This window comes from Odontesthes bonariensis, chromosome 8, assembly GCF_027942865.1.
Source record: "Odontesthes bonariensis isolate fOdoBon6 chromosome 8, fOdoBon6.hap1, whole genome shotgun sequence".
NCBI lineage: Eukaryota > Metazoa > Chordata > Actinopteri > Atheriniformes > Atherinopsidae > Odontesthes > Odontesthes bonariensis.
The window spans coordinates 1,973,855-2,389,521 of record NC_134513.1 but is presented as its reverse complement, the minus strand read 5'-3'; the positions used below and the strand labels follow the sequence as shown (position 1 = coordinate 2,389,521).

The following is a 415,667-nucleotide window of genomic DNA, read 5'->3' as shown; positions in this document are numbered from 1 at the left end:
CTTTCCTTTCCTTTCCTTTCCTTTCCCCTCCTTTCCTTTCCCCTCCTTTCCTTTCCCCTCCTTTCCCCTCCTTTCCTTTCCTTTCCCCTCTTTTCCTTTCCTTTCCTTTCCTTTCCTTTCCTTTCCCCTCCTTTCCTTTCCCCTCCTTTCCTTTCCCCTCCTTTCCTTTCCTTTCCCCTCCTTTCCTTTCCCCTCCTTTCCCCTCCTTTCCTTTCCTTTCCCCTCTTTTCCTTTCCTTTCCTTTCCTTTCCTTTCCTTTCCCCTCCTTTCCCCTCCTTTCCTTTCCTTTCCTTTCCCCTCCTTTCCCCTCCTTTCCCCTCCTTTCCCCTCCTTTCCCCTCCTTTCCCCTCCTTTCCTTTCCCCTCCTTTCCCCTCCTTTCCCCTCCTTTCCTTTCCCCTCCTTTCCTTTCCTTTCCTTTCCTTTCCTTTCCTTTCCTTTTCCCCTTCCTACTTTTTCCATTAACGAACACGTTGGGAGCGCCTTTCGGGCAGGCTTCGGAGGCCGTGTCCCTGACTGTGCGTTACCTTGACGACATTACAGCAAACCCCCCCTCGAGCCTCTGCTGTGCTACAGAAATAAATTGGGTTTTTAGCCCACTGGATGAGGGCGGAGAGGAGAGGAGAGTGATGGAAAAAAAATAAAAGAGACAACGAGGACCGTGAAGGAATAAAACAACAAAGGTGGAAGAGAGTAATTCGCCACCCGGGACTGGAAGAGGAAGCTTTGTGTGCGTTCTGGACTGTTTTCCTTTGAACTCTATCTGCAGTCCAGGTTTAAGCCCCCCCCCGGCAGCGGCAGGAGTGTGAAAGAGGAGGCGTGGAGGCGCCAAATGTAGCAGCTCCGGCTCATCTTAATGCACTCTGAGGGGTTCCTCCAACCAGGAAGTGCTCCATCATTTACCTTCATGGCATCCAGAGGTGGGCAGAGCAGCCAAAGCTACTCAAGTAAAAGTAAAAAGCAGCCATCCAAATAATTACTTAAGTAAGAGTAAAAAAAAAGTGCTGATGGTTGAAAAACTCAGATTTAGTGGTGGAAACGGAGAAAAAAGCTTTAATAGATCAATTCATCTATTTCCCTGTTTAATTAGTTCTTTAATCAATTGGACTGAATTGGGTTGAACTCAAAATAACTGGACAGTGGTTGATTTGGATCATGTTGAGACGACTTTCCTTGTGAGCTGCAGCTATAGAAATGAACTCAAATGAATTGATTTACAGCTAAAACGAAGCACACGTTGAAAGATTTAGCGGCGCTTCGTCCTCAGGGGCCACAGAGACCTTCATCTTTATTAAAGATGCATCTTCAATGATCCAAAACTCCTGAAACTCCTGAAACGTTGCATGCAAAGCGATGTGACGGCACAACATTTGCTTATTTCCAGGATGCCTGGCAGAAGACGAGTCTAGTCTCCCAACTAAATTCATCATGATGCTGCTAACCTTGTAGCACCCAAGCATATGAATAATCATTGAAAAAAATCATTTAGGCTCTTCTTGCATCTTTTTGGGTGGGAATAAACCAATATTTTTGGAATTTTTGGAATTGGGCTACTTTTGATGCATATTTGGCACTGTGGGCTTTCCTGATTAATTTTGTAATAATACAGTTTGGAGAGCTGAGCTCCCATTAGCGCTGTGAAAGGTGGAGAAAGCAGAGCACACCAAACAAGAGCAGAACCAACTGGAACAGAGCACCGCAAAGCAATTCACTGAGCCAAGAAAATGATGCTGTGACAACTGTCGCACATAAAATGTAATGTAAAAAAATATTACACATGAATGTAAATAATGTATGTAAATTTAAAAAAAAAAATCACATAATGTAATGTAAATAAAAATATAATGTAAATAAATAATGTAAATAAAAATATAATAATGTAAATAAAAATATAATGTAAATAAATAATGTAAATAAAATATAATGTAAATAAATAATGTAAATAAAAATATAAATAAAAATATAATGTAAATAAATAATGTAAATAAAAATGTAAATAAAAATATAATGTAAATATAAATAAAAATATAATGTAAATAAATAATGTAAATAAAAATATAATGTAAATATAAATAAAAATATAATGTAAATAAAAATATAATGTAAATAAATAATGTAAATAAAAATATAATGTAAATAAATAATGTAAATAAAAATATAATGTAAATATAAATAAAAATATAATGTAAATAAATAATGTAAATAAAAATATAAATAAAAATATAATGTAAATAAATAATGTAAATAAAAATATAATGTAAATAAATAATGTAAATAAAAATATAAATAAAAATATAATGTAAATACATAATGTAAATAAAAATATCATGTAAATAGATAATGTAAATACATAAAAAGCTTGTTGCATATCTGCAGCTGTGGGTGCTACAGGGTTAATTCTTTTAAGCTTTTTCTTGCGGACGCGTCCCCAAACGCAGCGAACAGAGCAGTACCACCGGATATGGTGGGGGCAGCGTTAAGCGGTATAGCTCACATGCGACCAGCGAAGGGAACGAAGAAGAAGAAACACAGAAATGGTGGAACTACAATGTATTTAATGACCACCGCCGCCTTCTTAGGTGTCTTTCTGTGAAGGTGCATTATCGTGAGCTCCTCCATCGGCGCCACGTTTGCGTCTGAAACCGACGTCGGAACTCTGCACTGCCCTCTGGTGGAAATACTGTGTAACAACCACGCCAACGTAATGCAGGCAGTGGCGCTGGACAACGTTTGAAACGGATTCAGCTAACGTAGGTTCACGAAATAAAGCTCCACGGTCTGTGACACACAGTTTAAACCATTTAAAGGCAGTTTAAAAGACCCTCTTTGTGGATTTTGATGGGAAAAAGCAGGAAAAGCACAGTTTTTAATGATAAACTGATGGCTCTGTTCCATTCAGCTCCCTTTTAGTGGCTCAGTCTTGCTGTTCGTCTGCCTCACCTCTTCTGTCACTCTTACGGATCCTGTTCCGTCTTACGGTTTGCTTCCTCCTCCATCTGTAACTTTTCCCCTCCCTCTCCGCCTGTCTCCGTCAGTTTGACCGTGACCTGAATACCGACACTGAACTAGATACACTCACACACATATGTAGATACACAAAGAGCCACGCGGAGCAACCTGCGTACGCTCCATCGATTTTCCAGCCCAAACCGTTCCTGGAGTCCGTTTCCTCACCGTGGGACATACGAGGACAGATGAAGACAAACTAAATCTGTCTCACTTTTCACCATGTTGGGTTGGAGTTGCAGCTGTGGAAAGTCTTCCCATGAAACCAAAGGATTCTCTCTTTCCACAAAGATATTCAGCAGCCAGAGAGCTGCAGATTAGCTACTTAAGAGAGGATGTTGATAAATCATTCCTGGCCTGATTTATGTGACATTATAATAAAAAAATATGGCGAAAATCGATGTTTTTTAGGCTATGGACAGTATATTTTGATTTCCTAGGAAATGAAAGCAGATATCCTGAAATCCCTCTGTACTTTTCTTTTCATTCTGTGTGTAAACAAAATGAAAAAATAATTTTGCACCTGGCTTTATCATATGTTCAGATCTATCTTCCGGAAATATATGCAAATGTGCGCATATTTAATGAGATAATGCCTCATTTGCATAATTAAACATACACATTTCTAAAACTTGTAATACATTTTTTTTTCATACTTGTATAAGTAATCAACTGAAGAAGTTTCATGGTGATATCTATTATTTTAAAATATTACCCTATTCACCTGTAGTGTCTCGCCTTAAATGCCGTTTTCTCAAAATCAGTTTTTTGTATTTTTCCAGTATCAATATCTCAGCCTATGGAGCACCTACTAACACCAAACTTTCCAGTTATACACTGAGCAGTATTCTGAAGATATTTATAGAAGGGTTTGTTGATAAATCATTCCTGGCCTGATTTATGTGACATTATAATAAAAAATATGGCGAAAATCAATGTTTTTTAGGCTATGGACAGTATATTTTGATTTCCTAGGAAATGAAAGCAGATATCCTGAAATCCCTCTGTAATTTTCTTTTCATTTTGTGTGTAAACATATGATAAAGCACCTGGCTCTGTAGAGCATTAGCAACAGACCTGGCATGTTATGGGAAACATGTGGAGCGAGAGGATCCGACTGGGCATGCTCAGACGTTCCCAACAGGTCGCTGAGCACGATGCCACAGGTACCTCCTCCCCCCGTCTCCCCGTTTCTACTGATCCAGCCAGCTTTGCTCATTGGTTACCCAGCGTGAAGGAAAGCCAAAGCCCACCCCGGCGCCCGCCTCGCACACTCTGAACCGGGCGCATCTATCGAAGGGGAGCATCAGCAGCTTGTATTCTCTCTCTGCTCCGCTCAGAGATCTGCCCTAATTCTTCCTGACAAGGGCTGGGAGAGCCAAGAGAACATCTCAGCGCGCACGCCGAAATATGCCACGCCGCTATCCGTTTACACACCAGCACCGGCCACGAAGCCCACGTCGCTCACGCCCCGGCACGTCTGAGCTCCCGGCATTTTACCTTAATTGGCTTTGTCACTGCTTTCAGAGCAGTTTAGTCCAGCTGGGCGAGCTCCCCCCGTCAACACATGTCACCGGCCTGCGTACGAGGGGAAACGCTGAATAAAGGGTCGAACGCTTCCCCACGAAATGAGGTCCAACGACCACGAGACGCGGCTGAGTGTGCTCTGAGCGAACGTAACGTTGTGGAAGCCTGCGTGCGTTTAGATAGATGGATGGATGGATGGATGGATGGATGGATGGATGGATGGATGGATGGATGGATGGATGGATGGATGGATAGATAGATAGATAGATAGATAGATAGATAGATAGATAGATAGATGGATGGATGGATGGATGGATGGATGGATGGATGGATGGATGGATGGATGGATGGATGGATGGATGGATGGATGGATGGATGGATAGATAGATAGATAGATAGATAGATAGATAGATAGATAGATAGATAGATAGATAGATAGATGGATGGATAGATAGATAGATAGATAGATAGATAGATGGATAGAGATAGATGGATGGATAGATAGATAGATAGATAGATAGATAGATAGATAGATAGATAGATAGATAGATGGATAGATAGATAGATAGAACGATAGATAGATAGATAGATAGATAGATAGATAGATAGATAGATAGATAGAACGATAGATAGATCGATAGATAGATAGATGGATAGATAGATAGATAGATAGATAAATAGATAGATAGATAGATAGATAGATAGATAGATAGATAGATAGATAGATAGATAGATAGAACGATAGATAGATCGATAGATAGATAGATGGATAGATAGATAGATAGATAGATAAATAGATAGATAGATAGATAGATAGATAGATAGATAGATACCGTATTCATCCCAATTTGGGAAATTGTTTTGTTGCAGCAGCATACAGTAAAGATATGAACACAATTAAAGTAAAAACAAGCAAATAAAATAAAATAAAATTAAATTAAAAATAAAAATAGTGAATAAACATTTGCTATATACAAATCTACAGTATTATTATTATTATTATTATTGTTTTTTAGGAGAGACTTCAGGCCTATTGAGCTTGAAGTTCTCTTCCAGCCAGAGGGTGATGGCTGCTGGTAGGAAGGATTTCCTGCATCGGTCCTTCCAGCAGCCATCACACCGGCGCCGTGGCCTGCGCACAGTGTTGGCAGCAGGACGCCACGCGTGTGCACGTGTGCGCGCACGAGAAAGAAATACAGCGACACGCTTGGATGTGCAGGCCGAGGCCGGGGGCTGCTACATGAGAGAGAAAGAGGGTAAGACAGTCAGGGAGGGAGGCAGCATCCCTGGAGGAATTCTGAGCTGTGTGGCCAGGATGGAGATGACTTCATTAGGCCAGCCAGCTCCTCCGTCCTCCTCTGCTGCAGTCTGCACTGTAACCCCACCTGTCAAACAGTCCCACTCTGTGAGGCTGGGTTTTACAACGTTTCCTCAGTGAAGACGCTCTGTCAGACGGAGCCAGAGTCTGAAATCTAAATCAGAGATTCTCACTATTTTTTCCACCAGAGCCACGTTGGCAGAGCAAAATCAACGGAAGAGCCACTAACACTTTAAAACGAGCCTGAAAACCTTTCTTTTTACCCAATGCTTTTAATGATCTCCCTTTAAATCCTGTTTTTATTTCGTTTTTTTGCATTTAAAGGACTCACTACTTTTATTTGTGTATTTTATTTGCATTTTACTGTCCCTGCTTTTGATCTTAATATTTGTCTTTAATCTCACTGTAGCACTTTGAGATTTTGTTGTAAATGTAAAGTGCGTTATAAATAAAATGTATTATTATTATTATTATTTCTACATATAAAACATCCCACAAAAAAAGAAACAATGGAAACAAAAGAAACAAACCTGGCGTTGCCAGGTTTAACAGTGTGCCCCCTTTAGGAAACACCATTAAGCCTTAATTAATACTTAATGAAAAAACTTAATACTACAAAAACGTTAAACTTAATAAAATACTTAATACTGTGCAGAATTCGCTGTATGTTATTTGAAAAAAATTATTGTCATTGTTAGCATATTGTTATAAACTACAATGCGAGCCGCCCAATGAGTATCTCTGATCTAAACGGAGATGTTTCATTTTACCTTCCCACAGGAGAAAATCGTGTGAAAATAAAATGTCAGAACATCAACCGTGTTTTATGTGAGTGTGAGGCGTTCTGCCGTACGTCTTCGAAGATATCGACGAATTCATTTGCTCTTCTGAGGTTTTCTGATGGACTGCTGAGCGGAGCTCTTCATGGCTGCTTTAACCAGTTCAATGAGGCTCGTTTATTTTTCTGGGAATACTATAAAAATCCTTCAGGGGAACTACCAGCAGCTCTCTAAATTCGTTGCCTATGACGGACGCTCCAAACGGCTTTTTGAGGCGGATCATCGATCTGTAGTTGCTGGAAGTCGGATCCCATTAAAAGAAATTTCCCTGAGGGCTACTTTTCTCTGTGTTTGTTTGATTTTGTCGGCCTGGACAGATGAAAACGAGATAGTTTGTTAATCGGACCAGATTTAGATGTCCTGAGCTCCCTTTAACCCATGAATTTACAGATCTGTTTACAGACGCCGGTTTTAAAGGTTGGGTTTTATTTTCTCACGTCTTTGATAACATGTCCCGAGGCCTGAGCGATAAAACGATAAAGATGGCATGAAACATGGTCGATGTACTTTTCCATTGATAACATTCGTCCATCTTTTGACAGACGATACGAACAGCCAATGAGAACGAGAGTTGTGCCGCGCTGAACCAATCACGTGGCTGGAATAGAGCCGTGCCAGCATCTAGCCGTGCCAGCATCTAGCCGTGCCAGCATCTAGCCGTGCCAGCATCTAGCCGTGCCAGCAGCTAGCCGTGCCAGCAGCTAGCCTTGCCAGCATCTAGCCGTGCCAGCATCTAGCCGTGCCAGCATCTAGCCTTGCCAGCAGCTAGCCGTGCCAGCAGCTAGCCTTGCCAGCATCTAGCCGTGCCAGCATCTAGCCGTGCCAGCAGCTAGCCGTGCCAGCAGCTAGCCTTGCCAGCATATAGCCTTGCCAGCATCTAGCCGTGCCAGCAGCTAGCCTTGCCAGCATCTAGCCGTGCCAGCAGCTAGCCTTGCCAGCATCTAGCCGTGCCAGCATCTAGCCTTGCCAGCATCTAGCCGTGCCAGCATCTAGCCTTGCCAGCATCTAGCCGTGCCAGCAGCTAGCCTTGCCAGCATCTAGCCGTGCCAGCAGCTAGCCTTGCCAGCATCTAGCCGTGCCAGCATCTAGCCGTGCCAGCATCTAGCCTTGCCAGCATCTAGCCTTGCCAGCATCTAGCCGTGCCAGCAGCTAGCCTTGCCAGCAGCTAGCCGTGCCAGCATCTAGCCTTGCCAGCATCTAGCCGTGCCAGCAGCTAGCCTTGCCAGCATCTAGCCGTGCCAGCAGCTAGCCTTGCCAGCATCTAGCCGTGCCAGCATCTAGCCGTGCCAGCATCTAGCCTTGCCAGCATCTAGCCGTGCCAGCAGCTAGCCTTGCCAGCATCTAGCCTTGCCAGCATCTAGCCGTGCCAGCATCTAGCCGTGCCAGCAGCTAGCCGTGCCAGCATCTAGCCTTGCCAGCATCTAGCCGTGCCAGCATCTAGCCGTGCCAGCATCTAGCCGTGCCAACATCTAGCCGTGCCAGCATCTAGCCTTGCCAGCATCTAGCCGTGCCAGCAGCTAGCCTTGCCAGCATCTAGCCGTGCCAGCAGCTAGCCGTGCCAGCATCTAGCCGTGCCAGCAGCTAGCCGTGCCAGCAGCTAGCCTTGCCAGCATATAGCCGTGCCAGCAGCTAGCCGTGCCAGCAGCTAGCCTTGCCAGCAGCTAGCCGTGCCAGCAGCTTTGTTTGTGCTGCTGCAGCCGTATAAAAACTGAAAATGAGTGCTCCCTCTGAAGAAACAACTGAAGACGCAGCCCAAGGCGTAAGGGATGATTTATGGTCGTCTACGGAGAGCGACGGAGACCCTCCCGGAGACGCTCTCCGTCGCTTGCGTGCGTCGGCCAACATTACTATCTATTACATTAACATTCCTGACTCGCGGAGATCGCAAGGCCTGTGATTGGTCGGCTAACAGCATAATTTCCGGAATCACTTTCCCGGTTTAGCTCCTTCCTCTCAGAACAACAACACCGCCATTTCTGAAAGAGTTTACTGTGTGCCGGTCAACATTTGGTCAGAATTATTTGCATTTCAACATCAACAAACTCCAACTCCACCAACAGTCTTTCTCTCTCGGTCGCCATCGTTCACTGTGAGAAGGAACGGAGCCGGAAGGTGAACAATCAATCAACCACTTTCACCATAGACGTAAGAGATTGGGTCGTCTAACGTAGCGCCGCCTACTGATCGGGAGGGGAACTGCCTTGGGTATCCGACAGCCCGACGGAGAACTTCGAAAGGTTTAACAGCCTCTGCGTGACCACGGAGAAGCATACCGAGGCCTTTAGGGATGGCATCGTTGATAAGAAGGGCCCGAAAAGTTCGGTGGTTTGGAGGTATTTCGGTTTTTGAAGTCCGACAAGAAAAATATGTCGAGCACATGTTCCGACAAAGACGCAAACTTTTACAAACGCAGCCCGGAACAACTGCTAATCTTCCCCCGATAACTTTAGTACTGCAGAAGACCTGCAGCCAATAAGCAGAGTGGAAAATAAGAGGTTCAAGTGGATGCTGAAAGTTATGGACCCGATATATATCGATAAAAAATATCGTGATATGACTCTTTCCCCTTATCGCCCGGCCCTACATGTCTGTATTTTGGGATCCATATCTGTCCGTAGCTATTAAAACCTTTATCGAGACTTATGGCGCCCACATGGTAAAATAACCATGTGATTAGCCTTCTTCATCACCACCAATCCAATTATTCCGAGTAAATATCGGCCGATCACATCACATAATACCTATTAAGCTAAATTAAACCAAAAACTCTCCTTCTACACGAATAGAAGCCTTCATAAAAAAGGGAAAATATCCAAAAACAAATCTGTTCAAACCTCCTCGTTGACATTTTAATGGCTGAAAAGGACAGAATGCTAAAGTTAGCATGAGTTTGCTTGCTCTGCAGTTGCTGGTGTAAAAGGTGTGTGTGTCCTTGTGTTTTATCACCTGCCTTTTAAAATAACACCACAGCTGTCCAACCTTGAGAGTCGGGGGGCATCACGTGCGCTTATTACCCCTCTATCACCTGCAGTGCATGTGGCAGCACCGCCGCTTTCACAGCGACTTTAACGCCGACTTCTCTTCAGATCTTTATCAATCCATTTCCTCCCAGCATCCAGCCATACAGCCTGATGTATGGAGGCATTGTAACGGTCTGTTAAGAGTCCGCGAGCGCGCTCAAAATGCAATAAAAACACGCACGGGAACACAAATGTTGTGACAGGGTGCACACACCGTCGGGCTTCTTTTAAAGCGAACCACCTGCAGTGGTCGAACAACAGAGGGTCGATACTAATTTCCTCAGAGTGCACAAATCTTTACCGACTTGCCTAGAAAAAGCCCAAACCCTATTACAGCGAGGCCCCCGGCCCGCGCCGTGCGCGCTAAGACTCAAAGACGTGCATTAATGCACTCCTGGAGCAGGCAGAAACACTCCGAGCCGGGCTGAGACGGACAGGACAATGGCAGCCTGTTCAATAAGGCTTTGTCTCAGTGATTGCCAGCACCGCGGCGCTCTCATCCCAAATCATTCGCCCTCCCTGCTGCTGAGCGCCCCACGGAAACAGACAGAGCAAAGTTATTGGCAGCCTTTTGTGCTTCTTCTTCTGCGGCATTGAACCGGCGCGCAGCGGGGAACTCCCGTCTTCCTCCCCAAGTGACGGTTGTCAGCAGCGTCTTCGATCAGACGGCCATTATTTTAGCTCTATGGGCCCAAAAAGGTCACCGCAATCATCTCCCGTCCGTGAAAACAGACGATGTTACTGTCATTAAAGGGTTGGGCTGCGGGGTAATAACGCCCCGGGCAAAATAAAAGAACACCAGGCCAGATATTTCTGCAGGAGAAATAAAACACAGTGCCCTCCATCATGTTTGGGAAGAAGTTGTTTCAGACATTTCAGCTCCATCATGGAGACGTTACAACCCCTTTTTATCCCCATTTCAGGCTCCATAATGTCTGGGACAGGCGGCTTCCAGGTGTGTTTCACTGCCTCATCAGTGCAGGGAGAAGATTCTGTAGCTGTCATGTTTGTTATGCTGTTTTTCACACATGCAGCTAAAGAAATGGGAACAAATCTTAATTCCAGTCTGAAACCCACAAAGAGCTTCTAGATTATTCATTTCTGGTGGCATAAAACAGTTTAATCATTTCATTTATATTCATTGTTCCATAATTAGTCATTAGATTATATCTTATATTCATTTTTTAAGCTTTAAATTTAATCTTATTTACTTTTTATTGATGTTGAATAACATATTATTCTTATTATTATCTGTTTTTTTCCTACTTTTAGACGTGATAATGTTCATTTTTTTGGGATTGGGATTTTTTTTAAACTGGATTTCACATATTAATTTGACTCTTTTGGTAACTGAAAGCAGTTTTAACGTAAATGTACAAAAAAGTTGAAACTATGAAGCTGTTTTTCACAGATGCAGCTAAAGAAATGGGAACAAATGAAGTGTCTCTGTGACAGGCTGCTGGGAACAAAGTGCCTAAAGATCCAGTTTAAAACGGCTTCTTTGCTAAGTTGGACACAACTCTGGTTCATCCCTTGAGTTAGGAGCCTTTTTCCTGCCTGAATGGTTCATAGCTCAGAGTTAAGTGGCTTAACAAAGAAAAACTGGACTGAAAATGAAGAAAAAAGCAGAAAATGTCCAAAGAAAAGTGATGAAAAACTATTGCTGAAGATCACTTAAGCTGCTTGGATGCAAAATATAAAGAAATAAGAGGCGTCTCATGACCAAAATGCTTCAAAAACCACATAAAATACTTAATATGGCTGTCACAATCATACACATGTAGTTGGATATTAATTGCTATACAAGAAATTATAATTAAATGTCTGTTTCTGTTCATTTTAGGCCACTATTTGAGTAAATGAATGTAAAAAAAAAAAATAATAATAATAATTTTTTGTTGTTCGTCTGACTCCAAATCTGAGGGAATTTTATTCCTGTTTCCTGATATAAAGTCCTGTTTTTCACTTTCACTGGAGGTTAAAGTTAAGTTAAGGTTAAAGGTTAAAGGTTAGAAAGAAAGTCTGGCTGCTTGGAAGGAAAACAGAAAGAAACGAGGCTGATCAGGACGTTTCTGTACGGCACATTTCAGTCATCATTTCATTTCACCGTGACTCAGACTGTGTGTATATTAGGCAAGGCATCTTTATTTATATAGCGCATTTCATACCACAGGCAACTCAATGTGCGTTACATAAAGACAAGGCCTTTAAAAGAACAGCATAAAGCAGCATAAAAACAAGCAATTTAAAGAGAAATTAAAGCAATCAAAGAAGAGGGGAATAAGAAAAATATAAACTCAACCATAAGCACACGGAAAGAGAAATGTTTTTAACCTGGATTTAAAAGTGCTTCCAGTTGGGGCTGATTTCAGTTCTGCTGGTAGTTTGTTCCAGTTGTGTGCAGCATAACAGCTAAAAGCTGCTTCACCGGGTCCAGTTTGAACTCTGGGCTCCACTATCTGACCTGAGTCAGCAGATCTTAGAGCTCTGCTGGGTTTATACTCTGCTAGCATGTCATTCATGTATTCTGGACCTAAACCGTTCTGTGATTTGTAGACGAGCAGCAGAACTTTAAAATCTGTTCTGTGTCTGACCGGGAGCCAATGTAAAGACCTGAGAACTGGGGTGATGTGATGTGATCTCTTTGTTCTGGTTAAAACTCGGGCTGCAGCATTCTGAATGAGCTGCAGCTGTTTGAGACTCTTTTGGGGGAGTCCAGTCAGAAGACCGTTAGCATTAGCATGTAGCATGAATCAGCTTCTCCTGATCTGTTTGGGACATGAAACCCTTCATTCTGGATATGTTCTTAAGTTGATAAAAGGCTGATTTGGTGACTGATTTGATATGATAGTTGAAGGTCAGGTCTGAGTCTATCAGCACGCCGAGGTTCCGGACTTGGTCTTTAGTTTCTAGAGACAGTGACTCAAGATGTTTACTGACAGCAAACCTCTTCTCTTTGTTGCCAAACACAATGACCTCAGTTTTTTCTTGATTTAACTGAAGGATATTTAGGTTCATCCACTTTTTGACTTGCTCTAAGCAGTCGCACAATGACTCTATAGGACTGCAGTCATCTGGAGACAGTGCCAGATATATCTGTGTGTCATCTGCATAGCTGTGGTAGTTGACTTTAGAGTTCTTCAGAATTTGACCCAGAGGCAGCATGTATAGAGTGAACAGAAGGGGTCCAAGAACTGACCCCTGAGAAACTCCACATGTCATAGCCACTCGATCAGATTGATTACTTCCAATGGTCACAAAATAACTCCGCTCCTCCAAGTAGGACCTGAACCATTCTAGGACTGTCCCGCTGAGTCCTGCCCAGGTTTCCAACCTGTTCAGCAGTATACTGTGATCCACAGTGTCAAATGCAGCACTGAGATCCAACAATACCAGAACTGACACCTTGCCTGAGTCAGTGTTCAACCTTATATGTCATTTAACACTTTAATAAGAGCCGTTTCTGTACTGTGGTGAGGTCGGAAGCCTGACTGAAATTTGTCAAGGAGTCCACTGGAGTTCAAGAAGTTACTGAGTTGATTAAAAAACACTTTCTCAACAATCTTGGCTATAAAAGGAAGATTTGAGATGGGTCTGTAGTTGGTTAAAATGGAAGCATCCAATGTTGTCTTTTTTAGGAGTGGCTTGATGGCAGCTACTTTTAAGGGTTTAGGAAACGTGCCTGATTGAAGTGAGTAGTTTATTATTTGCTGCAAATCTGTTTGGATAGAGCTTACAATAGTTTTAAAGAAGTCAGATGGCATTGTGTCAAGACAGGATGTCGATGGTTTAAGATGCTGGACTGTTTCTTCTATGGTTTTTTGGTCAACTGTATTGAATTCTGACATCATAGTTGATTGATTCCTAGGTGGTTTTAAGGTTTGCGTCATTTTATTATTTTGCTGATTTATGTTGATATTTAGCCTTATAGATTTGATTTTTTCATTGAAAAAACAAGCAAATTCATTGCATTTTTCTGTGGAACAGAGTTCTGAAACTATCTGTTTTGGGGGGGTTGTCAGCTTATTAACCATAGCAAACAGAGCACGAGTGTTGTTGATGATCTTATTAATCATTTCAGATAAGTGTTGCTGTCTAGCCCGGAGTAACCCGTGGTTAAAATTACAAAGACTTTGTTTGTAGAGGTCATGGTGAATTTGAAGTTTAGTTTTTCTCCATTTACGCTCTGCTTTCCTGCATTCTGTTTTCAAAGCCTTTACCATCATAGTGTTCCTCCATGGTGTTCGCTTTCTGCTCAAGACCATCTTATTTTTAACAGGTGCAACAGTATCCATGACATTTGAGATTTTCAAGTTAAAGTTATCTAAGAGTTCATCAACTGTCTCTGCACTCGCAGTTGATGACAGCTATAACTTCCATAAACTTAGCACTGGTATTCTCATTTATGTACCTTTTTCTAACAGACACACGGGTTAGCTGAATGTTTGGAGTTAACTGTAAGTCAGAGAACACACAGAAATGATCAGAGAGCACCAAGTCCTTGATATCAACAGAAGAAATGTCAACACCTTTAGAGATAAGCAGATCCAGTGTGTGGCCTCGAGTATGTGTGGGTCCATTCACATGTTGAAGGAGGCCAAAAGTGTCAAGTAGAGAGCAGAGTTCTTTGGCATTAGTGTCCATGTTATTGTCCATGTGAATGTTAAAATCCCCAGTTTTTGTTTTTTTTTTAAATCTTCTCAACATGTAAAAAATCTGGGTGTTCTTTTTGACTCTGAGCTGGATTTTATCCAACATATTAGAAATGTAACAAAGACAGGATTTTATCATCTTAAAAATATTGCCAGAGTCCGTCCATTTCTCTCTTTTGCCAGCACGGAGGTGCTGATGCATGCTTTTATTTCTAGTAGAATAGATTATTGTAATGCCCTGCTCTCTGGTCTTCCCAAAAAAAGTATTCATTACCTACAATTAATACAGAATTCAGCTGCACGTGTGCTGACCAAGACCAGAGGGCGGGAACACATTACACCAGTTTTGAAAACGCTGCATTGGCTCCCCGTGCGTTTCAGGGTTGATTTTAAGGTTCTTTTAGTTGTTTATAAATGTCTTAATGGTCTTGGGCCTTCTTATCTATCTGATCTGCTTTTAAATTATGAGCCCTCGCGGACCCTGAGGTCCTCTGGTACCGGCCTTTTAGTTGTTCCTAAGGTTCGAACAAAAACTTATGGTGAGACGTCGTTCCACTATTATGGACCTCGTCTGTGGAACAGCCTGCCAGAGAACCTCAGGGGTGCAGAGACTGTTGAAGTTTTTAAAAAGAGGCTCAAGACCTACCTTTTTAGTTTAGCTTACAGCTGAATTTTATTTCATTTATTTATTTATTTATTATTTTTATATATTATTATTTTTTGTTAAATTATTTTACTATATACTTATTTATCCAGTGTTTTTCCTCATGGGGATCTTCCACACCGGAGACTATGCCCGCTCGGTCTGTGGGGTCATTATTGTGGGGACCGCCCTGGTTCGAGGTGGCTGGGGGATCCTGCACTGCAGCCCTGGCTGTGGTGTGGATGCCGGCCTGCCCTGATCTGGGCGGTTCCCCGTGGTGGTGGCCTCTGTGGTCATTGGTGGGCTGGCTCCCGGTGTGGACAGATCCCCAAGATACCGTTTCCTCGCTTCAGCGTCAAGCCAGATTTTAATGTTGCTTTTAATGTTGATTGTTGTTGATTGTTGTTGATATTGCTCATGTTGGGGGTGGTGGGGGGGTAGTATGTGTGCAGTGTGGTTGTCGGTGTGATGTTGTGTGTGAGTTTATGAACTGAATTGATTTTATTACTGATTTTATTATGTAAAGCACTTTGTGTTGCTTTTTTCTTTAGTATGAAAGGTGCTATATAAATAAAGTTTGATTTGATTTGATTTGATTTGTTATGATAAAAACGTTATAGTCAGTGCAGATAACTGACAGCAGTTCAGCAAACTCAGCAAAGAAAGTTCCTGGGTATCTTGGTGGTCTATAAATGATTAGGAACATAACTTTTGGATCCCCCTTTACTAAAAAACAGAGATATTCAAACGAGCTAAAATCACCAAGTAAAATTTCTTTGCACTGAAAGACTGATTTAAAAATGGCGGCAACTCCCCCGCCCTTCTTACCACTTCCACACTTATTGATAAAACTGAAATTTGTTGGTGCTGCCTCATTGAGAATGGTATCACAGCTACATTCAGTCAGCTATGTTTCACTAAGAAATAAAAAGTCTAGATTATAGGTCATGATCATGTCATTTACTAAGAGGGATTTGTTGGCTAGTGATCTGATATTGAGTAGGGCTAATCTCGTGGAGACAACAGGTGATACTGGTGTGTTTCGGGGTTGACACACTATATTCAATAGATTGGTAGATTTAACTGAACCTTTTTTATTTCCCACCAGTTTGACCACTTTTCTGTTACCTGCCATCACAGGGATTGAAAAGGCTGTCTGAACTCCACAGGGCCCTGACTTTATCTGGGGAAGAGCATTCTTGATATCAGTATTACAGCCTGGACCCGGCACATATCAGTCAGACTCACAGATATGATTCAGAGGAGGTGGGGGGGCTTGATGACTTTGGTTTGAGGGTTGTTTCCAACGTGATGGACGTGGTGGAATGGGAGGGGCTGGATGAGGTGGGATGTTAAGGGGGAAGAATATGGGATTTCGGCGTGGTGTCAATTGTATTCCAATATTGAGAAAGCTCTTCATCCTGTCCGGGAAATCCAGAAGTGAGGAGTCCAGACTGAGTGGAGAGAGCTGGGGGCTGGGTGGGGTCCGGGGGGGCGAAGGCTGGGGGTTTCCCACTGGGGCTGGGGGAGACTCCGCCTGTTGGGCTGCCGGGGCTGGTGAAGACTCCGCCTGTTGGGCTGCCGGGGCTGGTGAAGACTCCGCCTGTTGGGCTGCCGGGGCTGGTGAAGACTCCGCCTGTTGGGCTGTTGGGGCTGGTGAAGACTCCTTATCCTGGGGTGAGGATGAAGACGTTGCAGGTTCTTTCTGGATCTGCTGTCCTCCATGGTCAGTCCTTGTCTCAGCGCCCTCACCAGAGCATTGTCCTATCTGTCGTTTTGGATCGTTTTGTCCTGTCTTGTCCTTGATAGGGGCTGCTGGTGTGTGACGCAGAGAGTAAAAAATGTTGGAGCTTAGCAACTGAACTCCAGACTTGTTAAGGTGAAATCCATCTGCCTTAAAGAGGTGCCTGCGTCCCCAAAAGATATTGAAATTGTCAATAAAGTTCATTGAATGAGCAGCACACATGTCTTTGAGCCATCTGTTTAGCAACATCAGTCTGCTGAATCTCTCGTCTCCTTTCCAAACTGTTGGTAGAGGTCCACTGAAAAACACCTCTGTACTTGTGCATCGAACTTTGTTTACCAGGTCCATAAAGTCTTGTTTTAATACCTCCGATTGTTGCTTCACAACATCAAGGGCTCCTGTGTGTATGATGAGAGATTTCAGTGTCGGATGCTCAGCAACAATGTCCAGGATCTTCTTTGAGATATCAGACAACATGTCGTTACTAAAACAGAGTATTTTGGTCTTTTTCTTGCTGCAAAAACGTTTTATCTCATTCACAGCTCCGTCACCCACTATCAGAGTTTGAGGCCCAGTGGTTAGCTCCTTCTGTGGCCTTTTAGCATATAATTTAGCCTCATACCTTTCTCCGGTTTTGGGAGATGAGCGTTCTTTTGGAGAGTCAGGATTTTGAGAAAGTGGAGCAAATCTTTCAAGTTCTCTAGCAGAATTCCTGTGTCTTGTGGCAATTTGCTCCTGGTTTTGGTGGTGGTCTCAGTCCAGCGTTGCTTTTTCTTTGGTATCGGGGTAGAGACATTCCTGTGTGATAGTGCAGGCCACTCGGAGTCATTGTGGGTCTCCAGGTGTTGGGTTCTGCCTGATAACCGTCTTCCCACATCTGAGGGAGGCGATTTGTAGTGTTTTGGCTTAGCACCAAGGGAGTTCCAGGGAGGACTGGTTGAATATTTTCCATTTACACCAGGCTCCTGCCGTGTCCCGGTGGTGCCGGTTAGCTTCCTGTTAGCCGGCTCCCTTTCAGTGTTTTGGGATACTGGCAGAGTAGTTTCATTCCCATATTGTCCATTTATCTCCACGTTCACTTCAAGCCAATACATTTTTGTTTCCAGTATTGCTATCTTCTGGAGTAGCTTGTGGTAATCGTCAGTGGAAAAGGGAGGCATCTTGCTGCTAATTAGCTTCAGCCAAAAGCAGGAAGCTGCAACGGAATTTCCACACGACAGTTTCCAGATGACTTTTTGATAAAAATGATTTAAAAAAGTCTTGGTTCACTTAAAAGAAAAATAATAAAATTATATCCAAGATTTGTGGAAAGAAATAAAATGATTTAAAATCAAATAAAGTAATAAGCAGCATGAGGAAGCAGAGACACGTCTGCACTCTTCATTATAATTAATGAACGGCCGTGCCTCAACACTCCAGCTTCCATCCCAACAACCTACATTCACCAAACCTACTTTTCATCCTTTTACTGGCTGTGGCCCAATAATTCCCTCTATCTGCTTCCCATGGTGAGATTAAACCAATGAAAACCTCCTTTTGTGACATTCTCTCTGACTTACATGATCAATGAACGCATGCACCCCGTTTCAGAATCAATAAGAGGTCCAAAATGTCCAGCAGTTTGTGGAAATAAGCGTTTCTAAAGTCTTCTACTTTAAAAACATATGAAACCAAACTGAACAGCTCATTGGGGAGAGTTGGAACCTAAGCAGTCATATAATTATATTAATAACCAGAATTAATTAATTAATTAATTAATTAATAATAACCGGGTTAGCTTTACTGTTTACAGTCGTAGCAAACAAACAAAGAAACAGATGAAAAATGTCAGAACCAACGGTGGGAAATGAAGACGCAGACGAGGCCTCATACTGAAAGCATGTTTACCTTACAAAGAGTGAGAAACAGCAGCTACATTATGTGTCTTCTGTGTCAACCAAAACAAACGCACATTTCAGCAGAAACTCAACATCTAACTTGAGGAAACATGTAGCGCTAAGTTTCCTAAACTCGTTTTTTTCCCCATGGATAGGTGAATGTTTGTTTTTTAGGTTACATATGGGTTACATATGTTTTAAACATTTCCTAAGTCTCTTTTATTTTTTACTGAAGTTCTTGAATTTACCTGGATTATTTTAATTTAAGCTATTTTGTAATTAATGAATTAATTTTAATTTATTTTATCAATTGGATGAACTCTAATTTGCCTAAAGATGATTATTTAGTATTTTTGTCTGTCTGATTGAATGCTTGTGTTAACAAATAAATCAGATGTTACTCAACAGTTACTCAGTACTCGAGTAGTTTTTTCACCGAACACTTTTTTACTCTTACTCAAGTAATCGAAACCGCATACTACATAATTCCATACTGCATACTCATCGATCAGACAGTATGCAGAGCGTTTACCCACAATGCATTTCGCTCCTGCCCGAGCCGAAATCAGCCGGCCTGAAGCTGATTTCCCTTAAGCTCTAAACTCTGTAAACTTTAGCAACATTTGAAACATTTTCAGGTGAGAAAGTAGTCGTTTAGATCCCCAACGTGTTGAAAACCTGACAAAATACCGGCTGTTTACAATTTTGTTCCCACGAATTTGGCGCTACTAAAGCTAGCCGCAGTGAGCAACGCACTTCCTGTTATTTTCACAAAATAAAATACCCGTTGCCTTTTATCATAGGGAAAGCCATTACCATACAATTGGTGCTTTTGTTTTGAAAACAGGAAGTGAACCTACCCTCGTTGTAGCTAGCTTGAAACTGCCGTTTTGACAGGAAATGACGATCGGCGACGTCACGTTACGTTGCATCTTGGGTAGTTTGAGTATGAGTAGTAACCTCATGATGCATACCCAACATTTAGGAGAATCTAGTACGCATCCGGGAACTTCTCGCTTACTCAAACTCGCATACTAACTCAAAAAGTTAGTGGGAGTAGTAGGAGAAGTATGCGGTTTGGAACACAGCCAGAGTCAAAGATATTTCATCAAGACCTGAAGAAACTGTGTCAGCTTGAGAAACAAGGGCAGAACAAACGCCTCTGGGAAGCAAAGCAACTGTGAGCCTGGAAGTTTTAAATGTGCAGAAACACGGGGCCGACACGAACACTCTTCAGACTTCTTCAGACCGACGATGCTGCGAGAGTCGTATGGGCAACATGAGCCAATGACAGACGGCCTGACTGACAGCAAGACAAACTCTCCTCTGGGTAGAAATGAAGTCACGCCAGAGCGGTGACAGATGAGCAGAGAGGAGGCAGCAGCCAGAACAGCGGCTCTTTATTTCAGACTAACGTGGGCTGAGTCTGGAGCTGGAAAGCTGTGCTTCAGCTGCACATCAAAGGGGTAAAAACAGGGGGAAAACAGGGGAAAAACGGGGAAAACAGGGGGAAAATAGGGGGAAAAACTGGGAAAACAGGGGTAAAACAGGGGAAAACAGGGGAAAAACTGGGAAAACGGGGAAAACAGGGGGAAAACAGGGGAAAAACCGGGGTAAAAACAGGGGTAAAAATAGGGGGAAAAACTGGGAAAACGGGGAAAACAGGGGGAAAATAGGGGGAAAACAGGTGAAAAACTGGGAAAACAGGGGGAAAACAGGGGAAAAACGGGGAAAACAGGGGGAAAAATAGGGGGAAAACAGGGGGAAAACGGGGAAAACAGGGGGAAAACAGGTGAAAAACTGGGAAAACAGGGGTAAAAATAGGGGGAAAACAGGGGGAAAACGGGGAAAACAGGGGGAAAATAGGGGGAAAACAGGTGAAAAACTGGGAAAACAGGGGGAAAACAGGGGAAAAACGGGGAAAACAGGGGGAAAAATAGGGGGAAAACAGGGGGAAAACGGGGAAAACAGGGGGAAAAATAGGGGTAAAACCGGGGTAAAAACAGGGGAAAAATAGGGGTAAAACCGGGGTAAAAACAGGGGTAAAAATAGGGGTCCACGATCTGACGATATAAAATCGTGACTGGCGAGGAAGAGTGGAGAATCGCAGGCGATCTACCAAATTAGAGAAACCGTATAGATCGCCTTTGCCAATCAGCGCAATGATTTTATTTTTTTTTTTAATGCTGGTTTCCGCCGATGCGGCAGACGTAGGGCGTCCTTAACCTAACCGACCAATCATAGCGAACTGTGCGTCGTGACACTTTCTTACACGCCTCCATGTTGTGTTTGTAAAAACTTAGAAAGCGCATGGACAGCCATGGCTGAAAGCCAAGCCGACGAGCTGGTGAAGAAGAGGAAATCCGCCTCTGTAATTTGGAATTGGTTCGGGTTTTCTTCTACCCTAACCCACTGCTGCTGGTCCACATCAGGAATGGGAACAGCAGCAGCGGCACCATCCACAGCACATCCATAGCGGCGCACGGGAGAAACTCACGGCCAGCAGCAGCACTCTCGGGTCGGATGAGGAAACCGCTAGCTCGTAAGCTAACTACGGTGCAAGAGAAAAGGGATGCAGCGCGACCGTGACAAACATTACACAGCTGGAAAGTATTCCTTTAGGGCGCTCTGGTGATGGCAGTGCGTGACTGTGGCTGCAGTAAATGAACATGCAACGTTGCTCATCTGTTGCTAAATGGCATCATGAGGTGGAGTCCAGTCGTCATCAGTGGTTCGTTTTTCTATTTCCGGTTGCTTCACTCTCACTGTGTCAGATGTCATTAATTAGATCATTATTTTTCATCTTGAATTGGCTTACAGTTGAATTACAATGTGTTTATTGCCAAATTCTTTCTTTTACTCCTTAGCTCTTCTGTGGTTCAGCATGTCGACTTAACTCTACTGTAATTGGTCTTTTTTTTTTTTTTGGATGGAAGATCATGATAAAAAATCGAAATCGTGATTTTATGCAAAAAAATCGTGATACAACATTTTTTCCATATCGCCCACCCCTAGGTAAAAACATTCACCTCTATTAAGATCAGATTCTGCAGGTAAAATTGCAATAATAAGGCGACTTGACTTTGACTTGCCCAAGAAAAAAATAGTTGGGACTTGCACATGTGTGATTTGGTCCCATCTCTGGTGCCTAATATACCAAGAATCTGGCTAAAAATGCTCTAAAAGCTGTAATATTTCCAATGATTCTGCCCCGAAGATGTTCTCCTGGAACAAACTTTTCAAGATTCAAGATTCAAGATAGTTTTCTTTGTCACATACACAATCATACACAGTACAATGTGCAGTGAAATTCTTCCTTGTCCTGCTACCAATAAAAAGATAATTCAGATTAAATATGAATAAAAATGAATAGAAAATATAAAATAAGAAAACTTTGAGCCCTGGTGGATCCTCCTTTCATCCCCACTCCCGTCACTACTTTGACTGTAAATAAAGGTTTGAATTCAAACTTAAAAAGACACAACTTGAAGCTTTTCTTGCGTAAAATGAGCTGCTCTTCCACAGAAACTCACAAAGCCGCAGGAACTGTTGCGCTTTGAAGCTGATACGATGACACATTTTTTTGAGTGAATCCACTGGGATCACAACAGTTAATCGCACCAGCCTGCAGGCCCGCACCAACATGACCTCGCATGGCCTCCTTCAGTGAACTTCAGCGTAAGCAGGAAGGTTTTGTATAAACAAAGACCTGCCGGCTGAGGGCGTTTTCATGCCACACTCACACAATCCTGAATGATAATTACCTGAAAGTCTCTGAAGTCGTGCTGTGACAACAGCTCATGGCGTCTATGTCAAAATAAAGAAGGCAATTCTTTACTTTTCTACCCTTCAGGGTGAGCCGGCGTTCCTTTTCCAGCAGGGTAACGGTGCAATAACGTACGCCGTCACTTCATTTGGGCTGAAAAAGAGTTTCCAGACCTGATGTATTAACTCGATGTTTCATATAAAGTTTGTGGGAACCGGACTGGGACAGCATCTCAGTCAGGCTGAGGTCTGGACTCTGACTGGACCGTTGAACACCTCGATTCTTCTCTTCTTCACACATTCTGCTGTAGATCTGCTGCTGCGTTTGGGATCATTAGCTGCTTTCGGACAGAGTAGTTATAGGAACGCAGTTATCAGAACTGTCCTACTCGAATTTCGTTCTGATAACTGTCCTTCTGTTTCAGTCTGCATTCGCACATGAGTCGGGACCTGATAGGGACTGATGCGCCGCGCAGCCGTCTGCTTCAGTGACGTGTTAGCCGTTAGCCGTTAGCCGTTTAGCGCCACATTCAAACACAAAACAAAACCCGTAAAAGTAATTAGAGAAGAAAAAACACCACCAAGAAGCTAATATGGAGAGCGGGGAGGCCACCGTGTTCATGGTCTGCATGATGGTGATATTAATCATGGACGATCGCATCAGGCGTCTAATATCGAGGCTGGAAGAGCTCACAGAGAGAGTCAGGAGATACTTTTTCATTTCATGAAGGAAGAAAGGAGAGCAGAGCGCTGCTGACAAATGAGACCAGTGTAAGTTTAACTTATTAAACACCCGCCGGTTCTGTCTGTGTGGTATGATGAAACATTTCAGCCGTGATAGCATGACATGGGGCGTAGCTACCGACCACCACACACCTCCGTCAGATCGTTCTATAGAACCATGAAAAGACCCGACCTCGGAGAAGGAGCTAAATAGTTATAGGAACTAAGGGAGAAAGCCCCGAGTTCCTGTATGTCCGAACACGGGAGAAAACGGCCCCGCGGATTAAAAGGTTATTAGAACTGCCAAAGGTTCCTACAGTCCGAAAGCGGCTAAAGTCCTGTTGATGAGCCAGTTTCAGCCCAGCTTCAGCTGTCGGACAGACGGCCTCACATCTGACTGTAGAACACTTTAAAACATACACACAAATAAATTTGGCCCCAAAATTGAGCCCTGAGGTTTCCCACAAGTGATTTGTTGCCTTAGAGAAGGATCCACCTGTTAAATAGGAGCTAAAACATGACAGCTGGAATGCATTCATGTCACAAAAATACCAACAGCAGAACAACTTGTCTTGCACTGTTGTGATATATGAATAATTAGCCGTCCAGTGCTGTTACTGGTTTGAGGCTCGCTTTAGATATCCATCCTCAACTAAATTCATCTCCTTGGCCCATCTGATTTTCAGGAATAAAGTGTTTCTTTTCCTTGGGGATCGGTCAGCAGTGGTCTTGGTATCCAGAGGAGTTCATGGTGGACTCAGTGGCTGCGAGGTGCCCAGGTCCTGTGGCTGCAGAACCAGCCCAGATCATCAGCCCTCCACCACCGTGCTTGACAGCTGGTGTGAGGTGTTTGTGCTGATATGCTGTGTTTGGTTTCCTCCAAACGTGCTGCTGTGCATTATGAGCAAACATCTCCACTTTGGTCTGGTCTGTCCAAAGGACATTGTTCCAGAAGTCTTGTGGTTTGTTCAGCTGCAGCTTTGCAAACCTAAGCTGTGCTGCCATGTTCTTTTTAGAGAGAAGAGGCTTTCTCCTGCAGCCCTTCCACACAAGCCATACCTGTTCAGTCTGTTTCTAACTGTGCTGCCATGACCTTTAACCTTTAACATGCTAACTGAGGCCCGCAGAGTCTGAGATGTAGCTCTAATAACTCTGTTTTAAAAGAGTTATTCAAACCTTGTGATAATCACATAATAGTGTATAAATTAGCAACAGATATCATGTGTTGTTCAGGTTGTATTTATCATGCCCCGACACACAAAAAACAATTAAAAGACGGTGAACTTCCACATGACTTCTTGATGACTAAACTATTGAGTAATAAATCAATGTCTGTCTCATTGAGTTACAGGATGGACTTCTAAACAGCATGGAGCCATTATTATCACCTTAACACCTTTCTCTGAGCCCCTTCTTACACTCGGTTTGATGAAGTTTTCCCTGTTTACAGGATGAAGTTAGAGCACAAGAACCTGTCAGAGAAGCTGATTGTTTTGGTAAAAACACTAGTTTTCCAAAACTAGGCCAACAGTTGTCAGGTAATCTTGTTGTATGGTCTATTAGTTATGTCATCACAGAAGAAAAGGTTATGTTCTGACATTGGGAACATGGGAACATACCCATCCCTGCACAGACATAGCAGGAAAATGCATACAATGCTAGCTAAAACGCCATCTGTGCTCCATATAAACATTTTTTTAACAACACACTTGTCACTTATTTGAAATATTAGACGGTATTTGAAGAAAAACAGGTGGCGAGCTGTGCTCGGATCAATAATGGTGACTGGGTCTTGAGGCCATTCACCGGTGGCTTCGCCACAACATGTAGGTGGTAAAAAGCTAAAGTGCATCAGGGAGCGATTTCCCCTGCCTGTACCGTTCTGTATACAGTATGTGTGTCGGGCATGTGTGCTTTTGTGCGACGCAGCGGGCAGAGTTGGTTGCGTATCGATCCCAGCGGATACCTCCAGCTCTCAAATCGATCAGCGAAATCTCAAGCCAAGCTCTTGCCTCAGATCCCTGAAGAATGAGAGCATTTAACCGAATTAGCCGAAGAAGAAAGCTAAGAGGATGAGTTCTGTGACGGGCTGCGTCGCCGTTCACAAAACTATTACATAAGAACGACTTCAAGCATCTGTTTGGCCTCAGAATCTTCTTTTCTTGCCTCGACTTCTCCGTTTTTAATGATAATTTATTAAATAATTTGACTCACTGTAAATAAAACAAGGCCACACCAATCAGAGTCTTTCCAGATAGAGCTGGCAGTGTGCAAAGCTGATCAATAAAATCCTTCTGGAAGGTTTTTTGTGTATTTCTTTAAAATCAGTTCCATTTTATTGTAGCTTTCAGACTCCCAACTCCTTTAAAAATGGAACTGATCTTTCCGTAACTTGTCAGAGTCCCATTAAATTTCAGTCACCCCTTCCTTGCCATCTTGGAAAGTGAACGTATAAAAAGAGGAACAATCGGCTTCGGCTGATGTCTAACGTCCGTTTTAAAAAGTCTCAAACCTCAATAAGAGTGCAAAAAAAGCCTAATAAACAAATATGAAATTAAGTTTATAAGATCCTTTATGAGGCAAGACAAACCTGTCGACATAAGCTAGCCATGGTGCGGATAAAACACTATCTTTACTGCCTACTCTCCCATCCATTAGCTACATCTGAATGTCTCTCATCTGACTGCGTGATAAGTGTCTTATAATGTCTTATCTCTTAATTCACAACTCTGTAAAGACAGAGATGAGGAGCCACAGAAAATTGTGGCTTGGGCCTTTAAGCCCAAGAAAAGCGTAGCAACATAAATATTGTTGGGGATGTGTGGAGTTAAGCGTCCCATCATGACAACCCTGGAAAGTCCCGGCCCAAACAAGCCCCTGGTGGCAACATTTGAATACAAAAACAACCCTTATTGCAGATTTTTTTGCACTGATTTCCATTAGGTACTCTAATTTTTCAGTTTAGTGACCCTTTGTTCTCCCCATCCTACAGGGCAGAACTTAAGTTTCATGCCAACCATCGTTTTTTATATTTTGCCTCCAAGCAGCCAGACTTTCCTGTAATTTCTTAAAGTGGTTTTGAGCAATAGTCCTCCAGGCTTTCTGAAGGTCTTCCAAACTATTTCTTTGAACATTGGCTGCTTTTTCATTCATTTTCTGTCCAGTCCTTGAATCTGACCATCCTCATAATTATATATTCAGTTTCTTTTTCTTATTTTTTGGAGCACAAAGTTAACAACACCTTCATTGTTCTTAGCTGATTAGTAGCTAGCTGTTTTCCTTTGAGGTTGCAGGTGTTCAGTCAAGGGAAAAACGGCTAATGTGGCTCTTCGTATTGGTTGTATTACCACATTAATAAAGGTTTACCAGCCTTATTTTACCCATCATGTGCATTGGAGTTTCACCAAAGAGCATCCATATTTTTGTTTTTAATCATTCGCTGTCTGCTCTGTCTTCCTCTGTTAAATCATGGAAAACATAACTGTCGTATTAGCAAAACAATGTAGCTAAAGACACGGTCTTATATAGTGTAAAACAATCCACTGTACCTACTGTACGAAGGTCCAGCTGGCTAAGATTTATGAGGGTCTACCTCCAACTTCTGATAGGTGTCAGTAATCTCCTACAAATTGTTTGCATATGTTCTGTCTTTGCTCTATTAAATCAAAATGTGTATTTATACAGTAGCTAACAAACTGGTTAACCAGATATGCTAAATGTAAGCTAGCTAGCACCATTTCATTAAAGAGGCTAACTTATCATGGTGCTAGCTACCTCAAATCTACATTTATATTTTAAATGGGACTTTTTTTGGGGGGGGGGGGGTTCTTTGTAAGGTATATTTTACTCAACAGTTGTGTTTTTGTTGTTCAATGAAAGAACCAAGCATTAATAAAGTTCTACCCACAAATAAATCTGTGTCATGGTTTTTAATTATCCGTTTATGACAAAACAAATTGTTTATATCTAGGACTGGGCGAGTTAACTCGTTATTATTCGCGTTACCTCGCTGATTATTTAACGCCGATAAATATTTTATCGCGCAGATTATTTTTTTTTTAATTATTATTATTTGTTTTAATTTTTTTTATTTATTTTATTATTGTAAAAGTGTGTTGCTCACAGGCTTTTATTCTGTAAAAGTCTGCTGCTCACAGGCTTTTATTTTGTAAAAGTCTGCTGCTCACAGGCTTTTATTTTGTAAAAGTCTGCTGCTCACAGGCTTTTATTTTGTAAAAGTCTGTTGCTCACAGGCTTTTATTCTGTAAAAGTCTGCTGCTCACAGGCTTTTATTATTGTAAAAGTCTGCTGCTGTGGAACAGGAAAAGAAAGTAATCGGCGGATCCACCAAACCTGGAGAAGGGTACGGAACTTTTACTCGGCCATTTTCATTTTAAAGTTCTTCCAGACGGCGGAGTCGACAGAACCAAAGTCATCTGTAAACACTGCCAAGTTGAATTGTCTTCTCAGCGTAGTAGTTCCAGTCTAAAATATCACTTAAAGGCAAAACACACAACTGATAGCAGCAAGTCATTCAAGGAAACAGACAGTGGAGCGAGGCTTCTACATAAAAACTACAGAAAGATGCTGATGTTAAAAGTGTGTTTGCACAACAAATGTTATGGCACTTTCATTCATATGGCAGCACATTTAAAATAAAGCTAAATGCTAAAAGCTATGCGCTACTTTTGGATTCATTTTTGGATTCTGCGCACAAATGTGATTAATCGTGATTAATCAGGGAAATCATGTGATTAATTAGATTAAACATTTTAATCGTTGCCCAGCCCTATTTATATCTATGTTTGTATATGAAACAGTTCCTTTAAATTATGCAAAATATCCTGTTAATTCTGATTAATTCCCTATGTAAAGTTTCAGAGCATTTGCTGTAAAATCTACCGGGAATTTTCCGCCCCTTTGCGACCTTTTAGAGAATCCCATCAACGTTAAAAAAAAAGGCTGAGAATTGAGAAGTTTCCACACCTCTGTGAAATATAAAAAAAAACAATTATGGGAGCTCAAAGCTTTTGCACATATGATCCGTAATGAGTCGTGAATATAGCGACCAATCATTCACGTTCCCTCTTAAGCCGTTTCTAACACACACAGAGGGAAACTTTAACGTAACCATGGTGATATTCTGCGCTGCCCACTGTGTCCACTTACAGAAACTATAAAAACATATACAAACACACAAGAAAAGACCCATCAGCCCCCACCTGGCCGTAACCATGGCGTTCGGAGCCACAACGGGTTCACATGTTCTGCTGGAAGATGGCATGATCTCTCCGTTACTACGGAGACGGTGCACGAAACCTCCCGGAGATACAGTAGATACAGTAAGTAGAGAGTTTCTGGCCTCTCCGACGCAACATCACGCAAACTTAAACTCTGAGGAGGCAATCAGAGCCTTTTTTTTCCCCCACACAATCATCTGATTGCAATTATTTGCACTGAAATCATTCTGCATACTCATTTGAAATGCTCTCAATCACCCTTCTAAAAATAGCTGGATGAACAGAAAGGCAAAGCCACACAACCGTAATTATTTCAACACCGTTGCGGGTTCGACTGACGCCCTTTTAATGACATCTTGGCACGCGAAAAAACAAGAAAAACAAAAAGCTTTCTCTCCATTGTTATCAAACTGTTATTAGGCTACTAATAGTGGCAAGAAATGAGCAGAGAAAGAACAATGAAACTGTTCAGCGTAGTTATTTGTACAATTAAATGGTTGTCACAGCCATAGACGCCTTAATTAGAGCCGAGATGGCTTTCTCACATTTTTGGCTCAATTTAATGCAAAGAAATCAGGCGTTTTTTCCACTTTTTTTCCAATATTTTCATCTTTACTTCATTGGCAATCAATTATTCCCCCAAATTATGACATCAGTTAATATGCCATTCTGTTCACCAAACAGTATACTCATTCCATAGAAAAATTTAAAAAAATCCAACCAAAATCATTGGATCTGTGATGGTTTCAGTTGGCGATAGTTGTTGACTGATGCCAATGAAGTAAAGATGAAAATATTGGAAAAAAGTGAAAAAACGCCTGATTTCTTTGCATTAAATTGAGCCAAAATCGTGTAGAAATGTATTTTAAGAGTTAGAATTTCATTATTAGCTTTTTATTATTAATAATTTTCATTAGCTAACCGTGAGCAGGGTTGTGAAAGCACAACCAGGGATAACTCGACACCAAACACTTAAACAACTAAAAGAAAGACAATAAAATATGACGACTCGGCCCGGGCTCCATCAGAACAACGGTGGGTAACAGAAGCCGCACGAAACCACGAAATTCAATGCTCGACTCGCCTCCTACAACGTAGCACATCGAGCTTCACACTTCCTTCTGCTATTCATATTAGTCGGGGAGCCAAAGTCTCAAAAGCTTAATAAAATGGGTTGAACCTGACGTGGTCTGCCATTCTTTTTATTTGTGTTTTTTATGTTCACTTTGACCCTAAGAAGCAAAAATCAGAGGGTCTGCTCTGCCGGAAACATCGCGAAAAAAAAATTGTAGCCATTACATTTTTCCACAAATCCTCAGTGGGTTGTGTAAGCTGTCGATAAATGCCTTCCAGATGCACAGAACACATGTGGAGACAACATCCAATTAAATTATAACTCTTAAAATACATTTCTACATGATTTTGGCTCAATTTAATGCAAAGAAATCATCATATTTACTTCATTGGCAATCAATTATTCTCCCAAATTATGACATCAGTCAATATGCCGTTCTGTTCACCAAACAGTATACTCATTCCATAGAAAAAATTAGAAAAATCCAACCAAAATCATTGGATCTGTGATGGTTTCAGTTGGCGATAGTTGTTGACTGATGCCAATGAAGTAAAGATGAAAATATTGGAAAAAAGTGAAAAAACGCCTGATTTCTTTGCATTAAATTGAGCCAAAATCATGTAGAAATGTAATTATTGGATTAATAGAAATTCATAGATTTCTATGAATCTATGATTGGATTCATAGAAATAAATAACGAGGAAAAAGCTGATGTGACATCCTGGAGGGAGGCGCTGGTGAACGTTGTGGGAATGTTATTGTGGGCAGCTAAATGACACGAAACATGAAGGAAGCAGCACGAAAGACTGTTTACTGATAACATAGGTCATTAATGTTTCCACTATAAAAAAGAGACGCCTTCTTTCCCAAGTGATTCGTTGCATTTAAGTCATTTTCAGACTTTTTGAAGAAGAAACTGCCCGAATTTGTCAATATCGGGAAGTTCGTGAAAATTGTTCCGATGACAAAATATGAAAAGGGTTGGTTTAAAGGTGCTTTTTGTCGAAAAAAATGTTTAAAAACAACATAATTCAAGAAAACTGCCATCAATTATTAGCTGTTAGTTATCAGAATTAGAAGACCTACCAACAACGTATGGTGCAGCTGAACATACAACTTCTTCGAGATATTTCGAAGACAGAACGTATTTTACTATAATGCCACTTTTTTACCAAATCTGAAAAAATATAAATGGCTGAATAAATAAGTCTATATGATAATAAATAGTACCAAATTTATATAAAAACAATAATTTAATATGTGAAATAAAAAAAAATTGCTTTATTTTAAGATGTGTTGACGTTACTATTTTTCCATTCAGTTTTAAATTTGAGTCGTTAATATATTTAGTTTCTTCCTTTGTTAATTTGTTATTCCTGTAATCATTTATGCATTATTTTCGTAAACATTGTATAGATCTATTTATTCCCTCTAAATTATTTATCTAATTTTGATTTCATCACGTTTTTTCAACAGATTTTTTTAAAGTAAGTGACACGAAGGGAGAGAAAATAGTGCCAAGCGATTGTGAGGTCTGACTTTTTCCTGGAGAACCATTTTGTGATGCAAATGTATTACTCTGTTGAACGCATATTGTTTTGAGAAGCAAAAGGCTTTATTTTTTAAACCCCAGCCAACTACACTCTCAGAAACAGGGGTACAGTACGAGTCCTTTTGTGTCCCCTGAGGTACAATCTATACTAATGTACCCCCAGGGTTAATTATTGGACCTAAATGTACATATGTGTACCTTTTTTTCTACATGCTGGGGTACAATAGACAGTCTGTGTTGGGCTACTTCAGTATAAGGGTACAAAACTATACCTTCTGAGGGTACTGCCCCAGGGACAAGGGCAGCAGGGGGTAAGAAGATGTTCAGAAATGATGCTGCTGATATGGGATGTTACACAGCTTCATGTTTAAAAGAGGCGAACTGTCCCTTTAACAATCATCCCTCCACAACCAGCAGAACCAACAGAAACAACAACTTTCAGTTTCAATTTCAAAGCCTGAAATGAGGTCCACTTTTTTAAAGTTAAGCCGTTCCTAACTCAGCTTTTCCTTAAAAAGTCTGTTTCTAATTTCTAATTCGAATAACTGCCCTACAGCTGGATTTACATACAGTTTCCCAGCACACCTCTGCAGACAGTTTACCCCCACAGGTGTGACATTACGCGGTGTCAGCTGTTTTAAGCATTTACAGGTGAGTTCATGCCAAAGGAATTCATTTCCATGAACAGCCGAGCCTCTGATGAGGCGGGGGGACACCAACCTGTAGCCCGCTGAGGGTCACCGCACTGCCGCTGTTTACCAGCCTGCAGTGCGCGGAGGAATCCCCCCCACACCCCCTCCAACAAGCCTGATTCCCCTGCCACTGATTCCACGCAGCAACACTTCCACATGCGGCATCTTTAAGCACAATAATGTGTCCAAAAACAAGCGCAAGCAGGAGCAGAAAAGGCGTACATGTCCGCGGAAACGTGTCCGCGCAGCGGCGCGTTGCTGCGGACTCCACGCTGCATTTCTCCCCCTGAACAGGAAGTTCAGCAGCTGTAATCCTTTGTTTCATGGTCGCCTCTGTCTAAGTTTTACGCATTAACACGTTTCACAGACACTGAGGTCGGGTGAAAGTGTTAAAGCGGAGTCTGGCTGCTCGGCTGAAGCGTAAACGTGACATTTACGCGTGAGAAATGAGAAATGTCTCCGCTGAGATCCAGCAGAAACTTGCTGAGAGTTGGAGAGCAGCTGGAGTCCGCGGCGCGGTGCTCCCCCCGGAGCCCTGCGGGACCACAGCGGGACCAAAGCGGGCTAAACACGCAGCATTCCTACCTGCAGGACACCGTGATCTCCACTTTGGTGGCCGGGATGGCCGGGTTGAGCGGGTCGAAGTCGCCTATGGACGCCATGTTTAGGAAACTGTTGTTCATGGTGCCGGTTGCTTTGGCTTTTTTGTTATTATGGCAGGAATGTCCTCTCCTCGCGCACTCTAAGTCCGGCCCCCTTTTTCTCTTTTTTACAGCGAGCAAGGCGGGAGGAAGCGGAGCGCCTCCCCGGCGAGAAGTGGAGCAAAGGTGCCGCGGAGGCGCGAGAGGAGCGGGCTGAGATGTGATGTCACCGCGCTGCATCCATCCCTCCATCTTCCCTCCATCTCCCCTCTTTCTTCCATCTCTCCCCCCTCCCCCTCCCTTCTATCTCTCCCTGCTCTCTCCATCTCTCCCTCCTCTCTCCCCTCCCTTCTATCTCTCCATCTCTCCCTCCTCTCTCCCCTCCCTTCTATCTCTCCATCTCTCCCTCCCCTCTTCCTTCCATCTCTCCCTCCTCTCTCCCCTCCCTTCTATCTCTCCATCTCTCCCTCCCCTCTTCCTTCTATCTCTCCATCTCCCCCCCTCCCCTCTATCTCTCCATCTCTCCCTCCCCTCTTCCTTCCATCTCTCCCTCCCCTCTTCCTTCATCCCTCCCTCCCCTCTTCCTTCCATCCCTCCCTCCTCTCTCCATCTCCCCCCCTCCCTTCTATCTCTCCATCTCTTCCTCCCCTCTTCCTTCCATCTCTCCCTCCCCTCTTCCTTCCATCTCTCCCTCCTCTCTCCATCTCTCCCCTCTTCCTTCCATCTCTCCCTCCCCTCTTCCTTCCATCTCTCCCCTCTTCCTTCCATCTCTCCCTCCCCTCTTCCTTCCATCTCTCCCTCCCCTCTTCCTTCCATCCCTCCCCTCTTCCTTCCATCCCTCCCCTCTTCCTTCCATCTCTCCCTCCCCTCTTCCTTCCATCTCTCCCTCCCCTCTTCCTTCCACCTCTCCCTCCCCTCTTCCTTCTCTCTCCATCTCCCCCTCTTCCTTCCATCTCTCCATCTCTCCCTCCCCTCTTCCTTCCATCTCTCCCTCCTCTCTCCATCTCTCCCTCCCCTCTTCCTTCTATCTCTCCATCTCTCCCTCCCCTCTTCCTTCCATCTCTCCCTCCTCTCTCCATCTCTCCCTCCCCTCTTCCTTCCATCTCTTCCTCCCCTCTTCCTTCCACCTCTCCCTCCCCTCTTCCTTCCATCTCTCCCTCCTCTCTCCATCTCTCCCTCCCCTCTTCCTTCCATCCCTCCCCTCTTCCTTCCATCTCTCCCCTCTTCCTTCCATCTCTCCCTCCCCTCTTCCTTCCATCTCTCCCTCCCCTCTCCATCTCTCCCTCCCCTCTTCCTTCCATCTCTTCCTCCCCTCTTCCTTCCATCTCTCCCTCCTCTCTCCATCTCTCCCCTCTTCCTTCCATCTCTCCCTCCCCTCTTCCTTCCATCTCTCCCCTCTTCCTTCCATCTCTCCCTCCCCTCTTCCTTCCATCTCTCCCTCCCCTCTTCCTTCCATCCCTCCCCTCTTCCTTCCATCCCTCCCCTCTTCCTTCCATCTCTCCCTCCCCTCTTCCTTCCATCTCTCCCTCCCCTCTTCCTTCTATCTCTCCATCTCTCCCTCCCCTCTTCCTTCCATCTCTCCCTCCTCTCTCCATCTCTCCCTCCCCTCTTCCTTCCATCCCTCCCCTCTTCCTTCTATCTCTCCATCTCTCCCTCCTTTAAATTCCTCACTCCCACATTTTTTGGCGTGGAAGCAAAGACAAAGAGAATAAATTTATGATGAAAAGACTTTCACCCCCCCTCTCCCCCCTCCTCAATGCACTCATTCACTTCCATTCAGTTCAATTCGGTTCATTCCAATGTGGGTTTTTGGCATCTTCCACCTTTTATCCGGCCCGGGGCCGCACTGTACCACCGAGCCTCTAATGATGCTATCAAGGTTGTTTCTGCTCAGGCACGCTGACTGATAATTCTTACAGGAAAGATGGTGTTACAGAGTTAAAGTAAAGCAGGCTCCATACTGTGTGGGACAGAGTGATGGCGGCTCCATTACAGCAGCCATCTTTAGCCCTCAGTTTGTCCCTTTAAGTCTCTCCTTCAGCCCACAGAAGGCCGGCTCAGCTGGATGTGAATCAGCCGACCGGCTCGGCCATGTTTCAGCTCTGAGAAACTCTGCTGCTGCTCAGCAGGATGTTTGGGATCTTTATCTTGTTGCAGGATGAAGCTCCGTCCAATGAGAGCAGATCAGTGAGCCGGTACCTGTGGCAGCCACACATGCCCACACCATAACACCCCCACCACCGTGCCTAACAGAGGAGCTGCTCTGCTCTGGATCTCTTCCTGTTGGTCTCCACACTTTCTTACCACCATCACTCTGATGCAGGTTCATCTGGGTCCGGTCTGTCCAGAACACCTTTTTCCAGAACTCTGCAGCTCCTTTAAGGACTTTCTGCCAAACTGTGACGTGTCCATCCTGTTTCTGTGGCTAACTAGCTGTTAGCATGTAGCAGCGTAGCCTCTGTGTTTCTGTGGCTAACTAGCGGTTAGCATGTAGCAGCGTAGCTTCTGTGTTTCTGTGACCAACTAGCGGTTAGCATGTAGCAGTGTAGCCTCTGTGTTTCTGTGGCTAACTAGCTGTTAGCATGTAGCAGCGTAGCTTCTGTGTTTCTGTGGCTAACTAGCAGTTAGCATGTAGCAGTGTAGCCTCTGTGTTTCTGTGGCTAACTAGCAGTTAGCATGTAGCAGTGTAGCCTCTGTGTTTCTGTGGCTAACTAGCAGTTAGCATGTAGCAGCGTAGCTTCTGTGTTTCTGTGGCTAACTAGCAGTTAGCATGTAGCAGCGTAGCCTCTGTGTTTCTGTGGCTAACTAGCAGTTAGCATGTAGTAGCGTAGCTTCTGTGTTTCTGTGGCTAACTAGCGGTTAGCATGTAGCAGTGTAGCCTCTGTGTTTCTGTGGCTAACTAGCGGTTAGCATGTAGCAGTGTAGCCTCCGTGTTTCTGTGGCTAACTAGCAGTTAGCATGTAGCAGCGTAGCTTCTGTGTTTCTGTGGCTAACTAGCAGTTAGCATGTAGCAGCGTAGCTTCTGTGTTTCTGTGGCTAACTAGCAGTTAGCATGTAGCAGCGTAGCCTCTGTGTTTCTGTGGCTAACTAGCGGTTAGCATGTAGTAGCGTAGCCTCTGTGTTTCTGTGGCTAACTAGCGGTTAGCATGTAGCAGCGTAGCCTCTGTGTTTCTGTGGCTAACTAGCGATTAGCATGTAAGAGAGACGTTTCAGTGCAACCTGTTGGTTTCCTTAGCTCGGATACCTTTCCTAATCGACTCTAATTAATTTGGAATTAGATTAATTAGACATGATTGTATTTAAATGAATTGGATTCTAATTGGCTCATATCTTTGAAGTGCTATGGGATGAGATTTGCTCTAATTGAACCTGTCAAAACTCTTCCAACTGTAGTCGTTCTCCCTTTTTTTTAAAGAGAAAATACTTTACAGGTTGGACATGCTATCAGCATCCATGCTAACCTGTAGCGTAAGTCAGGTATAAAGTATCTTCTACAGGATGCTGATTGGTCCTAAACATCCTGCTTCAGCAACACTCGGCTCGGTTTATTTCAGCCGGTAACGCTTATGTTCGTCCGCAGCGTCACACTTTTCTAATTTGATCTGTCAGCGAGGAAATAATCTGTTATTATTCCTAATGTTTGCAGTGAAACGTCAATAAGTTTCCCTCTCTCAGGCTCTTCTTTGAGGACGGGCGTCGGATTTAATTAACTGAAAGAGAGCCTCAGCTCTCTGAGAATGGAGCGACACCATGATGAATGTGAAGGGACGAGGAGCAGAGACGCATTATGAGGACACGTCCTTTCAAACTTTGAGCTCTTACACCGTTTGTTTGTCATAGCTTATCAGAGAGCGTGTTATCTAGGGAAATGAAGCAGATACCGTGTTGCTTAATCTGTGTTTGCAGGCGGGTAAACGGACACCTGAAGTTTCCAAGCTGCAGGTGAACACAAAGTCCCGATTTTACTTTAACTAAATCCAGTCAGATCCTGCGTATCAGGACAACAGCAGAACTTTTTAGGGTTTTTAACATAAAAAACACATAAAAACATAGAAACTATGAAAGCAAAACAAAGAGTTCTTCTATCTGTTCGTTTCTGCTTCTTTTGGTCGTAATTCCACGACCAGATGGAAGCAGACGGGCTGAACAGGGCGTGGCTGGGATCAGATATGATGTGGAAGCCTGACGCCAACACATGATGACGTGTAGAGCTCATTTTTCGTGGTTAGCAAGCCGTACACCATCAGATTAAAGACGAGACAAGAGAAGAAGCCTCATAGGTCTTCGTCTTTAAGTGACAGAATCATCAGCAGTCTTTAAAATACGGCATGTTGTGCCGTACCAAACATCTGTGGAAGAGATACGAGCATCTGATAAGACATCGCTGACCTTTACACGATGAAAATCCATCCGCCGGATCTCTTTTCAGCCGAAAACATCTGGATTGTGTTCACCTTCGGCTTCTTCTTGTGTTTTCTGAGTCTGTTCTCTGGTTTTATCAGTTCTTAAAGGGACAGTTCGCCTCTATCTGATATTATTCACTATAGATGATGTAATATTTTACATTGAGGAATTATTCTGAAGTTACTCCACTGTTTACAGATTGTTGCTCATCTTCACTTCTCAGAGACTCTACCTTTCTAAGGTCCTCTTTTTATACTCGATCATGTTGATGACCCGGGGCACATTTTACCTGCTTTTCCAGCCTTTCGTTTACAACCTTTTTGGGACGCGTTGCTGCCGTCAGATTCAAGATGAGCTGAAATGTCTCTTTCCCAACGTTGAATCTGTTTCCTATTCTTTTTTTAAAATTTATTTACTTTTTATTCGTTTTTTCTTGGTAACACATATGTGCCAGTTGGGCAAAAAAACAACATGACATGACAAAGGGAGGATTGTGCTCCAAGTAAAACGGCAGAATCAACATAAGCACATCATACATAGAAATATAAGGATGCTGCTCGAAAATAGGGAAAAATTTTTAAAATAAACTCTTAATAGAGGGTTTGAGCTCGATCTATATATCGATATATATGAAATCAGGTCTTACAGTTGACACATAGCTGAGCCATTTTGACCAGTCCTCTTCAAAGATATCAGTTTGGTTTCTTAATTTCAATGTAATTCTCTCCATGACATATATATTATATAATTTATTGTTGGTTTTTCTTTCTTAAGCCACTTTCTGGTCAGAGCCTTTTTACATCCCACTAATAACACCCTCAAAAGGTATTTGTCCCGCTTCGTGTATTCAAGTCCATCCAGATCACATCGGTACATAACTTTGAAGTTTTAGAAACATTTTCCTTTTAAAAACAGTCTCCATGACCCCAAGAATCTCTCTCCAAAATGGAGCCACAGAGGCCCAAAAAATGTGAAAATGATTTGCTGAAGTATTCCCACAGGGAATCGGGAAAGTTGGTCTTTTGCAGAGATAGGGACTCAAGTCACTGTGACTTGGACTCGAGTTGCACTTTTGATGACTTGTGACTTGGAAGTTAAAGACTCGGCACTTGACTTGAGACACGATGACTTGAATGACTTGAGTGTTAAGCATCTAGCATAACTTCCAACTTTGTTCGTCATTTGAAGATCCATTCTGACCAGTAAGTGCTCGTCAAATTAGCTAATATTATCCTGTTAGCCTAGCCGGTAGTTAGCTAACGTTAGCTTGATATGATACGGGGTGGACAGGTTGGACACATTGGCCAATGATGTTTACTGACAGTTACTTATATCTTTGTGTTTTCACTTTATTAAGATCAGATTCTGCAGGTAAAATTGCAATAATAAGGTGACTAGACCAAGAAAAAAATTACTTGGGATTTACTTGAGACTTGAAAGCTAAGACTTGGGACTTACTTGAGACTTGAAAGCAAAGACTTGGAATTTACTTGAGACTTGAAAGCTAAGACTTGAGACTTACTTGAGACTTGAAAGCTAAGACTTCAGACTTACTTGAGACTTGAAAGCTAAGACTTGAGACTTACTTGAGACTTGAAAGCTAAGACTTGGGACTTACTTGAGACTTGAAAGCTAAGACTTGGGACTTACTTGAGACTTGAAAGCAAAGACTTGGAATTTACTTGAGACTTGAAAGCTAAGACTTGAGACTTACTTGAGACTTAAAAGCTAAGACTTGGGACTTACTTGAGACTTGAAAGCTAAGACTTGAGACTTACTTGAGACTTGAAAGCTAAGACTTGAGACTTACTTGAGACTTGAAAGCTAAGACTTGGGACTTACTTGAGACTTGAAAGCTAAGACTTGGGACTTACTTGAGACTTGAAAGCTAAGACTTGAGACTTACTTGAGACTTGAAAGCTAAGACTTGAGACTTACTTGAGACTTGAAAGCTAAGACTTGGGACTTACTTGAGACTTGAAAGCTAAGACTTGGGACTTACTTGAGACTTGAAAGCTAAGACTTGAGACTTACTTGAGACTTGAAAGCTAAGACTTGAGACTTACTTGAGACTTGAAAGCTAAGACTTGGGACTTACTTGAGACTTGAAAGCTAAGACTTGAGACTTACTTGAGACTTGAAAGCTAAGACTCGGGACTTACTTGAGACTTGAAAGCTAAGACTTGGGACTTACTTGAGACTTGAAAGCTAAGACTTGGGACTTACTTGAGTCTTGAAAGCTAAGACTTGGGACTTACTTGAGACTTGAAAGCTAAGACTTGAGACTTACTTGAGACTTGAAAGCTACGACTTGGGACTTACTTGAGACTTGAAAGCTAAGACTTGAGACTCACTTGAGACTTGAAAGCTAAGACTTGGGACTTACTTGAGTCTTGAAAGCTAAGACATGAAAGCTAAGACTTGGGACTTACTTGAGACTTGAAAGCTAAGACTTGGGACTTACTTGAGTCTTGAAAGCTAAGACTTGAAAGCTAATACTTGGGACTTACTTGAGACTTGAAAGCTAAGACTTCAAAGCTAAGACTTGGGACTTACTTTAGACTTGAAAGCTAAGACTTGGGACTTACTTGAGTCTTGAAAGCTAAGACTTGGGACTTACTTGAGACTTGAAAGCTAAGACTTGAGACTTACTTGAGACTTGAAAGCTACGACTTGGGACTTACTTGAGACTTGAAAGCTAAGACTTGAGACTCACTTGAGACTTGAAAGCTAAGACTTGGGACTTACTTGAGTCTTGAAAGCTAAGACATGAAAGCTAAGACTTGGGACTTACTTGAGACTTGAAAGCTAAGACTTGGGACTTACTTGAGTCTTGAAAGCTAAGACTTGAAAGCTAAGACTTGGGACTTACTTGAGACTTGAAAGCTAAGACTTGAAAGCTAAGACTTGGGACTTACTTGAGACTTGAAAGCTAAGACTTGAAAGCTAAGACTTGGGACTTACTTGAGACTTGAAAGCTAAGACTTGAGACTTACTTGAGACTTGAAAGCTAAGACTTGAGACTTACTTGAGACTTGAAAGCTAAGACTCTGGACTTACTTGAGACTTGAAAGCTAAGACTTGGGACTTACTTGAGACTTGAAAGCTAAGACTTGAAAGCTAAGACTTGAGACTTACTTGAGACTTGAAAGCTAAGACTTTAGACTTACTTGAGACTTGAAAGCTAAGACTTGAAGGCTAAGACTTGAGACTTACTTGAGACTTGAAAGCTAAGACTTGAAAGCTAAGACTTGGGACTTGAAAGCTAAGACTTGAGACTTGAAAGCTAAGACTTGAGACTTACTTGAGACTTGAAAGCTAAGACTTGGGACTTACTTGAGACTTGAAAGCTAAGACTTGAGACTCACTTGAGACTTGAAAGCTAAGACTTGGGACTTACTTGAGTCTTGAAAGCTAAGACTTGAAAGCTAAGACTTGGGACTTACTTGAGACTTGAAAGCTAAGACTTGAGACTTACTTGAGACTTGAAAGCTAAGACTTGAAAGCTAAGACTTGAGACTTACTTGAGACTTGAAAGCTAAGACTTGAAAGCTAAGACTTGGGACTTGAAAGCTAAGACTTGAGACTTGAAAGCTAAGACTTGAGACTTACTTGAGACTTGAAAGCTAAGACTTGAGACTTGGCCCATCTCTAGTCTTTTGTGCCGGGGAGCGAAAGAATTGAGTCACGTTTTTCCAGCTGAATTCCCCACTGCTCTGAAAGTCCTGCCCCATTCCTTGTTTCCTATTCTTATCGTTTTTGAAATATTGGTTCATGAGATTCACAAATCAAACATTCTGTCTTCTTCTGCATCTTTGTTTTAGTTTGTGTTGTTCTTCCAGCCCTGAACTGAAGACGAAAGTGTTTGCATAAGTTTGTGTTTAGATGATGGAGTCACTGCACGTTAAAATGACGCATCCCAGTGTTACTCAGCGTGTTTACTGGCCAACGACACGTCTAAATATAGCTGCCGACACATGCTGACACGCCCTGGGTTTGATGGCGAAAACCATCACAGCACCTTTGGGCAAACATGGCGCCACCACCCTGTGTCCGTGTGGGCGAGTGGCTTTGATGAGCAACACACACACAACGTTTCAGCGGGAATGTTGATACCCATTACTCATAATTCAGCGGCTGACTCCCTGAACATGCATTAAACATGAGGCCATTTGTTACGTATCCCACACAGTGATCACCAAACACAAATAAACTCTGCACTCGCTGCTCGTTTGATCATCAAACGCAGCAGTGATTTAGGAACAGATGCGTTTTTCTTTCTGTTTAAAGAGCATATTATATCATCCTATATTTAAGAGCATTAAATTGGTTCTTTATGGGATATTATTCCGAATTAAATCCATCTCTGGTGTCGTTCACAACAAACAACAAAAGCCACCTTGAGAGCAGATCCATCCCTGCAGGTTTAATAAAAGTAAACTTCTTTCTTTGCCTTTGAACAGAAAAACAAACAGAACATTTTAATGAAATGATTTACAGCTGACATGTGGTAAAGCCCTGCATTTACTCCACAAATGCGTAAATGCTCCGATGCTAAACGCGCTCCGATGCTAAACGCCGCTCTGATGCTAAACGCCGCTCCGATGCTAAACGCGCTCCGATGCTAAACGCCGCTCCGATGCTAAACGCCGCTCCGATGCTAAACGCGCTCCGATGCAAAACGCCGCTCCGATGCTAAACGCGCTCCGATGCAAAACGCCGCTCCGATGCTAAACAACGCTCCAATGCTAAACGCGCTCCGATGCAAAACGCCGCTCCGATGCTAAACGCCGCTCCGATGCTAAACGCCGCTCCGATGCAAAACGCCGCTCCGATGCTAAACGCCGCTCCAATGCTAAACGCGCTCCGATGCAAAACGCCGCTCCGATGCTAAACGCCGCTCTGATGCTAAACGCCGCTCCGATGCTAAACGCGCTCCGATGCTAAACGCCGCTCCGATGCTAAACGCCGCTCCGATGCTAAACGCGCTCCGATGCTAAACGCGCTCCGATGCAAAACGCCGCTCCGATGCTAAACAACGCTCCGATGCTAAACGCGCTCCGATGCTAAACGCGCTCCGATGCTAAACGATGCTCCGATGCTAAACGCCGCTCCGATGCTAAACGCCGCTCCGATGCTAAACGCCGCTCTGATGCTAAACGCCGCTCCGATGCTAAACGATGCTCCGATGCTAAACGCCGCTCCGATGCTAAACGCCGCTCCGATGCTAAACCCTGCTCCGATGCTAAACGCCGCTCCGATGCTAAACGCCGCTCCGATGCTAAACGATGCTCCGATGCTAAACGCCGCTCCGATGCTAAACGCCGCTCCGATGCTAAACCCTGCTCCGATGCTAAACGCGCTCCGATGCTAAACGCGCTCCGATGCTAAACGCGCTCCGATGCTAAACGCCGCTCCGATGCTAAACGCCGCTCCGATGCTAAACGACGCTCCGATGCTAAACGCTGCTCTGATGCTAAACGCTGCTCCGATTCTAAACCCTGCTCCGATGCTAAACGCGCTCCGATGCTAAACGCGCTCCGATGCTAAACGCCGCTCCGATGCTAAACGCCGCTCCGATGCTAAACGACGCTCTGATGCTAAACGCTGCTCTGATGCTAAACGACGCTCCGATGCTAAACGCCGCTCCGATGCTAAACGCGCTCCGATGCTAAACGCTGCTCTGATGCTAAACGCCGCTCCGATGCTAAACGCCGCTCCGATGCTAAACGCCGCTCCGATGCTAAACCCTGCTCCGATGTTAAACCCTGCTCTGATGCTAAACGCTGCTCTGATGCTAAACGCCGCTCCGATGCTAAACGCTGCTCTGATGCTAAACGCCGCTCCGATGCTAAACGCTGCTCTGATGCTAAACGCTGCTCTGATGCTAAACGCTACTCTGATGCTAAACCCTGCTCCGATGCTAAACGCTGCTCCGATGCTAAACCCTGCTCCGATGCTAAACGCCCATGAGTTAGCTATGAGCTATGATCTCCTGCGATGTGCTAATTCGCTCTCCACTGCTCTGAGTTCAGCTGGAGAGCCCTCTGGATATAATTGGCCCTGACACTTACACGATGAATACTGATCTACAATTATATGGAGAGATCTCCAGCAGATGATTCAACTCTCTGTCAACAAGCTTTCTGTCAGCTGGATCTCCTGCTCAGTGTTTTCCTTTTCCCGCTCACCGCCACCTCTCCATGCCGGTCTCTTTGTTGCAACTACAAATGAAACACAGATGGGATTTCATCCCCCTAATTTCATGCTGAAATGCGTTCACGAGCACGTTAGAAGTGTCGCTCGTTCCCATCTGCTTTGCTCGATAGCTCGGATCCTCGGAGGTGGATTTCTGTCCGTCGAATTAAAGGAGCAGGCAGCGGTATCACGACTCATCACTTCTGCTCAGAGGGCGTCAGGGCTGGTATTTTTAGAAAGGGGAGCCGGGGCGGTGAATGCTGACCCCGTCCTCCTGAGCCTCTGCGCCTCCCAGGAAAACGCCTGAACAACCACACTGCGAAAAATGCCCCTCCAAAAATGAGTAAAAAAACAACAAATAAAAGACGTTTCTGCTTGAAATAAGCAAATAAATCTGCCAATGGAACTAGTGAAAATCGGCTTGTCCAGATTTCTTGAAATAAAATGTGATATTTAGGACTTTTGAGATAAAAGTGATCTTGAAATTAGCTTAAAAACCTCTTCAAATGTAAAAAAAAGCTTGTTTCATGTGATATATGACTCTTGGTAAGATTACTTGGTAAGATTGAGTCGGTTTCAGTCTTTTCTGGAAACACAACTTTAAAAATGACACAAAGGCACAACATAATTAATTTACATGAAGATCTCTATCGTCTTTTTATTTGATCCATTTTTTTTTTTTTTTTTGATCAAGCTAATGGCCCCCGTGGGTCTCCACTTGTTGCCTAGCAACGTCACGGCGGAGTCACCCTACGGGATTAATTCCAGCAGGTAAAGCCCTATAAAAACAGTAACTGTAACCTTAAAAATATGATGATTTAAAGTCACAGGGGTGCTTTGGAAGCTTGTGAACCTCTTAATATGTTCAGGATATCCGACCTAAAACTCCTAAAAGTAGATAAAAACCAAAAGATTAAACAAACGAGACAAACAAGCTCCCGGGGAGCTCCTCTTCTACCTCTGGGGACACATTGAAACAAGCATGTAGCTTGTTTGTTCATAACCTTTATTATGACTGAAGTCTCGGGGAAATGAAATGATGACTGAAATGTGTCGTGCAGAGAAGTCCTGATCAGCCTCGTTTCTTTCTGTTTTCCTTCCAAGCAGCCAGACTTTCTTTCTAATCTTTAACCTTTAACCTTAACTTAACTTTAACCTCCAGTGAAAGTGAAAAACAGAACTTTATATCAGGAAACAGGAATAAAATTCCCTCAGATTTGGAGTCAGACGAACAACAAAAAATAATTTGATTTTTTTTTTTGCATTAATTTACTCAAATAGTGGCCTAAAATGAACAGAAACAGACATTTAATTATAATTTCTTGTATAACAATTCATTTCCAACTACATGTGTATGATTGTGACAGCCATATTAAGTATTTTATGTGGTTTTTGAAGCATTTTGGTCATGAGACGCCTCTTATTTCTTTATATTTTGCATCCAAGCAGCTTAAGTGATCTTCAGCAATAGTTTCAACACTTTCTGAAGGTTTTTCGATAACCTTCAGAAAGTGTTGTGGCTGCAGAGGATTTCTGCAGCAACAAGGTGATTCTCAAAGAGCTGTTAGCTGAAAACTTGGCATATCTCAGCATGGTGTGCAGTGTGTCCTTAAAACATTTGAGGAAACTGGACAAGTGGAGGACAGAAGAAGAAGTGTCAGGCCTAAAGAACTATCTACAGCAGATGAACAGGGGGAAATCTGACCCAAAAACACCAAATAAAACAGAAAAAACACAAAATAAAACATAAAAAACACAAAAGAAAACAAAAAAACACCAAAGAAAACAAAAAAAAAACACGAAAAAAACCCTGAAAAAACACAAAAGAAATCAAAAGAAACACAAAATAAAACAGAAAAAACACAAAAAGTGTCAGGCCTAAAGAACTATCTCCAGCAGATGACATTACTGAAGCAGTGTGGGATCATGTTGGTGCTTCTCACATAAAAAAGGACTCGTTCCCAGCTTTAAACCCATAAATCAGACCTCCCATCAGGCCAAAAATCACAAAGTCAGGCTAAGATCATGATTTGGATCAACTGTTTCATCCGAGTAAACTCTGAAACCACCCGTTTCTCACCTTTAACAGCATAAGATGAGTGCATTCATGTAATAATCTGTGTTAATTAGCCATTTGGTAAAGTGCAGAACTAATTTGAATCCTCATGTTGAGCTCGTTTGCAAATCAAACGGAAGCAGATATAACGCTCCGAGCCGCGATTCTCTGCCAAAACTGGGCTGATAGATGCATTAAATTTATCTTATGAGATCTGAAAGCATCTTATTAGATGCAGAACTATAAGTAGGAGGCGGTGTGGAGTCGGTAAACTCCTCTCAGGAGTCCAATTACCACCCGTCTGTTCCCAGTTCAGCTGAACATTAAATATTGAACCTTTCGTCGCCGTTCACACGAGTTTCTTACCGGTTTCAATCCTGCCGTCTCCACTCGTCTTCTGCTTTAGAGCCTCTCAGGGGACAGAATATACTGTTGCTTTAATTAAACTGCAGAGAAATAAAGATTCAGTGAAGACAAACATGGATGCTGGGCCACCATTAAAGAGTCTACAAATTAAAGAAACATTCATAGGTGTTCCTGGGAGAAGGTAAATCGAGTCCGAGTCTGTTTTATTCAGATTATTCTAACTTTTAGTCGTTGTTTTATCTCCTGGATGTTGCCTGGGAGCTCCATCACCTTAAAAACAGCTTCATAGTTTCAATTTTTTTGTACATTTACGTTAAAACTGCTTTCAGTTACCAAAAGAGTCAAATTAATATGTGAAATTCAGTTTAAAAAAAATCCTAATCCCAAAATAATGAACGGTATCACGTCTAAAAGTAGAAAAGTAGGAAAAAAACAGACAATAATAAGAATTATATGTTATTCAACATCAAGAAAAAGTAAATAAGATTCAATTTAAAGCTTAAAAAAGGAATATAAGATATAATCTAATGACTAATTATGGAACAATTAATATAAATGAAATGATTAAACTGTTTTATGCCACCAGAAATGAATAATCTAGAAGCTCTTTGTGGGTTTTAGGCTGGAATTAAGATTTGTTCCCATTTCTTTAGCTGCATGTGTGAAAAACAGCAAAGATAACACAGTGTGACAGACAGAAAACAGGATTTCTGCAGCAACAAGGTGATTCCCAAAGAGCTGTTAGCTGAAAACTTGGCATATCTCAGCATGGTGTGCTGCGTGTCCTTAAAAGAAGTGTTCGGTCATGATGCAGCAGCGCCACCATGTGGTCGGACACAACAACACACGCTTAAACAGTGAAGTCACACTCCGACAAGCAATGTTTTATATTACAATTTATTTTCAGGCTCCAGCTGATGTTTCAAGCTGTGCACGAGACACTCAGCAGGAGGAAAACACCATATTTACACAACAGTACAGTCATAACTAAAGAGGAAATGCAGCTAATTCAGATTTTAATCAGCCAATCTTTTTCAGTAGGAATACTTGGGCTCAATTCGAGTCAGTGGGATTAAAAACCAGCCTCTATAACATGACACAGCCGAAAGCCAAAACAAAGCAGCCAGTGATTCTTAAACAGAACTGAATAGTTCCTCATGTTTAGATGCTTACTTGACCTGTTTAAATGGGGTTAAATCAAGTGGTGATTCTATCGTCATGACATACAATTTAGGATTTATTCCAGGCACTGAAAACACACCTCAGATGACGGAGAAATCCGTTCTTAATTCTGTGCAAACCGTCGTCTGTGACACAAAGACATCAGAGGAATCTCCGACAAAGACACAATGATCAGGATGAAATAATAAATATTACATAAGACATGTTTGTGCAGTTAGGACGACATCAGGAGAGCAGACGGCAGAACTAAATGAGAACAAGACATGAACGGATGTTTCAGGGGATAAGAAGCTTTCCCAAAGTGTGAAGCTCAGTGTTTCTCACCGTGAACGAAGCCGAACGGAGCAGAAAACCAGCAGAAAACAGGAGCTTCGTTCATGTGAGTCTGTTGAGGATTCGCTACATCTGCATCGTTACCAGTTTTAATCTTGCTTGTCTTGCTCATTTTTGATAAGCCGACTTAAGAGGCTCAACGTTAGCTGAAACTGCATGAATGCTGCGATTCATCCAGTTCACAGGAACTACTTAATCAGAGGTGAAAATAAAAATATTAGGACTTCAAGTCCCGATCCTGCTAAACGCTAACCAGACTAGCTTATCTTAGTTTGCTCCAAGTTTTGTTTCAGCCATGAAAACTTGAAGAATTTGTACGACCTGTTACGGTAACGCTACCTTTAAGTTGTACATGTAATTGTTACGTATATCAATAATAGAACTATTTTACAGTTTCAAATTCAAAGCTGGTTTTCCCAGCTGGACTGTATTCGTAGTTAGCGCTAGTTAAAGCTAGCTATGCTAACACATTTCCCAGCTGTTTCCCATTATTAAACTCAGATTCCAGTTTATTCCTTTTTCCTTTTAATGCGTTCTAACAGGGTAAGTACGGCCGTAACCTACTTTTATCATAGCTGAAAAAGAAAAGGGCTAACTAATCCGGCTAAAAGCTAACCAGACTAGCTTAGCTTAGTGTGCTCTATGTTCAGTTTCAGCCACTAAAACTTGGAGAATATCCATTATTTGTTTCAGTAATGCTACCTTCGTGTTATTATGTATGTCAATAATAGAGCTAGTTTTCCCAGGAGGACTGTTTTTTTTAGATAGCGCTAGTTAAGGCTAGCTATGCTAATACATTTTCCAACTGTTTCCTATTCGCAAAGTGACAGTCCAGCTTCTTAATATGCATTTTAACCCAATAAGTATTTTGTTTTTATATGCTTCTTTCCCTTTTTTTCATGCACTGACTGGATGACACTTTTTAATTTCGTTGTATGCGCTACATTGACAATAAAGATGATTGACTGAGAAATGATTCTTGCTACAAGCTAGCTAGACAAGCTTAGAGGTGTGCACCAAGTTTTGCTTCAGCCACGAACACTTTTGCTGTGGTAATGCTAACTTCAAGTCATAATTGTCTTGGATATCAATAATATAATTTAATAGTTTGAAATTTAAAGCCAGTTTTCCCAGGTGGTCCGTTTCTGTTGTTAGCGCTAGCTGCTATCGTAAGACAGATATTATGGTAGGATCAGTGCCGTTTAGCTGTGAAACATGGACACATGACATGAGTTAGCTATTCAGTTTCTGAACACCGACTACGACAAGCTCAGGAAGGAAAAAAAAAAATGTTAATGGAGGACGAATTGTTCATTTTGAGCAGTCTACATTCATCTGAGGAGTTTGGCAGTAACAGTTTAGTTTAGATATTTAGAATTCCAGTAATTGTTTGGTCCTTGACAACCGAGAAACAAACACACACACATCCCTGAAATGAGCTGAAAGACAACAGCCAGGAAGACGGGTTAAACCAGACGGCGAACAGACAGGATAGACTCACAGTTGCTGCTGAGGTCGGATCAGGTGAACAGTCCTGGTTTTGATTGAAAGTCACTGATGCAGCAGAGCAAAGCATTCACAATATGCACAGATGTGGAGTGCAGAGGAGACGCTTCAGGATCAATCCATCCTTTTTCTCATTTTCCACTTGGAAATCAATGCTTTGCTGTGGTCGTCGAAACTCTAACTGAGACTTTAGAGGCTCCGCTGATGACCTGGAAACACCCACAGCATCCAGTATCTGCCCTATAAGGTAACAACCGACCCCGTCACGCCACACAGAACGTCTCCGGGTTCCCACACCAACACTTCATCAGAACACGGTCGATGTCTTCACCTCGTCAGTGAATTCAATCCTCCAGACATCCTTTGGCTTCCCAGATTTTCACCGTGCGATCACTATCAGAACCACAAAAGGATGGAGAATCAGACTCGGAGCCCGACAGCACGAAGGGTCATATTCAGGAGAGCACTTACTCTGAGGCGGTGAACAGCTGGGTGCCGTTGGTGGCCAGGCCGTTGATGGGACTGTCGTGTCCCTGGAGCTCACCGAGCGGCGCCAACGAGTCGGCGTGCCAGAGGCGCAGCAGCCCCCCTCTGCACCCGCTGAGGAGCACCGGGGAGCCCGGCACCACCCCCAGGACGCTGACCCAGTCCGCCCGGGAGCTCGCCGCCTGTCGGACGATAAAACACCAAACCGTTAACATCAAATCAAATCAAATCAAATTTATTTGTAGCACATTTCATGTACAAACAATTCAAAGTGCTTTACATAAAATAAAAATAAAATTTACATAAAATGTTTCCCGTTTTCGTACAGAACAGGAAAAAGGGCCTTTGCTTTTTCTGCTCCTACCTCACGGAACAATTTACAAAAGGATTTGAAATTAACGGAACTTATTCCTTTGAGCCCTTGTCTGTAATTGTTTTAATTGATTTGTTATTGTTTTACTTGATTTGTTATTTTAATGCAAGGGAAATTTTAATTTTGTAACTTGTGCTGCCACTTGGCCAGGACGCCCTTGTAAAAGAGATTTTTAATCTCAACGGGTCTATTTTTCTGGTAAAATAAAGGTTAAAAAAAAATAATAATAAAAAATAAATAAAAGCATCGCAGCAGGGAGTGGAAGAAGCATTAAAACACATAAAAGAATATAAAGAGAAACAAATAAAATAATTTAAATGAATTTAAAAACCAGCAACAGTCCAGATAAGTTCAAAGATAGCGTGCAGATTTCATGCATAGACACATGAGAACAGAAATGTTTTTAACCTGGATTTAAAAATGTCTCCATTTGGTGAAAGTTTAATCTCCACTGGCAGTTTGTTCCACTTGTTTGCAGCATAACAGCTAAATGCTGCTTCTCCATGTTTAGTCTGGACTCTGGACTGGACCAGCTGACCTGAGTCCTTGGATCTAAGAGCTCTGCTGGCTTTATATTCTCTGAACAGATCACAGATGCATTCTGGGCCTAAACCGTTCTGGGATTTGTAAACCATCAGCAGTTAAAGTCTCCTTCACATCTTTGGTCCGTTACAAAAGCCTCCGACTCTATCGTCATCTCACCTGTAGGAGCTTTTTACTTGCCAAGTCCCACTTCTTGATATAATGATCTCTGGAGCTGCTGTAGAAAGCGTCTCCGTGCACAGCCAGGGACTCCACGCTGTCCTGATGGGCGGGGTCAAACACGTGGCTGGAGGCGATGCTGCCCTGGGCGCCCTCTGCCACCTCAAACATCTGGAAATAACCGGCACAGTTATGGCAACTTCCAGAAAAAGGTTTGTGGTCACGTCTGCGGGCGGTGTCCTACTTTGACGTGATGGTCTTTGGAGCCGGTGAGCACCAGGTCCTGTCCATGGCCGGACCTCTCAACCGTCAGACACACGACGGGCCCCAGGTGGCCGATCAACTTTCCTGTAGACACGAATCTGAAAAGGCAGAATTATCTCACTGAACCAGGCGTAAACTGCAGGTTAGCATATCTGTGCTGTGAGAAACATGGGCTGTGTTCGAAACCGCATACTTCTCCTACTACTCATACTAACTTTTTGAGTTAGTATGCTAGTTTGAGTAAGCGAGAAGTTCCCGGATGCATACTAGATTCTCCTAAATGTTGGGTATGCATCATGAGGTTACTACTCATACTCAAACTACCCAAGATGCAACGTAACGTGACGTCGCCGATCGTCATTTCCTGTCAAAACGGCAGTTTCAAGCTGGCTACAACGAGGGTAGGTTCACTTCCTGTTTTCAAAACAAAAGCACCAATTGTATGGTAATGGCTTTCCCTATGATAAAAGGCAACGGGTATTTTATTTTGTGAAAATAACCGGAAGTGCGTTGCTCACTGCGGCTAGCTTTAGTAGCGCTGAATTCGTGGGAACAAAATGGTAAACAGCCGGTATTTTGTCAGGTTTTCAACACGTTGGGGATCTAAACGACTACTTTCTCACCTGAAAATGTTTCAAATGTTGCTAAAGTTTACAGAGTTTAGAGCTTAAGAGAAATCAGCTTCAGGCCGGCTGATTTCGGCTCGGGCAGGAGCGAAATGCATTGTGGGTAAACGCTCTGCATACTGTCTGATCGATGAGTATGCAGTATGTAGTATGCAGTGTGCAGTATGTAGTATGCAGTTTGCAGTATGTAGTATGCAGTATTTAGTATGTAGTATGGAGTATGTAGTATGCAGTTTGCAGTATGTAGTATGCAGTATGTAGTATACAGTATGTAGTATGTAGTATGGAGTATGTAGTATGCAGTATGTAGTATGGAGTATGCAGTTTGCAGTATGTAGTATGCAGTATGTAGTATACAGTATGTAGTATGTAGTATGGAGTATGTAGTATGCAGTATGTAGTATGTAGTATGCAGTATGTAGTATGCAGTATGTAGTATGGAGTATGTAGTATGCAGTATGTAGTATGTAGTATGCAGTATTTAGTATGCAGTATGCAGTATGTAGTATGCAGTTTGCAGTATGTAGTATGCAGTATGTAGTATACAGTATGTAGTATGTAGTATGGAGTATGTAGTATGCAGTATGTAGTATGTAGTATGCAGTATGTAGTATGCAGTATGTAGTATGGAGTATGTAGTATGCAGTATGTAGTATGCATTATGCAGTATTTAGTATGGAGTATGTAGTATGCAGTATGTAGTATGTAGTATGTAGTATGCAGTATGTAGTATGCAGTATGTAGTATGGAGTATGTAGTATGCAGTATTTAGTATGTAGTATGGAGTATGTAGTATGGAGTATGCAGTTTGCAGTATGTAGTATGCAGTATGTAGTATACAGTATGTAGTATGGAGTATGTAGTATGCAGTATGCAGTATGTAGTATGCAGTATGTAGTATGCAGTATGGAGTATGTAGTATGCAGTATGCAGTATTTAGTATGTAGTATGGAGTATGTAGTATGGAGTATGCAGTTTGCAGTATGTAGTATGCAGTATGTAGTATACAGTATGTAGTATACAGTATGTAGTATGGAGTATGCAGTATGCAGTATGTAGTATGCAGTATGTAGTATGTAGTATGCAGTATGTAGTATGCAGTATGTAGTATGCAGTATGTAGTATGGAGTATGTAGTATGCAGTATGCAGTATGTAGTATGGAGTATGCAGTATGCAGTATGTAGTATGCAGTATGTAGTATGTAGTATGCAGTATGTAGTATGCAGTATGTAGTATGCAGTATGTAGTATGGAGTATGTAGTATGCAGTATGCAGTATGCAGTATGTAGTATGCAGTATGTAGTATGTAGTATGCAGTATGTAGTATGCAGTATGTAGTATGGAGTATGCAGTTTGCAGTATGTAGTATGCAGTATGTAGTATACAGTATGTAGTATACAGTATGTAGTATGCAGTATGCAGTATGTAGTATGCAGTATGTAGTATGTAGTATGCAGTATGTAGTATGCAGTATGCAGTATGTAGTATGCAGTATGTAGTATGGAGTATGTAGTATGCAGTATGCAGTATGTAGTTTGCAGTATGTAGTATGCAGTATGTAGTATACAGTATGTAGTATGTAGTATGTAGTATGCAGTATGTAGTATGCAGTTTGCAGTATGTAGTATGCAGTATGCAGTATGTAGTATGCAGTATGTAGTATGCAGTTTGCAGTATGTAGTATGCAGTATGCAGTATGTAGTATACAGTATGCAGTATGTAGTATGTAGTATGCAGTTTGCAGTATGTAGTATGCAGTATGCAGTTTGCAGTATGTAGTATGCAGTATACAGTATGTAGTATGTAGTATGTAGTATGCAGTATGTAGTATGCAGTTTGCAGTATGTAGTATGCAGTATGTAGTATGTAGTATGTAGTATGCAGTATGTAGTATACAGTATGTAGTATGTAGTATGTAGTATGCAGTATGTAGTATACAGTATGTAGTATGTAGTATGCAGTTTGCAGTATGCAGTATGTAGTATTTAGTATGTAGTATGCAGTATGCAGTATGTAGTATGCAGTATGCAGTATGTAGTATGTAGTATGTAGTATGTAGTATGCAGTATGTAGTATGTAGTATGCAGTATGTAGTATGCAGTATGTAGTATGTAGTATGCAGTATGTAGTATGTAGTATGCAGTATGTAGTATGCAGTATGTAGTATGCAGTAGGCGGTTTGGAACACAGCCTATGATCTGTGGTCGGGTGGCGTACTTGCGGAGGTCCCACATGCGCACTGCGTTGCCAGCAGCAGCGTACAAGAAGGATCCGGACGGGTTGAGGGTGATCTGGTTGATCTGACTCTCTCCTGGTGGGATGGACAAACTCCTGACGGCGGAGCAAGTGTCCCCCGAGCTCACCTGGCCCGACGACCTGATAAAATGCATCACAGATCCCTCATGAATCCGTCATTGATCTGATTTTTCACATGCCGGATGCCTGAGCAGGAGTCCTTACGTCAGAGTCCGGATGCACTTGGCCGAGTCTCGTATGTCCCAGACTTTGATGTAAGCGGTGGAAACGGTGAAGACAAGGCTGGAAGTGTACCTAACACACAACAACGTAAGAAACGGTGAACCAGAAGAACAAATACAGACACGGACGGATCTGTTGGTACCCTTTCACAATAAAAGGCTGTATTTCCTTCAAAAACAAAGCGAGCTACTGGATCTTCAAATTAAAAGCTACTTTATATCCGGGTTTAAATGATGAGTTGGAGTATTGTCATTTTCTGTAAGCACAAATGTTTATTTTTATATGTGTATTACATGTCTGTTTTTTGATGTTATCTAATACTTTCTTATATTTGTAGAGACTGCAGAATGAGGCCCCCTGCTGACCACCATTGATATCTCTGTTTGTTTTTCTGTTTTTTGTGGGTTACCTTTGTAAATAAGGGGTTTGTCATTGGCTAATTGGTCCCACCCACACACCTGAGAACACTCATGGAACGGATGTCTTTTAATTCAGTTTTGCCACACAAGAAACTGTTCACTTCCTGACGAAGGCTTCATGCCGAAACGCGTCGAAGTGTTTTAATCATGTGTTGCCCATGAAAATAACGGCATTTTAACTACAAAGAAGAAGAGTGCCTTGGTATTCTACAACTTTTGAAAAGGCTGTATTTATCGGCCAAAGAAAGGTGGTAACCTTAAGTTGAGGTTAAACACAACGAGACGTCGGTGTTACCCAGCAGGGAGCTGGGCCCACTCATCTTTCCATAGACCGGACTAAGATCTGGTCCCATCGAGGACCATTTCAGAACGGTCCAATGTGTTTTTTCTCAGCCGTTCTGGAGGGATTTTAGCTGCATGTTTGGGTCATCATCCTGTTGGAGGTGCACATCACTCCTGTTCTTAACTCCCTCCATTGGCTTCCTGTCCTTTATAGAACTGATTTTAAACTTTTAATGTTGGTTTTTAAAGCTCTTAACGGCCTCGCCCCATCGTATTTATCTGAGCTTTTAACAGTCCTGGTAGAGCTCTGAGGTCAGCAGATCAGTTTCTGCTGGAAGTGCCCAGGTCAGAATACAAACCCTGGGGTGAGCGAGCCTTTTCCCAAAGCTGCCCCCAGGCTCTGGAATAAGCCCCCCGTCCAGCTGCGTCTTATTTCTGACCTGGGCCTCTTCAGATCCAGGCTAAAAACCTGCTTATTTAGGATGGCTTTAATACCCAGTAGCATGATGACACTTTTATCTTATTTGATTTTGTTGTATTTTATTGCTTTCACTGTTCTTTTATTGTTTTTATTTGTTTTTACTTCTTCTTCTCTTTATTTATTACCTGCTGTAAAGCACTTTGGTACACCATAAGGATCTTCTGTAAAGGGCTGTATAAATAAACTACATTTACATTTATAATGTTTCTGATTTTATAGAGACATGCTAATTCAGATGCTAACATTAGCATGCTAACGTTAGCTAGCTAGCTGCTAACGTTTATTTTCCTTTTGCACTTTTGTTGCATTTTTCTAATGCACCGTAAGGATTGTCTGTAAAGGACTGTTTAAATAAAGTACATTTACACTTTAAACCAGCTGTATAAGTGTATAAGCTTTGTATATATACAAATGTAAGAGCTTGAAGGCACTTGTGATACTAATTAAGGTTGAAACATGACTAAAACGCAGGGATTAATCGTCTCTTTTGGGGTACCAACAGCTCCGTCCTTACTGTCTGAGCACATCTGCAGGAACAGGTACCAACAAATCTGTAAATATTAATATAATTTCTAATGAAATCCGTACCTGACGGAGACGACACTGCTGGGGTGATCTGCCAGAGACATGATCTCCTGACCCGTCACCAGGTTCCACACCTTACACGTTCGATCTGAGACGAGAATAAGTTAAAACAGGAAGAGGGGAACCGGATGGAGAGGGCTGCCGGGGCCGGCAAACAGCAGCTTTTACCTTTGGAGCCCGTGAAGAGCAGGTCGTCCGTGGCGTCCACGCAGAGGACCGGTTTGGTGTGGCCCTCAGCGACGTGGACGCACTGAATTTTGGGCCCACGGCTGTTTTTAGGAGCCGGGACTGCATTGATCACACCTCTGCAATACAAACCAAACCATAAAACTATTTAAAAACTGTGTTACTACTACTACGCTGAGAAGACAATTCAACTTGGCAGAGTTTACAGATGACTTTGGTTCTGTCGACTCCGCCGTCTGGAAGAACTTTAAAATGAAAATGGCCGAGTAAAAGTTCCGTACCCTTCTCCATGTTTGGTGGATCCGCCGATTACTTTCTTTTCCTGTTCCACAGCAGACAGCAGCAGACTTTTACTAAATAAAAGCCTGCGAGCAACAGACTTTTACAAAATAAAAGCCTGTGAGCAACAGACTTTTACAGAATAAAAGCCTGTGAGCGACTTTTGCAAAATAAAATAAATAATAAAACCTGCGTTAATGCGCGATAAAATATTTATCGCCGTTAAAATAATTAACAAGTTAACGCGATAATAACGAGTTAACTCGCGCAGCCCTAAAATGAAACGTTAGTTTTTCTATAGAAGAAAAGTAACCAACAGGTCCAGTTAAAGAAGCAGATATTGAACAAAAAGATTTGGATTACCTGTGGCCTTCGAACACAGGAGACTCCTCCGACCTGACAAACAAACATTAAAGTCTAATAAGACACCTTAAAGCGTTTGGAGCTAAAACACGAAGATGACGCTGTGTCTGCCACCAGCTGTAAGATATCTCTGACATGATTCTTCCCGTTTAAGAGTCTGACTCACGGTGATTTGTAGTCGCTGGTTTTGGTTTTGGTCTCTGCTGAGGCTGCAGGGGGCGTCGGTGCTGGGAGGTGGGACGCCGTGGGGGTCTTCTCCGGCAGCTTCCGGCGGATCAGTGGTGAGCGATCCAGCTGTTTCCTCTCCATCCCCGTGGGCGACCTGGATCCCGAACTGTTGACAGCGTCGGAGAGCGTTTAGTTCTGTTCTTTCGTTGGAAAAAGAACACCTCGATGTTTGAGGCTACCGCAGAAACAGGCTGGCGGGGACACTTACATGCCGGCTGGCCTGGCAGACGGTGCAGATGGGGAAACGGTTTGCTCTCGGTCAGGAATCTGCACGTCTGCCGGCGCTTCCAGGCGCTCCGTGACGGGCAGCAGAGGCGCCTGGAAGTCTCCGGTGGGGGATTCACAGGACAAGTCCCCACTGCTAGCATAAAGCAGCTCCATCTGGGTGGTGGTCCGCCTTCGAGCCTGATGGACATGAGAAACTTCTATGGGGAGCCACCAGGGACTTTTATTCAGAGTTAGCTTACATACAAACATGAGAAATCAAACTCTTCTAACCCTGCTTCATATATGGAAGTTTTTCTGTGCCATCAGAGTTTGAATACGAATTTCTAATATTGAATTTTTACAGCATCAAAATCAGAAAAAATCTATTTCTAAAAACAAAAATTCAGTGGAAAAAAAAACCAGGCTGTGTTGGAAACCGCCTACTACATACTACATACTACATACCTGCAAACGGGATACTCATCGATCAGACAGTATGCAGAGCGTTTACCCACAATGCATTTAGCTCCTGCCTGGGCTCTAAACTCTGTAAATATATAACTTTAGCAACATTTGAAACATTTTCAGGTGAGAAAGTAGTCGTTTAGATCCCCAACGTGTTGAAAACCTGACAAAATACCGGCTGTTTACAATTTTGTTCCCACGAATTCGGCGCTACTAAAGCTAGCCGCAGTGAGCTAACGCACTTCCGGTTATTTTCACAAAATAAAATACCCGTTGCCTTTTATCACAGGCAAAGCCATTACCATACAATTGGTGCTTTTGTTTTGAAAACAGGAAGTGAACCTACCCTCGTTGTAGCTAGCTTGAAACTGCCGTTTTGACAGGAAATGACGATCGGCGACGTCACGTTACGTTGCATCTTGGGTAGTTTGAGTATGAGTAGTAACCTCATGATGCATACCCAACATTTAGGAGAATCTAGTATGCATCCGGGAACTTAAAAAAAAGTTAAAGTTAGTATGAGTAGTAGGAGTAGTAGGAGAAGTAGGCGGTTTCGAACACAGCCCCAGACTCAACATCCGGGTAAACAGGGAGAAGCAATCAATCCCTCTCAATTCATCCAACGGCAGCCAATCAAGTTCTCAAATCAAATCAAGATCAGCCATGTCCACCAACAGGTGATGGTGCTTCGGTGAGTGAGTTTACTTTATTTGCCATTTTTTTTGTTTGTAAAATTGAGTAATAGATATTACTAATATATCTATTTTTATTTATCTATTGAGGGATCGATTGCTTCTCCCTGTTTACCCGGATGTTGAGTCTAGTTCTTTTTCCACTGAATTTTTTTTCCATTGAATTGTTTTCCACTGATTTTTGTTTTTAGAAATTGATCTTTTTTTACACTGTTGGTTTTTCAAATTCAAAGTCTGATTTTGATGCTGTAAAAATTCAAAATTAGAAATTCGTATTCAAACTCTGATGGCACAGAAAAACTTCCATACTCATACACACAACTAAAAATCTTTGATTTCACATGTTTGTGTGTAAGCTAATTATCAGTAAATGTTTCAAATTCAACAATAAACACTGTTTTGTCTTTAAAATGTTCATCAGAATGCCTTATGTGACACAGTACCTTGTTTCTTGGTCTTGATTCACCACATAACTTCATTAAATCTGATGCCAGTGAACTGAAACAGGGTAAACACAGTCAGTTACAGCCGCTTCATGCTGAATCATGCTAGCTAGAATGCTAACCAGGAAATACTGTTTTAATTTCAAGATGCTGCTTCTCACGATAAACCAGGAGCTTCACAAATATTATCTGAAATATTTCGTGTGCAAACATAAACTCGTCTGGAACAGTAGCTAACGCTAACAGCTTAGCTAATGAAGATGACGTACACCAGCTTCTAAGGATTTATTAGCTGTTATTTTCTCCTTTAGCAGCAGCTAACGCTAATAGCTTAGCTCATGAAGATGACGAACACCAGCTTCTTAGGAGTTATTAGCTGTTAATTTCTCCTTTAGTAGCAGCTAACGCTAATAGCTTAGCTAATGAAGATGACGTACACCAACTTCTAAGGAGTTATTAGCTGTTAATTTCTCCTTTAGCAGCAGCTAACGCTAACAGCTTAGCTAATGAAGATGACATACACCAGCTTCTAAGGAGTTATTAGCTGTTAATTTCTCCTTTAGTAGCAGCTAACGCTAATAGCTTAGCTAATGAAGATGACGTACACCAACTTCTAAGGAGTTATTAGCTGTTAATTTCTCCTTTAGCAGCAGCTAACGCTAACAGCTTAGCTAATGAAGATGACGTACACCAACTTCTAAGGAGTTATTAGCTGTTAATTTCTCCTTTAGCAGCAGCTAACGCTAACAGCTTAGCTAATGAAGATGACGTACACCAGCTTCTAAGGAGTTATTAGCTGTTAATTTCTTCTTTAGCAGCAGCTAACGCTAACAGCTTAGCTAATGAAGATGACGTACACCAGCTTCTAAGGAGTTATTAGCTGTTAATTTCTTCTTTAGCAGCAGCTAACGCTAACAGCTTAGCTAATGAAGATGACGTACACCAGCTTCTAAGGAGTTATTAGCTGCTGACCTCCCCACAAAGCCGGTCTCATACCCTTCCTGAAGTGTCTGTGAGGTTTTATTGGGTTGACGAGTGTTTTTTTGTGTTGTATTCACCTGGCGTCTGTGGCTGGACTGGCGTTGGACTCGTCACTACTGCTGTCATCTCCATTTTCTGGGCCTGGAGACACATAAACATGCGCTGAATATGCAAATATATGCAAACGTTTTGGGTGCGTTTTCACAAAGAGTCTTCTTTCAGACAGACGAACATCGCAGCACAACACGTACATCAGTCAACAGCTCATAAAGTCTGGGGGTCACCACGTCTAGTTTTGGATAATCAGGAGTGGGATGAACAGAGAAAGCATGAAATACACAAAAACATACAAACACAGAAAAGCAGACACACAAACTGCTGTGTGCACAAGACTGTGGCTCTGAGGTCAGACCAGTTCAGGCTTTCACAGCTGTTAAGTTTTAGTGACCACCGTCCTGATAAAGTGGGTCTGAAGAGCAGGTGGGGGTGACACGTCATGCACGTTACAGCACGGTTACTCCAACTGGGTTAGTTTAATAGATGCACACTAAAAGATTTCTTCTTCTTTTCTTTCTTTTCTAAAATAAACTCTTTTCTTCATCTGCTTTGAAACAAGATGAAATTTCCTTTAATGTTGGAAAAACGGTGAATTAAATGTGTAATTACAGCCAAAAATAAGTAAATAAAAACAGAAATGATTCGTAAATCTCATAAATCAATATTTTAAGATTGATGGCAGCAAAACGTCGAAAAAAATGTTGGAACAGGAGCAACAAAAGGCCGGAAAAGTACCTTCAGTACCTTCAGTCCTGGATGTCTGTGACCTTCAGTCCTGGGTGTCTGTGACCTTCAGTCCTGGGTGTCTGTGACCTTCAGTCCTGGATGTCTGTGACCTTCAGGCCTGGGTGTCTGTGACCTTCAGTCCTGGGTGTCTGTGACCTTCAGTCCTGGGTGTCAGTGACCTTCAGTCCCGGATGTCTGTGACCTTCAGGCCTAGGTGTCTGTGACCTTCAGTCCTGGGTGTCAGTGACCTTCAGTCCCGGATGTCTGTGACCTTCAGGCCTAGGTGTCTGTGACCTTCAGGCCTGGATGTCTGTGACCTTCAGGCCTGGATGTCTGTGACCTTCAGTCCCGGATGTCTGTGACCTTCAGTCCTGGGTGTCTGTGACCTTCAGTCCTGAATGTCTGTGACCTTCAGTCCTGGGTGTCTGTGACCTTCAGTCCTGGGTGTCAGTGACCTTCAGTCCCGGATGTCTGTGACCTTCAGGCCTAGGTGTCTGTGACCTTCAGTCCTGGGTGTCAGTGACCTTCAGTCCCGGATGTCTGTGACCTTCAGGCCTAGGTGTCTGTGACCTTCAGGCCTGGATGTCTGTGACCTTCAGGCCTGGATGTCTGTGACCTTCAGTCCCGGATGTCTGTGACCTTCAGTCCTGGGTGTCTGTGACCTTCAGTCCCGGATGTCTGTGACCTTCAGGCCTGGATGTCTGTGACCTTCAGTCCCGGATGTCTGTGACCTTCAGGCCTTGATGTCTGTGACCTTCAGTCCTGGATGTCTGTGACCTCCAAGCCCGGAAACTGCCTCCTCTGGACCAAAGCTCATTTAAGATGGACTAAGGCAGAGTGGGAAACTGTTCTGTGTTCAGATGGATCAGGAAACAGTAAAAAAAATTCTAATTTTCAACGTCTGTTTTGTTTTCTATGTTCTTTAGTGAATCAAATATTGGTTTATGAGATTTTAAAATCATTGAATTCTTGTATTAGGTTGTACTGATCCGAGTTAAACACAGCTTTTATGCTGAAAAACCCACTTCATCGTACTTTAATGTATTCAAAGAGACGGAAATCATGTAGTGTGCATGCGCCTTTTGTCTCAGACACATCTGTTACTCACCTGGCGACATGTACCCTAACTCTGAGTTCACACCAACACAACAGAGAAAACAGACAGAAATCAAATCAAAATCAAACCCATAGATGAGGAAACGGCTTCACTTCATTTCCCAAGCTTCATTTTGGATTTTTGGGGGACTTTCGTTTGAAGAATGAAAAATAAAGTGTGGCCGTTCGGTTAAAGAAAAACATGATGACAGGGTGATTGTGCTGGTCGTGCTCAGGTCATGGCTGATTTTATGGGTGTTTCCTACCCTGCAGAGCGCTGCCCAGCAGGGCGTCCAGCTCTGGGTTGATCTCAGCCTTCTCCTTCAGCATGTGGAACAGCAGCTGGTTCTGGGTGGTGTTATTTATCTCAGTCTGCTTCAGCCGGCCCTCCATCACCTTCAGCTGGGAGTCCTTCTGGGCCGCCTGCAGGCCCTGAAAACCAACACAGCGGGCTGGTTATCATAAAGCTCTTTTCAAACAGTCATACGAGTAGGGATGGGAATTGATAAGATTTTTACGATTCCAATTCCAGTTTCGATTCTGCTTAACGATTCGGTTCTTTGTCGGTTCCCTTATCGATTCTCATTTGGAGAAAAAGGACAACAAACCGGTCGATTAGCATCAACTTTGTTTAGTTTAGAAGTAACACGAGTCATGACCTCACAAACCCAACAACGGTGAGGTCCACATTGGTCTATCATGGCCTGGGTAATTTAACTCTTCCTGCTCTGGTGAAAGGAGAAGCTGGAGGTAGAGGTGAACTGGGGGTAGTACCACCAGCCTCTGGCTCTGAGCCAGTCAGGCTCTGTCTCTCATGATTTCATCTAAATGTAATGCCTGAGAAGGCATTCATTTAACCTTAACCGTTACTAACAGCAGGTTTTACAAAGAGCAGTGGTGTCAAAAGTACACACATTTGTTACTTAAGTAGAAGTATAGATACTGCAGTTTAAAAACACTCTGGTAAAAGTTGAAGTATCAACTTGACCTCTTTACTCAAGTAAAAGTGAAAAAGTATGTGCTCCAAAACCTACTTAACACTAGAACTACCAGGATTTTTCTGCCTACTTAGAAGTACCAGAGAGGGGTCATTTGACCCCGCGGCTTTTACCGAATACACTAATCACTCATTTTGTTATGGTAATGAGGCTGTTAGGGGCCGTGTGTGGGGTGAGGGGTGAGGGGGTCACACCTTACAGTGGTGACAGCCAAGACAAACAGGGACAGACAGCTTCTTCCCAAGGGCTGTCAGCCTCCAAAATCACCACAGGTAAATAGCAACTTGCATGAAGATATCAGCAGCAAAGACAGATAGCACAGTTTGGCGGACAGTGTGTTACAGTTTTTCTCCATTGGTTTGGCTCATTTCTTGAAACTGAGATGTCATTCTCAAAACATGGACAAATCCCAAAACTAATTTGCAGTTCCTCACAACAGAATGGCATTTATCATGGCTTTCATCAAATTTCAAATGCTTTTGTACATGTCTCAAATCATTTAGTACATCCTTGCAAATGGCTATGTACAAGTATCCTACAGTTAACACAATCAGTTTACATTTAGTACAATTTTCAAATGAATGTACCTTGCTGATCTATCCCAATTGGTTATCTATCGCAATTGTTAGATGGATAAATACCAGTGCATGTGGACTACTGCTTCATTTCCCTCAAGAATTTTTGGTGAAAGAAGCTCCTCTCCAAGGAACGAAGATGCAGAGATACAGCACTCAACCCACATTTCCACAACAAAAGTGTGTCCGCAGGGGGTCCAAAGGGTCAAATGACCCTCTTGTGGGTCTTTTAGGTAAAAAGGTCAATTGACCCCTCCGTGATAGTTCTAGTGTTAAAGTATAAAAGTATAAAGTAACCTTTAAATAAAAATTTATATATATTTTTTTTTTAAAAACCCACACAAAAAGGTAGATGCCACTATATGAATTGCAAGCTTAATTTGAAAACTGATTAGTTGTACACGTGGGTCTTGGGTGTGCAGAGTTTGCATTGCAGTTTCCACGAGTCATTTTTGCACCCAACTATTTCGAAAAATTCTTTGAGGTAGGGCCAAGGATGAGGAAGGTCTTGCTGGTCTCCGTCTCCATCTCCCGATAAGTTCTCGCCTGTGTCCGACCTTTCAGACATTTCGCCATCTTTTTCTGAATCCGACATTGTGGCGTGGCACACACTTCGCGCAGCTTCGTGTTTGCAGTTTGTAGAACACCTGCTTGCTTCTGACGAATGACGATTTCCTTGTGTGTCAGCACAAATTTGACGAATAGCCAAACCGATGAGTGTTTGCGTTATATGATTCATCCAATTACACTCGCTCTTCTCACTAGGTGTGGATGGCGCCACTGATCTGTATTGGATGGCGCACATGACGTGAAATACATAAACATTAAACTGAAACCAAGAGTTAAAAAAAAAAAACTGAAGCCAAGAGTAACGAGGCTGTTTGTTTTGAAAATGTAAGGAATAGAAAGTACAGATACTTGTGTGAAAATGTAATGAGTAGACGTCAGAAGTAGGCAGAAAAATAAGTAATGGAATAAAGTACAGATACCTAAAAAGTGTACTTAAGTACAGTAACGAAGTATTTGTACTTTGTTACTTGACACCTCTGACAAAGAGGCAAATGGCGCTAACATGATAGGCAGTGTTTGTTAGTTAGTTAGTTACCTGCAGTGTTAGTCGAGGACATGCTAACGCTGCTAACGTTGCTAACGTTGCTGGGTTCAGATTCACCAACGTTAATCATTCATTCATAGTTATTGCATGTTGGTAGTATTTCCTCTCTTTGGTGAAATATTCACTTTGCAAGTTGCCCTGTTGTCGTCTTTTTTAGGGATGTGGAACCAAACTTTCGAGAGTTTGTACCGCTTGGGCGCCATGTTTACTGTTGGCTGCTGGCTGCGCCGGACTCGCCACGCAACGCTGCGTGGTGACGTCATTCGCGCCCACTGGAATCGAAAAGGGAATCGTTTGCAAAAATCGCCAAACGATTCCAAGGAATTGAAACACTGGGAACCGGTTCTCAACAAGAACCGGTTCTCGATTCCCATCCCTACATACGAGCACATCTGTTCGTAGAAAAATAGTAAATAAAAGCCATCATGTGGTTATTTCTTCCACTTCTGGCACCATCTGTATTGTTCTTTGCTCCTGAGTTCTGTGCAGAACCTCCATCCTAACTGGTCTTGCAGCTCCAGGTTGATGCTGGTGGTTTTCTGCACACATTTTGGAAATTTAGCCAAATAGTTAATTCGTCATATAATCAGATGTTACGACCTGAGGGTCGTATATAGCTATTGTTTAGTGTGTTTGTCAGTAGTTTGTGCTGGGTGGCTTCCTCTTTCAGTGGAAGGAGGGTGACGATTTGACCTTGGTTTTGGTTATTCTGTTACTCATTTAGCCTCTTGTTTTTATGTTGGGATTTTCTTTTTCTTTTAGGTTTTGTTTGAATAGTGTTACTTTTCATTTCCAATAAATTACCATTTAACATCATCCATCAGTTCTCATCGTTTTATTTCCTCAACATTTTATTGTTACCCCGTAACAATTGGGGGCTCGTCTGGGATCTGGGGAAATATACAGGAGCCGATTGGCTTAGTGTGTAGTGGGTTGGCTGCTGACGTGTGTGGGATTCCCAGCAAGGACAAGTGAGTTTCTAGCTGAACCGAGTGTTCAGTTCTTCCTTCAGGCACTCATTTATTATTTTGATTTGTTATTTTCGGGGCGAATCCTGGGTGGAGATTCATTCTCTGTTGGGGGCAGGCGTTTCAGGGCAGAGAGTTTTGCTTCTCATGGTCTGGGAGTGATTCATGTGCCTTTTTAATGATGGACTGCTTCTTTCTGGCCTCTCCACAGTAAAAGCCTTCTGTCAGGTTTGTTGACTATTGGCTTGTCTGATGCCTTTAGAACATGATTATTGAGCTGGGAAGAAAGTAATTCGACAACAATGGAGACTTCAATGGTTTTCGGAACTTAAAATGCTGCAGAAATTATATTTCTTTTCCCCGGGTCGAAAAACCTGCCTCTCGACCTCTCGGCTAAGTTGTCTCTGTTGTACACCATCATCTGTGAGAGCTTATACAGACAGATGTGGGCCCTCGTGATCCTTAAGGTTCTCACGAGTCACAGAGCGACCGGATCTGTTGACAGAATGTGAACATAAACATTGATAAAAATCAGGAAGCAGTAGGTACCTTATTGATGGCCATAGTCATGAAATGATCCAGAAGGAAGCGGGCTTCTGATAAGTTACAGGAGCTGATGACAGCAGTGACATCCACGGTGTCTCCTTCCTCCTGCAACTCAGAATAATTTCACATTAATTCAGAGACATTGTGGGAAACTAAAGACTTTTATATGGATGATGAGTTTGCTCATCTATGACCTGAGGACATCATAATCCTTTGGAGCAGAGCTTAGCTTAGCACAACAACTGGAAACATGGAGACGCCTAAGGTCTGGTTGAATAGAAGGTTTAGTAACAGAGCGAAATGAAGTGGCAGCCATTATACACTAGTGGTTGAATTCGCTAAACGCTGAAGAAAGAAGGTTTCGCGCTTCATTTATAGGATTCTTTAGCAAACCTGGATCATCCTTTATGAAAGGAGAGGAGATAAATCCGTCTTATCTGAAAGCTTATGAGACAAACGAGATGAATGGAGATATTTTTAAATTAAATACAGTTAATTTGCTCCCTTTTCTATTAAACTAATACCTTAAAAATGCCAGCATGTAACTTTCCACCACCGCACAATTCGTATTCCTAGATCTATCAATTTGAAAAATTGGTCCCCACCATCACCAACTGCCCCCAGTCACAATGTATGACAGTTAAAATGCATTTTATGTATTAATCTTTGCAAAATAATAAGAATACATAAAAAAGAATGTAATGGCAACAAATAATGAGGCCTTAGTTTGACCGCTGTGGCAAACAGCTACAAAATTAGCAGCTCAGCTAATAAGCTAAGCTAACAACATCTCTTCCATGTTAGCTTAACCTTCCTCCTCACTTTCAACTTGACAATTCCCAATTTCCAAGTTCATTTAATCAGTTCCTTACAAAATAAGAAATATATTGGTAACAAATAATACGAGGCTTTGGTTTGAATATGATAGCAAACAGCTACAAAATTAGCAGCTCAGCTAATAAGCTAAGCTAACAACATCTCTTCCATGTTAGCTTAACTTTCCTCCTCACTTTCAAATTGGGACTTGCCAACTTCCAAGTTTCACTTAATTGGTTCTTTTGACTTTTTTTTGGCTGTTTGTCACCTTGTGTGTTTAGCACAGCATTACAGAAAAACATAGCAGTGAGTACTATTCATAAACAATTAGACAAACAAACATAAAAGCATTGTGGGAGCCACACTGAGCACTCACAGTAACTTACAGCCATTTCTCATCCTTTCCGTCACTGTACCAACTTCTAAACTCTTTAAACATATAAATTATTCATCATAAAAGTCTGAATGCAGCATCTAAATCTGAAAATTACAGCAGTAAACGAGCGTTTGGTTTGCATCATTAGGCTGATCTGCTCGGTTCTATTAAAGTTTGCTTTCTTACTGAGGCATCATCCTTCTTATAAATTAGCGCCCGATGCTTGTTTGACACTCGGGGACAGTCGGTGGAGCAGGACAGTGCGATTATTGTTCCCTCGTGATGATCGTCTTTGATCTGCTACTTACCGCCATTTTTTAGGCTTTACAAAGAAATGTTATTTAACGAGGTGTTCAGGAAGGCTTGATGCGACGGATACGCTCTCACCTTGGCCTCCTCCATCAGCATGATGTTGGCCTGGCATTCGGCGATGCTGTCGTTGATGTAGTCGATGTTGGCGTTCAGAGACTCCAGCTCCTCATTCATGGAAGCCAGGGAACGGTCGGCGTCTGCTCCGTCCACCGCCATCTTTTCTCTCTTCCTGGACACCCGCTCCCTCCGCCGGGTCAGCTCCTCCCGTTGCTGAGGAGACGGGCAATTTTTACCGAATCATAGGCTGTGTTCGAAACCGCATTCTACATACTTCCATACTGCATAGTTCCATACTGCATACTTCCATACTGCATACTACATACTTCCATACTGCATACTTGCATACTACATACTTTCATACTTCCATACTGCATACTACATACTTCCATACTGCATACTTCCATACTACATACTTCCATACAGCATACTACATACTTCCATACTGCATACTACATACTTCCATACAGCATACTACATACTTCCATACTGCATACTTCCATACTACATACTTCCATACTACACACTTCCATACTACATACTTCCATACTGCATACTTCCATACTACATACTTCCATACTGCATACTACATACTTCCATACTACTTACTTCCATACTACTTACTTCCATACTGCATACTACATACTTCCATACTACATACTACATACTTCCATACTACTTACTTCCATACTACTTACTTCCATACTGCATACTTCCATACTACATACTACATACTTCCATACTGCATACTACATACTTCCATACTACTTACTTCCATACTGCATACTACATACTTCCATACTACTTACTTCCATACTGCATACTACATACTTCCATACTGCATACTACATACTTCCATACTACTTACTTCCATACTGCATACTTCCATACTACATACTACATACTTCCATACTACATACTTCCATACTACATACTTCCATACTGCATACTTCCATACTACATACTTCCATACTGCATACTTCCATACTACTTACTTCCATACTACTTACTTCCATACTACCATACTGCATACTTCCATACTACTTACTTCCATACTGCATACTTCCATACTACAGGAGGGGTAATTATCAATGAACACCATGGCTGTGTTCGAAACCGCATACTACATACACATCGATCAGACAGTATACAGAGCGTTTACCCACAATGCATTTTGCTCCTGCCCGAGCTGAAATCAGCCGGCCTGAAGCTGATTTCCCTTAAGCTCTAAACTCTGTAAACTTTAGCAACATTTGAAACATTTTCAGGTGAGAAAGTAGTCGTTTAGATCCCCAACGTGTTGAAAACCTGACAAAATACCGGCTGTTTACAATTTTGTTCCCACGAATTCAGAGCTACTAAAGCTAGCCGCAGTGAGCTAACGCACTTCCGGTTATTTTCACAAAATAAAATACCCGTTGCCTTTTATCATAGGGAAAGCCATTACCATACAATTGGTGCTTTTGTTTTGAAAACAGGAAGTGGAGCAACCCTCGTTGTAGCTAGCTTGAAACTGCCGTTTTGACAGGAAATGACGATCGGCGACGTCACGTTACGTTGCATCTTGGGTAGTTTGAGTATGAGTAGTAACCTCATGATGCATACCCAACATTTCAGAGAATCTAGTATGCATCCGGGAACTTCTTGCTTACTCAAACTCGCATACTAACTCAAAACGTTAGTAGGAGTAGTAGGAGAAGTATGCGGTTTCGAACACAGCCAATATCTGATGGCTCGCATCTCTTTTAGTTTCACTTCTGTCTGTTTTACCTTCAGTAGTCGGTTCATGTCGGTCTCCATGTTGGAGATGGTCATCCTCTGCATGATGATGTCACTGACACGCCTCTCCAATGACTGCCACTTCGCCCGGGCCGACCTGTTCAGGTAGATGCTTCCCATCCGCGTCGCAGACCTGAAGATGCAGGCGTGACTCTGTGAGCTCTTAGAATCGGACGTACCCTGCTGCGCTACACCCACACTGCTGTTGGTATACCTGGATCCGTTGGACGCGCTCCCACTCGATGGCGGCGTCCTTCCAGAGATCCCTCTTGATGAAGGCTCCAGGAAAGATTCAGGTAAGCTCCCCTTCCTGATCACCTTCCCAGACACGGGCCTCACCTGTCGCCTCAGAGCCGTCACCTGCAACAAAAACGCTGTCAGAGATGCAGGGTCACCGTCACCAAAGCCTCCCCTAAGTGACATCTGCTTAAAGGTTTCCAGGAGAAACTCCTCCATGCATTCATCTCCAGAAGACTCCATCACTGTAACGCTCTTTTAACTGGACTTCCCAAAAAGAGCATTAAACATCTGCAGCTCATCCAGAACGCTGCTGCTGGAGTTTTAACCCGGACTAAGAGATCTGAACACATCACAGCAGCTTTAAAATATTTACTCTGGCTTCCAGTCAGTCACAGAATAGATTTTAAAAGCCTGCTGATGGTTTACAATCTGTGATCTGTTCAGAGAATATAAAGCCAGCAGAGCTCTGAGATCCAGGACTCAGGACTGTTGCTGGTTTTTAAATTCAATTATTTTATTTGTTTCTCTTTATATTCTTTTATGTATTTTTAATGCTTCTTCCACTCCCTGCTGCAATGCTTTTGTTTTATATAAAGCACTTTGAATTGTTTGTACATGAAATGTGCTACAAATAAACCTGATTTGAATTTATTTGATTTGAGTAACCTCTTCAGTCTTCCTGCGAAGGATCAGCTCCTGCTGCCTCTTCTGGGCCTCCAGCTGCTTCATTTGGTGCTGCAGGATCAGAGGAATTCGAGTTAAAATCCGGTAAAAGTTACACAATCAGAACGATGAGCTGCGAGTGTCCGTCCTGCCTCTGCTCTGCGGTGTTCCTTCTTCAAAGAGGCGATCTCTCTGCTCCTCCTGGTCTCCGTGGCCCTGTTCCTCTCCTGCTGCTCCTTCATCTGACGCATCAGCGCCACCTGGTGGCCAAACATGGCACAACAGGAGTTAAACATCAGCCACCTGGTGGCCAAACGTGGCACAACAGGAGTTAAACATCAGCCACCTGGTGGCCAAACGCGGCACAACAGGAGTTAAACATCAGCCACCTGGTGGCCAAACGTGGCACAACAGGAGTTAAACATCAGCCACCTGGTGGCCAAACGCGGCACAACAGGAGTTAAACATCAGCCACCTGGTGGCCAAACGCGGCACAACAGGAGTTAAACATCAGCCACCTGGTGGCCAAACGTGGCACAACAGGAGTTAAACATCAGCCACCTGGTGGCCAAACGCGGCACAACAGGAGTTAAACATCAGCCACCTGGTGGCCAAACACGGCACAACAGGAGTTAAACATCAGCCACCTGGTGGCCAAACGTGGCACAACAGGAGTTAAACATGAGCCACCTGGTGGCCAAACACGGCACAACAGGAGTTAAACATCAGCCACCTAGTGGCCAAACGTGGCACAACAGGAGTTAAACATGAGCCACCTGGTGGCCAAACACGGCACAACAGGAGTTAAACATCAGCCACCTGGTGGCCAAACGCGGCACAACAGGAGTTAAACATCAGCCACCTGGTGGCCAAACGCGGCACAACAGGAGTTAAACATCAGCCACCTGGTGGCCAAACGTGGCACAACAGGAGTTAAACATGAGCCACCTGGTGGCCAAACACGGCACAACAGGAGTTAAACATCAGCCACCTGGTGGCCAAACGCGGCACAACAGGAGTTAAACATCAGCCACCTGGTGGCCAAACGCGGCACAACAGGAGTTAAACATCAGCCACCTGGTGGCCAAACGTGGCACAACAGGAGTTAAACATGAGCCACCTGGTGGCCAAACGTGGCACAACAGGAGTTAAACATCAGCCACCTGGTGGCCAAACGTGGCACAACAGGAGTTAAACATCAGCCACCTGGTGGCCAAACGCGGCACAACAGGAGTTAAACATGAGCGCCGTTCAGCTTGAAAGAAGTTTGATAGACACGGGAAGCTTTACTTTGGTCTTCTTCATCTCGGTCACGTCCAGCTGCAGCTTCCTGAGCTGCTTCTCGTACTGCGACTGGTTCCTCAGCAGGCGAGCGTGCTCCTTCTGGGCCGACTGCAGCTTCTGCAGCTCCTTGTTCATGGAGCTCAGCTTCCTCTCGTACTCCACTCTGATCTTCTTGGCCTTCTCCTCTGTGCCAGACTCCACTGAACCTGCAGAGAAAGTTGGGGTACAGAGTGTTGCTCTTGGCTTGTAACCACACGGATAAATACTCTTGACATGGATGTGTTTCAGATAAAAAGTCGAGTCTGACCCATGTTGTGCAGCACTTTGTCCCTCTCCAGCTGCGTGTCTTTGATCTTGTTCTGCAGCATCGTCAGCTTCTGCTCATACTGCTGTTTGAGGGTGTGCAGCCGCCGCTGGCTGTTCTCCAGCTCGTCTATCAGCTTCTGCTTGATGGCGATCTCGCAGGTGATGTTGGCGAGGTCCGCCTGGACGTTTTCTGCACATTAACACATCAACCAACTCTGACTTTGAGCTCACTTTTCATCTGTTAAATGCAGAGGTGGGTAGTAATGAGTTACATTTACTTGAGTAGGTTTTTGAAAACATTATACTTCTAGGAGTAGTTTTAAATCTATACTTTTTACTTTTCCTTGAGTAGATGTGTGCAGCAGAAACTGTCCTCTTACTCCGCTACATTAGGCTACAATGAGCTGGTTACTTTTCTTCTTACCTCTTTGGTATTCTACGCCTCATTATTTTTATCCCCCCGCGTACGCCTCATTTTAATGTTTTATTCTGACAGAGAGAGAGACTTCCGCCAAAGGCTCTACCACCTGACTGTGTTCCACCAATCAGACGCAGCCGTGCGGTCTGGTCACGTGACCGTACTCGATCTCAGCGGCGGGACGGGTTAGCTTTAGCATTAGCAGTCGTAGCAAACAAACAAAGAAACAGATGAAAAATGTCAGAACCAACGGTGGGAAATGAAGACGCAGACGAGGCCTCATACTGAAAGCATGTTTACCTTACAAAGAGTGAGAAACAGCAGCTACATTATGTGTCTTCTGTGTCAACCAAAACAAACGCACATTTCAGCAGAAACTCAACATCTAACTTGAGGAAACATGTAGCGCTAAGTTTCCTAAACTCGTTTTTCCCCCATGGATAGGTGAATGTTTGTTTTTTAGGTTACATATGGGTTACACATGTTTTAAACATTTCCTAAGTCTCTTTTATTATTTATTGAAGTTCTTGAATTTACCTGGATTATTTTAATTTAAGCTATTTTGTAATTAATTAATTAATTTTAATTCATTTATCAATTGGATGAACTCTAATTTGCCTAAAGATGATTATTTAGTATCTTTGTCTGTCTGATTGAATGCTTGTGTTAACAAATAAATCAGACGTTACTCAACAGTTACTCAGTACTTGAGGAGTTTTTTCACAGAGCACTTTTTTACTCTTACTCAAGTAATTATTTGGATGAATACTTTTTACTTTTACTTATTCTAAAGTAACAGTACTTTTACTGGAGTACAGTTTTTGGCTGCTCTACCCACCTCTGGTTAAATGGAAAATAAGGCACACAAATAGCTGTGAATTCTACTGGAATAGCTGCAAAAATAAGTGCAAAACCTGCAGAAGCTGTGTGCGTTAAAGTAAGTGAACCCTTGCTGCTTCCACAGGCCTCAGTTAGTTCAGTTAATGTACCTTTCTCTTCCAGTTCCTCAGAGTCAGACTCGTCCGACGTCTCTTCTGCCGCGATGTCATAGTCCTCATCTTCTGCATCTGCATCTTCACCGTCGTCATGGTCGCTGCCCTCCTGGTGAATTAAACAAACACATGCGCGTGTTGGTTAATGTGCAACAAACACCTTAAAACTAGGGCTGGGCAGCGATTAAAATCTTTAATGTAATTAATCACATGATTTCCCTGATTAATCACGATTAATCGCATTTGTACGCAGAATCCAAAAATGAATCCAAAAGTAGTGTATAGCTTTTAGCATTTAGCTTTATTTTAAATGTGCTGCCATATGAATGAAAGTGCCATAACATTTGTTGTGCAAACACACTTTTAACATCAGCATCTTTCTGTAGTTTTTATGTAGAAGCCTCGCTTCACTGTCTGTTTCCTTGAATGACTTGCTGCTATCAGTTGTGTGTTTTGCCTTTAAGTGATATTTTAGACTGGAACTACTACGCTGAGAAGACAATTCAACTTGGCAGTGTTTACAGATGACTTTGGTTCTGTCGACTCCGCCGTCTGGAAGAACTTTAACATGAAAATGGCCGAGTAAAAGTTCCGTACCCTTCTCCATGTTTGGTGGATCCGCCGATTACTTTCTTTTCCTGTTCCACAGCAGACAGAAACAGACTTTTACAAAATAAAAGCCTGTGAGCAACAGACTTTTACAAAATAAAAGCCTGTGAGCGAGCGACAGACTTTTACAAAATAAAAGCCTGTGAGCAACAGACTTTTACAGAATAAAAGCCTGTGAGCGACAGTCTTTTATAATAAATAAAAGTATATATAAAATAAATAATAAAACCTGCGTTAATGTGCGATAAAAATATTTACCGGCGTTAAATAATTAATAAGTTAACGCGATAATAAGGAGTTAACTCGCCCAGCCCTACTTTAAACAGCGGTCTGACAGTCTGTGAGGATCCTGCACCTACCCCCTCTGCCTCCTCGTTGCCTCTTTCCTGGTCGTTGTCCGGCACCTCCTCCCTGACGGCACTGAAAGAGGGAAAGTGTTAGCCGCCTGACAAGCAGAAGGGGAAGCTCGTGGATCAGATCATGCAAACGATTGGACGCCTCTTCGTGTTAAAGCAGATGCGAGATCAATGTGTTGATTAATGGATGATTTCACTGGGATTGACAGTTAATGCGTCTCCCACACACTGAGATAAGCTGAGCGAATACAACAGAAAGCATCTTTCAGTGTACAGAGAGCAGGACGAACAGCTGGAGCGGGGGGTTAGAGATCTGTGAGAAAGGCTTCGGGTTAGTTCGTGGGTCGATAATCATCGTCTTTGATTCCGTGTTTGACCCTTTTCTGGACGGGGGAGTTTCAAACCTGGCGTGCTCAACCTCACGGTGCCGATTCTCCTCGTACCGCCGCAGTCTTCGGAGAGGGCGATGGCGTTTTGGGGTGAGGGTGGTGTGGGGGAGGTAAAGGGGGGCAGACGGGCCACAGAATTTGGGGGAAGTGAGGGGAAGTTTGTAGGACAGCAGAGGGACAGAGACCGTCAGACAGATCAGCAAGAAACAGCAAGAAACAGCAAGTGAGTGCAGAGACGCTCACAAACACCATCAAACAACGAATCCTGGAGGTGGAGCTTCACGAGTAAAAGCCTCCAGGATGTGACAGAAAAGCAGATAAACTCAGACAGTCAGTGGGGTCACATGGCACTAAAAGGATCGGATTATTGGCTAAATTACAATCAGACTGAGTTATTAAGTGCATGTAGACACCTTAATCTGACTAAGAACTGGATCGGATGGGATTCAGACCCCGAGATAACTGGGCTGAAAGTCACTCTAAACCTGCTTGTAGACGCTGAAGCACGTGGTGAATCAGACTTTGCGTTCTGCGCATGCTCCAGATGTTTTCCCGGGGTCGTGACCCGGAAGTCAAAGGAGACGATATTCCTGTTGTTGTCGCCGTCAGAAAGAAACAAACAACGCGATGGAGAATGCTCCGTTGGGCATAGAGTTTGTGCAACAAGCAGCTCATCACAGACCAAATGTAGAGGGACGTAGCTTCATCTGGCTCTGCGTTCTCCATCTTTCTCCAATGCCTGAGTTTGTTGTTGTTGTTGGTGGTGAAGAGGTCAACAGGAAGTGGCTCTATTAGCAACAGCTGGAATGGGTACAGCGCCACCTATCATACCGGGGTATGACACGCTTTGTGCCTCTGATCCCATTCATTCACCGCCATATATCCAAGGAGAATTACCCTTTAATAACTCAGTCTGATTGTAGTTTAGCCAATAATCTGATCCTTTCAGTGCCATATTACCCCACTGTGTAAGGACGGAGTTGTTGGTACCCCTAAAGAGACGATAAATCCCTGCATTTTAGTCATGTTTCAACTTTAATTAGTATCACAGGTGCCTTCAAGGTTTCTATCAGAGATTCAGCCGGTTTAAAGGGAACTAAATGCTGCCGTGTAGTTCGATTATAGATTTCCATGTTAAAGGTGAAGGCTCCAAGCAGCTTCATGTTACTGTGGCCACAGCTGCCGGAGTTCCTGGGACTGGGGCCGACCTCCCAGGACGAGGGAGAGGAAACGCAGCCCCGGGTTGATCAGAGGGTCGGTGGAAACCATCCAAAACCATTCAGGCTGAACTCCTAGGTCAAGGTGCGTCACTTTGTGACCGCACCATCCGTCACGTTTCGAATAAGCACGGAAGAAGACCCAGAAGGGCTCCGCTGCTGACAGAAAAACACCAAAAAAGTCAGACTGGCTTTCCCCTAAATGCATGCTGACGAGCCCCAAAGTTTGTGGGAGGATGATGAGGCAGAACTGGAGCTCTTTGGCTCCGAGGTTTTAAAGGAAAAGAAGTCGGCGCAGAAAAGAACAGCACGCCTCCAACAGGATGATGACCCAAACATGCAGCTAAAATCCCTCCAGAACAGCTGAGAAAAAACACATTGGACCGTTCTGAAATGGTCCTCGATGGGCCCAGATCTTAGTCCGGTCTATGGAAAGATGAGTGGGCCCAGCTCCCTGCTGGGTAATGCCGACGTCTCGTTGCGTTTAACCTTAAATTAAGGTTACCACCTTTCTTTGTTCGATAAATGCAGCGTTTTATTGTGAAAGGGTACCAACAGATCCGTCCACCTTCCTTTGGGCTGTTTATCAGTCCATGCTCATTGATTTTCTCCACAACGATTCAAACTTGTTGAACCTTACAACGGAAAAAGGGTTCACTTTCTTTTTCACGACTTTATCTCCTAAAACTAAAACACAAAATAAAAGCTTGGGGTCGTTAGTTACGCAGTTATTTTAACCTTGTAGCACCCACAGTTGCAGATATGCAACAAGCTTTTTTATTTATTTACATTATATTTTTATTTTTATTTATATTTTTATTTACATTACATTATTTGATTTTTTAAATTTACATACATTATTTACATTCATGTGTAATATTTTTTTACATTACATTTTATGTAAAAATGGGTGGAAATAAACCAATATTTTTGGTTTATTGGTAGTTGCATATCTGCAACTGTGGGTGCTACAAGGTTAAAGCCTATCTTGATTATTTATCACTAAATGTCGACGCTACGGCTCACAGCCCGTCAGGCGGAAACTGCCAACAAACCCATCGTCATTGCAACGTACTCCTCTTCTTTAACGTCCGAACAAATCGACCGTCAGGATCGATCAAATCAACTTCTGCCACAAAAGAAACACCGTAAAGAGAAGCGTTCTACCTCTTTTTCTTCTTCTTCTCCATCTTCTTGAGTTTCTGCAGGTCCTTCTTCGCCATCTCGATGACCTCGCTGGCCTCCTTCTCGGGGGCGGGGCCGGCGTACAGCGTGGACCGATTGGAGGCCCGGGACAGAGTCTTCCTCAGGTTCTCGCTCACGGCTTCGCTCTCGAGGAGCTTCGCTCTGAGAGACGAGATCGTTTAAGGATAATTGATCACTAATGTCGACAGATTAATGAGAAATAAATCGGTAAAAAACTTTCCGTTCTCACCGGAGCTCCTCGATTTCTTTGATGTAGTTTTCAATCATGTTCCCAATTTCTTCGTTGCCTTCGCCTGGAAAGAATTTAATTCACCCACAAAATCAGTTAGTAATAAATTAAATAGAATTAAAGAACGTTAGAGGAGATTAATAACTGATAATAATCCTGTTATTGATTTTTAAACTGCAAAAATAACCTGTCTTTGGGACTAAAAAGGTCCCGATCAGAGCTACAGGTACACACATCAGTAGGGATGGGAATTGATAAGATTTTTACGATTCCAATTCCATTTTCGATTCTGCTTAACGATTCAGTTCTTTGTCGGTTCCCTTATCGATTCTCATTTGGAGAAAAAGGACAACAAACCGGTCGATTAGCATCAACTTTGTTTAGTTTAGAAGTAACACGAGTCATGACCTCACAAACCCAACAACGGTGAGGTCCACATTGGTCTATCATGGCCTGGGTAATTTAACTCTTCCTGCTCTGGTGAAAGGAGAAGCTGGAGGTAGAGGTGAACTGGGGGTAGTACCACCAGCCTCTGGCTCTGAGCCAGTCAGGCTCTGTCTCTCATGATTTCATCTAAATGTAATGCCTGAGAAGGCATTCATTTAACCTTAACCGTTACTAACAGCAGCTTTTACAATCAGGCAAATGGTGCTAACATGATAGGCAGTGTTTGTTAGTTAGTTACCTGCAGTGTTAGCCGAGGACATGCTAACGTTGCTAACGTTGCTAACGTTGCTAACGTTGCTGGGTTCAGATTCACCAACGTTAGTCCGGAGCGGATCGAAAACGCGACATTCATTCATAGTTATTGCATGTTGGTAGTATTTCCTCCCTTTGGTGAAATATTCACTTTGCAAGTTGCCCTGTTGTCGTCTTTTTTAGGGATGTGGAACCAAACTTTCGAGCGCCATGTTTACTGCTGACTGCTGACTGCGCTGGACTCGCCTCGCAACATTGCGTGATGACGTCACTGGAATCGATAAGAGAATCGTTTGCAAAATCGCCAAACGGTTCCAAGGAATTGAAACACTGGGAACCGGTTCTTTTCGATTCCCATCCCTACACATCAGGGTCAAAATGTTTGAACCGTAGACCACCTGAGAGGCCCTACCTGCTCTGTTCAGGGCCCGGTTGGCCTGGTCGCTGAGGATCTGCGTCAGTCGGGTTTTCTGGGCATCGATGGTCTCCTGCATGGCCTTCACTCGCACTCTCAGGTTGTTATTCTCCGTCTGCAACATGGAGTTCTCGTGGACCAAGTCGTTGATGCCCTCCATGCCGTCCTCACCCACCATGCGTTTACCCTGAGCATCAAACAGGCCCGTTAACGTCACGAAACACCCTCAGCATCGCCCTCCGTCAGCTTCGCGACTCTCACCGTCTTGTACTCCATCAGCTCCATCTGCAGCCGAGCGATCTCCGTCCTCAGGGCGCTGATCTGCTGGCTGGCTCGGTCCTGGTTCACCATCACCTTGTTCTTGATGTTTCGGGCCCGGTTGGCGTACTTGAGGGTGTTCAGGGTCTCCATGAAGTCCCGGTCCGACGGGCTGATGCAGGCGATCATCACCGTTTGGCTGGAGAAGCACAGACGGACCCAAAAGAACTCAAGAATCATCATGAACCTCAATAGAAAACGCAGATATTTAGAGGTTATTTCATCCAAAGGTTCGACTCCGAATGTTCTGCTTCCAAATTCATGTCGTCTTTGGACAACTGTCCAGTTACATAGTTACTGTAGATGGTGTTTCTTTGGCTTCTGGTCCTACAGTGAGGAACTTAAAGGAGTTATTTCTGACCAGGATGACCTTTGACATTTGGACCTGATTGTATTACGGATTATAATTGGCTTGAATCACCCTGACATGACATTTGTTGTGATTTGTCTCTTTATAAATGAATCTGAATTGAATAAAACTGGTAAAATGTTAAATGTTCACAATAAAAAGGCTTAAAAGGTTTCCAATAAAAGGTGAAATGATGTAAAAGTAAAGGAAACAAAGCAGGATGGCTGTTCTTTCGTGGTAAACAGCGACTAAACTTTCATTTAATGAAATACTGTGATAGGACTAACACGAATAAGTTCGTGTTTGGGAGGCCATCTCTCACGGACTGCATCTTTCTCTGGGAAGGATGAACAAAAATGTTTCAGTTGCCAGTAACAGATCTAACTTCTATTGACTGGCTCTGTATGAACTGGACTGTAACTTGAAGCGTCTTCAGGTGACATTTGTTGCGATTTGGCGCTTTATCAATAAAGCTGAATCGAATCCCTTTAATAGGTCGATGATGTCATTATTGTGCGTGATTCAGACCCACAAACCTGTTTCCACCCAGAGAGTCCTGTAACAGCCGGGTGAGTTTGGAGTCCCTGTAAGGCACGTGAGTGGAGCGCCGACTCCGGTCTCCCAGGGCGCTGATTACGTTCCCGAGTGCCAGCTGAGGAAGAAGAAGAACCATTTCAGGGCCGTCAGCGATAAAACCGCCTACTTCTCCTACTACTCATACTAACTTTCTGAGTTAGTATGCGAGTTTGAGTAAGCAGAAGTTCCCGGATGCATACTAGATTCTCCTAAATGTTGGGTATGCATCATGAGGTTACTACTCATACTCAAACTACCCAAGATGCAACGTAACGTGACGTCGCCGATCGTCATTTCCTGTCAAAACGGCAGTTTCAAGCTAGCTACAACGAGGGTAGGTTCACTTCCTGTTTTCAAAACAAAAGCACCAATTGTATGGTAATGGCTTTCCCTATGATAAAAGGCAACGGGTATTTTATTTTGTGAAAATAACTGGAAGTGCGTTAGCTCACTGCGGCTAGCTTTAGTAGCGCCGAATTCATGGGAACAAAATTGTAAACAGCCGGTATTTTGTCAGGTTTTCAACATGTTGGGGATCTAAACGACTACTTTCTCTCCTGAAAATGTTTCAAATGTTGCTAAAGTTTACAGAGTTTAGAGCTTAAGGGAAATCAGCTTCAGGCCGGCTGATTTCTGCTCGGGCAGGAGCGCAATGCATTGTGGGTAAACGCTCTGCATACTGTCTGATCGATGAGTATGTAGTATGTAGTATGCAGTATTACAGATATTTCTCTGTCGTTCTTTAAAAATTCAGCTGGGAATATTTACCCCAGAGTCAAATATTCTATTTTACAAAGATCCGCAGAAAATGGCGGCTTTGTTATTCTATTATTGAACCGACAAAGTTAAAAATAGCTCCTGCTCTTCCACCACTTTATCACCCTGCTCTCAACAATCAGGATCTGGAAGCAACTGAGATGGTTATTTAATGGCCATCTGCAACAATAATCTCTTCCTGCCTCCAGCCTGATTCTGTTCATTCATTGTGGGAAAATAATGTCTTTGCTGCTCCGCCTTATACCAACAAGGCCTTCAATTCTTCTGATGAAGGCCAAACACAACCTGCCACAATCACATTTTTAGAGATATCTTCAAAGTTAGGAGCTTTGTTCGCCATAACATCTTAAATATCTCCACTCAGCCTTTTGATCAGATCGATGCCGTCTTTACTGATGAGTTGTGGCAGCGTTAATTCAACCTGTTCTTGCTTTTTACACGCAGTGATACGATGGAAAAGCATTTTTAGGCTTAAAATCCTCAAAACTAGTCAAATCTTTGAATTAAACCTTCATAATCCCTCCTCTGTTTTGCTCATCTCTGCAACACCTAAAAAACCGAAGCTACTGAACTCTGATAAGTTCAGATAATCATTAAAAACAAAACGTCGATAAGCTGCTTTATGTCAAATCTTTGTGAATCCACCTGCTCGATCTTGTTTGGTCCTCAACCAAACTTGAAAACCAGGGATTTTATAATGGCATATGACGTATAATTATTCTAACTTCTTACTGCAGTGGGAAACATCCTGTTTAAAATATCTTAAAGATGTCCGTTCAGAGGTGGGAGAATTTAGTTTTTAACTGTTTAATTGTTATTTACATAGTTTTATGATCGTTATTGTTCTGTTTGTGTGGAAAAAAACAGCAGAAAAGAAAGAAAGTGTAATACCGACTGCGGCCAACAGGGGTCTCTCTTTAACCATAAAACATCCACTCTGTGGTCAAAGTCGCTGCTACTTTCAGCCCACTGAAGACAACCCAAACTGAATTTAATGGACTATGAAAGCCATGCAGAGTTCCCGCTTCCTCACCAGTCCACAGTTGATGGAGATGCCCTCCTTCGCTCGGTCTCCTGTCGCTCCGGTTCTCTTCAGCCTCTCAGAACCAGCCAGGTCCACAAAGTGGAACTTGGCCGTCAGCGTCTCAAACTCATTGATCTCCGAGTCGTTAGCGAGACGGTTATCTGTCACGTTATCCTGGATGACACGAAAACAAAACCAAATGGAATTAAGCCCACTTTCCGTTAGGCGCACCAGAGGCCGTTTCCCATCGGGAAACACCTACGTTGTTATCTGGAGAGCAGACGCGAACTTGGCAGAGGTGGATGGTGAAGATGGCGTGGGAGCGCGAACTCTGGACGTTCATCTGGGTGCTGGCGGTGGTGCGAGACAGGGCGCCCAGTTTCAGACATTGTATCATCTGTTAGGAAAGAGGAAAAAGGGGAAGGATGATTGGCAAAATGGATCAAACTTATACTTTTAAAGGTGACGTAATGTGTAAAAATCCCTTCTTCCTGTTCCTGGAAGCATATATAAGTGTGTAAAACTCACCAAAAACACAACCCTGGTATTTATTTATTTCCTCTTTGTGTGAAAGTTCTTCATTTAACGAGCCATTCTGATTGACTCCGCCTTCTATTATAAGCCCCGCCCCCTGCCAAGCCCCGCCCACAATGTTCTGCTGTCAGCTGCACTGAGGAGCATGCATCTTCCATCCAGCAGCAGCCTCAGAGGATGCACATGATACACATGCATTACTACGAGTTACGCTGCGTACATCTCCGGCTTGGTCCGTCACTGTTGATGAGGAAGCATTGTTTGCTAGCATCTGCTGCTAGCTTACAGCTACGCTGCCAAACTGTTTCCGTCTGGGATAAACAGAGGAACTATCTGTATCTGTATATAGAGCTGGAGGGTTTTTGGTCTGACTGGAGGAACAGCTTCATTATGTTTATGTTTACTACATTTGAGTAGCTGCTGACATCACTAAAAGGTTGAGCACTTTGTGAAGTCTCCACCCTGAAAACATAGTTTAAAATAAGTGCTCAAAACGGGGCAAATTTTCACCAAAGTCTGTCTCAAACATCTCAATAAGACAGAATAAGTCACCTTTATGTCAATTTAAGGCAAAAGACATAAAGTGAATGATTTCATAATTCATAATTCCCAGCACAATTAGAGAATTGCCAACATTAAATTAATTTAGTAAACAGGTAAAATCATGGCTACTGGATAAACAATACTGTCAACATAATTCTATATAGTTGGTACTGGCAGTTGTTCTTAACTTATTATTGTATTGAACTTTGTATTTGTATTTTGTATTATTTACTTTAAAATGAGTGAGATATCTTTGACTTTTTATTTTTACAATTGTGTGCAATACTTGTTTTTTATTTCTTTAAGGAACACCAAACCTGTCAAGGGACTAAAGATGGAAGTTAGCCTTATGGCTACAATCTTGTATATTTTGCATTTTGTTTTAAATGCTAGTAATATATGCTGTCCCTTTGTTAAATAAATAAACTTGTAAACTTGTAAGTTATTCAGGTGCGTTTGGGACGATGATCTCAGGAGGATATTTTACTGCAGTCATCCTAAGTTTGTAATTGTTTGCAGAAATGTGGCATCAGAGTTTCCAGCTGACCTCGGCAGCGGAGGAGACGGTGCGGGTGGTGACCCCCACCGTGTAGATGCCCCCGTTGGCGTCCTCGTGGATTTTGATGTTGGATCTCTGCCTCCTGGCCTCAAGGTCGCGAGTGGAGTCGAACAGGTCCAGCACCTCTTCATTGTACAGCTGGTGATAAAACAAAAGAGAGAAACGAAGCCTTCACTGTCAGCTTCCAGAGCCGGTCCTCTGCCCTCAGCTGCCTCTTTACCAGCTGTTCGCAGCCACTTGTCGTCAGTTAAAAATAAAGCCGGGAGACGACCTCGGAGACAAACTAATGACAGTTTAATGGCCGCCGGGTCATGTGGGCGCCTTAACGCCCTGACCCTCTGCTGACCTCTGACCTCTGGCTGTCTACATGCCCTCGCCGTGTCTAACTAATAGATGTTAAGTGGCTCCAGCTTTTTAAATTAAGGGTTCATTTGCTTTTCATTTGGGGAAACTTTAGCTAAAGCCTGCCCAGAAATCCGGCTTCTTTCTGTACCTCCAGGAACTGCGCGTTGATCTTGAACTCGGGAACCGGTCTGCCCTGCTCGGTGGCGTCCTGTCGGCGCTTCTCGATCCCCCTGAACAAGTGGTGGACGGCCCGGGGAATGATGCCCAGCTCGTCCTCTCCGATGTTGACATCGAAGCCGGTTCCCATGGTGTACGTCTTACCCGAACCTGTCTGGATACGAGGTGGAAAACTGTTTACATGCATGTTTCTGCTCATTTTAAGGACGTTTCTTTCATGAATTGAATCTCTTTGTGTTGTTTTTCTGTGGATTGGGATGTCAAAAGTAGGGCTGGGCGAGTTAACTCGTTATTATCGCGTTAACTTGTTAATTATTTAACGCCGATAAATATTTTATCGCGCATTAACGCAGGTTTTATTATTGGAAAAGTCTGTTGCTCACAGGCTTTTATTTTGTAAAAGTCTGCTGCTCACAGGCTTTTATTTTGTAAAACTCTGTTACTCACAGGCTTTTATTTTGTAAAAGTCTGTTGCTCACAGGCTTTTATTTTGTAAAAGTCTGCTGCTCACAGGCTTTTATTCTGTAAAAGTCTGCTGCTGTCTGCTGTGGAACAGGAAAAGAAAGTAATCGGCGGATCCACCAAACATGGAGAAGGGTACGGAACTTTTACTCGGCCATTTTCATGTTAAAGTTCTTCCAGACGGCGGAGTCGACAGAACCAAAGTCATCTGTAAACTCTGCCAAGTTGAATTGTCTTCTCAGCGTAGTAGTTCCAGTCTAAAATATCACTTAAAGGCAAAACACACAACTGATAGCAGCAAGTCATTCAAGGAAACAGACAGTGGAGCGAGGCTTCTACATAAAAACTACAGAAAGATGCTGATGTTAAAAGTGTGTTTGCACAACAAATGTTATGGCACTTTCATTCATATGGCAGCACATTTAAAATAAAACTAAATGCTAAAAGCTATACACTACTTTTGGATTCATTTTGGGATTCTGCGTACAAATGCGATTAATCGTGATTAATCAGGGAAATCATGTGATTAATTAGATTAAACATTTTAATCGTTGCCCAGCCCTAGTCAAAAGACAACCTGCCTCTCTCATTCTCAGGGTAAGGGGGGGGCTATAGTTTCAGGGGGTCGGAGGAGACGGGGGTTATCACCATGGAGACAAAGAAAGGAATGCAACATGTCAGTCCTTTATCCTCCACGCTGAAGCGCCACAGAAAGAGTGTTTGTGTCTGTTTTATTCAATGAAACCACACCTGTGTGGTTACTATCACGTGCACTTGGTGTGCATGTGTCTCCCCTGCGCCCCGTGAAAGGCTCTGTGACGGGAATATAAGAGGCACAGAACAATGCGAGCGGAGGATAATGAACACAAAGAAGAGGAGCGCAGGGGGGAGGTGAAAATGGGCGAAGTTTAACTGCGACTGGTTCAACATCTTTTCAGTTTCAAGTTCAGTTTGTACAACTCAAACAACTCCAACTCCAAAATGTGCGGGATGTTGGTTTGAAAAGTAAATAAAAATATTTGGTCACAGTAGAACAGCGAGATATTTAACTATTTCATTAAAAATATCAGCTCATCTTTAATGGCAGCCATGTTTCCCGTTCTGTAGCATCCCCTCTTCTTTTAACATCTGTAAACAGGAGACGAATGTGTTCCCATTCCAGTCTGATAGAGGATTCTAGCTGCTGATTGTTGAACCTCTGCCCATCTTTACTTCTGGGAGGCTCTGCCTCCCTAAGGTGCTCTTTTTATACCCGGTCATGTGACTGACCTGTTGCCAGTTAACCCGATTAGCTGCTAAATGTTCCTCCAGCTGTTTTCTTATCACTACCACACACTTTTTCTGTCTTTTTTTGAGACATGTTGCTGACATCAGATTAAAAAAAAGTGCTTAAATGCTTTTAATCTTTTAACTTGGGCATAATTAGGGCATCAAAATAGTTTGATCATTTAGGAAATATACTTATTTGACCTGCCGTCAGAAGGTAAAAAGACATGAAAGTGGTACATGTCCTCCATCAGGGGACGTTTAATGTATTTCAGATAGGTTTTGACTTCAGGGCTTACTTCCCTGCTTTGGTATGAGGTGAAGGAGTCTGTTCCAACTTTGCTTTAATTGGGTAATAAACTACCCTTTCTATGTCAACCTCTCAGGCTAATCTATCAGAGTCAACATAAAGCTGCAGTGGTGAAAGCAAGTTGGAACTCGTCTGCTTCACTGACAGAACTGGTGAGGCTGCGAGGCCCGTCCACGCCCTTATTTCTTGTCTAATATGAAATAAAATCGGCTTCATAATCACACGCCGCCAAAATTCTGCAGATTCTTGAAACACTTCCATCCCCTGGAGCGATGCAAACTCAGAGCATCGTTTTAATGTGTGGGTGTTTGTGTCTGTTCAGGCCAGTTTGATTATGAAAAGGGGCAAAAATAAGGCAAAAATAACCTGTCCGTATGCGAAGATGGTTGCGTTGTAGCCCTCGAAGCACCCCTCGATGAGTGTCTCGGTGCAATTGGTGTAGATGGTTTCTTGTTTGGAGTCCATATCTAAGACGTAATCGTAGGTGAAGGCCTTGTCCTTACCCAGGAACACCTGTGGCTCTCCATGCATCACATACGTGCAGATGTGACAGCCCTCGATCTTTTCTTTGGCCAGCTGAGGACGGATCCTGATAGACGGAGAAAGAGAGGAATGTTCAACTTCCACAAAATCATCAATCGTAAAGAGAATATCTGACAACTACCACTTCAAAAAAGCACAATGGCAATTAATGACATGACGCAGTACCGTGTAAAGAAGTTTTAAAACTAAAAAATCTTAGCGTTAAGCACATTTAGCTCCGAGGCATCTTATCAAAAACTAAGTTTACCCATAACCAGTAACAAAGAGCTGACAAGGATGGATTCATAAAATTACTAGTCCCAAAGGCCTGAGCACTTTATCTTTATTCGTTTTTAATTTATATGACATTAATATTACACATATTAAATGATAAAGGTTGAAGCTACAGATTATATAACACCTATCTCTGATACAACAATCAACATGTATATCTTTAACCTTTAATTAAACTACAGAATCAGCACAAAAGAAGAAAAAGAAAAGATCAATTCATTCATTATTTTGTGTAACCCCAATTAAAACAGCTTCTGGATATGTATGTTTGTGATAATTTGTTTAAATCCAACCATTTTTTTTTTTAAACTATCAGTAGTTCACAGTATCCATAAGATACTTGAAACGTTCCCCACTACAAAAAAAAGTTACGTCTTCAGCAAATAATATCCTCTTCAGAGACTTGAAAACCAAACATAAATATAATGTAAACAACAATGGTCCAAGTACTGAACCCTGTGGCACACCACACACTTTTAATAAACCAGCACTGATATGATGGGTAATGGCACGGGCTGCTGGGAGAAAGTTCCTCAACTTATGCTACATAACACAAGGTTACCTTGCCTTGTCCAATCCACGAAATGTGGCGTGATTATAAACATGACTGAAATTAAATGAAAAAAATACTTTATTTATCCCAAAGGTGGTACTTCTGTAGCTCCAGGTCAGTGCTTGTGGAAAAGAGGATCAAAGCGTCATGCTAGCATAGATGCTAACACATAAAAGTCAAGAACCTATATGCTAGCATAGATGCTAACACATAAAAGCTAAGAACCTACGTGCTAGCATAGATGCTAGTAGTGGTAATGTCATCAGTCTTACTGCTATTTTGGTGATAAATCTAAAATGATTCATAAAGCTCAACTGCTAGCAGGATTAAATTCAAACTGTGCAAAGATCCTATCCATAATGACTTTAAAAAGATATGTTTTAAAGTTTGAATAACACGTTCAGACATTGCTAATGTCCATGTAAAAATGAGGAAAAGCGGAGCTGTCTGTGCATGAACCAACAGCCTGCCAGAGAATTGTCAAACACTGAAAAACCGCATTTGATTATTATGGGTTTGAAGGTAAAAGTGTTGCAGTGTTTGAAGAGGGCAACACTTTTTACCGGGGTATAAGGGATGAGTGTTGCCACTGTGCAGCGCATGTGGAACAGCATGTGGTGCCAGCACATTTCCCAAACACAGCACAGAACTCTCACTGTTCAAGACTGAGGGAGGGCGAGAAGCGAGCTCTGAGCAAACAGTCCCACCCTGGACTTCATTAAGTTGCTGTTTGCTTTTGTTCAAATAAACACACTTTTCTACAGACTTACAGTTCACCTGAAGAGGAAACATTAAGACACGCTGAAAGTATAAAGTGTCAAATCAAAGATCTTAAAAATATCACCAATTAAAAACCTAAATACAAATCCTGATAAATCCTCCGAGGCCACAGTGGAACCCAAGTTTAATGAGAACTGGACTGAAAAGTGAGCCCAACACGTGAGAATCAGAAATGTTTGCTACCGTTTGTGTCTGACGGCAGACATCAACACAATGTGAGTCTGTGAGTGTTTGTGTGACATCAGATCTGAGCTATTTAGCAGCCTCTCTCTGGGATTACAGCACTGATGGAGGCTGGATAATACAGACACCCCTTCATGCAGCAGCCGTGCACCTGCAGGAGAATTATAACTGCAGGATTTATGATGGGAACAGCAGAAATCCCCACTTTAGACTGTAAATTACATGGGCTGTGTTCGAAACCGCCTACTTCTCCTACTACTCCTACTACTCCTACTAACTTTAACTTTTTTAAGTTCCCGGATGCATACTAGATTCGCCAAAATGTTGGGTATGCATCATGAGGTTACTACTCATACTCAAACTACCCAAGATGCAACGTAACGTGACGTCACCGATCGTCATTTCCTGTCAAAACGGCAGTTTCAAGCTAGCTACAACGAGGGTAGGTTCACTTCCTGTTTTCAAAACAAAAGCACCAATTGTATGATAATGGCTTTCCCTATGATAAAAGGCAACGGGTATTTTATTTTGTGAAAATAACCGGCAGTGCGTTGCTCACTGCGGCTAGCTTTAGTAGCGCCGAATTCGTGGGAACAAAATTGTAAACAGCCGGTATTTTGTCAGGTTTTCAACACGTTGGGGATCTAAACGACTACTTTCTCACCTGAAAATGTTTCAAATGTTGCTAAAGTTTACAGAGTTTAGAGCTTAAGGGAAATCCGCTTCAGGCTGGCTGATTTCGGCTCGGGCAGGAGCGAAATGCATTGTGGGTAAACGATCAGTATGCAGTATGGAAGTATGCAGTATGTAGTATGTAGTATGCAGTATGCAGTATGTAGTATGTAGTATGCAGTATGTAGTATGTAGTATGCAGTATGCAGTATGTAGTATGTAGTATGTAGTATGCAGTATGTAGTATGTAGTATGTAGTATGTAGTATGCAGTATGGAGTATGCAGTATGTAGTATGCAGTATGTAGTATGTAGTATGCAGTATGTAGTATGTAGTATGCAGTATGCAGTATGCAGTATGTAGTATGTAGTATGTAGTATGCAGTATGTAGTATGCAGTATGTAGTATGTAGTATGTAGTATGTAGTATGCAGTATGTAGTATGCAGTATGTAGTATGCAGTATGCAGTATGCAGTATGTAGTATGTAGTATGCAGTATGTAGTATGCAGTATGTAGTGTGTAGTATGCAGTATGCAGTATGTAGTATGCAGTATGCAGTATGTAGTGTGTAGTATGCAGTATGCAGTATGCAGTATGTAGTATGTAGTATGCAGTATGTAGTATGCAGTATGTAGTATGTAGTATGCAGTATGTAGTATGCAGTATGTAGTATGCAGTATGCAGTATGCAGTATGTAGTATGCAGTATGTAGTATGTAGTATGCAGTATGTAGTATGTAGTATGCAGTATGTAGTATGTAGTATGTAGTGTGTAGTATGCAGTATGTAGTATGCAGTATGCAGTATGTAGTATGTAGTATGCAGTATGTAGTATGTAGTGTGTAGTATGTAGTATGTAGTATGCAGTATGCAGTATGTAGTATGTAGTATGCAGTATGTAGTATGCAGTATGTAGTGTGTAGTATGCAGTATGTAGTATGCAGTATGTAGTGTGTAGTATGCAGTATGTAGTGTGTAGTATGCAGTATGTAGTATGCAGTATGTAGTATGCAGTATGCAGTATGTAGTGTGTAGTATGCAGTATGCAGTATGCAGTATGCAGTATGCAGTATGTAGTATGTAGTATGCAGTATGTAGTATGCAGTATGTAGTATGCAGTATGCAGTATGTGTTTATGTAGTATGCAGTATGTAGTATGCAGTATGTAGTGTGTAGTATGCAGTATGCAGTATGTAGTATGCAGTATGCAGTATGTAGTGTGTAGTATGCAGTATGTAGTAGGCGGTTTCGAACACAGCCATAGTGTGTCAACAATACCGTTCAATGTTAGCCAGAGAAGGAGAAAGTTGTTCATGTATCCTTTAATTTTGTGACCCAACTTAAGTTTCAAATAAAATAAAAATGTAATAATTTAGATTGGACATTGCATTCTCTTGTAAAACGTCATTTCAGTCAATGCTGATTAAGAACTCGGTTAAGATGCTTCCACTTGTAAACAGGTATAAATTCATATTTTAGGGGACGGCTTCAAAACAGCTTTTTGATTTAACTCTTTCGGTGCCATTGACGTCTATAGACATCAATTTAAAAAAAAAACGTTCACTGCCAAAGACGTCTATAGACGTCAATTGCGTTTTTTACCGGAGCGGGCTGGGGGACAATCTAGCGGAGTTCGTCACTAAATCTTAGGCTTGTAAACACTAAACAGAGAATATACTGGCAAAATTACCCGCTAGGTGGCAGCAGTGCCACTTTGCACAAAAAAAAAAGAGCTCGTTTTCTCCATTTTTTGGGTCAAACAGCTGTTTTTGGTGAAACCAACCTATGTTCTACTGTCTATTACTAAAGGACTGAAAATGGTAGAAACAAACTTTTTTTTCCTGATGAAAGAAGAGAGTCTACTCTTTCTTTTGGTAATTTCGGTGTGTACATAGTCATAAGACACACTTTTCTGTGGGTCTTGGAAAATCAGTCAAAATACTGAAAAACACTTGGCAGTATGGGTGGCTCTGAACTGAAAATGGCTGGCAGCCAATGAGTTAAAGAAATGTTTTTGGGACGCTCTAAATTACAGAAATTAGAAATTGAGTTTTTCTTGCCGTCTCTTTAAAACTAATATTATCCATAACATATGTGCAAACATATTGTACGAAAGATTATTACGGTCACACTAAGAAAAAAAAAAAAATAGAGGACGATTTAAAAAAAATTATTTTTCCCATTTTGAGAAAGTCGAAAAGTCGAGGATAAAGTTTAAAAACTTTCTCAAGCTATGAACATGCAGGTGTAACCATCCAAGTATTATTCTTGAAATATTTAAACTATATTGTCAAAATTTCGACTTTATTCTCGAAGTATTTCGACTTTATTCTCTACATTAGACTATTCTTGAAGTATTTAAACTATATTCTTAACATTTCAACTGTATTCTTGGAGTCTTACCACTTTATTCCCAACATTTTGAGAAAATTCTTGAAGTATTTAACTATATTCTTGAAAGTTCTTCTATGACCCTGATACCTAAACAGCAACTTAGGCTACAAAAACATGACACTGCAAGAACAGCACAAAGGGCTGTACAGAAATATAAATTCCCAGTTTCCACCCGTTTTACTTTAAACATTAAAGTTTTTGTAACATCTGCAATAAATCAAACAGATTCTTATTGAGCCTGATTATTCACACCATTTCCACATGTGTATGAAAGATTACAAAAACCAGGAACACACGGATTCACCAGATTTAAACTGATTATTTGCGTATAAAAGAACTGTACGGACGAATTAATTCGACACCTAAATGGAGTCATTCAGAGGAGTTATTTGTGAGCTCAGTGTAATGAACTGGCCTTCATTCCTTACAGTAATTCTTATTACTTAACATTATTATTTCGCATTGCTGAGGTTAAAACAAAGATTAATGTAGCTTTATGTTGAACTGAAGCGCTCATTCAACCATACAGAACAGATGTTGTTCCAGGTATGACGTGCTTATTATAGTTCTTCTGAGCTTCATTTGGTTGGATGCTTTAGGGAATTACAGGAGTGAATTTACATTAATCCCTTTGGCCGCCTTCCCAACACTTGACAGAGAACTTTAATCCGGTGTAACAATGAGGGCACTCATGGCTGTTTACACTGAGGGCAACAAGTCAACGGTTTGTTGTTCATTTCAAGTGTTTGCAGTGACACTATTAAAAAAAATAGAAGTCACTTTTAGAAAAATGTCAAATTCAGTAAAGTACAATAAAATTCGGTGGTGTTCCTCAAAAAGAAAGCCAGGGAACAGAGCTTTATAACTGCAGGGTTATATTATGAATAAGTGCCCAGTGTAGCTGATTGTGACATCTCCAGTGTATTCCATTCATACGGCAACCAAGTGAGGGACAAAGATGAAAATAAAAGGAAAGCTGAAGAAAGGAGAGAGGGAAAGAAAAAGGCTCCACATAATAATTACTGCCCTAGGAAGGAACCACTGTCTATTATCTGTCTGCACATAAGAGCTTCTCACTGAAGTGACTTAGTGTAAGCTCAGTGAAAGGCTTACGTAAAAGCCCTAAAGCTCTACTGCTATTTCTTTCTTAGTTTTGCACCATTGTTAAACAAAATGCTGACACAATATTCATTATTTAAGTAATTATTCCTGTACAAACTACTAGCAGAACTGAAATCAGCCTTTAAATTCAGGTTAAAAACATTTCTCTTTGCTTATGGTTGAGTTTATATTTTTCTTTTTCCCCTCTTCTTTGATTGCTTTTAACTGTGTTATAATTTTTATTCTATTTTTTTTCATCTCTTTAAATTGCTTGTTTTTATGCTGCTTTATGCTGTTCTTTATGTTTTTATCTAAAGCACATTGAGTTGCCTGTGGTATGAAATGCGCTGTACAAATAAAGATGCCTTACCTTACTTTCTGTGCCCAGAAACTACCGTCTAAAAGCTAAAAGCTTACATCGGTATGCTAACATGAGCGCTATTATGATGCGAACATGCTAACGAAATATTCATGTTGTTTACCACCGTATGTGTAAGCATGTTGGTGTTTTCTATTTAGCTACTTTACAAAAACTAACATGATAGAATCACTTTATGGAAGATTCTTAATTGTGGGAAAATAAACATGTATAAACATTTAAATGCTAAGCTAGCTCTACCTCTGGGCTATTAGCCTACAGGGCTTAGCCACAATTATTATGTGTGCACTCACAACTAATGCAAGTTCTACTAAACATATACAGGTGAGAGATTAGAAAGTGTGTTATTAGTGTAACTGCCTGACTTTAGCTGTGATCTTTATCTGGAGGGCCCCGCTGATGTTCAACCCAAAACATTCTTTTCTTCTACCTGAGTGAAGGTTACACTTCAACACTATGGTGACTTGGAGCGCTAATCCACCATTCTACAGCGACACATGCCGACTCTGTGTGGGCTGTTTGTCCAAGAAATTCAACCCCACCTCTGCTTAATGTGCACATTTTAACTCTAACTTCTTAAGATTGTTACATTTTAATTTGTTGTATGGTTTTGTGTCAAGTTTTTCATAATGTGAACATAAAAAACTTTTCATGAAATGTCAAACATGCTCATTCAGATTCATGAAAGCAGAGATCAGGCCCCCCCCCCCCCATGCCAGTCAAAGTGGTCCATTTCCACCATTTTGATGCAACGTTAACACGTTAATGTACATAATGTTGGCAGACATATTGACAACAAAATTACTGATAAAATTCGAGATCTGCAAGAACAACAACCACAACAAAGGTAGCGCTCAGAAAGTTTGCTATTATGGCAAAGCTAAGCTAAGTAGAGCAAAGCTAAGCTAAGTAGAGCAAAGCTAAGCTAAGTAGAGCAAAGCTAAGCAAAACCAAGAAAAGCCAAGCAAAGCTAAGCTAAGCTAAGTAGAGCAAAGCTAAGCTAAGTAGAGCAAAGCCAAGCAAAGCCAAGAAAAGCCAAGCAAAGCTAAGCTAAGCTAAGTAGAGCAAAGCTAAGCTAATCTAAGCTAAGTAGAACAAAGCTAAGTTAAGTAGAGCCAAGCTAAGTAGAGCAAAGCTAAACTAAGCTAAGCTAAATAGAGCAAGGCTAAGCTAAGCAAAGCTAAACTAAGCTAAGCTAAGCACAGCTAAACTAAGCTAAGCTAAGCAAAGCTAAACTAAGCTAAGCTAAGCTACGATAAAATGCTGTGTAGTGGTAAATTACTGGAAAGTCTTCTACAGCAAACTGAATTTTTATGCAATTTATTGAATACTGTTGTGTAAACATTTACTTTTTCATAAACAGTGTTTTAAAAAAAACCTTCAAATGACTTTTTTAGCCGATGTGATGGCAGCTTAAAGATGTTTACTGTTTGATAAACAGATCGAGAAAAGATTCTGAAACACTTCGACAGTCATCAATAATTCAGCCAGATGTTAAAGTAAACTGAGCAGCCCTTTATCACAGCTCAGTGAAGAAATAAATCTCTGAGTGGAACTGACTGATGATAAGAGTGATGAGACAGAGTTCAATGAACCCATAAAAATGAAAGGTAGGCTCACTCGCTTCCAGTTTGTAGTCTTTATACACTTAAAACGTCTAAGATATTCACAGAAGGACTTTTTGAGCCTGAACCCAAGAGACAAGTCTTGTTAGGCTCTCGCTTTCAGTCCCATTACTACGATTACCCGAACTGTTTGAGGAGCCGTGAACACACTGAAAAAACCCAGACATCATCCTCCTTCACCTTCATTTTAGAGACTGAACGTTCGTTGAAAGCGGATCAAAGCGCTGCACAAACTGTTTTAGTGCCACATGAGCACACTTCAGTCCTTTAAGACAACAATCAATATTTCTGAGAGGGTTTCAGGTCACTTCCTGCTGCTGATGTCATCCTTCCTGAAACACATTAAAACGCTGACATCACTCCTCTTGTTAATCAGCAAATCAATTTACTCCCAAGAGAAGCTGTCGATCATGAATGTGCATCATCAGCAGAGGTGGGTAGTAACGAGTTACATTTACTTGAGTAAGTTTTTCAAAACATTATACTTCCAGGAGTAGTTTTAAATCTCTATACTTTTTATTTTCCTTGAGTAGATGTGTGCAGCAGAAACTGTCCTCTTACTCCGCTACATTAGGCTACAATGAGCTGGTTACTTTTCTTCTTACCTCTTTGGTATTCTACGCCTCATTATTTTTATCCCCCCGCGTACGCCTCATTTTAATGTTTTATTCTGACAGAGAGAGAGACTTCCGCCAAAGGCTCTACCACCTGACTGTGTTCCACCAATCAGACGCAGCCGTGCAGTCTGGTCACGTGACCGTACTCGATCTCAGCGGCGGGACGGGTTAGCTTTAGCATTAGCAGTCGTAGCAAACAAACAAAGAAACAGATGAAAAATGTCAGAACCAACGGTGGGAAATGAAGACGCAGACGAGGCCTCATACTGAAAGCATGTTTACCTTACAAAGAGTGAGAAACAGCAGCTACATTATGTGTCTTCTGTGTCAACCAAAACAAACGCACATTTCAGCAGAAACTCAACCTCTAACTTGAGGAAACATGTAGCGCTAAGTTTCCTAAACTCGTTTTCCCCCCATGGATAGGTGAATGTTTGTTTTTTAGGTTACATATGGGTTACATATGTTTTAAACATTTCCTAAGTCTCTTTTATTTTTTATTGAAGTACTTGAATGTACCTGGATTATTTTAATGTAAGCTATTTTGTAATTAATGAATTAATTTTAATTTATTTGATCAATTGGATGAACTCTAATCTGCCTAAAGATGATTATTTAGTATTTTTGTCTGTCTGATTGAATGCTTGTGTTAACAAATAAATCAGACGTTACTCAGCAGTTACTCAGTACTTGAGTAGTTTTTTCACCGAGCACTTTTTTACTCTTACTCAAGTAATTATTTGGATGAATACTTTTTACTTTTACTTGAGTCATATTATTCTGAAGTAACGGTACTTTTACTGGAGTACAGTTTTTGGCTGCTCTGCCCACCTCTGATCATCGCTGACATGAGAAATAAACCTCAGGCCCGACTTCTGCCTGCTGATTCTAATCCTCTGTCGTCCAATCATCCCCTCATCCACGTGCACAGCTGAGCGCACAGCTGAGTGCACACAGTGAGTCGGCAGAAATAGAAAAGCACATCTGAGCCCAAGAGGCAGAAGAAAACAAGCCTCTTCTCTCCGCTCATCATCACCTGACATCATCATGACACTTTAGGGGAATGAGTGTGAAGCAGGAAATTACAGGGAGACAAAATAAGGGCGCCTTGGTGCTACGTTTATGCTCCACAACTCAGAAAAAATGCTTGAATTTCACTTCTTAAAGCCTTAAAGAACAGGCGTTCCTTTCCTTAACAAATATTTCATAAAAAACAGCATTTAGAGGAGATGTGAGATATTTTTAAGATGTAACTCTCGCATATATGGTCTAAAGGAAATATTGAGCAATTATGATAGCGAGAACTCTACGATCTTTCTGCGTTTCTTAGATGCCACAAAGGCCTTTGACCAGGTAAACCACGGGAAATTATTTCTGAAATTGAGTCAAGCTGGTGTGCCTAAATACATCGTGAGATGTCTGTCTTATTGTCTTATTGGTGTGCCAATCAAACCAAGCAGGTCAACTGTGTGTCTGCACCCTTCCGGGTCAGTAATGGAGTCAGACAGGGAGGCGTCCTCCCCTGCATGGTTCAGTTTGTATCTGAATGACCTTTCTGAGCAGTTAAATCGGTGTAAAACTGGCCGTATGGTTGGACACACAGTTATAAAGCACTCTATATATGCTGATGACTCAGTGGTTTTTAGTCCAAGTTCAGCTGCTCTTCAGAAGTTGCTTAATGTGTGTTCGGTATACGGTGAACTTCATGATGTTAAATTCTGTTAAATATGTCGCACTGAAGAAGACACATATGGGGTTTTACCTCATTTTAAGCTGTCTGGGATCTTACTGAACATCTAATGAAGTCAAATATCTCGGTCATGTTCTACGCTCAAGCTAATGTTCCAGTTGGGAAATTTGGATATTGCTCTGATGAAGTTAAACTGAACTTATTTACATCATATTGTAGCTCACTGTGTACAGCACACTTATGGTGCCATTATAAAAAAGCCAGCCTTCAGAGATGGAAGGTGGCTGATAATGATGCATTCAGACTTTAGTTAAAGAAGCCCAGATGGAGCAGAGCCGGTGAACTGTTTGTGTCTGCCAACGTCAGCTCTTTGAAGGCTGCTTTAAGGAAGCTAAATGAGTCTAATAATAGAATTATCCCACTGTTGACTAACATTAAATGTAGTACAGTAAGATATACTTCTGTATATTGGAAACATTGGTATGATTGCCTCCTAAAAGATTAGGAGTGTTTTTTATTATTATTATTATTTTTTTATGAATGTTCTTTTCTATGTACTTTTATTCTTTTTTCTTCTTTTATCATTGATTGTTTTTCTATGTAATCTGGACTACGAATCTTTAATAAATCTATCTTAGCCTCCTTCTCCCACTTATGCCTGATACAGGCTGTGCTTCTTACTTTAGTTTCTTGAGGATTTTATGATGAAATGACCCAGAATCAGCCTCTTAGGCTCTCATGAAGGCCTTCTCTTATAAAACTGGATATTTGATGGCGTGCCTGAAGGTTTAGACACAGAATCTCCGGGTTGAGAAAGGAAAAAAGGTTCCGTTTGGGGTGAAGTCACCATCATATGATCATGACTCTTTATTTCAGGTCCTCTCAGTCCACATGAGTTAAATAACATTATTGTGCATAAACTTGTGTAATATGTTTGTGTTTACTGAGGTTTAACGGTCACCCTGAGCAACAAGAGGAAGGAGACGCAGGAATGATGGAAAGTAGATGTTTAGTGGGGTGAAAAGGTCCAGCCAGACTTTTGCTAACAGCTAATTTAATGGATCAGTGCAAGCAGAAAGCTGCAGAAACTCCAACATGTTCAGGAACTGGATTTAAAAATGACAAATCTGTCATATGAGGAAGCATCCAAATAAAATCCAGTAACTCAGGTTGTTTTGTGAGGTTTTTTAGCGCCGCAGTATAAATAAAACATGAAATATGAGGGATCGGTTTCACGATTTCTTCTGCCCAATCAATCCCGAGCAGTAAGAAATATGTAAACTAGACATTTAGTGGAGAGTCTCTGCCTCAGGGGGAGGAGCCACTGTCTCAGGGGGAGGAGTCTCTGCCTCAGGGGGAGGAGCCACTGTCTCAGGGGGAGGAGCCACTGTCTCAGGGGGAGGAGTCTCTGCCTCAGGGGGAGGAGCCACTGTCTCAGGGGGAGGAGTCTGCCTCAGGGGGAGGAGTCTCTGCCTCAGGGGGAGGAGCCACTGTCTCAGGGGGAGGAGTCTGCCTCAGGGGGAGGAGTCTCTGCCTCAGGGGGAGGAGCCACTGTCTCAGGGGGAGGAGTCTGCCTCAGGGGGAGGAGTCTCTGCCTCAGGGGGAGGGGCTTCAGTATCTCTGGATCTGGTTCTCAGTGATGGTGAGTTGGAGTCAAAGACCCAAAGGAGGAGGTCGTGGATACGAGCGGCTGAAAAGAGTTTCCTTCAGAGGGGGGCGGGGCTCAGAGATAGGGGGAGGAGCTCCACCATCAGGGGGGAGGAGCTCCACAATCCAGAGGGAGGAGCTCCACCATCCGGGGGGAGGAGCTCAGATAAGAGGAAGATGATGGACAGATGGATAACTTAGCTTGATGACTTCCTTCCTCAGATGTTCCTACAGCCATAAACAGTTAAATCAGGTAAATGTACTTTGGAAGTAAGATGTTGGAGCAACTTTCCACGTCTGCATGTTTGATGTAAAAAAGTTCATTTCTTTGGAGTCCAGTAAAAAAAAAAAAAGATCCATATTTTCAGGTTCAGGAGCATAAATGCTCACAGCAGAACCTGCTTCTGTCCTGCGTGGAAACGAGGGAATCTGGGAATGACGCAAAGAAAGTCGGAGCTGGAAACAGGAAAAAAAACAAAAGACCACAGTCTGCTGACTCAGCCTTTTGGTCGCCCCCCCTCACACCCCAAAGCCTTGAACACAGCTCGGACTGCTTCCCGGGTCAAAGGTCGCTGGGCAGGAAGGAGGTGCAGAAGTGTGGAGGGGATGGCGTTTATGGGCCGGAGAGGACGTACGAGGACGCCACGCCAACACGCCGCCGACACCAGCTTCATGGAAACATTCCAGCCATCGCTCACATGTGTCAAACTCAAGGTTAAAGCTGCAGAAATGTAGATCCATAAAGATAAGAGCAGAGAAAAATGTGTGTTTTGTCTTTATTTCTGGCAGATTTCAGGAAGGCTGTCGTACGGAGGACCGAAACTGGCGTTAATGGCTGAAAACGCGAGGCCGTATGATGATACATGCAACTGAAATTAAATAACTAAATAATTTCTGCACATATAATTGAATAGAATGTGAAATAAACACAGTTTTCTGCTTTAATTCTAAACTGCATTTGTTTAAGCTCGAGTTAATTTTGCTCTTTATTTCTCAGTTTTCCATTTTATTTGTTATTTTAATTCAAATATTATTAATTTCTTTGTTTGTTTGTTATTTTTGTGTTTATTTCTACATTATTTTCCTTTACAGTAGAAAAACAAACATTAACACAAGTTAAAATGTACGCAGTTTAAAATTAAAGAAGAAAAATGTCTTTAATTCACAATGAATTCAATTATTTTTCATTTTAGTAGCATTTATCATCCTATAAACTTAATTAATCATATATATTTTTGTACTTATTTCAGATTATAGCAGTTTCAGTCCTTCAAAAGGTTTAAATTCAGCTTATATCCATCACAAAGAACCTTTGGCCGAGCTGCTGAGGCAGAAGTTATTGAGCAGAACATCACATGGCAGCAGCTGGCAGCCGGCTAACAGCTCGCTTTGCTTTTGTGTCTCAGTTCACTCGAGTTGGTTCATGAATATTTATCACGAACACACACTCAGGGTTTTACCCTCAAACATCATCCAAAGAGGTCAGAGTGCAGCGCTTTGGGCTGCATGCTGGTTTGTCTACGCGACACTTTCTGTATGTAGAAACATTTTTAATCATATTTTACGCGTCTTTCTGAAACATTTCTCCACTAAATTCCACTTTAGTCTGAACAAAGATGTCACGGATGAGGACGTTAAATAGCTCCGAGTTCGAGTTGAATCCCATCAGGTGGAACACGTAGCGAGAAGCTAACGAATATAATCTTAAAATAACAACAATTAGACAAAACTAACTTTCTTTGTCCAACATGAATCATCTTCCACTTTAAACTCAGCTATCCTTAAAAACACATGTAATCAACAACTAAAGTAAATAAAGCTGGAATTCTATGATTTAAACCCTATTTTTAACTGAACATGTGTTCGTTTTGAATTAGCATAATGCTTCGGGGCATGTTTACCTCCTCAGGACAAAAGTTCATCTTTATTAACTGAGAACGTGTGACTAAAGTCCAAGAAAAACAGAAACTAAAACACAAGGAAACAGCTGAGAAGAGTCAGGAATAAAAATAAAGGAATCAAACACACATAGCTGACCTAATACTCAGTGGGGTCACATGGCCCTGAAAGGATCGGATTATTGGCTAAATTACAATCAGACTGAGTTATTAAGTGCATGTAGACACCTTAATCTGACTAAGAACTGGATCGGATCGGATTAAGTCTATTAAAACTGTAATTATTTCCAGTCAAAATCTGAGTTTTGGGGGCGTAGACAGCAGCTAACAATATTTCTACAACAGAGTTATAAAAGAACACGACTAGAATCAAACTTTATGGATTAAACTACGAAACAAAAGATACAAAAGGCTCATCCAGAGTGACACATCTGTGTGATGAGCAGGAGATGCCATCACATGCTCAGGAAGAGGTCAGCAGGAAAACAGCCTGCAGCTGAGAATCCAAGGTGAAACCATGGATGAGGAAAGCTGTCACGGTGCTCATTTTATAACTTTTATGATATGATCTATCAGATTCCTGGAGGGCAAATACACAGCTATCACAGGTGTAAACTGACGGGCACCAATTCTAAAATAAAACAGGAAGTAAAGCTAACAAAGACGCCGGCCGCAGGATTAAACAGGATTCAAATGTAAAGACGCAACAAAGACAACGAGAAACGACTAAATTCATAAATTATTTCATGAACATGTTGCGGCGGAGTTAATTCTGCCTTTAAGATGTGCAGGTTTCCCTAATAATTCAAAGTGATGCCGCACATGTACCAGATATTTATCTGCACGACATCCCAAACGATCTTTGTCACTTTGGTCTGGAGGACGAGACGTCTTTAACTCCCAAAAACTAAAAGAAAACGTGAAAATGTCACACACTGGAAGAAAAATCAAAGTCTTACCAAGTATATTTGTCTCATTTCTCGTCAAAATATCTCATTACACTTAATATAAGACACAACTGCCTAACAAGCACCATTTCAGCCAGATATAGGGACTTGTTTTAATACAATACATCTGGAATATCTTGTTAAGTGAAAAAGTCTTGAAAACAAATAGTTTTGAGTCACATATCATATGAAACAAGCTTTTTTTTACATTTGAAGAGGTTTTTAAGCTAATTTCAAGATTACTTTTATCTCAAAAGTCCTAAATATCACATTTTATTTCAAGAAATCTGGACAAGCCGATTTTCACTAGTTCCATTGGCAGATTTTTTTTTGCTTATTTCTTGTATTTGTTGTTTTTCTTAACTTATTGTTGGAGGGGCATTTTTTCAGATAAATTTGATCCAAATATCCCACTGATCACACATTTGTTCACCTGCTGCAGCATAAAGTTTATCATGAATTAACTCATTAAAAAGGAGCAGCTACCTGCAGGGACTGTAAAGGTAACCCGAAGCCTTGCTGCTAGCTAACTCCTGCTGTGGGAGCTTAATTATTAAAGCTGATACCGAGCCACGCGTCACCTCGCCGGGTCTGAAGCTTCCTCAGATAATCCTCGTATTGCTTTCACAGATAATACAAACGTGTGCGTGTGGTTGTGCACGAACACAGTTTGGTATCCCAGACGGTTTCAGCTGGCTACCCCACCTTTCCTTTTCTTTTTCAGGCTGTTAGCACAGAAAGAAGGGGAATGATAAAGGCTTATTCCGTCTCTCTGGACATGCTGGGATGGGGGATTAGGAGCCCGTTAACAGACGGCGTTTCGCCCTGCAGGTTGAGGCAGGTCCTGGTTTTAACCTGCTGGCTGAAACCGGCGGTCCCAACATTTCAGATGCTGCGAACGCCGACTTCAACGCGTGCTTCATGATAACGAGAATGCTGCCACGCAATCAGACGAGCAGAAAACATGAAGCCGGGCTTCTGAGTGATTTAGTCGGGGATGAAAAGGCTTCCAGTCATTATCACCGACTACACCATCAGTTAAAAGTGACACGTTTTCTTAACCTTCCACTTTCTGCCAGCACAATGTTGAGACAGCTTAAGAGAAATATGCAACATCATTTACTTTGTTATGACACTCAACTCAAAGGTGGTTAAATGTGTGATTTCTGCAGGTTCTGTTTCATCTCTGTGTTGTTTTAACAGTTTTCTGTTGGGAAAGTCTGCAGTCTCAACTGTTTTCTGGGTGAAAATACAGTAAAAACACGTAGAGAGAGATTAAAGCCTCACCGATCACCAGCTTAGAAGGCAGAAAGTAGCGCCTTTTAGGACGTGAGGGGAGAGGATATGTCCTTAAAAGTTCCCAAAATGTCCCGAAAACAGAGCAGATATACATGGATCAATAAAAGCCCAAATACAGAACCTGTACCCAGTACTATTACAACAATGTGCTACAGTGTAAATACTATAACATCAGTTCCAGCACCTTTAATTTATTGGTTTTGACACGTTTGGAGCTCAAATGACACTCGTTAGCTTGTTAGCTTAGCTCGCACATGCCAGTTCATGCAGCTAGCATAAAAAGGGAAAGTAATTTGAAGGCATGTGTCTTTTTTTCCTGGTGAAACTAATTCAAACACTCACTTAAACCTTTAACTTCAAACATAAAAGGGACTTCATCCCAACAGAGGAAAAAAAAAAGATCAGTTCTGCTTAAATACATAAGAAATGAAAAAGGTTACGTATATTATATTAAATAATGTGGCATTACTTGAGGTAATATTATGTCTTATCCATTTTGTTTCATCACGTATATTAATAATTTGATTTAGTTTAAGTAGCATAAAGTGATTCCAAATGATAGCTAAAGGCTACACAAGCTAACTCAAAGCTAGTTTCTAACTTTGCACCCGTACAGCTACTGTTGCTAAGCTAACATTAGCCTGTGGCGTGAATTCACCTTTATAGTAGCCAAGCATTGTTTAAAAAAAAAAACGAAAACTAACTTTTAACAAATTTGAGCATTTTGTGTGCTCTTGAAGTTAGAATACTAGCATTAGCTAAAATAGCTACAATGAACAACTTGTCAACATGCTCTCTTTCTGCTGGAATATCGTGCAGTTTTTATCTATATGGTTTGGAATGCTATGCTCCTGACTAAAACTCAATGATTATATGAACTGCAGGGATGAGAAGCCATTGACGAGTGACCAAACACTCAGTGGGGTCACATGGCTCTGAAAGGATCGGATTATTGGCTAAATTACAATCACAATGAGCTGAGCAAGGGTCTTAATCCAATCCGATCCAATTCTTAGTCAGATTAAGGTGTCTACATGCACTTATTAACTCAGTCTGATTGTAATTTAGCCAATAATCCGATCCTTTCAGGCCATGTGAACCCACTACCTGAAAGCCACCTTAGCAGAACAAACTAACTATTAAAAAACTTTTTTTTAGACATCTATATGCAGAAATACCTTTAAATTCATTTAAGGATTAAACTTTGTTACTATAATGGATTACTTTCAGTGTTCTTTTTTTTCTGAATATGTTGACGTATAACAGAAAATCAAGAGGTACGATTAATGTTATATATACACATATATATATATATGTATGTATGTATGTATATATATATACGGCCCAGAGAAAGGTGCCATGAATGTGCTGAGTCAGCTTACAGGGTAAGTTCGGGGTGACATCACCCTTTGTGTTTGTGTGACAAAGCGTTTGTTCTGAGGTCAGATGTGGCTCCGACCTCAGAAGAAAGCGCACAAAATGTTCCCGTCAGTGGATCCTGTTACAAGCACCAGCAGATTCAGGACTCGTCCTCTGACCAGAATCAATATCATTCCAATACCACCAAATCTGTTTTATCATCATCAGACGGCTGAGGAACAAAGCCGAGTCGTGTTTACTGTGACTTCAAAAGATCAAATCAGATAAAGGACCAAAGTCTGCCATTTAAAAGAAAGAAAGAAAGAAAGAAAGAAAGAAAGAAAGAAAGAAAGAAAGAAAGAAAGAACAAATAAGAGTCTCTGCTGTTTGTCGACCAACATTACAGAAACCCAACCGTCAAAGAGCTCTGAAAATAATAAGTGAACCTTCCCTTTCTACAGAGCAACAGCAGGCAGACAAACACACAAACCAGTTTAACAGCCGATTCCTCATGTTACACTCAGGTCGTATGTTTGAATGTGAAAGCCCTGAAAACTCAGTAAAACATCAGATGAGCAGACGACACATTACGCTGAGTCATTATTTATGGAACTGAGACAAAACAAAGCAGCAGAGAGTGAAAAACTAAGTGAACCCTCATTGGTTCCACAGGAGGGTAAGAAGCAGCCAGGAGCTGCTGGATCAGGGGTTCACTTAGTTTCTCACTGCTGCTACCAGCTGCTGGATCAGGGGTTCACTTAGTTTCTCACTCACTGCTGCTACCAGCTGCTGGATCAGGGGTTCACTTAGTTTCTCACTGCTGCTACCAGCTGCTGGATCAGGGGTTCACTTAGTTTCTCACTGCTGCTACCAGCTGCTGGATCAGGGGTTCACTTAGTTTCTCACACACTGCTGCTACCAGCTGCTGGATCAGGGGTTCACTTAGTTTCTCACTGCTGCTACCAGCTGCTGGATCAGGGGTTCACTTAGTTTCTCACTCACTGCTGCTACCAGCTGCTGGATCAGGGGTTCACTTAGTTTCTCACTCATTGCTGCTACCAGCTGCTGGATCAGGGGTTCACTTAGTTTCTCACTGCTGCTACCAGCTGCTGGATCAGGGGTTCACTTAGTTTCTCACTGCTGCTACCAGCTGCTGGATCAGGGGTTCACTTAGTTTCTCACACACTGCTGCTACCAGCTGCTGGATCAGGGGTTCACTTAGTTTCTCACACACTGCTGCTACCAGCTGCTGGATCAGGGGTTCACTTAGTTTCTCACTCACTGCTGCTACCAGCTGCTGGATCAGGGGTTCACTTAGTTTCTCACACACTGCTGCTACCGGCTGCTGGATCAGGGGTTCACTTAGTTTCTCACTCATTGCTGCTACCAGCTGCTGGATCAGGGGTTCACTTAGTTTCTCACTGCTGCTACCAGCTGCTGGATCAGGGGTTCTCTTAGTTTCTCACTCACTGCTGCTACCAGCTGCTGGATCAGGGGTTCACTTAGTTTCTCACTCACTGCTGCTACCAGCTGCTGGATCAGGGGTTCACTTAGTTTCTCACTCACTGCTGCTACCAGCTGCTGGATCAGGGGTTCACTTAGTTTCTCACTGCTGCTACCAGCTAGTGGATCAGGGGTTCACTTAGTTTCTCACTCATTGCTGCTACCAGCTGCTGGATCAGGGGTTCACTTAGTTTCTCACTCATTGCTGCTACCAGATGCTGGATCAGGGGTTCACTTAGTTTCTCACTGCTGCTACCAGCTGCTGGATCAGGGGTTCACTTAGTTTCTCACTCATTGCTGCTACCAGCTGCTGGATCAGGGGTTCACTTAGTTTCTCACACACTGCTGCTACCAGCTGTTGGATCAGGGGTTCACTTAGTTTCTCACTGCTGCTACCAGCTGCTGGATCAGGGGTTCACTTAGTTTCTCACTCATTGCTGCTACCAGCTGCTGGATCAGGGGTTCACTTAGTTTCTCACACACTGCTGCTACCAGCTGTTGGATCAGGGGTTCACTTAGTTTCTCACTGCTGCTACCAGCTGCTGGATCAGGGGTTCACTTAGTTTCTCACTCATTGCTGCTACCAGCTGCTGGATCAGGGGTTCACTTAGTTTCTCACACACTGCTGCTACCAGCTGCTGGATCAGGGGTTCACTTAGTTTCTCACACACTGCTGCTACCAGCTGCTGGATCAGGGGTTCACTTAGTTTCTCACTCACTGCTGCTACCAGCTGCTGGATCAGGGGTTCACTTAGTTTCTCACTCATTGCTGCTACCAGCTGCTGGATCAGGGGTTCACTTAGTTTCTCACACACTGCTGCTACCGGCTACTGGATCAGGGGTTCACTTAGTTTCTCACTGCTGCTACCAGCTGCTGGATCAGGGGTTCACTTAGTTTCTCACTCACTGCTGCTACCAGCTGCTGGATCATGGGTTCACTTAGTTTCTCACTCACTGCTGCTACCAGCTGCTGGATCAGGGGTTCACTTAGTTTCTCACTCACTGCTGCTACCAGCTGCTGGATCAGGGGTTCACTTAGTTTCTCACTCACTGCTGCTACCGGCTACTGGATCAGGGGTTCACTTAGTTTCTCACTCACTGCTGCTACCAGCTGCTGGATCAGGGGTTCACTTAGTTTCTCACTCACTGCTGCTACCAGCTGCTGGATCAGGGGTTCACTTAGTTTCTCACTGCTGCTACCAGCTGCTGGATCAGGGGTTCACTTAGTTTCTCACACACTGCTGCTACCAGCTGCTGGATCAGGGGTTCACTTAGTTTCTCACTCACTGCTGCTACCAGCTGCTGGATCAGGGGTTCACTTAGTTTCTCACTGCTGCTACCAGCTGCTGGATCAGGGGTTCACTTAGTTTCTCACACACTGCTGCTACCAGCTGCTGGATCAGGGGTTCACTTAGTTTCTCACTCACCACTGCTACCAGCTGCTGGATCAGGGGTTCACTTAGTTTCTCACTCACTGCTGCTACCAGCTGCTGGATCAGGGGTTCACTTAGTTTCTCACTCACTGCTGATACCGGCTACTGGATCAGGGGTTCACTTAGTTTCTCAGTCGCTGCTGCTACCAGCTGCTGGATCAGGGGTTCACTTAGTTTCTCACACACTGCTGCTACCAGCTGCTGGATCAGGGGTTCACTTAGTTTCTCACTCGCTGCTGCTACCAGCTGCTGGATCAGGGGTTCACTTAGTTTCTCACTCACTGCTGCTACCGGCTACTGGATCAGGGGTTCACTTAGTTTCTCACTCACTGCTGCTACCAGCTGCTGGATCAGGGGTTCACTTAGTTTCTGACTCACTGCTGCTACCAGCTGCAGGATCAGGGGTTCACTTAGTTTCTCACTCACTGCTGCTACCAGCTGCTGGATCAGGGGTTCACTTAGTTTCTCACTCACTGCTGCTACCAGCTGCAGGATCAGGGGTTCACTTAGTTTCTCACTCACCGCTGCTACCAGCTGCTGGATCAGGGGTTCACTTAATTTCTCACTCACTGCTGCTACCAGCTGCTGGATCAGGGGTTCACTTAGTTTCTCACTCACTGCTGCTACCGGCTACTGGATCAGGGGTTCACTTAATTTCTCACTCACTGCTGCTACCGGCTACTGGATCAGGGGTTCACTTAGTTTTTCACTCATTGCTGCTACCAGCTGCTGGATCAGGGGTTCACTTAGTTTCTCACTGCTGCTACCAGCTGCTGGATCAGGGGTTCACTTAGTTTCTCACTGCTGCTGCTACCAGCTGCTGGATCAGGGGTTCACTTAGTTTCTCACACACTGCTGCTACCAGCTGCTGGATCAGGGGTTCACTTAGTTTCTCACACACTGCTGCTACCAGCTGCTGGATCAGGGGTTCACTTAGTTTCTCACTCACTGCTGATACCGGCTACTGGATCAGGGGTTCACTTAGTTTCTCACTCACTGCTGCTACCAGCTGCTGGATCAGGGGTTCACTTAGTTTCTCACTCATTGCTGCTACCAGCTGCTGGATCAGGGGTTCACTTAGTTTCTCACTTACTGCTGCTACCAGCTGCTGGATCAGGGGTTCACTTAGTTTCTCACTCACTGCTGCTACCGGCTACTGGATCAGGGGTTCACTTAGTTTCTCACTCACTGCTGCTACCAGCTGCTGGATCAGTGGTTCACTTAGTTTCTCACTCACTGCTGCTACCAGCTGCTGGATCAGGGGTTCACTTAGTTTCTCACTCACTGCTGCTACCAGCTGCTGGATCAGGGGTTCACTTAGTTTCTCACTCACTGCTGCTACCAGCTGCTGGATCAGGGGTTCACTTAGTTTCTCACTCACTGCTGCTACCAGCTGCTGGATCAGGGGTTCACTTAGTTTCTCACTCACTGCTGCTACCAGCTGCTGGATCAGGGGTTCACTTAGTTTCTCACTGCTGCTACCAGCTGCTGGATCAGGGGTTCACTTAGTTTCTCACTCACTGCTGCTACCGGCTACTGGATCAGGGGTTCACTTAGTTTCTCACTCACTGCTGCTACCAGCTGCTGGATCAGGGGTTCACTTAATTTCTCACTCACTGCTGCTACCAGCTGCTGGATCAGGGGTTCACTTAGTTTCTCACTCTCTGCTGCTACCAGCTGCTGGATCAGGGGTTCACTTAATTTCTCACTCACTGCTGCTACCAGCTGCTGGATCAGGGGTTCACTTAGTTTCTCAGTCGCTGCTGCTACCAGCTGTTGGATCAGGGGTTCACTTAGTTTCTCACACACTGCTGCTACCAGCTGCTGGATCAGGGGTTCACTTAGTTTCTCAGTCGCTGCTGCTACCAGCTGCTGGATCAGGGGTTCACTTAGTTTCTCACTCACTGCTGCTACCGGCTACTGGATCAGGGGTTCACTTAGTTTCTCACTCACTGCTGCTACCAGCTGCTGGATCAGGGGTTCACTTAGTTTCTGACTCACTGCTGCTACCAGCTGCAGGATCAGGGGTTCACTTAGTTTCTCACTCACTGCTGCTACCAGCTGCTGGATCAGGGGTTCACTTAATTTCTCACTCACTGCTGCTACCAGCTGCTGGATCAGGGGTTCACTTAATTTCTCACTCACTGCTGCTACCGGCTACTGGATCAGGGGTTCACTTAGTTTTTCACTCATTGCTGCTACCAGCTGCTGGATCAGGGGTTCACTTAGTTTCTCACTGCTGCTACCAGCTGCTGGATCAGGGGTTCACTTAGTTTCTCACTGCTGCTGTTACCAGCTGCTGGATCAGGGGTTCACTTAGTTTCTCACACACTGCTGCTACCAGCTGCTGGATCAGGGGTTCACTTAGTTTCTCACACACTGCTGCTACCAGCTGCTGGATCAGGGGTTCACTTAGTTTCTCACTCACTGCTGCTACCAGCTGCTGGATCAGGGGTTCACTTAGTTTTTCACTCATTGCTGCTACCAGCTGCTGGATCAGGGGTTCACTTAGTTTCTCACACACTGCTGCTACCAGCTGCTGGATCAGGGGTTCACTTAGTTTCTCACACACTGCTGCTACCAGCTGCTGGATCAGGGGTTCACTTAGTTTCTCACTCACTGCTGCTCCCAGCTGCTGGATCAGGGGTTCACTTAGTTTCTCACTCACTGCTGCTACCGGCTACTGGATCAGGGGTTCACTTAGTTTCTCACTCACTGCTGCTACCAGCTGCTGGATCAGGGGTTCACTTAGTTTCTCACTCACTGCTGCTACCAGCTGCTGGATCAGGGGTTCACTTAGTTTTTCACTCACTGCTGCTACCAGCTGCTGGATCAGGGGTTCACTTAGTTTCTCACTCACTGCTGCTACCAGCTGCTGGATCAGGGGTTCACTTAGTTTCTCACTCACTGCTGCTACCAGCTGCTGGATCAGGGGTTCACTTAGTTTTTCACTCACTGCTGCTACCAGCTGCTGGATCAGGGGTTCACTTAGTTTCTCACTCACTGCTGCTACCAGCTGCTGGATCAGGGGTTCACTTAGTTTCTCACTCACTGCTGCTGCCAGCTGCTGGATCAGGGGTTCACTTAGTTTCTCACTGCTGCTCCCAGCTGCTGGATCAGGGGTTTTAGTTTTTCACTCATTGCTGCTACCAGCTGCTGGATCAGGGGTTCACTTAGTTTCTCACTCACAGCTGCTACCAGCTGCTGGATCAGGGGTTCACTTAGTTTCTCACTCACTGCTGCTACCAGCTGCTGGATCAGGGGTTCACTTAGTTTCTCACTCACTGCTGATACCGGCTACTGGATCAGGGGTTCACTTAGTTTCTCAGTCGCTGCTGCTACCAGCTGCTGGATCAGGGGTTCACTTAGTTTCTCACACACTGCTGCTACCAGCTGCTGGATCAGGGGTTCACTTAGTTTCTCACTCGCTGCTGCTACCAGCTGCTGGATCAGGGGTTCACTTAGTTTCTCACTCACTGCTGCTACCGGCTACTGGATCAGGGGTTCACTTAGTTTCTCACTCACTGCTGCTACCAGCTGCTGGATCAGGGGTTCACTTAGTTTCTGACTCACTGCTGCTACCAGCTGCAGGATCAGGGGTTCACTTAGTTTCTCACTCACTGCTGCTACCAGCTGCTGGATCAGGGGTTCACTTAGTTTCTCACTCACTGCTGCTACCAGCTGCAGGATCAGGGGTTCACTTAGTTTCTCACTCACCGCTGCTACCAGCTGCTGGATCAGGGGTTCACTTAATTTCTCACTCACTGCTGCTACCAGCTGCTGGATCAGGGGTTCACTTAATTTCTCACTCACTGCTGCTACCGGCTACTGGATCAGGGGTTCACTTAGTTTTTCACTCATTGCTGCTACCAGCTGCTGGATCAGGGGTTCACTTAGTTTCTCACTGCTGCTACCAGCTGCTGGATCAGGGGTTCACTTAGTTTCTCACTGCTGCTGCTACCAGCTGCTGGATCAGGGGTTCACTTAGTTTCTCACACACTGCTGCTACCAGCTGCTGGATCAGGGGTTCACTTAGTTTCTCACACACTGCTGCTACCAGCTGCTGGATCAGGGGTTCACTTAGTTTCTCACTCACTGCTGATACCGGCTACTGGATCAGGGGTTCACTTAGTTTCTCACTCACTGCTGCTACCAGCTGCTGGATCAGGGGTTCACTTAGTTTCTCACTCACTGCTGCTACCAGCTGCTGGATCAGGGGTTCACTTAGTTTCTCACTCATTGCTGCTACCAGCTGCTGGATCAGGGGTTCACTTAGTTTCTCACTTACTGCTGCTACCAGCTGCTGGATCAGGGGTTCACTTAGTTTCTCACTCACTGCTGCTACCGGCTACTGGATCAGGGGTTCACTTAGTTTCTCACTCACTGCTGCTACCAGCTGCTGGATCAGTGGTTCACTTAGTTTCTCACTCACTGCTGCTACCAGCTGCTGGATCAGGGGTTCACTTAGTTTCTCACTCACTGCTGCTACCAGCTGCTGGATCAGGGGTTCACTTAGTTTCTCACTCACTGCTGCTACCAGCTGCTGGATCAGGGGTTCACTTAGTTTCTCACTCACTGCTGCTACCAGCTGCTGGATCAGGGGTTCACTTAGTTTCTCACTCACTGCTGCTACCAGCTGCTGGATCAGGGGTTCACTTAGTTTCTCACTGCTGCTCCCAGCTGCTGGATCAGGGGTTCACTTAGTTTCTCACTGCTGCTACCAGCTGCTGGATCAGGGGTTCACTTAGTTTCTCACTCACTGCTGCTACCGGCTACTGGATCAGGGGTTCACTTAGTTTCTCACTCACTGCTGCTACCAGCTGCTGGATCAGGGGTTCACTTAATTTCTCACTCACTGCTGCTACCAGCTGCTGGATCAGGGGTTCACTTAGTTTCTCACTCTCTGCTGCTACCAGCTGCTGGATCAGGGGTTCACTTAATTTCTCACTCACTGCTGCTACCAGCTGCTGGATCAGGGGTTCACTTAGTTTCTCAGTCGCTGCTGCTACCAGCTGTTGGATCAGGGGTTCACTTAGTTTCTCACACACTGCTGCTACCAGCTGCTGGATCAGGGGTTCACTTAGTTTCTCAGTCGCTGCTGCTACCAGCTGCTGGATCAGGGGTTCACTTAGTTTCTCACTCACTGCTGCTACCGGCTACTGGATCAGGGGTTCACTTAGTTTCTCACTCACTGCTGCTACCAGCTGCTGGATCAGGGGTTCACTTAGTTTCTGACTCACTGCTGCTACCAGCTGCAGGATCAGGGGTTCACTTAGTTTCTCACTCACTGCTGCTACCAGCTGCTGGATCAGGGGTTCACTTAATTTCTCACTCACTGCTGCTACCAGCTGCTGGATCAGGGGTTCACTTAATTTCTCACTCACTGCTGCTACCGGCTACTGGATCAGGGGTTCACTTAGTTTTTCACTCATTGCTGCTACCAGCTGCTGGATCAGGGGTTCACTTAGTTTCTCACTGCTGCTACCAGCTGCTGGATCAGGGGTTCACTTAGTTTCTCACTGCTGCTGCTACCAGCTGCTGGATCAGGGGTTCACTTAGTTTCTCACACACTGCTGCTACCAGCTGCTGGATCAGGGGTTCACTTAGTTTCTCACACACTGCTGCTACCAGCTGCTGGATCAGGGGTTCACTTAGTTTCTCACTCACTGCTGCTACCAGCTGCTGGATCAGGGGTTCACTTAGTTTTTCACTCATTGCTGCTACCAGCTGCTGGATCAGGGGTTCACTTAGTTTCTCACTCACTGCTGCTACCAGCTGCTGGATCAGGGGTTCACTTAGTTTCTCACACACTGCTGCTACCAGCTGCTGGATCAGGGGTTCACTTAGTTTCTCACTCACTGCTGCTCCCAGCTGCTGGATCAGGGGTTCACTTAGTTTCTCACTCACTGCTGCTACCGGCTACTGGATCAGGGGTTCACTTAGTTTCTCACTCACTGCTGCTACCAGCTGCTGGATCAGGGGTTCACTTAGTTTCTCACTCACTGCTGCTACCAGCTGCTGGATCAGGGGTTCACTTAGTTTTTCACTCACTGCTGCTACCAGCTGCTGGATCAGGGGTTCACTTAGTTTCTCACTCACTGCTGCTACCAGCTGCTGGATCAGGGGTTCACTTAGTTTCTCACTCACTGCTGCTACCAGCTGCTGGATCAGGGGTTCACTTAGTTTCTCACTCACTGCTGCTACCAGCTGCTGGATCAGGGGTTCACTTAGTTTCTCACTCACTGCTGCTGCCAGCTGCTGGATCAGGGGTTCACTTAGTTTCTCACTGCTGCTCCCAGCTGCTGGATCAGGGGTTCACTTAGTTTCTCACTCACTGCTGCTACCAGCTGCTGGATCAGGGGTTCACTTAGTTTCTCACTCACAGCTGCTACCAGCTGCTGGATCAGGGGTTCACTTAGTTTCTCACTCACAGCTGCTACCAGCTGCTGGATCAGGGGTTCACTCAGTTTCTCACTCACTGCTGCTACCGGCTACAGGATCAGGGGTTTTAGTTTTTCACTCATTGCTGCTACCAGCTGCTGGATCAGGGGTTCACTTAGTTTCTCACTCACTGCTGCTACCAGCTGCTGGATCAGGGGTTCACTTAGTTTCTCACTGCTGCTCCCAGCTGCTGGATCAGGGGTTCACTTAGTTTCTCACTCACAGCTGCTACCAGCTGCTGGATCAGGGGTTCACTTAGTTTCTCACTCACTGCTGCTACCAGCTGCTGGATCAGGGGTTCACTTAGTTTTTCACTCATTGCTGCTACCAGCTGCTGGATCAGGGGTTCACTTAGTTTCTCACACACTATTGCTACCAGCTGCTGGATCAGGGGTTCACTTAGTTTCTCACACACTATTGCTACCAGCTGCTGGATCAGGGGTTCACTTAGTTTTTCATTCATTGCTGCTACCAGCTGCTGGATCAGGGGTTCACTTAGTTTCTCACTCATTGCTGCTACCAGCTGCTGGATCAGGGGTTCACTTAGTTTTTCATTCATTGCTGCTACCAGCTGCTGGATCAGGGGTTCACTTAGTTTCTCACACACTGCTGCTACCAGCTGCTGGATCAGGGGTTCACTTAGTTTTTCACTCATTGCTGCTACCAGCTGCTGGATCAGGGGTTCACTTAGTTTTTCACTCTTTGCTGCTACCAGCTGCTGGATCAGGGGTTCACTTAGTTTCTCACACACTATTGCTACCAGCTGCTGGATCAGGGGTTCACTTAGTTTCTCACACACTATTGCTACCAGCTGCTGGATCAGGGGTTCACTTAGTTTCTCACACACTATTGCTACCAGCTGCTGGATCAGGGGTTCACTTAGTTTTTCACTCGCTGCTGCTACCGGCTACTGGATCAGGGGTTCACTTAGTTTTTCACTCATTGCTGCTACCAGCTGCTGGATCAGGGGTTCACTTAGTTTCTCACACACTGCTGCTACCAGCTGCTGGATCAGGGGTTCACTTAGTTTCTCACACACTATTGCTACCAGCTGCTGGATCAGGGGTTCACTTAGTTTTTCATTCATTGCTGCTACCAGCTGCTGGATCAGGGGTTCACTTAGTTTCTCACTCACTGCTGCTACCAGCTGCTGGATCATGGGTTCACTTAGTTTCTCACATACTGCTGCTACCGGCTACTGGATCAGGGGTTCACTTAGTTTTTCACTCATTGCTGCTACCAGCTGCTGGATCAGGGGTTCACTTAGTTTCTCACTCACTGCTGCTACCAGCTGCTGGATCATGGGTTCACTTAGTTTCTCACTCACTGCTGCCACCAGCTGCTGGATCAGGGGTTCACTTAGTTTCTCACTCACTGCTGCTACCAGCTGCTGGATCAGGGGTTCACTTAGTTTCTCACTCACCGCTGCTACCAGCTGCTGGATCAGGGGTTCACTTAGTTTCTCACTCACTGCTGCTACCAGCTGCTGGATCAGGGGTTCACTTAGTTTCTCACTCACTGCTGCTACCAGCTTCTGGATCAGGGGTTCACTTAGTTTCTCACACACTGCTGCTACCAGCTGCTGGATCAGGGGTTCACTTAGTTTCTCACTCACTGCTGCTACCAGCTGCTGGATCAGGGGTTCACTTAGTTTCTCACACACTGCTGCTACCAGCTGCTGGATCAGGGGTTCACTTAGTTTCTCACCCACTGCTGCTACCGGCTGCTGGATCAGGGGTTCACTTAGTTTCTCACACACTGCTGCTACCAGCTGCCGGATCAGGGGTTCACTTAGTTTCTCACTCACTGCTGCTACCAGCTACTGGATCAGGGGTTCACTTAGTTTTTCACTCATTGCTGCTACCAGCTGCTGGATCAGGGGTTCACTTAGTTTCTCACTGCTGCTACCAGCTGCTGGATCAGGGGTTCACTTAGTTTTTCACTCATTGCTGCTACCAGCTGCTGGATCAGGGGTTCACTTAGTTTCTCACTCACTGCTGCTACCAGCTGCTGGATCAGGGGTTCACTTAGTTTCTCACTCACCACTGCCACCAGCTGCTGGATCAGGGGTTCACTTAGTTTCTCACTCACTGCTGCTACCAGCTGCTGGATCAGGGGTTCACTTAGTTTCTCACTCACCGCTGCTACCAGCTGCTGGATCAGGGGTTCACTTAGTTTCTCACTCACTGCTGCTACCAGCTGCTGGATCAGGGGTTCACTTAGTTTCTCACACACTGCTGCTACCAGCTGCTGGATCAGGGGTTCACTTAGTTTCTCACTCACTGCTGCTACCAGCTGCTGGATCAGGGGTTCACTTAGTTTCTCACTGCTGCTACCAGCTGCTGGATCAGGGGTTCACTTAGTTTCTCACACACTGCTGCTACCAGCTGCTGGATCAGGGGTTCACTTAGTTTCTCACTCACTGCTGCCACCAGCTGCTGGATCAGGGGTTCACTTAGTTTCTCACTCACTGCTGCTACCAGCTGCTGGATCAGGGGTTCACTTAGTTTCTCACACACTGCTGCTACCAGCTGCTGGATCAGGGGTTCACTTAGTTTCTCACTCACTGCTGCTACCAGCTGCTGGATCAGGGGTTCACTTAGTTTCTCACTGCTGCTACCAGCTGCTGGATCAGGGGTTCACTTAGTTTCTCACACACTGCTGCTACCAGCTGCTGGATCAGGGGTTCACTTAGTTTCTCACTCACTGCTGCTACCAGCTTCTGGATCAGGGGTTCACTTAGTTTCTCACACACTGCTGCTACCAGCTGCTGGATCAGGGGTTCACTTAGTTTCTCACACACTGCTGCTACCAGCTGCTGGATCAGGGGTTCACTTAGTTTCTCACTGCTGCTACCAGCTGCTGGATCAGGGGTTCACTTAGTTTCTCACTCACTGCTGCTACCAGCTGCTGGATCAGGGGTTCACTTAGTTTCTCACTCACCGCTGCTATCAGCTGCTGGATCAGGGGTTCACTTAGTTTCTCACTCACCGCTGCTATCAGCTGCTGGATCAGGGGTTCACTTAGTTTCTCACTCACTGCTGCTACCAGCTGCTGGATCAGGGGTTCATTTAGTTTCTCACTCACTGCTGCTACCAGCTGCTGGATCAGGGGTTCATTTAGTTTCTCACTCACTGCTGCTACCAGCTGCTGGATCAGGGGTTCACTTAGTTTCTCACTCACTGCTGCTACCAGCTGCTGGATCAGGGGTTCATTTAGTTTCTCACTCACTGCTGCTACCAGCTGCTGGATCAGGGGTTCATTTAGTTTCTCACTCACTGCTGCTACCAGCTGCTGGATCAGGGGTTCACTTAGTTTCTCACACACTGCTGCTACCAGCTGCTGGATCAGGGGTTCACTTAGTTTCTCACTCACTGCTGCTACCAGCTGCTGGATCAGGGGTTCACTTAGTTTCTCACACACTGCTGTTTTTTTTTTGTTTTTTTTTGTTTTTTTTTGTTTTTTGTCCTTGTTGCCATAACGACAGCAGGGCTCTTATTATGGATTATTTATTATCTCTGGAGGAGAGAGGCAGGGCTGTAAACTGAGTCAACAGAGTTCTGGGTCAAAGTCTGAAGGCAGAAACATGAGATCAGCAGCTTCTGGCCTCATTGATCTGCTGTGTTCCAGATTTATCTCATTCAGATCGGATCGGATCAGATCAGATCGGATCAGAGACAAAGGGTCAGACCAGGCTGCCGAAAGCTCAACACAAACAGGGGAATCTGACACGTAAAAAGCCCGAAAACGAGAGGACTGAAGCGGTCAGATTGTGGGGATGAGAGGGGCTCAGACCCGGCTTTCCCCGGCCTGATCCCTCCCCCAGCCCCGGCTGAGCGCTGCGGGTTCTCCCGCCGGAGGAGCCGCTGCTTTGTGTTTGCTGTGAGAATCTTTTGGAACAAAAAAGATGAATCTGCAGCCCTGAGCCTGAGTTAACAGAAAAACGCGACATTTGTTCAGGAGAAACCCGCAGAAAGTGAGAATGTGTGTGATGTGCAGCCCGGTGCTGAAGCAGCAGCTCCGGCAGGTGTGAGCATCTCTGCCCCATCCTTACCTCAGGGCCACCCGCACCGAGCTCTCATCCGGCCCGCCGCTCATGGTTCCGGGTAAAAATAGCTCGCTTTTCCCTTTTTCCTTTATCCTCTTACAGGAGCGCCTCGGCCGCCCTCCCCCTCCCGCAGACTCCGCACTCTATCCCCGGCTGCAGCTTCTGGAAACCAGGCGCATCCTCTGCGCGCAGCTCAGCGGCTTAAACGGGGATCCAGTAGCGCGCCATGATCGGGTCGCAGGGGGGAACGTGAGGCTCGGGTACCCGGCGTCGGTCACCTCTCCAGCGGCATCGCTCCAGCCTGCAGCCCGGGAAGAGTGCAGCGTGTGTGGGGAAGAGCCAGGAACCGCTCTGCGTGTTTCACCCCCGCGGACAGACTCCTCCTCCCGGGCCGCGCACCAATCCCAACGCGGGGACAAGCCCACGAGACTGATCAATAATTCCAATTAAATCCCATCTGGGTGCACGCGCAAGAGAAAACACCTTTACTGCGCACGTGACACAGGAAACAGAAGCTTGAAATGTTGCAAACTGAATAAATAATGAACAAATAAAGACTTAAAGCGGCTTAATTTGCAAATATAATTAAAAAAACCTCATTTATCAACAAATAACACAAAACTCATCAAATAAAAGCGAACTACAAAGAGTTTGTGCTTTAGATACATTATCATTATTATTATTATGTCTTTAAATGACTCACATGGGGCTGATTTTTAGGCGTTTGCTGCCGCCTGCTGGTTCATTTCTGTCACTGCACCTTTAAAATGGGACCAAAGCTTTTTGGATTATTTAACCAACATTACACAACAAATAAGCTGCATGGATGCATGAAGCAGCAACTAAAGGAAAGAAGGGTTACAAACTCAGGATTTATAATTATTGATCATATTCTGGGTTCATTTGACCATCTTTTAACCCTCACACCTGATTTAAAACACAACTTAATTAAAAATAAAATAATAAGTCTAATAGTCTAATGCTGTATTCATTATAATTGATGTCTATGGGAGCCTTTTCTGTAATCTGCCACTGCAGGAAAACTAAAAAGCTGTAAAAACTGATGTTGTAGCTCATCAATGACATAATCCAGACCTAATAACCCCCCATAGAATATTTCACTTTGCATTGCATATATTGAAAATACAGCAGTTTGGTGTTTACCTCATATACACTGGTATTTAAAGGGTTAATTTTTTGAAAATAATTGAAAACTTGGTAGTTATGATCAGAACTGAAGTGGAATAAAAGATTTATGGAAAAAAAGTGAAAAAGAATATTAATATATGATGCTTTTAGGTCGTTTTAAAAGGGGACAAAATGTCCCTTTTTCAGAAATTAAGGAGTTTTTTTTTAAATCAGGCATAACAAAAAAATTAAAAATCCCTAAAAATCAATGTTGTTGCTAATCATTGACATAATTATTATCCCTACTCAATAATTCCACTTTGCATTCCATATTTTGAAAATACTGGCACCTAAAGGCTTAAAATTTGGGCTAAAAAGTTCAAATTGGCATCTAAAGGGTTAATTTTTTTAAAAAATAATTGGAAACTTTGTAGTTATGATCAGAACTGAAGTGGAATAAAAGATTTATGGGAAAAAAATATTAATATATGATGTTTTTAGGTCGTTTTAAAAGGGGACAAAAATGTCCCTTTTCAGAAATTAAGGAGTTTTTTTTCTACACAATGAAAAATTGCATTGTATAAAATGTGTGTTTGAAATTCGAAAAAATACTCAATAATGCACAACTGGACCAAATATAATGAGTAACACTATCTACAGTGTGAAATTAGAGGAGAAAGTACACCCCAAGTGGAGAAAAATGTCCCCCATCAGGGATCAGGGTTAAAGGTCACAGCGTTGGCTTTTATGAAGAATTTAGCAGATAAAATAAATTAAATATTTGTTGTAATGAGTCTCATATCAGACCTTTGTTTGTTCTGCCGTCTTTATCAGCTACATAATCACAGTCACGCAGAGTGTGAATAAAACACTTTATTGGATATTAAGTCACATTAAAGCTGATTTTGTTAGTTTTCGGTTCATTTATGGGTTCATCATTAACCTGTTGATACGATCGCCTTCGTTTCCATAAAGGACACCAAGATGCTCATGAACGTCATTATTGTGGATAATTCTTCATTTACTTTGTCGTTTTAAGGAGACGTGCACCGGGCCTCCAAAGCCCGACTCCAGCTGGTGCAAAAGCCGAGCGAGAGCTCCGTACCTCAATTTTAGCTTCCAGTTTCCTTTTGAATTCACTTTAAAACTCTTTTATCCGTCTTTAATGGCTCCGCCTCGCCCTGTCAGCAGAAAGGCTTCTCCTTTCTCCAATGGGAACATGGGATTGTTCTCATCATGGAGCTTAGAAGCAGCAACAGAACCTTTAACGTGGCCAAAAACACTCCGAAAAGAAGGAGAAACATTTCAAAAGGACAACACGACCTGCTCAGTGGTGTCTGGGAAGCAGAAGCTGCTGAGAACAATGCTCATTATCCACCTAAAAGAGCAAAGAGAAACAAAATATTCATCCACCAACAATAAATATACGCATTTTTTAAACTGTTTTGTTTTATTTACAAGAAAAATACATCATCTCCCAACATAAGGTGACAAATCCCACCCAGAGAGCCTCGTACGGGCCCTCGGATCCCACCCAGAGGGCCTCGTCCGGGCCCTCGGATCCCACCCAGAGGGCCTCGTCCGGGCCCTCGGATCCCACCCAGAGGGCCTCGTACGGGCCCTCGGATCCCACCCAGAGGGCCTCGTCCGGGCCCTCGGATCCCACCCAGAGGGCCTCGTCCGGGCCCTCGGATCCCACCCAGAGGGCCTCGTACGGGCCCTCGGATCCCACCCAGAGAGCCTCGTACGGGCCCTCGGATCCCACCCAGAGGGCCTCGTCCGGGCCCTCGGATCCCACCCAGAGAGCCTCGTACGGGCCCTCGGATCCCACCCAGAGGGCCTCGTACGGGCCCTCGGATCCCACCCAGAGGGCCTCGTCCGGGCCCTCGGATCCCACCCAGAGAGCCTCGTCCGGGCCCTCGGATCCCACCCAGAGGGCCTCGTCCGGGCCCTCGGATCCCACCCAGAGGGCCTCGTCCGGGCCCTCGGATCCCACCCAGAGGGCCTCGTCCGGGCCCTCGGATCCCACCCAGAGGGCCTCGTACGGGCCCTCGGATCCCACCCAGAGGGCCTCGTCCGGGCCCTCGGATCCCACCCAGAGAGCCTCGTACGGGCCCTCGGATCCCACCCAGAGAGCCTCGTCCGGGCCCTCGGATCCCACCCAGAGAGCCTCGTACGGGCCCTCGGATCCCACCCAGAGGGCCTCGTACGGGCCCTCGGATCCCACCCAGAGGGCCTCGTCCGGGCCCTCGGATCCCACCCAGAGGGCCTCGTCCGGGCCCTCGGATCCCACCCAGAGGGCCTCGTCCGGGCCCTCGGATCACAAAGCAACATGGAGACACTAGACGACTCATTTCTGACGCTGTTATAAATATTTATTTGGCTGCCCAATGTTCATTAAAAAATGAAAGTTTAAAACAAGAAGCCACTTTACAGAAACACAAATACAGCAAAGTTGAAAGGTAACACAACACCGTGGCTAAAATGAGCTAAAGTGTCGAACAGAACAGGATAAGAGCTCATATCGTCTACGTATTCACAGGTTTGTCTTTGACATGATGGATACATTCTGGGATGAACGAGGACGTTAGGGAGCCACCGTGCTGCCCTGAGGCGCCATTTTAAAAGCCAAAGAGAAGAGAAGCTTTTCAGGAACAACTTTAGGTTTGGAACGATGCCGAACTGAGGAGAGATTTCACCTTAAAGAGCCCAGAAAAGTCAGGGAAATGTAACCGTGCAGTGACTCCGTTTGGTCACTGGGGGGCAGCACAGCTCAGCTTTACATCCAACGGTCATATTATTATTCTATTATTATTCTATTATATACTCCCACAGCTCAGCCTCATTCTACGGAAGATTATTAGGGCCAGGAATAAGAAAAAATAATAATATTTTGCCTGTCGAGAATAAAGTAATTAGATGATGGACCAGAGGAGTTGACTTTATTCTCGACAGGCAAAATATTATTATTTTTTATTATGCCTGGCCCTTATACTCTTCCGTATCATTCCTTTTCTTTTTTTTTGTCAGGATGTTTTTCTGACTCGGACTCTGCGTCATTCAGCGGCTCGTTTGCCCTCCGATCGACAGAGTCTGAGCAGAAAAAAAACAGCGTTTCAGTCCTTCCCGACATCATTCTGATCTGAAATCCTTCTCCGAGGCTTAAAAAAAAGGAGAGAATTGATAAAAAACAAGACGAACATCACAGATTCTGTAAATTGATAATATCTGTGCCAGAAACCAGCTTCCCAACGAGCCTGATGATGATGCACCTGATTGTCTTAAGAAGCCGACAGCGACGTGATGTTCGTTGTCCAGTTTTACCGAAACGGCGAAATATAAACTTTAATCAGAGGAAACATTCAGTTAAAAGGTGGAAGGTTCGGAGGCATCGGTATAAAAGTGTTGATAAAATAACAGATTTAGAGCAGGTGGTGACATCAGAGCTCCTCCGGACTCCATCTGTAAGGCAAAATGTACGGAAGGACAGGAGTGCCACAAAAAAAGAATAAAAATGAGGAAAAAAACACAGAAATAAACAAATGACAAAAGATTAAATAAAAATTCAAAGTATTTTCATTTAGTTGGTCATATTTAAACTGATTCTTTATTTTTGTAAATGCAAATCGTTTAAATTGTGTATTTATAATCTATTTATTCTTTAATCACTTTATTTGTTCTAATTCGTGTTCGGTTTATATTTAATATTAAGAATATTGAGAGTATTTCTACTTCTTTAAGCCCAAACTGTGCATTAAAATCTGTCCATTTATTTTTCACAGATTGATTTTTTTTGTGGCACTGCTATGATTCCATACAAACAGGAAGGAGAGCTTTAATGTTTAATGATTTGTGACTTCTTCGTGACAACGAAGTGATTTGGATGTGACGAACCGCTCGTTTCACAGTTTCGGGGCTTCTGATCGTTGTTAGCAGCAGTTTCAGAAGTCAAACTAACTAAATTACCTTCAGCTCATGCAAGCGACTAGTGAAGAAGTTCAAGCACATCTGAGCCTCTACGATCTATAAACAGGCCAGAGTTACAGCCGTTCTGCTGCTGTGTTACTGTACATCCTTATAACAACGTGTGGGACGTAATCAGAAGGATTTAAATGCATATAAACGCCCACTTAATAAGTAAGCCAGCCTGAACATGCAGCTGGACCCACTCAGGATGGACCCGCAGGGCTCCAGCAGACGGGCCGTAATAACTCCACATCCTGAGCCTGAATCAGCCGGTCCAACGGGGGCTGAAATGAGGTATCAGGGAAAGATTATTTAAGAAAAATAGTCTGTTTTGATCTCTCAAAGTTCAGGAGAAGCTAAAACACACACATCCCAGCGCACTGGGCCTGAAATACTGCTGTGGACATGATGCATTAAGAGCAGGAACAGCCCTCTGAAAGCAGGTCAAAGTGCTATAAAATCACAGGAAAACCCTCATCAGATTCATCAGTTTGTTACGAACTGATCTGCAGCTAAAAGCTGAAGCTGCAGGGGAGGGTGGTGCTGCTGAATGCTGCTCCACCTCTTCCCCTCCACCCAAAACACTGAGTCAGAAAGAAAAGAAAAGAAAAGAAAAGAAAAGAAAAGAAAAGAAAAAGGGAGGAGAGAGAAAGACCAGCACAAAGACCGGCTGTCTTTAAAAAGCTTTAAGAAGAAGCTCCGAGCAAAAAGATGAGAAAAAAAGCTCTCCGTCTCCCACGCATCCTCCTCCCCCTCATGTGGCTCCTCCCCTCTCCGGTGGCTCCTCCCCCCTCACTCCTCAGCGGTCTTTAGGAAAGAGTCGTCTCCCACGCATCCTCCTCCCTCCTCTGGGGCTCCTCCCCCTCCTGTGGCCCCTCCCCCTCCGGTGGCTCCTCCCCCTCATGTGGCCCCTCCCCCTCCGGTGGCTCCACCCCCTCTCCGGTGGCTCCTCCCCTCACTCCTCGGCTGTCTTTAGCACAGAGTCGTCTCCCAGGATCTTGCAGAGCTCGTTCAGGCGGTTCTGCATCTCGGGGATGCCGGCCAGCTGAGCCTCCAGCCGCTGCTTCTCCTCCGTCAGCGAGAGGCGCGTGGCCGAGTCCAGCTGCTCGAAGCGCCAGCCGCCCTCGCCGTCGAACTGCAGCAGGTGGGTGTGGTACTTCCTGCAGAGAGAGAGAGAGTTCAGGCATCACTGTTCAGACTCACCCCACCTCCCTGAAACCCTTACAGGCTTCATACAAGCAGAAATCTTGAGAAAACATTCAAATCCAGTTTTAAATCCTTTAATCTTTTTTTTTTAATTATTATTATTTTTTAATTTATTTTTTTATTTATTTTTAATTTTATTTATTTATTTATTTATTTATTATTTAATTAATTATTATTATTATTATTATTATTATTAGTAGTAGTAGTAGTAGTAATAGTAGTAGTTAGTTGTAGTACTCCATTTTATCCAAATACAATCTTATTGTAGTGGCCATTTGTCCATAAAAAACAAATTAAACTTAAACCAAACAAAATCAAAGGGCCACTGATGCACCATGGGAGATGTGGTTTAACGCAGGCAAAAGAAGATTAATGTCCAAAATGAATTCTTGCGTTTTCTGATGATTTATTTCCAAACAATAAAACAAACAAAAGAACAAAGAAAACCTGCTGCTCTTTCCTTTTTCCCTGGTGAACAAACCCATCGGCCCACCCAGGTGCATGCTGGGACTCCAGGTGCCCAGTGTGACCCAATTACCAAAAATATTCTAAACAAATAACTAACGAAGAATATTAGCATATGTGGGTTAAATGGCATCTCCAGCTCAAACTTAATTTGATGATCTGAATATACTGTAATGCTATAATTATTTAAATGTTTCTGTGGGTGGGGCATTTTTTAAGTTAATTTATATTCGTAGATTTTTGGTTAGTGGTAGTTGATGTTATTGTCTTTTATTTTATTTAGTTATTATTTTTTTTTCTTTCTATTAAGTAATCTTAATTATTGTATTGGCACATGCTATGGAGAGTCCATAATATTTACCAATGCCAATGTTTGTGTTATGTTAATGTGGAACTGTTGTGTATTTTTCTTTATGGAAAACTAATAAAGTTCAAGTCGTAAAAAAAATAAAAAAATAAAAACAAGGAATATTAGCAAAAAATCAAATCTAAAGAGAGCACTGAAATTAATCAAATAAAGTTACTCATAATTAGCCAATTAAATTTACAACTAGAACCAAAAAACAAAAACTACATGGCTGATCAGTAGTCAGACTGGTCAGCATTAAACCTGCTGCTGACATAACGTGTTTTATTTGTGAATGACCCAAACCTCTTGTTCTTATGATTTTATCAGCACTGTTTGTTAAATATTCACGCATCTACCAAATGTTTTAATCGGTTTTATCAATGCTTGATACCCAGTGACGATTTTATGCTTTTAACCTAAACAAATCATTCTTTCCCAAGCTTAACCAAGTGTTTTAGAGCCTCAAACAAAGCAGATCATCCTTTCTTATGCCTAACAAAGTGATTTTATTGCGCTTTGGGTTAAAATAAACGCTTTGCTGCTGCTACGTGTGCTTAAAGAATAGCTTTGCTGATCCTCAGAACTACTTCTACTTGTATCTTACTGTTTCCTACCATCATTGTTGCTCTCTCTGTTAGGAACTAACACTGTTTTAATATGTCGTTCTTAATTGTTGATGATTTTATTGTTTAACGTTCCGTGTTTTTTTAGGGTGCCACTGTACAACCAGGACTACAGATGAAAACTAGCCTTCGGCTAACTCTGGCATGTTACAGATGTGCTGTTATTAACATGCACTGTCCTGTTAATAAAGTTGAATTGAAAAACAGTTTGACTTCAGGCCACAAACTAAATCCCCCCTCCAGAGACGCGTCTTACCACAGGGAGGGTCGGTGCGTGATGGAGAGCAGGGAGATGCCGGCATCCTTAGCAGTCTGGAAAATCTTTCCCTCCACGTCAATGCTCACAGCGCTGGTGCACTCATCCAACAGGGCATATTTGGGCCTGAAAAACAGGAGATTAGATCATCTCTGAGCAGTGACATCATACATTTACCCCACTAAAGATGGGTTTATATGATTCAAAGTGACATCTTAACAAAGCTTTGTTTTGATCCTGTGAAACAAGCATGAATTTGTTTAACGAATTTTAAATGGAACAGAAAAAGACTTTATTCATCCCCCAATGGGGGAAATTCAAATTAGTCAAGTAGCTCAAAAAATTATTAATATTTACAATGACTGTATATTAACAACAACAATAATAATACCAATTCTAATAAAAATACTACTACTACTACTACTACTACTACTACTAATAATAATAATAAATGACTAAATAAATAAATAAATAAATAAAATTGAAAAATAATTAAATAATAATAATAATAAAAAAAGGATTAAAGGATTTAAAACTGGATTTGAGTGTTTTCTCAAGATTTCTGCAGCAACTCTGCTGATTATTCATTAACAATTTGACCAAACGTGGAACTGGAGAAGTGGAAAACAGAAAAAGAAACATTTTGTGGCGTCAGTTCTTCATTCAAGGACAGAAATAAAACTACTTCAAGGAGAAAAAGGGATTCAGGCAAACGGCAGCGTGTGGAGCAAAAGATTCAAGTAAAAAAACGTAACAAACAGGCCATAAACACACGCAGTTGTGTGTTTTATATGTTGTAAATGTTAAATGTTTAAACCCTGTTGTATCAGAGAATAAAATCCTTTGACAGTATCATATCAAAAAGAAAGTACAACGTTAAAGACAAAGGAAAACCCCTGAATAAAGCAGATGTTTTCTTCAATAAAAGCAGGATAATCGGCTTGTTTAAGCGAGCGTATGTTTATTAAAAAAAAAAAAAATCTGTTTAAACAAGCTACAATTTTGTGTATTTAGTGTTCAAGTTGGAGACTTAGTTCATAAAACTAAATTATTACTCAATTCAAATGATGTAAAATTGCCTGTTTTGTCTGATGTTAAATCTTTACTTTGCTTGAAGCTGGGTTCGATTTAATCAACTGAGTCAGTGGCTTCAAGATGGCTGAATAGGTGAGTCGGCCATTTTGTTGTGATGCTAAAAGCTTTAACTGAAACTTTTAATTATTAGGCTATAGTTCAGCACAAACGTGTCATATGGTACATCAAAAGAAGTGTACAGAATTGTAGAAGTGTACACTGGGTTGGTTGACATTAACCATCACGTATTGCCTTGAAACAGCAGTTATGGAGCTATCGAAGCATGCTAATGCTAACAATAGCTAGCGCTAACGTCCACAGCTCGTTATTGTGATTTTCCTATTTACTGAGAATGCCTGTTGGACTTTAACACACTACTGAACTGTGAAGTGGCTATTCTCTTCTTCTACCCGAGTTATTAGCAAAATATGTATTTAAGCATTTTTTTTTTTAACTTAAGAGTTGGGCTGTGTTCAAAACTGCATACTACTCCTACTACTCATACTAACTTTTTGAGTTAGTATGCGAGTTTGAGTAAGCGAGAAGTTCCCGGATGCATACTAGATTCTCTGAAATGTTGGGTATGCATCATGAGGTTACTACTCATACTCAAACTACCCAAGATGCAACGTAACATGACGTCGCCGATCGTCATTTCCTGTCAAAACGGCAGTTTCAAGCTAGCTACAACGAGGGTAGGTTCACTTCCTGTTTTCAAAACAAAAGCACCAATTTTGTATCGTAACGGCTTTCCCTATGATAAAAGGCAACGGGTATTTTATTTTGTGAAAATAACAGGAAGTGCGTTGCTCACTGCGGCTAGCTTTAGTAGCGCCGAATTTGTGGGAACAAAATTGTAAACAGCCGGTATTTTGTCAGGTTTTCAACACGTTGGGGATCTAAACGACTACTTTCTCACCTGAAAATGTTTCAAATGTTGCTAAAGTTTACAGAGTTTAGAGCTTAAGAGAAATCAGCTTCAGGCCGGCTGATTTCAGCTCGGGCAGGAGCGAAATGCATTGTGGGTAAACGGTCTGCATACTGTCTGATCGATGAGTATGCAGTATGCAGTTTTGAATACAGCCTTTGAGTCTAAATAGTAAACCTGTTAGCTGTAAGCTAGCTAGCTTTTGACATATTTGCTCACGGTCTACAACAATGCTTTGCTCTAAAAACTGTTGTTGACAATCAGTTCTGTTTTGACATATTTCAATGCTTTTTGCAGGTGTTATAGGTCTGAGATGCATCAGCAGCAGAACGCCCTATAACCTCTGGTGACTCTTCTATAAAGCCAACAGAAAACTGTGCATGAGTGAATGAAAAAGAACAAGAACCAGACAGCAACGAGGCTCGTCCTCCTTACTTGTGGTAAAACATGCGGGCCATGCCCATCCTCTGCTTTTCGCCTCCTGATAACACATCTTTCCAGTCCAGCTCAGCATCCCAGCCTGGAGAAACAACAAAGACGGGATGAAAAGTTTATTTTTGCGTTTTCTTCTTAAAAAGGAGCCTTTTGATCCAAAACTAAAATGAAACACGGCAGCTGTAACTTTCCCCATAACTAAATATTCCTGTGCTCGTGTGTGTGATAATCTATGACTGCATATTCATGAGCTAAATTGCGTGTGCACTTAAGAGCTTTCCCAACATTTTCACAGTGCAGCCATTCATACAGTAAACCCTCTTGCAGCACATTGTTGAACAACAGTTAGCTTAAAACCATCAAAGCCCTGTTTGTTAAGCAGAGAGTGGCTGCCAATCAGTCACACACTCAAGTTTAGGCAACACAACACGCCACCTGTAACGTAAGTGTGTGACACAAACACTCCTGTTAGGAAGCAATTATCTCAATTCAACATGTTGAATGTCTTAAATGAGTCCAAGGGTTGAACCTGTAGTACAGTTGTGGTTATCAGAGAGACAGCCGGTAGGATAAAGGTCATAATCAGCTTGTTTATGCGAGTCTACTTCTGTTTCGCTTCAATCTGTTTAATCAAAATGCTTTTGCTGTAAAAATGGGACTATTTTGTCTATTTTGTGATGACAATTACTGACATCTAGTGGTCAAGTTTGAGGTAGCAACAACCTCAAACGCTTTTATGTTGGTAGGTTAAATTAAGCGTCCCTCCAAAGCTGCACCAATGTTTCTTCTTTTTTAATCGTTTGCCGACACTTTGGCTGTGTTCCAAACCGCATACTCCTACTACTCCTACTACTCCTACTACTCCTACTACTCCTACTAACTTTTTGAGTTAGTATGTGAGTTTGAGTAAGCGGAAGTTCCCGGATGCATACTAGATTCTCTGAAATGTTGGGTATGCATCACGAGGTTACTACTCATACTCAAACTACCCAAGATGCAACGTAACGTGACGTCGCCGATCGTCATTTCCTGTCAAAACGGCAGTTTCAAGCTAGCTACAACGAGGGTAGGTTCACTTCCTGTTTTCAAAACAAAAGCACCAATTGTATGGTAATGGCTTTCCCTATGATAAAAGGCAACGGGTATTTTATTTTGTGAAAATAACAGGAAGTGCGTTAGCTCACTGCGGCTAGCTTTAGTAGCGCCGAATTCGTGGGAACAAAATTGTAAACAGCCGGTATTTTGTCAGGTTTCCAACACGTTGGGGATCTAAACGACTACTTTCTCACCTGAAAATATTTCAAATGTTGCTAAAGTTTACAGAGTTTAGAGCTTAAGAGAAATCAGCTTCAGGCCGCCTGATTTCGGCTCGGGCAGGAGCGAAATGCATTGTGGGTAAACGCTCTGCATACTGTCTGATCGATGAGTATGCAGTATGTAGTATGCAGTATGCAGTATGTAGTATGCAGTATGCAGTATGTAGTATGTAGTATGCAGTATGCAGTATGTAGTATGTAGTATGCAGTATGCAGTATGCAGTATGTAGTATGTAGTATGCAGTATGTAGTATGCAGTATGTAGTATGTAGTATGTAGTATGTAGTATGCAGTATGCAGTATGTAGTATGCAGTATGTAGTATGTAGTATGCAGTATGCAGTATGTAGTATGCAGTATGCAGTATGCAGTATGCAGTATGCAGTATGTAGTATGCAGTATGCAGTATGTAGTATGTAGTATGCAGTATGCAGTATGCAGTATGTAGTATGCAGTATGCAGTATGCAGTATGCAGTATGTAGTATGTAGTATGCAGTATGCAGTATGTAGTATGCAGTATGCAGTATGCAGTATGCAGTATGCAGTATGCAGTATGCAGTATGCAGTATGCAGTATGCAGTATGCAGTATGTAGTATGTAGTATGCAGTATGCAGTATGCAGTATGCAGTATGTAGTATGCAGTTTCGAACACAGCCTTTGCTTTTCTATGATTCTTTGACGTGGGGAGAGGGAAGTATTGGGATCTTCGTTCAGACTTTGACTCGGTCGGTAAGTCGGTTGTTTTTTCTTTGTTATCGTTTTACACAGTGAGTTTCAATATTAATATTCATACCAATTCAACACTGACAGACTCGACATTACGGCACTTTTTCTACACCTTTGACAAACTTTGATCGGGACTATTGGGTCCAAAGCTCGGAGCTAAAGCTTAAAGTCTGTATTTTAGTCTGAAATCTCCAGTTTTCCTTAAACCAGAAGGCTGCTTTGCTGCGTGTGTGTTGAGTGGCGAGCTGCTGCCTCCCCACACGGACACGGTGCTCTCCTACCTCCTTCTCTGGTGACAATCTGATTTAGGTTGACGATGTCCAGGATGACCTCCAGGTCCTTGTCAGTCAGCCCCCTGGCGGCCATGTCCTCCACCGAGTCCGGGTAGATCACCTGATCCCGCAGCGAGCCGATTGACATGTACGGCCTGGAGACACGCAAACACACCTCGTCCAGTGAGCGTTTCATCTCTTTAAGTTCACTAAAGCACCGGACGACAAACTTTTACACTCTTAAAGGACGCCGTTTTGGTAGCGTATCAGATTCTGTTCCGGCTCCCCGGTGGCCGTCTCATCCTATGTATAAAATATTCACTGCTGGGCAGGAGGGAGTCGGCTGGGTTACATTTCAGGGTTTAGTGTAAAGATTCACCGGCTCACAGCAAATCACTTCTGTAGATGTTTGTTTTCATCCAGCCAATAATTCCTAACCCAGAGGTTTCAGGTTGTGTTTAAGGTTCATCATAAAGGAAAATGAGAAAAAGAGAATTAAATAAAGCTCATTTGAGCTGCTTTCTTTGGGAATTTTCAGAGTAAAAATCCTAACGCATTGGATAAAATTAGCATCAAACTACTGAATTATTAAAGGTAGGGTAGGAGTTCCTGGATTTTGAGTCCAGCGAAGCTGCATTTTGAAAATACACAGGTAAAAAGTCCCAACCCTTTTCTTCACTTTCCCCCCGAAGCCACGCCTCTAGAGTTCATGAACGCGCACGAGCACGAAGGTGCACGAGCGCTGTTCTGACAGCAAGCATCGATCGTTGCCGTATTTAGTATTTAGTTTATGCTAACTATACGTTTAATAATGCTAGGTGCTAGCCAAGCTGGCTCTAGTTTAGCTTCCTGCCAAGCTTCTGGACACGTAATTCGTTCACGGAGCAGGGTACGCGCACAGGGGGGGGAGGGGGAGGGAGGAGCAGATTGCAGTTTGATAGACGCATCAGAATCCAATCATTGTGAACGGTCCGTTCAGTATGATTGGATACTGTGTTTCCTAGCTTGTACGTTCCAGAGGCCACTAAAACTTTTCATATTTGTGTCAAAACTTTTAATTAATTGGTTGCAATGGGGGTGTGAAGAGTATTTCAAGCAATATGTAAAATAATGTTCCAGAAAAAGATCCCCTACCCCACCTTTAAGTCTTTTTATTCCTATAATGTCACAGCTTGAACAGAAACTTCACCAGTATGTTTCAGAAAGGTTGAGCAGGAACACGTTTGCAATCCTTTACAGTTTGGGTTCATTTGTTGCTTTTCTTTATCGATGATGCAACGCGTTTCCTTTGGGTCTGAACTGCAGGCAGGAAAGTTTAGCATCCAAACTCACAGCGATTAGTATCAGTTTTAATCGCTGATACTAATCGCTTAAAAAGCTTTAAGGCTGAAAACTTTTCAGCCTTAAAGCTTTTTATGTTTAAAAAATCCTTATAAATTGTTAAACTACGTGTCCACACAGCCTTTGAGGCTTTTCAGACCTGACGCCAATATGTTCAGGCTGGTTTTACTGTTCATATTCACACCTGGATATGTTAGTAACAGGTCTGAATGATGAACCACTCCTCCATCCTTTCCTCAAACCTCAAAGGACGTCTTTTAAGTTTTTTTTTTAGGGCTGGGCGAGTTAACTCGTTAATTATTTAACGCCGATAAATATTTTATCGTGCATTAACCCAGATTTTATTTCATTCTATTTATTAAAAAATAAATAAATAAATAAAAAATATTATTATTTTTTTATTTTTTTTATTTTATTTTGTAAAAGTCTGTTGCTCACAGGCTTTTATTTTGTAAAAGTCTGTTACTCACAGGCTTTTATTCTGTAAAAGTCTGCTGCTGTCTGCTGTGGAACCGGAAAAGAAAGTAATCGGCGGATCCACCAAACATGGAGAAGGGTACGGAACTTTTACTCGGCCATTTTCATTTTAAAGTTCTTCCAGACGGCGGAGTCGACAGAACCAAAGTCATCTGTAAACACTGCCAAGTTGAATTGTCTTCTCAGCGTAGTAGTTCCAGTCTAAAATATCACTTAAAGGCAAAACACACAACTGATAGCAGCAAGTCATTCAAGGAAACAGACAGTGGAGCGAGGCTTCTACATAAAAACTACAGAAAGATGCTGATGTTAAAAGTGTGTTTGCACAACAAATGTTATGGCACTTTCATTCATATGGCAGCACATTTAAAATAAAGCTAAATGCTAAAAGCTATACGCTACTTTTGGATTTTGCGTACAAATGCGATTAATCGTGATTAATCAGGGAAATCATGTGATTAATTAGATTAAACATTTTAATCGTTGCCCAGTCCTATTTTTTTTTTTTTTTTTTTTAAATAAAAAATAATCTCATATTTGTCAAAAACATTTTGGTATGCTGTCTTCCTGCTATTTAAAGTTAAAAATAATAGTATTTTATGTTAATGTACATTTTATACCGCATCCAAACTTTAAAAATGGAGGCTGTAGAACGGATCTCTGAAGCTCTTTCTGAAGACGGATAAAGAAATAATATAAGTCAAAGTATTTCAAGCCTCATCTGGATGGTAAATATTTCACTTTGTTTCACAGCTCTGGTTTCTCCGTCAGCAACACGCAGGTCTTGTTACCGAGGATTAGATTACTGGTGAGGGTCAGTGGCACAATGATCAAAGCCCACAGTTGTTTAAAATACGGCTGTGGAAAATCAGATTATTGAGAGAGTGTGCATACCTCTGCGGGATGTAAAACATGTGCTCAGGAGAGGGTTTGTGCAGCCGGCCGCCGTAGACGGGCCAGAGGCCGCTGAGGATCCTGAACAGAGAGCTTTTACCACAGCCGTTAGGCCCCGTGATCAGCAGGTGCATTTCCTCATCCACCTGAAACAGACGGACAATGAATGGAGGCACGGTTTGGTTTTACGGTCTGTCCGAAACGCCACAAAATCGCTCTCATATGATCCGAAGTCTCTAATGTAGGGATTCAGTTCAAAATCCTGTGAGTCATAACCTTAAAACCTTGAACAATATGGCTCCAGAGTCTATCAGGAGCTCCTCAGCGGACCCCTCAGGTGCTTTAAAATCACTTTTAAATCACTTCTCTGCTTCTTGTTGTCTTCACTTATTTGTTCACTGTGGGATCATTAGGTGAGTTTTCCTCTTCCAGTGCTCCACTCTCCTGTGGAGTCCCTCAAGGATCTATTCTTGGCCCTATCCTCTTCTCATTGTACATGCTACCACTTGGGTCAATTATAGCCAGGCACAAACTTTCTTTCCACTGTTATGCAGACGATTTACACATTTATCTACCATTGAAGCCAGATAGTAACAGTCCACAATGTTCTTTGTTTAATTGTATTGCTGATATTAAGCAGCGGTTGGCCCAAAATCTTCTTAATTTAAATGATGACAAAACTGAATGCTTTGGCTGTGTTCGAAACCGCATACTGCATACTTCCATACTACATACTCATCGATCAGTATGCAGAGCGTTTACCCACAATGCATTTCGCTCCTGCCCGAGCCGAAATCAGCCGGCCTGAAGCTGATTTTCCTTAAGCTCTAAACTCTGTAAACTTTAGCAACATTTGAAACATTTTCAGGTGAGAAAGTAGTCGTTTAGATCCCCAACGTGTTGAAAACCTGACAAAATACCGGCTGTTTACCATTTTGTTCCCACGAATTCGGGGCTACTAAAGCTAGCCGCAGTGAGCAACGCACTTCCAGTTATTTTCACAAAATAAAATACCCGTTGCCTTTTATCATAGGGAAAGCCATTAGGATACAATCTGTACTTTTGTTTTGAAAACAGGAAGTGAACCTACCCTCGTTGTAGCTAGCTTGAAACTGCCGTTTTAACAGGAAATGACGATCGGCGACGTCACGTTACGTTGCATCTTGGGTAGTTTGAGTATGAGTAGTAACCTCATGATGCATACCCAACATTTCGGAGAATCTAGTATGCATCCGGGAACTTCTCGCTTACTCAAACTAGCATACTAACTCAAAAAGTTAGTATAAGTAGTAGGAGAAGTATGCGGTTTCGAACACAGCCCAAGTCTCTAATGTAGGGATTCAGTTCAAAATCCTGTGCCTCATAACCTTAAAACCTTGAACAATATGGCTCCAGAGTCTACCAGGAACTATCAGGAGCTCCTCAGAGCTGCTGGTGGATTGTACGTCAGCAGGTTTTAAACCACTTCCCTGCTTCTTGTTGTCTTCACTTATTTGTTCACTGAGCTGAGAAATATGAGCTCATCGTGAGTTTGATGGCAGCCACACGTCTCAAAAAAGTTGGGACGGGTGCAAAAAAAGGCTGGAAAAATAAGAAAACACCTGGAGTAGTTAATTAGGTTAATTAGCAACAGGTCGGTTACATGATTGGGTATAAAAAGAGCACCTTAAAGAGGCAGAGTCTGGCGGTTGAAGGTTCAGCAATCTGCAAAAAACTGTGTCTAAAAACTGTGGAGGAATTTCAGAATAATGTTTCTCAACATATTGGGAAGACTTTGAATATTTCTTGTTGCATCCTGCTAAAGATTCAGAGAATCTGGAGACATCTCTGTGAACGAGGACAGAGCTGAACGTCTTCAGGCCCTCCGGCAGCTCTGCATTAAAAACAGACCTGATTCTGACCTGGAAATCACTGCATTTTTATCATATTGTTTCCAACTCTGAGGAGATGAGAAACAGAGAAGTCGACTTGTTGTGTTGCTCTGTAACAGCTTCAGATGAAGAACCAACGAATCCAGGCTCGTGTCAAATTAGCAGTAATGAAATCAAGCTAACTCGGTTATCCAGACAAACAGCAGAGCACGAGATCTGCGTGCTCTCAGAGTCTTTTATGTTTCAGAGAAAAGAGTCAACAGAACACGTGCTGAACACATATTTATATTAGGTTTATATCCCTGCTGCAGAGAGACGATGCAAGCAGCTCGGATTTGTGACTTTAAGCACCACAAAGCCTCTTCAACTTGTTAGAGGAACCAAAATCCGGAGGGAATTTGACACGCTGACACCCATGAGATGTGTTCCTTTGCTAATGAGACCACAGGGGATTCATCTTTAATGCTAATAAACGCCACAGACACCGTAATCTGCAGGGAGTCTGAGAGTGAAGTCAGAGCAGGATCCCCACCTTTAAGTTCAGGCACGAAACGACCACGTCTCCGTTGGGCGTGATGATCGGGACGTTCTCACAAACGATGCCCTTGTCCACGTCGATCACCTCACCTGGAGAGGAAAAAGAGACGCAGAGATGAGGGACGAAGGAAGGAGATGCGAGGGTTTTATCCCTCTTCAGGGTGCTTGCTCTTTTTCCAAATTAAAATTCCAGACTTTTTCCAGACTTTTTTAAAACGGATACTTTTTTCCCCAAGACCTTAACTTTATGTGCTTGTAACTCATGTGCCTACTGCCTACTGCATTGGTTGAGATTGTACCAACTGTGTTTATTAGAAATGTTAATTTTTATAGGCTAGTATTCAATGAACAAATGCATTATTCACAGTAAATTATGCTTTTACTGATGAAAACGTTTAAAAAAATGAAAATCACAAGTACATGAATTTCACATCAAACAAGTGTCACAAAAACTATCTATAATAAAAAATGAATGGATGGATGAATGTATGTAGAATTCAGTCTCTTCACTCACATCTCATCCCATTAGGCTAAAGCCCAATTCACACGGGATAAGTATTACCTATGGATCACTGGTAATTCGCAACTACCCCCGCACCTCTGTATTTTTTTGTGGCGCATTTGGACGGGACAAGCAAAAGTCTGTAATTTACTGAAATCACAGACATCATGAGCGGATATTCCGTAATTGTCGTAACTTCCTGTTTTGCCCCGTTGTACCTGGTTGTACACATAGGTTGAACACAGAGGTGTGCGTTCAGACGGGACTTAAATTACCACAGGACGTCTGTGTTTCGCCGAAATACAGTAGGTAATTCGCGGCGGAATTATTACCCCACAAATCACTGACATGGCGCATTCGCACAGGACTAAAGCCCAATTCGCACGGGATAAGTATTACCTATGGACCCCCCGTAATTCGGAATAATTGCGGAGAATGTCTGAGTTCTTAGGTACAACGGGGCAAAACAGGAAGTTACGACAATTACGGAATATCCGCTCATGATGTCTGTGATTTCAGTAAATTACAGACTTTTGCTTATCCCGTCCGAATGCGCCACAAAAAAATACAGAGGTGCGGGGGTAGTTGCGAATTACCAGTGATCCATAGGTAATAGAACTCAGACATTCTCCGCAATTATTCCGAATTACGGGGGGTCCATAGGTAATACTTATCCCGTGCGAATTGGGCTTAATACAGTACGTGACCAGTTAGTAAAATGATAGTTTTATAGCCTACCTTCCTATTTCTCATTTCACAATGCCTTTGAGCATACTGTAAAATTCTACCATACATTTATTTTCCATACTTTATTAAGACTTTCACACAAAATTCAAGACTTTTCAAAGTCTGGAAAACAGTGCTTCAAAATTCCATACTTATTAAGACTTTCAAGACTTGTGCAAGCACCCTGCTCTTTATCTCTGCGTTTGTCTCTTAGTTTAACCACAAAGTGAAACATGACGTTCATTTAGGGTCACATGGTGTGATCTTTGGTTGGTGGCAGCGCTTCCAGGAGCTCACATTCGAAAAGCTCAAACAAAACGCAGATTAGAAAAAGACACAAACCAAACCACTCAACTCTTTACATTACTTCAAACATATCTAAATGAAACACATGTTATCGATTAACTGTTGGTCATGTTTGCTTCTGATTAAAACCACCATTATTCAAATTCTATTAACGGCTGGATAAATCGATATAGCTACTAAAATATAGAAAGAAAATTGTTTTCAAGTGGCTCAGCTGTCAGGCAGCTACGGTACAATTAGCTCGTTAAACAAGGTAACTGTGACAGTTTGTGTTCTCTCAGGGCCTAGAAAAAATTTTTTTGGTTCCGGTTTCCGACCGACCCAGTCAATTTACGTGCGACCCAAATTATTTTATGAGCTTGGGGAAGAAAAAAAAAAGAACACAAATACATTTTTTTTTAATGCAAACTATAATTACGTTTTCGTACAGCACCTCTTCATCCTGTACAAGGATGAGCGCATGCTCTCGTGAAAACAACGACTTCATGTGAGATCTGCATGCAGACTGGATCGGTGGCGCGTGTTATATGGCTGCGGGAGAAGGATGGATATATGCCTGGTCTCCATTGTTTCTCCATGCAATAGCGTGACAAACAAAATTGTAAGATTGGGTAGGAAATCTTTTGAAAATGTCATTGAAGAAGTCAAGCAGTGCACTTGTTCATTTGTGTCGGCAGCCGGTGTTCAGTTGATTTCTCCTACTTGTCGAGAATTGCTACTTTGTGGTTTTGCGCATGCGCCGAGCCGATTTTCTAAGTTTCGTTTTCACGCCCATAATGTTTTGCAAAAAATAAGATATTTTTCATATCATATATCATACTATCATTATCATTTTTATGAATATATATAGGCTACATAATATTTAAAAAAATATTTCAATTGTTTTGTGTAGCAGGCAGTAATGTTGGACAACAGGGCTATGAGTCGCAGAACACCAGAGTGACACTTTAACTAAACTATTACATTTATTTATGAAATATTGTTTGAGATGTCTTCAATGCCAATGGTCCAGGTTGTATCGACTACATATGTTGTTCATATAAAATGTGTGTGTGTGTAACATACTGGGAGTATCCATTGCTGCTGTATTAAAAGAAAAATAAAAAAAATCTACCTATCACTCGCTGCCACTGGAAAATAAATAAATAAATAAATAAATAAATAAATAAATAAATAAATAAATAAATAAATAAATAAATAAATTCCCTACCTACCCATGACATCAACTGACAACCAACAGGAACCAAACTATTTTTTTTTTTTAGGCCCAGTCACTAAATTATCAGATTAAAGTGCAGCTGTTCTTTGTAAAGTTAGAACAAAAAGCTGCGCTGCATGTGACTGCTTTTAGGCCTCTGTTCTAACTGCAAGCTAAGATAGCCGTTAGCGCCATTAGCCGCTAGCGCCACTAGCCGTTAGCACCAGCGGAAATACAGGTAAGTAAAAAAACTGACGGGGAAAGGCAAAAACAAAAAGAAACAAACAAATAAAAAGACTTTAAAATGTGCAAAAAATGTCATTTTAAAAGCACAAATAATAGAAAACAACAATTTAAAAAAAAAAAAAGGAAAAAATGGTTGAGGGAAGATGTGATAGAAAAATAAGAGCAGGAGTAATTAATAATAGAGGATTTAATAAAAAAATAATTCAAAATAAAATATCGAGAATAAATAGCAAAAACTTACATGATTACAGTTTATTTCACATTCTGTACATTAAGTATATTTTTTTTTATCTTGTTTAGGTGAATTTATTGTTTTGTTGATTTATTCAACAAGTCATTTAGATTTTTTTGTATTTATTTCAAATCAACACATTCAGTCCTCCCCACTCTGCTTCTCTTAATGCCGATTTATATACAGGCAACATTACAGGCCTACCCTTTATTTCCAGCGGCCCATCGATGTGCATCTCCGGCTTGCTCTTCTTCTTTGTTCCCGTGGTGGCCGACAGAGAGGAGCGCTTGTAAACCCCCTTCTGGACGTCCTCAAACACCTCAAACATGTTGTGAACCCTGGCGGTGTAGCCTGCCAACTCCGTGACCTGACAAACACACAGGGGTCAGAGGTCATTCTGCAGTGGATGCCAGGAAAAAGTGTCGACGTGACCCGAGTACACAGGTCATTGTCATGGCCGCGTGCTGATAACCAAAGCCAGAGGAGTGGGTGAAGGTACGAGGAAACAAAGAAGAGAAGATGAGCTTATAAAATGTTTTATTTAAATGTAAGAAAACTGAACCTGATGTGCTTCATAAAGTAAAGTGATGACTTTAAAAGGACAAAATGCTTTAAAAAGAGGAAAATAAGACAATCCAGAGGCTTTGGTTTTCAGTGGAGCAGCAAAATGACGCAGGCGGTTTAAAACAGCTTGATTATATTAAACAACACACCAGTTCTGAGAATTCAGAGGCTGCATGTGACCTGATTGCATCATGTTCTATCACCCAGTTACATCTCTGCTCATGAACCGGTTACGCTGCCAGCTCAAGTTCAAAGGTAAATAAAGTACAGTCCTGAGTATTTACAGAGCCCTCTGTCTGGGACAGGTGTGTTCCAGGTTTGTTCCAGGTGTGTGTGGTTCCTCAGGTGTGTTTCACTGCTTCATCAGTGCAGGGATAAGATTCTGTAGCTGTTCAACATGAGGAGAGAAGCTGAAAAAGCAGAATAAACCACCAGAGACATGGGTCAAAGCTTTAGGATCAGCAACATCAGCTGTCTGGAAGATCATGAAGAAGAAAGAACACACAGGTGAGCTCTGTGATCACAGAGGGAGGCCGAGGAATGCCTTGTGTACACCTAGAGCGACCTACGCTGCCTGAGCGCCGGAAATCATTATTTCTCTATGGAGGGTGAGCCAACTGAGCGACCAGAGCGAATTCCAGCGATTAAACTCAAGCTAATATTATGGTAATGAGCTATGACGCGGTTCGGTGAAAACCAATGACAATCCACAGATTGTAGGGGTCCGAGAATCCGCGGGGTTCGCGGAAACAGACGCGTAAACTTTGGTTCCTAGTTCCTACTTCCTTCAAAAATGGCTACTGAAAAATGAATCGCCGCGGTGTCCGCCCACCACTACTATGTTATCTTATCACTATGTTATCTTATCACTATGTTATCTTATCACTAGTACTATGTGTACGAATTATGCATTGTGACACATTATATACAGCAAACCCGCACCTGCTAAAGTTGTGCTTGTGAAGAACTGAAAGGTTATTTTATGGCTTATGACATGGAAGTTTGGAATATGCCTTCAATGCATTTGGTGGCTCTGAAAAGTGCCGTTGTTGGTGCCGGGTGTCAAGGCTGCCAGGTGACCGCCCCCTCATTGGCGAAGTAGGCCATGAACGTCTCCCTCACACGAATGGCCTCACGAGTGGCGTTGTTGCTGCCTACTCTGGAAACGGGCTGGAGGCCAGCTGCATCGCTGTCTGCATCCGTGGGTAAAGCCGTCAGCAGTGCCAGGTGGTGAGGGGCGGTGCGCCGCAGATAACTGTGCAGCACACGGGTTGCTTTAACGCAGCCGCGGGGCCTTTAAAAATGGAACATTCTAAATGTGACGTCACGAGCGAACAAAGCTACCAAAGCGTATTCTCAAGCGAAGCTTCTCCAGCGACCTCCGCTACCAGGCAGCGTAGGTCGCTCTTGGTGTACACGCAGCAGAAGCCAGAAGAACCCTCAAAGGCCCGTCCAACAGATCAGAACCATCTTCAGGAGGCAGCTGTGTCTCTGTCAGAGACGACTGTCCACAGAAGACTTCATGAGCACAAACACAGAGGCTACGCTGCTACATGCTAACCGCTAGTTAGCCACAGAAACACAGAGGCTACGCTGCTACATGCTAACCGCTAGTTAGCCACAGAAACACAGAGGCTACGCTGCTACATGCTAATCGTTAGTTAGCCACAGAAACACAGAGGCTACGCTGCTACATGCTAATCGTTAGTTAGCCACAGAAACACAGAGGCTACGCTGCTACATGCTAACAGCTAGTTAGCCACAGAAACACAGAGGCTACGCTGCTACATGCTAACCGCTAGTTAGCCACAGAAACACAGAGGCTACGCTGCTACATGCTAACAGCTAGTTAGCCACAGAAACACAGAGGCTACGCTGCTACATGCTAACAGCTAGTTAGCCACAGAAACACAGAGGCTACGCTGCTACATGCTAACCACTAGTTAGCCACAGAAACACAGAGGCTACGCTGCTACATGCTAATCGTTAGTTAGCCACAGAAACACAGAGGCTACGCTGCTACATGCTAACAGCTAGTTAGCCACAGAAACACAGAGGCTACGCTGCTACATGCTAACCGCTAGTTAGCCACAGAAACACAGAGGCTACGCTGCTACATGCTAACAGCTAGTTAGCCACAGAAACACAGAGGCTACGCTGCTACATGCTAACAGCTAGTTAGCCACAGAAACAGGATGGACACGTCACAGTTTGGCAGAAAGTCCTTAAAGGAGCTGCAGAGTTCTGGAAAAAGGTGTTCTGGACAGACCGGACTCAGATGAACCTGCATCAGAGTGATGGCAGGAAGAAAGTGTGGAGACCAACAGGAAGAGATCCAGAGCAGAGCAGCTCCTCTGTTAGGCACGGTGGTGGGGGTGTTATGGTGTGGGCATGTGTGGCTGCCACAGGTACCGGCTCACTGATGGAGCTGCTCAATGAATTCTGAGCTGGATAGAAACATCTGATCTGCTCCAGAAAATAATAAAAATGCGAAATGCATTGTGGGTAAACGCTCTGCATACTGTCTGATCGATGAGTATATAGTATGTAGTATGTGGTTTCGAACACAGCCCTGGAGTTGGATCTTAATCGCTAACAGGAAGTTAAAAGTTTATTTAAACCAACAATAAATAAAAACTCTTCAAAGCAGTTTAATTAAATCACTGTAAAACCCAACTTTTGTTGATGAATTTATCAAAACTCTCCATTCTTTACTGTCCAAATACAGGATAAGGTAAAGGTAAAACTGTCCAAACATGGAATTTATTAATATATATATATGATAAATCAAATCTGATTTGCTTCAATCGTGTTAAAAAGATACAAAGAGAGGCAGAAAGAGAGGGAAAATGAGAGGAGATGCAGGGCTGAAACAGCAACAGATGGTGGATTATTCACAGCCAGGCTAAGCCTGAGAGAAGGTTGACCAGGTTTCACTGCCCACTGAAACGACTCCATGCTTATTTCTGCTTATTTCTGCGGCTGTCGATGCTCACGTCTCCAACTATGAAGCATTTAATGCAGTGGAAAATCAGCAGAGAACCGGTTTGACCCAGTTATCTTGTCAAGGCTCATAATCTGGCCTCCAGTGAATAATTAAACTGGAACATGCTGATACTCAGAGGTGGGTCATTTTGAAAGAAGAGTTTGTTCCAGTCTTTGCAAATAAGAAGGCAATAACTGATCTATTTTTATAACCGATCAGCTGAAGGTCCAGATGCATCTCTCAGCTCCTGTGTCAGGTCTTTGCTGGATGTTTTCCTCTTTCTTAAGGACATCACTTTCAGATCCTGTTCATCTGCTGGAGATAGTTCTTTAGGCCTGACACTTCTTCTTCTGTCCTCCACTTGTCCAGTTTCCTCAAATGTTTTAAGGACACACTGCACACCATGCTGAGATATGCCAAGTTTTCAGCTAACAGCTCTTTGGGAATCACCTTGTTGCTGCAGAAATCCTGTTTTCTGTCTGTCACACTGTGTTATCTTTGCTGTTTTTCACACATGCAGCTAAAGAAATGGGAACAAATCTTAATTCCAGTCTGAATCCCACAAAGAGCTTCTAGATTATTCATTTCTGGTGGCATAAAACAGTTTAATCATTTCATTTATATTAATTGTTCCATAATTAGTCATTACATTATATCTTATATTCCTTTTGTAAGCTTTAAATTGAATCTTATTTACTTTTTATTGATGTTGAATAACATATAATTCTTATTATTATCTGTTTTTTTCCTACTTTTCTACTTTTAGACGTAATAACGTTAATTTTTTTGGGATTAGGATTTTTTTTAAACTGAATTTCATATATTAATTTGACTCTTTTGGTAACTGAAAACAGTTTAAATGTAAATGTACAAAAAAGTTGAAACTATGAAGCTGTTTTTCACAGATGCAGCTAAAGAAATGGGAACAAATGATGTGTCTGTGACAGGCTGCTGGGAACAAAGTGCCTAAAGATCCAGTTTAAAACGGCTTCTTTGCTAAGTTGGACCCAACACTGGTTCATCCCTTTAGTTAGGAGCCTTTTTCCTGCCTGAATGGTTCATAGCTCAGAGTTAAGTGGCTTAACAAAGAAAAACTGGACTGAAAATGAGGAAAAAAGCAGAAAATGTCCAAAGAAAAACCTTCAGAAAGTGTTGAAACTATTGCTGAAGATCACTTAAGCTGCTTGGATGCTAAATATAAAGAAATAAGAGGCGTCTCATGACTAAAATGCTTAAAAAACCACATAAAATACTTAATATGGCTGTCACAGTCATACACATGTAGTTGGAAATTTATTGTTATACAAGAAATTATAATTAAATGTCTGTTTCTGTTCATTTTAGGCCACTATTTGAGTAAATTAATGTAAAAAAAAATTAAATATTTTTTTGTTGCTCGTCTGACTCCAAATCTAGGAGTTAGGATCCTTTTTCTTGCCTGAATGGTTCATAGGTCAGAGTTAAGTGGCTTAATGAAGAAATAATGGACTGAAAATGAGAAAAAAAGCAGAAAATGTCCAAAACAACAACTTTGAAAGACCTTCTGAAAGCCTGGAGAACTGTAGCTGAAGATCACTTTAAAGATTAAAGAAAGTCTGGCTGCTTGGAGGGGAAAAGAAGTGAGGGCTGGATCAGGACTTTTATAGGAGGAGAGCTTTCCAGGAACGACATAAAAAGATAAACAGAAGCTTAAAGTTATCCACCACGAGCTGAGGCATGCCATTGGCCCATCTGACCACACACAACAAACACATAAACTTTAGCCTGATATTAAAGCGAGCGCTGTGAGGTGTGAGCTGGGCCTCAGGAATGCGCTCCATCTGTTGCACACATCCCAGCCTCAGCATGCAGGGGCTTGCTGCTCTGCATCTCCACACAGCTACAACCCACAAGCACTAGCTTCAAAACCTTCTGTTCACCACAGGTTGGCATGTCGACCGGTACAAACAAGCAACTTCTCCACCAATGTGCTGCTGCCAAATCCTCTTATGGACCTCCACATGTAGCCAGAGAAACGGAGGGCATGAATGGATCCTGCTTTTCCTTTTTTTTTTGGGTTACATTGCATTGAGAGATCAGGGATTTGGCCCTCGGTGAACAAGGCCTTTCATTCACAGATTTGTTCCTTAGCTTCTTTCAGGCTGGAGTTCCTGCAGAGGCGACAGCGAGGAGGAGGAAGGGACACAACGTCGTCCGTTGGTCTTTCAGAATCAGCACCGACTCGTTTCAACTCTGCTGAGGCAGAAGTTTGGTTTATTCCTGGAGAAAAAGTGACATTAAAATGGCAGCTGTGGACAATGTGCCACAGAGCCACCACTATCTTTATGTTCCTGTCCTTAAAAACTGGCCACTTCATGCTGATTTCAGCCTTTCAAATGGTGCTGATGGTTAAATAGACACAAAACACACTTACAGCTAAGCTACATACGGCTGAATTCACTGCACAGACGCCGTCTTTAAGCTACTTTAACGGTGATTCTGTCAGGTGAGGCTGTGGTTATAATTTCTTATAATTATAAGATCATTTCTTGTATAACAATTAGTTTCCAACTACATTTGTATGATTGTGACAGCCATATTAAGTATTTTATGTGGTTTTTGAAGCATTTTGGTCATGAGACGCCTCTTATTTCTTTATATTTTGCATCCAAGCAGCTTAAGTGATCTTCAGCAATAGTTTCAACACTTTCTGAAGGTTTTTCAACGTTTTTCTTTGGACATTTTCTGCCTTCTCACTAATTTTCAGTCCACTTTTTCTTCATTAAGCCACTTAACTCTGAGCTATGAACCATTCAGGCAGGAAAAAGGCTCCTAACTCAAGGGTGGCTCTGTGGCACATTGTCCACAGCTGCCATTTTAATGTCACTTTTTCTCCAGGAATAAACCAAACTTCTGCCTCAGCAGAGTTAAAACCAATCAGAGGACTCCAACATTATCTGGGTGTTTTAAGAGCTTCCATTTAGTCCGGTTAGCACGTTTACAATCATTAGAAACGTCTGGTTTTGGTCAGACTAACAGAATAATTAGTTTTATTTGTGTGAGCGTCCGCACCTCCTTGTAGGAGGACATGATCCTCTCGATGGCGTCGGCTCCGGAGGCCAGGAGGTTACGGGCGGTGGTGAACGCCTCCGTCCTCTCGCTCACCAAAACGTGCGTCTGTCCGTCCGCCGTTTCTACAGAAAAGGAGAGGGAGACGAGTCCTTAACCAAGATCTGAGCTGGAGTTTTTTGCTGAAACCTATTTTCACACATGCAAACCAACAGGGAAGCAACGTTTGCATAAACTCAGAGAAAGAAACAACTGCTTTAGTCAGACTTTCACTAAAGCTTCCCTGCATGTTTATAACCAGGGCTGGGCAACGATTAAAATGTTTAATCTAATTAATCACATGATTTCCCTGATTAATCACGATTAATCTCATTTGTACGCAGAATCCAAAAATGAATCCAAAAGTAGCGTATAGCTTTTAGCATTTAGCTTTATTTTAAATGTGCTGCCATATGAATGAAAGTGCCATAACATTTGTTGTGCAAACACACTTTTAACATCAGCATCTTTCTGTAGTTTTTATGTAGAAGCCTCGCTCCACTGTCTGTTTCCTTGAATGACTTGCTGCTATCAGTTGTGTGTTTTGCCTTTAAGTGATATTTTAGACTGGAACTACTACGCTGAGAAGACAATTCAACTTGGCAGTGTTTACAGATGACTTTGGTTCTGTCGACTCCGCCGTCTGGAAGAACTTTAAAATGAAAATGGCCGAGTAAAAGTTCCGTACCCTTCTCCATGTTTGGTGGATCCGCCGATTACTTTCTTTTCCTGTTCCACAGCAGACAGCTTACAAAATAAAAGCCTGAGAGCAACAGACTTTTACAAAATAAAAGCATGTGAGCAGCAGACTTTTATAAAATAAAAGCCTGTGAGCAACATACTTTTATAAAATAAAAGCCTGTGAGCAGCAGACTTTTACAAAATAAAAGCCTGTGAGCAGCAGACTTTTACAAAATAAAAGCTTGTGAGCAACAGACTTTTACAAAATAAAAGCCAGTGAGCAGCAGACTTTTACAAAATAAAAGCCTGTGAGCAACAGACTTTTGCAAAATAAAAGCCTGTGAGCAGCAGACTTTTACAAAATAAAAGCCTGTGAGCAACAGACTTTTACAATAATAAAATAAATAATAAAACAGGGGTACTGCGTGTTGTTCCCCCTCTCTCTGCCCCCTGCTTCCTGTCTCTCTGAACTTTCCATTAAAGGCACAAAAACCCCCAAAAATGATATATATTAAAAAAAAACTGCGTTAATGTGCGATAAAATATTTATCGGCGTTAAATAACTAACGAGTTAACTCGCCCAGCCCTATTTATTACACACAACAACATCCAATCAGATACAAGCAGGCCAGCGGGACCTTTAGGAGGATGTGGAGCATGAGATGGCGTTTCCTACCACTGTCAGCAAAGCCGGTGGCGGTGATGATGGGCACGGCCACCATGACGAGCCCGCTGCCGCTCCACACGTACTTCATGAGGAACTGCTCGATCATGATGTACCACAGACGCTTGGACAGGATCAGGTTCATCTGATCCGCCAGGGCCCGGTAGCACTTCTGCAGCTGATACATCTCCACCTGAGGGGCACGCGAGACTCCATTTATAACTGCTTTGATGCATTCTGACATCACACCGACTCTGTTAACATCTGTGGTTATTTTAAATCATCTACAACAAACAATTAACTCAAATATAAGACATGATGGAACTGTAATTTATTATAAACAAACTTTTTTACATCTCAGGGCAGAATAAAAAAATCCTCTGGTCCAATAACAGGTCTGAAAATGAGGTAAATACAACCTCAGGTGCTGCTAAAGGTCAGAAACCCAAGAGCTACATCTCAGACTCTGCGGGCCTCAGTTAGCATGTTAAAATTTAAAGCAGTTTATTTTATTTTATATTTATTTTATTATATTCTATTTGCTTGTTTTTACTACTTTAATTGTTGTCATATCTTTTACTGTACGCTGCTGCAACAAAACAATTTCCCAAATTGGGATGAATAAAGTATCTATCTATCTATCTATCTATCTATCTATCTATCTATCTATCTATCTATCTATAGGTTAAAGGTCATGACAGCACAGTTAGAAACAGACTGAACAGGTATGGCTTGTGTGGAAGGGCTGCAGGAGAACGCCTCTTCTCTCTAAAGAGAACATGGCAGCACAGCTTAGGTTTGCAAAGCTGCATCTGAACAAACCACAAGACTTCTGGAACAATGTCCTTTGGACAGAGCAGACCAAAGTGGAGATGTTTGCTCATAATGCACAGCAGCACGTTTGGAGGAAACCAAACACAGCATATCAGCACAAACACCTCACACCAGCTGTCAAGCACGGTGGTGGAGGGCTGATGATCTGGGCTGGTTCTGCAGCCACAGAATTAATGGTAAACGGTTCTCATTTCTTTAGTTGCATCCATGAAAACCAGCAAAGATATCACTCAGTGGGGTCACATGGCACCGAAGGGATCGGATTATTGGCTAAATTACAATCAGACTGAGTTATTAAGTGCATGTAGACACCTTAATCTGACTAAGAACTGGATCGGATGGGATTCAGACCCCGAGATAACTGGGCTGAAAGTCACTCTAAACCTGCTGGTAGACGCTGAAGCACGTGGTGAATCAGGCTTTGCGTTCTGCGCATGCTCCAGATGTTTTCCCGGGGTCGTGACCCGGAAGTCAAAGGAGACGATATTCCTGTTGTTGTCGCCGTCAGAAAGAAACAAACAACGCGATGGAGAATGCTCCGTTGGGCATCGAGTTTGTGCAACAAGCAGCTCATCACAGACCAAATGTAGAGGGACGTAGCTTCATCTGGCTCTGCGTTCTCCATCTTTCTCCAATGCCTGAGGTTGTTGTTGTTGTTGGTGGTGAAGAGGTCAACAGGAAGTGGCTCTATTAGCAACAGCTGGAATGGGTACAGCGCCACCTATCATACCGGGGTATGACACGCTTTGTGCCTCTGATCCCATTCATTCACCGCCAGATATCCAAGCAGAATTACCCTTGCTCAGCTCAGTCTTATTGTAATTTAGCCAATAATCTGATCCTTTCAGAGCCATGTGACCCCACTGAGTGATCCCAAACACAGCAGCAGATCTACAGCAGAATGTGTGAAAAAGAGAAGAATCGAGGTGTTGCAACAGTCCAGTCAGAGTCCAGACCTCAGCCCGACTGAGATGCTGTGGTGGGAACCACCAGAAACCAAAGCTGCAAACCTCAATGAGCTGAAGCAGCGCTGGAGAGAAGAGTGGAACAAGATTAGCATTACTTCAGCTCACTGCTGCTAAAGAGGAAGTTACATTTCCACACATTACTGTGTTTTAGTTTCGTTCCTCTGAGGCTGCATTTACCTCATTTTATGACCCGGTAAGGACCAGAGGATCCTTTATTATGTCCTGACACGTAAAAATCATAGAATTAAAAGCAGGTGTGCTTTCAATTGCTCTAGAATAGAATAGAAGTACTTTATTCATCCCAGCTGGGAAATTACTTTGCAGTTGCAGCATACAGACAAGGTTATAAATAAAATGAAATAGAATATAAAAATGCTATAAAATTGAAAAAAAAAAATGCCGTAAAATATAAATCCAACTTAAAAGCAGTACGAGCAGAGATTCAGTTCGGAATGTATATAAATATGTAGATATGTATATGTAAAATATGTACAGCAAAATGTGCAACAAATACGGAGCCCCAAAAGGGACATGGAGGGAATTTTTTTTTTGCGGGATCTCGCAAAAGTTTTTTTCCCACGTAAAACAGACACGGCGATGGAGGAGCCTACCCATCATCCGTGGGAGAAGTTTATTGATTTCTATTTTAGTATTGGCCTAACATATAAAGACATCAAATCCGTTCTTGCACGTAGACATGGCTTTGACATAAGTGAGAGACATCTGAAATCGCTGTGTCTGTTTTACTTGGGAAAAAACTTTTGCGAGACTCGCAATACTTTATGCGAGATCCCGCAATACTTTATGCGAGATCCCGCAATACTTTATGCGAGATCCCGCAATACTTTTTGCGAGATCCCGCAATACTTTTGCGAGATCCCGCAATACTTTTTGCGGGATCTCGCAATACTTTTGCGAAAAAAATCCCTCCATATCCCTTTAGGGGCTCCGTAAACAAATGCAGTTGTGCGAAATTGAAATGACCATAATTAGATAGACCATAGACCAGGGGCGAGGCTAGGGTATTTTTAGTGGTGCCAAGGCCCCACCGTGAGATAGCTCGGCACCCCCTGGCTCAGCACATTTTTAAAATATTATATTATGCAAAAACACTTTTTTTTTTGTTCAAGGATGCATTATTTTAGTGACCATTTTATTTATTTTCTAGCATTTGTTTTTGTTTTAACTCTTTACTCCCAAAATAAATGTTGAGCTATCTTCAATATTTGTCTCAGGCTCTCTGTTATCCCTGTCGAGCCACAGTCTTTTGAAATGAAGAGGTCAAAATTGAATGTTATAGGGGAAAACACTACTCAAAGCAAAACTAATACGGCTCCAAAATTTATAAATGTACTAGTTCGCCTCAATTAGTGAGAAATAACGTGCCACTGTGAGCACTGGGGGCTGGGCCCCCCTAAAGACCAGATCCTAAAATCGCCCCTGCCATAGACCATAATTCTATAAACTAGAACTACAGAAGTGTAAAAATAACCCAGTTGTGATTTATAAACTGAACATTACCTTGTGTCCCCTGTAGAAAGCTATTTCCTCAGCATTGGCGATGATCCTGGAGTGCACGTAGCGCAGGTAGCCCTTCCTGTGAGCCTCCTCGGCCACCAGCTTGCCGAACTTGGGCGAACACGCCCGGAGCACTTTGGCCGTGGCGAACACCACCAGCCCGGCCAGCAGGGTCGGCCCGCTGGCGTTGGCTCCCCGGGCCCTGGCGGTCTGGATCAGCGTGTAGGAGGTCAGCACCACGTCCAGGATGGGCTTGGTGAGGTTGGAGTACAGGTGGGCCACCGACTGGGAGAACATCATCACGTCCTCGGTGAGGGACTGGTCCGGGTTGGCCAGCCTCCCGTCCATGTTGCTGACCCGGTAGTAGGTCTGCGCGGTGAAGTAGGTCCGGTAGGCATGGTTGACCAGCCGGGTGCGGAAGGCCAGGGCCAGCTTGCACTCCAGGAACCGGATGGCGCTGTTGACGAAGGTCGCCGGGATGGCGATGAGGAGCCACCTGATCAGCTGGAGGAGGAAGCGCCGCGGCTCCTTCTCCACGATGGTTTTCACTATCTTCCCGTCCAAGCCGGCCACGTAAATGGACAGAAACGTCCGAGATATCAGCGCCACCGAGTGCAGGCAGAGCAGACACAGCTCCTTGGACACCAGCTTGGGGAAGAGGATTTTACCGAGCTCCAGGATCTGCTTGAAAAATTCGGCGTTCACCGCCGGTGATGCTCGCTTATCTTCCGCGGCATCGGGCTGAGGGTTCCCCGCACAAGCGGACCCGTTCTCCGCCTTCGGCAGCGGCCCGCCGCGGGGATCTTTGCTCCGGCAGAGCTGCTTCCAGATAACGGGATACAGAGTCCTGACACCGTAAGCGGCGGCCGCCAGAAACACGGCTCGCTTGGCCGCGGCTGTGCGATCCCATCTCACCCGGGACGCCGCGTCGAGGATGTTGGACATTTTTTTTAACCGTTAACCGTTTAACCGTTAGTCGTCTCTGCTAACAGCCCGTACACAACACCCACATCCCCGCGGAACCGACCGGCGGCGTCAACATAGACAGAAGATGGGGAACCCGTGATGGCTGGAGAGGATATGAAGCGAGCCCGGTGCCTGTACCGCTACATTCTGCTCTTTTTTTTTGTATCACTGACAAGTAGCACAAATGAGCATAGCTGCACTTCCGGTTACCGTTGCCAAAATTAAACGCGAGCCCGCCCAACTCCTGCTGGGCGCGCGACACAGTTTGCTGACGATTTTACTTTATAAAGCCAACTTCCCTTTTTTTTTTTTTTTTTTTTATGACTCACAATGGCTTTTCTCATTGGTCGCACCCCCGACTAAAGACCATTGGCTGCGTGCGAGACACAAACAAATGTCCCCCCCCCTACTGTATGTACCAACTGTAATTCTTTGTTGACATAATTCCTTTTTTGGCAAAAAAAAAAAACAAAAAAAAAACCAACACATCACACAGTTATTAAAAGCCCGTATAAATAGAGTTAAAAGCAACTTTATTTAGTGGGACATTTTAAACAATAGGCTGGGAGACATTTATAAGCGCTGACGAGTTGCGCGTGACATGTTTATTAGTTAACGGCTGGCGCTCGCGCACCTGTGAGTCCTGTTAGCTTCTGTTAACGTTAGCTCATTTCTTAAAGACTACAGGACGTTTTGAAAGGATTTATTTTATTATGTATTATGTATGTTATTTTATTTTTATTTATTTAGTGAATTGTTTATTTATTTGTCTATTTATTTATTTATTTTTGATTTTGTCACTCCTTCGTTGACGCTCCACACCCGCAGTTACATAATTGTACCGTTAGTGGCGGTAATGCAATATTACGGATGCTAACCGCCAATAAATTACAAGAAGAAGAAGTTAACGTTAGCAACTTAGCAAAATAAGCTATTAGCTAACAGCGAAATAAGCAATTCTTTCACAGCGGCGTACATATTAGTTATTATTTTTGTCATGTTCGTGCTTTAAACACTTGTTGCTTCCGTTAAAAAATGAACTGGGTCGGGGGTTCAAGGTAAGATACACGATAAACTATTTATATATATTTTTTAATTTAAACTGTTATGACGTCAACTGCCGTTTTGCTAACTAACAAACGACGTAATAACGGACATTGCAGGAACCGGTTGGTGATGAGAAATGATGCAAAAAAGCAGAGGGTGAGACTCCCAAATAAAACTTTCATAACCCCTACATGGATGTGACAGATCCAGCCTTGTTTTTACTCGGTGGATTGTTACAGTTTGGCCCCTTTTTTTCGTTGTAGGAATTTTTTGAAAAGAGAAAAATACAGCAAAGACTGAAGCACCTGGGAGTCTCTCCGCCGGTGCCCTGCTCAGGAGACACATTTTCGGGCAGCACTGACCTCATGACCCTTTTTATTGTCAACCAGATTGCCACCAAGAAAGCAAATCAAGGTGAGTTTGGCACCCAAACCTCCTGTGAATGTGAAAAACAGGACTTTATATCAGGAAACAGGAATAAAATTCCCCTCAGATTTGGAGTCAGACGAGTTTTTATATTAATTTACTCAAATAGTGCCCTAAAATGAACAGAAACAGACATTTAATTATAATTTCTTGTATAACAATTAATATCCAACTACATGTGTATGATTGTGACAGCCATATTAAGTATTTTATGTTGTTTTTGAAGCATTTTGGTCATGAGACACCTCTTATTTATTTATATTTTGCATCCAAGCAGCTTAAGTGATCTTCAGCAATAGTTTCAACACTTTCTGAAGGTTTTTCAGAGTTTTTCTTTGGACATTTTCTGCTTTTTTCCTCATTTTTAGTCCAGTTTTTCTTTGTTAAGCCACTTAACTCTGAGCTATGAACCATTCAGGCAGGAAAAAGGCTCCTAACTCAAGGGATTCCTGAAGACTCCTTAAAGAAAGGACAGAAAGCTCGTCTGAGAGGGTTCAGGCTGTGTTGGAGGAGAAAGGAGCTCAGAGCAGATATTCACTTCAACACTTGTTTGAATTGTGAAACCTTTGCCTCATAAACTGTATTTATATTAATGTTTACTCATGTTTTAATAAATCCTATTTTCCTGGCAGTGTCTAAAGAAAAAGAGTCAGAGTGTTCATCTTTTTCAGATCCTCCTAAAGTAGCAGTTCTTGGCAGCAAAGGAGGATCCAAACACAGGAGAAACCAGCCCCTCGTGCTCCCAATGAGCCCCTGTTCCCCCTCACAGCTGAGCCTCGCAGAGAGCCCGTCTCAGTGCAGGTAGAGCAGGTGTGGGTGGGATTTATCCCCCCAGGACGCTTCGTAGCTGCTGTGGTGTTGTCATGGATCAGAGTTCCAACTCTCATCTCTTCTGTGCCATCTAGTGCTCAAGGAAACAGAAAGAGAAAGAATGCCCTTCCACAAATATTCAGCCGGTGTCAACAGGTTCGTGGCTCATGTTTTACATTTGCTCGCAGCTTCTTTTGTTCTCAGGGAAACAGATTTAATTTGACCAATTTTTCCCCTTTTCCCCCCTAAGTTGTCACCAGTGCTGGAGTCGGCGTTTTCAGATAACAGTGCATCAGACTACCTGCCACACGGGACTCACCCCCCCAGCCCTTCCTCATCCCCCTCCTCATCCCCCTCCTCAGCCTCCTCACGTCAAGGTTTGCACACAACGGACACGAAGCAGATGAATAAGACATTAATAAGACTATGATGACTGATTCAGACGGGTTCCCTCAGGAATATTCCCCCGGCAGATGAGGCTGAACCAGACTCAGATGCAGACTCTCCCCCACTTCTCCCCTCCACCCTGGGACGCCTCATTACAGACCACGGTAGTGACACAGAGAGACGTTTTAGTTATATTTCTTGATGACCTACGGAAGCCCTAAACAGCCATTGATACATAAATTTTATTCCCGTGATAACGACATAATTTTCCTCCGTTTTCTCGTGATAACGAGATAATTTACTGATGGTTTTTGAGGCCACTTTTTCTCCCCAGTCCGCCCCTGTTCATATGCGTTTATATGTATTTCTGGCAATGGTTTTTACCCATCTTTACCCCCCTTTCATTGAAAACAGAATAAAGTAGCCTATGAATAAAACATGGAATGTGGAGCGCTTGTGAAAATGCACAAAGCAAATCCGGCTCTGGTGTGACGAGCATTTCAAGAATGGAATCAGGCTTAACACACACCAATCATGCTGATTTCGTTATCGCTGCATCATTCGGTAACCATGGAGACGGCCTGGTCCCCTCAGCTGGTCACTGGTGAAGATTGAGCTGCAGTCGAGCCGGCCGTCTCCGGCTACTTTATTCAGTTTTCAATGAAAGGGGGTAAAAATGGGTAAAAACCTGTGCCAGAAATACATATAAACGCATATAAACAGGGGCGGACTTGGCAGAAAAAGTGGCCTCGAAAACCATTGGTAAATTAACTCGTTATCTGGAGAAAACCGTCAGAAAAAAGTCCGCTCTGGGCTTCCGTACTGACCGCTCATCCTATTTAAATCTTGTCAGTTTCAGCCGTTCTCTCAGCCCAGAGGCATGACGGACGCCTGGACCTGCAGACCGAGCGAACCCCTCTTCCACCTGGAGACCCCCACAGCCGCCCAGCTCCTCTTTGGAAGTCCAAACCCCGACTGTCAGACCAAAGGGAGACGTCACGGGCGACACGCAGCCACCTTCCTCAGCCAGCCGGAGGACGGCGGGCCCGCGGTGGACCTCACGCTCAACCAGGCGGAAACCCAACAGCTGTTTGAGGACGACGCCTCCGGGAGGTTCGGTGATGAAGATGAACGAGGAGGTGAATGCTTCCTGAAACCTTCACATAAGCACGATTACATTTCTCCTTTGGCTCATGTTCTCAAATTCAGTTTCAGCTTCTCACTTTGGAAAATCTAAAATATATCTCACGGACGAAGCATCAGTCAGATCCTCAGCACTACAGTAAGCGTTTGTTCTTGGGTTTTTTGACTTAAAAGGCTTTAAATTGCTTCTTTACGTCGGGTTTTTCTTTGCGTTTACTTTGCAGAACTGTGCCCGACCCTCAGTCCATGGGAGCTGAGGTACGTTCGCTGGGCTTTGCTGCCACCAAGTGTTTGACTTTGTAACTGCAGTTAAATTCAATCTATAGAAAACAATAACGATGCCTCAAGAAAGAGGATTTCACAGGAAGTTTAACCTGATTTTCCAGCCTTCATGAGTTAAATTGTAATGGAGAACACACAAAGGTACAGTTGGAGTGTTTGTGGAGATGTTTTTCTCTTTCTTTCTCAGCCCTCCAGTTGCACCGACATGAACTCCCGTAAGTTAAAGCATCTCAAAGTCTCGTTAATTGTGGACACGTTAAAGAACAACTAACTGAACTGAACAGATGTCTTTTCTTTTTTTTAAATCCCACAGCTCTGAATGCTTGGGAATATTCTCCAGGCTGCTGTTGCAGAGCAGATTACCTCAGTTCAGACTCCCAGGATGTAAGTTAATTTACATTGTTAAGCTTTATTCAGCCTCACAAATTGCAGGCATCTCAGAGGCACATCAACTGTTTCCAAACTAATCAACAAAGGCTGAACTTGCTGTGATTTGTGCAGCATTTTAAAGGGAAAACGTGTTTTTATCCTGTGTGAGACGTACTATGAAACAACGGCATCTCTTTGACATTTGGTGTCAGTTCACCGAACTATCAACATTATATCAGTTTAAACTTGTATTTACCAAAAAGTCAGGACTATTCTGATATCTGCTGCCTTAAAGTGAACACACACAAAGTGAATAAGCGGAGCGCTCCATAATGTCTGGGACAGGTGGCTTCCAGGTGTGTTTCACTGCTTCATCAGCGCAGGGAGAAGATTCTGTAGGAGAGAAGCTGTTTATGAGGCTGAAAAAGCAGAATAAACCCTCAGAGACATGGATTAAACCTTTAGGATCAGCAACATCAGCTGTCTGGAAGATCATGAAGAAGAAAGAACTCTCAGGTGAGCTCTGTGATCAGAGGGAGGCCGAGGAAGCCAGAAGAACCCTCAAAGGCCCGTCCAACAGATCAGAACCATCTTCAGGAGGCAGCTGTGTCTCTGTCAGAGACGACTGTCCACAGAAGACTTCATGAGCACAAACACAGAGGCTACATGCTACATGCTAACCGCTAGTTAGCCACAGAAACACAGAGGCTACGCTGCTACATGCTAACAGCTAGTTAGCCACAGAAACACAGAGGCTACGCTGCTACATGCTAACCGCTAGTTAGCCACAGAAACACAGAGGCTACATGCTAACCGCTAGTTAGCCACAGAAACACAGAGGCTACATGCTAACCGCTAGCTAGCCACAGAAACACAGAGGCTACGCTGCTACATGCTAACCGCTAGTTAGCCACAGAAACACAGAGGCTACATGCTAACCGCTAGTTAGCCACAGAAACACAGAGGCTACATGCTAACCGCTAGTTAGCCACAGAAACACAGAGGCTACATGCTAACCGCTAGTTAGCCACAGAAACACAGAGGCTACGCTGCTACATGCTAACCGCTAGTTAGCCACAGAAACACAGAGGCTACGCTGCTACATGCTAACCGCTAGTTAGCCACAGAAACACAGAGGCTACGCTGCTACATGCTAACCGCTAGTTAGCCACAGAAACACAGAGGCTACGCTTCTACATGCTAACCGCTAGGTAGCCACAGAAACACAGGGGCTAAGCTGCTACATGCTAACCGCTAGTTAAACACATCCAGCTGAGCCGGCCTTCTGTGGGCTGAAGGAGAGACTTAAAGGGACAAACTGAGGGCTAAAGATGGCTGCTGTAATGGAGCCGCCATCAGTCTGTCCCAAACATTATGGAGCCTGAAATAAGGGGGATAAAAAGTGTTGTAATTTTAACAGACTGAACACTAAAACTTCTTTGTCTTGCTTTTAACTTCAGGAAGAAGGCTGTGAGATGTGTCTCCCAGCTCATATTTCTCACATGGATCATGCTTGTTGTGCAGATCTTCTCCACATAAACTCTCAGAGGAGTCCAAAACTCTTCCGGCCTCGGCCTCTCGCCCCACAGACGAAATCCCAAATGATCTTTGGAGACGACCAAGAAGTTATGAACAACTTTGTCTGCCCAGAAAAGGCCTTTCAACGCAGCATAGCTCCGTCTCCGTCTCCTCACCTTCCCACTCAGAGGCCAGAGTCGTGCAAATGCAACAAATTATCGACTGAAACCCGAGATGCGGGAACTCAAACCACGTACAGCTGCACACCCGAGACTCGCGACGCGTCCGCTCAGTGCAGCTTTGATGCAAACACCGAAGCTTCGGGTTTCAGCTCAGATCAGCCAGACGTTGGCGTGTCGGGACGACTTCCAGCCACCAGGGGGCAGAGTCGCACCGAGCCACCGACGCTCACGGCTTCCCTGAAAAACAGGAGAGGTGAAGAGAAGCCGACGGCTTGGACAGCCAAGGCCGTCCACAAGTTCCTGCAGAGGCCCAAAGACTCCTTTCTGGATGTTCTGAGCATCAGAGGTATGAAATATTATAATATATATATATATTTTATATAAATATAAAATATATACAATATATATAATAATATGTATATATGTATATATTATATAATATATATATACATATATTATATAATATAAAATATATATAATATAATATAAAGTATAAAATATTCAGCATCACTTTATGTGGATTTTAAGAAGCCGTTAGCTTGCTGTCATGTTTCTGATTCAGGTAACGAGAATGTGGAGGGCGGAGACGGGCGGCAGCACGAGAACCGCCCTCTGATGGAGGTCACATCCGGGGTGAACCGCCCTCTGATGGAGGTCACATCCGGGGTGAACCACCCTCTGATGGGGGTCACATCCGGGGTGAACCGCCCTCTGATGGAGGTCACATCCGGCGTGAACCGCCCTCTGATGGAGGTCACATCCAGGGTGAACCGCCCTCTGATGGAGGTCACATCCAGGGTGAACCGCCCTCTGATGGAGGTCACATCCGGCGTGAACGCGCTCTCCGAGGAGGTCGAGACGCTTAAGGAGATCGCCGACATTTTGCTCATGCTGAAGCAGAGGAGGCAGGAGGAGTGATTGGGACTGATGGGAGGAAGGTAAATTAATCTGTGTGTTCTTTAACGGCTGATTGTTTTAAACCCCCAAAAAACAGCTTCTGGGTGATTTGATGGAAACAGAATAAACTTTTAAACCGTCACTCAGATTCAGGAGTTTATTTCTTTCCTCTTTTACATAAGATTTCATCAAGATATTCCATCTTTATATAATATAAACTCTAGCAAAACATTTACAGCTCGGAACAATCATTAAATATAATATACAGCACTTAGTAATTCCTCGTAAACTTTAGAAACACACTGGAAAAAAAAACTGCAACCATTTCACCATAAGTAACACGTCACACCACACCACCTCCGACTCCTCGTCAGAGCTGCACGATCACGCTAAATATGTTCATCAGGACTACTTAGAGTGGTTTAAGGACGACTTCCTGCACCGAATGAGCCAAAAACTTCACGACTCAGTTCAGAGAAAACTGTTCTCCTTCACTGAGAAGGTGAAGCTCGGCTGAATGACTCGGACACGATGGAAGTTCATCTCTCCTTACAGGCGTATAACAGGAGCTTTACCACAGGGTCGCTGATCATTTTCTAAAGCCTGTCGCAGCTTTTTAAGGTGGGTTTTAAGGTGGTATGTGAGTTTCAGTCGAGTTTTAGTCTGTGGAACTTTTAAATAATTTGCTCACGATCGGTGTCCAAATACATTCCGGTGAAGAAAAGAGTTTAAGGAGGCGAATATCTGCTTGAAAGATGGGAAGAAAACATAAAAAGATCCATGAAACGCTTTGGAAAATGATCAGCCGTTATAAAGCAGAGTGATTTGCAATGAAAGAGGTGAAAATAGCCTTTAAAAGCTCTGTTTTTTTTTTTGTTTATACTTTGACAGTTTGAGGTTTTCCACCTTTAGCTCATTTAAGACGCGAACATGGCGCCATGCTCCTTTCACACCGTTCTAATCTACACCCGTGACCCCCCCAAAAAGACGAGACTTTGTGTGAAACTTCGAATAAAACAGAATCCAACGAACAGATATTCTGCTCACAGAAAACGTGTCGGATGTTGAAGGGGAGGGGCTCAACAAAAGGCTGGAAAAGTGAAAAGAATTAACTGGAATTTAGCAGCTCACAAGGTTAATTTGCAAAAGGTCAGCAGGTCCGACTCCTCCCCTCCTGATTCCAGCCAATCGTGGCTCATAACCAGGTCATGAGAGGCCCGGCGGGCTGCACACTTACTTGCCGTCTTTTTGTTGGTCTTTGGCTGTGTTCGAAACCGCCTACTTCTCCTACTACTCCCACTACTCCTTCCCGGATGCATACTAGATTCTCCGAAATGTTGGGTATGCATCATGAGGTTACTACTCATACTCAAACTACCCAAGATGCAACGTAACGTGACGTCGCCGATCGTCATTTCCTGTCAAAACGGCAGTTTCAAGCTAGCTACAACGAGGGTAGGTTCACTTCCTGTTTTCAAAACAAAAGCACCAATTGTATGGTAATGGCTTTCCCTATGATAAAAGGCAACGGGTATTTTATTTTGTGAAAATAACAGGAAGTGCGTTGCTCACTGCGGCTAGCTTTAGTAGCGCCGAATTCGTGGGAACAAAACTGTAAACAGCCGGTATTTTGTCAGGTTTTCAACACGTTGGGGATCTAAACGACTACTTTCTCTCCTGAAAATGTTTCAAATGTTGCTAAAGTTTACAGAGTTTAGAGCTAAAGAGAAATCAGCTTCAGGCCGGCTGATTTCAGCTCGGGCAGGAGCGAAATGCATTGTGGGTAAACGCTCTGCATACTGTCTGATCGATGAGTATGTTATATGTAGTTTGCGGTTTCGAACACAGCCATTGTCTTCCTGAAGAGAAGCTGCCTTCCTGCTTTAAAACCACGTCCTGAAACCGTTTCCTGTGGAGGTTCATGTGACTCTGGCTGTGTTCGAAACCACATACTACATACTACATACTGCATACTCATCAATCAGACAGTATGCAGAGCGTTTACCCACAATGCATTTCGCTCCTTCCGAAATCAGCCGGCCTGAAGCTGATTTCTCTTAAGCTCTAAACTCTGTAAACTTTAGCAACATTTGAAACATTTTCAGGCGAGAAAGTAGTCGTTTAGATCCCCAACGTGTTGATGCATACCCAACATTTCGGAGAATCTAGTATGCATCCGGGAACTTAAAAAAAAGTTAAAGTTAGTAGGAGTAGTGGGAGTAGTAGGAGTAGTATGAGGTTTCGAACACAGCCTCTGTTGTTTTTCTTCTTCTGTCCTGGAAATCGCTGCGGGGGCTCAGGAACACCTCCAGGAATCATTCCATGAATTCAGATTAAATCGTTTGAAGAAGAAGCCAAACGGGAACAAATCCTCACTTCTCACATATTTACCGACTTGGGTTTAAAGAAACATTTTTAATTCAAAACGAGGGAATATCTTTCATTAGAAATGCATTAAATTTCCCACTTTGAACACCTGTCACATCTTCTGCTCTGCTGTGAATAAAATATCCGTTTATGAGATTTTCCAATCAGCTCATTTTGTCTCTTATTAATATTTTACCGTCTGCCAACATTTTTGGAACCAATTTCCTCAAAAATACTGAAATGATCACAACACTCGATGCTAATCCCACTGAGCTAAATGTGCTGTGACATCTTATTAAATCATGTGGACCCAAAGCCACCGTAAACCTGCCCGTTGGTCACCTCTAATGATTTCCCTCCTCTACTTTCCAACCACCGCTGCTACCTTTATGTATTCATGGAACAATGTTTAATCACGCACTGGTTTTACTAAACAACTGCCAGACTACACTACAGCCTACTTTTCAACCGTTGACACGAGAACTACTTGGATGATGTGCTCTGCTATTTGTACATGAGGCTACAGAGGAAGACGGGAAAACAAAACACGTGGAATTATTGTAAAAAAAACAACTTTAAATTACAGATGAAACATAAATATGTGCTGAAAGGTAAAGTGGAACAGCCTACAGGCACCAATGCAGAATGAAACGCTTCTAAACTTCTATAAATTTAACTTTTAACTCTGCTGGATGTTACATATATATGTATATATAACCATGAGGAGCACTGGTTCACTGTCAGTGTGAGCAAACCTGCTGGTCGTCATGTTAAACTTGTGCTAAAACCTTCAGGTTTTTTAATCAGAATCAAAAGCAACAGCAATAACTTACCTGAATGAATGAATGAATAAACGACCCCCACCAACAGAACATTTCAGTGCTACTAAAGTGGTTTTGTTGGGCGACAGCGAACAACGATTCTGTAACAACGAACTGTGCGTTTCTTGTGATTGTTTGTCTTAAATGTGTCACGCTTACCAACATCAAACCGCCTCGCACGGGAAAGCAGAACGCACAAACAACAAGTTACAAACACTCTTGTTGCGCCAGCGAAGGTTTTGTAGGTCACAGAACTGGTGTCCAAAAGCACATTTATCAGAACGTTTTCACTGGAATGGAAAACACTTTCTCTCTATTTACAGCCCCCCTCACATTAAAACTCTAAATCAAACAATTCGGAGTGATTAAAGTCACATTAAAGTCATTTTCACACATTTCTGTAGCTGTTCGACACGAGGAGAGAAGCTGAAAAAGCAGAATAAAGCATCAGAGACAATGGGTCAAACCTTTAGGACCACCAACATCAGCTGTTGCTGAACGCTCAGGTAGACCGAGGAAGACAGAAGAACCCTCAAAGGCCCGTAACATTTCAGCCTGACAACACGACAAGGGGCGGAGCTACCGACCACCAAACACCTCCGTCAGATGTGTTCCTATGGAAACCAGAACAGACCCAGCTGAGGAGAAGGAGCTGAAATGGTTCCAGGAGCTGAGGGCCCTGGTCCCTAGTTCCCGAGGGCCGCGGTCCCTGGTTCCCGAGGGCCGCGTTCTCTAGTTCCCGAGGGCCGTGGTCTCTAGTTCCCGAGGGCCGTGGTCCCTAGTTCCCGAGGGCCCTGGTCCCTAGTTCCCGAGGGCCCTGGTCCCTAGTTCCCGAGGGCCGCGTTCCCTAGTTCCCGAGGGCCGCGTTATCTAGTTCCCGAGGGCCGTGGTCCCTAGTTCCCGAGGGCCGTGGTCTCTAGTTCCCGAGGGCCGTGGTCCCTAGTTCCCGAGGGCCGTGGTCCCTAGTTCCCGAGGGCCGCGTTATCTAGTTCCCGAGGGCCGTGGTCCCTAGTTCCCGAGGGCCGCGTTATCTAGTTCCCGAGGGCCGTGGTCCCTAGTTCCCGAGGGCCGCGTTATCTAGTTCCCGAGGGCCGCGTTATCTAGTTCCCGAGGGCCGTGGTTCCTAGTTCCCGAGGGCCGCGTTATCTAGTTCCCGAAGGCCGTGGTCCCTAGTTCCCGAGGGCCGCGTTATCTAGTTCCCGAGGGCAGTGGTCCCTAGTTCCCGAGGGCCGCGTTATCTAGTTCCCGAGGGCCGTGGTCCCTAGTTCCCGAGGGCCGCGTTATCTAGTTCCCGAGGGCCGTGGTCTCTAGTTCCCGAGGGCCGCGTTATCTAGTTCCCGAGGGCAGTGGTCCCTAGTTCCCGAGGGCCGTGGTCCCTAGTTCCCGAGGGCCGCGTTATCTAGTTCCCGAGGGCAGTGGTCCCTAGTTCCCGAGGACCGTGGTCCCTAGTTCCCGAGGGCCGCGTTATCTAGTTCCCGAGGGCCGTGGTCCCTAATTCCCGAGGACCGTGGTCCCTAGTTCCCGAGGGCCGTGGTCCCTAATTCCCGAGGGCCATGGTCCCTAGTTCCCGAGGGCCGTGGTCCCTAGTTCCCGAGGGCCGTGGTCCCTAGTTCCCGAGGGCCGTGGTCCCTAGTTCCCGAGGGCCATGGTCCCTAGTTCCCGAGGGCCCTGGTCCCTAGTTCCCGAGGGCCGTGGTCCCTAGTTCCCGAGGGCAGTGGTCCCTAGTTCCCGAGGGCCGCGGTCCCTAGTTCCCGAGGGCCGTGGTCCCTAGTTTCCGAGGGCTGTGGTCCCTGGTTCCCGAGGGCCGCGTTCTCTAACTCCCGAGGGCCGTGGTCCCTAGTTCCTGTATGTGCGATTGTGGGAAAAAATGGCCCCCGTTCCTGAAAAGGTTACAGGAACTGCAGAAGGTTCCTACTGTGGGGATGAGGCTTTTGTCAGAGACGACAATCCACAGAAGACTTCATGAACACAAACACAGTAGCTACGCTGCTACATGCTAACCGCTAGTTGGCCACAGAAACACAGAGGCTACGCTGCTACATGCTAACCGCTAGTTAGCCACAGAAACAGGATGGACACATACTGAAATAAGAAGTGTTGTAATGTCTACATGATGGAGCTGAGATGTGGGAAAAAGACTTTAAATTAAAGTGGAATGTGACTTTAATCAGTCTGAGGAGAAGAGGGGGGGGGCTCAGAGAGAGATGGGACCCGGACGTCATGGAGGGGGCTGCGAATATGTGTCTATTGTGGCTGAGAAAGACCCTGGAAACACAACATTTAAGCTCCTGCCAAAGCAATGACCCGAGTTTCCTGCGCTGGCTGATCTGAAGGGGAACAGACCTCAGGGTGGGGGTCACCGGTGGCTCCACACATCACAGAATGAGATGAATGTTACAGACTCGGCTCGACAGCTAACGACACAACATGCACGCTCTCATTCCACGTCCGACGCGTCGTTGTCCGATAGGTGGTAATTTGAACCTTTGACGCGGATGTACTCGACCTGCCGCCCCTCGTCCGAGTCCGAAGCGCCGCAGGAGCAGAGCTGGTTCTCAAACAGCGCCTCGATCTCCTCCAGGCGCCGCGCTTTGGTTTCCGGGAGGCAGCCGTAGATGAAGACGAAGCCCAGCAAGGCCATGCTGGAGTAGAGGAAGAAAGCTCCTGGGGGGACGAAACGAAAGAACACACAGTGATTCAGAACAGCCGCCCACAGAGACCATGACACAACTTTCTGCTGCTGAGATGCTTTCCGTTGAGTTTCACATATCGCTCACGGCCTGAAGGCTGTGCAGGTTTAGCTCGGCTGAGCCGGCCGGATGTAAGAAGACATCCAGATAAAGGACTTAAAGGATTAAAGGAGGCCAGACGCATCGTTTCATGCTACACTTCAAGGAAAAGTCGCACATTTTGTGAAATATAATCATGTTTTTTACCCAGATTGAGTGAAGAAAACTGTGAGTAACAACCGGAGGTGGGTAGTAAAGAGTTACATTTACTTGAGTAAGTTTTTGAAAACATTATACTTCTAGGAGTAGTTTTAAATCTCTATACTTTTTACTTTTAGTTGAGTAGATGTGTACAGCAGAAGCTGTCCTCTTACTCCGCTACATTAGGCTACAATGAGCTGGTTACTTTTCTTCTTACCTCTTTGGTATTGTACGCCTCATTATTTTTATCCCCCCGCGTACGCCTCATTTTAATGTTTTATTCTGACAGTGGCTGTGTTCGAAACCGCATACTTCTCCCACTACTCATACTAACTTTAACTTTTTTTAAGTTCCCGGATGCATACTAGATTCTCTGAAATGTTGGGTATGCATCATGAGGTTACTACTCATACTCAAACTACCCAAGATGCAACGTAACGTGACGTCGCCGATCGTCATTTCCTGTCAAAACGGCAGTTTCAAGCTAGCTACAACGAGGGTAGGTTCACTTCCTGTTTTCAAAACAAAAGCACCGATTGTATGGTAATGGCTTTCCCTATGATAAAAGGCAACGGGTATTTTATTTTGTGAAAATAACAGGAAGTGCGTTGCTCACTGCGGCTAGTTTTAGTAGCGCCGAATTCGTAGGAACAAAATTGTAAACAGCCGGTATTTTGTCAGGTTTTCAACACGTTGGGGATCTAAACGACTACTTTCTCACCTGAAAATGTTTCAAATGTTGCTAAAGTTTACAGAGTTTAGAGCTTAAGAGAAATCAGCTTCAGGCCGGCTGATTTCGGCTCGGGCAGGAGCGAAATGCATTGTGGGTAAACGCTCTGCATACTGTCTGATCGCTTACTCAAAACTCGCATACTAACTCAAAAAGTTAGTATGAGCAGGGACTACTCGGTCTGCACAGCAGGCAGTGATACGAAGGGAGAGAAAATAGGGCCAAGAGATTGTGAGGTCTGAATTTTTCCTGGAGAACCATTTTGTGATGCAAATGTATTACTCTGTTGAACGCATATTGTACTGAGAAGCAAAACGCTTCAGGGGGTAAGAAGATGTTCAGAAATGATGCTGCTGATATGGGATGTTACACAGCTTCATGTCAAAAGAGGCGAACTGTCCCTTTAAGGACCAGCCGTCCACAAACACAATGCCACAACTTCCTACAGTTTGGAGGCTCATTCTGGGTGTTTGGAACATGATTAATGAGGCTCTGCGGGTTCTGCAGGACACGATGCACCTGCTGATGAAGAATTCCCACAGAGAGATTCTTCATTGACCCATCATGACGTTAAATATCATTTTCCTTTCTTTCCTTCTCTTCTTTGTTCTCGCTGGATGACTGTTCGGATCCAGACGAACGGGTTAGCGCCCCCCCGATCGATAATTAACCTGCTGCATGTCAGGAAGCTTCCGCCATGATTGATTTCCAGCTCCACCAAAGGTCAGTTCCTGCCTGTCTGAGGAGAAACCTGCTGCTGAGCTGTTAGCGCCTCGCTGTTAGCGCCTCGCCGTTAGCGCCTTTAGGTCACTGACCGTAGTAGGTGAGGTACTGAGCCAGGTGGAGGAAGGTGAGGGACACCAAGATGTTGAAGGTCCAGTTGACCCCGGCGGCGCAGGCGTTCCCGGTGCTCCTCGCCCACAGAGGGTAGATCTCAGAGTTGATGGTCCACGGCATTGGACCCATGCCTATGAGAGAGAGGGGACAGGAAGAAACAAAGATGGGGGACGTGTTTTGTGCTCTGAAATAGCATTTGTTGCATGACCACAGGCAGAGAGCGAGGACACCAGCAACAAACTCGTCACCAAGTTAGTTTCCACAAGACTTTGTTCTCTTTTTGTTCCCTTTTTGTTCTCTTTTTGTTCCCTTTTTGTTCTTTTTGTTCTCTTTTTGTTCCTTTTTGTTCTCTTTTTGTTCCCTTTTTGTTCTTTTTGTTCTCTTTTTGTTCCTTTTTGTTCTTTTTGTGTTCCTTTTTGTTCTCTTTTTGTTCCTTTTTGTTCTCTTTTTGTTCCCTTTTTGTTCTCTTTTTGTTCCTTTTTGTCTCTTTTTGTTCCTTTTTGTTCCTTTTTGTTCTTTTTGTGTTCCTTTTTGTTCCCTTTTTGTTCTCTTTTTGTTCCTTTTTGTCTCTTTTTGTTCCTTTTTGTTCCCTTTTTGTTCTTTTTGTGTTCCTTTTGTTCTCTTTTTATTCCTTTTTGTCTCTTTGTTCCCTTTTTGAAGGGAACAAAGAGACAAGGGAACAACAAGGAAACAAAAAAGGGAACACCCTTTTTTGTTTCCTTGTTGTTCCCTTTTTTGTTCTCTTTTTGTTCCCTTTTTGTCCCCTTATTGTTCCCTTGTTGTTCCCTTTTTGTTCTCTTTTTGTTCCCTTTTTGTTCCTTTTTGTCCCTTTTTGTCTCTTTTTGTTCTTTTTTCCCCATTTTGTCTCTTTTTGTTCCCTTGTTGTTCCCTTTTTGTTCTCTTTTCGTTCCCTTTTTGTTCTTTTTGTTCCCTTTTTTTCTCTTTTTGTTTCTTTTGTTCTTTTTGTTCCTTTTTGTTCTTTTTGTTCCCTTTTGTTCCCTTTTGTTCTTTTTGTTCCTTTTTGTTCTCTTTTTGTTCTTTTTGTTCCCTTTTGTTCTTTTTGTTCTCTTTTTGTTCCTTTTTGTTCCCTTTTGTGTTCCTTTTTGTTTTCTATTGTTCCTTTTTGTTCTATTTGTTCCTTTTTGTTCTTTTTGTTCTCTTTTTGTTCCTTTTTGTTCCTTTTTGTTCCCTTTTGTGTTCCTTTTTGTTCCCTTTTGTGTTCCTTTTTGTTTTCTATTGTTCCCTTTTTGTTCTTTTTGTTCCCTTTTTGTCTCTTTTTGTTCTCTTTTCATTCCCTTTTTGTTCTTTTTGTGTTCCTTTTTGTTCTCTTTTTATTCCTTTTTGTCTCTTTGTTCCCTTTTTGAAGGGAACAAAGAGACAAGGGAATAACAAGGAAACAAAAAAGGGAACACCTTTTTTTTCCCTTTTTGTTCTGTTTTTTCCCCATTTTGTCTCTTTTTTTCCCCTTTTTGTTCCCTTTTTTGTCCCCTTATTGTTCCCTTTTTTGTTCTCTTTTTGTCCCCTTTTTGTCCCCTTTTTGTTCCTTTTTGTCCCCTTATTGTTCCTTTTTGGTTCTCTTTTTGTTCTCTTTTTGTTCCCTTGTTTTTCCCTTTTTTGTCCCCTTATTGTTCCTTTTTGGTTCTCTTTTTGTTACCTTACTGTTCCCTTTTTTGTTCTCTTTTTGTCCCCTTTTTGTCCCCTTTTTGTTCCTTTTTGTTCCTTTTTGGTTCTCTTTTTGTTCTCTTTTTGTTCCCTTGTTTTTCCTTTTTTTGTCCCCTTATTGTTCCTTTTTGGTTCTCTTTTTGTCCCCTTTTTGTTACCTTACTGTTCCCTTTTTATTCTCTTTTTGTTCCCTTTTTGTCCCCTTGTTGTTCCCTTGTTGTTCTCTTTTTGTTCCCTTTTTGTCCCCTTATTGTTCCCTTATTGTTCCCTTTTTGTTCCTTGTGTTCCCTTTTTGTTCCCTTTTTGTTCTCTTTTTGTTCTCTTTTTGTTCCCTTTTTGTCAACCTTATTGTTCCCTTATTGTTCCCGTTTTGTTCTCTTTTTGTTCCCTTTTTTTTCTCTTTTTGTTCCCTTTTTGTTCTCTTTTTGTTCCTTTTTGTCTCTTTTTGTTCCTTTTTGTTCCTTTTTGTTCTTTTTGTGTTCCTTTTTGTTCTCTTTTTGTTCCCTTTTTGTTCTCTTTTTGTTCCTTTTTGTCTCTTTTTGTTCCTTTTTGTTCCTTTTTGTTCCCTTTTTGTTCTTTTTGTGTTCCTTTTGTTCTCTTTTTATTCCTTTTTGTCTCTTTGTTCCCTTTTTGAAGGGAACAAAGAGACAAGGGAACAACAAGGAAACAAAAAAGGGAACACCCTTTTTTGTTTCCTTGTTGTTCCCTTTTTTGTTCTCTTTTTGTTCCCTTTTTGTCCCCTTATTGTTCCCTTGTTGTTCCCTTTTTGTTCTCTTTTTGTTCCCTTTTTGTTCCTTTTTGTCTCTTTTTGTTCTTTTTTCCCCATTTTGTCTCTTTTTGTTCCCTTGTTGTTCCCTTTTTGTTCTCTTTTCGTTCCCTTTTTGTTCTTTTTGTTCCCTTTTTTTCTCTTTTTGTTTCTTTTGTTCTTTTTGTTCCTTTTTGTTCTTTTTGTTCCCTTTTGTTCCCTTTTGTTCTTTTTGTTCCTTTTTGTTCTCTTTTTGTTCTTTTTGTTCCCTTTTGTTCTTTTTGTTCTCTTTTTGTTCCTTTTTGTTCCCTTTTGTGTTCCTTTTTGTTTTCTATTGTTCCTTTTTGTTCTATTTGTTCCTTTTTGTTCTTTTTGTTCTCTTTTTGTTCCTTTTTGTTCCTTTTTGTTCCCTTTTGTGTTCTTTTTGTTCCCTTTTGTGTTCCTTTTTGTTTTCTATTGTTCCCTTTTTGTTCTTTTTGTTCCCTTTTTGTCTCTTTTTGTTCTCTTTTCATTCCCTTTTTGTTCTTTTTGTGTTCCTTTTTGTTCTCTTTTTATTCCTTTTTGTCTCTTTGTTCCCTTTTTGAAGGGAACAAAGAGACAAGGGAATAACAAGGAAACAAAAAAGGGAACACCTTTTTTTTCCCTTTTTGTTCTCTTTTTTCCCCATTTTGTCTCTTTTGTTCCCCTTTTTGTTCCCTTTTTTGTCCCCTTATTGTTCCCTTTTTTGTTCTCTTTTTGTCCCCTTTTTGTCCCCTTTTTGTTCCTTTTTGTCCCATTATTGTTCCTTTTTGGTTCTCTTTTTGTTCTCTTTTTGTTCCCTTGTTTTTCCCTTTTTTGTCCCCTTATTGTTCCTTTTTGGTTCTCTTTTTGTTACCTTACTGTTCCCTTTTTTGTTCTCTTTTTGTCCCCTTTTTGTCCCCTTTTTGTTCCTTTTTGTTCCTTTTTGGTTCTCTTTTTGTTCTCTTTTTGTTCCCTTGTTTTTCCCTTTTTTGTCCCCTTATTGTTCCTTTTTGGTTCTCTTTTTGTCCCCTTTTTGTTACCTTACTGTTCCCTTTTTATTCTCTTTTTGTTCCCTTTTTGTCCCCTTGTTGTTCCCTTGTTGTTCCCTTGTTGTTCTCTTTTTGTTCCCTTTTTGTCCCCTTATTGTTCCCTTATTGTTCCCTTTTTGTTCCTTGTGTTCCCTTTTTGTTCCCTTTTTGTTCTCTTTTTGTTCTCTTTTTGTTCCCTTTTTGTCAACCTTATTGTTCCCTTATTGTTCCCGTTTTGTTCTCTTTTTGTTCCCTTTTTTTTCTCTTTTTGTTCTCTTTTTGTTCCCTTTTTGTCAACCTTATTGTTCCCTTTTTGTTCTCTTTTTGTTCTCTTTTTGTTCCCTTTTTGTTCCCTTTTTGTCAACCTTATTGTTCCCTTATTGTTCCCTTTTTGTTCTCTTTTTGTTCCCTTTTTGTTCTTTTTGTGTTCCTTTTGTTCTCTTTTTATTCCTTTTTGTCTCTTTGTTCCCTTTTTGAAGGGAACAAAGAGACAAGGAGATCAACAAGGAAACAAAAAAGGGAACACCCTTTTTTGTTTCCTTGTTGTTCCCTTTTTTGTTCTCTTTTTGTTCCCTTTTTGTCCCCTTATTGTTCCCTTGTTGTTCCCTTTTTGTTCTCTTTTTGTTCCCTTTTTGTTCCCTTTTTGTTCCTTTTTGTCTCTTTTTGTTCTTTTTTCCCCATTTTGTCTCTTTTTGTTCCCTTGTTGTTCCCTTTTTGTTCTCTTTTCGTTCCCTTTTTGTTCTTTTTGTTCCCTTTTTTTCTCTTTTTGTTTCTTTTGTTCTTTTTGTTCCTTTTTGTTCTTTTTGTTCCCTTTTGTTCCCTTTTGTTCTTTTTGTTCCTTTTTGTTCTCTTTTTGTTCTTTTTGTTCCCTTTTGTTCTTTTTGTTCTCTTTTTGTTCCTTTTTGTTCCCTTTTGTGTTCCTTTTTGTTTTCTATTGTTCCTTTTTGTTCTTTTTGTTCCTTTTTGTTCTTTTTGTTCTCTTTTTGTTCCTTTTTGTTCCTTTTTGTTCCCTTTTGTGTTCCTTTTTGTTCCCTTTTGTGTTCCTTTTTGTTTTCTATTGTTCCCTTTTTGTTCTTTTTGTTCCCTTTTTGTCTCTTTTTGTTCTCTTTTCATTCCCTTTTTGTTCTTTTTGTGTTCCTTTTTGTTCTCTTTTTATTCCTTTTTGTCTCTTTGTTCCCTTTTTGAAGGGAACAAAGAGACAAGGGAATAACAAGGAAACAAAAAAGGGAACACCTTTTTTTTCCCTTTTTGTTCTCTTTTTTCCCCATTTTGTCTCTTTTTTTCCCCTTTTTGTTCCCTTTTTTGTCCCCTTATTGTTCCCTTTTTTGTTCTCTTTTTGTCCCCTTTTTGTCCCCTTTTTGTTCCTTTTTGTCCCCTTATTGTTCCTTTTTGGTTCTCTTTTTGTTCTCTTTTTGTTCCCTTGTTTTTCCCTTTTTTGTCCCCTTATTGTTCCTTTTTGGTTCTCTTTTTGTTCCCTTTTTGTTACCTTACTGTTCCCTTTTTTGTTCTCTTTTTGTCCCCTTTTTGTCCCCTTTTTGTTCCTTTTTGTTCCTTTTTGGTTCTCTTTTTGTTCTCTTTTTGTTCCCTTGTTTTTCCCTTTTTTGTCCCCTTATTGTTCCTTTTTGGTTCTCTTTTTGTCCCCTTTTTGTTACCTTACTGTTCCCTTTTTATTCTCTTTTTGTTCCCTTTTTGTCCCCTTGTTGTTCCCTTGTTGTTCTCTTTTTGTTCCCTTTTTGTCCCCTTATTGTTCCCTTATTGTTCCCTTTTTGTTCCTTGTGTTCCCTTTTTGTTCTCTTTTTGTTCTCTTTTTGTTCCCTTTTTGTTCCTTGTGTTCCCTTTTTGTTCATTTTTGTTCCCTTTTTGTTCTCTTTTTGTTCTCTTTTTGTTCCCTTTTTGTCAACCTTATTGTTCCCTTATTGTTCCCGTTTTGTTCTCTTTTTGTTCCCTTTTTGTTCCCTTTTTTTTTCTTTTTGTTCTCTTTTTGTTCCCTTTTTGTTCCCTTTTTGTCAACCTTATTGTTCCCTTATTGTTCCCTTTTTGTTCTCTTTTTGTTCTCTTTTTGTTCCCTTTTTGTTCCCTTTTTGTTCCCTTTTTGTCAACCTTATTGTTCCCTTATTGTTCCCTTTTTGTTCTCTTTTTGTTCTCTTTTTGTTCCCTTTTTGTTCCCTTTTTGTTCCCTTTTTGTCAACCTTATTGTTCCCTTATTGTTCCCTTTTTGTTCCCTTTTTGTTCTCTTTTTGTTCTCTTTTTGTTCCCTTTTTGTTCCCTTTTTGTTCCCTTTTTGTTCCCTTTTTGTTCCCTTGTACATCGTCTTATTATCTTTTGGGTGATGCCTGCCTCTCCAATCAGGAAAACCCTTCTTGGTCCATTGAAGATAACTTTGAGCTGAAGTGTATAAATGTAAATATATTTAGGCGTTGAATCCCTCACCTGGAGCGAAAGCAGCCAGATAGAGCACCAGACCCAGCAGGACCAGCCAGGAGTAGGAGGTGGGGCAGTAGTTGTAGGCCCAGTAGGTCTGGTCTCTCATCAGGCTGGAGTTGGAGCATCTGGAAGAGGAGTTGAGGTGAAATGAAACAGTTTCAGCCCGCAGTGCAGCCCACGCTCACGCCCGGTTCTGGTACTCACTGTGCATCCTGTGACTCACCTGCCCCACGCTGCGTGCTCAGTGGAGGCCTTATCGACCGGCACACAGGAGGAGGTGAGGAGTGCCGAGACGTTCTCGCGGTAACAGAAACCGCAGCCGGGGTCCAGCATGCACGGCTCGCACAGCCTGCACGCCAAACAGCAGAAACAGCCCACGTTAGCCAGAGCTGCACCATCGATCCGACTGCGTGTCAGCTCTGAGGTCACAGCCCAATCTTCTTATCGTTTTCTACCGTCCGTACAACACCTTTTAGCTAAAAATGCTATATGTTTACACCTGAATGTTGACGTAGCTCCGTCAAAAGTTAGCTTTCCTGCCCTAAACTCATACAAACAAGAGGAAAATTGCACAGATTAACTCTTTATCTGCTATAAACTCCAGCTATTTTACCTCAAAAACTAAGGAATAGGGCGGGGCAACGATTAAAATGTTTAATCTAATTAATCACATGATTTCCCTGATTAATCACGATTAATCGCATTTGTACGCAGAATCCAAAAATGAATCCAAAAGTAGCGTATAGCTTTTAGCATTTAGCTTTATTTTAAATGTGCTGCCATATGAATGAAAGTGCCATAACATTTGTTGTGCAAACACACTTTTAACATCAGCATCTTTCTGTAGTTTTTATGTAGAAGCCTCGCTCCACTGTCTGTTTCCTTGAATGACTTGCTGCTATCAGTTGTGTGTTTTGCCTTTAAGTGATATTTTAGACTGGAACTACTACACTGAGAAGACAATTCAACTTGGCAGTGTTTACAGATGACTTTGGTTCTGTCGACTCCGCCGTCTGGAAGAACTTTAAAATGAAAATGGCCGAGTAAAAGTTCCGTACCCTTCTCCATGTTTGGTGGATCCGCCGATTACTTTCTTTTCCTGTTCCACAGCAGACAGGAACAGACTTTTACAAAATAAAAGCCTGTGAGCAACAGACTTTTACAATAATAAAATAAATAATAAAACCTGCGTTAATGCGCAATAAAATATTTATCGCCGTTAAATAATTTATCCGTTAACGCGATAATTACGAGTTAACTCGCCCAGCCCTAATATTTAGACATGTTTTCACCTGAATGTTGACATAGCTCCGTCAAAAGTTAGCTTTCCTGCCCTAAACTCATTCAAACAAGAGGAAAATTGCACAGATTAACTGTTTATCTGCCATAAACTCCAGCTGTTTTACCTCCAAAACTAAGGAACAAGTTATTTTATTACAATACATGAGCACTGCTCCCTCATCAGTTCATTTCATCCACATGCAATCATCGTCATGGTGAAGATGGGACGTTTGTATGTTTATCATACGGCTGGATAACGGACATCCCGTCCATAACGAGCACACAGGGCCAGCGGTGGCTCTGATACTGCGGCGGTGGCAGCACAACGGAGTGATAAAAGCCCTCATCCCTTCAAATTACCCGTGTTTACGTGTGTGTTACAGGCTGTGATTGTTCCTTGTTATGATGAAAGAACATCTATATGCAGGATTTTACCTCGAGTCCGAGTCAGTGAGAGTAAATTAGGACATAAAGACGTCTGATTTCTGCCTTAAAATGAAACCAAACTCGACTTCTCTGAGTGTCCTTTTTCACTAATGGAGACGACGAGGTGATATATTGCTGTTTTAAAACGTGGCATGATGGAGATCTATGAAGGAGTTATGAATAAATCAGTCTCTGGCCGAAGGTAACGCGAGAATGTGTTGAATCGGACTGGTTCTGATATGAAGGAGGACATTAAAGGTGACATATTCTGTCTTATTGAGACATATGAGACAGGCTTTGGTCTAAATACCTGTTGGTTCTGATCTTTGCCCTGTTTGGTCAGCATGTAGCTGTGCGTTAGCCGCAGATGCAAACAATGCTTTCTCATCAGGGATCTGCTCATGTTACATCGATACTTCCCTTTAATCAACAACTATTGCTGTTTACTTTTGGGTTTTTGATAAATGTCAAACTATTAACTGAGAAAAATCCAATAAGGACACTTTTATATCCCCCAGAAGCACCTGGATATTGAACCTCTCCATCTAAACACTGAAGCTGTATCTTTGGAGGTTCAAAACTGGCTTAAACTAAGACCTGGGCTGTGTTCGAAACCGCATACTTCTCCTACTAACTTTCTGAGTTAGTATGCGAGTTTGAGTAAGCGAGAAGTTCCCGGATGCATACTAGATTCTCTGAAATGTTGGGTATGCATCATGAGGTTACTACTCGTACTCAAACTACCCAAGATGCAACGTAACGTGACGTCGCCGATCGTCATTTCCTGTCAAAACGGCAGTTTCAAGCTAGCTACAACGAGGGTAGGTTCACTTCCTGTTTTCAAAACAAAAGCACCAATTGTATGGTAATGGCTTTCCCTATGATAAAAGGCAACAGGTATTTTATTTTGTGAAAATAACCGGAAGTGCGTTAGCTCACTGCGGCTAGCTTTAGTAGCGCCGAATTCGTGGGAACAAAATTGTAAACAGCCGGTATTTTGTCAGGTTTTCAACACGTTGGGGATCTAAACGACTACTTTCTCTCCTGAAAATGTTTCAAATGTTGCTAAAGTTTACAGAGTTTAGAGCTTAAGAGAAATCAGCTTCAGGCCGGCTGATTTCTGCTCAGGCAGGAGCGAAATGCATTGTGGGTAAACGCTCTGCATACTGTCTGATCGATGAATATGCAGTAAGCAGTATGTAGTATGCAGTATGTAGTATGCAGTATGCAGTATGTAGTATGCAGTATGTAGTATGCAGTATACACTATGTAGTATGCAGTATGTAGTATGTAGTATGTAGTATGCAGTATGCAGTATGCAGTATGCAGTATGTAGTATGCAGTATGCAGTATACACTATGTAGTATGCAGTATGCAGTATGTAGTATGTAGTATGCAGTATGCAGTATGTAGTATGCAGTATGCAGTATGTAGTATGCAGTATGTAGTATGCAGTATACACTATGTAGTATGCAGTATGTAGTATGTAGTATACAGTATACAGTATGCAGTATGCAGTATGTAGTATGCAGTATAAACTATGTAGTATGCAGTATGCATTATGTAGTATGCAGTATGTAGTATGCAGTATATAGTATGGAGTATGCAGTATGTAGTATGCAGTATGCATTATGTAGTATGCAGTATGCAGTATGTAGTATGCAGTATGCAGTATATAGTGTGTAGTATGCAGTATGCAGTATGTAGTATGCAGTATGCAGTATATAGTGTGTAGTATGCAGTATGTAGTATGCAGTATGTAGTATGCAGTATGTAGTATGCAGTATGCAGTATATAGTATGCAGTATGTAGTATGTAGTATGCAGTATGCAGTATGTAGTATGCAGTATGTAGTATGTAGTATGCAGTATGTAGTATGCAGTATGTAGTATGCAGTATGCAGTATGTAGTATGCAGTATGTAGTATGTAGTATGCAGTATGTAGTATGCAGTATGTGATATGTAGTATGCAGTATGTAGTATGCAGTATGTGATATGTAGTATGCAGTATGTAGTATGCAGTATGCAGTATGTAGTATGCAGTATGTAGTATGTAGTATGTAGTATGCAGTATGTGATATGTAGTATGTAGTATGCAGTATGTAGTATGCAGTATGTAGTATGTAGTATGCAGTATGCAGTATGTAGTATGTAGTATGTAGTATGCAGTATGTAGTATGTAGTATGCAGTATGCAGTATGTAGTATGTAGTATGCAGTATGCAGTATGTAGTATGTAGTATGCAGTATGTAGTATGCAGTATGTGATATGTAGTATGTAGTATGCAGTATGTAGTATGTAGTATGCAGTATGTAGTATGTAGTATGCAGTATGCAGTATGTAGTATGCAGTATGCAGTATGTAGTATGTAGTATGCAGTATGTAGTATGTAGTATGTGATATGTAGTATGTAGTATGCAGTATGTAGTATGCAGTATGTAGTATGCAGTATGTAGTATGCAGTATGTAGTATGTAGTATGCAGTATGTAGTATGTAGTATGCAGTATGTAGTATGCAGTATGTAGTATGTAGTATGCAGTATGTAGTATGTAGTATGCAGTATGCAGTATGTAGTATGCAGTATGCAGTATGTAGTATGTAGTATGCAGTATGTAGTATGTAGTATGTGATATGTAGTATGTAGTATGCAGTATGTAGTATGCAGTATGTAGTATGCAGTATGTAGTATGCAGTATGCAGTATGTAGTATGTAGTATGCAGTATGTAGTATGTAGTATGCAGTATGTAGTATGCAGTATGTAGTATGTAGTATGCACAGGGTACCCGCGGGGTCTTAAAAACTTGAAAAGGTCTTAAATTTTGTTTACAAGTCTTAAATTTCATTCTCAAAGGTCTTAATTTTCCCTTTCTTATCTGCATGATAGTACAGCTCAACAACATAACTGTATACTTAGTAAAACACGAACAAAAAAACAAAACATGGAATGTTGCTTGTAAAATGATTTTTTTTCCTCTCCGCGGTCGGAAAATCCTGATTTCTAAGAACGCCACATAACGCTCGAGCGTGCACAGTTACGCCGCTGACCCACCGAAGTCGTCGCTCGAAGGATGGGCAAGTGCAGATTTAATCCACTGTGGCTCAATGAGTCAAAATATGACTGGGTTCAGGCTGTACCGGGGAATGAGTGTGAGGCTCAGTGCCGTCTGTGCCGAAAAAAATTCAAGCTCGGCACAATGGGTCATTTGGCCTTGGAGTCGCACATGAAGAGTGCTAAACATTTAGCATACTTAGCAGCTACACAGAAGCAGGCACCCATATCCCAGTTCTGCGCCGCAAAACCGACGCCAACCTCAACAGTCACCTCGGCTGCCAGCCGCACCGAGCCCACACAGCCAGGTAACATACAAGCTTTTTGTGGCTCGACGCCAACTCTTAAGGCGGAGGTGACGTGGGTACTAAAGACGATATCGGACCACCACTCCTATACGTCAAATGAAAATATAAGCGAGCTCTTCAAAGTGATGTTCCCCGACTCGGAGATCGCGGCTACTTTCACTTGTGGGAGCAACAAGACTGCCTATATTACCAAGTTTGGTCTGGCCCCTTTCATCACCAAACAACTGACCGACCAGGTCAATAAGGCGTCTGGATTTGTGGTCATGCTTGACGAAAGTCTAAACAAAAGCACAAAAACTAAACAGCTGGACATTCATCTGCGCTACTGGGTTGGTGACAGGGTCCACTCAAGATATTTTGGCTCTGAGTTCATGGGCCATGCTACGGCGCTGGACCTACTAAAACATTTTAAAGTAAGTATCCATAGCTTTTTTTCTTCTTTTTTCCCCCCACAAATGTATCCTTAAACTGAAATATAGATATTGTTTGAACTTAAATCAGAATAATAGAGTTCATTTGCAAAAGCAGATAAACACCATTTTGGGAAAAAAAGAGACTTGTTAATTATTCTTTGCATAATGTTGTTTTCAATAAGTCTTTATGTTTTATTTATATCTGTTTTGTTTGCCACTCAACTTTGGTTTGACTGATATCACCTGGTGTAAATACTAATTTAAAAATGTTGTAAAATGCATGTAGAGTAAACAGAAAAATACTATAATGTCAGCAGTGACGGTAATATTCTCCCTCACCGCTCTCTGGGACAGAACCCTTCAACCTGGAGGCTTGAATCTCCACCACACTAGAATTTACAGATAACATAGTGCTATGATGTTATGACAGTGCCTATTATAGAATGCAACTGTGTTTTAAAATTTATTTTTGATTTCTTGTAGGAATGTTTACGTGACCTTGATTTGAGGATGATGGTGTCTCTGTCCATGGACGGACCCAACGTCAATTGGCGTTTTTTTGAGATGCTGCAGAAAGAGCATGCTGAATATTTTGGGGGAGCCCAGTTGGTAGTTGTGGGAAGTTGCGGCCTCCACACTCTCCATAATGCTGTCAAATGTGGATTCAGTGACTGGTATATGGAGAAGTTACTAAGAGCTCTGCATACTATTTTTCACAACGTGCCAGCAAGAAGGGAGGATTTTTGCAACCTTACAAAGTCCAAAATCTTTGCTTTGCCTTTTTGTGGTCATCGCTGGGTCGAGAATCTCCCAGTGGTCGAGAGAGCCATCGAGATCTGGCCAGACATGGAGAAGTATGTTGAAGCTGTCACAACCAAAAAGCTTCCAAACCCTGGGACATCCTCGTATGATACCATTGAGGCTGCAACCAAAGACCCTCTCATTCTAGCAAAGCTGCATTTTTTCATGGCAATTTCACAAAGTGTAACACCCTTCCTGACAAAGTATCAAACGGATGAACCCGTGCTTCCTTTCATTGCCAATGACTTGGCTGAGTTGCTTAAGGTAATGTGAATCTTCATTGTACTGTCTGTGAAGAAATAGAAATAATAATAATAATAATAATAATAATAATAATAGGAATTTTCATAATATTTTTCACTCTCAAATAGGCCTGTGAATATTCTCATTTGTCCAGGTCATAGCTATGGCTATCAGTTCATGTTCACATCTGACGAGGCTGGGACTGAGAAAAAAATGTGCTTTTCTCCTTTTTTGCAGAGTTTGCTGAGGCGATTCATCAAACGAGAACTTTTAACTGATGCTGCACCTCAGCACTTGGTAAGGCTTGATGTCACCGACAAGCAGTCCAGGGTATATCCGAAAGCAGTTGACATCGGCATTGGTGCAGAGACTGCTGTAAAGGTATTTTGGAAATAATCATGTCTGTTGTTATGTGCACAAAATTGCTATTTGATGGTTAGCTAACAGGAGAGAGGAGAGAAAGGAGACAGTTTACTTCAGTTAGTCCATATTCATCCTTAGGAACTCCAAAAGCAGAGTAGATGCTCAGGGGAACTATCCATCCTACGCTTTCAAACGGAATGCATGGAGTGTCTTTCAAAAATGGTCAAGAAGATTCAAGAGAAGAGCCCTTTGAAATTCCAGATTGTAAGACAGTTGACCTGTCTGAACCCCGCCATCATGTACAGCAATCCTGAATCTTGTGAGAATCAGATGAAGAGCATAGTCAAGAAGTTTCTGCAAGACAGGCAGTTGGATGGAGGAATTGCAGCTGGTACATAATTATTTTTACCTTATTTCAGTGATGAAGTCTTGACATTTGAAATATGAAGGCACATGTTTCACCAATATATAGTAACATATAAGTGATATTTTGGCTAAATCCATGCGTTTATGTTATGTTTATCTGTTGTCATTCACTCTCTTTAGGTGATTTGATCATCCAGCAGTTCTCAGAGGTGCTCTCCCAAGTGGTCAGAAATGAAGAATTCCAGTCCTTCGAGCCCTTCAAAAAGAGACTGGATGTCTTTCTTGGCCGCTTTATCAGTGGGCCCTACCCCCAGCTTTGGTCCTTCATCCAAAAGCTTTTGCTCCTTTCTCACGGCCAAGCCACAGTGGAGAGGGGGTTTTCCGTGAACAAAGAAATCGAGACCTGTAACATCCATGAGGACACTGTTGTGGCCCAGAGGATTGTTTGTGACTATGTGTCACTGCATGGAGGGGTTACTGAGGTCCCCCTCACACCAGAGCTGCTTTCATCTGTCTCATCTGCCAGGAGCAGATACAGAATGTATCTTCAGAATGAGCGAAGAAAGAAGGAATCACAAGCACAAGGTGAGAAAAGAAAAGCCACTGAGGAGCACCTGGAGCAACTGAAAAAGAAGAGAAGGTCCATTCAGGAGGTAGCAGGACATCTGGCCAGGGATGCGGATAAGTTGGCAGACCAGGCTGAAGCCAAGCAAGTAGGCAGCAAGATGGCAGAGCTTATCGCAAAGTCGAATGCTTTTAGAAGGAGCCACAAGGACAAGTTGGCTGAACTTATTAACCTGGATGAACAGATTTCAGCCAAAAGGGCAGAGCTTCAAAAGCTGTAGGCTCTATTACATCCGCAAACAGGCACACACACACACACACACACACAGTCACACTCCTTGCACACTTACTGTTTAATATATGATTGTGTCTGATGAAGAAATGGTTCTTTTGTTTAATGCCTTCACAGACAGGTGCATGCACACACGTTTGTGTTGTTTTTATGGTTTTGATTGTTAATACAGTGTTGACACTGTTCCAGCTCCATTGTAATACAGTACATGCACATATAGATGTTCACTCACTCACATATATTATATTATAATATGTTAAGACATTGTTCTTTTGCAGCAGAGTTTTATAGGGCTGTATTCTCCATTTGTAATATATTTGCAAACAGGCGTGCACACGCACACACTTTATTCTTTATTAAAAGAAGTAATTGTTATTTGTCCTTGTGTTATTCTGTTATTCTGACAGATTTCTTTTGCATTGTTTCATAAATGTATGCCAGAATAGGTGCGAGGTTGGTCTTAAATTTCATTGGACGTGGTCTTAAAAAGGTCTTAAAAAGTCTTAAATTTGAATGGAAAAATCCTGGGGGGACCCTGTATGCAGTATGTAGTATGTAGTATGCAGTATGTGATATGTAGTATGTAGTATGTAGTATGTAGTATGCAGTATGTAGTATGTAGTATGTAGTATGCAGTATGCAGTATGTAGTATGCAGTATGTAGTATGTAGTATGCAGTATGCAGTATGTAGTATGCAGTATGCAGTATGTAGTATGTAGTATGCAGTATGTAGTATGTAGTATGTGATATGTAGTATGTAGTATGCAGTATGTAGTATGCAGTATGTAGTATGCAGTATGTAGTATGTAGTATGCAGTATGCAGTATGTAGTATGTAGTATGCAGTATGTAGTATGTAGTATGCAGTATGTAGTATGCAGTATGTAGTATGCAGTATGTAGTATGTAGTATGCAGTATGTGATATGTAGTATGTAGTATGTAGTATGCAGTATGTAGTATGCAGTATGTGATATGTAGTATGTAGTATGCAGTATGTAGTATGCAGTATGTAGTATGCAGTATGTAGTATGTAGTATGTAGTATGCGGTTTCGAACACAGCGCTGAACTTGAATAATTGTGCTCTAACTGACTTCTAACGGTGGTTACATTAAGAACATAACAGAATTACATTACAGGCTGCTCCATATGTTCCATGTGTGTGGACTTACTGGTACTTGAAGCAGGTGGAGTTGGACATGGCGGGGTCTAACGGGTGGAAAGTGACGGGAGGACTGTGCTGGGCGGACATCAGAAAACCGAAGGCCAACAGACTCAAACTCAAACTCGTACCTGTTGGAGAATATCAAGCACAAATGAGCCAACGGCGCCTCCTCCCGGTGGGGGAACGCTGAGCCGTTTTCCTCCTGGTTTCTTACCGAGGACGCTGCCCAAAGTGAGCTTCCTGCGCCCCACCTTCTCCACCAGCCACACCCCCAGCAGGGTAAACAGGAAGTTGGTGAAGGTGGCGACTCCCGCCAGCCAGATTGCCAGTCTGTCGTCCCGTACTCCTGACATCTGCAGGATGGTGGCGCTGTAGTACCTGTGTTTCACAGAGACGAGACGTATTATTCATCTAGTTTAAGAGTATAGTTCCACACTTTCTGGAGTTTAACACGACACCAATTAACCAGTTTTTCCAGATTTTATGCTAAGCTAAGATTAAGACCAGAGTTCATCCATCCGTTCTGTCCAGCTCAGTGTTGGTTCCGTGTAGGGCAATTAGTATCATCAATTTCGGCCAACATCAATAACATGGAGACAAGAAACAGAAACAGTATCAACCAATCAGGTACGACTCCTCCGACCCTGAGTTCAAAAGGGAAACAGCCGAAGGGACGAAGGAGTGCTCGTACCTGTTGCTCTTCATATGAGGAAGTCTGAGCCGGGGGCAGGAAGGCAGGAACTGGGGCTCAGAATGTAAAGGAGCTTTCTTAGCCCTCCTGATTAGCCGTCTGTTAAACAGATCCGTAAGGGTGCGCCGTTCAACTCCCAGAATCTTGTTGCTCGTCTTTATCACTCTGCTCAGAGCAGTTTTGGACCTTGTGTTCAGGTTGCCAAACCAGCACAGATTCAGTTTATGATCTGTAGAATAAGATCATCAGGTACTGATCCATCTGAAACCTGGAGAGTTTTCTCAGGCAGGTCAGTCGTTGCTGGCCCTTTGTTTTGCAGGTTCTCAGGTGAAATTGAACTTATTATCCAGAATAGTCCCAAAATATTTGTCATTTTCGACCATGTCTACTGTCTGGCCTTTGATTACTGTTTTCTGATCGGTGTTTTGGGGCTTTCGTCTGAAATCAATACACATGTCCTTAGTTTTCTGTACATTTAACTGGAGAAAAGCATCGACCACAGGACCATGGGCGTATTCGTCATCATGTAAGAGGCTGACTGTGACCGAATCGTCAGCAAATTTTAAAATTAATCTATTCTCATGCCGACTGCGGCAATCGTCGGTGTTCAGAATATAGAGGAGAGCCAGTGCATACTGCATACTACATACTACATTCTTCCATACTGCATACTTCCATACTACATACTACCATACTGCATACTTCCATACTACATACTACATACTGCATACTACCATACTGCATACTACATACTACATACTGCATACTACATACTACATTCTTCCATACTGCATACTTCCATACTACATACTGCATACTGCATACTTCCATACTACATACTTCCATACTGCATACTACATACTACATACTTCCATACTACATACTACATACGGCATACTCATCGATCAGACAGTATGCAGCGCGTTTACCCACAATGCATTTGGCTCCTGCCCGAGCCGAAATCAGCCGGCCTGAAGCTGATTTCCCTTAAGCTCTAAACTCTGTAAACTTTAGCAACATTTGAAACATTTTCAGGTGAGAAAGTAGTCGTTTAGATCCCCAACGTGTTGAAAACCTGACAAAATACCGGCTGTTTACAATTTTGTTCCCACGAATTCGGCGCTACTAAAGCTAGCCGCAGTGAACAACGCACTTCCGGTTATTTTCGCAAAATAAAATACCCGTTGCCTTTTATCATAGGGAAAGCCATTACCATACAATTGGTGCTTTTGTTTTGAAAACAGGAAGTTTTCAAAACAAGCTAGCTACAACCCTCGTTGTAGCTAGCTTGAAACTGCCGTTTTGACAGGAAATGACGATCGGCGACGTCACGTTACGTTGCATCTTGGGTAGTTTGAGTATGAGTAGTAACCTCATGATGCATACCCAACATTTAGGAGAATCTAGTATGCATCCGGGAACTTCTCCTTACTCAAACTCGCATACTAACTCAGAAAGTTAGTAGGAGTAGTAGGAGAAGTATGCGGTTTCGAACACAGCCATGGTCTAATAATTCAATTCCAAATGAGTCCAATTCATGCAGAGCCAATTAAAGCTTAGCTAGGCTATTTTTAGCCTCATTTGGATTTTAAAGAATTTAATTTAATTGGCGTAATATGGACGTTATCTTTAAAGTGCCTTGAGATATTGCATTTGTTGAGATTTGACTGAAGAAGAAGAAGAGGAAGAGGAAGTGCCTTTTATGGCAGTAATTTGTCCAGTCTCCCGTGTAGAAGAATCCGCTGTGCAAACAAATACAAACAGTTCACTCTGAGGCAATAAAAAGATGATAATTAAATTTAATAAATGAATTACATACAAATAGAAACACAGTTCTTGCTTATATAATCAGTTTTAATTCAACAACGCAGCTTTAAGTAACAACAGGATGGTTAAAATGGATGTTTCCATGTCAAATTAAGTAGATTTAAACGTGTGAGAAACTGCAAAGCAGAGTTTTGTTGCAAAAAAATGGTCCAAATACTTTCTTTATTATTACCCAACAAAGTCAGGACAACAAAGTGAAAACCTCTTTTCTAAAGAGTCAATCAGAGCCTCACGACCCGAGAGTCATCCACTCATGTTGAGACCGTTAGCAATCAGCTATAAATAGTGTCAGCCCTCACTTTGTGCTGCTCTGCCTCCCTCATGCTGTGTAGTAATTATCCTGGCAGCTCTGGAAACATGTTGCTCCATGTAGGCAGATTATCTCTAATCATCATCAACAAGCCTCTCAACTGGCCGCGGTCAACAACACAGACGCCCGCAAAGGGCTGCGTTTCCCCCGATTCTGATGTCACGTAACCGAGACCGTCGGGAGAAAGAGTTCCTGCATCAGTCCTGATCACTTCCAAACTATCTGGAGTCCATCGTTCTACAGAGAGAGGTCACCCCGAGGTCAGAAACCCAAGAGCTACATCTCAGACTCTGCGGGCCTCAGTCAGCATGTTAAAGGTTAAAGGTCACCCCGAGGTCAGAAACCCAAGAGCTACATCTCAGACTCTGCGGGCCTCAGTCAGCATGTTAAAGGTTAAAGGTCACCTCAAGGTCAGAAACCCGAGAGCTACCAGCTGCTGGATCAGGGGTTCACTTAGTTTCTTACTCACTGCTGCTGGATCAGGGGTTCACTTAGTTTCTCACTCACTGCTGCTACCAGCTGCTGGATCAGGGGTTCACTTAGTTTCTCACTCACTGCTGCTACCAGCTGCTGGATCAGGGGTTCACTTAGTTTCTCACTCACTGCTGCTACCAGCTGCTGGATCAGGGGTTCACTTAGTTTCTCACTAACTGCTGCTACCAGCTGCTGGATCAGGGGTTCACTTAGTTTCTCACTCACTGCTGCTGGATCAGGGGTTCACTTAGTTTCTCACTCGCTGCTGCTGGATCAGGGGTTCACTTAGTTTCTCACTCACTGCTGCTGGATCAGGGGTTCACTTAGTTTCTCACTCACTGCTGCTGGATCAGGGGTTCACTTAGTTTCTCACTCGCTGCTGCTGGATCAGGGGTTCACTTAGTTTCTCACTCACTGCTGCTGGATCAGGGGTTCACTTAGTTTCTCACTCACTGCTGCTGGATCAGGGGTTCACTTAGTTTCTCACTCACTGCTGCTACCAGCTGCTGGATCAGGGGTTCACTTAGTTTCTCACTGCTGCTACCAGCTGCTGGATCAGGGGTTCACTTAGTTTCTCACTCACTGCTGCTACCAGCTGCTGGATCAGGGGTTCACTTAGTTTCTCACTCACTGCTGCTACCAGCTGCTGGATCAGGGGTTCACTTAGTTTCTCACTCACTGCTGCTACCAGCTGCTGGATCAGGGGTTCACTTAGTTTCTCACTCACTGCTGCTACCAGCTGCTGGATCAGGGGTTCACTTAGTTTCTCACTGCTGCTACCAGCTGCTGGATCAGGGGTTCACTTAGTTTCTCACTCACTGCTGCTGGATCAGGGGTTCACTTAGTTTCTCACTCACTGCTGCTGTGTTCTTTACTTAGTTGAAATAAATAACAACACAGTGTAACATGTTGTTATCTGAGGATGTATTTTCCTCATTTTAAGACATTCTGCACCAGGTGATTCGAAGTGGAAAACCTCAGCACTGAAAGATGAATTTCTTCTCCACTCCTGAAACATCCACACGTGTCTCCTCTCAGGTTTCACCGTATAATCTGAGAGGGAGTACAGATGCCGTCTCATCTCAGCAGAAACTCTGAATAAAGAAAAAACGTCTCTGCAGGCTCCTCAGAATCAGCATTCTGCTTCCCATCTCATTATCTTTGTCTTGTTCTCTCCCTTCGTCGCTTCACTTTTCCCCAAAACAAAGACGCCCAATCGGGGGATTTGCATAATAAACACTTTACTTTCTGCTGCGTTACCCGGTCGGACGGAACGAGAAGAGAAACAAGATGATTTAAAGACTCCACCGACAGCCGTGTGCTGAGAAGTTAGAGGCTTTCTGAGTCATCAGCGCAATGCTGCTTTATATATATATATATATATATATATATATTTATATATATGAGTACACACAGATAAATGCAAATCCAGGCACACAGATGAGGCACGATCAGAGGAAACGAGTCGGTTCTGGAGCAGCAGCGGGAGCAAAAGCTCTATTTCTGTTCTCAGCAGCCAACTGGGTCCCATCTCTGGGTCCCATCTCTGGGTCCCATCTCTGGGTCCCATCTCTGGGTTCCATCTTTGGGTTCCATCTCTGGGTTCCATCTCTGGGTCCCATCTTTGGGTTCCATCTCTGGGTTCCATCTCTGGGTTCCTCTCTGGGTCCCATCTCTGGGTTCCATCTCTGGGTCCCATCTCTGGGTTCCATCTTTGGGTTCCATCTCTGGGTTCCATCTCTGGGTCCCATCTCTGGGTTCCATCTCTGGGTCCCATCTCTGGGTCCCATCTCTGGGTCCCATCTCTGGGTTCCATCTCTGGGTCCCATCTCTGGGTCCCATCTCTGGGTCCCATCTCTGGGTTCCATCTCTGGGTTCCATCTCTGGGTCCCATCTCTGGGTCCCATCTCTGGGTTCCATCTCTGGGTTCCATCTCTGGGTTCCATCTCTGGGTCCCATCTCTGGGTCCCATCTCTGGGTCCCATCTCTGGGTTCCATCTCTGGGTCCCATCTCTGGGTCCCATCTCTGGGTCCCATCTCTGGGTCCCATCTCTGGGTTCCATCTCTGGGTTCCATCTCTGGGTCCCATCTCTGGGTTCCATCTCTGGGTTCCATCTCTGGGTTCCATCTCTGGGTTCCATCTCTGGGTTCCATCTCTGGGTTCCATCTCTGGGTCCCATCTCTGGGTCCCATCTCTGGGTTCCATCTCTGGGTCCCATCTCTGGGTTCCATCTCTGGGTTCCATCTCTGGGTTCCATCTCTGGGTTCCATCTCTGGGTTCCATCTCTGGGTTCCATCTCTGGGTCCCATCTCTGGGTTCCATCTCTGGGTTCCATCTCTGGGTCCCATCTCTGGGTCCCATCTCTGGGTCCCATCTCTGGGTCCCATCTCTGGGTTCCATCTCTGGGTTCCATCTCTGGGTCCCATCTCTGGGTCCCATCTCTGGGTCCCATCTCTGGGTCCCATCTCTGGGTCCCATCTCTGGGTTCCTCTCTGGGTCCCATCTCTGGGTCCCATCTCTGGGTCCCATCTCTGGTTACAGCACTCACACAGAAGATTACGAAAAAGCCGACTAAATAACGACAACGTGCATCATTTTCTGAGAAGCGCCGCTCGTCTTAAATGTTAAAAGCGTCTCAGAAACGTCGGCCTTGGGCCCGTCTAATTCCTGGTTGTTGTTTCACAGCTTTGCTGTCGTCCTCTTGCAGAAAATCTTCATTTTAATCAGAGTAGCTGCACTTTAAGGAGCTGCTTTTCTTTCTTTATCGATGGACTTTACATCATAAATGCTTGATGGCTTTTCTTGTTTGGGGGTTTCAGGTAGAAATGAACCTGCAGTAAGTGGTTTAATGGTGTAAGCAGTCATTCTTTAAGGCGTGCGACGCACCTCTCAGTCTAAAGGCTGATTTATGGTCGGAGACCCTCCCGGAGACGCTCTCCTATCTATCCGTCGAGGCGACGGAGACTCGTGGAGAGCACAAGGGTTGTGATTGGTCGGCTAACGGCATCATTTCCAGAATCACTTTCCCGGGTTAGCTCCTTCCTCTCAGAACAACAACACCGCCATTTCTGAAAGAGTTTACTGTGTGCCGGTCAACATTTGGTCCGAATTATTTGCATTTCAACATCAACGAGCTCCGACTCCAACAACAGTCTTTCTCTCTCGGTCGCCATCGTTCACTGTGAGGAGGAACGGAGCCGGAAGGTGAACAACCAATCAGCCACTTTCACCATAGACGTAAGAGATTGGGTCGTCTAACGGCCTTAAAGGCCTCAGTATGCTTCTCCATCCTTTCAAAGTTCTCCGTCAGGCTGTCGGATACCCAAGGCAGTTCACCTCCCGATCAGTAGGCGGCGCTACGTTACACGACCCAATCTTGCTGTGGAACAGGAAAAGAAAGTAATCGGCGGATCCACCAAACATGGAGAAGGGTACGGAACTTTTACTCGGCCATTTTCATTTTAAAGTTCTTCCAGACGGCGGAGTCGACAGAACCAAAGTCATCTGTAAACTCTGCCAAGTTGAATTGTCTTCTCAGCGTAGTAGTTCCAGTCTAAAATATCACTTAAAGGCAAAACACACAACTGATAGCAGCAAGTCATTCAAGGAAACAGACAGTGGAGCGAGGCTTCTACATAAAAACTACAGAAAGATGCTGATGTTAAAAGTGTGTTTGCACAACAAATGTTATGGCACTTTCATTCATATGGCAGCACATTTAAAATAAAGCTAAATGCTAAAAGCTATACGCTACTTTTGGATTCATTTTTGGATTCTGCGTACAAATGCGATTAATCGTGATTAATCAGGGAAATCATGTGATTAATTAGATTAAACATTTTAATCGTTGCCCAGTCCTGGAGAAAATTCTTCTCCTCGTATGTGAAACCTGTCAAAAAAAACAAATTATATTTGGGAGTGTCATTCGGCTTCTTGTAAAATCAACATCTCTTTCTGTCCTGCAGGCGCACACACAGACACACTCACGTGCACACACAGACACACTCACGTGCACAGTCTTTTACGTAAGAGGCCCCGTGGAGCGCCGGTGCAAAACAAACCAGAGAAGGTGTGATCTGGCCCTGACCCCGGGGCTGGAAATGGAAACTCGGATCCTCGCTCCTGTCGGGCGGCAGGGAGAGACGGATGGAAAGAGCTCAGAACATGAAACCAGCATGACACCCGGTCCTTTATTTACTTCTAAAAGTCGAATAAATCAAATCCCGGAGGCCCGACTCCAAACCACTGAAGTCAATAATGCTCTTTCTTGTCGGCCTCATTCAATTGGACGACAGATGATCGACAGCTTATTGATCGACAGCTTATTGATCGACAGTATCTTCCTCCTGCGTTCGATCGCTCCTCGCTGTTCTCAGCCCGTTCCACGCGGCGCTGAGAGGACGCCGCTGACTCACGGCTGACATTTACTGACGGGTTGCAGGATTGTGTTGAAGGCTGCCGACACTCGGGAGTACACAACATCCGTCATGATCCGGGGTTTCAGTGTTTTGTCTTCTGGTCTTTTCTGTGGTTCGATCGTTTCTTGGTTCTCTGTTTTGTGTTCTTAGTTGGAAATTTGCAGAGATGGGGACTCGAGTCTCTGTTTTGATGACTTGTGACTTGACTTGACATAAAATAAAAGACTTGAGACTTGACTTGGACTTGGAAGTTAAAGACTCGGCACTTGACTTGAGACACGATGACTTGAATGTTAAGCATCTAGCATCATTTGAAGATCCATTCTGACCAGTAAGTGCTCGTCAAATTAGCTAATATTATCCTGTTAGCCTAGCCGGTAGTTGGCTAACGTTAGCTTGATATGATACGGGGTGGACAGGTTGGACACATTGGCCAATGATGTTTACTGACAGTTACTTATATCTTTGTGTTTTCACTTTATTAAGATCAGATTCTGCAGGTAAAACTGCAATAATAAGGAGACTTTGACTCTGACTTGACCAAGAAAAAATTACTTGGGACTTGCACATGTGTGACTTGGTAATTTGGGTAAAGATTTGTCTCGACAACCCAAAGCGAGATACGAGAACGAATGTTGAAAGAGAACTTTAGATGAAAAAACAAACCCTGGTTCTCTGAAACATGACTGAGGTTCCTCCATTGATCCCAGAGGGAAACAGTTTAGTATGTAGCTGTAAGCTAGCAGCAGATGCTAGCTAACGATGCTTTCTCATCAACAGTGATGGACCAAGCCGGAGATGTACACAGCGTAACTCGTAGTAATGCATGTGTACCGTTAATTACTGCGTTTAAACATTTTGGATATATTAACCTCATGAAACAGTTTTACTCTGAGACCTACATCTTTATCAGAAACATGCCGATAACGTAACGTTAGCACACCGAGAGTGAGGAGAGGACCGGTGTTGTGTTGGAAACACACCTTATCCACACAGCTGCAGGTTGATGAGTTACAGAACGGAACCGTTCAGCTAGAAAGCTTCAGCTAACAAAGTAACATGGGAACAATAATGTTCATCTTTCAGAAAGGAGCAGCAATAACTCCTTAGAAGTTGGTGTACGTCACCTTCGTTAGCTAAGCTGTTAGCGTTAGCTGCTGCTAAAGGAGAAAATAACAGCAATAACTCCTTAGAAGTTGGTGTACGTCACCTTCGTTAGCTAAGCTGTTAGCGTTAGCTGCTGCTAAAATAGAAAATAACAGCAATAACTCCTTAGAAGCTGGTGTACGTCATCGTCATTAGCTAAGCTGTTAGCGTTAGCTGCTGCTAAAGGAGAAAATAACAGCAATAACTCCTTAGAAGTTGGTGTACGTCACCTTCATTAGCTAAGCTGTTAGCGTTAGCTGCTGCTAAAGGAAGAAATAAATCAATAAATAAACCAGGAGGAGTTATTTCTCAGATGCTTCCATTTCCCTGCTCTGAAGTTCAGGCTCTGAGAGCTGGAACTGATCTCTCTTTGTGGCTCAGCTTCTTGAGTCCAGCGTTGAACTGGACCAAGTTGTTAAAACAGTCTGTAGCTAACCCTGCTGGAACATTAGCCTCAGATAGAGTTTATCCACAGTCTTTAGCTAACTCTGCTGGAACATTAGCCTCAGATAGAGTTCATCCACAGTCTTTAGCTAACTCTGCTGGAACATTAGCCTCAGATAGAGGTTATCCACAGTCTTTAGCTAACTCTGCTGGAACATTAGCCTCAGATGGAGGTTATCCACAGTCTGTAGCTAACTCTGCTGGAACATTAGCCTCAGATAGAGGTTATCCACAGTCTTTAGCTAACTCTGCTGGAACATTAGCCTCAGATAGAGTTTATTCACAGTCTTTAGCTAACTCTGCTGGAACATTAGCCTCAGATAGAGGTTATCCACAGTCTTTAGCTAACTCTGCTGGAACATTAGCCTCAGATAGAGTTTATTCACAGTCTTTAGCTAACCCTGCTGGAACATTAGCCTCAGATAGAGTTTATCCACAGTCTTTAGCTAACTCTGCTGGAACATTAGCCTCAGATAGAGGTTATCCACAGTCTTTAGCTAACTCTGCTGGAACATTAGCCTCAGATGGAGGTTATCCACAGTCTGTAGCTAACTCTGCTGGAACATTAGCCTCAGATAGAGGTTATCCACAGTCTTTAGCTAACTCTGCTGGAACATTAGCCTCAGATAGAGTTTATTCACAGTCTTTAGCTAACTCTGCTGGAACATTAGCCTCAGATAGAGGTTATCCACAGTCTTTAGCTAACTCTGCTGGAACATTAGCCTCAGATAGAGTTTATTCACAGTCTTTAGCTAACTCTGCTGGAACATTAGCCTCAGATAGAGTTTATCCACAGTCTTTAGCTAACCCTGCTGGAACATTAGCCTCAGATAGAGTTTATCCACAGTCTTTAGCTAACTCTGCTGGAACATTAGCCTCAGATAGAGTTCATCCACAGTCTTTAGCTAACTCTGCTGGAACATTAGCCTCAGATAGAGGTTATCCACAGTCTTTAGCTAACTCTGCTGGAACATTAGCCTCAGATGGAGGTTATCCACAGTCTGTAGCTAACTCTGCTGGAACATTAGCCTCAGATAGAGGTTATCCACAGTCTTTAGCTAACTCTGCTGGAACATTAGCCTCAGATAGAGTTTATTCACAGTCTTTAGCTAACTCTGCTGGAACATTAGCCTCAGATAGAGGTTATCCACTGGGCTCTGATATCCTCTGAGGCTGCTGCTGGATGGAAGATGCATGCTCCTCAGTGCAGCTGACAGCAGAACATTTCCATCAGAAGCTGGCTTCATCCGTCCAGCAGGGGGGATGTGGATGGGCGTGGCTTAGCAGAGGAGGCGGAGCCAATCAGAAAGGCTCGTTAAATGGGGGAAAGGGGAACTAAATACATCCCAGGGTTGTGTTTTTGCAGAGTTTTACACACTTATATCTGCTCCCAGGAGCAGGAGGAAGGGATTTTTTACACAATATGTCACCTTTAAGGTAGTAGTGAGATGTAACGACTGAGCGGGCAAACAAGTGTGTGAAGTGACCGAGTCGCTGAGTAAGATACAACGAGCAGAGAAACAGAAGGAGGCGAGTGTGGAGTGAGAAGAGGAAGTGAGAAAAAAGATTGAGAGGTGAGAAGAAGAATGAATAGATGGAGAGGATCCAAAAGGAGGAATGTGGGTGTGAGCGGAGAACAAATGGACAGACAGGAAAAAGGTGTAGAGACAGATGAAGAGGAAGAGATGGAGACTCTCTTGGGAAGCGGCCTATTTTTCTAACGAACGCATAGAAACCCGGAGCTGCGTCACATTAACGCTGGAGCAGAAACACTCAGCCTAAATGGACACTTAGGTTTGGATTGACTGACTCTGAACTGCACTTAAACACAAATGAAAACCCATTCCTGACCGAAAAGAAGTGGTCAAATGGACACTTTTAAATTATCCGTTTATTTCACAAACCACTGAGTCCTTTCCAGTGTTCTGGTTGCAGCAGAGACTCCATCAGGCGTCCGTCCGGCTCCGTTAGCATTTACTCTGTTCTGCTCACAGAATTAAACATCTTTTTAACCTCAGAAAACATCCGGTGGTTAGTAACGAGTTACATTTACTTGAGCAAGTTTTTGAAAACATTATACTTCTAGGAGTAGTTTTAAATCTCTATACTTTTTACTTTTCCTTGAGTAGATGTGTGCAGCAGAAACTGTCCTCTTACTCCGCTACATTAGGCTACAATGAGCTGGTTACTTTTCTTCTTACCTCTTTGGTATTCTACGCCTCATTATTTTTATCCCCCCGCGTACGCCTCATTTTAATGTTTTATTCTGACAGAGAGAGAGACTTCCGCCAAAGGCTCTACCACCTGACTGTGTTCCACCAATCAGACGCAGCCGTGCAGTCTGGTCACGTGACCGTACTCGATCTCAGCGGCGGGACGGGTTAGCTTTAGCATTAGCAGTCGTAGCAAACAAACAAAGAAACAGATGAAAAATGTCAGAACCAACGGTGGGAAATGAAGACGCAGACGAGGCCTCATACTGAAAGCATGTTTACCTTACAAAGAGTGAGAAACAGCAGCTACATTATGTGTCTTCTGTGTCAACCAAAACAAACGCACATTTCAGCAGAAACTCAACATCTAACTTGAGGAAACATGTAGCGCTAAGTTTCCTAAACTCGTTTTTTCCCCCATGGATAGGTGAATGTTTGTTTTTTAGGTTACATATGGGTTACATATGTTTTAAACATTTCCTAAGTCTCTTTTATCTTTTACTGAAGTTCTTGAATTTACCTGGATTATTTTAATTTAAGCTATTTTGTAATTAATGAATTCATTTTAATGTATTTCATCAATTGGATGAACTCTAATTTGCCTAAAGATGATTATTTAGTATTTTTGTCTGTCTGATTGAATGCTTGTGTTAACAAATAAATCAGACGTTACTCAACAGTTACTCAGTACTTGAGTAGTTTTTTCACCGAGCACTTTTTTACTCTTACTCAAGTAATTATTTGGATGACTACTTTTTACTTTTACTTGAGTCATATTATTCTGAAGTAACGGTACTTTTACTGGAGTACAATTTTTGGCTGCTCTGCCCACCTCTGGTAACGGATCGCTTTAGATGAGACAAAACAGAAAGATGGGATTTTATTTATTTATCGATCGTTTAAATCTCCTTGCAGCAGGAAAAAGACGTCAACTTCATTCCATTTTAACATGTAAACTGCGTCTTTGTCTTAACTAAAAGGAAATTAGTGGTAAAGCTTTGTGATTTTTGACTCTGTTAATGGAAGTTTTCGTGGTTTGGATCAACAAAGCTTTCACAGGTTCTGTTTTTAGTTTAACTGGATGGAAACCTCCAGATTTTTGCTCTGCAAAGAGACGGATGCATCCTGTGCTGCATCACACGTCTGATTACCGGAGTGTTTTCAGTCCCTGATGCAGCAGGACGTGCACACGTCTTCCAGTGTTACCCCGGACGTCTTTATTCGTGCATTAAATGATCAACAAAGATCAGAAAGATCATTTCCACTGGAAGCTCCTTCTGTGCATCTATCTTCTTAAAAAAAAAACAGGTTAACAGATCCAGATTTGTTCTATGGATGCATAACACAAACACAAATGTGCTGTCAGCGGCCAGTTGGCCCTCGCAGATGGTCCACCGGACAAATGTCATGTTGGAAATGTCAGGAAAAGCCAGTTTTACAGGATCGCTCTGCTGGCAGCCTGCGGGGAGCTGGCGCTGTGGCGAGTGTTGTGCACATGCTCTGAGAAAAAAGCCAAACCCCAAAAACAAAGAGCTGCTTTTGCCACCATGTGTTTGTGTTTCCAACGTTTAAGAGCGTCCCTCAGAGCCTAAATCACGACAACCCTGATCCACCGGCTCCAGCAGAGTCACAGCACGACCCCTTTAATGAGAAATATTCTAATTCTCCGCTCTTATCGAAGCCATGCAGAAGCACGTCGCTCTCACAGTGCGTCCTGCTTATTCTGCAAATGGACCGGCGCTGACAATGTGTGCAACACGTTCAAACCGCATGAAGCCGGATCCTTTAGGTCATGAAACAACAGCAACAATAAGATCTGACTGAAAGGACGAGGAGTGAAAAACACTGAAACCTGCCTCATATAAGGAGGGAAAGATTTCTGTCTCTGACGGTTTTATCTCCAAACATGAGAGAACAAAGGGAACAAAGGGTTGAAAAAGCTGCTGTAACTGCTGTGGTAGTTTGTAAACCAAAGGGCAGAAAATAAGCAAAACTAAAAGAGAATCAGAGAAAGATGAACAACAGCATCATGCCTGCGATGATCTGGCACTGAACACAGGAAACCTGGTAAAAAACAGGAAGTTAACCAACAAATACTCTTTCAAATAAGATCCCTGCTAACTAAAGAGCGAAGAGTAAACTGAAGACGGGCCGGATCATCTGAGTCATGAGTAACAGATTTTACATTTAATTAAACATCAACAACAAACACATAACCAGAAGATAACCAGAAGATAACCAGAAGATAACCAGAGGATAACCAGAAGATAACCAGAGGATAACCAGAGGGTAACCAGAAGATAACCAGAAGATAACCAGAAGATAACCAGAGGGTAACCAGAAGATAACCAGAAGATAACCAGAGGGTAACCAGAAGATAACCAGAAGATAACCAGAGGGTAACCAGAGGGTAACCAGAGGATAACCAGAAGATAACCAGAAGATAACCAGAAGATAACCAGAGGGTAACCAGAAGATAACCAGAAGATAACCAGAAGATAACCAGAGGGTAACCAGAAGATAACCAGAAGATAACCAGAGGGTAACCAGAAGATAACCAGAGGGTAACCAGAAGATAACCAGAAGATAACCAGAGGGTAACCAGAAGATAACCAGAAGATAACCAGAGGGTAACCAGAAGATAACCAGAGGGTAACCAGAGGATAACCAGAAGATAACCAGAAGATAACCAGAAGATAACCAGAAGATAACCAGAGGGTAACCAGAAGATAACCAGAAGATAACCAGAAGATAACCAGAAGATAACCAGAGGGTAACCAGAAGATAACCAGAAGATAACCAGAAGATAACCAGAGGGTAACCAGAAGATAACCAGAGGGTAACCAGAAGATAACCAGAAGATAACCAGAGGGTAACCAGAAGATAACCAGAGGGTAACCAGAAGATAACCAGAAGGTAACCAGAAGATAACCAGAGGGTAACCAGAGGATAACCAGAAGATAACCAGAGGGTAACCAGAAGATAACCAGAGGGTAACCAGAGGATAACCAGAAGATAACCAGAGGGTAACCAGAGGATAACCAGAAGATAACCAGAAGATAACCAGAAGATAACCAGTGGGTAACCAGAAGATAACCAGAGGGTAACCAGAGGATAACCAGAAGATAACCAGAAGATAACCAGAAGATAACCAGAGGGTAACCAGAAGATAACCAGAGGGTAACCAGAAGATAACCAGAAGATAACCAGAGGGTAACCAGAAGATAACCAGAAGATAACCAGAGGGTAACCAGAAGATAACCAGAAGATAACCAGAAGATAACCAGAGGGTAACCAGAAGATAACCAGAAGATAACCAGAAGATAACCAGAGGGTAACCAGAAGATAACCAGAAGATAACCAGAAGATAACCAGAGGGTAACCAGAAGATAACCAGAAGATAACCAGAGGGTAACCAGAAGATAACCAGAGGGTAACCAGAAGATAACCAGAGGGTAACCAGAGGGTAACCAGAAGATAACCAGAGGGTAACCAGAAGATAACCAGAAGATAACCAGAAGATAACCAGAAGATAACCAGAGGGTAACCAGAAGATAACCAGAGGGTAACCAGAAGATAACCAGAGGGTAACCAGAAGATAACCAGAAGATAACCAGAGGGTAACCAGAAGATAACCAGAAGATAACCAGAGGGTAACCAGAAGATAACCAGAGGGTAACCAGAGGATAACCAGAAGATAACCAGAAGATAACCAGAAGATAACCAGAGGGTAACCAGAAGATAACCAGAAGATAACCAGAAGATAACCAGAAGATAACCAGAGGGTAACCAGAAGATAACCAGAAGATAACCAGAGGGTAACCAGAAGATAACCAGAAGATAACCAGAGGGTAACCAGAAGATAACCAGAAGATAACCAGAGGGTAACCAGAAGATAACCAGAAGATAACCAGAGGGTAACCAGAAGATAACCAGAGGGTAACCAGAAGATAACCAGAAGATAACCAGAGGGTAACCAGAAGATAACCAGAAGATAACCAGAAGATAACCAGAAGATAACCAGAGGGTAACCAGAAGATAACCAGAGGGTAACCAGAAGATAACCAGAAGATAACCAGAGGGTAACCAGAAGATAACCAGAGGGTAACCAGAAGATAACCAGAAGGTAACCAGAGGATAACCAGAAGATAACCAGAAGATAACCAGAAGATAACCAGAGGGTAACCAGAAGATAACCAGAAGATAACCAGAAGATAACCAGAGGGTAACCAGAAGATAACCAGAAGATAACCAGAGGGTAACCAGAAGATAACCAGAAGATAACCAGAGGGTAACCAGAAGATAACCAGAGGGTAACCAGAAGATAACCAGAAGATAACCAGAAGATAACCAGAAGATAACCAGAAGATAACCAGAGGGTAACCAGAAGATAACCAGAAGATAACCAGAGGGTAACCAGAAGATAACCAGAGGGTAACCAGAAGATAACCAGAAGATAACCAGAGGGTAACCAGAAGATAACCAGAGGGTAACCAGAAGATAACCAGAAGATAACCAGAGGGTAACCAGAAGATAACCAGAGGGTAACCAGAGGATAACCAGAAGATAACCAGAAGATAACCAGAAGATAACCAGAAGATAACCAGAGGGTAACCAGAAGATAACCAGAGGGTAACCAGAAGATAACCAGAAGATAACCAGAGGGTAACCAGAAGATAACCAGAGGGTAACCAGAGGATAACCAGAAGATAACCAGAAGATAACCAGAAGATAACCAGAAGATAACCAGAGGGTAACCAGAAGATAACCAGAAGATAACCAGAAGATAACCAGAGGGTAACCAGAGGGTAACCAGAAGATAACCAGAAGATAACCAGAGGGTAACCAGAAGATAACCAGAAGATAACCAGAAGATAACCAGAGGGTAACCAGAAGATAACCAGAAGATAACCAGAGGGTAACCAGAAGATAACCAGAAGATAACCAGAAGATAACCAGAGGGTAACCAGAAGATAACCAGAAGATAACCAGAGGGTAACCAGAAGATAACCAGAAGATAACCAGAGGGTAACCAGAGGGTAACCAGAGGATAACCAGAAGATAACCAGAAGATAACCAGAAGATAACCAGAGGGTAACCAGAAGATAACCAGAGGATAACCAGAGGGTAACCAGAAGATAACCAGAAGATAACCAGAAGATAACCAGAGGGTAACCAGAAGATAACCAGAAGATAACCAGAGGGTAACCAGAAGATAACCAGAAGATAACCAGAGGGTAACCAGAGGGTAACCAGAGGATAACCAGAAGATAACCAGAAGATAACCAGAAGATAACCAGAGGGTAACCAGAAGATAACCAGAAGATAACCAGAAGATAACCAGAGGGTAACCAGAAGATAACCAGAAGATAACCAGAGGGTAACCAGAAGATAACCAGAGGGTAACCAGAAGATAACCAGAAGATAACCAGAGGGTAACCAGAAGATAACCAGAAGATAACCAGAGGGTAACCAGAAGATAACCAGAGGGTAACCAGAGGATAACCAGAAGATAACCAGAAGATAACCAGAAGATAACCAGAAGATAACCAGAGGGTAACCAGAAGATAACCAGAAGATAACCAGAAGATAACCAGAAGATAACCAGAGGGTAACCAGAAGATAACCAGAAGATAACCAGAAGATAACCAGAGGGTAACCAGAAGATAACCAGAGGGTAACCAGAAGATAACCAGAAGATAACCAGAGGGTAACCAGAAGATAACCAGAGGGTAACCAGAAGATAACCAGAAGGTAACCAGAAGATAACCAGAAGATAACCAGAGGGTAACCAGAGGATAACCAGAAGATAACCAGAGGGTAACCAGAAGATAACCAGAGGGTAACCAGAGGATAACCAGAAGATAACCAGAGGGTAACCAGAGGATAACCAGAAGATAACCAGAAGATAACCAGAAGATAACCAGTGGGTAACCAGAAGATAACCAGAGGGTAACCAGAGGATAACCAGAAGATAACCAGAAGATAACCAGAAGATAACCAGAGGGTAACCAGAAGATAACCAGAGGGTAACCAGAAGATAACCAGAAGATAACCAGAGGGTAACCAGAAGATAACCAGAAGATAACCAGAGGGTAACCAGAAGATAACCAGAAGATAACCAGAAGATAACCAGAGGGTAACCAGAAGATAACCAGAAGATAACCAGAAGATAACCAGAGGGTAACCAGAAGATAACCAGAAGATAACCAGAAGATAACCAGAGGGTAACCAGAAGATAACCAGAAGATAACCAGAGGGTAACCAGAAGATAACCAGAGGGTAACCAGAAGATAACCAGAGGGTAACCAGAGGGTAACCAGAAGATAACCAGAGGGTAACCAGAAGATAACCAGAAGATAACCAGAAGATAACCAGAAGATAACCAGAGGGTAACCAGAAGATAACCAGAGGGTAACCAGAAGATAACCAGAGGGTAACCAGAAGATAACCAGAAGATAACCAGAGGGTAACCAGAAGATAACCAGAAGATAACCAGAGGGTAACCAGAAGATAACCAGAGGGTAACCAGAGGATAACCAGAAGATAACCAGAAGAAAACCAGAAGATAACCAGAGGGTAACCAGAAGATAACCAGAAGATAACCAGAAGATAACCAGAAGATAACCAGAGGGTAACCAGAAGATAACCAGAAGATAACCAGAGGGTAACCAGAAGATAACCAGAAGATAACCAGAGGGTAACCAGAAGATAACCAGAAGATAACCAGAGGGTAACCAGAAGATAACCAGAAGATAACCAGAGGGTAACCAGAAGATAACCAGAAGATAACCAGAAGGTAACCAGAAGATAACCAGAGGGTAACCAGAAGATAACCAGAAGATAACCAGAGGGTAACCAGAAGATAACCAGAAGATAACCAGAAGATAACCAGAAGATAACCAGAGGGTAACCAGAAGATAACCAGAGGGTAACCAGAAGATAACCAGAAGATAACCAGAGGGTAACCAGAAGATAACCAGAGGGTAACCAGAAGATAACCAGAAGGTAACCAGAGGATAACCAGAAGATAACCAGAAGATAACCAGAAGATAACCAGAAGATAACCAGAGGGTAACCAGAAGATAACCAGAAGATAACCAGAAGATAACCAGAGGGTAACCAGAAGATAACCAGAAGATAACCAGAGGGTAACCAGAAGATAACCAGAAGATAACCAGAGGGTAACCAGAAGATAACCAGAGGGTAACCAGAAGATAACCAGAAGATAACCAGAAGATAACCAGAAGATAACCAGAAGATAACCAGAGGGTAACCAGAAGATAACCAGAAGATAACCAGAGGGTAACCAGAAGATAACCAGAGGGTAACCAGAAGATAACCAGAAGATAACCAGAGGGTAACCAGAAGATAACCAGAGGGTAACCAGAAGATAACCAGAAGATAACCAGAGGGTAACCAGAAGATAACCAGAGGGTAACCAGAGGATAACCAGAAGATAACCAGAAGATAACCAGAAGATAACCAGAAGATAACCAGAGGGTAACCAGAAGATAACCAGAGGGTAACCAGAAGATAACCAGAAGATAACCAGAGGGTAACCAGAAGATAACCAGAGGGTAACCAGAGGATAACCAGAAGATAACCAGAAGATAACCAGAAGATAACCAGAAGATAACCAGAAGATAACCAGAGGGTAACCAGAAGATAACCAGAAGATAACCAGAAGATAACCAGAGGGTAACCAGAGGGTAACCAGAGGGTAACCAGAGGGTAACCAGAAGATAACCAGAAGATAACCAGAGGGTAACCAGAAGATAACCAGAGGGTAACCAGAAGATAACCAGAGGGTAACCAGAAGATAACCAGAGGGTAACCAGAAGATAACCAGAAGATAACCAGAGGGTAACCAGAAGATAACCAGAGGGTAACCAGAGGATAACCAGAAGATAACCAGAAGATAACCAGAAGATAACCAGAAGATAACCAGAGGGTAACCAGAAGATAACCAGAAGATAACCAGAAGATAACCAGAAGATAACCAGAAGGTAACCAGAGGATAACCAGAAGATAACCAGAAGATAACCAGAGGATAACCAGAGGGTAACCAGAAGATAACCAGAGGGTAACCAGAGGGTAACCAGAAGATAACCAGAAGATAACCAGAGGGTAACCAGAAGATAACCAGAAGATAACCAGAAGATAACCAGAGGATAACCAGAAGATAACCAGAAGATAACCAGAAGGTAACCAGAGGATAACCAGAATATAACCAGAAGATAACCAGAGGATAACCAGAGGGTAACCAGAGGGTAACCAGAGGATAACCAGAAGGTAACCAGAGGATAACCAGAAGATAACCAGAGGATAACCAGAGGATAACCAGAAGATAACCAGAAGATAACCAGAAGGTAACCAGAAGATAACCAGAAGATAACCAGAAGATAACCAGAGGATAACCAGAAGATAACCAGAAGATAACCAGAGGATAACCAGAAGGTAACCAGAGGATAACCAGAAGATAACCAGAAGATAACCAGAAGGTAACCAGAGGATAACCAGAAGATAACCAGAAGATAACCAGAAGGTAACCAGAGGATAACCAGAAGATAACCAGAGGATAACCAGAGGGTAACCAGAGGGTAACCAGAGGGTAACCAGAAGGTAACCAGAGGATAACCAGAAGATAACCAGAGGATAACCAGAGGATAACCAGAAGATAACCAGAAGATAACCAGAGGGTAACCAGAAGATAACCAGAGGATAACCAGAGGGTAACCAGAGGGTAACCAGAGGATAACCAGAAGGTAACCAGAGGATAACCAGAAGATAACCAGAGGATAACCAGAGGGTAACCAGAGGGTAACCAGAAGATAACCAGAGGGTAACCAGAGGGTAACCAGAGGGTAACCAGAGGATAACCAGAAGGTAACCAGAAGATAACCAGAGGATAACCAGAAGATAACCAGAAGATAACCAGAGGATAACCAGAGGGTAACCAGAGGGTAACCAGAGGATAACCAGAAGGTAACCAGAGGATAACCAGAAGATAACCAGAGGATAACCAGAGGGTAACCAGAGGGTAACCAGAAGATAACCAGAGGGTAACCAGAGGGTAACCAGAAGATAACCAGAGGATAACCAGAAGATAACCAGAGGATAACCAGAGGATAACCAGAAGATAACCAGAAGATAACCAGAGGGTAACCAGAGGATAACCAGAAGATAACCAGAAGATAACCAGAGGATAACCAGAAGATAACCAGAAGATAACCAGAGGATAACCAGAAGATAACCAGAAGATAACCAGAAGATAACCAGAAGATAACCAGAAGGTAACCAGAAGATAACCAGAGGGTAACCAGAGGATAACCAGAAGATAACCAGAAGATAACCAGAGGGTAACCAGAAGATAACCAGAAGATAACCAGAAGGTAACCAGAAGATAACCAGAAGATAACCAGAAGATAACCAGAGGATAACCAGAGGGTAACCAGAGGGTAACCAGAAGATAACCAGAGGGTAACCAGAGGATAACCAGAAGGTAACCAGAGGATAACCAGAAGATAACCAGAAGATAACCAGAGGGTAACCAGAGGATAACCAGAAGATAACCAGAGGATAACCAGAAGATAACCAGAAGATAACCAGAAGATAACCAGAGGGTAACCAGAAGGTAACCAGAAGATAACCAGAGGGTAACCAGAGGATAACCAGAAGATAACCAGAAGATAACCAGAGGGTAACCAGAAGATAACCAGAAGATAACCAGAAGGTAACCAGAAGATAACCAGAAGATAACCAGAAGATAACCAGAGGATAACCAGAGGGTAACCAGAGGGTAACCAGAAGATAACCAGAGGGTAACCAGAGGGTAACCAGAAGATAACCAGAGGGTAACCAGAGGATAACCAGAAGGTAACCAGAGGATAACCAGAAGATAACCAGAAGATAACCAGAGGGTAACCAGAGGATAACCAGAAGATAACCAGAAGATAACCAGAGGATAACCAGAAGATAACCAGAGGATAACCAGAAGGTAACCAGAGGATAACCAGAAGATAACCAGAAGATAACCAGAAGATAACCAGAGGGTAACCAGAAGGTAACCAGAAGATAACCAGAGGGTAACCAGAGGATAACCAGAGGATAACCAGAGGATAACCAGAAGGTAACCAGAAGATAACCAGAGGGTAACCAGAGGATAACCAGAAGATAACCAGAAGATAACCAGAGGGTAACCAGAGGATAACCAGAAGATAACCAGAAGATAACCAGAGGGTAACCAGAAGATAACCAGAAGATAACCAGAGGATAACCAGAGGATAACCAGAGGATAACCAGAGGATAACCAGAAGATAACCAGAAGATAACCAGAGGATAACCAGAAGATAACCAGAGGATAACCAGAAGGTAACCAGAGGATAACCAGAAGATAACCAGAAGATAACCAGAAGATAACCAGAGGGTAACCAGAAGGTAACCAGAAGATAACCAGAGGGTAACCAGAGGATAACCAGAGGATAACCAGAGGATAACCAGAAGGTAACCAGAAGATAACCAGAGGGTAACCAGAGGATAACCAGAAGATAACCAGAAGATAACCAGAGGATAACCAGAAGATAACCAGAAGATAACCAGAAGATAACCAGAGGATAACCAGAGGGTAACCAGAGGGTAACCAGAAGATAACCAGAGGGTAACCAGAGGGTAACCAGAAGATAACCAGAGGGTAACCAGAGGATAACCAGAAGGTAACCAGAGGATAACCAGAAGATAACCAGAAGATAACCAGAGGGTAACCAGAGGATAACCAGAAGATAACCAGAAGATAACCAGAAGATAACCAGAAGATAACCAGAAGGTAACCAGAGGATAACCAGAAGATAACCAGAAGATAACCAGAGGATAACCAGAAGATAACCAGAAGATAACCAGAAGATAACCAGAGGGTAACCAGAAGATAACCAGAAGATAACCAGAAGATAACCAGAGGATAACCAGAAGATAACCAGAAGATAACCAGAAGGTAACCAGAGGATAACCAGAAGATAACCAGAAGATAACCAGAGGATAACCAGAGGGTAACCAGAGGGTAACCAGAGGATAACCAGAAGGTAACCAGAGGATAACCAGAAGATAACCAGAGGATAACCAGAGGATAACCAGAAGATAACCAGAAGATAACCAGAAGGTAACCAGAAGATAACCAGAAGATAACCAGAAGATAACCAGAGGATAACCAGAAGATAACCAGAAGATAACCAGAGGATAACCAGAAGGTAACCAGAGGATGACCAGAAGATAACCAGAAGATAACCAGAAGGTAACCAGAGGATAACCAGAAGATAACCAGAAGATAACCAGAAGGTAACCAGAGGATAACCAGAAGATAACCAGAAGATAACCAGAGGATAACCAGAGGGTAACCAGAGGGTAACCAGAGGATAACCAGAAGGTAACCAGAGGATAACCAGAAGATAACCAGAGGATAACCAGAGGATAACCAGAAGATAACCAGAAGATAACCAGAGGGTAACCAGAAGATAACCAGAAGATAACCAGAGGATAACCAGAGGGTAACCAGAGGGTAACCAGAGGATAACCAGAAGGTAACCAGAGGATAACCAGAAGATAACCAGAGGATAACCAGAGGGTAACCAGAGGGTAACCAGAAGATAACCAGAGGGTAACCAGAGGGTAACCAGAGGGTAACCAGAGGATAACCAGAAGGTAACCAGAAGATAACCAGAGGATAACCAGAAGATAACCAGAAGATAACCAGAGGATAACCAGAGGGTAACCAGAGGATAACCAGAAGGTAACCAGAGGATAACCAGAAGATAACCAGAGGATAACCAGAGGGTAACCAGAGGGTAACCAGAAGATAACCAGAGGGTAACCAGAGGGTAACCAGAAGATAACCAGAGGATAACCAGAAGATAACCAGAGGATAACCAGAGGATAACCAGAAGATAACCAGAGGGTAACCAGAGGATAACCAGAAGATAACCAGAAGATAACCAGAGGATAACCAGAAGATAACCAGAAGATAACCAGAGGATAACCAGAAGATAACCAGAAGATAACCAGAAGATAACCAGAAGATAACCAGAAGATAACCAGAGGGTAACCAGAAGGTAACCAGAAGATAACCAGAGGGTAACCAGAGGATAACCAGAAGATAACCAGAAGATAACCAGAGGGTAACCAGAAGATAACCAGAAGATAACCAGAAGGTAACCAGAAGATAACCAGAAGATAACCAGAAGATAACCAGAGGATAACCAGAGGGTAACCAGAGGGTAACCAGAAGATAACCAGAGGGTAACCAGAAGATAACCAGAGGGTAACCAGAGGATAACCAGAAGGTAACCAGAGGATAACCAGAAGATAACCAGAAGATAACCAGAAGATAACCAGAGGGTAACCAGAAGATAACCAGAGGGTAACCAGAGGATAACCAGAAGGTAACCAGAGGATAACCAGAAGATAACCAGAAGATAACCAGAAGATAACCAGAGGATAACCAGAAGATAACCAGAAGATAACCAGAAGATAACCAGAAGGTAACCAGAAGATAACCAGAGGGTAACCAGAGGATAACCAGAAGATAACCAGAAGATAACCAGAGGGTAACCAGAAGATAACCAGAGGGTAACCAGAAGATAACCAGAGGGTAACCAGAGGATAACCAGAAGATAACCAGAAGATAACCAGAGGGTAACCAGAAGATAACCAGAAGATAACCAGAAGGTAACCAGAAGATAACCAGAAGATAACCAGAAGATAACCAGAGGATAACCAGAGGGTAACCAGAAGATAACCAGAGGGTAACCAGAGGGTAACCAGAAGATAACCAGAGGGTAACCAGAGGATAACCAGAAGGTAACCAGAGGATAACCAGAAGATAACCAGAAGATAACCAGAGGGTAACCAGAGGATAACCAGAAGATAACCAGAAGATAACCAGAGGATAACCAGAAGATAACCAGAGGATAACCAGAAGGTAACCAGAGGATAACCAGAAGATAACCAGAAGATAACCAGAAGATAACCAGAGGGTAACCAGAAGGTAACCAGAAGATAACCAGAGGGTAACCAGAGGATAACCAGAGGATAACCAGAGGATAACCAGAAGGTAACCAGAAGATAACCAGAGGGTAACCAGAGGATAACCAGAAGATAACCAGAAGATAACCAGAGGGTAACCAGAAGATAACCAGAAGATAACCAGAGGGTAACCAGAGGATAACCAGAGGATAACCAGAGGATAACCAGAGGATAACCAGAAGATAACCAGAAGATAACCAGAGGATAACCAGAAGATAACCAGAGGATAACCAGAAGGTAACCAGAGGATAACCAGAAGATAACCAGAAGATAACCAGAAGATAACCAGAGGGTAACCAGAAGGTAACCAGAAGATAACCAGAGGGTAACCAGAGGATAACCAGAGGATAACCAGAGGATAACCAGAAGGTAACCAGAAGATAACCAGAGGGTAACCAGAGGATAACCAGAAGATAACCAGAAGATAACCAGAGGGTAACCAGAAGATAACCAGAAGATAACCAGAAGATAACCAGAGGATAACCAGAAGATAACCAGAGGATAACCAGAAGGTAACCAGAGGATAACCAGGAGATAACCAGAAGATAACCAGAAGATAACCAGAGGATAACCAGAAGATAACCAGAAGATAACCAGAAGATAACCAGAAGATAACCAGAAGATAACCAGAGGGTAACCAGAAGGTAACCAGAAGATAACCAGAGGGTAACCAGAGGATAACCAGAAGATAACCAGAAGATAACCAGAGGGTAACCAGAAGATAACCAGAAGATAACCAGAAGGTAACCAGAAGATAACCAGAAGATAACCAGAAGATAACCAGAGGATAACCAGAGGGTAACCAGAGGGTAACCAGAAGATAACCAGAGGGTAACCAGAAGATAACCAGAGGGTAACCAGAGGATAACCAGAAGGTAACCAGAGGATAACCAGAAGATAACCAGAAGATAACCAGAAGATAACCAGAGGGTAACCAGAAGATAACCAGAGGGTAACCAGAGGATAACCAGAAGGTAACCAGAGGATAACCAGAAGATAACCAGAAGATAACCAGAAGATAACCAGAGGATAACCAGAAGATAACCAGAAGATAACCAGAAGATAACCAGAAGGTAACCAGAAGATAACCAGAGGGTAACCAGAGGATAACCAGAAGATAACCAGAAGATAACCAGAGGGTAACCAGAAGATAACCAGAGGGTAACCAGAAGATAACCAGAGGGTAACCAGAGGATAACCAGAAGATAACCAGAAGATAACCAGAGGGTAACCAGAAGATAACCAGAAGATAACCAGAAGGTAACCAGAAGATAACCAGAAGATAACCAGAAGATAACCAGAGGATAACCAGAGGGTAACCAGAAGATAACCAGAGGGTAACCAGAGGGTAACCAGAAGATAACCAGAGGGTAACCAGAGGATAACCAGAAGGTAACCAGAGGATAACCAGAAGATAACCAGAAGATAACCAGAGGGTAACCAGAGGATAACCAGAAGATAACCAGAAGATAACCAGAGGATAACCAGAAGATAACCAGAGGATAACCAGAAGGTAACCAGAGGATAACCAGAAGATAACCAGAAGATAACCAGAAGATAACCAGAGGGTAACCAGAAGGTAACCAGAAGATAACCAGAGGGTAACCAGAGGATAACCAGAGGATAACCAGAGGATAACCAGAAGGTAACCAGAAGATAACCAGAGGGTAACCAGAGGATAACCAGAAGATAACCAGAAGATAACCAGAGGGTAACCAGAAGATAACCAGAAGATAACCAGAGGGTAACCAGAGGATAACCAGAGGATAACCAGAGGATAACCAGAGGATAACCAGAAGATAACCAGAAGATAACCAGAGGATAACCAGAAGATAACCAGAGGATAACCAGAAGGTAACCAGAGGATAACCAGAAGATAACCAGAAGATAACCAGAAGATAACCAGAGGGTAACCAGAAGGTAACCAGAAGATAACCAGAGGGTAACCAGAGGATAACCAGAGGATAACCAGAGGATAACCAGAAGGTAACCAGAAGATAACCAGAGGGTAACCAGAGGATAACCAGAAGATAACCAGAAGATAACCAGAGGGTAACCAGAAGATAACCAGAAGATAACCAGAGGGTAACCAGAGGATAACCAGAAGATAACCAGAAGATAACCAGAGGGTAACCAGAAGATAACCAGAGGGTAACCAGAGGATAACCAGAGGATAACCAGAGGATAACCAGAGGGTAACCAGAAGATAACCAGAGCAACACTCACCAACTGGAATAAACTTAGGATCTGTCTAAGACTGAGTAAAACCACGGAGCTTTGATAGAGAAAGGATTACTAAAATAAGGATAAATAAAAGAAGGATAAATAAAAGAAGGATGAATAAAAGAAGGATAAATAAAAGAAGGATGAATAAAAGAAGGATAAATAAAAGAAGGATAAATAAAAGAAGGATGAATAAAAGAAGGATAAATAAAAGAAGGATGAATAAAAGAAGGATAAATAAAAGAAGGATAAATAAAAGAAGGATAAATAAAAGAAGGATAAATAAAAGAAGGATGAATAAAAGAAGGATGAATAAAAGAAGGATGAATAAAAGAAGGATAAATAAAAGAAGGATGAATAAAAGAAGGATGAATAAAAGAAGGATAAATAAAAGAAGGATGAATAAAAGAAGGATGAATAAAAGAAGGATAAATAAAAGGATGAATAAAAGAATGATGAATAAAAGAAGGATAAATAAAAGAAGGATGAATAAAAGAAGGATGAATAAAAGAAGGATGAATAAAAGAAGGATAAATAAAAGAAGGATGAATAAAAGAAGGATAAATAAAAGGATGAATAAAAGAAGGATGAATAAAAGAAGTATAAATAAAAGAAGGATAAATAAAAGAAGGATAAATAAAAGAAGGATAAATAAAAGGATGAATAAAAGAAGGATGAATAAAAGAAGTGACTGCAGCTGAGAGCGAAGGCCAACAGGTGAGTTTGGAGCTGTGACCAGAACTGAGGCGACATCAGAGAAATAAACAACAACAACTCAGACGGATCCTAAAAGAGAGTCCAGAAATCTGACGCAAAAGTCCCAAAATAAAAAGAGAAAAATGAAAAAGGACAGTTTCTGCTCCCCATCTCTGACTTCCTCTATAAATGTCCACACTCCCCCCCCTCCCCATCTTCCTTTGTCCTCCCCCCCTCATCGCCATCACTGTCACCTCCCTCCTCTCCAGCTCCATCCATCCCTCTCCTCCGTCGCCCTGTCAACGCGCTCGGCCGACCCGCCCTGACAGGACACGCGTGCACGGTGACCTTTACGTGCACGGTGACCTTTACGTGCACGATCACGAGGATCTAACTGGATCACAATGATGCAGTGGCTAATTTGCAGGAATGATATCTGCTGTGGCCTTATATTACAGCGTCCTCCATTCAGGACTGAACACCAGAGGCAGATAAAAGAATAGTTTCTGTGTCATCCCTTCATCCCTTCATCCCTTCATCCCTTCATCCCTTCATCCCTTCATCAGTTCATCTGTTCATCCCTTCATCCCTTCATCCCTTCATCAGTTCATCCCTTCATCAGTTCATCCCTTCATCCCTTCATCTGTTCATCTGTCAGTAAAGCAGGAAAAGACTGGAGAGGCCAGCCAGACACATGTTTTATTGACGGATATCTCCCTTCTCTCCCACGACAGCGTATGAATTGTGAATGTGTGTCAGGGTGAGGGTGTTATTCTTATGACAACCAGAGAGTCTCCCTGACACATGAGCTCAAATCACTTCTTGCTTTAGTTCTCTAAAGGATATTTCTTCTTTTTTTAACATGGTGCTGCAACATGGACATTCTTGGGTTGAGGAAACGTACCGACAGACCAAAAACACGTCAGCGTATATATCCCGTCTGCCCGTTCCAATCAAAATGATTTAAGTTTGTTTTTATCAAGCCACACTGGAAAAAATGCTCCTCCAAAAATAAGTTAAAAAAACAACAAATAAAAGACGTTTTTGCTTGAAATAAGCAAAATAAATCTGCCAATGGAACGAGTGAAAATCGACTTGTCAAGATTTCTTGAAATAAAATGTGATATTTAGGACTTTTGAGATAAAAGTGATCTTGAAATTAGCTTAAAAACCTCTTCAAATGTAAAAAAAAAAAGCTTGTTTCATGTGATATGTGACTCATTTGTTTTCAAGACTTTTTCATTTAACAAGATATTCCAGATGTATTGTCTTCAAACAAGTCCCTATATCTGGCTGAAATGGTGCTTGTTAGGCAGTTGTGTCTGATATTAAGTGTAATGAGATATTTTGACTAGAAATGAGACAAATATACTTGGTAAGACTTTGATTTTTCCAGTGCAAATCTTTAATTTATTAATTTCAGTAGTCATTTAATCCACTAAAGGCTGCAAATCGGTGCCACCCAGCCAGCATGTCCATGTGGGGCCCATAACGTTTAAATTTGGGCTGCAGATAAGGGTCCCAAGTGGGTTTCAAGTTGCTGTGTGGCTTTAGTTGGACTTTGCATTTAGCCAATTTGAATGTGAACACTCTTTTACTTTGTGTGATGTGTTTATCTGTATTGCCTTTGGAATAATTTAAGGCTTAGGGTAACCCTAACCCCTAACCCCCAAGTTGCACTTTGAAACACAGGTGAGGCCACCGTGGAAACTGCGGACAAACCCACTTGGGACCCTTATCTGCAGCCCAAATTTAAACGTTATTGGCCCCACATGGACATGCTGGCTGGGCTGTTTCAATATTTTGACATGTTGCGCATGTCATTGATGGAAAAAAATTAAACAGTTTAGGTCCCAACACTGACCCCTGTGGGACGCCACGAAGAATGTCCACACATAAGGAGCAGCAATCATTTCACTTCTGTTCATACATCGGAATCTATTGTGTAAAAGTCTATGAAAAACCCAAACTCATATTGTTTGTGATGTCTTTTGCTGAATGATATGAACTAAAAATCATGGTCCAGGAACCAAATAATCCATTTCTGGCCCCATTAAACTTCAATAAGATGCTCTTTTCTGCCCCTTTTACATCCAAAGTGCTTATTTGACTGGCTTTCATTGTTCAAGAGATAAATACGCAGCACGGTAGCTATGGTTTAGCTATAATGTGTCCTACCACAACTATGCAGATGACACTCAGATCTACGTGTCACTGACGGCAGGAGAACACGGGCCTGTAGATACACTGTGTCGCTGCATCCAACAAATCAGTGTGTGGATGCAAAACTAATTTCTCCAGCTAAACTCAGACAAAACTGAAATCATTGTCTGTGGCCCACAGAAACAAAGAGAAAGTGTTCTCAGTCACCTTGAGACTCTCTCTCTAAAACCTAACTATCAAGTTAGAAATCTCGGGGTAATATTGGACTCAGACCTGAACTTTAACAGCCACATTAAATCTGTAACATCAGCAGCTTTTTACCATCTAAAAAACATTGGCAGAATCAAAGGAATAGTGTCTAAACCAGACTTAGAAAGGCTAAAAACAGTTCTATTTAGCCGTGCATATGACACCTGAAAGTATTTTATCTGCACTCTTCACTTTTAAATGAATTAATTAATTATTATTTTTAATGGGTTTTTTATTTTTTATTTATTTTTAATGATTTTATTGCCTTCTTGTGATTTTATGTAGCTGTAAATCAAAATCAAAATCAAATCAAATTTATTTATATAGCACATTTCATGTACAAACAGTTCAAAGTGCTTTACATAAAATAAAAGCATTGCAGCAGGGAGTGGAAGAAGCATTAAAATACATAAAAGAATATAAAGAGAAACAAATAAAATCATTTAAATGAATTTAAAAACAAGCAACAGTCTAGATAAGTTCAAAGATATCGTGCAGATTTCATGCATAGACACATGAGAAAAGAAATGTCTTTAACCTGGATTTAAAAATGTCTCCATTTACAGCTGTAAAGCACTTTGAATTACCTTGTGTTCGAATTGTGCTCTATAAATAAAATTGCCTTGCCTCTGACTGGTGAGATTTCCAATAAAGACCTCATTTTATCTGACATTAATCTGGTGAAACATGGTGGAATGCACCAGTTGTTTGGGCTTTAGCTTTGTGTGCTCCACAGAGATGAAGTTCGTCTGTTTGCCTGGATAAAAGCAGCACGCTGCCCCCGCCGAGGAGCTAATTCGCACTCAAGTATGCGCGACCGGCAGCGAGCGAATCGCACGAGGAAGCGAAGGAACGAACGATGGTCCGACCGGCGTTCCCGAGGGAGCGAGCTGCTGTTCGGCGCTCAGAAGTTAATGGAGATTTCTCTTGGCAGGACACGGCGCAGTGGGTCTCAGGAGCTGTACACCAGTCATGATGAGTGGAAGGGAACGGGCGGCAGCGCGGCCTCTGATGGTGATGATTACCGACCTCTCCGTCACAATCTTACGTCACCATAAGTCCTCACATCTGTCCCAGAACGGGAAAGCAGAGCAGAGACAGGCGGGCTGTGCTTTTCTAGTTCGGTTAACCCTCATACCTGATTTAAAACAACTTAATTTATGTAATCTGCCACTGCAGGAAAACTAAAAAGCTGTAAAAACTGATGTTGTAGCTCATCAATGACATATCCCAGACCTAATAATCCCCCATAGAATATTTCACTTTGCATTGCATACATTGAAAATACAGCAGTTTTTGTGTTTTTTAACAGAAATTGGTGTTTACCTCATATACACTGGTATTTAAAGGGTTAATTTTTTTAAATAATTGAAAACTTGGTGGTTATGATCAGAACTGAAGTGGAAGAAAAGATTTATGAAAAAAAAGTGGAAAAAAATATTAACATATGATGTTTTGGGGATCATTTTAGAAGGGGACAAAAATGGAGTTTTTCTTTTTTTTTTTTTTTTAAATCAGGCATAACAAAAAAATTAAAAATCCCTAAAAATCAATGTTGTTGCTAATCATTGACATATCCCAGACCATAATGATCCCTACTCAATAATTTCACTTTGCATTCCATATTTTGAAAATACTGGCACCTAAAGGCTTAAAATTTGGGCTAAAAAGTTCAAATTGGCATCTAAAGGGTTACTTTTTTTTAAAGAATTGAAAACTTGGTAGTTATGATCAGAACTGAAGTGGAATAAAAGATTTATGAAAAAAAGTGGGAAAAAAATATTAATATATGATGTTTTTAGGTCGTATTAAAAGGGGACAAAAATGTCCCTTTTCAGCAATTAAGGAGGTTTTTTTTCTACCCAATGAAAAATGGCATTGTATATGATGTGTGTTTGAAATTAAAAAAAAAAAACTAAAAAATGCACAACTGGACCAAATATGATGAGTAACACTATCTACAGTGTGAAATTAGAGGAGAAAGTACACCCCAAGTGGAGAAAAATGTCCCCCATCAGGGATTAGGGTTAACTAGCTCGTCTTTTCTTTTCTGGCCCTCGCTGCCGGCTTCTTTTACCGCCCTTTCCCTTCTTTTTCAGTGCCAGCCTGGAGGTTTAATCAAGAAAAGCAGCTGGGGGCCAGCAGAGAGAAGCTCTGCTCTAAGCCTCGCAGATTTACTGGCTCCTCGGGCCTCGTTTATGTCTCACTGGTCTGGCAGCTCTAAATGGGAAACACAAGCCAACTGGAGGCAGATATAAAATACACAGAAGTGAGGATGAGTGACAGGAAAGAAAACAGGGGGAAAGCTAGTTAAAATAGAGGAAAAGTTGTGTTAAAAAAAGCACAAATATTAAAAAAGTCTGTTTATGAAACATCTGTTTGTTCTTACTTTGTATTTTCTTTGTTTGTTTTGGTGAAATCTGGTTAGAAAAGTGTAGAAAAATGTAAATATTGTGCGTACCTTTATGTGTTTTCCCCTGTTGGTTTGGTAGTATGTTGGTGACTGTTGAAGGTTTATTAAAAGTCAACAAAGCAGGACAGCAAGGATGGAAAGTTTTTGAAAACATTATACTTCTAGGAGTAGTTTTAAATCTCTATACTTTTTACTTTAACTTGAGTAGATGTGCAGCAGAAACCAGAGGTGGGGACTTGGACTCGAGTCCCGATTTTGATGACTTGAGACTTGCTTGACCAAATCAAAAAAAGACTTGGACTCTACTTGGACTTAACCCTCTGGACTCAAGTCACATGCAGCAAGCACAAATATTAAGATATTTTTTAAAAGTGTCGCATCAATACTGTAGCAACCAGCCGTCAGTGACACCTAAACGCCGCCTGAACTTCACGCCGCCCGCCACGCCACGTCACTACGTCACGTCACTACGCCACGTCACTACGCCACGTCACTACGTCACGTCACCTTACGCACAGCTAACAGACCAGAGGCTCCGAGAGCATGGACCATGTCTGTTCCAGCGATAATTGCGTTTGGGTTCAAGCAATACGAACAGGACCGCAAAGGGCGGAAAGCCATATGCAACGTATGTGGCGTGAAAATCACGGATGGCACCAAAACTACGTCGAACTTCAGTCGGCATTTGGAGAGGGAACACAAAGAAATGTAAGTAACATGGTGAAAAATTGTATTATGGTTATTATGGTTTATGGTGAAAACGCGCCTTTTAATAAATCATTTCCAAACCAAACACCCTGAACCATAGGCGGGAGGGAGCGGGGGGGTCCGACGTCTTACAGTAAGCACACGTTTTTATTAGGGCTCGTCCGACAAGGACCCTATTGAAATTGTAATGTTTTTTATTTTTATTATTCTTTACCCTTTTCGTGCCCCAATTTCGCCCCTTTCCTGTGCTCAAACTTTGGCAAGTCGTGCGGCCGGATCCAAAATTCGATACTTTTGGTTGCTAGCACACGTTTGACGCAAAATGGCGAAATAGCGCCCCCTACAGACGTTTAAAATTCCCTCTGCATTTGGTGAATTACCGTATGTCGCAAATTCAAAAACTTTATACATAACCATGTTCCCTGAATAGAGCTGAAGATTTTTTTAATTGGCCACGCCCACTTCCGCCTATAATTTTACGGCAGAGGCCATTAAGGCCAAGCCATATTGATGACCCCTGCCTATAGTTAACATTGTAAATGGGATGAGAGCTAGAGGTGGTGGTCTGGGAGGGAGGGAGAATGGAATTAAGATTAGAAAGTTCATTTGCAATTAATATAATGCTAGACATTATATCAATTGACATATGACATGTGCTTTATGATACTAAAGATATCGCCCAATTTTTTCAATTTCAAATAGCTTTATTGGCACAAGAAGGCAGAGCTTATATTGACGAAGCATCTAAACACAATATTAATAAAAATAAACAAATGAATAAGTGGCAGAACATTAACAATAAAATATAAACAACTTAACTGAGGCGTGGTCATGATCCGTATCATTAATTATAATCAATTTGTTAGGACTTGGTTGGGACTAAACAAAAACTTAGGACTTGGACTTGAGAGCAAAGACTTGGGACTCTACTTGGACTTGCAACATAGGGACTTTCTCCCACCTCTGCATATGGGTTCCATATGTTTTAAACATTTCCTAAGGCTCTTTTATTTTTTACTGAAGTACCTGAATTTACCTGGATTATTTTAATTTAAGCTATTTTGTAATTAATGAATTCATTTTAATTTATTTGATCAATTGGATGAACTCTAATTGGCCTAAAGATGATTAATTAGTATTTCTGTCTGTCTGATTGAATGCTTGTGTTAACAAATAAATCAGACGTTACTCAACAGTTACTCTATCCGTCTATCTTGTAAGTCACGTGCACACGTGCACACCGCCCCGAAAAGCCCATAGTGTCACTTTTAGGCGCATTAAAACAAACGCACCCCGTACAAAGCCCGGCTCTCGCCTTACCGTCGGTTGCTAGGCAACAGCACACATCCACAGACCGCTTACAGAGCCTCGTGATACAGTCGGTCTCGGAGGAGAGGCGAGACAGACGGATGGAGAGATAAAAGAAGAGCGACACGGGAGCGAGTGGTCAGCAGCGTCTGTGAATGATGCGTCCTGATAGGTGGAAGGAATGTTTGGTGCCGCGTTGCTGCAGCGGACGCAGCGATCTGGATCTGCTGGCGTTGAACGTGAGGGCGCGACACGCATTCTGTGTCATGTATCATCATTGTTTAGATTAACTCTGAGCCGAGAGACGTCAAAATAAAAACACAGTATGGGGGGCCGAACCTGACAAAATAAGTACAAAAATGGTTCAATAAATACATTTATATGATCAGGAATGCTCCAAAAATTATATGAAATTATGTGGAAAAAATATGTTAAAAAAAATTCATAAATAATTATGTTAAAAAATTCATACAAATATGAAAAAAAATGGAAAATAAATCGATAAAGATTATGAAAAAAATTATAAAAATATCCATAAAGAATTATGAAAAAAGGTTTAAAAAAAAATCATAAAAATGTATTTAAAAAATATGTTTAAAAAGAAAATCATAAAAAATTATTTAAAAAATGTTAAAACAATTCATAAAAAATTATGAAAAGAATGTGAAAACAATTCATAATAATTTATGAAAAAATATGTTAAAAAAAATATATATTTTAAAAAGTATGTCTAAAAAAAATCATGAAAAATTATGAAAAGAATTTAAAAGAATTCTGCATTTTTTAAAAAATAATTATGAAAAAATTATGAAAATGATATATTAGAAAAATTCATAAAAATTATGAAAATAATATGTTAAAAAAATCATAAAAAAGTATGGAAAAAATATATTTTAAAAAAATTCATAAAGAATTATGAAACGTGAATTTTTTTAATAATTTCCTTTCATTTTAAACTGCAGTTTGTGTTAGTAAATACAAAAATGCCGTTATTCATTCATTTAATTTTCGCAGCATTTATTATCATATAAACTTATTCTGTGTATTTACTGCAGATGATGTCAGCTTCAGCCCTCCATCAGTTAGATGTACAGATTTATCTACTTATTGTAAATAATTCTGGGAACAGAACAACGTGCCGCACACTTCGAACCTCAGGTGAGAAGTTTCTCTGGACCACAACGCTTTCCTTCATAAAGACCCTCGACCGCCTGGAGTCCGAGCTCAGTTTGCACTCACATGACCGTGTTGATCCCTGAAAGCTGCTGGAACATCTGAAGCCCGCAGCCGACCAGGAGAGCTCGGCGAGTCGGGGGGTAGGTCAGCATCCGCCAGATCACGGGGCCGCCTGGAGACACGAGGGAAAGCAGAGCAGAGGTTAGAGCTCTAACAGAGTGAGCTTTAACAGAGTGAGCTTTAACAGAGTGAGCTTTAACAGAGTGAGCTCTAACAGAGTGAGCTTTAACAGAGTGAGCTTTAACAGAGTGAGCTCTAACAGACTGAGCTCTAACAGACTGAGCTCTAACAGACTGAGCTCTAACAGAGTGAGCTCTAACAGACTGAGCTCTAACAGTGAGCTCTAACAGAGTGAGCTGTAACAGAGTGAGCTCTAACAGACTGAGCTCTAACAGAGTGAGCTTTAACAGACTGAGCTGTAACAGAGTGAGCTGTAACAGAGTGAGCTCTAACAGACTGAGCTCTAACAGTGAGCTCTAACAGAGTGAGCTGTAACAGAGTGAGCTCTAACAGACTGAGCTCTAACAGAGTGAGCTCTAACAGAGTAAGCTCTAACAGACTGAGCTCTAACAGAGTGAGCTCTAACAGAGTGAGCTCTAACAGAGTGAGCTCTAACAGACTGAGCTCTAACAGAGTGAGCTCTAACAGAGTGAGCTTTAACAGAGTGAGCTCTAACAGAGTGAGCTCTAACAGAGTGAGCTGTAACAGACTGAGCTCTAACAGAGTGAGCTCTAACAGAGTGAGCTTTAACAGAGTGAGCTCTAACAGAGTGAGCTCTAACAGACTGAGCTCTAACAGAGTGAGCTCTAACAGAGTGAGCTCTAACAGAGTGAGCTCTAACAGACTGAGCTGTAACAGAGTGAGCTCTAACAGAGTGAGCTCTAACAGACTGAGCTCTAACAGAGTGAGCTCTAACAGAGTGAGCTCTAACAGAGTGAGCTCTAACAGACTGAGCTCTAACAGAGTGAGCTCTAACAGAGTGAGCTGTAACAGAGTGAGCTCTAACAGACTGAGCTGTAACAGAGTGAGCTCTAACAGAGTGAGCTCTAACAGAGTGAGCTCTAACAGAGTGAGCTCTAACAGACTGAGCTCTAACAGAGTAAGCTGTAACAGAGTGAGCTCTAACAGAGTGAGCTCTAACAGAGTGAAGTCTAACAGACTGAGCTCTAACAGACTGAGCTCTAACAGACTGAGCTCTAACAGACTGAGCTCTAACAGAGTGAGCTGTAACAGAGTGAGCTCTAACAGAGTGAGCTGTAACAGAGTGAGCTCTAACAGAGTGAGCTGTAACAGAGTGAGCTCTAACAGAGTGAGCTCTAACAGAGTAAGCTGTAACAGAGTGAGCTCTAACAGAGTGAGCTGTAACAGAGTGAGCTCTAACAGAGTGAGCTGTAACAGAGTGAGCTCTAACAGACTGAGCTCTAACAGTGAGCTCTAACAGAGTGAGCTGTAACAGAGTGAGCTCTAACAGACTGAGCTCTAACAGAGTGAGCTCTAACAGAGTGAGCTCTAACAGAGTGAGCTCTAACAGAGTGAGCTCTAACAGACTGAGCTCTAACAGAGTGAGCTCTAACAGAGTGAGCTTTAACAGAGTGAGCTCTAACAGAGTGAGCTCTAACAGAGTGAGCTGTAACAGACTGAGCTCTAACAGAGTGAGCTCTAACAGAGTGAGCTTTAACAGAGTGAGCTCTAACAGAGTGAGCTCTAACAGACTGAGCTCTAACAGAGTGAGCTCTAACAGAGTGAGCTTTAACAGAGTGAGCTCTAACAGAGTGAGCTCTAACAGAGTGAGCTGTAACAGACTGAGCTCTAACAGAGTGAGCTCTAACAGAGTGAGCTTTAACAGAGTGAGCTCTAACAGAGTGAGCTCTAACAGACTGAGCTCTAACAGAGTGAGCTCTAACAGAGTGAGCTCTAACAGAGTGAGCTCTAACAGAGTGAGCTCTAACAGAGTGAGCTGTAACAGAGTGAGCTCTAACAGACTGAGCTGTAACAGAGTGAGCTCTAACAGAGTGAGCTCTAACAGACTGAGCTCTAACAGAGTGAGCTCTAACAGAGTGAGCTCTAACAGAGTGAGCTCTAACAGAGTGAGCTCTAACAGACTGAGCTGTAACAGAGTGAGCTCTAACAGAGTGAGCTCTAACAGAGTGAGCTCTAACAGAGTGAGCTCTAACAGAGTGAGCTCTAACAGACTGAGCTCTAACAGAGTAAGCTGTAACAGAGTGAGCTCTAACAGAGTGAGCTCTAACAGAGTGAAGTCTAACAGACTGAGCTCTAACAGACTGAGCTCTAACAGACTGAGCTCTAACAGAGTGAGCTGTAACAGAGTGAGCTCTAACAGAGTGAGCTGTAACAGAGTGAGCTCTAACAGAGTGAGCTGTAACAGAGTGAGCTCTAACAGAGTGAGCTCTAACAGAGTAAGCTGTAACAGAGTGAGCTCTAACAGAGTGAGCTGTAACAGAGTGAGCTCTAACAGAGTGAGCTGTAACAGAGTGAGCTCTAACAGAGTGAGCTCTAACAGAGTAAGCTGTAACAGAGTGAGCTCTAACAGAGTGAGCTGTAACAGAGTGAGCTGTGACAGACTGAGCTCTAATAAAGTGAGCTCTAACAGAGTGAGCTGTAACAGAGTGAACTGTAACAGAGTGAGCTCTAACAGAGTGAGCTGTAACAGAGTGAGCTCTAACAGAGTGAGCTCTAACAGAGTGAGCTCTAACAGAGTGAGCTCTAACAGAGTGAGCTGTAACAGAGTGAGCTGTAACAGACTGAGCTCTAACAGAGTGAGCTGTAACAGACTGAGCTCTAACAGAGTGAGCTCTAACAGAGTGAGCTTTAACAGAGTGAGCTCTAACAGAGTGAGCTCTAATAAAGTGAGCTCTAACAGAGTGAGCTGTAACAGAGTGAGCTGTAACAGAGTGAGCTGTAACAGAGTGAGCTCTAACAGAGTGAGCTGTAACAGACTGAGCTCTAACAGAGTGAGCTGTAACAGAGTGAGCTGTGACAGACTGAGCTCTAATAAAGTGAGCTCTAACAGAGTGAGCTGTAACAGAGTGAGCTCTAACAGAGTGAGCTGTAACAGACTGAGCTCTAATAAAGTGAGCTGTAACAGAGTGAGCTGTAACAGAGTGAGCTCTAACAGAGTGAGCTCTAACAGAGTGAAGTCTAACAGACTGAGCTCTAACAGAGTGAGCTCTAACAGAGTGAGCTCTAACAGACTGAGCTCTAACAGAGTGAGCTGTAACAGACTGAGCTCTAATAAAGTGAGCTCTAACAGAGTGAGCTGTAACAGAGTGAGCTGTAACAGAGTGAGCTCTAACAGAGTGAGCTCTAACAGAGTGAAGTCTAACAGACTGAGCTCTAACAGACTGAGCTCTAACAGAGTGAGCTCTAACAGAGTGAGCTCTAACAGAGTGAGCTCTAACAGAGTGATCTGTAACAGAGTGAGCTCTAACAGAGTGAGCTCTAACAGAGTGAGCTGTAACAGAGTGAGCTCTAACAGAGTGAACTCTAACAGAGTGAGCTCTAACAGAGTGAAGTCTAACAGACTGAGCTCTAACAGAGTGAGCTCTAACAGAGTGAGCTCTAACAGAGTAAGCTTTAACAGAGTGAGCTCTAACAGAGTGAGTTCTAACAGAGTGAGCTCTAACAGAGTGAGCTCTAACAGAGTAAGCTTTAACAGAGTGAGCTCTAACAGACTGAGCTCTAACAGACTGAGCTCTAACAGAGTGAGCTCTAACAGACTGAGCTCTAACAGAGTGAGCTCTAACAGAGTGAGCTGTAACAGAGTGAGCTCTAACAGAGTGAGCTCTAACCGACTGAGCTCTAACCGACTGAGCTCTAACAGACTGAGCTCTAACAGACTGAGCTCTAACAGAGTGAGCTCTAACAGAGTGAGCTCTAACAGAGTGAGCTCTAACAGAGTGAGCTGTAACAGAGTGAGCTCTAACAGAGTGAGCTCTAACCGACTGAGCTCTAACAGACTGAGCTCTAACAGACTGAGCTCTAACAGAGTGAGCTCTAACAGAGTGAGCTCTAACAGAGTGAGCTCTAACAGACTGAGCTCTAACAGAGTGAGCTCTAACAGACTGAGCTCTAACAGACTGAGCTCTAACAGAGTGAGCTCTAACAGAGTGAGCTCTAACAGAGTGAGCTCTAACAGACTGAGCTCTAACAGACTGAGCTCTAACAGAGTGAGCTCTAACAGAGTGAGCTCTAACAGAGTGAGCTCTAACAGAGTGAGCTGTAACAGACTGAGCTCTAACAGACTGAGCTCTAACAGACTGAGCTTTAACAGACTGAGCTCTAACAGACTGAGCTTTAACAGAGTGAGCTCTAACAGACTGAGCTCTAACAGAGTGAGCTCTAACAGACTGAGCTTTAACAGAGTGAGCTCTAACAGACTGAGCTCTAACAGACTGAGCTGTAACAGACTGAGCTGTAACAGACTGAGCTGTAACAGACTGAGCTCTAACAGAGTGAGCTCTAACAGAGTGAGCTGCCCCAGATGAGAGGAAACAAGGCTAATGCATAAATTAAAGCCGACATGAATGTAAAAACTGATTTGTGTCAACAAAGCTTCACTCAAAACATTTGAGTGCAATTAAACATCATGACATGTAATTCAACCTTTAAGATTTCCCATATTTCCGACTTGTTAAACGTCCTCTGTGCATGACAGTGTTGCACATCAGTGATTTCTGTTCCGTTGTGCTGATTATCATAAGCCTGATATAAAGACAGTCGACACGCTGTGCACGCTGTGCACGCTGTGTGACAAAAATCACAACGAACAGATCAAACAAGAGCGGTTAATTGCTCTGTTCCAACTGTGACTTTAACCAATCAGCTAACGCTGATATACAGAATAAAGCATTAAATAAATACCCTTTTTTCTTTGTTTGAATCAGGACAAGACAAGAAAGGGGATATTAACTTGAATCAGGTCAAAGAATCTTTTCCAACACACCGGTTTATTTTTATTTTTTAGGGACATGCAGGAAACTACAGCCCCCTGATAAATAAAAAACAAACAAACAAAAACACCATCAGAGACATGGGTCAAACTATTAGGATCACCACCATCAGCTGTCTGGAAGATCATGAAGAAGAAAGAACGCACAGGTGAGCTCTGTGATCAGAGGGAGGCCGAGGAAGCCAGAAGAACCCTCAAAGGCCCGTCCAACAGATCAGAACCATCTTCAGGAGGCAGCTGTGTCTCTGTCAGAGACGACTGTCCACAGAAGACTTCATGAGCACAAACACAGAGGCTACGCTGCTATATGCTAACCGCTAGTTAGCCACAGAAACACAGAGGCTACGCTGCTACATGCTAACCGCTAGTTAGCCACAGAAACACAGAGGCTACGCTGCTACATGCTAACCACTAGTTAGCCACAGAAACACAGAGGCTACGCTGCTACATGCTAACCGCTAGTTAGCCACAGAAACACACAGGCTACGCTGCTGCATGCAAACCACTAGTAAGCCACAGAAACATAGAGGCCACGCTGCTACATGCTAACCGCTAGTTAGCTACAGAAACACAGAGGCTACACTGCTACATGCAAACCACTAGTTAGCCACAGAAACACAGAGGCTGCGCTGCTACATGCTAACCACTAGTTAGCCACAGAAACACACAGGCTACGCTGCTGCATGCTAACCACTAGTAAGCCACAGAAACATAGAGGCCACGCTGCTACATGCTAACCGCTAGTTAGCCACAGAAACACAGAGGCCACGCTGCTACATGCTAACCGCTAGTTAGCCACAGAAACACAGAGGCTACACTGCTACATGCAAACCACTAGTTAGCCACAGAAACACAGAGGCTGCGCTGCTACATGCTAACCACTAGTTAGCCACAGAAACACAGAAGCTACGCTGCTACATGCTAACTGCTAGTTAGCCACAGAAACACAGAGGCTACACTGCTACATGCAAACCGCTAGTTAGCCACAGAAACACAGAGGCTACGCTGCTACATGCTAACAGCTAGTTAGCCACAGAAACAGGATGGACACGTCACAGTTTGGCAGAAAGTCCTTAAAGGAGCTGCAGAGTTCTGGAAAAAGGTTTTCTGGACAGACCGGACCCAGATGAACCTGCATCAGAGTGATGGCAGGAAGAAAGTGTGGAGACCAACAGGAAGAGATCCAGAGCAGAGCAGCTCCTCTGTTAGGCACGGTGGTGGGGGTGTTATGGTGTGGGCATGTGTGGCTGCCACAGGTACCGGCTCACTGATCTGCACTCATTGGACGGAGCTTCATCCTGCAACAAGATAATGATCCCAAACATCCTGCTGAGCAGCAGCAGAGTTTCTCAGAGCTGAAACATGGCCGAGCCGGTCGGCTGATTCACATCCAGCTGAGCCGGCCTTCTGTGGGCTGAAGGAGAAGCTTAAAGGGACAAACTGAGAGCTAAAGATGGCTGCTTTAATGGAGCCGCCATCACTCTGTCCCAAACAGAATCAGAAAACATTTCCTTTGACAGATAACATCGTCTCCATGTCGGTGGTGATGAGTAATGCTCTTACAGTGGATGACCTTCATTTAAGCCTCGGCAACAGCAACCTGAAATGTTCCTGTTGGAGATGCTGAGGCTTTTGTTCACTCCAGGAAAGCAGCTCTCTCACGACTCCAGCCTCCGACTTCTCTGACACCAGAAAATGTGTCTCCTGAAAACCAGGCTTACAGAAATGATGCCACTTCTCCTTTCAGATGGTGGATATCTCAGCGTGGGACGAAGCAACCTCACGGAGTCCCACTTGGCTCGGCATCAGAGCCAGACTGTGATCTCCAACACACACAGACAGGCTGGAAAAAATCTAAATCTTACCAAGTATATTTGTCTCATTGAGTATCTCATAACACTTAATATAAGACACAACTGCCTAACAAGTACCATTTCAGCCAGATATAGGGACTTGTTTTAATACAATACATCTGGAACATCTTGTTAAATGAAAAAGTCTTGAAAACAAATTGTTTTGAGTCACATATCATATGAAACAAGCTTTTTTTTTTCATTTGAAGAGGTTTTTAAGCTAATTTCAAGATCACTTTTATCTCAAAAGTCCTAAATATCACATTTTATTTCAAGAAATCTTGACAAGCTGATTTTCACTAGTTCCATTGGCAGATTTTTTTGCTTATTTCAATCAAAAACGTCTTTTATTTGTTGTTTTTTTACTTATTTTTGGAGGGGCATTTTTTCCAGTGTATATCTGGCTGAAATAGTGCTTGTTAGGCAGTTGTGTCTCATATTAAGTGTAATGAGATATTTTGACTAGAAATGAGACAAATATACTTGGTAAGACTTTGATTTTTTCCAGATGTAGGGACTTGTTTGAAGACAATACATCTGGAATATCTTGTTAAAGCAATACTATGTAACATTTCTACTATAAAATAACAGCTTGAAAAAAATTGTGCACCTAGAATGAGTTTTAATATTACGATTGGCCTGTCTCCTATGCCCTTCGGGGGTCTGAGTTGGAAAAACTGCGCTATGTAACTTTGCTGGAGCGGCCCGGGAGCTGAGCGGAAGTACTTCGACTTGCTTTCTGGTACACCTACCGCAAAAACAAATAGACCCCTCTCACGCTCCCAGGTACATTTGATTACTCTTACCTTCTCGGTCGACATAGCCTGCACCTTCTGACTCCTCGCCGGTTCGTCAACAAACGTGAAAGTGAAAGTGAAAGGGTGTTGTATTTACGACAGTGTACCCGTACATTACCTCCAAGCCTGTAGGGGGAGCTCCATGGTGGGCTTTTTGAGAAGTTACATTGTATTGCTTTATATGAAACCAGCTATTTTTTTCATTTGAAGAGGTTTTTAAGCTAATTTCAAGATCAATTTGAACTCAAAAGTCCCAAATATCACATCTTATTTCAAGATATCTTTACAAGCCGATTTTCACTAGTTCCATTGGCAGATTTTTTTGCTTATTTCAAGCAAAAACGTCTTTAATTTGTTGTTTTCTTTACTTATTTTTGGAGGGGCATTTTTTCCAGTGCAAGTATATTTGTCTCATTGAATATCTCATTACACTTAATATAAGACACAACTGCCTAACAAGTACCATTTCAGCCAGATATAGGGCCTCCTTTGAAGACAATACATCTGGAATAAATCATCCCAGGTACAGTACACCAGCGTGTGTTCAAACACAAGCAAACATACCAACAAGGATGCACGATTTGCACACGAGATGACACACTTAGGCTGATTATTTGGGAGCAGCTGTGAGTGGGAGGACTCTGGACCAGTAAACATCTCCTTTAAGTATTGGACAAGCAGAGCAGACTCTGTAAAGGAGGTCCACGAAGGCTCACGAGCCCCCCCTTTGTTGGCCGACCGTCACACGTGTTAACTTTGTGTCCCCGGGTGCTGCTTTCCATCTGAGGCCATCTTTTAAAAAAGTCTACTAATCTCACACCAGTGGACAATCTTCTCTTCTATCTGAGCCAGAGGCACCAAGATAATGTGTTGCACTAATGTGCCGAGGTAGGTAGTGACCAGTTACATTTACTCAAGTAAGTTTTTGAAAACATTGTCTCCTCGGGCCTCGTTTATGTCTCACTGGGCTGGCAGCTCTAAATGGGAAACACAAGCCAAACTGGAGGCAGATATAAAATACACAGAAGTGAGGATGAGTGACCGGAAAGAAAACAGGGGGAAAGCTAGTTACAATAGAGGAAAAGTTGTGTTAAAAAAAAGCACAAATATTAAAAAAGTCTGTTTATGAAACATCTGTTTATTTTTTGTTTGTTTTGGTGAAATCTGGTTAGAAAAGTGTAGAAAAATGTAAATATTGTGCGTACCTTTATGTGTTTTCCCCTGTTGGTTTGGTAGTATGTTGGTGACTGTTGAAGGTTTATTAAAAGTCAACAAAGCAGGACAGCAAGGATGGAAAATAAAGGAAGTAATCAGCAGAACAAACCCACTGGCAGAGGTGGGCAGTAACGAGTAACATTTACTTGAGTAAGTTTTTGAAAACATTATACTTCTAGGAGTAGTTTTAAATCTCTATACTTTTTACTTTTCCTTGAGTAGATGTGTGCAGCAGAAACTGTCCTCTTACTCCGCTACATTAGGCTACAATGAGCTGGTTACTTTTCTTCTTACCTCTTTGGTATTCTACGCCTCATTATTTTTATCCCCTGCGTACGCCTCATTTTAATGTTTTATTCTGACAGAGAGAGAGACTTCCGCCAAAGGCTCTACCACCTGACTGTGTTCCACCAATCAGACGCAGCCGTGCAGTCTGGTCACGTGACCGTACTCGATCTCAGCGGCGGGACGGGTTAGCTTTAGCATTAGCAGTCGTAGCAAACAAACAAAGAAACAGATGAAAAATGTCAGAACCAACGGTGGGAAATGAAGACGCAGACGAGGCCTCATACTGAAAGCATGTTTACCTTACAAAGAGTGAGAAACAGCAGCTACATTATGTGTCTTCTGTGTCAACCAAAACAAACGCACATTTCAGCAGAAACTCAACATCTAACTTGAGGAAACATGTAGCGCTAAGTTTCCTAAACTCGTTTTCCCCCATGGATAGGTGAATGTTTGTTTTTTAGGTTACATATGGGTTACATACAAATACAAACATCTTGTATTTGTTGTTTTTTTCTTATTTTTGGAGGGGCATTTTTTCCAGTGTAAATGAGGCAGAATTATCGAGATAAGCCAAGCTTTCCCTCCAAGTTTAGAGCCGATGGCTGCATGAAGAGAAGCTGCTTTATGCTCATATAAACACATCTCTTTCAAACAAACAGCATGAGCAAAGGGTTAAAAACTCATCGCAATCATATCGCATGTTCCATTTCCTCGGCTGAACACCACCCAGCTCTAATTTAATTAGAGGAGATATTAAAAAAGACGGATGAAAAACAAGCCAGCGGGCTGCCAGTAGGCCACAAGCACAGTGATGCAGGAACGTTGCTTTTCCAGTTTAATGTGTCATCTGAATCTGATCTCAACTGCATTTACCAACTATTTATCCTGTGAAACGTACTGTGCTGCAAACTGTCTCCTCCTCTTTGATATTCAGTGAAGGAATCTCCAATTAGCTCTTTTTCCTGGCTACCTTCCTTCAGGAAACACCCCAATCTTTCCGTGTACCAACCCTCGCTGCCAATTCAGACGCCTGATTGGCCGCCATTAGTCCTGTCAGATGGTTACTGGTGTTCATGCTACTTTCCAGGCATTCATGCACAGAACGCCCAGGAACTGGTTTGTTTTTCTTTATCAATAGGTTCGGTACATTGTTAAATGTATAAAAAGGGAAAATTAAGGATATTTCTGGAACTGTTGAGGAAGAGAATGAGATAATGAAAATTATTTAATTGGTTGTTGGGAGTGCAAGCTGTAACCTACATTTTGAATACCTTTTTAAAATGTATTTATTATTATTTTATTTATTTATATGTGTTTATTTATTTACTTATTTATTTTTTATTATTTTTATTTTTTCATATTCATTGCACAGTAATTTGCTGACTAATTACTGCGGTTTATTGTATCTTTTTAATCATAATTTAATTATTATTTTCTTTACTGCCATATGTTTTGGATGTTTAAATTGATGGAATTTTGTTATATTAACATGAAAAACCAATAGATATATGTTTAAAAAAACATATAAAATGAACAATGCCCAATCAAGAAAACAAAGAGGCCCAGGGGCAGTTTGTCGTATCAGATTCCATCAGCGTGTCCTGGGGAAGTAAGTGGCTGGAAACGGGCTTCACTGATGTAACAGAGCGGCAATCAGGAACTGAGGCAATCTGCAGCCCTCCTGCCTCCACCTCCATCTCCCCTCTAATTATTCCTTCCACATGCTTCCTGTCTTCCACTCTGTCTCACCTCTTCTGCGCTCTCTCGTCTGAGGAGGATCATGAACACACAGGCTGTAGGCGCCTGGACAAACTGGTAAAAAAGCCCAGTTCTGTGGTAGAAAGAAGGCTGGAGCCTCTCAGTGCTAACCCTAACCCTCTAACCCTAACCCTAACCCTCTAACCCTAAACCCCAACCCCAACCCTAACCCCTAACATTAACCCCTAACCCTAAACCCTAACCCCAACCCTCTAACCCTAACCCTAAACCCTAAACCTAAACCTAACCCCCAACCCCAACCCTTACCCTAAACCCTAACCCTGTAACCCCTACCCTAACCCTAAACCCCTAACCCTCTAACCCTAAACCCAACCCTAACCCCTAACATTAACCCCTAACCCTAAACCCAACCCTCTAACCCTAACCCTAAACCCTAAACCTAACCCCCAACCCTAACCCTAACCCTGGAGCCTCTCGGTGCTGTGGTGGAGCAACGGATGAGGAGGAAGTTAGATTCTGTTCTGGAGAACAATGAACATCCTCTCCACAGCATCCTGGCAGGACTGAGAGGTTCAGGAGGTCCTTCGTCCCCACAGCCATGAGGCTTTTTAACATGTTCTTCTCACATTTATTTATTAGTTTATTATTATTATTATTCTAATATACAATCATTGTAGATATTTAAATATTTTGAGCTACTTGACTGCAGACAGAGCAGTAACAGTAAAGAAGGAGGATTACAGATGTTGAACTTTTGGCTGTGAGTTTCTGTCCATGTTGTCTCCTGAGATAATTAACCTGCTGACACTGGGGTCACATGGCACTGAAAGGATCGGATTATTGGCTAAATTACAATCAGACTGAGTTATTAAGTGCACGTAGACACCTTAATCTGACTAAGAATGGGATCGGATTAAGACTGAGAATATGAGGTCATCATTAAGTGTAAATAAAGAAAGAAAACTCACGTAGTTTCAGTATGTTGGTGGAGTGACTTCGCTGAAGGGGCCTCGAGTAATATTTGGGTGGTTATAGAACTTTTTTATCTTTCATTCAATCCAGTGAAATTAATTTCAGTTCAATTATGATTTATGAATCCCCAAAGGGAAATCATATTGCTGCTGAATGATTTAGTTTCATGGGGTCGAAAAAGGAAATTAAATAAAAATTGCTTGGCAAACTTTTGCTGAGTTGAGGTGCAGCAGAGAGGAAGGTGTGGTAGAAACCTTCAGAGGATGTTTCTGTAGCTTAGCAACAATTCAGCTGGGTCACATGGCACTGAAAGGATCAGATTATTGGCTAAATTACAATCAGACTGAGTTATTAAGGGTAATTCTCCTTGGATATGTGGCGGTGAATGAATGGGATCAGAGGCACAAAGCGTGTCATACCCCGGTATGATAGGTGGCGCTGTACCCATTCCAGCTGTTGCTAATAGAGCCACTTCCTGTTGACCTCTTCACCACCAACAACAACAACAAACTCAGGCATTGGAGAAAGATGGAGAACGCAGAGCCAGATGAAGCTACGTCCCTCTACATTTGGTCTGTGATGAGCTGCTTGTTGCACAAACTCGATGCCCAACGGAGCATTCTCCATCGCGTTGTTTGTTTCTTTCTGACGGCGACAACAACAGGAATATCGTCTCCTTTGACTTCCGGGTCACGACCCCGGGAAAACATCTGGAGCATGCGCAGAACGCAAAGTCTATGGCTGTGTTCCAAACCGCATACTACATACTACATACTGATCGATCAGACGGTATGCAGAGCGTTTACCAATAATGCAATTTGCTCCTGCTCGAGCCGAAATCAGCCGGCCTGAAGCTGATTTCTCTTAACCCATTTAGGCCTAAGACGCCTGGAACAGAATGCCTGTAAAACCTATGGGCGATTTCAGAAAGACCCCCTAAAACCTGAAGTTTTTCTGGAAATTCAGCAATTGTGTCAACGCCTACTAAATGATTGATTTCTCAGCCTCTGTAGCAGATAGAAACAAAATTCAAAAAGTATTTGAGAGCTTAGACCTGTGGCTTTCTGTGGAAATTGAGTTTATTTACATACACCTTCACGAAAATAGAAAATGTAAAAAGTAAAGTGCAGGAACAGCACTATTTTCAATAATAAAACAGTAATAAAATTTTATTTTATTTTATTTTTAATTATTTATTTATCTATTTATTTTATCGCCAGTCTCTTCGTACTGGCAGCACAAGGAGCCCATACACTTTCCAATAAACGTTTTCATCTCCGGCACAGTTACGTGGGACCACCTTGCCATCTTTGCTCGAGCTGGAGTCTGAAGTACCTGCTCACTGTATCTGTTCGTCTCAGAAACGAGATGCGCCCAAAGCTCCTCAGTAAAAATATGATTAAATTCCTGCAACGGTGTGGCATCTGCAGGTAAACCGACTTTCACCGCTGGTGTGCGGTTGAAATCTCTCCGTCGATTACGGTGGTAATCGTCAGTCTTCCACTCACATTCAAACCTTTCAAAATCACCCTCAAACATATGTGCTCGCCATAAATCTCGATCAATTGGGTCAGCACGTTCATCAGCATCAAAGCCAAGAAACTCCTCACAATCGCTACCGTCTGAAATGTCTTCCCACTGAAAGTCCTCCATGCTTGTTCGATGAAACTTAACTTTTTTTTTTTTTTTTCTCTTCTCGATGTAACTTAACTTCAAAACAATGACACGAGGAACATGACGACACTCACGTGTCTATTATAATGCATTTAATTGGCGCAGAGGTCAATAATTGGTGCAAAACAACTTTATACATGAAAAAAGACGTGTACGCTTTCCCGGCCAATTTAAGGTAGAATAACGCAACAGCGCCCCCGGCTTTAAAGGTAGAAATGCGGCAACGCTTTTCCGGCCTAAATGGGTTAAACTCTAAACTCTGTAAACTTTAGCAACATCTGAAACATTTTCAGGAGAGAAAGTAGTCGTTTAGATCCCCAACGTGTTGAAAACCTGACAAAATACCGGCTGTTTACAATTTTGTTCCCACGAATTCGGCGCTACTAAAGCTAGCCGCAGTGAGCAACGCACTTCCGGTTATTTTCACAAAATAAAATACCCGTTGCCTTTTATCATAGGGAAATCCATTACCATACAATTGGTGCTTTTGTTTTGAAAACAGGAAGTGAACCTACCCTCGTTGTAGCTAGCTTGAAACTGCCGTTTTGACAGGAAATGACGATCGGCGACGTCACGTTATGTTGCATCTTGGGTAGTTTGAGTATGAGTAGTAACCTCATGATGCATACCCAACATTTCGGAGAATCTAGTATGCATCCGGGAACTTCTCGCTTACTCAAACTCGCATACTAACTCAGAAAGTTAGTAGGAGTAGTAGGAGAAGTATGCGGTTTCGAACACAGCCATGGACAATGAACCGGTTAAATAATGTAATTTTCCCTGATGAAGCATCCCTCACTCTGCCTGACCCTAACTGTGAAGCATGGAGGCGGTACTGTGATGGTTTGACCCACTGCCTCCTAATTGGTTTACCATTTTTCAGGACGAATCCTTCGTGGTGTTTTAGACCAGCTGGTTCTGATTCTTTGACATATCGCGCTAGGATGAGAGGATGAAGAAGAAAAATCACATCAGCCAAAATTATGCCCGTCGATCACTTCTAAAGATTATAATTAGCAGCAGCTAACGCGTGAGGCTTATTTACATGCATGCCCTGTTGCTTTGGTGAGGGAATCCGTCTTATTACAACAGAGCTTTGACATGTGAAATGTTGTCTGGGAGGCCGCTGATCTAATCTTCTCGGTAGCAAAGACTCGTGTCTGCAGATGCAGGGGAGCAGCTGTGTTTGTCTGAGGGCACCGAGGGGCCAGCGGTTGCCAGGAGCTGAGTACCAGACAGACGGATGCATGGCATCACACTCACACAAGAATAGAGCTTACACTGATTTAACAACAATGTGTGGGAGCAGCATGACATGGAGCAAACACACACTGCTTTGAAACAAAGGTGAAAACATGAAAACATCAGGGCTGGGCAACAGTTAAAATGTTTAATCTAATTAATCACATGATTTCCCTGATTAATCACGATTAATCGCATTTGTACGCAGAATCCAAAAATTAATCCAAAAGTAGCGTATAGCTTTTAGCATTTAGCTTTATTTTAAATGTGCTGCCATATGAATGAAAGTGCCATAACATTTGTTGTGCAAACACACTTTTAACATCAGCATCTTTCTGTAGTTTTTATGTAGAAGCCTCGCTCCACTGTCTGTTTCCTTGAATGACTTGCTGCTATCAGTTGTGTGTTTTGCCTTTAAGTGATATTTTAGACTGGAACTACTACGCTGAGAAGACAATTCAACTTGGCAGAGTTTACAGATGACTTTGGTTCTGTCGACTCCGCCGTCTGGAAGAACTTTAACATGAAAATGGCCGAGTAAAAGTTCCGTACCCTTCTCCATGTTTGGTGGATCCGCCGATTACTTTCTTTTCCTGTTCCACAGCAGACAGCAGCAGACTTTTACAAAATAAAAGCCTGTGAGCAGCAGACTTTTACAAAATGAAAGCCTGTGAGCAACAGACTTTTACAGAATAAAAGCCTGTGAGCAACAGACTTTTACAGAATAAAATAGATAATAAAACAGGGGGGGTCCGTGGTGTAGTGGGCTGAGCAGGCGCCCCATGTACAGAGGCTACAGTCCTCGCTGCAGCTGGTTCGAGTCCCGCATCGGACGGCCCTGTGCTGCGTGTTGTTCCCCCTCTCTCTGCCCCCAGCTTCCTGTCTCTCTGAACTTTCTATTAAAGGCACAAAAGCCACAAAAAATAATAATAATTAAAAAAAAATGCGTTAATGCGCGATAAAATATTTATTGGCGTTAAATAATTAACCAGTTAACTCGCTCAGCCCTAGAAAATATACATCAGAACATCAGAATATGCACCTAAAGTGATAAACTGCTTATCTGGAACCTTTCCATTTTGCGGGAACTCTCTGGAGTTTGATACACAGTTAATAAAGCTTTGCTAAGCGCCTAAATTAAAGTAAATCTTGATTAATTTTGCTCTGCGCTTCATTTTACTTGAGCCAAACTCAAAACGGATGGTTCTGGAAGTATAACCCCTTTTTCTCCCAGTTTATTCCGTCTCCTGTCGGAGATTCAGGTGTGGGACACTAATGGGATAATGTTGCCTCCAGCTGCTACCCCTTAAGCTCACTTCTTCTCTCCACTTCACACGAGTCGTCTCCGGCCCGAACTGCTTTAAATCTGACGCTTTAAATGAACCGTGATGAGAAGCAGCAGCCGACCTCAGACCCCAGACACTCTCTCCTTATAACGATATAAAGCAATCTTTTAAAATGCCACCTGCTTCCTGTTGGCCCGACTCATTCCGCTCCCTCTTCTCTGGTGACTCCAACATTTTGCACTTCCTTAGTGCGCCAGTCAGATTAAAATCATTCTGATCAGAGTCTCCCATAGAACCATCAATAAGGTGATCGGATAAGCAATCAGGGGTTCACTTAGTTTCTCACTGCTGCTACCAGCTGCTGGATCACGGGTTCACTTAGTTTCTCACACACTGCTGCTACCAGCTGCTGGATCAGGGGTTCACTTAGTTTCTCACTCACTGCTGCTACCAGCTGCTGGATCAGGGGTTCACTTAGTTTCTATCTCACCGCTGCTACCAGCTGCTGGATCAGGGGTTCACTTAGTTTCTCACTCACTGCTGCTACCAGCTGCTGGATCAGGGGTTCACTTAGTTTCTCACACACTGCTGCTACCAGTTGCTGGATCAGGGGTTCACTTAGTTTCTATCTCACCGCTGCTACCAGCTGCTGGATCAGGGGTTCACTTAGTTTCTCACTCACTGCTGCTACCAGCTGCTGGATCAGGGGTTCACTTAGTTTCTCACTCACTGCTGCTACCAGCTGCTGGATCAGGGGTTCACTTAGTTTCTCACTCACTGCTGCTACCAGCTGCTGGATCAGGGGTTCACTTAGTTTCTCACCGCTGCTACCAGCTGCTGGATCAGGGGTTCACTTAGTTTCTCACTCACTGCTGCTACCAGCTGCTGGATCAGGGGTTCACTTAGTTTCTCACTGCTGCTACCAGCTGCTGGATCAGGGGTTCACTTAGTTTCTCACTGCTGCTACCAGCTGCTGGATCAGGGGTTCACTTAGTTTCTCACTCACAGCTGCTACCAGCTGCTGGATCAGGGGTTCACTTAGTTTCTCACTCACTGCTGCTACCAGCTGCTGGATCAGGGGTTCACTTAGTTTCTCACTCACTGCTGCTACCAGCTGCTGGATCAGGGGTTCACTTAGTTTCTCACCGCTGCTACCAGCTGCTGGATCAGGGGTTCACTTAGTTTCTCACTCACTGCTGCTACCAGCTGCTGGATCAGGGGTTCACTTAGTTTCTCACTCACTGCTGCTACCAGCTGCTGGATCAGGGGTTCACTTAGTTTCTCACTCACTGCTGCTACCAGCTGCTGGATCAGGGGTTCACTTAGTTTCTCACTCACTGCTGCTCCCAGCTGCTGGATCAGGGGTTCACTTAGTTTCTCACCGCTGCTACCAGCTGCTGGATCAGGGGTTCACTTAGTTTCTCACTCACCGCTGCTACCAGCTGCTGGATCAGGGATTCACTTAGTTTCTCACACACTGTTGTTATCTGAGGTTGTGATGTCTTGGTCTTAATGTTCTATGAAACTAATCGGAGTAAAGGAACCAATCAGGAGGCTTCCTTTAGATCTTTGAATTCCGTCTCTCGTGTTGTTTCTGTCCACGTCTGCAGCTTCCTGCCACAGAAAGAGGCAAAACAAAAGTGCAGGAAAAAGGCAATTTTTCCACTTTCGGATTTGAAGAAAAAGTCACCGCCGGCTTATGTAATGGAGGACCGGCTCATACCAGCGTAGGGGCAGCGATACCTCAATGAGACGGGTACACAACACAGAGCCGTGTTCTCCTGTCTGTGATCAGACCGTCATTACGGGGAAAAGAAACGCAGAAAGAAACGAAAGGTCTCCAGAAACACTTTCCTGCTTCTCTATGCCAACTCTGGGGGTAAATGGCTCGTTATGGCAACTGCCATGCTAATACCATGCTAATACCATGCTAATACCATAATAATATCAAGCTAATACCATGCTAATACCATGCTAATACCATGCTAATACCATAATAATATCAAGCTAATACCATGCTAATACCATGCTAATATCAAGCTCATACCATGTTAATATCATGCTAATATCAAGCCAATATCAAGCAAATACCATGCTAATACCATGCTAATACCATGCTAATACCATAATAATATCAAGCTAATACCATGCTAATACCATGCTAATATCAAGCTCATACCATGCTAATACCATGCTAATATCATTCTAATATCAAGCTAATACCATGCTAATATCAAGCTAATACCATGCTAATATCATGCCAATACCATGCTAATATCAAGCTAATACCATGCTAATATCAAGCCAATATAATTCTAATATCAAGCTAATACCATGCTAATACCGTGCAAATACCATGTTAATACCAAGCTAATACCATTCTAATATCAAGCTAATACCATGCTTATACCATCCTAATATCAAGCTAATATCAAGCTAATACCATGCTAATACCATGTTAATATCATGCTAATAATATGCTAATATCTCCTGCTTTTGCCAGTTGACCCAAAACTAGTGGGTAGTTGAGAGTGGAAACAGTACAAAGAGTGCATGTGTGTAGGTGTGTGAGAAGGAAACATGAGGTTTGTTGATACCCTCAGGGGTAACAGGCAGAAATGCTCACACACACACACACACACACACACACACAAACCAACTTTATCTGATTTAAAAAAGAATCTTCACCCACAATCTGCACATTCAAATCCAGTTTTGCTGTTAATTCAGTCAACCTGCCCGATCGTGCCATCAGGGCATTCGCTTCGGCAGTTTAAACCGACATTTCCACTTAGGCAGAGATTCATCATCCCACCTTAAAAAGGTGGAATAACCCGGCGCCCCTTCTCCATGCAGAGCTTTGACAGGAGCAGGGGAATCATCACAGATCTGCCACCGCACAACTTGCTCAGTTATTAATGAGCTGCTTCAGATCTAAAGGGAAACGGGAGCAGGCAGATCAGGGGAAGCTGCTTTTTTTCCTCGCTGCTGAACAAAGTCGCCTGCGTTCGTTTGTGCTGAAACGTTGTGAGAAGCAGCAACAACAGACTGAAAATGATCATTATTTCTGAGTTCTCAGAGAACTCTTTTTAAAAAAGTCTGGAAACACTAAGAGTCTTAAAGTCAAATGTTTTCAGCTTGTGTTCCTCTCTCTCAGCAGGTGTCCCTGGCCTGGTGTTACGGTGCTTGTTGTCCCCTCTTTTCTGTCCACTCAGCCCCCAGCTGGTCCAGGCAGATGGTTCCTGGTTCTGGTTCTGATTAGGGATGTCGAAATTTAAAAAAAGTCTTGACCGACCACTGAGCCTCAGTCGATTAAAGTCGGTCACCGAAAATTCTATAAGTGCCATTTATGATATCTGTGTCCTGTTGCGCGTCTTTCTCTGCCGCGTGGAACAAGTTATGCCCCCATTTTAGAATGGTTAGGCTCCCACCACACAATCAATGTTAGTTCGTGCCCTTGCTTTTATACATTTTCCCCAATCATTGACCACTAGTTCTAGGCGTACTTGTGGAGGAATAAGGGTTTTGGGTAGAAAAATAATTGCTGTGCCTGCGCAGACACGCACAGCCACACATTACGCGCAACGGCGCCCTTCCAGTCCTTTTCCACCATCTGACAGATTTTCGATATAATCATTTGTGACCGCTGCTGGTCACACTTCCTAGAGCTACCTCCTAGCATAGCTAACACCGTTGGTTGGCTTGTTCTCCGCTCACCGCTGGTTGAGGCTTGAGGATGGCGCATTTTTAGATGGTATAACATCGTTGATGTGCTGCTGCTGTACTTCAACGTGGTGTCACATAGCGAACATTTGACATCGCTTTCGTTGATTTTTAGTGAAGTGTTCCCACACTGCGCTTTTCCCTTTCATTGTTTTCATGGTTGTCTCTTGCTCTGCTAATACGTCAGCTTTGTACTTTTTGTTAACGTTCTGAGCATTCTAAGCTCGCGCCAAATAGGCCCTAGCCTATCACATAGATTCAATTTTATCAATTTGTCTGTTATATATTTGCAACATTTGTCTAGTTTCATTTTTAATAATAATAAAAGTTTATTAGGCCTATATGTTCTAACTGTTTCCACATAATGGGTAACGTGCTTCACATTGGCTTTATTTAGGTTAATAGTGACGATTTTTTTCTAACCGGACGACGTTGATTCGGTCAACCATCGGTCATACGGTCATCGGTTAACATCCATAGTTCTGATGGAGGTTTCTTCCTGTTTAAGGGGAGTTTTTTCTCTCCACAGTCGCCTTGTGCAGCTCAGGACGTGATTAAACACTTTCTCACTGCACTCAGAAGCCAACAGGTCCAGCAGGTAAACCCAGCCCCCCTCTCCAGCTCCTCCTGGGGGGTCCTGAGGTGTTCCCAGGCCAAGACAAACGTTTCATCCTGGCTTCCGCCCCATAAAAGCTTTTCTTCTTCTTCAGCGCTGTAGCCGTTTTTTAAAAGTTTTTCTCTCCTTATTTCATAGCAGCGCCATCATGCATCATTTGTGGATGAGGAGCTCCAGCCCAGATGTTGACGTTTTCTGTTCACCGACATTCATTTTCATCTTTTTCTTTGTTTTTAAATTTGCATTGACGGTCTCATCAATGCGCCTAAGCTGCCTTTGCTGCGGAATTAAAAACCAAGCGCAGTAAAGCTCAGAGGGGCAATTAAATGAAAACCCCTGCAGGTGTTAGTTAACACAACCCCGCCATTGTTGCCAAAAACAGTGTCATCTTTAGCCTCTGCCCACAAATATGTCACATTCATGCCACATGCTGGCTGACTGACATGCAAAACAACCCTGTGAAAACACAGCTGTGGGTTTTTTTAGCTGGTGAAAAAATCTCTGGAGTCATTTTAAAGTCTGCTGGCCATAAATCTAATGAGTTATTGAGATTCCTGAGGTTCAGACCTCTCCAGGGACACACATGCTGAGGCACATGTGGAGATAAGACCGAGTGAGAAAGGTAAGAGGTGCCTGGAAGAAACAGGAAACAGGCATCGTTTGCTATATTATACGAATTTATCATTTCTACGTTTCCCATTTAAAACCGCTTTGGAGAATTAGTTTGTCGAAGAGAATTTACAGACCCAACAAACCTTCATTTAAGGATGGAACATCTGAGTCACAATCATTACCGAGCTGGTTAATTTCTTTTATAGTTCACTCTGTACTCTAAACTAATGGAACAGGCACATTTCGGCTGAATGTGGCATCTCGGGGTGAGTCAGAGCTCCGCTGCTGTCATCGCAGACGGAAACCCGCCAGAATATTGCCACATGCCAACAGAGCTTTTATTCCCAACGCTCTGTGATTCAAATAAGTGAAAAACTCTGTCGTTCGGGCCATTAAAAACCCTCTTTTGCTCATTCTCAACTGTGAGTTGATAATTTAGGGCTGGAAAAGCTACAAGAAAATTAAAAATACAACTTTTCTCTTTAGCAGATCATTCAGGAACTCAAATACCATTTTGAAGAAGGGGCAATAGTGTGGCATTAGATAGATCTGAGATATGTTGTTTTATACGGCAGGGAGGGATAATCTATTTTTTAAACACTTTAAATAAATTTTGTTACTTGCCAACACACAAAAATAAAATGGGAGAAAACGTAAAAAAACAACCTGATGTCACGTAAATAGTTGAAATTATCGCTGATTAAACGACACATGGTGACACGGACTGCGTTGAAATTTTGCGTTAAACCACAGAAACAATTCCAAAACTATGTTAACTAGCTAATTTTTCCCGGTGAACACAGCAATTCTGTCTAGTTATGGTGGAAAGCTGCCATTATTCAATTAATTTAGTAAAGAATAGAGAGATAGTGGCGATGGCCCTAAAAACACTTTGTTAGGGTTAGGAAAGAATGATCTGCTTTGTTTGAGGCTCTAAAACACTTGGTTAAGCTTGGGAAATAATGATTTGTCGAGGTTTAGGCAATAAACACACTTGGTAAGGGTTAGGAAAGAAAGATCTGATTTGTTTGAGGCTCTGAAACACTTGATTAGAATAAATACTGACCACTACTCGGGGATCTGAGAATAAATTTGACAAAATATGGTGCCCCTTTTTGGTATTTTATGAGAAACCCACAACAATAATATCTGAACAGCATCTTCTTTAGTTGTAATGCAGTTTCATGAAGTTTAAACCTTTGTTTTCTGTCACAATGGTTTATTATGGCAATGAATAGTTTTGGTCTATCCTCAGATCTTTAAGCTGCTTCACATTTATCCAACTCAGTGCTCTACTTTTTAGCTTACCTGTTATTTCTGCTGTAAATAGATAAGCGTTCCCAAAGCTCCTCAGTGGGTATTAAGTGGATTGATTTTTCAGCAAAAAGCAATGGCCTCTGTGACCACTTACAAGCGCCTGCTTATACTTTGAAGATGAATGAAACTCTGCATCTGAAACGTTTGATCATAATCCAACAGTAAAACACTGGATCGCTTGAATGCAGTTCCAGTGCATTCATACTTTTTTAGACTTGGCAAGAACAGCGTAAGAGGGGATGGAAAGTAATTACTGAAGTCTAGGGAAAGATATTTCCCTAATCTCTCCTCTTTTCTTTCATCAGGAGCAGCTTGCCTTTGCATCCACTACTAATGCAGCCTCCATAATAAATTCCCAGTTGGGACTTTGGTGTCATTGCCGTCCATTACTCTCCAGCCTGCAAACAACAGCATAAGCTCGTTATTGTTCAAACTGATGGTAACTTGGCTGAAAATCAGCCATTCCTCCCCAGGTCCTACATCAAAATATTAGTTCATGCTACCATGGTGGACATATTAGTCAGGAATGAATAGCAGAGCTAACAAAGTACTCGCTGACCCAGAGCTGTCCCCAGCTAAGCTAACTTTAAACTAACAAAGTACTCGCTAACCCAGAGAGGTCCCCAGCTAAGCTAACTTTAAGCTAACAAAGTACTCGCAAACCCAGAGCTGTCCCCAGCTAAGCTAACTTTAGACTAACAAAGTACTCGCTAACCCAGAGATGTCACCAGCTAAGCTAACTTTAGACTAACAAAGTACTCGCAAACCCAGAGCTGTCCCCAGATAAGCTAACTTTAAGCTAACAAAGTACTCGCTAACCCAGAGATGTCCCCAGCTAAGCTAACTTTAAGCTAACAAAGTACTCGCTAACCCAGAGATGTCCCCAGCTAAGCTAACTTTAGACTAACAAAGTACTCGCTAACCCAGAGATGTCACCAGCTAAGCTAACTTTAGACTAACAAAGTACTCGCTAACCCAGAGATGTCACCAGCTAAGCTAACTTTAGACTAACAAAGTACTCGCAAACCCAGAGCTGTCCCCAGATAAGCTAACTTTAAGCTAACAAAGTACTCGCAAACCCAGAGCTGTCCCCAGCTAAGCTAACTTTAGACTAACAAAGTACTCGCTAACCCAGAGATGTCACCAGCTAAGCTAACTTTAGACTAACAAAGTACTCGCAAACCCAGAGCTGTCCCCAGATAAGCTAACTTTAAGCTAACAAAGTACTCGCTAACCCAGAGATGTCCCCAGCTAAGCTAACTTTAGACAAACAAAGTACTCGCTAACTAGGGTTGCCAACCGTCCCTTGAAAAACGGAATCGTCCCGTATTTAGAAACAAAAGCATCCGTCCCGTATTGAACTTAAAAGGTACGCACTTTGTCCCGTATTACTGTGAGAATCCAAAAATAGGCAGTATCATGCCAATGGAAATGAATAACGGGGCTTTATATGAAAATATACGGTAAATTTTTCCCAGGCCCTGTCCTGCTCTGTGACCAATGAGCTGACAGCATATTCACACACGAGAATACGCTCATCCCATTGGTCGAGGAGTTACTGAGAAGATAGCGGAAGACAACCAAACAGCATATATGGCAGTTACGCAGACGCCAACACTACTTTAAGCAGTGGGAGACAAAGTACTCAACTCCAATAATTGAGTCAAAGTATTGATACTCATGGTCAAATCTTACTCAACTACAAGTAAAAGTCGCTAAAAATTTTACTCAAGTTAAAGTACTGAAGAACTTACTTTTAAAAGTACAAACTACATTTTCTAATATCAGTACATTGCTGTATTGTTTTCTGAATGCTTTTACAGAACCATGTAACTCTGAAACCACTTAATGATGAACAGACATGTAGACTTTTTGCACCACTCTGCTACAAAATAACAACAACACGGCAACTATGAGCTAACAGTGCAATAGTACTTTACTCAAACAGGGGGAAAAACATTTTTTCATTCAATTGTCTTAAAGTATTGGTGAAATAAAGACACAGGTAAAAAAAAACAAATAACTTCTCCTTTAAGAAAGGTACTTATTTTATTCAGTTAATTTGTTATTTTATATTAAAGTGAATTGCTGGATAATAATTTGTTTTCCATGTGTTCATGTCACTCAAAAATATGCATCTAATTCAATTCAGGTTCGAGTCAAATAGTTAAAAAATTGTTTCCAGGCCAGGAAGGGTGAAGGCAATCGGTTTCGGCCGACCCTTCTAATGAGATGTCCCTTATTTATTTTTCGGGGAGTTGGCAACCCTATCGCTAACCCAGAGATGTCCCCAGCTAAGCTAACTTTAAGCTAACCAGTGCATTTTATGTAATATAAATACACAATGAATTAAAGCTTTAAAACCAGTTGAACTTAATAAACGGGGTGATTCAGACCCCCTATCCTGCAGCGACTGTGAATTAAACTTCAACTTGACATACATGGATCGCGTCTCAATAGAAGATACTAAAGAGAAGGTTGTTAAGTGACTGATTCCTTGTGGATTTAACCAGACGCAGAGCAGTCGTAAAGCTTCATGAAATGCTCAAATATCCTGAATTATTAATGAAACGGTAGGAGAGCACAGACTGTAGTAGAAGTAGATACTAAACCCCCCTTTGACATCCATCAGGTTGTGTTTTTTTATTAAAAAGCAGTGATAATACTGGTCTGAAATTAATTATTTTAAAAAAACGCTGATACCTAACACGACGTGATTTTCAATTACCTGGAAACAAGTCGGTTAAAAACACGTCCAACAGAGCGGTGAGCTGAAGAGGATAAATTAAGAAAAGCAATTGTTTTCAAACTGATATGAATAATGAAAAAGAGAAAAAAAAAAGCTTCATTTGAAACCATTTCAGTTCCCAACTTATTTGATTACGTGTAAAAGCTCAGAGCTCCTCTTTACATAAGTAAATGTTCTCTGGTTTTACGGCCTTCAAATGAAGCCATATTCATTTAAGAAAGTACATCCCCCGTCGTTCTTAATTACAGGCTGAGCCGGTTTGTCGAGATGGGATACAATGCAGTGACGGTAGGGATAAAAATGGAATTTTTCATCTCTTTTCTCATGATTTCTTGCAGGGTGAGAAGAGTGACGGCATGATTTCTTCCAGCGAAAAGCAATTTTGATCCTTAAAGCTGCAATAATAATTCAAATCAAAACAGGTTTAATGGTGTTCCGTCGTGGCACAGACAGTACGTTCTGTTACATCAATTAAGATTTATGAGTGTAACAAAAAAGTACCAAAAGGCACATTTTCTGATATTATGTTTGGGTTGGTCACAGCTGTTGCTTGGAGACATAGAAAATTACCCGAATCTCAGGGGTGTAAAAGCCTGAAAATGCTGTACCAGTCTCAGTTGGCTTAAAAGCAACATGGAGGATGGGAGTGTCCACTGGGAACATCTTTAGACCAACATAAAAGCTAAAGAAGCTAAAGCTATTATCACGGACCTGATGTCCTGTTTTCATACGTGTTAAAGATATAATCACCATCTTTTTGGTCACATTCTTCTGTTTTTCTTTAGTTTAACAGCTTGAAAACCTAATGATTGGAATTATTACAAAACAAAAGGAAAGACGGATAAAGTTTTTTCTAGTTTCCGGGGGATCAGCTGCAGCGTTCAGCAGTTTAACTGAGGTCTGCTGAAGCAGTTCGAACTTTGATCTGAATCATTTATGATGGAATCATCCGCAAGTGCCACTTAGAATAATTCGACAGAAATAAAACAGGCTGGAAAAAATAGGTTGTTTTTCTCTCCTGACGGCTTCAGAGCACAGCTGCAGATAAGCAGCTATGAACAATAAAAACAAGAATATCAAATCTCTGTATTATTTACCGGAAGAAAAATGTGATATTTCATGAATAATTTCTTCACATTTGAATCTTTTTTTAAATGTCTGTCACACCGATGCTGCTGATTCCCTGTAAAATCACTGGTTTTAGCTCAGTTGCTGCAGCAGTTTCGGCACAGAAGCCGAAAGCTGTTAGCACCAACGTTTATATCACACCATGAACTGTGTGTAGCGTTAGGTTGGGAATGTGTTTACTTACACCCCCCACTGTCAAAGCCGTTCAGCTTGTATTTACTGTAACTGCTTCCATGACTTTAAACAGCAAGACCGCACCAATCATCGGGTTGGCATTGGGTTTGTTAGAGCCAGAGTTGGCCAGTAGAAGTGCAGAACATAAGCTAACAATCTACAATGTTCATGGATGTCCATCCATCCATCCATCCATCCATCCATCCATCCATCCATCCATCCATTATCTTCCGCTTCTCCGGGGATTGGGTCGCGGGGGCAGCAGCTTGAGCAAAGAGACCCAGACGTCCCTGTCCCCGGCCACTTCCTCCAGCTCTTCTGGGGGGACCCCGAGGCGTTCCCGGGCCAGCCGAGAAACATAGTCTCTCCAACGTGTGCTGGGTCTTCCCCGGGGCCTCCTCCCAGTGGGACGGGCCCGGAACACCTCAGGCGTCCAGGAGGCATCCTAACCAGATGCCCGAGCCACCTCATCTGACTCCTCTGGATGCGGAGGAGCAGCGGTTCTACTCCGAGCCCCTCCCGGATGACCGAGCTTCTCACCCTATCTCTAAGGGAGAGCCCAGACACCCTGCGGAGGAAACTCATTTTGGCCGCTTGTATTCGCGATCTCGTTCTTTCGGTCACTACCCACAGCTCGTGACCATAGGTGAGGGTAGGAACATAGACTGACCGGTAAATCGAGAGCTTCGCCTTCTGGCTCAGCTCCTTCTTCACCACGACGGGCCGGTGCAGAGCCCGCATCACTGCAGACGCCGCACCGATCCGTCTGTCAATCTCCTGCTCCATTCGTCCCTCACTCGTGAACAAGACCCCGAGATACTTGAACTCCTCCACTTGGGGAAGGATCTCATTCCCCACCCGGAGAGAGCATTCCACCCTTTTCCGGCTCATGGATGTATTTTTATATTTATTTCTATCTGAATTAAGTAAGCAGCAAAGGACTCGCTAACCCAGAGATGTCCCCAGCTAAGCTCACTTTAAGGTAACAAAGTACTCGCTAACCCAGAGATGTCCCCAGCTAAGCTAACTTTAAGCTAACAAAGTACTCGCAAACCCAGAGATGTCCCCAGCTAAGCTAACTTTAGGCTAACAAAGTACTCGCTGACCCAGAGATGTCCCCGGCTAAGATAACTTTAAGCTAGCAAAGTACTCGCTAACCCAGAGATGTCCCCGGCTAAGCTAACTTTAAGCTAATAAAGTACTCGCTAACCCAGAGATGTCCCCAGCTAAGCTAACTTTAAGCTAATAAAGTACTCGCTAACCCAGAGATGTCCCCAGCTAAGATGACTATAGGCTAACAAAGTAATCGCTAACCCAGAGATGTCCCTGACTAAGATAACTTTAAGCTAACAAAATACTCGCTAACCCAGAGATGTCCCCAGCTAAGCTAACTTTAAGCTAATAAAGTACTCGCTAACCCAGAGATGTCCCCGGCTAAAAAAACTTTAGGCTAACAAAGTACTCGCTAACCCAGAGATGTCCCCAGCTAGGCTAATTTTAAGCTAACAAAGTACTCGCTAACCCAGAGATGTCCCTGACTAAGATAACTTTAGGCTAACAAAGTACTCGCTAACCCAGAGATGTCCCCAGCTAGGCTAACTTTAAGCTAACAAAGTACTCGCTAACCCAGAGATGTCCCTGACTAAGATAACTTCAGGCTAACAAAGTACTTGCTAACCCAGAGATGTCACCAGCTAAGCTAACTTTAATCTAACCAGTGCATTTTATGTAATATAAATACACAATGAATTAAAGTTTTGGATCAAACCCTTCAGAGAGTGAGATAAAAATGTTTCTTTTAAGTTGGATTAATGTCATTCATTGATATGGATCAATTCATAGAGGGTATTAGATTATAAATCCTCTGGTTTTATGTTTGCCTTCTGATTTAATGCCGAGGCATGAAGGTGGAAGCTGCTCCACACCAAGAAGGAAACCTACAATCTCACAAAGATTCTGCCCACCCAACCTGATTGCTTCCGTGACCACCCGGCTCGACCATCATTCCTCATTCTAAATAAACTCTTTTACTCAGTTCTGGCTCGCAGCAGGTGAAAGACGAGGGATTTTCAGATTTAATCTAAAGATCTGACAATGTTTGAGTGTCTGAAAATAGCAGGTTTACGTTGCTGAAACTGTTCGTCTGTGTTTATCTACGTTATTACTTATTTTATTACGTTTTTTTCAAGGTTCAGGGAACTTATTGCTCCGCACAAACGTAGCCAGTCTTTCCTAAATAATTATATTTACCTGAACACTGAAATAAACACTCACCTCCTCTCCTAATTACTAACAAATTACTTTAATTTGTGTTTACATTATTTTTGGTAGCTTTGGAATAAAAAGAAAAGTACGGTGGCCCTGAAGTGCAAATCACAACGGCAAAAGAGAAAACACAACGACATTGACCAAAACAGAAAAGGTCGGTACCCTCGGGCGAAATGAGTCGTTGCTGATTGGACTGGTGTTGGTCCGTGCTTTAAACCGGAAAAACTATGGTTTATATATTTTCAAAATAAAAGCGCTGCTAGTGACAATGTACACGCTGCTATTAAAGAATATTTTGATGCGAATATCCCGCCTTACATGTTGCTTTATCTCTCTATGTTAACAAAAAGGTCTCAAAAGATATTTACAAGATGTTATTGAACTTTATATGGCGGAACAAAAACAACTATATTAAAAAAATCTGTAATAATGAACTCATATGATAATGGTGGCCTTAACATTTTTGACTTTCACACTTTAAATAATACTTTAAAAATAAATTGGTTAAAACAATGTATCAAGAACCCATCTTCAATTTGGAACTTCATACCAATATTGTTCCATATGTAGTTTCTATGTGGGGAAAAAATATTTTTGTAGATCAATGACCACGAAAGAAGCTGTTTATGAAAGAAGGTTTGACGTGATTTTTTCAACATTATAATTACAAAGTAAAAAGAAATTTAGGCCTCCTAATTTAGAGAAAATAACATTTAGTATGAAGTTCCAAATTGAAGATGGGTTCTTGATAAATTGTTTAAACCAATTTATTTTGAAAGTATTATTTGAAGTGTAAAAGTCTAAAAAGTTAAGGCCACCATCATCATATGAGTTCATTATTACTTATTTTTTAATATAGTATTCTTTAATAGCAATGTGTACATTGTCACTATGTGAAATCGATGTGTCCAAAACACCAAGTTTCTCATGAAGAGTGGCAACATAATGGCTCCGACAATTGCCCTGAAATGTTCCCACAATATTGCTTCTCCATCATAATTGCATCCCCTACAAGTTCATTTTCCACTTCACTCTCCTCCCTTCTCCATCCCTTAGCCTGAGCCGACACCCACCAAAGCCGTTATTATCACATCCAGATGAAGCAGGAACTCTGAGTTTCTCTTTGTCCTTCATTTAGCATCATGTTCACGATGTATCAGAAATACAAAAAGCCAGTTATAGGCAATTAAATCTATTCTTGATCGAAAGAAAATCAAATAAAAAGGCACAAGTTTGAATCAGATTTAATAATTTCTTTGCCACTCAAACTTCAAAGGCTGCTGGTTCCAATACCCGAGAAATAAGAAAAATAGTTTGAATATAACGTCAGATTTACTTTGGATCTACTTCCAAATGAGATAAAGAGAGAATGTGATTAAAATGGGAGGGGCTACACCAGCGGCGTCAATTCAGCCAAAGCTAAGGTCACTGTAGTCACATGACTACAGTATCAATCAATAAATATACAATAATCACCACAAAAGTCTGCTATGTAGCTTATCTGTGTGCAAATGCAGTCTCACTAACATAGCCGCTAACGTAACAATGGACTCGTCTCCGTCTCCCTGTTAGCATTAGCATTAGCGTTAGCATTAGCGGCGGAGGCGCCGTCACTTCCTGGTCCTCCTTCCTCGCCGCTGGGGCAACATTGGACCCATCATCACCTGCCCTTTGTTTGGTGATGAATAAATCTAAAGTTTTCTGTTTCCTTTTCATATTTTACATTAATTAGCAAACAAAAAAATACCGCTAATAACATCAGCTTTGACCTCCAGGCTGCGTCATCTCGTGGGAGGGGAGGGGGGGGCTGGGAGATACCACATTTCAAAAGGGGGATACAAGTGTTGGGGAAGATTAAGACTAAGATACTTAGATAAATTGATTGTGTTGTTCAGAATTTCATTTGTAGTTCATTTATATGTATTAAATAATAGAATAATCAATACAAATTGACACAGAGTAATTCCATAAATTGTGTGGTGTGGCAGCTGCCATACAAAAGGAAAAGGGAAGCGAGAAGTGTTGTTCCCATGGCAACTGGCGAGCCTTTGTTTTTCCAGGTTACAGCCGCACACACTACGACGTTACACCGATTATCCTCAGTGATTGCTAACATGCTAAAAGTGCTGCTAGCAAAGGTTAGCACCGGTTGGTTAGGAATGCTAATACCAGACGAGCATACAAAAGTGACTCAAAGGGCAAAAAGACAAGTTGAGAAAATACTTGTTATAATTCACATCGTACCTTGAGAAGTGTTAAACAGAAGTCACATTACACTGTGGACAAATCAAACTTAATATAGACATATAGTAACTACATTTATGTGCTAACATGCTAAAAGTGCTGCTAGCAAAGGTTAGCAGGTTGGATAGGAATGCTAATACCAGACGAGCAAACAAAGGGGTCATCGGTGCAATATTCTGACATTAAACCAAGGAAATTAGTCACATAGTGTTACAGCCCAAGCTAAAACCCTGGTTTTCCAGTCCAAACATAGCTTTTAAAAAAATCTACACCCTGAAATGTGTTTGAATCGGTGCCCAAAACTGCGTTTGCTTATGAACGATAAACGCGAACACATAGAAAAGTCTGCAGTAATAAAAAAAACTTAAGTCAGTGTTCACGTGTCTTCATGCAGCTACGCATAATGAATCTTTTGACTTTCATTGACATGTTTGTAACTAGCAATAGCATTTTAGCCTTAGCAAGAAGCTAAAGCTAGAAAAATGCTAATACTTAACATTAGATCGCAAATAATGTACGAAAGAGTAATTAGTTAGCTTGTTTCTGGTGATTTTCTGGCAGGTAAAGTAGTTGCACAGTTGTTGCTAACCGGCTTTGTATCTTTTTACTCAACTTTTCTCTTTTCTTTACTTTAGTTTATGACTTTTTGTAGGAACAGAAACTAAATGGATAATCAGGATCCACACAGAGGCTTCTTCTCTATTCCAGATAACACATTTATTATGTTTTTAGTTAATTACCATCAGTCAAGTCCAGTCCAGTCCAGTTTAGTTTAGTCCAGTTAAAGGCGGGGTAGGGGATCTTTTTCTGGAACATTTTTTTACATATTGCTTGAAATACTCTTCACACCCCCATTGCAACCAATTAATTAAAAGTTTTGACACAAATATGAAAAGTTTTAGTGGTCTCTAGAACGTACAATCTAGGAAAAACAGTATCCAATCATACTTGAACGGACCGTTAACGATGATTGGATTCTGATGCCGTCTATCAAACTGCAATCTGCTCCTCCCTCCCCCTCCTTCCCCCTGTGTGCGTACCCTGCTCCGTGAACGAATTACGCGTCCAGAAGCTTGGCAGGAAGCTAAACTAGAGCCAGCTTGGCTAGCACCTAGCTTTATTAAACGTATAGTTAGCATATACTAAATACTAAATACGGCAACGATCGATGCTTGCTGTCAGAACAGCGCTCGTGCACCTTCGTGCTCGTGCTCGTTCATGTACTCTAGAGGCGTGCCTTCGGGGGGAAAGTGAAGAAAAGGGTTGGGACTTTTTACCGGTGTATTTTCAAAATGTAGCTTCGCTGGACTCAAAATCCAGGATCTCCTACCCTACCTTTAAGTCTAGTCCAGTCCAGTTTAGTCTACTCCAGTCCAGTTTAGTCTAGTCCAGTCGAGTCCAATCAAGTCCAGTCCAATCAAGTCCAGTCGAGTCCTGTCAAGTCCACTCCAGTCGAGTCCTGTCAGGTCCAGTCCTGTTTAGTCAAGTCCAGTTTACTCCCCGTAGCACGGCGCCACTCTTCCCCAGTTGCCCCCCCGCTCACCTCCGCTGTCCTTCTCCTCTTCCTCGATGCTGTTCTTGATGCCGTCGTACTCCTCGTCGATGTTCTGGTTGCCTCGGATCTGGCTGAGCACGCGGCGGGCCTTCTGGGTCAGCCCGCGCTGGATTAACCAGCGAGGGCTCTCCGGCAGGAAGAGGAATCCCACGAACTGGAGCACAGCGGGAAGCACGGACAGACCCAGCATGTACCTGAGGGCAGAGAAAAGGAGGGTTAACCATGGTAACCAGGTTAGGTTTATGCTAGCAACACAAGAGAAGAAAATACAACACCGGAAAAAATGCCCCTCCAAAAATAAGTAAAAAAACAACAAATAAAAGACGTTTTTGCTTGAAATAAGCAAAATAAATCTGCCAATGGAACTAGTGAAAATCGGCTTGTCAAGATTTCTTGAAATAAAATGGATATTTGGGACTTTTGAGATAAAAGTGATCTTGAAATTAGCTTAAAAACCTCTTGTTTCATGTGATATGCGACTCAAAACAATTTGTTTTCAAGACTTTTTCACTTAACAAGATATTCCAGATGTATTGTATTAAAACAAGTCCCTATATCTGGCTGAAATGGTGCTTGTTAGGCAGTTGTGTCTATTAAGTGTAATGAGATATTTGGACTAGAAATGAGACAAATATACTTGGTAAGACTTTGATTTTTTCCAGTGAAGTAACAGGTGAGGGTGTCAGGGTGGGGTATAAAAGGACGGCTCACCACTTCGTGCAAAACTAAGGGAGAGAGAAACATTTCCTCTGAGCAAAAGTGCCCAAAAACTTTGGGACCGGTGGAAGGTTGTTCAGGTAGAAACTTAACCAAAGGTTTTATTAAAAACTGAAACCAAAGGTGCAGACAGGAAATAACCACCAAATTCACTGCTGAGATAAACTAAAGCTCCTACTAATCAGGAGAAAATAAAGAAACAGAATCAAACAGGGTCAATGCGAGGATCTGACAACGACTGAGAGAAACATGGCTGTATAGAGCTCAGAGCTTAAATAAGAGCACCTGGACCTTCTTCTTCTTGCAGTATGTCTGAGAGTCTGGCTGTGTTCGAAACCGCATACTACATACTGCATACTACATACTGCATACTACATACTGCATACTCATTGATCAGACAGTATGCAGAGCGTTTACCCACAATGCATTTCGCTCCTGCCCGAGCCGAAATCAGCCGGCCTGAAGCTGATTTCTCTTAAGCTCAAAACTCTGTAAACTTTAGCAACATTTGAAACATTTTCAGGTGAGAAAGTAGTCGTTTAGATCCCCAACGTGTTGAAAACCTGACAAAATACCGGCTATTTACAATTTTGTTCCCACGAATTCGGCGCTACTAAAGCTAGCCGCAGTGAGCAACGCACTTCTGGTTATTTTCACAAAATAAAATACCCGTTGCCTTTTATCATAGGGAAAGCCATTACCATACAATTGGTGCTTTTGTTTTGAAAACAGGAAGTGAACCTACCCTCGTTGTAGCTAGCTTGAAACTGCCGTTTTGACAGGAAATGACGATCAGCGACGTCACGTTACGTTGCATCTTGGGTAGTTTGAGTATGAGTAGTAACCTCATGATGCATACCCAACATTTAGGAGAATCTAGTTTGCATCCGGGAACTTCTGCTTACTCAAACTCGCATACTAACTCAAAACGTTAGTAGGAGTAGTAGGAGAAGTAGGAGTAGTATGCAGTTTCGAACACAGCCATGAAGCTAAAACTAGAAAAAGAAACCAGAACAGAAACTGAAACTGACTGAAACTACCATATTCCAAAATAAATACAAAAAATATATCAATGGCTAAATAAATATATGATAATAAATGCTCCAAAAATCAAATAACAATAAATAATTTAAATAAAAACGTTTTTCTGCTTTAATTTTGTGGAATTTAATGCAGGAAAATGTAAAAAAAAAAAAAAAAAAAAAAAAAAAAAAAAAAAAAAAATCAATAGAAGAAAATATACAGAAGTCATTGCATCTATAAATAAAATCAATTAGATAGAATTAGATCGAATCATTTGGAGGTAATAAATAGATCAATATGATGGAAAGACAAATAAAGAAAGAAAATGAATGAAAATAACAAATAAAATTGAAAAATTGATGTTAAAGTCAATAAAAAGCAACGTTAACGGAAGCTTAGGTGAATGTAGTTTAAAATTAAAGCAGGAAATTGATTTATTTCACATTTTATTCAATTATTTTTTAATAAATTATTTAGTTATTTTTGTTTAGGAGCATTTATCATCACAGAACACAGGACTGAAAGAATAAACTTAAAACTAAACAGGAAACACAAGGAAAACATGCGTAACACCAACAGAATAAACACATGAAGCTAAAACTACAGAAAGAAACCAGAACAGAATCTAAATTCTGATAAACCAGCACACAAAAATAAAATGCTCACAGAGCTACGACAGAGAAAGAGGGAAAGAAACTAAACAGAGCAAAGAATAAACAAGAAGATCAATAACTGCAAAAAGGAGAATTAAACCAAACACTGAACAGAACCTGAAACACTGAAAAGATTCAGGCAGGCCGAGGACAGAAATGTTGTGTTCAGCAAGAATGGAGACGGATTCTTCTGCAGAACTCGGATAATCAGCATCTCCAGTTCAACACCAGCGTGCTGCTAACTTTTAATTGGTTTGTATTGTTGAAACACAATGAAGACGGACCGTTAAAGCTCTGAGAAGAAGTTCTTTCCGACTCCGAAACCAAGGTCCAAACTAATTAATAAGTTGTTGAAAATGCCATTCATGAACAATAACTGAGTCCAGTTGAAGAACGCGTGCAGAACCGGGCTATTAGTGAAGGTGAACTGAAATTAAAGTGCATTAACAGAATAAAAGCCACTGATGTGGTGCGATATGTTAAAGGAAAACAGGTTCCTCTGGGAATGAAAACCACGAAGAAGAAGAAGAGAGTAATAATGATGGTTTGAAGTAAACAATCAGCTGCACAGGCAGATGCATCAATCAGAAAGCATTCATACTGCAAACCCAATAAGAGTCTCCAAAAAAGCCATTTTCATGTATGAATCACACCAATCTAGGACTTTCTGAACAATTTCCGCCGCAGCCATGAGAGCTGCTGCGGAGGCGAATCCTTTCAGAAAAGGACGATTATTATCTCCAGCATCTCGCCGCTCAATATTCAAACGCTCTGCAGGCTGGAAACCTGCGTTCAGTGCGACCCGGGAGGCAGAAAAACGCTTAAAAACGATGAACAGGACGGAAGGAAACGGACAGAGGAGCTGCCCTGTGCACGTGTTGACATTTTGAATGAGCCGTAATGGCTGCTTCTGGCTTTTGATGTGAGAAGAACCCAAAGAGAAGACTCTGCTATCATAAGGAGGATGGGGAGGGATGCCGCCTCTGGACTGGACTGTCCAGAGAGTAATTAGATGATGGTTATCATTAGGGACGGGAATCGAAAAAACCGGTTCTTGTTGAGAACCTGTTCCCGGTGTTTCAATTCCTTGGAATCGTTTTGGCGATTTTGCAAACGATTCCCTTATCGATTCCAGTGGGCGCGAATGACGTCACCACGCAGCGTTGCGTGGCGAGTCCGGCGCAGCCAGCAGCCAACAGTAAACATGGCGCCCAAGCGGTACAAACACTCGAAAGTTTGGTTCCACATCCCTAAAAAAGACGACAACAGGGCAACTTGCAAAGTGAATATTTCACCAAAGGGAGGAAATACTACCAACATGCAATAACTATGAATGAATGTCGCGTTTTCGATCCGCTCCGGACTAACGTTGGTGAACCTGAACCCAGCAACGTTTAGCAGCGTTAGCAACGTTAGCATGTCCTCGGCTAACACTGCAGCTAACTAACTAACAAACACTGCCTATCATGTTAGCACCATTTGCCTGATTGTAAAAGCTGCTGTTAGTAACGGTTAAGGTTAAATGAATGCCTTCTCAGGCATTACATTTAGATGAAATCATGAGAGACAGAGCCTGACTGGCTCAGAGCCAGAGGCTGGTGGTACTACCCCCAGTTCACCTCTACCTCCAGCTTCTCCTTTCACCAGAGCAGGAAGAGTTAAATTACCCAGGCCAGGATAGACCAATGTGGACCTCACCGTTGTTGGGTTTGTGAGGTCATGACTCGTGTTACTTCTAAACTAAACAAAGTTGATGCTAATCGACCGGTTTGTTGTCCTTTTTCTCCAAATGAGAATCGATAAGGGAACCGACAAAGAACCGAATCGTTAAGCAGAATCGAAAATGGAATTGAAATCGTAAAAATCTTATCAATTCCCATCCCTAGTTATCATTCCCTGAGACAAATAGATCAATATTTACCCAAATAAACCTGATTTTCTTGACCAGATATGATATTTGGTGTATTTTTTCTTTGTTTCTCTTAAAGTGATACTCCGGAGTAAATTCAACCTGGGGTCATTTGAACCGTGATATCCAGCCAAGTAGCCCACCCGCAGTTATTTCGATATTGGCTGAACATCAGCTGATTACTGAGTTATCCCGAATAGCTTCGTACAAGCGCTAACGGAACCTGGCAGTATCTCCAAAATTACCACACTAAAATCACATGCCATGACACCAAACTTCTACAGTAGTACAAATATGGTCTGTACTCACCAAACGATGCATTTGGAAGTTTGAAAATAGTCCAGGAGTTTATTATTATCATCACAAGCCTGATAGCTTTTCTCCTGCTAAAGCTGCGTTGACGTCACTTCCATAGTCTGGACCGCGACAGTAAAAGTCCTCATCGAATAACTCATAATATGCACAAGGAAAAGTTAATTCAGTGTCAGTAGCCTATTGATAACTACAATCCGTGTCTAATTAGTAGTAGGTAACATTTGAAATATATTTTAAGTGTTGCCTTGAAAATATAAGCCAGTGCTTTTTTTTTTTTCTTTATACTCTCGGCTGGAACTTTGTTGACGGAAACAACTGTGTAGGCTACACGTGACGTGACTGAGGATAGTCAAACACGGTTACTTCGGGCTACTGCAGCGGAAGAAGAAGACTGTTGTGCAATATATGCCATGCTGTGGGCAGGATATCGCGAGATCACCCGATGCAGGCTTTCACATAGGTTTTGGAGATATTCGATGAGGACTTTTACTGTCGCGGTCCAGACTATGGAAGTGACGTCGACGCAGCTTTAGCAGGAGAAAAGCTATCAGGCTTGTGTTGATAATAATAAACTCCTGGACTATTTTCAAACTTCCAAATGCATCGTTTTGTGAGTACAGACCATATTTGTACTACTGTAGAAGTTTGGTGTCATGGCATGTGATTTTAGTGTGGTAATTTTGGAGATACGGACCAGGATCCATTAACCCTTGTACGAAGCTATTCGGGATAACTCAGTAACTCGGCTGATGTTCAGCCAATATCGAAAAAACTGCGGGTGGGCTACTTAGCTGGATATCACGGTTCACATGACCCCAGGTTGAATCTACTCCGGAGTATCGCTTTAATCTACTTTTAGATTATTGTGAAAAAATCTGATGTTTTAAGTCATCGTTTATGACTGAAACTACCATATTCCAGAATAAACACAAAAAAATATATCAATGGCTAAATAAATATATGATAATAAATGCTCCTTAAAAAATCAAATAACAATAAATAATTGAAATAAAAACGTTTTTCTGCTCTCATTTTGTGGAATTTAATGCAGGAAAATGTAAAAAAAAAAAAAAGAATAAATAGGAGAAAATATACAGAAGTCTTTGCATCTATAAATAAAATCAATTTAATAGAATTAGATCGAATCATTTGGAGGTAATAAATAGATCAATATGATGGAAAAACAAATAAAGAAAGAAAATGAATGAAAATAACAAATAAAATTGAAAAATTGATGTTAAAGTAAATAAAAAGCAACGTTAACGGAAGCTTAGATGAATGTAGTTTAAAATTGTGAAGAACCCAAAGATGGGAAGTGATGCCGCCTCTGAGGAGCGGAGTTCTGCGTCTCTCACTGAGTCGTTATTCCCCTCAACCATCAAAGGTTTTAATGTTCTTTTTAGGGCTGGGCGAATTAACTCGTTATTATCGCGTTAACGTATTAATTATTTAACGCCGATAAATATTTTATTGCGCATTAACGCACGTTTTTGTTGTTTTTTTAATTAAAAAAAAAAAAAACATTTTGGGGGGCTTTTGTGCCTTTGATAGGAAAGTTCAGAAACAGGCTCACAGGCTTTTATTATTGTAAAAGTCTGCTTTTACATTGACATTATTGTGGTCATTAACTCGTGTTTCCCTGTTCCAACAGATATCCTTTGAATGGTGTTACAGTGCCGCCGCGGCCCCCCCCCCCCCCTTTCTGTCTTCTCAAACCCCAGCTGGTTCTGGTTCTGATGGCCACCCTTCCTGGTTCTGGTTCTGCCAGAGGTTTCTTCCTGTTAAAAGGGAGTCGTTTCTCTCCACAGTCGCCTCAGGCACGCTCAGGCCGGGAGATTGGACCGAAAAACAAAAAGTTTTCAGTGCAATCTGTTGGTTTTCTTAGCTAGGAAATTGTTTTTGAATTGGCTCTATATGAACGAATTGGATTATTTTATGAATAACTATGATTACAATTAATTTAATTCCAATTGGCTTGAATTGGACTTTATTATCTTTATTAAGGGCCTTGAGATGACATTTGTTGTATTTGGCGCTATATAAATAAAAATTAATTGCTGCTCACAGGCTTTTATTTTGTAAAAGTCTGTTGCTCACAGGCTTTTATTTTGTAAAAATCTGTTGCTCACAGGCTTTTATTTTGTAAAAGTCTGTTGCTCACAGGCTTTTATTGTTGTAAAAGTCTGTTGCTCACAGGCTTTTATTTTGTTGAATTGTCTTCTCAGCGTAGTAGTTCCAGTCTAAAATATCACTTAAAGGCAAAACACACAACTGATAGCAGCAAGTCATTCAAGGAAACAGACAGTGGAGCGAGGCTTCTACATAAAAACTACAGAAAGATGCTGATGTTAAAAGTGTGTTTGCACAACAAATGTTATGGCACTTTCATTCATATGGCAGCACATTTAAAATAAAGCTAAATGCTAAAAGCTATACGCTACTTTTGGATTCATTTTTGGATTCTGCGTACAAATGTGATTAATCGTGATTAATCAGGGAAATCATGTGATTAATTAGATTAAAGGTTTTTTCGTGTTTTCTGACCTCCATCCATCGCGCCGCATGTAGCTGAAGGCGCCGTCGATGAGGCTGGCGGTGAACTGTCCCCCTGTGATGAACAGCATGTTGACGGTCACCAGCTGACCTCTGAGGTGGGGCGGAGAGGCCTCGGCGATGTAGACGGGCACCGTCATAGAGGCGATACCTGCACAGGTAGAAACAGAGAGGGGGCAGTTAGAGGGAGGGGCTGCTGAGCTCTGATTGGCTGAGGAAACGCCCGTGTCACGGATACACACTCTGATAGGACGTGCTCAGGATAAGGGTTGGTATTATTTAAAAGACATAAAATAAAATATAAACCAGGAAGGTGTGGTCTGTAGCTTAGCAACAGCTGAGCTGATGATGTCACACACATTCCTACGACGATCGAGGAAAAGAAACGTTTTAAACTTCCTCCTCCTTTCTCTCCATTTTCTTCCCGCTCTGCATCCTTGACCTCTCCTCTTCAACTCATATTCATTCGGGGGGGGGGGGGGGGGGGGGTCTTATTCCAGGCGTTGATTGGGCTTTGGAAACTTTCCTGTTTCCATGGTTACGCGTCGTAATAGATGAAAAAAAAAAAAAGCCAAGCAGAAGTCCTTCCAGCAGCATCCAAACCAGCTCAGAAGTCGTGTTTTCACAGAAAAAAAGCTCAGTTAGCTGCTACGACGGGTGAACAACTTTCCTGTTGCCATGGTTACGCGTCGTAATAGATGAAAAAAAAAAAAAGCCAAGCAGAAGTCTTTCCAGCAGCATCCAAACCAGCTCAGAAACATGTTTCAGAAGTCTGTGTTTTCACAGAAAAAAAGCTGAAGAAGAAGATAAGATTCCAGAGCATCCCCGTCTACCTCATTTACATTTCAGTTTATCTGCCGGCGACTTGTTTCCAGCCTCCAAAGGAAGCCTCTTTAAGTCTCAAAGCTGGGACAAACCCACCGTTATCTGACGGAAAGATAACACAAAAGGCTAAAAGGTGCAAACGGTTATCAGTTAAATGCTAATGCTGCCGTCTGTGGGGTGTGCAAACAGGCTAATGTTGCTTTACGAGGTAATAAAACATGGAATTGTGTCCTGTAATAATCAAAGCTTCATTCCTTCTGGGGCAGTTTCAGGATCTTTGTAGAAACAGAAGGAGAAAGAAAATGTAGAAATAAGTCCAAATACAGCCAGAAAGAAGGATCTCAGTGTGAATCTGAACAGAATTCCAACATCAATTATCATGAGTTTAGTTTGTTCTTCATAAATATCAGTTACTGAATGCTTTTCACACACTGGAAAAAATCTAAATCTTACCAAGTATATCTGTCTCATTGAGTATCTCCTTACACTTAATATGAGACACAACTGCCTAACAAGCACCATTTCAGACAGATATAGGGACTTGTTTTAATACAATACATCTGGAATATCTTGTTAAATGAAAAAAAATCTTGAAAACAAATTATTTGATTTTCACTAGTTCCATTGGCAGATTTATTTTGCTTATTTCAAGCAAAAACGTCTTTTATTTGTTGTTTTTTTACTTATTTTTGGAGGGGCATTTTTTCCAGTGCACCTATTCCTCAAACCCATGAGCTGGATTTAAGTAACTTTAAAGAAGAAGTGCAGCAGTTGTTTGGCCTCCCAGAGCTCACCTGTGTGTTCTTTCTTCTTCATGATCTTCCAGACAGCTGATGTTGCTGATCCTAAAGCTTTGACCCATGTCTCTGGTGGTTTATTCTGCTTTTAAACAGCTTCTCTCCTCATGTTGGACAGAAAAAGAATCTTATCCTGCGCTGATGAAGCAGTGAAACACACCTGAGGAACCACACACACCTGGAACACACCTGGAACACACCTGGAACACACCTGGAACACACCTGGAACACACCTGGAACACACCTGTCCCAGGCATTATGGAGCACTAAACTGAGGATAAAAAGGGTTGTTACTTCTACATGGTGGAACTGGAAAACGACTTTAAATTAAAGTGGAATGTGACTTTAATCAGTCTGAGGAGCAGAGGGGGGGCTCACATTTCAAACTGTAATTTGTTTTCTATTTACAGTTTTTAATAGGGCTGGGCGAGTTAACTCGTTATTATCGCATTAACTCATTAATCATTTAACGCCGATATATATTTCATCGCGCATTAACGCAGCTTTTATAATTTGTTTTATTCTGTAAAAGTCTGTTGCTCACAGGCTTTTATTCTGTAAAAGTCTGTTGCTCACAGGCTTTTATTCTGTAAAAGTCTGCTGCTGTCTGCTGTGGAACAGGAAAAGAAAGTAATCGGCGGATCCACCAAACATGGAGAAGGGTACGGAACTTTTACTCGGCCATTTTCATGTTAAAGTTCTTCCAGACGGCGGAGTCGACAGAACCAAAGTCATCTGTAAACTCTGCCAAGTTGAATTGTCTTCTCAGCGTAGTAGTTCCAGTCTAAAATATCACTTAAAGGCAAAACACACAACTGATAGCAGCAAGTCATTCAAGGAAACAGACAGTGGAGCGAGGCTTCTACATAAAAACTACAGAAAGATGCTGATGTTAAAAGTGTGTTTGCACAACAAATGTTATGGCACTTTCATTCATATGGCAGCACATTTAAAATAAAGCTAAATGCTAAAAGCTATACACTACTTTTGGATTCATTTTTGGATTCTGCGTACAAATGTGATTAATCGTGATTAATCAGGGAAATCATGTGATTAATTAGATTAAACATTTTAATCGTTGCCCAGGCCTGGCTTTAAAATATAACTTTTTTCCTCCATCTCAGTTATTATTCCAGCTTCCTGAATAATTTCTGCAGATTATTTGACTTCAGCAGTGAGAAAAATCCAAGAAACGTGTCAGAAACGAGTTCTGATGTGGAAAACGTCCAAAACCCAGACGCACACACACACGTGCACGCAGTCACGTGCACACCTCGGTGCTCACAGAGAGGCAGAACAGCCTGTTTGCCCGTCTGAGACTGATGCTTTCTGCAGCTGGCTGCTGATAGCTTCTATTAATAGTCCGCCAGTGCTCTCCATACACCCCCCCCATCCACCTCTCACTCCTGCCAACACCCTGCCCTGAACCGCCGCCATGACTACGTGGCTACCCGTTGCCATGGAGACCACTTGCCGGGGGAATCGTCTCCAAGCGCGCACCGCACTGTGGAAGACGAATCGATAAACCGAGCGAGGATGTTGTTATTTTTTTATTCTCTTTTCACCATCGTCCAACATTTGAAAAGCTCCGAAGCGTTTTTAGAGCGTCAGAACGTGGAGAAAACACGGTTCAACTGTTGCACCGTCTCAGTCATTACCCCGGGGATCCAGAGCCTAAACGTCTTTATCCTGCTCGTCATAGCTAAAAAGGATTATCGTCTCATGGCGGAAATCGGAGATTCAGATCAAATCTAATCAGATGCTGTTTGGCCGTCTGCTCAGGAGAAGCTGCCGAGAGGCCGAGGAGAGGAAACTTCTGATCCGTAACGCTGGTTACAGAAGGCCTGGAGAGCGGGTCCCACACCTCCCAGGGTGTCGGGCAAACTAACGCAGACCAGTGCTCCTCACTGGAGTCAAATTAAAGGGACAGTTCGCCTCTTCTGACATGAAGCTGTGTAACATCCCATATCAGCAGCATCATTTCTGAACATCTTCTTACCCCCTGCTGCGTCCTGTGAGCAGAGTTCCAGCCTCGTTTTGGTGCTGATGAAGGTAGTCCGGCTAGTTGGCTGGGGTTTAAAAAATAAAGCCTTTTGCTTCTCAGAACAATATGCGTTCAACAGAGTAATACATTTGCATCACAAAATGGTTCTCCAGGAAAAAGTCAGACCTCACAATCTCTTGGCCCCATTTTCTCTCCCTTCGTATCACTGCCTGCTGCCGCCTGCCGACAGCCGCGCCTGTTACGCTGTTTGCTGCTCGGTCTGCACAGCAGGTAAAGGAAAGGAAACTAAAGGAAAGAGAAGAGAAGAGAAGGAAAGGAAGGAAACCACGGGAAAGGAAAGGAAAGAAAAGGAAGGAAGGAAAAGGAACGGAAACGAAGGAAAAGAAAGGAAACGAAAGGAAAGGAAACAAAAGGAAAGGAAAGAGAAGAGAAGAGAAGGAAAGGAAGGAAGAGAAGGAAAGGAAGGCCGCCTGCCGACAGCCGCGCCTGTTACGGTGTTTGCTGCTCGCTCTGCACAGCAGGCAGTGATACGAAGGGAGAGAAAATAGGGCCAAGAGATTGTGAGGTCTGACTTTATTCCTGGAGAACCGTTTTGTGATGCAAAATCCTCCGGAGTGATCGTGGGCCTCTGGGCTGCATCTCTGATCTTCTCCTTGTTCCAGATGAAAGTTCAGAGGGACGGCCGGGTCTTAGTAGATCTGCAGAGGTCTGATGCTCCTTCCATTTCAGTACGACTGCTCTGATGCTCCTTCCATTTCAGTACGACTGCTCTGATGCTCCTTCCATTTCAGTATGACTGCTTGCACAGTGCTGCTTGGGATGTTTAAAGCTTTGGAAGTCTTTTTGTATCCAAATCCGGCTTTAAACTTCTCCACCACAGTATCTGGGACCTGCCTGGTGTGTTGCTTGGTCTTCATGATGCTCTCTGAACCCGAGACTCTCACAGAGCAGCTGCATTTATACCTGATTACTCACAGGTGGATTCTGTTTATCATCATCAGTCCTTTGGGACAACACTGGATCCTTCAGAGATCCTCACTGAGCTTCTGGAGTCAGTTTGCTGCACTGAGAGTAAAGGGCCCCACTTTTCAGTTTTTTATGTGTTAAAAAAGTTTGACACATCCAATAAATTTCATTCCACTTCACGATTGTGTCCCACTTGTTGTTGATTCTTCACAAAAAATCTTTACGTTTGAAGCCTGAAATGTGGCAAAAGGTTAAAAAGTTCAAGTTGAAGCTCAAACATCACCGCATTACTGGGGATTAAAAAAGGTTAAATACCCTACACTTTACTTGGGTTTATTGAGCATGTAAAATAAATGTTTCTTTTTTTTTTTATTATAATTTTTTTAATTATTATTATTTATTTATTTATTTTTATTTATTATTATTTTTGTTTTGTTTTGTTTTTATTTTTTCATTTTTTCATTTATTATTTTTTAATTTTTGTTTTATTTTATTTTATTTTTCATTTTAATTTTTAATTTTAATTTTAATTTTTTAATTTTCATCATTTTAATTTTTATTATTATTATTTTCAATTATTATTATTATTATTATTATTATTGTTATTATTATTATTATAATATATATATTTTTTTAAATAAATGTTTCTGGCTCCGAGTCTCCAGAATCCGGCCTCAGAATCATTCACGATGACCGGTTTAAAGCGTTCTCCTGCTGTCACTGCACTGTGTGGCCATACGTTTCAACATGAACTGATCCACGTGTCTGCTCTGTTGTCTCGGGTCTCTAAAGAAAGCTTTAACAAAGTTTGCTTCCAACCCCAAACCCGTACTTCAGATTATATGAAAGGCTAAAAAGCTGCAAACACTGGACTAAAATTCACGAGCTAAATGCTAACGCTGCCGGTCTGTGGGACGTACAAACAGGCTGATATTTGTCCTTGTGTGTGTTTGCTTTATGAGGCAATAAAACATGGGATTATGTGCTATATTTACCATAATAAAACTTTAATATGTCGCTAACGTCATGTCATTTTATCCAACTTGTGATTACAACTTAATTCCTTCTGTGGCAGATGCATAAAAGCAACTTAAAGCACGATTAATGTCAGAATTAAATGGTGTTGCTGCTGTTTGTAACATCCGTTTCTTCAGTTTTAATGCTGAGTCTCATGAAATGCAGCTGTGTGTCTTAATTCGTTGTATTTTCTGGACTTATTTCCTTTCATTTTGTCGTTTTTTTACTGTATTTCTGGGTTAATCTCGTGTCTTCTCCAGTGATGTCTTGTTATGAATTTTTTTGAGAACAATCTGCTACACGTTGGCTTAGAAAAACCAAGAAAATCCCCGTAAATCACCCCTATTCTCCATCAACAAGCAGCACTTCTGCTTCCAAACGCATGTCTTAAAGGAAGTGACATGAAGGCCAAACATATGGATCAATAACATGCATTCATATCGCTCTTCTGTCCTCCGCTGGGACTTTAAGCTGCACAGAAAACAACCAAATTAACTGCGTTTTGATGCTACTTTACTTGAAAAGTCCCTTGGAAAAGCAGCTGCTGCTTTTTCTCGTTAATGAGCTCCCCGCTCAGCTTCCTCTGAAAGCTCACGCATTCACAAACGCAGCCTGGAGTCGTCGTCCAGTCGGATGAGGGACAAAGTAAGTAAAATCAGAGATTAAGGGAGATACTTCAGGCCAGGGGCGGCACATGAGCGCCACATCAAGCCCATAGACAGGACGCTGAAGTTGGCCATTTCACTGCATTTTGATCGCCCTAAACTAGGTCCTGTATGGAAACTACAATAGTTACACTGCTCAAATCTGGATGGAATTATTCTAAAGAGGGTCTTTAAAACACATTTTATGATTTGTGAAAACTTTATTTGGTCATATATGTCCCTTTTACCACTTGAGTACATATAGGTACCTTTAGGACCAATAATTAACTCTAGGGGGTACATTAGTATAGATTGTACCTCAGGGGACAAAAAAGGACTCGTACTGTAGCCCTGTTTCTGAGAGTGCAGCAGACATGCAGGCAGAAAATACAAAGTGAGGAAAGAAGCCAACAAAGAAGTGCAAAGAGCGCCGTGCACGGGCGATTAAATTCGGTGGAAAAAGCAGGAAAGGCGGTGCCCTTTCTTAATCAAATTGAGCTAAGTACGCCTAATTGCACACAGAAATTTACCAGCACAGACTTGCTTGTCTAAAAGCATAAAAGACATAATAATCAGACTCCTGTTTTTGGAAACTCAATACCCACAAATGTCAAGCCGTTAAACAACGAACGTCCTGAAAGCTCCACATCAGAGTGATGTCATTTCAGCTGTAACACAGCAGTAAGACACACATCAGTAAAGTCCTTATTAGGTCTAGTTTCTGTCGAGTTAGGATGAGAACTGTGACTTAATTATATATACCAACTAATTAACTGGAAAGCCTCCAGGTAATGAAACGTTATTGCAGCGTAATTAACAGCGGTATTTTTATTCAGACCCATTTACTGTTTCCAAGGACAAAAACAATTCAGCATTTGCAACTGCCGGATAATTCAGCCAGACAATATAATTATACACTCGCCGTGAGATTGACTGCGTTTGCTTTTGTTCGGCGTGTTTTCGTCCGTGTGTGTGAGGGAATGGATAATGAGGAAGGCTGCAGGCATCAGAGGAAACCGTTTCAATCTGAGAGCACACAAGAAGCACACTGCACAGGGCGATAAGATCTACAGAACAAAGATGGATGGAAACTGTTCAGAGATTTGTAAACCCGAAATGTAAACAGATGCATTCTATCCATATCTGCTAATTCTTTCAGCTTGCATTAAGCTATGTTCGCACTGCAAGTCAAATGTGACCACAGTTTTATAGTCAAAGTGACGATCAATCCAATTGTTTTCTCATATGTGACTTGGGTCTGATTTTTTTTCACGACAGCGTGCACAGCACAGCACAAGTCACGTGCACGTCAACTTTTTTCAATTCCAACTTGGGCCACTTCAGAATGTGGTCATAGATCGGGTGCAGATCGGATTATTTGCAATGCAACGATCGACAATCGACACAATTCTGCGCAGGCGGAAGTCACAACATGTCTTCGTCTGTCTAAACATGATAGATGAATGCATAGATGTTAGCACATGGAAGACGTTAGACAATTAAAGATGTTAGCCAGTGGAATGTAAGCCAGTTTGCCCGCGGAAGACATAAGCCTGTTAGCCAGTTAGCCAGTGGAAAACGTTAGCCAGTTATCTAGCGGAAGATGTTAGCCAGTTAGCTAGCGGAAGATGTGAGTCTGTTAGCCAGTTGGCTAGTGGAAATTATTAGACAGTTACTCAGTGGAAGACGTAATCCAGTTAGCTAGTAGAAAACATTAGCCAGTTAGTTACTGGAAGACATTAGCCTGTTAGCCAGTTAGCCAGTGGAAGACATTAGCCTGTTAGCTAGTGGAAAACGTTAGCCAGTTTTCTTGCGGAAGATGTTAGCCAAGGAGCTAGCAGAAGACGTGAGTCTGTTAGCTAGTAGACATTATTAGACAGTTACTCAGTGGAAGATGTCATCCAGTTAGCTAGTGGAAGACATTAGCGTGTTAGCCAGCGGAAGACTATTCCTTTTTCTTCTCCTTACAGCTAATTTATTAAGTTGCCTACTTCCATGACCACGCCAGCGTCTCCATTTACGATTTTGAATTCTTGTACCAAGTGATTTCTTTGTTGTTTTTTGCGGATGCAGGTCGGTTCAGTATGTTGAACTGTTCACACTGATCACCTGATATTAGCCACATTGAAAAGATTAATGTGAACAGGCCAAGAAAAGGTCAGCAGACTTCACTTTAGTCTGGGTCTGAGCAGAGAGGCAGAGCTATGGAAGTTTTTCTGTGCCATCAGAGTTTGAATACGAATTTCTAATATTGAATTTTTACAGCATCAAAATCAGACTTTGAATTTGAAAAACCAACAGTGTAAAAAAATTCAACATCTAAAAAATAATTCAGTGGAAAAACATTCAACTTAAAAAAATTCTGTGGAAAAACACTGAATTTCACAGAATTTTTATCCACAGAATTTTTTTTTTAGATGTTGAATTTTTTTACTCTGATTTTTGTTTTTAGAAATTGATTTTTTTTTACACTGTTGGTTTTTCAAATTCAAAGTCTGATTTTGATGCTGTAAAAAAGGTTTCAATATTAGAAAGCAGCAGCTGATTTCAGATAGTCAGATAGCCTTTTTCCACATTTTTATAGTCAAAGTGACGATCAATCCAATTGTTTACAACTGAAGCTAAACCCTTATCAAAGTCTGGCTCTAACAGCCTTTCTAATCAGACACCGCGGCTCGTATCGCACAACGATCTCTGAGCTTTGGCAAAGGTCAGCTCCACAATGACCAGCCTGGAGCAGACACACCACAGTTTTCTGCTCGGATGGCTGTGTGGCCTCTCCTGGTTTGACAAACAGCTCAGATGACCTTTTTGCTGCGTTCGGTTAAAAAAAAACAAAAAAAAACTCTTAGCTTTCCAGGGAACTGGCATTCGTGTTCTCGTGCCGCTGACAGGCTTGGGATGGGATAATTAACGGCAATGAAAAAAGTTTTGCCTTATTAGTGTCCCCAGAGGCTAATTGTGATACCAGAATGTGTCTCATTATCTATCAGGGCCGGGCTCGTGCATGCTTGGTTTAATGAAGATCACTGTATGGGATAATGTTGTTGTTAATGGCAGACGGGGAGGGGACACTCATCATGAAACAGCCACTTATAATTCAGCGGCTGAAACGACCCCAGTGTTTAGTTTCCTCCTTGTATTAGCAATCAGAGCTTGTTGTGTCGCTGCCGTATTTGCAATGTTCATTAGCAAACGGATGATAGGATTTCCTGCAAAGATGTTCATTTATTTTCATTACAAGGCCAAAACACAACAAAAGATTCCATTTTATTGACTGAGACTTCAGTTTAAAACTGACGTTTTTCCGCTTTGTTCATTATTTATTATTATTATTTATTTATTTCATTACTTCACTATGTGCAATAACCCGTTCATGTGCAATAATAATAATAATAATTAGGTACTGAGCAGCATTATACTGTTTATTGTATATACTGAGATTTTCCTTATCTTATTCTTATATCTTATTTTTACACTGTTAACATGGGAGGGGTGTAATTTTATTTTACTGTATGGGGTTGTAATTTTGCTTTATCTTTACTTTATCTTATTTTCTCTTATTGTATTATATTTATTTTTCTCTATTGTATTTCATGACTTAATCTTTTTTTTTTCTGTAAACGAGTGCACTGCAGAAAAGGAATTTCCCGCAAGGGATTAATAAAGTAATTCTGATTCTGATTCTGATTTAAAACACCAAAAGATGAAAATAATCAGCGTATACACCTACATTAGGTATGTAAATACAAAGATCAGGAGGTTCCTCAACATTACAAGCAGCTAAAGTTGGAGCAAAACTTATCAAATCACTCATATCCTCTAATCCAAATCAACATTTTCACATAAATTGTGCAGCAAAACTAGAAAGATAAGACTCAAAAATGCTAACCCGCATCAGAAAAGGTTGGAAATAGAGTTGTAAATGGAAAAATAAGGAGCGATTACTACATTTTATTTGTTAATATTATATATAGATCCATTTTTTTCCCATTTCAGGCCTGAAACACATTCCAAAAGAAGCTTTAAACACTTTGTAAAACTGCCAGTTCCTCTCAAAACACCAAAAAGGCTTTCAGGGAATGAAGAAACCGAGTGAGGAAGCATTTAAAGTGTTATTCTGTCCCAGTTTTCCCTGCCAATGTGGCATAAGGTGTGATATCGGATGGGATCATCCATGTTTGAAAATTCTCCACACATTCTCTGTTGGTCAACACTGCAGACAGAAACGCTTACATCACATGTGCAAAATGTGGTTTTATGTCGTCTTTGGGGCAGAAAATAACTGCCCTTAACCTGTCAGCATGAATGCTGCCGTCACTAAAGTGCCGAAATCAGCCGGCCTGAAGCTGATTTCTCTTTAGCTCTAAACTCTGTAAACTTTAGCAACATTTGAAACATTTTCAGGTGAGAAAGTAGTCGTTTAGATCCCCAACGTGTTGAAAACCTGACAAAATACCGGCTATTTACAATTTTGTTCCCACGAATTCGGCGCTACTAAAGCTAGCCGCAGCGAGCAACGCACTTCCTGTTATTTTCACAAAATAAAATACCCGTTGCCTTTTATCATAGGGAAAGCCATTACCACAGCCATTATAACTAACAGCCTTGCCACTCTCTATTAAGCCCCATTGTACCGGCTTTTTGGCTGCAGTTCCACCGGAATTCCACTGGGGGCGTCGTGGAGACCAGAATGAATGGGGCCCAATGGAGCTAGATGCTACAAATGGTCAGTTTCACCTAAGTCTCCTCAAGAGCGCTCAGATTTGAATGTAGTTTCTGAGAGCTCAACATGGGTTTCAAGTCAAAAATCTACTGAACGAGTACATATATCCCTTTGATTTCTTACAGGTTGGCTTCTTGTTGTCCACAACGCGCTAGCATTGTGCTAATGACAGCTGGTCGACCAGCTATGTATGACGTCATATACACTTCAAATCCTTTTTTTAAGCCAATGAGTGGCTCTAAAAATCTAAAACTCAGCCATGGGTATTTCTAAACATCCTCTTTCGAAAACAACATTCAAATTACTAGAGAAAAAATTATATGTTGAGATAAGGGCACGATAGGGCGTATAACTCCATAGGACTCCATTCATTCTGGTCTCCAAAATTGAGCGCCCCACGTGGAAAGAGGGTGGAACTGCAACCAAAATCGCCTCGTTGGAAACCGGAAATGCACCGTGAGTGGCGTATCTGTCCTATTATAGAATCTGTGCCATTACCATACAATTGGTGCTTTTGTTTTGAAAACAGGAAGTGAACCTACCCTCGTTGTAGCTAGCTTGAAACTGCCGTTTTGAGTGGAAATGACTATCGGCGACGTCACGTTATGTTGCATCTTTGGTAGTTTGAGTATGAGTAGTAACCTCATGATGCATACCCAACATTTAGGAGAATCTAGTATGCATCCGGGAACTTAAAAAAAGTTAAAGTTAGCAGGTGTAGTAGGAGAAATAGGCGGTTTCGAACACAGCCAGTTACTCAGTGGAAGATGTAAGCCATTTAGCTAGCAGAAGATGTAAGCCAGTTAGCCAGTTAGCTAGTGGAAGACATTAGCGTGTTAGCCAACAGAAGACTTTGCCTTTTTCTTCTCCTTACAGCTAATTTATTAAGTTTCCTACTTCCATGACACAGAAGTTTGAGTGTAAAGAGACGCCTGCATCTCCATTTCCGTTTTTGAATTCTTGTACCAAGTGATTTCTTTGTTGTTTTTTGCGCATGCAGGTCGGTTCAGTATGTTGAACTGTTCACACTAACACCTGATATTGGCCACATTGAAAAGATTAATGTGAACAGGCCAAGAAAAAATCATATCTGAGCAGTAAATGGGAATCAAACATGAAGGTCAGCAGACTTTGGAGTTTGGAGAATTACAGCAGAACAAAAACAAGAGGAAAGAGAAGCAGCTGAATATATCAAAGCTCATTTTCCATGATTTTTTTTTTTACAGCCTTGAATTGGAGAAAACATCTTTCACAGACTGAAACGTGGTCGATGGTGGCAGAAAAACATGATTTTTCTTCATCTCTCAGCTGTAAATCATTACATTTGCGTTTATCTTTTCCCTGTCAGCATTTCCACCACAAAGGGTCACTGTCACATCTTTGCCATGTTTTCACTGATAACTAGCGGAAGATGTTAGCCAGTTAGCTAGCGAAAGATGTGAGTCTGTTAGCCAGTTAGCTAGTAGAAATTATTAGACAGTTACTCAGTGGCAGATGTCATCCAGTTAGCTAGTGGAAGACATTAGCCTGTTAGCCAGTTAGCTAGTGGAAAACGTTAGCCAGTTATCTAGCGGAAGATGTCGTCCAGTTAGCTAGTGGAAGACATTAGCAAGTTAGCTAGTGGAAGACATTAGCAAGTTAGCTAGTGGAAGACATAAGCGTGTTAGCCAGCGGAAGACTTTGCCTTTTTCTCCGTACATCTAAAAACAGAATAAAAACAAAAGGAACGAGAAGCAGCTGAATATATCAAAGCTCATTTTCCATGATTTTTTTTTTACAGCCTTGAATTGGAGAAAACATCTTTCACAGACTGAAACGTGGTCGATGGTGGCAGAAAAACATGAAGCTTTCATTTGATTTTTCTTCGTCTCTCAGCTGTAAATCATTACATCTGCGTTTATCTTTTCCCTGTCAGCATTTCCACCACAAAGGGTCACCGTCACATCACTTAAATACAGATAAGCAGCAACAAATGTGCATCCGATGACATGCACTGCAGGCCAAAACCATTAGAGGAAGTGGATTGAAATTTGTCGAGTAGGTAAAAGCAAACCTCTTTACTTAGGGGTAGTTCTCACAAAAAATCATGAAAAAGAAGAAATGTTCTGCGGTTCCTCCACGGATAACCGAAACGAGCACTCACTGCTCTCAGAGGAGGCGGAGGCCTTTAAAGTCAGCTTTAACAACCCTTTTTATTTTATACAGATGATGGAACACACAGACAAGAGACGCTGATTTAATAAAAATGGAGAACCGTTGAGTTCTGATCAAAGGCAGAGTTATGATTTAACTACCGATCCACAAAGAGGGAAAAAGGTCTGTGCAAAGAGGAGAGAGGGAACATGCACCAAGGGAAGGAAGCAAGGTTGCTTTGCAGATGTTAAAGGGACAGTTCGCCTCTTTAAAGGGACAGTTCGTCTCTTCTGACATGAAGCTGTGTAACATCCCATATCAGCAGCATCATTTCTGAACATCTTCTTACCCCCTGCTGCGTCCTGTGAGCAGAGTTCCAGCCTCGTTTTGGTGTTGATGAAGGTAGTCCGGCTAGTTGGCTGGGGTTTAAAAAATAAAGCGTTTTGCTTCTCAGAACAATATGCGTTCAACAGAGTAATACATTTGCATCACAAAATGGTTCTCCAGGAAAAAGTCAGACCTTTCCTTTCCTTTCCTTTCCTTTCCTTTCCTTTGTGAGGGTCCAAAAGGTACATATATATCCTTTTTTTCTACATGCTGGGGTACAATAGACAGTCTGTGTTAGGCTACTTCAGAATAAGGGTACAAAACTATACCTTCTGAGGGTACTGCCCCAGGGACGAGCCATCGTACCCCTAAAGGTACATTCTGCACTTTATTTTCTGAGTGTGTGTGACTGTAGGTCTGAGATAACTGCGAGCTGAGCCACATTCAGCATGTTTCACTGCTAAGCTAACAGCTAGCTGCCTTTGGCCACTGGATTGAACACCCTTGGTCCCTTAGGACCGCACAAGCAGGGCAAAGCAGTCAATTTATTCACCAAAGTATGCCCCTCACCGGTTCAACAGGTGGCAAAATAAAGCCCCTTTCAGCCTGATAGCATCGGGCTTTCTCTGGCTGACCCATTATGTGAACAACTGACCATTTATTTGCCAACAAATTGGGATCAAACTGTCCAGCTCTGTACATTTAATAGCTCTGAAGGTTCTTTAGATGCCTGCTAGCCCCGATACTCACTCTCCTCTTCTTCTTCTTCCTCTTCTTCTTCTTCTTCTTCTTCTTCTTCTTCTTCTTCTTCTTCTTCTTCTGCTTCTTCTTCTTCTGTTACTTTGAGTCCGATTGTGTTCATGCAGAAGGAAGGTTTGCTTTGAATTTCTCCATGATTGATTGATCCTGGTATATCGATGACCCATTGGCGTATGTTGGTGGGCTGAGATCACTTTACAAGTTTCCAATCAACAAGTTAAAAGTGAAGTAAACCCTGACATATCCGGCAGTTTTCCACCAGTGCAAGTGAACCCACCTAATCCATCTTTAAACTTAGTTTAAGTCTTATGACGTCACTTTAACCACAAAGTTTCACCCTAAAAATAAATTATTATTTAGTTTTTTTTTTCTTAGTCAGAAGTTAAAGGTTTAAAATACAATTTCAGACTCATTTAGTCCACATGAAACGAAAAGTTTTTTGTTTTTTTTTTAACTTTAAGGCTGATGGGAACATCTCTGGGCGTCTTACCTAAACCTTAAAAATAAATTATTATTTAGTTTTTTATTTTTCTTAGTCGGAAGTTAAAGGTTTAAACAAAAAGTTTTTTTTTTTTAAACTTTAAACATCTCTTACCTAAACCCACTCCGACGATGAGCCTCCCCGCCAGCAGCGCCTCTTTTCCGGGAGCGGTGCTCAGCACGATGCCCCCGACGGTGAAGAAGAAGCTGGCCAACAGGATGCAGACTCTCCGCCCGAACAGCCCGTTGAGGAAGCCGCCCAGCAGGGCGGAGAGGGCGGCCGCGGCCACGGTGCTGGAGATGAGCAGCTCCTGCCACAGCGCGCTCAGCTCCAGCTCCCGCTTCAGCATCAGCATCGCCCCGGAGATCACGCCGGTGTCGTAGCCGTACAGGAAGCCCCCCAGCGCGGAGAACACCGCCAGCACGTACACGAACCCGGGCGTGACATCTTGCTGGAACTGCTTGCGGGCAGCCCTCTCCAGGTCCCCGGTGGACCCGGAGGTGGAGGATGCTGCGGCGGCGGCGGCGGCTCCGGAGGCTCCGGCGGCTCCTCCGGCGGCTGCGCCCGGGCTGCTGGTGCCGGCGCCGGACGCGGCTTTGATGAGGCTCCGCTCTCCTCCGTCGCTGACTTTCTTCCACCGCTCGCCCATCAGGTTGCTCATACTCCGGAGGGTGTAGTCATGGTCGCCCTGCTTTCGCGACATATGGGAAATCCAACAAATCCAACACAGAACAGGGGGCGGCTGAGTTTAAGGAACCTGATGCTTCTAAATAAATAAATAAAAAGAGATTAAAGAAAAACACAGTGAAAGTAAATCCTCCCCTCAGCCGGAGTTACAGCAGCAGATCCCCCAGAAGCAGGTGGAAGGTGCGGCTGGCTGCTGGAAAGTTGTCCTCCAGCGGTCCTGATGAGAGTTGAGGATGAGTGGAGAGGAAAGGTGAGGGAGGAGGAGTGTAGTGGACCTCTCCGTCACCACCAGCGTCGCCATGACGCAGAGACACATTGTTTTGGAAACGTGGTGCAGACAGCAGGTCATTTACTGAGAGGAGCTCAGCTCCATCACTGAGAAACAGCGGAACACTGAGCTGAGAAGGGCAGGAAACACACTGAAATATGGGCAAAAGACTGCAGGAGACACACTGAAATATGGGGAAAAGACTGCAGGAGACACACTGAAATATGGGCAAAAGACTGCAGGAAAAACACTGAAATATGGGCAAAAGACTGCAGGAAACACACTGAAATATGGGGAAAAGACTGCAGGAGACACACTGAAATATGGGCAAAAGACTGCAGGAAACACACTGAAATATGGGCAAAAGACTGCAGGAAACACACTGAAATATGGGCAAAAGACTGCAGGAAACACACTGAAATATGGGCAAAAGACTGCAGGAAACACACTGAAATATGGGCAAAAGACTGCAGGAAACACACTGAAATATGGGCAAAAGACTGCAGGAAACACACTGAAATATGGGCAAAAGACTGCAGGAAACACACTGAAATATGGGCAAAAGACTGCAGGAAAAACACTGAAATATGGGCAAAAGACTGCAGGAAACACACTGAAATATGGGCAAAAGACTGCAGGAAAAACACTGAAATATGGGCAAAAGACTGCAGGAAACACACTGAAATATGGGCAAAAGAGGAGCGGCATTTCTGCTCCTTACACTCATTTAATAACCAACAGAAACAGCTCATTTCTGAAAGCATCTCAGACCTGCGGGAAACCTGGGAAACTGCCGCCCTCTACAGGACAGACTCAGAACTGCAGCTCGTGTTTTCAGCTCACTTTTCAGAGAAATAACGCTGAATTAAATCAAATCAAATGTATCTGTAGCACATTTCATGTACAGAACAGTTCAAAGTGCTTTACATAAAATAAAAGCATTGCAGCAGGGAGTGGACTCAACATTGTAGTTTCAAATCAAAATCAAATCAAATTGATTTGTATAGCACATTTAATTTCTTCTCAAATTGATTGATTTTTTTATTTTATTTATTTATATTTATTTGTTTAGTCATTTATTATTATTATTATTAGTTAGTAGTAGTATTTTCATTTTTATTTTCATTGTAAATATTAATAATTTTTTGAGCTACTTGACTAATTTAAATTTCCCCCATTGGGGGATAAATAAAGTATTTTTCTATTCTATTTATTATATTCTATTATATTACAAAACTATGTACAAAACAATTCAAAGTGCTTTACATAAAATAAAAGCATTGCAGCAGGGAGTGGAAGAAGCATTAAAAATACATAAAAGAATGTAAAGGGAAACAAATAAAATCATTTAAATGAATTTAAAAACCAGCAACAGTCCAGATAAGTTAAAAGATAGCGTGCAGATTTCATGCATAGACACATGAGAACAGAAATGTTTTTAACCTGGATTTAAAAATGTCTCCATTTGGTGAAAGTTTAATCTCCACTGGCAGTTTGTTCCACTTGTTTGTTTGTTTGTTTGTTGCACAGAACAAAAGTGCTTTGCATGAGTCAGGAATAAAACCGCCACACCATCAAAAAAATATAAAATATTCATAAAATTAATATCTTACCAGAACTTCTATTTTTATTTCAGTCAACTCCGCTCTTTCTGCCAAAACATTTTTTTTGACTCATTGGACGAGATGATTGGTTCTTCCTTTTATCTGAAGTCAGAACCAGCAGGTAAACCCCCCCTCCAGCTCCTCCTGGGGGATCCTGAGGTGTTCCCAGGTCAGATGGGATATATAATCCCTCCACACTGAAAAAAGTGACTTTTTGGTGAGTAAGTAAACTCTATTAGAGTAACTGTCATAATCTCTACCTTGTATTTTTAAGATTCAGTAAGAACTCGAGCTTCTTAAGTAAAATTAAACATCATATTAACGTAACACATGAATTATGGGGAAAGAGTAAGTTTTACTTAGGTTTCCTCATACAATTTAAATGTTTAATAGTTGTATGTACATAAATCTAGAAATACTACATAAACTTTACTCTGAAAGTGTATCGTTAAAATCTACTAAGTTACTTCAAAACAGCAAATACTACAGATATATAACATTTACTTAACTAAAAAATTTACTAAAATGATGTTCCTGCCTATGAAAAACAAGTAGACTAGACTTAAAAGTAGGGTAGGAGATCCTGGATTTTGAGTCCAGCGAAGCTACATTTTGAAAATACACAGGTAAAAAGTACCAACCCTTTTCTTCACTTTCCCCCCGAAGGCACGCCTCTAGAGTACATGAACGCGCACGAGCACGAAGGTGCACGAGCGCTGTTCTGACAGCAAGCATCGATCGTTGCCGTATTTAGTATTTAGTATATGCTAACTATACGTTTAATAATGCTAGGTGCTAGCCAAGCTGGCTCTAGTTTAGCTTCCTGCCAAGCTTCTGGACGCGTAAAGGGCGGATTATACTTCTGCGTCTATCGTCTTGACGTGTTGCTTTGCTCTGGTCGCGAACCACTTTTCATGTTATGGTTCTGCAACCTCGGTCTGGAATTTCTCGGGACGCACAGCAGTTTCCCCTCGCGAGAATTTCGGTGGGCGGTGACGAGAAATTCGGGGGCGCCGGCGGAAGTGTTTATTTAAAAAAAAAAAAAAAAGTGTATGCAAGATCTGGAGTTGCTCGACATCGAAGAAGAACAGCTTCTTTTATTGGAGTTGGCGAAAATGCAAAGGAGGAAGCCACACAGACAACCGGAAAGGCACACCGAGGACCAATCACAGCCGCTTTAGTCTGCGCACTTCCGTTGGTGGTCTGCGTGCGTCCGACGCGTAGTCAGGATTTTTCTGAGGTGCACGACAACGCGCGCAGAGCCTCTGCGTGGGGGAGTGGTCAAGATTTTGACGCTCGCAGAGGCTCTGCGTCCGAGCGTCAGAGGCTTTGCGCCTGAAGCATAAATCAGGCTTTATTCGTTCACGGAGCAGGGTACGTGCACAGGGGGAAGGAGGGGGAGGGAGGAGCAGATTGCAGTTTGATAGACGGCATCAGTATCCAATCATTGTGAACGGTCCGTTCAGTATGATTGGATACTGTTTTTCCTAGATTGTACGTTCTAGAGGCCACTAAAACTTTTCATATTTGTGTCAAAACTTTTAATTAATTGGTTGCAATGGGGGTGTGAAGAGTATTTCAAGCAATATGTAAAAAAATGTTCCAGAAAAAGATCCCCTACCCCGCCTTTAATTTGTTTAAATAACTATAACTTAAAACTTAGATGTAATTAAGTAAATGTTACTTAATATCTTCAAAACTGTTATGTTTTATAGTGCAAATACTTACAAAGGGTTTTTTAAGTAAATCTTATGAGTTGTTTTTTTTCAGTGTACACTGAAAACTACTCAATTTACTCAAAATTTTAAGTAAATGTTATATATCTGTAGTATTTGCTGTTTTGAAGTAACTTAGTAGATTTGAACGATACACTTTCAGAGTAAAGTTTATGTAGTATTTCTAGGTTTATGTACATACAACTATTAAACATTTAAATTGTATGAGGAAACCTAAGTAAAACTTCCTCTTCCCCCATAATTCATGTATTACGTTAATAAAATGTTTAATTTTACTTAAGAAGCTCGAGTTCTAACTGAATCTTACAAAATACAAGGTAGAGATTATGACAGTTACTCTAATAGAGTTTACTTACTCTCCAAAAAGTCACTTTTTTCAGTGTAAACTTCGTAGCTTTGTAAAATGGCCGCCTTTATTTTTAACCCTCCTGTTGTCCTGCGGGTCCAAAGTGACCCACGACCATGTTTAGCTGTAGAAAAAACACCTTAAACTATCTTTTTCCAACTGTAAATGTTATGACTTTTCCTAAAGGGACCCCATCATTAGAAAAAGTCATACTTTATTTTTGTTTATGCTTCCATGTGGGCTGTACACCACTAGGGTACAAAGATTGTCTTATGGGTCATTTTTGACTGAATGAATGAATTATAAAAACATTTAAACACCAGAAAAAAGTTCAAAGGCGACACAAACTCTCTCTAACACACATCAAAGAAACTGGAAGTTGAATTTATATCCTCTGTATATGGATATAAAGGATATAAAGGTTCCCTGAATCAAAGTACCAGTTCTTGGTTCCTTGGTTCCAGATTGTTGACTAATTTTTTTCCCTTTCAATATAATTAATCCAGAAGTAATTACTTCACAATAATAAACCTTTATTATTTAAAAGAAAACTGTTATGACAGTTGGTTTGTGGTAAAAAAAATTAAAAATTTGTATTGTGTAACAAAAATACATGATAAAAAATGTATTGAATTGAGTTGAATATATAAATAACAGGTGGTTTCATCATACTAAATAGATTTTGGATTTAAAATTCCACTAAGTTGCTTTATTTTGGGGCTTTGGTAGGGCGGGGCATTTCTGACCCGTAGGAAAAAAGGAGTAAACACAATGTTAAGACCACACAAAGGTTAAGAGACTCTGCCTCCCTAATGTCCTCTTTTATACGCCGTCATGCTGCAGCTTTTCTCTTTAGCTTCGAAGAACCAAATGGTAATTAATTGGTTATAATTATATACGAAGATGTATGCATGTAATGTGTTTAATTTGAATAATGAAAGTAGACCACATAAGCTTTTCATTTGTTTTCACTTCATTTAATTTGTTTAGTCTTTTTCTAGAAACGTTTCCTGGGAAGCCTGGGTGGGGCGAATCCGGGGGCCGCCGTTCGGCGCATGTTACGCCAGGTGGCTACAAATCAGGTCCTGGGGGAGTACAGCCTGAGGGGGAGGAGGGCAAAAAAGCCCTTCCAGGGCCTGGCCCTGTACAAAGTTATTACCGGTAAGTTTAACAGGTATTTTTTTACAATTCAGTGTTATGCCAAGTTTGATTGAGGTTTAAATGTGTAACTTTTTTTAAACTTTCATTTGTAGAGGCCTGCATGCAGAACTACCCGCTAACAAAGGTTGCTGACATAGAAGAGTGCATTAGCCATGCACTGAAATTTGCACCGCACAGAAGGTAAATGTAAACTTTAGTCTGTCATATCAATCTCTAAATAGTCACATTAATGAAATTAAATATTGGTACTAAGTTGGATTAAACCGTTTCGTATTCTTTTTAGGCCAGCTCCTCAAGACGGAACAGACTGAACCATATACCACCATCAGCACCCACACCCATTTTTTTTATTATTGTAGTTAATTGTATTTTATTCATACTGTTTTTTTGTTTATATTTTATTATTATTGTTTTATTGAAATAAAACCATGCAAATACACCCATTTTTGATGTTTATTCTTGTATTTAACAGTATTGATTTGGTATTAAACATTCTCGTCCTGCAACATTTGCCATCACTGCTTAGCTCTGAAGTAAATAGTTGTCGTGCATTTTTACAAACTAGAAATATGACAACATTGTGGGAAAGAACCCAAATATGTATCAACCATGTTACTAGAATGCATAATAACCTTGTTACAGAGAACTGAAATAAAACGTTTGACTTTGGTTCTCTAAAGGTTTGGTTATAACCAAACCAAAATCTACCACTTAAAAACGTTCCCTTTGGTTGTATAGGGGAACCAACACATAATAAACAAGGTTGGGGGAACCTCATGAGAACGTCTAGGGAACCAAATATCTAACCAACAACGTTGTGGGAACCATATGGGAACGGCAAGGGAAAGTAATAGGAACCACACACATAACGTTCTGGGAACCTAAATAGGTGTAACCTGCTAACCAAATTAGAACCGAAAAAAAATCAACGTACTCAGAACCTAAAAACAACCAAGGGCTTACGTTCCAGGAACATTCTCGGAACGTAAAATTGTTAGTAGGGTTCAGCAGTAAAACTCAGCGAAACGCAACATTTCTGAGTAAAAAAAACACTCGTTTCTTCTTTAAAAACTTTCTTTACTCGTCCTCCCAACACAGTTGTTAGATCCCGTCTCTCAGGCCCCATCCACACGTAGCCGGTATCCGCTAAAACGAATATATTTTTCTACGTTTGGACCCTTCATCCACATGAAAACGCATCGTAAACGAATGTTTTTAAAAACTCCGGGCAAAGTGAAGATTTTTGAAAACTCCGTTCATGCAGCTGCGTGTAGACAGAGATAACCGGAGTTTTGCGTTTTCGAACGTCACAATATGCGCCAAAACAACAACAAATCTGCTTTAAAGTCTAAAGTGCGACCTTTGTTTACTGAAGAAGCATGGATGCCTGAGAACTGTGGTGCTTATTATTGTGCAGGCGCTGTTTACTGCCTTGATTTTACACGCCCAAGTCGTACTCCCAGAGGAATGGCGTGACAATTTCCATGTCCCGGTCCTCAGTCCTCTCGCTGTCGGAATTATTACGTCCTCATATCGAGGGGCAGTCCACTGTCAGCGTGCTCAAAAAAGTTGCGTGCACACTTTATCATTTAGCTGACGAGGGCAGATTACGCAAAACAGCAAATGCATTTGGGTTGTCAAGACAGGTGAAAACGCAGATGTTCGGTTATGTGTGGAAGTTTTTTTTTCCGAAAACGAGGTAATGTGGATACAGATTATTTTATAAACGGAGGGGGGGAAACATTCGGTTTTAAAAGTGTACCCGGCTACGTGTGTACTTAGCCTTAATAAATACATTTTTCAGGACAAAGCGGTGCTTTTTTCTCAGCTCCAACGCTGAACATTAACTAACTACATCCTGGTTCATGCAGCCCGGCCCTTTCCTTATTTCCTCCACATTTGTTTGTCTTACGTTAACCTGTCTGGTTTGGAAAAGTGTTTGCACATAATAAAGGACCTAATATCTTACCTATTGTGGATCATATTGTTTTCTGTCACGCCCATGGACTCATGTTTTTAGTGATCATGTTTCAAGTTATGTTTTTGTGTTTCATGTCTTGGTTTCTCCATTAGTTCACCAGCTGCACCTTGTGCCCAATCACTCTCACTCTATTTAGTTCTCAGTCCTTTGTGTTTCTTTGTGAGATTCTTTCCTTACCTTACCTGCCTGCTTTGCTTCCCGTTGTTACTCATGTTCCCATCATCTTCGAGTTAAGTATTTATTTATTTATTGCCATGCCAAGTTCCTTGATTATTTTTTCCACAGTAGTTTTCTGAATCCGGCTCAGCCGCGCTTTTTGTTTGTACTTTGTTTCTGTTAATAAACCCAGTTTTATATTTTGAAGTCCGCATCCGTGTCCTACCTTCACCTCCCCTACACCCTCCTGACAGAAGAATCTCACCAGCTATGGGTGCGGCGGACTCAGGCCACATTTACACATAGCCGGGTATTTAGAGAAACAGATATTTCCCCCCCCCTCCGTTTTCAATAATAACATCGTGCACACAACATCGTTTTCAAAAAACTTGTCATTTACATCAACCCGCATAAATACGCCGTCAAGCGCCATAATAACTCTGCCAAACCAGTGTAGGGAAAGGAATAAAGCCATGCCAGCCAATCACAATCCTCAGAATCGACACCAACAAATAACACGAGCGACTTTTTCTGGATTAATGACAAACACGCAATTTGATTTTGTGTCTGTCAAGTGTCAGATCTCTTCAGAAGTAAAATGTCTGAAAAATGAAGACGTGTGTCTGTGTTTATTCAATATGGGTCAAACCAGATCAACCGATTATATCATCCATGATAATCCTGATCAGTAGCCAAACAAACTGTAAACACAAGGCGCTCGCATGACGTTAGGCATTTTCTGGCGCATAATGTGACGTTTAAGAACCTAAAACGCTGTTTCTCCCAGTTGACACGGCAACACATAACCGGCGTTATCAGAAATCTCCACTTTGGCCGGAGGTTTTAGAAATAATCGTTTTCTGTGATTAAAAACGGGGTTTTGGTGTAAATGAGAGGCCAAACCGCAGGAAAATATCTGCGTCTTCCTATCGTGTAAACGGGGCCTCAAACCGTTTCTGGGACCTATTGGAAGACTTCTGGGACACCACCTCGTGGCTGAGGCTGGAGGCAACCAACAAACTGCTGGGTTTTCTCTCAGAGGAGCGGATTCTCCAAGCCTGGACTGAGAATCTGTCCGGTATCCTGCAGGTGGCGAGGAGTGTGCAGCGTGCCTTGCTGTTGGAAATTTTCGGTTTGGAACCAGAAAAGGTAAGCACGCTGTGCACATCCCCCCTCACCTCTTTAACACCTCAGCCCACAGATTCTCAGTCCAGAGACCCAGCGGCCCCAGCCGTCTCCGAGCTGGCCCCAGCCACAGAGGCTCTGGGGCCTGACCACGAGGCCACAGGGCCTGACAAAGCCTCAGAGCCCATGGTGCCCCGGCCCATGGACTCACTTTTTCGAGCCCCTCCCTCCCTCCCACCCCCAGACATTGGGGATGTCTGGGATCCATCCCTTAAAGGGGGGGCTCCCCCCCCCCTGCCGGATGTCTGGCCGCCTGCTGGACGGTCTCCGGCCCCTCCTGCCGCCACGCCGACGGAAGTCTGGGCGCCCGCCAGACCACCGTCTCCTGCCGCCCGAAGCCGGTACTTCTTACCGCATGCCTGATCGGCCACTGCAGCCACGCCACCGGTGTTCTGGTCCCCCGTCTGACCGGCTTTTAGCCCCTCCCTCCCACCCGCAGACTTTTAGGGTCGTCTGGGATCCGCCCCTTGAGGGGGGGGGGGCTCTGTCACGCCCATGGACTCATGTTTTTAGTGATCATGTTTCAAGTTATGTTGTTGTGTTTCATGTCTTGGTTTCTCCATTAGTTCACTCACTGCACCTTGTGCCCAATCACTCTCACTCCCTATTTAGTTCTCAGTCCTTTGTGTTTCTTTGTGAGATTCTTTCCTTACCTTACCTGCCTGCCTTGCTTCCCGTTGTTACTCATGTTCCCATCATCTTCGAGTTAAGTATTTATTTATTTATTGCCATGTCAAGTTCCTTGTTTATTGTTTCCGGCTCAGCCGCGCTTTTTGTTTGTATTTAGTCTTTGTTAATAAACCCAGTTTGATCGTTTTTAACAACCAGGAAGTGAATCGGTGTTCCAGCATATGAGCTCATTTCTGAGTAATTTCAGTTTTCCTGTTACATGAGCTGATGAGTGCACACGTGCACGGGCTGGTGCACGTGTGCACTGCGTATAAAGAGTCCTGCGGTGGGCTGTGTGGGCATTCCTCCAGGTGGAGCATCAGGTACGATGACCTCACAGCGATGGCTGCTCGCTCTCTGCTGCTCTCTGGCCTCAGGTAACCAACGGCTGATTATTTATGCTTCTGAATATGTTGAATCTTCCCATCAGATTTTATACAATTTTATAAAAAAAACATCTGAACTACAGCTTTGATCGAGATCTTTGTTACATTTTTTTCAATGGTTACCTTGATGTTCTGACAGTAAGTGTTATTAATGTGGTATTATTACAAATTAGTTTCTTATTACAGACTTTCTTTAACCTTTAAAGTGTTCTCCAGCTTTCTGAAGCTCTTTCATCGTTTTTCTTTGGAGTCAGACGAACAACAAAAAATGATTATTATATATTTTTTTTACATTAATTTACTCAAATAGTGGCCTAAAATGAACAGAAACAGACATTTAATTATAATTTCTTGTATAACAGTTAATTCCCAACTACATTTGCATGATTGTGACAGCCATATTAAGTTTTTTATGTGGTTTTTGAAGCATTTTGGTCATGAGACGCCTCTTATTTCTTTATATTTTGCATGCTAGCAGCTTAAGTGATCTTCAGCAATAGTTTCAACACTTCCTGAAGCTCTTTCAGAGTTTTTCTTTGGACATTTTCTGCTTTTTTCCTCATTTTCAGTCCATCTTTTCTTCATTAAGCCACTTAACTCTGAGCTATGAACCATTCAGGCAGGAAAAGGCTCCTAACTCAAGGGATGAACCAGTGTTGTGTCCAACTTAGCAAAGAAGCCGTTTTAAACTGGATCTTTAGGCTCTTTGTTCCCAGCAGCCTGTCACAGAGACACATCATTTGTTCCCATTTCTTTAGCTGCATCTGTGAAAAACAGCTTCATAGTTTCAACTTTTTTGTACATTTACGTTAAAACTGCTTTCAGTTACCAAAAGAGTCAAATTAATATAAGAAATTCAGTTTAAAAAAAATCCTAATCACAAAAATATGAACGTTATCACGTCTAAAAGTAGAAAAGTAGGAAAAAAACAGACAATAATAAGAATTATATGTTATTCAACATCAATAAAAAGTAAATAAGATTCGATTTAAAGCTTAAAAAAGGAATATAAGATATAATCTAATGACTAATTATGGAACAATTAATATAAATGAAATGATTAAACTGTTTTATGCCACCAGAAATGAATAATCTAGAAGCTCGTTGTGGGATTCAGACTGGAATTAAGATTTGTTCCCATTTCTTTAGCTGCATGTGTGAAAAACAGCAAAGATAACACAGTGTGACAGACAGAAAACAGGATTTCTGCAGCAACAAGGTGATTCCCAAAGAGCTGTTAGCTGAAAACTTGGCATATCTCAGCATGGTGTGCAGTGTGTCCTTAAAACATTTGAGGAAACTGGACAAGTGGAGGACAGAAGAAGAAGTGTCAGGCCTAAAGAACTATCTACAGCAGATGAACAGGATCTGAAAGTGATGTCCTTAAGAAAGAGGAAAACATCCAGCAAAGACCTGACACAGGAGCTGAGAGATGCATCTGTTACCATGGAAACATCTGCAGACATTCACCTTAAAGCTGCTCAGAACTGAACTAACTCTGGTTCTGCCTCAGATTCTGGATTTAGGTTAATGTTGGAACATGTTTCAGTGAATCTCTGCAGCTGTTACCATGGAGACTTTTGCACAGATCAGATTCTGTACATCCAGAAGAACATTATCCATCATTTCTAACCTTTACTGACTGCTCGGTCCCTGTTTTTGTCCCTCAGTGTTTGGGACGGGTGAATCTGGGACGACAGAATCTCAGAAATGTGAGTATCAGTCGGTCGGTGCAGGCGGATCATCTGTTGTTGCTCCATTAAAAGCTGTTGTCCATCATGTGATCAGACACCTGCAGGACATTCGGCAGCGGCGTCTTCCAGCCTTTCAACCGTTCGGCGTTCTATGTGCGCTCCAACTGCCCGTTCACCCTCACCCGCTTCACCCACAACCGGGTGGAATGTGACATCACCGCACGGCGAGGGGACAGCGGTCTGCTGACCCAGGTCGAGATCATCATCAACAAAGTCCGAACCATCGTGCAGAGTGGAGGCATCCTGGTGGAGGAGAACAGGTCTGTTCACGTGTTCCATCCAGATTCTGCTCATGGAGAAGCCAGGCGGTCTGATCTGAGCGCACGTTTTAGCTCAGAACTTCCTTATTGATTAAAAAAGGGGGGAAAATTTACACCAGATCAGTGCTGGTTGATTATTAGCTCTTATTATCAGGTGTGTTTTTTAATGAACTCGAGTTAAACACACACCTCAGGTGTGCTGCAGGCTGCCACACTCTCCAAGGTGACTTACAGGCTGAGTAATGTTTGACCAGCGTTATCGCTTTAAAGGGACAGTTCGCCTCTTCTGACATGAAGCTGTGTAACATCCCATATCAGCAGCATCATTTCTGAACATCTTCTTACCCCCTGCTGCGTCCTGTGAGCAGAGTTCCAGCCTCGTTTTGGTGTTGATGAAGGTAGTCCGGCTAGTTGGCTGGGGTTTAAAAAATAAAGCGTTTTGCTTCTCAAAACAATATGCGTTCAGCAGAGTAATACATTTGCATCACAAAATGGTTCTCCAGGAGAAAGTCAGACCTCACAATCACTTGGCCCTATTTTCTCTCCCTTGGTATCACTGCAGACAGCCGCGCCTGTTACGGTGTTTACGAGAGATGGGACCAAGTCACACATGTGCAAGTCTCAAGTCCCAAGTAATTTTTTCTTGGTCAAGTCACCTTATTATTGCAGTTTTACCTGCAGAATCTGATCTTAATAAAGTGAAAACACAAAGATATAAGTAACTGTCAGTAAACATCATTGGCCAATGTGTCCAACCTGTCCACCCCGTATCATATCAAGCTAACGTTAGCTAACTACCGGCTAGGCTAACAGGATAATATTAGCTAATTTGACAGCACTTACTGGTCAGAATGGATCTTCAAATGACGAACAAAGTTGGAAGTTGTCGTCTGGCTGTCTGAGATGTTGATGCCGCATGTCTTGCACTGAGCTGTTTGTCTTTTGCCGTCAAAATGGTGATTATGAAAGCTGAAGACAACGACTCTCGGTCCCGCTGACATGTTGATGCATATCTGGTATGAGTTTATTCTCTCCAATAAACACTAAGGTATGTAGAGAGGGCATGGCTGACTGACAGGGTAGGGATCCAATCAGGACGCCATCCTCAGCCTGCGCTCCTACCGGGTAATCCATGTTATTTATTTTATTAATTTATTAATTTTATATTCAAACTGAAAACATGAACTGAATAACTCTCAAGTCATTCAAGTCATCGTGTCTCAAGTCAAGTGCCGAGTCTTTAACTTCCAAGTCCGAGTCGAGTCTCGAGTCTTTTATTTTTTGTCAAGGCACAAGTCATCAAAACAGCGACTCGAGTCCCCACCTCTGGTGTTTGCTGCTCTGTCTGCACGGTCTACACAGCACATAAACAAAAGAAAAGGAAACAAAACTAAACGAAAGGAAAGTTCTGACTTTTTCCTGGAGAACGATCTTGTGATGCAAATGTATTACTCTGTTGACCGCATATTGTTCTGAGAAGCAAAACGCTTTATTTTTTAAACCCCAGCCAACTAGCCGGACTACCTTCATCAACACCAAAACGAGGCTGGAACTCTGCTCACAGGACGCAGCAGGGGGTAAGAAGATGTTCAGAAATGATGCTGCTGATATGGGATGTTACACAGCTTCATGTCAGAAGCACAGGCTGGAAAACTGGGTCGGACTTTCTGGAGCGGTCCTTAACTGGTTCAGGTCCTACTTAGAAGGCCGGAGTTATTTTGTTACAGTTGGCAGCTATGAATCTGAGCGAGTGGCCATGACTTGGAGTCCCCCAGGGGTCAATTCTTGGACCTCTTCTGTTTAACTTGTATATGCTCCCTTTGGGTCAGATATTGCAGAACTTTAACATCAATTATCACAGTTATGTTATCATAACTGACACAGTCAGGACAGTTGACCCCTGGACTGTTTGTCTGCAGGGTATCCCTTCCCTACGACCACACCTACCAGCACATATTTCCTTACGGCGTCCACACCAGACTGAGAAGTTCGCTGCTTCCTCTGACCGTCAGCTGGCACGCCGTACCTGGAGGAATTGATACTCTTTGGGTGAGAGGAAAACGCACTCACAGAAACGCATCCGCCACATGTCGCTTATCCCATAGCTGCTGATGTTTTTGAATGGTTTGTTTTTCAGGTGGAGCTCGAGCAGGAGCTGAGCTCTGACATGACCGGACTGTGCGGGAAACACGACGTCCGGGGTACGACTTTCAAAACACGATCAAAGTTATCCTAAAAGCTGTCGTTATTATTTAGAAAACACTCCTTCTGATCAACATGACGTTCTTGTTACTCACAGCTGTCATTATTACCCATAATTACGGACTAATTGCACATCAGTGAATCTCATCTGTAAATTAAACACTTATTTTAAAGTTTAATTCATCTTTCAGTCACATTTCATGTTGCAGTTTTGTAAAATTTCTACGTTTATCCACTATTGATAGATTTTTTTATTTGATTTTTTTTTTTATTTGTTTATTTAGTCATTTATTATTATAATTAGTTAGTAGTCGTATTTTTTACTAGAATTTGTATTATTGTTGTTGTTAATATACAATCATTGTAAATATTTATAATTTTTTTGAGCTACTTGACTAATTTGAATTTCCCCCATTGGGGGATGAATAAAGAAAATAATAATAAAGTAATAAAATAGTAGTAGTAATAAAGTTATTCTATTCTATTTTTTTCTATTCTATTAAACTTATTTTAAAGTATAATTAATCTTTCTGTCATATTTCATGTTGCAGTTTTGTAAAGTTTCTATGTTTATCCACTATTTTCGCCTAAAACGAACCTTTTGGTGACTTTAGGCAGCGAGGAGCAGCTGATCTTAGAGAGCGTGCATCCCGAGGACACATGTCAAACACGAGATTCCACCTCCGCTTCTAATATGGTTCGATCACTGTCCCAATCTCTATTTTAAGCAGAGAAACTTTCGATAGTTTCATTGACTTTGGAGGGTGTTGCGTTACGAATCGCTGTGTGTTTCCTCTGATAATATCTGCAGGTATGTGAGAAATTCTTCTCACACATGTTTGATTGTCTGAAAGCCAAAACGTCCCAATACATCCAACTCTGTGAGGAGAACATTTACGGCTACGAAAGCAGCAAAAACATCAGCTGTGCTTTCTTCAAAGAGGTCGTCCTGCAGTGTGGAAAAAGAAGCCGTGTTTGGGAAACATGGAGATCTTTAACCGGATGCGGTCGGTGGTTTTCTTTATGAATGTACTCTCAGTTTAATTAACATTAGGGCTGGGCAACAATTAAAATGTTTAATCGAATTAATCACGATTAATCGCATTTGTATGCAGAATCCAAAAATGAATCCAAAAGTAGCGTATAGCTTTTAGCATTTAGCTTTATTTTAAATGTGCTGCCATATGAATGAAAGTGCCATAACATTTGTTGTGCAAACACACTTTTAACATCAGCATCTTTCTGTAGTTTTTATGTAGAAGCCTCGCTCCACTGTCTGTTTCCTTGAATGACTTGCTGCTATCAGTTGTGTGTTTTGCCTTTAAGTGATATTTTAGACTGGAACTACTACGCTGAGAAGACAATTCAACTTGGCAGAGTTTACAGATGACTTTGGTTCTGTCGACTCCGCCGTCTGGAAGAACTTTAACATGAAAATGGCCGAGTAAAAGTTCCGTACCCTTCTCCATGTTTGGTGGATCCGCCGATTACTTTCTTTTCCTGTTCCACAGCAGACAGCAGCAGACTTTTACAGAATAAAAGCCTGTGAGCAACAGACTTTTACAAAATAAAAGCCTGTGAGCAACAGACTTTTACAGAATAAAAGCCTGTGAGCAACAGACTTTTACAGAATAAAAGCCTGTGAGCAACAGACTTTTACAAAATAAAAGCCTGTGAGCAGCAGACTTTTACAATAATAAAATAAACAATAAAACAGGGGTGGTTTGTGGCGTAGTGGGTTGAGCAGGCGCCCTATGGCCCCGGTTCGAGTCCCACATCGGACGGCACTGTGCTGCGTGTTGTTCCCCCTCTCTCTGCCCCCTGCTTCCTGTCTCTCTGAATTTTCCATTAAAGGCACAAAAAAAACCCCAAAAATAAAATAAAATAAAATAAAACATCCGTTGATACGGGATAAGGTTTTTCTCGGCGTTAAATAATTAACGCGTTAACTCGCCCAGCCCTAATGAACATTTCCTTTATTTGGCGTCTCTTGATGTGATTGGTCTGTCTGTGTGCAGATGAACCGAGGTGTCCTGGTAACCTGCTTTATGTGGAGCAGGGCGCCGCCTTTGTTCCTAGCTGCTCCAACCCAAACCCTAGATTCTCCAACCAGGACATCACCAGCTCCTGTGTTTGCCCGAGTGGTGAGAACTGTCAAATTATGTGATTTAACTCTTTGCCATGCTGTTGTCTGTTGTTCATTTGCTTGTTTATCGGCCTGAACGTGGAACGTTGACCCAACTATGTTGCAGGCGAGGTGCTTAACGATCATGGAGATGGATTCCACTGTGTGAGTCCGTCCAGCTGCTCCTGTGTGTTCAATGACATGATCTACTTCAGCGGAGACCTACGCAGCACCAAGTGTCAGTCATGGTAAGTGGGCAGAAACCTGCAGACCGTTGGAATATTAGTGGCAGAAGAAGAGCAGGTTTGAAAGCTGCCTGCATGACAGAGGAAAAACTCGGGCTGTCACATCATAAACTTACAGGATGAAGAGATTAACAGTGACATAAACATGTTAAAAACATACCATCGACTTATCATCTTTGTGGTATCGAACAAAGACGGACGAGAAGCCTCTTTAACCAAGCTGTTCCTGCTACTCAAATATCCATTTCCTTTAAGATTTTCATCATATTCCTATATTGGGAAATATCCTAATAACTAATGACTAAATAGTGGTTATTTTTTTTGGAGTTTTATAGGGGGGAAAAAAAGGGTTTTACGATGTCTCTAACTTATTGATACACCTAGATACCATTTAATTCTAATGCTAAAAAGTCTGAAAAGCAATATAACATTTTCACCAACTGGGCTAAACGTCTGTCTTTTTTTACCAAGTCCAAACACAACATTACTTCTACTTACTTTCTACTTTACTATGTTAAAAAAAGAATGTTCTAAAACCTAAACATCTACACGATTTGTGCCTATTTATAGCATTGTGTTCAATTAAGGGTTTGCTAGCTGCTAGCTGCTAACAGGTCGCTAACACGTCAACACAAGTTATTGATTTTCCTCTTGGGAATTTGTGTCAATTAAAATTCTAACTTTGATTTAATAACATTTTGGTAATTCAGTGTTTTACACTTAATATCAAAACTAATTCAGTCCATGATGAGGGAAAAACAGAGCTAGCTAGCTAGCATATAAATTTAAAAAAAAAAGTGATTTGGTGGTTTAGCTAACTTTAGCTCATGAAGGTAAATGACAGAGCAATCAAAATATATGCTTTCTCTGTTCAGCTGTGCATTAACATATTGGCTGAAGATACTTTCAAATCTTTGAGTTCTATTTTTATTTACATTTTACACAGCGTCCTATCTTTTGGGGGAATTGGAGTTGTAATTTTGATGGTCTCAAAAACATTTTGTTGGTCTACGTAAACACTGAAAAGTCATTAACAGACTTCTTCAAAGGTGTTTTGATATAGAATTTGTTCTCTTGTCATTCCCCTGCCATTAAAAGATAAATAAATGACCAAAAACAATTAATATTGGCCACAAGCCAAATTATTTTCCTCAGCATTTGCATTTATTTTGGCTGAGAATTTGAAAATCAGTTTTTCCCTAAAAGATTCTCCACTCTTCAGTAAATGTGTTAAGTGGAAAATGTGGATATTTAGTTAAAGAGACGATGAAGGACATAAAACTTCCCTCATTGATCACTTTTATGACATTTTATGCCCCTGTTTTAACACCTCTACCGAGAACATGCTCTTTGGAGGGTTGGGGTACCAACTTTCCAACTCGAGGCTAAACCGTTCGACCTCTACAGCCACAACCGTAACGTTAATTTGACCTAAAAATGAACAGGATACAGCTTTAAGTTTTTCTTTCCGTCCTCAGTTTGTGTGACGGTGGGAGGTGGCACTGCTCTGAAAACTCCTGCCCTGACAGATGCCTCATTGAAGGACAGTTTGTAACAACATTTGATGGCAAACAATACGCAGTTCCTGGTAAATGCAGATACATGGCCTCACAGGTACATCTCCCCCACACATTGTGACACATTAACTGCCTGATTTTTTAAATTGTTAATAGCACAAATTTCTCTTTACAATTATCAGGGCCTCGAGTGGACGATAAAAATTGAGTTTTCTGAAAAGGAAGCATCGTTGAAAACAGTTGTGCTGCAGCTTTTTAAGGTAAAAACAGCCTTGAGACATTGACTTGACTTAATACTTCAATAATATTGAGTAGGAGGAGCCTCACTGTACATGTGCCTGCAGGAAATATATACATTTACAAACAGCATGGTCAAGTTTGGAGACCAGGAAATCACTGAACTTCATCAGTCTGGTAAGAAGCAGAAACTGGGCTTAAGAATTCCACCTACAACACTAAAATCACTTACCAATCGCTCTCATTTGTCAGATCATGCCCTCGTTTTCTGGCAGTCCTCAATGTATGTCCAAGTCCACACATCTGTTGGAATGAAGATCCAAGTCCAGGTGTTTCCTGAAATCCAGCTTTACATAACCCCACCGAGGAACTACACTGGCAGGATCTCAGGTTTGGAGCTAAAACGCATTGAACCGGCCTCTTTAATTCAACTTTAACTTCATTTTAGAGTGAGACTATCTGTCAGTGGGGTCACAAGGCACTGAAAGGATCGGATTATTGGCTAAATTACAATCAGACTGAGTTATTAAGTGCATGTAGACACCTTAATCTGACTAAGAACTGGATCGGATCGGATTCAGACCCCGAGATAACTGGGTTGAAAGTCACTCTAAACCTGCTTGTAGACGCTGAAGCACGTGGTGAATCAGACATATTCCATTACAAAAAAAGCATGAGATGTTTACATTTAATTTACGTTAAACTTGTTTATATTCACTGTAAAGTGTTAAACTCTTCAAGGACTGGAACCCCGAGCAGTAATCAGGCAGCTGACCAGGCCTGGAATTTCGTCATTTTAGGGGCAAGGCCACTTGGCCTTTTGTGTTGTCAATTTTTTAAGGGCACAAAGGCCATAAATTAAAACAATGATTTAACAAATGATATGAAGTGACTACGATTGTATATGCATTTACAATACTTTTATATATACTTATTAAGCATTCAATGGACACCAAATTGCAATTAAACAAATGTTTTATTAAAACTACACAGGATTCTAATAGCACAGACATGTTTGGCTCACTGTGAGACTGTGGTAGTGGGCCTACGTCAAGGTGTGTCCTTATTCTGAGTCACTTGAAGATGGAGATGATGAGTCAGGGAGATTTGGACTTTTGGGGTTTCTTTGACCATAGGGATGAATATTGGGTCTCCTTTTGTTGATGCCAGCTGCCCACCATCTTGCCACAGCTTCATCACTTTGATATTCAACTGGAGCACAATCCTGGGATTTGATGAGGAGTAGATCTTCAATTGTTGAAGTGTGCAGGCTTAAACGCCAATCGCCCTGCATTCTCTTCATTACTGAGAACTGCCGTTCAACTTGAGAGGTAGAGACAGGAAAAACTAGGACTATTTGTATGAGGTGCAGCAGATTGGGGTACATTCTTCCCTTCTCCAACAAGAATCTGGACCATAATGAGAGGAAAGTTTCCCTACTATGGTGACGCACAATGTCGTGTTTGGCTCTGAACCATTCCTTGTCTACCTCAGGCACATTGCAGCCATTTTTGGTCAGGAGGGGCTCGAAGTGTTTACATAAATGATGGATTTCTTCCTCCCCAAACTCCTCTAAGAGATTTGGTTCTGTTGGGAAATTGATTGGATCAAATATTTCAGCAGCCAGGAGTACAGGGTCGGTGGAGAAAGTTGAGAATCTCTCACCAATGGCCGCAATGATGTTGTTAATTATGTTTTTCCTTGACAGAAGGAAGGCTTCGGCAGTAACATTGGACTTTCTGATGTTTATTCTATTGTATGCAAATTCCTCACTGGTGGTTGTGAAGGACTCAAGCACTGGACGGAGATAGGGGCCTGGCTTCTCTGTTTGTTTGCGTAGCGCAGCCTGTGCAGCCAGGATCCTGCTTCGCACACACGACAAGGGCAGTTGATCTCCTTGGAAATTCAGTGAGAGTTCAGCCAGGTCAGATAGAAGATCCTGATACAGTGCCATATAAAGAATAAACTTTGGTGAGGTCAACTGCCTTAACACTGCCCTGATCTTTTCTTTGTCTGGTGATACCTCATCCTGTCTTTCCTGGAGGTGGGTAACAATGCTTCTGTAGTTTTTTGTCGCAAGACAGGAAACAGCCCTCCTCCTGTGATCTATCCACCTGGTCCCCAGGGAGCGAGCTGGTTTAATGACGTGCTCCTCCAGTTCCTCTCCAATGGCCTTCAACTCCCTCCATTTTTTGGGAGAACGACGGTAGAGAGAGTAGATCTTCATGAGCAGGTCATCAATCTTGTTCAAAGAAAAACAGAAAATACAGAATTAAACAGGCATTATTAAGGCATTAATCAGACATTGTATTACAAATTCTATTTGTATATTTTATAGAAGAATTACTCCTCCTACCTGTTCAAAGTATGTGCCCTTGAAGGCATCCTTCAGACATAGCTCTAGTCTGTGGGCAATGCAATGTACTTTAAGCATCCACGGCACATGTCCCTGTAGTTTGGTGAGGACACCATTTGTCTTCCCAAAATTGACTGCTGCACCATCAGCTGCTGTTGCTGTCAAGCAGCCACTCAGATCAATGTTGTTGTCTGCACACTTTTCCATAATGGCCTCAAATATTCCATCTGCATTACATGCTGTTGGCTCTGCAATACTTTAAAAAATATGGAACACAAAAAAGAAATTAAGAATTAGGTCTTCTTACTATTAAATAACTGAAAATGTAATTACAATCACCTGAACCTATGTAAAATCATTACATTCTTTCTCTCAAATTTCCTGCCCTTTTCTAATTAATTGTAAAGCAAAAAAACAAAACAAACATATTTTTACATCTATATAGTAGACTATTTGTCTATCTTATTCTTACCCAAGTAATCTGATTGTCGGGGAGCCGTGTTCAATAAGCTTTATGCTTATGACTTCCTTATCCGATGTTCCTTTGTCTGTGCTGCCATCAAACAGTAAGGAGCAGTAGAAAGGCTCACATTTTTTCAGAGCTTGAAGTTGGTCTCTGATGCTGCCAGCAATGTGCTCAATGAATATGCGGCAGGACTTTGAATTATGGTAGGTGAACCCGAGCTCCACCCCATGCTTGCGCTCCACTGACACAAGAGTTTTGTACAGACTAAACGGCTGCTCAGTATATGCTACAGTGTATGCAATGTCAAATAACTTGCACATCTTTGTTTCGGTTTTGTTGTTGAGCTTCTGGAGCTGTGTAACTGTTTTCGAAGTAGTTGGAGCCTGATTTGATTGCTGCCATGCTGTGATGTGAGCTTTTGACTCATAATGTGTTTTGGCTGTACATTTTTTAACATTTGTGCTGCCAGTTATGTATGTGTCTGTGTTATGGATATATGTGTGTTGTGCAGTGCGGTTTTTATAGTGCTCCCTGCAGATGCAGCACCACAACTTAGTAACATAGCCTTCCTTGTCCTTCTCAAAGTGCAGCCAGTCATACCCCCAAGACTCTACAGTGGTGGCAGTGGTTTTTCTCTTCTTGCTGTTTGCATCTACCTCTTGGTCATGGCCTTGTCCCGGTCCCTCCATGTCTTCTCCTTTTTCTCTCCTTTCCTCACCCTTGTTCCTGTAATCGCTCTCATCTTCTCCTGCCTTTTCTTGTCCTCTCTCTTCCCTGGTTTCTAGCCCATTGTCTCCTCCAGCCTTCTCTAAATCTGTCTCATTTCTTTCTCCTCTACCATCTCGTTGTCTTGGTACTTCAGAATCTCCTCCTGTTACTTCTGTTTCCCTATCATTATCAAGGCCTTCATCATTTCCTCCTCTCTCATCAATGTTCACTGGACTTTGTCTCTCCACTCTTGTCTGCTCTTCTTCATGTCCAACTCTCTGTTGTTTTTTTTCTGGCTCTCTGTCCACTGACTGATCTGCCTTACTGTAACTAAAAAACAATTAGTATTTTAATTTAATATGTCCATTTGATCACACACTTTTAACATAAATTAATAAACGTAATGTGATGTATAATTGAAAGGGTAATGTGACTTATCTTATAGAACTAATTAACTAATAAACACTAATGAGTGTTCAATATGCGATACAACCTCTGTACGTTATTTTAACTGGTTACCCTAACTTATATACTTAGCTTGTTTCTCTCCCGTTCAAATTGGGGACAGTTTTAATCGGGGGCAGAGTGTCATAATCTGTCACCTTAATTTTAGGTGTGCTGTTACTTATACTAACAAACTACAATATCTTGTTCCCTCTTGAATCATTATTTACCACTCACCTCCTGAAAAATGAGTCCATTGTTTTGCAGTTTTTAGCTGCATCTTCAAAGTTTCTTTTAATACACTTCTCCCTTCGCTGTTTGCTCGGCATAGTTTTATCTGGGGATGATAAGAGAAAACAAACTAATGTTGCTGCAAGTAACAACACAAAAAACAATGAGACAAAATCTCTTCGGATTGATCGGCAGTCGTTAACAAAATTAAACACAAAACTATGTGCAGAGACTAATTATGGAATTATGGATACTGTGAAATGCTTAAACATCGTCCGAGCTCTCTGAACTGTCTTCGGACCCATCTAAATCAGTTCCATTTTTTCCCTTTTCTCACAAAGTGTGGCCGGCGTGTGCGCAAACTGTCACCATGCCAGATTCAATATATTCAAAATATCATCCTCCTCCCCTCCTTTGGCAGGCATATCTTTTCTCTTCACGGCCGGCTGTCCCAACCATCGCCACATTTTGTTAGTGTTTGTGTCTGTATTTGTACCAATAACACGCTGTCAAATAATGCTCCCCCTTCTCAATGCATTCATTCACAATGATGGAGCAGAGTCACCTAAATAAACAGAAGTGTCCCAAATACAAAAATCAAATGGTGAATGACACCCCATTTGTGCATGTTAAGATAACTGCTTGTTAATACGATAAGTGTTTTATTACTTTGCATGTCTTCCAAAAGATAAAATAATCAGACGCAGGGTAGCAAAACATTATGGGCGTGAAAACGAAACTTAGAAAATCGGCTCGGCGCATGCACAAAGTAGTAATTCTCGACAAGTAGGAGAAATCGACTGAACACCGGCGTCTATCGTATTTCCAAACCAAGAGTGACCCACTCCCACTCCCCTAGTACGGCAGCCTCGGCGGATGCGTTCCCATAGAAACTGCGCTCGCGCGTCCCGCGAAATAGATGGTAAAGTTCCTCATTTATCATCGGCAAAGCCGGCTAGTGAGTTTTTTTTAATACACGCCAAAAATAACTTTCATCCGCATTTGGCGGGTTGGCGGGTGTTACTTTAGAGCCCTGGATATAAACGAGCAGCAAACGAACCTAGTCCGCAGAGGTCTTTGACAGCTAACTTTGACAGCGCTAACTGCCTAGTTGTTAGCTAACTGCCTAAAAATAAAAGAACACAACTGCAACGTAGTAACAAAAACACTTCAAAATATTATAATTATGTATTACCATACGAGCAAGAAATAGTAATGTTATCCATAAAATTACACTTAAAGCTGGACAAATGAAAAACTTAACGGCAAACAGGATAATCACAAAACCTTACCTCACCTCAGCTCTTGAGCGGAGAATCAGCGGAGAATCAGCGGAGAATCAGCTGGCTACGCACACGGACGCGTGAGGGGGTGGGCGGAGATAGACTGATGTCAACTGTCATCATAGACCGTCCGAGCGGTGTATTCCAGGCTCGAATCAAGCGCACCGCTGATTTATTTATTTTTTCTCCACCAGATGCTCATTGATCATTGAAGCCGTGTCAGAAAATAGGCAGACTGCTAAACCGCAAAACTTAGTCAGAGAGGGCATCAAGGCCACTGTGGCCTTATGGCAGATATAATTTTCAAGGGCACAAGGCCAAAGTGGGAGGGCACGAGGGCCATGGCCCTCGTGGCCCTCTTGAAATTCCTGCCTTGCAGCTGACAGTCGTCAGACTTTTGATTGTAATGAGCAGAAAGCTGAACTCTGAACTCAAGAAAAGAAAGAGAGCTGAAAACAAGCGCTGAGATGGATGATTATTGGGTCGACCACGAAGTGCCAGCCTTTATATCACTGTGGGGTCACATGGCGCTGAAAGGATCAGATTATTGGCTAAATTACAATCAGACTGAGTTATTAAGTGCATGTAGACACCTTAATCTGACTAAGAACTGGATCGGATGATAATCCGATCCTTTCAGCGCCATGTGACCCCACAGTGATAATCCTGCCGGAACGCGGCTGCAGAAACTTCCTCTTTTGGCACGACTTTGTTCAGAAATGTCTCCAACCTTCATTTAGCCCGTTTCACTGCTCTACATCAGACCAAATAAAGCTCAGAGAAGTTAGAGATGCAGGTTATGTGGAATGCAGCTTGATAAAATCTGTGATAAATTATGACCCTTTCGTCTTTCCACAGTACGTGTCATGTGAGAAAAGTGTGAACCGCACGAGTTCAGGGGTGTTTTAACGAAGCCGACTATGTATTTCATATTTTCTAGAGTTGGATTCATTCACAGTCAGAATCTCTTTCAGGTCTTTGTGGCAACAACAACAACGACACCACTGATGACCTCACCACCAGCAGCGGGATCGTCGAGAACTCAGCGAAGCATTTTGCTTTGTCTTGGAGTTTGGGAGCGTGCTCCAGAAATATCCCGACTCCCTGCATCAACACTGACAACGGTACCAATTACTGATTAACCCTAATGCCTGATAGGGGACATTTTTCTCCACTTGGGGTGTACTTTCTCCTCTAATTTCACACTGTAGATACTGATACTCATCATGCTTGGTCCAGTTGTGCATTTTTGACTTTTTTCGAATTTCAAACTCACTTCATATACAATGCAATTTTTCATTGTGTAGAAAAAAAAACTCCTTAATTTCTGAAAAGGGACATTTTTGGCATAACAAAATAATTAAAAATCAATGTTGTTGCTAATCATTGACATATCCCAGACCATAATTATCCCTTCTCAATAATTCCACTTTGCATTCCATATTTTGAAAATACTGGCACCTAAAGGCTTAAAATTTGGGCTAAAAAGTTCAAATTGGCATCTAAAGGGTTAATTTTTTTTAAAAATAATTGAAAACTTGGTAGTTATGATCAGAACTGAAGTGGAATAAAAGATCTACAAAAAAAAAGTGGAAAAAAATATTAACATATGTTTTTAGGTCGTTTTAAAAGGGGACAAAAATGTCCCTTTTCAGAAATTAAGGATTTTTTTTTTTTTTTAAATCAGACAGCAAAAAAATTGAAAATCCCTAAAAATCAATGTTGTTGCTGATCATTGACATATCCCAGACCATAATTATCCCTACTCAATAGTTCCACTTTGCTATATTTTCAATATATAGAATGCAGTTTTTGTGGGGTTTTTTGTTTGTTTTTTTACATAAATTGGCGTTTAAATCATATAAACCAGTATTTAAAGGGTTAAATTTTTGAAAATAATTGAAAACTTGGTAGTAAGATCTACAAAAAAAATATTAACATATGTTTTTAGGTCGTTTTAAAAGGAGACAATGTCCCTTTTCAGAAATTAAGTTGTGTTTTAAATCAGGTATGAGGGTTAAAAAACATGAATATAATCCTTCATATTGGATGACATCTACAGAACAGGGATGAGAACTTACATAGTCAAGACACAGACAGCATATCACATTCTAGTTGCCTGTTTGGTTTGATGGTCTCGTGTATTTGTGCAGAAATATTTGCAGAAGAAAAGTGCTCAGTGTTGAATGACCCGACTGAGATATTTTCAAAGTGCCACGGTTACATTCCGACCGATCAACACCACACGGTAAGAACGAACATCTCCACACGTTACTGCGTTCGTGATGAACTTCCATCTTCAGCGAACTGTTCCCTGTTTCCAGGCGTGCATCCAGAGAACCTGCAACTGTGGCACCAACCTGCTGCAGTGCTTCTGTGTCGCTCTGGAAAACTACGCCAAAGCCTGCGTCGGTCTGGGCGTTGAACTGGGCGACTGGAGGAAGGCCGCCAACTGCTGTGAGTTCAGCTTTCCATCACCGGACTCACATTTAAGGATCAAATTACACGAGATAAAAGCTTCAAATGCTGCATCTGATCGTTTATTCATTGAAGCAATGAGCATAAAATAATAGGGCTGGGCGAGTTAACTCGTTATTATCGCGTTAACGCATTCATTATTTAACGCTGATAAATATTTTATCGCGAATTAATGCAGTTTTTTTTAAATATTAATTTTTGGGGCTTTTTGCCTTTTAATGGAAAGTTCAGAGAGACAGGAAGCAGGGGGCAGAGAGAGGGGGAACAACACGCAGCACCCCTGTTTTATTATTTATTTTATTATTGTAAAAGTCTGTTGCTCACAGGCTTTTATTTTGTAAAAGTCTGCTGCTCACAGGCTTTTATTTTGTAAAAGTCTGTTGCTCACAGGCTTTTATTTTGTAAAAGTCTGTTGCTCACAGGCTTTTATTATTGTAAAAGTCTGTTGCTCACAGGCTTTTATTTTGTAAAAGTCTGCTGCTCACAGGCTTTTATTTTGTAAAAGTCTGTTGCTCACAGGCTTTTATTTTGTAAAAGTCTGTTGCTCACAGGCTTTTATTATTGTAAAAGTCTGTTGCTCACAGGCTTTTCTTCTGTAAAAGTCTGTTGCTCACAGGCTTTTATTTTGTAAAAGTCTGTTGCTCACAGGCTTTTATTTTGTAAAAGTCTGCTGCTGTCTGCTGTGGAACAGGAAAAGAAAGTAATCGGTGGATCCACCAAACATGGAGAAGGGTACGGAACTTTTACTCGGCCATTTTCATGTTAAAGTTCTTCCAGACGGCGGAGTCGACAGAACCAAAGTCATCTGTAAACACTGCCAAGTTGAATTGTCTTCTCAGCGTAGTAGTTCCAGTCTAAAATATCACTTAAAGGCAAAACACACAACTGATAGCAGCAAGTCATTCAAGGAAACAGACAGTGGAGCGAGGCTTCTACATAAAAACTACAGAAAGATGCTGATGTTAAAAGTGTGTTTGCACAACAAATGTTATGGCACTTTCATTCATATGGCAGCACATTTAAAATAAAGCTAAATGCTAAAAGCTATACACTACTTTTGGATTCATTTTTGGATTCTGCGTACAAATGAGATTAATCGTGATTAATCAGGGAAATCATGCGATTAATTAGATTTAACATTTTAATCGTTGCCCAGCCCTATAAAACACATATAAGTCAGCTAAAGTATGCTGCAGTATAACTAATTGTTTATGAGGAAGTGAGTAATCTGCTTAATGCGACTCAAAAATTTGTGTTGAAGCTCTGAAATGTCCAAAGAACCAAGAGTTCTTCTCTGAGATGGTGGCCTGTAACCGTACGTGCAGCTCGCTGTCTGGTCCTGACCCGCGCTGCGAGCTGGAGGACGATCCGGTCGAGGGCTGCGGATGTTCGGAAGGAACCCACCTGAATGACGGACACGTCTGCACCCCAAAGGCCCAATGTGGGTGCCGACACCGGGGGGGCACAGCACCGCCGGGGCCTGTAATCATCGAAGGACAACAGTGGTGAGTTCATCACGGCTTCATCAGATATGTTTCACCAACATATGATGATGGAGGAGCTTTTGCTTGATATCTGAGACCCTTTTTTTTTTTGTATTTTCAAGCCTTTGTGAGAATGGAGAACTGCACTGCTCCGAGGACTGTGGTAAGCAGGCTTTTTACATAAATTATACCCGATGTGGAGTCAGAAGTGATAAAGGAATAATGCTCTCATCCCGTTGAAGGTTGCAGAAACGGGAAGGTTTGTGTTCAGTGCTCGGAGAACCCAGCGAACACAGCTCAGAAGACCTGTGACAGTCTCAGCAAACCATTGGTAGGTGTTGCTTTAGGTGACTAACGAGCTCTCAGATTAAAGATTTAGGCTGTGTTCCAAACCGCATACTTCTCCTACTACTCCTACTAACTTTTTGAGTTAGTAAGCGAGTTTGAGTAAGCGAGAAGTTCCCAGATGCATTCTAGATTCTCCTAAATGTTGGGTATGCATCATGAGGTTACTACTCATACTCAAACTACCCAAGATGCAACGTAACGTGACGTCGCCGATCGTCATTTCCTGTCAAAACGGCAGTTTCAAGCTAGCTACAACGAGGGTAGGTTCACTTCCTGTTTTCAAAACAAAAGCACCAATTGTATGGTAATGGCTTTCCCTATGATAAAAGGCAACGGGTATTTTATTTTGTGAAAATAACCGGAAGTGCGTTAGCTCACTGCGGCTAGCTTTAGTAGCGCCGAATTCGTGGGAACAAAATTGTAAACAGCCGGTATTTTGTCAGGTTTTCAACACGTTGGGGATCTAAACGACTACTTTCTCACCTGAAAATGTTTCAAATGTTGCTAAAGTTTACAGAGTTTAGAGCTTAAGAGAAATCAGCTTCAGGCCGGCTGATTTCGGCTCGGGCAGGAGCGAAATGCATTGTGGGTAAACGCTCTGCATACTGTCTGATCGATCAGTACGTAGTATGGAAGTATGTAGTATGCGGTTTCGAACACAGCCATAGACGGTTTCTAACTGTATTTATTACTTAATCTCACATCTATACTGTGAGATTATTGTGGGAATGATTAAAGTCACATTACAGACTTTAATTTAAAGTAATTTCCCCACATTTCAGTTCCATCATGTAGATATTACAACTCTTTTTAAGCACGGTCCCCCTCATATCAGGGCTCCCATCTTTCTCTGAGCCTCAGACTGATTAAAGGCTGTACGTTATGTAGAGAAAATTATTTTTCTTTGAGAACTGTGAGTATTAAAAACTATCATTTTCATTTTTTTTTAAACTTCCTGTCAGTTTAATTGAAGTTTTTTCCTCTTTTCATCACATTTTTGACAGTTATCAGCCCTGAAAGGCTTCCCTCTGCTCTGATTTTCAGGGTTTCAATGCGACCTGTGAGAGCGGCTGTTACTGCCCAGGTGACCAGTATGAGGATCACCATGGAAACTGTGTTTCCAGAGACAACTGCAGCTGTGTGTACAGTGGCAGAGTGTTCAGAGCAGGACAGCAAGTCAAAAGCAACTGTAAAACATGGTAAAAACACTGAAAAGACATGCAAACACGTTGGGGACGTCGGTAGGGTTGCCAACCGTCCCTTGAAAAACGGAATCATCCCGTATTTAGAAACAAATGTAGGCGTCCCGTATTGAGCTGAAAAGGGACGCACTTTGTCCCGTATTATCGTGAGAATAAAAAAAAATCAAATGTCAGTGGAATAAATGAATAACACGGCGCTTTATATGAAAATGTAAGGTAAACTTGCTCCCTGGCCCTCTCCCGCTCTGTGACCAATGAGCTGACAGCACATTCATAAAGAAGTACGACAATACGGAATCCCGCTCATCAAGTAGCGTTGAGTTGCGCATGCAAAATTGCATTGAGTTGAGTTTTGCATTAAGTTTATAAGTTCTATTTTTAAATATGTTTACAAGTCTGTTTGCACTTTTGTTATTGTCTATCTATTGTTTTATATTTATTTATACAGTTTTAAGTTTAAGACAGATTTCTGTTTAACTCTTTCGGTGCCAAAGACGTCTATAGAGGTCAATTGCGTTTTTTAACGGAGCGGGCTGGGGGACAATCTAGCGGAGTTTGTCACTAAATCTTAGGCTTGTAAACACTAAACAGAGAATATACTGGCAAAATTACCCGCAAGGTGGCAGCAGTGCCACTTTGCACAAAAAAAGAAGCTCGTTTTCTCCGTTTTTTGGTCAAACAGCTGTTTTTGGTGAAACCAACCTATGTTCTACTGTCTATTACTAAAGGACTGAAAATGGTAGAAACAAACTTTTTCCTGATGAAAGAAGAGATTCTACTCTTTCGTTTGATAATTTCGGTGTGTACATAGTCATAAGACACACTTTTCTGTGGGTCTTGGAAAATCAGTCAAAATACTGTAAAACACTTGGCAGTATGGGTCTCTCTGCACTGAAAATGGCTGGCAGCCAATGAGTTAAGAAAGATATTTATTTTATTCAGTTTATTTTGTTATTTTGTAATAAAGTACATTTCTGGTTAAACATTTGTTTTCCATGTGTTTATATCACTCAAAAATATGCATTTAATTCAATTCAGGTTCGAGTCAAATAGTTAAAAAATCATTTCACTTACAAAAAAAGAGCCAAAAAAAAAACATAAAAAAATCGCCACGCCAGGAAGGGTGAAGGCAATCGGGTCGGCCGTTCCTGCCAATGAGGTGTCCCTTATTTTTCTTTCAAGGAGTTGGCAACCCTAGACGTCGGTAAACGATAACGGTGATTTGACTCCATCTCTCACAGCATCTGTGGTCGGGGCCAGTGGCTCTGCGATGGCGATCCGTGTCCCGGAAAGTGTCAAGTTTACGGAAACGGACATTACCAGACTTTTGACTCCAAGTGGTATCGCTTTGATGGACACTGTCAGCACACGCTTGCAGAGGTGAGACCCTCTGGGGGCCCATAATGTGGAGGAGTTGGTGCAAACAAGAAAGAGCTGTTCCTGCGAAACAGCAGTGAGAATGCTTATGAGCTGAATGGGGATAGCTGACCATGCTAAAAAAGCTGAAAATAGTTCAATTTTAGCAGTAGAAACTGTTGCTGAGGTATTGGTTGAAGGAATTTTGTGATTTTTGTGTTCTACCAAACTTAACATTGGAGTTAGTCAGAGAATTTGAGAGGTTGATCTCTGTAAATGTGAGCTCTCTAGTAGTTACATTGGCTGAAAGAGAACAAATTTTCCTACATTTTAAGGTATAATTTCCATTCATTTGAATGACGGGAAAAGTTGAATATCTCAAAAGATGTAAAAGTTAAAAACACCAAAAATGATAGCAGGAATCTGCTGAAAGAGCCGAACGTTTTGATACCAAAATTGTAGAAATAGCTGAAAGTATGCAGGAGTAGCTGGGTGCCGAAAATTGGCGGAATAATAATAATAAAGTGAAACAGGAACTTAATAGTGAGAATACCTTAAAGCATTTTCACAATAAACACAGCTTAAGGATGAGTTTGAACCGCAAAGCATGAAAGGAAAGTTAATTTAAAAGCTGGCATTGGGCGTCCTGAGCAGTCGGTTCATCACCCACTTTGCATCGTTCATTTCAGGGTGTTGATGGCACCTTCTCTGTCAGAGTGGAGAGCGTACCTTGCTGTGATGAGGCTCTCACCTGTTCCCGCTCCATCGTCATGGACCTACAGGTAGATCATCTCATTACTCATCCTGCACTTTTATTCTGTCAGTTAAATAGTTTGGATGATTCCCAGTAGGAGGATGTTTGCTTGGAGCTAGGAGGACTGAAACTGCAGCCATTTCTACGTTTCTGCACTTATTTCTGCATTTATCCGTACTCTCCAGCGTGGGCATCACAGGGAGAGCACACTCCTGGTTTGAATCGTACCTCACTGGTCGGTCATTCAAAGTATCTTGGCTTGGTTACACTTCTGCAGCACCACCTCGCCACAGGGGTCCCCCAAGGTTCAGTACTGGGACCTCTTCTCTTTGACTTATACACCACCTCACTGGGCCAGATTATCCCATCACATGGCTTCTCATACCAAAGCTATGGTGACGATACCCAGCTCTATCTGTCATTCCCACCTGACGACCACACGGTCTCAGCACCAAACTCAGACTGTCTCTCTGACATATCAAAATGGATGAAAGCCCATCACCTCCAACTGAACCCCTCTAAAACTTAACTACTCGTCTTCCCAGCCAAACCAACCGTACACCACAGCCAGGGCTCTAAATCAACACCCGCCAACCCGCCAAATGCGGGTGAAAGTTATTTTTGCCGTGTATTAAAAAAAACTCACCAGCCGGCTTGGCCGATGATAAATGAGGAACTTTACCATCTATTTCGCGGGACGCGAAATTATTATATACAGTCCATGCGCAGTTTCTATAGGAACGCATCCGCCAAGGCTGCCGTAGGGGAGCGGGTCACTCTTGGTTTGGAAATACGATAGACGCCGGTGTTCAGTCGATTTCTCCTGCTTGTCGAGAATTACTACTTTGCGCATGCGCCGAGCCGATTTTCTAAGTTTCGTTTTCACGCCCATAATGTTTTGTTACCGTGCGTCTAATTGTTTTCTCTTTTGGAAGACATGCAAAGTAATAAAACACTTATCGTATTAACAAGCAGTTAGCTTATCATGCACAAATGGGGTGTCATTCACCATTTGATTTTTGTATTTGGGACACTTCTGTTTATTTAGGTGACTCTGCTCCATCATTGTCATGAATGCATTGAGAAGGGGGAGCATTATTTGACAGTGTGTTATTGGTACAAATACAGACGCAAACACGAACAAAATGTGGCGATGGTTGGGACAGCCGGTCGTGAAGAGAAAAGATATGCCTGCCAAAGGAGGGGAGGAGGATGATATTGAACCTTGCGAAACACGCCGGCCACACTTTGTGAGAAAAGGGAAAAATGGAACTGATTTAGATGGATCCGAAGACAGTTCAGAGAGCTCGGACAATGTTTAAGCATTTCACAGTATCCCCCTCATAATTAGTCTCTGCACATAGTTTTATGTTTAATTTTGTGCATTATCTGCACTAAAACATGGTTAGAAAGTTGTTAAATATTTCCATTTTTGTAGATTCAGGTTTCACATGAATATAAATCAGTTTTAAAGTTATTTATTTATTTTTTTATGTACAAAAAATGTGACCCTGAATAGTATGTGAGGGTTGAGGAGTAATGAAATGTTAGAATAAGTTTTGTATGTACATAAGTTTAATTATTGTAATTATTTTAATTGGATATACATTCCCAATTTCACTGTAAAATTAATTTAAAGCTTTAGTTAATAAATTGATCAAATGAATCCAGTGGGTCTCATCTGTCTTTTTTGCACGGAAAAATATGTGGCTAGTGGAAATTCTGATTGGCTAGTAACTTCAGAAACTTACTAGCCACATTGGCTGGTGATCAAAAAAAGTTAATTTAGAGCCCTGGCCACAGCATTTGCATCCAAACTGAATCCCTGTCTCCTGCTCCATCAAAGGTAGCTGGAAATTTGGGTGTCATGATTGATGACCAACTGACCTTTAAAGAGCATGTTACCTCCATTGCTCGATCATGCCGCTTCGCTTTGCTAAACATAAGAAAGATCAGGCCGTACCGAACCCAACACGCCACCCAGCTCCTGGTGCAGGATATGCTCATCTCCCGCCTTGACTACTGCAACGCTCTCCTAACTGGCCTCCTAACTGGCCTCCTAACTGGCCTCCTAACTGGCCTCCTAACTGGCCTCCTAACTGGCCTCCTAACTGGCCTCCTAACTGGTCTTCCCGCCTTGGCTGTGAAACCTCTGTAGATGGTCCAGAATCAGCCTGGTCTTCGATCAGCCTAAAAGAGCACACGTCACCCCTTTGTTCATTGAGCTCCACTGGCTGCCCTTAGCCGCCCGCATCAAATTCAAATCCCTGATGTTAGCCTACAGAGTCCTTAATGGAACGGCTCCCATCTACTTGAATGCTCTCACAAAGGCTTACGTCACAACTCGGTCACTCCGGTTGTCACAGGATTGTCGTCGAGCAGTGCCTACACCACGCTGAAGACAATCCAGACTCTGTTCATGTGTCGTTCCACGATGGTGGAATGACCTACCGAGCGCTACCAGAACAGGGGCGTCCCTGAATATCTAAGACCCAGCTCTTCAGCGAGCATCTCCTATCCTGCACTGACCCTGTACCTCCCTACCCCCTCTACTATAAAACATTTCGGATTACGACAGTTTCAGTCCTCCTCGGTTTAGATGCTCATGGACCATGAAAGCAAAACTCCAACTCATAGAATAAACTGTCTCCCATGAAGGGTGAAGTCACCCTGCTGCTGAGTGACATGAAGGTGACCAGACGCCTCCAGAATGGTTGGACTCGGGAGCAGGATTCACTTTACAGCGCACACACTGTGGGGCTCTACATCATCATCTCAGTGCCAAGCATAGGTCTGACTCTCATTTGGGACAAACACACCAGGATCACCGTCGAACTGGAGGCAAAGTGGCGGGTGAGTGATGCAGGGAGATTATCCACCAGGTAAGGTGGATTTCTCAAAGGCTTCTTTGGTCCAATCATATAAATAATTGATCTTCTCTCTCCTCCAGAACAAAGTCGGTGGCCTCTGTGGGAATTTCGATTCCAATGAGATGAATGATCTACAGACAAGGGGCTCAGAAGGTGAATTCTCATTGTTCTGTGAAGCAGTAAAATGTTGTCATCGCTGTTGAAATTAAACGTGAACAATGTGTTCCAGGGGTAAGCAGTTCACTGGCGTTTGGCAACAGCTGGAAGGCTGCCACTCCTCCCTGCTCCGACGTGACCTCGGAGATATTTCCTTGTGAACGCAACTCCTACTGTTTGGCCTGGGCCCAGCGGCGCTGCATGATCCTCACAGGAGACACGTTCAAAGACTGCCAAGTGAAGGTAAAAAACAGCATTCAGAAACACCCGACAGAGTCTATTAGATGCTCAAAAGGAGGAGTATACATCTAGGGTACATACCAGCCGCGGCTATTCAGAGACAACACGGGAAGCCGGGCAGCCTCTCCCATTCTCTGGCGAAATTGCTACATCTTCAATGTTAGCTTGTGCAGGTTGTCTGAAGCGTAACTCTTTCAGTGGAAAGAGGTTAACAGTTTGATATTGGGTTTTGTTGATCTGTTAATCATTTAGGTTCTTGTTTGTCCTCAGCAGGTTCCGTTGGGTTTGTGTTTTTCTTCTAGGTTTTGGTTGAATAGTATTACTTTTCTTTTGCAATAAATGACCATTTAAACATCAGCCATCAGTTCTCATTGTTTTATTTCCTCAGCTCGGAACACTTTATTGTTACCCCGTAACACCGCCACTAACAGCCAGGCTTCAGAGCCGAGGGCTGCCCGGCTTCAGGAGGGGGCGGGAGAGTCAAGTTTTTGGCTAAATCAACAAAAACTCATCACTTCCGAGGCTGCTCGGCGTCTGTGGGGGTAGATTAGACGTGGGCGTGTCAATATGAGGGGCTGTGTCGTGATGTTCGGAGTTAGTGTTTGTCCGTCATGAGAGATGTTGTGTTGCCGAATTTTTAAGCGGGGAAAAAGCACGCTGGAACTTCAGTCCCAAAGCGGATACCAAACAGGCTGTTTGTCTGTGAAAGTGCTGTCGGAGTTTCACTCATTTCCCATCGTTTCCATTTCCATCCTCACACACATACACTTTTGTAAATATTACACTGTAAATAAGAAACACATCCTTGTTGTTTAGAAGTTTTGTCAATCATATTCCTGTTGTGCATTTGTTTGTCGTGTTAGCTAGTAGTTTCGTCACAATAGCGGCTATGCTCGCAGCTAAGCAGTTAGCAACACCAAATGTAGTTGACATGCTTTTAGCCAAGCATAATATGGGCTTCCCCTGTTTTAAAAGTCAGCAGCCGCCACTGGTACATACCCCAAGAATGGCAACAGAGAGAGGTAAATCCCACTGGATCTTTATTACCCCTCAGGTGGATCCGGAGCCCTACTACCACGCCTGTGTGCAGGAGTCTTGCAGCTGTGAGTTTGAAGGGAAGTTCCTGGGTTTCTGCACAGCCGTGGCGGCCTACGCAGAGGCCTGCAGTGACCAGGATGTGTGCATCAACTGGAGGACGCCCGATTTGTGTCGTAAGTTTGGAGCCTTGAAATCCAAACTTAAATTCCTTTCACTGCGTTTTCAGCAGTCAATGTAGGTTTTTACGAAATTCTGCTCAAACGTTATGAGAAAAAAGTGACCGAAAAGTTTCCATGTTTAGTACTTTCTTGATAAAATTACATGAGAGACACAGCCAATAGCTTGGTTTCTCGTGACGTAACAGTGCTGCATCGCGAACGCACGAAATTCAGATGGATGTCAGGAAGTGAAGTCTGCACATAGAACTGCTGTGTAAAAAAATCCAGATGCCCGTGTGTTGTGCTGTTTACGGCTGCTCCAACCATTCTACCCGTGAAAAAGAAAAAAGTTTTTTTAGAATACCAAAGGTTGTCGTACACAAAGGTGAGAAATGTAAAAAGCTAACAGAACAACGCCGTAAAAAATGGATTTCAAACCTACGTCTGCAGTCGGGAGGTGTCTGCAGTGACCACTTCGTCAGAGGTATGTTAGCTAACTGCTAACTTTGTTTTTGTGGCTGTGTTTATATAGCATTGGGGTGTTGTTAAATACTCATTTACTTTGTAATGATTATTACGTTTCCGGTAGTCTAATATGGGCTTCATTGTGACTTTTTAGGCGTCCCTAGCGCTTTGGGTGACGTTGAGTTGGTAGACTGGGCTCCGACGGTCAAGCTCGGTTACGAAACCACTAAGCCGAAATCCGAGGCATCTCTTCAACGAGAGCAAAGGATGAGGCTCAAGGAGGACCAACAAAAACATTCTAGAAACTGGCTTTAAATCTCTACAATACGGACTCTCTGGAACGGTTTCCTCCATAGACGTAGTCGCCATATTTACTTCCTGCCAACCATCTGAAAACCGCGCCCCCTTACGACCACGTGGCTGAAACCAAGCTATAATTCTATCATATTTCAGTAAAGCTGTTTGTTAACTAAATCATTTCTACTTCAGCGGTCTACTGTGATTACTACAACGAGCGGGGCCAGTGCAGCTGGCACTATGAACCCTGTGGCAGCGTGCCGACCTGTGGAAAAGGCAACTCTCTGAACCACAAGCTCGAAGGTAACCAAACATTCTGAGCTGGATTTGAATTAAATGATTAAACCTGTTCATTTGGGGTCTGATTAATGCTTACAAAGACAAGTCCAAAATATTAAAATGGGAATTATTCGTTATTCTCGGTAAAGGCTGTTACCCAAGATGTCCAAAGGCGGCGCCATACTATGATGAGAACACTGGTGAATGCACTATGTTGATGAATTGCAGCTGTTATTACAATGACACCGTTTTTCCACCTGGAACACTGGTGACAACAAACCCTTTTCCATGGTGAGTCGTTGTGATAAATAATTTTAATTAATTTTAATATAAACGATTTAAGTGAAGCCAAAAGCTGAAAATCATTTTACTGTTTTATTAACATGAATTTTTCGTAAACTCTTCATTCATCCAGTCGCTGTGAAAATGGAGCCATTTACTGCAGTGAGTATGGGAAAAATACAGAATATATGATTTAAGTGTGCAGTAAAATGAGGATTTTATATAACGAAGTAAAGTAAGTATTAAAGGATAACTGTTCTCTACACCATCAACCACAGCTCCACCAACTACAACGATGCCCACCACCACCTCTACACCATCAACCACAGCTCCACCAACTACAACGATGCCCACCACCACCTCTACACCATCAACCACAGCTCCACCAACTACAACGATGCCCACCACCACCTCTACACCATCAACTACCTCTATACCAACTACAGCTACATCAATGCCCACCACCACCTCTACACCAACTACAGCTACATCGATGCCCACCACCACCTCTACACCATCAACTACAGCTACATCAACGCCCACCACCACCTCTACATCGATGCCCACCACCACCTCTACACCAACTACAGCTACATCAATGCCCACCACCACCACCTCTACACCAACTACAGCTACATCGATGCCCACCACCACCTCTACACCATCAACTACAGCTACATCAATGCCCACCACCACCTCTACACCAACTACAGCTACATCGATGCCCACCACCACCTCTACACCATCAACTACAGCTACATCAATGCCCACCACCACCTCTACACCATCAACTACAGCTACATCAATGCCCACCACCACCTCTACACCAACTACAGCTACATCAACACCCACCACCACCTCTACACCATCAACTACAGCTACAACAATGCCCACCACCACCACCTCTACACCATCAACTACAGCTACATCAATGCCCACCACCACCTCTACACCATCAACTACAGCTACATTGATGCCCACCACCACCTCTACACCATCAACTACAGCTACAACAATGCCCACCACCACCTCTACACCAACTACAGCTACATCAATGCCCACCACCACCTCTACACCATCAACTACAGCTATATCAATGCCCACCACCACCTCTACACAGACTACAGCTACAACAATGCCCACCACCACCTCTACACCAACTACAGCTACATCGATGCCCACCACCACCTCTACACCATCAACTACAGCTACATCAACACCCACCACCACCTCTACACCATCAACTACAGCTACATCGATGCCCACCACCACCTCTACACCATCAACTACAGCTACAACAATGCCCACCACCACCTCTACACAGACTACAGCTACAACAATGCCCACCACCACCTCTACACCAACTACAGCTACATCGATGCCCACCACCACCTCTACACCATCAACTACAGCTACATCAACACCCACCACCACCTCTACACCATCAACTACAGCTACATCGATGCCCACCACCACCTCTACACCATCAACTACAGCTACAACAATGCCCACCACCACCTCTACACCAACTACAGCTACATCAATGCCCACCACCACCTCTACACCAGCTACATCGATGCCCACCATCACCTCTACACCATCAACTACAGCTACATCAATGCCCGCCACCACCTCTACACAGACTACAGCTACAACAATGCCCACCACCACCTCTACACCATCAACTACATCGATGCCCACCACCACCTCTACACCAACTACAGCTACATCGATGCCCACCACTACCTCTACACCAACTACAGCTACATCGATGCCCACCACTACCTCTACACCAACTACAGCTACATCGATGCCCACCACTACCTCTACACCAACTACAGCTACATCAACACCCACCACCACCTCTACACAGACTACAGCTACATCAATGCCCACCACCACCTCTACACAGACTACATCGATGCCCACCACCACCTCTACACCATCAACTACAGCTACATCGATGCCCACCACCACCTCTACACCATCAACTACATCGATGCCCACCACCACCTCTACACAGACTACAGCTACATCGATGCCCACCACCACCTCTACACCATCAACTACAACTACATCGATGCCCACCTCTACACCAACTACAGCTACATCGATGCCCACCACTACCTCTACACCAACTACAGCTACATCAACACCCACCACCACCTCTACACAGACTACAGCTACATCAATGCCCACCACCACCTCTACACAGACTACATCGATGCCCACCACCACCTCTACACCATCAACTACAGCTACAACAATGCCCACCACCACCTCTACACAGACTACAGCTACATCGATGCCCACCACCACCTCTACACCATCAACTACAACTACATCGATGCCCACCTCTACACCAACTACAGCTACATCAACACCCACCACCACCTCTACACAGACTACAGCTATATCAATGCCCACCATCACCTCTACACCAACTACATCGATGCCCACCACCACCTCTACACCATCAACTACAGCTACATCAATGCCCACCACCACCTCTACACCAACTACAGCTACAACAATGCCCACCACCACCTCTACACCATCAACTACAGCTACATCGATGCCCACCACCACCTCTACACCATCAACTACATCGATGCCCACCACCACCTCTACACCAACTACAGCTACATCAATGCCCACCACCACCACCTCTACATCGATGCCCACCACCACCTCTACACCACCAACTACAGCTACAACAATGCCCACCACCACCTCTACACCATCAACTACAGCTACATCAATGCCCACCACCACCACCTCTACATCGATGCCCACCACCACCTCTACACCACCAACTACAGCTACAACAATGCCCACCACCACCTCTACACCATCAACTACAGCTACATCAACACCCACCACCACCTCTACACCAACTACAGCTACATCAATGCCCACCACCACCTCTACACCATCAACTACAGCTACATCAACACCCACCACCACCTCTACACCAACTACAGCTACATCGATGCTCACCACCACCTCTACACCATCAACTACAGCTATATCGATGCCCACCACCACCTCTACACCATCAACTACAGCTACATCGATGCTCACCACCACCTCTACACCATCAACTACAGCTACAACGATGCCCACCACCACCTCTACACCAACTACAGCTACATCAATGCCCACCACCACCTCTACACCATCAACTACAGCTACATCAACACCCACCACCACCTCTACACCAACTACAGCTACATCAATGCCCACCACCACCTCTACATCATCAACTACAGCTATATCAACTACAACAGTTCAGTCTACCACAAAAGGCTGCAATTGTGAAGACCTGAAGAGGAAAAGGGTCTACAGGTGTGGGGAGACATGGACGGAGGACTGTTTCAATAAGATTTGTCTAAATGGGAATATAATGTTGACCCCGGTGGTTTGTCCAGAGGTTACAGTTCCCAGCTGCCCCAGAGGGAAAGTGACAAAGGTCACAGATGGATGCTGTGAAACGTGGAAGTGTGACTGTGAGTGTACAGATATTTAACTTTTCCAACACTTTCCTTCTGACAGTAACGTTTTACAGTACCAGTGACATTTTTAATACGTTGTTGTTACATTTCATTGTTGAACAGTGTGTTTTATCTCTATAGAATACCAACAGCATTGAGCTAGAGTAACTGTGGTAAATTTTATCCAAAAAGATGAACTGACCTGTGGACAACATCAACATCGCAGCTAGCATGGCTCGATACTTTTCTATTTTTCATATTTCATACTAAGATCTTTTTTTTACAACATTCCCAGGTCAATGTGAGCTTTATGGGGACCCCCACTACATCTCTTTCCAAGGTGTAACCTTTGATTTCCTGGAAGAATGCATGTACATTCTGGTGGAGGAGCAGTCACTACATCATCATCTGACCATTGCTGTGGACAACCTCTTCTGTATGCAAAGCCTCAGAGGCTCTTGTGCTAAAAGCATCATCCTGAAGTATAAGAACGACACGGCTACACTCAGCATCTCAGATGATTCTGTACAGGTAGGATGTTCACTGCTACAGCCAATCGATTTTCTTTCAAATGTACAAATATACTGATGTAAGATAATGTCTCAAATCTATGTTTGATGTGATCTTCCTTAGGCCACTCTGAACAATATGACCATACAGCCACCATATGAAGAGAACGGGTTGAGTTTTAAAACCACAGGGTATGAAGTGTCCATCCACCTCCCAGAAATCCGCTCTTTCGTCTCCCTCTCTCCATCTTACACCCTGGTGATCAGTCTGGCCATGGAGCACTTCCTCAACAACACCCAGGGACAATGTGGTAGGTTGAAAATGAATGCATATCCGTTTTAACAGGTTTTAATTTTTACAGGGTGGACAGATGCATTTTCCATCTCTAGCTGCATTTTCGATTGCATAGATGTTGTATATCTGTGCATATTTGCTCATTATACCATGGAGGGGGGTCTCTTTGGGGTCTCAAAAGCACTTTTATGTCTCTCGATCTAATGCTAATATCAAATGTTTAAGACAGATTTAGCAAGAATGCTCAGAGAGACCATCTTCTGCTGATGCTACTGTCATATTTAGCAGTTTTAGCAGTTTTTTCAGAAAGAAAATGGTCTCCGTTTTATTCGCTCTGCCCTGCTAATGATCAGGGATGAGATGTAGAGTTTCAAACTGTTGGGAAGGAATGACTTCCGTTGGTCTTAGATCTGCAATTTTTTTTTTACACATACAAAAAGCTCTATGAGACACTGGAGGCCAAGGAAAAACCCAAAAAGCACAATATCTCACAGCATTTTGTCACACAGTTACATTTTGACTGCGTAAAGTCCTCATTTTGAGGGGAGGTGCAGGACGGACAGTAACTTTACTTTGAAATATCCCAACTTTCAGGGAGGTTGGGCTGGATTGGACATGAGATCTCATTGGGTCTTTGTTGCGCTCCCCTTCCTACATTCCAGGTGTGTGTGGCGGAGCCTCGTGCATCCGCTCAGGAGGACAAATCGAGGATGACACCTGCTGTAATAAGACGGCGTACGACTGGGCGTATCCTGACCCTCTGAGGCCCACCTGTCTTTCTGGACCGCGAGATGTTCCATGTGGACCTGAGCCGCCGACGGAGCCCCCCCCACCCTGTCCTCCGAGCCCACTGTGTGACCTGCTGCACCACCCGTAAGGTTCACAGCCCTGCCGCACATCTGTAGCATCTGGAACTGAATGTTAAGCAACCCGTCTCTCCTCAGAGTGTTTGCAGAATGCAGCAGACACGTGGATCTGAATCTTATAAAGAAGAACTGCGAGTTCGACTCTTGCAGAAGCCTGAATAGCTCCTGTTCTTCTCTGGAACAAGCTGCTGGGCAATGTAAGGGTAAGGGTTTCTGTATCGACTGGAGAGGACTGACTAATGGAAGCTGTGGTAGGCACCTTATTTTTTCTTAATATATCTTAATATTAGGGCTGGGCAACGATTAAAATGTTTAATCTATTTAATCACATGATTTCCCTGATTAATCACGATTAATCTCATCTGTACGCAGAATCCAAAAATGAATCCAAAAGTAGCGTATAGCTTTTAGCATTTAGCTTTATTTTAAATGTGCTGCCATATGAATGAAAGTGCCATAACATTTGTTGTGCAAACACACTTTTAACATCAGCATCTTTCAACAATTCAACTTGGCAGAGTTTACAGATGACTTTGGTTCTGTCGACTCCGCCGTCTGGAAGAACTTTAAAATGAAAATGGCCGAGTAAAAGTTCCGTACCCTTCTCCATGTTTGGTGGATCCGCCGATTACTTTCTTTTCCTGTTCCGCAGCAGACAGCAGCAGACTTTTACAAAATGAAAGCCTGAGAGCAACAGACTTTTACAGAATAAAAGCCTGTGAGCAACAGACTTTTACAAAATAAAAGCCTGTGAGCAACAGACTTTTACAGAATAAAAGCCTGTGAGCAGCAGACTTTTACAATAATAAAATAAATAATAAAACCTGCGTTAATGCGCGATAAAGTATTTATCGGCGTTAAATAATTAACGCGCCCAGCCCTAATCTTAATATATCTTAATATATTCTTTTTCTAATGGATAACACAGTGAAGTGTCCTTGGATATATTCCAGATGTGCCGTGTAAAGAAGGACTGGTTTACAGGGAATGTCGTACAGACCTGGATGACTTCTGCCACGGAGGGTTTGGAGTCTTTAACTTTCCTAAATAATGTGCCCGTTTTTAGGTTTTTAGGGCGTTAACGGGCTCTTTTTCCTCTGGCTTGACTGTTCAGGGCAGTTCATAGTGGAGCCTCCCTTGAAAAGGTCAGCGCAGGCTGCTTCTGTCCACACAACCTCGTCAGGTCACAGATTCACTCAGAAACTTGTGTGAATGACTGCAAATGTGAGTAAATGATCTTCTTTATGATCTTTGCTTTTATTCTTGAAACAGAAGTAAGGTTTCCCTTCTTTCCCCGTAGTCTGCATCGGACCGCTGGGGGAAACGAGACTGGTGAGTATTTTCCATCTGATCAGAGCACAGCTCACAGTTAAAAACATTCCAATCTGAAAATCTCAAACCAGAATAAGATTTCTAAACTGTTAAAGAATAATTGAATAATTATTATTGTTATTATAATAATAATTATAATTGAAACTGATGGCAGCAACAAGTGCAACCTTTACGAGACATGTTGCTGCCGTCAGATTTAAGCTGATATTTTCTTTTTAAAGATCCATTTTTATTTACATTTCACAGCGTCCCGACTTTTTAAAACCGATCCTTCTTCTGTTTCCCAGCCCGGTGACGTGTGGACGTCCAGCTGCCACTGGTGCACGTGTAACAACCAAACGCTGACCGTGGACTGTTCAGCAAACCCAGATGTGAACCCGAAAAGTGGCCAACACGACTCTTTGGGAAACAACTCCTGCTGTCATCCCAGGATATTTGGTAAGAACCGTTCATTTGGCTTAAAGCTTTTATCTTTGGAGCTTTTATTATTCAAATAATTAAATTAGGAGTAACTTTAAAGAGAAAATATAGCATTATTAAACTGTAATACAACATTCATAGAGCTGTTCACTCATCCCAGTTATTGCTGATTTATCTCAGATATATTAAAATAAATCCAGTTTACTATAATTACCTTCAACAAGTGAGAGAATGTAACGTAATAACCTGAAAGCAGCGTTAAACCTACTTATTAAGTTAGTTTTAGTAGAATTTCCTTTATAAACTGGGCTGAACTGTTAGCTTTAGCTTTAGCTACAGCAGCTGCACGGTTAGTCGACTCTTAACGACATGCTGCAGTAAATCCTTTTCTAGCTAATTTGCTGCTAATTAATCAGAACAAAACGACGTAAATTGGATAAAAGGTGAGGACAGCACCTCATCCAGGTCAATTATCTTTGCTTCAGTCATGTGTAGTATGCATTAGTAGTATGATGAGACTTATCTGATTTTATCTTATTTGATTTTATTGCCTTCACTGTTCTTTTATTGTTTTTAATTATTGTTTTCATTTATTACCTGCTGTAAAGCACTTTGGTACATCGTAAGGATCGTCTGTAAAGAGCTGTAGAAATAAAATACATTTACATTTGTGATGGATTTTCTTTGACAGTGATGACTGAAACTCCCATAATTCCATGCTATAGCTCAGATTTAGAAGTCCATTTCTTTGTTATTTTTCAGCTGAGCCGACCTGCAGTTACCACGGAGAGACGTACCAGGTGTGTTGTGTTTTTATCTCACGTTATTCTCTTAATGAATTATCTAAATGAGTCAAAATGTCGATCAGCGTCTCATTATCACATCTCTCAGGTGGGCGACGGATGGAAAGATCCTGCCCAACCCTGCATGTCGTTCAACTGCACCGAGGAGGGGATTCAAACTGAGACCAGAGTGTGTCCCACAGAAAGCTGCTTTGAGGTACAGAAACACGATAATACTGTAATCATTAAAAAAACAGTATTTCAACTTGCTCGAAGGAAGAACCTGTTGGTGGCCTTGAATGGAGGTGGGGGTGGGTGGGGGTGTCGTCCTGGCCATTGATGTGTATAGAATGGCTAGATGTGTTACGTCTGAGTTTAGAACGTCTGCACAAGTCGGCCATCTTACCACAGGGTGAGATGTCCGGGAGACAGTCAGACCTGAGGTAACCATGGTTACGGTAAGTGATCTGCTCTGACGCCATTACTCTGATTTTACACTATTTTACATACTGAAAGACCCTGTGCGATAGTTTATTTATTCGGGCATCTGTGCAATAAGTACGTCACTACTGTGCAATATCTTATCTATTTATGGTCAGACTATGTGTATACAATGTGTAATTAACACAAGTGTAGTGCAATATGGGCAATAACTCAACCATAGTGCTATAACTTATTTTATTTAACTCTCTTTACTTTGTATATCTTGTATAGCCTATTTTCTTTTTTACACTTTGTTTTAGATTATTCTATATTAATTCTATATTATATTCATTATTCTATATTATACTGTATTTTAGATTTATAGAGATCCTATGTGTGTGTTTGGAGCTACTGGGGACTTGAATTTCCCTGAGGGAGTCATCCCAAGGGGTAAATAAAGTGGAGTCATGTGGCAAATAAACGTGAAATATTTACGTTTTTATTTTAAAAAATAAATATGGACTTCGTCTGTAGTGTGATGATTAGCTTACTACTTTGATGTTTATAATAACCTAAACGTTCGAGAATGAAGCAAGTTATGTCTCGAATGTTTCACCATCAACACAATGTTGTCGGCGAGAGAGCTGCCTGTGGTAAGATGGCGGCCATCTGTTGCCGAGCAACGTGGACGAGACATCTAACAACAGCGCCACCTGTTGTTGTGGAGTCATATTACAGGCATTTGTGCACCGATCAGTTTGACTTTGAAGACGGATCTGCAGAGCGGAAAGTTACTGTCAAAAGTCACGTGACAGTTTTTCAGTTTTTATAGAATTGTTTTGTACTTGAAGGATATATTTTTTCAATCGAAGATATATGTTTCTTTGCAAACCAGACTAAGTTTGTTTGTGAATCGCGAGTGAAACGTGTTTTGCTTGCTTGTGAGGTTTTGGCAGGATTCTCACTCCATAATGTTTGTTTGCTGGGTACTCCGAGGGGCTTGTAAGAGTTGGTGAAAGATAGAGGTCCTAAATTTAAGATAGAAATTTAACTTGAGGTTTTATCTTAGAAAAAGAGCCAGAAAACCATAAACTAAAGTGGATATAAAAGTAGAGGATCTGACAAAGATCAGTTAATGACAGACAGAGCTGAGGACACCAAACAGGGCGACTGAGGACATCTACTGGTGAGGATGAGACATTACAGAATAAACTGAGCTGAGAACAGGACCAAGCTAAGGCTGCAGAAGAATGTAAAGTAAAAGAAAAGAACAATAACTCAGGCGAACACAAAAGATGGACTGTAAACAATATGACTCTAACAAACAGAGAATAAACTCTGAAAAAGGCTCCTAATACCAAACCAAACTGACATGTTTGACCATGAACTGTGTATTTGCTTCCAGGAAGACCGAGTTTGGGACGAGCAACACTGCTGCTTTACGTGTAAGTCAAGTCAAAAGTAAAACAAATGCTGTTCTATGGACTCCTTTTGATTTAAACTTCCTGATTACTCCGTGTTTATTCCACCACCAGGTAACCAGAGCTGCGCTCCCAAAGTATCCAGGATGAACATCACCATAGACGGCTGCAGCACCGTCATACGGGCGCCGGTGTGTCGGGGCCAGTGTGCCTCTCAGCCCAGGTGAGAGGAGATCCGTCCGTTCAACAGCATTCGTTTCAACACGACCCGTTAACGCTCACCTTTTATGGGTTTTCCAACAGGGCGATGATACGAGGCGAGCTGCACGTGGAGCAGCAGTGCAGCTGCTGCCAGGACCGGAGCTCAGAGAAGAGATTTATGGATGTGAAATGCTTCGGCGTCCCAACCAGACGATACACCTACAAGCATGTGACCAGCTGTGAATGCACAGCCTGTGGCACCAGCTAAAACAAAGGGCAGAAAGCATGAAAACATTATGTATCCATTACACTTTCAGATCTAAATCTAATCTACTCACATGTAATCTCCATTTTCATGCAACGTCTCCTCTATATCCGACAGCTTTCCACTCCTATTAGCACTTCAGATTTCCAACAGGGTCCCTGAATATACTCGACGTATTCTCCTCCACCGACGTGTAAACTGGCAGCTTTTCTTTTTGATAATCTCCTGGACATTAACACATCTTCAGGAAGTACGAGATGCACTTTTGTGCCATTCTAAACCCTTCCAAGTTTCCACAAATGCACCCAAAATTGGGTTAAAAAGCATCCCAATTACACTTAAAGCCAACAGAACTCATGAGAAATGTCATTGTTGACAGTCATGATGGAGGACGACCGCAGCTGAGCTACTGTAAGCACGTAAAGTCTCCATAAAAAGTAAAGTATGAGGCCATTAGGTCAAAGGCTGAACTTCAGGATCATTTGTCAACACTGTGACTCTGATAGAGAATCAACAGGAGCGCAGACAGAATGACATTTATCTCAACTTTTAACTGGACTGACGTGTTTTCTTGTAGTAGATATTGTCCTTGATTCTTCGTTTATTCCAATAAACCTCTTCCTGCAGCATAATATGTGGCTTCTGTGTGAAATGTAAATGTACTTTATTTCTACAGTCCTTTACAGACGATCCTTACGGTGTACCAAAGTGCTTTACAGCAGGTAATAAATAAAGAGAAGAAGAAGTAAAAACAAATAAAAGCAATAAAATACAACAAAATCGAATAAAATAAGATAAAAGTGTCCTCATACTACTGGGTATTAAAGCCATCCTAAATAAGCAGGTTTTTAGCCCAGAGTTGCTTCTTGCTTAAAATCCTTTCAAGGGTGCGTTTGCTTAGTAGAATCCCATGTGAATCAGCAAGCAAATTAAGCATTTCATTTGTTGTAAAGCCACGTTTAAAGTAGTCCTCGATGTACTCAAAATCCATTTCTGTGTCAATCTTCCCAACCAAAGAGCTGCTCCTTGAACTGCTGTGTGAAAATATCTCATCATTTCGATTTAGTATCTCATAATTATTAAATTGTATTTCTGAAATGTATTTTTATGAAGTGGCGGAAACGGGCTTCCATAGAAATGAGAGAGCACTAAAGTAAAGAAACAAAACCCAGGAAAACCTGGAGAAAACATGCTGATTTCCAACAATGAGCAGGTGAGGCGATCGGGCCAGAATACATGAGATCCATCTCTTCTAAATTAAACATGTAAGGCAACTAAACAGCAAGAAGTAAACCGATGGTAAAAGAAAGAAAAATGAGCGTTTCACAATGAAATAAAGCATGGCAAAGTCTTTGAGGAGCAAATATGAGCAGATTATCTCCAGTTTGTCAACAAATTAGCAGGAATTTCCCTCTATTATGGATAACTAATGAATCTGGAGGAATCTCAGCGAGTTAATGTTTATCAGCAGCTGGGAAACAGTGAAGAGTTCCCCTCACGTAGCCATTTAAAATAAAACTTAAAACTGTACTAATAAAACTTTACTGAGCAGAAAACAGGTACCCTGGCTCAGAGTTCCAGATCTCTGAAACAAAGACAAATTGGACCAGATTCGTACCAGCGAAGCTCGTTTACACTTCTGCGATGCTAGCATTAGATGCTAGCATTAGATGCTAGCATTAGCCCGGAGGCCCATGACACACAGCACGCCACACGCATGTATCCCACTGAATTCAAATTATTAGCAAGAACTAAGGGGGGAAATCTTCTGGATCAGAACACGATCAGGTAATTTCAACAGGAATAAATTCTTCTGCACAAAACTGGGATAAAACAGATTTCAGATCACATTTATTCCACATTCAGACACGTGGAAATACTGAGAACAAAAGGGCAGATAAAATGTAAACCCTTACATCTGATAATACCCCCCCGACCCCCTCTCTGGCTGCCACTGATCACAGATCACATCCCTGAATCCTTTCAAACGCTGATGCAAACCGATACTTCAACCAAACAGGAAGAACTTTGTTCCATTTCACCCTCAAAGTGATGCCAGGACAGAAGAAGACTTGAGGGTCTAACGCGTTAGAATACTTCTCATCATTTCTGTGCAGCTCTCACAGAGGACTCCGTGAGAGTCGGCCATCATTGATTTAATTCTTTATGACACTCAGGAGTAGGGATGGGAATTGAAACCCGGTTCTTGTTGAGAACCGGTTCCCAGTGTTTCAATTCCTTGGAATCGTTTGGCGATTTTGCAAACGATTCCCTTATCGATCCCAGTGGGCGCGAATGACGTCACCACGCAGCGTAGCGTGGCGAGTCCAGCGCAGCCAGCAGCCAACAGTAAACATGGCGCCCAAGCGGTACAAACGCTCGAAAGTTTGGTTCCACATCCCTAAAAAAGACGACAACAGGGCAACTTGCAAAGTGAATATTTCACCAAAGGGAGGAAATACTACCAACATGCAATAACTATGAATGAATGTCGCGTTTTCGATCTGCTCCGGACTAACGTTGGTGAATCTGAACCCAGCAGCGTTAGCAACGTTAGCATGTCCTCGGCTAACACTGCAGGTAACTAACAAACACTGCCTATCATGTTAGCACCATTTGCCTGATTGTAAAAGCTGCTGTTAGTAACGGTTAAGGTTAAATGAATGCCTTCTCAGGCATTACATTTAGATGAAATCATGAGAGACAGAGCCTGACTGGCTCAGAGCCAGAGGCTGGTGGTACTACCCCCAGTTCACCTCTACCTCCAGCTTCTCCTTTCACCAGAGCAGGAAGAGTTAAATTACCCAGGCCAGGATAGACCAATGTGGACCTCACCGTTGTTGGGTTTGTGAGGTCATGACTCGTGTTACTTCTAAACTAAACAAAGTTGATGCTAATCGACCGGTTTGTTGTCCTTTTTCTCCAAATGAGAATCGATAAGGAACCGACAAAGAACCGAATCGTTGAGCAGAATCGAAAATGGAATTGGAATCATAAAAATCTGATCAGTTCCCATCCCTACTCAGGAGAGCTGTGCATGAATCAAAGCTGCAAACCTCTGAGGCATCAGGCACAGAGTGGGGCGTTCTCTGCCATGTGGAGGTTTTATCTGGATGATCTTTATGGACCAGCTGATAAAACCTGAGAGAAGTCAAGACTTTTTAATGACTTTCCAACCACAACTTTCTTCCACCTTTATCAGCCTTTCCCTTTCCCCTGCTTTACTACAGGTGAAGACATTTCTGCACAGTGTGGTTCCCACAGCGGCCTGCAGGTGGCGCAGCAGAGCAGTGACCTGATCACCAACAAGCATGACACCAGCTGTGAGTGTGATGATATAACAGTGTTTTCTCCTCACCTGAAGGCTTTTCTGCAGGCAGTGAACCCTTCACTGAACTTTAAAAACATCCTTTCACTGTGGGAAACGTCGTGGATAATACGATGAAGTTTAGAAACAATCTCCCACGTTTCTGACATTTATTCAAACTGGAATAAATCTTTTTTAAGTTTCTCTTCTTTTGAAAAACAAACCCATGAGATGAAGTGGGAAGCTGTGGCCGGCGGGCGTGGAACGGCCCTCAGATGAATACCTACTGTTTAACGAGTGTGATAAGGTGATGGGATGTGCTGTACTCAGACATTAGGACACGCAGAGAAAGCCATTGTTAGAGGCTATCAATGGTACAGGAAGACTTTGATCAGGCCACTGGAAACACCCAGCCTTACAAAAGCTGAATTTTCTCTGGGAGAGGAAATCATTTGGCTCTTTGAAAGGAACGAAGCAACAGAAACAGCAGGGCTCGCACCACAATAAACTTTGCTGCTGTTTGTTGTGCGTTCCCATAAACGGATGGATGCTCGGGAGCTTGTGATGTTCACAGAGGAGGATGTGTTGGGAATGTGAAGGTGTGTTTGTATTTAGAGGACCTCTGAACCGCTCAGTGCTGGACAGACGGGCATCCGACTGGAACAACCGCTGCAGACACGCCGTGCACGAGCCTGTGCACGAGCCTGTGCACGAGGGCTGCAGGGGTTGGCTTTTTATTGACACGATCAACAAGCGCACATGAGCTCCTGAGTTACTGATTACAGGTGATTTTATAATTTTGTTCTGTGATAAGGCTCGGCACAAAGTCCTGGCGAAGGTACAGCGAGCGCTCAGCTGGGATCCGTCACACTTTAGGAGCTCTGCTGCCTCACAGGTAAATACCTTCTCAGTTTTTTTTTAACGGTTTCTTCTTCCAGGAGCTCTTCTTTAGGTTCCATCATCAGGTTTTTAAGAGGTGGACAAAAGCAGATCCCTTTGGAAATCTTTTTAAAGTGTGTTTGACTAGAAAACAGCCTTTTTTTTAACATCACTACTGTTTATTAAACATAAAAGTATGCTATGATATTACCTGAGAGAGCATCCAAAACATTTACTTTTGGGAGCTCTTTATGAGGGGATATTCTGAAAAAAACAACATAATTTTGTATCTGTTCATCTGAATATCAAATTCTGGCATTTTTAATCTCTTTTTTTTGTCTCTCTGCAGGTCTTTCGGTGCCGTTTTTTATTCCTGCTTTTTCTTGCATCGGTTGGGCAAAAAGCAGCATCATGAGTGTAGAGTCCAAAAAAACACACGAGGCAGGCGGCTCCAAGCTCAAGGTTGGTGACATGTTACCTTTTGCCTGCATTGCAGAGTGCACAAAGTGGCCTTCATCCTAATAAAATCACAACCTTTAAAAGTTAGACTGTAATTATCACATCTGTATTATTGATGCTGAACTGTAACTGAGACTTTTCTATTGTTCATGGACGGCATCGTAGATATTTTACAATGAATTATTAAATGCATTATAATTAATTATAATTTAGATGTGAAACTGATCATAAAGTGGTCTCTGAGGTGGAAACTAGTATAGTTGTTCAATCACAAAGTTTGTCAATATATTATCACAGTTTATTACCAGGGAGACTCCTCGGGAGAAGTTATAGGAAAAAAGCCAAAACAAGATAAAAGTGAAATCATGTTTAACAGTTTTAACATGTTTTAACCTGCAGACCTTTAAACTGTTTGGCAGGTAGTCAAAGTTACCTTTGTAATCACAGAATTATCGGAGACCAATCCACTGTGGTTCCCTGTCAAACACCAACAATATTTGTGCCAAAGGTGTTGCCATATGCCAAATATGCAAGATTTAGAGTAAAACTACAGAAAAACGTCTCGAGTTCACTAAATATTATTGAATTTTTAAACATAATGTTGAAACAACAGCTTCTTTATTCAGGCAAGACACAGACAGCCGAGAGAGAGCTCGAATTTGTCCCTTTAACTCGGCTAATTTTAGCAGCTGCAGCTAGCTAGCTAAACAAGCTAATATTAGATTTATCAGTTTTATGTTTTCAAAACTTTCGTTTAAAAAATTCAACATTTTTCTGCAAATTTTCAAACAATAGCCTCATTATTTCTAGCTGAGAAAGGGATGATTTTTGTCCCCTCTACTTTAACTAACTTTACTTTTACCAACTTTAGCTGATTTTAGCAGCTACAGCTAGCTAGCTAAACAAGATAATATTAGATTCATCAGTTTTATGTTTTCAAAACTTTTGTTTAAAAATTCAACATTAGCCTTGGAGAGAAAAAACTTTTAGATTTATTATTAATTTAACCGATAGACTGTGTACTAGAGACTTGATATTCATAACATTTTAAGTAATTTATGATTTTGATTACCTCCAAACATTCCTAAAAATGTGATGAAGCAGCAGAGACATCGAACTCTTCGCTGAGAAACATTGAGATTATAGATGTATTTGTTTTCTAGGTATCAAAAATACATGAACTGAAGCCTGGCATTTGGGCTACTGCCAAAAATGTTCAACTTGACCAACTCTGACCTTCATGTTAGTCTCAAATTAAGCTGACAGCACCCCTGAAAGTGCCCAACCGGCTCTCATTTGCTTCAGTCAGCCAGTTATATCTTTAAAAGCTCATTTATGGTTCACAAATGTCACACTAAAAAGAGTTAAAATTAACTAAACAAACATTAAAACTATTCACAGCTGATGTAATAACTGATCATCACAAAGCTCTATCCATTCCTGATGCTTTTGATTGGTTTTTGAAGAAATACTGGATGTTAAAAAGTTGTTATTCCTCTGGAGACTTTAATCCCACTGAATGTACATCGTTTTAAATCCAATCAATGTTGAAAGCAGGGTGCTTCATCTCTTTAAACACGTGTTAAGTGTTGGGAACGGGTCTAATCTTGGTTTTATTGAATCACTGGAACTCCGAGGGTAATCTAATCTGTTCACTCTAAACTCTTTGAGAAGAAGTTAACAGCAAAACAACCATTTGAGCTAATCAAACAACTTTTGTGTGTTTTCCAGCTCTTCCTGGTTTCTCTGGCTTTTGTGTATTTTGCCAAAGCTTTTTGTGGAGCCTACCTGAAGAGCTCCATCACCCAGATCGAGAGGCGCTTCGACATCCCCAGCTCCCTCATCGGGGTCATCGATGGCAGCTTTGAGATGGGTATGTGCAATCTCAAAACTTTTATATTTCTTTCATTCCGTTTTAAATAATTCATTCATTGTTCAACTCTTCTTCTTTCCAGGCAACCTTTTGGTAATCGCCTTTGTGAGCTACTTTGGTGCCAAGCTCCATCGTCCCAGGCTGATTGGTATTGGATGCTTAATCATGGCCACCGGATCCTTCCTGATAGCAACGCCTCACTTCTTCCAGGGACCGTCAGTACACAGCTTACTTTCTGTTCTCATCCAACTCTTCTATAAGTTAACACAAGGCCAATACTGTACAATACTGTACAATAATGATTACAGGGAATCCTATCATAAAGGAACTCATTTAGAAATAGAAAAATACTTTATTCATCCCCCAATGGGGGGAATTCAAATTAGTTAAGTAGCTCAACATTTGATTGGATAATGATTGGATTGAATTAATTGGACCGAATTTGCCACAAATTTTGCTGCTCTTTCGCGCTTGAATAACTCGATAAATAGGATGGTAGAAATGGTCAGGCTTAGTGGGACTCGGCCAACAGATGGCCTTTAAGGATTTATTAATCAACTGAGGGAGTAATGAGGGAATGGAAAACAGGTGAGACAATTAGAAACAGAAGCCAGGTGCAACACAGGATGTAAATACAACTGAATACACAAGAGGGTAGTAAAACTGGAAGTAAATAACAAGAAATGAACAAGAACACGAAACACTAACGACACAGAAATTAATTAAGAAAAACGAGTGATGCATCCGGTTTTAGAAGCAACAAAGTCTGGATTTGGAGGATCAGACTCCCAATCTAATCACTGTTTTTTCTTTTTAAAGAAACTTAGCTTTTAAATGTTGGGTTAGGATTGATTAACTGGTTCCAGGGTCATGCAAACAGAGGACAGTTTTCCAATTAATTTCCAGTCCATGTTTGTCTCTGTGAGATTTAACTTAAAGTGTTAGTTCGCCATTTTGCACATTAAGCCCTGTTTGGGGGTATTCTGGGATGAGTTAGAGATGTTCTGATCACAATTTGGACATTTGGTGCTGAACGGAGCATTTAGGCATCCAGTGCTGCAGCCCCCCCACCTTTGCATTGAGTCAATGACCACTCAAGCAAACAATCATAAAACGGCATTAAACTTTCGTTTGCAGAGACATGAAACTCACCGTGTGGTCTGTGGTGGACAGCGATACGTTGGCTCGAAAATCACCGCGAAATACGCTTCCAGAGAAGTTATATTACCATTATTGTCCGTCTTCTTTGATTTGTATTGGTTTGACTAGTATTACTCCGCGCGCTGTATGTGGCTGGATGTCTTGCTGCTGCTATTCAACGGTGTCCGGAAAAATAGGTCCACCAAATGCTAAAACAACTGTTAGAAGGCACATTTCGCTGCGATTTTTGGGTCAATTTATCGCTGTCCACCACTGACCACACGGTGAGTTCCATGTCTTTTCAAACGAAAGTTTAATGCCGTTTTATGATTGTTTGCTTGAGTGGTCATTGACTCAATGCAAAGGTGGGGGGGCTGCAGCAGTGGATACCTAAATGCTCCGTTCAGCACCAAATGTCCAAATTGTGATCAGAACATCTATAATTCACCCCAGACTACCTAAAAACAGGGCTTAATGTGCAAAATGGCGAACTAACCCTTTAATTAAGAGTAATCTGTTCAGGGCAGAATTAGCCGTTTGTTCCCCACGTCTGACACCAGTGCAAACAGCAAGAGAAATCCTGTTTTAGAAGCCGAAACACGGTTTTTATGTAGTAAAATATAACTGGCATCAAGACTCTGCCTGCACCTAAGAAAGGTTTAAATGTTTAAACGCTCATAAACACACATTTTTACTCATTAAACTGGAATATTTGTCCGTGTTTAAATGCTTGAAATATCTCGTAGAGCAAACCTTGCGTCATTGTAAAGAGTTTTTATATTTTTTAGGTATAAATATGAGACCAGCATGTCTCACGGCTCTCAGGCCAACAGCACAGGAAACATCCAGCCCTGCCAGTCCAACCACAGCGTGGACGACGGCGAGGAAACATATGATGCAGCGACACAGAAAGGTATTATTTTGGTAAAACCATGACTGGAAAACCATCGCATCAGGTCAGATCCTGAACCGCTTCACTTCTGTGATATTCCTCCCTTCAGACTGTGAGCGAGCGGCCGGCTCATCCATGTGGATCTACGTTTTCTTGGGAAACATGCTGCGTGGAATTGGAGAAACTCCCATCATGCCGCTGGGGGTTTCCTATCTGGATGACTTCTCCAGAGAGGAGAACACTCCCTTCTATCTGGGTTTGTTATGATCTAATATCCTGCATCAGCGTCGGTAACTTGTTGCTCCTAGCGGTTCCAGTAGCATTCGGTGCTTCAAGCTAACGCCAACATATGACGCCTCTTCTCCCTCTGTCTGCCTCAGCCTGCATCCACACAGTGGGAATCTTAGGACCGATGGTAGGGTTCATGCTGGGGTCCTTCCTTGCCAAGATCTACGTGGACGTCGGATTTGTGGATTTAGGTATGAAACGTCTCGCTGTGGAGATTTGTTTTGCGTTACTGCTCAACATGCCAACAGTAATCTGGGTAATTCTTAACAAAATTGTTGATCTATCCTGAGTAGGGATGGGAATTGATAAGATTTTTACGATTCCAATTCCATTTTCGATTCTGCTTAACGATTCGGTTCTTTGTCGGTTCCATTATCGATTCTCATTTGGAGAAAAAGGACAACAAACCGGTCGATTAGCATCAACTTTGTTTAGTTTAGAAGTAACACGAGTCATGACCTTACAAACCCAACAACGGTGAGGTCCACATTGGTCTATCCTGGCCTGGGTAATTTAACTCTTCCTGCTCTGGTGAAAGGAGAAGCTGGAGGTAGAGGTGAACTGGGGGTAGTACCACCAGCCTCTGGCTCTGAGCCAGTCAGGCTCTGTCTCTCATGATTTCATCTAAATGTAATGCCTGAGAAGGCATTCATTTAACCTTAACCGTTACTAACAGCAGCTTTTACAATCAGGCAAATGGAGCTAACATGATAGGCAGTGTTAGTTAGTTACCTGCAGTGTTAGCCGAGGACATGCTAACGTTGCTAACGTTGCTGGGCTCAGATTCACCAACGTTAGTCCGGAGCAGATCGAAAATGCGACATTCATTCATAGTTATTGCATGTTGGTAGTATTTCCTCCCTTTGGTGAAATATTCACTTTGCAAGTTGCCCTGTTGTCGTCTTTTTTAGGGATGTGTAACCAAACTTTCGAGCGCCATGTTTACTGTTGACTGCTGGCTGCGCTGGACGTCATTCGCGCCCACTGGAATCGATAAGGGAATCGTTTGCAAAATTGCCAAATGATTCCAAGGAATTGAAACAGTGGGAACCGGTTCTCAACAAGAACCGGATCTCGATTCCCATCCCTAATCCAGACTGATAAGAAAAAGGCCGATATTTTTAAGTAGTTAAATCAAATGGACCTCAAAGGGCTTTTCAGCAAAGTAGTCAACCTTCTTTCCCTTTGACCCTTTATGCCAAGGTTGTACTGAAAGAGCAAAATATTTAGTCACTAAAGCCTCGTTTCCACTGTCAGTACGGGTAGGGTCACTTCGTATCGGTACGGTACCGGTCGCTTTGGGGTCAGCTTTGTGTTCCCACTGTACAAAGGGGACCCTCCTCCCCAAGGGAACCAGTCCCTAGGTACCCCAAGCAGAAGGGTTACAAGAATGGTAACGGGTTCCATGGGACCGGTACGCTTTGGTGGAAGTGGAAACACTGAAATAAGCGAACCGTTCTGAACCGACCCGTACCGGACTGCATAGTGGAAACGGGGCTTAAGCGACTCTTTCAGAGGAAAGATTCGGACGAGCTCTTTGATGCTCGTATGGCTAATCTCCAACCTGTTCACCTCCCGTCTCCTTCTCCCAGAGAGCATCACCATAACCCACAAGGACTCTCGCTGGGTGGGAGCCTGGTGGCTGGGCTTCATCGTGACCGGCACAGTGATACTGCTGTCCAGTATCCCCTTCTTCTTCCTCCCCAAGTCTTTGCCCAAACAAGGGAAGGAGAAGAGTGGCAGCAAAGGCACGGAGCTGACAACCGTGACCGAGCAGGAGAATTTCCTGCCAGAGGAGACGCACGATCATGAGGAGGAGAAGACGGTCACGATCCGGGAGATGGTCAAAGGTAATGTTCAGGAAATGTAGGATTTACCAAGCTGTGAAGCTCAAAGAAAGGATTCAGACTGTGACTAAAGGTTGACATTCTTCTCCAGATTTCATTCCGTCCCTGAGGAGGCTCTTCAAGAACAGCATCTTCTCGATGATGATCCTCACCTACCTGGTGTCGGTCAACGGCTTTATTGGCATGATCACCTTCAAGCCCAAGTTCATGGAGCAGATCTACGGCCAGTCAGCATCCAAGGCTATTTTCCTCATAGGTACGGAGCAGTTAGCAGTTAGCGGCCCCCCCGCTCACCGAGTCTGCTCAGGGCGGCTGGAACAATGCTGTTGTTGGAAGGAAGTGTGATTGTGTGAGATAAAACTTACTTAACATGTAAGCTCTAAATAGCCCTCAGTGGGTTCTTCTTTTGTGTGTGAGTGTTTGTCGGGCTAAGGAGCCATAATTAGCGTTTAATGACCGTTTACCTGAGTGGCTCCTAACGCTGTTATTGTTCTACAATCACCAAAGACAGAACAACAAACTGGATTTCTTTTTTTTTCGTCTTTGACGACAGCGGCACTGTTAGCAACACGTGATCAAACTAAGATTCAGTTTGATGGAGAGAAGAAATAAAGCTCCTCAACGTCAGTGAAATCATCTTACAAATTCCTCAATTTCAGATTTTACTCAACAACCTTTGAATTAAATGTGTAACTTACTGTTGCCGGTACTCATCCAGCACATTCGACCGAGCTTTGGTAATATTCAGCCAAACTACAACGTCCTAACTGTTGGCTACATCTCCAGCTGTCAACAGTTCAGCTTTTGATGTTCACCTTCAAGTCAAAGTTCATGGAAACTAAACATTTTCAGTTCTTCAAACATTGACAGAACAGAAAGGCTTGGCTGGGTGAAACCCTTCAGCCCAAAACTGCAAGAGGCTAAAGTCCTTCATTCAGCTTCTGGATTGATTTTGTGCTGAAGCAGAAACTTCTGCTGCTGTTTTATGTTTGGCAACTTCTGTTTTCTGCTGCCATGATTTGAAGATACAAATGATCAAGATCAAGTCATCAAATGACAGCTGATCTCAGACTGAAAGTGTTGCTAAACCATGACAAAAATGCATCTGTCTGTCCATCCAGGTATTATGAACCTTCCAGCCGTAGCTCTGGGCATCATCACTGGAGGTTTCGTGCTGAAACGTTTCAAGCTGGGCATTGTTGGAGCAGCCAGGGTGTCCATCACTGCGTCTCTTGGGTCCTTTTGTTTGCTCTCCATCCAGGTTTTCCTCCATTGTGACAATGCAGAAGTGGCTGGTCTCACCGTCTCATATCAAGGGTAAGCAGTACGCACACACAGCCAGATGCTAAGTGCCTCTTCAGTCCGATTCAGTTTTATTTATAAGGTGCTAAATCACCACGAGTCATTTCAAAGTTACAGTCCAGTTCAAGCCAAGTACAATCCAGAGGCTGGGCCTATAGCAGCTTAACTAGGGCTGGGCGGTATGGCCTAAAATGTATACCCCGGTAAAATTTGAGCCACTGACGGTATACGGTATATATCGCGGTATGGTACTTTTGTATATAAATTACAACAGAACAGTTTCTCAGTGGTTACCATAGCACCAAATAAACGCTTTCAATAAGGATGTTTGCAGCAATATTAAATTAAATGTATTGTGCAAAACAGAAAACACAGGAAATATAAAAAATATATACGTTATATTTATATTTAAAAAATAAGAAAAGGTCAATTTCCTCGAATAAACTCTGAGAGAGAAAAGCCGCTGCCTCTTGGATAACGTAACTTTCATAGGCGCCTTCCACTTATTCAACATGCTCAAATATGCGTCATGTTTCAAACACCCCATTTGTGCATGTTAAGCTAACTGCCTGTTAATACGATAAGTGTTTTATTACTTTGCATGTCTTCCAAAAGAGAAAATAATCAGGATTTTGAGGATGTTACTGTTACACACCAGCTGAGACGCAGGGTAGCAAAACATTATGGGCGTGAAAACGAAACTTAGAAAATCGGCTCGGCGCATGCGCAAAACCACAAAGTAGCAAATCTCGAAAGGAAGGAGAAATCGACAGAACACCGGCTTTGACCCGTTTCATATTCCGGAGCATGGTTAGCCCGCAGGTGGTAAAACAAATTACTCGTGTTACCTTGTCTTGCGATTACTGTCGCCCGGCATATCCAAGCGGATGTTCAAAACTTTGCATTACTGCCGGAGTCATGAGCTATTGCGGTATGAGGTATGCCAAAAAAATCTCTACCGTTGGTGAAAAATACCGCATAAGGTATGATACCGTGCATTCCGCCCACCCCTAAGCTTAACTATGGGATGTTTCAGGGTCACATGAGCCATCCCTAACTATAAGCTTTATCAGAAAGGAAAGTTTTAAGCCTGATCTTAAAGGTAGAGAGGGGCCTGATAACTGAAGGCTCTGCCTCCCAAACTGGCAGCTGGTTCCACAGAGAGGGGCCTGATAACTGAAGGCTCTGCCTCCCAAACTGGCAGCTGGTTCCCCAGAGAGGGGCCTGATAACTGAAGGCTCTGCCTCCCAAACTGGCAGCTGGTTCCACAGAGAGGGGCCTGATAACTGAAGGCTCTGCCTCCCAAACTGGCAGCTGGTTCCACAGAGAGGGGCCTGATAACTGAAGGCTCTGCCTCCCAAACTGGCAGCTGGTTCCACAGAGAGGGGCCTGATAACTGAAGGCTCTGCCTCCCAAACTGGCAGCTGGTTCCACAGAGAGGGGCCTGATAACTGAAGGCTCTGCCTCCCAAACTGGCAGCTGGTTCCACAGAGAGGGGCCTGATAACTGAAGGCTCCGCCTCCCAAACTGGCAGCTGGTTCCACAGAGAGGGGCCTGATAACTGAAGGCTCTGCCTCCCAAACTGGAAACTGGTTCCACAGAGAGGGGGCTGATAACTGAAGGCTCTGCCTCCCAAACTGGCAGCTGGTTCCACAGAGAGGGGCCTGATAACTGAAGGCTCTGCCTCCCAAACTGGAAACTGGTTCCACAGAGAGGGGCCTGATAACTGAAGGCTCTGCCTCCCAAACTGGCAGCTGGTTCCACAGAGAGGGGCCTGATAACTGAAGGCTCTGCCTCCCAAACTGGCAGCTGGTCCCACAGAGAGGGGCCTGATAACTGAAGGCTCTGCCTCCCAAACTGGAAACTGGTTCCACAGAGAGGGGCCTGATAACTGAAGGCTCTGCCTCCCAAACTGGAAAATGGTTCCACAGAGAGGGGCCTGATAACTGAAGGCTCTGCCTTTCAAACTGGCAGCTGGTTCCACAGAGAGGGGCCTGATAACTGAAGGCTCTGCCTCCCAAACTGGCAGCTGGTTCCACAGAGAGGGGCCTGATAACTGAAGGCTCTGCCTCCCAAACTGGCAGCTGGTTCCACAGAGAGGGGCCTGATAACTGAAGGCTCTGCCTCCCAAACTGGCAGCTGGTTCCTCAGAGAGGGGCCTGATAACTGAAGGCTCTGCCTCCCAAACTGGCAGCTGGTTCCACAGAGAGGGGCCTGATAACTGAAGGCTCTGCCTCCCAAACTGGCAGCTGGTTCCACAGAGAGGGGCCTGATAACTGAAGGCTCTGCCTCCCAAACTGGCAGCTGGTTCCACAGAGAGGGGCCTGATAACTGAAGGCTCTGCCTCCCAAACTGGCAGCTGGTTCCACAGAGAGGGGCCTGATAACTGAAGGCTCTGCCTCCCAAACTGGCAGCTGGTTCCACAGAGAGGGGCCTGATAACTGAAGGCTCTGCCTCCCAAACTGGCAGCTGGTCCCACAGAGAGGGGCCTGATAACTGAAGGCTCTGCCTCCCAAACTGGCAGCTGGTTCCACAGAGAGGGGCCTGATAACTGAAGGCTCTGCCTCCCAAACTGGCAGCTGGTTCCACAGAGAGGGGCCTGATAACTGAAGGCTCTGCCTCCCAAACTGGCAGCTGGTTCCCCAGAGAGGGGCCTGATAACTGAAGGCTCCGCCTCCCAAACTGGCAGCTGGTTCCACAGAGAGGGGCCTGATAACTGAAGGCTCTGCCTCCCAAACTGGAAACTGGTTCCACAGAGAGGGGGCTGATAACTGAAGGCTCTGCCTCCCAAACTGGCAGCTGGTTCCACAGAGAGGGGCCTGATAACTGAAGGCTCTGCCTCCCAAACTGGCAGCTGGTTCCACAGAGAGGGGCCTGATAACTGAAGGCTCTGCCTCCCAAACTGGCAGCTGGTTCCACAGAGAGGGGCCTGATAACTGAAGGCTCTGCCTCCCAAACTGGCAGCTGGTTCCACAGAGAGGGGCCTGATAACTGAAGGCTCTGCCTCCCAAACTGGCAGCTGGTTCCACAGAGAGGGGCCTGATAACTGAAGGCTCTGCAAAGTGCTCCTTTGGGGAAATATCCAACTGTGAGATCTTTCAGATGTGATGGAGCTCGGTCATTAAGAGCTTTATATATGAGGAGAAGAATCTCAGATTCTATTCTGAGTCTAACAGGGAGCCAAAATGGATGTCTGTGTGCAACTGAATGTTTTAGACTTGATGAATGCCTGACTGTATGTGTTCATGTGTTCACGCTCCAGGGCTCCACACGTTTCCTACAACCCGCAGACTTTGCTGACGCAGTGCAACACGGACTGCTCCTGCTCACTGAAGCCCTGGGACCCGGTGTGCGGCTACAACGGCGTTACGTACGCCTCGCCCTGCCTGGCGGGCTGCCAGACCTCCTCCGGCGCTGGGAGGGCGATGGTGAGGCGGCAGCTTTTTGACTCCCCAGTAATAAAAATGTATCAGAACAATTCAATTCATTTTTATTTATATAGCGCCAAATACAACAAATGTCATCTCAAGGCACTTAGATAATAAAGTCCAATTCAAGCCAATTGGAATTCAATTAATTGTAATCATAATTATACATAAAATAATCTAATTCATTCATACAGAGCCAATTCAAAACCAATTTCCTCGCTAAGGAAACCAACAGATTGCACTGAAACTTTTTGAGAGGGGTATGAACAGTAGACACGATCAGTTGGGAAATCAAACTCTTGCAGAATCTAGGTTTGCCCTCAGTTACATTCTTTGCTCTTATTTGAATAATAATAATGTCCATTTCTGACATAACTGGTTCTATGAGCATCTGCTCACCTTTGTAGGAGCCATTAAATGTGGATTGCATCACATTTCCTTATTGCTGCTACTGTCGGAAGTTTATTGGCCTGAAACAATCGTGTCTCAGCCAAAAAACAAAGTATTCTTTTATGATTGTGATCACAAATCTCACGGGAATCTAACTGCTTCCGAACCGTGAAGCGCTGTTACTTTTAATATTTTAAATAAATTATTTTGTTTTCAAAATTCAAGGTTGGATTTCTCAAGATCCGCTCTAAAAAAAAAGGGAAAAAAAACATGTAAAGATCCATCTCCAGCCAATATATGATGTTTTTAGGTCGTTTTAAAAGGGGACAAAAATGTCCCTTTTCAGAAATTAAGGAGTTTTTTATTTATTTATTTTTTTAAATCAGGCATAACAAAGAAATTAAAAATCCCTAAAAATCAATGATGTTGCTAATCATTGACATATCCCAGACCATAATTATCCCTACTCAATAATTCCACTTCGCATTCCATATTTTGAAAATACTGGCACCTAAAGGCTTAAAATTTGGGCTAAAAAGTTCAAATTGGCATCTAAAGGGTTATTTTTTTTTAAAATAATTGTAAACTTGGTAGTTATGATCAGAACTGAAGTGGAAGAAAAGATTTATGAAAAAAAGTGGAAAAAATAATAAAATATAATGTTTTTAGGTAGTTTTAAAAGGGGACAAAAATGTCCCTTTTCAGAAATTAAGGAGTTTTTCTTAAAAAAAAAAAAATCAGACAGCAAAAAAATTAAAAATCCCTAAAAATAAATGTTGCTGCTGATCATTGACATATCCCAGACCATAATTATCCCCCCTCAACAATTCCACTTTGCATTCTATATATTGAAAATATAGCAGTTTTTGTGTTTGTTTGTTGTTGTTTTTTTTACAGAAATTGGCGTTTACATCATATAAACCAGTATTTAAAGGGTTAAATTTTTGAAAATAATTGAGAATTTGGTAGTTATGATCAGAACTAAAGTGGAATAAAAGATCTATGAAAAAAAAGAAGAAAAAAATATTAACATATGATGTTTTTAAGTTGTTTTAAAAGGGGGCAAAAATGTCCCTTTCCAGAAATAAAGGAGTTTTAAAAAAAATCAGACATAGCAAAAAAATTTAAAATCAATGTTGTTGCTGATCATTGACATATCCCAGACCATAATTATCCACACTCAACAATTCCACTTTGCATTCTATATATTGAAAATATGACTGTTTTTGTGTTTTGTTTTGTTTTTTTTACAGAAATTAGCATTTACATCATATAAACCGATATTTAAAGGGTTAAATTTTTGAAAATAATTGAAAATTTGGTAGTTATGATCAGAACTGAAGTGGAAGAAAAGATCTATGAAAAAAAAAGCGGAAAAAAATATTAACATATGACGTTTTTAAGTTGTTTTAAAAGGGCACAAAAATGTCCCCTTTCAGAATTAAAGTTGTGTTTTAAATCGGGTATGAGGGTTAACGGTGATAAGTCACACTCCGGTCCTCCTGTTCTTCAGGTGTTCCATAACTGCACCTGCATCGGGGAGGCAATGACTCCCGCCATGACCAACATGTCGGCAGAGCTCGGCCAGTGCCAAAGGAGCAGCAACTGCGACTACAAATTTAAAATCTACATGACTTTATCTGTGATCGGCTCCTTCATCTCTGCCTGCGGGGGCACACCAGGATACATCGTGCTGCTCAGGTAAGACACACTCATGGCCATGAGACCATAACTTTGTGGTATTCGTCTATGAAAATCCAGATGTTAGAATTGTTCCCTCTTCATCAGGTCCATACAGCCAGATTTGAAGTCCCTGGCTTTGGGTATGCAGACGCTGATCGTACGAACACTGGGTGAGTGTCGCAGCCTCAAGGTCTCAGTATGCTTCTCCGTCGCTATCCGTCAATCCGTCTCCGTAGTCCGTCCTTTCGAAGTTCTCCGTCGGGCTGTAGGATACGCAAGGCAGTTCACCTCCCGATCAGTAGGCGTCGCTACGCTAGACGACTAGGGATGGGAATCGAAAACCAGTTCTTATTGAGAATCGGTTCCCAGTGTATCAATTCCTTGGAATCGTTTGCCGATTTTGCAAACGATTCCCTTATCGATTCCAGTGGGCGCGAATGACGTCACCACGCAGCGTTGCGTGGCGAGTCCAGCGCAGCCAGCAGCCAACAGTAAACATGGCTCCCAAGCGGTACAAACGCTCGAAAGTTTGGTTCCACATCCCTAAAAAAGACGACAACAGGGCAACTTGCAAAGTGAATATTTCACCAAAGGGAGGAAATACTACCAACATGCAATAACTATGAATGAATGTCGCGTTTTCGATCCGCTCCGGACTAACGTTGGTGAATCCGAACCCAGCAACGTTAGCAACGTTAGCAACGTTAGCATGTCCTCGGCTAACACTGCAGGTAACTAACTAACTAACACTGCCTATCATGTTAGCACCATTTGCCTGATTGTAAAAGCTGCTGTTAGTAACGGTTAAGGTTAAATGAATGCCTTCTCAGGCATTACATTTAGATGAAATCATGAGAGACAGAGCCTGACTGGCTCAGAGCCAGAGGCTGGTGGTACTACCCCCAGTTCACCTCTACCTCCAGCTTCTCCTTTCACCAGAGCAGGAAGAGTTAAATTACCCAGGCCAGGATAGACCAATGTGGACCTCACCGTTGTTGTGTTTGTGAGGTCATGACTCGTGTTACTTCTAAACTAAAGAAAGTTGATGCTAATCGACCGGTTTGTTGTCCTTTTTCTCCAAATGAGAACCGATAAGGGAACCGACAAAGAACCGAATCGTTAAGCAGAATCGAAAATGGAATTGGAATCGTAAAAATCTTTTCAATTCCCATCCCTACCTCCCGATCAGTAGGCGTCGCTACGTTAGACGACCCAATCTCTTACGTCTATGGTGAAAGTGGCTGATTGGTTGTTCACCTTCCGGCTCCGTTCCTCCTCACAGCGAACGATGGCGACCGAGAGAGAAAGACTGTTGTTGGAGTTGGAGCTCGTTGAAGTTGAAATGCAAATAATTCTGACCAAATGTTGACCGGCACACAGTAAACTCTTTCAGAAATGGCGGTTGTTGTTGTTCTGAGAGGAAGGAGCTAAACCGGAAAAGTGATTCTGGAAATGATGTTGTTGGCCGACCAATCACAACCCTTGGGGTCTCTTAGGACATCACCTGTTTCCTCCTAGCTCCTTACGCACTTATTTATTTCCTTAATTGTCTTCCCATTTTTCTCGGTCCCTAACTTACCGCACTTACTCTAGCACTAGTTATGCTCTTAGCTGTTTGGTTTTGGAAGGAAATGCACTTATGATTTCTTGTGACCTGAAGTTCTTTTGCCTACCGATGGAACACACTGATTGTAAGTCGCTTTGGATAAAAGCGTCTGCAGAATGACCGTAATGTAATGTCTCCGCGAGTCTCCGTCTGCTCGACGGATTGATAGGAATGTTGGCCGACGCACGCAAGCGACGGAGAGCGTCTCTGTAGGCGACCATGAATCAGCCTTTAGACACAACCTGCACATCAAAGTGTTCGTGTCCTCAGAGTGTCAGCACACGGGTCTTTGTGTTTTCAGGTGGGATCCCTCCCCCGATATATTTCGGAGCACTGATTGATCGAACCTGTTTGAAGTGGGGCACCAAGCAGTGTGGAGGCCGCGGAGCGTGTCGACTCTATGACGCCAATGCATTCAGGTACAGTAAGACAGGCCCAGATGAGGCAAATTATAATAAATTCACATGTATTTCTCAGTTTTGTACACAATGGGAGCAACTTGACGTGAAAACATGAAACCAAATGGAAATTTCTCATATTTTAACTCACTTTTTGGGCAGTTTTACACAATGTTTAACACTAGACAAACTGAACTTTGGTGGAAAAGTTGGATTTAACCTCTTAAAATGTGCTTTCCTTCCAGAGTAACATTCTTGGGCTTGATTACTGGACTCTACTTCCTAGCCAACATGTTGTGGGGAGGCCTCTATTACAAAATTGTGAAGCGACAGAAGAAGTTAGCACTTCGGAACCAGGCCAAAGAAAATGGATTGGACGGTAACGGAGTGAGCAACGGACACGCCAGCATCAGCATTGCCAAAAACAAAGAGGACACAAACAAAGAGAGCACTATCTAAGGTGTAATAAGGAGGCCACACCAATGTGTAATGCAGACAAACACCCGTCTACTGTGCTGCATCCGAACCGGACCGAATGTGGGAATGGTACAGTGTCAGCACTGTTTGGTCTTTGCGCCGTATACCTCCTTCTTATTCCACTGGGATATTGTGAGAAAAGCAGTTGCAATTGTCAAATAGTCACAGATCCTGAATACAGCTTAGAGATAATAAGTATAGCAATTATATTACGTATGCAGTCTATGTCAGAACTGTCAAATACATGATGAGAAACGATGCCGTTCTTTTCCTGTCGGGCAGTCAGCAAGACACAGTTTCACTTATGCCAGGGTTATTAAATATGTCTGTTTAATATATGAATATATGAACCTTTAGTATGTGCCCACCATTTAAACTTGATTAGCTTTAGCTCACGTAGCTAATTATGTAACTTATGTGCAGTTTTTGTCTAACATCCATAAAGTAAATGTACTGTATTTGCTGTTTTATTCAGTTTTACATGCTAGTACAAAGTAAACTAAAGCGAAAAAGCTTAAAAAAACTGCAGATGGCAGTGGTCGATATTAAAAACTTAAAAGGAATGGTTTTGAGTGATGCGTTAGCTTCTTTAAAGAGAAAAACATGTCTACATAATAAATGCCACACCACTTAGCTTACCTTAGCGTAGCTAAACATATGTCATGGCTATGGTCGCAGAAAACAAAAATCCTATCAACCAAGCCTTAATCTATCTGCTTTAGATGTTATACTTATAACCAGATTTAAACCAATTAGTGTTGAAATGACATGCATTTTATGAAGGAATCTGTGCTATGTGGACTATTAGCCGGCAACAGTGACTTCTTTGGGTGAGTGCCCTCAAGATTCTGGATTTTACAAGACAAAGTGAGCTATTCCAGTTGTTTTTGAACACGCTAACCTAGCTGGTGTAGCTTTAAATTTATCATACAGATGTGAAATTGATGACAATATAGTCATAAAACAGAGTTTGGACATTATTTTGCAGTTTTCCATAGAACAGATTTACTTCTTTTGGCCATTTTTGATGAAATAAAAGTTTTATTGTACTCACTGTAGTCGTACTTAGTTGGAACGCCCAGCCTCTCTGGGAGAGGAAACCATTCGGCTCTTTGAAAGGAAAAGTGAAACAACAGGAGCAGAAACAGCTGGCTCGCACCACAATAAACTTTGGCCAGCCTCACGCTGCTGCCTGTTTGTTGTGCGTTCCCATAAACGGATGGATGCTCGGGAGCTTGTGATGTTCACAGAGGAGGATGTGTTGGGAATGTGAAGGTGTGTTTGTGTTTGGAGGACCTCTGAACCGACAGACGGGCATCCGACTGCAACAACCGCTGCAAACAGGGCCGTGCACGAGGGCTGCAGGGGTTGGCTTTTATTGACACGATCAACAAGCGCTCATCAGCTCCCGAGTTACTGATTACAGGTGATTTTATAATTCTTTTTTCTGTGATACGACTCGGCACAAAGTCCTGGCGAAGGTACAGCGAGCGCTCAGCTGGGATCCGTCACACTTTAGGAGCTCTGCTGCCTCACAGGTAAATAAATACCTTCTCGTTTTTTTTAACGGTTTCTTCTTCCTTTTAATCACATTCTCATTTTCTTTTAATCGACGCCTTATTTTATTTATTTGCTAAATATTTTATTTGTTTGCTAAATATTTTATCATTTATTTATTTATAGATTTATTTTTTGTCACCCCCTTTTGTGTTTTTATTTTCTTTATGATTCCATTTTCTTGTTCTTCTTTTAATGTACCGCTCTTCGCCCTTCTAATTGCCCTTTGGGGATAAATAAAGTTTTTTCTGATTCTGATTCTGATTCCAGAAGCTCTTCTTTAGGTTCTTATCATCGGGTTTTTAAAGAAATGGACCAAAGCAGATCCCTTTAGAAATCTTTTTAAAGTGTGTTTGACTAGAAAAGCCATTTTCTAGTCAAATCAATAACTCTACAGAACTCACAAATTCAACACCGAACTCATTAAGAACTGTTTTTTTGCACAAATCTCTGTACAAATCTGAGCATTCAATTTGCACTACTGTTTATATTTGCACTACTCCAAATCCACTGCATACCATCATTTTAAACGTAAGAATACATCAAGGACCTTTACATTTACTGTGCACATATATATTTGCACAAAAACATATTATTTTACTTACTTCTGCATATGCCGCTTTACTTCTGATGTCAATGTCAGAGACTTTGTATATTTATATTTATATATCCACATTGTACTGTCCCTCTGTTTGCCGGTTCCTATAGTTTATTATTAAAGTGTTAAGTTAAATGTTACCGCTGCACTATTGAGTCTGAGAGAAACGTAATTTCAATCCTGTGTATGTCCTGTACGTATACAGATTTGACTTTTTTTTTACATCACAACTGTTCATAAAACATAAAAGTACCCTATGATTATTACCTGAAATAGCATCCAAAACATTTACTTTTGGGAGCTCTTTTTGAGGAGATATTCTTAAAAAAAAAAACATAATTTTGTATCTGTTCATCTGAATATCAAATTCTGGCATTTTTAATCTCTTTTTTTTTGTCTCTCTGCAGGAGGTCTTTCGGTGCCGTTTTTTATTCCTGCTTTTTCTTGCATCGGTTGGGCAAAAAGCAGCATCATGAGTGTAGAGTCCAAAAAAACACACGAGGCAGGCGGCTCCAAGCTCAAGGTTGGTGACATGTTACCTTTTGCCTGCATTGCAGAGTGCACAAAGTGGCCTTCATCCTAATAAAATCACAACCTTTATTATTGATGCTGAACTGTAACTGTGACATTTCTATTGTTCATCGTAGCTATTTGACCATGAATTATTAAATGTATTACAATTAAGACTAGTTTAGATGTGAAACTGATCATAAAGTGGTCTCTGAGGTGGAAACTAGTATAGTTGTTCAACCACAAAGTTTGTCAATATATTATCACAGTTTATTACCAGGGAGACTCCTAGGGAGAAGTTATAGGAAAAAAGCCAAAACAAGATAAAAGTGAAATCATGTTTAACAGTTTTAACATGTTTTAACCTGCAGACCTTTAAACTGTTTGGCAGGTAGTCAAAGTTACCTTCTGTAATCACAGAATTATTGGAGACCAATCCACTGTGGTTCCCTGTCAAACACCAACAATATTTGTGCCAAAGGTGTTGCCATATGCCAAATATGCAAGATTTAGAGTAAAACTACAGAAAAACGTCTCGAGTTCACTAAATATTATTGAATTTTTCGACATAATTTTGAAAAAAAACAGCTTCTTTATTCAGGCAAGACACAGACAGCCGAGAGAGAGCTCATATTTGTCCCTTTAACTTGGCTAATTTTAGCAGCTGCAGCTAGCTAGCTAAACAAGCTAATATTAGATTTATCAGTTTTATGTTTTCAAAACTTTCGTTTAAAAAATTCAACATTTTTCTGCAAATTTTCAAACAATAGCCTCATTATTTCTAGCTGAGAAAGGGATGATTTTTGTCCCCTCTACTTTAACTAACTTTACTTTTACCAACTTTAGCTGATTTTAGCAGCTACAGCTAGCTAGCTAAACAAGATAATATTAGATTCGTCAGTTTTATGTTTTCAAAACTTTTGTTTAAAAATTCAACAGTAGCCTTGGAGAGAATTTTTTTTAGATTTATTATTAATTTAACCGATAGACTGTGTACTAGAGACTTGATATTCAATATATTTTAAGTAATTTATGATTTTGATTACCTCCAAACATTCCTAAAAATGTGATGAAGCAGCAGAGACATCGAACTCTTCGCTGAGAAACATTGAGATTATAGATGTATTTGTTTTCTAGGTATCAAAAATACATGAACTGAAGCCTGGCATTTGGGCTACTGCTAAAAATGTTCAACTTGACCAACTCTGACCTTCATGTTAGTCTCAAATTAAGCTGACAGCACCCCTGAAAGTGCCCAACTGGCTCTCATTTGCTTCAGTCAGCCAGTTATATCTTTAAAAGCTCATTTATGGTTCACAAATGTCGCACTAAAAAGAGTTAAAATTAACTAAACAAACATTAAAACTATTCACAGCTGATGTAATAACTGATCATCACAAAGCTCTATCCATTCCTGATGCTTTCATTTGTTATTCACAATTTTTTATTATTCACTATTTTTATTTTATTTATTCACTATTTTTTATTATTCACTATTTTTATTTTATGATTCACTATTTTTTATTCACTATTTTTATTTTATTATTCACTATTTTTATTTTATTTATTCACTATTTTTATTTTATGATTCACTATTTTTATTTTATTTTTTCACTATTTTTATTTTATGATTCACTATTTTTTATTATTCACTATTTTTATTTTATTTATTCACTATTTTTATCTTATTTATTCACTATTTTTATTTTATTCTATTTGCATGTTTTTACTTTAATTTTTTAAATATCTTTTTACTGTATGCTGCTGCAACAATAATTTCCCAAATTTGGATGAATAAAGTACTTATCTATCTATCTTTTGATTGGTTTTACAAATAAGACGATTAGTTTCAGTGGTCCCAATACAAGCCCTTGTTTTTTTAACTGGATGTTAAAAAGTTGTTATTCCTCTGGAGACTTTAATCCCACTGAATGTACATCGTTTTAAATCCAATCAATGTTGAAAGCAGGGTGCTTCATCTCTTTAAACATGTGTTAAGTGTTGGGAACGGGTCTAATCTTGGTTTTATTGAATCACTGGAACTCCGAGGGTAATCTAATCTGTTCACTCTAAACTCTTTGAGAAGAAGTTAACAGCAAAACAACCATTTGTGTGTTTTCCAGCTCTTCCTGGTTTCTCTGGCTTTTGTGTATTTTGCCAAAGCTTTTTGTGGAGCCTACCTGAAGAGCTCCATCACCCAGATCGAGAGGCGCTTCGACATCCCCAGCTCCCTCATCGGGGTCATCGATGGAAGCTTTGAGATGGGTATGTGCAATCTCAAAACTTTTATATTTCTTTCATTCCGTTTTAAATAATTCATTCATTGTTCAACTCTTCTTCTTTCCAGGCAACCTTTTGGTAATCGCCTTTGTGAGCTACTTTGGTGCCAAGCTCCATCGTCCCAGGCTGATTGGTATTGGATGCTTAATCATGGCCACCGGATCCTTCCTGATAGCAACGCCTCACTTCTTCCAGGGACCGTCAGTACACAGCTTACTTTCTGTTCTCATCCAACTCTTCTATAAGTTAACACAAGGCCAATACTGTACAATACTGTACAATAATGATTACAGGGAATCCTATCATAAAGGAACTCATTTAGAAATAGAAAAATACTTTATTCATCCCCCAATGGGGGGAATTCAAATTAGTCAAGTAGCTCAACATTTGATTGGATAATGATTGGATTGAATTAATTGGACCGAATTTGCCACAAATTTTGCTGCTCTTTCGCGCTTGAATAACTCGATAAATAGGATGGTAGAAATGGTCAGGCTTAGTGGGACTCGGCCAACAGATGGCCTTTAAGGATTTATTAATCAACTGAGGGAGTAATGAGGGAATGGAAAACAGGTGAGACACTTAGAAACAGAAGCCAGGTGCAACACAGGATGTAAATACAACTGAATACACAAGAGGGTAGTAAAACTGGAAGTAAATAACACAGAAATGAACAAGAACACGAAACACTAACGACACAGAAATTAATAAAGAGAAACGAGTGATGCATCCGGTTTTAGAAGCAACAAAGTCTGGATTTGGAGGATCAGACTCCCAATCTAATCACTGTTTTTTCTTTTTAAAGAAACTTAGCTTTTAAATGTTGGGTTAGGATTGATTAACTGGTTCCAGGGTCATGCGAACAGAGGACAGTTTTCCAATTAATTTCCAGTCCATGTTTTTCTCTGTGAGATTTAACTTAATTAGGAGTAATCTGTTCAGGGCAGAATTAGCCGTTTGTTCCCCACGTCTGACACCAGTGCAAACAGCAAGAGAAATCCTGTTTTAGAAGCCGAAACACGGTTTTTATGTAGTAAAATATAACTGGCATCAAGACTCTGCCTGCACCTAAGAAAGGTTTAAATGTTTAAACGCTCATAAACACACATTTTTACTCATTAAACTGGAATATTTGTCCGCGTTTAAATGCTTGAAATATCTCGTAGAGCAAACCTTGCGTCATTGTAAAGAGTTTTTATATTTTTTAGGTATAAATATGAGACCAGCATGTCTCACGGCTCTCAGGCCAACAGCACAGGAAACATCCAGCCCTGCCAGTCCAACCACAGCGTGGACGACGGCGAGGAGACATATGATGCAGCGACCCAGAAAGGTATTATTTTGGTAAAACCATGACCGGAAAACCATCGCATCGGGTCAGATCCTGAACCGCTTCACTTCTGTGATATTCCTCCCTTCAGACTGTGAGCGAGCGGCCGGCTCGTCTATGTGGATCTACGTTTTCTTGGGAAACGTGCTGCGCGGAATTGGAGAAACTCCCATCATGCCGCTGGGGGTTTCCTATCTGGATGACTTCTCCAGAGAGGAGAACACTCCCTTCTATCTGGGTTTGTTATGATGTAATATGATCATTTTTGTCCCCTCTCCTTTAACTAACTTTACTTTTACCAACTTTAGCTGATTTTAGCAGCTGCACCTAGCTAGCTAAACAAGCTAATATTAGATTTGTCAGTTTTATATTTTCAAAACTTTTGTTTAAAAATTCAACATTAGCCTTGGAGAGAAAAAACTTTTAGATTTATTATTAATTTAACCGATAGACTGTGTACTAGAGACTTGATATTCATTATATTTTAAGTAATTTATGATATTGATTACCTCCAAACAGTTCCTAAAAATGTGAAGAAGCAGGAGAGACATCCAACTCTTCGCTGAGAAACATTGACATAATAGATATTTGATTATTATAGATTTTCTAGGTATCAAAAATACATGTACTGAACCCTGGCATTTGGGCTACTGCCAAAAAATGTTCAACTTGACCAACTCTGACCTTCATGCTAGTCTCAAATTAAGCTGACAGCACACCTGAACATGCCTGACCGGCTTTGTTATGATCTAATATCCTGCATCAGCGTCGGTAACTTGTTACTCCTAACGGTTCCAGTAGCATCTGGTGCTTCCAGGTAACGCCAACATATGACGCCTCTTCTCCCTCTGTCTGCCTCAGCCGGCATCCACACAGCGGGAATCTTAGGGCCGATGGTAGGGTTCATGCTGGGGTCCTTCCTGGCCAAGATCTACGTGGACGTCGGATTTGTGGATTTAGGTATGAAATGTCTGCTGTGGAGATTTGTTTTGCGTTACTGCTCAACATGCCAACAGTAATCTGGGTAATTCTTAACATCTTTAATCAATATTGGAGATCTATCCCGACTTTTAAGCAGTGTTGGTCAAGTTACTTTTAAAAAGTCACCTGTTTCTGACCTGAAAAATGGAGTGTTGTTTGTTTTCAAGTGGCTCCGCCTCCTTCGCTGGGGCTCACGCTAGCTGCATTTGGGCCTGGGGTTGGGTTAGCTAGCTGCATTTGGGCTTGGGGTTGGGTTAGCTAGCTGCATGTGGGCTTGGCGTTGGGTTAGCTAGCTGCATTTGGGCTTGGGGTTGGGTTAGCTAGCTGCATTTGGGCCTGGGGTTGGGTTAGCTAGCTGCATTTGGGCTTGGCGTTGGGTTAGCTAGCTGCATTTGGGCTTGGGGTTGGGTTAGCTAGCTGCATTTGGGCTTGGGGTTGGGTTAGCTAGCTGCACTTGGGCCTGGGGTTGGGTTAGCAGCTGCATTTGTGCTTGGGGTTGGGTTAGCTAGCTGCATTTGGGCTTGGGGTTGGGTTAGCTAGCTGCATTTGGGCTTGGGGTTGGGTTAGCAGCTGCATTTGTGCTTGGGGTTGGGTTAGCTAGCTGCATTTGGGCTTGGGGTTGGGTTAGCAGCTGCATTTGGGCTTGGGGTTGGGTTAGCAGCTGCATTTGTGCTTGGGGTTGGGTTAGCTAGCTGCATTTGGGCTTGGGGTTGGGTTAGCTAGCTGCATTTGGGCTTGGGGTTGGGTTAGCAGCTGCATTTGGGCTTGGGGTTGGGTTAGCAGCTGCATTTGTGCTTGGGGTTGGGTTAGCTAGCTGCATTTGGGCTTGGGGTTGGGTTAGCTAGCTGCATTTGGGCTTGGGGTTGGGTTAGCTAGCTGCATTTGGGCTAGCAGCTGCATTTGTGCTTGGGGTTGGGTTAGCTAGCTGCATTTGGGCTTGGGGTTGGGTTAGCTAGCTGCATTTGGGCTTGGGGTTGGGTTAGCTAGCTGCATTTGGATGTGCATGTGTTTTGGAGTTTGCAGCGCGTACCGGACTGCGTAGTGGAAACGGCGCTTAAGCGACTCTTTCAGATGAAAGAGGGTTTCCCAACACGTCAGTCCGTTTAAACAGTCGGACGCGCTCTTGCATGGCTAATCTCCAACCTGTTCATCTCCCGTCTCCTTCTCCCAGAGAGCATCACCATAACCCACAAGGACTCTCGCTGGGTGGGAGCCTGGTGGCTGGGCTTCATCGTGACCGGCATGGTGATACTGCTGTCCAGTATCCCCTTCTTCTTCCTCCCCAAGTCTTTGCCCAAACAAGGGAAGGAGAAGAGTGGCAGCAAAGGCACGGAGCTGACAACCATGACCGAGCAGGAGAATTTCCTGCCAGAGGAGACGCACAATCATGAGGAGGAGAAGACGGTCACGGTCGGGGAGATGGTCAAAGGTAATATTCAGGAAATGTAGGATTTACCAAGCTGTGAAGCTCAAAGAAAGGATTCAGACTGTGACTAAAGGTTGACATTCTTCTCCAGATTTCATTCCGTCCCTGAGGAGGCTCTTCAAGAACAGCATCTACTCGATGATGATCCTCACCTACCTGGTGGCGGTCAACGGCTTTATTGGCATTATCACCTTCAAGCCCAAGTTCATGGAGCAGATCTACGGCCAGTCAGCATCCAAGGCTATTTTCCTCATAGGTACGGGGTACGGAGTAGTTAGCAGTTAGCGCCCCCCCAACCAATGTTCCCTCTAATTTTTTTTTTAAATTTTAAATAAAGTTTGATTGATTGATTGATTGAAGAGGGGTATGAACCATAGACACTTTCAGTTGGGAAATCAAACTCTTCCAAGATAAGATATTATCTATCTTAAAAAAAAAAAAAAAATTAAATTTCCCTCGGGATTAATAAAGTATCCATCTATCTATCTATCATATAAGACAAGATATAAATCAATGAATTAATTAAAATGAATTTACCAATAAAATAGAGAAACAATAAATGTATTATATAAATAGTAAAAATAATAATAATGATAGAATTTATAAAACTAGTAGAAGGCGAGGGTGTATAGATGTGTTTTTATGAAACATATGGTATGAACCATAGACACGATCACAGTTGGGAAATCAAACTCTTCCCTCAGTGACATTCTTTGCTCTTATTTGAATAATAATAATGCCCATTTCTAACACAACTGGTTCTATGAGCATCTGCTCGCCTTTGTAGGAGCCATTAAATGTAGATTGCATCACATTTCCTTATTGCTGCTAGTATCGGATGTTTATGTTCATTGTGTCTGGGCAGATGAAAAGCTCCCTGAGCACACTGAGGACCACTGTGAAACCTCGGATCATAGCAAGTTACATGGCTTATTAAAATAATCAAATCACAGCAGCAATTTTCATTAGTTTACTTTTAAAAGGGACGCTGCAATTTCTTCCCTCATCTAGTGGTGCAATTTTATTTTGCAAAGTCAAATGAATGTGCTCTCTAGCGCCTCGCGTTTTCAAACGTGCGTTGCAACTTATTGAACTACGGCAGGCGGTATGTGTCAAGATTCAATGGTAAAATTAATTTTAATTAATTAAATAAGTTAAGATAAATTAAATAAAATTTTAATTAAATTGGTAAAAGAAATGGTAAAAGTGCTGCAGGGCATTAAAAGCCTTCCACAAGTGCAATAAAATTAATTGAATAAAATTTGTATAAAATTAAGACAATTAAAAAAAGAGCGGATAGAATGGATGCATAGTGGCCCTAATCAGAGTTCGAACGCCAGTCTACAAAGGGACACTGTGTAATTTCTTCCCCCATCTAGTGGTGCAATTTTATTTTGCAAAGTAGAATGAATTTGCTCTTTAGCGCCTCGCGTTTTCAAACGTGCGTTGCAACTCGTTAAACTACGGCAGGCGGCATGAGTCAAGATTCAAAAAGCTATAGATAGATAAGCTTTATTTTAGACTCAAGGTCCATACAAACAAAAAAACAAGGATTACATAACACACAATAAAATAATAATTTTAAAAAACAGTCTAATGACTAATTTCCGCTTGCAAAAATAGGGGAAAACGCGATTCGAAGTGCTTTATGTCCCTCTCGTCTATATAGATACAGACGAGTTATTCTTCGCTCAGGAGGATAAGTGAGACTGTTGACAGAGATGAATATGTTGATTTGAGCTAATAAATTACTTAATATATTACACCCTTTAATATAGGCGATTTGGCCCACTTAAAATGAAAAAGACAGAAATCTTGTTGTTCATGAGATGTTCAGTATGTTATCTGTTATATGTGAGAGTCCTGCACGCAGCCTGCATGTTTTGCAGAGTAGATCTTTCTCACTCGAAAAAGAGAAAAATTTCCCCCAGTTTCACCGCTTGTTCTTCTGTTTGCACACACTCAGACAGCCGTTCCATCCTAAAAGAACTGCATTTCTTATTTTACTTTGGCTTGGTGAGTGGATGTGTTGCTGGCGCTGCCCGTTGGTTTCGCCATGATAAGAGGTTAACTCCTAACTGCGCCGCACTGTTGTTAGCTAGCTAACCTGCACGGCGCATATGGGCAGGGCACATATGCAAGCACTATCAATGCTCTGATTGGCTGCATAGCGTAAATAAACCGTACCGTATCATTGGCTGAACACCTGGCACTCAATGCGTTACATTGAAAAATGGTACAGAAAAACACATTATTGGTCTAATTTAAGCCTGGTTTATAGTCGGTAACGCAAGACGCAACGCAAGACGCAACGCAAGCCCTTGCGCGGTTGCAAGCCCCCCCTTGCGTGCTTGCGTGTGTCACCTCAATTTTCTAAACTTTACGCAAGACGCAAGCACAAGCCACTGGCTGTGTTCGAAACCGCCTACTACTTGAAAACGGCATACTCATCAATCTGACAGTATGCAGAGCGTTTACACACAGTGCACTTCACTCCTGTCCGAGCCCAAATCAGCCAGCCTGAAAAGCTGATTTCCCTTAAGCTATAAACTCTGTAAATATATAACTTTAGCAACATTTGAAACATTTTCAGGCGAGAAAGTAGTCATTTAGACCCCCAAGGTGTTGAAAATCTGACAAAATACCGGCTATTTACAAGAAGAAGAAGCATGAATCCACTCGAAGAGGTCCTGGCGGTGAATTTGCTTTCATCATAGTAGGCTTGTCATTGAAAAAACCCGCTACTCCACCTACTGTCCTGGCGGTGAATCGCCACGCAGCACACGCAAGCGCCGGCAAAGCAAAATGAAGTATAAACGTCTCGAGCCATTAACATAAACGCAAGAAGAAAGCGCAAGGGCAGTTAAAAGAAGTATAACTCAGCCTTAAGGGACCATTTCGGTCGTTTACAACATCCAGCTGTATTGCCCAATCTACCCATGATTTAGCCATAGCAAAGACGCAAAAAAATGTCATCCGACCCTGACAGTGTTGCTTGCACGGAGATTTCGGACTGACAACATAGCCATGGGGGCATGGATTTATATTGTGTTTTAAACGTCTTAACGTGCTCCAAAAATCACCCCAAAAATATGCAAAATCGACAGACACCTTACAACACTATACTGTAGTGTGTATGACCCAAAACTAGTGAAAAGGTGTTTAAAACATTGTGTAAGTGCTTGCAGCCACATACCATTTTGTTTACATCTCCGTCTTCCGGTAGTCAAAACAAGTCCATCCGTCGAGCAAGCGCATATCCCTCATGAAAACTTGAGTTTTGCCGACAGAAACGTATTCCAGCATTTTATTTTTTCAATTCATACATTATGGACCATGTAAGATGTAAGGTCATGTGCCCATTAGCTATACACTTGAAACTAGAATCCTAGCTTTCTGCGCATGCGCATGATTCTTGCCGAAGCAGAGAGGAGGACCCTGTCAGAAAGCGTGAAAATGGTTCGAGTTTGTGCTATGTGGCAATCGAATGCGGAAATATAAGGGTCTAAGCTTTATGGACCATGTTACAGATTGTCAATAGCCTATTTTTACGAGTCCGTTTGCGCTACGCTGAGCGCTAGTTCCTCTGCGCATGATCGTAGCCCGTGCAAACGTCAGTGCTCATGCAGTGGTCATCGATCAAAGCAGTTTTAGAAATCCGTGATGGAGAATGTGGAGAACCTGTCGGACTTCGAAGTCGATAACTTCGACGACAAACCTTTTGAATTCGACGGTCGACCATATTTGTTCGAGCCAGAGTACACGGACGAGGAGTTACGTGCGCTACAGGAGAAGAGAGCGGAGAGAGAGGCACAGAGAGCGCAACAGACAGTGGCGGCTTCAAGGCCGAGGACATCGGAGACCTGGTGGTGCTCGTGTGAGTGTTGTATCCAAATGGATACCGAGGAGGAGAGTTTATGTTGCAAGGAGTGGGACATTTTACAGGCCCAGGACAACGGACAGTGTGTCACACGGACAGAGGGATTTCCTCATCTGATTCACCCAGAAGTGCTGCAGATGGTGTTTTACATCCCTAAAATAAATTGGAAGAAGAGACCAACACCAGAAGGTCCCGATGGAAAGCTTTCCACTGAGTGAGTTATTTCATGTAATAACACTGTTCGAGCTAACGCTGCTTATTTTCAGAGGTGTCAAAAGTAAAAGTACTTTTGTTTTGTAATTACAACAGTAGCGCAGACAAGCTAGGATTCTAGTTTCAAGTGTATAGCTAATGGGCACATGACCTTACATCTTACATGGTCCATAATGTATGAATTGAAAAAATAAAATGCTGGAATACGTTTCTGTCGGCAAAACTCAAGTTTTGATGAGGGATATGCGCTTGCTCGACGGATGGACTTGTTTGGACTACCGGAAGACGGGGATGTAAACAAAACGGTATGTGGCTGCAAGCACTTACACAATGTTTTAAACACCTTTTCACTAGTTTTGGGTTATACACACTACAGTATAGTGTTGTAAAGTGTCTGTCGATTTTGCATATTTTTGGGGTGATTTTTGGAGCACGTTAAGACGTTTAAAACACAATATAAATCCATGCCCCCATGGCTATGTTGTCAGTCCGAAATCTCCGTGCAAGCAACACTGTCAGGGTCGGATGACATTTTTTTGCGTCTTTGCTATGGCTAAATCATGGGTAGATTGGGCAATACAGCTGGATGTTGTAAACGACCGAAATGGTCCTTTAATTAGATTAGGTCTAGTATTAGATATTAATTAATACTTTTATGGAGAATTTTATTTTATGCACTACATAGATTTTCTTGTGCGCTTGTGTGCGAGCAGCTTAAAGGGAACGTTGCCCCCCCGCTCACGAGTCTGCTCAGGGCGGCTGGAACAATGCTGTTGTTGGAAGGAAGTGTGATTGTGTGAGATAAAACTTACTTAACATGTAAGCTCTAAATAGCCCTCAGTGGGTTCTTCTTTTGTGTGTGAGTGTTTGTCGGGCTAAGGAGCCATAATTAGCGTTTAATGACCGTTTACCTGAGTGGCTCCTAACGCTGTTATTGTTCTACAATCACCAAAGACAGAACAACAAACTGGATTTCTTTTTCTGTCTTTGACGACAGCGGCACTGTTAGCAACACGTGAATAAACTAATATTCAGCTTGATGGAGAGAAGAAATCAAGCTCCTCGATGTCAGTGAAATCATCTTAAAACAGTCTTTATTTCCTAAATTGTCTTTGTTTCCTAAACTGTGGTTGTTTCCTAAACTGTCTTTGTTTCCTAAAGTGTCTGTTTCCTAAACTGTCTTTGTTTCCTAAATTGTATTTGTTTCCTAAACTGTCTGTTTCCTAAACTGTCTTTGTTTCCTAAACTGTCTTTGTTACCTAAACTGTCTTTGTTTCCCAAATTGTCTTTGTTTCCTAAATTGTATTTGTTTCCTAAATTGTATTTGTTTCCTAAACTGTCTTTGTTACCTAAACTGTCTTTGTTTCCCAAATTGTCTTTGTTTCCTAAATTGTATTTGTTTCCTAAATTGTATTTGTTTCCTAAATTGTCTTTGTTTCCTAAATTGTATTTGTTACCTAAACTGTCTTTGTTTCCTAAATTGTCTTTGTTTCCTAAATTGTATTTGTTACCTAAACTGTCTCTGTTTCCTAAATTGTCTTTGTTTCCTAAATTGTATTTGTTACCTAAACTGTCTCTGTTTCCTAAATTGTATTTGTTTCCTAAATTGTCTTTGTTTCCTTGATTGTATTTGTTTCCTAAATTGTCTGTTTCCTAAATTGTCTTTGTTTCCTAAACTGTCTTTGTTCCCTAAATTGTCTTTGTTTCCTAAACTGTCTTTGTTTCCTAAATTGTATTTGTTTCCTAAATTGTATTTGTTTCCTAAATTGTATTTGTTTCCTAAATTGTCTGTTTCCTAAACTGTCTTTGTTTCCTAAATTGTCTTTGTTTCCTAAATTGTCTTTGTTTCCTAAATTGTATTTGTTACCTAAACTGTCTTTGTTTCCTAAATTGTATTTGTTTCCTAAATTGTCTTTGTTTCCTAAATTGTATTCGTTTCCTAAATTGTCTTTGTTTCCTAAATTGTATTTGTTTCCTAAATTGTCTTTGTTTCCTAAACTGTCTTTGTTTCCTAAACTGTCTTTGTTTCCTAAATTGTATTTGTTTCCTAAATTGTCTTTGTTTCCTAAATTGTATTTGTTTCCTAAATTGTCTGTTTCCTAAACTGTCTTTGTTTCCTAAACTGTCTTTGTTTCCTAAATTGTCTTTGTTTCCTAAATTGTCTTTGTTACCTAAACTGTCTTTGTTTCCCAAATTGTCTTTGTTTCCTAAATTGTATTTGTTTCCTAAATTGTCTTTGTTTCCCAAATTGTCTTTGTTTCCTAAATTGTCTTTGTTTCCTAAATTGTCTTTGTTTCCTAAATTGTCTTTGTTTCCTAAATTGTCTGTTTCCTAAACTTTCTTTGTTTCCTAAACTGTCTTTGTTTCCTAAATTGTCTTTGTTTCCTAAATTGTATTTGTTTCCTAAATTGTCTGTTTCCTAAACTGTCTTTGTTTCCTAAACTGTCTTTGTTTCCCAAATTGTCTTTTTTTCCTAAATTGTCTTTGTTTCCTAAATTGTCTTTGTTTCCTAAATTGTCTTTGTTTCCTAAACTGTCTTTGTTTCCTAAATTGTATTTGTTTCCTAAATTGTATTTGTTTCCTAAATTGTCTGTTTCCTAAACTGTCTTTGTTTCCTAAACTGTCTTTGTTTCCTAAATTGTATGTGTTTCCTAAATTGTCTTTGTTTCCTAAACTGACTTTGTTTCCCAAATTGTCTTTGTTTCCTAAATTGTCTTTGTTTCCTAAATTGTATTTGTTTCCTAAATTGTCTTTGTTTCCTAAATTGTCTTTGTTTCCTAAACTGTCTTTGTTTCCTAAATTGTCTTTGTTTCCTAAACTGACTTGGTTTCCTAAACTGTCTTTGTTTCCTAAATTGTATTTGTTTCCTAAACTGTCTTTGTTTCCCAAATTGTCTTTGTTTCCTAAATTGTCTTTGTTTCCTAAATTGTCTTTGTTTCCTAAATTGTCTTTGTTTCCTAAATTGTCTTTGTTTCCTAAATTGTATTTGTTTCCTAAATTGTCTTTGTTTCCTAAATTGTCTTTGTTTCCTAAACTGTCTTTGTTTCCTAAACTGTGTTTGTTTCCTAAATTGTATTTGTTTCCTAAATTGTATTTGTTTCCTAAATTGTCTTTGTTTCCTAAACTGTCTTTGTTTCCTAAATTGTATTTGTTTCCTAAATTGTCTTTGTTTCCTAAACTGTCTTTGTTTCCTAAATTGTCTTTGTTTCCTAAACTGTCTTTGTTTCCTAAATTGTATTTGTTTCCTAAATTGTATTTGTTTTCTAAATTGTATTTGTTTCCTAAATTGTATTTGTTTCCTAAATTGTCTTTGTTTCCTAAACTGTCTTTGTTTCCTAAACTGTCTTTGTTTCCTAAATTGTCTTTGTTTCCCAAATTGTCTTTGTTTCCTAAACTGTCTTTGTTTCCTAAATTGTCTTTGTTTCCCAAATTGTCTTTGTTTCCTAAACTGTCTTTGTTTCCTAAATTGTCTTTGTTTCATAAACTGTCTTTGTTTCCTAAACTGTCTTTGTTTCCTAAATTGTATTTGTTTCCTAAATTGTCTTTGTTTCCTAAACTGTCTTTGTTTCCTAAATTGTCTTTGTTTCCTAAACTGTCTTTGTTTCCTAAATTGTATTTGTTTCCTAAATTGTATTTGTTTTCTAAATTGTATTTGTTTCCTAAATTGTATTTGTTTCCTAAATTGTCTTTGTTTCCTAAACTGTCTTTGTTTCCCAAACTGTCTTTGTTTCCTAAATTGTCTTTGTTTCCCAAATTGTCTTTGTTTCCTAAACTGTCTTTGTTTCCTAAATTGTCTTTGTTTCCCAAATTGTCTTTGTTTCCTAAACTGTCTTTGTTTCCTAAATTGTCTTTGTTTCATAAACTGTCTTTGTTTCCTAAACTGTCTTTGTTTCCTAAACTCTTTGTTTCCTAAACTGTCTTTGTTTCCTAAACTGTCTTTGTTTCCTAAACTGTCTTTGTTTCCTAAATTGTCTTTGTATCCTAAATTGTCTTTGTTTCCTAAACTGTCTTTGTTTCCTAAACTCTTTGTTTCCTAAATTGTCTTTGTTTCCTAAACTGTCTTTGTTTCCTAAATTGTCTTTGTTTCCTAAACTGTCTTTGTTTCCTAAACTCTTTGTTTCCTAAATTGTCTTTGTTTCCTAAACTGTCTTTGTTTCCTAAACTCTTTGTTTCCTAAACTGTCTTTGTTTCCTAAACTGTCTTTGTTTCCTAAATTGTCTTTGTTTCCTAAACTGACTTTGTTTCCTAAATTGTCTTTGTTTCCTAAACTGTCTTTGTTTCCTAAATTGTCTTTGTTTCCCAAATTGTCTTTGTTTCCTAAACTGTCTTTGTTTCCTAAACTGTCTTTGTTTCCTAAACTGTCTTTGTTTCCTAAATTGTCTTTGTTTCCAAAGCCCTCCAGTGGGCTGGGGTAAAATCCATGTTCTGGTATATCGGAGCTAGCGAGGACAATATTCTAGAACGACCCTCCAGGTTTCTTATTGCTTGCCAGGCTCTTAGAGTCTTGACATTAAAATGTTTTTGTCTCCAGCTACCTTAATTTTCCTTGAGTCCAAAGAAAATAAAAGACTCGAGAGGCCATTACCCGCATTCTCCGTTTCCAGATCTAGCCATACCGATTCTGGATCATTGTTAATCCAATCTGCTATGTATCGAAGCTGTGCAGCCAGCTGATAAAGCCTAATATTTGGGACGGCTAAACCTCCCTGCTCCACAGACATACATATGTCTGTCTTTGTTTTCTAAATTGTCTTTGTTTCCAAATTGTCTTTTTTTCCTAAATTGACTTCCCATTTGTCTCGGTACCTAACTTACCGCACTAGTTATGCTCTTAGCTGTTTGGTTTTGGAAGGAAATGCACTTATGATTTCTTGTGAGCTGAAGTTCTTTTGCCTCCCGATGTGGAACACACTGATTGTAAGTCGCTTTGGATAAAAGCGTCTGCAGAAGGACCGTAATGTAATGTGATGTAAAAACCCAAACGTCTGTCCATCCAGGTATTGTGAACCTTCCAGCCGTAGCTCTGGGCATCATCACTGGAGGTTTCGTGCTGAAACGTTTCAAGCTGGGCATTGTTGGAGCAGCCAGGTTGTCCATCGCGGCGTCTCTTGGGTACTTTTGTTTGCTCTCCATCCAGGTTTTCCTCCATTGTGACAATGCAGAAGTGGCTGGTCTCACCGTCTCATATCAAGGGTAAGCAGTACGCACACACAGCCACACAGATGCTGAGTGCCTCTTCAGTCCGATTCAGTTTGATTTAAAGGTGCTAAATCACCACGAGTCATTTCAAAGTTACAGTCCAGTTCAAGCCAAGTACAATCCAGTTATGTTAAGGAAAGGGAGGCTGGGCCTATTGCAGCTTAACTATGGGATGTTTCAGGGTCACCTGAGCCATCCCTAACTATAAGCTTTATCAGAAAGGAAAGTTTTAAGCCTGATCTTAAAGGTAGAGAGGGGCCTTATAACTGAAGGCTCTGCCTCCCAAACTGGCAGCTGGTTCCTCAGAGAGGGGCCTGATAACTGAAGGCTCTGCCTCCCAAACTGGCAGCTGGTTCCACAGAGAGGGGCCTGATAACTGAAGGCTCTGCCTCCCAAACTGGCAGCTGGTCCCACAGAGAGGGGCCTGATAACTGAAGACTCTGCCTCCCAAACTGGCAGCTGGTTCCACAGAGAGGGGCCTGATAACTGAAGGCTCTGCCTCCCAAACTGGCAGCTGGTTCCTCAGAGAGGGGCCTGATAACTGAAGGCTCTGCCTCCCAAACTGGCAGCTGGTTCCACAGAGAGGGGCCTGATAACTGAAGGCTCTGCCTCCCAAACTGGCAGCTGGTTCCACAGAGAGGGGCCCGATAACTGAAGGCTCTGCCTCCCAAACTGGCAGCTGGTTCCACAGAGAGGGGCCTGATAACTGAAGGCTCTGCCTCCCAAACTGGCAGCTGGTTCCACAGAGAGGGGCCTGATAACTGAAGGCTCTGCCTCCCAAACTGGCAGCTGGTTCCACAGAGAGGGGCCTGATAACTGAAGGCTCTGCCTCCCAAACTGGCAGCTGGTTCCACAGAGAGGGGCCTGATAACTGAAGGCTGAAGGCTGTGTTTATGCTCCAGGGCTCCACACATTTCCTACAACCCGCAGACTTTGCTGACGCAGTGCAACTCGGGCTGCTCCTGTTCCATGAAGCCCTGGGACCCGGTGTGCGGCTACAACGGCGTTACGTACGCCTCGCCCTGCCTGGCGGGCTGCCAGACCTCCTCCGGCGCTGGGAGGGCGATGGTGAGGCGGCAGCTTTTTGACTCCCCAGTAATAAAAATGTCGAAAAAAATACGATAATAATAATAATTATAATAATAAATAGTAAAAATCAGAAACAAGAGGGGTAACATATAGGGCCACTATGCATCCGTTCTATCAGCTCTTTTTTTAATTATCTTAATTTTATACAAATTTTATCCAATTCATTTTATTGCAATTGTGGAAGGCTTTTAATGCCCTGCAGCTCTTTTACCATTTCTGAATCGTGTTTTATGTTTTGTTTGTTTTCATCCCGTTGTAAAGCACTTTGAGTACCAGTTGGATATTGTAAAGGGCTATACAAATAAAATTTGTTGATTGATTGATTGATTGATTGATTGATTGATTGATTGATTGATTGATTGATTGATTGATTGATTGATTGATTGATTGATAAGGGGTAATAATAATAATTTATTTATATAGCACCTTTCATACACAAAATGTTAGCTCAAAGTGCTTTACAAATAAGATCAATATACAAAGTAAATAAAGGGGGGGGGGTAGAGTGAGGTGGAAATAGAATTAAATTAAAGATAAAGTACTAAAATTAGAAAAATAAATTTACCAATAAAACAGAGAAACAATAAATGTAATATATAAATAGTAATAATAATAATAATACTAATAGAATATAAATATATATATAAAACTATATATAAAATATATAACTATATAAAAAATATATATATAAAACTAGTAGAAGGCGAGGGTGTATAGATGTGTTTTTATGAAACATATGGTATGAACCATAGACACTATCAGTTGGGAAATCAAACTCTTGCAGAATCTAGGTTGCCCTCAGTGACATTTTTTGCTCTTATTTGAATAATAATAATGTCCATTTCTGACATAACTGGTTCTACGAGGATCTGCCCGCCTTTGTAGGAGCCATTAAATGTGGATTGCATCACATTGCCTTATTGCTGCTACTGTCGGATGTTTATTGGCCTGAAACACTCGTGTCTCAGCCAAAAAACAAAGTATTCTTTTATGATTGTGATCACAAATTTCACGGGAATCTAACTGCTTCGTCATACGGTTCCTTCTAATGAAGTGTTTTAACTCAAAAAAGACCCTTTTCCTCTTAATCGTGAAACTATTAAAAGTTACTTTTAATTTTTTTAAACAAATGATTTTGTTTTCAAAATTCAAGGTTGGATTTCTCAACATCTGCTCTAAAATAAAGGGATTTTTTTTTCTAAAATCAGACATAGAAAAAAAATTTAAAATTCCTAAAAATCAATGTTGTTGCTGATCATTGACATATACCAGACCATAATTATCCATACTCACCAATTCCACTTTGCTTTCTATATATTGAAAATATAGCAGTTTTTGTGGGGGTTTTCTTAAACCAGTATTTAAAGGGTTAATTTTTTTTAAATAATTGAAAATTTGGTAGTTATGATCAGAACTGAAGTGGAATAAAATACCTATGAAAAAAAAAAGCATAAAAAATATTAACGTATGTTTTTAAGTTGTTTTAAAAGGGGACAAAAATGTCCCTTTTGAGAAATTAAGGAGTTTTTTTAAAAAATTAAAAAATTCCCTAAAAATCAATGTTGTTGCTGATCATTGACATATCCCAGACCATAATTATCCCCCCTCAACAATTCCACTTTGCATTCTATATATTGAATATATAGCAGTTTTTGTGCTGTTTTTTTTTGTTTTGTTTTTTTACAGAAATCATATAAACCGATATTTAAAGGGTTAAATTTTGAAAATAATTGAAAATTTGGTAGTTATGATCAGAACTTAAGTGGAATAAAATATTTATGAGAAAAAAAGTGGAAAAAAAAATATTAACATTTGATGTTTTTAGGTTGTTTTAAAAGGGGACGAAAATGTCTCCTTTCAGAATTAAAGTTGTGTTTTAAATCGGGTATGAGGGTTAACGGTGATAAGTCACACTCCGGTCCTCCTGTTCTTCAGGTGTTCCATAACTGCACCTGCATCGGGGAGGCAATGACTCCCGCCTTGACCAACATGTCGGCAGAGCTCGGCCAGTGCCAAAGGAGCAGCAACTGCGACTACAAATTTAAAATCTACATGATTATATCTGTGATCTGCTCCTTCATCTCTGGCTGCGGGGGCACACCAGGATACATCGTGCTGCTCAGGTAAGACACACTCATGGCCATGAGACCATAACTGCGTGGTATTCATCTATAAAATTCCAGATGTTAGAATTGTTCCCTCTTCATTCAGGTCCATACAGCCAGATTTGAAGTCCCTGGCTTTGGGTATGCAGACGCTGATCGTACGAACACTGGGTGAGTGTCGCAGCCTCAAGGCCTCAGTATGCTTCTCCGTCGCTATCCGTCAACCCGACTTCGTGGTCATTAAACCTTTCGAAATTCTCCGTTGGGCTGTCAGATACGCAAGGCAGTTCACCTCCCGATCAGTAGGCGTTGAGTTAGTAAACGAGTTTGAGTAAGCGAGAAGTTCCCGGATGCATACTAGATTCTCCTAAATGTTGGGTATGCATCATGAGGTTACTACTCATACTCAAACTACCCAAGATGCAACGTAACGTGACGTCGCCGATCGTCATTTCCTGTCAAAACGGCAGTTTCAAGCTAGCTACAACGAGGGTAGGTTCACTTCCTGTTTTCAAAACAAAAGCACCAATTGTATCGTAATGGCTTTCCCTATGATAAAAGGCAACGGGTATTTTATTTTGTGAAAATAACCGGAAGTGCGTTGCTCACTGCGGCTAGCTTTAGTAGCGCCGAATTCGTGGGAACAAAATTGTAAACAGCCGGTATTTTGTCAGGTTTTCAACACGTTGGGGATCTAAACGACTACTTTCTCACCTGAAAATGTTTCAAATGTTGCTAAAGTTTACAGAGTTTAGAGCTTAAGAGAAATCAGCTTCAGGCCGGCTGATTTCGGCTCGGGCAGGAGCGAAATGCATTGTGGGTAAACGCTCTGCTTACTGTCTGATCGATGACTATGTAGTATGCAGTATGCAGTATGCAGTATGTAGTATGTAGTATGCAGAATGGAAGTATGCAGTATGCAGTATGTAGTATGTAGTAGGCGGTTTCGAACACAGCCAAAGACTGTGTTTGGAGTTGGAGCTCGTTGATGTTGAGATGCAAATAATTTTGACCAAATGTTGACCGGCACACAGTAAACTCTCTCAAAAATGGCGGTGTTGTTGTTCTGAGAGGAAGAAGCTAAACCGGAAAAGGGAAATTCCGGAAATGACGTTGTTAGCCGACCAATCACAACCTTTGGCTTCTCCGCGAGTCTCCGTAGGCGACCATGAATCAGCCTTTAGACACAACCTGCACATCAAAGTGTTCGTGTCCTCAGAGTGTCAGCACACGGGTCTTTGTGTTTTCAGGTGGGATCCCTCCCCCGATATATTTCGGAGCACTGATTGATCGAACCTGTTTGAAGTGGGGCACCAAGCAGTGTGGAGGCCGCGGAGCGTGTCGACTCTATGACGCCAATGCATTCAGGTACAGTAAGACAGGCCCAGATAAGGCAAATTATAATAAATTCACATGTATTTCTCAGTTTTGTACACAATGGGAGCAACTTGACGTGAAAACATGAAACCAAATGGAAATTTCTCATATTTTAACTCACTTTTTGGGCAGTTTTACACAATGTTTAACACTAGACAAACTAAACTTTGGTGGAAAAGTTGGATTTAACCTCTTAAAATGTGCTTTCCTTCCAGAGTAACATTCTTGGGCTTGATTACTGGACTCTACTTCCTGGCCACCATGATGTGGGGAGGCCTCTATTACAAAATTGTGAAGCGACAGAAGAAGTTAGCACTTCGGAACCAGGCCAAAGAAAATGGATTGGACGGTAACGGAGTGAGCAACGGACACGCCAGCATCAGCATTGCCAAAAACAAAGAGGACACAAACAAAGAGAGCACTATCTAAGGTGTAATAAGGAGGCCACACCAATGTGTAATGCAGACAAACACCCGTCTACTGTGCTGCATCCAAACCGGACCGAATGTGGGAATGGTACAGTGTCAGCACTGTTTGGTCTTTGCGCCGTATACCTCCTTCTTATTCCACTGGGATATTGTGAGAAAAGCAGTTGCAATTGTCAAAAGGTCACAGATCCCGAATACAGCTTAGAGATAATAAGTATAGCAATTATATTACGTATGCAGTCTATGTCAGAACTGTCAAATACATGATGAGAAACGATGCCGTTCTTTTCCTGTCGGGCAGTCAGCAAGACACAGTTTCACTTATGCCGGGGTTATTAAATATGTCTGTTTAATATATGAATATATGAACCTTTAGTATGTGCCCACCATTTAAACTTGATTAGCTTTAGCTCACGTAGCTAATTATTTAACTTATGTGCAGTTTTGTCTAACATCCATGAAGTAAATGTACTGTATTTGCTGTTTTATTCAGTTTTACATGCTAGTACAAAGTAAACTAAAGCGATTGTGACCGAAGCTGTGGAAGCTCCAGCTAAAACCTGCCGATGGCAGTGGTCGATATTAAAAACTTAAAGGAATAGTTTTGAGCTTCTTTAAAGAGAAAAACATATCTACATAATAAATGCCACACCACTTAGCTTAGCTTAGCTAAACATATGTCATGGCTATGGTCGCAGAAAACAAAAATCCTATCAACCAAGCCTTAATCTATCTGCTTTAGATGTTATATCTATAGCCACATCTAAACCAATTAGTGTTGAATTTGCACAGTGTTGCATTTTATGAAGGAATCTGTGCTATGTGGACTATTAGCCGGCAACAGTGACTTCTTTGGGTGAGTGCCAACGAGCGAAAACTGAAAATTTGCAGAGTATGCCCTCAAAATTTTGGATTTTACAAGACAAAGTGAGCTATTCCAGTTGTTTTTGAACACGCTAACCTAGCTGGTGTAGCTTTAAATTTATCATACAGATGTGAAATTGATGACAATATAGTCATAAAACAGAGTTTGGACATTATTTTGCAGTTTTCCATAGAACAGATTTACTTCTTTTGGCCATTTTTGATGAACTAAAAGTTTTATTGTACTCACTGTAGTCGTAGTTTGACAGATATTGTGTTCTTAAACATAGCAAAAGGGATCTTAATCCCCTTTTGTTATCAGTCACTCTCAGTTTATTTCCTCACACACATTATTTATGGGCTTACAAAACTGGGACAAACAGGCATCAGGAAAAGTAAAAAAAATATAAAATTTCACTCTGAAAAGCTACCACTTCTAACAGCTTTCATGCTAAGACAATAAGCTTTATTCTGACTATTTGTAATTTGCCACAGCAGTTTTTTGTATGTTTGAATATGTCACACTGTCGACATTGAACATCCTTGTTACAACACACATCCCGAAGGTCATGAGCTCTTACTTAATCCTCTAACTCTGCACAAAGGGTCAACCGAGTTTCAAACATGAGTTTACTATCATTTGCTTTCCTAAACACCATAGTTGTCAAATGTATCAGCGATTAATATACCCTACACAGTTACTGTTCATGATATGAATTTATATACTGGGTTAGATGTATTTCTGTTTTGTCCTTATATTTAGTTTTACCATGATTTCTGACTTTCTTTTTTTTTTTAACAATTTTATTGATTGTACAAAAATGCATAAACATTAAAAACAAATGTGAATGCATTTCACCCGTCTGTATTCATAAGCTGTTATGCAGTTACATTCACTTCTCTCCTGTGTGATCTTATAACTTTTTATCCCTCGTTGGGACTTGTTAAAACCATCATTGGGTGTCTGGTTATATTTTAAAATGGGGAGCGAATCTGGGAGGATATAAAGTAAATGGACGCTTCGGGTGTCTGCAACAAGAACTTTGTACATCTCAAATATTTGATTATATTGACGCTATTAGCAACCAAATTTAATACCAAGATGTAACCAGTAACAAGGTAACAGATCTACGTCACCCCACTGTACTTGTAATTCAGTCTCATATTAGCCAATGGCTAAAATCACAGCCTTGAAGCTTCATGCCAGCAGACCACCTTAGGTGATGCCCACCTAGTTTCTGGTTCAGAATCCTAGCAATGCTAACAAGCTAGCTCTTCAAGTATTTAACTGCGAGACAAAACGTTTACATCTAAACATCTTATAATGTGGCTAGACTTCCTAAAAGTCACTCTGAATCATTGATGGACCATAAATACTTCTTGTGAATTCATTCATTAGTCGTTGAGCATTTTCAATCTGGAACCAAGTAGTGGGCACACCTAGCTTAAACATTACTAAACCAGCAATGCTAGCTGGAAAGCTAATGCAAAATGACAGGCAAAACTGACACTATCAGTCCTAAAAATAATGTATTTCTCTTCTCCAAATGACTTGACAGATTAAGCAGATTAATTTAAAACTGTTTAAAGTTTTAAAGTTATTACATTTTAATTTTCAAAGGGCTAAGTGAAAGTTACATTAATGGGGAGCTTGATAAAGGAAAACACACCTACAAGCGCTTTTTCCCTGGTTACGTTCACACAGCAGGAGGAATTTTGAAGAGATGAAACAGAGCCGTTGCTTTTAACTGGCTTTTTACCAATATTTACCATTTAAATCCTAGGATTCAATCATTTGTACTTTGTTTTGATCAATCATGAAGCTGCTTCACTGGGTAGTTTCCTTATTTTATTGTAAGGGGATCTGCTCCCAATAGTTATGATCTGTGTGAAAAGGTCTCAAAGCAGTCTTTACCAAAATAATGATGACACCATGAGGACAACACGTGCTGCAGCCACGTTACGATTCATCATATCTTAACTTGTTGATTTAGGAAGCACATAGAACAGATCCAAAGCGCGACCGTTTCAGCATTTGTTTCCATATCCATTCATAAGATGGATATCTGTAGTAATGTCCCGAACTTTTAATTCATCCATGTTTTGTTAATCTCTACGTCTGGCACGTGTCACTAAACGTGCGTCCTAGCCAAAACACGATGGACTGTTACAGAGTGGGAACAGTTTCAACAAATTATTACAACCGCTTCCAAGCTACCACTCCTAAACTAATTATATCACAATATTTAGCGACAGTTTAAGAGTTAAAATGTGTTCAGTTGATCAGTTTCATTAGTTACGACAATATTTCATAACGCATTGAGAGGCTAATCCAGCTAAAACTTCAGTTTTGAATGATAAATAGATACTTACTTACTCTGAAGTACAATAAGAACAGCATTTATAATATCTGCAAGTTATTCTTTGCATGTGAATAATGATGTAATACTTCTGTAAAACAATGCACGCTTATTGCAACAAAAAACAAAAGTTTGTTATTGATTTTTAAACTTTTTCTTTGTTGTTTTAGCCGTCCTTAACCCTAAGGTTGGGGTCAGTGGCTGCGTTTACCTCTGACCTGCAAACAGACACTTTGAATAATACGTCTTTAAATGTTATCTACTTTTATAAAGGCTTATGGAAATCATTGGGGTTGGTCTGTCAGTTTTAACCAATCAGATGCATGGGGACAATTCCAGGTTAACACAGCTCATCGTTGTTTAACGAGTAAAACTTCGACTCAGTTCCTTTGGTCTCTTTGCACATAAGAATCGATAAATCAGCCCAGACAACCTAAAGTTGAAGGCTGTCATTGCGTAACCTGTGACTAAACATGGACTCTAGCAGCTTTATATTCTGCTTTTACAAACAGTGTTTTCCTTTCCTCTGTTGGACCAGAAATGACATTTGAACTTGAGCCATGTTTAACTACTGCCATGACCAATGAGTGCATCCCATGACAGTTAACCTCCTTTATCATGCTGCATATGAGTGTGTTTTTTTATCTCTCACATTGGTTTAATGATGTTTTTTTACTCACTCATTACTTTAGGGATTTGATAAAGACAAAAAACAGGAAACTGAGGGGACATTACATGGAAAAAAACAAAGAGAATTATTAAGGAAAGCCTGGCCAGGTTACAAAACAATGTGCACATGCATCTGCCAGCTTAGGAAGTTGCTCTAACTTGAAGAAAAGGAGACTATTTGAGAACAAGGTGGAAAACGGACACAAACAGACCTCTTATAAGGTTCTGATTATGCCCTTTTTGGGTTTGATCCCTTCCTAAACCAATCACAGACTCCAAAGGAAGAGGATCTGCTCAGTCAGTATTGGTCAGATTCAGAGGTGGGTAGTAACGAGTTACATTTACTTTAGTATGTTTTTGAAAATATTATACTTCTAGGAGTAGTTTTAAATATCTATACTTTTTACGTTTACTTGAGTAGATGTGTGCAGCAGAAGCTGTCCTCTTACTCCGCTACATTAGGCTACAATGAGCTGGTTACTTTTCTTCTTACCTCTTTGGTATTCTACGCCTCATTATTTTTATCCCCCCGCGTACGCCTCATTTTAATGTTTTATTCTGACAGAGAGAGAGACTTCCGCCAAAGGCTCTACCACCTGACTGTGTTCCACCAATCAGACGCAGCCGTGCGGTCTGGTCACGTGACCGTACTCGATCTCAGCGGCGGGACGGGTTAGCTTTAGCATTAGCAGTCGTAGCAAACAAACAAAGAAACAGATGAAAAATGTCAGAACCAACGGTGGGAAATGAAGACGCAGACGAGGCCTCATACTGAAAGCATGTTTACCTTACAAAGAGTGAGAAACAGCAGCTACATTATGTGTCTTCTGTGTCAACCAAAACAAACGCACATTTCAGCAGAAACTCAACATCTAACTTGAGGAAACATGTAGCGCTAAGTTTCCTAAACTCGTTTTCCCCCCATGGATAGGTGAATGTTTGTTTTTTAGGTTACATATGGGTTACATATGTTTTAAACATTTCCTAAGTCTCTTTTATTTTTTATTGAAGTTCTTGAATTTACCTGGATTATTTTAATTTAAGCTATTTTGTAATAAATTAATTCATTTTCATTTATTTTATCAGTTGGATGAACTCTAATTTGCCTAAAGATGATTATTTAGTATTTTTGTCTGTCTGATTGAATGCTTGTGTTAACAAATAAATCAGACGTTACTCAACAGTTACTCAGTACTTGAGTAGTTTTTTCACCAAGCACTTTTTTACTCTTACTCAAGTAACTATTTGGATGATTACTTTTTACTTTTACTTGAGTCATATTATTCTGAAGTAACGGTACTTTTACTTGAGTACACTTTTTTGCTACTCTGCCCACCTCTGGTCAGATTTAGCTGTGCAGCAGCCCCCCACCCCATAACAACCCGGAACTGTGTAGATTCTCAGTGGTTAAGGCTTCGTCATTCACCAGAAGATGGTGCTGTACACAAGAAATAATCAGGATGAAAGCACAGTTGGGCTCACTGCTTCGAGTCCAACACACCAAAGCAAAACGGAAAACTATGACAAATATCTTTAATCCAAAAATATTAGTATTTTTACTAATATATAAATATATTATATTATTATATAAATATTAATATTTATATAATATAAAAATAAAATATTTGTATTTTTACTAATATTTTTATAATATTAATAGTACAATATTAATAGTATTTTTACTATTAATATTTAGTACAATATTTAGTATATGGAGCCGACCGACTACAGTGGATTGTTTTTGAGAAAGAGCTCAACACTTCCTTCGCTGTTGCTGTGCAGGAATGCGAAGGCTCATAATCATAATCCTTGGAATTTGTAAGTGGACAAAGCTGATTGTGTGACCTGCTGGCCGCCCGCCCTGTACTCTCTCTCCGTCTCCTCCCCACAACCCTCCCCAGCAGTCACCCCGACCGACAGAGCGTTTCCTGGCACATAGTCAGGAGATGTGCTCCTCCACCTGAGAGGTCTTCATCCACTCGGTACCGGTCGATGTGTAAAAACGCAGCGTGGACATTCACGACACCGACCGGTCCTTCTTTCACCCAACATGTGGAAAACATTCATCAAGTCCATCTTGTTTAACAGCATTATAAAGAGACCAAACAGCAGCAGCTCCAACCACAACTGTACAATCCCCAAGTGCAGAACATCGTTTTTTCTTACAAAAGCTGTAAACTCTGGAACTCACTGCCCACAGATATTAAGTCCATCAGTGAGTTTAAATTGTTCCACTTTAAACTTAAAATTTTGGCTTAAAACAAACCAAAACTGCACTCACTTGTAAAATGTGAGAGTGAATGAATGAGATGAGAGTTTGAACTGCACTGTTGTATTTACAATACTGTAGTGCAAATTACAATATCACCTCGACATTAACCACAATGTCACTTTAATTTTTTATTGTCACTTTAATTACATTGTCATTTTAATATAATTGACGCCTTATTTTATTTATTTGCTAGATATTTAATTTTATTTTATTTAATTTTTTATTTAATTTTTATTTTTCATTATTTATTTTTTATTTTTTGTCACCCCCTTCTGCGTTTTATTTTCTTTATGATTCCATTTTCTTGTTCTTCTTTTAATGGACCGCTGTTCGCCCTTCTAATTGCCCTTCGGGGATAAATAAAGTTTTTTCTGATTCTGATTCTGATTATAGATTAATGTTCTTATGTAAATTAATGTCTATTTTAGGTCTTGTGTCGGCATAGAAAAGCCTAACCAGGGACGGGAGTTGTAAATTAGCACTTGTTGCTATATACTCTGTATGCATCACATCAGCTACAAGCTTTGATTTGTAACTATGTCTGATTTATTGTCCCTGTCAAATAAACAAAATAATGAAAAATAATAATAAAAATCAAACACTCTGGACCCTTTAATTTTTTTTCCGGAGAAGATACCAGAGAACTTGCTCTCTAAGGACCAATGCTACATGTTACATATTCTGTTAATGATTGCGAAGAAAATGGTTACAGTTAATTGGATGCACCCACAAAAGCTCAATGGATACAAAAGATTGAGCAGATACATACCATGGAAAACATGACTGCTATTTTACAGTTTAAATTACCACTATTCATAAGAAGATGGGCCCCAGTCATTCTGGGACTAAAACCTTAAATGTAATGTTGCAATTTTATATCATGCATGCACTTTGACCCCGTATAATCAAGTGATGTATAACATTTAATGACAAGGTGACCTTTTTGTTTGTCTGTTTTGTTTTGTTATCTCAGTTTTTGTAATTGGTTTTGTTTTTATTTGTTTTCTTATTTATTTTTTAATTGAATGTGTGTCTGTGTTTGTATTGCCTGCAAGTTTGACAAAGGCAATAAAGTTAAAATAATAAAAATCAAACACCTTTTTCACCTTGTGAGAAAAAGAAATCCAAAAGGGATCGGTTTGAAGTTGCTAATCTGAACCCCCCCCCACGCACAAACAGCGAACATTACCCCCACCTTTCTCTTGCTGCCGTCCCGCTCCTGGACTGGCTGGTATGTGGGTGGAATAAAAATGTGTGGGGCCTTTTGTCCGCCGGTTCCAACTAACAGCTCTCTGCCCTCATTCGGCAGAATCGGAGCTCGGGGAGAGCAGGGCTGCGTCCTCTCTGTCAGAGGAGAGACACATGGCTGCTTAAAACAGGAACAAGAAGAAGAAGAAGAAGAAGAAGCAGCCAGAGGATCCATCAATCATCCCGGCCTCCGAGAGGCACCAGGTATTTTAATCAAACTTCATCACTGGCTGCTTTGCACTAGAGATTTCTCAATGAATATGACTAAGTTTAACAAACTAAAATCTCTATAAATTCCTACCGGCAGGGCCGTGACTCACTGGCCACGAATGAATCATACATCACAGACAGGCTGCCCTCTGGGTGGGGGGGTATTGGCGAGTCGGAACCTGAGGGGGATTAATGGAGCTGTGGAGATGAAAATCATACTAACTTTCTGTCAACTTTCCACAGACTTTCAAGCTGACAAATGAAGTCGGGAGTTGTCACATTCTATCGATATGGACTGAGTCACTTGATGTGTACTCACCTGAGAGGAAGCCTGCAGAGTCTGACCAGGTACCCCTCATTTCTCACACAGACTTCAGCCTTCAGCCCTGCAGGAAATACTGAGATACAGCGGATATTCTTACATCTATGCATGTTTTTTTGTCTTTGAAATGACTGATATTTTCATGCTGATTACTGAGGATTTTATGATTATACAAGAGATTACGGATGTGGGGAAAATCATCAGAGAGACACATAATTTAGTGAATATATTTATATTAAATCAGAGCTACTGACGGCTTTCACATTGGAGATAAACTTCACAAAATGACTGGAAACAGTGTTGATGAGCCAAAAAACTAGTTATAACTTACTTGGCTTCAGATGGGTTTTTTTCTCGTGCACTACATTTCTTCTTCAAAAAAAAAAAAAAAAAAAAGGTAGTGCACAGAAACTGTCTTGTTAATGCCACTCCTGCTGGATTTTTGACTATTTCTGCCCGCTCCCACTGGATTTGTGTTGGATCCTGCGGGGATCCCAATGCAGCTCTTTAATGTTAATCAACTACTAAAATCCTCAGCTATTTATAGAAACAAGATGTGGCAGCACTGGGTTATCAGCAACTATCTGCCTGTACAAAGCTAACTCCCAGTATACCGCCAGGAAGAAGCCACAATTAGAAAGAAATATTGTTAGCTTACTCGATCACATGCAAGCATTCAATAAACAAGGGGAAAAAGTGAGTACAAGATAAACCGACTGTAAAATAATGCCTAAAATTATACTTACTCTCTAATAAGTGCATATAAGCAAAAGAAAAAAGCTGTAAAGTGTACCAGAAATCTGTGAAAGGGTGAAAAATAACACCCACGGACTGACATAAGCCGTGTGTTTGGACTGTAAAGTCCAGCTTTAATCTTTATCTGAACTTTGCTAATTCCAGCGCTGTGGTTAAAGTCAGCTTTGTACCAGGGCTGTTGTCATTATATTTTCAGCCACCTGCTTTAACGGCAACAAAATCCCATTTCAACAGTTATAAATTCTCCTAAAACCAGATTATACATTTTAAAGTTTTTGCTCAGGATATCACAAAATCTTCTGCCTCATTCAATCAATAGGAATACATGAATATACTAATCTAAGCCCAATATTTGAACACCCAATGTGTTACGACTATACGTTCAATAAAGTCAAAAAGAAAAATTAAACTCTGAAACAGTTTCTCAAGAAAATGGTAACCTAATAATTTTTTATGTTTTCAGTCATCTCGGAGCTGCTAGCTCCAGTAGCCAGGCTAACTTAGATCTGCTAAAAGCAGCAAGCTATGCTAGCTAACCAGAAGCTCACTAAGAAGCAGCTAGCTCCAGGAGCCAGGCTAACTTAGATCTGCTAAAAGCAGCGAGCTATGCTAGCTAACCAGAAGCTCACTAAGAAGCAGCTAGCTCCAGGAGCCAGGCTAACTTAGATATGCTAAAAGCAGCGAGCTATGCTAGCTAACCAGAAGCTCACTAAGAAGCTGCTAGCTCCAGGAGCCAGGCTGACTTAGATATGCTAAAAGAAGCGAGCTATGCTAGAGATTTGGGTGAGATTTGGGGGGGGGGGGAATGCACACACACAAAAAAAAAAAGAAAAGAAAAGAAATGACATGGAAAATCGGGAATTCTTTCATTTTACTCGCTAGATTCTATACTTGGAAACTGCATAAATTGCATTATAGGAGGCCGATTGTGCACGTTTATTTTTTTCAATGATGACTGTCTGTCCCGCCCTCAACACGCAGGCTACTGAAGTTGCAGCGACACCGCAGTCTCAGTTCATGGTCAGCGATAGAGTGCAAGCTAGCTAAAATGAGCAAAACGCAGCAATCGTTGGAAAGTTTCTTTGGTGTGGGTAAGGGCAAGAAAAGGTCCACCACTGATAATAGTGAACCAGAAAGAAACCCGAAGAAAAAGAAGGGTTCTTTCAACAGGAAATACGACGATTCGTACCTTAAATTTGGTTTCACACAGACCGGTGATTCACATGCTCCAAATCCTCTGTGTGTGGTGTGCGGGGACGAGCTGTCGAATGAGTCTATGAAGCCATCAAAGCTCATTCGACACCTTGAAACCAAACATCCGACACTTAAACGAAAACCCCTGGAATTCTTTGAGCGTAAAAAACAAGAACAGGATTCACAAAAACTCGTGCTTAGGACAACTACATCTGTGAACGTGGCTCTGCCTCGTACAGAGTGGCTTGTTGAATTGCTAAGACAAAGAAGCCCTTTACTATTGGCGAAGAGCTAATTCTGCCTTCTGCCCAAGACATGTGCGAAGAAGTTCTTGGGGAGGCAGCCGCCAAAAAGATAGGTTTGGTACCTCTTTCGGCCAGTACTGTCCAACGGCGTATTAATGACATGGCGGAGGATATTGAGAAACAGTTGTTGGAGAGGCTAGGAGTGTCACCGTGGTTTGCGATTCAGGTTGAAGAGTCCACTGATGTGGAAAACAGGGCAATTCTGCTTGTTTTTGTGCGGTACATTTTTGAGAATGATGTGCAGGAGGATCTGTTGTGTGTACTCTCACTTCCAACAAACACCACAGGTGCAGAATTATTTCGTGCTTTGGATAGTTACGTGTCAGGGAAGTTAGACTGGTCCTTCTGCATTGGCGTTTGTACTGATGGGGCTGCAGCGATGACCGGACGGCTGTCTGGTTTCGCTGTTAGGCTCAGAGAGGCACTCAACAACCGGTTATTTGAACAGCTCTGCGAAGAAATGAATGCAGAGCACAAACACCTTCTCTTGCACGCAGAGGTCAGGTGGCTGTCGAGGGGGAAGTCACTGGCCAGAGTGTTTGAGTTGCGGGAGCCTCTGCAGAAATTTCTGTCAGAAAAAAAGTCTGATTTGGCTGCGCATATTAGTGATGACCACTGGGTGTCAAAACTCGCCTACCTCTGTGACATTTTCGGTTTGCTGAAAGGGACACTATGTAATAAATTAAGTCATTTATTAGCTCAAATCAACATATTCATTCATAAATTAGTCCTCATTGGTGTAAAATTATCTCTGTCAAAAACCTCACTTATCCTCCTGAGTGAAGAATAACTTGTCTGTATGTACATAGAGCGGGAAAGCTCTATGGAGGCTGCCATGTCCTTCCAGTCTATGAAAAACCACGAAGTGCCGAGAGGGACATAAAGCACTTCGAATCGTTTTTTCCCAAACGCCAGGCCTTTTTTTTTTTTTTTTTTTTTTTTTTTTTTTTGTTAGTGCACCGTTCCTGGAGATACTGCAATACCAGGTCGATGCGTGGAGTGGACGGAGCAAGCCCCTATTCCATCTCCCTGTTCCAAAAAATCAATTTGATATATGGTCCCCGGGTAGGGGACGTATCCCCAACGCCAGGCCTGGAAGCGGAAACGACGTCATTTTGACGTCACGTCCGCCGAATGGCTTATTACCGGCGCTAATGGTAAATAGATTTTATCTCGTAAATTATCCCACTAATAATGCATTGATTGTTACCAAACTTCTGCCGTAGTACACATAGGCTCTTAACTCACAAAACGAGGCATTAGAAAGTTTGTAAGTTTACCGGGAGTTTTTTTAAAAGAACACTTTCCAGATAGCAACTACACACTGCCGCTAACGCTAACGCTGCGTCGACGTCACTCCCGGAATATGATTTGCACACCAAAGGCTATGTCAACTTATGTTATCTGACATGTTATCTGTCATCTGTATTTATAGTGTTAATGTATGTGTGTTATGTAATCCTTTGTACTGTGTGTCTTGATGTCTTTTTGTTTGTATGGACCTTGAGTCTGAAGCTATAGCTTCTTGAATCTTGACACATACCGCCTGCCGTAGTTCAAGAAGTTGCAGCGCACATTTGAAAACGCGAGGCGCTAGAGAGAAAATTCATTCGACTTTGCAAAATAAAATTGCACCACTAGATGGGGGAAGAAATTACATAATGTCCCTTTAATGAGCTCAATCTGACACTCCAGGGGAGGATGACAACTGTCTTTAAAGTGGCAGATAAAGTCGCTGCATTTAAAGCAAAGCTGGACCAGTGGGGGCGTCGAGTAGACAAGGGTGTGCTCGATGTGTTTCACACATTAGTGCAGGTACTGGGAGAATCTGAGCCAGCTCCAGCTCTGTCGGAGTTGGTCCGTGATCACCTTGTTGCGCTGTCCAAAGAATTTGACCGCTACTTCCCAGCCTCCAAAGATCCGCGTCAAACAAACGCGTGGATCTGCAACCCATTTGCCACCGCTGTCACCGATCACCTGTCAGTTCAGGAGGAAGACCAGTTGATCGAACTGGCAAATGACGGTGGTCTTAAGACCACGTTTGAGCAAACGACCTCTCTGTCTGCGTTCTGGATAAAAGCTAAAGCAGAATATCCTCAAATAGCCGTAAAAGCGCTGAAAACGTTGCTGCCATTCCCCACCACGTATCTATGCGAGGCTGGGTCAAAAACAAAGTTGCGCAATAGATTGGATATCTCAAATACATTAAGAGTGTCACTGTCTGCCATCACCCCCAGATGGAATATACTTGCTGCAGGGAAACAAGCACAGGGATCCCATTAAAATAGCCTGTCGGATTCTGCCCTTTGTAATAGAATTAGGCCTATTGTTTCAATACCTAGTCCTATTGTGTTGTGCATGTTTTTTCACTGTTCCTTCAATTTTGCCTTTTTCAAGTTTATGTTCCTGTTCCGAGCTTAATCTACTGTTCATAGCTGAAATAGTTGCTATTTTTAACACATGCACAACACCATATATGGAACCAAAACCATTGTCCTCCAATAATAAATGATAATTATCCTAATTTGTAAAAGCGTCTGCTAAATGTAATGTAAAAGAAGTGAATGCATAATGCATATAGAAATACCCCCCACCCTCAGTGTCTGTTCGGCATGCATTAAGCACCAAAGAGGAACAGTTTTTCTACGTGTGATAAGATCAATCTAATTCTTATATATTGGCCAAGCACTGTTGGCACAACAGATGTTCTTCAATTAAAAACACGGGTAAACGGTACCAGTTTACTGTGAATACCTGTCTGAGGAAAGTGAAGCCCTTTCCTAACTGCTAGGATTTTAATTTTATGGTATCAGTTAATGTCAAACACTTTCTTCTCATCTGGAATTCCTTGCCATTGTGTGTTGCAGAGCACTGAGAGCAGGTAGACGCTGAGTGAAAGATGGAAGAAGTGATGCTGGACAGCAGCCAGATGACCAGCCAGCAGGCTCTGTGTGACCCCAGCGAGCAGCAGAGCAGAAAACGCCCTCAACTCTCCACCCTCAAGGTACTCAAGCCGTCCGTCACCAGCACTTCTCTGATGGTTTATCTGATTTTGTTTCTGTGGATGCACTCAGCGTAAATTGCACAGGATAAAAACACCAGTTAAAAGCCTAAAAAGCAGCGTGCCGTTGCCATTTTTCGCACCATAACTTTAAACTTTTTCCTGACTTTTTTCCCACAGCTGCCTTTTACTTTACCTTATTGTTGTTTTAGTTGCAGCTTTAGGTTTATGTGGGACTCTTACCTCCCGATAAATGGTAATGATTGAGCAACCTGAGCCCTTTTTCTCTTTAAGAGCTAAAGTGGTACAGATATTGGATGTATAAACACTTAAAATGTAAGACTCACATCTGTTTTTGGTCAACTGTGCAACATTCAGTCCGTAGAATGAAGAAAATAGATAATTCTCCTCTGAATAAGCCTGTCAACCTTTGTCAGATACCTCTGTACGTCACGAGCTCAGCTGGAACTTTCCTTACGTCCACACATTCGATAATTAATAAGAAGATGAATTCATTGAACGCCTTTATTGTTGCACAGATTCACATTTTCAAGGGAAATCTTGTTAAGCCTCTGCAGCTATAGATGAAAGAGCAACAAAACTCATGGGATAATAATCCCTGATGGGGATTAGGTTGAGCAACACGAACCTTGAGGATCCGACTGAGTCAGAACTGTTTGCAGAAAGAGTTCAGAACAAAAAAAAACACGTCGTTGGTTGAGCTGATTTTTATCACAGTGGATTTACAGTATAAAATAACAGCCGGATGATGTACCGATCCTGTTCCCCTCTGTGTTTTCTAGCTCTTTATTGTGGCGCTTTCCTTCGCCTACTTCTCCAAAGCCCTCACAGGGACCTACATGAAGAGCTCCATCACTCAGATCGAGAGACGTTTTGACCTCTCCAGCTCGCAGATTGGACTCATCGATGGCAGCTTTGAGATGGGTACCATTTTCCCTTCATGTAACCTTAAACTTGTGTTGTCGATGGATCCATGCCATCCAATCGGGTTACCATCCTGGTCCCAGTGAACAAGCACGACGTAGTTATTCTTTAACGCCTTCTTCTTGTTGCTTTTCTTTTTTATTCTGTGTAGCAACCTCATGAGTAGGGACGGGAATCGAAAACCGGTTCTTGTTGAGAACAGGTTCCCGGTGTTTCAATTCCTTGGAATCGTTTGGCGATTTTGCAAACGATTCCCTTTTATCGATTCCAGTGGGCGCGAATGACGTCACCACGCAACGTTGCGTGGCGAGTCCGGCGCAGCCAGCAGCCAACAGTAAACATGGCGCCCAAGCGGTACAAACGCTCGAAAGTTTGGTTCCACATCCCTAAAAAAGACGACAACAGGGCAACTTGCAAAGTGAATATTTCACCAAAGGGACGAAATACTACCAACATGCAATAACTATGAATGAATGTCGCGTTTTCGATCCGCTCCAGACTAACGTTGGTGAATCTGAACCCAGCAACGTTAGCAACGTTAGCATGTCCTCGGCTAACACTGCAGGTAACTAACTAACTAACAAACACTGCCTATCATGTTAGCACCATTTGCCTCATTGTAAAAGCTGCTGTTAGTAACGGTTAAAGTAAACGGTTACCGTGGTGAAGTTGGTTTGATATTGGATATTCGACAGATATTCACAATAAGGAAATTAGGTGTCTTTTTTTTCAAACCAATATCAAACCAACTTCACCACGGTCTGTAGCGGCAGCTGCAGCAGACACATTTCCGGAAAGGTACTGGCTTGATTAAATTCATTCTGGACTCTCTATCCGACAACATGAAGACCTCGGGACACTTCGGTTTGGCTTTAGGGACCCTCTACTCACTACCACGTCAGTGTTATGTTGTTTGGAGCTGTAGAAGAGGTATAAAAATAGCGTTTTGTAGCGGTGACATGATTTGCCCCATTCACTTCCAGGCTAACGACTTTTGGCTAAAAACGGTCAAATCGAAATTCTCAAAACACATCCGAATGACATGATTTTGATGTCAACTCAACGTATGTACTCCCAACATCCCGTAAATTGATCTAAAGTGCATTTTACCCCGGATTATCATTTTAAGGTTAAATGAATGCCTTCTCAGGCATTACATTTAGATGAAATCATGAGAGACAGAGCCTGACTGGCTCAGAGCCAGAGGCTGGTGGTACTACCCCCAGTTCACCTCTACCTCCAGCTTCTCCTTTCACCAGAGCAGGAAGAGTTAAATTACCCAGGCCAGGATAGACCAATGTGGACCTCACCGTTGTTGGGTTTGTGAGGTCATGACTCGTGTTACTTCTAAACTAAACAAAGTTGATGCTAATCGACCGGTTTGTTGTCCTTTTTCTCCAAATGAGAATCGATAAGGGAACCGATAAAGAACCGAATCGTTAAGCAGAATCGAAAATGGAATTGGAATCGTAAAAATCTTATCAATTCCCATCCCTACTCATGAGTCACTTTCAGGTCAAAGACCACCACAGTTTGGTCACATTCTCCCAGGGTCTTAGTCACACTAAACGTTTTAGTCGTCCCGTAAATGTCCCGGGAGCTTCGGTTTGCCTCTGCTTAAACTTAGCTCGTGCTTTTCTTAATTAATCTCTACTTTACTCTCCTCTCCTGCTTTCTCGGAGGTAGGCAACTTGCTGTTTCTAGCCGTGGTCAGTCATTTTGGGGCTAAGCTCCATCGACCCAGACTCATCGCTGTGGGATGTTTCCTCATGTCCGTTGGGGCTTTTCTCACCGGCTTGACCCACTTCTTCATGGGACGGTAAACATCTACAAACGTCACGATTGACACGGCCAAATGTTTAAACACAAATTATAGGAGATGGTTCAGATTCTTTCTGATGCGTTTTTGTGGCTTGACTTCACAGCTATACGTATGACACGGTTATTCAGGCCTTCCAGAATAACAGCGTGAGCATTGCTGCCTGTGTCGACCCTCTGAACATACCAGAGATTCAGATGGAGCCTTCTGTGGAAGACCACGCAGGTACGAAAGGTTCATGCTGGGTTCAAATGGTTCAAAGTTTCACCTTTAGGTGTCAGGAAATATTCATTTCTTATCGGCCACACAGCCAAGGAAGGGCGGCTCTGTGGATGGTGAATCATCCTGTACTCCTGAAACATTTGTTTGAATTTCTGTGACAATTTTGTATAGAAACCAACGGATGAATCTCGACTGTGGCGATTCCCTGATTTACAACTTAAAACATCCGAACATGAATGGATTATTACAATAGTTTCATTTTTAGCATGGATTAGCTCAAACATCCCTGTTTTCCACTTTCTCCATAGCTGCAGAACATCATCACATGACATAAGTGGGGTGAAAAGTCACTCATTGTACCGTTACAACTAATTAATAAACCTCTTCTCGTGTATTAAAATCAGAAAACCTCAGCAGAACAAACTATAGCAGACTATTGGTGGAAGGTGAAGATAAGCTGGTAGTGTTGGAGGCTTTATTCAAAACAACCCAAAGCTTCTGCTGCAGCAGAGATATACGACAGCCAGGACCAAAACAGAATCAAGATTAACTGACAAATGTAGTGACGGGGAACCCACCAGGGGGGCGACAAACAATAAACATCGTACATGCAATGATGTGGCCAGAAGAAACCAAAAGCCAGGAGGGGTAATTATCAATGAACACCATGGCTGTGTTCGAAACCGCATACTTACATACTTACATACTACATACAGCAGGGCTACCCAAATCCGGTCCTCGAGGGCCGACGTCCTGCAGGTTTCAGATGTTTCCCTGCTTCAACACAGCTGATTCAGATGAAATGGAGCTCTTCAAAAGGTTGTTAAACCAGCTGATGAAGCATCGATCTGAATCAGGTGTGATGGAGAAGGGAAACATCCAAAACCTGCACGACGTCGGCCCTCGAGGACCGGATTTGGGTAGTCCTGACATACAGCATACTCATGGATCAGACAGTATGCAGAGCGTTTACCCACAATGCATTTCGCCCCTGCCCAAGCCGAAATCAGCCGGCCTGAAGCTGATTTCTCTTAAGCTCTAAACTCTGTAAACTTTAGCAACATTTGAAACATTTTCAGGTGACAAAGTAGTCGTTTAGATCCCCAACGTGTTGAAAACCTGACAAAATACCGGCTATTTACCATTTTGTTCCCACGAATTCGGCGCTACTAAAGCTAGCCGCAGTGAGCTAACGCACTTCCTGTTATTTTCACAAAATAAAATACCCGTTGCCTTTTATCATAGGGAAAGCCATTACCATACAATTGGTGCTTTTGTTTTGAAAACAGGAAGTGAACCTACCCTCGTTGTAGCTAGCTTGAAACTGCCGTTTTGACAGGAAATGACGATCGGCGACGTCACGTTACGTTGCATCTTGGGTAGTTTGAGTATGAGTAGTAACCTCATGATGCATACCCAACATTTCAGAGAATCTAGGATGCATCCGGGAACTTCTCGCCTACTCAAACTCGCATACTAACTCAAAAAGTTAGTATGAGTAGTAGGAGAAGTATGCGGTTTCGAACACAGCCCAAGTCTTAGAAAACCAAAGTTAAGCTAACAGAGATTAGCCTAAGGACAGGAAATTACCAAAATAATACAGGAAACATCGAAACATGAGCAAAAGGAAAACAAAAAACCCACAAGACGCGACTCTTTTCTTATTGAAAGGCAGCAATTTCTGAGTTTTCAGTCAATCAAAAAAGCATTTACAAGGAGTTACAACGCTGTGAAATACAAGCTGAAGGTTAAAGGAATCGACTCCTCAGCTTCTTCCTACATCCGTTTTCTATTCAAATAAACCCGTGTTTTCTTTCAGATTTAACACTCTGGGAACGTTATAGAGGTGCTTAAAATATCTGCCAGCATCATTACTTCTCAGTGTGTCGTTTCGCAGCTTGTGAGAGAGAGTCGAGCTCCCACATGTGGATCTATGTGTTCCTGGGGAACGCTTTGAGGGGGATCGGAGAAACTCCGGTCACACCTTTGGGCATCTCCTACATCGACGACTTTGCTAAAGCTGAAAACTCCCCCTTCTACATCGGTGAGATAACATTGTTCATTTGTTTGTTCATGCAATCCTCTGAGAATAGTTTGCTTATAGGCTTTCTATTACATCAACAAGGTACTTCCTGGTCATGTGCCCGATGTATTACACGTGTCTTTCAACGCTGGACTTCATGTAGAATATTAACCCTTTTGATTGATTTGGTAGCTTGTCTGCAGACCATTACTCTCCTGGGCCCCATGTTTGGGTTTCTCCTGGGCTCCTACTGTGCCAGACTATATGTCGACATAGGATATGTTGATATGGGTAAGTACTCTGTGCTTCTTATGATGTCATGTTGGCTTAACTGAGCTTTACTGAACCAAAGTTGACATTTTTTGCACTTTCCCCAGAAGACAGTTGGGCACAATTTAAGTTCTTTAAAGAATTCGGCTTCCGACAAAGTCTTTTTTGGCAAGGATGTTACATTTTTAACTGAGTGGTAGGGCTGTCACGATAACAAATTTTGCTGGACGATAAATTGGCCAAGAAATTATTGCGATAATATTGAATTTTTCACGACTTTCAAACAATTTAATGACAGTGGGATTAAAAATGCAATAAAAATGCGAATACACCCTTTTAAATATCAATAAATGTGATTTTATTAAAATAACAATGAAGAATTTCTTTCAAAGTTGCTTGTAAACAAACATGGGGCATTTCACACACACACAAGCACACACACACACAAACAGAGTAAACAATAAGAACACCTACCCACCCGAGGTGGCATTAACGAGAGCAAGAGATGTCATATTTGTGTCCTGCAGAGCAGAATGCTATGGTCAAACACCAGCCAAATTATCATGTGAACAAGAGCAAGAACTGCACCTACACACAAACTGTTGAAGATTGAAACTGTTGAACCAACAATGTTGGTTGTATTGCTGGATTTACATGGGACCGTTTTATTACAAATCCGACATATCGGCTCGTTTAGATTCAGTGGCTCACCCTCATCATTTGGCTGGAAGCCAAAGTGGTCCCACACGGGAGCTTTCGCCGTTTTCTTCGGCACCAGTTCCATAACTTTTCTTCGTTAGCTGGTATCTGACTTGACGCGAGCTGCGGCTTCTGCGAGGTAACAGTCGAACGAATGCTGCTGCTAACTATCAGAGGTCAGCAGTAGAACACACGGTCTCAAACGGCGCGAATATGTTACCGGGGCAACAACCTTTTTTTTTTTCAGGGAGGCTGCACTGAAAATTGAAAATGCTCTAATGTTCAACAATCATTGCGCTGAGTGAAAGCGCCCATCATTCGGTTAAGTAGGGAAAGGGCGGGAGTGGCGAGGAAACAAAGAAATGCGGAAAAAAAAAAAAAAAAAAAAAATTTTTTTAAATAGACTTATTGTGGCCAGAAAAGTGATCGTGCTTGGAAAAAGTTATCGGACGATTTATTGACCTATTGGATATCGTGACAGGCCTACTGAGTGGACCCAGGAAACTCTGGCGGGAGCCTCATTTAAACCAAGCCTGCTGCTCACAGGGCGAAAGGTTCGAGACGCCAGCACAAAAACAGGCAGGACACTGGTCTCTAAAGGCTAACGAGGACTTTTCGCCGTATCCGTGTGAGAAATTATCAAAAATCAATTATTAATTTGTGTAGATAAATACTAGAGCTGGGCGAGTTAACTCTTTTCTTTTTATTTTTTATTTTGGGGCTTTTGTGCCGTTAGTGGATAGGAAAGTTCAGAGAGAAAGGAAGCAGGGGGCAGAGAGAGGGGGAACTACCGTCCGATGCGGGACTCAAACCAGCTGCAGCGAGGACTGTAGGCTCTGTACATGGGGCGCCTGCTCAGCCCACTACACCACGGACCACCCCTGTTTTATTATTTATTTTATTTTGTAAAAGTCTGTTGCTCACAGGCTTTTATTTTGTAAAAGTCTGTCGCTCACAGGCTTTTATTTTGTAAAAGTCTGCTGCTGTCTGCTGTGGAACTGGAAAAGAAAGTAATCGGCGGATCCACCAAACATGGAGAAGGGTACGGAACTTTTACTCGGCCATTTTCATGTTAAAGTTCTTCCAGACGGCGGAGTCGACAGAACCAAAGTCATCTGTAAACACTGCCAAGTTGAATTGTCTTCTCAGCGTAGTAGTTCCAGTCTAAAATATCACTTAAAGGCAAAACACACAACTGATAGCAGCAAGTCATTCAAGGAAACAGACAGTGGAGCGAGGCTTCTACATAAAAACTACAGAAAGATGCTGATGTTAAAAGTGTGTTTGCACAACAAATGTTATGGCACTTTCATTCATATGGCAGCACATTTAAAATAAAGCTAAATGCTAAAAGCTATACACTACTTTTGGATTCATTTTTGGATTCTGCGTACAAATGAGATTAATCGTGATTAATCAGGGAAATCATGTGATTAATTAGATTAAACATTTTAATCGTTGCCCAGGCCTAATCAATACATAAATAAATATGCGCTGGTACATGATCAGAGACCAAAAAGGGTAATTTTATGTTTAAACCACTTTACTGAGGATCCTCTCAAAGCAACCTGTGGGAAGGTGGAGACGGACCGTTTAACTCCAACCCTAACCGGTGGAATCGGAGGTGGGTGGAGTTGGATGGTCCAACCTCAGACACACTGGCATTTATTACCCACAGAGGCCACACACTAACATGTTGGGAAGTGATTCCACTACTTTCTCACCGATTGTTCAGCCCAGGACAATCCGCTGTGGATTACGGTCACTTCTTGTGAAAAAGACTAATTTGAAAACTCATTCATAATGCAGAAAGCGTGACCATCACTTCTAAAGATGCCCGATGGGTGGGCGCCTGGTGGTTGGGTTTCCTGGTGTCCTCTGCCCTCCTGCTCGTCTCCAGCATTCCCTTCTGGTTCCTGCCTCGCTCGCTGCCCAAGCAGGAGGGCGAGGAGGGAAAGCCGACCGCGACCCCAGATGGGGAGGGGGATACGCTCAACAGCAACCACAACCTTCGGCTGACTGAAATTGCGAAAGGTAAAGGAGAAGCAATCCTCCTCAGTGTGTACGTGTGCTGCTTTATGGAATTCAATTGTGTTTTCACTGGATATCCTTTCGCAGGGTTCCTTCCATCGCTGAAGCGCCTGTTGGGAACTCCTGCTTACTTCCTGCTTCTTTGTGGGAACATCCTGAAGTTCAACTCCTTCATCGGCCTGTTCACCTTCAAAGCCAAATACATGGAGCAGCAGTTTGGACAGTCTGCGTCAAGAGCTAATTTCCTCATAGGTTAAAGCCCTTTAATCCATCATGTGGTCAAACTAACATTGGGTGAAGCAAAGAAATCTCTAAAAAAAAATAGGATGCACCGATTTGAAAATGTCATAAATCAATATTTAATTCAAAATTTAACTAATAAAACATATCAAATGTTGAAAGTGAGACATTTTACGAATACACTAGTTGGAGTTTAGTTTTTGTTAAATAAATAATGACACACAGAGAAGGATAACTGGTCATAAATCCTGACATCCAGGTTACTTTAAGCCTTGGACAGAGAGAGAGATACAATTTTACACCGATATATTGGCTGTGTTCGAAACCGCATACTACATACTTCCATATTGCATACTCATGGATCAGACAGTTTACCCACAATGCATTTCGCTCCTGCCCGAGCTGAAATCAGCCGGCCTGAAGCTGATTTCTCTTAAGCTCTAAACTCTGTAAACTTTAGCAACATTTGAAACATTTTCAGGTGAGAAAGTAGTCGTTTAGATCCCCAACGTGTTGAAAACCTGACAAAATACCGGCTGTTTACAATTTTGTTCCCACGAATTCGGCGCTACTAAAGCTAGCCGCAGTGAGCAACGCGCTTCCGGTTATTTTCACAAAATAAAATACCCGTTGCCTTTTATCATAGGGAAAGCCATTACCATACAATTGGTGCTTTTGTTTTGAAAACAGGAAGTGAACCTACCCTCGTTGTAGCTAGCTTGAAACTGCCGTTTTGACAGGAAATGACGATCGGCGACGTCACGTCACGTTGCATCTTGGGTAGTTTGAGTATGAGTAGTAACCTCATGATGCATACCCAACATTTAGGAGAATCTAGTATGCATCCGGGAACTTCTGCTTACTCAAACTCGCTTACTAACTCAAAAAGTTAGTAGGAGTAGTAGGAGAAGTATGCGGTTTCGAACACAGCCCATGTTGGCTAACCAACTAGTTGAGTCTTAGAGAGATCATGGGGTCATCTTGTAGGAATGGGAGGTACTTTTGGGCATCGTGGTGAAAGACGATCGATAGTGGGAGGGGACACAACGAAATGTAATTCAGATGTATTCTAAACAGATAACAGCACTCTTCATTCAGAGCTTTTCCCACGGAGGAATCAATATCGATGGTCCGATATGGTGACATGTTACAGACTTTCTGGGGTTTTGCTTCCAGGTGTGGTGAACCTGCCGGCAGTGGCAGTCGGGATCTTCCTGGGGGGACTCCTGATGAGGAGGTACAAGCTGAGTGTGGTGTCAGGAGCTCAGCTCTCCTTTGCCACATCATTTGTGGGGTACCTCCTGTTACTGCTGCAGTTTGGCACCAAGTGTGACAACGTCCCTGTGGCTGGGCTCACGGTGTCCTACAACGGGTCAGTGCAGAGACAAACCTGAATCTTTCACCCTCACTGTCCTAGGGAGTATAAACCATCCGTCCTCTGCAGGACACGGAGCGTTTCGTACGATGGAGGGACGCTCTTCTCGGACTGTAACAGAGACTGCTCCTGTTCAGCGGAGGAATGGGATCCCGTCTGCTCAGACAGCGGCATCACTTACGTCTCCCCTTGTATGGCCGGCTGCCTCAGCTCCAGCGGACGAGGCAAAAACACAGTAGGACCACACAAACCTACAGCATTCACCATGTATCCTTTTATATTTGTTCCATGCTCAGTGTACTCTGCTTAAGTTGAGACACGGCAGGCAAAAACAGGCCTTTTTTATGGTCAATTTTGAGATTTTGGGCCAGTCTACTCCTTCAACGTGTTCTTTCAACCTGCTATAAAGAAAACGTTGAAAACAAATATCAAAATGTTTATTTTATTACATTTTGTTCACTCGCAGCAGTACATTTCTCCAAAAAGTTAGCATTCCAACGCGCCATGCCGAGCTTCGTCTGTTTACTGAAGTGTGTCATGACCGGTATCGTTGGAAAACTCTGAGTCTCCTGCACAATGATATGAAACCCAAATAACGGCACTTCCTTTCTATCAGTAACCAATCGGGAATGTCTAAAGCCGGATTTATAGCTAATGACGAAACCTCATTGGCTGCTGCTCGTTTCTGCTAACGTGATTCGCTCAGACGCATCACGTGTTTAGCTTTCGTGGAATCTCCGAAAATGCCCCATAACATCGCAACTTTCAAAGAAAAGAAAGCAACAATTGCGCTTTGCAAGATGCAATAAAAGAAAATCTATCAGATCAGCTGATGAAGCATCGGGAAGCAGCACAGCTGACCGTAACCTGTCGTTAGGAAACCGAGGAGTTAATGACAGAGGCTGCTCATACATGTCTTTTATTGTATTGTAATTGAGCTTGTATTCTTTATCAATACGATTATTTTATTCAATATTAGTATTACTAAGGGCCTGAGCATTTATTCTGTTTTTGAGCAATTGTTTCTAATACGAATGTCTTAAATTCCCCTATTTAAATCTGTAAATGCCGTTTTCTCAAAATCAGTTTTTTGTATTTTTCCAGCATCAATATCTCAGCCTATGGAGCATCTACTAACACCAAACTTTCCAGTTATACACTGAGCAGTATTCCAAAGATATTTATAGAAGGATTTGTTGATAAATCATTCCTGGCCTGATTTATGTGACATTATAATGAAAAACATGGCGAAAATCGATGTTTTTTAGGCTATGGACAGTATATTTTGATTTCCTAGGAAATGAAAGCAGATATCCTGAAATCCCTCTGTAATTTTCTTTTCATTTTGTGTGTAAACAAAATTAAAAAAAAGAATTTTGCACCTGGCTTTATCACATATACGGAAATATACGCAAATTTGCGCATATTTAATGAGATAATGCCTAATTTAACATACAAATTTCTAAAACTTGTAATACATTTTTTTTCATACTTGTATAAGTAATCAACTGAGGAAGTTGGTGATATCTATTATTTTAAAATATTACCCTATTCACCTGTAGCGTCTCGCCTTAGAGAGCAAATATTATGAACTACATGCCTAATTTCTTCAGAATATGTGACTATGGAAATAATTATTTGCCAATTCCATATAAAGATTTGAGGATAGTCTCTTTTTCCCCCAGGTTTTCCACAACTGCAGCTGTGTGTCCGCCTCGTTTCCAGCAGGCAGCAGCATGTCGGTGAGGCTCGGGCAGTGCCCTCATGCCAAGGACTGCAGCCGCAGCTTCACCTCCTACATGGCCGTGTCCGTTCTCAGCTCCTTTATCAACTCTTTGGGAGCCACACCGGGCTACATGGTCATCATACGGTCTGTGCAACCTTACCCTGCAGAAAAGTAGCTGTGATACCGATGGAATATTACCGTTATTGCATTGCAATGAGGTGTGATAGGCTCCGATTGGTCTGCTGCCGGGACATTGCATACAACACATTTAAAGTTGTACAATAAGAAAAAGTCAAAACTTACACTTTCGAGGTGTCAAAATGGGGGACATGACAGAGACATGAATGTGAGCGAGAGGGGAAAAGACCAACTTTTAAAGAAGTCCCACCTCCCACATGTATTTTCTGATTTTGTAAGAAATTCAGCAAGGAAAATTTTCTTCACCATCCTTCCACTGAATGCCCTCCATCCGTCATCTTCCATCTATCCGAGGCAACAGGTCCAGGAGGTAAACCCAGACATTCCTCTCCAGCTCCTCCTGGAGGATCCTGAGGTGTTCCCAGGTCAGATGGGATATATAATCCCTCTAGAGAGTTCTGGTTCTGACCCGGGGCCTCCTCCCAGGAGGCATCCTAACCAGAGGAACCTCAGCTGACTCCTTTCTATGTGGAGGAGCAGCGGCTCTACTCCCTGGATGTTGGAGCTCCTCCCCCCCAGATGGTGGAGCTCCTCCCTCCGGATGGTGGAGCTCCTCCCCCCGGATGGTGGAGCTCCTCCCCCCGGATGGTGGAGCTCCTCCCCCCGGATGGTGGAGCTCCTCCCCCTGGATGGTGGAGCTCCTCCCTCTGGATGGTGGAGCTCCTCCCCCTGGATGGTGGAGCTCCTCCCTCTGGATGGTGGAGCTCCTCCCCCTGAAAATGGTGGAGCTTCTCCCTCCGGATGGCGGAGCTCCTCCCTCCGGATGGTGGAGCGGAGCTTCTCCCTCCGGAGGGAGGAGCTCGGAGCTCCTCCCCCTGATGATGGAGCTGTGAGCTGAAGGCCAACAGAACCACATCATCTAGAAAAAGCAGAGATGGAACCCTGAGGTTCCCAAACCAGATGCCCTCCTCTCCCCGACTACACCTCCAGATCCTGTCCATGAAAACCACAAACAGGATCAGAGACCAGGGAGTCCCTGATGGAGTCCAACACTCCCTAAAAACAGTTCTTACTTTGTTCATACATGGACTGAATAGCTCATAAAGCAAATCTGGTACCCCGTACTCCCACCTCATCCCCCAACAGAGACCCTCAGGGAACATGGTCATAAACCTCCTCAAAGTCCACAAAACACACGTAGACTAATTTATTGCTTATTTGATCACAGAGGACTTCAGCCCATACAGTGCAGCTTACATTTAAGTCTTTTGATTTACATTATTACTTCATTGAGAATCAGTTTTAATAGATTTTTAATATCTTTATGTCGCCCTTCCACACATTTCTGCTTTTCTTTACCCGACACCTGAACCTCTACAGCAGGGTATTTAGTGTATTTATTCTCAATAAGAACACATTTTATATGAATTTATATCTGTATGTTTATTGCACCAACATACAACTATTTTCTGCATATAAATGCATTTTAACACGTCCTTAATAAGCAACAAAGACAAAACATTTGCTTAAAAAAAGTGCAAAAAGGAATTTGAACTCCTTCATAACAAAGAACAAAACTGAAGATATACTCTTCTTCCCATTTTGGCTGAAAAATGCGATTTTCTCGGTCAAGTTTTCTCTTTTTGCCGCTGCTAGTGGCCATGGCTCTAGGCTTTCCTATTCGCTGTTGCAGAAAGCGGCCCGGGCCCCGCTATCGTTTGCGTATGGAGCGCCCTCTATCGGTCAACAGGATAATTACAATTTTTTGATTATTTGTTTTGTTTTGTTTTTAATTATTAAATTATTATTGATCTATTTCCGGGCCGTACTGAGTGAGGACGAGGGCCGTGTGCGGCCCCCGGGCCGCCAGTTGCCCATCCCTGCTCTACAGCATGGGAGAAGAATTGGTAAGAGGTCTACTTAACATTAGCATAAATATAAACTAAAACTAACAGACATAAGATTCAGCCTCGAGTTACGAAAGGTCCGATTCATTCATATAACTTTGTTCTTAATTTGCTGGATGCTTAGTGTGAGCAAAATTAACTCCCATATACGTCACTTACCACTTCTATTCATCAAGACCGCATGACGTCACAGTATTTTTGCGCCGCCATATTTGTGTCCGCCCGCAGCACTCAGATCACAAGCTACAGCGTCACGTTACCAGAACAAGTGGACCGAACGTTGAAGTTATTTGAAAAATGCCAGGAATATGTTGTAAAGCATGGATGTCAGCTAGCAGCGAGCTAAAGTGGAAATGTAAACAAAGCAGCGAGTTGTGAGCACCGGAGCCAACAACTCGCTAGCTAATACAATCAGGGTAACGTTAACGGTAAACTACTACCAAAACCACAAGTTTAAAACTGTTATTGAATTACTTACATGTGCTGTGATGACATCATTTCTTTGGCTCCGTGATTCCTTCACCCATCCAGCAACAGCATACTGGTAGGCATCCGTGCTCTTAAAAGCCTTATTAGCCTCCTGTTGGGGGTAATAAATGTGAGTCGCAACTAATAATGTTAATTTTTGACAAAACAATCGTTGTCTCTCCGTCTCGTTCAAGTGTGAGGTGTGGGACGCCATGGCGAAACTGAGGAGAACTGTCAAATTGGGCACAAATATGGCGGCGGTCTCATCGACTGGTACCCATGAATACGTGGTATTTTACCACCATACGTCATGTTACCACCACAATGTACTTTGTAACCGAGTCGGTTATAAGATGAAAGAAAAAACGAGTCAATCACAACTGTCCGACGTACAGCCAATCGCAATGTACTCCCATTCAAGCGTACAGCCATATTGTGTGACGTGTTCAGCAGACGTCGGACCCCGAGCCGATCTGGTACTTACACCGGCATAAACACATGTATCCATAATCAAAAGCAAGTATATTTCTGGCCTAAGAATGAATTAATAGAATCCTTGGACAACAAGCAACACTTTGCAGCCATTTTTTCTAGGTTTAAATGGAGCTTGTGACACAGTGAATCCTACAATGTTAAAAGTTATTTAGACCCATTAGTGTAGGACTACCTCAGGGCTCAATGCTGGGACCACTGCCATTCATCACATATAAGCTATTCAGAGACAACACGGGAAGCCGGGCAGCCTCTCCCATTCTCTGGTGAAATTGCTACATCTTCAATGTTAAATTGAAGATAAAACAGTTATTCACAAAACACAAGATATGCCCAATACTGCATTTACTTTCATAACTACAACATGTTGTCCTGTAGCTTAATGAAGTGATTTGTTCTGAAATCGCAGCCGTTCACTGAGGAAATCATGTTATGAAGCCGCCACTAACAGCCGGGCTTCCGAGCCGGGGGCTGCCCGGCTTCAGGAGGGGGCGGGAGAGTCAAGCTTTTTTCTACAATTCTAGGTCATCATTGGCTAAATCGACAAAAACTCATCACTTCCGAGGATGCTCGGCGTCTCTGGGGGTAGATTAGACGTGGGCGTGTCAATATGAGGGGCTGTGTCGTGATGATTGGAGTTAGTGTTTGTCCATCATGAGAGATGTTGTGGCAGCCGAATTTTTAAGCGGGGAGAAGCACGCTGGAACTTCAGTCCCAAAGCGGATACCAAAGAGACTGTTTGTCTGTGAAAGTGCTGTCGGAGTTTCACTCATTTCCCATCGTTTCCATTTCCATCCTCACACACATACACTTTTGTAAATATTACACTGTAAATAAGAAACACATCCTTGTTGTTTAGAAGTTTTGTCAATCATATTCCTGTTGTGCATTTGTTTGTCGTGTTAGCTAGTAGTTTCGTCACAATGGCGGCTATGCTCGCAGCTAAGCAGTTAGCAACACCAAATGTAGTTGACATGCTTTTAGCCAAGCGTAATATGGGCTTCCCCTGTTTTAAAAGTAAAAGCAGCCGCCACTGTCATACACTCACCGGTTAGGCTCACAGTCCGTCAGAAGAAGCGAGCCAAACATCCAAACCTTGGTTTGGAAACATAATAATCAAACGAGAACTCTTTGTTTTTCTCAGTGTAACAGAAACGAGATAACACAGCTCTTTGCTTATAAATCTCCATTACCTACCGCTCACCTCTTCCCGCTCCTCACTCTCTGGACCCGCCCTGCTCCCCCTCTCATTGGTTGAAACACATCAGTGCACGATTGGCTCCGGAGCTACACAAGTAAAGCTCTGATTGGCTCTTTCTCTCTTCGTTTGAGTGACACCTGTCTGAACCAGCAGAAAATCTTATGACAAGTTCACAGACAGCTCAAAAGTTACGATCATTGCACTTACTTCTAATTGCTTTCTAATACATTAAATTATTGCAAACCCTGAAAATAAAACTCCTAATAATCTATTGTATTCCCAATTCTAAGCATCCAAATACAAATAAGTAAAATTAACCAGTGCATTAATCTAACCAGGATGCTACATTTAATTGAGAAACATTTATCGTTATTATGACTCAAGAATCTTGTGATGTTCTCTTCTGTTTTCATGGGCTTTGTACGTCTTTCTGCTTGGTTGATAACCTTGATTTGTTTTATATCTTTATTTTAATGTATTTTATTTGAACTTATTTTATTTTATTCTATTTTATTGCACTGTGTTTTAGTATCTATTGATTTTAACTGCTTGGAACGGTAGCATTATCTGAGTCACTTTTACCTTTAATGCAGCTTTTATCCTGTACAGCACTTTGGTCAACCTCGGTTGTTTTTTGAAATGTGCTCTGTAAATAAAGTTTGAGTTGAGTTGAGTTGGTTCCATCTACCAAGAAAAGGAAAACCTATTATCCATTGTTTTGTTTTTTTTTAAATCATTAAATGTTTGCTTTCTTAATTTCTTCTTGTTTCAGATGCATCTCACCAGAGCTTAAATCCCTTGCACTGGGTATTCAGGCCTTGGTAACTCGGACTCTTGGTAAGGTTTATTACTTTCAGCTGCATGTAGACTTCTTTTCCAATGTGATGGTTTGATTTGAATTTCAAAAGGTCCCAAAATTAAAGCTTCCTCCTCTGATAAGAACCGTCACCTTTGCTCTAGTTTCGTATTTTCAAGTAAAAATGATGATTGAAAAACCACAAACTTATCTCCATTTCTGTTCTCAGTTGATATCTTGGTGATATTTTGTCTGCAGGTGGAATTCCTGCACCGGTGTATTTCGGAGCTCTGATTGATTTGACTTGCTTGAAGTGGTCGGTGAAGAGGTGTGGGGGCACGGGGGCATGCCGCCTTTACAACTCTGATTTATACAGGTATCCCGTCGACTCCCTCATCAAATGCACTTCTTCTTCTTCTTCTTCTGTTTGAACTAAAGACTAAACATGGAGAAGCAGCATTTAGCTGTTATGCTGCAAACAAGTGGAACAAACTGCCAGTGGAGATTAAACTTTCACCAAATGGAGACATTTTTAAATCCAGGTTAAAAACATTTCTGTTCTCATGTGTCTATGCATGAAATCTGCACGATATCTTTGAACTTATCTGGACTGTTGCTTGTTTTTAAATTAATTTAAATTATTTTATTTGTTTATATTCTTATATGTATTTTAATGCTTCTTCCACTCCCTGCTGCAATGCTTTTATTTTATGTAAAGCACTTTGAATTGTTTGGACATGAAATGTGCTACAAATAAATTTGATTTGATTTGATTTGATTTTGAAGATTTTTGCTCTGAACTTTGTCTGCTTGTTTTCTCCGTTTGCAGAATCATTTTCCTGGGGCTGATCACTTGTCTCAGCGGTTCCTCCTACTTCTTTGTCATCGCTGTAATCATCCTCCTCAGGCGACAATTTCGGAGACAAGAGCAGGAAAAAGAGACCAAACAGGAACTGAAGCCCTTCGTGGAGACCGGAGCCGGTTCCAAAAGTCCAAAACTGCTTCATGACCCAAAGGTTCGTGTAAAGGTCGAGAAAGACGAAGGAGAGGCTGACGGAAGAGAGACACCACCCCGAGATGATGGACTCACCTCCCCCAATAACACACAGGCGCTCATTTCTTCTTCTTCTTCTTCTTCTCCTCCTCATGGAGCCAACGTGGAGATGGTCTGTAAGGAAACAGTTGCACAGGTGGAAAAAGAAATGCCGGACCATCACACAACTGACAAGAACGAGTCAGAGAAAGGAAGTTAGCAAAGAACCTCGGTGGTCCACTCGAGTTCATGTTTTCAAAGATTCAAACAAGAAACCATTTTCAGTCACATTTAAATGCAGGGTCAAGAGGGACTTCTTTTCACGTGGACGATTCGCACGCTAAGCACAGTTTTTCCTCCTGACTTATTACAGGATATAACTGCTCAGTAATCTATTTCCTACAGCTTTGGAAACACAGTACTTGATTTTTAAAAGATTGAATTATACTGGACGGGCACATTGACTGTGTTTGCATATGATGATGTGATCGCTGTGCAATGCTCAGAGTGATAAATATGGTAAAAATCAGCTACATAGAGAAATATTTTTTCTTCCTATCAATGAATAAATCTTTAAATTTTGTTATCGCATTCATTTTGCAGGTGTGATCTTTACCCAGCCTCAGTCATATATGGCACATTTGTAAATCATTGTTCATTTTGGTGTTAACAGTGGAAAAAGTGGCCTTTCTGCTCATAATTACAGTTTTCCTGTGCTGTAGCGTGAAGGCTACGTTAGCACAAAATCATTCCCTTAAAGAGTTTTTTATTTCTTTTATTGATTTCTTTTTTCATAATTGGGGTTTTCTTAACTACTCATGAGTATTCAGTGTTTCACCTTGAGATGACAGAACTCAAGGCGCTCTCAGCTTAGAGAATCAGGGGGCTTCCTCATAGGTGAGCTAGCTAACAACTAACAGAGTTAGCTAACAGCTACTCAGAATACGACCCTGAGAAAAGCAATCTTTCAGCCATCTAAAACAACTCAAACCTCAAAACTTTCTCAGCAGTTCAAGCTTGATATTGTGAACTTTTACACTATGTTACATGACAGGAGTCAAGCCGCTCTCAGCTTAGAGAATCAGGGGGCTTCCTCGTAGGTGAGGGTATGCAACCGGCATTCCGACATCCCGTCACTCAGACATGACGCCACTGCGACATCCCGCCATACCGACAGTTTGGTACCACCATTCCGACACTTGTTGGGAGCTGTCAGGGTCGGACTGGGAAAAAAAAAAAAAAATCGGCCAGCCCCCCCCGCCTCAGTATTAATTAGTATCTCCAATCTAATTAAATAAAAATAAAAAACGAGCACAGACCGCTCAGTCAATGGCATGTACCCATAGAAAAAATACACACACATCACACAACCTGACTATCGACTGCTAACAACCATGATCAGTAACCCACACAAACCCAGACACATAATGGCTCGGCGGCCAGCAATCGGATAAACCAATGAAGTGAATCAACCCTGTGAAAGAATGAAAACAAGTGAATGAAACCTGCACTCACCCATTATGAAGTTAACTCTGCCAGCCCCTCCATAACCTGCTCAGCCAACTCCTTGACGTCGGGTATGGTTGGTAACGTTACGGCGAGCATTAGCAACGAGGCTGCTAGGCTTGCTAAATCGGTAAGCATTAGGCTACTGAAGAAAGCTAGTCTTTTTAGCTACGTTATATTATCATCTTTCTTCTCGGCTATAACCTTTGTTTACGGCCACTGGCCCTAACCTGACGCCCTAGCTGTCAAATCACCGGAAGTTTTCACCGGAAGTACTCGCGCACACACAAAAGCTCTCTCCAGACATATCTTTCTTTCATTTCGCCCAGATGAAATTTAATGCCACTCTTCGAAAATCGGCGAAATTTAAGACATTTTATCTGCCGGTGAACCCAAGTGTCCATTGTCCTGATAAAGATCTAGCCTACCAGCTGTTGTGAGGCTTCACTTTGACAGCATTCTCAGTGGTTTAAGGTAAAATAAATTGAGGCAATTGTCACAAAAACAAATAGCATCCGTTTTACACTGCCAAATGAAATATTGGCTACACAACGAGCCCCTCGTCAGCCCTCATCATCAGTAAATTTCTGAGTGGGTGCGATCAGTCTTGCTTGTCTTGCGTGTTGGAATGTCTCTCTCTCGGGCATTTGTAGCTGCTGCAGCCCTATTATTGCATGGCGAGCTGTCCACGCGTGTGGTGCTGAAATCGTGTGTCGGAATGGTGGTATGTTGAAAAGAAAAAATCATACCACCATTCCGACAAAAGAAAAAATGAAATTCGGAATGACGGGACGTTTCATTTCTTAAAAAAATGTCACCATTCCGACAATTGAACGTCAATGTCGGAATGTCGGTATGTCGGAATGGCAGCATGTAGGTGAGCTAGCTAACAGCTAACAGAGTTAGCTAACAGCTACTCAGAATACAACCCTGAGAAAAGCAGTTTTTCAGCCATCTAAAACAACTCAAACCTCAAAACTTTCTCAGCAGTTCAAGCTTGATATTGTGAACTTTCAAACCATTTTACATTTGCCTAAAATTTCTGCACAGACTGGGTCTGACATGGTGTTTCAATCATGTTGCTGCACAGACGTTATGTGAAATGACAAAGTAACTTTAGGCTCTGAGGCATCTGGGATGGACCATCACAAAGAGGAAATTTGTATTGTGGTCAGACCGATCAGTATTCCAGATCTTTGTGCTTCCTTCAAGACCTTTTCAGGAACATTTTCCCAGAAAAACGATGCAAAACTGCATTCTGCACACGTGACAAAAGCATGGCTGCAGAAGAAGAGTGTGTGGAGACTTACAAACAAATAACGCAACAACAATTCTGCTCTGTGGGACAACTTAAGACCTATTTACAGAAAGAATGGGACAAAATATCATTTTTTGATATCCTCAAGGCCCAATCATTATTTAGGTGTGAAAACCAGCATTAAAAAGAATAAGAAAGAAAGAAAGAAATAAATAATAATAAAGTCCCACCTTATTTTGGAATGTGTCATAGACCTACAATTCAGGTAATTTGATGAGAAAAATCAGTGCAGTAAGAGCTCCATTTTTTTCTAGTTTGGGGATATGATTGTGGGCCATTTTACTCTCCAACAACAGAAAGATAATTCTTTCCAAAGATCCACTTCACCACAGTTTATAATCCGCAGTGAAAGCCGGTGTTAGAGGTTATAAAACAGCAACATAACCTTTATGTTCTACCTCTCCTACTGTTTGTAAATCAGGAGTCTGTCCCCTGGGAAAGGAAGAATCATCTTTAAATGATCAATCAAAGTTTCAGCTGGGAGTTCCTTTTGTCTCTTTCTGTGCTTTTAGTCGAAGCTTCTTCCAGTACGTGATCCGCAGCGACCACAGCTTCCATGTTGCTATTCTTCGGTGCGGCGCTTCCTCCTAAATCCCAGGAGTCTCAGCTTGCTGCATCATCCCCTCGCTGCGAGGCATTGTGTCTTTAGTAGCTGTAATTGGGAATGTGTCCTTGGTAAAGTATTCTCCAGGAAATCGTTAATGCTTGAACAAGGAAAGGCGACTGTGAGGTGGCATAAAAATGATTTAGCACATTGATTCCCATCTCTGTCCCCACTGCACTGCAGCTCCTCGCCTTCAACTCTGCTCAAATGCAGGAAAACTTCTCTGTTCAGCACAATACAAAGGTTTCCTTGGTCAGTGTATCAGACTGTACTTAATTCTATTCATTCTGATTTTGAGTAGGTAACCTATGGTACAGGAGCTTCAGGGTAACAAGCTGATAAAGCAACCTTTATCCGTCTCTTTGGTTTAGAGCGGCTGTACGTAATAGCTGAACCTGTTACATTTGAAAGCATCGAAATCGTGCTTTCTCCCTGGTGATGGCATTTTTTACAAGCATCGAGCAAAGGGTCTGATGTCGCTCACTGTGCCAGAGAGCATTTAATCTGCTTTTTAATGGACAGGAAAGTTCAGAGAGACAGGAAGCAGGGGAAAGAGAGAGGGGGCACAACATGCAGCACAGGGCCGTCCGACTCGAACCGGGGCAAGCTGCAGCGAGGACAATAGCCTCTATACATGGGGTGCCTGCTCAACCCACTACGCCACGGACCACCCCTGTTTTATTATTTATTTTATTATTGTAAAATTTTGTCGCTCACAGGCTTTTATTTTGTAAAAGTCTGTCACTCACAGGCTTTTATTTTGTAAAAGTTTGTTGCTCACAGGCTTTTATTTTGTAAAAGTCTGTCGCTCACAGGCTTTTATTTTGTAAAACTCTGTTACTCACAGGCTTTTATTTTGTAAAAGTTTGTTGCTCACAGGCTTTTATTTTGTAAAAGTCTGCTGCTCACAGGCTTTTATTTTGTAAAAGTCTGTCGCTCACAGGCTTTTATTTTGTAAAAGTTTGTTGCTCACAGGCTTTTATTTTGTAAAAGTCTGTCGCTCACAGGCTTTTATTTTTTAAAAGTCTGTTGCTCACAGGCTTTTATTTTGTAAAAGTCTGTTGCTCACAGGCTTTTATTTTGTAAAAGTCTACTGCTCACAGGCTTTTATTTTGTAAAAGTCTGTTGTTCACAGGCTTTTATTTTGTAAAAGTCTGTCGCTCACAGGCTTTTATTCTGTAAAAGTCTGTTGTTCACAGGCTTTTATTTTGTAAAAGTCTGATGCTGTCTGCTGTGGAACAGGAAAAGAAAGTAATCTTTGGATCCACCAAACATGGAGAAGGGTACGGAACTTTTACTCGGCCATTTTCATTTTAAAGTTCTTCCAGACGGCGGAGTCGACAGAACCAAAGTCATCTGTAAACTCTGCCAAGTTGAATTGTCTTCTCAGCGTAGTAGTTCCAGTCTAAAATATCACTTAAAGGCAAAACACACAACTGATAGCAGCAAGTCATTCAAGGAAACAGACAGTGGAGCGAGGCTTCTACATAAAAACTACAGAAAGATGCTGATGTTAAAAGTGTGTTTGCACAACAAATGTTATGGCACTTTCATTCACATGGCAGCACATTTAAAATAAAGCTAAATGCTAAAAGCTATACGCTACTTTTGGATTCATTTTTGGATTCTGCGTACAAATGAGATTAATGGTGATTAATCAGGGAAATCGTGTGATTAATTAGATTAAAGATTTTAATCGTTGCCCGGCCCTATTTTTTTTCTTTCAATTCGTTTTATTTGGTGCCGATTGTTCTCTTAAGACCACTTTGCTCGTATCTATTTAGCAAATATAACATTAGATTATTTCACTGAGATGCTGTTGGCCAACTTCTATCTATCTTTTTCCAAAGACCCCAGTCACTAAAACTGTAGAGACAGAAGGGAAACTTATAGGGAAAGTTGCATTAAGAGCAGCCTTTATGAATTCCACACATCACAGCAAAATAAAAACTCCCATTTGACCAGGAAGTCATTCGTTTCCATGCAATTATAATTGAAAAACTGCCATTTTTTCCCCCAGTAGAGGTGGTTGTTGGTGACGTTAACCGTTTATTTGTGTCTGTGAATGAATCACGGGGCCAGAGGGCATTCGTGCACTGCACAAAAGGTTTATGAGCGAGCGTTTCACTCATAAACAGGTAAAGCTTCTTCTTTCCTTCGGTTACGATCAGGCGTAAATAAAAGAAAGATGTGGAAACATCCCCAACTGTTCCCATCATAACCGTAAAACACCGCGGATGTGGATGCCCTCAGTTATTATTAGAGGCCACACACCATTACATCTCTTGGCACTGCGTACTTATGTACTAATCATTTCTGGTGACTTTTGATCTCAATTATGCTCAATACTACAGGAGTAATAAACCATCCGGAGCTCCGTGTGTCGGAGCTTCGGGGAGCAGATCCTGAAACGTGAACCGGAGAGAAACCGTTTTAGGTTTTAAATAAGGAAGCAACAGATTTCTTTATTCAGAAATCCTGCTGCTCCTCATCCAAAGGACGAGATTACATGCTTAAATGGAGTGTGTAAAACATATACACTCTCAGAAAATAAAGTACAGATTTGTACCTTTAGGGGTACGATGGCTTGTCCCTGGGGCAGTACCCTCAGAAGGTATAGTTTTGTACCCTTATACTGAAGTAGCCTAACACAGACTGTCTATTGTACCCCAGCATGTAGAAAAAAAGGTACATGTATGTACCTTTTACCACTAGAGTACATATATGTACCTTTTACCACTAGAGTACATATATGTACTTTTTGGACCCTCACAAAGGTACATATATGTACTTTTTACCACTAGAGTACATATATGTACCTTTTACCACTTGAGTACATATATGTACCTTTTGGACCCTCACAAAAGGTACATATATGTACTTTTTACCACTTGAGTACATATATGTACCTTTTACCACTTGAGTACATATATGTACTTTTTGGACCCTCACAAAGGTACATATATGTACCTTTTACCACTAGAGTACATATATGTACCTTTTACCACTAGAGTACATATATGTACCTTTTACCACTTGAGTACATATATGTACTTTTTACCACTTGAGTACATATATGTACCTTTTACCACTTGAGTACATATATGTACTTTTTGGACCCTCACAAAGGTACATATATGTACCTTTTACCACTTGAGTACATATATGTACCTTTTACCACTAGAGTACATATATGTACCTTTTACCACTTGAGTACATATATGTACTTTTTACCACTTGAGTACATATATGTACCTTTTACCACTTGAGTACATATATGTACCTTTTGGACCCTCAAAAAGGTACATATATGTACCTTTAGGTTCAATAATTAACCCTAGGGGGTACATTAGTATAGATTGTACCTCAGGGGACAAAAAAGGACTCGTACTGTAGCCCTGTTTCTGAGAGAGTATATATAAGCATCAGGACAGGTTGGAGTGAGTTCAGACATATCTTATATTTCAGGTTAAATGAAGAATGCATTTCCTTGTAAAAGCAGAAAATAACTGACAGACATCTTGTGACTGATTGCTTGGAAGTGTACACGAGGCTCAGGGAGCGGGTCTGAGGGTGTTTTACGTCCATTAGGACTGCACTGTGTGTCTCTTAGCTCAAAGTGGTGGTGAAAACCACCTGCACTTACCAGCAGCCTGCGCTGACATCTCCCCCAACGAGACGGTGGGACGATCTCTGGGGATGCGCAGTATGCAGAGACATCCACTCCAACATCAGGAATCCTGCACTGCGTTCTCATGAAAGCCATGATCAGTTTAAGCTCTTTCATGTTCAGATAATTACACTTTTATCAGCTCTTTCAGCCGCTGATCTGGCAACGTGACTAATTTTCGATGAAATCCAAACCCCAACCCAGGGGTGGAGCAGTAGTTTTAAATGTTCCAGGGGGGGCACATGAGAGCCACATCAAGCCCAGAGACACGACGCTGAAGTTGGCATCCGATTCGTGAATTAAATGGATGGGCATAAAGGGCCATTTCACTGCATTTTTGCATTTTGATCGCACTAAACTTGGTCCTGTATGGAAACTACAATAGTTACACTGCTCAAATCTGGATGGAATTATTCTAAAGAGGCAATAGATTCATTAAAACCTTGTTTGGGATTTGTGAAACCTTTTTCTGATTTGTGAAAATGCAGAACAGGGCCATTTTACTGCTTTTTTTTGTATTCTCATCACCCTAAACTAGGTCCTGTATGGAAACTACAATAGTTACACTGCTCAAATCTGGATGGAATTATTCTAAAGAGGGTACAGAGTCTTTAAAACACATTGTATGTTGGTGCACTACGAGGGTGGGCAAACCGTTAATATAATACTTCCATGTGGGGGGGTGAAATCATCTTGCTGTAAAAGTGAGGGTGTCGAAACACCCCCATCCCCCATGGGTGCGACGCCCATGCCCTAACCTAAGAGTTGAAGCTCCTGAAACCTGCTTTGTCGATCAGCTTTTCACTGCGTTGAGCTTCTACCATGAACACATTGTATTTGTCATTAACCCAGTTTACCTTATTATTGCAATTTTACCTGCAGAATCTGATCTTAATAAAGTGAAAACACAAAGATATAAGTAACTGTCAGTAAACATCATTGGCCAATATGTCCAACCTGTCCACCCCGTATCATATCAAGCTAACGTTAGCTAACTACCGACTAGGCTAACAGGATAATATTAGCTAAGTTGACAAGCACTTACTGGTCAGAATGGATCTTCAAATGACGAACAAAGTTGGAAGTTATGCTAGATGCTTAACACTCAAGTCATTCAAGTCATCGTGTAACAAGTCAATTCAAGTGCCGAGTCTTTAACTTCCAAGTTCGAGTCGAGTCTCAAGTCTCACATCAAGTCAAGTCACAAGTCATCAAAACAGTGACTCGAGTCCCCATCTCTGGTAACAGTGGACAATATTCTATAATAAACACACGACCAAAGACAATATTTGTGTCCGATATGTTAAACTGGATTCTCCTTTTCTACTTTTAGAACTTTTCATCACATCTATGCGTAAATATCGAAAGTTATTGGCGTTTCAGCAACTTTCAAGCTGTTTACTTCAGTCATTTGGGGAAAGAAATCCGCCCGATGAGCCGAACCGAACAGCAGTTTGACATGTTGTGACTTTAATGACGTCAAAGTTCCATAAAACCTATTTTTTTCTGAGCCGGGATGTCAGGAAACCAAACAGAGAGCTGTTGTCTGTCTACTTTTCCACTCTCAGGTCGAGCGTTGGCAGAGTTTAACTCACATTTCATCATCACTCCATTAATTAGTGTCCCATTAAAACGATAAGAGACCATTTATTATTCACCGTAACTCATCCCCACATGTTTTATTGATCGGCCGTGAAGCCCACAGGGGGGGAACCGGGGCTAAAGTCTGCTGACCCGAAGCTTCACCGTGTGTCTTCGGGTAAATAAGAAGACGGATTCCAGTTTGACAGGGTTCGCCTCCCAGGTGTGGGTTAGGCCGGGTGGACCGCTGACGGAGTCGATGATGAGCACGGTGACGTACAGGAGCGAGTGTGTGAATGTGTAACAGTGCACCAGATACTGTACGGCACATCTGAAACCCACTTTATGCCCCCACCCCCTGTGGAAATGAAAAAAAGCTTGGCTATATTTGGAGTGAGCTGATGTCACAAGTGGTTTGAGCGGAGAGCCTATAACTGTCAGAGTCGGCTGGTGTGACAGTCCAATTGCTCCGGTGACGGACTGGGACCAGGAAAGCACAACACACAGTGAGTACATGGCTTCTTATCCGCTGTGTTTCTGCTGTAATATTTGCACAGCTTTGGATTTCGTGTGGGTTTTAATGGAATGTTCTGCCAGATTATGTTTGATTCAAACACAGTTTTGGCAGCTGGACGACAGGCAAATAAGCATTAGATTTATATTAAACTCTATCCATCTATCTATTTCTTTTTATTTGTTTAGATAGATAGATAAATACTTTATTAATCCCAATTTGGGAATTTGTTTTGTTGCAGCAGCATACAGTAAAAGATATGAAAACAATTAAAGTAGTAAAAACAAGCAAATAGAATAGAATAAAATAAATATAAGATAAAATAAAAATAGTGAATAAACATAAACATTCGCTATGTACAAATCTACAGTATTTATTTATTTATTTTTAATTTTTTGTTGTTATTGTTATTGTTTTTTTATTCTTTTTATTGTTTTTTAGGAGAGATGTTATTGTTTTTTATTATTATCATTATTATTATTAGTTAGTAGTAGTATTTTTTTTACTAGAATTGGTATTATTATTGTTGTTTTATTGTTGTTAATACGATCATTGTAAATATTTAAAAAAATGTTGAGCTACTTGACTAATTTGAATTTCCCCCATTGGGGGATGAATAAAGTATTTTTTCTATTCTTCTATTCTATTCCACAAAGCTTTAAATGAGGCACTTGGGGACTTGTATTTCATTATTTTCTTCACACATTTGGGCCTCTTCATGGTCGCAGCTTTTCCAGCAGAGGAAACTCAGCTTTGTTGTGTTAAAAATCTGACGTTTTTAGCCTTTTTCGTGCTGCTTTCACTCGTTTTCTCCCTCAAACTTCACTGCAACCCTTGTGTTTCAGCAGGGAATCCTCGTCACAGACATTATGTACCACCTGAGGGTGTCTATGCTTCTCTTGGCAGCGTTTTTGCTGCTGCGCTGCATCACCGCAGCCCCGAGCCACAGGTGAGCACTAACCTTAAAACGCTGTTAAGCCGGTCTCTTTTTGCTCAGATTCCTTCTGAAATGGCTGTTTTTCTTCACTGTTTGGTGTTTGATGAATAGGTTTAAGCTGAGTTCTGCAGAATAATTAAATCAAATCAAATGTATCTGTAGCACATTTCATGTACAAACAATTCAAAGTGCTTTACATAAAATAAAAGCATTGCAGCAGGGAGTGGACTTAACATTGTAGTTCAAAATCAAAATCAAATCAAATTTATTTGTATAGCACATTTAATTTATTCTCAAATTGATTGAGTTTTTTTTATAAATTATTTTGTTTTATTTATTTATTTAGTCATTTATTATTATTAGTTAGTAGTAGTATTTTTATTTTCAATGTAAATATTAATAATTTTTTGAGCTACTTGACTACTTTGAATTTCCCCCATTGGGGGAAAGTATTTTTCTATTCTATTTATATTCTATTCTATTACAAAACTATGTACAAAACCATTCAAAGTGCTTCACATAAAATAAAAGCATTGCAGCAGGGAGTGGAAGAAGCATTAAAAATACATAAAAGAATATAAAGAGAAACAAATAAAATGATTTAAATGAATTTAAAAACAAGCAACAGTCCAGATAAGTTCAAAGATATCGTGCAGATTTCATGCATAGACACATGAGAACAGAAATGTTTTTAACCTGGATTTAAAAATGTCTCCATTTGGTGAAAGTTTAATCTCCACTGGCAGTTTGTTCCACTTATTTGCAGCATAACAGCTAAATGCTGCTTCTCCATGTTTAGTCTGGACTCTGGACTGGACCAGCTGTTTAAGAACAGTTTAATCTCTCAGAAATGATGCTTTAGAAAGGCTGAAATGAACTGCCGGTGGAAGAAAAGCGCTTCACTTTGCAGCCTTGGGAGGGGTGGGTAATTGGCCCTTGCTCGTCTTTCTCCTGGGACCGGTGCTCGTTCTGAAGAGGGTGTCATCAGTGTGAAACTCTTCGGCCCTTTGCCCCCCCCTGTGATTCAGGTACTTCAGCCCCGGCTCGTCCTCCGAGCAGGAAACAGACTCAGAAGGCTGGTCCCTTCCTGAACTCATCTCCAACCCCTTCCTCGGGCTCATGGGCGCACGGCCGCAGAGGGGGCTCACAGCCAGGAACAGGTAATAGGAATGTTCTCCCCGTGGCGTGAAAAGCATCCTGACATTTCGGGAGGGGGGGGGGGTCTCACACTGGAAATAATGCCCCTCCATAAATAAGTTAAAAAAAGCAACAAATAAAAGACGTTTTTACTTGAAATGAGCAAAAAATCGGCTTGTCAAGATTGCTTGAAATAAAATGTGATATTTAGGACCTTTGAGTTAAAAGTGATCTTGAAATTAGCTTAAAAACCTCTTCAAATGTAAAAAAAAGCTTGTTTCATGCGAAATATGACTCAAAACAATTTGTTTTCAAGATTTTTTCATTTAACAAGATATTCAAGATGTATTGTCTTCACTGGAAAAAATCTAAATCTTACCAAGTATATTTGTCTCCGTGAGTATCTCATTACACTTAATATAAGACACAACTGCCTAACAAGTTCTATTACAGCCAGATATAGGGACTTGTTTGAAGACGATACATCTGGAATATCTTGTTAAGTGAAAAAGTCTTGAAAACAAATTGTTTTGAGTTATATTTCACATGAAACAAGCTTTTTTTTTTACATTTGAAGAGGTTTTTAAGCTTATTTCAAGATCACTTTTAACTCAAAAGTCCTAAATATCACATCTTATTTCAAGAAATCTTGACAAGCCGATTTTCACTAGTTCCATTGGCAGATTTTTTTGCTTATTTCAAGCAAAAACGTCTTTTTACTTATTTTTGGAGGGGCATTTTTTCCAGTATTTAAACAAGTCCCTATATCTGGCTGAAATGGTACTTGTTAGGCAATTGTGTCTTATATAAAGTGTAATGAGATACTCAATGAGACAAATATACTTGGTAAGATTTTTTTCAGTGCAGAGTTTAGTGCCGTTCTTTCGGGGGTACGTCTCAGAGTTTTATTCCGTTCTTTCGGGGGTATGTCTCAGAGTTTTATTCCGTTCTTTCGGGGGTATGTCTCAGAGTTTGTGTCGTTCTTTCGGGGGTACGTCTCAGAGTTTTATTCCGTTCTTTCGGGGGTATGATTCAGAGTTTTATTCCGTTCTTTCGGGGGTATGTCTCAGAGTTTTATGCCGTTCTTTCGGGGGTATGATTCAGAGTTTTATTCCGTTCTTTCGGGGGTATGTCTCAGAGTTTGTGCCGTTCTTTCGGGGGTACGTCTCAGAGTTTTATTCCGTTCTTTCGGGTGTATGATTCAGAGTTTTATTCCGTTCTTTCGGGGGTATGTCTCAGAGTTTGTGCCGTTCTTTCGGGGGTATGATTCAGAGTTTTATTCCGTTCTTTCGGGGGTATGTCTCAGAGTTTGTGCCGTTCTTTCGGGGGTACGTCTCAGAGTTTTATTCCGTTCTTTCGGGGGTATGTCTCAGAGTTTGTGTCGTTCTTTCGGGGGTATGTCTCAGAGTTTGTGCCGTTCTTTCGGGGGTACGTCTCAGAGTTTTATTCCGTTCTTTCGGGGGTATGTCTCAGAGTTTGTGTCGTTCTTTCGGGGGTACGTCTCAGAGTTTTATTCCGTTCTTTCGGGGGTACGTCTCAGAGTTTTATTCCGTTCTTTCGGGGGTGTGTCTCAGAGTTTTATTCCGTTCTTTCGGGGGTATGTCTCAGAGTTTGTGTCGTTCTTTCGGGGGGTATGTCTCAGAGTTTTGTGCCGTTCTTTCGGGGGGTATGTCTCAGAGTTTGTGTCGTTCTTTCGGGGGTATGTCTCAGAGTTTGTGCCGTTCTTTCGGGGGTAAGTCTCAGAGTTTTGTGCCGTTCTTTCGGGGGCTATGTCTCTTTTGTCCCGTTCTTTCGAGGGTATGTCTCAGAGTTTTGTGCCGTTCTTTCGGGGGTATGTCTCAGAGTTTTGTGCCGTTCTTTTGGGGGTGTGTCTCAGAGTTTTGTGCCGTTCTTTCGGGGGCATGTCTCAGAGTTTGTGCCGTTCTTTCGGGGGTATGTCTCAGAGTTTTGTGCCGTTCTTTCGGGGGTATGTCTCAGAGTTTTGTGCCGTTCTTTCGGGGGTATGTCTCAGAGTTTTATGTCGTTCTTTCGCAGGTACGTCTCAGAGTTTTGTGCCATTATTTCGGGGGTACGTCTCAGAGTTTGTGCCGTTCTTTCGGGGGTACGTCTCAGAGTTTGTGCCGTTCTTTCGGGGGTACGTCTCAGAGTTTTATGCCGTTCTTTCGGGGGTGTGTCTCAGAGTTTTATGCTGTTCTTTCGGGGGTATGTCTCAGAGTTTTGAGCCGTTCTTTCGGGGGCATGTCTCAGAGTTTGTGTCGTTCTTTCGGGGGGTATGTCTCAGAGTTTTGTGCCGTTCTTTCGGGGGTGTGTCTCAGAGTTTTGTGCCGTTCTTTCGGGGGTATGTCTCAGAGTTTTGTGCCGTTCTTTCGGGGGCATGTCTCAGAGTTTGTGCCGTTCTTTCGGGGGTATGTCTCAGAGTTTGTGCCGTTCTTTCGGGGGTATGTCTCAGAGTTTTATGTCATTCTTTCGGGGGTATGTCTCAGAGTTTTGTGCCGTTCTTTCGGGGGTATGTCTCAGAGTTTGTGCCGTTCTTTCGGGGGTATGTCTCAGAGTTTTGTGCCGTTCTTTCGGGGGCTATGTCTCTTTTGTCCCGTTCTTTCGGGAGTATGTCTCAGAGTTTTGTGCCGTTCTTTCGGGAGTATGTCTCAGAGTTTGTGCCGTTCTTTCGGGGGCTATGTCTCTTTTGTCCCGTTCTTTCGGGGGTATGTCTCAGAGTTTGTGCCGTTCTTTCGGGAGTATGTCTCAGAGTTTGTGCCGTTCTTTCGGGGGTGTGTCTCAGAGTTTTGTGCCGTTCTTTCGGGGGTATGTCTCAGAGTTTTATTCCGTTCTTTCGGGGGTATGTCTCAGAGTTTGTGTCGTTCTTTCGGGGGTATGTCTCAGAGTTTGTGCCGTTCTTTCGGGGGTATGTCTCAGAGTTTTGTGCCGTTCTTTCGGGAGTATGTCTCAGAGTTTTGTGCCGTTCTTTCGGGGGTAAGTCTCAGAGTTTTGTGCCGTTCTTTCGGGGGCTATGTCTCTTTTGTCCCGTTCTTTCGGGGGTATGTCTCAGAGTTTTGTGCTGTTCTTTCGGGGGTGTGTCTCAGAGTTTTGTGCCGTTCTTTCGGGGGCATGTCTCAGAGTTTGTGCCGTTCTTTCGGGGGTATGTCTCAGAGTTTTGTGCCGTTCTTTCGGGGGTATGTCTCAGAGTTTGTGCCGTTCTTTCGGGGGTATGTCTCAGAGTTTTGTGCCGTTCTTTCGGGGGTGTGTCTCAGAGTTTTGTTCCTTTTCTTTTAGCCATCACTTAGAGAAGCGGAGGTGCAACACAGCCACCTGCGTCACCCAAAGGTTAGCGGACTTCCTGGTCCGTTCCAGCAACACCATCGGCACCGTGTACGTACCGACCGACGTGGGGTCCTCCACCTACGGCAAGAGGGACCGACTGCAGCCCCCCGGCTTCCTGCCTCTCTGAGGAACCTCCGCAGCACTCCCAGTGCTCCCATGATGTAACCACTTCTGTTATGTAACCATAACTGTGAGAATTACGTTAACGATGGCGTTGATCCTCATTATCCCTTTCTTATTTTATAAAACTTTAAGAAACAGTGCCTTTGATTTAAAACCATCCAAATCTACGTGTGTTCTAACTGACTTTGTGGGTGTTTGTGGCTCTGTTAACGCTGTTCCACCATAGCATGATGGTCCTGTAAAAAACTGAACGAGGAACAATAAAAGAAAAACTGTAATTAAAACTAAAGAAGTGTGAAGCCATGTGGAATAAATGTTATCTGTTGTTTTTGTAATAAAACGTAAAAAAAATTTTTTTTAAACTCTTTATATGTGTTTTAAGCCATACTTTTGCATTTAAAACTACCAGGAGACCATAAACTAAGTGAACCCCTGATCCAGCAGCTGGTAGCAGCAGTGAGTGAGAAACTAAGTGAACCCCTGATCCAGCAGCTGGTAGCAGCAGTGAGTGAGAAACTAAGTGAACCCCTGATCCAGCAGCTGATAGCAGCAGTGAGTGAGAAACTAAGTGAACCCCTGATCCAGCAGCTGGTAGAAGCAGTGAGCGAGAAACTAAGTGAACCCCTGATCGAGAAGCTGGTAGCAGCAGTGAGTGAGAAACTAAGTGAACCCCTGATACAGCAGCTGGTAGCAGCAGTGAGTGAGAAACTAAGTGAACCCCTGATACAGCAGCTGGTAGCAGCAGTGAGTGAGAAACTAAGTGAACCCCTGATCCAGCAGCTGGTAGCAGCAGTTAGTGAGAAACTAAGTGAACCCTTGATCCAGCAGCTGGTAGCAGCAGTTAGTGAGAAACTAAGTGAACCCCTGATCCAGCAGCAGTGAGTGAGAAACTAAGTGAACCCCTGATCCAGCAGCTGGTAGCAGCAGTGAGTGAAAAACTAAGTGAACCCCTGATTGCTGTAGATCTGCTGCTGTGTTTGGGATCTTTGTCCTGTTGATGAGCCAGTTTCAGCCCAGCTTTAGCTGTCGGACAGACGGCCTCACATCTGACTCTAGAACACTTTGGTATCCAGAGGAGTTCATGGTGGACTCAGTGGCTGCGAGGTGCCCTGGTCCTGTGGCTGCAGAACCAGCCGAGATCATCAGCCCTTCACCACTGTGCTTGACAGCTGGTGTGAGGTGTTTGTGCTGATATGCTGTGTTTGGTTTCCTCCAAACGTGCTGCTGTGCATTTTGAGCAAACATCTCCACTTTGGTCTGCTCTGTCCAAAGGACATTGTTCCAGAAGTCTTGTGGTTTGTTGAGATGCAGCTTTGCAAACCTAAGCTGTGCTGCCATGTTCTTTTTAGAGAGAAGAGGCTTTCTCCTGCAGCCCTTCCACACAAGCCATACCTGTTCAGTCTGTTTCTAACTTTGCTGCCATGACCTTTAACCTTTAACATGCTAACTGAGGCCCGCAGAGTCTGAGATGTAGTTCTTTGGGTTTCTGACCTTGGGGTGACCTTTAACCTTTAACATGCTAACTGAGGCCCGCAGAGTCTGAGATGTAGCTCTTTGGGTTTCTGACCTTGGGGTGACCTTTAACCTTTAACATGCTAACTGAGGCCCGCAGAGTCTGAGATGTAGCTCTTGGGTTTCTGACCTTGGGGTGACCTTTAACCTTTAACATGCTAACTGAAGCCTGCAGAGGAAGTAACGAGCAGCACCTGGCTGCTCGTTACTTCCTGTGAAAGCAGTAAACATGGGCTGTGTTCGAAACGGCATACTCATCGATCAGACAGTATGCAGAGCGTTTACCCACAATGCATTTCGCTCCTGCCCGAGCCGAAATCAGCCGGCCTGAAGCTGATTTAAGCTCTAAACTCTGTAAACTTTAGCAACATTTGAAACATTTTCAGGTGAGAAAGTAGTCGTTTAGATCCCCAACGTGTTGAAAACCTGACAAAATACCGGCTGTTTACAGTTTTGTTCCCACGAATTCGGCGCTACTAAAGCTAGCCGCAGTGAGCAACGCACTTCCTGTTATTTTCACAAAATAAAATACCCGTTGCCTTTTATCATAGGGAAAGCCATTACCATACAATTGGTGCTTTTGTTTTGAAAACAGGAAGTGAACCTACCCTCGTTGTAGCTAGCTTGAAACTGCCGTTTTGACAGGAAATGACGATCGGCGACGTCACGTTACGTTGCATCTTGGGTAGTTTGAGTATGAGTAGTAACCTCATGATGCATACCCAACATTTCGGAGAATCTAGTATGCATCCGGGAGCTTGAAAAAAGTTAAAGTTAGGAGTAGTGGGAGAAGTAGGCGGTTTCGAACACAGCCCTGAACTCCGTTTTTCAGACTTGAACAGCTTGGCTTGAACAGATAATAACACATGTAATATATCATGTGCTTCTGTTCCTCTGAGGTTGTATTTACGTAATTTTAAGACCCAATAACGACCAGATAAAATATAATGATGCTTGGACACAAATTGAATTCAGAACCAACATTAAAAAGAATAAAACAATAAAAACACACACCGGGTCTTAGAATTTAAACCCAACTTCAGATGAATAACAACACATGACACATTGCACTGTGTAATAATAAGTAAATAAATAATAAGTCTTTGCACAGCACAGGTTAAAAATACAAATAAAAAGAAGACGTGTGCTTTTCAGTGAAGAGTATTTGTTCCCTCGGGGTTTGTTGGGCAGGGAGAGTCTTTAAGGTGTTGTGAAAGATGTCGCCGTCTCCCAGGAGAAGGTGTTGGTCTGTAATCGGGTAAAATTCCTCCCTGTCAGCTGCTGCTTCACCACACCAGGATCCCATGAGTCAGGGGCTCAGCTGCCTGTGTGGCTTCACCTTCCTACAGTCCCCAGAAAGTTCTTTTCTTGGGCTTTTTTCAACCGGAGACTTGAGCTTTACGATCCACCGTCTTTGAAGGTCAGGGCAGGAGTAATGGATGGAGAGTTGCCAGGAAACCGAAGAGAAACGCCTCATTGCCTGCTTTAAGTTATCTGTATTTATTGCTGACCTATACATCCCTTTGCCTGGGAACATGGAGGCCTGCGGTGTGGCCACCATGAACTCAAACCCACTGAATGCATGTGTGTTCATTCTGGTTAGATCTGGTTTATCTGTGCTGATCACAACCAAAAGAGATTTTTCTACATTTTGAGACAAAATACTTTCTTGCAAAGAGTAAAATGAGTTAATTACCACCTTAAAGTATGTAAATTACCCATGAAACAGTTTCTTTTCATGAAACTTGCCTCCACATAATGAGCTTCTGCTTCCTTCTGAAGAGCAAAGTCTGTTTTCATTGGTCAGAGGTCTGCGCAGGCCCCGCCCACCATTCTGCTTCAGTTCTGCATCATATGAGCTTTCTTTTTCTCCAAGAAAAAATAAGAATAATAAGACATATTCAGAGGTAGACAAAGAATGCTCATAGTGCAGATATATGTCACAAAATGAGTTGTTCTTCCACTCATAATCTGAGCCCGTTTTTTTTGTTTTCTGGCTGTTTAAACTCCGTCATAGCTCGGTCTACGGACCGTCCCTTTAAACCGTGAGGACCAGAGGTGGGCAGAGCAGCCAAAAATTGTACTCAAGTAAAAGTACCGTTACTTAAGAATAATATGACTCAAGTAAAAGTAAAAAGTAGTCATCCAAATAATTACTTGAGTAAGAGTAAAAAAGTGCTCGGTGAAAAAACTACTCAAGTACTGAGTAACTGTTGAGTAACGTCTGATTTATTTGTTAACACAAGCATTCAATCAGACAGACAAAAATACTAAATAATCATCTTTAGGCAAATTAGAGTTCATCCAGTTGATAAATGAATTAAAATTAATTAATTAATTACAAAATAGCTTAAATTAAAATAATCCAGGTAAATTCAAGAACTTCAATAAAAAATAAAAGAGACTTAGGAAATGTTTAAAACATATGTAACCCATATGTAACCTAAAAAACAAACATTCATCTATCCATGGGGGAAAAAACGAGTTTAGGAAACTTAGCGCTACATGTTTCCTCAAGTTAGATGTTGAGTTTCTGCTGAAATGTGCGTTTGTTTTGGTTGACACAGAAGACACATAATGTAGCTGCTGTTTCTCACTCTTTGTAAGGTAAACATGCTTTCAGTATGAGGCCTCGTCTGCGTCTTCATTTCCCACCGTTGGTTCTGACATTTTTCATCTGTTTCTTTGTTTGTTTGCTACGACTGCTAATGCTAAAGCTAACCCGTCCCGCCGCTGAGATCGAGTACGGTCACGTGACCAGACTGCACGGCTGCGTCTGATTGGTGGAACACAGTCAGGTGGTAGAGCCTTTGGCGGAAGTCTCTCTCTCTGTCAGAATAAAACATTAAAATGAGGCGTACGCGGGGGGATAAAAATAATGAGGCGTAGAATACCAAAGAGGTAAGAAGAAAAGTAACCAGCTCATTGTAGCCTAATGTAGCGGAGTAAGAGCACAGTTTCTGCTGCACACATCTACTCAAGGAAAAGTAAAAAGTATAGAGATTTAAAACTACTCCTAGAAGTATAATGTTTTATAAAACTTACTCAAGTAAATGTAACTGGTTTCCACCCACCTCTGTGAGAGAGGAAAACGGTTCATTCTGGGATATAATATATACATATATATACTGTAGATATATATATATATATATATATATATATATTTATACATACATACATACATACATACATATATACAAATATCTCATTAAATATTCTTATAAAAGACAGAGGAACTCAAGCTGTTGGTTATGTTCTCAGAAGAAAGAAGAAGAACTTATCTACAAAGTTTCTCTCTAAATGGACCTGATAAAGTTTGTTCTTCACAGCAGTTCAACTCCTCAGAAATAAGATAATAAAAGAGATAACAACAGAATATATTTTCTATCCTTTAACGTGCAACTCTTTTCTTTAGACGATACAATTTAACTGTTATTCACCAGTATTCCTGAGCTTAATATGTCCATTAAACTTCCCAACATTTCACTTCTTTTTCAAAATAATCTCACTGAAAATTAGCTTTAGTTGTTTCGTATGTTAGAAACTCTTAGACAAATAAGTCTGAAGACGATGAAGTCTTTACAGAGAAGGGAAACCTAAAGAAAGGACTGAGATGTAGTTATTTTTACTGCCCGAGGTTGCTGTTCTTTCAGAGAGCGAATAAGCAAATTAATACGCAACGTACCAGCTGGAGCCGGAGGGGAACACGGAGTACGCAGCAGAAGGGAGTAAAAAGGGTCATCTTGACCTCACACCTTCGCAGAAAGACACAAATATGGACTCAAAGAATGAACTGTTCCTGGGACACATTCATCTGTTGAGGGGGTTTAACCTGTTATCATTTTAAAAAGTGTGGAGGATTACGTGGATGAAGCAATAAATGGTGAAACAGTTTCAAACACAGAGAAAGAAGGAAAAAGAGGACATTTAGTTTAAATAGATTAATATAGTTCAAATCTGAAGGTGATAATCACTCTTTACTTGATGCAACACAGATCTTTGTTATTTCCAAATATAATTTTAACATCTCTTTAACGAACTGTGCACTGGAAAAAATGCCCCTCCAAAAATAAGTAAAAAAACAACAAATAAAAGACGTTTTTGCTTGAAATAAGCAAAAAAATCTGCCAATGGAACGAGTGAAAATCGGCTTGTCGAGATTTCTTGAAATAAAATGTGATATTTAGGACTTTTGAGATAAAAGTGATCTTGAAATTAGCTTAAAAACCTCTTCAAATGAAAAAAAAAGCTTGTTTCATGTGAAATCCGACTCAAAACAATTTGTTTTCAAGACTTTTTCATTTAACAAGATATTCCAGATGTATTGTATTAAAACAAGTCCCTATATCTGGCTGAAATGGTGCTTGTTAGGCAGTTGTGTCTCATATTAAGTGTAATGAGATACTCAATGAGACAAATATACTTGGTAAGATTTAGATTTTTTCCAGTGAGATACTGTTATCCTGTCAGCTGATGAACAACACGACATATTAAACTGGTAATTAAAGAAGAGTAATTCACCCGTACTTCCTCTGCAGGCCTCAGTCAGCATGTTAAAGGTTAAAGGTCATGACAGCACAGTTAGAAACAGACTGAACAGGTATGGCTTGTGTGGAAGGGCTGCAGGAGAAAGCCTCTTCTCTCTAAAAAGAACATGGCAGCACAGCTTAGGTTTGCAAAGCTGCATCTGAACAAACCAAAAGACTTCAGGAACAATGTTCTTTGGACAGAGCAGACCAAAGTGGAGATGTTTGCTCAGAATGCACAGCAGCACGTTTGGAGGAAACCAAACACAGCATATCAGGGGTTCACTTAGTTTCTCACTCACTGCTGCTACCAGCTGCTGGATCAGGGGTTCACTTAGTTTCTCACTACATTTACCCATAATTCCTGCTCTGGATTACAACAACATGAAGCCAAAGTAAATTAAAAACAGCAGCTTTTCAATAACAAGATCAAGAGCTCTACAGATGACTGAAATACGCCCACTGAAACATTTAAGGCCCTTTAACCTTTCCTCATTATATCATAAAAAATGTGGCATCCATGGAAAGCGCCCAGTGGTTATTAGTCATTGTTTACCCACATACCTTCTAATTGCAGAACTGTGATGCACATGTGTTGTGCTCCTGCAGAGGTTTCTCAGGCTAATGAAAGTGCAGCGTGACGCACAGCGTTTGATTAGCGCTGACCTGATCATCTCAGACGCCGACACCAACACTCCCATGCATGGTCAACGCCCGCATGAAAGGGGGTTTTGCAAAAATAGAATCAAGTGCCGGCTTTCTGCTGACGAACCCAAAAACAACGCGGCCATTATCCGGCAAACACTCTGAGGGAGATTCTGTGTCAAGAATGTGTCCATCACTTTGTGCAAAGCTACAAATGGCTGCTGAGTTGTTTATCGCAGCTGTAATGAATGTTTTTGATGGAATTTCAGATCTCATTCATGACCTGCTGATCACATTAATCCCTGACACTGAAGGTTATTCATGTAAAACAGAGGATGGTAACCTGTTTTTACACGTTTTACACTCACACACGGACTCTTTTAGACGGCTAAATAAAACAGATACGCACACATTTCTGTTTTCTGACGGTAGAAACATGTTATTTCATTCTTAGATTATCCAAACGTACTCATTCAACAGGAAAATAAACAACTTATGTCTCGGGCTGGGCGAGTAAACTCGTTATTATCGCGTTAACGCATCGATTATTTAACGCCGATATATATTTTATCGCGTCTTAACGCGTGTTTTTTTTTTTTGTTGTTGTTGAAAATTTAAAAAAAAACAACTTAATTTTTGGGAGGCTTTTGTGCCTTTAATTGAAAGTTCAGAGAGACAGGAAGCAGGGGGCAGAGAGAGGGGGAACGACACGCAGCACAGGACCGTCCGATGCGGGACTCGAACCGGGAACAGAATCAGAATCAGCTTTATTGGCCAGGTTTGAGTAAACAAACAAGGACTTTGACTCTGGTTAAACTTCACTCTCAAAGTACAACACTCAACAATAACATAAAAGAATAAAATTAGAAATAGAAATAAAGGGCGGGGCCCTGCCGGGGGGTTTTGGTGGCGCTCGGGCTCGCGGGGGCCGATTCTGGCATGTCTGGGTGGCGGGGGCCTGGCAGGGCTGGTAGGCTGCCGCCTCTGGTCGCCGGGGGGGTTCTGCCCGATGCTTGTGGGGGCTCTGTCCGGGGGCTTCCTCTGCTGTCTGCTGGGGGGATGCGTGGTCGTCCCTATGGTGGGCTTCCCGGGTTCTGTGCTCCTTGGGGGCTGTTGGTGGCCTGGGTGTGGGGGCCCTCTCGGCCTGCTTCTGATTGCTGGGGGGGGGGGGGGGGGTTGTGACACTATACACTGATATCTAAGCATGGTTATTATGTGGGACCATCTACGTGTATTGCATGTTCATGCACACACACACACACACACACACACACACACACACACACATTAGCCCAGTAGCATGCTCGCTATGCTCACTAAGCAGTTGTTGTGCTGTCCTGTGGTTTAAGGTCACCTGTGTATCATATGAGATTGCTGCTGCTTGTGTTTTTTTGTTTGTTTGTGTGTTTGTTTTCTGCTTGTCTGCTTACAGGTGCTCCTGGTGCTTCTAAGGCTGGATTCCCCACAAAAGCCGTGAATCGTCTTCAGTTTTGTTTTTACAGGTGTAGCAGCTGGTTGTTGGATTTTTCATTGTTTTTTATGTTTGTCTCTTCATGTTTCTGTTCTTTTTTTCTCTTCTTCTCTCTCCCTCTCTCTCTGTCCCCCGGTCCGGTTCGGCACTATTATCATATCATGTTAAATATTGTAACAAAAATAAATAAATAAAAATGAGGAGTTGATGGGCGTCAAGGGGAGCTTTACATTCATAAAGCTTCCCTTGGCATAGCAAATGTGTTTAGCATAAACGGTATTCAGATTACAATTCTGCTGCCATAATGCTGGACAGGACAAGGGAAAAAAAGAAAAAAAAAAAAAGAAATAGAAATAAAGTGCAGCGAGGACTATAGCCTCTGTACATGGGGCGCCTGCTCAACCCACTACGCCACCGACCACCCCTGTTTTATTATTTATTTTATTCTGTAAAAGTCTGTCGCTCACAGGCTTTTATTTTGTAAAAGTCTGTCGCTCACAGGCTTTTATTTTGTAAAAGTCTGTTGCTTACAGGCTTTTATTTTGTAAAAGTCTGTTGCTGTCTGCTGTGGAACAGGAAAAGAAAGTAATCGGCGGATCCACCAAACATGGAGAAGGGTACGGAACTTTTACTCGGCCATTTTCATTTTAAAGTTCTTCCAGACGGCGGAGTCGACAGAACCAAAGTCATCTGTAAACACTGCCAAGTTGAATTGTCTTCTCAGCGTAGTAGTTCCAGTCTAAAATATCACTTAAAGGCAAAACACACAACTGATAGCAGCAAGTCATTCAAGGAAACAGACAGTGGAGCGAGGCTTCTACATAAAAACTACAGAAAGATGCTGATGTTAAAAGTGTGTTTGCACAACAAATGTTATGGCACTTTCATTCATATGGCAGCACATTTAAAATAAAGCTAAATGCTAAAAGCTATACGCTACTTTTGGATTCATTTTTGGATTCTGCGTACAAATGCGATTAATTGTGATTAATCAGGGAAATCATGTGATTAATTAGATTAAACATTTTAATCGCTGCCCAGCTCTAGTTATGTCATAAGATAATTGATAATTATTATAATATGTCTTTGTGGCCCTGTGATGGACTGGAGAACCCACCTCAGGCTTCAGCAGGTAAAGAAAACAGATCCCACCAGGCTACGAGATCTCTTCTTCCAGGTGGTCCTGGTTAAAACAGAGAGTTTCACAATAAGAGAAGAGAAAATCAATAGTTAATACAACAGAAAATGGCCCCTGAGGGGAGGAATTCAACCAGTAAACAAATTAATTCAACATATATTTCTTAAAAGATTACAACAGGAAAAGGGTTTCCTTCGGGGCTGTTTGTAAAAGACTCTTAAAGAGGGGATTGGCTGTCACATGATGTCACATGATATATTTAGTATGGATGGCTTGTTGCTGCACAAGCTACAGGGAACTGGAATTTAATTTATTTACCAGGCAGGGAAACAGATTTCAGTGGAAAACATACAAAGGTCGAGCTTATACATATTAAAATGACAACATGATTAATTTACCCTGTCCTTTCTTTAAGGAGTCTTCAGGAATAGTTCTCCAGGCTTCTTGAAGGACATCCCAAAGCTCTTCTTTGGATGTGGGCTGCCTTTTGTTCCGTTCTCTGCCAACATGATCCCACACTGCTTCAGTAATGTTGAGCTCCGGGCTCTGGGGAGGATTCATCCCTCCATCAGACCTGCTGCCACTGATTTTCAGCCCACTTCTTGTGTCCTTTGGCACAGCTCAGCCTTTTCTCCCTGTTTCCCTTCCTTAAGAACGGCTTCCTGACAGCCACCCTTCCATGGAGCCCATTTCTGATGAGGCTTGGGCCAACAGCAGATGGATCAGCTGAAGGTCCAGATGCATCTCTCAGCTCCTGTGTCAGGTCTTTGCTGGATGTTTTCCTCTTTCTTAAGGACATCACTTTCAGATCCTGTTCATCTGCTGTAGATAGTTCTTTAGGCCTGACACTTCTTCTTCTGTCCTCCACTTGTCCAGTTTCCTCAAATGTTTTAAGGACACGCTGCACACCATGCTGAGATATGCCAAGTTTCCAGCTAACAGCTCTTTGGGAATCACCTTGTTGCTGCAGAAATCCTGTTTTCTGTCTGTCACACTGTGTTATCTTTGCTGTTTTTCACACATGCAGCTAAAGAAATGGGAACAAATCTTAATTCCAGTCTAAAACCCACAAAGAGCTTCTAGATTATTCATTTCTGGTGGCATAAAACAGTTTAATCATTTCATTTATATTAATTGTTCCATAATTAGTCATTAGATTATATCTTATATTCCTTTTTTAAGCTTTAAATTGAATCTTATTTACTTTTTATTGATGTTGAATAACATATAATTCTTATTATTATCTGTTTTTTTCCTACTTTTAGACGTGATAACATTCATTATTTTGGGATTAGGATTTTTTTTAACTGAATTTCTTATATTAATTTGACTCTTTTGGTAACTGAAAGCAGTTTTAACGTAAATGTACAAAAAAAGTTGAAACTATGAAGCTGTTTTTCACAGATGCTGCTAAAGAAATGGGAACAAATGATGTGTCTCTGTGACAGGCTGCTGGGAACAAAGTGCCTAAAGATCCAGTTTAAAACGGCTTCTTTGCTAAGTTGGACACAACACTGGTTCATCCCTTTAGTTAGGAGCCTTTTTCCTGCCTGAATGGTTCACAGCTCAGAGTTAAGTGGCTTAACAAAGAAAAACTGGACTGAAAATGAGGAAAAAAGCAGAAAATGTCCAAAGAAAAATAATGAAAAACCTTCAGAAAGTGTTGAAACTATTGCTGAAGATCACT

At 42.1% G+C, this 415,667-nt stretch overlaps 10 protein-coding genes, 1 long non-coding RNA gene and 1 pseudogene across 12 annotated transcripts in view; 7 read left to right on the top strand and 5 right to left on the bottom strand.

The window, feature by feature from the left end:
- The window catches only part of LOC142385116 (copine-8), a 139,831-nt gene extending 107,349 nt beyond the window's left edge, over positions 1-32,482 (bottom strand). Inside the window, exon 1 of the mRNA XM_075471302.1 lies at positions 32,257-32,482. Within this exon, the coding sequence (XP_075327417.1) occupies positions 32,257-32,354 (98 nt within the window). The 5' untranslated portion in view covers positions 32,355-32,482. The remainder of the gene's footprint in view (positions 1-32,256) is intronic.
- A 13,790-nt stretch (positions 32,483-46,272) lies between these two features.
- LOC142385115 (kinesin-like protein KIF21A) lies at positions 46,273-116,400 on the bottom strand. Its single transcript, XM_075471301.1, has 35 exons — positions 115,972-116,400; positions 84,947-85,169; positions 82,514-82,696; positions 82,009-82,158; positions 80,647-80,781; positions 80,394-80,558; positions 78,544-78,659; positions 77,602-77,797; positions 77,338-77,527; positions 76,227-76,290; positions 75,959-76,138; positions 73,189-73,249; positions 72,218-72,329; positions 70,812-71,000; positions 70,511-70,710; positions 69,373-69,480; positions 69,224-69,292; positions 68,309-68,677; positions 66,557-66,751; positions 64,981-65,082; positions 61,043-61,208; positions 60,790-60,810; positions 58,976-59,039; positions 57,918-57,972; positions 56,319-56,515; positions 56,049-56,216; positions 55,883-55,915; positions 55,223-55,359; positions 55,058-55,142; positions 53,270-53,359; positions 53,027-53,185; positions 50,163-50,280; positions 49,919-50,089; positions 48,829-49,025; positions 46,273-48,750 (listed from the first exon to the last, which is right to left on the bottom strand). The coding sequence occupies exons 1-35, from the start codon at positions 116,013-116,015 to the stop codon at positions 48,702-48,704; spliced, it is 4,761 nt and encodes a 1,586-aa protein (XP_075327416.1). The 5' UTR covers positions 116,016-116,400; the 3' UTR covers positions 46,273-48,701.
- Positions 116,401-121,989: 5,589 nt separating this feature from the next.
- Positions 121,990-149,494, bottom strand: abcd2 (ATP-binding cassette, sub-family D (ALD), member 2). The gene is made up of 10 exons (XM_075471298.1): positions 148,346-149,494; positions 145,035-145,215; positions 143,642-143,763; positions 137,245-137,407; positions 133,826-133,920; positions 131,423-131,568; positions 128,720-128,865; positions 126,396-126,480; positions 123,959-124,084; positions 121,990-122,219 (listed from the first exon to the last, which is right to left on the bottom strand). Exons 1-10 carry the CDS (start codon positions 149,285-149,287, stop codon positions 122,015-122,017), a joined length of 2,211 nt encoding a protein of 736 aa, XP_075327413.1. The 5' UTR covers positions 149,288-149,494; the 3' UTR covers positions 121,990-122,014.
- redic1 (regulator of DNA class I crossover intermediates 1) lies at positions 148,465-156,754 on the top strand. Its single transcript, XM_075471299.1, has 14 exons — positions 148,465-150,366; positions 150,472-150,511; positions 150,619-150,769; positions 151,453-151,582; positions 151,687-151,747; positions 151,842-151,968; positions 152,048-152,142; positions 152,832-153,117; positions 153,188-153,260; positions 153,346-153,379; positions 153,591-153,618; positions 153,717-153,787; positions 155,233-155,818; positions 156,035-156,754. The coding sequence occupies exons 1-14, from the start codon at positions 150,344-150,346 to the stop codon at positions 156,388-156,390; spliced, it is 2,061 nt and encodes a 686-aa protein (XP_075327414.1). The 5' UTR covers positions 148,465-150,343; the 3' UTR covers positions 156,391-156,754.
- Positions 156,755-161,382: 4,628 nt separating this feature from the next.
- On the bottom strand, positions 161,383-269,939 carry slc2a13a (solute carrier family 2 member 13a). Its single transcript, XM_075471297.1, has 10 exons — positions 269,145-269,939; positions 254,342-254,501; positions 247,169-247,374; positions 214,783-214,891; positions 179,400-179,563; positions 179,193-179,313; positions 170,137-170,262; positions 169,920-170,038; positions 164,033-164,185; positions 161,383-162,221 (listed from the first exon to the last, which is right to left on the bottom strand). Exons 1-10 carry the CDS (start codon positions 269,731-269,733, stop codon positions 161,995-161,997), a joined length of 1,974 nt encoding a protein of 657 aa, XP_075327412.1. The 5' UTR covers positions 269,734-269,939; the 3' UTR covers positions 161,383-161,994.
- A 4,727-nt stretch (positions 269,940-274,666) lies between these two features.
- LOC142385739 (uncharacterized) lies at positions 274,667-275,151 on the top strand. The gene is made up of 3 exons (XR_012770221.1): positions 274,667-274,832; positions 274,925-275,012; positions 275,116-275,151. It is a non-coding gene; the product is annotated as an uncharacterized LOC142385739 (long non-coding RNA).
- A 4,000-nt stretch (positions 275,152-279,151) lies between these two features.
- On the top strand, positions 279,152-316,455 carry LOC142385910 (uncharacterized). Its single transcript, XM_075472593.1, has 38 exons — positions 279,152-279,200; positions 280,880-280,921; positions 280,998-281,223; positions 283,143-283,272; positions 283,361-283,424; positions 284,040-284,122; positions 284,237-284,432; positions 285,444-285,569; positions 285,678-285,798; positions 287,274-287,409; positions 287,657-287,726; positions 287,802-287,939; positions 294,012-294,161; positions 295,191-295,285; positions 295,362-295,494; positions 296,777-297,020; positions 297,122-297,162; positions 297,242-297,330; positions 298,392-298,546; positions 299,791-299,929; positions 300,595-300,687; positions 303,318-303,512; positions 303,610-303,682; positions 303,759-303,928; positions 304,980-305,136; positions 306,076-306,186; positions 306,312-306,453; positions 306,723-309,733; positions 309,768-309,953; positions 310,234-310,469; positions 310,572-310,758; positions 311,405-311,615; positions 311,687-311,859; positions 314,123-314,160; positions 314,252-314,359; positions 315,971-316,010; positions 316,101-316,209; positions 316,290-316,455. The coding sequence occupies exons 1-38, from the start codon at positions 279,152-279,154 to the stop codon at positions 316,453-316,455; spliced, it is 7,833 nt and encodes a 2,610-aa protein (XP_075328708.1).
- Positions 316,456-320,459: 4,004 nt separating this feature from the next.
- On the top strand, positions 320,460-336,923 carry LOC142385110 (solute carrier organic anion transporter family member 1C1-like). The gene is made up of 15 exons (XM_075471296.1): positions 320,460-320,654; positions 320,988-321,100; positions 322,829-322,970; positions 323,053-323,185; positions 324,899-325,023; positions 325,112-325,258; positions 325,383-325,481; positions 326,883-327,140; positions 327,229-327,393; positions 328,259-328,454; positions 331,702-331,867; positions 333,771-333,958; positions 334,046-334,110; positions 335,848-335,965; positions 336,190-336,923. The coding sequence occupies exons 2-15, from the start codon at positions 321,050-321,052 to the stop codon at positions 336,401-336,403; spliced, it is 2,067 nt and encodes a 688-aa protein (XP_075327411.1). The 5' UTR covers positions 320,460-320,654; positions 320,988-321,049; the 3' UTR covers positions 336,404-336,923.
- Positions 336,924-338,993: 2,070 nt separating this feature from the next.
- Positions 338,994-360,569, top strand: LOC142385109 (solute carrier organic anion transporter family member 1C1-like). Its single transcript, XM_075471295.1, has 14 exons — positions 338,994-339,099; positions 341,210-341,351; positions 341,434-341,566; positions 342,575-342,699; positions 342,788-342,934; positions 343,558-343,656; positions 344,849-345,106; positions 345,195-345,359; positions 354,194-354,389; positions 355,298-355,463; positions 357,420-357,607; positions 357,696-357,760; positions 358,840-358,957; positions 359,182-360,569. Exons 1-14 carry the CDS (start codon positions 339,049-339,051, stop codon positions 359,393-359,395), a joined length of 2,067 nt encoding a protein of 688 aa, XP_075327410.1. The 5' UTR covers positions 338,994-339,048; the 3' UTR covers positions 359,396-360,569.
- A 6,279-nt stretch (positions 360,570-366,848) lies between these two features.
- slco1e1 (solute carrier organic anion transporter family, member 1E1) lies at positions 366,849-390,571 on the top strand. Of its 2 annotated transcripts, XM_075471293.1 has the most exons (16): positions 366,849-367,011; positions 367,261-367,365; positions 372,462-372,598; positions 373,399-373,540; positions 375,227-375,359; positions 375,466-375,584; positions 377,479-377,625; positions 377,797-377,895; positions 380,383-380,607; positions 380,692-380,856; positions 382,021-382,216; positions 382,289-382,454; positions 383,905-384,089; positions 388,924-388,988; positions 389,206-389,323; positions 389,777-390,571. In XM_075471293.1, exons 3-16 carry the CDS (start codon positions 372,494-372,496, stop codon positions 390,198-390,200), a joined length of 2,289 nt encoding a protein of 762 aa, XP_075327408.1. In that variant the 5' UTR covers positions 366,849-367,011; positions 367,261-367,365; positions 372,462-372,493; the 3' UTR covers positions 390,201-390,571. The 2 variants fall into 2 exon arrangements, with proteins under 2 accessions (XP_075327408.1, XP_075327409.1); XM_075471294.1 differs by lacking the exon at positions 366,849-367,011 and having other exon boundaries at positions 367,224-367,365.
- LOC142385953 (U2 spliceosomal RNA) lies at positions 370,544-370,697 on the bottom strand (annotated as a pseudogene).
- A 9,453-nt stretch (positions 390,572-400,024) lies between the features above and the next one.
- iapp (islet amyloid polypeptide) lies at positions 400,025-404,989 on the top strand. The gene is made up of 3 exons (XM_075472449.1): positions 400,025-400,122; positions 401,139-401,270; positions 404,518-404,989. The coding sequence occupies exons 1-3, from the start codon at positions 400,043-400,045 to the stop codon at positions 404,690-404,692; spliced, it is 387 nt and encodes a 128-aa protein (XP_075328564.1). The 5' UTR covers positions 400,025-400,042; the 3' UTR covers positions 404,693-404,989.
- Positions 404,990-415,667: the final 10,678 nt, after the last annotated feature.

Coding starts and splice junctions, on each gene's coding strand:
- LOC142385115 (XM_075471301.1), bottom strand. CDS start 116,015: ATGAGCGGCGGGCCGGATGAGAGCTCGGTGCGGGTGGCCCTGAG. Junction 78,660..80,393: donor TCTCCATCAACTGTGGACTG/GTGAGGAAGCGG, acceptor CTTCTTCCTCAG/CTGGCACTCGGGAACGTAAT. Junction 55,360..55,882: donor CCTGTGTTCGAAGGCCACAG/GTAATCCAAATC, acceptor TTTGTATTGCAG/AGGTGTGATCAATGCAGTCC.
- abcd2 (XM_075471298.1), bottom strand. CDS start 149,287: ATGTCCAACATCCTCGACGCGGCGTCCCGGGTGAGATGGGATCGCACA. Junction 145,216..148,345: donor CTTTCTACAGGGGACACAAG/GTAATGTTCAGT, acceptor CGTGCCCCTCAG/GTGGAGATGTATCAGCTGCA. Junction 126,481..128,719: donor GATTGTCACCAGAGAAGGAG/GTAGGAGAGCAC, acceptor TTGTTTCTCCAG/GCTGGGATGCTGAGCTGGAC.
- redic1 (XM_075471299.1), top strand. CDS start 150,344: ATGAACTGGGTCGGGGGTTCAAG. Junction 153,261..153,345: donor GTCAGATCCTCAGCACTACA/GTAAGCGTTTGT, acceptor TTTACTTTGCAG/AACTGTGCCCGACCCTCAGT. Junction 153,788..155,232: donor TCAGTTCAGACTCCCAGGAT/GTAAGTTAATTT, acceptor TTTTAACTTCAG/GAAGAAGGCTGTGAGATGTG.
- slc2a13a (XM_075471297.1), bottom strand. CDS start 269,733: ATGTCGCGAAAGCAGGGCGACCATGACTACACCCTCCGGAGTATGAGC. Junction 170,039..170,136: donor GAGCACGCAGCGTGGGGCAG/GTGAGTCACAGG, acceptor CTCCTCTTCCAG/ATGCTCCAACTCCAGCCTGA. Junction 164,186..169,919: donor TCTGGCTGCTTTCGCTCCAG/GTGAGGGATTCA, acceptor TCTCTCTCATAG/GCATGGGTCCAATGCCGTGG.
- LOC142385910 (XM_075472593.1), top strand. CDS start 279,152: ATGACCTCACAGCGATGGCTGCTCGCTCTCTGCTGCTCTCTGGCCTCA. Junction 295,495..296,776: donor GAGGAAGGCCGCCAACTGCT/GTGAGTTCAGCT, acceptor TTTGTGTTGAAG/CTCTGAAATGTCCAAAGAAC. Junction 310,759..311,404: donor CAACACCCAGGGACAATGTG/GTAGGTTGAAAA, acceptor CCTACATTCCAG/GTGTGTGTGGCGGAGCCTCG.
- LOC142385110 (XM_075471296.1), top strand. CDS start 321,050: ATGAGTGTAGAGTCCAAAAAAACACACGAGGCAGGCGGCTCCAAGCTC. Junction 321,101..322,828: donor CAGGCGGCTCCAAGCTCAAG/GTTGGTGACATG, acceptor TGTGTTTTCCAG/CTCTTCCTGGTTTCTCTGGC. Junction 331,868..333,770: donor CCGGCGCTGGGAGGGCGATG/GTGAGGCGGCAG, acceptor CCTGTTCTTCAG/GTGTTCCATAACTGCACCTG.
- LOC142385109 (XM_075471295.1), top strand. CDS start 339,049: ATGAGTGTAGAGTCCAAAAAAACACACGAGGCAGGCGGCTCCAAGCTC. Junction 357,608..357,695: donor GGATACATCGTGCTGCTCAG/GTAAGACACACT, acceptor CTCTTCATTCAG/GTCCATACAGCCAGATTTGA. Junction 358,958..359,181: donor TATGACGCCAATGCATTCAG/GTACAGTAAGAC, acceptor CTTTCCTTCCAG/AGTAACATTCTTGGGCTTGA.
- slco1e1 (XM_075471293.1), top strand. CDS start 372,494: ATGGAAGAAGTGATGCTGGACAGCAGCCAGATGACCAGCCAGCAGGCT. Junction 382,455..383,904: donor GCGGACGAGGCAAAAACACA/GTAGGACCACAC, acceptor TTTTTCCCCCAG/GTTTTCCACAACTGCAGCTG. Junction 384,090..388,923: donor GGCTACATGGTCATCATACG/GTCTGTGCAACC, acceptor TTCTTGTTTCAG/ATGCATCTCACCAGAGCTTA.
- iapp (XM_075472449.1), top strand. CDS start 400,043: ATGTACCACCTGAGGGTGTCTATGCTTCTCTTGGCAGCGTTTTTGCTG. Junction 400,123..401,138: donor ACCGCAGCCCCGAGCCACAG/GTGAGCACTAAC, acceptor CCTGTGATTCAG/GTACTTCAGCCCCGGCTCGT. Junction 401,271..404,517: donor GGGCTCACAGCCAGGAACAG/GTAATAGGAATG, acceptor CTTTTCTTTTAG/CCATCACTTAGAGAAGCGGA.